The sequence below is a fragment of the Drosophila navojoa genome, chromosome 5 (genome assembly GCF_054131105.1).
Source record: "Drosophila navojoa isolate 15081-1374.11 chromosome 5, UAZ_NAV_1.0, whole genome shotgun sequence".
NCBI lineage: Eukaryota > Metazoa > Arthropoda > Insecta > Diptera > Drosophilidae > Drosophila > Drosophila navojoa.
The window spans coordinates 8,943,773-9,438,362 of record NC_142893.1 but is presented as its reverse complement, the minus strand read 5'-3'; the positions used below and the strand labels follow the sequence as shown (position 1 = coordinate 9,438,362).

Genomic DNA, 494,590 nt, shown 5'->3' with positions numbered 1-494,590 from the left:
TAGCTGCTGAACGTTCATTATGGCGACAGTTTTAAATGGGTTTTTAACAACTTTGGCCAGATTTCGAGGAATTAAATGGCTTTGATAATGCTGATTGCAGACGTTGACTGGAAATTGAGGGTAATGCAAAATCCTTAAACTCTATTCTCTTGCTATTCTCCTTTTGCCATTGAGCGTTTATTAACGCACATAAATTGGCATTAGTTGCGGGCTGGGGAAGTTAATTAAAGTGCTCAGGCATTAGTAGAGTGGCGCTCGATGTGGGGCACGAAGGAGGCGGTTAGACGTCGGTGCTGGGCATTGCCTCACTTTTAATTGCAGGCTGCAGGCGTTGCAACTTTAGCGTGCCACAACACGCAGATTCCAACAGTCGAGCAGCCAGCCAAACAATGTGCACAAAATGAGGCAAATAAATTTGGAAACTTTTGCCGGGGCATGCGAAACGCTAATGGGGCGCATCTGGAGCACGTACTACATATGCTACATATGAGTGGTACATGTTTGTACGTGTGTGTGTGTGTGTGTGTGTAACAATCGATAACAGCCAGAGCAACTGTAACATTAACTACAACTGCAACTGCAACCTCAATTGCACAAAACAACAACAACAACAACAACAATTTGCCTAACAGGCCCATTAACAACAACAAGCAGACTTGGATGGCAAGTGAACGACTAACAGATGCTCTGCGAATTTGTATTTGATTTGCTAAGAGTCAAGTGAAGCTATTCAATATTAACTGTACTTTGTTTATGCTACTAAATATGAGGTAGATCTATGTATATACATACATATGTATGTACACTAGTAAACTATACATATATACATATATGTAAATATATGGAGATAAAAACATATCAATTTGACATAAATAGACTTTTGAGAGTTTCCTTTATAAACTAATTCGTTCCAGCTCAAGCTGCGCTTTTTTTCGTTTTTGATATCGGTTGAGCAGCTTCAGTTGAACTATTCGTATAACGCTCTTTGCCCGAACATCGTTTAGAGAGCGATCCATTTGACGCTTGCTCAATAGAACTCAATAAGTGAGTGAGTAAATAGTCTTCATGCTCACAGGCAGACAGAAGACACGCCTCACATACCAATACATACACAAGAGGTCTTTGGCTGCATGAAACTCTCTCAAAAGGTCGTGAATCTGCCGATTGTGAATAAACTCGTGAATGAACCAAAGTTATCGGTTGCTCTCCGAGTTTTTTTTCTCAGAGAGCAAACGATTTTGAGTGACTGAAAGACACTTGTTTTCAGACATCAAGCAAGACTCAGCAGTTATAAGCGAGCTATGCTCTATCCCATTCTAAATATTCCTAGAAAAGTTATTCTGTATAAGACATGTTTGCTTTTCCCCAAGTTTTCAAGTTAATTTGATAATTTTAAGCACATTCTTCTCTACTCTACAAGCACTTTACAACACTGTACCTTATTAGTAAACATCTGTCCCAGTCGTTGCTCGGCCTTAAGAGCTTTTCACTCCCCACTTAATACACCTCAACGGGAATACATACATTTTACGAGGTATATTAGGTATAATGAGCATTGCAATTAGTTTTGCTTTTGCTAAAATGTTGCTGCTGCTGTTATTGTTGTTGTTATTGTTGTAGTTGTTTCTGTATTTCAGTAACTTGTAACAAGTTTACCTTTAAAATTGATTTCAACGGACTTTGCAACAACTTCCGTTTCCGCTTGAGCTGCTCGTGTACTTATTAGTCAGCATTGTATAAGTTGTGTGTGTGTATAAGTGTGTGTGAGTGTGTGGCAGCTTTTGCCATTTGAGTCATGTGTGTGTTTGGGGGCAAAAAAAAAAAAAAAAACGTGTCGAATTTTTACTTTTGCTGACAGCTCTTAACTACCCCACTAAGCCCTGACATTTACACACGACCAAATGATGCCACTAAAATCGCTCGCATTGTCTCTCTCCCTCCCTCTCTCTCTTACTCTCTCTCTCTCTCTCGCTCTCTCTCTCATTCTTACTTGGCAATTGAAAGCGCAAAATCATTGAGCGCACATTTAATTTGAAATTAATTTTTAATCAACTTCAATTGAATTAAACTACAACGAGTGGGCGAAATATATACACATACATATATACATTTATCTATATATACATATATAGTATAAAAGGCAATATCATGTATAATATCGCTTTGTTGTTGTTATTTTAAGCCAGTTTTGCGGTTTAGTCGCAGCATGCATAAATAAATTAGTTACATGCAATTTTAGCTGGTAAATGCGTATTTTAAATTATAAATAATGATTTTCGTGTGTGGCACGTTGCACGTTGCATGCTGCATGCTGCGTGGCCCCAAAAAAAAATAAGAGCAGTTCCGAAATTGTTTTTGCTGCTGCTACGGCTCCTGCTGCTCTGACTCCTGCTGCTGCTGCTGCTGCTGCTCTCAGCATTTGTTTTGCGCGTGCCTCAATTATGGCGGAGCTTGCAGTTGAATGCATCCGCACCTGCATCTGCACCTGCGCCTGCACCTGCCGCTGCTGCCAAATGTCAAGGGAAGTGGCACAAACGAAGACGAAGTCTTTAACCCAGTTTGGCATTGGCAACTTGTGCAACTTCTGGCAGCGACTTGCTATCCCTTTTCTTCTTCTTCTTCTTTGAGCTCTTCCGCTTCTTCTGCTCTGCTCCACTCCATTCTGTGCACCTTTCAGCCATTGTTGGCATTGTCGATTGCAGTTTGGTTGTTTGCCGCACGTAATTGTTGCCGCACTTTGTTGCAACCCGGGGTTTTTTGTTGCGCCAAAGCAAAAAAAAAAAAACCTTATTAAAATGAAAAGGCAAAAGCAAATCGATTATGCCAAGCTTAGCCTTAGCCTTTGCCATTGCCTTTGCCGTTGCCTTTGCCTTTGCTGTTGTGGCTGTTGCCTTTGGCTAGGTCCGATTACCCGGCAGCCGCTGCTAACAATGCGAAAAACTTTGCTGCTGAAACTTTAGCCGACCGAACGTAAAGCAACAACAACGAAAAGAAGCAGAAGAAGGAGAAGATGGTAAAAAAAAACTAAATAAAAATAAAAAACTTTAAATTGACATCGAATGGCAATACTGAGAAGCTGCAACGCATGCCTCAGCTACGGCAACAACAACAACAACATTGACTTTTTCGTAACCACATTCGCATTCACAACGCCAAAGTAAAAAGTTTTTAGCTCGAACTTTTTTAGCTTTCACTTTTTTCATTTTTTTTTCGGTTTTGGTTTTGTAGGCGCTCTAAAATTACCTAAATATGATAAGCTTGAGGCGTTTTGCGCTGTGCTCATATACCCTGTAGTTTCAATGGTCAGAAAAGACTGGGTTCTGTTTAGGAGCCCTTTGGGATGTTTTCTATGTTTATATAATTCATTCATAGAGGATTTCTTACGTTACACATACGCAGCGTGGTATGTGTCTTAGCTAAAGCACGATTTACTAAATGTATTTGTTTTTTTATTAATTTAAATATATTTGACAGCAAATTTATAATTCATAATTCAAATTGCTATGGAAATTTCAAGTGCCATTCAAAATTCAATTAAAAATTCTATTAAATATAGTATTTTATATTTATGTATAAATCTTGTTAATTTTAATAAAATAATTACATAAAATACATAAATATGGCAAAAAAATATATTCTATTTATATGAATTCTAATTTGTTATTTTATTTTTTTTTCTAAAGACATTTAAAATTAAAAATTATTCATATATAATTTTTATTAAATTTTAGAGCAGAAATTTATGCACGCATGCATCTTCTTTAAATGTGTGTAGCTCTAGCTTAATAAAATAATATACAACAAGTGCATACATTTGGCAATAAAATATTTATTATGTATTAAAATTCTGTTGTGTGAAAATTCAAAATATAAATGATATATATATATGTATATATGTATACATATATATAAAAAATTCTTATAAAATTGATATTAAAGCTTTTATCTTGTTTTCTTCTTTCAATTGATTTTGCTCCAGCTTAAGCTTCGTTTCTCTCACCTCTAAATGAATGTCGAGAGCAGACTCGATAAATAATTGCGGCTCTAATTCGTGTTCAACTGCAGCTGCGTTGCCATAAGTTTTCGTTAAATTGTTTTTACTTTGGCACGTATCACGCTGCGTATGTGTAACGTAATTCATTTGTATTTCTCAGCAGAAGCAGCGGCAGCAGCTGCATGTGGCATGTGTGGCAAGTATGCTGCTGCTGCTGCTGCTGCTGCTGCACTGACAAGCATTTCGTGCTCTTAATGTGAGTTTAACAACTGAATTGTTAGCTGACATTTAAATTTGCAACGAAAATTTGCATTTTTACGCCCCAAAGACTATGTGAGTTTACCTGTGACAGGGCAGCTAACTCTCTGTATGTGTGTTTGTTTTATGCAAATAATAAGCATTTGCTGTCTCCATTACTTGCTTAGCACGTCTAAATTTTGGCCAAGTTAAAGTCAGGCCAAGAGCTTGAAGTGCTTGCGCCGTTTCGTGTTTGTGTTGCAGCACAGTTGGCTCAGCTGGCATGTGGCATGCGGCATGTGGCATGCCAATTGCCATTTCAACTTTAAGTTCTCTTTAATTTCATATGACACTTTTGTTTGCTTTCTTTTGCTCTGTGTCCGTTGCCTTCGCCTTCGTCTTCGTCTTTGTCTTTCCCTTTGCCAGGCAATTAAATATGAAAAGTAATTTTCATTGTTTGCCGACAAGTTTTCCTCGGGTTCTTCTTGATGTTTTTTGCTTCTCTAGAGAGAAAAGGTGCAGTGCCGACAATTGTCTCGGAAGTGTTGGCAACTTATTTGCCGCCTTATCAACAGGCAATGCCAGTGCCGGGCTCAGCTGAAGTACGAAAGCCAAAAGGCCAATTTGCATGCCGAGCAGCAGTGGCAGCTGCTGCAGTTGTCAAGATTTTGTGGCACAACTGTGATTTCGCATTTGGCATTCATTGAAACTGTCACGGGTCCGCGACTCTAGCTGTGGCTCCGGCCGTGGCCGCCTGGTGCACCACACGCCATGACTGTGGTGCCAAGTGCAAAATTTGTTGCAATCTACTTGCCATCCAGCATTTGTATGCGCACTGACAGCGGGCCATAAGCCACTCGGACCACAAAAATAACAAATAAAACTAAGTAGAAGTAGAAGCTCACGCTGACGCTGAAGCAGAACATGAAAACCCCTTTTCAAATTCACAAGCGAGATGTTTTGGAGCTGGGCAACAATTGTAACAATATGAACTTTTTATTTGCGACAGTTCTTTGGAGAATTGCGACAAACTAAAATGCTTCAAATGTGTCAAGTGAAGGGATATTATTATATGGCTGTGTGCTTAAGGCATGCGACCCAAAGGGGACCTTCAATTTAATACAAAAATGAAATACCACAGAAGTCAAAATGTCGTTTATAGAAAGCCACAAATAAATTTAATTATATTAAATGTATACACAATTTACTAGAATATTTTTAGTGCTAGAATAAAAATAAATAAATGCAGAATCTTTTTTAAAAGAGCTTCACATATGTTTTTTTAGTTATTCTAAATAAATAATATATATTTATATTTATTGCAATATATATATATATATTTTTTTTGTTTTTTTAATTGAGTTTATATATTTTATAAATATTTCCTTTAAAATTATTTAAAATTATTAAATCAATTCTCAAAATATTTTATTGGTATAAATTCCTAATTTAGTATTTCCACAAATAGCTATTTTAAATATAATAAATAATAATAAATATAATAAATAATAAAAAATAAATATTTTATATTTTTTATTATACATACATATTCAATTATATATTATTTTATTGTTAATGGTCTTAAATAATGTTAACATTTTAATTATTATTCTTCAAACTATAATATTTAATAATATTAATATTTTATATAAAATAAATAATATTTTATATAATATAAAAAGTGAAAAAATAAAAACATAAAACATTTATATTAAAGTATGCTTTAACAAAATATATTTTATTAATCAACATTTAACCTCGCTTCTTAAAATTTTAAAAAGTTACATGCACAAATTTAAATAAATACACACGTATTATTTTAAATATGTCGCTACAATTTATAGAGCATTTGTTAGTCAGTCATATTTGCTGCATACTAAGCTCAAATCTAACAAATGTTTAGCGTAATTGTTCTTGAATCTGTTTTTTTGGCTGCGGCTCATGCGGCGTATGCGTAATGCTGTGTGAAGTGGCAAAAACTTGACTTTGCGGTTGTTGCTGATGTTGCCGCTGCTGTAGCTGCTGTTGCTCTGTTGTTGTTGTTGTTGTTGTAGATTGTATGTGACAGGCGTTAACTGACACTTGGGTGCCACGTTAATGTCGTTTAGCATGCTAAGGCCTTAAATGGCATTTATTTGCAGCAGCTGAGCTGACGCGCTCTGCCATGTCCACACGCCCACATGGCCACACGCCTACAGTGCCGCTAGTGTCGCAAATGTCGCTCAAGTTTCGGATATTCTCAAAGACGTGGCTGCTGCCCAACCACAGCTAAATACAATGACGTCTAATGGCATTGAAGAGGGTATTTGCTTCTAGCTGGGGGTGGGGGGGATTGCGATGAGTTGCCTAGAACAAGTGGATTTCATCAAAAGCCTACACGCTCTCACTCGCTCTCACTTACTCTCTCTCGCTCTCTGTGTGCGTGTGGCATGTGGCACACGTTGTTAAAAAAAAAAGCAACAAATATGACAAACACCGCACAGATTATAGAAGCGAATGCCGTCTAATTTCGTGCTGCTTAGCTGCCCAAAAGCCACATTTTGTGGCTAATAACTACTATTAAAGCCAGCTAGCAGAGTTCCATGATGTACATGCGTATGTGTATGTGTATGTGTGTGAGGTGTAGCTGAATGGATGGATGGGCTTGTTGAGTAGGGTCTGCTATCTAATTACAATTCAGTAGAAGCAACTTTTATTCATTTGTCCAGCGTCACATTTAGTATGATGCTTCTATGTTTGCTAATAGTCTGCTATGTCTATCTCGCTCTACACCTTAACTGCTCACTCTGCGCTCACTCTGTCTCATTCACTCTCTCGCTCTTGCTCTAGCGTGAAAACTGCTGCGGGCGCGATAGAGCTTTATATATCCACCTAGCTAGAGCGCTTACGCTTTTGCTCTACTCTTTCCATATATATGCCTCTCTCTCTCTCTCTCTCTCTCGCTCTAGCTCTGTCTATGGCTTCTGTTCGCCTGTTGCTAACCTAATCAAATGAAGTTGTGTCCTGTTTGTTTGTTTATTTTGTCTCAGCTTGTCACGAGCATGGCGAATGAGTGTGTGTGTGTGTGTGTGCAATGGCTGTTAATTTTGTTGCGTGTGTGTGGGTAGAGCAACAGCACTTGATTTCATGCACAAACAACACGTAATTCATATTGTATCTCTCTCTTTCGCTCTCGCCCTCACTCTCTCTCTCTCACACATGCCCACTGTCTGCCTCTCACTTCCACTCAATTTCAATCTGTAATTACTGTTGCTGTCTCTGTCTATGCGTGTTCTGTTTCAAGTGCCAATTGCTTTAATTAAAATTTATTTAAAACGCTTCAGGCACAAGTGGCACAGTCGATTTAAAGCTATCAAAACTGATAGCAATAGAGCTAGATATAGATCGAGATAGAGCGAGAGAGAGGGAGATATGTATATATGTATATAATCTCAAAGCAAATATAAAATATATATGTTATCAATATATGTAATGCTTGTGGTTTCGAATGTCAGCTGCATCGATGCATCATTTAAATGAGACACACATAACAATTTCTTATATCTCTTATCGCCATCTACACATATGTATATATAAAAAATATATAAATAACAACAACAACAAACGGACAACACAAATATTTATGACCCCCTCTGCGGTCGTTCGCTCTTGTTACGATTTCAGTCCTTTTTATTGTTCACCTATCCACAAAATTGTTTCAGTATGTGTGTGCTTGCTTGTGTGTGTGTGTGTGTGTGTGTGTGTGTGCCTGTGTGACGGGTCCGATAACTATGCCAACATGTTTCTTGCTAACTCTTTGAATTCAAGTCGTAGCACTTGTCGCTGTTAGCCTTAACAAAGCTGCCTTAAACTCAAACTCTGATTTGGCTGAGTAATTGAATTTTTGTGGTTTTACAGCTGAACATTAAGTTAACTGTTTAGATTAGGTAGTAAATGGTGATATGGTTTATAGCTTGATTTTGCATTACATATGTAACTATTTTCTGTTTGAATTTGAATACATCTATATATTAAAAAAATAAATTATTATTATTATTTAATTCTGCTTTATTTGCTTTGAATTAAATTTTTATTTATGTATTTCAATATTATAATCACGAAAGTTTAATAAATATGTACATCATAAATCGAGTGCCATAACATCCAGCTTCTGTCATGCAGTGTCATCGCATTTAGCTGCTGCCATAAATTCACTACAGGCCCCAAATTAAGAGCATTTATATTTCTGTGAATCATATGATTATGTTTTCTACTTCATAAGCAATGAGGATACATTTTACCAGAAGCTCCATATTAATCAGTTTTTGGCATTGATGTACCTTACACCGAGTCTTGTATCATTCAGCTTTTGTCATGCAGCTGCTTTAACTCATGTTTCAAGGTTTTTTTTGTCCCATTCACTGGAAGAGTTGGGCCGCAGATTCTGAGGCATTCATGAGGTTATGCTTTCTTTTCTGAATGAGCAAATTATGATCAATATTCCCACAATTTTAGTTAATGCACCTTACATAGAGTGTCGTAGCATTCAGCTTTTGTCAGACAGCATCCTTTACTCTTGCTTAAGTTTTGCTTCTGTAACATTCTCTAGGAGAGTTCTTAGTCACTCGTAGAGCTATGACTTTTATTTGACAAGCAACTCCTGATCAATATTTCCACAGGTTTCATAGATGTACCATCCATCGAGTGCCATAACATTCAGCTTTTGTCATGCAGGCATAAGCAATGAGGATACATTTTACCAGAAGCTCCATATTAATCAGTTTTTGGCATGAATGCACTCGGCATGAATGCACTGGGTGAATACACCGAGTCTTGTATCATTCAGCTTTTGTCATGCAGCTGCCCTAACTCATATTTCAAGTTTTTTTGTCCCATTCACTAGAAGAGTTGGGCCACAGATTCTGAGGCATTCAAGAGGCTATGCTTTCTTTTCCGAATGAGCAAATTATGATCATAATTCCCACAATTTTAGTTAATGGACCTTCCGTCGAGTGTCATAGCATTCAGCTTTTGTCAGGCAGCTGCTTTTACTCTTGTTTTTTTATAGCTCAACAATTAAACAGTATGTTCAAGTTTTCTTTCTATAAAAAAATTCCAGCAGCTGCAGAAATGTTCGCAGAATTCCCAATCAGCTCTGGCATTGGCCAAACATTATCGGCGTATTAAGCTTTTGCAGCTGTTGCCTGAGTATTATTTACATTTATATAGAATTGTGCCAAAGCCTCTCATTCTCTCTCTCTGTCTCAAACACTCAAGCGAGAATACCAGGTATATCAGGCATAGCTCTAGAGTAAATTCTAAAGAGTATTTGGGCTGTGTTTTCCTAACTTAATTTAATGATTTCGTACTTGTGATTTGTTATGATGCCGTCTAGTTGATTTGTTTGCCAAAAATCATTTTTATTTGTGCGGTGCACAGAAACATGCATAAATACATATATAGTATATGTACATATGTGCATGTGTTTATATCTGTCTGTCTGTATGTATATCTATTGCCAAAACTTAACAACGCTTCGCAGGCTTTGAGTTTGTTTATGCACACACACACGTAAATGAGAAACAAAACCAACGTGGCAACCATAAAGCTGAACCACACACCCCACACACACACACACAGACACACACACACATTCACTCACCCACACACTGACATAAATTTTGTACACTCTCATGTTTGCACAATAAAATTTCAACAATATACGCGACAGGGTCTTTGTACTTGAGTAAATTGGATCTCTGCAATGCGTGTGTGTGTGTGTGTGTGAGTGTGGGTGTATGAGTGTGTGTATGTGAGGGGTAGTTAACAAAAATTAAATAAATATTTTGCTTAAAGCAAGTTTAAAGCAACACGCCCACAGCTGTAAGCAAAAACGTCTCCCACGCCACCTCTCTCGCACTTACCTCGCTCTCCCTCTCTCTCTCTCTCTCTCTCTCGCTGTCTAACTCACTCGTTCTGTTTGCTGTGATCCCTGAGTTGGCCCCTGGACCCCAGCTAAACATTTTAGGTATTCATGTGTAATCCATTTCGAAATTTGCATGTTTAATGTGCTGTGAGGAATTCTCGTTTCGTTTCTTTTTGTTTCTGTTTCTTTTTTCGCTTTGGTTACGCTTTTTTACTTATTTTGCTCTGCTGCTGCTGCTGCTGCTGCTTGATAGATAAATTTAGCTAGCCTGTCCCTGACATTCTCATTGACTTTGCAGCCAGCGCGTGCATTGTGTTGTCTGTGTATAATAAAACGTAGCTCTAAAACTTTTCCTCAAATTGCATATGCACAGTGACAGTCGTAGCTTTTATATATATATCTAGCTCCCTCTCTCTCTCTCTCTCTCTTTTTCTCTTTCTCTTTATATGTATTTGTATTTGTATCTGCTCGCAGGTGGGTTCTGGGGGTTTTTGTTTAGCGGATTGGCACGCCAGCTGTGGCCATTAATGAGAATCTGACAACAACTGAAGCTTGCTTACAATGCAAACAGAGTTGGTTTTTTTTTTTTTTTTTTGGGCCCATTGTTTGTGTGGGCTGTATATAAATGCGATCAAATTCGTTCGTAAGTGTGATAATTAATTGTGCCTTAACGCCATGAAAGTCGTTTACTTAGCATTGTTGGTCTCGCTCTCGCTGGTCGCCGTCGGCCGTGCCGCGGGCAAAAATCAGAGTCACAGCATTACGTGGGGCAGCCGTTCGTTTAGGGATATGCATCTGGAGCGAGTTATCATATCGGAGAAATCGAAATTCTTACGCGTTGTCACACGCACCTACACATTCAAGCAAACTGTGCGTGCAACTGAGGCTGACATTATTCTGATTCATTTTAATTGCAATTTCTGATTTGATTTGATTTGTCGGCAGGGCGTGCAGCGTCTCATCACACAGATCGTGGTCACCGATCAGATCAAGAATGGCAACGGCGGCTATGCGCGACTGGAGGCGGGCGGACCGAATACCAATTTTGCCAAGATCTACTTTAAAAGTCAGCGCAACAAGGAGTTCAGCTTTATTGTCGATATTTATGGCATTTAATCAATCATATTATTGACGTTCATTATGTCTGCATTTAAAATAACACTAATTAATTACAGTTTACTGTTGTCTTTCTGTGTGTGTGTGTATGCCTATGTGTGTGTGTGTGTGTGTGTATTGATAAACGTAATGCGGAAGGGTATGCTCTATAATTGTGGGGCTTATGTGATAAGGTGTTTACTGTACTCTGCTTAACTGTGTGTTATTGCAATTTCGCTGTTTACTTCTGTTTCTTTGTATATACATATACATATGTATGTATTGAAGAGCGAACGGGAGTGCCTGACTGGCATATATCGTAAATCCTGCGAAGAACTGTTATTTTATTAAGGATAGATAGACAGAGAGACTATATGGGCTATAAGGATTCAGCTCTTCGTTCTGATTATTATTATATTATACCTCTTTTATATCATGTTATTCGTTCTCAAAAAAATAGCCCGCAGCATTATAGGCCATAGGATACCTTTCGCTATATACTAAGTATATATGTATATAAATATTGAATGCGCTACAGTGATCTAACAACTTCTTTGTATGACTTACAACACCCCCTGCTGAACTGCTTGCTCTCTCTCACTCTCTCTCGTTCTCTCTCGATCTCTCCCTTTCTCGTGCATTCCCTTTCTCGAGCATCCATCAATGCTGCACTCAGATGATTGAACTACAGCACTCTATGATCAAAACTGATCCACATTTCGAAAATCGACGCCTTTTATTTATATATCTTATCTATTTTCTGCCTCTTTCCAGAGATGCCCACGGCCAATGTCCCTACACTCGATCGCTGTGACCTTGGGAATGGTCGGAAATCGTAAGTATTCACTAAATACCATATTATTCAAGTGTATGCCATATCAATATATATATATATTCAATATATATGTATTCAATATATATATATTTATTATATTTTATATTTATTATAATACATAGTATAGTTAGTTCTTTCCTCAGCTGCTTTCTCCATTAAATGCTCATTATTTGTACCCCTATTCGTATATAGGGTATCAGAAGTTCGCTCTCCATTGGCTTTCCTCCACTTGTTGTCTATTTGTTTATTTACTCGCATGCAATATTTACATTTACTCAAATATTCGACCAAGAACATTATTTAGTCACATGTTTATAGCATAAACAAGACAAACTGAAAATGAAAATAAGGCAGAAAAGCAGAAAACTGTTGATTCGTTAAAGTTTCTCTTCCCCTTACCGCCTGAGGACCCAGGGATGTTGTCCATGATACACATCGTTTAATTGTTTTGCGCATTGTGCAATATTATTTTGTTGTTGGTACTACTCTTTTCTATAGAGCAATAACTGCCTAATTGAATTGAATTTATGGTTAAGAGCAGTTAAATGAGCTTCATCAATTTGAATTGAATTGCATTAAAGCCATTTACCTTCTGTTTCATTGAGTCTGTGACGTCAATTGCCTTTTGTGCGGAAAACAAAAAATTCGCCGGCATTTGTTTAAACAACTTGAATGCGAATTGCTCCAGAAATATGGGATTTATTTTTATATTTTACCTTGCTCCGTTGCGCGAATTCTTTAGATATTATTTTTTATCTGCTCTCTCGATATCTGAATTTTAAATTTCTACAAATTCTATTTGTGTCTCTAATATTAGTTAATTCGTATCAAGAGATTCTCTCTCTCTTTTTGTCATTCTCTTCTGTTTTTTTTTTTTTTTTCTTTTTTAACTCAGTTTAATTTTATTTTGTTTTTCTATGTTAACTCTCGTTCTCCATCTCGATTTCATGGCCACCCTTCTTGAAGTTTTAGATACATCAGCCTTTCTATGCGATTTTCAAATATTAACATACGGCAAACAAATTTTGTATTTGAGATGAGAAACGTTAAATGACGTTAAATTAATTAACAAGTTTTACTTCTGAATGAAAATGTGTAATTTAGTATTAAATTCGAATCGATATCAGCTTTAAGTCTGCTGAGCGAAAAGCAGTCGATGCTTGTCTATTCAACTAACTTGCAGTTACAAATGTATGCTGTCAATTAAGCGCAGATGCTGCACTTATTTACAATTCTAAATAATTAAGCTGTACGACTTTTGCCATTTGCTTTGGCTTTAACTTTGGCTTTAGTTGAGAGCAAGCTGAAGTTAGAGTGGGAGTGGCAGGAGGCAGGAGGCAGCAGGAAGCTGCTCAATGCTCAATTCCATTTCATTAAGCAAAAGACATGCTCTAGTGTGAGAGATGAATATATAGAAGCGTAATTAAGGGGCATTAAATTAAACGATGCAGCCGCAATTTTGGTCGAGCAAATGAGAAAATATTACACACAATGTGAGTGTCTATGGGTGTGAGTGTGTGTGTCTATGTAAACTACAGGCTGCACGAGAGCTTCTATGGCATTTGCCAAATGCCAGGCACTTAAACTTAACCCATGAGGCACGCCCCCGCCTCAATGTGTCGCCCTTTTTCTGCTGTTGCTGTTGCAAAGCTCAAACAAATCCAATCAATGTTACAGCCTTACACACACACACACATACACAACCAATAAGTGTGCATGTGTGTGTGTATGCAAATAAGCACCGGATGGCATATAAAATTTAATGTGTTGCCTCTACTTTTACTCTCTCTTCTCTTCTCCTCTCTGTCTCTGTCGCTCTCAGACTTTTACCTCTGGTCTCTTGGCGACTTTTGCTGCTGCTTGTTGTTGTTGTTGTTGTTGTCATTTTGGATTTAGGATCAGCGCCATTGATGCGTGTGCAGCCCATCAATCGTTGCGAATTAAAATTTTATTATGCCAGCACGAAACACGATTGCACATGCATACGCTGCGTATGCTTAATACACATTACGCAAACGTTCCACATTTAGTGCCTCAATGAGCATTTAAATGCAAATGCCGTGCCATTTAAAATGTTTGGGGCCGCCGCCATCAGCATGAATAACCAAAATGCTTGAGCTTCAGCCAAAGGGTCATTAAAGCACCCGTTCGACTCTATCACTAATACCTCTTACTAATGCTCTTAGTCTGGTCTAACACGGTCGCCACTGCTGCACAAGGCCAGAAGACAATGAAGCGTGAAAGTGCAAATTAACTGCAAAACACATGGAGCACATAACCGGCAACGAGCAAGTCCTAAAGGTGGACAGCGTTAGCGTTAGCTAGCGAGGGTTGCACTCAAAGTTGCTTCATTTGAGTTGAGGGTAATTGGAGAACTCAATTTGAGAGTAGTCTAAAGCGAAGATGAAGTCTATCAAAGTTTGTAATAGCTGCGTAAGCTTAAAGTTATTTTGCAACACCCACGAGGGTTGCTTATAAAGTTGTTTTCGGTTTATGTATTTACTCATAATAAAATATCATTTTTGGTTTATTGGTAGAGTTCTATTCTGCTTTTGATTTCATGACCATGACCAAAAGATTTCAGGTTCATTTCTAAATTTTGGTTAGCTTTTGGTTTCATAGACTTGTACCTATGTTTTTTGTTAATATACAAATAATGATTTTGATGCATATTTTTTTACCTTTCTTCTCTGTTTATATAAACAAAATATTTTTAAAATTTTAAAAATATTTTTGATAAATTAACATTTTGGATTATATTGCTCAATCTAACTTTTGTTAAAATAATAAAAAAAAAATATTTCCCAAATTTTATTTATTTAATAAATTATTTTTTTTTTTATGTGGGACATTTTATTTTGAATCAATTTATTATATATATTATTATTATGTCTATATTCTATTCTTTTATATATATTTTTAAATAAATTATTAAATTAACATTCGAGCTGAAGCAATAGCTCGACTTCAATCCGTTCCCAATTTATGCCGCTTCACTTTTAATTAATACTAATCCCCTCAAACAATCAAGATCAGCCCTCGCGGTGCCCTTGCTACACACACACACACGCACGCACACATATTCACACCTGTATAGCTGTTAGTGACAGCGTTTTTCATGCACTTTTGGCTGGCATTCAAGGATAATGCAGCAGCAGCGCGTGTGCAAGTATTTTATAGTTTTTACCCTACACACACACACTCGCACACACACACATACGTAGACAACGATGCCGCACATCTTCAAGCGCTGTTTGTGCCACTTTGTGACCCCATCGTTCAATAACAACATTGTGCTTCAATAGCCAAACGTCCCTTTATATCTAGCGATACCCACTTGCTCACACTCTCTTTCCCTCTCTCTCTCTCTCTCTCTGTCACTCTCTTCCTTTCGTCCTCGCCCATTGACCACGCCTCCGCTGCTGTATACGCTGTTGGGAGTTTATAAAGCGCCATACATTATGCAGGTTGTTTGTTATCGTTCGATAGAGTGTAAATTATGGCACAAGTTGGCAAGCGCCGTTGCAACCAAAGCTAACGGGTCACACATATGTACATATATGCATATGTGTGTGTGTGTGTGTGTCAGCATATATGCTTGCAAAAATCCTAATTGAGCCAGCTAGTAGTTGAGCTTTAAATGGAATTTATGTGGCTGCATATTAATTTCAATTATGCGCATTCTCTATCTCTCTCTTTTTCTTTATCTCTCTCTCGCACCGCATCTTTGCTGTCTTTTTTTCGTGCAAATGTTTTGCGCTTTGTTGAAGTTTATTTTTGTTAAGCAAAATCCTATTAAGTTTAAGGAGCTGAAAAGCGCATTTAAATCCATATATATGTATGTATATGTATATAAATTTAGATGTATATATACATACATACATACATATACATGCTTTGGATGCACGCGTTTTGCTTGTGCAATTGAAAGGAAACTTTTCTATGGCTTAGCCCCGGCGCTCGTTCAGATCTTTCGTTTCTGTGTGTGTGTGTGTGTGTGTGTGTGTGTGTAATCGAATGCCTCGCCCGCTGCTCGTATCAATGCAGCCTGAAGGGCTTTATGCAGATTTCCATTTGACTTTGTCTCAAATGTGCACACACACAGAGACACACACACACACACAGACACACCCATACAGAGAGACACCAGATAAGACTTAGTGGGAATCCAGTCTTTCTCTTTTCCACGTAACCCTCTCTGAATGCCTCGTTCATTTTACAGCCAATTTTGTGCTTCTTAGAACAGCTCCCCCCGTTGGCTCCCCTCCCGCTATTTAACAAGCCTGTCCATTTTCTTTATCCTTGCTTGCATGCTCCTGACCTCGTTGCGGTTTCCCCTGTGTATGTGTGCTACCCGCTCTCCTCTCTTTGGCTGTTTCTTTTTCATCTTGTCATCGCGTCTTTGTTAAGCGCATAAAGTGTGAAAGTACATGGAAAAGGATTTCAGTTGCTGTCCCGAGAGACTTTTGTTTTTCAATTGCCATTTGCCATATTTGTATTGTTAGCAGTGGCAGCAAAAAAATAAGCACAAATAAAATGAAAATAACAAATAAAGAACACACAAACCCACTTCAAAAATCTTCGACTTGGCTGGGGCAACACAAATGCAGCTTGCCGTTGCTTGTCCTGGCTTCGCTTCGCTTGCCACACAGCGCAGTTTGGCTAGAGCTGCCGTTATAACGCTGCCGGCTGTCTTATCAGTTGCAATTTATACCCTGTTGAGTGAGTTGAGTGATGGGTTCGATTGATTTCTATTGCCAACTGAGAGCTGTTGATGTCTTGAGGGGAATTTATGACCTAGAAAACATCTAGGTCTTTGCTGTATAAATAATGTGTATATGGACAATCGTTCCTGTTGGCAGAATTATGGGGGTTTGTTTTTGTGCTTGGAAAATTTAGCAACAGTTGTCTTTGACTACAAAAATATGTGAACTTAAAAATGTCTAGAGAATTCAACACTGCTGAAGTTAAGTGAATAAAAAAATCGATTAATGTTTTATAAAAAAGTAAAGAAAATAAAAAATATAATAAACACTGCTAAAAATAAAAGTAATGAAAAAGAAAAAATCTGGGCATTAAAAATTAAATATTAATAAGAAAAACAAGAAAATATAATATTCATAATAAATACAAGAAAACTAAAAATTGAATAAAATAAAAAATAGCAAAAAAAAAAAAAAAAAAGAAAAACAAGAAAATATAATAATAATAATAATAATAAATATAAGAAAACTAAAAATCGAATAAAATAAAAAATAGCAAAAAAAAAAATAAAAATAAACTTCTAAAAATAAATTTGAAAAAATAAAATAATAAAAAAAATAATAAAAAAATAAAATAATAAAAAAAAAATTAAAAAATAAAATAATAAAAATAATTAAATTATTTAAATTAAATAAATAAATCAATTAAATAATTAAATAAATTAGAAAAATAACTAAATTATAAAATAATCCATAGACTGGTTTATGAATTCAAATATTTATTATATTTATTTATGTATTTTATAGAAGTGAACTTTACTTTATTAACTTATATATGTATATTCATCTGGCAAGCTCTGGTTCACAAAATTCTCCACATCAAATTTATATTCCTATGAGCAATTTACAGGGTATCCAACAATCAAGCACTCTACTTGCTTTTGATATCAAGTAAATCACAATCAAGTCTCTTCTTCACTTTGTGCGCCTTAGAAAGGGTATTTCGCAGTCAAGTACTTTCAGTTAAAGCTCTCTGCTTTCGAAAATCAAGCGGAAACTGTCAGCTACCTATGTGTGTGTGTGTGTGTGTGAGTGTGGAGTCCATGTGTGTGCATGTATGCATGCCGACATGCACTGCACATCGTTACTCTATGAGTGTTTTTTGGACTTCCCACTCGACTTGAATCATGCTTATCAAGTGCAGCTAACAATGTGCTCTTTCTCTATGTGAAGATGTGTGTGTGTGTGTGTGCTTGTTTGATTGCCTACAGCTGTTTTTCCGGCTAGCAATTTCTATTTTTCAAGCTGTTGCTGCCATTTCTACGGCATTTTCTACTACTTTTCTCAGCCATTTGTAACGCGACGGTCTCTTAATAAATTGCGAATCAGTCGCCCTTAGCTGCCCCCTTCGATTGCCCCACTGTGGGGCGGCGTGTGGTGCACACATGAATTGCAAATTATTGTCTATTTCGAATCTAGATCACAGAAAGGCCCTTTGGTCATTAGGTAACTAAGAGACAAAATACACAAACGCAATGTTAATTTCATTTCCATTCAACTTTATTTCCATTTCTAGAATAAAGAAAACAAAAACAAAATACCTTGTACATAATGCTTACTTCTGTTTGGGTTTCTTCTGGTCGTTTGTATAAGTTTTGATATAGAATTTGCCAAACATATACATCATGAGCAACGACTGAAAGCCGAGGAGCATTGTCAAACCTTTGGGGAAGCTACAGTTCTGGGCAAAGATCAGCACGTAGACGGAATAAATGAAGATAATTATGAACTGTACGAGTTGTGTTATCGTTATGTACTTCTTCCACCAGATGTTCGCTTTGACGCCCGGATAATGCGCCGAGAGGAAGTAGTAGAAGTACATAAAGGCATGCACAAACGTGTTGAACAGGCCGAGACAATTGAAATGACCGCCGGTGCCATAGAATCGCATAACCAAATAGCAGCCAACGACCATTATCAGATGATGATAGACGTGCAGAAATGAGATCTGCTTGTAACTCTTCCGCAGCACAAAGAATATCGTGTCCAGCAGATCGATGATCTTGTTGATGTAGTAGGCATAGTGTATATAGCGCTCAATGTTTTTGTGCCGATGCCCCAAGGGAAACGTTTCCATGCAGTGCAGATCACAAATGCCCTCAATGATCAGATAGTAGAATGTCTGAAATATTATAGAAAAAACAAAAAAAGAATTGTAATACACAAATCCAAATCGAAATTATTCAATATTTACTCACAGTACTAAATACGATGGTATTGTATGCCACCTGGCCCAGATTGTAGACGCGCAACACATTTGTCAAGTCGTACGGCTCTCGATTTCGCATATAGATCTTACCAACTTTGAGAACAAATAGCAAATAACTTGTGACGATCAGAAAGATCGGCCATGGTGAATTCGTTAGGGGCAACGGATTGGGATCTGTGTAAATCAATACAGTCGATAGATAATCTTTCACATTTATATATGAATTATTTACTTTACCAGGTGACGGTATATTGAAAATATTGAGCATGGTTAAAAGGCACCTTTCGTCTATTAAGCTCGCTATACGATTTGCGAATGAATGCGAATGTCAAATGCAATACATATCTAATTAAATAGTTTTTAGGTTGCTTTAGAGCTCTCAGCACTGTAGAACTAGAAATAAAAACAAAGTTGAAATGGAACAGATAGAATACGAATAATTAAAAGCTCTTGAAAAAGCTTCAGACAAATACCGCGATTGAAACAAAAGCTCTATGCGATTTCTGATCATTGATATTTATAAGATACGATCAAAGCTGTAATCGTAATTAGATATTCACTTAATTGAGCACTTAATAAACGCTACCTGTAGTATATACGGCTAAGTAGTTGATATCAGGTTCGAACTCAAGGTTATATAAAGTGCAGTCCATAGAAAGTTAGACACAGAGTGCAGGTAGTACTCTCTTCGAATTACATAAATATATAGCTCAATCACAAAAGTCGCCGTGATCATAAATGAAAAACAAGTTTTCTTTCTTTAAATAATATTCTTTTACTCTAATTTATAATTTGAAACGAAAATAAGCGCATCGTTTCTATTGAGATTTCTTTGATTTTGGCTTGATGTATGAATTGATGTAAAATTTGCCAAACAAAATGATCATGACCGTTGCCTGAGTTAGTTGCACATACTGCAAAAATATGGGAAACTTGCAGCTCCGATTGAATATCAATACGATCAATGATTGAGCGAGTAGGATGAAAAATTGGATTAGCTGAATTTCGGTAATGTACTTCTTCCACCACAGACTGTCCTTGAGGCCCGGACTCAAGGCGGACATGAAGTAATAGGCATACATGACGGAATGCACAAAGGTATTCAATGTGCCCATCACATGGAACTGGCCAGAGCCACCATATATACGTAATATCCAGTACGTGCTGAAAACCATCAGCACATGATGATACACATGCAGAAACGTGATCTGTTTGTAGCTCTTGCGCAGCACAAAGAATACTGTATCCAGCAGATCGATGATTTTGTTCAATAAGTACAGATATGCCAGAGTCCGCTCAGTTGCCTTGATGGGGTGATCCAGGGGCAGCACCTCTATGCAACGTATATTGTACACTGGATTGATGATGATCATATCGAGTCCCTGCAAGCGACACTTATATTAATAGCCAATCACTTTTAGGGAGAAATCTGATCATGTACGCACATAGAGGAAGAGTACGACATTGTAGATCACCTGCAGCACGTTATAGACCAGCATTACGTTCTTGATATTGTATGGATTGCGGTTCTGCATAAAGACTTTACCCAGTTTTAGCACAAATGCCAAATAGAGGACCAGAATAAGTGTCACCGTCCATCCCGAGTTCATCAATGGAAACGAGCTAGCCATAACAGGATCTATTCGAAAACATAAAGTCTTTAAACTGTGCACAAACACCCAAATAGGACATTGTACCCTTTGCAGGTCTACTGAAAAGTTCGATTATGTCGACGCCCATTTTGCTGCACTGTCTTCCAAGGTTCCACTGACTTGATAGCCCCAACTGCGGCTATCAAATAGAAATCGGCACTAAGCAACAGCTACTTAAATGCAAAGTCAAAGAAATTAATTCGCAATGGGCAGCAATAGATGGTGAGAATATGTCGACAGTTGAGCACTCTAATCCAGAGTTGAGTGCGATTATAGATAAGAAATTGAGCGACGATATCATTCAAGTATCTACTAAATACAAAAGTATATATAAATTTCTGCATTGATAATAATTATTGAAACATGTCTTCGCCTTTGTGCTACGTTTGGCGTTACGTAATTGAAACGCTCAATGCTACAGGGCATATTTTATATTCAAATAGAAATTGATTCAGTTCAAGCATTTATTGACCTGCTGCGCTCATGCTTGAATTGCTAATGCATAAGGATATAAGTACTGATACATGGGGAAATGTTGTACACTAAGAAATATTTCAGCATGCATACAGAAGAAAACACACGTATTCAAATCAAAAATAATTTCATATTCAACCTTTACTTTAGTATAAATACATATATATTAAACAGAATGAACATTGATTTCATAAGTCTATATATACTTTAATATTGTTATATAATAAAACAAACTTGAGATATTGCACAGTTCAGTTTTAATATATCGTACAGTTCGATACGAAATTTTTTAGCATATATATGTAGAGCTTAAAGAGATTTTGTACATATATTTAGCTTAATACGATTTGCTGCCTTAAAAATTCCGTATATTTCGTCTAGTAATTCAGTTTGTTCTTATATTCTAAGATTTTGTAGTTCACTGTGTTTTCAATGGCTTGGGCTTAATGTAAGCATGATAGTAAAAATTGCTAAACATGATTATGAAGGATACTGCCGCCGCCAGCTGCATTAGATGCAGTCCCAATGGAAATCCGCAAGTCGGATTAAAGATGAGCACATGTATAGGTTGGAAGAATAGCAAAATAAACTGCGCCAATTGGAGTCGAGTGATATACTTCTTCCACCAAAGATTGCCCTTGAGCTCGGGATAAAGAGCCGAAACAAAGTAGTAGGAGTACATGACGGTATGCACGAAGGAGTTAAAGAATCCCATCATTGCGTATTGGCCGCCGGTGCCGTACATTCTCAGAACCCAATACGTACCGTAGACCATAATGACATGGTGGTATAGATGTAGTACAGTTATTTGCTTATAACTTTTTCGTAATACGAAGAATACGGTATCCACCAGATCGAGCAACTTATTCAAGAAGAATATGTATGCAGCCAAGCGTTCGGTTGGCTTCAGCGGGTGGTCAAGCGGAAGGGTCTCCATGCATTTATTGTCATACGCCGGGTTAATGATGACTCGGTACACCCCCTTTTAAGGAAACTCCATTGAATTGTTGTCATTTAAATCGTGATATCAGAAATACTTACAAAAGAGAACATTATTCCATTGTAGATCACTTGTACGATATTATAGATGAGCATTAAGGGCTTCACGTTATACGGCTGGCGATTCTTCATGTAAATAGGTCCAAGCTTGAGTGCGAATAGCAAATATCCCAAGCATATGAGAGTCGATGGCCATGCCGAGTCCAATATTGGGAATTCCTTTGTTTCAGGATCTGCGGTGGTATTACTATATAAGATTCGTGCCTTATGAGCTGCACTAGAAATATTTGTTACCTGCCCGGGGTAACTCAAACTTATCCAGGAACTTCATCGTGATCTCAATTTTGTCTCTTCAACGCCGTGCCGATTGGATCAGACACCAATTCAAAACTAATCACATTTCAATGTCGCCAAAACCAGAAAAATTCGGCACAACAACTGTTTTCATTCATACTGAATTATTTCGATTTCGGTTGAAAGAAGGAAAGAACAGCAGAGCGTTTCTTTTTCTCGTGTATAACCGATTGCCAGATACTCGTTCACACTGCCGATGAGTACTCTAAATACAAATTTCGATTTCTATTTACATATATGTATGTAGAGAACCCATCGAAAATGAGAATTGATTTAAAGTTTATAGAATCTAATATATGGATAGCTTTCTTTACTCTATATCAATATCAATCAATTTTAGTACTATATTGATTGGTATGGATATTTGAGCTAAGTCTAGCATGTAGCCAATACGCACTCTTCATTTAATGGAGGAGTATGGCGGAACCGAAAAATGGGTGTACTTTGGACATTATACATACACATATATATAAACAATGAGCATGTTCCAAAAACGTAAACACTCTTTATTCGGTGCTTAAGTAATATATATATATATATATTTATATATATATATATATATATATATATATATATATATATATATATATAAATGAAAGTTTGCTACAGATATGAGAAGTAGTTCCTATTCTTTAAGTTTCGTAACCAATTTAAACTTGGACTATTATTTTAGGTACTACCGTAATTGGCCAACTAAATATTTACAGGTTATATAATATATAGGAAAACAATTTAAGATGACAAACAAAATTTTTTTCATACCAGAAATAAATTTAAACAAATTAAAAAAATAAATGAAATAGAGGATATACAGAAAACTAATTATATGCTATTAGTTTCAAGGCTGAGGCCTGAACCTTTGCTCTGCTGCGTAAAGTCTAGCTATCGAATTAGATTCCGGTTAATTTATGATAATTTGTCAATAGGCTTACAATGCAAGTCCAACTGCTATAATAAAAAAGAAAAAACACAATATATATGGAATAAAAATAGAACAAGCGAGAGATTTTGCGACATTATTTCTAAAGGTTTATTCAGTTTTTTGCTTTGGTTTTATATATGCGTGATAATAGAAATTGCCGAACAGGAAAATCATCAGGGTTGACTGAAATATCTGTTGCCATTGCATAAACAAGGGAAACTGGCAGGTGGGATTAAAGACGAGAACTACAATGCTTTGCACTAAATATATCATAAACTGTACAATTTGGGCGATAGTTATGTACTTCTTCCACCATAGGTTCATCTTCATTTTGGGCCGCAGGCCCGCATTGAAGTAGTAAAAGTACATTAGGAAGTGCACAGTTGTATTGCATAGTCCCATTACTGCGTATTGGCCGCCGGCGCCATAGAGTCGTGTGACCCAGTACATGAAGTAGACCATCATGGCATGATGATATACGTGCAGCACTGTGATCTGTTTGTAGCTCTTGCGCAGCACAAAGAATATCGTATCCAGTAGATCGAATATCTTGTTCATGAAGAAAATATAGGTAATCCAACGCTCTATCGACTTCTTCGGATGGTCTAGACTGAGGGTGTGCATGCAAGTTATATCGTATGTACCATCGATTAATAGATAATAAAAAGCCTGTAGAGAAATGTTTAAATTGTAGAACTTGCATGGAATCGATCAGCTCCTGATACTTGCCATAAGAAAGATCGATCCATTGTAGATCATTTGACAGATGTTATAGATGAGTATTATGTTCCTCAGATTGTAGGGTTTGCGATGCTTCATGAATTCCGGACCGATTTTGTAGATAAATAATAAATATGCCGTACAGAGGCATGTCACAGGCCATGGCGAATTGAGCAAATACACTTCAGTTGTCCAGGGATCTATATAGAGGTAGTATATGATAAGTATATATCCGAGTGTCAAGTCTGCCGCAGTCCTTGCCTGCTCGCCACAGCTCGAACATGTTGAAGAGACTTGAATTCGATGCGTGCATATCCGACTGGTAAACGCGATTAAATAGTAAAGTTCGCCAGGTTTTTTTTTTTATCAAGTATCGGTTTTGTATTTATGATAATGAGCTTAGACTCGTGTCTCTGCATAAATGCATTCATTAATGACTACTGCATCGGTATTTGATTTACCCGAAGAAAATGTTTAATTTTCCCCGACCCTCTTTTCTTTGCAGGCAAGGGGACGACTGCAATGGACGGCGAGGGCCAACACACGCAACAATGTTAATGATCAATCCATATTCAAACGGCTGCCTGTGCAGCGCTCTCTCTCTCAGTAAAATTTAAGCGAAACGAAGAGAACTGCAACGGACTTCCGACTGCAGCTGCAGTTGCTGAGAATTTAATTAAGCGCACAAACGCAAGCTCCACCAAATAAAAGAGGAGACGGCATATAAGCAAGTCCACGCCCACGCGGCAGTGGCCATAAATCAGCCGCTGCTGGTGCGGTAGGCCAAGTGGTGGAAGCTCAGCAACGTCGGCAGCCAGGCAACGACCCCAAAAGCAGCGAACAGACGTTTGGGGCGCTTCCCTGGCGCGCACGTGCGGCCAGCAGCTGGCCAATTAGTCGCCGCCTCCGAACAGCCAGCGGTAATAATTTTGGCTCCATTGAACATCAGCCTGATGACTGCCGCCAAGAGACGTGCAGCAACTGGCAGCAGCAGTAGCAGCAGCAGCAGCAGCAGCAGCAACAACAGCAACAGCAACATCAGCAGCGAGCAGCAACCATTGCAGCAGCAGCATCATCATCATCAGCATCATTCGGATGCGGATCAGCAGGCGCACGAGTACCAGCAGCTGTTGCAGCATCAACATCATGGCCACAATCAACACCAACAGCAGCAGCAACATCATCATGCCCAGCAATACCACCAGAGACAACAGCAGCAGCAGCAACAGCAACAGCAGCAGCATCATCATCATCAACATCAACAGCATCAGGCATCCGCATCCGCATCCGCATCAGCAGCGGCGACACTGCGCGATTGTTCTGTCAAATTGCCGCTGGACATCCTGTGAGTATTCGCACTGTGCTCTGAGCTGTTGGCTGGGCTATCATTAAGGGTCTGAGTGGGGTATCTCACCTAGATTACAGCTGGATATTCCCCTTGGGCTAATGCTGATTCAGGCGCTCCCTCGACCATGAGACTCGTTAGATAACTTATGTCCTGTAAAAAGTCTAAGCTAGGGGGTAGTTCGAGCAGCTCAGCTGCAGGATATTTATAATAGAGTTTAGGTAAAATAATGTGCTAAGAATTTATGGGAAAATAATATGTGTTTATGCTGTATATATTCTGGAATATTTATATCAAAATTTCTATAGAAAAAAAAAACATATTTTAAATTAAAAAATGATTGGAATCGTTCTTTAAAAATTTTTAAAAATATATTTAGCAAATTTTATTGCATTGTAGATATATTTCTTCCAATATACCGCACTTTTATTCAAATTACAGGGTAACTATTAGTCATGAACGGCAGCTTCTGCAGCCCCGGTTAGAAATAGCAATGTCAAATGTAGAGAAAAAGTCAATGTAAGCACGTCTCATGCTTTCATAAAATTTACATTTGAACGACTCGAATGAAAATTGCATTCATGTTAATGGCTGGACAACAATTTTCGAAGTCAATTTCAACAGCAATGCTTCTGCATATGTATGTATATGTGCATATGTATGTGTGTGTATGTGCATTTTTGATAAACATGTGATTGTGGGCCAATTATATTTTGAAATTGCAAGCGCATGCATGTTGCCAATCTAAGATACCAAAGTAGATGGCATCAATCCTAAATGCATTGACTTTGCTTCATCAAATGGGGCTAATGGCAGAAAATGAAAGACTCTGAAAGCTGATGAGAGAGTTTAATTGATTAGGGGTGATAGGAGTATGGAATAGAAGGATGTAGAAAGAGTTAAAGTAGGTCTAAGAGCTTGTCTTAATCATAATATATTTTGTATAAAAAAAAGTTTATAGTAAGAGAGTTTCGTATTTTCCTACTTGTAGTTCAGCAAAACTTTCTGCTTGAAGACTCATTCATCTCTATATGCCATAAATGATATTAAAGTCTTCAATATTCCATTCACAGGAAAGGTCACAATATTTTAAAGTAAAACCTTTTTCTGCATCATATCATGCCCAACTCAGAGGCAACTTAAAGCTTTTGAAATTATTCTTGGTTCACACGCCATTGTTTCCCCGAAAGTTGCCAACTTTATTTATTAAATTTTATTCAGTTTTAATTAAGGCGCCATCACAAATCATATCTGCGTGTAGAATCGAATGGATAAATGTACAAAGTTGGCAATATTAATTGCACTAGCTGCAACTGTTGAGTCTCGTGTCGTGTCGTGTCGTGAGGTCTTTGGCTAAGTCTTTAAGCCGCTTTCCAGCGAATTGCTGGGAATGTTTGAGCTCGTTTAAAACAAAGTCAACTTGGCTGGGATTTAAGTTGTTGAAGCTGCCTGCGGGCGCCGGTCGCCGGTCGCCGGACAAAGGACGAAATGGAGTTGCAACTGGGCTGTCAACCCGAATGCGTGACAGCAGCAGCAGCAGCAGTAGCAGGAGCAGCAGCAGGAGCAGGAGCAGCAGCAACCACAACAAGCTGTAGCAGCTGTAGCTATAATAACAGAAGCTACCGGAGCAACAACAATAACAGCAGAGTCAAAGGGAAACGTTGCATTTATGCAGATGCCAACTCAAGTGGGTAGTCCAGCCACGCCTATCCGAAATGAGGCCAGGCGAACTCCGTGTGTAGGGGAAACTTAAAGCATGCCACAGCCGCGAGGCGTCGCGACGTCTGTGTGAAGGCAGAGGAGAAAAGGAGAGAGGGAGTGAGAGAGTAGTTGAAGTAGACAGAAGTTTGAAAATGTGTGAAGTGACGCCTTGTGGGCTGCACCACACCACCGTACCGCACACGCTGTGTCGTTACTTTTAACGAGGTGTCGCAGGCAAAACTCGGCCAACAGGATGGAACAGCAGCTACCAGCTGCCAACTGCCAACTGCCTGTTGCCTTGCTGCCCCCTCAGCCCAGCCAAACTGCAAGCATCAAAGCCACCTTTAAGGCTGGCTATATATAAATGCACTTAGCCAGCCGTCGACTGACTGCCAGCGGCGCCGTCTGCTGCCGCTGCTGCAAATGAAGTCATCCATTAGACGAGCATAGCGCACGTTACGTATACGCGACGTATGGCAGCGGAGTCATAATGCGAGTCGTGTTTTTACTGTGGTCTAAGCGGAAACGTTTATAATGGAATTCGCCTAAGCGCTGACAAGCGAGCCTTTTGATACAGCAGCAGGAGTAGTAGCAGGAGGAGGAGGCGGAGCAGGAGCAGCAGCAGCAACAGCAACGGCATTTGGTGTGAAGTTTCTTACAGGCCGTTGGTAGTTGGCAGCTAGTTGAGACACCTGGGCGATGTCACCTCTTGCTAATTTCTGTAAGCAGGTTTTCGGTTAGCACTTAGTGAGTCATCGGCATTCGGAGTTGAACGTTTTAGAGGGCAGTGGACAGAGGCGACGGAAGGAGTAAGTGTGTCGCTTGGGCCGGCACTTTAATTACTCAGCGGCTGTTGAGGCGGGAATCTAATTAGCTTAGCGACAAGGCGTCTGCCATTGAAAGCGAGCGTCGTCCATTAGATTAATTGTGCTGCGAGGCAATACTTTTACAGTTAGTTTCTAGTGGGGCACAGCGATCCATTAACACAGATATTTATTTCAATTGTAATTGCATATCGGCGCCACAATTCGTGTTTAGTCATTGCAAATCGGGGGCAGGGGGAGGGGCATTTTAATGAATAGCTCGAGGCAGGCTAAGACTAAATAAACCTAACGCAAGGAAAATCAATGTAAACGAACTCTTTGCCATTCGATTGTCAACATAAAACAAGTAAAATTACTTTCGAGAAAGAGTTGATCTTTGTTTGATGATTTGAGCAGTCCGTTTCGCTGAACTGTGAATAATTCAAATCCCAATATTATATAGATGAAATCGTTTCCGATATAACTCTCAGTTGTTTGTTGCCTCCATACATGATGATGAAAACCCTTTTTAAATATTTATGCAATTGTTGTTGGGTTAAGAGCGAACATGAACTACGCTGCTAAAACCAAGCGAATCTCTGTAAGTCAATCAATATTATAGATTTTTCAGCAGAACAAACAAAAGTTCAGCTCAGTGCTCAGCTTTGTTCGGTTTAAACAATAGAATCATGGCCATAGCCATGCCTTTTATATTGGGCGATAGTTTTTTTATTCCCTGAACTAATTGAAAATGGAAATGTAAGCAGTGCGGGTAAAGGGCAGAGAGAGAAAGAGAGAGAGAGAGATGTGAGATATAGTTTGTTGATTTGTTTTTCCATCCAACCGTTCGGATACCCCTCGTCTGACCTTTCATCCGTTTCTCGCTCCGTCCATTCATTCCTTTGTCTGTGCGGTCATTCCTTCGACCGTCCGACTGTCCGTCGCTCCGTCCGTGTCTCTACCGGACCGACTCCCCGTCCGTTCGTCCTTTTCCGCTTTTCTACGCCTGTCCGTTCCTTTGCCCGTCTATCTATCCGTAACAATTACCTTTACGTTCCTTTCCCCGATAGCCTTAACACTTTTCTTATCAAATCCATTTTGAAGTGCATTAAAACTAGATCAGGAATGTTCTTAGATACCAAATATTCACAATTTAGATCAATTTTCTTACATTTCAAGCAATATGGAGTATAAAATTATTTAAGAACTAAATCTTATAAGTGCTCTCTCTTACTTACATACTAAATATATTTAGCTATCTCTTAAGAGTTCAATCTCATTCTAATCTCCGTATTCTCTACTCTCTTTCCAGCTGGTTGCCCAAGTCGGCGATGCGACCCGTTGGCGCCGATGCCTCGCACTCGGACTGCATTCTGGTCGTCGGTGTCTCCCGTCCAAAGCTGGCCGTTGTCTTTCTAACGGTCATGCTGATCTCACTGTTTCTCACGTTTCACGTGCTGTACGACAGCGCCGTCTACAACATACAGGCAGCGCAGGCGGTGCACGAACGGCACCGTCTCTCGCTGGCCGCATCAGCATCGGCCGCCGCCTATACCGCATCGAATGCCAATCATTTGCCCGTGTTTGTGAAGCCCGTGGCCAGCTCGAATCAGCTGAGCCATCCCATGGTGTTTCCCTCCAGCCGTGTACACTTCCCCAAGACCAGCCGGCGTCTGCCCCAGGTAAGCCCAGGCGTCTGCGTCTGCATCTGAGTGTGTGCCTGTCGCATTACCCGAACACCGATAATTGCTGCAATTTGCATTTTGCACTTCAATTACAGGCCCTGATAATTGGCGTACGCAAGTGCGGCACCCGGGCCCTGCTCGAGATGCTCTATCTGCATCCGCGCATCCAGAAGGCGGGCGGCGAGGTGCACTTCTTCGACCGCGATGAAAACTATCTGAGGGGCCTGGAATGGTATCGCAAGAAGATGCCCCACTCGTTTCGAGGCCAAATAACCATCGAGAAGAGTCCCAGCTACTTTGTCTCACCGGAGGTGAGTGGAAACATTTTTGCACTCACTTTGATGTCCTAATTGGCAATTAGGCCCGTGCCCGCTGCACCTGACCGACCCTAATTATTAATTAACTGGCCACGCCACTAACTAGAGGACATGCAAAGCATCTATACCTAGACACATATACATGTATATAGATATAGATATATGTATATATATGTTATATTTAGTCTCTGGGAGCCATAGATTGCATCGACATTTATCAAATTAAAGCGAAACGCAGTCAATGTTCAGCTGCCCTCTCTCTCTCTCGGTTACCCTCTCTCCCTCTCTCTCCATCTCTCGCCCTCTCTCACTTTCTCTGCAGCTTGTCTCTTTGCCAATTTCCGTATTCCACTCTCGTGTCCATATCCAACCAATTTTGGCAGCGGAAATGCTTGCAAATTCATTTGCCAAACGGCGTCATCTAACACACATCGTGCCCCGCCCACTTTTTAAGGCTATACGCTCACTCACTGATTCAGGTGGTTTTCGAACTGCAGTCTGTTTTATTATTGTTTCCAATACCCTGGGCAGCTGCCAAATGGGTGTCAAGAGTTAGTTAACCTTTTGGGCTTTTCATTTTCAGCCGACAAAAAAAAACAATTTATGGTGTAAATATTTAATTATTCTACGTGAGAGTTAAGAGTTGTGTATATGCTAATAGGCTATATAGTAAGTGGTAAACTTTATCATCTATATACAATTGCCTATATTTTCTTTTCTTTTATCTGCTGTCTCTCTTCCATTTACTATATTCTATCTAACATTGTCCATCTTCTATATTTTTGCTATGATCTTTTATTTTCCATTTATCATTTACTATCTCCTATCTTCTATCTCCTATCTTCTATCTTCTATATCCTATCTCCTATCTTCTATCTCCTATCTCCTATCTCCTATCTCCTATCTCCTATCTCCTATCTCCTATCTCCTATCTCCCATCTCCCATCTCCCATCTCCTATCTCTTCTCCTATCTCCCATCTCAATTTCTATTTATGTGAACCAGACGGTGTTCAATAAGTAAAGAGCATAATAAATTCATAAGAACTTTATTTTCTGTCCAGGATAACTGTTTGCCGCATAGTTTCACGCCAACCAGACTTAACCTTTTTGCTTGGAACAGCGTTTTTTTAGTCTTATTGCTGCCTGTTGCCCGCAGAGTGCCTCTGTAGCTGTTGCTGCTCCTGCTGTTCCTGCTGCTCCTGCTACTCCTGCTGGCACCGCTGCAGTTGATGCTGATGCTGATGCAATTTGCTGGTCGAGCCGGATGTTCCATGTGTCAGTGAAATTGAAGCCTTCAGCTGGGCGAGCGGGGTGGAGCTGATAGCCAGGGCAACCGGCGGTTGGGTGGGTGCTTGCCGTTGGGTGGTCGCCGTTGCTGGGAAACTGGGATTTGGCTGGTGTCATGGCAATGCAATAATTCATTCAGTTTATGCTTTCAATTTGCAGCTGGCTTGCAGTTTACAGTTGGCAGCTTGCAACTGTTCTTGTATATAAGCTCATTCTATGTTCCATTCCATTTCGTTCCGTTTGTTAAATCTTCATTAATGTCATGATTAATATTTATTGACATACGCTCTGGGAACAAGAGAGATGGAGAGAGAGAGAGATATATAGAGTGAAATATAAACTGACTGTTAGCTGTCCTTTGAGAATGATGCGGTGTCCAAGCACGGTCTCTCTTACTATCTCTCTCTCGCTGTAGATAATTGTATTTTATTTAAATTTGTGCACATTTAAAGCTACGCGTCGCATTTGCAGTATAAAATTAGCCACGCGTCCATAAATAATGCAGATCCCAGCGGTGTGCTTGCGCTTTCACACAGCACGAGAGGTGAGAGTGAAAGAGGGAGAGGGGATGAGGCTGAGGAGTAGTGAGAGGTTGGGCAGGTAGGGCAGTCAGCGAGCCGAGTTGGAGTTATGCAGACATGAAAGCGCTAATATTTACCCGGGCTACTTTATAAATTGCATGCATACAGACAAACACACACACACAGACTTATACATATGTATATATTTATATATATACAAATATTTATTTGTATATGCATATAGTTTATATAGCCGTTTGTTCCTCTCTATCTCTCTGTGTGTGTGTGTGTGTGTGTGTTGGCAGAGTTTTAACAAAAGGCCGATTCGCTCTGTTTTTCTGGTTCATCTAGATGAAAATTTGCCCGTCGCTTGCACTTGTTGCATACTTCATGGACAACAGCAGCTCCTCCACCACACAGCGCCCCCCTACCCCGCACATTGAAATTGATTAACTTTATTTAGCTTGGCTCGTTGGCTATTTAATTAATACCCTGTGCACACAAACCGCTGAGTTGATGGTGGGCCATGCTCGATTGGTCGAACATTGTGTATAATTGGATATGATGCACTCTACTGCTAATACTACTAAATATTAAGACTAGTATTTCGCTTTTACTACTATTTTATTATTGACCCTTTTCTATTACCATTCTGCCACTACTAGACTGCGCCTACTCTATTACTCTCTCTAGCTCTACTAGTCTACTACTATTCTACTACTAATTGACTTCTGCTGTACTACAAATCAATTACTGTGGTACTACTATTCTACTATTTATCTACTACTATTCTGCTACTAATTGACTTCTGCTGTACTGCTATTCTAATACTACTGCTTTACTACTATTCTACTACTACTACTACTACTGTGTACTACTATTTTATGCTATACTGATTGACTTTTGCTGTACTACAAATCAATTACTGCTGTACTACTATCCTACTACTAATCTACTACTATTCTCCTGCTAACTGACTTCTGCTATACTGCTATTCCAATACTACTACTACTACTGCTGTACTACTATTTTACTAGTACTACAATTACATTACTGTCATTCTACTACTACTGCTACTACTAATCGGCAATTACTTCTACTACTACTTTTATAGATCATTTACTATACTTTTACTACTATTTTACTACTACTCTACTGACTAGAATGAATTTCTCAATATTTATTAAAACTATTCACTATAGGGTATTGGATATGTCTATCAATATTGTATATATATTATATTCGTGCATATATCTATGCGCCTCAAAGCCAGCGCTATGGCATCGACGACGATATGCTCCGGCCATGTTTTCCGTTTAAATTTTATTGTTCTCGGCGCACAGAGTGGAGGCTGTTGGCTGCCTGTAAATTCATTAGTCGCTTAACTGCTCCCCAACATAACTTGGCATTATGCGCGATATATAGATACATACATATAAAATATACAATATATATATATGTATATATATAGACTATATATATAAGTATTCAGCTTAAAGTATCAGCAATTGGAGTATAAATATATATATATATATATATTCTTTTCTCTGGTATTTTACAGGTGCCCGAACGTGTGCGTGCCATGAATGCTAGCATCAAATTGCTTTTGATTGTGCGTGAGCCGGTGACCCGAGCCATCTCGGACTACACGCAGCTGCGTAGTCATGCGGCCACAGCGATATTGCCGCTGGCCGAGAGCAATGCGCCTGGCTCCGGCTACGGTGCCAAGATGCCGCCAACTCCAGGAGTCTCGCTCTATGCCAAGCTGCAGTCGGCCCATGGAACCTATGACAATGCCCTGGGCAGCGGTGCAGGCGCCAAGGAAACCAAGCTGAGAAGCGGAACTGGAGCTAAAAGACGTGCGGCTCCAGGGACTGTGACAACCATGAGCACGCCCACAACCACGCCCAGTGCAGCACAGTTGGCGGCAAAGTAAGTAGAGAGAGAGAGAGAAAGAGAGTGAGAGAGAGGGAGAGTTGCCTTTAAATTGCTTTATACTAATGTTTGCTTTTCTGTGTATCCCGCTTAGATCCTTTGAGGAGCTGGCCATATTCCCGAACGGCACTGTCAATGAGGCCTATCGTCCGCTGAGCATCTCCATGTATCATGTGCACTTGCATCGCTGGCTGGAGGTGTTTCCGCGCGAGCAGCTGCTGGTGGTCAATGGCGATCGTTTGATCGAAGATCCGCTCTCTCAGCTGAAGCGCATCGAGGCGTTTCTAGGTAACTTTAAATATCCTCCATATATGTATGTTCTAAATATTCTATATACTGTCTCTGATCTCTGCAGGCATTGAGCATCGCGTGCGCAGCGAACACTTCTATTTCAATGAGACTAAAGGTTTCTACTGCCTGCGCTACGATAATGGCGATCGTTGCCTGCGCGAGACCAAGGGACGCAAGCATCCGCATGTCAATCCGGTGGTAGTGTCGCGATTACGCAAATTCTTTGCCGAATACAATCAGCGGTTCTATGAGCTGGTTGGCGAGGATCTGGGCTGGCCGGAGGAGTAACTGAATAGCGAGAAACATGGACTGAAACGAAATGGAAATGGAAATTGAAATGGGAAACACCAAACAACATTTTCCGGACTGCACTTTAATTATAAACCAAAAAAGAAATACATGCAGCAAAAATATATATACTGTGCGTGCAGTAGCTGCTACACGCAGCTGGGCAGCATCCTTCCCTCTCGCTCTCCTCCTCCTCCTGCTCTCTGTCTCTCTGCGTCTCTATCTGGCTGCATGCCAACCAGGCTGACAGTTCAATTATGCGAACTTTGGCGCCCACGAAAATGCTTTATGCGAAAAAAAAGAAGCACCAAACGCAGATTTTCAGCAGCACAAACAGAGAGAGAGAGAGAGATAGAGAAAGAGGCAGGCAGAGAGTGTGAGACAGAGAGAGGGAATGAGACGCAGCAGAGCATGAAAATGCATTGGAAATGGAAAAAATAATATATTAAAGCAATATCTACATGATGTATGGGAGCTGTCCACGGGCGAGACTAAAAGGGAACGAGAGAGAGAGAGAGAGAGAGAAAGCTGTAGAGAGCTGAAGCGTATGCATGTGTGAGCGTGAGAGAGATAGAGTGTGTATGGATAAATTTATTTAAGCAACTAAATGTGATTTTATAGAAACTAAGCGTTAAACAAAATGCAAATTAATTTGAAATTTATTAAAAAAAAAACTAACAAATTTATTTAGAAAAGAAAAAAAACTGTCGGCTGAATTAAAAGTGTGCAGAAAAAAAATGAATAAACTAATTTAATATATCAATTATACATAGCTAAATCGCAAACATATCGGAGCTACTCAACCCTAAGTATATCCATATATATATCGTATAAATATATATATATATATATATATATTTAGTCAAACGTAACATATCAAAAGGAGATGAAAAATCAACCATGAACTCAAAACATATCAGCGAAATGCTAAAAATTCTACAAAGTAAGACATTATTTATATACAAAATATATTTATAAATGTAATCTAATTATATAGTACATTAATGAATATTATATGAATTAGATGCTTAAGTTTGTATTCGATTTGTTAATTGTTATGCATATTATTTAGCAGCAAATTCCATTTGAGTCAAATTCGTCAACTAGTTTCTTAGCTTTAAACAAACATACCTAAACAAAATAAAAATAATAATAAAAAAAAAATAATACCAAGTCCTTAGACAAATTTAACTAGTTAAATGCACTGCCTGAAAAAATATATATACGTATATATATTATGCACCAATGTAATAAAGTTTTAAGATTTTTTAAAACAAAATTTTTTAGCAAAAGTTTATTTGTAATTATTTAGAATAAAAAGAGATATATTTGAAAAATACTAAAATTACATACTGTAAACAATTTAAGGTATATCTACATATATATCATATACATACATACATTTTCATGTACTTTCGAAACTAATTGTGAAAAAATACCAAACAAAATACTTAATGCATATCAACTCAATGTGAGCAATTTAAATTAAGCTAATGAAAATACTATCCATACATTTACATATATACACATATATGGGTGTATTTGTATTATAACTAATAATAATCATCTATTATAATGACCCAACGTAACGGTTTTATTTTTAAGTTAATTCTATTTTTAGTTAGTTTCAATACATTTAAGTGCTAGTTCTTAAGGGATCTTCAGCACATAAAACTCAGCCAAGCACACATAGAGACACATACACAGACACACTCTATAGACTTTTAGAATTGTTCAAAACAATCCAAATACAAACACACAAATACACACAATTCAGAGGAGTTGAAAACACCTTAAATAATACTAAATCTATCCTATGAAAGAGCTAAAAATAATTTCCAATGAAATCAAGTAAGCAATATCAAGTCAAAAAATATATGTATAACAAAAAAGAACAAGACTGAAGGTCCTCCGCAGAATGTTTTCTCAATTACTTACGTTTCAAATAATACCACTACAAAAAATACCAACAACAAATACCAATCAACCATATATACATATAGGTAGCAGCGAACAACGAACAACGTTTATAATTTGTTATATTTTTATACAACAAAACCAAAAGAAAGAGAAACCGAAACAAAACACCAGTAAGAATACCGAAATTTGTTTTTGTGTGCTGAATTTAGTATATATATACATATAAACAACATATATAGTTGATGTATATGAAGTTAACCTTTATCCTTTGAACTATGCCAATTAAATACCATAGTACATAAATATCAAATGTTTAACTCAACTCTAAAGCCTCCAATCGACATTGATATATATTTATATATATATCTATGTATTATTGTCTATTTAAAAATTTAAATATGTATGTGTATTTACATGAAAACAAAGATTAAAATAACAAAGCTAATCTATAATGTACCTTAAAACAAAAGCAAAGAAAACAACTATGTATATTTCTTAAACTTTCAACTCTCTTGACTCTTATTCAAATTTTCAATGTATATGACATAAAGAACATACGTTACGATACGAAACATATCAGCAAACCGCAAACGATCATTCAATAAACAAACGATATTATTCAAATTGTGTGACAACTTAACAGAAATCAACATTTTAAAATTACAAAAAGAAATAAATAAAGAATTAAATTTTACGCATGCAATGAATAAATGTATTAAAAAAATGGCAAAGTTTGTATGTGAATGGGCACAAGTGTGCAAAAGCACACTCTACCAGGCCAAGGGTTAAGGAATTAGCAAATCTTCAAACCACTTACAATTCGCTACCTACTCAAGTGTATAAAGAGTTAGTCAATACAGGAACCACAAAGCCAGCTTTAAAACTGAAGCTTGGAACATAGTTTATCAGCGGGTTAATATATCTGCACTAAATTTTAGTCAATACACAAACCAATACCAAAGTTTTTTTGCGAAAAGCTCTCGCATAGGGAGAAAAAATTATGCGCAATTTAAGTGCAAAGCTGAATGAAACATTCAGTTTTAGCTTGCTTGCGCTGGTGTGCGGTTTGTTTGTGATATTTACGAAAGTTGAGGATATTAAACATTGGTTTTTGTATACTATATAATAATCTAAAATTATTTAGAATCGATTTCTAAGTGCATTTAATATGTGGAAGTCTCGACTGCCCATGAAACAGCTCGGCAATACGAGCCAGCTGATCACGGGGCGGCTTTTTAGTGTGGGCAGTGCGCTTCACCAGCAACCGCAGTCACAGCCGCAGCAGCAGGTGAGTAACAGCTGAGCGCCAAAGAGAGAGTGAGTCAAATGCGTGAGTGTGAGTGGGTATCTGGATGAGTGAGAGTGAGAGAGAGTGTTTGAGTAAGCTTTGAAAACAAACAATCAGACCCACTTGGAAATTTACTGCAATACAGAACCATTGGGAGGAACTGTTGGAGGCAACGCCAACGCGCAGCGATGAGGAATGGATGAAAGCGAAAGACTATTCAGCCCTGCCAGGACCAAGTGCTTTACGTCTACTATCCTACTTTCTGCCAGGCGGTAAGTGTAATTATATGAAATATTTTAAACCTCACTTTCATATGTCTATTTTAGGTAAACTGCACAGTACGAACCTCGTACAAATGAATCGTCGCATGCGTGAGTGGTATGGCGATATATATCGCCTGCCCGGCTTGATGGGAAAAACGGATGTTGTGTTCACCTACAACCCCAAGGACTTTGAGGTTACCTACAGAAATGAAGGCATGTGGCCTATACGCATAGGCCTAGAGACCTTTACCTATTATCGCAAAGTGGTTCGCCCAGATGTTTTTGGCGGCATTGGCGGACTAGTATCCGAGTGAGCATTATTTAATATAGAACATTGATACGATATTCATATATTATCCCTTTCGCATACAGACAAGGCAAATCCTGGGCAGAATTTAGGAATAAAGTGAATCCGGTGCTGATGAAAGTGCAAAATGTCAGACAGAATCTGCCGCAAATCGATCAAATTTCCAAAGAGTTCATAGAGAAGTAGGTGGCCCAATACAAGACTAGAGCTTCATTATATATTTGTACTGCTCATCTAGATTGGAAACTTTACGTGATCCCGCAACGCACACACTCAACGCAGACTTTAATGAGCAGCTCAAGAGTTGGGCCTTTGAGGCGATTAGTTTTGTGGCTCTAAATACACGTATGGGCTTACTGAGCGATCAACCCGATGCGAATGCCGCACGTTTTGCCGAACATATGACGAACTTCTTCAACTATAGCTTCAAGTACGATGTGCAGCCATCGGTTTGGCCGTATTACAAGACGCCGGAGTTTAAAAAATTCCTTAAGACCTACGATCATATCACTGAGATTACGACCAACTATATAGAGGCGGCTATCGAGCGATTTAAGCATGAAGAGCAACCGGATAATAAATGTGTTCTACAGCAGCTGTTGGCCATCAATAAACAGGTGGCTGTGGTCATGGCCATGGATATGCTAATGGCTGGCATAGATACGGTGCGCATTGAGTTTGTTATCTTTTGATTAGATATCCCTTGTAATACTACTGCATTTACAGACCTCTTCAGCCTTTGTGACCATTCTCTATCATCTGGCTTGTAATCCCGAGAAGCAAGCACAGCTGCATCGCGAACTGCTACGGATTTTGCCCAGCTCCGATGATGATTTGACCTTGGAGAATACCAAGAATCTGCCCTATCTGCGCGCCTGCATCAAGGAGGGTCTGAGGATAACGTCCATAACGCCGGGCAACTTTCGCATAACCACCAGGGATCTGGTGCTATCCGGCTATCGTGTGCCACGCGGCACGGGCATTCTCATGGGCGTACTGGAGCTCTCCAATAGCGACGAATACTTTGCGAGCAGTGCACAATTTGTGCCCGAGCGTTGGCTCAAATCAGACGTAAATGCGGAGACGAAGGTGTGTCCGGAGGCGCGCAATCGGAATCCGTTCGTTTATCTACCCTTTGGCTTTGGACCACGCACATGCATAGGCAAGCGCATCGCTGAGCTGGAAATCGAGACGCTGCTGGCTCGGCTACTGCGGCGCTACAAGGTCAGCTGGCTGGCCGAGACGCCGCTGCAGTATGAAAGCACTATAATCCTATCGCCCCGCGGGGACATACGGTTCAAATTCGAGCCGCACTCTGATTAAAGAATTGATGACAAAGCTGTGGTAAGTTCTTGAAGTTTATTTTCTGTATAAGGCTAACAATATGGGGAAAGTAAGTAGAGAAACTATTTAAGAACGAGGATTTAGGGTAGAGGTTATTGAGGTATAGGCTAGGCTATATGGAGCTGTATTCGCTTAGCGTCGATTGCGTCCGCGATAACGCTGATGAGGATGGTTGTATTGCCGTTGCTGCTGTTGCTGCTGCTGCTGCTGTTGCGGTTGCTGTGGTTGCTTGAGTGGGGGCTGCTTGGCTGTGGGCGGCGTGTCCTGTTGCTCGAGGGAATGGGCGAGAGCAATGCACTGCCTGGTCGCCTCCTCCAGATCGGAGCCAGCTGAATGTATTTCGTCTAGCTCAGAGTTGGGCGTCGAATGAGCTGTGTGAGGCAATTATTGGGGTAATTGAATAGAAAATTGATATGGGTAGGAACTACTACTCACTGGGCACCGCATTGATAATGACATTACGCAACACAGACTGGTTGACAAAATCAGAGTTGAAGGTGTCGGGCGAACCTGTGAAATATTGAATATATATATTACACTATGAATTGGAGGCGGCTAGGCAAACGAACCAATCGGACTATAGAAAATATCTTCAGAGGAGGTGGCAGGCGTTAGGGTCTCAATGGTGGATTGATCTACACTCTCAGCGGATTGATCTAGATGGGCGGGCAACAAGGTCGGATAATCTGGCATGACGAGCGTTGGGATCTTAGTGGATTGAGCTGGACTGGCAGGTTTTAAGATCTCTGCAGTGGATGGATGTGGGTTGACAGGCGTTGGGATCTTTGTGTCTTGAGTCTCTACAGTGGGCTGAGCAGCTGTAATCTCAGTGGGATCAGCAACGGGAGGATCAGCTGAATGGGAGGTATCGGTGTCTTGTTGCTGCTGGGGGCAGACGGTACTTGTGCTGCTGCTATCCGTATCGGAGTTCGTGCTGGAGTTGGAGTTCGAGTTGGAGTTGGAATTGGTATTGGAGTTCGTGTTGGAATTGGAACTGGAGTTGATGTTAATGGAATCAGGCACAGGATCAGGTTCATTGGGTTCAGTATCAGTGTGGGAGCTGTTGCTGCTCGTGGATTCAATGCTGGCTATTGTGTTTGAACACATGCACAGAATAACAAAAACAAAAGCAAAATACTAAAGTTTAAAATGTTAACCCAAAATCCAAGATTGGGGATGCTTGAAATTACCTGCAGCTGCTGTATTATTGTACAGTCGCGTGTTCAGCAAGGCGGCGCTCAAGTGTCCGGGCGAGGACTTCCATTGCTCCTCCTTCAGGGCAGCTAAATGTGAGTAGAAAGATAGGGTAGTGTCAGGGCAGGGTTTTGGGTTAGGCAAATGAAGAGCTCGTTTCGGGGCACAATTATTATTAATATGTATTTCAGTTTATCGTTTCAACTATCAAAAAGAAAACTTCAAAGAAATTCTTAGACTTAAATCGTTAATCGATACTTGCAATTAAACTAGGACTTAGACTTAGTTGTGTCTATATATGCTGAAGGGGGTCTGTCTGTTGACTTTGCGTGTGTGTGTGTGTGTGTGTGTATGTGTGTGTGTGGGTATGCGTGTATGTGGGTGTACTAAACAACAGAGAGTTAGAGAGGAAGTTCAATATCCATTACCAACTTCCATCGGTTCCCTTTCATTGGCATTGGCATTGGCATTGCCGTTGCCCTTGCCCTTGCCATTGCCATTGAGTGTGGCCTGTGGTTCCTTCGGCTTCTGCACATTATTTGCAGTGCTTTTATTGGGTATGATGTTCTCCTTGTGCTAGAGAGAGAGAGAGGGAGTTACGTGTTGCTCTGTCAATATATTCTATGTATCTGATCTACCTGCTCTGCCTGCTCTTGCTCCTCGGTGCTGCTGATCTGCTCGCTGCTGTTGGACTCACTTTCGCTCTCGCTGCTGGTGCCGCTGGTCGTGTTCTCATCCTCGGCATTCGGCACGAAATCCGAATCATCCTCAGAGTTCTCATTGGCGTATTTGGAGAGCATCTCATCAATGGTTAAATTATGATCGGGATTTAGGTCGTCATCACGCGGACGCTTAGCGACGCTCTCATTCTTCTGGGTACTCTGGATGGAATTGGATTTCATGAGCTCAACATATTAGGGAATTGCACCCATTCTCTCTCACCTGTTGTGTGTTCGTGGCCATGGCACGTGAATTGAAGAGCCTGCCGGTATTGGCGCGCTGCACACCTGGTCGACAGATGGCGCGTGAGACCCATTGGCTGAGCTTGTCCGCGTAGCTGTTGCTGTTCGTTCTGCTCGACGACTCCTGCTGCCTATTGCGCATGGTCCTCAGGCCATGGACGCGGATGGCGCGCAGCTTGCGGCGACGCGTTTGTATAAAGTATATCATATCCGTTGGCGTCACGGGTCCATTGCCTATCATCAAGGCACCAACTGACAGCCAGATGCGCACCAGGCGCAGCACAATGATCAGCAGTAGGAATGGACCCCAGGGCAGAGGACGTTCCAGCACAGCGGAGCTCGAGTTCTTATCTAGAGGGAGACAGGGCGAGAGAGAGAGAGAGATGGGGCGTAGATTAAAGCTTAGTTGATCTGTTGGCCAATTGCTTTGCTAGTTCTTACCCTGCGGCAAACTCCATTTGGTTGTATCTTCGATCAGCTTTAAGCCACGATCGGCCCTCTCAATGACGAACTGACCCAGCCGAGTGCTGGCAAATCGTTCCACCTGCTCACGCACCTTCTGATAGAAGCTGGGCGGTCGCTGCAGTTCGCTGACTTCATCATCACCGATCGCATCGTGCTGCGTATGCTGATCTTTAGCCCCCATCGTTGTCTCCTGTGCCATGCTGCGGATGCTGCTTCTGCTCTGCTCTGTTCTGTTCTGCTTGCTATGATTAATGACATATTTTGTATTATATATATTATATTATATGAAGTATATGTAATAAATACTCTCGCAGGGGGCCTTTCGATTCATTCAATGAGCATTGACAATAGGCGAGTCACGCAATGCTGTTATAAGATTCTGAAGAGTTTAAACTCTTGCTCCATTTTTACATATATATTTTCTGATCTATATATCTGATCTATATGCCTGATCTTTATATCTATACACATCTTTTTCAATGTCATTTTCGGTCTCATCTCTCATATCGATAGTTCTTAATTATATATATGTATATAAAAGCGTGACTATTGGAAGCTGTACTGTAATTGTATTTGCTCTTAGTTCCTCTATATTCATACATACTATAACGCATTTGTGCTGCTAATCCTAAATGATTCAATTCGAGCTGTGACAGCATTTGCGGCGTGATTGGATGCTGACAACCCCAAGAGCGACCTGTACTACCTCTATAAGTAAATAGGTAGGTATAACTGACACCGTCTGACATCGCGTCTCTCGGCTCATGGCCAATGCGCTATATATTGAATATTCATATTCATATTTCTATTCGCATTATCAGCCAGCAGCATCGTGTCGCATCGCACTTTTCATACACTTAAATGCAAATAATGAAAAAGCAAAAAACAAAAACGAAAGAAATTTATTGCTTTTATTGTGTATTTTTGTTTTTGTATTTGTTGGCTGTCTGGCAAAACTAATGGGAGCTATCAATAGCTGTTGAGATCTTCAGCTTTCCGGCTCAGTGACTAACAACAAAAATCAAAACAAATTAAGTAATATATACATACATATATACTTAGACTTGTATGTGTATAACAAATTGAACTTTGTTCTAAAGCCGGGAATGCTCTGAATAGTTGGCTCCAGCTTGGTGATAAGTGAAATGTGATTATAGAATACTCTTAATACATAGTTAATGTATTCTCAATATATGGGATACTTTAGAAATAGTAAATATAATCAAGATAAAAACTCTTCTATAAATAGTAGAGAAAATAGTATTAAATATTCTAATAGGCTTTTGGTGCAACTATAGCTCTATATATATAGAGAGAGAGATGTTTTATAAAATGCGCCACATTTAATGACCAAAAGAGTATACCCTTTCACAGTCTACATTAAGTATAGGGTAAAGCCTACTCATAGCTAAGCTAATCTGTTAATTAGTGTGAATAATAGGTAAATATTAATAGTTCATCAGTTGGCACAGACTCATTTCTAATCTGCGAAATTTCGCTCGCATTCTCAACGAAACAATTTCGCATTTGGCGCATTTCGAGCCTAAATCATTTCCAAACACAAATATTTATTATAAACATTTACATATGCATGGCGTTTAATTTGATATTTATAGCGCTTATTGCATCGTCCAATACGAAAAAAAAGTGCGAACAAAATTAATGAAAAACGAACAAAAAATAATAAATAAATAAAACAAATTAAATAACAAATATAATAAAATTATCAAAATGTATTGGCGGGATCAAAGTGTATCGAAAACTGTATGCAAAAGCAACGACTGCACACGCACATACAAACGGAAAGTCTCTCATACTCACACACATACGCAGTCAGGCATGGATCTAGGTATTTAGATGGCAAAGCGAGAAAGAGATAGCTGCATGGGAATGTAAGGCAACAATGCAGTCAGAACGAAAGTAGAAATTGCGAAAAGTGCAAAAACTAACTGCGATGCTGGCAGAGGGAGACAGACAGAGAGTGGAAGAGAGAGTGCTTGAACTTCAACATCAAAGTTGTCCTCTATTGCATTCCTCTCGCCCACCTACACACTCAGAGTAACGGTTGCCGCAGATTAAATGGCGCACGAGAAATAGCCTAACAAAGCGCACAGCCGATTACAGCATGGACTTACCGGTGTTTCGTTTGCTCTTGCACAAGATTTTATTTCCTTCCAGCAAATTCGTTGGTTTTCCCTTTTGCCGCTCTTTTTTAAAACATGCGTGACAGCCGTTATACTAAGATGATTTTCTCAACAAAAATTTGTATGGATGATTTTGCAAAAGGCACTGAAGCAATCGACTGTCAAATGGACCTAACGAACGGCTGCACAACTCCCGTGTGACTGACCAAGGCAGCACTAGCCGAGCGCCGAGCTACCGGGAGCCTAGCTAAACGATCGCAATTGCCGATTGCCGTTATCAGAAGAGCACAGCGCAACGAAGAGCAAGAGCTGCGCTCTGCGCTCAGCGCTCACCACAGAGCAGCACAAGAGAGAGGCCGACTGCAGCTATTTTAAGCAGAGCTTGCTGGAAGGATATAACTGTAAACTTTGAGTAGCTTGAAGTTGGGTACATTTACACTCGGTGAGAATTAGAGCGCGGTTAAAGCATAGCAGCAGAGCAGCAGAGCAGTAGAGCAGCAGAGCAGAGCCCTTGGGCTGAGTGGAATGCACAAAGCAGTGGCGCCGCCACAAAGCTCAAGTGGCTGCTTGAAAGAGTACGCACATTTAAGCACTGGTTAGGCAGGTGTTAGTGCAAATAGAATGATAACGGAGGCGTATTAAATAGAAATTAAGATGCATTGCCATTGCCATTTGTTACATTCGATAATATGTACACACACAGCAAATAGTGCTATTTATTTGGCTACTTGAAGTGTATGAGCTTTGTCTCATCCTATTGAGCCGTCAATTTATTATCCTGTTTACAGGAGCCGCCCACAATGGACACCCACAAAAACAAAAAATCCAAAACGAAAACGAAAACGAAAACAAAAATAACAACTCAACGAGGCCTACTACCACTACCACGACTACACTCAATTGTCGCTGCGCTGAGCGCAACACACGAAATTTCGTGAGCTTTCCGACCTAGTGCGAGCGACAAAAAGCTCTCAGCGAAAATTCAGTTGCGCAAAAACTCTCCACGTTGCCGGACGCAGCAACGCGGCAAAACGGAGCACAGCGAAGTGAAGAGCGCGCCTTTTGTGCTTTACATGCGACTTACGCAGCCTAAATAGGGCTCAGTCCAAGCGCCATTCAATTCATCTCGCGTGTGTTCCAAAGCTGCAGGATAAAGGGGCAGCTGCTGCAATTAGTGCCAGAATGTGTGCGAGTGTGTGTGAAAAGTGAAATGTGCAGTGAATGAAGCTGAAAGCAAATCAAAGCTTGTTTTTACAAGTGCAAAGCGAAGGAGAAAACACAGGAGTTGCGGCAGCAGCATCAGGCGGCGGCAGCGCCTCCGAAATGTGTCGATGTAACCAGCAACAAACGAATCAACGCGCAGGCAACTGAGGCGCCCATCCATCACGAAATCCTCAAAAATTATAGTTCACTTGTATTGGTGCCGAGTCGCGTGCCTGTGAGCGCACACGCACACACACATTTGATACTCACACACGCTTACGCTCGGCCACTAAACATGCGTAAGTAATAAGTAAAATAAAAATACACTCACACACACACACACGCGCGCACACACACACACACGGACTCACTCTGATGGTTTATAAAAAATGGTTTTCCGCTTTTGCCAAAATTGATAGAAAGATGTTGACACAGTGGAGGAGCCTAGTAAAGGTAACGGGTTCATCGCTTGCCCTCTGACACCTACCCCCGCCCCTGCCCCTGCAACAGCAGCTGTTTGTGTATGCGAATATTTAAAGCAGCTTAAAGTGGTGGCAAGCTGTAATGCGTTATCCTTCAGGCACTCGCTCGACTCGCTTCCACACTTGGCCCCGGCTTGCTCGGAGCCAGCTAAGCTCGCAACTTTGAGCCCCACTCGAGAGTGGGGCATGTTTAGTATGCTCTGGCCACAGTCGCAGCCGCAGCTACAGCCAGAGCCAGCGCCAGAGCCAAGCCATTACTGTGAGCTATTTTTATGCGCTGTGCGGACAAAAATTAGTTGGCGCATAAATTTGTGGAACGAGTGGGGCTTCACGTTTTGTAAAATAAGCAAAAGTTCGAAACGGAATAGAGGTTGCAGAGAAAGAGATAAATAAATGTGGCACTAAAAAGGAATTGAATAAAACATGCAGACGAGAGATGAGAAAAGTGAGACAGTTGAAGATGCAGATAGAGAGAGAGAGAGAGTGAGAGAGGTAAAGACTGAGGATAGAGGCGATGAGAAAGATAAATGACGATCTATAGTGAAGGAGCAAAGGAAGAAAATTAGAAATAAATGAAAAGAGATGAAGTAAAAGGTAGCGAGATGGGAATAGGAATTGCCTTATCTCTATTATTCACTCCATCACAATTGTTTGGGGATAAGCAAAGAAAAATTGATAAGAAGACAATGCGTGAAGTTTAGAGATAGAAAAGCAACAGCTGTTGACACTGGAGGTTCGATTAAAAAGAATATATATAAGACGTGAGAGCGAGTTGAAGAAGTCGAGAATAACACGACATTAAAAGACGTAAAAGGGAACGACGTAGAGTCAGATAGGAAATGGAGTAGAGAAACTTAGAGCGGGCAGGAACTAAAGAAAAAGATAAACAAAGACTAACGTTATTTACATTAATTAGCATTAGATTGTTGCTTCTTGTTCTAGCTGAATTGATTTCAATTGCATTGTGTCCTGCTATGGCAAATACTTTTCAATCTCTCCTCGCTCGCCTTTTTTCATGTTTTTCAATGGGTTAGCCGCTCTGGCGATTCCACGCACAGTCACACGGATGTTATTCGTCATGGGGTTATGGCGTCTTAGCATGCCGCAGCACTTCCGCCAAACACACAAACATACACACACACACATACATGTATAGTGTGTGCATGTTAGCAGAGCTTACGTGCCGCCTTGCCTTTGCTTATGAACATCACTTGTGGCTAATATACAATTGCTTACAAATACCCGAAGTCTCCTCACCACCCGAACCCTCTCTCTCTCTCTCTCTCTCTCTCTCTCTCTCACTCTCTCTCTCTCTCTCTCTCTGCTCTAAGTTTTCTTAGCTGTCGCGTGTCATTTGATTCTACATTTTTTTCTCATTTTAATTATTGCTGCGCGGTCTCTGCCGCTGATAAATTGTGGCATTAGTTGGACGACAACATTTAGCTGTCTTTCTCTTTCTCTCTCTCTCTCTCTCTCTCTCTCTTTCTTTGCCTCGCAATTAGACGCCCATTTGACTTGTCAGCATCTCAGCTGCTGCGACGTGCGGCTGGGCGTGAAGGGGCGTGGTTGTCGCCGCCGCCTGTGGCCTCGACTTGTCATAAGTCTGCTGGCCCACAGTTGCTGCCCCGCTGTGTGCCGCAGCATGCCGCAAGATCAGGCCGAAGCAGGCGTCGCCTGATTGAAATTTGCAGTCCCATTCGTAAATTGGCTACATGAGATTTTATGTAAACTGCGAATGCCAACGGCAGTGGGCATCGGCATTGTGTCTGGCTTCATTTGCCAGGTGGCAGCTGCCACCCAGATAATGTGGCAGCAACACGAAATGCAAGAGACCAAAAGAGAGAGAGAGGGAGAAAGAGAGAGAGAGAGAAGACGCATTTCTTTGTCGCTTCATCTGCCAACTGTCAGCCGCGGAGCACATTTGTTGTGCTGCTGCAACATGATACTTGCCACCTTGCCACCTTGCCACATGCCACTCAGTTGTTTTGTGTTTTTGTGCAAAAGTTTTAATTACTTGCCGTGACATTTCAGCTACAAAGAGCAAAGAGTTAATTAGAATCGCAGCCAAGGCCAAAAGCAGCTGCCATCAACTTGAGTGCAGTTAGCCCGCACTCACTCTCCCTCTCCCTCTCTCTCTCTCATCTAATTAAAGCATCAATTTTCATGAGTGACCCGCATTAATTAACGCCAGCCGGCTGCAGTCGATCAACAATGCACCGATTATGCTTTCGCATTCATGGAACGGACTTTTATGGCCTGGGCTTGAGGCTGCGGCTTGTGGCATGTCATAAATGGAATGATTTGATGGGTGATTAGCGCGCAGAGCAGAGCCACACTGGCAGAAATTTCGAATAAAGTCGCGTCAAGTTTTGCTTTCGTTTTGGCAGCTTATCAAGAGCTTATCATAAAAGTTGAGCTCAGTTTGATAGATGTGTGTGGCAGTGTGTGTGAGTGTGTTAAATGTCAGCTTAGGCGCTAAGCAACATTGTTTATGCAACTTCATTATGCTGATTTATTATGACATGCTTGAATCTCCCAGCATTTTATCCGCAATTTATTAAATTTGCATGATAAGCAAAAAGGTTTTGCTGAAAGCTTTTCGAAATTTCAACTACTATATCATTTTATGTTCATAAAAACTTTAAGATGCTTTTAGAGGGGAAGTACACTTTTTTTATGTGTAGAAATAACTTTGATGTCCTGTGAAGTGAATGCAACAGTTTTTTATATGATTTTTAAAAAGCTTTTTTATGTGCCAAAATTCTTTAAAAAAAACAACTTTCAGCTATTTTTAAAGTGTTTTAATATTTACTGAATTTTAGTTCTCAATTAAATTGTGCTAGTAATACTATGAAAACTTTTTTCATATGCTTAAAGACTTCCCACAGCAAATTTGACCGTGATTTATTTTAGAGCTTGATTAAAAATATAATCAGCGTGTAGCTCAGTGCCAACTCAGTGAACAGTGAAAAGAGATTTTCATTTGGAATTCTCATTCATAGAAAATCGATTTTCTTATTTAATCGCATTTGATTTGTGTTTTCACACAATTGCAACAGAGCGTTTCAGTTGACTTGGCTTCAGCTGCCTTGATTGCCTTTGATTAAACTCGTTTTTTGCTTTTGTTTGTATTCTCCTCGCTGACTGTGTGAATTATTGCCCTTGCGAGCAGAAAAGAATTCACGGAAATGCACAATACGTATACGTGCATTGCTCTCACCTTTGCATTACGTATACGCCCCTTAGCTTATGCTAGCTCCCGATGCAGTTGCTCTTTAATTGCCCTTTGCACGCTATTCCTCTTCGTGCCACCTTTGTATGCTGTGCTGCACAGTGTGATCTCTTTACTTGCGCCCCCCACATTCCCCTCCCCCCTCAACAAAATTGTGTTGCACGCACGAAATTGTAAAGCAATTTGTGCCCCAATAATTTAGCCGAGTCAAGTGAATTGTGAAAAGCAGAAAAAGTCCAATAAATTGAAGCGTCTCGGCAACAGCTGTAAGCGTCCACAGTCTAAAGAGCAACAAAATGCGGCATGAATTATTCAATGCCAAAAAAGAGAGCAAGAAGCGGCTAGAGGGAAACTCATTTGCGTCGCACTTGACTTGAGCAAGTGGAAATTCACTTTTATCCCAACAAAACAACAAAATTTTTGGCTAACTTTTCGCTTTGGCCACAAAGTTTTACGGGCCAAAAACAATGTGTAAATTTCTACACATATACATATAAACGTGTATATATATGTAGTATACATCATCATGTTTAATCATAAATTCGAATGGCTTCATCTGGCCAACAGCTGTGTGAAAAAAAAAAAAATAAAAAGAGCTTTCCTGATTTGTTTATCAACTGCAAAATTCTGTCGTTTGCATTGCGATATATTTATCACAGCCGTATATCTGAATATCCATTCACAATGAGCTCGCATTAAAAATTCAGCTGCTTCAATCAAATTCTATGCCAAAAGCCAGCCGCAAACAGAATAAAAACTCTCACAACTCCTGTGAAATCGGAGCTAAATAATCTATGGTTTCTGATAAGCGAGCACCAACTAGGTTTGCGTGTTAGCCGAACATGCGAATTAAAACACTAAAAACCCAAAAGCCACTATAATCAACAACAACAACGCCAACAATAACAACAACAACAACTGCTCGAATAACCATAACAATATTGTGCCTAAAATGGCGTAGGGTATGATTTAACTTCTGGCTGGTGGGGCTCTCTATTATGCGGATAGACAAAAGAGATATGCATTAAAGAGAAACGGAATGACTTAGAATGAAGGCTTTACTTTAATTGAGCAATTAGTATAGCTGGCATATGACAATAAAAGAAACTGTTATACGTCATACTTAGGGGACTCAATAACATAAATGATATATGTATGTTATATATGGTTGAATTGCTTTAATAATTAGAGATAGTTAACAGCCTAATTTGAGTGTCGTATAACAGTTGCTATAGAGATACGAAACTGTACTATTATACATGATTTAAATTCAACTATTAGAACATATTATGATTCAATTTTGTAAACTATTATAATTGATTGATTTGCTATAATTTAAATCAGTTTTATATAAGACACCTCAAATGTTATTTTTTTTTTATTTATTTTTTAGATATTTTAATTTATATAAAATTAAGACTTAATAAACCACTGGCAGCTGAACCTTCGGCTTATCATCTGTTATACATTTTTGCATTCTAAGTATCCAAAAATAAATTTTTAAGAACTAATTTAGATTAATTTTTAACAATAGTTAATAAATGGAAAATATTTTATATATTAATATAAAATATCTGTTCATATTTAATATAATATAAAATAAAATAAATAAAATATAAAATATGTGTTCAATATATAAAAGTTCAATATATCCACTTGCCAGCACTCTTTATAACAGGGTATAACGCTTACAGGGCACATAGAGTACATGCATGGAAAGTTCCCCAAAAAGGCATCTCCTACATAATCTGCATAATAAATTTACTCCAGTTCGATATTCCCTCTCTCTTATGGCACTCACATAATGCAGGGTACAATACTTCGTATCATTAGCAACAGTAACAATGTTAACTGCCATCGCAACGGGCGTTATGCGTGGCCCGTTTCCCGTTGCCCGTTGCTAGACAGCCACATGACGCCAACTATGATTCGCAGTTTGGGGGGGGCAACAACAATCACAGCCAAGTGGCGGCAGATGACGTCATGTGCTGCTGCTGCTGCTGCTGCTAGTGGTGCTGCTGTCGGGCAACACCGCCACCACCAACAATAACAAACAACATGAGTAAAGACACAGAAAAAAAGAAGAGAACGAAATGAACTTTGAGCATAGAAAACAACAAAAGGCATATAAACAGCCAGAAGCTAAGCGACAAACTGTATACAAAAGGGGGGCGCCACAGAGCAGCAATACACCTGAGCTACAGCCCGCCTGACTGACCCTAAAAATAACAGCAACAAGAGCCAGAATAGCTTATATTGAAAATGTCAGCAATGCTTGCCTCAACAGGTGAGCAGCAGGAAGCAGTTAACGAAAATGCCAAACAAATTTCATTTCCACACACACATATATGTATGTATTTGTATTTGTATTTGTGCTTATACGCTCTAGTATCAGCTGTTAAATAAATGATTACTGACCTCGAGCTTGATTTATTGGCTAAACGCAACCATTGAACTACAAATATTATATATACAAAAAAAAAAATATATCATACACCAATACACATACATACATACACATATGGATTGCACATGCCTCCAAGTGATATTCATAATTGATATACCCCATCGGCTGGCCTGCGTGTCATTCGATTCGGTTGCATTTACCTGATTGCTTTGACAATATTTCGATTTAGATATGATCCACTCTTGTAATCAGACGAGCGACGCAATAATGCCCGATGTCATTTACGTTAATGCAAGCTGAAATTGCTTTACAACAGCAACAACAACAAAAGAGGCAAGGCAACAGCAACGGCATGACCCATACGCATTTCCGTATACCAATAAAAATGCTAATAACAATTTCATATATACCCTATAAATATGAAGAGTGTGGGGTATACTGAAAGCACAAATAATAGTCTCTAAATATAAGCGCATTTAGTGTATATTAAACGAAGGTAGTCTAATCAATTTGGAAATTTATAAAAAATTAATCTAATAATATATTTAAAATATATGTATATATCTAATAATATATCTAAGATATTAATTTATATTATTTTATATTTTATATTTTATATTTTATATTTTATATTTTATATTTTATATTTTATATTTTATATTTTATATTTTATATTTTATATTTTATATTTTATATTTTATATTTTATATTTTATATTTTATATTTTATAATTTATAATTTATATTTTATATTTTATATTTTATATTTTATATTTTATAATTTATATTTTATATTTTATATTTTATATCTTATATTTTATATTTTATAATTTATATTTTATAATTTATATTTTATATTTTATATTTTATATTATTATTCAGTAATGAGAAAAATAAAAATTTATTGAGCCCAATGTATGTTCTATACCTTTGATTTATAGAACATTTGAAATACATTCATAAATATTATAAATAGGTAATGTGGCTTTTGTTTATATCTACTTCAATTTATAAAGTGAAAAAAAAAAAAAAATTTTTAGTAGCTTAGAGTTTTTCTTATAAGTATACAACTTTATATAATATATCTCTCTGCTCGATCTACAATAAATGCCAATGCTTATGCCAATAATTTTATAATGGGTATCACCTAGTTAATTATTCCTTAATCTCCATCTGCTTTTCTTTGCTTCAGTTAAGCTAAAATCAAGTACAAAAGCCAATAAAAAGAGGAAGTCATTAAATTGGCAAAAATGCTGCTGCGTATTGACATTATTTGGCTAACGGTCATAAAATGTACCACATGCCACTCGCCACACGCCACATGCCACACGCCACACACCACATGCCAGTTGCAGTGTTTGACAGCAGCCCTGGCGGTCCTGGCTGGCAACGTTGCGTATGTGTGTTATTCGAGCGGGTCCTTGTGCGTGGCCAGGCGAAACTTTTAATGGGCAACAGAGCTGAATAATGCTTGAAAAGTTTCACGTTGACTGCCTAAAGTAGCCTAATTATAGCCATGTGTGGCAGCCAAACAGTGAACGACACTGAGATACCCTGTACTATGCTCTAGACATATCTAAAAGCTAGTTAGTATTTAGTTTGATTAATTTCACGTATTTTCTATTAAATTTCTCTTTCAAATACTCTTCTAGCATTTTCCCCGGACATTGGCTTACACATACCCTGTAAATTGACCGCACTAACAGAACTGGCTAAGAGCGAACGAAGCTTCCTTTGTGATACGCAAAGAGACACAGAGAACTAACTGCCTTTGAATTGTAAATTTTATTTTATTTTACCTTTCTTTTGTGTTAATAATATTGCACATTTGTCGTGTATATAAACTTTATTGTTGTTATTTGTTTTAATGTATTATTCTTGTTTAATTATAAACGCAAAGCAAACACAAAATATGCGCGTTTCATTTTGATAGATTTATATTGCATACTTTTGGGGATGGGCAAAAATCACGTATTGGGTGGCTTATGATATCCTTATGCCTTCTGTTGTGGACCTTGGCATTCATTTTGCGAGCAAGACTTTCATTAATCTCTGTTCCATTTGACTTACAGCAAAATCCTTAATAATCCAACAACCACTAGGAGAGCTTTAATCGATGGACATTAAAGTCTTTCGTGATCTCCCATTCCTATGCCAGAAACACATAGTATGGCATATTTGGCTTGGAAGTTTCCTCCAGCAAATATATATATATATATCTCTGTCCGCCTAATACTTCAGTCGAGCTATCGTTCCAAGTTTTGAGGGTAATCTGAACTAGAAGGCAGCCCAACAGTCCAGCATGCAACACTCACCCGTTGATTTACCTGCAGCAACAAAATAAATAAACCAACATATATATGTTAACTTAACCCGTACATACATATATAGATATATCTATTTATACATTACATATATACACATGCAGATTTCCACACACCTTTCCCGTCTGTGGAACTTCTCGAACTCAGCTCCCATGCACACAACTTGCATAAATAACGTTTCCATTAGGCTTTCGAGCAGGTTCGCTTAATTATTTACACTGGCGTCGTAAATATTCGAGCAGGTGTCACAAAACTAAAAAGTTGCGGCCAATTGTCATCGAATTGAATATTTATAATGCACCGCTGCTGCTCAGCGCCAGTTGTAAATAATTCCCCAAATGCCAGTTGGCCCCCACCGGGGGGAGCGTTTAATGTGCGGGCAGCAAGAGTGCAAATAATAATTACTATAAGTATGTGAGCGCTAGAGCACGCCCCCACACACACACACAGACACACACACACCCAAACCGTTCGTTGCCCACTCCTTGCATTAAATTAATTAAAATGTGAAGTAGCCAAAAAAAGTAAATGAGAAATTTGTTGTCCCTGGCGCAACTGACTGCTGGATGCTCGCTCATGGGCTGAATATGAGAAGTTAATATTAATTTAAACTTAAAATAAATATTATATAATACATTATATATATAAATTTGTATATATTATTATTATTATATATTATATACAGCTAGAGAAAATCCAAGCTAAACTACAGCGAAAGCTTTTCAGAGTTACATAGACGTAAAGCTATAAATAACTGCTCAGATTGCCACGCCCCAAATTGTTAGCCTTCATATTAATATTTTCAACTCTCCGTATATAATTCTCATTGCCCAATATTTATATAGTGAATTCCATTATTCTCGCTTTTTCATATGCTGCAAACTAATATACTCCTTTTACTTATTGAGCCTGCAGCAGCAGAGCTCTTTGTTGCTGCTGCTGTTTGTTTTTTTGTTTGTTTGTGGAAGCGCTTAAATATAATTAAACGTTGTTTTGGCTCTTGCTTATGTAGAAAATCTGGCGCTAACATTGCTCCAGTCCTCTGCTTGGCCTTGAGGGCAGCAGAAATACATACATAGATATAAGTATATATACATATATCTATAAATATAAATTTTCTGCTATATTTGTGTGTTGAATATGCAAAATTCCGGGTTTGATTTCTCACAAAAATTCATTCATAACAACTATTGCCAGCGGGCTCTTAAATGCGAGTGTGGCGGCTGAGCTGAAGCTTTTTCCTTGTTGAGTGCGTAAAGCTAGCTACGCAACACCCATACACACACACACACACACACTCACACACACATGCATATATATAACTATATCAGCGCCTTCATTTGCATTTCATGAGCGCCCTCTCCAATTTGTGACGCAGCAGCAGCAGCAGCAGCGGCAGCAGCGCAGCATACAGCATTAATAATGCAACGGCCAACGCCGCAATAATATCACCAACACGAACACACTCGCACACTCACACATTCACACAGAGTTACAATCGCGCCTTGCTCTTCCAGTCAATGCCAAACAATAAACACACTCACACCCACACACACACACACACACTCACACAGACAGCGCCTAGCCAGTCAGCATTGCTGTATGTGCTTTCGCTGCTCGCCTATAGATGGCGCTCGCAACTGGCAAGCGCTGAGCTTGTTCACACACCTCGCTGTGGCAGTCTTTTAGGAGCACTGCTGTCGTGCAGTTCGTGGCGCATCGCGTGGCGCCTCGCGACAACAAATCTATTTTTTTTTTTGCTGGCTGACTTTGCCCTGCTCAAGTTATGCAAAATTTAATTGTCTCTATTTGTCTGAGGACGGGCTATTCGTCGGTAGTGCGGGCAGAACATGTGCTTGATCAACACATGCTTCGTTATTCACTGCGCGCCTGATGGAATTGCAGCCCAAGTTGCACAAGAAGCAGCAGCAGCAGCAGCAGAGGCATGCAACATTCGCGCTGTGCCACAAGTTAAACAAAATCTTTCCAATTGCAGGTAAAGCAAATAGTTGCAGCTGTGCCGCTTTAGCCGACTGTGCAATGCCCTAAATTGTGTGGGTGGGTGTGGAAAGTGGGCTGAGTATTAAAGTGTGGTGCCTCTTAAACTGTGATTTTCAATGTGCATCTGAAGCTGACGAGGGAACTGGGAAGAGAATGTATCGAGTGTACAGATAGTTGAACTAAATAGATATAAAAATATTTAAGATAATTAAAGTTAGTATAAATAAAATTATGTTTTTGTTTGTTTGCTCTGAAATTGGGTACGACAGCTGTGAATTTATTAAATAGTTAAACTAAATAGATATACAAATATTTACGAAAGTTAGTATAAACAGAAAATTGTCTCTTTTTTCGCTCTAAGATTATAAAAGACAGCTAAGGCAGCTTGTTATGACTAAAGTGTCAAAATTATCGGTAAATGACTCTATATATGTGTCATAACTTATACATGTGTTCATTAAAGTGAGACTTTGATTGTGCCTCTCAAACTTATGAGAAACCTTTGCAAATAGATTCTTAAAATATAATCAGATATACATATATTTGGCTCCCAAATTGTTAATACTATTTCTTTATTGTTATCAACAATAATTCTAAATAACAATTTTTTGTTAAGCCAGAGCGAGTAAGACCTTCAGGCCTAAAAGTAAGTTATAGAATCATCTTTTTTGTATAAGCTGATATGGCCACTTAACGTTTGCTTGCAGTGTATGAAACAATTGTGCGTGCTTAATAAATTCCAAATTTGATATATGGCTCCCAACTTTATCGTTAAACCCAAATATTCCTGTAGCTCAAAGTTTCACTGCAGCTCAGCGCATATACTCTATACAAATTTGTTTGAGTAGAGTATTCCATTTGCGAATCCCTAAAAAATGACTAGAGTACAGAGTCTTTGCTGTGTTTCCTGTGTGTGTGTGTGTGTGTGTGTCTGCCCAGTTTTGTGTTAAATTATAGATAGCTAATGTATCCTGTGTCTAGGTGATTGCAGTCTTTCTCATTTTACAGCTAGATAGATAGAATTTTGTTAAGCTGAAGGTCCAAGTGCTGCATTTTGTTGTAAATTATATTAATTCTATTCTCTTATAAATAAGTACACATACATATATAATAAAAAGAAACGAATTTCAATGTCTGCCTCGACAAATATGAATTCTTTACTTGAATTTAAATATATATATTTAATATAATATACTACGCTGTAGCTAATTGACTTTAGTATATTCGACATACTTCAGCTCTTCTGCATATATTATTTAGAATGCATATAATAAATAGAAGAAACTTTGCAATAATTCCCTCATGACTACTTCCTCTTGATCTACTGCCTAACTAATATACCCATTTCAAATCTGTTGCAACTTATTCAAGTATTTCGCCTGGGTCACAATGTTGCGATTCGGCGACTGTGATATAAGCCAGCTGCGGTTACTCGGCAAAGGCAAAAGAACTCTGACCACCTACACTCTCTCTCTTACTCTCTCTCTCTCTCTCTCTCTCTCTCTCTCTCTCTCTCTCCTTCTCTAATGGCATCCAAATGATGTCATGCGGCAGCTGTATGGCGTTTAGTCGTACATAATTCGTGCGCCGAAACGCAACGCATTCAAAATTTTGTTGTTAAATCGATTCTTGAGTTGCTACGCACAAGAGCTTAACTCACCTACTCTCTCTCGCTCTCACTCTCTCTCTGTCTCCCCCACAGCTCGCATTCACTATTTGGAGCGTGAGGAGCAGCGTCCGAGCAGCAGCAGCAGCCGCTTGGGCAACGAGGGCAGCATCGATGCCAGCGTGGCCAGCGCCTCGCCGCCGAGTGGAGTTGGAGTCTCGCCACAGGGTTCGCCTCAGCTGCAGCAGCGCCTGGGCAAGCATCTGAGCAAGTCCGCCTCGGAGTTGAACGGACACGATTGCCATCACAGCAACGAGTCGCCGCATTTGTCGCCGAAACGCGCCAAGAGCGCCGCCTCCCCCCAGCAGCTCGTCGGCGGCGGCAGCAGCAGCGGCGTCGGGGGCGTGGCCAGCGGCGTGAGCGTGCTGCAAAAGACGCACGGCTTCTTCAACAACCTGAAGCATCGCTGGAGTCGAGCGAAGAGCAAAGATCGCATCGGTCGCAAGTCGCCCAGCGACTTCCTCGAGGAGAGCACGGACTATGCCGCCGACTACAGCTCGGAGAGCAGCTCCGTGACCCAGAGTCCACGACATCGAGCCACCACCATTGGTGGTTCGCCGTTGGCGCGCGACTTTCGTGCCACCGCCAAGATGGCGCAGGTGATTCAACGCTTCGGCGGCTCCATGGAGGGCCGCATAGACGAGCAGCCCGAGAACGGGAACGCCCACAGCGCGACGACAACGGAGCAGCAGCAGCAGCAGCAACTCGAGGCGCTGCAGGTGAGTCTCACAGCAACGGCTTTTTCTTATAATTTGATATTTGTTTTCGTTTTGTTTTCTCTTTTGATTTGCAAATATTTCAATTGGATTTTTGTTTTTCTATTTCCACTAAAAACACGGCATACATTGTCGCAATTCATTCGCTGCTTTTTTCTGCAAAACTTGACGCACGCATAACGGCACAAACTGCCGTCGATCGATAAACGATAACAATCGCAAAATTGCCCATCACTAACGACCGCAACTGCAGGCCGACGAGCTGCGCCGCAAGCGGGAGACACAATTACGACAATTCGTCTTCTTTCAGCTGCGCGTCCACCTCAAATCCGGCTGCGACCTGGTGGCCATGGACAAGAACGGTAAGCCACGACCCACTCAGCCCTCTAGCCAAAGCAAAGGACTCGACAAACACCAACACCAACACACACACACATAGACACCCACAAACGAAGTCCAGCTGAGCTACACTCCAGCACGTCCTGTCTGTCAGTCACTTATGTTTCCTTTGTGTTCTCATGCGCGCGCCAGGACTGAGTGATCCTTATGTGAAATTCAAGGTGGGCGGACGGCTGCTGCACAAGTCGCGCACCATCCACCGCGACCTCAATCCCGTGTGGGACGAGGTGTTCATAGTGCCCGTGGAGGACCCATTTCAGCCGATTATTGTGAAGGTAAGCCGAGCTGCTCTAACCAAGTGAAGGACCTTAACTGAGCCACAGTTGCATAAAGCATGAGCTTTAAGTAACAGGATTGAGAGTGCATTATAAAAACAAAGTGTAGCTAGTTGGGTAGGCTTAAAACTTTCAGTGTAAAAAAGTGAAAAGGGTATTCAGATAGGATTTAAATTTCTTGAAACTTTCAGCGTATAAAAGTGAAAAGGGTATTCAGATAGGATTTAAATTTCGTACTCACATCTTTAATATCATTGTCATCTTGTTCAAATGGATCTTAAATTATCCTAGTTAAAATGCGATAATAAGAGGTAGGACAAAATAATGTACCTAAAGATTTGTGTTTGATGAAGGGATAGAAAATATGTTGTCCATTTAAATAAACTGTATTAAAGTAAATTCAAGTATAATTGAATACAAAAATTATTAAATAAGGAATATAGAATTATCTATGTGGCTAGGTTTACTTGACAGATTAGCCAATACTTGAAAGTGATTACTAAAAGAGTTAACAAAACTCGTGAGAATTTATAAGTTGATAAACTACAAACCTATAAAACTAAAAAATAAATAAGGAACATAAATTGACAAAGTATAAAACTAACTAGAGCTCCAAGCCTCTAGCGAAACCAGCTGGCAGGCATTCCAATGCACTGCTAACCAAACAGCAATGGCAACAGCAATAAATCACAGCCCAATTTCCCAGTAGCATCAACAACAACAACAAACACCAAGCAGCAAACAGCAAACAACAAACTAGGAAAATAATTGCCAGCATGACGTTCAATTTGGCGAATTGAATCGCATTTGATGCTCAGAGCAAAATCAGTTAACTGAAAATCAATCAAACGATTCCCCCCACAGGTCTTCGACTATGACTGGGGACTGCAGGATGATTTTATGGGCTCGGCGAAAATCGATCTCACTCAACTGGAGCTGGGCAAGGCGGAAGATATCAATCTGCAGCTGAGCGACACAACCAACGGCGAGCCGGGCCTCAGCATGGGCGAGATACTCATCAATTTGACGCTCTGGCCGCGCAGCCAGGAGGACAAGGAAATGGTAGGTGGCTGTCACAATGAATGCAATCGACAATTTGTACAGCGGCAAGCAATTTGGCAAAGCCAACAAGTCCCAAGGTGAAAGTCAAGCATGAGATACAATGTATCTGAAAGATAGAGATATCACTGTAGCGATTGACAGGCTTCGATTTGATTGAGCTATTGATATGGCTTCTCTCCCCGTTCCCTCGTTAGCTAGGACTGACATGCCTCTCATCTACTCCTCCATTAATCCTAATGCTGTTTATACACATACAGACACAGATACAGATACATATATCTATTCTTGGCTAGTTAAGGTTCAATTTTATTAACTCTCCACAGTTCCCTTTCTCCAGTCATTCAATTTCGATAATCGAAACGAAAGTCTCACACATATAGCTCATACACGGCTCTGTTTACAGCTACTGCTTGTAGCCCATCCATCAACATTTAGCCCACTTCCGGCCTTTCTCTTTGCGCCCATTCACTATTTACATAATCGTCACTTACCTTATTGTTCTGTCATTCTGTGGCAATCGAAACTCTCGCTCAGATAGCGTGCAGATTTATTACTCAAACTCTGAACTCTTGCCAAATTGCTCAATTAGCAACCTCAGAGCTCGCTGGATAAGCGACTTAAACCACTCAAAGCTCTCGTGTGGCTCTATTTACATGTGGGTGCTATGTGCTCAGCCACGACCTTCCACACCCTCTCACACATTGACTTTGTGCTTTGTTTCGCCTGCTTTGATCGCTGCCATTCGACGACTCATTACAAGTAGACGTAAACCGCTCAACTTGAGCAACAAACAGCAACAACAACAACAACAACAACAACAAAATCAACAACTAGCAATGACACAGGGAAAATACCACGAAATGTTAAATGTGAACAGCCATAAAGCTGGGTGTTGGGGCTAGTCTCATGATGTAAACAATTGTATACTCTAACATTCATGTGAGTGAATATGTGGATGTGTTTACCTTTCTATGCGATTCTCAATCATGACTTTCTAGTGAGTAAATAGCAGAAGAAGTATTCTTTCGACGTGCCTTCAATCTTGCATCCTTTTCTCTTGTTGTCTCTCTCTCTGTATATCTCACTACATTGTCATTTTTGCCACTTTTCTCTTTTGTTTCTCTGTCTCTTGCCACCTTTTCTCTTGTTGTCTCTCTCTCTGTATATATATATATTCTCACTACTTTGCCATTTTTACATATTTTCGCCACTCTTCTCTTTTGTTGCTCTATCTCTATATATTCTGTTTATTCTTCCTCGCTCTGCCTTCCTTGCTCTCTCTTCATTGACTCTACCCATCTCTCTCCCTCCCATTCTATCCCTCTTAGTACTTTTCTGATTAGCCTCATTTCATTGTTCAGACTCCTCTTAGCCCCACTTAAATAAGTTTCGACCATCCATACAAATTACCTTTAGCATCCATTATATGTCCATTTTTCTTTTCTTCTTTACTCAGCCAAAGGTTAGCTAACCCATTGGGCATACAAGTTCTTAAAGTTTGCGCTCGAAATTAATTATAGATACTGCTCGTGCAATCCACACTCGTAGTGCCGCTCAGTTAGGGGGGCAATTAGATTCATGGCACAAAGGTCGCTCGACAGCAATTAAAGACAGTAGCTGCTTATCAGCGACTCAGTCGGGCAGGCGAGCTGATAGGGTGTGTGCAGGGTGTTTGCCTCAGTGTGTATGCCCGCCACAAGGTTATCGCAGACTCGGGTGCCGAGAGAGCGTATAGCTAAAGCCAATTGTTGCTTTAGTCATTGCCCGTTGCTTCGCTTGCGAAGTGGCACTGTGATTTGAGTTGTGCTTGGATTATGGATTGGCCTGGTCCCATTTACCGGGTTGCGCCGCGCATGTTGCTCAAGCGGCTGCGGCAGCAGCACAGCGAATTCCGCGAGCAGCTGGAGCTGGGCTGCGAGGAGCTAAAGGAGGTCAACTTGAGGCTTAACTCTGTTTGTAATTTTGTGTCTCAATTCAGATTTGTTTTCCATGTCGACTTACAGCACTTTCAGCGCAACTCCAAATTGGCTGAGTCATCGAAGCGACTTAAGTCACAAATCTGGAGTTCCGTGGTGACAATACTGCTGGTCAAGGCCAAAGATCTGCCGCTGGCCGAGGACGGCAGCAAGCTCATTGACATACACTTTAAGTTTAGGTAAGTTCCAGGAGATGATATGTGGACAGTGGAAACCCATTTGGGAATACCTCTTGCAGGCTGGGCAACGAGAAGTACAAGAGCAAAACGTCGTGGACGGAGCGCTGGCTGGAGCAATTCGATTTGCATCTCTTCGACGAGGATCAGAACCTGGAGCTGGCCCTGTGGAACCGGAACACCCTCTACGGCAAGGCCAACATCGATCTGAGTGTCTTTCAGCGCGAGACTACGCATGGCATATGGAAGCCGCTGGAGGATTGCTCTGGCGAAGTCTTTCTCATGCTGACGATCAGTGGAACGACGGCTCTGGAGACGATTAGCGATCTGAAGGCCTTCAAAGAGGATCCGCGTGAGACGCAGCTGATCAGAGATCGCTATAGCTTCTGGCGCAGCCTGCAGAATCTGCGCGATGTCGGGCACCTCACAGTCAAGGTATTTGGCGCCACGGGCCTGGCAGCTGCTGACATAGGCGGCAAATCGGATCCGTTTTGCGTGCTGGAGCTGGGCAATGCGCGACTGCAAACGCAGACGGAGTACAAGACGCTAACGCCCAACTGGAACAAGATCTTTACCTTGTAGGTGGCCAACTGGATTATTCCTTGACGGTTCTCTATCTATTCTCTGTCTTTAGCAACATCAAGGACATCACTCAAGTGCTGGAGATCACAGTTTACGACGAGGATCGCGATCATCGCGTCGAGTTCCTGGGCAAACTTGTGATCCCTCTGCTGCGCATCAAGAGCGGCGTCAAGCGCTGGTATACGCTGAAGGACAAGAATCTCTGTGTGCGTGCCAAGGGCAACTCCCCACAGATACAACTCGAGCTGACTGTTGTCTGGAACGAGGTGCGAGCCGTTTGCCGCGCTCTGCAGCCAAAGGAGGAGAAGCTCATTCAGCAGGAGGCGAAGTTCAAGCGGCAACTCTTCCTGCGCAACGTGAATCGCCTCAAGGCGATCATCATGGATATACTGGAGGCAGCACGCTATGTTCAGTGAGTAGATACGAGTAGATTAGCTGATTGTCTCCCCTCTCTCCTTTTCCTTCTCCTTCTTTAGAAGCTGCTTTGAGTGGGAATCCCCGGTGCGTTCCAGCATTGCCTTTGTGCTCTGGATTGTTGGCTGTGTCTATGGCGATCTGGAGACAGTGCCGCTCGTCCTGCTGCTCATCATATTGAAGTAGGTGGCACACAATGCCCAATGCCTTGGCTAGAGTCCTAACTGTATTGTGTATTGCCTTCACAGGAAGTGGCTCATACGCCTGATAACGGGCACCACAGACGCCAATGCGGGTCACTACGATTACGACTACGATGAGGATGACGACGACGACAAGGAGAAGGAGGAGAAGAAGTCAATTAAGGAGCGCCTTCAGGCCATACAGGAGGTCTCACAGACCGTACAAAATACGATCGGATACTTAGCCTCCCTAGGCGAGAGCACCATCAAGTGAGTCAGGTCTATGAAGTAATTTCTCATTGCTGATATATTTCTGCTTTGCCAGCACATTTAACTTTTCCGTCCCCGAGTTGACCTGGCTGGCGGTGGTGCTGCTGCTGGGCGCCATCCTTGTGCTGCATTTCGTGCCGCTGCGTTGGCTGCTGCTCTTCTGGGGCCTCATGAAGTTCTCCCGGCGCATTCTGCGTCCCAACACGATACCAAACAACGAGCTGCTCGACTTTCTGTCTCGTGTGCCCGACAACGAGGAGATTGTAAGTCGATTGCAGTATAAATCCAAATTAGATAAAGTCTCAACTCTCTTCTCTCTCTCTCTACTCTCTCTGCTTACAGAATCAATATAGGGAGCTGCCGCCATCGGCTGCCACAGATCTGGCACGGAATAATCCCAAAAAGAAATTGAAGGGCTCATAGTCTATAACCAGCGCTGATGCGGTAATTGGGCCGCTGCAGCACAGCGCATCCGGTACACAGCATTTGATGCAGCGCTTCCGCGCCAACACCAGCCAACTGAAGCACAAATTTAGCCAGGCCAAGAGCCTTAGTCTAAGCCAGGGCGATTAGCCGTTTAGTCCATTAGCAAGTATTCCATTGATGGCACAAGAATCCAAGACGCAACTTTAACTAAATGCACCAAACGTTTTTATGCTTAACTTAAGTACTTAAACAACAAACAACATAACAAGTAAGAGCTTCAACAGTCGGCTGGCCTCGACTGTGCCATACTCGTTCACAGTTAAATAGTTTTCGGAGGGTAACCTCATTTGTAATATTCATTTGAAATGTTGTTATCCCATCAGCTATACTTTCCCAGTAGGCATAGCTATATATTCCAGACCATTAACACCGTCTCGATTATATTTGAGCTTATATATACAAAGCTTTAATTACTATTCAGGCCTAACCAGAGAAAACTCTTCTTATATACCGAAGCAGCATTAAAAAACTAATATGCTCTCTTGAACTCCATAACGAGGTATACAAAAGTACCCCACACTTTCTAAACGAGCATATGAAAACCAATATACCTCCCTTTTCACTTTCTGAACAAGAATAATATAGCTAATATATAGCAACAATATACCCCCATAATGAAATAGAGCCAAGCTAATATACCCCATTTATTAGGAATGTGAACGAGTATTAAAATTGAATTCAGGCAGTTTAATCTCTCTTTCTCTCTCTCTCTCTAACTCAGTTCGAAATCGAATCAAACTATTTACACTACTCTAAATATAAATACACTGAGCGAAACGATTTGTTCTGCAGTGTTGTAAATACACCGAAAGCATATTGAAATTTACCTAAATACTATATATGCCCCGCGTATATATAGTACATACATATATAGAACCAGTGCGTGTACCTAAACTTATTTTTAAACATCTATGTGTATTTACCAAAAAGAAGAAGAAGAAGAACAAGTAGAAGATTATAATGATAAAGAAGAAGCAAAAAATCTACCAAAACAAATCGCTAACCGAGCAATTCCTTTGCAATCGTATAAATATTAAATTTAATTATTTATTGTATATTTCAATTTGTGATATTTTTCAAAGAATTGCAACTAGACGTACTATGTGGCTTATCCAAAAACAAAACAAAGATATAAATATATATATATATACATACAGATATCTGAATACCTTTACTTTTGAAGTTACCCTACGATATGTATTTATATATATATACTTTATAGACATACATATATGTATGTATTTCATTGGCCCTTGATTTTATTTAAGGCTTTTTATATGCATAACTAATACATATATACATATATTATATACTATAACTAACTAACCATATGGCTGCAACTACTCAATTAATTATTGTAATTAACTCATCAAACAAGAACTACCTAATTAAATCTATGTGTGTATAGCGCGGATGCCATATGAATTGCAATCCACAAAAAAGAGCAAAAAAAACAAGCAAAAGCAAAAACCAAATCAATTAGATAGTCGAAAACTATTTTATATTCCCGCAACAAGCAACGTTTTTTACATATACAACTCCTAATTAATTAAATTATTAATTAAATAGCACCTAAGTTAAGTTTGTTAATTATTTTTCAAAAATATGACAACCAAATATTATTAAAAAAATACAAAATATTTTTGGATTTCGCTCAAAAACTAAACAGAGTAAAAGCTTTTTCATTTTGATTTACGCGCCTCTCAAACTGTTGGCTGGTTGGGTCGCTCTCAAACTGTGAGCTTTTCGCTTACATTGTTTTGCATTCTCGTTTGTTTTGCTCAAATTTCTGTTTACTTGCAAAAGCTTCAAATTACTTTCAGTTTTATTTATATTTTCTATTAATTAATTAAAAACACATGTTTGGCCACTGGAAGTGCGAAAGCTTTCAACGCGTGCTGGAAACCAATTGTTTGAACATAAATTAAAACCAACTAGAATCCAATTAGATTAAAGTAGTCATATTCCCATATGCTTATCAGACCACAATTCCACTTGAACTTGGCAGCTATTATGCAATCGGGCAAAAATCAAATTAGATAAACATACTTCTGTATATAAATACAACTTTAATGTATATTTTTAGCACATATATATATCAATATAAGAAGGAAGCCTTAAAAGTCGCCAGCACATCGAAAACCCAATTGGGATTTTAACATAATGCGCAATAAATGCAAAACTGGATGTTGGACGGAAGTCCAATAAGAGATGCCGCCCGCGTGGCAATCTGATTAGTTGTTCTCGTTCTTCATGAAGTCATAGACGATGGAGAAGTCCTTGCTGCCCAATCCCTTGGACTTGAGTGTGCGGTAGATCTGATGGGCCAGAGCACCCATTGGAATGGGCGTGTTGGAGGAGGTGGCCACACCCGAAGCCAAGCCCAAATCCTTGGTGATCAGGTCCGTGGAGAAGCCACCCTTGTAGGAGTTGTTGGCCGGGGCAGTGGGAGTTACGCCGGGCACGGGATTGTACAGCTCGGAGGCCCAGCAGCGGCCAGTGGACGAGTTGATAATCTCAGCGAAGGTCTTGGGGTTCAGGCCCAGGCGAATGGCCAAATTCATAGCCTCGGACACACCAATCATGGAAATGGCCAGCATCATGTTGTTGGCCAATTTGGCAGCCTGGCCCATGCCATAGTCACCGCAGTGGGTGATGCGCTTGCCCATGCACTCGAGCACAGACTTGACTGCATTGTACTCCGCCTCAGTGCCGCCCACCATGAAGGTCAACGTGGCTTGCTCGGCGCCGGGAACACCGCCAGAGACGGGAGCATCAATGAAGCGAGCGCCCTTGGCGCTGATGCGCTTCTGCAGGGACTTGACGAGCGTGGGATCGATCGTGGAGGAGTCAATGAAGATGGTGTTCTTGTTGACGCCATTGGCGGTCATCTCCTCGTAAGAGGCATCCACAATGTCGTTGTTGGGCAGCATGGTGAACAAGAAGTCCACATTCTGAGCCAACTCAGCGGTCTTCGAGTAGACGGTGGCGCCCTTGGCCTTGAGGTTATCGCACGCTGGCTTCGAGATATCGAAGACATGGAGCTTGTGGCCGGCCTTGATCAGATTGCTGGCCATGTGGCCGCCCATGTTGCCCAGACCGACAAAGCCGATGTTCTTGGAGCCACCCTGGGTGGACATGCCACGGATCAGGGTCTGGCTCCAGGCATTCAGAACGGACTGTGACACAATGCGTAGCGACATGATAAAGATTGTCTGTGGAAGATTTTATAGTTATGTAATAGTTGTGGCTGTAGTGCCCCCGCCTCCCTTTGCTTTGCAAGAACACACCCACCTGTATTAAGCTCGAGGCGCTCAACAAGAATTAGCTGCTAAAAAAGTTCTACACGATCGGACCACTGCCAAAAGCACACTGAGCACACACTCGCACCAACCGGTCGACGTTGGCTGGTCACGTAATGCGGCTGCTTTCCAGGGTCCAGGCTTGCCAACGTTGCGGCAAATGCGGAGCACAATCGTCTACTCAAGTGGTTTTGGCGTGATGGCAACTCTGCTAGATCAGCTCACTCGCTCTCACTCTCCCGTTTTGTCGTTCTGGCGCTCTGCCGCTCTCCAACTGTAACTCTCCGCATTTCCAGCTTGTTAGCTTTGACTCTCTCGCACTGGAAGTTTATTTTTATTTATTATTCTATTAGCGAGGCACACACGCGCTGGCAACTTATCTAGCGTCTACGCAGACATCGTCTGATGCTTGTGGGCATGGCATAAAGTGGGCGTGTGTGTGTATGTATAGATGCCAAAGCTGCGCAGCCAGCGCTGCTTAAACTGTACGCAGCTTTTATGTCGCTTGGCAGCAGCTGACTTTTTTCCCTTCCTCTAATTCCAATTAGAGTGCTGCTATTTATATATTGCTGTTGTGATTTTGGCTTATCTTGCTGCCCATTCCAGCTAGTTCATTTTATCAATTGAACTTGAACCAATTTGCTTTGTTTATCTTTTTTGCGTTGCTCTCGCTATTATTCCATTCCATTCTGTTATTGTTTTCTCTGCTTTCGTTCAATTGCGGCAAATATCGTGCATAACTGTAAACGCACGCGAAATTTCCAAATCTATTTGTACGCCCCACTCACTTTCGTTGCCAATACGCGCCCTTCATGATTTGCCCAATTGTTGGTTGTTTGCAAAATTTAAGCAAAAATATAGTTATAAATAGAAATACCAAATTTCGCATATCATATTTCATATCTTCGTTGATAACTTTCCCACCAAATGCCGGGATCACTTAACTGTTGTCGATGCTGTTGTTGTTGTTGTTGTTTTGTCAGTCGTTTTGGCATGCATGAAATTGCAACTGGGTCTGCGTTTCGCAAATTTCGACCATTTTCTGTGCTGTGCTTATGCAATGAAAACGTCGCAGTCGCAGTCGCAGCTGACGTCGCTGCCGGCGTCGCTATGCTTTCGTTATAGTGCAGAGAACCTGCTTGCAGCGAGGAGTCTGCCACTGCACCGATCTGGCAATTACTTTGTCATCATTTTACTGATATCTGTGTCAGAGCGTCTGCAGCATCATGTGTAAGCGTATGTGTGGGCAGTTTATCGCGGCCTAAGTGCGTTTCGATTGAGGTGTGTTACGGGCTGGAGCAGACAGACAGCAAATCACATAACGAGGACATCTGCCCAACGTTTCAATAATCATAGAAATCACTTTACATAAGAGCTGAGCACTTGTCAAACAGTTGACAACAGCAACAATAACAACAACAACAACAACAACAGCCACAACACCTTCTTATCTAACACATAAAGTGCAATTCAGCGTATGATTAACATTAACAACACCAACAACAACAGCAGCAGCAGCAGCAGCAGTAACATTAGCAACAACAACATTAAACAACACCAAACAACAACATTCACATTAACATCGACATCAACACAAGCTACAACAACAGAAAATGACCGAGTGAGAGCGCGTTTTTAAACAATTTACACCAAACAAACAGCAACAATTAAAAACAATGTTTGCAACAGCCAAACAGCGACTAGCAAATACTCTATAAATTTGAGGATTAGCGAAAAATGAATTTAACAGTATCTGTTATATATATTCTGTTAGGTTTCCAATCAAAATTTATGAGAGTACAGAAACTAAAAGAAACGTATTATTACTTTCAGTGAGTAATTCCATTATGAAAAAAACTAATAATAATAATAATCGATAGATTTGAACAAATAAAAATCAATCTAGTTATATTAGTACTACAGTAAACAATACCAGAGAACATGCAAAAAGAGTTCTTTCTGTATATCAAGATCTTCGCCTATTTTTATAATTAATAATAATATTTGTAATCAAAGTTGTCTTCAGTCTTTATGCACTTCCAGGATATTCCGAAAATCAAATCAATAGATCACTTAAATTAAAGAGCTCTTCCGCTCTTCTAACAGCCAGTTGCATCATGTTCAATTATCAGTTCCGCATGTCCCACACAATTACAGGGTATGCATGTACAGTTAACAAAAGCACCTCATTATGGCATACAGCAAGAAAGCCATGAGCATGAAGTGCGCCGCCATATGACCATAGCAAAAGGCAGCGCCTGTGCTCCACATTGCAGATCGCATCGTATCGCAACGCATCGCGTATACGCCACGTTGTGCGCTGCTCATTAGGCGAGTCCGAGCGAGTGGCTTGCCGTACTTGTTGCTGTTGTTGTTCGTGGTGCTATTGTAGCCGCTGTTGTTGCTAATTTCCATGCCACAATAATGTCAAAAGCGATGCTTATGGAGCAGCAAACAAATTTCACTCGCATAGCCAAAGGCAGCGCAACGCGCAATGCACTTGAGATTGACAGCGACAAGGAGCTGCCCAGATTGAAGTACGAATTGAATTCATAAATGAGTTCAGCCATGATTAGAGCGCTATCGCTGTGCATGCCAAGCCCACATTAAACACGATCAACACTGCCGAGATGAGCAAATAGCAGTTTCTTGACCCGATCACGAATTTTTATCGCATCGATGTTAATGAATTTGCGTGACTTTTCACAACGCCTGCGCATGCCGCAATGCTGATCTATCCAAAATGCCGCATAACGAGCTGGAGCTAGAGCTATTGGCACAGATCGCAATGGAACGGACGGACAGACTAACGAACAGTGATTGTCATTGCGGGGTAGCTGTATTTTCATTATTTTTGTTATTGTTTTTTTTTTTTTTGCGCATTTCGATTTCCGGCTGGCACGTAATTCGAAATTACATTTAAACTCATTTTGCTTAGCTGCTTTTTTTTTTGGCAGTGAAATTTGTTTTAATGCTTCCCATCGGGTTTTAATTAGTCAAGACATTATTAGCTTTCGCTAAGCAAGTGGAGGGCCTGTTAAACAGTTCCCAGCTGGCCGGCTGGCTGGCAGTTCCATATCCACTTGATTCACACCTGTCCGCACAGCAATTAACATGAAGAGCACTCCAAAAAAAGTAATATATATGTAGGTATATGGAAAAGCTCAAAACGAAAAGAAAAATGAAACGAAAAACAAAAATGAATAATAGAAATAAATTGAAATGCAGTGCAGTCGCTGCACCAACTAGGGAAAGGAAAGTGAAAACACTGATATACAAACATATATATTATATACATATACATGTTGTTGTTGTTGTTGTTGCTGGGCCGCGTTCGATTTGTTTTCAATTTCATTTGGGTAGTTCGAATGTTTCTAAGACGCCGCATGCATAATTATTTGTTCAACAAATTGACGTTGCAAGGCCTCCGCCATATGGAGTCTATAGTCATATCTGCCTCTCTCTCTCATTCTCTCTTTGTCGCTCTCATTTGGTGAAATTGTAAAATGCTTTTGAAAGCGCTTCAATTATTTTCTGCCAACAACATTCCATGCCACAGCAAATTTTGTTTTTCTGTTTTTTGTTTTTTTTTTTTTTTTCTGTTTTTTGCTTAAAGCAAATGTTTTGCCACAATTTTATTTGCCGCTGCTGCTCGACATATTACAAAATTTTAATTGCAGCCCGACTAGAGAAACAGCTAGCAAACAAAAATGACCAGAAATGGGCGATTATGATAAATGGAATACCCTCCTAGAGATACATATCGACCATTATACGATTTGCAAATCTTGGCAAAGAATCGCTAAAGACTTTGACATCAATATCTCGTTAAGAATTGGCCGAAGGCATAGACTGCCGAATACCCTGGACAAGGAATTTAGCAAGCAATTTATGCTGATTATTTTGGACTTATTGATGACTTATTGGCGGATCTGCATTCGGGTTAAACTTTAGATTAAAACTAAATAATAAAAATTTCCAAAAATAATAATATTCATAAATTACAATTTTTTAAATGAAAATATATGTTCATATGATTGTTAAAAAAAGGGAATAAACATGAAAAAATAAATAAATAAAATCTTTTCATTATTAGATCACAGTAAACGTAACAAATATTTAAAAAATATATTTTAATAATTTTTTTAAAGATATATATTTATTATGTACTTGCCTAGACTTTTTATTTAAACATAAAAATACTTTTTTAATTTTTTTTTTTTTTTTTTTTTTTTTTTTGTACAGTATATATACATAATATTTTTCCTTATTACCAACATATAATTTTTATTTATCTATATATATTATTTATAGCTAACTATATTTCACAATTTCAGCAAATTTCTCTTTAATATTTTCCCCCCAAATAACCAACAGCTTTCGGCCCAAAACTATAGGAAATGAATGCTCCAAAAGAGCGCAGTCATAAAGCGCCTTTAAAAGGAATACACTTGGAGAAAAACTGGTAGCGAAGCCACAGCATGTGCCCGACATGCCCCATATTAGAGTGCAGCAACAACAACAACAACAACAACGGCAATCCAATGATACTTGAATAAATGTTTAGCTAACCCAAATCCAAGACATAAGGAAGGAAACCAAACTAAACCACAAACACATGTATGTGTGATGTGTGTGTGCCTTGTGTGATGTCTCTGGGGCGCACTTGTAATCCATTTAACGACCAGATCTCAGCCAGAGTTGACCACAGGCGGCAGCAGCAGGAAGTGTTTTTCAAAGAGTCCCATATACTCTATATATGGCGATCGCAAGGCATTTTGGCACCAAGCCAAAGTTAGATAGAGAGCTGAGTGTGGATAAGGGGGCGGCGGGAGGTGTTGCAGGTGCACACACACACTCGAAAAAAAGGCAACAAAAAGGAAAATGAAATCACACAAAAAGTTGTTTTAGTTTCGAGAAATGGCTGACGGCATTCGCGATGGCTCGCTGCCTCGATGCGTCGATGCGTCTCCTGGCCAAATCTGGTCTGTTGGCCAGTTGGGATGTTGCATAATCATTGGCCAGCCGTCGTCAGGCATGTCACTGTTGCATCAGCTGCCGCAGCACACCAATATTATTATTATGCGAAAAGTCACAAAACTCTGTTCGAAATATACTTGAAGCAAAATTCTGCCATAAATTAAATGCGGCACATAACTCAATTAGCTGTGGGAAAAGATTTTGCTCTAGCGGCTGAACTGGAGCATTTTGACTCGCATTTTGGCTCGCATTTTATGCAAATTTATTTGTTAAACTTTTCCGCATACGTCTTGGAAAATGCTTGGGAAAAATGCCAGCAAAATAACTGAGTTAAGCACAAAATGTATAAACGAAGACTGAAGGTCGCTATTGTCGCTGTTGTTGTTGTTGTTGTCATTGTTGGCATTTGGGCGTGTGAGCGCCATTTGCCACGACAATAAACACCTGCGAAAAGGTCAACAAATGCATCGCCAATTGGCTTCAATTGCTGCTGCTGCCGTTGCCCGTTGAGCTATAAAAACGAAAGTGTTTCGTTCTGCTTCTAGACAATGGACTCAGAGCAGCGGAGCGGAAGTGCCGTTACGCTTGAATGCACGCCGCGTAGTTCAAGTCTATTATCAAACGGGTAATAGTGTTCAAGTGGGAAGGGAGTCTATGACTGGTGGATACCCTAGACTCAGAAAGTGAATTATATACAGAAAGAACTTCAATATGAGAGAGAGAGAGATAGAGAAGAAGAAGAGGATGTGAGAGAAAGTAAGACAGAGAGAGAGAGAGAGAGAGACAGAAGAAGAAGAGGGTATGACAAAGTGAGATATAGAGAGACTGAGACAGAAAGAGATAAAGAGAAAGAAAGAGAGAGGGAGTTATAGACAAAATGATTCAAAGGGCGAAAGAAAGAGAAGCAGAGAGAGAAGATAGTTATAGAGTTTAACAGAGAACATTATGATAGAGACTATATAAGCGAGAGACACAGAGAGAGCTAGTCAGACAAAGGAATGAATATAACTGAGAGTTCAACGTCCTCATCACCTCGCCTCTGTCTGTTACATACACAGCCTCAAAACTAATCAACTCTCATTTAGGCATTCGCAATGCTTTCAGCGCCTCAAAGAGAAGAAGAAAACCACGTAAGTGAATAACATGCTTGCCCCATGCCACAAGCCACATGCCACATGCCGCAAGCCGCAGCGCGTTGATGGTTTGCGTCTTTGACCAACACAAATTTTGACAAGTTGCAGAAACAGCTTCGAGTGATTACCTAATGCACACACAATTTGCATAGACCGTAGCGTATAAACACATAAATACATGTATCGTTGTATGTATGTGTGCATATGCTAATTAACTCAATTTCCACGATCTATAAAAGTCGGGCCAAAACAATTGCAGCCGCTGCGATAGCGGAAATTAAGACAAAACTTTGCTCTGAGAACATTTTAATTGCTTTATTGAAAATTCTTCAGCAACAGCAAGAGAAGTACAGCAACGGCTTGAGGCCAAAGTTCTTGACAAGACAAAGCCACATTATAAGCGAAGGCTGTTAAGGGTGCTTAGAAGGTTTTACAGTTTGGCTACAGCGATTAATTGAGCTACTTATGTATATAGTATGATGTGCATATAAATAAATAAATAAAATAAATCTGGCAATGTCTCAGCTAATTTATATATCATATTAGTTTTATAGATTTTTGTCAAAATTCCATTGACTCTAGTTTAGATTTTACTAAAAATAGCGGAAATATTTTATAAGATTTATGTGGGTTTAGTTTATGGAATTTATTTATGCTGGGAATATTTTTTGCAATTCTTATAAATATTTAGCTAGCTTTTTAATTTGTATTTTTATAATTTATTTTTATTACAAGCTATTATTTTTTATTATTACAAATTAGCGTAATTTATGTTAATTTATTGCTATAAATTAAATTATTGATATAATTATTTTTGTTATTTTATTTAATATTATTCTGATTTTAGAGAACTTATTTTAGTTGAATATTTAAATTTCTATGATTTTAAATTAGATTTTTTTTGTGTATAATTTTATTCAACATTTTTATTATATAATAATTTAAATTGTATATATTGCTGAAAATGAGTTCTTAATTTGTTATTCCAGTTTAGCTACTTTTCAAGTCGTCTATGTTAAAGGTCCTCTGTTAATTATACCTACTTTTCTTTTACATAATGTCAAGATCTAAGAACGTAATATAAAACTGCTAAGCAAGTTGGAGTCATAAGCTAACGGAAGCTCTTTGATTAACAACATGACTCAACAAGAAAAGCTGAATAGTTTTAAGTAAAGGAAAATCAACCTCAACCCCAGCTTCAGTTTCAGTTTCAATTTCAGCTTCAGCTTCTTCAAGTTCAACTTGCCCAAGTTATGCGCACTTAAATTGCAATTTAATTCGAAGCCAATTCTGATACAATAAGATATATCTTTAAATGAAACCGAATTCAAAGCCAACTTCTTGAGCGGCACACAAGGGCTGCTGCCCGCACAGCACGAACCAAGTACAGCAAACAACAAACAACCTAATTAAATACAATGGAATTTATGTAACACAGAATTGACTCGCGAGACGACCTTGAGTACCAGATGCCAGCGGCGAAATCCCATTAAAGCTTGATATACGGATCTTAGACGTGGCAATGAGTCAATATAGTAAGTATATAGAGAAGTATATTTCCATTATAGCGGCCAACGCTGGCGGGGCCCCAACCCATGATTCATGAAATGCTTCAACTGCAGCAAGAGTTGATTTCGAGCCAAATGCAATAATCGATTTAGCCGAATGCTTGCCGACAATTGCAAAATTCCGCTAGAAAAAAAAAAAAACTCTGCTTCGAGTTACAGAAGTTAGTCTCGCCGACTAAGTTAAGGTGACATTTATAGCTTTGAACTAATTTTCCGGTCGACAACAATAACGAATTCCTGTGGCAGAAGAACAGTTGAAGAGCGAGCAAGTTTGTTGCCTAAGTCTTTTGTGCGCCACTAGTGTATGGGTGTCTATGTGTCTCTGTCTCTGTCTCTGTCGTGTGTGTGTGTGTGTGTGTGTGTGTGTGCTGGTACAGTTTTTTGTGGCCTGGCTGCAGCTACACAAAGCCGTCTCGTCGCGTCGCTGCCGTTGCCAACGGCGCAGTCAACGTCGGCGCCGCTGGCTGAAAAGCAAACCACAAACCACTCTTACTTACTTTTGGCCACAGACGCTTTTCATTTCTTCAGTCTGTTAACGGCACGCCAGCGATGCAGACGCGTTTTAGCTCCGGCTAAGAGAAACAAAACCAACATCGACTGCCAAGCCAAGCGCTCACTGTTAACTGTAAATTGTAAAACTGTCTTAACCAGTGCACAGTGGTACCAGAGCGGATTGAAAGTGCGTGCGCTTCCTGAACGAGTTGTTTAAGTGTGGTTGTTGCTACTGCTGCTGCTGCATTTTGTTGTGCCATCAAAGTGGGAGATATTTTTTGTAAAAATAGCAGCAAGTGAAATTTGTAAAACGCGTTCATTGCACTGCCAGCCACGCCCACCTTTGGCCCCAAATACGCGAGTGGCGCCTGATAATTCAGCAAATTAAAATCAAATTGATATACATTAATAGAGACGACAGAGAGAGAGATAGAGTGAAAGAGAGAGAGGAAGATCTATCTAAGCTCTAGTGCTGCCCACTTGCAGCAGCTGAAGCTGTAAAGGTAAGTAGCACCTGCCAAAAAAGGCAAATAGAAATTTATCAGCCAACGCACACATACACACACACACACTCAGCACACACACACACATCGAGCGCAATTTGCTGTTCATTTTCATGCTCTAATTATTTGGAAATTTGATTTTTGTTTTCATCTTCATCAAGTGGCATGCAATTTGAGCGAGACAGAGATAGCAATAAAGACGTCTGTCGATAATGCTGAAGCGATTTATTGTGCTGCTCAGCGGATGCTCCTCTGCAGTCGACCCATTGACACAAAGAGCCATCTAGATAAAGATCTTAACAAGACGAACTCAACCCAATTTTCACTTAAGTGAAATTTTCGGCTAACAAGAAAAACAAAAACCAAAAAAAAAAAACCTGGTTTATCTATTAACATAGACAGCTAGACAGTTGAGCAGACCAGGGCAGAGCACAGTTATTGTTGCTGTTGTTGTTGTTGCTGTTGTTGTTGCTTCTGTTGTTGCTTATGACAAATGTTGGCAACGCGCTTTTCGCTTTCAATGGGCCATCATCAACATGGCCAACAATCCATCAAGCCAATGTCTTTATCTGTGTGTGTGCGTGTGTGTGAGTGTGGCACATGACCATAACGAAACTAATGTGCCGCATTTTGTTGTCATTTTGGCAAAAATCAAAACATGAAAGCGAAACCTGCCTCACACATCTTTATATGGAATTTATTTATATACATATATACTCATATATTTATATACATATATTGTTTATCATTTCTGATTTTCTTTTGTTCGTCTGCGAAATTAAATACTTTCTAATTACAATAAACGCAGGCAATGTCCGTTCAACGTTTTTTCTTAGCCTTTGGCTGTGGCTAAAATCACGTAGCCGACGCATTGGCCAGCAAAGTCGCGAAAGTGTCAAGAAAACAAAAACAAAAACAAAAGCAAAAGCAAAAACCAACCAAAACTCACTTTTTCTTTATTGTCATAATATATATGTATATGCCTGTGTCTGCGCTTCATGTTTATTTATTTGGCTCTTAACCGTATTTATTGACAGTCCAAAAAATAAATAAAAAACTGAAAAGTAAAAACTAAAAAAAAAAACCATAAATAAAACACATGTGGTACGCCGCTTCAGCCCTTCGTGCCCCTCCACGCCCAGCCGGCTGCACGTCGCGTGCCACAATTGTTTTGTAGTGCGAACGAAAGTGAAACGTGCAAATACCTACACATACACACACACACACACACACACATATATATATTTTCGGATTGCCTAAATGCCCAGAAGCTATGCCACTGCACGTGCCAGCCGCCCTGTGCGGTCTCAGCCAGAAACTTCGACAGTCGCCACAAACGGCGGCAATTTGTGGGCCAATTTATTTGAATTGTTTTTAGCCATTTTTTTCAGCCTTGTTTATTGAGGCGCATTTTAGTGCTCTCTCAACAGGTATTACAACAGGCAAAAAATGACTTTGTCTTAGCCAACGGAAGCTATAAAAACTCGTCTTTTCTTTGTTTTATGTGGCTTGCAGCATAATAAAGAAAGGTTTTCCATCGGCCATTAGAATTGGCATTAAATGAACGCTGCAGATCTCTCTTAGACAAGAGATAATGTGTTATGCGCACATATGGCTATTCATACTTTATATAACTATAAAGCTTTATATAACTAGAAGTCTTGGTTGGCTTTTATGCAAATATTTTTTGTGTTTGCTGGAGTAAAACAGAAATGTTTGAGGCAGGAAAGTTTTGGGCATTTTGATCAACATCAGAGATCTTAGAGCTAGAGAGGGTCTTAAACAACTGAAAGATAATGCAGACTGAAAAAATTGTAAGCCTTTATAATTGGATTTAATTAGCCGAGTTTTTTTTTATATAAATGTCATATATATCAATTAAAAATGCTTTATATATTCATAATAATGGAAAAAAAAATAAATAAATGAATATAAACATTTTGGGTAATAGAAAAAATCCAATTAAAATATATATATATTTTATTTCTCATCTATATAAATTTCTTTACTAAATCTATATATTTGTGAATCTCTGAGATCTTTCTAAACATTTATTTGAAGAAAGTAGAATTTCTATAAATTTCTGGAGATTTCTTAGATAATATATAAATATATATTTTTTATTTGTTTCCATGGGATTTATCTAAGGTAGTGTTAAAAAAAAAAAAAAACAAAACATAAACACAATAAAATATAATTTTAATGAAAAAAGATATATGTATATATATTTTTACACATATATTTAGTTATATATTTCCCTACTCTATATATTTACGAAATATAAAATAATTATATATATTTTAATATATTTCGAAACCTTGAAGGCTCTCACAACTGCAATCATTATTAGCCGCTGCTCCCACGCTTTAGCATTAAGATGCCAAAGCATTTCGTTAATTGTTATTATAATTACCATGATGCGCATCTATAACAAGGCTAAGACTGACCATTTGGCGTGCATTTCAATGACTTCTACCTGGCTTTTGGCCCCAACTGACAATCTTTAGCTATTTATTTGATTTGATTTTCAGCTGTTTTTTTTTTTTCCATTACCCAACATAGATTAACGTCAACTTAAGACAAACCCTATCCTTCACTCTCTCTACTGCTGTTGATTAGTTTCATCTCATCTTGAATTCAACAAACAGCAAAAAAACACTTTCAGCTTCTGCTGAATTTCACACAAAAACAAAAGACTTAAGACACAAACTTGTTAGGCAAACAGCTCAAAGTAGAAAATTCAAATTGAAAAATCAACTAAAGAGCTGCGTAAATATGCTTAACAGGCACAACTACAACAATGTTTGGTATATGCCTAGAAAATACTGCACAAATACCGCACAGATCAAAAGACCAAATTAAAGCAAATATTGTTGTTGTTGTTGTTGTCGCATAAATCGTGAGCTGCTGCTGCTGCTGCTGTTGCTGCTGCTGCTGTTGCAAGTTGCAGCTGCCCCCTGGGTGCATGTGCCAGATCAACGCTTCGACAGTTGATTAGTCAGCCGTGTCAAGCAAGGCGTACAATTTCGTTTCTAGACCAGAGTCTAGAAGAGAGAGAAACAAAAACAACAAAAAACAAGTTAAGGCTAGCCAAAGCTATTTGTTAGCCAGTTTCAGTTGCCGCTAGACACTGATATGCATATGTATGTGTGTGTGTGTGTGGCTGTGTGTCACTCGGTGCAATATTTTCTCACAGTCCGAGCAACGTGTTGGTATCTACTCCATATATCGTGCCGCTGAATTGATTGCCAATGTGCATCGATAAAGCAGCTTCCATGTATCTAAATGCACTCGTTTATGTAAATCTCAAGCAGCTTATTGCACAAGCACACTGTGAGAATGTAGACATGTATACACTATACATATATATGTGTGTATGTATGTGCAGAGTCAACTTTTGCTTTCTTTCGGCTGCCTGCTTCAGTTCACCCAGGGGCCACACTTGGCTGACGCTGTGGCTTTTGTTTTGTCAACTCGTAGTTATTGTCTCTATACTTAGTTAACTTTTGCAATTGTCACATTGTTTTGGCTCTGTGTAATTAGCGTGTTGCGCATCCTTATGCAATATGCTGCGAAATCAATCAGGTCAGCCGATAAAACCCAAAAAAAAACACACACAATTTTAACAACTTTAGCAATTTAACTGTGCTTTTGACTCATTAAGCCTCGGGCATCCGCTTTGACGCTCTTGCGCAATGTATATCATATGTATATAAACGATATATAAACGATATATTAATATATATATATATATGCGCATGTGTAATTTGTCGATACTTTGGCTTGGCCAACAAATATTTGTTAAGCGTTAAGGCCAAATCGAACGTGATTAAGGCTTGGGCCATTTCCAATTCTTGCTCAATTGAGCATGTCCGGCGAGTTGAGCTACTGTGCGACGCTGCGTGCCCACTGTACAGTGGTCACATACTTACACGCACTTTCACGCGCCAAACACTTTCGCTTTCAAATGCAAAACTCTGAGCATGACTCAGCATTCACAATTTAATCTTAATGAATGTTAATGAATAAATAGAAATTTTCTTCTGACTTCTACGGCAGTGTGAATTGCACAGAAAATAAAAGTTGTTTTGGCAGGGGAATAGAAAATGGGGGGTTATTTTTAATAATTATTTTATTTATATATATATATATAAATTTTTTTTTTTTTTTTTAAGAATTTATTTAGTTAGTAAAAATGATAATCAGGGTATATTGAATTGGCTTTATAGAGACAGATGTAACTGTTGATTGAACCGCATTTTCAGAACTAAATCACCAGATAATTATCAATTATAATGCTATTTCTGAATCAGCGCAGCACAGAAAATTCTGCAGAATATTCCAAATACCAACAGAACTTATAAATCAACATTACTTGCGCAAGAGAATAAATGTCAAACACGTTATGAAAGGCTGAAATTTTTGTAAGCTAGTTTCAAGTATAATAATTAGTATAGTATAAATAAATCATTATAGTATAGTATCATTATTAGTATAGTATAAATCATTATACAGTGGCTCACAGCATATTTCAACCAGCGCCTCAAGCAAAGTTTGCTGTTCTATAAAATCTAAGCTATGGGGGATAGCCACAAAATTTCAAGGCAGGCTGTTAATGTGATGTTTAAACTAATATAAAATAATTTCATTTATTTTTTAAATATTTTTTAAATATTTTATAATGTTTAAAAACTAAAAAAAAAAAGACCAAAACAGTAAGATTCACAACAAACTTCTGCATAGCTCTGCTAGGTACTAAACAAAAATATATATATATACATATGTGCATTTATCATACATATTCTTATTTATTATCTGCCAATTTTTTTTTTATTATTATCACACCGTTCTTCAAGGCAATGCCTAAAAGTGTAAATTCCTTTTCACACTTTAATTGCAAGAGCTTTCCATATTTCAGTTGATGATGACATAAACCAAGTGAAAATTATTCAACTGGAATGCGGACATGTATGTACTCTCTGCACTCTTGCTCTTGCCGCAGAGCTCAGTCTACTCAGACTACTGAACACTTAAATATGCAGAGCGTATTGAGTGGGCAAGCAGCTCATTAAAATCCGATAAAGATCGGATACGAATTGGTTGCCTCATAAATAAACTAATAATTAAAAGAAATTAAAAAAAAAAAAAACTGTAATAATGCGCTGCGCATTCCAGCACATACATAATATGCGAAGAAGAGGAAGAGCTCAACACTTTCTAAATCGCTTACCTAACGAGGGTTGTCATAAATTCTTGAGATTGCGCAAGCCCTTCGCCTAACGAGGCGGCATATTTGATTCCATTTGATTTCTGAGCAGGTGCCTGGCCTCGGCTCATTTGGAAAGCAAACAAAAATGAAAGTTTTCTTCTTCTTTTCGGTTGTTGTTGTTATTGTTTTTAACCCGAAGGCAGCGTGAAATTTACATTTCGTTTAATAATTTGAAGCATTTCACGTTTCGCCCCTTCATGTGCGTCGCGGCATAAAATTTGAGGAATTAGTCTGATGACGCCCAGCAAACCAGAAACCAGCAAACCAGAAATCGAAATTAAATTTAATTTTTTTTTTTTTAGGCGCTTAAAATTGGGACTGTCTGCCGATGGCGAGAAAAAAAAAAACAAAAAAATGTTGTTTAATGCATTTGAATTTTCCGGCAGCCAAAAAACAAGCTTCAAAGCCCCAGCCTTGGGGCACTGGCCAGGCAATTTCTGCTGCTGTTGTTGTTGTTGTTGTTGCTGTGGCAGTCAAAGCCATAAAATGCATTTCATTGTCGCTTTCGTTTTCATCGGAGTTCAATGTCCCAAGCACGCGGCGCATAAATTTTGCATTGTCGCTGAACGCCTTTGGCCCCAAAACGATGGAGCGACGTTTGCGGCGAGGGGCGCTTCATATTTTAGCCATAAATCTGGCTGCACCCAGCGCAGCGCAGGCAGTGACAGCCGCAACTCCATAATTGGCCAGAGATTGCAAATTTCTGTCGACTATCTTTGAACTGTGCGATCTGTGTGAGCCCAAAATGTGTAACGGCAAATCTACAGATCTAGGCAGCAAGATATATTATATACTTTTCGTAACGCATTCATTCAATTATCTATATGTTTCTCTATAACATATGCGACAGTTGGACAATTAGCTACAGCTGTCTGTCATTTAGTTAGTCACACGTGCAGCTCGCAGCTGCCACTTAATGTGCAACAGCAACAACAACAGCAGCAGCAGCAACAGATTGTTGTGCAAAAGCCCTCATTAATCCCGCTCTTTGATTTATGATACACTTTGGCAATAGGGTATTATAATTTTAGCATGAACATGTTTATTAATATATGTTATTTGATATAGTCGTACATATAGATTTTCGACATGCTGTAAAAATCATAGCAACAGAGTTTTGTAATTGTTGTTATTGTTATATAATAACAATATTCTACTTTTATATACAAGTCAATCGAGTGAATTATCCATGAGTTCAATAAATCCTCATGGACTGTGCTAGGAAATTGTAAGAGAGACCATTTCTCTATGATAACAGAATTACTCTGAATGACTCTGAACTCTGAAATGAGATAGCTCGGTCGTGTTTTACTTGTGCTCCCCAGAAGATGATGTCAAAATTGCAATTGGTTTGCTTTCTCAGACCACATCTATAAATATAAGACAGGGGTACAAGTTCAAGGATTGGCTTTTCTTTTCACTTATTCAAAACATTTGTTTAATTATCTTTGACTTATTTTCTGCATACTAACAAATCATATATATGCATATATTTTTATGTGTATTAAAATAAAATAAATTTATTCACATTTTTATATACAAACGATGCTTAAGTTTCTGCACATTTAAATTGATATCATTATAGCTTAAAATATAGTCTTTTATTTATGAACAGCTGAAGCATTGGAGAGTTTAAATATGAATATGCCTAGTTAGCGTCAAATTTGCATATTAAATATGCATAAACATTGTGAATATCCGAATCGCTATGTTATATAAAAATACTATTTTAAACAGTTTTCTAGCTCTTACATATATGTACGCATGTAAAGCTAAAAGGCAGCATTATCAAAACATGATCAGCTGATTATATATATGTACATAATATATAAATAAAATAATAAATTAACAAGGAATACCTCAACATCAATTTGGATAGATTTTTGGCACAAAGTTAATCATTTCTACATCCATATACATATACACACATATATACATATACACACACATATATACATATGGTAAACATGACTAACTTTGTGCCAAACATCTATCCAATATGTTTTTAAGGTATTCCCTATGTTATGTTATTATTTTCATAAGACATTGCCAAGGCTTTCATCCAATGCAACACAACATGCATTCCGATCGTAGTTGCTGAAATGCAGAAATGGCCAGCTCACTTTTACAGCTTATCCACATAGAGAAGATGAGATGCAGCAGAGATAAAACATGTTTTTTTTTTACTGATTTGCAAAACTTGTTCTTTTATTAGTTGTTAATTGAAAAACAAACTTGAGCTCTCTTGTCATATTTAACGTTTATTTTAATAACCAACTGCTAAAAAAAAAATCATATAACAGCTAGGCATATAGTAGAGCAGAGGTAAACAGTTAGAGAATTAACAAGTGTGGTTGAAGATGCATTTTTATACAAAAAAAAAAAAAAAAAATTAAATAAATAAAAATAAAATTAAATAAAAATTAAATAATTAATTAAAATTAAATAAAAGAAAATAATAATAAAAATAATTATAATACTAAATAAATAAAATAAAACCTTTATAGAATGTTATAGTTATAGTTATAGTTATAGTTATAGAAGATGCCTTTTTATTAAAAAAATAAATTAAATCAATAAATATAATAATAATACTAAATATAATAATAAATATGTCTAAAGGCCTTTGTCGCTCTGGCTTAACAAAAATGGTTGTTGTGTTTAGAATTAATTCTTGATAACAATAAGTAAATAAATAAATAAATAAAAACAATTTTATTATAAATCTTTTACATATGTATATGTATCTATACTATATATGTATATACATACACTAGAGTATCTATGTTTCGACTCTCTTCACTCCTCACATACTTTTGCTAGCTTGACAATATTTTGCTCGCTTTGAGCTTTTTGGTAATTGGCTGCGTTGCATTTCAATTAGTTTGTTGGCCGTCAATTTTGGCAATTGGAAATTGGCAACAGTTGACTCATAAATTGTGGGCCAATTCACTGCCCCGAGCAACAGCTAACAACTGACAGCTGATTCAACAAACATTTAATTTTTTTCGCAGTTTGAATCTATTATTTTTGGCTCCGTTGCCAAACGTGCAGCCTCCGAGGCGCAATGCGTTCGATGTGCTCTGATAACTGCGTACGCTGCACTTTGTGGGCTTTTTTTTCTAGTTTTCAGTTTTTACTTGTTGTGAGCACATAAGTATCTTTATCTTGAGCTGCAGGCGTTGCTACAAGTATCCAACCCACACCCAAGTCGCGTCACATTTGGCGTTGAAGTCAACAAAGCGTGGCCAGCAACGAGGCGTTGATGTTGCCAGCCAAATGCAATTAAAGTCTTAGCTCGCATTTGAGATTTTTTTATATTTCGTATCTGTAGCTCAGCTATTCGCATCTGTGTGCATATTGTGCTCGGGATGCATTGCAACATGGCAGCGACACAGTGAAGCCGCCGTTAACTACTTATTGTACATTAAGCGTTCGAGTCTGTCATTATGTGCAAATATTTATGCTATTTCTGCCCAAAGATACTCTCAGAAGGCCTGAGGTGTTGAGGATCTAGCAAGCAATTGAATTACAGAATGAAGGAATTTAGTATTTAGTTTAGAGTGTGGGCTGGGGAATTTTTAAAAATTCTATATGGCAAATACGACTTCAAAAGATATAAATAAATAAAAAAAAATATATAAAAAAAAAATACAAAAATTATTAATTAATTTATACAATAAAAAATTAAATAATATATATAATATATGTTAGTTTTATAAATAGAATTTTTGAGTTTTATATAAACTTATATATTAAAAAATAAAAATGCTTTTATTTTTATAATGCAATATTAATTTATATAAATTAAATTACAAATTAAAAATAAATTTTGAAAACAAGTAAAAATGTATTAAATGTATAGGTTTTATTTTTATTAATTTAAAATATAAATTAAAATTTTTATTTTATTTGCACATATTTTGTTATTATTTTAATTTTTATGAAATTTATTTTTTATATACATTTTTGTATTATTATTTATTTATTTATTTATTTTTTTTGTAAATTATATTTATTTTGAATGAATCAAAAAGAAAATCAACTGTGCTTCCCCAACAACACTTCTTAGCCTCAGCCATAATATATTATTTGGGCAATTTAATGCCATAAAACAGACGATTGCCACATCCATACAAGATCTCGAAATCAAATTCTGGCTAGAGTATTCATTTGCTTTATAGCACCTGCAATGTTTGGGGCCTCATTATTTTGTAATGTCTTCAACGCCTTTTCAACATTATTTGCATATTTCTCTTTGCAGTTTCACAAAGATCCCATTAAGAAACAAAACGAAACTCATTTGGCCACTTGAATTTGCATTGTTGCTCTTTGGCTGCCGCTGTTTATGGTGAGTGCGGTTACTTTTTTTTTCACCTCATATTAGATTTTGTTATTTTGGGTGCGGCTCGGTGTGGGCGTGCCGGCGACACTGAAGCCCACACCCAGTTAATTATGGCGGCGGCCCGTCGATGAGGCAATGTCAATGCCAGAGCAATTGTTGCACTGACGCACCAATTGAAAGCCGATTGAGCATAGGTATTGAGGCTGGAACCGATTGTAAGCGGCTTAAGTAACTACACATATAGATCCATGTGTAGTTCGCCATATATGTATGTATGTTGTTTGGTTTTTTGGTAAACACAGTTCCGGCTGGGTTGGCTGCCCAACCGCAGCCTCGGGCATTCAGCTGACCAACTGCAATTAATTCAAGGCTAACAAAAGCCAGAGGTTCGTTAAAGAGACGCCCACACGATGTGGTTCAACTTTCTTAGCGATTACCAGATGAAAGGGAATTTCACTTGCAATGTACCGAAAGACAATAACCAAGTTACAACAGATGCCCTGAACAGAGGGCATTGTCACATTTCACTTTCATTGCACAGAGATAAAAAGAGGAAAGAGGCAGAGACGGAAAGCTGCAATATATACAGATACAGATACAGATGGACAAATTCTATAAATTTCTATAGAGATACAGATACAATGATATCAATGCATGGATACAAAGATATGTATACTGAAATGTTGACATAAATATACAGAAATATACAGATAAATGTATATATACACACATTGAGATACAAAGATACTGATATAAATATAGAGATACAGATGCACACATATAAAGATGCAAAGGCATAAATGCTACGATACATACATGTACATATGTATATACAGATATAAATATATATAATATTCTTGATACAAAGTACATCAAAAGTTACTCAGATACAAATACAAACATCCAAGTATAGATATAGTATATGCTACATATAAGGTTAATCAGGCACAAATACATAGATAGCTCAATACAGATCCCAAGATACAAACACATATCACACAAATACTTATTTAAAGATGCTATGATATAATGATGAAACAGAGGCTGATACAAAGAAACATGTGCACTGATACCAATACGAATAAGATTCATATAGTATGTAGGCAAATTCACATGCAGCTACAGATACAAAGACACAAAGATACAGAGATTTACATATGGCTATGACATGGCATACAATATGTGCATATGGACAATCATTTCAAGTGCAGGCCAATGTCTCTGGCAGAGCTGAAGTCAGTCGGGTGTGACAACGGGTTTGGCTAGGTACGGCCCCTAGGCAGTGGGGTGGGGTACTGCCTTCCCTCAGCACAGCCAGCTATACAAAGTGACCGCAAGTGTGTTTAATTTCTATAATTTACTAGCTCTTTCGCTCTCTTGCTTGCCCTCCCTCTCCCTCTCTCTCTTTCTCTCTCTCTCTCTATCTGCCTCACTCCAGCGTTAGTTGAACTTTCTTCTTTCACTGTGCCACCTGTAGACCTCCACGAATGGGCCTATCTGGCTCCTGCTCTGGGTTTGAGTTCCGTTTTGGCGGCTGTTACGATATTTCGCATTTATTTTTATTTTTTTACATATTTTTTTTGCTGTTATTTTTGCAACTTTTGCTTTCGTTTAACCCATTTAATGCGGGTCTGGTCCGGTGTGCTGGTCGGTTGTCTGGTCTGGTCGGGTCGGCTCTGGCATCCGTTATAAGCATGTGCATTTTTCATTGCAACGGTAACAATACCAACACACACACACACACACAGTTGTGTGTTTGCCTTTAATGCAGTGGAAAAGTGAAAACGAAAGTGATCAGAGCTGCAGTTATGCAGTTAGCTGATCAGTTGCTCACATGCTGAACCATCCAGCTCCAACTCCGGTCAGTTGACTTTCGTTTTGGAATCTCCACTTTCTGCATGTGTGTGCGTATGTGTGTGTGTGTGTGCACCTTGATAATGATGATGCAATTAAAGGCCAGGCCAGCCCAGCCGCAACGAATTAACATAATATCCATATGCAAAATCACTCAGCAATAAGGAAATCATTCGACAGTTGAGCGATCACCGATCACCCATTACTGATCAAGTATCATTGTGCACATTGATCACAGCATTGTTCATGATGACAAATTATAGACACTCTTTATACTAAATGCAATTTCTCGCAATGACCAAACTGTAGCAACTGCTACAATTATGGCAATTGGTTGGCATTTATGGACCGTTAGGCCGACGATAGAGCTGTCGACTGGCTTTGGCCAAGTCCAAGAGCCGGCTGCAGCCGGCAATTATCAATGGCAGTTGTGGCTGCACCAGTCGCGGCTGTGGCCATACCAACCTTTCACCTGTCCCGGCCTACGAAACTGGTTTCGCATTCCCTCAAATGCAAATCAATAGAATCGACAATCGCCCAAGTGACCTTGCCTTGTGATCGCTCGTGTCGTGACGGTGTTCTTCTAGAGCTACGCTGCAGTCTGTTATTATTGTTGTGTCACGAATTAAGAAGTTTTACGCTTAGTTTAATTAATGAAACAGAAGGTGAAATGTAGAGAAATATCTTGATACGAGTATTCAGGGAATAAAGGAATTGAGGGATATGGGAGTCTGAGCGGTACAACACACTTTCTCCCATTTAGTAGAAACTCTACAGACATTATGTACTTGCATTTACCCTTAGATTTACTTAGCTTTAAAGACCTCTACTAATTTATTTCCGAGGTTGATCGAATTTCCCTGCCTCAATGAAATTTCCTTCCATTCTAATGCATCTCTTTCTCTCTTCTCTTCATTTCCAGGCAGTTTGACTATGAAACGACGCATGCAACTCATCGCCGTTTGGCTGGGCCTCTTGGCCTCAGCCAGCTACGCACAGACGCAGAAGGAGTCCTCGGGCAAATGGTCGCGGCAACTGGAATCTGTGGGCACTGCTGACAATGGCGATGCGCTGGACTGGGTGCCGCTGGCACAGCCGCTGGATGAAAGCGGCAAGGATCGCTCGGGCAATGGCCGTGTGCTCACCTATTCGCAATCCTTTCCGCCCAGCGGGCGTTTCGGCGAGCTGAGCAAGCCTTTCGATTACCCGTATCAGTTTCAACGTTTTCCCAACGCCGCACCGCTGCGACACCAGGGACCACCGCCGCCGCTGAAGAGCAGCGCCTCGCAGGAGCCCACCTCGCAGTCGTTCTTCAAGTTCGAGATGCCCTTCCACAACGAGGCCAATCAGCCTAATGCGCCGCCCACGCTGCAAACGGGCTATCAGATACAGCACTCCTTTGGCGGCGGCTCCCTGCCCGCTCCCTCCTCGTTGTTCAGTCCACCCTCGCTGTTTGGCCAGCAGCCGCAGCCGTATTCCGACTTCCAGAAACCACTCGCCCAGGCGCTGAGCAAGCCACTGCATCAGCAGAACTTCATACAGGACAATTTCCCACTCAAGTCTCATGCCAAGCCCATACCCACGCAGGCCTCGCTCCAGAGCGTAACGCCACAGGTCTTCCCCGTTGATCCCGAGCCGGAGAATGTGTTTGGCTTGAACAAGCCAGCTGCTGCCTCCTCTGCTGCCAACACGAACAGCCAACAGCAGCAGCAGCAGCAGGAGGTCCAACTGCTCTATGTGCCCTACGATACGCTCTACAATCAACAGCGACAGAATCCCAACTCTGCAGGACTCGGCGCTAGCAGTAACTTCGAGGTGAACAAGTTCAATGTGAACGCCGGCCTGCCCGCTGTCAATCCCTATCAGATCAATCAGTTCTACACACAGGATCCGAGTGTGGGCAGCGATTTCTTTAGCTCCGGCACCACGACCCGTCCAAGCACCACCACAGCTCAGCCGCAGCACATCTTCCAGAGCTTTGCCCAGCCGCAAGCCCAGGTGCAAGCGCAGCCACAGTTCACCACAGCCAAGCCCAAGCCGAAGGCGCATCAGCCCCCATTGGCCATGTTCCTGCTGCGTCCCAATGCACGACCCACCCAGTCGGATGTGGTTGCGGCGCTGCGCAATGCGCGCACCATTTCCGTCATCGATGCGCCCACCAAACAGACGCCACAGATATTCGTCGGACCCGCTGGCATGCCCATACCCGATGGCTATGTCAAGTTCGACCTGCCCTATCTGTCGCAGTTGGCGCACAGCCGCGATCTGCAGGACGTCTCCTTCTTCGTGGCACCGCTCAGCTACCGCACGCCCAATGGCTTCAATAAGATATTGCTGCCCGAGCCGCATGTGGGCTCCATTGTGATCAATCGCGCCAAGGATACGGCTGCCGTGCAGGAGCTCGTCCAGCCTCAGCCCGTGCGTCCGCAGCGTCCCACAAGCACACGCAATCCCTTCGAGAGCACCACGCAACCACAGCGCGGCATTGCCAGTCCAGCGCCGACGCGTGGCAACAAGTTCAGCTACTATTACGTGCAGGACGGCAACCAGCAGCAGCAGCAGCAGCAGCAGCAGCAGCAGGAGGTCAACACACCTAAGCCTGTCAAGCAGGAGCGGCACAAGAAGAAGCGGCCGCAGCATGTGGCCGTGGAGCAGCCCGTTTATCGTGCGCCCGCCAAGACACCAAATCCCTTCGATACACTGAATCAAATTGGAGGCGATGACTTCTTCAATACACTCAGCACCAAGCCCAGCAGCACCTCAACCACTAGCTCCACTTCCACCTCCACCTCAACCACCACCTCGACTACCTCCACGACGGCCACACCACAAACGCTCTTCACCTACAGCTCAAGGCCGCAGGTTGAGTTCCCCAGCTCGAATGGTCAGCTATATCCACAATTCGATACCTCAGCACAGCTGCAGCCGGTGGTGCAGGAGCAGCTGCCACGCCTCACCACCCGGCCGCCCACTTCAACCACAGCCGAGGAGGAGCTGCGCATGAAGCAATACTTCCGTCAACAGGATGCCTTCCGTCAGCGTCCACAAACCACCAACCCACCCTTCGAGTACGCCCAATCCCCTCAAGACTACGAGGTGCCGCAGTCCTCGACGACGCAGAGGACCAAGCAGCGTGTCAATATCTATACGCCAGTGACGACCTCGGACGTGGGCTACAATGTGGATCCTCAGGGACAGCCTCCGCTGAATCATCGTCCCAGCTACAACCAGAACGAGGTCAGTGTGGAGTACGAACCGAATCCGTATCATGTGCCGTCCGAGCTGCCACCGCTGACACCGGACATACCCGGCTTGGTAAACAATCTGCAGGAGAAGGATAAGCTGCCAGCCAGCACAACACCGCTCAGCGAGCCCGAGCCAGAGACCCGGCCCACACGTCGTCCCCTGCGCACGCGCAAGCCAGCCGTCTCCAAGGTAGTGACCACCTCGTCGGTGTCGTACTCCGAGTCGGAGAGTAATGTCAAGGTGCCATCGCATCGCCTCAGACGTCCCTATGGCAGTCGAGGCACCACAGCGGACAATGCTGGCGAGGAGCAGTCCAGCACACAGACCAGCACACGTCGACCGGCCACATCGCGCAATCCCTTGCTGCGCAATCCCAATCGCATACGCTACCAGCCCACCACAGAGGAGCGTCAGACACTCAAGACCAAGAAGAAGCACTACAAGGGCTCAAAGAATGGCAAGCCAAGCGAGGATCAAGACCTGGACTATCAGCGCGATGTGCTCAAGCAGAACTATCCCGTCTTCAAGGCACCGTCACGTCGTCCCACCAGCCCCACGGCCATACCCAGCTCCTATGATGTGGGCAACACCGAAGGCCCCGCCTCAGAGACCCAGCAGGTGTACACGGTAACGCCCAGCAACAGCATTGACCAGGACGAGCAGAGTGTCTATGTGCCCAGCCTGCTGGAGCCCATGCAAATAGCGCAGCACTATAATGAGTTCTCCAAGGACAACTATGGACCCGGCTACTTTCCCAATCAGGAGGATCTGAATCCCACAGAGGCGATCGTGCGCAACGAAGTGAGTCCCATCTACACAACCCTGGCCACTACCACACCCTCTACCACCACCACAACAACGACCACAACGAGAACAACAACCGAGGCACCTGTGACAACAACAACACGTCGCTCGCCCTTCATACGCCGCAATTATCCGCGAGTAAGGACCACAACAACAACTGAAGCCCCGGTGACCAGCACCACCCCAACGACCGAGGAGCGTCCATCCGTAAGTCCTTGATAATGTTTTGTGATAAATCTATGCTCACCTCGTTTATCTCCAGCTGCGCTCTCGCCTGCCACCACGTCGAGTGGTCAAGGTGCGCCAACGTCAGCGTCGCCCCACGCATCCTGCCTCCTCGTCGACAGCTGCGCCGGAAGAGGAAGCGGAGCCCGTTACCCAGCGCCAGAATCTGCGCAAGCTGAGCCGCTACAATCAGGAGCAGAGCGAACAGAAGCCGGTAAGTGAGCAGATGAAACATTAGGTACACATATCCCCTTAACCCATCTCCCTGAAACTGCAGCAGACAACGACACACACGCCACGTCGCCGTTACAAGCAGCCCTTCCAGCTGGAGGGTCAGGAATCGCAATGGTCACCCGCCTCGGAAACGGGCAACAGCAACAGCTTCAAGCCGCTCAATCCCAAGTACGGTAGCAAGAGCGATACGCACAATTTCGACAATGAGCCAGAGATTGTGACGGCGGGACCCACAGATCAACCGGAAACCTACGAATTCAACGTAGCTGCCAATCTGGGTGGATCTGGTGGTGCGCAGCGCACCACACCGACGCTCAAGGAACCCAATCTCAAGTAAGTTCTAGGTGTGCTAGAGTAGGTGATAGAAGTTTTTACATCTCTCCCTCTCTCTGCCACTTGCAGACCCGAGAAATCCTTTGCGGAGCTGTTGGAGGAGGTCATGGGCAAGGCGCCCGAGCAACTGGCCACCGAGTCGCCCACAAGCAGCACCATTGCGCGCCTCAACCGACGCGGCAAGTGGAAGAAGTCGCGCATCTCGGGCGGCTCAGACAATGGCGAGAACTTCGAGACGGCTGAATCTCAGAATCTGGGACCACAGCTCTACAACTCGCTCTATGCGGGCAATGATCAAAAGGCAGAGCTGGAGCTGGAGAAGGCCGCCGTAACCACCACAACGCCCATGACACCAGCCACTGAGGCACTCACCACCAGCAGCCCCGCTGAGCTGGTGACCACCACAGCTGCGGCGCCCACAACGCCCGCGGAGTACGAGGTGACCACCGTGAAGGCGCCAGAGGCAACGACCACCATGGCCACCACGTTGGCGATGAGCGACGAGAGTGCAACGCGTCGCATGGACACGGCGGCCGATGTGGACGATCTGGACACGCAGCCGAGCATTTTCTCAGAGGTACGCCAACAGCTGCACGATCTGTTTGCCATCGACGAGAGCGAGGATCAGGCGGTAACTGCAGCGCTGGCAGCTGTGGGCAAGCGTCGTCAGGATTACACGAGCATCAGGCGCACGAAGCCTGTGGAGAGCACCACAGTGGCGGCCACCGAGGCGCCCGCCGATGTGCTGGCCATTACGACGCTGGCAACGCCATCTGGCGGCAAGGAGGACAACTTCCACAAGGATCTGATGCAGCATGTCGTCTATGCGACGTCCACATCCACCAAAGTTACCTCCGAGACAGAGATCTGTTATCGCGGCCGTTGCATACGCTCCGAAGATTTGCCCGCCAATCACAAGCTACACTGAGCGAAATTGAAGCCGGCTGAGAGCTTCGCATGTAAATACGATAGGGCCAAGCGATACGAGATAGGTGTGGGCAGTACGAATTCGGATATTCGGAACTATATTAACCCTACATCCGCTTGCGATTAGCTTTAAATTACGAATTAAGCGTATTTAGAGAGCTACATACATATACATATATACAAATACATATATACATATGTCGTATTCTATCTAGATTGTAATCGAATCGCTTCGAACAATTTAGTAAATGTAGTAGTTAAAATATTTAGTTGTTTAGCATAAACTTAATACCACTTAGGCAGCATAAGTTTTGTACAATAAATAATTGAAGAACTAACAGAAATAAAGAATCTAAATCAATAATATACTATATAAAATATATACTATAAATGTGTAATACTATTTGCAGAGGAGGGGATTATATCTCAGGGTTGGGATACCCTTCGAAACCCACGGGCGTAGACAAGGGGAAAATGTCGAGGGATCTGTATTAGATCTAGAGGAGTGAAATGGTTTAGTAACACACTCATCGTATATACGTACACATAATTATATAAATAATCTCCTGGTACATTTAATACAATATTTATTTATATTTTATGGGGGATTATGACACACAGAAAACCAATTAATAATAGTCAACGGCCGCAATTTGATCGCATAGGACTAACAAAACAGCAATAAAATTAACTAAACCTAATAATGGGACCGGAGAAACCTCATATCTACACAAATATTTCTTAGTAACTGCAACTGGAACTTCAAAAGATAAACTCCAGACATAATAAAACGAATCTTTCTCTTGTAATCCAATGCCACATGAACAAAACATAAAAAAAAAACCTATAAATTGAAACGTAATATCTTATAGATAAGGACTAATTAATGTATAACACAGACACGAAATAGACATACACAGTCAAAACCTTATACATTAGCCCTGACGTAGGTATTCGCCAAGGCAGATAAAACGTTCTCAGGCAGAAAAACATAACTCAGATAATAAATTGAGTAAATGAGCTGAACGCATTCCAGATAAACTTTTGAGGAGGAAGTAAAAAACTATAAAATTGAAAATAAAATGTAAAACTGATAAGAAAACTGCACAGAAATACCCCAAAGACAGAAACCAAAAAAATAAATGACACACACATAAAAAATATATTTAATATACATACATATATATTTTGGTGTACATAAAATACTTTAAATATACATATTTATGAAATAATTTGTTATCATATGTCCTACATAACTAGTCGCTGTAAAAATAGTCGCAACGTAAAATAGCGGCAATCAATTCCATAATATAATACCCTACGATAAGGTACATCAGTTTCTTTGTTAAGACTCACTCCAGAATGTAAATTCGAATAGCATAGGAATCAATTCAAAACTATATATATAGAACTTTTCACATTTAGGTATCAATTAGGGGGGCGCGTGCCGCTTCATCTGACCCACTGATAGACACAGAGCGCGTCTGCCTGTGGGTGCTGGGAGTGTTCCAGGGCTGCACAGTGAAACGTCCAAACACAATAAAAACTAAATTGCCAATGAAATAGACAAAAGCCGTGAAATAAAAGACAATGCGCCATTGCGTGGGATTGGTCTGTGGAGGGAAGAGAAATGATTATCTAAGATGAATATTCCTCCAGTCAAACTCCACTCTTAGCTTACCTCATCCCTAACAATGAGCCCAACAATGAGCGGGGCCAAGATGCTCATCACATTCGCGGCACAGTTGGTGATGCCCATCAGGGTGCCAGCGAAGTTGGGCGACAGATCGATGTGGTTGACATGGAAGCCCAGATAGCTGGCCGAATTGGTGGCCACCGCCAGGGTGAGCAGGCCAATCGCCAGCTTGGCATTCGCACTGCCCTGGGTGATGAAGCCCAGGCCCAGCAGTGCCAGCATTGGCAGCCAGAGGCCAATCGAGTTGAAGAGCTTGCGTGAGAAGCTCAGCGACATCAGGCTTCCATTGCGCTGCAGTATATCCGACAGCCAGATGAAGAAGCAGGTGAGCAGGATCATGGCAAAGTAGGGCAACGCAGAGAGCGGGCCATTGTGCTTGATGTCCATGCCCAGCACATTCTTCATAAAGGTCGGAATCTGGGTGAGCAGCGTCCAGAAGCCCCAGTTGTTGGCGCAATGAGCCAAGAGGAGCGACAGGAACGGCAGCGAGGTGAAGATGCGAAGCCAGGGCGTGCGCAGGTTTTGATGTGCCACGAATTCTTCGCGACCTGCATCCGACGGGCGACGCAGCTGACCAGAGGTCTCAATGTACCGCCGCTCGTTGGGAGTTATTGAGGAATGCTGCGCGGGAGTGCTGGCGCACAAGTAGATCCAGATCATGGACCACATAATGCCGGCACAGCCGGATATGTAGAATATACTGGGCCAGCCCAGCGACGAAGATGCAATATATCCGCTCACCGACAGCATGATTACAGTGCCAAACTGGGAGCCCGAATAGCAATAGCCCACAAGCCTCGCACGCTCCTCAGCTGGCGCCCATTTGGACAGGAATGTGTGGGTGGATGGAAAGATGACGCCTTGGCAGAGTCCTTGAATGGCGCGCAATACAACGACCAATTTCCAGCCTCCAGTGATCGCACAGAAGGGCGTCAGCAGTGCCAGGCAGGAGCAGATGAGCACGCCGAAGAAGAGCATATACTTAGCACCAATTATTGCCGAGAGATAGCCGCCCGGCACCTGCGTCACGACATAGCCCCAGAAGAAGCTACTCAGCAGATACGACTTGATGCTCTCGTCCCAGGGGAACTCTGGAAATGCTGGATTGGTGTGATTGCTATCCGTCATGGCCACGATGGCCACGGAGAGATTCACACGTAGGGCATATGCCACGGCCAAGCCGAAAAATACTAAAATGCATTGCAGATGACGCACACCAAAACGGGGACCTGTCGAAAATAATAATGAATCACTGTTTCGGAACTGCGTCATATTGTCCAGCGGAGCGCTGCGTTTACCCGTATTTCCAATGGCGTCGTAGCCCGTGTGGCTGCAGCAGTCCGCGCAACCTAATACCATGTTTGCGTTGATTAGTTCTAGTGTCGTTGCTTTGTTGTCTTCGCAATGGCGGTGCTTGAGCGTCTAAGCATTTCGCACAACTGATAAGCTAACGTTGCACAGCAGGAAAATAAGTCGCCAACTGTTCTGCTTACGTTGCGATTTGTTATATTTTTCTACGTTGTCGTGGTCAGTACACACAAAACAGCTGTTGCGCTAGCTGCTTACGTACGATAGTTGCAACTATCGTCAAGCAAACACTGCAACAGGCTGTGTTCATTTTTGAGTACCGATAGCTGTTCACAATGATTGCCCACAACTATCGAGGACAAGAAAAAACTATTGGACAACAATCCTATTATGGAGCGGAGGATTAAAGTAAAAGATAATAAGACGTTCTGATTTTTTTATAGATAACTAGCTCTATGTTGTGTATGCTTTGCAGTGGCTACACACACGCCGCAACAAGTGCGCTGTGTTTAGTGCCCATTATGGCATTTGAAAACTTAAAGCAAAATATTTAAGCAAACGCTCACTATTGAAATATTATTTTTTGTTTAAGGGCTATCCGCTTTGTTAGTCTACCATTAGTTACCATTGTAACAATGAGATTTGAGCTGTGTTTTCTGACCAAGCAACGAGTGTATATTTCAAAATGTAAGTAGTGCGCGCCTGTGCGATAGCCACAGCTATTGCTAACAGAGGACAACTATCGGACAGCAAACACAGCTGCAGCAACAGTTGTGTTTGCTTATGCCAATCGATTGCTTATCGAAGGGCGCCAGATTCAAAAATAACTCGGAATACAATAAATAGTACTTGTTTGTTTTGATTTATGTAAATTTGGCCCTTCGTATTTGGCCTATATATTTCTTTCTTGTTCTCTTTTCGTTTCACTTTTATGTTTGTTGTATGCATATGTCTTCTTTTCTGCCTTTTTTAGTTGATTTAATTTTTCGTACATCACAAGTTGGTTGTTTGTTTATTACTAATTTAACTAATTGACTAAAGACCTACGTTAGTTAAGGCATATATGATTTATAGTTTCACTTTAAAACATAACAATTAATAGAGCAGCGCTTACATTTACTTAAAGATAGCAATCTTTGCTATTTACATTGTCAACTAGCTGTGCTTATCTCATTTGTTATTGTCTTGTTACCATGGTTAAATTGTTATTTTTTATGTACATTATGGAAGAAATACTGGAAATAATAATAATTTATGCTGCCTACACGCTAAACAATTATCATATGTTATTATTATATTATATTAATATCGCTATTGGAAGCACGCGATCGTCATTATGGCAATTTTAAGGTGTTTCTTGATTAAGAACTAACTAATTACTATTCACTTAAGTTAGGTGCTTAGTTTTAGAAAAACACAACAACTAGAAGCAAATCATGCACCCATAAGGTTATTTTCCTATCATTTTACTTAGTTGGGTATGATTTAGTCTTAAGTCCAGGGCTCAGGGTTTGCCATTTGCTATTGGGATTGGCTGCCGACTTTTGTCGCCCGCTAACGGTAGACCCGCCTCGATGCTCTCCTCGTCCACCATGTCAGGTGTATCCCACTTCTGGATCTCCGTGCGGCCGAAGACCACAAAGAGCAGATTGCCAATGAAGTAGAAGAAGGCAGCCACAAAGAACACCGTGCGCCATTCGCTCACGTTTTCCTGCAAATCAAATTCTCAAAGTTAGCCAAGTTGGAATACGTTTCGCGAGCTTCTTCCACTTACCGGATGCTTCACAATTTGACCCACGGCGAGTGGGGCCAGGCCACTCATCACATTGGCCGCCGCATTGGTGATGCCCATCAGGGTGCCGGCATAGTTGGGCGACAGGTCAATGTGATTCACCTGGAAGCCCAGGTAGGTGGCCGCACTGATGCCCACCGTCAGCGTCAGCAGCACCACGGCCAGGACGGAATTCTCTTGGGGCACATAGCCCAGGCCAATCAGCGACAGCATGGGAATCCAGTGACCCACCGTGTTGAAGAACTTCCGATTGAAGGAAGTCGATATGGACTTGTTGTTCTGCAGCACCTTCGAGAGCCACACGAAGAAGAAGCTCAGTATCATCATGACGGTGTAGGGCAGCGAGGAGAGCAGCGAGCTGGACTTGATGTCGATGCTATAGATGTTCTTCATGTAGCTGGGAATCTGGGTGAGCAGCGTCCAGAAGCCCCACATGTGCGTGCAGTGCACCACCAGCAGCGACAGGAACGGCATCGACGTGAAGATGCTGCCCCATGGCGTGGGCGCCATCTTCCGTGCATCCTGCATTTTGCCCACCGACCGCGTCTCCTCAATAAACTTCAGCTCCTCGCGTGTGATGCGCTTGTGTTCCTCCGGCGTGCTGGCCGCAAATATCCACCAGAGGAGCACCCACACAAAGCCACAAAGGCCGCCGAAATAGAAGATGCCGGGCCAGCCAGCAAAGGAGTCGGCAATGAAGCCGCTCGTGGCCAGCATCATGATCGTGCCGAACTGTGCGCCCGAGTAGCAAATCGTGGCCAGCATGCCGCGCTCGTTGGCTGGCGCCCATTTGGCCAGCAGCGAGTGGGTGGCCGGATGCACTGCACCCTGGGTGAGGCCCTCCAGCACGCGCACCACGCACAGCGCCTGCCAGCCGCCCAACTTGAGGGAGAGCGGTGTGAGCAGCGTCAGAATGGCGCAGGCCACCAATCCCACCATCAGCAACATCTTGGCGCCATAGCGTTGAGCGATATAGCCACCGGGCACCTGGGTCACTATGTAGCCCCAGAAGAAGCTGCTCAGCATGTAGGACTTTTCCGATTCCGTAAAGCTAAACAACTGCAGCAGGAGGAGAAGGGAGAGTGGGGGGTTAGAGCTTTGCTCTGCTTTGCTTCGCCTCGTCTTGTGTCACTTACATCAAACTCCGCTGCCTCCTCGGAGCTGTCGAGCGTTGCATTGGCCTCCGTGGCATTCGATGGACCCGACATGGCCACGAGGGCAACGCTCAGGTTGACGCGCCAGGCGTACGCCAGGGAGAGGCAGAAGAAGCAGAGGATGCATTGCACATGCCGCACGCCAATGATTTTATCTGCAAATAGTGAAGAGATATTGGGGTTTATAATAATCGAATAGGATATACATATATTTAAGTGAAGTTCAAAAGAGATTGAAATTCAGAAGAGGAGCAACTGAAGCGGAAAGCTCTATAGAGAACTCTAGAGCTGCTCTGTCCTAATCAAACTACATTCCAATCTCTTTCTCGATTATTATTATCTTATGTCAACTCCTACATTTTTCTAGAACACAAAGCGAGCTAAATAGATTATAGATCAACAGCGATCGTGTGTCATCAAGAAGCGTACCCAAACTGCCTTACAAATCCTGCATATTGTTTACTTTCGTCATTGTAATTGGATTATCAAAACAGTAAACAAAACATGGGAGTTATCAGAGTTTCCCATTGCAAATATGCTAAAAGCGAGCTGCTCAAACTGAATCTGAAACGAAGAATAGCAATGTGAAATATGAACTGAATACAACTTTGGGGCTTTCATGGTGTATTCTAGAATTAAGAATTATTTATTTGAAGTATTGAAAAACCCCTAACTCACTATTCTTTTTATAAATATTTTTACTATCAATTGTTGAATGAGACCAAGTGAAGTAAATAAAAGAAAATGATAATATTATTACTAAAATTCAATATTAAAACAGAATTACTGTTTGGCATTGAGTTAGGAAAAGTTGTTTTTAATTAGTTTCCTCGAACCTTTTACTGGACCGCATACTAAATCTTTTTTAGGCTTAGAAATATTTTACGTTTGTTCTACAAATATTAAATAAATCTATTTTTAGTGATTTATTTATAACAGGTTTCCGTATACAACCTAGTTCTAAACAAAGATCGCAAAATTAAAGTTAAATCGTAAGCAATGATTATGCAAAAGAACAAAGCAAAATATGAAACCATATTTTGTGGAGCTTTTATAATTGAGTACAACTAGTGTTTCAAGACTCTGACTTATAGAGCATTATATCATAGCACATGTGTAGCTGGGTTTGGTGGAGAGCCAAAGCACTCGCGCTCTTATCAATGCCAAAAAGGCAATGAGAGCACGCTCTCTCTCTCACTCACTCTCTCTCCTTCTGTCTCTCTCTCTACACCTCGATCTCTCGCTTTGTATGTGGGGCGCGTTTATTTATAAAACACAGTGTGTCAAAATCTTGTTGTGGCCGCATCACACACGCACACCCAGCCACGTACACACGCACACATACACATATACATACATATGTATTCATACATACACACGCGCAACGCCCACTCGTGTATGTGAATGTGAATTACTCGCGAGATCTGCGCGCCTCAATGAAGTGCAGCAGCAGCAGATGATGACGGTGCTGTACCCAGCAGCGCACAGCGTTAAACCAGCTACACGCGACAACAGCACCACCAGCACCGCTGGCACCACCCAACCAGCCTGCCTGTCGGCCCGCCTGCCTCTCTGCGCCAGCCACTCGAGCTACCTGCTAAAACGTTTGGCCAACTCACACGTGACAGGCGCAGTGCAAACTCGGACGGACGGACGGACGGACGGACAGCTGGGCAGATCTCTCTTGCGGCCATGTGCAGCTAGACGGACAGCTGGACAGACAGACAGCTGTTGGCTATTAATTTGTGCGCCTGCTTCTATATACGTATGTATGTATGTACATGTATTTATATCCATGCAGCCGAAACTCGATTCGGGCTTTATTTTTAGCCGTGCAAAACTGGCCCTAAATGGACTTAGATTTGAGCTAGAGCGGAGGCTTCTACGGCTGCCTCTTCTTTTAGCCACTTGTGGCAGCTGTTGCACCAGCAATTCAACAGCCTTGCGGCGCGGCCTCAAACGGCGCGTCTATTGAACCGCATTGGCTCAAGGTGATTGTAATATTATTAATTATAATTCTCTCTTTTTGTGTTTAGAAATTTTCTATTGCTTTAATTATTAATTAATGAAATTCGCTCAATAATTAAGAGTGCTGGAGGTTGGCGAGCTGCTTGAACTTTGAGTTTTGTTAATTTGCAGACGATCTATGTATCTCTCTCTGTCTCTCTCCCTCTCTCTCTCTCTCGTGTGGTCTCTCGCTTTATTAAGCTGAATCATTGAAACTCTTGCTTTATTTAAATTTATATCTGGCACGTTTTGGCGCTTCGATTTATGTGCTTCTTCTTCACGCTTAGCAACAATTCGTGAGCAGCTCGCTTTTAATGCTCGCTCAGCAGACTATAAGAGGGTATATTAGAATATGTGAATTGTCGTCATCTTATAATCTTATTATTATTATTTGAATGCTACTATCAGATATTTCTGATGATTATTTTGCAATTTACAATTTTGTGGCGTTACTTTAGTACATTTTTTGCTCTATTTAAATATATTCTCATATATTCAATTTATAGTTAGTTTATAGAAATCATATTGAGAGATCTTAAATATAATGCTCAACTGCTATTCAAGCCTGAGCGAGTATTAGACACTGAGTTGCCTCTACTGCAATTCAATTGATTTTCGTTTTTTTTTGTTTTTTTTTATTGTCGTGCTCTAAATGTTAATTTATACGCTTTTGTTTAATCGAAAGAGAAGCAAAAAAAAAAGGAACGAACTACAAGCAATTAAATGTTTGCTCCATAATTGGAAAAGCAACAAAAACTGGCCAAAGAGCATAAATATCATCAATAAACATTTATGAAAGTTGATTTTAAATGATTGATTGCCAATTATTGATACCCTGGAAAATGCCTATATGTGTGCATATACGGATAAGTGGGTCTGGTAAAGGGAAACTTTGATACCCTACACATTTGTTGATACCCTAGAAGCCAATTTTATATTTATATGCACTCCAACTAAGAAAAGTTTCTGAAATTGGATCTTTGATACCCTGTATAATAAAGGTAGCAATTAAATTCGCCAATTAATACCCTGTAAACTACTAAAAAGTATAAGTCATATGTGTACAACTAAATCTAACCAATATATATATTAAGTTTGCAGTTAGATACCCTGTAAAATGACTAAGTTATATATATTATATATACACATTTTGATGTTTGATTGATTTTCGCAGATTGATTGCCTTCTTAGATACCCTGCAAAATAACCAAATATGTCATATATACATATATATATGTATATATATGTATATGTCTGTAGCTCATGGCCATTGCTGATAATTGGGCCGAAGGACACTTTAACATTCTGATACCCTACCCAAACACGTCCGCTGCAATTGTGCTGATAACCGATAAGGTCTAAAAGTAACTGTACGGCCATATAACGAGCACGATAAATTGGAGCAATAACAACAAGAAATCTCAAATACACGCACACGCTTAGGTGAAATATTTAGTATATTCTATATATACATATATATATATATATTCATATATATTTATATATATGCCATATAGCATGTCAGTCTATTAGATTAGATAATTGCTGTGGACTCATCGAAGTCGGGCAGGCTCTCTATGCATGACATGGAAAATGCCCCAACAATAATGAATAGTATTTGTTTTTCAAGTTCTTTTTGACTCGTAATGCTCCCCGCACAAACATTGTAAATAATGTTAAGTAAACTTGAGTTACATCAGCAAAAAATTGAGACAGAGTGCGAGAGAGAGCGAGAGAGAAGAGTGAGAGATTATTTTAAATAATATAAAATAAAATAGAGCCAAAGCTGAATACAACGTCCGATTTGGCTGCCTCTAGATATGCTCCCTGCGCGCCCCTCCTCTTTTTTGTGTTTTGTTTATTTTTATCATTTTCGTTAAGCGTGCTAAAAAATTCATTTTGTCAGCCAAGAAGACATTTAAATTCCACATTTATATTATTTGTCTCGATTTGATCGGACGAAGAAGTTGTGTCTAGAGCTTGGCGTACGCGCAGCGGAGGTCGTCCAGAGAGCACTTATTATATATAGTATACACATACATACATATAAAGTGAGAATCGCGTACAAATATTTACAGTTTTAGACATATTAAAAAAAATAATAATAAAAACGGACTTCAAATGCAATCAGTTTACAATAGATTTGCTTTATAAGGCAGCCGCAGCCGTATAGCTGTATTTGCTGTAATTATGATGTTAAGGGTAGGGGTGGGCGACACAGAGGTGGGGCTTGACGGATCTTTGGGGTTTGGCAGCTACTTCCGGCAACAAGTTTCAGACAATTGACAATTGCACTCGGCCCGCGAGACTTTGTCTTATATAAATGCACGCGACACGTGCACGATAAGCGCTAAGGCGGCATTGGCGGTATTATTTATACGACTGTTCCAGTTTCAAGTGTTGGTGTAATTTAAGTTAACTTATTTTTGGTTTACATACCATTGGCGTATTTCCCAGTTTTCACCATATTTAAAGTGGTTGTCATGTGTGCAGCGCGGGTTTACAGTTGAATGTATATGTAAATCTCCTTTTCTTTCCACCGCTCTCGCTCTCCTCGCTCTCTCTCTCTCTTTCTTTTGGTCTGCAGTCAGTGCTGCACTCAGTGGAAATTTTATATACTGGTTGGGACGTATCAAACAACGTGCTTTGACGACATTTAGGCTAGTTGAAGCACATGTCTTTGATATTTAAATGAAACGATTTCGTTTTCGTTTCCACGCTTATTTCACGGCTACGAACACGTTTTGTTAGCCAACTAGCTCGCCGTCTACTGCATAGAGATACAAACAGCTGGTGCTGCGATACAGTTTACAGTAGGCGAGAGAGAAATACAGTAATAGCTAAAGATACTTTTTTTTTTTTTGTTAAATAAATTTTCTTCTTTTTTTTTTACCCGTTCGAGTGAATTTAACGCGGCTTTTAGTTTGTTCTAGCGTGCGATTGCGACTGCTTGAAATAATTGCCGCAGCGATTCTTATAAATATGATGATCGCCGCGCTCGCCGCACTCGAGAGAGTTCGCCGCGTCCGAGAGGCGAGTTGCTGTCACTTTTTGTTACTGTTCGTTGCTGTTGCTGTTGTTGTTGTTGTTGGCTGGCTGTTGGCACACACATGTGTATCGCGTGAATTCCATTACCCATTCTCTGCGCTGGCTGCTCTTGCTATCAGTGAAATCCGAACACGCTGGCATGCAAGAGCACTCACACACACACACTCACACAAACGAAGCAGTCGGTGCGCGTGTATGCGTGCTGGTTGCTCTCCGCTCTCGAATTTGCCGGCCAATATGTAAACAACAACGAGTTATCAGTCACAAGTCACTTACACTCCGTCTCGCCCGCGCCCTCCCTCTCTGTTGCACTCTCTTCGCCTCTTCGCCGCTTCCTTTCTCGCTCTTTCCTTTACATCGCCTGTGTAATGGCGTTTCACATACTGTAAATACCAAATTAGTCACATTGCCGACATTGCTCTCTCGCTGCCACACTCTCTCCCTCGCTCGCTCCCTCTTGCACTCCCATGCTCTTTTGTGTGAGTGGTGAGAGAGATTGTTTTAAGGACTCCGTTACTATTTCGTTTGTTTCGCTCATTTCTTTGTCTGTTGATAAGCTGAAGCCGCGCTCTCGAGGTCAAGCCGTTGATAATCTATGCGCTCACTTGCAAGGAAGTCTCACTCTCTTCTTCTTCTTCTGGCTGTGTTATTCTAGTTGAGAAAAACAAACTACTTGTAGCTTTGACAGCAGCTGTCGTCTTTTCTATACACACATACATATACATATATTATTATCGCAATCAGAATTGCTTGTTACCAACTCTTACACAATTTATTAATTAAACTAATGGCAGCCATTCCAAGTTGACACCAATAGATGCCCTATGGTATAGCCTATATCAAATATAAGGTACACTTTGTACGGCAGGGAAATGTTTTAAAACAAATTAATTCATGCTTATCAATTGAGTTGAGACTTTGATTTGCCGAAAATGCTATCACAGTTCGTTTAATGCATTGTGATGCCATCAAAGACAACTCATTTTTTTTTTATTATATTAAAAGGTACATACATAGAAATATATAGTATATTATTAAATTCTTATCAGCGGTATTTTTTGAGGAACCAACATATTCCACACGTTTTTTAGGCACGTTTGCAGTGCTTTATCAATTAATGAGGGTTTAAGAGGCAATTTTTCGAGTGATTTCCAGTGATTTTTTTTTTTTTAGTATTTCCCAACTCGAGTTGGTAGAGCCTAGGCATGTGAGAAGCTCTTATCAGATCTTGGGCATACACTAAAAAATTCAACTCTCAGCTAGGACCTAGCATATGTGACTATATTTAGCTAAGCTGTAAATCAGCCTAGTTGATTTTGAATTGAGTCAGCTACTTGAGTCTTACCAATCGACTCCATGACTGACAGACTGACTGCGTTGACTCGGTCTGATCAATCAATCTAATCGCAATCGATGTTATCGCCATTTGGTCACGCCCACGCACTGAAAAGCTGCCCGAAATTCAGCAGTAAATCTGTGCAAAAGCTTATCAAAATGACAAATGGCAAACAGCGCACTTGACGTCAGGTGAAATGGATGTGGATGCCATAAGAGCTCAGTAGACAGCAGGCAGGAGGCAGAGAGCCGCACCTCCCACTGCTCCGTTTATAATAATTAAAATGCAGCTTGTTTGTGTTGTGATTCGATATCGATATGGAAATTTTTCGCACGCCATCGATACAATTTACATATAAACATGGATAAACATACATATAGATACACATACATATATATACATACATATATATAATATATGCATTCCCGCCAGTTACATAAGTAAGTCTTTGGCTACGGCCAGTGGAATTTTTTCTTATAGCTGCTGCGTTTGGTATTCGCCGCCAATTAAACTACGTCAATAAAACAGGCCAAGAGACTGTTGCTTATGCCTCTGACCCATTGAAACCCTTTTGGGTTAACAGGGCCCAATGCTTATGGGCAAGTTTCTGCTATGGCTTGCAGAGGCCTTAGCCTGAATCCATATCTATCAAGTACGAATATTCAGAGTGCCATCTAGCCATATCTGTCTGGCTGTCTATCTTTGTTTCTTGCTTTCTGTTCGCATGCCTTCCCCTCTGTCTCTCTTTTTGCCGTGCGTTATTTTTGTCCATTTATTTAGCCGTCTATCGTTTTATGCCCCTATCCGCCCGACTGTTTATACAATTTTCCATTGTCTGTCTATCGATGTGTCTGCGTGTATGTCTAGACTTTTATTCCTCTATTTCACTGTCTTCATCTATATATCTATCTAGTTGTTTGTTTATCCGTCTATTGCTCTAGGCGCCTTATATCCTCTTATATATCTATTATACAGTGTGTTTATGTCCTTCTACCTGTCCATAATTCTTATGAGTATATTCGCAGCATATTCGTATATTCGCATACATATCCATTCGTCTATATGTATCTCCACCAGTCTACTTATTGGTTTATCCTTCCATTCGCTGGTATGTGTATCGCTTTATCCGTCTATCTATTTCTTATCCTCGTATGAATATATCCGGTTATCCATATCCGAATCCATTATGAATATACCATATTTGATGCAACTCATCTCAGGGTATCTCCTAGTCAACAAATCAAGCCTCTCGCTTTAGCATAGATTACTCATACGTCGTGTATGACTAAGCTATAAATATTTAGTCAAACAAGAGTTTAGGGCAAATTCAGAATAGAATGGAAGGCTGTCGCAGCCAGCATTGACATTGAATTAACATGCCAAGCTCAAATAGACTAGAGTTATTTTCCATCAGACCAGACCAGCACGGACCAGCACAGCCCAGCCCCCAAAGTCGATGGGAAGTGTGTCGTCCCGCTTTGTAGTTGACTTTGGTTAACACATTGTAACCATAAAGACCTTTAGGCTTGACTAGCAAATATTTGCCAACGATATTTCGTGTCGAATTCAATTGTCAAGCTAGCTAGAAATACAGATATATGCGTATGTATATGTATATGTATGTCTATGGAGATGGATGTTTGCCCAGGTCATCTGGCTGTCATCGAGACTAATTGAATTGTATGCAATCAATTGATGTAGCTCAATTGACATGAATTAGCATGCGCATGGAAACTTTTCAGCATAGTTAGTCATCCGTTTGAGCACCAGGTGCTAACCTGGCCCTCAGCCACCCTCAATTAGACTCTGTTTGAATTGGGTTTGGCTTTCATTTTGCACTCGTTCAATGAAATTCCGAGCGCTGGCAAACTGTCAAAGACGCGTTTCTATTTTTCCGCAATTGCGATTGCGATTGCAATTGTAAATGAATTTTCATTTTAATTGCAGTTCTCTCTCTCTCTCTCTCTCTCTCTCTCTTTATCTGTCTGTTCTCTGTTGTTGTTGTTGTTGGCGTCGTCGGCGGCGTCCTCTGTGGGACATAGTCAACAACAGCCATGGGCTGCTGCGTGGGCGTCACTGCTTGACAGCTCGGGCGGCACGTAGTTCATTTAAAATAGAACTTTTCATTTTCACAGCTCGTGCAGCCACTTGAATTTTCACATTCAGCCACAGCCACTCTCGAACTGGGCGGCATAGCACTTTTCCTCATTCAATTTGACAAGCTAAATTGGCGACAAAGACCAATATATAGTTATACAAGTCGATATATCACGTGGACAGCTACTATCGCGTGCAAAGCTCTTCTGGAATGCTTATCTGTCTTTATATATAAATATACCTTACTCAATTTGTTGCAATTGTTGCTAAAGAAATAAACAACTATAAACTGGCAAAGCTTGCAGTAAATACATATATTAAAGCTATTTAGGAATGAAAATTATCAATAGCTAAAACGAGTAGTATTGGTTCATTCCGATCATCTGACTTGATATTACGAAATATCTATGCTACATAGAAACTGTACATAATATATTCATATATAATATATTGTATTTTAATATTATATATTCTCAATTCCAATCAATTAAATCATATCTCAAATAACAAACATTCAAATTTATTATATCTATCACAAAGTATTCGTAGACTTCGTCAAAGAACTTTATCGTATCATAAACAAAAATAATTTCATATTTATGAGGACGATAACAAAAGATAAGCGATTAGTTAATTGATTGAGATAAGACCTAAATTTAAACAAAAGAAGAGACGTAATAAAAGAAAGTATTTGAGAGTAATTAAGATAAACGTATATATAAATTTAAATGGTATTGGAAAAGTATATTTATCTAAAATCAGTTGATATCAAAGAGCAAACTTTAATCGGCGAATATCAAATTATATTTATTTATAATAGTGTATCGCGGCATTCGTCTCACTAAATTCATTTGTCGGCGTATTGTTGTTTATTTATTCTCTTAAGATATACATATATTTTAATATGGTCTCAACTAACAATAAACAATGAAAGCCATTGGCCAAAGTGGCCAAAGACAAAGTGCCAAAAGCAAGCACAATAATTACTCGTGATCATTTGACTAAAGAGATTTAAAGGCTAGTTCCGTTCGCTGTGGTGCGGTGCGTATACTTAACGAGGCGAGCGTCTGCAGTGGCATTAAATGGATATGGATTGTAGAGCCTGTATGGTTAGTCATTCTGCTTCCATAATTAGATGCTTGGCTGCATTCTTATCTCGGAGCTAATTCGCAGAATGTGCAAATCTTATCATTGCGTATGCGCCGTGTGGACCCGCGTGGGGATGAGGCCACTGCGGCAGCCCGTGAAACTGATTTATCACTGTGACATCATGCAGCACGGCACCAACACAGTGATACAAAGAGGCGCCGGACCAGAGACAAAAGATCAAGCGGTACAGTAAAACAGCAGAGGAACAGCTTTTATTTGCATATTTATTTAATTCTATTTGCCCAGCAGAACACAAACAAAACAAGAAAGAAAGCTCTAGTCGAGACTGCTCGACTACGAGATCCCCTGAACCCTACAAGCAACTTATATTTCAATAATAATTAGCAAACACACACGCACACACACACACACGCATACAAACAAACACACGCATATACACACACTCACATATGTGTACAGGCGATTGCGCTTGGGTTGCGCTGCAGTGTGGCAATATTTTGAGAACTTATTTGTTGAATAATTTAATTTCTAGACGTACGATCGTAATGAAACTTTCAGAACGTAATCATAATGTTTAAATGTATGTGTATACCGAAGCACAAGTCTCTTGTATTTGATATACGACTTTTACAAAGATGAGGGTGAGGGGGTGGATATAAGGGCGGGGGGTAAGTTTTAACAAAAACCGAAATTGTATTAAATACGTCTTAATATATATTTAAAATTTGGACACTCTAGCTATTATGATGTAGGAGATATAATTTAAGTGATCTTCGATAAGGTTTTTTATCGATAAAAAATTATCGGAATGAGTTATCGTTTTTTAGTGATAAACTCGATCTGCGCGTGATATATACGGACATTTTAAAAAAAAGTTGAAGTCTCTAGCTCTTATATCTTCTGAAATCGACGCGTTCATACATACGGACGGACGGACGGACGGACGGACGGACGGACGGACGGACAGACAGACGGACAGGGCCAAATCGACTCAGCTTGTCGCCCCGATCAAGAATATATATACTTTGTGGGGTCTGCCACGCCTCCTTCTGCCTGTTACATACTTTTAACAAAACCATTATACCCTGATTTCCCATTTTCAATGGGTTCAGGGTATAAAAACTTAATAACTTTGTCACAAGGCAACTTGATTCATGAATAAAAAAATAGTGAAACAGCGTGACAGTGCATAGATGATGATTAGCACACAAGTCAGTAACTGTTTTTTATATTTTTATAGCAATCCGGTTGAATTTTACCTTTTTTAATGAGATGGCTATCGGCAAAAATTGAAAAAAATATATATGTGTATATTTAATATTAAACAAGCTCTACAATATTGTTAATAACATCGCGTAGCATGAAAGTCAACATTGAATTTCGCAAAACAATTTGCGATAACCTTAATGACAAAGCCAGGCAGAGCGATGGACATACAGAGAGAGAGAGAGAGAGAGAGAGAGCGACTGCCTGTACAGACAATGGCGCAGGAAGAAAATTCAAAAGACCTGCTGAGAGCGAACTAGAGAGCGTAAGTGAGTGAGTGTGAGAGAGATAGGGCGCGCGCGCGTCAAAGTCAATGGTGCCAACGCTTGCTGTGCCGGCAACAAGAGCGGCAATAGCTTTGGCGCCGCACAGTGTTAATTTCTTGCCATTTGTATGCATACACATACCCACACACACTCAATGTGTTATATTTCAACACACATACACACCCACACGCATATATTCAATATACAGCCATGGCGCACCCACTCTCGCGTGCTCATTTGACGAACGTTTGTGTGCGCACGCTCGCTCTTCTACTCTCTCGCTCTCGGCGTGATCTTTGATCACGTTTCTCACACGTTCGGCTCGACACACAGCCGACGACGAGCACGTTCACGTGATGCGCAAGTGTACAATGCCAATCGGCTCTCGGCCGACGCTGACGTTGGCGTTAACGCTGACTGTGTTGCCCCCGCTCTAGTTTGGTACGTCTCTCTGTCTAACTCACACGAGAGCTTTATTGTTGTTGTTGATTTTTTGTAGTGCTCTTTGCGCTCACCATGCAAAATGATTTGCAGAAATTCGATTTTGGAATGGAGTCCAACGCCTTTGGAATGACGTAAATGTGCAGGCTGGAATCAAAATAAACACACACTCACACACACACAATATGCATACAAAAGCGAATGAGAGAGTAATAGTTAGAGCGAGAGAGAAGGAGTGACACAGGGGCGTCCCCTGTTCGATTACGATTTCACCACTGAAGCTGGCGCTCATTAGCTTTGAGTCATGCTGCGTTGCCAGACAATAAAGTACTTCGGATGCAGATAAAATGTAATTTTAAGCCCATCGTTGGGCCCTTTGCCCCGCTGCAGCCGCTACCGTCCGCATTCAACAAGAACTCAAGAACTCAATTCCATGTCAGCTATTGGAAAAAGAGGCACAGGGCGCAGCGTCAACTGATATGGCGAGTGGCTTATATTATTTGCACTGTGAAGCTGATAGCATCTGTCGATTGGAGCTGCTTGTTGACTGCAAATCGTATAAATAACTGCGTTAATATTCGAATTAAACGCTCTTCATTATCGGCAAGTTTTGGGGTTTTTGTTTTTGCAGAACAGCTGCTCGTGCAGCACACGCCAACCGCTGCCACGTCTTGCCGTTCTCATTTCCTCTTCACGGCACGAGGCTGCAAATGGAAACTGCCAAAAAACCAGTTAATTTTGTTGTTAATCAATTTCGCAATTTTTGGGAATCCTTTGCATACATACATATATATGTAAGTATGTTTGTATTAATGTTTATTTAGTCATAATTTATAAGCTCTTCTCGCTGTGATTTTTTTTACTCGAAATTTACCGTTTTATTATGCGTATATATTTAGAAGTCGTGCCGTGTTCTGGTGTATTTCGTAATCTAAAATATTCCAGCGTGTTTCTGTGTACACAAATACAGTTAAATACGGGTATTACTGTGCGTGTTTGTGTGTGTGCCTGTGTATTTCTGTCTCTCTGTGTGTGAGGTCCATATCGCGTGCGCCTATTCAAATTCAAATTCAGCCGCTTATCAACAGGTTCGCGTCACACGATCACGACCGCAACTTCCACATTTGCCATGCGGGCCCATTTCATAGCCATAAAGTGTGCACAAACATTTGCTATCAAAGGCCGGTCTAGAGCGGCTTAATTGCCCCAAGTCACCAAATAAAACTGAATAAAAAACGGTATAAAAAAAAAAAATGTCAAACAGTATGCAAATTCAAGTCGTTTTTGCTCAACTTAAATTGACATGCCAGAAATTTGATGGGGAATCGCGTATATTTGTATAATTAAATTACTAGAAACTCGATTGCACAACCTAGGTAAACCATAATTACATTATTATTCACTTAAAGTCTGTTGATTATATTTTTTTTGTGCTTCATAATATTATATACTATTATTGATGCGGTGGTATGTAAATATATATAGATATTTATAAATATAGTTGAGTGCAAATATACATAGAAAAAAACTATGAAAATACATGAAAATATATACATACATAAATATACTTTAATTTTAAATGTACTTCCGAATAAAATGTCAAATAAAATTATATTCATAACTCATATTTAATTGTATTATATTCTTTGCACAGCAATTGGTATAAAAATCTATTACAAATTCATAAAATATTTATTAAAAAAATACTTTTCTATTTTTTTTTTAATAATATTTTATTTACAAACTTTATAAATTGTCACGCCTCACGTTTGCCCTATCCAACTATATTAATTGTTAATGTAGTCTGTCACCCAAATAAGAGCTATAATAATTCTCTTCGTCTATCATGCACTGACTACAGAATATATATAAGCCTAAAAGTAGGCTATGCAAACTACTTTGAAGTAGTGCCAAAATTATCCGATAGATGGCAAGCTAAATAAAAGAATTACTGGTGTCTAACAAATTTTACATTTTGCCTGAGATCCTAAATCAAGTGTTAACGATATTCTTTTACGTATTTTTATGTTTTATTTTTCTTCATTTTTTTAACCAATCAGCAATACGCTTAAATAGTGTATAACACCAATACAAATGTGCTAAAATAATCTCTAATCTCAGTAATCAGTTTTGATCTTGTGCTTCCAGCTCAGCTGTTGAGTTCTTTCTCAGCTTGGCTGGTGGATCGTTCCAAGGCTGAACGCTCGTGCGACCAAAGATGACGAAGAGGGCGTTGCCCACAAAATAGATGCCGGCGGCCAAGAAGAACACCTGACGCCACTGTTGGACATTGTTCTGGAAATGAACATTGAATATAACGAATATAATGAATATAATGAAATCATGAATGGAAGTATAAGACTCACATTATCGGTTACAATGCCGCCCACAACGAGCGGAGCAGCCAGACTCATGCAGTTGGCGAAGCAGTTGCAGATGCCCATGATGATGCCCGCAAAGTTGGGCGACAGATCGATGTGGTTGATCAGGAAACCCGAGTTGCTGGCAGACCCGATGGCCACGGTGAAGGTGAGCAGTACCACAGCCAACGTATCCATGCTGGCCGGCACATAGCCCAACGCAATGAGCAGACCCATCGGACCCAGCATCCCAATCGAGTTGAACAACTTTCGATTCCACGAGAGCGAAACGCATTCCGTTCGCTGCAGTCGCTTGGAGAGCCAAGCGAACACAAAGCTGAGCACAAACATGGTCGCATAGGGCAACGCCGAGAGCAGGGCATTCGCCTTGATGTCCTTGCCCAAGACGTTCTTCATGTAGCTGGGTATCTGGGTCAGCAGAGTCCAGAATCCGAAGGCATAGGCAGATTGCACGGCAATCAAGGCCAGCACAGCTGGTGACTTGAAGAAACTGAGCCACGGCGTAATCTGATGATGGCTCGGTAGCTCCGCATCTTCAGTTCGCTCGCTCGCATGTCCCAGCTCAATGAGCTCCCTCTCCTCTGGCGTTATCCTCTTGGATTGAGCCGGCGTACTGGCGCCCCAGAAATAATAAGCCACCGACCACAGGCAGCCAGCTGCCCCCGATGCATAGAAGATGCTCGGCCAGCCGCCCATGGAGGCCAAGAGGCCACTGGTGGCCAGCATGACAATCGTTCCAAACTGAAAGCCGACATAGGCGAAGTTTCCCATGGTGGCACGCTCATTGGGCGGCACCCAGGCCGAGATCACTGTGTGGCAGGAGGGGAAGAGCAGGCCCTGAAAGACGCCCTCAACCAGGCGCAGAGCGCAGAGCACTTGCCAGCCGCCCAGCCGCACGCAGAGTGGCGTCAGAACAGTCAGCACGGAGCAAATGGATAGTCCGCTCAGGATTGTCACCTTGCCACCAAATCGACGAGCCAGCGGACCGGCTGGCACCTGTGTGGTCACATAGCCCCAAAAGAAGCTGCTCAGCACCAGGGATTTGATTCTCTCCGACCAGTTGTATTCCTATAAGGAGGGAGTTTATATACGCAGGTAAGTCAAGCTCCCTTCTATTCAATTTCAATCTCCACTTACGGGAAATTCGGCCATGGCCACAATCGCCACAGATAGATTCACTCGCATTGCGAAGCCCACGGTCAGAGCGGCAAAGAGCAGCAGGATTTGTAAATGTCGTATGCCATATCCAGTAGCTGCTAGATCAAGAGATAAACAGTTTTATAGCCGTTGCTCCACAGCAGCGTTTGATTTATAGGCCCACAAGGCCAAGCTTATCTAACAGTTTTGCAATGTCTTCACATTGACATGATTATCGCTTATCTCAAGGCTAGGAAACATCACTTGAAAGTGATTTCTTTTGGAATTAGTTTTGTAATTTACAAAGAAATTATATATATATTTATTTGCAATATATTTTTAAGTTTTAAGTGTGAATTTATTTTTGATAATATTCTTTTTTATATACAAATTTTTTACTGTTTTGGCCTTTATTTTATCTGTGATTTCCAGCTTTTTTCTATGAACCTTACTTTCCTTTTACTGTCCTTTACTTACATTTATTTTCAAAGCGACGATTCTTCACCATCCTGTATTCCTTTTGACTGGATTCCTTTGACATTCCCGTTAAGTATATTCCTTTTATATTCCGTCTTCAATGAGCTGCATTACCGCACTCCACAAGATCTTTTTAGTAACTAGAAGTCCGACGAAGATATTACGACTGCTGCAACAATGCTTGACAGCTTCTGTATTTATGCATCTTAAGTAAATAGTCTTATTTATAATATGATTAGATAAGACGCGACTCTTTAAATATATCCACAAAACTATTATGCGATGATCAGGCAAAAACTTTTTTGGACTTTAATAATATGGTATAACATATGTAGGAGTTCATAGTGAAGAGATGACAGAGCGAAAAGTTTATTGGGTTGGGGTTTTCCGATATATCGCAATTATATCTGATATATTAGCTAGAACCCTAATTCCTGATGGTCAATCAGTTATTTAATCGAAGTTCAGAGCTAAGTTAGTGCTGTCCTTGCCTATAGATCGATTTGATTTCATTTATAGCCTTACATCTATGGCGCATCTCGATCATAATTGAGTTTTTGGAAATTCTAAAATCACTTTTTTTTGTTTTGTTAATTTCTTTTTTGTATTTATTAGTTTTAACTTTCCCTCTTAGGCAATTATGACAAGCATTTACAACACAAACTTAAGCTAAACACAACACTGTATATGATTAATATGAGTTAGATTACAAACTCAGCTGAGATTCTATCAGCAGCCTTCATGGAGATTACGACTAAGTGAGGTACGATAAGGAACAAGAATTGTGGGCTATCTCTTGTTATCATTTATCACAGTGATCCGATTTTTGTGACTCCAACTGTGGTATGGATTTGTGATCACTTTTAGCAGGTGGATCATTCCAGGGCTGGACATCAGCGCGTCCAAAGAGAATGAACAGACCGTTTCCCACCAGATAAAAGCCAGCGGCCACAAAAAACACAATGCGCCACTGTTCCGCATCGTGCTGAGGGAATAATGTAGAAAAAAGAGAAGATCAAAATCAATCCAAATCAAAATGCAAGTGAAACCCACCTTATCGGTAACAATCACGCCCACCAACAGCGGTGCACTGAGACTCATGACGCTGGCCAATGTATTGCTGATGCCCATCAGAGTGCCAGCAAAGTTGGGCGACAGATCGATGTGGTTCACCTGGAAGCCCAGGTGGCAGGCGGTGTTGATGCCCACGGTAAATGTTAGCAGGACGACGGCCAGAGTGTCCTGCTCCTTGGTCACATAGCCCAATGCGATCAGCAGGCACATGGGTATATATTGACCAATTGTATTGGAGAACTTTCGACTGAAGGCCAGCGATAGTGATTCGCTCTTCTCCATGCACTTGGCCAACCAGACGAAGGGGAAGCTCAGCAAAAAGTTGGCCAGATAGGGCAGAGCGGAGAGCAGAGCATTCGATTTGATGTCCTTGCCCAGAACGTTATTCATGTAGCTGGGAATTTGCGTGAGCAGCGTCCAGTAGCCCCAGGCCGAGACACAATGCGCTGCGGTCAGAGCCAGAAATGGAGCCGAGGTAAGGATACTCAGCCAGGGCGTCGCTTGCCGATGGCTAGGCAGCTCCGCATTGGCCGTTCGCTCTTTGGCCAGCTCCATTTCAATCAACTGGACCTCCTCAGCTGTAATGCTCTTGGAGTCCTTTGGCGTACTGGCGCCCAAAATGTAATAGACGACGACCCAAACGATGCCACAGCCGCCCGACGCATAGAAGATGCTCGGCCAGCCACCGGCTGAGGATGCGAGCAGACCACTTGTGACCAGCATGAGAATCGTGCCGAATTGACTTCCGGTATAGGCATAGGTGGTCATCGAGCCTCGCTCCCTTGGCGGCAGCCAATGGGCGATAATCGTATGGCATGAGGGATAGAAAACACCCTGGCACAGGCCCTCAATGAAGCGCAGGCCACACAGCCACGACCAACCGCCAATGCTGGCGCAGAGTGGTGTCAATAGATTCATGATTGAGCAGACGGAAACCCCCGTCAGCAGGGTGACCTTGCCGCCAAAGCGACGCGCCAATGCCCCAGCGAGCACCTGTGTCATCACATAGCCCCAAAAGAAGCTGCTCAGCACCCAGGACTTTGTCTTCTCCGACAGGGGGTATTCCTGAAAGAGAGTACATAATCGATTACAAATTCACTTTAGTTGAGTAAATGGCATACCGGAAAATCAGGATTCACTGTCGTGGCATTGGTCATGGCCACAACAGCCACCGAAAGATTGACTCGCATCGCAAAGCCAACCGTTAGGCCACAGAAAATCAACAGCATCTGCAAGTGTCGCATGGCAAATCCCGAATCTAGACAGGGAAAACAATTTGAGTTAGCGAATGGCATTATAAAATATTACTTAAAAATAATATATTTTTTATTGACTTAGTCCATGTTTTATAGATTTTTGCAGAAGTCCATTTAGGTTCTTAGAAAAGTGAAAAGTTTCTTATATATTTTGCTATCGGTAAAACAATTTAATTTCCTTTTTCTACATTTTATAGATTTTTGTTGAAATCAATTTAAGTTCGTAGAGCCTGAGAGTAATTTTTCCCAAAATAATAATATAATATAAATATTTTTTATATTATTTATGTTTGCAATTATTAAAGTATCTAATGAATGGAAATACGCATGTAAATTTTTTTCCCGAATCACAAAAGAAATTAATTTTTAGTTTAACATAATATATGGTTTTTAGAAAAAAAATTTTAATCGATAGTATTTAATTTTATTTATATTTCTTTTTTTAAATAATTTTTTTTTTATTTATTTGTTTTGCTTTCTGGCCAAATAATTCCATTAACTTATTCCATTACTCAGCAAAGCTGCAATGGAATTTTTTTCCGGTAGAATAGAGTATTATGACAGATTACGCGCAAAGGAAAGTTATCTGCCTTGATAAGGGCTATAAATTAAAAGTGAATTACCCTTGTGAAATAGAATGTGACTGAACTTTTGCTAAATGACATAACCGAAGGACCAAAAGAGCAACAAAATGTTGAACATCTTGAAGTAAAGGATATTTTGAAGGAGTTTACGTACTCCAAATTGTTAAAAAAAATAACGTCAGCTCGGAATAGTTTCTTTTAGATACCGAAAACTTTTCCGCCTATTTTATTTATTTATTTATTTATTATATTTTTTTTTATTAAAGAAATCCTGTTGTTAATGAAATACCTTCATCTTCGAATCGACGATTCTTTGCTATGCCGTTGCTGTTCGCCATTTTGTTTTTGGGTGTATCCTCTGTAGAGCATCACCGCACAGCACAAAACTAATATGTAAACTAAGTCTATGCATGGCTCTGCTCCGTATCTTTAAAGAGATTCAGATTCACAGCAGCTCAGGCTGCGACAGATTACAGAGGATGCCGCTGGTTTTTATGCAAATAGATATTTACGATCTGATAAGATAGTGAGCTGTGGGTAAACGCGCGGTCAGACACGGCATTAAAGTATTTGCCCAATAAATCGGCAAGTGAATGAAGCAGACGAACAGCAGGCGTGAGCGTGTACAATATCAATGACTTACGACATTAGATAATTATGCTGATTTATGGAAAGAGGGAATTCCGATTGCCCCAAATTGATTGACAATATCTGCAATTAGTAAAGCCCACTTCCCGTTGGGGTAACTGGAATTATTTAGATAGCGCCTTGACATTGCCAGCTTATGCAGTAAGTGTTTATTATCAAGCAATCGGACTTCCTGCCAGTCTAATCGGGAGTGATAGACCTGAACGTTGATTCAAATCATTCCAGACATGCGTGGGGCAGTTGCTCTTAGCCTGTCGAGGCATTATCAGTGGATGTGAAGTGTAGGCTCATTATCAAATTTGATTTTTGTTTATTATAGTAGATCGTTTAAATAGATATACCGTTACATTTGATAGATATACCACAACTGAATTGCTTAATAATTATAGTAATGGGCTCTACTTAAGCTTAAGCCTAACTATCTGCCGTCTCTCTCTGTGGGCTGCGCTGCTTCTTCGCCGTTGGATCATTCCATGGCTGAATCGAGGCACTGCCAAAGATCAGGAAGAGCCCATTGCCCACCAAATAGAAGGCAGCCGTGACAAAGAAAACAATGCGCCATTGACTGGCATCTTGCTGTTGATGGAACGACAGAGAAGAGTTAGAGAGACATACATATACATATATATATCCATATGAGGACAACCCACCTCATTGGTAACAACAACGCCAACTAAGAGTGGACCCGCTATGCTCATGATATTCGCAATGCCATTGCTGATGCCCATCAGAACGCCGGCGAAATTGGGAGAGAGATCGATGTGATTGATGACAAAGCCCAGCTGGGAGCCGGAGTTGAGGCCCACGGTCAGGCAGAGCAGGATGACGGCCAGTGTGTCCTGCTCCTGTGGCACATAGCCCAATGCAACCAGCAGGCACATCGGCACGAATTGCCCAATGGAATTGAAGAACTTGCGACTGAGGCTGAGGGACATGGAACTCTTCTGCAGCATCTTGGAGAGCCACACAAAGAACCAGCTGAGCAGCAGCATCACAGTGTAGGGCAGCGAGGAGAGCAGCGCATTCGACTTGATGTCCTTGCCCAACACATTCTTCATGTAGTTGGGAATCTGTGTCAACAGCGTCCAAAAGCCCCAAGTGGAGGCGCAATGCGTGGCCGTGAGCGACAGAAAGGCCGGCGACGTAAAGAAACTCATCCAGGGCGTGGACAAACTCTCCTTGGGCTGCTCCAATTTGGTTTCCACTTCCCTGGCCTGCGCCAGCTCAATCAATTGATGCTCCTCCTCGGAGATATATTTCGACTGCGCCGGCGAGCTGGAGCCACGCAGCCAATAGGCCGCGACCCAAAGGCAGCCAACGCCACCGAAAATATAGAAGATGCTCGCCCAACCAGCCAGGGAGGCCAATATGCCGCTGGTGGCCAACATGACAATGGTGCCGAATTGAGCGCCCATGTAGGCATAGGTGCCCAGCGAGGCGCGCTCACTGGGCTGCACCCAGGCCGAGATCAGCGTGTGATAGGACGGATAGAGCACGCCCTGACAGACGCCCTCGAGCAGACGCACGCCGCAGAGCAGCTGCCAGCCGCCCAGGCTCGCACAGATGGGCGTGCACACATTCAGCACGGAGCAGATGGACAAGCCCGTCACAATCGTTGCCTTGGCCCCGAACTTACGGGCCAAGACGCCAGCTGGCACCTGCGTCAGCACATAGCCCCAAAAGAAGCTGCTCAAGACCAGAGACTTTGTGCGCTCGCTCCAGTAATATTCCTAGAGGAAGTGAGTGCATTAAATTGAATCGAGTTGCGCCTGGGAACTGGGGAAATTTCTTACAGGCAGCTCGGTCATGGCCACGATTGCCACGGAGAGATTGACACGCATGGCAAAGCCAACCATGAGGCCACAGAAGAGCAGAAATATTTGCATGTGTCGCTCGCCTAGAGCTGAGTCTGAAAAGTGAAATAGTAGGGGAGATAACTAGAGTAGAGATATGTGGAGTATGTACAATATATAAATCTACTCTAGTAGACTCCATAGAGTAGGGATATATAGAGTAGCTCGCTTTCTACAGAAACTCTAGTAGACTCTCTAGATTAAAGATATATAGAGTTGCTATACATATAGATATACATAGACTCTCTATTCGCATTCCACTGAAAACTCTCAGCATGGACGAGCCTCCCTAAGCAATAGACGCGTGTGGATTATCTTTATGAAGACCAAGTCCATTATTATCTTTTACGTGACGTTACGTTTATTTAACTGGAAATGAGTCGATCTGGAAGGCTGACGCAATGAGCTTGATAAAGTTAAATATATTACAGTAAATATTTATATTAAACATGAGTCTAAGCTTCGCTGATTTATGCAGAAACTAACGACTATTTCAGTTAAAGGCCAATGACATTCAAATCACCTTCAATGGTATTCTTAGAGCAGATAAATCTCAAGCAATAATTGATGCAGCCTCGATTCTTCACATAGAATCTATGCTTATCTGAACTCGAATAACTCGACAACGTACCTTCAGCTTCAAAGCGACGATTCTTAGGCATCTTAATATTCCCTGACATGATATTTGAGTCTTGCGTTCCTTTCGCTCTGAAAACTCTTAACCAACTAGATGATGCACATCATCTTGTAAAGCATCTTGAGTCAAGTGTTTTGGCTTCATAAATTTGGATTAACCCCTTGTCGCCTGCAACTGTCAGAGTCGCTTGACTGCTGACGCCTCGTTTGATTGACATATGTAAACTCGACTTCAGATTAGATAGCTGAAAAAGGTGCGAGGCTTACTAGAAAGTGCACACGGGTCTATTGCTGTAGGCCAAATACAGCGAAAAGAGGGAGCAAAGCTGTCCAAGAGAACGACATGGGAATCGACAGCATTACAGACTCAGGCAAGTTTTGATTTGAAGTAGATTTTAGTAATTCCTGCTACACTTTGCATTGGGAAATCAAAATAAAATAGAAGGAGTATAAAAACTTTATTCAAGTGCTCCATTTTCCATTACCATCCATCCACCATGTTATCTTAAATATATTAGTTCCTCCAGCTGAGTTTCACTGAAGTACTCCCTCCCCACAAATAATCCATTTAAGACACATTCCATTGGTTTCTTAACACCTTATTGTTGTATTTTTCAGTTTCGTTATTTGGTCTTTATATACATATGCAACAGGCACTTAGCACTAGGGACTACGCACTAAACTTAAGACGACAAATTCAAATAGTAATTATACATATACATATATAGATATATGCGAATAGCAAATGATGCTAGAATACATCAAAACTCGAATTACATTTAAATTGATGAGCTTCAGTCGAACAAAGCGGACCGAGGCAGTTAGTGGGTTGGAAATGTTAACTAGATGACTAGCTAGACTCTCTCTCTCTCTCTCACTCGCTCTCATCTCTTTCTCTCTCTCTCATGTTTGCTCGCTCTTACTCTCCATGAGTCTCTAGTGCTGAGACTCAACCTGAGGCGTAGAGTTGCGACGTGGCTTGGCTGGCGGATCGTTCCAGGGCTGCACACTCGCACGTCCAAAGATGACGAACAGACCATTGCCCACCAGATAGATGGCCGCTGCAATGAAGAAGACAATGCGCCACTGCTCCACATCGTGCTGCAGAAAGAAAAGCAATTAATATTATGACTGTCTCTATCTCCCACTCTCTCTATGTCTCTCCTGCTCTCTCTCTCTCTCTCTCTCTTTCAACCTACCTCATTGGTCACAATGAAGCCGACAAGTAGAGGTGCTATGATGCTCATAATGTTGCTCACACAGTTGGTGATGCCCATCAGAATGCCGGCGAAATTGGGCGAGAGATCGATGTGATTGATCTGGAAGCCCAGATAGCAGGCGCCATTGAAGCCGACAGTCACGGTTAGCAGGGCGACAGCCATAGTGCTCTGATCGGCGGTGACGTAGGCCAGGCCGATGAGCGAGCACATCGACACCCACATGCCAAGCGAGTTGAAGAGCTTCCGGCTAACCACGGTCGAGATGCAGTTGCGCTTGTTCAGCTGCATGGCAATGGCCGAGAAGATGAACGACATGCAGAACATGGCGAAGTAGGGCAGTGCGGAGAGCAGCGCATTCGATTTGATGTCCTTGCCGAGGACGTTCTTCATGTAGCTGGGAATTTCGGTGAGCAGCGTCCAGAAGCCCCAGTTGTTGGCGCTGTGCGCCACGATCAGCGCCAGGAAGGCCGGCGACGTGAAGAAACTGAGCCAGGGCGTGTGCAGCTTCTCCTTGGGCTGCTCCGATACGGATTCGCTCGCCTGTGCCAGCTCGATCATTTTGCGCTCCTCCGCGGAGATCTTCTTGTAGTGCGCCGGTGAGCTGGCGCCCCAGATGAAGAATAGAATGGCCCAGACGAGGCCGACGCCGCCGGAAACGTAGAAGATGCTCGGCCAGCCAGCGGAGGAGGAGGCCAGCAGGCCACTCGTGGCCATCATGACGATCGTGCCGAACTGGTTGCCCGCATAGGCGCAGGTGCCCAGCACAGGCCGCTCATTGGGCGGCACCCAGGCGGAGATGAGCGTGTGCACCGATGGAAAGACCACGCCCTGGCACAAGCCCTCAACGACACGCAACGCGCAAACCAATTGCCAGTCGCCCCAACGGGCAAAGATGGGCGTCAGCACATTGAGCACGGAGCAGATGGACAGACCCACCAGCAGCGTGACCTTGCCGCCAAATTTGCGAGCCAGCTGACCGGAGGGCACCTGGGTCAGCACATAGCCCCAAAAGAAGCTGCTCAAGATCAAGGACTTAGTCTTCTCTGGCCATGCGTACTCCTGCAAGGGAGCGAAACAAACCGATATAAATCATATGATTCATATATATATATATATTGACCACGTACCGGAAAATCGGGATTGGCGGCAGCGGCATCTGTCATGGCCACCAGGGCCACAGACAGATTGACGCGCTGGGCATAGGCCACCGTCAGTGCGAAGAAAAACAGGAAAGTTTGCCAGTGCCGGACGCCCAGACCATATGCTGAAAATAGATTGCGATTAGACGTGATTCAAGGCGATTATCAAACGGAATATTGAACTTCAACTTGAGTCACAGTATAATGCCATAGAGCATGCATGTGTATGCGTGTGTGTGTGTACTATATACAAATGTATTTACATACACTCAGCGTTAATCAATGAATGATTGACGCCTTCAATATATGCTCTGCTATCAGCCATATTGGCTGTAGGTCGCCTGTAGGTCATTAGCCTGTTGCTGTTCTTTTGCGTAGCACTTGAAATCACTGGAATTACCCCAAAAACAAGCCTTAGCCTAACCACACATTGGCACGTGGCTGCCCATACATAATCGTATATCACGTTCTCCACTCTTGCCATCACGCATATCACAAGCAACTTTACGATATAGCTTATCATCAGATTGCCCGACTACCCGTGTTTAATTTAGAAAATAAAAAAAGGAGAAAATATTCCATTCACACAGAGATTGTTTCGCTGGCGCCTCTTCTGTCGTCACAGCCACGCCTCACGTCCTACGCCCCCTGCTGCTCAACTACCGAGTACATTTAAGATAAGTCCTCGCCTCTGATAGATGAGATATAACCGCTTTGTGCTACTTTTTTCCAACTGCCTATGACATTGCCAAAAGCCAAGAGGGGCTCGTCTAACAGGTGAATTTGCTTATCATAGCGATTACAAGTTTAGAGAGATTAGAAGAGCTTGATAGTAGCGCTAACTATGTGATTGAGTTCCGCTTCAGTTAAAGCTCCAACCATTGCAGTTATATAATAATTCTTCACATTAAATAGGTTGACTTGTTAACAAATATTTGTCTCAGCTGGAGATCACAATGCTTTACAGAACCAGTTAGATTTGCCTTTAAATGTTTTCTGAATCAACTCGGGCTCCATTGAAGCGTAACAGAATTTTAATATGTGCGCGCAGCCCCAGCTTGGAGAGCTGTTTAAATATTTGTTTAATTGAACTATTTCCACAAACAATTGAATCGAATTAAATTGCAGCCTCGTCAGTTCTTCTTCATCAAGTACCTGCGTCCTCTTCATAGCGACGATTCTTGACCATGTTGGTATAAATTGAAAGTGAAAACTTGTTGATTAGGTAACTTAATCAGTATTGATATTTGTTTTCAATTCAGTTGCTTCCTTATTTAGTATGATGATGATGCTCGGTGAAAACTGCTCTGACCGCACGCCACGGAGCCTGTTCAATAACTAACCTATTGATGTCTTCGAGCGCATCTCAACTGTGCAAACAACAAATTTCAATATTTTCCAACACCATGCGAGCGTTCACTTGTTTAACGAGATGAGTGTGTAATCTAATATAGACTCTGTCTATCTACATGTGCGCTCGTAAATTTCATTTTTATAGCTCTAGAACTTTAGCCTGTAGCTAGGCCTATGTCGTCTATCTATCTACAGCTTCTTGAGTGCACTTAATAACAATCAATCAGGAATCAAATGCTGTCAATCACATAATTGTCAACTATAGGGCTTATCTAGCTGATCTGTGTGGCTCCAGCAGGGCTGTTTATTAATAGAATTATTAATCAAATATAGCTATAAAATATATACATAGCTTATCTAGCTAATCTCTAAATACGCAATTAATTATGATCAATTAAGGTTGTTAATAAACTAAAAACTAATAATTATTATTGGAAATTTTCATAAACTTCAACTAAAATATGGCCATAAAGTTTAGAGTTTAAAAGCTAAAATAAGATATATAAAAATATATACAAAATTAAATATATATATAATATTTACAATAATAAACTTTTCTATGAAGTATATACATATTTAAAAAATATTTTAGTACTCAAAAAAATATTCTACAGAGAAATTCAGCATCAGTATTTCAAAATAATCCATTAGCAGCCGTGAGTTCTTTTCAGCTGGCAATGCTTTCTGTTAAAGCTTTCAAGCAAAGCTTTTGCAACATTTAAGCAGACAAAAGCTGTGCTGGTCTTGTTGACTGCCAAACCAAAGAGCTTTCGACATTGACTAAGCTTTAAGTTCTTTGCATTATGTATAAGCTGAGCTGGGCTGCCGTTAAAGTTGACTGCTCGCAATTAAATGAATGCAATTGCACTGGCAAATCTAATATCAATTATTTAGTTGGGTTTATTTATTTTTTCTCACACATCTGAGGAGCGTGGCACGTTTTCGTGTGAATATCGCATTAAAATGGTTTGTGGATCGTGCCGAGTTCGAGTACCTTTTGCTTTCCTATCAAGGGCTTTAAATCGTTACGTATCGATTCGCATTACTGATAGCCGATAGCTGGCCAGTGTAAATATTGCGTATACGCCATGGATCGCACGCTCAAGTGACGTTGATAAGCCTGAAGCACTTCTGAGTTAATGCAGCTTTTGTTCTCTGCCTTCGCTATTTATTGTCTTACAACGACTTTGAAATGTCCATCAGATAGAGCTAATTGATAATGGCAAAGCAGATAAAGTCAACGCTTGTCGGATATGAGGTGTCAAATCTGAATTATAGATCATGTTGGCTGTCCAAAAAGCAATAATTAAATGAAAATAACACGATGTCACCGAGCGAGGGTCCATCATGCACTTTGCGCATGCTCAGACGGCTTTTTGGGGTTTTTTGTTTATTTATTTATTTTTTTTTTTTTTGTGCCAAACCGCAGAGTGTGTTTTAGTTAGCAGCTGCATGGAAAGCTATGTATGTATGTATATGTTGTTGTAGCTGTGTAGCTAGCTATAGCTGCAGCTCTAACTATATCTTTATCTATCTTTATATCTGTCTATGTTTATTTATATCAGCATCTCTAGCTCCAGCTATATCTGCTGCTTTAACTGTATCTCATTTAGTCGCCTAGACAACTTTGAACTTGTCACTCGATTGTGTGTCAAGTGTGCGTGTGTGCGTGTTCACCTGCTGTGCTGGTGTCAACATAAACATAAACCTAACGCCTTGTGCCGGCGCCTGGCGCCTGGCGCCTACCTTGCCAGCGCTGAATAATTTGCAATTCGTAAGATTTTCCATTTGATTTTGTAAAGTATATTACAATTACAGAATCAAAAGTTGGCATCGCTGTTAATATATATATATATAATTTATGTACGTACGGAAGGCATGTCAAGTGTTGACAAAAAATAACAAAATGCAAATGAATTTATATATACACATATATATATATATAAATATTTTTGTATATACATTTTACATACATATTCTGAACTCTGTAAGAGCAGTACTCAGCGCCTTCCTGTAATTAGCAATCGATCCCTTTTTTAATTGTTTATAACTCCGCTGGCAGCTGTTATATTTGCAACCCAGATTAGTCAAACCAGGAACATTAAATATCTGTATGTGTGTGTGTTTGTGTTTTTAGTAAATATGCGAGATTTATGTTTTAGCCATATACGTAGCTAATTGTTCAAAGAAAGTTACTCTAGTTGGCAGTTAGCTAACTCAAAATCTAGCGCTCATTAAAGTTGATCTATACCAAACGTGTAACTAGAGTGACAGCAAAAGAGAGCGAGAGAGAGAGAGAGAGAGAGCGTGTGTGTGTGTGTGCGAGAGACAGCGCCTGTCTCTTGAGAATCTTGACAGACTGCTTGTCGGTCGATCGTTTGTTTGCCTGCTCATTGTTCAACAGCGGCTAGACAGCGTAGACAAGCTCCAATTGCTCGACAAATTTGCATATAAACTTCTGACGAGCAAATGTTTGCCGTTGTTGTAGCTGTGGCCAGTTAATCGTTTGCTGTTTGCTGTCAGTTTCCTGTCTCGGGCGATATGATATCCAGACCAAATTGTATATCGAGCGCAGCTTTATTTATGCCCATGCCAAGTATATTAAATAATTAGCGGCGGCTAATCCATAATATTCATAATATCATTTATTGTTGTATATCATCAGCCAAGTCACGTTTCGCTTTGAGCCGCCGCTTTTGACCAAATCGTAAACAATTTCACTCCACATTTAACAAGAGAGCCTCAAGCAGCAACAACAAAATTTCACTTCACTTGAGCATGAAAACTTGAAGTGCACCAACAAAAATAGTAAACAACAATAAACAAAATATTTCACCAGAAAACGATTTGCATGTCATTCAAGCGTCGATAGATCAAAATATGATTTACAAAAAAAAAAATCCGCTTTACTTCAATTTTTTTTTCTATTTAAGGTACTTTTTTATTTATTTATAGCTGAGTGATTTTTGAATTTGCGTAAATTATTACGTTTTTTTTGGGACAAAAAGCCCCCGCGTCACAAAAAGTTTGAATTATTTATAGGTTTAGCAACCCATTTGTAAACAGGTTTTTAGTGGTATTCGCATAAAGACGTGCAAATATAAATATAATTTACAAACGGAAATTTTTGCAAAATATATCAAATTTCAATGTTCCATAACATTTATATTTTGCTAAGGTTTTTAGAATAACAATATAAACTTTGGGGCTTTGTTCTACATTCATGCACTAAAATGTTTGCGTGATAGACTAATTTTAAAAACCTTCGCAAGAAACTTGAAGCTATTTAAATTTCTCTACATGGTTTATATACACTTTCACCTAGATATTTGTTCTATATTCCACAAATATGTGATTATTCTTATAAAGCATTTAAACAACTTTTTAGATCTCATTATCTATTTGGTAATAGACTTTATTCTTGTTCTCGCACTTTTGTAACTTAAAATTATTATTATTTTTTTTTTTTTTATAATAATAAAATATATAATAAAATAAAATTTGTACTGCCTATAGTCCTATCATCTAACAACTTTATTATAGTATTATTTATTTTATTTTTATTTTTTTTCTTACATCCATCTATTCTCTTTCACTTATATTTTTAATCTTCCTTCAGTAAATTATAATTAACAACTTCTAAGCCTTTTTAAATCTTTTCTGCATGCATTCTTATATCGTAATTCCTTTTCCATTTTCCACTTACTTGTGCCAGCCTCGGCTTCTGCTTCCTTTTTGCTGTCTATATTAGCGGCATTATCGTTGACCGCCATGGCGCCCTTGCTCCCGCAGCAAATGAACTTCATTTTCGATATATATTATTTATATTTAATAGAAGAAATATTTTATATATATTTTAGTGATATTTTGCACTTTTATATTTTATGTTCTCAAAATTGTTTTTAGCACTTTTTATGACCGTTGCGCGCAAATTATATTTGTCATATACTGATATTTGTTTTTATATATATTATATTATATTATTTATTTATGCTTGTTTTTTTTTAGCATCTGTTTAATGTGGCGTAGCGAATTCCCCCGCTCTGCTCGCTTTTAGTGCCGCACAATTGGCCGAGTATCGATCGTGCCTAATTCGTTTCTTTGCATTTTAACTGCAGTCAAATGGGAAACACAAATTGATTATTTCTAGCCAATGAGTGGATCGATCGTGATCGCTGATAGATCCGCTGCTGGGCTGGCTAGGACGCGTCGCGTTTGCTGTTTACAGATCGACTGAACGCTGAGCCGACGCTGCCAACTACATTTATATATGTGGCATTGGCATTCGCGCAGTCGGCGCTTTCTTTACGCTCGGCCCACTCGAACACGTTCCCGGCGCACGGTCTGCGGTGCTGCGCTGTAAGCGTCGCTGCCGCGCGGCGCAGTCAACGCCTCGGTTGCGGCCGGTCTCAGTCTCAGTCAATGTGAGCGACACTTGAGCAGCGTCAAATGGGGGAACAAATAAAAAAAACTCCCAGCACACTTCTGGCCCGTGGACAGCGGAGCAATGTTTCGAATCGTATCAAATCTTATCAGAATCTTCTTTAGATTAGGTAACGAAATAAAATGACGCGCAGGGACACTGGGCTGCCTGACCCTGGCCCAATATCTGATATCGTCGATCAGACAATATATCAAGCCTTAGATTAGGGCCACTTTACGCCGGGCCACGATGTTCATTCATGATTTTTGGGCAATGCTGTTGCTGCTCCTGTCCCTCTCTCTCTCTCTCTCTCTCTATCTCCATCTGTATCTCTCTCTGTCTTACTCTAATGTCTTAGACATGACTCCCAAGTCAAAACAAGCTAACGCGCAGTAAGAGCAGCGCATAAATAAAATCTCAAACTTGTTTCGGCAGCTCGAGACAAAAAAAAAAGTAAAAAGAAAAACATTTTGTCATTACTCTTGAATCCGTAACAATTGAACGCACATTCCTGTCATCTCGAGCACTTAGCTCACTTCACCTGACTTTCACTCTCTCTTTTCTGGTTTAGAATGGCATCGTTTAGAATGGACAGCAGCAGCTAGTCGCAGCTCTCTACTAATCGAAAATTCTTAGCCGGGTCTAGTTCATGCCTCGCTGAGCCAATGGAATTCGCATTGTTATGTCAGCTGCCTCATTTTATATCTACTTTTATTTCGTAATATATACATTTTTTGTGTTGCTGGAATTTGATTGAAGTGAAACACACACACAATAATTGAATTTGATTGTCCGAGCGCAGGTGTTAATCGGTTTTCTGTAAATTTAAGCCGCATTTCCATGTCATTTGAGCCCATCAAAAGGTTGACAATGAAGCACAGTCTAGTATTTGCATTGTAATATTTTAATGAACCCCAAATTGATGCAATTTGCAATTAATATTAATATATAATTTTGTATTTTGGTATTTCTAAGCTAACGAGTTTAATTGTTATCAATATATATATACATATATATATATACTGTGTATATATTAATTATTTATATATTGTGGTCGTGCATCTTCTTAGAATTCGTTTTTTACTGAAAATGCAAATATAGATGCTAACAAACGTTCTGCTTTGAAGTTTGGCTCATAAATCTAGATTGATTATAATCGTGACATCTGCTATATATATTTTAACGAGTATATTGGTTTTGCCTAATACTTCTGGCTCTAGAGACCTGAAATACTTGAATTTAAAATATATAAACTTTTAATAGAGTTAATATATATAAAAAATTTAACAAGGTTGGGATAAGAGATATATCAAAACTCGTACAATTTTATATTGATATTAATCTATTTTAGGGAAATGTTAAAAGTAATGGATCATACGAATGAAAGTAGAATCTATACGAAAGTATCTATCTATCTATCTATGAACATATATCTATACTACTACACTACATATAAATAGCCCAAACGTTTCTAAGAAATGCCTAAAGAAATGCTAGATAGTAAAATAAAATTCCGAACTGATTGAGTTCGGTTCTATCTAAATTTCAATAATAATTGATATACACTTTAAAAGGTTGAGATGTCTGTCTTTCTACAACACATTGAAGCTGTCAACTCCGCACACTCTCAGCCCATCAATGAAACTCTACTGATGCAAATCTTTCACCACAAATCACTTTCAAGTCCAAAAATCTAAAGTTGTAAAAGTTTTGCTTGAAGTTCCGGCTGTAAATTCATGATTTATGAAGTCTGAAAAAAAAGCGCATATCATTCCAATAGGCAAACAATCATAAATCGTAGACCAATTAAAAAAATTCTAATAGTTATATGAACGAAATGTTTGTAAGCAAATGATGAGGCGGTTTCGCTGAGCCCCCAGCCACGCCACCCAGTGTGTCCGCGTGTCTGCAGCTGTAACTGTATCTCTAGCTGCATCTGTAGCTGTACACGTTGGGGGCATATAACGTATTAATGATATGTACGATCTGTGTCTAGATTCCTTTTATTTAGACTGTTTGCAATGTTTAGGGGCGAAAATAATTGCCGTTTGTAATGCGAAATGCCCGCCCGTTCATGTTCATGTTGTTAGATGGATATATACATATATCAATCTGTATCTGTATCTGTATGTATATAGGTAATCCCGGTCGCAATTATAGTATTGACATATTTTCTACAACAGCGAAATTAGCAGTTGCAATGCAATGCATTTCATTTATTTATTTTATGACGTGCGACCCGCATTGCCAGCCAAAACCAGCTCATCGTTTTGTTTCAATGTGATTTCAAATACCCTGTAATTAGAGGAGATAGCTTAAAGTGAAATTGCCAGTTTGCTGTAGATTATGAGGAAGCTGAACCATAATTGTTTCACAATGTTCCCTTATACCCTGCATTAGATTGAGGTGCACAAACAAATCGTATACCCTGCATTTATATATACTTATAGTTGGCACTGTGAAGTGAAACGTGATTATGATATCACTTAGGAGCAGCTTTATAAATTATTATAATAATTTTTATTGTTTATATACCCTTTATTTGGAGAAGCTATTCAGCTTGGCTAGCTTGCCTAAAAACTCTCAAAGTAGGAGAACAGCTTGCTATACATAGTGTAATTCAATTTGTTTTTAAAATTGGTGAAACATAAGGTAAGAAGAAGTTAAAACAAAGCAGCAAATTAAAGTAAAAAAAAAGTATAAAGTGGGTATATTAAAATGAGAAAAGATTACAAAACAAATAAATATATAAATAAATAAAAATTACTTTTAATTTTATTTACTTTTTCTTTATTATGTCAAAAAAAAAAAAAATTATTTCTTTTATGTATATTATATCTTTTTATACCCTGAACCCATTGAAAATGGGAAATCAGGGTATAATGGTTTTGTTAAAATGTATGTAACAGGCAGAAGGAGGCGTGGCAGACCCCACAAAGTATATATATTCTTGATCAGGGCGACAAGCTGTGTCGATTTAGCCCTGTCCGTCTGTCTGTCCGTCCGTCCGTCCGTCCGTCCGTCCGTCCGTCTGTCCGTATGTTTGAACGCGTCGATTTCAGAAGATACAAGAGCTAGAGACTTCAACTTTTTTTTAAAATGTCCGTATATATCACGCGGATATCGAGTTTATCACTAAAAAACGATAACTCATTCCGATACTTTTTTATCGATAAAAAACCTTATCGAATATCAGTTTAAAAATTATATCTCCTACATCTTTCAAGCTACAGTGTATAAATTTAAAATGTATATTAAGACGCATGTCATACAATTTCGGTTTTTGTTAAAATTTACCCCCCACCCCCAAATCCACCCCCTCACCATAATCTTTGTAAAAGTCGTATATCAAATACTAGAGACTTGTGCTTCGGTATACACATACATTTAAACAATATGAATACGTTCTGAAAGTTTCATTACGATCGTACGTCTAGAAATTAAATTATTCAACAAAAAAGTTCTCCTAATATTGCCAACACTGCAGCGCAACCCAAGCGCAATCGCCTGTATATGTGAGTGTGTGTGTGCGTGTATTTGTTTGCATGAGTGCGTGTGTGGGTGCTAATTATTATTGAAATATCAGTTGCTTGTAGGGTTCAGGGGATCTCGTAGTCGAGCAGTCTCGACTAGAGCTTTCTTTCTTGTTAATTTTGCACTTTATACAGCCAATATTTAGATAGATGTCCAAGAGCTATTGAGATACATTTATTTCATATATATAATTTATTTAGAAAAATCTACTTTCTTATTTCATCTACTTATTTATTTCAAATTCAACAACAATTAATTACTTCCAGGGTATCTGTTATTCTCTACTTATTTAACCAAAACATTCTCGCTTTTGATATGCAAAACATTTTGCTGTTTGATCTTGACCATAGCCAAAGCTGGCCAACCATGTTCAGTTCCTTAATTTTGTGATTACGCGAACACAGCGAGTCACATGTAAATTCAAGTTCAAGTTCCCCCGATTTTAGCCACCCGCTCAATGGAAGCCAAATTGGCGAATAGATAACTATAATGCTAGCGGTATCGGTATTATTCGGCGCTGTGAGCACAACGTGGCGCATGCTAATTACCAGCAGTTGAGTCGACATTCGATGACATTGATTGGCCACTTTATGGTCTAGGCCGTAGCTCTGATTAACTATGCCAAACAGCGATTCCGATTTTGCTGTTTTGAGTCTGCGCTCTTTCAACCGAATACGAAGTACAAAACGTACATTAAATGGTTATAAAATAGCTTTATGTATATATGTAAATTTATAAATTGTTTATAGAAATATAAATTGTTTTGTTTATGAATATATTTAATGGATCAACTGATGTTCATATTGATTCTCAGTTATTTTCTTCATAATATAATAATATGCGAATGCATTTATACAACTCGATTCAATTGTAGAATGTTACGTTTATATTTTTATATATTTTGTTTGTGAGTGAAATTTCCTGATTCATTAGTTAGTAGAGCATAAAATCTTACAGATTTATCGACAACAAGTTCATCTCACAACAATAAGTACAATACTTGCTATTATCGGGTACACGTTAAAACGTTTCCAGCGATATTAAAACACATAAAAGAGCACAAAAATGCTACAGATTGACGCGCGAATTACGTCAATTGTCAAGCCAAAGTTTTATCGAAAAAAAGTTAAGTAAAGACGTTTGGGAATCACAAAATCCTAGAACAACGCACAGCTAATACCCTCTCAAATGTGGCAGCTAGTTAAAGCAAAACTTTCTACAACTAAAACCAGATCTAAGACTCTGTCTTAACTATAATATTCATACTTAATTCAGCTGTCAGGAAAATTCTTATCTCGGCCTTTCCTTTCCTCTAAATTGAAAGGCCAAACAAAAAATACAATTCGTTGCCTATTTTATATTGGATTGTAAACCTCAGTTCCAATCTAATCTGCAGAAATGTATAATTCAATTATAAGTCCATCAGCTAACGATTTATTGGCTAAGTCATAAAACACTTCTACCTGTCAGTTATGTTTTGTCTTCACGCTAAATACATACGTACCAGATATTGAAAACAAACCCAAACAAAACAATAAAAAAAAACAGAATACAGTAACAGCAGGTAGTCCCCAGAACTTTTCAAGATAAGCCGAAATGGGCGCAGCAACGAGGTGAGTTTGAGACGTTGTCAGCGGCTAGACAGCTGCTGTACCTCGTTCGAAAAGTGATTGGGGTATATTGGTTGCCCAAATTTTATTTAAACTGGATTTGTGGAGCATATTAGCTTGAATGTTATCTATAATAATGAAATAATAGAAACTGGAGATATGATATGTTTAGAATAATTTTCTTAAAACTCCCATTGGTAGCGTTTCACTCTATAATTTGGATAATATAAATGCTATTATTTATGACACCTTTACAGTACACACTGGAAATTTAATATGCATATTTATCTCATATGCCACACACAGTAAAATATATATATATTTTAACCACAAATATATCATTAAATAGAATATATATCTTTCCAATCCAAACACAGTTTACAAGTCAAATGGAAAATAGAAAATCATCGATCGGCTGTGGAATACATTAAGATGTTTGATCTTTAATTGGCTCAAATCTAATTAATTAAAGGCCTATTAAAATAGCGCTGTGCACAAGCTAGCTACAAATACGTGAAATATTTTCTCAATTATCAATTGGAAGAAAATATAATTAATTTCTATAATATAAGTCTGGTATATGAGCTATGTTTTGACTAGAGAGCTAAGGCGTTACAGTAGTTGGTGTAATGGCTGTAAACCAACATTTCTTTAGTATACTTTGTGGCTTGAGTTAAAAGTAATATAACTAATCATTTACATAACTACAGGAGTTGCACTTGGTTACAATTTATATAAATAGACGGCTTTATGTAGATATAGCTTGCTGTCTAATGTAATTATAATATGACCCTAAATTCCTATATTATTTTTATATTTATTTTGTTGCTTTTGATTTATCAAAGAGGCACTTTAATTTCATAATTGATACTATTTCAGCATGTAATAAAATTATAGATAGCCTTTTTATTGATGCTCTTATAAATGTCTTATAAAAGTCTTTTAATGTATGCTTACATATGCACATGCAATATCAGTTTTTGCCTCTCAAAACAAAAGACTTAAGCAACGAACTTCTGGATTTCCATATACAAATGTATGTCTAAATCTACATATGTATTGATCATTCTCTGCTAATTTGTTTACTCCCTTAAATATAAAACTAGATTAAGCTACAACCAAGCAGAACAGTAGCAGAACATTTCCTGACAAAAATAACATATAAAACATTTTGAAAATATATACATATTTTAAAAATATATAATAGGGTATCTTATGTCACAGAAAACTCTGTTGAAAATTACAAATCAAATTGTCGTATCACATTTCAGATTAATTTTAGTTATTTGATTATTAAATTCCTCCAATCAAAGGCGTCGCATGCTTCAAAGCTAACGAACCAATCAGCAAACACTTGATTAACGAAGTCAAGCTGAAATATGTAGAATACTTTTTGGCTCACTTAATAACTATTACAAACAGTACAGAAAAGTCTTGTGCTAGCATAGTCTCGGTTTTAGGTTGGTAAACCTTTTTTAATAAGTTTTATGCGCTGTATGACCCTAAAGCTGAATAATTAAGCGAGTCTGCAAGCTAGATTTATTCCGCTCTTCTATTTGTTTCTCCATTACCTCAGGTTGATTCGATTCTCCAACAGTCCAGAGAGTCTTTTGATAGAAATTAAATCAGCCTATGGCCTCTACAACTCTAACAATCACTAGATTAGATTTATTTATAATTATTAGATTTAGAATTTTAAAAAATAATTAAGATCCCTTGTTCATGATAAATATAATTAATTAATTAAAAAAATATAAATATGTATATAAATACATATCTAAATTTATATCATTTTCACTTGTGAACCCATTGTGCATTGAGTCATTTAAGAGTAAACACAAGCTACAAGAGTCTAGAGTGTAATGCAAAGTGTAAAATGTAAAATGTGTGTTCGCTACTTCAGCCAGTGTCGCTGCCTGTAACAGCCAATTAGCCAAATGAATCAAATTAACTAATTACTGTGTAATGTGATATGTGGACAATTGACTAGAAAAGCAATGAAAAAGAATGAGAAACAGATTTCCATTTATAGCAAGTCCAATGAGACAATGGCAAGGCAAAACAGATAAAGTCAACGACATTATAATAGTTTGTTGATAAACAAATACATACATGCACACATATCGATACAAAGTCTAGGCCAGTGGACTAGGGCACACACAATGACCAAGAATTGTTATCAAAGTGCAAATATGGATGATAAATCAATTGCGAGGAAATCAATTACGATCATAGTTTCGATTTGATCAGATGCCGGCTGATTAGATAGAGAGGAAGACAGCCAGAGACACAGAGACAGACAGTGAGTCGCGTGCCTGGCCTCAAGCTCTCTGATCGAGCTCTATCTCTAACTGTAATTGCCCCCTTAGAAGCAGGTGCAAAGCACACAAAGAGCTTTTAAATATATAGCATACGTAGCGCTTGGTATCAGTTCTCAATGGGTTTGCTAAATCAAACAGCTGTGACAAATGTTTTCACAACTGTTCGATTTATCTCCCTCTCCCTCTCTCCCTCTCCATCCCTCTCCCTCTACAGCTGACCGGGTGGCTGTCGATTGACCAAATATTTCACCTTAATATACATATAAATTGTCGCATATATATTTTATTGAAATTGTCCGATTAGATTATGACTCAAGAGTCTTGACTTTTTCGCCTTCCCAACAAAAACAATATGTGAAATTCAATTGATTTCTATAAATATAATTTTACCTAAGCTCACATTTACGGCCTTATAAATAAAATAAATTACATCCTGCTTATTTGTTAATACTGATAAATACAACTAATTCTTTGTCCGCCTTAAATCAATCGCTGCTCTTTGCCGCATGGCGATCCGGCCAGCTCATGCGCGGCTCCAGCGCGGATGGCTTGGCTGGCGCGATTTCAGCAACTGGTGGCGACTTCTCCGGGCATGTCTCGGCATCTTTGGGCCTCAGAAAGTCGTCGGCATCCCAGGGCTGCGCCTCAGCCGTGCCCCAAATCAGAAACACGCAATTGCCCAGAAAGAAGATGATGGCCGCAATGCCGAAAACAATTTGCCATTGGCCACGATCGTGCTGCAATCAGATGAAAACAGATGATTCAGATGTAAGTGATATACTTTATAGACATATCTCCAACTCACCTTATCCACCACAATGACGCCTGCGATCAGTGGCGTTAGAATGGGTATCACATTGGCCACCGTATTGCTGAGGCCCATCAGGATGCCGGCGTGATTCGGCGACAGATCGATGGTGTTCAGGGAGCTGCCAATGGTGGAGCCGCTGTTCACGCCCACGCTGAGCGTCATCAGGGCAATGGCCCAATTGGCATGATCCTCGTCCAGGAAGCCAATCACAATCAGGGCCACGGCCGGTATCCAGAAGGAGAGCGTATTGAAGAGTTTGCGCACCGAGGTGAGCGACAGCCACTTGCGCTTGAGCACAATGTCCGCCACGATCAGATAGACATAGCTGAGCAGCCACATGGCCAGGAAGGGCAGCGAGGAGAAGACCGCATTGCTCTGTATATCCATGTCGAGGACACCGTTCATGTACGACGGAATCTCCGCCTGCAGCGTGCTCAGCCCGTACGTCTCCGAGCAGCGGGCGACGAGCAGGGCCATAAATGGCACCGAACAGCAAATGGCACGCCATGGTATGGGTATGCTGCGCTCGTGGAAGTGCTCGTTGTGCTGCAGCGAGGACTCGATATACTTGCACTCGGCCTCGCTGATGAAGCGCGACTCGGTGGCATTGTTGGCGGCAAAGATGAGCCAGAGTATGCACCAGGCAATGCACAATATGCCCGAGACGTAGGAGATGCCCGGCCAGCCGAGGGCGCCATTGGCGATCATGCCGCTGATGAACATGGCCAGCACAGTGCCGCAGTCGGAGCCCGTAAAGCTGAAGGCGCCCAGGCGATTGCGCTCCTCTGGCGGCGACCACATGGCCAGATGCTCGTTGACACAGGGAAAGATGACGCCCTGGAAGAGGCCCTGCAGTATGCGCAGGGCGCAGAAGGCCTGCCAGTCGCCCCAGGAGATGCACCACGGCGTAATCAGGCTAAACACGGCCGTGCCAATGGCGGCCACAAAGAACACGATCTTCGGTCCAAAGCGACGGCTGAGGAAGCTGCCCGGGCACAGCGTCAAAATGTAGCCCCAATAAAAACTGGACAGAATATACGACTTGTGGCGCTCCGTCCAATCGTATTCCTGCAGAGGACGGAGGACGTGATCAGCTTTGCTGCTGTAGGCGCTTGCAGTTGGCATCGGGTACTTACCGGAAAATTGGGATTTGTGGATGCGGCATTGGTCATGGCCACGATGGCGACGCTGACATTCAAGCGGGCAATGTGTATGACTGTGAGGCCCAGGAACAGCAGCAGCGACTGCAAATGCCGCACACCGATGCGCGGACCCTTGACTGCCTGGCACTGACTATTCATGGCTCGAGCTGTGGCCAGGTTTGCTTCTGTTAACTTAACTTTACTTTATTTTATTTCTTATATATCTGTGCACCAGTTGTTGGGTGGAACGCTTCTGGAGCTGGTAGCTACGGCAGTGTCGACTTTTATATGAAAACGCCACTGGCCGTCTGGCTGTCGGCTGACTAGACTAGCCACGCAGCGCAATTCATTCATGCACACTCAAGCGACTGCCGGCCGCTTGACGCACAGCTTCGTACTCTCCTGGCAAGATCAGGCTGGTGACGTTCCACCTATCAGCCAATGCAAATAAATGCTAAAAATAGAGTCGAATGTGACGTCTAATCTTGAGCTGTTTATTTGCCAACAGATTTTGGCCAACTGAAGTTCACGGCTTCGGGGCCAACAGCTGTGGCCACACACAGGGCCAGGCCAGCTGTTAATACTCAGCGCGTGAATGAGTCTCTTTAAATGTGCTTTATGAATTTAATCAAATTGTCAAGTTAATAATAATGCCCTGATTAGCGGCGATGCTACCAGCTAAATAAATAATACAATTAATCGATATGATTTCAAAATAATATTTCGCAAACAAAATGAAAACGAAATATATAATCATAATAATCTAATGTCGCTCAAGTGGCAAATACACTGCAAAAAACAAAAATCGAATATAAATAGAAAATCTATAAATAGCTCAATTTAGTAATTCTTATCTTCGAGTTGCTTAATTTAAATTGATTTCTACATAGTTTTCCACAACTTTCTTGGCTTTTTTCTCACTTTTTCCATTTGTCGCCATCCAAACTTTTGTCGCAGTGCATTTAACCACATAAAAAACTCTGTCCTAGTGGGGAATAACAATGTCAACAATTGCTGAATATTATTTATAACATTTTATTGACTCGCTTTAAATAAAGTAAAGTTTAAGTGAGTTATCAACAGACCTCAAAGCCTTGCGATTGCAGCGGCTAAGAAAGCAAGAAGCAGACGGATGGGACACGTTATTGTTTTAGCCACAACGGTAAAAGATGATTAATGCTTTCGACTATTAATAAAATCATAAGCGCTCTTCCAAGAAAATATTTTTAATTTCACAGACTTTTTCAATATTTAAATAAATATTTCATATGTCAAAAGCGAGTTCAGTTGCCAAGCCTAAATTAATTTACATTTATAGATTTCTTTCATAACATAAGGAAGAGCCTCTTGAAACGGTTTACTTCCATATATTATATCTTATCTACATAACAGCTTGACAACTCTTGAGTGCTTATACATACATATATATGTATTACAGTATTTCTAGCCACTTTCGCCTTATCGCCTAATTCATAAGATTCTCAACAGTCCTTCCACTCATATTATATTATAAATAATTTAAAACAGAGCTCTAAAGATTAAAGAATTAATAATACTTCCCGTGCAAAGGTTGTCTTTAATGATTATCTAAGGATTAGTATTGATCTATCATTAAAGTTAACAACTATTTGGTATGGCTAGATATTTTTAAAAGCCTTTTAGTAAACTGGCTCAGATACACTGATTTTATATCTGTATATATGTAGATTATAGATTAAAGATAGTTAACCAAAAAAGGGTTTCATTCAAGCATAAAGATAATAATATATCATGATCATTTGAGTGCTATTCTATCTTTCTTTATATATTACACTGATTTGCCTTTAACTGCCGAAAACAAAACCCAATAAATGAATTTTTTTTAGGTAGTAGTAGCATGCTATGATATTGTTGTTGAATAAAAGATAGGAAGCCTTTAGCTACTAGTATTTTAATAACTGAACTGCTTTTGTCTAGCCAAGTATTGCAATGAATGAATGAATTTTATTCATTAAATTCCAGTCTTATTTATCTTTCACAATCTCAATCTCAGTCATTCAAAAAGCCTTAGCCCTTATGTACTTAGTGAAAAATTCGGAATCTTTTTGAAAGCCTTAACAATATTTCCAAATCTAACAATATCATTCAGCTGTCCTCAAAGAGTCAAAAGCACATCGTCTATGAGGATTTAGGCAAGTTTCATCTAAAATATTCCATAGGAGAGATGCGTTTTATATATGATTAAAGTATAAGAATTATATGGATATTTGAAGGCACGCAGATGTGAGTCTCATAGGAAAAATAATATAATAATAAATAATAAAAAAAAAAAAATAACAATAAATATTAAATATATCTCACAGTAATAAAATATGGAATATAAAACTAGAATAATATTTTTTATTGCAATTTCTTCTACGGCACAATTTTCTGTCAGTGTCTTGCGATAACATTTATTGATAATGCCTAACAGTTTCATTAACATAACGAAGTGCTGTTAGTGGCAGGGCAACTGTTGAGTATATCTAACATAATGTGTGTACTTTACAGCGTTGAGTTTTGGCGCATTGTATTTGTGTCATATATGTGATGATTAGCTCGGTAAATAGTACTCGATTAGCTGCGCTATCAATTAGCTAATGGGCATTTTCGAATCCGGTTTTTCGTGTTGTCTTTCACCGATTTCCAGTCCGGCAATGGGCTGCGGCTGCAGAAAATCTTCGGCATCCCAGGGCTGCGAGACAGCCGTGCCAAAGAACAGGTAAATGCAATTGCCCACAAAGAAGATCACCGAGGAGATAATGAACACGATTTGCCACTGGCTGCGATCGGTCTGAGCGAAAGAGAGAAACCAGATTAGACAATGGAGAAGTAGAGAGAACTCGAGCCTTACATTGTCGCTGACAATCTGACCCACAACGAGCGGCGTCACAATGGGCACCACGTTGGACAACGTGTTCACAATGCCCATCAGGATGCTGGCGTGGTTGGGCGACAGATCGATGGAGTTAAGGGAGCTGCCAATGGTGGCGCCGCTGTTGAAGCCCACGCTGAGTGTCATCAGGACGATGGCAAAATTCTTTTGGTCCACATCGAGGAAGCCAATGCCAATCAGTGTGGCCGCCGGCAGCCAAAAGGCGATCGAGTTGAAGGTCTTGCGTATGGCTGTCAGCGAGAGGCACTTGCCCGAGAGCAGGATGTCGGCAAAGACCAGATACACATACGACATGATCCACATGGCCAGGAAGGGCAGCGCCGAGAAGAGCGCATTGTCCTTGATGTCCATTTGCAGCACGCCATTCATGTAGGCGGGAATCTCGGCCTGCAGCGTGCTCAGGCCCCAGGTCTCCGAGCAACGGGCCACGATCAGCGCCAGGAAAGGACCCGATGTGAATATGGCGCGCCAGGGTATGGGAATGACGGTGCTGTGGTAATTCTCTTTGTGCTTCAGCGACGATTCGATGTAGTTTCTCTCGGCCTCGCCAATGAAACGCGACTCGGTGGCATTGTTGGCCGCCAGGACAAACCACAGGGCGCAGCTGGCAAAGGCCACGCCAGCCGATATATACGAGATGCCCGGCCAGCCCATCGGGCCCTTGGCAATCATGCCGCTCACAAACATGGACAGCACATTGCCAGCCTCGATGCCCGTGTGGCTCAGGGCGCCCAGGCGATTGCGCTCCTCCGGCGGCGACCAGCGCGCCAAATGCTGATGAATGCAGGGAAAGATCAGGCCCTGGGCGAAGCCCATCAGCACACGTATGCCGCAGTAGGTGCCCCAGCCGCCCCAGCCGATGAAGAGGGGCGTGACAGCACTACAAACGCCCGACGCAAACGTGGCCCAAAACATGACGTTCTTCACGCCGAACAACTTGCACAGATATCCGCCCAGAAACTGGGTGATAATATAGCCCCAGTAGAAACTGGACAATATGTACGATTTCTCTGCCTCCGTCCAGTCGTATTCCTGAAGGAATTACACACTTGTCAGCAGAGTTATGGGACCAACTGTAATCGGTACTCACCGGAAAATCGGGATTTGTCGACTCGGCATTGGTCATGGCCACCACAGACACGCCCACATTGAGGCGTCCAATGTAGACGGAGGTGATTGTTATGAATATAAGCAATGCCTGCAGATGCCGTATGCCCAGAGCAGGACCTGAAAACAGACGGAGAATATGATTTATTGGAATGCTAAACAGCTCTGCCATAAAGCTATTTCGCTTTTTAGCTGCGATTAAAGTCTAAACAATCTAAATAGATCATAAAACACCTTGACATTTATTAGACAGCGTGGCTAGCCACACGACTTGAATAGGCGCCAAGTTTATATTTATGGATCATTTCCGATTGCACTTGGACAGAGTATAAATTCTGTATATTATATATGACCAAAAGTCGAATGGGCCAAGGAAATTCCGCAGTTCGCGCAGACTTTTGAAGAGTTTCATAATTTAAATAAAAATTATAATAAAAATAAGATAAGGAAGAAATGCATATTTTTATTATTGAATATTATTCAGCACTAGAAATTTTGTATAAAATTCATAAACTGAATCAGCTTAAGGTCTACATATCCAAAAATTTCAATAAAATATTATTAATTAATTAATTAATTAATTTTTCTCATCTTCAACTCACCTTTATTCACCTCAGCTGCCATCTCGTTCGCTTGAGTCCTTGACCGAAATTTGTAAATAAAAAAATATTTGTTGGCTATCGCGCTGTGTTTTTGCCACGTTTAATCCAAACACCTGACCACTGCCGAATAATTGGAGCCAATGGTAACTCAGCTCTTGGCACTTTAGTCCGATCTTATCGTAGCTGATTATGTTCGCAGTTTTGGTTAACTTATCAGCATTGATTATCCAACGATAAGGTGGGGCACGTGCTACCCAATTACCCCAAAGAACAAAAAAAAAACCTGAACACCAGCGGCGAATAATATATTGAAATGGAAAACCATATTTAAGGCCATAAAGTGCCATGTTTGGCAGGTCCATAAAATCAGCTAACAAGGTGAGATCAGAATGTTTTGCTGACCTATGGCAATACTGAATTGTAGATAGGTAAAATATGATGTCAAGGTATATATATAAACAAACAAAATACATATTTATTGCAATTACATTTATTTTTTATATTTATGCTATTTTAGTCAGCTTGTTTAGATTATTTTCGTCTATTATCTAATACTATTTTATTAATCAGCTACTAATTTATTTAGTTTATTTTATTTTATCTTAAGTATTATCTATTTCTACTTCCAACAATATTAACTCATTTTTTTTTTTTTTTTTTTTTTTTTTTCTATTATAGTTTTATTGCAGCTTTTGTTGTTGACTCTATAGCGCATGTATAATTCATTTTATTATTCACCTCCTCTGCTTGCTGATTTTATTTTCCGCACAAAAGTATGCTATGATTTTTTTCGTGTCAACTTTCTTCGGGCTTATTTCATTTAAGCTAATGCTATCATATCATATGCCATAGCATAATCATATGCCATCTTAGAATTGGGGTACACTTTTCCAAGAAATGCATTTTATTACTTATTTCAAAAAATTTAATATTAATTTTTTAATTAGTTAAAGTAACTTACGAATCGCTTCTCGTCTGACTGAGTTCAGGAGGTACTCAAAATGAATTGTACTTTGGAATATCACCTAAATTGCAGTCACATTAAAATCAAATTCAATTATATATATAATTAAAATCGATTGCCTTAGAACATAATTGAAAAGAAGATTAGCTTGGAGTACGCAGTCATTCAGTAAAGTCAGATAAGAAATCTTAGAAATTATTTGTTGAGTCTCTAAGAATATATATATTTATTAACTAGAGTTTGCTGTTTATCTACGACCCAGCCGTGAGTGGTTCTTAATTGATATTACTTAGTTCTATTAGCGCTGCTATTTCATATTTCCTGCTATCACTAGATGGCCTACGTTGATCCAACCACGGCAGCATTATGTGCTTCCCGGGCTTTGGACTTGGTTTTCTCTGCCCGTCCCTCCTCCTGGCTGAGCGGTTGCTTCTGATGATCCAAAAAGTCAGCGTCATTCCAGGGCTGGTTCACCATGCGCCCAAAGATAATGTAGAAAAGATTGCCAATGAAGAATACGATAGCGGATATAATGAATACCAACTGCCACTCGACGCGATCGTGCTGAAATATCGAAGATTGAAGATTGATTTGATATATAAAGAGAAATATTTTTGATATTGCTAAAGAATCACCTCATTCTTAACTATTATGCCCACCAGCAGCGGCGTGAGAATGGGCACAACATTGGCGCCAGTGTTAACAATGCCCATCAGGATGCCGGCATGGTTGGGCGACAGATCGATGGTGTTGAGGCAACTGCCGATGGTGGAGCCGGCATTGATGCCCACACTGACTGTCATCAGAACAATGGCCAAAGTCTTCTGATTGCTGTCCAGGAAGCTCAGGCCAATCAAGCTGATGGCGGGCAGCCAGGAGGCCAATGAGCTGTAGGTCTTACGTATGCCCGTAATTGTGAGAATGCCGCGCGTTAACAGAATATCCGAAAGAACCAAGTAGACAAAGGCCATGATCCACGAGGCCAAATAGGGCAGCGCCGAGAATAAGGCATTGCTCTTCATCTCCAGCAGCAGCACGCCATTCATGTAGGCAGGAATCTCGGCCTGTAGCGTCGAGTAGCCCCACGATTGGGTGCAGCGCACCAGGAAGAGTGCCCAGAAGGGCAGCGAGGTGAGAATCGCCTTCCAGGGCACGGGTATTTCGCGCGTTGCCTTGATCTCCTCCTGCTTGCTGCTCGCATCGATGATCGATGATTCAATGTAGTTCAGCTCCGCTTTGCTGATCAGCTTCGACTGCCTAGGCGTGTCGGCGCCAAAGATCAGCCATGCAATGCACCAGACCACGCCCACGCCGCACGAGATGTAGAAGATGCCGGGCCAGCCCAAGCTGGAGGCGGCCACCTGTCCGCTGACATACATGGCCAGCAGCGTGCCGCAATCCAGGCCCATGTTGGCCAAGGCGCCCAGCCGATTGCGCTCCGTGGCCGGGCACCAGTTGGCCAAGTGGGCATGCACGCAGGGAAACATCAGGCCCTGAAACAGGCCCATGCAGACACGAATCGCGCAGTATGCCTGCCAGCCGCCCCAGGGCACAAAGAAGGGCACCAGCAGCACCAGCATAGCCGAGCCGAACGTGGACACGAACATGGTCAAGCGGGCCCCGTAGTGCCGACACAGCCAGCCGCCCAGAAACTGGGTCAAAATATAGCCCCAGAAGAAACTGGACAGTATGAACGAACGCTCCATCTCATTCCAATCGTATTCCTATTCGAATTCACAATTCAATTGAGTTCGAAGTGAGCTATATATACATGTATGTATATGCATGTACTCACGGGAAAATTGGGATTCGTGCTCTCCGCATTGGTCATGGCCACAACAGCAACGCCAGCATTGAACTTGGCTATGTAGTTGACGACGATCGAGAGAAACAGCAAAAATGTTTGCACATGACGTTGACCCAGCATGGGACCTAAGAGCAGGCAGGCAGAGAGAGAGAGAGAGAGAGAGAGAGAGAGAGAGAGAGAGAAAGAGAGAGAGAGAGAGAGAGAGAGAGAGAGAGAGAGAGGGAGAGAGAGAAAGAGAGAGAGACAGTGAGAGAGACAGAGAGAGAGAGAGAGAGATATTTAATATATTTATATATATATTTAATATATATAAATCTTAGATTGATCCTCTATAAATAACTCATTTTATTTGCTAATAAAATTCGAATTTTAATATAAATAAAATCCAGATTTAATACATATAAATCCTATATGGATCTTCTATACATAACTCTATTTTTTTTAGCTAACAAAATTCCAATTTAAATATATATACATTCCATAATATATATTTAAATATTATTTGGATCTTCTATAAATAACTCTTTCTTTTGTAACTAAAAAAATTCTAATAGAATTAGTCACTTGCTTCACTTCAATAATTTTGCACTCAAACAAATCTGCGGCATCTGTTTTACGAATTACAACTTGTGAAAATGTCCATAACTATTTCAATATATATTTTTCACTATTGTATATCATAGCCGTACTACAGTTAGAATTTTTCAAGAGACAATTCTTGATGCACATTCCTAAATTGTTCACCATATTCTAGACTTTTCATTACCCTTGTTCACTTCCGTTGTCATCGCTCGATTTTAGATGCGAGAACCGCGCTCGTTCAGCTTCGACAAGCAACTCAAACTCTCAATTGTTTTCCGCTGGCTTTACACCTAACCAGCTGCACGTTAATGCTTCATGCTTTTGCATTTGTTTGAAATCAGCGCACACACACACACTCACTCGCACAGTCGGCTACACACGAAATTTTTTTTTGATAGTTAGTATCAGTGATTTTTCACAGGGTCTGATAGGCCATTGACAGCAAATCAAACAAAAATTTATGCATTCACACACACAGTCACACAGGCTCATTGATTGTGCTGTTCCATTTATTTGCTTAGATAATGCTCACGGCGAGACAGGCAGAAGACGCAGCTCAATTGAGCGCAGGCTCAAGAGGCTTCACTGGTTTTTTAATACCCTATAGAAATATTTTAATAATAATATTCAAAGGTATATAGAATTAATTTACAAAAATCCAAAATATAATATTAATAACACTATTAAATTCACATCACTAAAATTCGTTTAATAAAAGTCAACTTTAGTAAACTCTAACTCAACTTTTACTATTCAAACAGGCAAACAAACAAAATCCATTTACTCATTTGAATATCGTGAATGAGCAATAAAATTCGTGTAACAGCTTTGGCGCACTCTCTCAATAATTGTATATGAAAATTCTTTATTTAATTTATGGCCAGCTGGTTTTTAAATCAAAAAACATTTTTATTCTGTCTCAACTCGAAAATCGATAAGCGGCAGCGCACGGGAATCACAGCAAGGCCAGGGATTTGGTCGTAATCTTATCTCAGCATGTAACGATACCACCGTTACGTTGGCCAACGCTCAGCACTTGACGGTCATGAATGGCCGTCTCGCGTGGCTGCTCAAGGCAGCTTAAGCAAATCTTCAGGCTTATCTCAATGGGCCACTTAGGCGGAGAATCATGCGCAGACTGTGTGAAGTGCGAAATGAGTTTCACTTGAGTTCGATCATTGCTAAACGATTTCCATTTTTATTGAACTAGAACAGAGCTTAGAGCTAGTTGAGTTTCTATACAACGTAAATATTGCTCAGCGACTTTCCTCCTCCTCCTCCTGCAGGCGCAGGATGTCCGCCTTGTTGATAAAGTAGTAGCTCGGCTGTCTGCCCTTGAGATCCTTAGCCGTGCGCTTGGCGCCGTTTTGTATAAGGATGCGACTGACGCTCTCACAGAAATTGGTGCCCAGTGCATAATGCAAGACGGTGCGCTCCAGCTGAGAGAGGAAGAGAGGGAAGATGAGTTAGGCATGATAAGGAAAAGACAAGAAGAGCTTTCTCCAACTCACATTATCTGTAACTTTGAGTGCCTCTGGGCAAAGCTGCACCAGATGCTGTACCATTTCCTCCGACTCCTTCAGCACGGCTATGTGCAGAGCAGTGCGACCTAGAGAAAGATTGGATTAGATACTCTGCTCTCTCTCTCTCTCTCACTCATTCCCTCATTCTTCTTATCTCTCGCCCACCTACCGTAATAATTTTTCGTTTTAATCAGCCATTTCACATTGGGCACGGCGGTTAGCTCTTTGAGCCTTTCCATGTTCTTATCGCGTATCATTTGATGCAGTTCCTCGCGCGTCTCCTCCAGCGTGCGTAAATTGCTCAAGAAGTTGAAAAGTGCCTCGTGCTGATGCTCCGTGGCCACATCTAGAATCGACTTGCCATTCTCATCCTCCACATCGAGTATGTGATCGTAGCCCTGCAGGGCCAGCTGCTCAAAGGGCTCCACTTCACCTGGAAAGGGCAAGGAATGAGTTTAGGGAATTTTAGGGAATACAAGGGTTAATTAGCCCCCACCCAGCACTGCCTGGGCGAGCACATATCGATCGATTTCAGTGGCATTATTGGGCTGATTCGCCTGCAGCGCCACATCCCTGGCCGTGCGATACAGCTCATCCCTGTAGGTGATATCGATGCGCGACTCCTCGATCAGGGTGTACAGAGCACCGCGACGATGCGAGCGGGCGCAGGCAAAGTGCAGCATGCTCTGGCCATGCTCGTCGCGCTCCTCCAGGTGCTGCACAGCCAGTGCGGCGTCCTCATCATTCTCCTCCTGGTCCTCGGCCAGCGAACCGGCATCCAGCTCAATGATATCCGCCTGGCTCTTGCCCGTTCGACTGCCATTGAGCTTGGACACTGAGTTGGCCCGGGCCGTGGAGTTGCCGCTGATCTTGCTGTTGCCCGAGTGGACAACGACCTGGGTGAGGGCCTTGCGCTGACCCATAAATTGCTGCAAGTAGCTGGTTAAATAGGCAACGGGATCCTTCGGACGTTTGTTGGCTATCTCGGTCAAGGCCTTGATCAGCGGATCGGCGAGAGCTGACAAACGAGACCTGATTATGGGCTGATGATGATGATGATGATGATGCTTCACTTACTGTCTGCCAGATATTTGCCCTGTTCCGTCTTGAAGATGGGATTGGCCTGAAAGGTAACGGGCTGCGACTGACCTGCGAATGCAGAGAAGCTTTATAAGACACAGCCGAGGATCAGGATAACATCTAAGTAGACTAAATATATCAAAAATATTATTATATATACAAAGCGAGAGTCGAGTCGAATAACTACTACTTGTAACTGATAAGTGTGGCAAATCATATCAAAGAACGGTACACATTGCTAATTGGGATCGGGATTAGCGGCGGGGTGTAGCAGGAGCAATAGGTACGTACGTGTATCTCATGAAAACTTTTTGCGTGCGACGTTGCGGCCGAAGCTGAGGATGTGGTTTTTGGTATTTAATTAAAACGGTTTATTTGATTTTTGGTTTGTCTGTAAGCTCTATCGATCGATTAGCTGTATATATGTTTATCTCTATATATATATATATTACAATTTAAGTAGTTTTTTTTGTTGTGCTCGGTTGTATTTACAATACAAATTGAATTTGATTAATGTATGAATTGTGCTTTTCATTTGGTTTCATTTGTGGTTTGTTTCTTTGGTTAGTTTCGATCGATAATGCTATGCTTTTTGCGCTTGAAGATCTTCACCAGCATGGTGGCAATATGCTTGGAGTTCGTTAGCGACATGTCCTTCTCCAGCGAGAGGATGTTGGTGACGGCGGTGCAATAGTCCTGGAACAGGACATACTCCACAACGCCCATGCTCTGCATATTGATCAAGCGCACGGTCAGCTTGGACAGGCGATTGGTCACCATGCTCAGGCCGCGCACCGAGCACAGGTGACGCAAGTTATCCAGCTCCTTCATCAGATTGGGCAGCTTCACAATGGTGGTCATCTTGAGGCCAGTGCCCAGGTAGGCTGGCCGCGACTGCAGATAGCCGAGCAGATAGCTCTCCTTGAAGTGCAGCTGCGTCTCCAGATAGGTGACGGCGCGACCCACCCGCGTGTAGGTGGCGCCCATATCCGCCGGATCCTTGGCACTGCTGGCCGAGATGACGCGCAGATGCTCCTGACAGTTGAGCCACAGCGCCATATTGTGGGCGGAATTGACGTAGACACCGCGGCCATACGGCCACAGTGCGCCATTGAAGGCCGTCGACTCGGCTGCCTGCACCAGATCCTTGTCATCGAGCAGGGGTATCATCAGGCCCAGGCTGGCCAGCAGCTTGGCCACCTCCGAGTCCGGCTCCATGAGCTCTGTCAGCGTATAGTAGCTGCCCGATTCCGTTTCGCCAATGGCCTCGGCAAAGCTGGCCGTAAATATGCGGCCCATCATGAGGCGTTCGGCCTGCTCGATCTGGCCAATGGTCAGATTGAGGGGCAGCTCCAGCTGGTCCAGATTCCTGGATGCCTCCACAATGCAACGCGTCACCAGCTGCGACTCGTCGTCGTAGACAAATGCGGCCGTATTCAGACGCTCCCCGTTGTCCATGGGAAAGTAGGCGAGCCGCGGATGCGGCTTGAATTCCGCATCGATGCTCAGGCAGTGCATATCCTTGAGCAGCGGCACCAGAAACTCCTGAAACACCACAAACACATCGAAATCGGGCGCTATAATCCCACAATTGATGTCCTCCTCCAGGTGGCGCAGCTTCGACGTCTTGCGCATCGCCGGCCACAGCACATCGAAGAGATTGTGGTCCAGGCGCGTTTGCCGGCGCTTTATCTTCTCGTAGACGGGCCGCTTCAGGAACCGGCTCAAATAGCTCGTCACGGACAGCTGCAGCGAGGAGGCGCTCAAGGGCTTGCGATGCGACAGGGCCGAGGCGGTCGAGGCACTCAACAGCTTCCCGGACTCTGTAATGACGCTGTAGCAACGTTCGAGAGTTCGCGCTATTTCGCCATCCTGGAGCTCACGACGAGCGCTGTGCAGATCATCGGGCACTGATTGTTGTTGTTCGAGTTGTTGTTGTTGTTGTTGGGCAGCGTTGGGTGTAATTGTTGATGATTATCAGTACAGCACAGCGGGCTAGTTGTAATACCAACACACACACATACACACACAGAGACAGACAGAGAGACACGGCAACGAACACAGAGCAGCTCAAGAGACTTGTTAGTGTGTGTGTGTGTGCTAAAAATAGGCGCATGTGCTCAAACAGGTGCATATGTAGTTCAAGTCGAGAGTGTGATTGATGAGGTCTTGTATGTATGTATGTGTGTTAGTCTATTGGGCACATATATTATTTATGTCTGTGGTTCGGTAATACTATGAAATATGACAGCATACTTGAAGAGGCTACGGCTTTAAATAGTCAGCTATATATAGTATATATAAATATAATTCTATTAGTATTCAATCTTAATTGGAAAGCAATTAACTCTTCATAAATTACAATACAAAGATAAAGCACAGTTTAAATGAGCTCAAATTTAGAATATAAAAGAAGTAAAGGGGATAATTATTTTTTTTTTTATTTTTATATATGATATTTTTTATTTAAAAGTTTAAATAATTAGTTGTATAATTGTTTTTTTTCTTGTCCCGGTTTTTATATTTGCATTTATTTATTTAATTTTTTTTTATTATTATATTATAATTCAAAAATTGTATTATTTTTTATTTTTATTTTTTTTTTAATTTTAATTTTTATATATTTTTTATATATTATTTTTTGTATTTTAATTTTTAATTATTTTATATAATATATTTTTAATTTATGTAAAATTTTTTTTAGATAAACTTTAATTTTTGAAGTTTATATTTTAAATTAAATTTATATCAAACTTTTGATTGTTTTTTTTTTTATAATTTAATTTTAATTTTCCTTTTTTTTTTTAAGTTTGTAATTGTTGTACTCTATTTTTTTTAAGTTTTATACTATGTCAAGCCTTTTATTTTTTGTATCTTACTATTTCTCTTTAAAATAATATGAAATGAATAAAGGAACGTTCTTCTCTCTTTTGAAAAAAACTAAAATAAATTAAAATAAATTGAATGCTGAACACGTTTTGGTTAAACCCATTCAATTGCTTCTGCTAACATTCAAGAAATTGTTGAAAATATATCAGCTTAAAGCAGCAGAGCCTAAGCAGTCCTATTACTATAATAAATCCCCTAATCGCCCTTTTAATTAAATGTAAACATTTCAATTGAAAGTTGTCAGTATCAATTACATACCGAATATATCGTCTATATTATGGATAATCTCATTGAAAAATTCTCGATTTGCCGCCATTTTGTTGCGTTAGGACCTGTCCGCGGCTAACTGTGAGACCAACTGCGCGTATTAGCCACCAAAAGTTGACTAACTATGCGAGCTATACGAGCTATACGAGGTATGAATACGTGAGTGCGCAACCAGCGAAGGACGCGTATGTGTATGTGTGTTGGTGTGTGTGTGTGTGTGTGTCAGCTGGTGTGTAGGTGTGCGTGTGTGTATGACTGAAAATCGATGCTTGGCGCGGGCAAAGTCAACGAGCCAGCCAATCAAGTCCGGAAGTTTCGGTTAGTAAACAAAAACAAAAAAAAAACGTATTTAATTATTTTTTACTGCGAGTGCCTTCTGATGACTAGTCAAGTGTGTGGCTATGCATGTATGTGTGTGTGTGTGTATTTTGATTATGCGTGCAACAACAACAATGCCAAAGCCAAACAGCAAAGCAAAAACAATTTAAGCGCAAAAAAATACACAAAACAAATAACGGATAATTGAGTGTTTACCTTGATCGCTGAGCAACTGGTTCTCCAGCTCCTCGGCCCCGAATACGGTCAGCAGCTCACTGTAGGTGAGCACATCTTTCGACTTCTCCATGTCCACATAGAACTCGGGCGTGTGGCCCAGCTGCGTGCGTGTAGAATTTTTAAATTGATGTAAGCCTTGTGGTTAATCTCTTATTTATAAACGATATTGATTCAAGTTCGAAGACAAGGCTCTTCAGCTAACTGCGACCCAAATGAAAGTCACATAGGCCTTAACTTGACCCATTTTCCGGAACTAAATTTATAGTTTCAAGTCTATGGCTAGGCCTTTTCAATGCTAATGGCAGAAAGGAGTAGAGGGATAATGCAGCTGTTGGTCTTTCCAGCTGAATAGATAATGAGGCGGGAAGGCTATGCGTAAGCAGAAAGTTTTTAAATAATTACTGAAAGGACTTTCATTAAGAGGACTTTCATTGCGAGGACGCTCATTAAGCTGTTGTACTAAATAGTAATGTAAAGTGGATCCGGCTTGATAGGTCAATTAACTAGCAGTGCAGCAGAGGACTTTTCTGTACTAAGGGTATTTAAATTTTCTTTTTATGGTAAATTTAATATTTGTTAAACGATCATCAGACTAAATATTTTGTCTTTAAATTATGAATTAAATTTAATCAGCTGGAAAATGAGATAGAGATTTACTTTAAAGCTTTTGAAACACTATTCAAACAAAGAAAACTTTGTTTTAAGTGCAAATGTATTGGTAAGTTAATGATTTTTGACACATATTTTCTATACCTGCTTAGAACTTAAGAGGGCATATTAGTTATATTAGTTGTTTATATATTTATATACAGTAGGTCTGCTTATAGCGACGTTCAATCGACAATGGACAATCGTTATATTCAGATGACGCTATAGCCATATAAATTTACTCTTGTAAGTTTGTCTAGGGATCCGAATTTTCGTCTCAAGAACCATACGAACATTTAAAGCGGAGTCGTTATAACCAGACTCTACTGTATATTTTGTTCTAAGTCTTCTACATTGTGGTAACTGCCTATACATTAGAGCTTGATCTTCGTATAACCTAGATAATTAATTATTATTATCCGCTCACGAAGCAATATGAGGTATATTAGGTATACTATGATTTGAACTGCCTTATTTATAAGACACAAAGAAGAATGTCTCTACCTAAATTAATTAATTAATAAAATTATATATGTAACTGTACATATCTATACGTATATATACAAATTTACAGGGTAACTAACTCATTGAGGCGACTCTACTAGCCTAGCATACATCAATTTATTCACGGTGTACGATTATTCTAACTGCAAGCGCCAGCAATTCTCAATTTTCTACCATTAAGAACTGCTTAAATTAAGTAACGTTGCTCTATGTAATGCCGTTAGCTCTTAATTATGCAAGAGTGCTCTACATAACATACAACATATACATATATATATACCTTGTCCAGCGCTTTTGGATCGGCGCCCAGCTGCGTGAGGACATTGTAGAAGTGGCCGTTGTCCTTAATTGTGGCCGCATAGTGCAGCGGCGTGCGTCCGTCATTATCCGTAATTGCCATGGTCTCCGGAAAGCGTGAAGCCAAATAGCGTACGATATCTGAGGGTTGATTGAGGCTTAGAACAAAACTGTGATGGAGGCAGCCAGCACTCCCTCTCCACTTACCGCTGTGGCCAAAGAGGACGGCAACGTGCAACGGCGTGGCGCCATTTGGTGATATGTCGTCCTTAGCAATGGCAAACTTCCGGCGATCCAGCGCCTGCTGCAGCGCCAACAAACTGCCGTCACGTGCCGCATCGTGCACGCGATGGATTTTCTCCTGCAAAAGGCGAGCGAGTGCAGCAATTAGTGGACAATGGCGCATGCATAGAGCAAAGGCTAAGGCGAAGGCTATCGCCGGCCCTGGTACAGACCATGTAGCTGGGCACGTTGTTGAGAAAGGCCTGAATTTCCGGCTCCTTGGACTTGAGACCCAACAGACGTCCGCCCTCGCCATTCAGCACTATCTCGGCCAGCTGCTCCATGTCGCCCGACTCGATGATCTGCTGCAGGCGGCCATCCTGTGAAGAAACCAAGAGTTAAACATTGCAGCGGCGGTCCACACAGAGCGACATTAGTTCTGGTGTGCATCAAGTGAAAGCGGGTGAGTCGGTGCCGAAAGGAAAGTCAAGGAAAATCAAAATAGTGGAAATTTAGATAGGGCAAATGATGGAGCGAGAGCGTGATTCAGTTAAAGTTTTGTTTGATGGGAGATAGAAAAAAAGTTTAGCCGCTTATACTTCATCCACTTCATCATAAGCTGCTGATGTTTGAGACTGAACTGTATAATCCTCGGCGGCGCCCTGCACGAAGCCCTCGATGGCCAGCGACGATGTGAGCGAATCGCCGCCATCGTTATCCGGCACCAGTTGCTGTTCGGCCTCCTCGACGTGAGCTGGTTTGGCTGCTACCACATCCTGCAGAGAATTTTGCGCATTTATTCGGTTGGCTTAAATGGCCTAAACAGCTAAGGATTAGTTAAAGAGTGCGCAACAAGGATACGAAACACAGGACTAAGAACAACTACAACAAAAGTAATGGAGGGGTGAGGGTGGCGTGAGGAGTGGTTTGATTTGTGGTGCGAATGAGTGCGTCCTGCTACTGCTGCTGCTCCTGCTACTACTCCTGCCAGCTGCAACTCCTCGTCGTATACGTAATATTGCGCATACGCTGCATTAACTTGATTGCATTGCAGCCAAGCAGAGATACGATCTCGAGTCATTAGAAATTTGTTGTGCTGCAAAAACACCCACGCAAATGTGTAGAAAACAAATTGAATGTAATAAATTGCAGAATATGAATAACTAGTATACAAGCAATATATATACATATATATGATATATACACACGTATGTATATGCCAGCAATATCTAACGTTTACAACTGTTCTTGACGTATTGCATGCTCAGTTGCCATTCGAATGGCTGCCTGACAGCCAGGGAGAAGGACATGCCAAGCGAAAGTGAAATGCCAGAGCACACATGGAGCATACGATTATTTATAGATGTATATAGAGTCTGCCTACCTCCCCCTCTTTAGTATTTTTATACAAGAAAATGGGGAAATGAAAGTGTATCTGCAGTCAAACAGCTGCTGATTTGGTTTCGTTTGTCAAATCGATATGCGCAAAAACAATTTCGCAATGCAGCCATTGATTAGATCTATAAACAAACAGAGACAGCGAGAGTGAGAGAGAGAGCGAGAGAGAGAGAGAAAGAGAAAGTGAAATGGAGTGTGGGCGAGAAACATACACAAATGACGAATGGATTATGGGAAAAATGTTAGATGGAAATCGAGTTCGAGTGCAAAACATAAACAAAAACACACGAGTTGCGTTTACTTTATTGCAGAGTTTGATATTATTTTTATGCTTGTTTAGAGTAAGAAATTTAACACACGTTTACAAAATACAATTGATTAGATAGATATATCAATATGGGGTAATAGACGATATCGATTTTAGCGTATTTAGACAAGAGATAGATATAGCTGTGTTATTGTTATTGTTGTTGTTGTTGCTGTTGCGGTTGCGGCTACGTTGCTGTTGCTGTTGTTGTTGTTGTACAGAGTTGAGCTATACATATATATATATTTGAGCTAATTTCGTTTTTGTTTTTGTTTTTTTTTTTGTACAGTTCACAATTTGAAAACAACAAAAGAAATGGTAAAACGCTTTGAGCAAACGCCACACAAATAACATCGAATCGTTCAAACAATTGCTGACTGCACATGAATTGGCATTTAAAGCAAGCCAATCTGTACCTCATCGTCGTCCTCCTCCACTTCCTCCTCCTCAGCAGCAGCAGCAGCAGCAGCATTTGAAGTTTGCTTCTCTTCTTTAGCCTCCTCTTTCTCCTCGTGTGCTTCTTCTGCAGTTTCTGTTTCTTGCTCCTGCTCCTGCTCCTGCTGCTGCTGCTGCTGCTCTTCCGCTGCCATTTCCGTTTCCGTTTCAATTTCCATTTCCGCTTCGCTCTCATTCACAATCGCTTCAGTCTTTTCGTTTGCATTTTGCTCACTCTCAGCCCCAACAGCATCATCCATAATTCCATTCTCAATCGGTTCTACACTTGTCTCTGCCCCATCGCCATCCATCGCCGGCTCCGCTGCCTCGGCCTCAACTTCAGCTCCTTCAGCGCTTACAGCTCCTGCAATATTCTGCAAAAGTAAACAATTGTCGACTGATTGCTTTCCTTTGTGAACACGTTCTAGTTGTTTTATTTTTATTTTTTATTTTTTTTTTATCTACATGGATCAGTCGAGCTGACAAAGCGCTTGATATGCGTGTTCTTAAACCTTTCTTTTTGTGTTTGTGTGGGTGTGTACTTTGTTATTATATACAGTTTGGGAGGTGTGCAACTCTATCGCCAATTTATCGATTGCTTATCAACGAAGAATTTATTCATAGAAGACTTCTGGGCAAAGACCTGAAAGCTATTGTAGATTTATAATATAAATTGTCAAAGCTATTCATATATCGTTAGCGCGTTTACGATACATATACGGTAGTTCTTGTATTTTTCATTTACTCGCAAAGCTTTCCAATGTGGTCGATTTTTCTTGGAGATATACGAAACTATATTTAAGGCTATGATTGCATGAGTTTAGCTGATGAAAAGCTTCTATAGTACAGTAAATAATTATGTTGCTAAGTATTAAACCGATAGAAAACTAAGAGTATTTACAAGGGATATGAATGTGTGTGTTTTATTCATTTTCTTGAGCACAGTACTGAAGGCAGTTCTTGGGTTATTTAAAGACAACTGAATAATTCCTTAAATGCAATAAATGTAATCAGTTTTACTCTGATTCTGATTTAATAGGCAAATTTGACATACCTAAAGCTAAAATCTCATATATTTAAAGGCAACTCTATATTAGTTTAAATTTTCTGAAGAGCACTCATCAGAGTCCAATAGACTTTGCAAAAGGAACGTCTAAGTAATATCCCAGAAAGACAAACCTGAAGTTTCCTTCGAGAGGATTGCCAAAGGGTATTTTCTCCCACAGACTTCATAGGTTAACAGTATATCAGTGTAAGTATATTTATGTAGGTGAATAAATTTCTCTCTATGTGTGTGTGTGTGTGTGGCTGGGGCATAAAAGAAAGCCGCATCCTAGCCGACAATAGCTTACTTTGACAGCAACTAAGACAAACGATTGCAGCTGCAGCTGTTCGCTCGGCTAGTGGACCCAGAGAGAACTACTAAAACTAAAACTGTACAGCAAAAGCGCGGGGTGCAGAGCGTCTAAACAGCAAAAACCAAAAATAAAGGAACTCAGGCCATGGGCCTGGCTAGCCTCAGGGGACTTACCTCAGCATCGCTTTCAGTGTCGCCGGCTGTGTCGTTGCCATTGCCGGTGGCAAAAGCAGCCGGAGTTTCGGGACGGCGCTGTGGGACCGGCGATGCGGCCTTTGCATCATCATTCGCATCGGCATCCGCTGCGGCAACTCCATTCACATCCGCCTCCGCCTTGGATAATTCATCATCCTCAATGGCGCTGGTACTGCGTGGATTTTGTTTCGATTTCGATCAAAATGCAAAAAACTCTCAAAAGCCATGCCCAAAACCAAAAAAATAAACAGTAAATAAAAGAGGAAACGTAGCAAAAGCCTTTAGCCAGCCCCGCCTCAGCCCCCCGCAGCGCATCGTAAAGCTGGCCATGCTAGAGGCCAAGTCAATGTCAACGGCGTTTGCCAACAAACCACTTACCCATCATTCGTGTCCAGTTCGGAGGTGTTCTCAGCGCTGTCGTCCAACGATTTACGACCGTTCTCAATGACTGCCGGCTTGCTGGACAATTTCTATTGAAGACGAGACCACACAAGCTTTTCAATTAGCCAAGCAGCAAAAGCCTCAGCTCTCTCACTCCCTCCCTCTCTCACACACTCTCCATCTCCCTCGCACTTACCTGCTTGCTGCTGCTGCGACTGGCGTCACCGCCAGCATTACTATCGTTATCATCGCTCAGCGCCTCCCAATCGGTGACGCTATCCGGGGAGATGCGCGGCGCCTCCGGCACATAGACCAGAAAAGCTCGCTCGATTTCGTGTGGCTTATGGCGATAGTATGAAGGGGTCTTCATTTTCTGAGAAATTCGAGTCGAAAAATTAGTTAAATGGAGAGTTTACTGCAAGCTCGTGAAACTGTAAAGTACTTGGGAGAGTCAATAAGTGAACTAGGTATATTATGAACTAGGCTGTCATCATTATTGACTCATTTATGAGGGTTTTTTTTAGTAATAAGCAAAGTATCATGGGAATAAATGATCTGGAAATGTTCTGATTGAAGAACTAGTTCACCAATTGGACCAAAAAATGAACCAGTTCATCAATCTATGAACCAATTAATGGTCTAGTACGCCTGCACATGGCCCAAAAACTAAACTAGCTAATCAGTTCATGAACCAATAAATGAACTAGTTCTTTTATTCGACCTATTAAGGTTATTTGTGTGCATGTGTGCTCATATATGTATGTGTACGTGTCCGTTACTCACATAATCCTGCGCCTCCTCATCACAGCCGGCCTGTGTGAGCAGCGTATAGCAGCGCATGTTATTCTTGGCACTGGCGGCCCAATGCAGCGGCGTCTTGCCCGTGATATCGATCTCGTGTGCGCCCTCTGGCCAGAGTCCCACTAGGTATTCCAGCATCTTGGTGTGACCCAGGCCAGCGGCCTTGTGTATGACGTTCAGGCCATTGCTATCCTTGGCCGTGACCAGGGCTGGCGGCACCGGCGGCTCCAGCTGCATTTGCAGCGACTCCAAATTGTTATCGATCACCGCCTGGTGCAGATCCTTCGTGGCATTCTATAGCAATCGCTGTACCGTTATCGGCGCACAAGTCAGTTGTCAAACGAATAAAATGGAGCTTACCATGACGTGCGGCACGGCGGCTAAAAATCGCTTGACACGCCCATTGTTGCTGGCCTGCTGACAGAGGCGCTGTCCCTGGCCCGCCCACAAAATGCGCGTCAGCTTGCCAATATCCTTTTCGTGCATCCAGATGCGGATGGTCGATAGCTTCACCGAGAAATCTATTATCCGCAAACAAATAAATGAGAAATCCAAGTGCAGTCAAAAATTAATTTAACACCCAAAATTTGCATAGTACCAGACACGCCCAGTGTCCCCGTTGCCGCCCCCACATTGCCCTTCGTCTCGTGCTCTTCCGGTTTCGATTTCAGCACAAGTTTTAGTTGTTGTTGTTGCTTTTTTTTCGGCTATTCGTGTTTGCATGCAATTTGCAAGTAAAAACGAAATTAAAAGCCAAGCAAATGCTCAACTTAAAGTCTCAACAACTTTACGAATTTACTTTAGCTTTACTTTCCTTTTTTTTGACTTTCAAGTTTTCTCAGGAAATTTTCGTTCGTTTTTTTCATTGTTGAGACCTTGAAGGTCGTTGCATTTGCTATGCAAGGCGTGTAGCTCTTGAAATATTGAGCAGTGATTTGGGAAACTGACAGCTGGCGGAGAGCCTTCGGCCGTGGGCCGACGAAAACGCTTAACAAATACAAATATTACTCATACGCACCGTCGTTGCTCCGTGGCTTGCGTCCATTCTGGCCCGCCGCCTGTCCATTCATCGGCATGACTGCAAGGATATCAGACATAGTTAAATTCTTGATTTCGTTGCTTGAAAATAATTCGTAGAAATCGAAATCTATGTATAGTCTATGCTTGTTTTTTTTTTGTGTCTGTATGTACGTATGTGCTTGATTAATTATGAAAGGGCCTTCGGAACGAACTGCCTGCCTACTTGATGAGCTCTATTATTTGCTTGAAGGACTTTGCTCTGCAGCCGTTAGTTGTGCTTCGTATTGCGTGTGCCAGGCAACTAACATGGCTGACCAAAGCAAGGTGTTGAATTTAGGACAGCTCAATGTGTTATTTCTCATTTTTCTTCGTTGTTTTTTTTCCCATTTCTACACTTTATTTTTGCTTTTGTTGTGCCTTTTGCCATGGTGGCCAAGGTGGGCGGTAATTGCGTCCTGTCGTTCGCCCTTTTTCCCGTGTACTACTGGGTAAATAAGTTCGCTACATATTTGTGTACTATTTATATGCAGTGTGAGTGCTGGCAGTTTTATTATGGCTCCATCGTGTTTTTTAGCGCTTTCTTATCTCCCATCGGTCAGCAGTGACTCTCCCATCGAGTGAAAGCTCACAGCGCACAGTTTGAGTGCAGCCTAATTGTGATGTCTACAATTTTGGCTAACACGAGTATCAGCTGCAGGCTAGATCTGCGATAGCTGCTTGTTGGAAATGCTCAATGGTTCCTGTAGGCGTCCACAGGAAGCCCAATGGGTATTTATAGCATGATAATGTGACTCTTTATTAAACTATAAAGCTTCTTTATGGATCTTTTGTGTAATAAATCTACGTCTTTGAAGCCTTTTTATAATGTCTGCGTCCCTCATTCTTTCTCTTTCTGTCTCTTCTTTTTTCTTCACTCTGTCCTCTCCTTACTTCTTTATCGCTTTAAATAAAATTTTACGCCTAGACTAGCACAAGTATCCCCAAGGAAATAGGTTGCCGACATATTATTAATTTAACAGTTAATCAAAAATAAATTAGGAATAAATATTAAGTTCTATATATATTATTAATAATAAATGATATTTCGCTACCGATTTTATATGAAAACTCACTCTCTACCTGTCCACCTCATTATATTGCTCTCCCTCTCTCTCTCTCTCTCTTTCTATTTGCCTGTCTCTATCTCCTTCTCTCTGACTCTGCCTTACACTCTCTCCCTCCCCCAATCTCCGCTCTCTATATTGCCCCTCTATCTATCCGTCTCTCTCTCTCTTTCTCTCTGCATGCCTCTCTCACTACCTCACTCTCTCTCTCTCTCTATCTCTCTCTCTCTCTCTCTCCTTGCCTTCCTCTCTCACTACCTCTCTCTCTGTCTCTTACTCTTTTTCTATACCTCTTGCTTTGTCTGTCCCTCTCTCTCTCCTTCTCTCTCTCTCGCCCTCTTCCTTTTACTCTCTTCCTCTCACTCTCTCCATCCCTGCCCTATCTGCTTCCTTCTCTCTCCCCTCCTCTCCGTCTTCCTCTCCAACTCAAGTCCTCCCCGGAAGCAGCCTTTGCGATAGCCGTCCTTAACTTTATAGCAGTATTTATATTTAGCCAGTTACCTCATGACAGACTCCTAAGTAGACAGACCAGACCACAACAAAACATAGAATAGGCACGCTGCCAAGTTCCTCTATAGCCACTTGTTCAAGCAACCTGTTCATTAGCTACAAGAACTGTTTCTTTATTGCCTTGCCCCTGGCTCATTTGAAAGCGCTGGCCATAAATTAAGCACACACATGTAAATTAGATTCGAGTGTTGCTCGCATCGCTTGCCACACAAAGCTGCGTGTGTGTGGGTGTGTGTGTGTGTGGCAATAAAACACAATAGCGAAAAAAAAGGAGGACTGCAAAAGGGCAACAATTGCCACGGAAATGGCGCATTAGCGATTGCCACTTAATGTCGTCGCCAGTTGCTGTTCCAACTACTCCAACTAGAACTCCAACAACTCCTGCTGCGCCTCCTGCCAGCTAGCTTTACTTGTTGAGCTGACATTGGGGACTCACGCAATATGCAAATTTTGGCCATGTCTGCGCTTTGTCACGCATGGCGTGCCTCCACTCCCCCACTCTCGCCCTCCCACTCTCCCTCTCTCTCTCTTTCACTCATACTGTGTGGAATTCCCTTATGTGTTACTTAATTGGCTGGCACACACATCAATCGTAATTGGCTCAATTAGCTGCGCACAACTAATGAATACGAATGGCACTCAATATCCCTCAGCTATTATTCATAACTTCATGGTGCACTCACCCTTTGGCGGCGATGAATGGTAATAGAGTCCATGAAATCTGCGTCTACGCTTTGGTGGCATGCCTTCAAACAGTTACCGTTATCGTCTTGTGCCACAAATTTCGGAACAGCAAAACACTTAAAGTCCACGACTCTGCACATTGCTCCAGTCGCGATTCAAAGGACACATGTTTCCTTTTTCCTTTTTCCGCTTTGCTTTTATTTTACGTTGCTCACAAATTTTTCACAATTTATTTGTATTCATTTATATATAATTTTTATTGTAATTCTTTTTTATTTTATTTTGCTGTCCGTTCGCTCGTCCGTTGGCTTTGAAAGTTCAACGACGTCTGGCGCTCAGTTTTAGCTGTTGGTCAATACGCATTCAGTGTGAGTGTGTGTGTGTGTGCGTCTGTGTGTGTGTGTTGCGGTTACTCAACAATTGCCAATGCTCAGCTCAGGCTTTTGTCGTTCATTTGGCCAATTGCAGTGCGCGAATCGCGTGCCATTGCATTAAATATGAATGGCCGGAACACTTGTATGGGGGCGTATGCCATATGTAAACATGCTCAGCCTAGTTTTAAAGCCACTAGATAGCTGAGTGCACAGAGGCGGGCATGCAGGACGTAGGACGAGATCTAGCAAAGACAAACTTTGAAGGAGGCGCCAGCGCTACATAAATCATAAATCTATAGAGAAATCGAAATAATTTTTATAATTTTGCAAGGCATAAAATTATATATACCCCATACAGAACTCAATAGAATTCCTGCTCACATTTTATATTATTTTGTGAAATATATAAGACTAATACATGTAGGTATAATAATTGTTATTTAGAATTCATTTTTGGTAACAATTAATAAATAAATGTACATATATCATTCTCGAAATGAAATGCTGTTGCTTATATACGTTTTATAAAAATTTAATAATCATTGTTTTAAAGCTAAATAAAAAAAATCAAAAATATATAATATTAGCTTACAAAGAATTTTTAAAATTAAACTCTGAGCTGTTTTAAAGCTAAATAAAAAAAATCAAACATAAATAATATTAGCTTACAAAAAACTCTAAAAATTAAACTGTGAACTGGACACAGCCAGAAAAAATATTGATATAGTATAAAAAATGAAACTGCTTTAAGTTATAAGAACTTTCAATCATTTTTCATAAATATAAAATTACATGTTTATCCTCTTCACTTCATAATAATAAATTTTTTTAAAAATTATTTTATTATGTGTAGAACCGGGTTTTTTTAAATTAATTTTTTTAAGTGTAGAACCAATTTTTTTTTTTTTTTTTTTTTTTTTTTTTTTTTTTTTTTTTTTTTGATTTTATTTAAGCGTTGAACCTGTACATGCAAATATAGTACTTTAACAACACAGTTGGGATATTATATTAGAGCCTAACCTTCTGATGATTCAGGAGGACTTACAATATATATTTACAAATATCACTAAACTAAAATTATCTAATAAAAAAACGGTTCTACATTTAATAAAATAATTTTTTTTAAATTTATTATTATGAAGTGCAGAGGATAAACATATATAAATAACCAAAAAATTCCTAATGCTATAAACCAAATCTTCAAAAAATATAATATAAAAGTTAAGCACTTTACACTTTAGCCACGAATAGCACAAAAACCAAACACAAAGTACAAAGCTGTTTAAATATGTTTCAGCATAAAACTCTATCGATGCCTATTCTAAAAAATGCATAGCATACTATTGGGAGCAACGACAGCAGCTTGAGGACTGACCAAAACCGTTGCATACTTTTGCCGGCGGCGGCGCCTAATGAAGCCACGAACGCACGTACACACATACAATTGCCGCAGCTGCGGGCGACGACAACGAAAACAAACCAATTAGATACAGGTCGATAATTCGATTTCGAAATAAAATAACACGTTACTATCAAAAGTAGAGCAGGACTTCAAGGTCCTGTGTACGTGGCAGGAGCAGGTGTTTAAGTGTTTGCCCAGCACGTGGCAGCAAATGCTGTGTGAACTTTCAGTTCGGCCAACAACTGCAGCCGATTGCCAAACGGGCTTCAAGTCAATACTTTCTGAATGACTAATTGAGCGCCAAGTGTCCAAATGGACATTGCGTGAGCAAAAAAAACAACAACAAGCAAAGAAAATAAAATGAAATTGTAAAAGAATTGGAAAACCAATTGACACAGTTTTTGCTCTTAGCTGTCTTCAGAACTGCGTGTTTATGACCAAATTAAGGAATTAAATGTAGAAGCCTTCCAAGGCAAAGTCAATTTTCTGGACATGTGACCCAAATTAAAAACGACTCCCATGGGGCAAGGCAGGGATGGGCCGAGGCGCCATCGAAATGTCAATGCCAAATGGCCAGCAATTAGCGTGGCTAATTAACCGTTAATAGCACTTAAATCTACACTGTAATTGCTTTTGTCGATCAATGCATTCGTATAATATGCAAATGCCACGCGCGAACCCGATTCGCTTGCAGTTGGTGCATTGAACTTGCCACAAGCCGAACGCTGGTCAAGTTTACAATGTAAAGGCCACAAAAACAGTTAGCACACACATACACTACACACACGTAAGCACAGCGTACACAAAGTTTAATCACTTGATATTTTTCCTCAATTTTCCGTTTGGTTTTTCTTTGTTTTTTGTTTTTTTTCGGGCTCGATTTGCTCGGGGCGCGCTTTAGTTGTCGACTGCGGCATATTCAGCGCTTTGTAGGTGTTTTTATCTAATTTCTAGCGCACGCACACATAGACACACCATTGAGTGTCTGTGTGTGTGTGTGTGTTGTTGTTGTTGCTGTTGTTGTTATCCCTTTTTGGTATTGAATATTGGTAATGGCTGCGGGCGTTTGCATGCAAACGCCAAAATTGGTAACACAATGGATGAGCTAGACGAATGCTAGGCGCTCAGTCTGCGTGTGTGTGTGTGTGTGTGTGCCTTATAGTATAGTGTAGTAGTACACTGTGTAATGCGTGTCTACTTTTGTGCGCCTTGTGCAGCGTTTTATCGGCCAGCCCAAAAGTGTGCCACACACAATTTGAAAAGCCATTTTTATTTAAAGGCGATGTCGAGCGAGCAACAACCAAACAACTTTAATTGGATGATTTATTTTTTTTTTTGGGGTCACCTGAATAATTATTATTGGAATGTGAAAGGTCAGCCGAGATTTCAAATTCATTCGATTTATTTACTATTATTACTGAAAAACAGGAAATGCCAGAAACAAAGAAATTTCAATTGGATCAAGAAGCTAAATAAATGGCTAAACAAATATTTATAGGGATATATATAGTTATCTGTCTATATAAGAAGATATTCATTTATGTATAAATATCAATAAAAATATCTATATTTATTTATTCAGTTAGCATTTCGAACTGATTTCAGTCACATTCACGCACGTTTATTTCAACTAATATTCGTACAATTTGCAGTTAGGGCTTTACAACTAGAGCTCTTAAAATGCTAGGGATTTGTATTGAGAACGCCAGCGGCGGGTGGGGCAGTCTGAGCAGAACGGCATATATGTTAATATATATGTATGTATATAGGGCGAGAGAGATGTACAATACAAAAAGAAACCACTTATATTTATTTGTTGCTTAATTCGTCCGCAGAGACGTGTATAGGATTGGATAATTCGATGTGGTCCGAGGAAACGTCTGTAAGAAGTAGAACCAAAATATATAAATATATATACATATATGTAGATAGACAAGTGATTATAGTAGAGGTAGAGGCAGATGATATACTATGTATAAAGAGACGCACAGTTGGATTCACGATAACTACATGATAAATAAATATATGGATAATGGAAAGATGGATAAATGAATGGATGGGCAAGACAACTGTATAAACAGTTGGATAAGGACGTAAATATGAATAAATGACTGGAAAGACAGAGACAAATGCTGAGATATATAAAGCAAAAGCTATGGGAACTATGAATAACTATATAACAGATAAAGAAATGGAAAATTATATATGTATATAAAAATAGAGAGAAAGAGAGAGAAAGAGAGAGAGAGAGAGAGAGAGCGAGAGAGATAGTCAGATGTATAACTTGCTAAGTAAATAATTAAAAGATCAATAGAGATAGATCTATAAAGACATATTCATATTCAAACATCTATATATCCCATAATTATCCTACGGCTACCTACCCAGATGTTGCCTTTCCAAATCTATAATACTGTTGACAATGCTGTTTAGAAAGTCCTGGGTGATCGTTTCCGTAATGTTGACCGGATCGTAGTAGAGGAAGCTGCGCTTTGTTCGCCTCAGGGCCTCGCGCTTGCTCCGGAAGAGCGCCAGGCTGATGTGCGACTGCTGCAGCAGCAGTTTATCCGCACCGAACTCCAGGCACTTGCCGTCCACGCAGTAGCGCCTGCCCACCTGGGAGCAGCGTGTGCCGATGGGAAAGTGGCCGTGGATGCCGTTGACCAGATAATAGCGATACTTGATGTGCTCATCCTGGCAGCCCACGCGACAGCTGCGATCCGGTTCGGTGATGCTGGCCGAGATCTGGGAGCCGTGGCCGGATAGGCCGCGCACCTTCAGCTTGTAGCGGGCGCACGTTTGCTCCGCATATTCCGCTGGGGTTTGCAGTCGTTCGCATGGCTTCACCTTGTGCGTGCATAACTGTATATTGCGCTGGCCCGTGCGCCGTGACCTAACTGCCTGCACGCCCATTGACTCTGTCATGCAATTGGAGTGACAGCCGGACTCCACCTGCCACTCCGACGCCAAGTCCGATTCGACAACGAGCGAGGCAGAGGGGGGAGGCGGCGCCGCCTTGCCAAATGGATCATGCACATGGTAGTTGTATTTGTAGTCATTCGAGTAGGACGAAGAGGAGGAGGAGGAGTACGGTGAGGATGAGACCTTGTGCTTGTACGGCTTTGGCTGTGGCACTAAATGATTGTCCTGTCCGTGGAAACTGCGCACAGCTACCTCTGCAGTGGATAGAGAAACGTTAGAGCAGCTAGAGAACAGAGCTAAGAGAATTCTCTGCTCCTGCTCACCATTTTCATAGCGATTCCTGTAGGGCTCCACGCGCTCTGCATTCCGTTTGTAGCTAATGTTATTCGTATAGCTCGACTGCTGTTTGCTCTCCAGCTCCGTGGAGTCGCGCTGTGGGCGTGGCGCCCGATATGCACAGAACGTGTTATCCATTTTGAAGAAATTGTCCGTGGCATTGCTGCACGAGAACTTCTCACAGCGTCCGGCAATGCAGTAGGCAATGTGCTCCGGGCCGTGATCCTGAGCACGGCATGTCGTCCCGTCCGGAAAGGTCCAGCGACGCGACTTGGTGCCGTTGCTCTTGGTGCGGCAGAAAATCTTACAGGAATCCTCTGCAAGCCGTGGAAAAAAGAGTTTAGATATTGATTTGGATATAGATTCTGGTCACACCCACCGATGGAGCCAACCAGCTGCAGCCCCTCGCCCGTCAGCTCGCTGTCGGACTTGCGCGCCTTGTTGCACACATTGGTGGCAAAGTCGCCGATGGTGTGCACCGGCACCACATAGCACTGCTTGGCTATGCACGCCTCGAACTTGCGATCCCAGCCCTCGCAGCGCTTGGGGTAGCTCAGGCAGCTGCGATTGTAGGTGCGCAGGCCGGTGCTGCCCTCGCGCAAACGATTCGATGGACCGTACAGGCAGCTGGAGTCACAGGCACTCGCCTCGCCCCAATCGCTCCAGGTGCTCAGGACGCCGGGCAGCTCGTTGCCACTGGCCTTGTACGGCTGCTGCAGCTGCTCCATTCGGCTCGAGGACTCGGCATAGATGGCGCTGTGCTTCTCGTAGCTGGGCTTCACCAAGCCGCCGCCGCTGAGCTGCTTCATGGAGCCGATGGGGTACTTGTTGGGGCGCGGCTCACAGGAGCCACCGCGACACCACTGTCAAAGGCGCTTGAGGATTAGCAGGGATTGAACCAAGTTAAAGCTGATTTCTTTTGCTTACCATGCCGGGTCCACACTCGGTGCCCTCCAGTGCTGGATGCGAGGTCCAGGTCAGTCTCTCCCGCTGGCAGTGCAGATCGCGACAAATCTCCGACTTGCTCTGGCTGCTCGCATGCACCGAGTTGCGCCCGAATTTGAGCATGCACTGCTGATTGGCATCGAAGCGCTCCCCGGGCAACTTGCCCTTCGCCGAGTGATCCCACTTGCCAATGAAGTGCCCTCTATCGAACAGGCATTCCGCCTGCTTGAGACTAAAGCAAGGATGGAGTCAAAGGAAAAAGAGACTAAGTGAGCTATGCTCGAGCTTGACTTACGCTAGGAAATCCTCCAGATAGCCGCGGGAGCACTTCGACCAGGTTATCTTGCCGCTGCCCAAAGTGGGCGACATGATGTGCAGGCTGGGATCGCAATTGTTCTCCTTGGAATCGTGACGCATGCCCAAGCTGAAGAGATATATATTTGAAAAATTCAACGGAACGTTGGGAATGGAACACAAATTTAAATAAAGGAAATGGGAAGCAGTTGCAAAGAAGATGAAAGTAGAGAAAGAAGGAGAGATCGGTTAAAATAGTTTGGTATAGCTCAATAGATGAATGTTTACATCCTCCAGTTCACTCACTTGTGTCCGATCTCATGGGCGACCACAAAGACGCTCTCGAAGTGCTTGCCCTCGTTGATGGTGCAGGAGGAGGTGGGCGTGCACATGCCGGCCACGGGCGCCAGGCCCACCACCTGGCTGGTCACCTTGCCATTCTTGCCGGTGACATGGAGATCCAGGCCGGTGAGAATGACAGCATGATCGTAGTGCAGAATGTCGGCATCCAGGGGCGGATTCAGATTCCGCTGCCAGAGGCAAAAGTTGCTCAGATAGTTGTCAATGTCGCTGGAACGGTACAGACCCGGCGTATCCTTGGGCAGGATCTCCAGGCGCTTGAGCACAAAGTTGATGCGCCGGCCCAGCGTGTCATGGTGATAGAGCAGCTGGACGCCATTGATCATGGCGAGCACGAAGCGCATCAGCTCGTTCTCCGTGTTCGTGGGATAGTTCTTGCCCATGTGCCTGTACAGGTCGCTGTCCACAAAGATCGCCGTCTCGATGTACAGCTCGTCGGGCACGTAGGGGCGACGCGACGGCTCATCGATGTGCCGGCGTAGGCGAGGCGTGCTGGAAGAGTTGCTGGCAATGCCAGTGCCATAATGATGATGATGATGATGAAGCTGCTGCTGCTGCTGCTGCTGCTGATGATGATGATGATGTTGTTGGCGATGATGATGATGACGCGGCTGATAGCGCAGTCGCAGCTGTGATTGCAATTTGCGACGCAGCTGCTGGCGTTGCTGCGGCTGTGTTGGCTGTTGCGGTTCGTTGAATTCATCTGCATCGGGCTCGAACTGCAGCTGACTGTCTAACGGTATGGCCCGACTCTCGGCGCCGCCGTTGTCGCTCTTATCTAAGCGCGCCTGGTAGAGCACATGGGCTGACGCTCCAAATCGCGCCGGCAGCGGTTGGATGACAAAATTGCTGGCATTCTGCTGAAAGACGCCACGCTGCAAGTTGTTGAAAGGTTAGATAAGACTGGGTAACAGCTGGCAGAAACAGTGGAAATGAAACGACAGCAGAGCGGTAAATTCGACATGGGAATAATGGTGTTGGCATTGTGAATTATGGATTTTGTAACATTCAAGCATGGCAAATCAAATTTGGGTGTTCCAGTTCCATTTGTTCATGGCCTTGAAATTTATGAATGATTAATTTCTATTGTCTAATGCTAATTTGTGAATTTTTCACATTGCGTGTGCATTTTATATTTAAGGTGTTCCATTACCAACGTTCCACTAAATAAACAAGTAAGAAAGCTCTAGTCGAGACTGCTCGACTACGAGATCCCCTGAACCCTACAAGGAACTGATATTTCAATAATAATTAGCACACACACACGTACACACACACACATACAAACAAATACACGCCCACACATACACATACAAACAAACACACGCATACACACACGCATATACAGGCGATTGCGCTTGGGTTGCGCTGCAGTGTTGGCAATATTATGAGAACTTATTTGTTGAATAATTTAATTTCTAGACGTACGATCGTAATGAAACTTACAGAACGTAATGATGATGTTTAAATGTATGTGTATACCGAAGTACAAGTCTCTAGTATTTGATATACGACTTTTACAAAGATGAGGGTGAGGGGGTGGATTTAGGGGTGGGGGGTAAATTTTAACAAAAACCGAAATTGTCTAAAATGTATCTTAATATACGTTTTAAATTTGGAGACTCTAGCTTGAAAGATGTAGGAGATATAATTTTTTAACTGATCTTCGATAAGGTTTTTTATCGATAAAAAAGTATCGGAACGAGTTATCGTTTTTTAGTGATAAACTCGATCTGCGCGTGATATATACGGACATTTAAAAAAAAAGTTGAAGTCTCTAGCTCTTATATCTTCTGAAATCGACGCGTTCATACATACGGACGGACGGACGGACGGACGGACGGACGGACGGACGGACGGACAGACAGACGGACAGGGCTAAATCAACTCAGCTCGTCGCCCTGATCAAGAATATATATACTTTGTGGGGTCTGCCACGCCTCCTTCTGCCTGTTACATACTTTTAACAAAACCATTATACCCTGATTTCCCATTTTCAATGGGTTCAGGGTATAAAAACTGGAACGGTGGAATTTAGCGGAACATTTTGATTAAATATTTAAATATTTATGTATATGTTGACATGGAACATAAAACAGTATCATGTAGATAAATAATATCTATGGAACAGTGAAATATGAAACACTGTGATTAAAAAAGTAGAAACAAAAATAGTTTATGATTTGTACAAGCATAAATACTATGTGGAACAGTGGAATTGAGTGAAACTATAGCACTAAATAATATGACAAAATGTATTTAGTTGTGATGATATAATGCTCAGCTTAGACAAACAAGGTTAGCCAGCAATCAGACCGTCTGCTAGATGCGATGATGTAGGTAATGATGGGCAGACAAGATAAACAATTCAGCTTGGGTATGACTCCCCATGGCTGTGGCACGTTCTGCTACTTACCACGCTCTCCTCGTCGCACAGATCGAGGGCCGCCCATGGACTGCGGTAGAAGCAGCGCTCGAGGCGCTGCAGCAGCTGCGGCGAATGCTCCACAAACTGTGTGCTGTTCGCGTTGCGGCGTATAAAGATGAAATTATCGTCAAACAGTTGCGGCGTCTGGCGCAGCTTCAGTTCAGCTTCCACAGTGCCGGCTGGCGAATGCATTTGAATTAATTAAATTATTCGCATAATGAGTGCACCCTGCAGGCGCAACTGGAGCAGCACGAGCAGAGCGAGAGAGAGAGAGAGAGTGTGTGTGTGTGGGTGTCTCTCTATGCGTATGTGTGCTTGTGTGTGTGTGTGTTTGTGTGGCATTTCAACTTACCTTCGGCCGCACTGCGACGCCTACGCGAATGCTGTGGCTGCTGTTGCTGCTGTTGCTCCTGGTGCACATTGCGCCGCTCCAGCTGCACCAATTTGAACTCAGGCACTGAACGTAAAATAAGCAAACAGGTAAAATGCAATAGCTAAATGCAAAGTGTGCATTCCATGAATCAATAATCATAAATAATGACGACCAACAAATCTGCGCATTAACACGCCCCCACAAATTGCGTCTTCGGCTGCAGCCTCTGGGCGGCGTCCCCCTTGCAATTACACTGGACAACAAATTGCTGTACTTAAATAAATATAATACTAAGGCATCTGAAAATGTTTATTATTATATACAAGCATATTTAAAATTATAAACATACATATATCTATAGATAATATTGTGCTATGAAGTATATTGGGGTCTACTGAGAGCTTAGAATGTTAACATTATCTCTCTCTCTATTAGACTAACTCTATCTATCTTTCTCTCACTCTCTACTCTCTTTCTGTCTGCTTATCTCTTACTCTCCCTCTCTCTCTTTCTCTCTTTGTCTTTCTCTCCGCCTCTCCCTCTCTCTTCTTCTCTCTTTCTTCAAAGATCAGCTCCTAAGTAATCTCTTTAGATTTATACACACATTTGCCTGCCTTGAAACATCATTCTGATGTCTAGTGTAATATTTAAAAGTTTGTTTTCCTCATTTCGCCTATTTACCCGTCAGCACTTGGCATTGATCTTAAGCCCAGTCCAAAAAGAAGTCAAAGGCAGCCAGAGAGAACTTCAAAAAGAAGCCAAAACTTTCCACAACTTTAAACTTTGGTATTTAAGCCCCGTGCCCGATGCCCCTTGGACCGCCCTCCACCCGGTTGGCCCACTCGAACTAGGTTAACTGGTCTGATGTCAGCTGTGGCTAATCTTTCCAATCGGTTGCCCTGCCCGCCACAGAAATAGAACTTACCTGACGTGGTGCCAAAGAGCAGAGTGCGTTCATGGCCCGCCAGCTGCTCGAGCAGCGCGTTCTCGTCCAGCTGCAAAGAGTAAGAGTAAATGGGTGTTCGGTGTTTAAGAAATGCTAGCAAATGTGTAACACGACGCAGCAAAGCGTAAAAAGAGCTGAGCCATTGGCCCAAAAGGGTTGTCTACTGGCAGCCAGAAACCAAATACCAACAAAAAATAAAAAAACACACAGAAAATAATAAAAAACACTTTCACTGCACGCAACAATAGAAAATTAGTTTAGGAAAAAACCCATTACGTTTTTCATTTTCATTTGCATTTTCTTCAACTGCTCCCGAAACTGAAACTTAAATGGGGGAAAATTAAGTAGCTGCTTTAAATGCTCATTGTTATCGCTTATCGATAACAGAGCGTCATTCATATGCTTGCGTAAATTGCCCAACTACAACTTCCATGAAGTAACGGGTTTTATAGCTAATTAGATTATCTGTTTATGGTTATCGATAACAGTTTCTTAACTTCATTTAAGAGTTGTGATTTATAATCACGTTCTTTAGCTCTGCTTGACATCAGAAAGGTCATATGAGCTCAGTAACTGTCAAAAGCTTCATCTATATCGTTTAGCTAAATGTTATCGCTTATCGATAGCTGCCAAGTATTCCATACATATTGATATACTACCCATCTCTTTTATTTTTATTCTTAATACACTTTTATTTACCACCAACAGCAAAATAATGCAATGAATTGAAGAAAGTGCTCATACTTATCGACTATCGATAATTGCCACATATTCAAATATTCATTTTCTACTGATATTCATTTGAAAGTAACTTTTTTAATATTCTTTCAGTTCTACGCAAACTTACTAAAATAGGTCAACCAACCGCAGACTCATAAGGCTCATCGTTATCGTTTATCGATAATTGCCTATCGCATATGCATACTTATCTTAATTTAGAGGCTGTGCGTGTGCCCCTTTTTGTGATGCTATTATTTCATTTCATTTGTTGTTACATTTTTGGAAAAGCGCGTCGATGGGCGGCGATGCGTGAAGAGCGCTTCGCTGAGCTCCAATGGCTGTAGCTCGTGTCACGCCCCCACCCCACCTGCAAAGGTGTTGCACAAATTGCTGTGGGCGGTTTGTCTATGGCAAACAGAAAACAATATTGTTGAAAGGGGGCGTGGCTGTGGGAGTATTCGATTGGAATGAAATGCGATTAAGTGGCAATTGAGAGGTTTGAAGATCTACAAGGAAATTTGTTAATAAGATGAAGAGAAGAACGCGGATAGGAAGTATATTTGAACATACATATATTGGAGTAATTATGGATTAGATTTATTATATGTTGTCTATCTTTAATATATATTGTTATCGATAAACGATAACAAATCGTTTTACTGCAGAGTTTTACAAGTTTTACTATATTCCATTGAACGTAAAAATATATACTACATACATATATGAATAAAAAAGTATCTCCGATAACTTTCTGTAAGACAATCGATAGCTCTGCGCTTGCACTCACATGGCAGGGCTGTCATTCAGGCATTCACTCAACCACTCATCCACTCATTAGCTTTGTGTTTGAGTGCATTCAAACAATGTTCAATAAAACGACACTAATTGACGGCAAGGGCAACAGCATAAAAGACCCGACCATCCATGCCGGAAAGCAAAAAAAAATAGAGAAGAGAAGAACAACAACAAAAATAAAGCGTGGAAATGGAAGTGGAAATTGGCTGCAACAGCATTTAGAGTCGAGTCGAGTCGAGTACTCGAACTCCAGCTCCAGCTCCAGCCCGAACTGCCATTCGGATTCGCACTCGATGCTGAACGCTGTAATCGCCCGCTGGCTGATTATGTGATGAAATTTTGCGTGACCCGTGGATGGCAAAAAAAAGAGGGGAAAAAACAAGTAAAAAAGCACAAATAAATAGAGGCAAAATTGTAAAATAAACAAGAAAGAAAATGTACGACAAAGGGCTGAAATTAAGTCACAGAAAATCGACGGCAACTAGGCGAGGGCAAGGCAGGAGCAGGGCGGCATGTGAAGTCGACGTCGAAGACTTGAGGGTTCTTCAACTGCGACGGCGATGGCGACTCGACTTGTGTATTCGCAACTAATTTTCAGTTGGGTCAATAACTTGGCTAAGAAAAGCTCTTGCCACGCGCTCAGCTATAAAATTTAGCAGCTGACAAAAGTCGCGCCACACTTATTGTGCTGCGCGACCCCCCTCTAAATGCTGACGCAGAGGATTTTTGGTTTTTTGTTGCTATATTTTGTTGGATGTTTCAGACAAATCGTGCAATGCATTCTGGCGAGAAATGTACGAGGGTGGGATGAAGAGTATGATATAGATTATGGGATATGATTTGATATGATATGATATATACTATATATCATTTGTTCGAATAGAGAACATACATATATCATATAATATTTAGGATATACCACTTAAAATATGTCACGACATGTCTCACATTGATATACCACATTTTATTAAATAACACATTATATATAACAGTTAAATTACGACATTAGAACTTATAAAACATATGGAATATCAAAAGTAATTCGCACTTAGGCCTTTGATCATATACAACTAAAAGTATTCCCAGCTAATAGAATGCATTCTTTAGTTGATAAACACCTCAAACTACCCTCGTCATAGTCAAATTGTCAAATCGTCAGCTGCAAAATAGCTCATTCGACTTGTTAGAGACGGTTGGACGCCTTCTGGGCAACCCGAAATACAAATTTTTCTGTCGCTGACTGAAAATCTCAACGCTGAGGCCGCTCATCAAATCGTGTAATTTGACTTGTTCGACAAAAGTTTACAGTTTTTATTTCTTGGTGTTAAGTGTGTGCAATTTTTATTATGAGACCAGCTGCGGGACCAGACCGCATTGAGGAGAGTGAGACTGACTAGGAAATACTCAGTATGTATCATATCGAGTTGATGACTCTCATTTATTATTGTTATAGGTAGAGCTATGTAACAACATTTATTTTTTTAAAATTAATAAGCATTAAAAAGCCTCCATACCAAACTTTATAGGTCTACCTCTAAAAGTCTTCGAGTTATAAAGAAATAAACATGAACATCGATATGTATGAGTGCAACTAATAATAAAATTCAAACACGCATAAAAATGATACATAATATTCTACTCATATACCCCATAGAAAAACTCCCTTTCAGCCCGTTACATGCTCAGCCTATAAACCTACATACCCTACTTAAACATTTCTGCAAATATTCCCAGCACTGGGTAGAGGTCATTAAACGCTTCACATTTCAACTGCACTTGTTCCAAAAATTGTTACACAGCCACGCCCAGCGCCACGCTCCCCGGCCCCGTTCCCGGCCGTATAGAGTGCCTATGCAGGCAATTATTAATGAATCACGCTTCAGTATTCTCTTGCAGCGTTTGCATGGTCAGCACTCGGTGTGACACAGACAAGAATCACCTGATTCGTTAGTGGGTTACATATGATACGATATGAGGACGAATGACGAAGTGACGGCAAGTGACAAATGACATGAATCAATTAGAAATATGCAATTCGAATCGCGACAATAATTACCTCAATGCCATTGAAGCGAACGCTGCGCCTGCGCCGCAGCTCAATGTGAACGGCGTTGGCGTTGGCGTTGGCGTTGGCGTTGACGGCGGCAGAGGCCAGTGCTGCCCAAGTGTCCAGCCATAAAGCTGCTGTCAAGACAATTAGGCACAAACGATAACGATGCCGATGATGATGACGATGACGATAACGATTAATTGGCTGATTAGCCGCAATTGTAGACATAACGACGCGTTTATTCAAGTCGACAACAATTAAGCTGCTTGTAATATACTATTTACATTTGATGTTCACAAATTGCATTTGTTGCAAAATTTATGCAGTAAAATTTTGTTGGATTTATTTCTTTATTTTGTTATTCTGCTGCGCAAGCTAATTTAAACTGCGTATTTGCGTCATCATTTTTTGTTTTGGTTTTTTTTTTTCCTTTATTTTGTTACATTTTCTGCACTGCAACGAAAAAATATAACATAAATAATAATAATACTTGTTCGGTTTTTTTTTTCGCCTAAATTTCGTCGATTGCAGCAGTAGAAGGAGAAGCAGAAGCAGCGGGGCAGAGAGAGGGAGAGAGAGAGAAAAGTGAATGCACACAGCCAGGCTTTTGCGGTAGTTAATTTAACTTTTTTATGCACTAATTAATTGCTAATGCTCGCTGTTGTTGCTGCTGCTGTTTGCTTGGCTTTACTTTGGTTTTTAGTCTACTTTCGTAAATTGAGCAGTCAAATGCAAGTTTGTTGCTTAAGTCGTTTGTGGCTTTCGATGACGTTAGATTGTATAGAATTTCAATTGGTCGTGCGTTAGCCGATAGTTGTGGTGATATGATAACGATAGAAGACTGAAAGGGTTAACACTTCAGAGTAAAGTTCGAAAGGCGCTTGCTGGCGCTGGATATGTTAAGGACAGCAGCGGGAATTTTTGAAGAATTCGGTCACACTAAGAAATGTTGTGCCTTGCAGCAGCTGATTGCTGTGGAAAAATGTTAAGGATAACAGGCGAACGAGAGATCACACTTAACAGAAGCTTGGCCTGTTTGGAATTCTGTTAAGGATAACAGAGGCACGAGAGATGGAAGCTTAACAGAATAAAAGCATGTTGTGTAGCCTGTATGTGGCTGCGCTATTCTGTTAAGGACAACAGACGCTAGTCATATGTAGATTTAAGTAAACTTGAAGTTTGGTCATACTGAAGTGCTCCGGCGACTTGCAAGTCCTTTGGCTTTTTAATTAGATTCTTCAGCTAGGTCACACTTGACAGACTTCAGCTGCTTAGCACTTCCTTATTGCTGTAGAGATATGATAACAGATAACATTGCCAAGTAATTTGTGTTATTTTAAAGTATGGCCGCACTTCAGATTGAAAGCGCCTCGCACTTCCTGTTTTCTTTACACAGCCGATAACGATAACAAAAGCTAAACGCACTTCAGATCATAAACAGCCACAAAAGGCAATTAAAAATTTCTTTATTTAAATAAATGTTGGATTTATTTTGATAGCTCTTTTTTTTATTATGGATTCATTTAGTTTTATTTGAGCATCAAACACACACGAAAACACCGCAGCAGCTGCTCTCAAGCAGAACATTTGGCGAGCACAATTTATGATTTTTATTACACTTTTAACAGACTTTTTGGATAAATCAAAACTGAAACTGAAACACGGCTTTAGTTTGCCCAGCTGGAGGTCAGCTCAATTGATTTTTGAAAACTTTATTCTTCTTCTTCTGTTTTTATAGTTGAGCTAAAGAAGAATCACAGCGAAGCGCGAACGATCGTCTACCGAACGGGGAAAAAGATGTTTTCACGGCAGCGAAACATTCGCGAATGACGAAAAACTCACGAGTGCGGAAAACTTTATTCATGCCACGAACGGCACAGAAATTTATATGCACGCGCTCTCTCTTTCTCTCTCTCGCTCTCCCTCTCGCTCGAGCCCTCTGAAGTTTTGAAGATGAAGCTATATGCTAATGAGTGGAGCGAACGAACGGAAAGGAACAATAGAGAATGGCACCGTTAAGCAAAGCAGCCGAAAAATTAGCAGCAAAAAAAGAATCGTAGCAAGTGCAGAGAACGCCAATTGTTGTTTTTTCGCTCTTTTTTTTGTGGCCAGACGAAAACTTGACACTGATCATCACAGTGGAGTAGAGAAAAAAAAGAACAAAGTAAGAATTATGCTGCATTTCCGCTGTGCTTGTTGAAGGAAATCTTAAATCAACAATGCAAATGCAACAAGTGCTAAATTGTAAGCCGAAAGAACCTTTGCAAAATGCCAGCCGATTGAAGTGATCAGCATTTAATTGATGCAATCACTCACGAGGAACAGAAGAAAAAATAAAAACAATAACATCACTAAATCAACAACTGGCGAAGAAAAACTCTTATAAGAACCTATTAAAATTAACAATGCATTCAAATCCAACGGCTATATCAAATAGTAGCTGCTGGGCAGCACTTTTTGTCGACTGACAAAAGCTAAATGCTACAGCGTTGCTTCTCATGTGCGGCCCACAGCCGGTCACACTTAAGCGGCGGACGTTCTGCGCCTAACACCAGCTGGTCACATTATTTTCATTACCTGGCGTGCATTTCAAATCCAAACGGCAGCGGCTTGCGTTCGCATCTTGCGCAGAGCTCGGAAGACTCCAAAAAAGTTAAATTTATAATTTCGAATAAAAGTAGCAATCGTTGAAATATATACATACATGTTAGAATAAAATTGTGCAATCGAATACAGGCTACAAAACAAATAATACCAAAAATTTCAACAATATATTTTTGCGTTCAATAAAGGAAACGAAATCAACGCGCTCAAGTACAAAAACCCCTAAATTAAAGCATTTTCGTCGATAAATAAGTAAAAAGAAAAAAACAGCAACAAAATGATGAGCACAGCGCCTAAAATGATCATGGACGAGGTAAGCAATAGTTATTAGCATTTTTAATCTGGAATTTTAGCAGGCTGCGTTAAGCAGCGTCGCAGTCGCCGCCGCCGCCATTGCAGCGTCGCCGTTGAGCGCATAAGAGAGGGGTAAAAATGCCGTTTGCCTGGCATTGCTGTTGTTGTTGCTGGTGCAGCGGTATTTGCGTTTGGCGCTTTTTTCGGTACTTGCTGTCGGTAATGTTGCGGTACTCTAGTACCGCTACTTTTACATCCAACTCTCTGAGCATATCGCCCTTTTACAAAATGGCCGCCCATGCATTGACCTCTTGCAAATTATTTCCATGCTTGCAGAATGCAACGGAGAAATACAATCAAGTCCAAGTGAAGAAATTGACAGTGCCTTCAAACGAGGCAAACACAAAGCGCGCCGCATTCGGCGATCTGCAAAATCGTGGACTAAATCGTGGACTGATATCCAAGGAAGCGGCACAAAAAGAGTGAGTGGTGAAAAAATTAAAAATATGTTTAATAAAAATTAAGTGAATTTAAAATATAATAAATAAACATAAAATAAAATAATAATAAGTTTGTTGAATAAATAAATAATATAAAAATAATATATATAAACAATTCAAAATAAATGCAATAAAATTCTTTGCAGATTGAAAGATGTAAAATTGACCAAGGCGCGTGTGGATACCCACTGGAAGAAGCAGCCGTTGGGCTTAAGCAATGCCAATGCCAATGCTAATACTAATGCTAATGGCAATGCCAATGCAGCTGCTGCCACTAAGTCAGCAGCCGGTCCACTCCTGCGCTCCAACTCGATGCGTACAAATTTGGGTCAGATTGGACGCCAAATCTCTGGCCGTACGGCTGCAACGACAACAGCCACTGCAAAAGTGGCCGCCGACCCGAGCAACAAGCGTAAGTATCCGGTAATAAAAAAAATTGTGGCCCCAATTCGAGCTCGTCTTCCTGCAGTTGCCAAACAAAAGTCCATTTCCGACGAGAAGGTGAACACGCTGCGGCGCGAGGATAGCAATTTGTCACGCAAATCCCTGACCAAGCTGCGCGCTGCATTGGCCAATCCCACGGCAGCAGCAGCGGCAGCTCCAACAGCAGCAGCAGTAGCAGTTAAGAAGGAGCCACTGGTGCCCCGTGCTCAGCCACGCACTGCGGCCAACGCGCTGGCCCTGAAGAAGGAAGCGGCTGCTGCTGCTGCGGCTGTTGCTGCACAGCCCAAGAAGGAGATTGCAATCCTCTCAAAGCTGCCATCCAAGCTGCGAGTCGCTCCAGCCGCTGCCCCAAGCCAGACTTCGTCGATGTCCTTGTCCACCAAACGCTTGGAGGTGGAGGACATTGATGCCGATGATGGCGAGAATTTGGTTTTGGTCTCGGAGTATGTCAACGATATCTATGATTATCTCTATAAGCTGGAGGAGGAGCAGCCCATCTACCCGGATCATTTGGCCAACCAACTGGAAGTTTCTTATAAAATGCGCGCTGTGCTCATCGACTGGATAAACGAGGTGCATTTGCAGTTCCATCTGGCGGCGGAAACTTTCCACTTGGCCGTGGCCATCATCGATCGCTATCTGCAGGTGGTCAAGGATACCAGGCGCAAATATTTACAGCTGGTGGGCGTGACGGCCTTGTTTATCGCCACCAAATACGAGGAGCTGTTCCCACCGGCCATTGGGGACTTTGTGTTCATTACGGACGATTCGTATACGGGTCAGGAGATCAGGCAAATGGAGATGCAAATACTGAAGGCCATCGATAATAATCTGTCACGTCCATTGCCCATACACTTCTTGCGGCGCTTCTCGAAGGCGGCCAGCGCCGAGGATGAGCATCATGCCATGTCCAAATACCTTTTGGAGCTAGCTAGCATGGACTACGAGCTGGCCAGCTACAAGCCCTCTGAGGTGGGTGTTGGCTGAAGCATCATCTGTGTATACTAAATCTATATAAATATCAAATACTTCCTTCACAGATTGCTGCAGCTTCGCTCTTCCTCTCGCTGCACTTGCTCAATGGCAATTCGCGTGCGGCCACCGGATTTAGCGACAGGCACTGGACGCCCACATTGGTGCACTATTCCCGTTATACGGCTGCCTATTTGCGTCCGATTGCACGACAGATTGCGAAATTGGCTCGGGATGCGCCCACGGCCAAGTTGAGGGCCATCTACACCAAGTACCAGGCGAACAAGTTCCAGAAGATCGCCTTGCGTCCGGAGCTGAGCAGCGCGTTGTTGGACTCGATTGTGGGCAAGAAATAGTTGAAATTAGCCAGAAATACACACACACACACACCCACCCACTCACAGAGGGAGAGTGAGAGAGAAATAATAGCTCAACCCACACATCCACCGCCCAGCAGTTGGCGTTGATATTGACTGCAATTCACGTTTAGTTCAATTTTTTGTTTCCTATTTTAAATTTGTGTAATTTCTCTTGCTCGTTCTTTATATTTGTATGTGAATGTGAGTGTGAGCGTGTAATTGATTAATAATTGTGCATAATTGAGTATATTTAATCGTAGTTAACCCACCCCCCTTCAGTTTACCCCCCAACACTCCCCTAACATCTATATATCTATACATATAGTATAACCGGATCCAGCGTCAGACTCGGCAACATTTTCATCGTTTGGGTAAAAGTTTGCTTGAGTTTTGTTCTTCTGGTCGACGTTTTCCCACTCCCCCCTCACCCCTACTGCTACTATATATATGTTATATATATATATGTGTATGTTTGTATGTAACTTGTTTTTAACAATGAGCCCTCAGAGAAGATAAGCAAGAAAAAAAATAGAAGGAGAAAAAGAGATAAACCGGTGAGCAACGGGCGCATTTGCTGGCTAAAGATATCGGCGTTGCCTCTCAAAGTATTTTAAGTTACTTTCTCAAAAAGACAAAAAAAAATCACAAAAAAAAAAAAACAAAAAGAAAATAGAACCCGGCAACAAATACGCCATTTTTATATGCAGATTATATTATATTTAGCTTAAGCAATTTGGATTTGGAAATTGTGCTCTATGTATTAAATAAAATTTTTAATATAAATATTTAACAAACAAAAATCCATTAAAAATTCAATTAAAATGCAATTTTGCAAACATTTCACATGAAACAAGAAACCCGCCAAGTTATTTCTTTCTAACTATCTTTTTGCCCTTTCCAGTAATTTTTGTTCGTCAGCGGAGTCTGTGAGAAAGTTGAAAATTAAAGCGTAACAAAGAGGCAAAGAATACAAAAATGTGATACGCCGCGACCCCTGCGGCCCTTATCAACTGCCAAACATACAGCACAAAAACAACAAAACTCATACAAAGGCTCGCCTTGCGTCTTGGCATTTGAGTTTTGCAGTCTCTTCTTTGAGATCGCAGGTCAGTAATTTCCCGCCCTTATATTTCTTCTCAAACTTCGTTTGCTGGCTGGAACATGTGTGAGCGCGTGAGTGTATGGGTGTGTGCGTGATTGCTTTCGCTCGCTCGCTCTCTCTCTCTCTCTCTTTGTCTTTCCGTTGTTCTTGCGTTGGTTTATGGCAATTGCCTGGGCAGCGCTTTGGCTCAACGCCGGCAGCGACGTCGGTATTGTCTGCACGCGCACGTGTATGTTAATGTGTTGCGTGCGCGTGCGAGAGTGTGTGTGTGTGTAGTGTGTGAGCGGGTGTCTGTGTGTGTGTGTGTGTATGCGTATGACCGAGAGCTCAACTGTGAGTGCGAATGGCGGCGACTGCGCTGCGCTCGCTGCTGGGGCTTCTGTTCGCCTGTTCGAAATTCAAGTTTGACGGTTTTATAGCGCTCATTAATTTCGACACTTTTACGAGCAAACAAATGCAATAAAAAGAAAGAAAGCGGAGCAGCAACGGCAACAGCAGTGGAGTGCCGCTTAGGCGTTGTCTCTCGCTCTCACTCTCTCTCTCTCGTTTGACAAATCGCAGTCATTTTTTGTGAGCCCCTCGACAGGAGTCGACAGTCCTGGATTTGGGCATCTGCAGTCGACTGAACCTTGCGCCCTTTTCTGCTTGGCTGTTACCCAAATATGCAGAGCGTGAAACGGCGGCTAGTGAACTGTGACCAGACCAGACTCAGTTTATTTGTCGTCCTTGCCCAGGTAGTTGCCGCAGAGCAGATCCTGCTGCGCTGCGGCACGGCCACTGCAAAAGGTTGTGAGACGAAAGAGAGACAAAGCAGAGCAAGAGAACTGCAGCAACAGCTGCTGCTGCCCAACGGATCAGCTGAGACTGTGCACAGCTTAGCGTAAAGGACCTCGTCCTGTCTGGCTGTCTGTCTGGTGTCTGCCTCTGACAGCATTTCAATTAGCAACATCTTTTGGTCATTGTTTACCTAGGACATCCGAAAAGGTGCTATGGGAATGTCTAGCAAGATATTAGAGTTGGGCTTACTTAAGGTGAGCTAAGTTGATTTGCGTTTGGGGGGATTACGAGGAACCTATATTAAGCAATACATATTTTAGCAGAGTAAGAGTTAAACCTAACTATAAGATGAAGAGTAGTAGAGTAAAAGAGGAGTAGTTTTACCCAGAAATACTACCCAAAACTGTTGTATTAGGCTTTGAGACTTTTTATATTGCCCTCAAGAGAGCCCAAGAGTGAAGAATTTTTTAAACGATTTGTAGACCAATCAACTATGTATGTATGTGTGTTAAGTTCAAATTGTAGTTCAGCTCTGTTTCAGCTATCAAATATATGAGAAATATATTCCAGAAATAAACTCAACTTCAACTAAAATAGAATATGTAAACCAAATCGGAGCAGCTTCAACTATTGCCAACTGCTTAAATGAAATAAATTTCTTCTCCAACTAAGCAAATAGCAGGTGAATATACATATATAGTTAATAGTGCCATCGTATGATTAAGTTAATTATAGTATCGTTTTTATTTTCATCGTTTCACAATCATCCACAAACTTTTCATTTTCGACTATTCTCGATTACAATATGTCAAATATTGATTATAGATTTTTAAACAGTATTATTTTTTAAGTGGGGGGGAAGTGTGGCTAATGCTGAAATTCGAAGTGGCATCCGTTCGCTGAGACGCCTCTCCCGTCCGTCCCGCTCTCTCTCCCAAGTGTGTGGCAAAGGACAAAACGCGAGAGGTGCAGCAAAGGAAAACATGAATGCGCAAAGGTTTTTTTTTCATTAAGTTTTATAATTTTTATGTTGTTTGTATTTTCTTATGGTGTATAGAGTGTTGGTTTTATCTTTCCGACGATATTGTTGTTGCTCATCATCGACGCGCAGTTGGGCAGTTTCAAATCAATTATTAACGCTGCTAGCGGCTTAGACAGTAATTTATTTATTAGCTTGAAAGGAGTTGTTGGTGGTTTCTGCTCCATATCTAGGATATGACTGCACGTTTCGGCTTCCATTGTTGTTGTTGTTGTTGCTTAACCCTGGAAGGTGGACATGAACTTCTGGACAATGTCCTTCAGCTTGGCATCGGCAGCCTCAGAGATCTGTCCCTCCTTGGCAATGCTGTCGAGCAGACCCTGCTCGGAGGTCTTGATGTGCTGCAAGAACTCCTTCTCGAACTTGGTGATCTTTGAGGGATCCATCTTGTCCAAGTGACCGCGCACACCGCAGTAGATGACAGCGACCTAGGTGTGGGTGGGGAGATATAGAGAGTATAGTGCTATCAGTGTTATCTGAAGTACAGCATGATATTTATACCTGATCCTCAATGGACATGGGCACATACTGGCCCTGCTTGAGCAGCTCAGTTAGGCGCACACCACGGTTCAGCAGCTGCTGGGTGGCAGCATCCAAATCCGAACCGAACTGGGCGAAGGCAGCGACCTCACGGTACTGGGCCAACTCCAGCTTCATGGAGCCGGCAACCTGTTTCATGGCCTTGGTCTGGGCAGCGGAACCGACACGGGACACAGACAGACCCACATTGATAGCGGGACGGATACCCTTGTAGAACAACTCGGTTTCCAAGAAGATCTGACCGTCAGTGATCGAAATGACGTTGGTTGGAATGTAGGCGGACACATCACCGGCCTGGGTCTCAATCACGGGCAGGGCGGTCAGTGAACCGCCACCCATAGCGGGGGACATCTTGGCGGCACGCTCCAACAGACGCGAATGCAGATAGAACACATCACCGGGGTAGGCCTCACGACCAGGGGGACGACGCAGCAACAGGGACATCTGACGGTAGGCAACAGCCTGCTTGGACAAATCATCATAGATGATCAGGGCGTGCTTGCCCTTGTCACGGAAGAATTCACCCATGGCGCAGCCAGAGTAGGGAGCCAAATACTGCAGGGGAGCGGCATCAGAGGCGGTGGCAGACACAATGATGGTGTATCCCATGGCGCCGGAGTCAGTCAGACGCTTCACAATCTGGGCGACAGTGGAACGCTTCTGGCCAATGGCAACGTAGATGCAGTACAGTTTCTTCGACTCATCCTGGCCGTCGTTGAAACGCTTCTGGTTGATGATGGTATCAATAGCCAGGGCAGTCTTACTGTAAATTGGAAATATAAATGGATGAGTGACCAGTAATTGAAGGAGGAGAAGGTATCCACAAGGCGTTCACTCACCCAGTCTGTCTGTCGCCGATGATCAACTCACGCTGACCACGACCGATGGGCACCAGGGAATCGACGGCCTTAATGCCAGTCTGCATGGGCTCGCGCACAGACACACGAGGAATGATGCCGGGGGCCTTGATGCCGACACGGAAACGATCCTTGGTGTTGATGGCACCCTTGCCGTCAATGGCATTACCCAGAGCATCGACAACACGGCCGAGCAGCTCATCACCGACGGGGACATCGACAATAGCACCAGTACGCTTGACAATATCGCCCTGCTTGATCAGCTTGTCGTTACCGAAGACGACAACACCGACATTGTCGGGCTCCAAATTGAGGGCCATGCCCTTCAAGCCCGAGGAGAATTCCACCATCTCATCGGCCTGGATGTTGTTCAGACCATACACACGAGCGATACCATCACCAATGCTCAGCACACGGCCAGTCTCTTCCAGATCGGCCTTGGGTGCAACGCCGAGGATTCTCTCCTCCAAAATGTTGGAGATCTCAGCGCTGCGCTGTGTGCTGGCCACATGGAATTTGCGGGCAGCAAGAGTTCCAGCTGGATATGCAGCCTTGCAGGCAACCTGTGGAATAGATGCCAAACGCATTAGCTTATCTTATATAAGGAGCAAAATCACTACAGAAATAGAGGCGGGGGTGGGGGCAGCATTGAATAACCACATGAGCAGAACAGCTGCTATCTCGCTCTAACACACAGCAAAGCAACCATAAGCAGGCCACCGGTACACCTAACAAATTTACACCATTTGAATTACACTTGGAAGATATTATTAAATTCAATTGTTTTTTGGTTTTACTTTATGGATATGTATTCTTCTTTGCCAATTGACTGATTTGCTTGAAAGCACACGCACATAACCTCAAACTCTGCTTGGCCAACACACAGCAGAAGCGGCAGCGACTGCAGCTGAGCCCCGTTGACAAAAATTATGTAACCGTTTCTAATAAAAACACAAATTCTTACAGCAAATACTTCACTTCAATTTTGATTTGATGAGCTTTAAATTAGCAAAATATTGGCACATAGAACACTTAATGTGTTATGTAATTTTTTTTTGCGTGCGGCATTGCGTAACACAAAACTAAAACTTTGGCCAAAACTAAGTCAAATGTAATTGGCAAACGGAAAAGCAGAGCTTGAATTACTCAGACGACTTTAATTGAACATTAGAGTTTGGAGTTGGAATCTATGGCCAATTGGTTTGGGTTATGTATGCTTTATATATTTGCATTTTTGCAACTCTTTTTTCTTGCTTCTTTTACTCGTTTAATTGTTTTATTTTTATACCTGTGCGGCCGCCTTGGGCAAGTTACGTGCGACCGACGATGCCAAACGAGCAGAAATCATCGTTAATTTTTTTTATATTTTAACTTTTTATAAGCCGCAGAAATTATTTAATTCCTACACCGACTGCTCTCCAGACTAGTAGGTATTTTTCACAAAGATGGTTGCCGTTCGGCTCACGTTCGCTGTACGTCTGTGTGGCCAGAGTCGTACGAAATGAGCCAACGATACTATCGATAAGATTGAGAGCAACGTTATTGCGCATATCGATAGGTTATAATATCAGCTGAGCACTGTACATAACAGCAGCATGTTGCTCACTAACATAAGGAACTCCACCTGCCTAACAGTGCGCAGCATAGACAGCGGTATGTTGGGCGTGGAGAGTTTTCAACTGTTAGTTGGCGTGTTCGGCAGGCGGCGGTTTTGGGCTGGAAAGCGCACACGAGAGCGCCCAGCATCCTGCGCAACTCTACACACGCACACAATTGAGTGCCCCAGCCGAAGAGGAGGCCTCACTGAATCTCAGTACTAAATTGTAGAGCCATCCACAAGCACTCGCCAGTTCATAGTCGGAGTCTGTGCGGTGTTGTGAACGCGCAACGCGGAGATGAAAATATACACAGAATGAAAAAGAAATGTAAGAAAGGGAAATACAATAAAGTGAATATAAAAATGTAAGCGTGTGGACCGAGTGAACGCAGTCGTGGAAAAAATAGCTGAAATTTAAATCGTTTAATATGTGCGTGCGCGAGTTTCAACGAATAACGGGCGAATAAAAGAAGCAAGTGAAAAACGTGAATAACTGTAAATAAAAGTGCCGCACTTTAGCCGAACGTCGTTCAATGCGTGGCAGGATTTTAATGTGATTTCGGCAATTTGCATTTGTATTGGTGCGGAAAAATTACGGTAAAACTTGAATTGCTGCAAAGCGAGCCAGCTGTTTGTGGGCCAAAAAGCAAACGCAATTAGGCAGGCGAAAATTCGAATTGGTCAGCGGGCGGGCCATCTTTGTTTCGTTGTGCCGTTATTCCGTTTGGTTCACGCTGTCAAATCGATGCTAAATGCTGACGATGATTGCCACGTGCTAATGGGTATCATGTTCGCACATGTCCACGCCTCCCCTCTCGCTCTATCGCTATGTCGGCAATATCATCATCATCAGCTCGTTAGCCAAGTGCAGGCGACTGACGGAAAGTAAAAGCGAAAGCGGAAAAGTGAAAGGATTAACGGCACTTGCAGGCGCTAGCCTCGCCAAATTATGCAAACAATGCGCTGAAAAGAAACAGCAGCCGTAGCAGCAGCAGCAGCAGTGGCAGCGACAGCGTTGCCAATTATTAAAAAAAAAGATAATATATAGACAGCCAGACAACAAAGCGTAGCCAAGACAAAGGACAATAGCAATAGTAATAGCAGCATCCAATCTCGAAAAAAGAAAATAAAAGGAAATAGCAATAAAAACGTTACAAAGTGCAGGCGGCCAGAAAGGGAAAGCAAATCCTCAGCAGCGACAGTTAAAAAAAATAATAAGAAAAAAAAAACAACTGGAAGTTTTGTGTTTGTCTTGCAACAACAACAAGGCGAACGTGTGCGAAAAATTTGTCATCAGGCTGGCAGCGCCCGCGTGCGCGTAGAACAAAAGAAAGACCGTAGCAAACGTTCCAAGCAAAAAAAAAACATACCAATACATAGACGCACACACACACGCAGACACACACAGAAACAGACGCACTCACGCGCACATTGCGAGGCGCATAAGCTTCGCACTTGACTTGAACATTAAACGTGTACGGCTCCCCCCCCACACCTCTTGTATTGTTACTGTTAGCCAGCCACCCTCTCTCACTCACTCTCTTTCTTTGCACAGCATGGAAATCATCGCAGCTTACTTGATTCTGCTTCTGTTGAAAATTTCGCCGTACCGGCCGCCGCAGGTTGTCGCGGTTTGCATTGTGCGTCTGTGAGTGAGTGAGGCGAACGCGCTTCGAACAGTTTTGATAGCTGTCAACGTCGCGTCGTGTTGTTGTTGTTGCGGTCGTTGGCTCGCACTATTGTTGTGTGAGTGTGTGCTAGTGAGTGTGTGGCATAGTTTTTTAGCACTTGGCACCAAGGTCAGCCAGCAGCAGCATGCAAATAGTAAAGCGTCTAAGCAAAAACAACAACACTAAAACAAAGCTAACGCCAACGCCAGCAGAACAAGGAGCAGCAGCAGCAGCAATAGTGGGCCGCAGCAGCCGTCGCAGCATAAATAACTGACGTCGCCGATTCGCCTTCGCCTTCGCCGTCGCCGTCGTCACACGCAGCGAAAATGTTTGAGAAATATGTCGCCACATATGTGCGCGTGTGTGAGCAAGTGAAATTAAAATTCCCGCATGCCTAATGAATTCTCGCGCTCTCTCTTTCTGCAAAATGTGCCAAGCAGCAACAGCAGCAACAGCAACAACAACAAGAACAAAAGCTTTGTGTGTGTCAGTGTCTTGTTATTGTATTTGTGTCGCTGAATTCTAAATGATGGACGCCGCATACTAAACAATGGCGTGTTAACCAACAACAACAACAGCAACAACAGAAGCAGCATTAAGCTGAAAGTGAAACGGAGCGTTGCTGATAAGTACAGCATAAGCGCAAATAGGAAAATAAAAACAACAAAAAGCAAAAGCAAAAACAAAACGAAAACAAAGGATCAGTTGGCAAAGCGTAAACGGCAAAGCTATTGGAAAATCTATTGGAAGTGAGCTGCATGCAAGTAAGTGAATTTTATTTCTCTCTCTCTCACTCGTTCCCGTTTACTTTGAGCTATGTAACTGTTAAATATGGTTAAAGAACTTGTAAGGCGATTAATTTTGCAAGCATTTGTATTCAATGAAAGAGTTGTTGAAGTGTTTTAGGTGTCGCAGTAGCAATACCCTGTAATAAACGTATATTGAAATAATGAGCGATGGTATATGTTAGATTGTTATTGTTATTTTTTCTCAATATTAAATTATATAAACAGAATATAATTTAAAGTTAAGTTTAAGATCCCCTGCTCATACACCCTGTAGCAGTGGGGTATTAGGAGTTCATATGATATCAGTAAATGATATAGCAATTCAACAAAGTTTTTAAACTTTTAAGTATGAAAAAAAAAAGAACTAAAAAGTTCGAACTGCTGCTGACAGAGAAAACTGCTTTTCATATGCAAATTTTGTTTGTGAGCTTTTATTACTTTATGATAGACTTTTTAAGAGGAGAGCCTCCTTATATCTGTCATCAGTTAAGATTCCTTAAAATATTTTCTTGGCGGCGACAAATTATTCATGGAATTTACACATATTAAGTTATTCTGTATTGATATATGGATACACATAGTTCAATATAGAAGCATTTTACATTTTAAGCATATTTCACAAAAGATATTTTGTGCCAAATTGCGCAAAAGCAATGTAGCCAATGCAGCAATATTAAATTTTCCGGCCAACTTGCAATTTGCTGAGATGGAAAAATAACATTGTTTTACCAGCAGTTCAATGCATTTAAATGTCAACTATGTGACATACAAACTTACAATGTATATGTATATATGTGGATATGTACTTCTATATATAAATGTTTTTGTCGTTCAAGTTTATTATCAGTGTGTAAATGAACTAGTCAAAAGCCATGCAATATGTAAATATACGCACACACACACGCTCAGTCACTCACGCATTTATGGAAATTATGAAGCAAATTGATTTTCCAATTGCGGTTGCCAAGAGCACACACACACACACACACATAAGCACACCCGCACAACTGTTGAACTGAAGAACTAGAACTTTTATAATAAGATCTACAAACATGACAAGAGATGTGCAAATAAATATCTACATATGTATATGAGTACATACACACACACGCACACATACATATAAAGTCGCGCATTGCAGTTGAAATCACTTCACCATCATTTCCTTCGAATCGAAGCGTGTGCGAGCGCGAGAGTAGGAACGAAGAGGGTGGGGGGCAAAACCAATTAAAATTATTTGCCAGCCAGGCAAAGGGCAAAGGCGCTGCCGAATGGCAAATAAATAAACGTGGCTCTCGCAATGTTGTGAACTGAAATAAAATGAAATGTTATGAAGAAATGTGAATGGTTACGCAGCAGTACACACACACACACACTCACACACATACAACAACAACAGCCACACACACACACACACACATACCCCAGTCATCTTCACGCTCTGTTTTGGCAGTGTCAGCCCCCATCGTAAATAATGCGGGACCTTAGAGAAGAGAAGCGCCCATTTTGAAGCTTATGCTTTGACTGTGATTCTGTTGCTCCTCCATCTACTGTTCGTCCTCCTTCTGCTCGTCTCCTGGCGCTGCTGCTGCTGCTGCTGCTCCTGCTGTTGCTGCGTGGCGTCCTTTTCGTCCATTGCAGCGGCGCATAAAAATGTTAATTTATGTCGGCTGCGCCTCGCCGTTTGCATATATATATATAAGAATATATATATGTGTGTATATATAAAAGATATATACTTCTTTGTAGATTCTTATTTTGGCTTTTTCAGATGCTGTTCGTTTTGAAAAAAAGAGATGTTCACATAAAAAATAAGAAGCAGAGAACCAAAAATAATAAAAGTTGCTAGCATTATGCAGATAAGAACTGTTTGTATACCCTGTAAATTGTTAAGTGGAGCATGCTGATGAGCGTCCTTTCTTTTCCCAATTCGATCTAATATCTGGTATTATCTATCTATCTATCTATCTCAGTATTGCCATATAAATCACATTCTATATTCCACATCCCATTAAGTATGCTACATATATTTTCTACACCTTCTTCCTCTACACTTTCTAGCTGATCTCTTGTAGAGTTATAGCTGTAATACAGACCTTTGTTAGATAGTGATATTTTCTCGGTATTCAGCCTCTCCTTGATTGATGCCATAGTCTTATCATTAATTTTCTACTCGATTGACCGAGCGTCGCTCTGATGCTGGGTATCTCTTGCAGCATTTCTCTCAATCGCTACTGAATTACTTGTCTTTATTCATATTGTTGATTTTTATTTTGTTTCTTTCGTTCGCTGTTTTGTTTTTGGGGCTCTGCGGCTATTTGGTACGTGACTGTGTCCCTAAATATTACGAGGCAAACAGTTGGCCAATCCGCTGGCGCTGGCTACAAATTTGAGTAGATATTTTCCATTGAAATAGAGTTTTTCTTTTTGCTTCGCATTTCTCTTTATTTATTTATTAACATATTTTTACATTTGTTTTTCTTTTATTATTTTCCGAGCTTATCTTTTCTTTTTTTTTTTTTTTTGAGTGGGTCTGCACTTGGGGTTGGGGATTTCGCGCAATTAACAAGTTGGCGCTTTAAAATGGCATTTGGGCCGAAAAAGGATTCGCGGGCTAAAGGATTCCTAGGGGAAAGATTGTGTGGCATGCGTGCGTGAACATTTAATTAAAGCAACTTATTAAGTATGCAAATTTCCGCAAATGATTAATTTGCATATTTATGAGACTAAAATGAGAGCCATAACAGCAGCAGCAGCAGCAGCCACAACAACAACAACAACAACGAAAAATCTCTGACGGCGGCAACTGTCAATAATAATGAGGCGTGTGCAAGGAGCTTAAATGGGGGGAAAGGGAGCGGGCGGGTGGGCGGTAAGGAGGCAACTCAGCTAGACCAACTAAGACAAAACTGGCTATAATAACAATTTCAAATTGAAATTATGAATTTAACATATCGCCAAACGGCGCGCATGAGTTTTATGCCTTTTAACTGCAGCTTAAGAACTTTTGCCAATTCCGACGCTAATTAGGTGGAGCCAGCCAAATGAGCGCGAATAGTCGCGAGAGCATGGACGGATAGTCTGCGGGCGCTGCGGGCGCCGACTGGGGCCAACACTGACTGGCCTTATGCATATCACGTAAGCGGCTTAGACAGTCAGAGAATGACAACAGAAAATGTTAATTTGCTGTGACTCTGCCAAAAGGCGGACGCTTAATGTGTCAAACGTTAGATGTTGGGGCTAAGCGCTCTTACGTTACGTAAAACTTCCTAGAAACACGCCAGCTAGCTTAAAGGAGTAGACAGAAAGCAGAGAGAGAGAGAGAGAAAGAGAGAGATAGAGAGAGAGAAAAAACAAGAGGATGCTCTAGTTAATTTTTGATGAGCTACAAATGGCAAACTTCTTGGAAGAATTCAAAGTAAATCTGTTGGGCGGAAGTTAATTGAACCAAAAGCTGAAGTTAATGTGAAATTATTATGAATTAAATTCGAATTAAATGGAGGATTGAAAAACGGATGATAAATGAAGAGAAATTGTAAGAAATAAATTATAAATAAAAGACATTCTTGATTACAATAATAATGATAATGTGATGCAGATGATGATTGCAATAATTATATAGATAATAATCGAAATAATGATAAGAAAAAATAAGAAATAAATAAATAAAAATAATTGATAGGAAAGTCAATTCATAAATAATATTAATATTAAACTATTTGTAAAATTAATATTAAACTCTTAATCATTCTCAATTCATGAACTGTTTATAGAACTAATTCATCAATGATTTCCTAATTATAAAATATAAATAATTTATTTCACTAGAAATTCACATTAGAAAAATATAAATTTATGCACCAAAAGTTTATTTAAAATCATATTGGGAGAGCTATCATAATTTCAGTGCATAGCTATGCATTACATACATGAGTAATTCTATAAAACAATTCTAGCTGATCAACTTCCATTTAACTTTATGCCAAAATAGTCAGATACGAATTTTAATTTCCTTTTTTTTTTTTTTTTTGGGAGTTTTTGTCTAATCCAAATCGAATCTGAATTGCATGTGAAATGTAGTTTAGAATTTAATTGCATTTGTAATGGCATATGATTGGAGCGTGCATCTATGCATTCCTAATGGCAAACAAATCGCGCATAGCTTAGTATTGCCATGCTCTCTCTCTCTCTGTCTCTCTCACTCTCATTCTATCTCTATCTAAGCGACTCTCCCTGTCTCTGTCTGGTTCTCACTAATTAATCGTATAGCATTCACGACTGTCAGCCAGCAGAAACTAACGCACTTCGTTCGGTCCAATTAAGTGCATTTCTTCATTTTAGGTACCTTGCGATGGGGCTCTGAGCTGTCCCCACTGTCCGCTACGTGCTCCAATTAGCATGTCACTGGCAGACAGTGTGGCAACTGTCTGTCTCTCTGTCTGTCTGTCTGTCTGTCGCCCATTGGGTACACTGTCCTACACAATTTGGCCACATTTGGGCAACGTGTTCGCATTGCGTGTCAATCAATGGAAACAACTATAACACCATTCTATTGATGCTGTTCTCTTCTTCTTGCCTGCTCGCTTTTGCCGTTAATTCACGTAGTCTTTGACAGACTTGCCACATTTTCACAATTTTTTTTGGCAGTTTTTCCATTAAGCTGCTTACAAAGGGAATGCCAAACAGCTTTAAGATTGACAGCGTGCCCTTAAACGTCTCCAACTTGTATGTCATAGCTGTCAATTATAAATATATATATATAAATATATGTATATATAAAGAAGAGCAGATATATTATACATTAAAGTAGACGAGGTCTATTCCTTATATATATATACAGCAGTGTTTATCAAAATAGCAGTGAAAGATTTTAATTCCAATTAGTTTTAATTAGTGGAAAAAAAGGATTTGTTTTTAATTTACTTTTGTCAAAGAAATTTTGGTAGAATGTAATGAGATTTTCTCATTATTGTCTTCATTTAATTATATTTTGAATAGAAAGTAGTGAAAAGAGGGAAATATTTATAGTTTTATCTAGTGCAAATAAATAATAATTAAAATAGAAAACAATTCAAAAAAATATGTTTATATATGTTTTTATGTATATTTATTTATATTTTTATTTGTATTTTTATATATATTTTTATATGTATTTTATATATATTTTTATATATATTTTATATATATTTTTTAATATATTTTTATATGTATTTTTATATATATTTTTTATATATTTTTATATATATTTTTATTTATATTTTAATGTATGTTTTTATACATATATTTATTTATCTTTATATATATCTATTTTTATATATATTATTATATATATAGTTTTTTATATAAAAACAAATTAAAGAAATTGCCAGCTAAGCTTTTTTTATTGTAGCTGTTCCACCTCCTCTCCTGCCTTTCCTGCTGACCTTCTTCTGCTTCAAAATCTAGTTGCCCTTTGTGAGGCGTGCGTCATTAGCGAGCGTTTACTGTACGTTTTACTACTGAGCTCTGTTTGCTGTGCCGCTAATTGAAAGCATCAGAATTGTGTGCGCAAATAAAAGCAAAGACGAATGCTGCCACGTTTCGGTTTTTCGCTCTTCTTTTTGTTCCTTTTTTGTTGTTTGGCATATTTTTGCCACGTTGCTGGCAGATTGCGACATTGTCACGTTGTTGCCACATTTCAACCCGTTGACTGTGCCGCAATTTTTGCCAAAGTCAACAGTTTTTAATTTGCCAAACAAAGCGTATATAATTAATTAAAGTTAAGCTAAAGGCAACTGGGCCCGAGTCGACTGACGAGCGGCAGGCGGCGGAGGCGGAGGCGGGGCGGCGGCTACTTGGTGTTGTGTTGAAATTAGAAATTAAAAAGTAGCCATACAAGTACAGTAAAGCCTGGCAGCACTTGAGCAAAGGTCGTTTGGACTTGTCGTCATTGCTGTTGTTATTGTTGTTGTTGTTGTTGTTGTTTTTGTTTCTCTGCATTCATTTTGTTTTAATATGCAAAGTCAACAGCGTTCTGTGTCAGCCAAAGGGCAAAATCAACACAGCTATAACACGAACAACAACAGAGCGAGACAGGCTGATGGACTGAGTGAAAGAGAGAGAGGGGGGTAGAAAGAGAGAGAGACTGAATGAGTGAGCTGGAGCATTGGCTCAGCTGCCCAGTGGCCGCATTAGCTGTGAGCCGACCATGTCAACTGGCCGAGCCAACTGAACTGAATCCGTCTAATAGAGCAGCAGACAGACAGACAGCAGATAGAGTGGGGAGAAGAGAGCAGAAAAAGAGGGAGACGAATGCCAGGCGTTGGCATGCGAGAAATTTGCATAGCCCTCAATTGCTGTCGCCATATGCAGCCCTCTCCCCTCGGCCTTCGGCCCGCGCCAATTCCTCTCACTATGCTGGCCCATTATCTTTGCAAGCTCTGCATGTGCGTAGCTGCAATTGGCATTTAATAGGCGCGCAGCGACACACTTAAGCGCACACACATACACAGGCACATACAGAGGGAGCTCAGTGTGTTGATGACGCAGGAAAATTGTGGCATTGCCTGAGCTATGTGCAGCATGTAACAGGTGTAAAATGCTGCAACATTGCCAAAGAGAGACACTTGCAGAGCAACGCAATTAAATGTCGAAGCATTCCGTTTGATTAAGATGTTGCTGCCGATGCAGGTGCTGCTGCTGTTGCTGCAGATGCTAATGCTGCTGCTGATGCTGCTGCACCACAGACAGTTTCTGATGCGATTTTGCTATTGCTGTAATTGCCATAGACTCACTCTAGGTGGCTTATATTGAAAATGAATGCAGTTGCACAAGACTCAATTAGCACACATGCCTGAACCCTTTGCTATGCAAATGTTTGCCCGAAAATTAAGTCTAACTTAAATTAAGTCAAATGTTTTCTAAATGAATAGGCTGAAAAATGACTGAAGTGCTTCGCAAATTGATAGATGGTTCCTAAAATACTTAGTTTGCCTGCAAATCAGCTCAATTTGCTTGCTTTTTAATGAACTAGTTCTTTGGAACTGTAACTAGCTCCAAGTGAAAACCATAAAAACAAACTCGAACTGATGGTTTCACAGTTCTAAATGAATTGTACTTGTTCTATATGCTCAAGTGAAGTTTAATAAGAGTTTCTAGAACTGGTTCATTGTTCATTAATCTAAAGTATAGTTTTTTCAACTGTTTCATTATGTATATCAAATAAAATTGTAAGCAAAGCATTTGTATTGTCTTTGTATATGAACTAGTTCTTTTTGCCTAGCATAAATTTAAGAAATCCCAAAAGAACTAGTACCTATGAACTACTAGGTTATCTGTAATAGGTATAAGCAGCTATAACTTGATTTCTCCCAGGCTAATGAACTGGCTTTCTAATTCGACAATCTTTCATTTAAAATGAACTAGATCCATATGCGTAGGTCTATCCTAATAACAAAGGGCTTTTACTTTATTTTCCTAAATTATTCAATGAACTAGATTCACGTGTGTAACGTTGCCTTAGTCAATCCTATGAAACTAGTTACATAATTCAATAGTTAATAATAATATAAATAAATGGCTGTACTTCGCTCAATTAAACTAGTTCCATATTTTACCTCATATTTGCGCTCAATTGCCAAACCAAATGCAATTAAATATATGTATAATGTTAATTGTATGAGAAGCCTGTTATGCGAATTACTTGAGAGATAAGTAGCTCACGGAGCTGCGGCAAATGAACTAGTTTAATATACCGCTGATGAACTTCATGTAAATTATGTGAATCCGGCAGCGTGTAAAAATGTAATTTAACGCAAAATTACTTGTGTGTACGTTGCCTGAGTGTGTGTGCGTGTGCGTGTGTGTTGTAGGGCAACTCTCTGTATGTGTGTGTGTGTGAGTTATTGCCAATTTGCCGTCAATCAATGGCAGACGCTGTTGAAGCCGCATAATGTTTGCCAGCGCATTTATAAGCCACATGGGCAAAAGCTGAGATACAACATGTGTACTTGCTGCATATACGAAATAAATTTATATATGGATAAATGTGTATATGTGTATATATTATAAATATATATTTACGTGCATTATCGTTTAACATGTTTGTATAGCACTTTATGCGTGTGTGTGCGTGTGTGCGTGAGCTTTTTAATGGCAGAGACAATATATAAATATGTTTTTAATTGCTTTGTAATTGTTATTGTTGCGGTTCGGTTTGTTATTGATGCTGTTGTTGTCATTGTTGTTGTTACTGTTATTATTATTATTATTATTGTAGTTGTTGCTGTTGGCATATTGAACCAGCGATTTTGATGTTTGTTTAATAATTAGTGTATTAAATGCATTTTAGCTAAGCAGAAAACCAAAGCTCATAATTGAATTGTATGCAAACAGAGAGTGCACACGCACACAGATACAGCCAAACAGCTGCTGATGAATCGCTGGCAATTTGCTGTGCATACAAAATGAGCTGAGTCGACTATTTAATGGCAGCTGCATTCACATTCACATTTTCGTTTGCATTTGCATTTGCATTAGCGCAATCGCATTTTGTACACCAATTTTTGGGCTAATGTATAACTTTATTTAGATATCAAGCGCATGTATATACATAAATGTGTGTGTCTGTATCTCCCTCTCTCTCTCTCTATCTCCATCTCTGTCTCTTGATGGCGATTATAATTAAAGAACCGCAGAATGGCATCGTAAAAAAGCGTTGCCTACTTTTGCGGGCACTTAACGCGCCACATTCCAAATTTCAAATGGCCCATTTGGCATTTGTGCGAGTCTGTACGTGTGTGTGTATGTATGTGTGTGACCGTATTTGGTGTGTCTTTTGTTGTGCCATAAAATGCAAAAGCAAAAGCGTAAAGCTGCGTAAAATTGAACTTTGACAGCGAAAGCAATCAAAACACGTGCGCTTAAAAGTTGGTCACGCTTCAGATGCAGATAAGCAGCAAACAAATGACAGACAAGTAGTATAAGAATCGCCCACAGTCTGCCCTCTCTATCTCTCTCTCTCTTTCTCAGTCGTCTCTCTCTCTCTCTCTCGCACACAGCTGGCACTGTTTTTGGCGTTGGTGTTGTTGGTGGTCCAGTGCAATCACAATAAAAACCGCACGCATACGCACAATTTTCATTATAATAAAACAGCGCATAAATATCTAAATGAGCAATAAAAATGTTTTATGTGCAATGCGACGCAGCGCATAAAAGGCGCCACCTAATGTGACCAAGCACACACACACACACTTGTATACCTCTATGTATATGTGTATTATATATAAATATATATTTTCTATATATTATATAGTACTAGCTCTGCTCTGGCTTTGCTCTGATACCGCTGTGATTGGCAGCCCAGGAGCAAACTTGACCTGCTGCCGCCCACCTGCTCACCTCATCCCCGCATCCTCGCATCATCGTCTCATCCTCTTAGCTTGTCACGCCCACCTTTTTGGGTTTGGCTGTCAGTTGAAATGCGTTTTGTAATTCATATATTTGCATGAAAATGCCAAACGGCCAAAGTGTCATAAACATTTTCTAAAAAGCCAGCCAGATAGTCAGATGGCCAGATAGCTTGGGTGCCACAACTTGTGCAAGCCAAGTCAATACACATGTCGAAAAATTCATATTTAAAAAGAACAGACGGCGCACAAATATATATATATATGTATATACATATATACAGACAGACTCTTCTTTTGGCAGCTATAAAAATGTCGAATATTTTCTATTTTTTTTTTGCAGCTGCTTGCTTGTTATTAAAATGATATGCAAAAGTGTTAAAGCCATGACTAAAGCGTAGCTCAAGTGCATAAATATGCGAAAACCGCATTAATAAATAATGTTTTTATTTAAATTTTATATAAGCAGAAGTGTGCCTCAATATAGGAGACGAGCAAAGAGTAAATTTATATATATGTATATAAAAAAAATAAAACATTTTTTTATGCAGCGAGTAAATTGCAAGAGATGTTGATTAATGCATTTCACAGGTGGCAGCAACCGCAGCAGTAGCGGTCGCAGCAACAGCAACAGCAACAGCAGCAACAGCAACTGAAGCAGATTACTTAATGACAGCAGCTGCAAAGAGTTGGGCCAACGGGGCGTATGCGTAATGTTAATGCAATTGCACGAACGAGCGTGCGTGCGTGTGTCTGTGCAAAATGTTAATTTGCGTGATGTGTATTCAAGTGTGAGCGTGTGCGTGTGTGTGTGTGCAGTGCAATAAGAAACTTGTAAGCCCGCATCTGTGACAAGGGCAACAACAACAACGACAACAACAACGGGAGCAGCAGCGACAATATGAACAACAATCGACAAGGCAAATGTTTATGTCCGGGCAACAAAAAGACAAAAAACCAAAAAAAAAAGGGGAAGAGAAAAAAACCAACTGTTTATATATGCCCTTTGTAAGCGGAGCCGAGCAAGCGAGCGTGTGAGTGAGTGAGTGAGCGAGAGGGAGAGAGACATCGTGGCTTGGGCTTCATTCTGAGTATGACGACTTGGCAGCTGTGTGGCGCCTGCTGCGTGCTGCGCTAAATAAACCCACTGATATATGCTTGATGGCCCCGGCAGCCCTCGACTCTGGCCACTGGAACGGGGCCATAGTCATCGGCACTCTGACTTCCTGTCAGCTGCAGCGTCCAAGTTGCTGATGTCGCTGCTGCTGCTGCTGTTGCTGTTGCCCGGCGGACATGTAAAAATATGGCACACGTTGCGTATACGTCACGCACAACATGCACAAACAAATGAAGGCGATGCCAGCCAAGCACAAGTGGAACAGGCATTCAATGAACTTTAAATACGCTTACAACAAAAAGCAGCTCCAACTAGTGGGAGAGCGGCTCATTGATAGAGGTGCAGGCAGGTGCATTTAGCTGGCTGAATTTAAAGCCAGGTTGAATATTCACTTTATATATATATATTAAAGTTTTCTTTCAACTGGTTAAAAGTTGTGCAAATAAACGATTTTTATATGGTTAAATATTTGCCAACAATTTTTTCATTTGTCAAAAGTCATGAAAGTTATATATTTGTATTTGAAATATATATTTTTGTATAAAAACTTTTTTATTTTCTATTTATTTGCTTAAAAATTGCAGTTTATTATGAAATAATTTATGACTATATAACAAAACTAAAATTCATGTTGTTTCAAGTATTCATGCAATGGAACTTCTTTGTTTAATTAATATAAATTTCTTTTGTTGTATGCTTAATAATTGAAGCAACACAAATTTTAGTATTAATAAATAAAATAATTATTTATTATTTAATGTTGTTAAATATTACTAAATATTTTCCATTAAGTGCAGGCAACAAAGGGTTTAATTTTGTTATGGAGAAGTAGCCCGACTTTAGGTGTTGGTAAAGTTGTTTTGTTGCATTGCTTGCTTCTGTGATGATCTCAGCTCAAGAATAATTTGTCAAAGACTTTTCAAACGTAAACTAGATTTTGCTTAGTCCAATCTAGATATTCTCCCCTTTTTATTTATTTATCTGCAAACCTGTAAAACTGTAAAAAAAAAGCCAATGCTTACTCTTCATGCCATTTATGTGAAAAAGTAAAACAAATTTGCCTGCAAAAATTCCAAAATGTCGACTTGTCGTATACTTAATATGGCAAATATATTCCATTACCTCTGGCCAACACAGTTTTTAGCATTGAATGATAGTTACATAGATATATACATATATATATATGCTCGCCTCTACAATGATGCCATTTGAAGCATGCTTTATCCAACCCACACACACTCAGACAAATATCATAATGCTGAAGCACACATACACACACACTCGCATATATATATATATAGAGGATGATTCTGCTGCTGCTGCTACTGCTGCATAGTCGTAGACTGTCCAAAGTTATTTCATGCAATACAAAAGTGAATTGTCAAAGAGAAATGTGAAAAAGAGTGCCATTGCTGGTGTGTGTGTGTGTGTGAGTGTGTGTGCAGGACATTCAGGCTGGTCCTTGAGTGCCTCTGTCTGCCATTGAGCCATGACGTTAGGCTCATTTATTTATTATTTCTGCTGATTGAAGTGCTATCAATAACCCAATGCAAACAATGCCGAAAACGAAACGTAGCAGGAGCCGTAGCTAAGGACAAAAGATTGAGTGAAGCAAATGCAAAAGAATTTGGCCAGACGTAGCCCTGGCATTAACAACATCAATTCAGCAGTTATCGGTCCATATGTATTATATATAAAAGTTAAAGCTGCGCTACGTTTGCCTCCTGCGATATCATATTGCATAAAATACTTTTCTTTTTCGTTTCTTTTCTTGTGTGTGTTTTTTTTTAAAGCTATTTACATAAATCAAAACTTTTTTTCTACTCTTTTTTTTCGTGAGGCTGTAAACTTTTTCCCACGTGTGCCATTCATTTACTGAATGTGTGTGTGTGTGTATACACTAGTGTGTGTGTGTGTGTGTTTATATATGTGTATTGCATTCTTTTCATACATTTTGTGTATGGACATGATTTAGTGCCAGCGACGCGCCTACCCTATAACAGCTGACCCCCGACTAATGATGTCAATCTGCGTGCTGTGGCGTGTGTGTGTGTGTGTGTGTGTGTGTGTGTGTGCGTGTGTGTCACTTTAAACTACGCAACCTGCTGCCCGCATATTTTGGCCGAGTTTATTTGACCAACGGCGGCCCGCATATTCATCATAAAACTCATACGTGTGCGTGTGTGTGTGTGTGCGTGTGTGTGTAGCTGCCACACATGCAAAAGCTGCTTGGCTTGGTGGTGCGTGAAACAGTCAAGAGGCTGCAGCTGGCAGGGGCCCATGGAGATTGGGTGCTGGAAATTGAAGGCAACACGGAAAAGCAATCGCACATACAAAATGTGCGCATATTTCATAAACCCCTCTCCCCTCAGACTGGTCGAGCCGAGAGCCAAAATAAAAAAATGAAAAAAATAAAAACGAAACAGTTGTCTCCCTCACTCCTTGCTGGCCAACAACTGCGTTGCCAAAACAGTTTTTTATGCGGGGTCAGATCCGAAAAGGGTCGTTCGCCTCTGTTATGAGGCTGCTTGCCAAAAAATTACATGGCCCATTGGTCAGCAACAGTAACAACAACAACAGCAACGCAAGTTGTCCACTCGCATATTCATAAAAAAAAACACCTTTGATGTATGTAATTTTGTTACCGTTTTCATATTTTGCCTTTATATATATTATTTTTGTTGCTGTTGTTGTTGTTGCTGTTGCTGTTGCTCTTTATGCTGTCCCTGGCGTATTTCACTGTGCCACTGTTTTGTTATGCTCTCTAGCTGTCAGTGTGTCGGTGTCTGTGTGTGTGTGTGTCTCTCTCTCTCTCTGAGTGTGTGTGTGACACAGAAAGCAGCTTGCGAGGTGCGAAAATGTGACGTAAGCAGCGGCAGCAGCAGCGGCAGCAGCAGCAGCGACCATTAAATGGGGTTAACACCACCAAAAAAAACGGAAAAAAATGCCAAAAAACGTCATAAATAGCTACACTGCGACTAAGAGATATCCTATTAATTGGCTTTTAGAAGAGGTATGCACGCCAGCATGCATCAAGCTATTGCTTTTGCTCTTAGATACCCTGTAAACAGAGTGATTTGCTGAGAGTTAATTCGAATTGTTTTTTATTTTAAATGGGATTAAAATAATTTTTTTTTGTACATTTTTAATGCATATATACCCTTATGTACATATTTGCTATCAATGTCTACAAGTAGTTTTAAATTACCTAATTTTAGTGCATCTTCAGCTATTCGCAGTTATATTTTTTATTGCAAATTTTTTAAGAGCAAAGCCAGACATAACTCAATTTTTGTTGAATGCATAGATACCCTTTAACTACATACAAATTTATCAATTTATTTGAAAAGTATTATTTTTCAATTTATTCAAGTGATTGTCGGACTAATTAGCAAGCCTATAAAATTCGATAATTGGCCTATACATACACAGTTAAGCGCTTGATATAAACTGAACTTTCTTCATGTTTGCTGAAGGCTACTCAATTTTTACTTTCATTGCAATTCATTTTCTTAGTATTACTAATTAGCTGCTTATTCGAGTTGTTTTACAGATGCGGAAAAACTTTTTCCGCTTACTTACTACATTAGTGGTAGTAGTAATAAAGATACCCTCTAAATTCGTCGACTTTCAAATGCTATTTGCATAATCTTCTGGTTTGCACTACTTTGTGGTCTAACTACTTAGCGGTATATACATATATAAAAACATTTGAATTTAGTGCCAAAAGGTGTGTCCCAGAGATGTCAGCGAGAGTTGAGCTAGGAGATACCCTTTGCATACATATATTAGAGAAAATTTATATAAGAATTTGTATATATGTTATATTACAAACGAAAGTTAGAGTTGACTACAGTTTCGATTTTTAAAATCTAAATTTAATATATAAATATAATAAAAATATTTCCTATATGCCTTCGGCTTTATAATTAATAAATTCCGGCTCAATCTGCCTTCAATGTGACATAAAATTAATACGAAAAAACAAACATATCAAGATTTTACCTCCAAGAGCCGCGCCCTTTATGATGTTCAACAAATGAGAATTATATATAAGAAAAAAAAAAAAAAAAAACAAAACAAGGGAAACTTTTGGGGCTGTTAGCACAGAATCAAGAACATATATGCTTTATGGGCTCTTTAACTTTATGATGCCCCGCAATGCGTACTTTTATGGCAACAGGGTATTAAACAAGCCAAAAAAAATGTAAGCAAGAAGAAGATGTAAAAAACCCCCCAAAAAAAAAGATCTGTATATAAGTATATATGGTTTATACGCGAGTATGCTTTACTTTTTCTGCTGGGGTTTCCTTCCCGTTATATTTTTTGCGCTTTGCCGGCTGCTCGGCTGTTCGACTGCTGCTGGCTGCATGGCGCCACTGGGGAAATGAGATTTGCGCCTCTGAGTATGCGTCGTGTCAGTTTCGAAATAAGTACGTGGGAATTTGGACATCCAGTGGCAGTGGGCGGGGCAGCTGGGCAGATAGGTAGGCGGGCCAGTCAGTCAACCAGGAAGGCAGGCAGCCAGGCAAGAGGTACCTTTGTGGTCGCAAAGGGACAGCAGCACTCAGGCTCTCCCCTCTTTATCTCTCTCTCACACACACACACACACACAAACGTACATACGTACGTATAGAAACCACAAAGTAGTCAAACAAATAAATAAACAAACAAAGCTCAGGCAGCAACTGAATTTTAAACTGAAATTCGCAGCTGTGAACTTGACAGAGAGAGTGATAGAAAGATAGAGGGAGAGACAGAGAGAGATGGAGAAAGTGATTGACCAGCAGACAGAGAGAGAGAGATAGATTCCATAAATGTACTCAATCAGTTTTCAGTACTTCTTTAATTGCCCACTAGTTAAAGTGCTTGGCCAAGAAGCATTAATAATTACAGTTATATCATCAATAACTAATGTCCGAAAAGTTTGTTCAATTAAGTCGGGCTGTGTCGCCGCTGTGTGAGAGAGAGAGAGAGAGAGAGAGAGGCGGGCATATTAATAGGGCATAACTTATTGCGCTCGCTCGAGCATATTTGCTGAGACCTTTTCGGCTCCTTCAAGAGAATATTTGAACATGTACGCAAGCTGCTCAGACTTCGTTCGACTCACTCACTTGGCATCAGTTGAAAGCAACAATAATTACTGCCTTTGCTCTTCAGGCAATTCAATGGAATCGGGGAATCATTTAAAATCTCTGAATGGAAATGTTCGCTTTCGTAAAGGGAATATATCTTAAAATTTTAAATCTTATCAAAATAAAATCTATTTGTATTGATTAAAGTTCCTTGAAGCGACCTCTTTTGGCCCAGTTAGCGTGGCTTGTTAGCCAACTTAACTGTTTTATATTATATGCTGACTTTGAAGCTTCAAGTTTCAGCCATAAAAGTTTGATGTCCACCGACTCTTAACTCTTTTAAAGAAGTGCCACAGCCAGAGCAGCTAACAGACATAGAAGACAACAAACTTTTTGTCCAAATTCAATTTAGTTCGTTAACATATTTATTTGATTTACTGACCCAAATGTTTTTCTAACAATGCGTAGCTAGTTATTTTTTTTCCAAAGGGATTTGCTTGGAGCTTAATATATGAGTTGACTTTTGGAATGAATTACACTTGCAGAGGATTCCAGAGAAATTTGCCCGATGAGGCACTGATGCGTAATGCTTTTTAAATAGTTTTTGGTATTTGATTTTAATTGGAATTGATAGATTGTTAAAAAAAAAAAAAATAGCCTGCATAGTTTCAAGTGCAAGGTGCTGGCCTTAAGAAATATGGCTTGACTTTTGCCCTGACCTCAGAATCTTACAACCTGATACCTTACAGAATTTTCGAGAATTTTATAGATGGCTCAGCCATTCGTCATGCAGTTTGGGTTGCTTTTGGCATCAAAGTAAATTTGATAGACTGTGTAACCTGAGTTCTTTTGCTATCTCACACAACTTGCTTGATTTGAAAATGATTTTTAAAGCTTTTTGATATTTTCCGGTTGAACTGTCAAATTTGTCTGACTGTATCACGTTCAGCATCAATTTGTGTGGATTCGTGCTCGATTAAACTCAGTGTCTGCTGTGACTTAACTCACGCAGCGGAGTGATATGCTACTCTCCCCATCTCGTGAGCTGTTGAATTGAGTGAAAAGTGAATCAATATTTGTACAACATTGATGTCTACATATAATAACAATACAATAATAACCTTATATACTTTTATCAGAACTTGTAATCCTTATTGCTTTAACAACATTATATAACCTTAGCATAAATGACTTCGCAATGCCTGCAGCTAACTGTTTAATTGCGCAATTCGTGATAACGGGCTCAAAGCATATAATTAGAAACATCTCTAAAATGTTTCAAGCATTTCATGGGCATTGTTCAAGAACTGTGAGCTTAATTATTGTAAACTAAACTCAAGAGCAGCAGCAGCAGCAGCAGATAGCACTCGAAGGCATCTTTTTAGAGGGCGCAGCGCAAGATGAAGAAGAAGAAGAAGAATCAGAAGTGGAAGCAGAAGCAGAAGAGGCATTAAAAAGCTGCGTGTCCATTTGGGCTATAAGTTTTTCTTTCTTTCACTTTATTTATTTTGTTTTTTTTGGCAATTTTCCCGGTTAGCTGACAAAGTCATCAAAATTTCACAGCCACTTGGGAAAGCAGAAAAGCGCAAAATTTTTATTGTTTTTTCATTAGGCGTCGGCGGTGGCGACTCGGTCAATGTTCACGAATTTCGACCAGGGGCCAAAGAGCATAGAAAACCAGCCTGGCAATTGACGCCTGGGACACACGCAAAGAACGTGGCGAAGAGGTGAGCCAGGGGAGGTGTAGGAGGAGAGCAGCCAGAGAGCAAGTAGTGGGCGGAGCGACTAGTGGGCGGAGGTGAAAGTTCGGCGCGTGGGGCATAGGATGTGGGGGCGGGAGGCGTGGTAAACATGGTCTACAGGGACTCTTTGGCTTTGGAGGAGACAAGTAAATGGAAATTGTTGCTGCTCCTGCTGCTGCTGCTGCTGCCATTTGTACGACTTAAGCGCTGAGCTTTATATTAATTTAGAAAAGGAATAAACGAATTTGTAGAGCCGATTGTGCAGATACGCAAATATATTGTAGATATATTGACTGAAATTCGTTGGATTACAAATCAAATTGAATTTCTAGCAAAGCTCTTAAATATATTTTGGGTTGAATTAAATAAAATTTCGAATAAATGTATAGGGTGTATAAAGAAGCTAATATAATAATTAATTTAAATTAATTAATAAATGATATATATGTATATATTTTTATCTGCTTTATATTCTCTACATTTGCTTCAACTTTATGAATTTATTTAAATTAATATTTAGGCTCAATATAGCCTTATTAACTGCTTTACAGGGTATAACAGATCATAAAGAACATCAAAAGTACTTAGAGCACGATTTAATATCACAAATTAGCTTACCTAATAGTTAATATGCCACACACACGCCCAAATACAGGGTATTTACGAGCCAAAAACACGCGCATTGAACAGGCAAATGGATGAGCACGCGAAAAACTTAATGAACTACATGAAAAGCGGACGCGGCTGATTGTTGCTACGTTTCCTCACTCTCAAGCTGTCTGTCTCGCTCGCTCACTGTGCGTGTGCGTATGTGTGTATGTGTGTGTGTGCGTATTTGTGTGTATGCTAACTAAGCGCAGCGCCATTGGGAGTTTGTTGCTGGCGCTCAAGTATGCTTAGAAAATCCTCCAGAGCACGTTTCCGGAAATAAATAAATAAAATCCAAAAAGAGAAGCTCGAGCAGGCATTGGCATTGGTAGCTGGAGCTGGAGTTGGAGCCGAAGCTGTGTTGCTGTAGCTGTAGCTATAGCTGACCAGGCTGCCTACATTCCACAGAGGGGGAGCGAAAATAAAAATACAAAAAAAAAAAAAACGAAAAAGAATAACGAAAGAAAGGAAGCACAACTAAAATAAAAGGCAAACAAACGAGCTTTGCATAGAAATTGACGTGTCCGAGAGGCGAACGCACGGCAAGGGACGTGGCGGAGGCAGAGCAAGCAACAGGGAGATATAGAGCCAAGGCAAGGCGCATAAATTCCCTTAAAATTTTAATGATACAAAATTATTTTTTGGTAACTGAAATGAATGAAGCATTCACAAATGTTGCTGCCACAAATAAATTCTCTTTGTGTGTGTGTGTGTGTGTGTGTGTTCTTTCTTCTGTCTTTGCTACAGCTGCAGTTGATTTGTAATTTGTAATTTAATATTAATTAAAGCGTAGCAGGAGTAGCAGCAACAGTCGCAGGCAGCATCTTCACAATTTTTGGCCCGCATCTCTGGCTTTGAAGCTCATAGTGCACAGTGCTTTTAACTTGGCCAGCAGCAGCAGGAGAGGCAGCAGGAGAAGCAGCAGGAGAAGCAGCAGGAGAAGCAGCAGGAGCTAGCTGCTGGCCAGCAGTCAACGAACCGGAGCTGAGTAAATAATTTTATTGCAAAGGCATTAAAATTTTAAATGCCTCTCACTCTCACACTCTGTCTCGCTCTCGCTCTCTGGTATCTGCTCTATTCAGAGTGTATATGCCTGTCTGTCGCACCTCTTTGCTTTGCGCCTGTGGATTTTGCGTCGTCAACAGCCATGCGGCATTTTCTGTTGCTCGCTCGAGTCGGCCCTCTTCCCCTCACATTCGCCTCGAGCTCGCTCAAATCCCTGGGCTAGGGCCCAGAGCTCCTTTTTGTTGTTGTTGTTGACTGCGCCAAAAAACTTTGCCACTGGGAGATGTTGCCTGGCGTCTGTCTTGGCGTTTGCTCGGTTTACGACATCGGTGCTGTTGCTGCTGCTTCTTCCTCTTCTTCTGTTTTGTGTTATCGTCCAGCATGTGTGCGTGTGCGTATACATATATGCTTGTGTGCGTGTGTGCGTTTCTGCATTAACAAAACTCAATTTCAACTTTTCACTCTGTTCATGTGGAAAAGTTGCCAGCAGCCTCAAGTCTGGGGCCAAAAAAAAAAAAAAAAAAAAAAACAGAAAGAAAGGAATACCTAGAGAGACAATCATTATGCCCTGTACCAAATTAGTTTGAAGGTATGCCCAATGGGAGGAAACCTCATAAAATTTATCAAAGTTCTTCACAAGTATTTTCTTTACTTTCTTTTTGCGCGATAAAAAATAGGCATAATTTTTTATTTGTTTTGATGCCGGCGAAAGTTGTTTTTATTGGCCTTGGCATCAAGAAGCCAAGGCACTTGATTTGATTACAATATTTATTAAAAATATGCGAAATTTCTAGAAAATATATGAAAAATAAAAAATTTAGTTAAGCTCAATATAGATAATACGCAAAATTTGCTAGGGTATTTGTAAGGTTGATCAATGGGGCTTTAAAGCCCTTCATTTAGCTTTGCTAAAACTGAAATTGAAATACTTATTTGATGTACGCATTTTTTTTTTGCCAGGAATTTTAATGAAAAAAAAAAAGTAGAGAAAATCTGTAATGAAAATGTAGAGCTCGGTATGCATAAATCAGTTTTATAGTTATGTAAAAATAATCGTAATGCACAATTAAATATGCGCCGGACAAGGCGAAAGTTGGCAGGCGACCAGAGCGCAAAGACTAGACCCGATGTAATTTATGTTGCCAGCGACAAAGCCAAAACACAGAGCAAGATAAATAAAAGATAAAAGAAGAGATAAGGAGAGAGAGAAAGAGAGGGAGAGAGGGGGAGAGAGCGACTTGGCTTTTGGCCGGAAACCGGATGCAGGAAGACGCCATAAAGGCAACATTTTTCATGGCTCGCCTGGCCTCAACTGCAAAACGTGTGCATGCTGCAATGGGGCGTGGCAGCAAATGCCTCTAATTAGATTGAATAAGTGCCTGGTTTCTAGTTACCCACAAATATAAGTATGTATGTATATATATATTGAGGTATATACATATATTTGGACAGCTCTCATCGATAAATCAATGCTACGACAGCTGGCCGACAGACGAGGCGCTGATTGATGATCCACGAAATTACAAATTACACAAATGTTATGCGAATTGGCAGAGATAAAATCGGTCGGCACTTGCTCACCGAATCACTTAAGCGTAACACCTTATTTGCACTGCCACGCTCCTCAGTCGACCCTCGCGCTGTTTGGCTAAATGGAATTTGGCCCAATACAAAATTTGATTGATTATTGTCCATCAACAACGTTGAGGTGCCAAAGAATCCGAAGCCCAGAGCTCGGATGCTAAGCCAAATGCAATCTTTTGTGAAGTGATTAAAATTTAAGCTGCCGGCAGACAATTTAAATTGATTTTAAGACAGCTTGAAAAAATGATTGTCAATTTATTGATAAACATGAGAATATTATAAAGCTCATCTTTGCTTTTGGATTCTCTGGAAAACTCAAATTTAAATGTATTTTCGGAACTAATCTAAAGCAGCCCCAATTGAATCGCTGCTTCAGTGAATAAATCTTAATGTATTTTCCATGGAATTCATATGATTTTGGCGCAGCCAACCTCCTGCTAATCATCCCAGCTTTGGAATAGTATATTCTATTTTCTTTTGGAATGTTTTTGCTAAGTAAAAATAACAAAATAAAATACAAATTTTAATGGTAAATACATTTATCAAATCATTTGGAATTTAAGCCATTGTTTTTTCTTTTGTTAATTTAATTTAAATTGAATGAAAAAGTAATGTTCATTTCTATATTTTTAATAATTTCCTATAAATAATTTTATTATTAAAATTTGTATATTGTTTTTATGTGAATAAAATTTTTATATATATATTTTTATATACATATATATTTTTATAATATATTTTAATATTCTATACATATATATATATATTATTATTATTATTATTATTATTTTTTTTTTTTTTTGTTATTTAAATAAATAGACCACAACTAAAAGCAAAACTTTCTTTTGCATATTTAAAAGAAAAAAATCATTTATTATACTCAATATGTATAAAATTTCGATACACTGCACACAAGAATTTGAAATTTGAGCTACTTCCGATCTACAGTAAATCAATATTTAATCACATTATGATCCTTTACACTTGACCACGATTAACAGTTTTTGTGTTGTTAATTTGGGGGGCATGGTTCAGCCTCGGTAGTCGAATTGATGGGGATCCAGTTCGAAGCGCTTGAAGCGTTCCGCATATTGGCCAAAGAAGAAACTCTCGAGCTGTAAGATTTTAAAGTTGCGATAATCCTGCTCGGATTGAAAGCGCGTGTTGTAGGCGCAAATGCATTGATTGGGCAATGTCTCGATATATTTGGGCAGATTCGGTAGATCCATGTCGCAGGGCATATGCAAAACGTTGACATCGGCTAGAGCGATTTGGCACGACATCATCTCTCTGCGTCGCCGAATGTGATCCATGGGTAAAGTGGCAGCCTCTGCAGCAGGAGTCGTAGCAGCTGTAAAGCCATCGGATGACTGCAATTCCCCTACGGAGTCCATTAGGGGCATGTTAATGGATCTGGCCCAGCTGCTGGGCAAACTATTCTGCGGGCGGGCAGAGATACTGTGTATAAGAATGAGAGAAAGAAAGAGAAAGAGAGAGAGAGAGAACAGCAGATAGGAGAAGTCAGTGAGACAGTCTTACCAATGCAATGAGTGCGCCAGCCATTGTTAGTAATATTTTAAGTGGAAACTGCATTTTCATTGTATATTAACATATGTATATATATATATGTGTATGTATTTGTGTGTTTGTGTTTTCGTTTATGTTTTTTATGTCTGTAAAAATTGATGTGTTAAATGTTGAGTCGTTGTTTACTAGGACTTGGTCGGATTTATGTTTATTATGGCAAGTCAGAGTTCGCTTGAGCCAAGCCGACGCCAAACGATGGCTCATAAAAAGCGCGCACACTTGCAAATTATGGCCAACATGTGCGCCAGGCGAAAATTGATAACCACTTGCCTGACACTTTTCACACACTATCAACACACACACACGCATACATACACTTATATAGCAGCACACACACACACACTAACTCGATAGAGCATCAATTACCCACGCCATGTGTTGGTCAGACAGCAACGCTCGAAGACTGGGAGCGGTAGTTGGCTGGGAATTGAAACAAGCAAGCGTGTGAGCAGCTAGACTAACAGATACCCAGTAAAGCATTCATAGGGATTTTCATTTGATAAAAAATTCAGTTCTTGAAAAACTTGACTAATAACATAAATGAAATCTAGTTTGTAAATTGATAAAAAGCAATTTATAATGATTATTTATTACTTATATTAATTTGCACTAATCTTAATCTTTTTAAGCTATTAAATAGTATAGAGTATATAGTTGATAATCCTGTCTAATGACATATACAAATTCTAGTTTAATATTAAAGAAGTCTCTAAAACGAATTTTGGTTGACTCTTTTATTATTATTTTTTTTTTCATGTATAAAATATTGCAAAAGTCAAGAGAAGGTTTCTTTAATCTACCAACTGTAAAAATTCCAAACGGCTATTATTTTCGATAACTATAGATTCTAGCTCCATAATTATCGATTTAGTGCAGGAAAAGTTTACTAAATTGGACTGAAATGTAAGAAATGAAAACTTTAGTGTTTTTTGTAAAATTTAAATATAAATAGACTGAAATTTGTTCCCCTCAGTTCTTGAGTCTTTCACCTAAAAAGTACAGGGTATACAAATACGTCAATTGCTTCATGGCTTCTAAGAGCTAGGGAGTGCAATGACAGCAGCAGCGGATGCTAGGATATTAGAAAAGCCACACGGCCCAACCGAAGCATGTAAAGTGACAGCCAAGTGCCACACACACACACGCATTCGCTCGTCCACACACACACACGCATTCGCTCGCCCACACACACAATGGTCAGCACTGATAATGAGCAACGCTACAGATCGATATGGAGCATTTCAAGTGTGAAAATAATATGACAGGAGTAATCAAGGCGACAACAGGGGAGGGAGCAAGCCCCAACCGAAGCTAACAGAATTTGCGCAGAGCCATTGATATTGATTTCAGACGCGGTAAAATGCGTCGTATACGCAACGTGGCAAAATGTGTAGCGCCGGCGCCGGCGTCGGCGTCGGCCTGAAAGCCAAGGCAACAGGAAATGGGCTAAATAACTGTGCGGAAATGTTGAGAGCGGCGCATTGCAATGCGTCCCCAGTTGAATGACTGGCTGGCTGGCTGGCTGGCTGGCTGGCTGGCTAACTGGTTGACTGTGCTGTTAACACATGTCACTGGGCCATAATTGCAAGCCATATATACAATATACATGTATGTGTATGTGTGTGTGTGTGTGGGCGAACTGGAGCTGAAGCGGTAACTGGAAATAGAAGTGGAGATGTGAATGAGCCACAGACAAGCTGGGAATGAATGACAATTGTTTTGACACGCCTGACAGCTGGCGGGGCGAAGCATGGCCAAAACGATCAGAGGCAGCTGTCAAAAGCAGACAACAGCTGCCATTACACACACACACACACATACACAGAGAGAGAGTGAGAGAGAGAGAGAGGGGGAGAGTGAGCGAGTTAAAGCACAGACTATGCATAGGCTGATAAAATTCATAGCAGCCGTTAACATACACCCACACTCACACACACACTCACACACACACTCACACACCCATCCACTTAAATTGAATTCTTCATGCTGCTTGACGTCAAAAGTTGATGTGAAAATTAGTTTGTTGTGCGTTTTGTGTTGAAATGCAACTTAATTAGCAAAACTTTAAGCAGTTTTCAATTATGCACAAGCAATTGCAAAGCAGCGCTGCTATGTGTTGGCTCTGCCAGTGCCTTGGCAGTTAATTTCGCATTCAATTTAGCCAACGGCGGCAGCAGCACATGACAAACTGTAAGCTCCAAAGCGGAGCTCAAGCTGGAGTCTGGGCAGGCAGCGTTTAGCCACTTAAATTGGCAACGTGTAGCAAAGCCAAACCAAGTGCGTTTGCCTCGCAACGAGCGCTGCTTGATTATGGCTCTTATGGCAAACCTAACAAATCTCTTTAGTTGACTGCTCTCAAAAAGTCCCAACCATTGATTAATAATCTCTCTGTCTCCCTCTGTCTGTCTCACTCTGACACACGCTCTCCTACTTTCTGGTCTACATTTTTGCCGACTGCATGCCACATGGGTGCTGTCTGGCTGCCTGACTGGTTGCTAGGCTCCCCAGCTGGCTGGCTGGCTGGCTGGCTGGCTGGCTTGGCTTGTTGCCTATGCCTAAAGCTGCCTGTGCCTCTGGATAGCACATATATTTAGCCTGCGACAGCAAATTTGTTGCCAGCTGCAAGTGTTGACCCCTTCCTGCTGCTCCTGCTCCAGCTCCTGCTCCTGCTGTTGCCCCTCATCCACTGTTCAAGCACTTTTATAGCTGCAACTGACGCTATGCTGCCCGCTACCCGCACTTTGTTGCCTTTTGTAATACCCTGTGCGAGCGGGCAAAGACGAAGTGTGGAGTAGCTTGGCTTAAGTCAAGATACTTTCACTATAATCTATAGAAAATATTACTATACAAGAGATGCTAATTATATATCTAAATAATATCATAAGAGGCAGCATCATATATACATATACTAATTCCCAGTGCTTCACTACGACGTGCTCTTTTTCGAATTTCTAGCAATTTCTGGTCGCTTCGCTATGTCAACTGACCCCCATAACGACCCTGTTCAACTGCCAAAATAGCCATGTCACTCCCACTCACAGCAACAGCCGTGGCTACGTTTGGCAACCATCTTTGACTCACTCTCACGCAGTGAGAACTGAGAAACATTGCCATCAACACGCAAATTCACTCCAACCATATCTCCACAACAACTCTGTACAAGCTTCCATTCTCTCACCAATACTAGTGTGGAGTGGATCTCTGCGGTTCGACTGAGCTGTTGTCTTCACCATTCGCGCAAGGATGTAGCAAGAGACATAATGTAAGGGAGGGAGTCTAGAGGGAGATGTTAGAGATGTAATGGATATTATAGAATTATTGTATTTATATTTTTATATTATTTTAGATATTTGAATATTTATAGTATATGTATTTATATTTATATTTATATTTATATTTATATTTATATTTATATTTATATTTATATTTATATTTATATTTATATTTATATTTATATTTATATTTATATTTATATTTATATTTATATTTATCTTTTATTTATATTTATATTATATTTCTCTTTATATTTATCTTTCCTTTTATTTCTCTTTCTCTTTATATTTATCTTTCTAGTTCATCTTTCTTTTCTCTTTCCTGATTTTTCTATTTCTCTTTCTCTTTCTCTTTATCTTTATCTTTCTCTTTATATTCTCTTTCTCTTCTTTTCATCTTTCTCTTTCTCTTTATCTTTCTCTTTCTCTTTCTCTTTCTCTTTCTCTTTCTCTTTCTCTTTATCTTTCTCTTTCTCTTTCTCTTTCTCTTTCTCTTTCTCTTTCTCTTATCTTTCTATTTTCTCTTTCTCTTTCTATTTATATTTATATTTATATTTATATTTATATTTATATTTATATTTATATTTATATTTATATTTATATTTATATTTATATTTATATTTCTATTTGTATGTCTTATAACTCAGTTGACATTTGAGTAGTACTACTCTTTTGAGATTGGTTTATTGAAGAGCCCAGGAAACCTTTCCTTCATGATTTCCTAGCTCCAGTTCATTCTCATTGTATTATTACATATCTTGCTCTCTGACAATTGAAAATATCTTGAAGTTTTATTTATTATACATAATAATAAAATATCTCTTCTGGCTCAAACGGATTTCTTTTTAAATTTTTGTACTTTTTTTTATTGTTAATAATTAAATTTCAATTTGCCTTTGATTTGCATCTCTGCAGGAAAAGTTTTACATTACCATCTCAATCAATTTTAAACGCTTTCTCTTTGCTTCAGTTCTCAAGTGTCAATTTCTCACTTGCAGAGGCAGCATATCGCTCTTGTAGTCGTGCATGCCCACGTTTTTTTGTTGAATGTTTATGCTTTGTTTTTGTTTATTTTTTATTGTTCTTGACGTCGTTCGTAGTTGTATTTCATTTTGTTTTGCTTTTTGCACGAAGCGAACCTTTTGTTTATTTGCGCTTCGGCGGATCACAAAAACTATAATAGCAGCAGCAGCAGCAGCAGCAGTCCGGGTCCGAGTACGGGTCTCATTCCAGGACATGCAGCAGGACGGGAACGCGGACTCTGGCACCTCGGCACAAAAGCGAAGCACCGTGTGTGCAGCTAAAGCGCAGCTAACAAAAATGTTTATGTGCTGCTGGCGTTGTGCTGGAAAGTGGGCTGCTAAAAAAAAAAAAGAGTTGACGAGGGAAGAGGGGGCGTGGCAAGATTGTAGTATGCACGTATGTGCAGTTATAAATTGCAGCCCGTGCGCCACGTTTGCCAGAGTCAGAGGAAGTCTGAGCGAATCGGCATACGAGACGGCGTCAAAAAGAGAGCACAAACAAGAATGAAGTGTGTGTGTGAGAGAGAGAGAGAGAGAGAGAGAGTGTGAGAAGAGGAAGTCTGAGTGTATAAGTGTGCGTGTGCAGAGAGGGGGCTGGCTAGTTGGGTTAGTTGTTGTGTGGCAAAGCCACAGGCAGAGCGAGGTCGCTCTCAGCTGCAGGTGATGCATCTGTGGTTGTCCAAACACGCTGCGTATGTGTGTGTGTATGTGGGTGAGTGTGTGCGTGTGCCGTGTAAAGGGCGGAAAATAGTTAGTGTAATAGAATTAACAAAACAAAATAAAAGCTAAGCACAATTAAATATTTGCGCTGCCAGCCAATGCGGTAACAACAGTTGCTGCACCACAACAACTGTTGTTGTTGCACCTAGAAATATTGCCAAAAATTCAACTAACTGACAAACAAAACCATGGCAATAGGTGCGAGACAGGTCATCAGTTAGCTGCAGCACATGCAACACACTGTGTCAACATGACAATTTTTTGTCATCAAAAGACCATTAGCAAATGTTTTTGTAACACGCAAAAGTCGACCAAATATATATATATGTATATATATTTAATGGCACTTGTTCAACTTTGTCATCAAATTGCTGTTCAGGGTATTTGCTAGTCGAGTACTCTCCATTAGATCACTTTGTTTGTTTCAACGTATTGCAGCTGCGGTTGGCTCCATTTATGTTTATTTGCATTTTGTATTCTGCAATTTGCATTTTCGCCAGGTGGGCGTGGCACACACAAACGCCCTGCTCCGACAGCCATCAATATGAATCGCTTCAATAAATAACGTTAAGCGTAACAATGCGGGAACCTGAACCCAAAAAAATAAAAAGAAAATGAAATAAAAAAAAAGTAGGTTTAAGTGCTTTTAATTTGATTTTTATTTACCTGGAAAACACAAAAGAGAAGAGAAAGCAGATGAAGCGCACAGCGGCAAAGCCCTTAACTAAATATATGCATGTTTATATACACAGAGCTCTGTGCAGCGACAATTAAAGAGATCTCTTTAACAATGGAAATATTTGGGGGAAAAGGAATTAAGATGTAGAGTAAATGTATTTATGTATTTCTATATGGGTTTATAGTGCTTGGAAGTATGGAATTTGAGGTGAGGATTGTTGGTTCACAGAGCAATGCTATTTATTTAAAATTCTTATCGAATAGGGATAAACTAGATATAATAATGTGCCATAGAATTTCTATTGATTGTTCTATATGCAAATTATTTATTTCACATTTTATAGTGAAAGCCAAATCATATTCTTATATGTCTATTAAAATCTATACTAAAAAATCTAAAATTTATCGTTTATCGATCTAACAGTTATCGCTGACATTCAACTGCTGAAATGAAGATATGAAAATTAAATAATATAGTTACTTTAACTAAAAGCTTATACAATTCAATAAAAATCTATATTCTATAGTGTATCTTTACTCCATATTCTTTAGTCTATATACCATGGATTTTTGGATATTACAAACAATTGAAATGCCAACTCAGTGCAAGGATTAAACTAAAAATTTCATGCAATCACAGCTTGTTGTCCAGCCAGTTGAGAGAGCTCAATCACTAAGAGAATCATCATTAAATTTCCATCAGAGCCGCTTGCCGGGGAAATGGTTCATGAAATGCCAAACTAAACTTAAGCCTTTAAGGTTCTTTGAATAACAATATTTGTGGCCAGCTGAAACTTTTGATCGATTTTAATTCAATTAAAATAAAATCTGATTCTGAATCTGTTGCTCAATGTCAATGCAGCAGCATTAAGTTATTTCCATTTCAAAAACGTTTGCGCTTATTAAAATTCAAATATATGCACATTTTCATTGAATGAGAGCAGCGCTAGTTATTAATCTGTTTATTGAAAAATACATATAAAATGGAAGCGAATGTTTCATTTAACATAAATCATTTCAGTCATAAATCACGGCCCATCAGCACACTTGCTCTGAATGTGAGAGCAATGAAATATATATCCAATTACTCAGAAAATCAATAGCAGCTAGTATTTCGAGACTACCTTGGTGAAATTTGCAAAGCAAACGAAAAGTTTAATTTTAAGCAGCTTAGATTTGAAAATGCAATTAGTTTGCTCAGTGATAAGCGCTGTGTGGGCGCTGATCTCAGGCCCTGTCCTTGGGCCGGTTGTCCGGCTGCCATTTGATGCTGTCACATTTGGCTGACAAATGTACGCGCATTTGGCATAATCTGGTTACGGTTTGTTGTTGTTTTTTTCTTATCTGTACACCCTGTAGACATAAAGTGCTTAGATGGAGGTGTATATGTATTATATTGGATGCCCAAAGAAGTTCTGTTGCTAGCGATTAAATAATATATTATCGTATAGCTAGGGCTGAAATACTTTGAATTTATTGCACTCTACTTATGGCTACATTTCATTCAATTTACACCCTTGGACATTCACTTTACCTCTCTCTCTCTCTCTTTCTACCTTTTCATAATTTATAGCTATATCCACCTTAAATCATAGCATGAACACTCCACCCTTAAGACACCTTTTGAAGCCATAATAACAATATATAATAATAGGATGTCAACTGTCGGAGCTTACAGGGTATTGCCCTATCAAGTACACATAATTCAGGCGCTGCTTAAGCGTGCTTGCTTTTTTTTTTTTTGTTAAATATATTTTTGGCTAGCTTATGGCCAGAGTATAGGATATCAGAGCCCTAATCTGGCAAGCAAGGCGAAACCGTAGCCCATTGTCCGCTAGCCGCTGTGCCCGTAAACTCCTTTTCGCATGACGCTGAGGTACTGTCAACAGCTTTGTAATTAGTTGCCTGTTTTTTTTGTGTGAGTGGTTTTTCGTTCGTTTTCGTCTTGCTCTGCCACTCCATGACCACTCCATGGTCGCCATCGCTCTTCGGTGCTGTCGCTGCTAATGTCAGCGCGAGATTGATGGCGATCCATTTTTTAGTTCCCTGCCATGCGAGATGGACAAATGCTGACCATCATTTTTGAGCTGTCTGCTGCGCTGTGTCGCATTGCGTATACATAAGGCTTTAATTAGCCAAGTGCCATTTGGCTCCACTCGACTCGACTCCACGAATGCTCAATGCCAAACTGAATTCAGAATCCAGAATCCAGGCAAAATGATAATGAATTGTGCCCAGAGCAAAAACGTATCGAAAAATTCAAATATTGTCGAGCGAGTGGAAATTGTTAAACTGAAATGCGTTTGCGTTTGCCAATTTGCATAACAGCAAAAATTATACTACTCTCTCTCTCATTCTCTATCACTCTTTGTCTCTATGTACTCTCCAAATAAGCATTGCAATTGTCATAATATTGACTAAACTCAATTTTGAAATGCATATCGAAATAAATATAAAAATGTATTTCTCTTTAGAATTTTTAATTTATTCAAAATATATATATGAATGAGGGAGAGAGAGAGAAAGAGAGATGGATAGAGAGGTAAATTAGTACATTTTCACACTCGGACTGGCAGTGCATACAAAATATGTAACAATAGAATTTTAATTTTTACTCAACTTATTGGAACGACTGCCCAGTGTTCGCCTGATTAAATAAATTATAGAGAAGATAAATTGGCATAGTACAAAAGTTTTACTGCAGGAATTATTTTAAATATATATTTTATATATTTTATTTATATTCAAAAATAATGAACTTTTCTTAGTAATTTTTTTTTTATTTTAAATTTAAATATTGTTTACTTTGTAGACATTTTTTTATTCAACCATTTTTTTTTCTTCTTTTTTTTAAATATTATTTAAAAAAATAAATATAATGAATAATTAAAATATATTTCGTGATTTAAAAATTAAATTAACAATATAATTTTTGTTTTTTTGCTTTTAGCTAATAAAATAAAAAATAAATTTTATTTATTACAAATGAATAATAAAGAACTAAAATTAAAAAAAAAAAAAAAATAAAGACATGTATAAAATAAATGAGCAAAAATTAAATTTTTTCAATAATTAATTAATTAGTTTACGACAAAGCAAAGACAACTTTTTATATAATAATCTGAAATGTACTAGTATATAATATATATGTATATACATCTAACATACATTCACATATTAAGTCCGGTTTTCATACCAATTATTTCGCCCTTACAAACTCGCCTGACTTTGATAGATCCAAAAACCTTTAGAATTCTTAACAATACACCTAGCTGGAGCTGCCCTGTCAATAGCAGGGTATCGCAACAACAGTTGCCAAGCGAAGCGTTGACAAAACCCCAAAGAGGTAAAAATTTAACGGAATTGCAAATGCTGTTGACACTTGCACAACGCAAACAATTGTCCGCAATCTGCTGCTCTCTCACCTAGCTGCAGCTCCAACTCCCTTACCCTCTCTCTCTCTCTCTCTCTCTCTCTCTCTCTCTCTCTTGTCCTCTCTCAGTGTCAGTCACCTGCCCTATTCAGCTCCGTCTGACTCGGTGCTTGGCTTTGGGTTTGTATGCGAAATCTGGTTTGGGTGGCGTTTTGGCAATTTTCATGTTTGCATAGTTTTTGGCAACACTTGATTGCCTTTTGGCTTTGGCCGGAACGCAGAGCCAACCTGGCTAAACAAATCCAGCCAGAGAGCTTGACAGAGCAACCGTATCTGCACGGCTCTTTTGTTGTTGCTTAACAAATTCTTTTTTTTGGTTATTTGTTTTTTGTTTTTTTTTTCATCTACTTGCTTTTGTCGCCTTTGCGTAATCAAAAACAAAAATTTAAATAATTGCAATAAATTTTTTCTCGTTTTCTCATTTTGTCATGCTGACAAATTAGATAAGTTTGCTGTGTGTGTGTGTGTGTGTGCGTGGCACATAAATCATATTTAGCTTTGCGGCGCCAGCGAACATTCAATCAAAGTGCAACAAATCCCTCAAATTTGTTATGCGTCACGTACAACTGTCAAGTCACAGATGTGTGTGTGTGTGTGTATGCGACTGTGTGTGTGTGTGCGTGTTTGCCATTTATATGAGACTTTAAAGTCTAGCGAGCCTAAAAGCCAATACAAACACACATATCTATAGATATTTGAATATTATTTAATGCAAAGTGCGGTCTGACTTGGGCTCTTGTTTATGCCTATGGAAATAATCGTAATAGTAATCGTTATCGGAATTGAAAATCGTACAGCAACCGCCCGAACGCCTTAGCATTTGACTGGGTTATCAGCTTTACACTCAACTGAATATATTCGGGGGTATTTCTGGATGCCAGCCACGGCTTATTAAATATTAAATTGATAAGGCAGTGACTGACTGACTGAGTGACAGTTTCTCTTGTGGTTGTGGGTTGCCTTTTCCTTTTCCTTATTTTTCTTTTCTTTTTTTTTTATGGATGCCCTAAACTTATTAAAATTTGGAATGTAGGATATTATGTATTCACAGCGTTGTATGTGATGGGTTGCAGGAGGCGTGGCAGAGTAGAATACATACATTAATGTATGCATATATTGTAGAGCCCTTAAAGTATATTATTTTATAGAGGCGCAGCCTAGATAATCTGGATCTGGTCTTACATCTGTGCATCTCTTTATCTGTAAGAATTATTGTAGTCGTTCTTTGGAGAGAGAGTTTTAACTAGATATATTGTTAGTTTTTAAATATTAATTAAATCGAACAAAATTGATATAAGGCTTAAGTCATTTAGTTTAAAGTGGAGTCATTATTAAACTATATATTAAGTATACACAAAGTTGGAGCACTTTCAGTTAATCGAAAAGGGTATCTTCTAGTCATGCACTGCCTCGGCTAGACAACTCCTTTTGTGCCCATTCTTTTTTTGGTATTCGCATTTGTTGTCTATTTCGCGTGTTGTTGTTTTTGTTGTTGCCTAAGCGGCTTTTGCTCGGCGATCGCGTGTATAGCACGTGCCACGCCTCCGCCCATTGCCCAACTGGGATGCTCTCAATACAATGGCGTTGTATGCTAATATTGCGGGCATATTTTTCATGTCGCAATCATTTTGTGTGCCATTTTTTTTTTGCTTTTCTGCTTTTTTGTTTCTACTTTATTTTATACTTTTCATTGTTGTCGTTGTTGCTGCTGTTGTTGTTGTTGTTGTTGTTGTTGGCATTGCTTAAGCGTTGATTGCAAGCATTTGCATAATTTAAGATTGTTCTGTTCACTGACACTCGACATACTCATACACAGACACATACTCATACATACACACATACACATACACGCTTGCAGAGTGTATTTCAACATGGTGTCCCCACTCTGGCGTCGCATTAAAATGAAAATTCCAAGCTCAGTCGACGCTCGTTCAAGATTAACATATTTCTTTGAAGCGCCGGCTAAATTATTAAGGTTATAAATAGCAGTGTTGGTAGCCAGTGTTGTATTATACCAAGTGCCCATTAAATGAATGTAATGGTTATATTAAGATATTCTCCAGGCAGCAGCAGCAGCAGCAGCAGCCGCCGCAAGAGCAACAGCCAAGTCAATTGGAATATGATTTAACAAATTATACAAAGTCAAGTGAGAGAGTTCATGTGTGTGTGTATGTGTATTAATTATGTTATGCATTACATCAGATTCTTGCTTTGTTCTGCATTCTATGCGATGCAATTGGGAATTTTACTTTACTTTAATTTCCTGTCATAATATATTGAAAGGAATTTGTATATCTCTCGCTCTCACTCTACTATTCTCGATTCTCACTTTTATTCTTCTTCATCCTCTCCTGTCGTACATAGTCTTTTGTACTTGCTCTAGTGTTGCCTTTTCGTTATCTTTCTGTCTCTATCTATCTCTCTCTCTCTATCTCTCTATCTATCTGTCTATCTCTCTCTATCTCGCTACCTCTCTCTCTCTCTATCTCGCTACCTCTCTCTCTCTCTATCTCTCTCTCTCTCTATCTCTCTCTCTCTATCTCTCTCTCTCTCTATCTCTCTCTCTCTATCTCTCTCTCTCTATCTCTATCTCTCTCTATCTCTCTCTCTCTCTATCTCTCTCTCTATATATATATTTTTCTGCTCTCTTCACATCTTATAGTATAAACATTCATAATCTCTCTAACTTTATATTCATTTAATATCATCGTCATATATTTCCTTTCCCTTTTACTCATTTCCTTTGCTCTCGCTTTTTGTGCCTTTGGTTCACCTTTGCTATTCCTTTCTTCTCATTCTCGCTTTGTTATCTCTCACATTTCCTACTTCTACAGGGTATCTGCCACTGCGAGCAATCTCAGATTAAACAACTTTATTTTATTGCAGTCTCTGTTCTTTAGTTTCGTTGCTGCTTTTGCAAATATTGAATGACCAAAAGAATAAATAAAAAGCGAAATAAAATAAAATAAAAGTTTCTCATTTCCATTTCAATTTCTTATTGCAATTTCAGCCGGTGGCAGCCTGAACAAAAAACGACCACGACCACGACGACGACGACGACGTCAGCGACAAATTCACCTGCCTTTTGACAGCGACAGCGATTGGAGTGTGGAGCCGTCTGGTAGCTGTAGGCGGCAGGCGGCGGTAAGCATCCTGTGCTGTGGGCATGTCCACAGCCAAAAGACTGGTGCTCTCGCTACGTGGACGTAAAAATTCGCAGGGCAACTCGGCGACATCGTCGACGCGGCTCGTATCCGCTGGCACCTCGCCGGGCCATGAGCTGGACGAAATAGCCGTTGTCTCCGGCACCGGTTCGACTAGCCATCATTTCTCCTATGGCGGCTGCATTGGCAATAACAACGACGCCATCAGCGCCGCGGCTGTGGCCTGTTATTCAACAGGTAAGCTAAGCACACAAATACAATACCTAGATATATAAGATATATAAGTGCTATACTACACACACACACACACACACACACCTTCCAATCCAACCGCAGCTCCTGTGCACCCACAACAAATGAAATGCTTAAGTACTTTTCGTAATTCATCTTCCAATCCAATGCACAATGCAGCTAAACCACCAATCAGAGAAACATAAACGCCAAAATTTGAATTTATAGACTTGGCCACGCCCAACACCCCCACCATGTACACCTTGTAAAACCCCACGCTCTCTGCATGCATTCGCATTTGTTGTGTAGATTTTAGTGGCGCATCTCTTAAAAACCTATACACACATAGTATATATATCTAACAACTGCTTATCAAGTATATTAAGTATATTATCTTTAGAGCTTAGAGGGAATTTATATTGAAATAAATCAGTAAGCGTTTATAGAGTATATTTTTATTAAAATTAAACTCTTAACTTTTATAGAAAATGGATTTTTAAACAGAAATGGAATTTGTATGTATGTATATATATATTTATATATACTTGACTCGTTCTCTCCAGTTATTACCTTTGTCTGCATTGCAATTCCTTTGAATGACCTGATTTTCTGCTCCTTTATTTGGCATTTAAATTCTTTATATAGCTCTGGCTTTGGGCTTGGGTTCGGGTTTGGGTTTTCTGGTTGAAGCGAGAATTGCATTCGACAGTTGCAAATAACTTTTCTTATTTTACTTATATTTTTTGTTTGTTTGCCATTGATTGGCATTTCGATAATGTCAGCCAAAATAGACAAAGCCAGCGCCGAGTCAAAGGTGCGATGCCAAACGATGCCATTTCGCATTTGCATATTTAATGCAGTTGAATGACTCTCAAATGGCACAACTTTAATGCCATCAGCAGCAGGAGCGGGAGCAGCAGCAGCAGCAGCATCATCATCATCATCATCATCATCGTCGTCGTTTGCAACGGATTAAGTTATGGAAAATCGCAATCTCAGTGAAAAGGCAACAGTTTAGACACTCACCTTTCACCTTTTGTTATGTGAACTCATAAAAGCAAATGGTAGTTTATTAAGCTTTGCATACTTATGCACTGACACCATAAAAACTCCAGCTCAACAACTATAAAGTTCCTTTTTAGATACATATATAAATTAGTATTATTACTATGAAACAAAGGCTTATATAGAATTGCAGTCTATGAACAAGCAAAACAGTTTAGGCAATGCCAAATGACTCTCAATAGTAAAAATAGCTAGAAATTTTGCTTTTTATAGTAACATAGAATATAGAGCATATAGATACCATAAAACTAGCAAGACAGATCGATAGGCACATATATATAAGCTATAGAAATACGCTAAAGCACTCTAAAGCTTATAGGGCTATGGCCTTAAAACGCCAAATCTAGCTAAATTTACGCACAAGCTTTATTTAAAATCAATAACAGCATTCGCTCTCTGGAATTTCAAACAGGAAAACAGCTAAAACCCTGATATATGCCTTATATATCTAAGATATTCAAATAGAGCCTGGAACAGTATCTAATGGCAGACATTTCCAAGAGTTTGCTCACGATTGCATAATAAATAAAATGGCCATAAAGAGCAGCTGGCTTGCCAGCCAGGTGAGCTGTAGCTGCGACTAGTCGCCTACGTGTGAGGTGCTTAGGCTGCTCTGATTTGACAAAGCGCCTTAGCCGGGTCGCCCATTTAGTGTGCAAGTTGTATTTGTGAAGCCTGTCTGTCACATTTGAGCCACAAGTCTGTTGGGCTGGCTGGCTGGCTGGGCTGCCTGCGTCTGTTGTTGGCCTGCACAAATCTGGCGCTTTGTGTCTTTTCTGTGTGTGTGTGTGCGGAGAAGGCAAAATAAATCAATCAAACGACAAATATGCTTAGACAATTGCTGGGCCAGGGTGCTGGCTATGGCCTACAGCTTGTGTCCTAATTTCATTGCCAGGCTGCCAGTAGTAAACTTGACACAAACACAGACACACACACAGATACGCACAGTGCCTGTCGTTGTCTTTGGCCTAGCCACAAACGTAGTTCGTTTCCTTTTGCGGTTGCTTGGCTTGTCACATTTTATAGGCCGCATATGTTGCGACCATTTTTCTTCAGCCAGCTGCTGTTGTCTTTATTATTGTTGTTGCAGCACGTTCACTTTGGCTTACAGTTAATTTTGAGCGAAATTCAATTTATCATTGTGCGGCCCATAAATCCAAATTTCGTTTGCCAGGCCGAAGAATCGGAGATGCTACTCCTGCTGCTGCTGCTGCTGCTCCTGCTGATTTTGCTGGCCGTGCAACCTGGCCTACTAAAGTGGACAAATGAGATTTATGTGAATGATTCTGTTGTCGCATTCCATTTGTTTTCAACATCAGTTAAAAGTGACTGCAATTTGTAAGCCAACAACAACAACAAATACAACAGCCGTAAGCAGCAACAGCTTCACAAAATGAGGGTCAACGTGACGTATGCGCAATATGTTAAGGACTTCAGCTGCAATACATAATGCTATGTGTATAAAGTGCAAGTGCTTATACATATATGTATTTATATATGTATGTGAGTGTGTGCTGGTGTTGAGTGTGTTGCATGTGTGCGTGTGTGTGCGTGTGTGTGTGAGCTGTAAAGTTTTTCAGGCAGTGCTATTGACATTTATCGCTTGGTGGCTCGAATTTAATGACTGTTAAGTTGTTTATGTCCAAATGCACGCTTTAACGCTTACACTGCAGCATGGATAGTGTTTGCACAACAAATGGCCGACTATAAGTTATGCTGTAAATGAGTTGAAGTCAAGGTGAAGGGCAGCTTTTGAAGGGATGTAGCAAAAGTCAATTTTGACCTTGTCTTGACAGAGTAAACAACGAGACTATCTAGATAACTGTCTATGAGATATAGAAGACAGATGAGACATATAGATATAAACAATATAGACAACTGTATAAATCACATATAGACTGAGTTTCAAATAGTTTTATGCTCTATTAATATGTATTGAATAATTCTATCTTCAGCTAGCTAAACTTAACTAAACTTGGAATTGTCTAAATGAACAATAGAGCTAGTTATTTATCTATCTAGATGTTATCAATCTAGAGTCGATCTATCTATCTATATATATACATATCATTCCATCTATCTGTCTATCTGTCTATCTATCCATCTATCTATCTATATTCATTCAATTTCACTTGAGTTCAATGGTCTTTATCCATTCAAATTGAGTGACATCGCATACTCTCAGCTATTGTATACCTCGTCTAGGCTTTGCCTTGACTGAAAGAGCAATTTCCCTATTAATTTAATTGTCAATCAGTCCATATATGCATTATAGGCATCTCTATTGACTTAGTTTCATGCCATCTCCTGCCAGCTAAGCCAACTCATGCTTCCACTTAGCTATAGGGTATTTTTGCCGTCAAAAGCACAGCTTCGGCCACAACCACAACAACAGCACCAGAGGCAGCATCAGCAGCAGCAGCAGCAACAGCAGCAGCTAAAAATAAAACGAAACTTTTCAACTTTTGGCATATTTTTTCCCCCAATTCTCTCTCTCTTTCTCTTGCTTCCTTTTACGCTCTGCCAATGAAGTTGACAATTTTTAGCGTGTACGTACATTGCTCTTTCAAGACTATCAAGCGAACTCCAAAAGTATGTGTGTGTGTGTGTTAGAGTGTGTATTTGGTCGTTGACAATAGCAATTTGGTCGTGGCTTTGATCAAAGTTTATTTTTTCTTTTTTGTTTTTGTTTTTAGCCAGCTATAGCATAGCTAAATTGAATTTGACTCTTACAAAGAGGCAGCAGCTGAAATGGAACATATTTTCGGCTCTATTTTGTTTCAATTTTTCTTTTTTTTGTCATTTTTATTTTTAAGAGCTGCACGTGCGAAATAGGCGTCGAATAATCTAATTTGGTGTGCGCTGTTTTTAGCGTCAGATTTTATTAATAAGCGAATGGCAGAATCAGGCGCGAGGTCGTCGCTCTAACTGAAGAGGATGAGCAGATAAATTCCAGTTGGGCATTAAAGCAGAGTATATAAAAAATCTTATAAAAAATCTAATATATAATATTTTTTATATTTTATATTTTATATTTTATATTTTATTTTTTATATTTTATATTTTATATTTTATATGTTATATTTTATATTTTATATTTTAAATTTTACATTTTACATTTTATATTTTATATGTTATATTTAATATTTTACATTTTATATTTTATATATTATATTTTATATTTTATGTTATTTTATATTTTATGTTTAGAATTTCATATTTTCTTATCGAAATACTCGCATAAAAATAAATCAAAATTTTTGTTGCATACTTTCCTGGGCAGCAAATAATGGCTCAGTGTATAGCTCGCTATGTAGCTTTCTGTATGTGTTGCTCTATAGCCTTCTCTTATATCCTCCTAAATATATATACATCTATAAAGTCTCGCTCTTAAATTTATCTATATAGCCATCAGATTTGCTGTTTTTAAGCACATTTCAATGCTTGGCTTAAGCTGCAAGCGCTCGACTCATCATCAAGAAGGGCCAAGTGCATGTCTTTGTCTATTATTGCAACTCATTCTATGGGTCTCTCTCTCTCTCTCTTTCTGTCTCTCTCTTTCTGTCTCTCTCTGTCGCTCTATGCCTGCCTTTGTCTGCTTGTCTGCTCATGCCATAATTGAGCTTAGAGGTCTTATGGCAGCTGCATCATTGATTTGGCTGCCCAATACCCTGGCCCAGCTCTACCTACTGCTACCACCTGCTACCCTTCCATGGCTGGACAGCAACGTCAAAGTTTTGTTGAAAGTATTTTTGTTGTTGTTTTTTTTTTCGTTTCGTTTGCTTGTTGTTTTTGTTGCTGCCGGACCGTTGCGCTGGCTGTGTTGTCAGCTTTAGAAGCGAACTTCAGCAGCAGACATAGCTGCTGCGAAAAGTTTTTCCATCTCATTTTAAAGGTGATGTAGCGCAGCCCCATACTCTCGCTAAATCCCACTAACTCCTCTCCCTGGCTCTATATATAGACTGTCGATGATTTGCGCATGTATAATTAGTTTTATTTACCACCTGGCACACAAATTTTAATTAGAATTTATGCATAGTGCCCCAGCCTAACGGGGCCTGTGTGTATTAGCTGGCCAACTGGCTGGCTGGCTGGCTGGCCGAGCACCTCAAGTCTTAATAGCTGTAATCCCATCCGGAATGCCAGCCCGGGTGGAAAGAGCGTGATACGGAGGGTGGGGAGGGAGGGGCTGCAGACAGTTTGATTGCCATGGCTTTGGCTCGACTGCGGTTGTAAGTAATTCGAGCATTTCAATTATAAAAGCAATCTTGACGCTCGCTCGATGTTTGTCGAACGCTTGGACAGTCGCTTACATTGTTGGCCATATTAGTTTACCAATTTGATGGCGCAGTTTAGATGGCGCCCCAGCGCAGTTAACGGCAATTGCAGCGTGAAATTGAAATCCACGTAAATGCACGTGGTAGCGTCAGAGCGGTGGTGGTGCTGTGGTGCGGTGGTGCGGTGGTGTCGCGCGGTTGGTTGGCAGCAACACCCAAATAGTTGGCAACGTTTCGGATTGCCACAAAGTTGCATTGGCAATGCGACATGGCTTACGGCTGCGTTTTAATTGTCATTCGTGTTTGTGCCAAACGAGCTGACGGCCAGGTTGCGTATACGCCGCGTCTGCTTGCGACAATGTTGCAGGTTGTACACAAAACTATGCAACAGAGAAAGCAAGGGCAGAGGGGTAGATGGAGTGGGAGTGAGTGGTGGAAGCTGGTATAGAGCAACACAAAGGGGCACTTAAAGTTCACACACATACACACACACACACACACACTCACACTCTCACATAGCCTGGTAAGTACTTTCAAAAGGTTTTGCTTTGTCGGCCCCGTAATGCAATTACAAAATGCCAACAGTGGTGCAAGCAGGTGAGAGTCACCTGGCGACCGGCCAGGCAGCAGACCAGCCCGTTGACAGGTGTTGGCCAAGGCACGCCTAAGACAGAGAAGGAATGTTGGTACGAGAGAAAGAGAGAGTGAGAGAGAGAGAGAAAGAGAGAGAGAGAGCTACGCAAAGCCGATAGAGCGACGTCTGAAAGCCAACATAGTCATGGATTTTTGCCGCTTTGCTCAAGTGGTTGACTTATCAAGTAAAGTGCAGCATTAAAAAAATTACCAAAGCAGTTTGCCTTTTCTTTTCCCTTTTGCTCTGTTTTTCTCTTTACATTTTGTTTTTGATGCCCCGGGCAATGCGTCGGCGTCGGCGTCGGCGTCGGCGGCAGTGAGTGAGTGTCATCCTTTATGAATGCAGAAAAAGGCCACAAAATGCTGATCGGACTAAGCGTATAAAGATGAGCAACTAGTGCCTTGGCATTACGTCGTGCGGCTCAAAGTGAAGGGCAGTCCATTGAGAGAAGTGACCATTGACTGCTTTAGTAACCATGGAGCACAGGGACATTTGCCTAATGTCAGTTATATGAGAGCAGAGGCGATTGAAACTCAATTTGTTTGTTTTTTTTATAGTTGGCTTTAAATTGTGTGTGAATGAGAAGAAGAGTTCATGTGGTAGGCGTACTATAAGGGGGAGGGAAAATTATAATATAATGAGTGAGAAAAGCAGAGAAAGGAAAGAGTTATGGAAGTGGGAGAGAGATGAAAAGACGGAAAGTGAGAGAGAAGGAGTGTTGAGAGTGTCTGAAATACATGCATGAGAGTAAAAAGTGAACATGGAAGACAATTTGCTAAATAAGAAATTGAGGGAGAGGCATATGAAAGGCCTTTCGATTCGAAATGCGATAAAATCATTCTTCGGTTCTTTCCGCCTTTTGTTTCTGTTGAGAGCATATAATTGAACTACTCAGGGGCTCTTTTGACAAGCATTGCTTAGAGTGCGATACGATTCAGCTTTGCATAGTGAGAGAATATTCCAAGTAAAATTAATGGAAAAGGAATACAAACAATAAGCCAAAGTACAGTTAAACAAACTAAAAGTTAATCTGCGGAACAATTCCAACAGCCTAAATGACATCACACGAAATAAGTTAATTAATGCCAAAGAAATTATATAAATATAATTGTTTTAAACTAAGTCCAAATATGTTTATTAACTTGATTTGTTACCGAGAGAAGTAACCATGGCAAGAGTATGTGCAAATGTGGGCGGTAAATTCTGAGATGAGCCGCGTCTAAGATGCGAGCAAACTTTTTCAAAGCCAACAATTTACTTAAGACAAACTTAGGCTGTTTGCGCAAGGCCAAAAAGTTGCATATTATTTATATATATGTATGTGTAATGAGTATTTAAGAACTCGCAATGCAAAAGTCGGTGACTAGGGCGAAAATATGTACACAAAGAGAGAGAGAGACAGAGAGAGGCACTCACACACGCACACAACCACAAATCAAATATTAAGCACATTAAACTTGAAATAGGCTTTCGGGCATTTGGTTGTTGCTGTTGCCGTTGCCGTTGCCGTTGCCACAATTACAGCTTCAGTTACGGCGACAGTTTTGGAATATCAATCACATGAGCAATGCCTGCAGAGCATAAACCTATTATTTTTCAACCAAAGACAGAGACGCAGAGAGGGCGAGCGGGCGATAGAGCGTGAGTGTGAAACAGAGATGGCTAAGCTCTGGCCTGTCTCTGGCTGTTGGCTACACATGTTTGGCCTTATCAAGTTTGGTCAACTGGCAGCGATAATTTGCCAGCCAGTGAGTGGCCGGCTCTCACATATGCTGACCTCGGGATTAGCTGCTAGGTATTAACAGCTAGCCAGACCGCAGACAAGGGAGTGGCTGGGACGGCAGCAAATGTAGCCATGACTGGGTGACTGGGAGAGAGAGTTAGAGACGGTGTTGCTGCATCAGCATTTAATGGCTGCCACGCCTCTTCTTCTTGCTTGCTTCTTGCTTCCTTTTCGCTCTCTTCTTTTAAAGAAGCAATTTGGCAAATTTATGTTGTAATTACCCGCGCGCTTTTCTTTGCACCTACGTGCAGCTCTTACCCTCTACCCAACTCTTCTTCTTCTTTTCTTTTTTTTTGGCTGGCCCGCAGCAAATTAAGTTTTGCGCTTTGGCTTGGTCGCGCCGCCTCCTGCCAAATGGCAACTGCCAACTGGCGATGGCAGCTAAGCGGATTACACAACAACAACAACAACAACAACAACAGCAGCAGCAGCAGCCGCAGCAACAATTGCTGTAAAAAAAAGAAGCAGAAATAAAAAAAAAAAATGAAAAATATATATTTTAATATTTCTCTTTTATACTTATTTTTCTTATGCTCGTTGACGACGTGAAAGGGAGTATATTGTGTTTGTTGGAATGTCAGTCTGTCCGTCTGTCTGTGACTCGGTGTTAATGAAAGGCATTCGCTGGCAGTGGAGAGTAGAGAAGTTTTTTGAATACATACATATATAGACTTTTATAGTGAAAAGATATGCTGTTAGAAGAGTTGATATGAAACTATGTCAGCTTATAATTCACAACAAACACAGGAGAATCGCGATAATTCGAAAGGGCAAGAGGTTCAGCTCTTTATATCGTTTTATACAGATATTTAAGTTATCGATAATTGTTGAGAACTAATTTAACTCATGTTGATACAATTTTTGTAGATTGATTGCGATTTGCGATTTAGCGGGGTACAAACTCTAGAGACTCCACTGTAATTTTATATCTATATTCCTAAAGGTTTTCTTTTAATGAACCAGAGAATATTTTTATGTTAATTTAATAGTATAAAAATCCTAGCATAGTCAGTTGAAGGCGAAATACAATGGTATAGGTGGAATTCCAAAATCTCACTTAGTTCCTGAATATGTGTATCCAGAAATCACAACTGGAGCTCCACTATTTATCCCCGCTATAATCTGTACCCTAAAAGTCTCATCTCCATGGACGATAAATATCAAGAATTATCCGGAATAAACAAGTTTTACAGTTGAATGACAACTGAGCTTTGTTTTCAGCTGAAACTGAAGCTTACTCAGAACCTCGAATACATTGATTTCTGACTTAATTGTTGGGGTCTTTGGCATCATGAACAAGTATCCGGCAGTCAGAGGTAATGCGCAGCTCCTCTTGCCGTCTTCTTGTGCCGTGTGCCAGTTATCTTTTACTTGTATTTTTGTTCGCTTTATTATTGTATTTATTTCGCTGGCTGCTGCTGCTGCTGATTGGGCACGTGGCGCTGTGGCAAATTTGCCTTCTTACATAGCGATAAGCGCAATTATAGCGCCAAGAAAATTATAAGAGCAAGCAGCAAGAGTAGCAAAAATAACTGCAGCAGGAGTTGGAGCAGGAGTAGTAGTTGCAGCAGCAGCCGCAACATTTTGCAGTTGGCGCACGTTTCTTGAGGGGGGTAACAAAAAAAAATAAAAGAGAGGTAGCAACTTTTTTGCTAACAATTTTGATAGCGCAGCGAGTGTGGCATGTGGCATGTGGCAGTTGCAGTGGCCAAAGTGCGACGCCTGCAACTTTGTAGCTGTAATCGCATTTGCTTGCCAATAAAAATGTTAGCCAAAAGCTCTCGAGAGCCTTGAACCCGCCGAATGAATAAAGCGAACGGACATATTCGCATATATGTAGGACATATATTGGAGTGAATAGCGAAAGGTGACTACAATGAGCAGCTGCACAATGTAGATGAGTTGCATGAGTGAAATATGAATGGCCACACGGCACACGGACTGATTGACGGCTCGACTGGGTCGCATTGATAGTGGCGTAAAACTCTTATGACCGCAATCAAATAACCAAAACGGCAAATGCGACAGTTGATGCCAAAGCAGCAGGAGCAGCAGGAGCTGAACCAACAGCAATTGTCATTTAATCACAAAAACTGGACAAACACGCACACACACACGCACACACACTTACGCACAGTGGCTGCTGCATATTTAAACACACCAATAAAATAATCAAATTGAAGCGTGTCCAGGGAGAAATTGAGAAGTGAAAATGCTGCGACAAATTATGAAATGAAAATGACCAAAATGAAGTTCGTTTTTATTGTGTGCAGACGGACGGCAATTGACAATAAAAAGTTCAAAGTATGTTATTTTCATGATGTTTTCAAAAGAATTTGCCACGCACACACACACACACACAGCCATAGAATTGAGAAGCAATGGCAGAGCCAAAAGAGAGAGAGTGAGAGAGAGGGAGAGAGACACAGAAAAAAGACAGAAGTAAAGGAAAGTAGCAGCAGGCAGTCGTATGAGAACAGAAATAGCTTGACATTAAATTCAATGCGATTAGGTCACATACACACACACATACACACGCACACACACACAAGCATTGCTATGCGGGCGAGGGCTGCTCGAGCATTTAGCTATGGCCATGAAATTGGCCCATTACGAATGCATAGCAATTAAAATTTTACTACCTTTGACTTAATGCTCAATTTGCTGTTTACTTCATTATGAGTTTAATGTTTCTATTAAAAATCTCATGAATTATATATTGCACTCAATTGAGCCTAAATCTTAATTACATTTATAATAAATATGTTGGAGTAACAGTCCGCTGTTAGCCGGCTTTACGTATGTGTGTTACGTATGTGTTATTTATAGGCAGAAGTGCTTAGCATAATGCTAAATGTCTGTTACGTTTAACAGAGAGAGAGAGAGAGAGCGAAATGTGTTTACATACTGGGCACACTGTTAAGTCTCGTGCTGCTCTGTTATTCCTAAAAGTTAAATATGCTGGCTGCTATGTTAAGTCCCTGGCACTGTTAACAGTGTGAGTGGGAATTTAACCTAACAGAGTAATGTTAGCATTTCAATGACTGTTAGGCTTAACAGCGTAAGATTTCTCTTGCGAGTGCATCAGCATAGTTTTCTCTAACCTTTCTCACGACCCTCGCACCTTAATGTCTGCTCAATACTGATGTGTGTGTCTGTGTATTCGTGTCTGTGTGTGTGTGTGCACTTAAATTTGATATCCTTTGTGCTGTGCCGTGCCCTGTGCTGATGCTTGGCTCGAATTGACTGCGACTTGAGGCATTCACATTTACTCAGCTGCTTGCCGTACGCCCCTTTTTGTTCCGCCCAGTAGGCGTGCCAGTGTGCTCTTAATATATATATATATATATATATATATGTATGTGTGTGTGTGTTATTCTTTTTGGGGGGCTTTTTGCCGTTTGTCCGGTTTGTCGTTGTGCTGGAGCCATTAATGCAGAGGCATTGGAATCATGTGACCTAAATACGTTGGCCCACAGCTAATGGCATAATGGCGGAAAGCCGGAGTAACAGCCAGCACTAACCAACAACAGCAGCTCAAAGCAAACATGCTACCAAAATCAGCAGCAAGATGGAGAGGGATGGGGGAGGGAAAGAAGCAGCAGCAGCAAATTTTGGGCAATTTCTCATCTCAACGGCGGCGGCGGCGGCCACTTTAAAAGTTGCCCCCAAAATGAAATTGAAAAGTCAATACAATGTAATTGGTTAGTGTTGTTGCTGTTGTTGTTGTTATTGGAAGGCAGCCCTTTTTTTTACTCTTTCAATTTATTTGCAATTTTTTTGTTCGTTGTATTTTAACAATTTAACAGTTTTCCAAGGGGCAAAGGGCAAAGTTTTGTTGCGCGCGGCTAAAAACAAATAGAATTATGCAAACGGCCAGCCGCAAAAGCTGTCCCAACACACAAATTATATGTCTATGTAAAGGGCAACGCGCCACAGCCACGCCCCCACTTTTGAGCGCCAGCAACGCCCGCTTGACCCGCGTGCCGCGAATGTGTAATTCATTTGAAAGTTGCGTAGCTGTCGACAGAAATTAATTTAACTTTTTTTATATACATATAAATACATATATATCATATTTATATTTTTAGCCAGAGCGTAAGGTCAAGGGTTGCGGCTGGCTATTGTTGGTGCTTGTTGTTGTTGCTGTGCATTTTGTCAATTAGCAAACGCCGCAAGCGGCTTAGCGGGCCCAAAGCGATTAATGCATTAATTCCATTTAAGCATCTTGCTTGAGTGTGGCGCCCAGCATCTTTCATGTTTACATGAACTACATACATGATGTGCCGATGTGTAGCTCTCACTTGCGTGCCCCCCTCCCTCGCCCTCTCTCTCTCTCTCTCACTCGCTCTTCCCTTCATGTATCTGTGTAAAGTTTTAATTATAGTTACAGTTTGTTGTTGGCCCTAGCTGCTGCTGCTGCTGCTGCTGCAGCTCCACTCATATCCTTGAGGCATTTTTGTTGTTGTTTTATGGCTGCAGCGTCGGAAATTGCAACTTGAAGCGGTTTTAGCTTAATTTGAGTTCCAGCAGCTCACATACGCACACGCACTCACACACACACACACACACACGCATACTGTGCAAACATGCCAGCTAGGCAGGATGCGTCTGCCATGTCCTGCCTTGTCTTGGCATTTTTGGCATTGCCGTAAAACTCTCGGCGAAACAATGAAGCCAAACTGCCTGCTGGCCGCCGCATAGGCTGCTCCTGCAGCACAGCTGCCAAACTTGAAATTATTTGTGGCATGCAAAATAAACTGGCAGCAAAGTAGAGTCAAAGAGAGAGAGAGAGAGAGAGAGACAGATAGACCAGCTGCATGTTTGCCTTTGCCACAAAAGGGCCTAAAAAGGCCCAAAAGCCAAAATGCGCCAGCTGAGAGTGCTCTATTAGAGAATACCCTTTAAGATGGCTATCGTGTTAATCAGTTAATAAGGGTATACCCTTTACGTAGGCTTGTGTTTTGGGTCTGTGAGAGATAAGCTAGAAGGTATGGATATGTATAGGTCTTATGCTCTATTCTTCTCTATTCATACATAACACGTAGTAGAAGTAAAGTTGAAAGATAAATTTTAACAGCCTCTAAAAATTTTTATTTTTGGATTTTATTTTGAGGAGCAATCAGGACTTTTAACAGTTTCTCTGCTTGCTTCAATTATAATAAACTATATGGTAAATGAAGATGCATAACGTGACAGAAAATTCTCTAATATAATATGAATGTATATATATATTTTTTATCGGTGTTTTTAAGGTTTTCCATCAGCAATATATCTACTTGCTTTTTATATGAAATTCTGTACACGTTATTCACTCCTATAATCTCTTGTAACTTTTAAGAGATATCTCAAATATATATTTGATATAGACTTCTATAAGAAATCAGCTTAGCAGTCCAATTTTCAGCTTATACATAGCAATACTTACAGCTCAGAGAGATATCTATTTATATTAATCTACCATAAATGTATACACATGTACATATATATATCCACTCCTTCATTTGTATATACTGTGCGATAACTATCGCTATCGATAAATATTTGTATTTACCCATTCATTTTTAAACTACTCCACTCTTCGCATCTCTGATGCCAGCTAAAATGGTTTTGAACAGATAAGCTTAGCTCGTTTATAACTAGCATACATATGCACACATACATATACATATACATGTCTATATGTGTGTATGTGTGTCTACACGCTATTCAAGTGGCTGGCTACCCTCTACTACCCCCTTTTATTTTTAATCCAAACAGCGTTTGGCCAGCTGCAGCTTAAGCCAATGACGTCAGAGCTGGCTGGGCTGAGCAGAATGTCAGCTACGGCTGCTGCTGCTATTGGCTTGATTGATTGATTGATTGACCATTGAACCGATTGATGCCATTGCCAGCCATCGTGTGACATATGCAGCAAAAAGCTTCCAGTTTTCGCAATTAGTTAAAATTTGATAAATTTGCCAACACGAACACACACACACACAGCCATAGAAGCTGACATTACGCATACGCAGCGTGTGGCGCAGCAGAAGTTAAAGAGTGCGAGTGATATACATATGTATGTATGTATGTATATAGAGCATATTGTATATGCGTACATGGCATACATATTACATTACAACCTGCCAGGCTGCATAGTTAAGCATTAAGCCCAAGTCCCTTTCAGGGCTAGCGCCTAGTGGGCGTGACACTTTTATCGCTGACAAAAATTAAAATCTAAGCCCCGAGAAGTTTGGGGCCCAACACAAGTTGGCGACATTGGCGGCTTTGTGCTAATCACATCACGTGCGTTGCTTTGTCTTTTACACACAAACACACACACACACACACATACACACGTATACACTTTTGCTGATGGTGTTTATGCAACTATCTTCGTCCACAAAATGTGTGTGTGTGTGTTTTTTTTTTTGTGGGGGGAAACAAATGATATGCCATGTGCTTATGGGGCGACTGCTTTGGCGCTTGTGGTATTTGTCGCAATTGCCGTTAACTGTCAGCGCATGTCCGTGTAACAGTGTTTGTGTGTGTGTGTATGCCTTGCTCGTTTCATTATCAAAGCCAAGTTTGCCACTAAGCACGTCGTAAACAATAAGTTGGCCCAACACGGTTATTACACTCTGCCCAGCAAACGGCGACGTTTATGTCATATGCATGTGTGTGTGTGTGTTTGAGTTGTGCGCCGGAATGTCTTTATGGCATATATAATTTTTGCTTAAAATTGTTTAATATGCTGCTCGGTCCTGTTGCTCATGTCCTGCCAGAACCCCTTTTATATATGCGTGTGTCTGTGTGTGTGTGTGTGTGTGTGTGTGTGTGTGTGTGCTGTGTGTGTATTGATATTAGTGTAGCTTATGTTATTAACGTTATAATTTCAATTTGGCCAGTCCCAAATGTGAGTTTTATAAGAAACTTCCGTTGACACTAATTGATATATGTAAATTTGATTTGGCTGACTTGAGATTGGCAGAAAGTGGGGCAAGTGGGGCAAGTGGGCCAGGTGGGATAAGATATGAATTAAATTATATAAAAATACAGAGGGTTAAGTTGGGTATAAAAAAAACTAGTAGAAATACAAATAAATAATAATGTAAATAAATTAAAAAAAAAAAACAGTATAAATAATAAATAAAACAAATTAAAAAATATATATTTAAAAAATAAAAAAATAAAAATTAAAAAGGAGACAATATAAATATTAAATTAGATAAATTTAAAAAAAAAGGAAACATAAAAAAAATTTAAAAGAAGAAAATAGAATTTAGATGATAAATAAAATAAATTTAAAAAAATATAATATAAAAATAAATAAAATAAAAATATGTTATGATAATAATGATAACAAAAAAATAAAATTTTAAAATTATATTATAGATTATATATTTTCATAAAATATAAAATATTTATACCAATATTTTATAAAATTTATCATAATATAAATTAATAATAAGTAAATTAAAAGAATATTAATAATACATTACTTGTGAAAATCACTATAATTTAAGCTTAAACTGAAGCTAAGCAGATTGAAAAGCTTTATAAGAATTCATATTGACCTTTTGTGATAAACTCTTGACTATCTAAGCTTCACTTAGCATTAGGCATATCAGACTAACTATTAGTTCACTTAAACTATGTTATTAAAGTATAAATTAATGTCGCTGATCGACAGACTTTAATAGCCAAGCATCACATTTATATGAGAGCATTGGCCTTAAGCTTTTCCATTAGCAAATAAGCTGAATAAAAATGTTTTCTGTCATTAAAAGTTTCATTCATTGCATAAATGGCAAGTTTATGGCATATGCATAATGTATTGATATACATATATATATGTGTGTATACATATATTCTTATAAATCATCAATCATCTCAACAGCTTGCCCTTGAAAGTATGCTATAAAATTTTCCTTGCTGCAGATATGCATAAAATATGCTACCCGCAAAATGCCGAACTCAACAAATGTTGCTTAAATGAGCCTCAAGGAATGTCACACTTATCCAAAGACTCAAATACACGTACATGCATATGCACCTTTATCTGTATATGTATTGTGCGTATAGATGCGTCTGCTAAACTTTTTAATTAGTATATAGAGTGGCTCTGGCTTTTGACTTATCCAGTTAGCAATTGACATTTAAACTAACTGCTAAGTGCTTGTCTCTGTTTTAATCAACTTCATTTACTCCTTTCTGTTGCATTCTAATTTAAATTAAACTAATTTGTAAATCTTAAACAAGCGCACGCACACACACACACAACTCGGCGCAGTCTGCTGCTGAGCTGAGCTGAGCAGAGCAGAGTACAGTTGTATATGCCCTCAACATGCCCTTGCAACATAAAACACACACACACACACACACACACAGTCATATACACATGTACACAGTGTATTTTTAACCCAAATCCATTAGAGCAGTTACTCAAGAACGCTTTAGATATTTATGTGCTGTGCACAGTTACAGATACAGATACACAGAAGGCAGCTAGAGAGACACTCAACAGATGCACAGATACTGTGACAGAGGTCATACACAGAGATAGAGAAAAAGAGATAGAGAGAGAGAGAGAGAGAGAGAGGGAGAGGGAGGCAGATACACATACACAACAGCTCAGCGGCAGGAAACATCAAGTAAATAGCAAACGGCGACTGCACTTGGGGGCAAATAACGCTAGCAAACAAATACGCAAACATTTATAAGACTGCTAAGCTCATAACGAAATGCACTTACACTTGACAACGCACACACACACACACACACGCACACACATGGACGCAGCTATACCTCTAGTATACCAAGGCAGCTTTAGAGTGTCAAATGCCTGAGCAGCTACATATATCTATATATATATATATATATATTTGTATATATACGCATGTGTGTGTGTGTGTGTGTGTGTGTGAGTGACCCCCAGTGCCCGGAGTCGGTTTTTTTTTTGCAGCGAGCTCATCTGACATTCATACGGCTGCCCCATGTGGCAGGCATATGTGTGCGTATGCTGCAGCTGCAGCTGTTTGGCTTTGGCGGCTGCAGCTTAAGACTAACCAAAAAAAAAAAAAACAATAAAGTACGCCTGTGTGTGTGTGTGTGGCACACGTGTGCAGCTGCGGCTACAAATCGCAGCTGGTCAAATGTAATTAACTGCATATTTCAGGGGAAATTAAGAAATTGCCCGGCCAGACAGCTGTGCGGACCACACGTTTTGCAGCCCAAGCGTCACTCAATGCCTGCATATGGCACCCGCATCGCTCACACACACACATGCACACATATTGCTGCACATGCTCGCGCATATTAAAAGTTTAATGTAAATGTAATGAGCGCCAGCGCATGCAAATGAACAGTTTTTGGCGTTGGCCCTTTATACTTTCTCGCTTCGCCTTTTGAATGCCCTAAACCAAATTCCAAACTGAGTTGTCTGGGTATATTGATTTTGTAATGATATATGTGACGAAAGAAATGTTAGTGGTAGACGTAGCAGTAGCGTAACTTAGGGATAAAGTTCTTTAAAAAACAAAATATGTTTTGAATATTAAGTTGGAAATATTATAGTTATTAATTTAATTTAATAAATAGGTATTGAGTTACTTAGACACTACTCAGTCGCTCTGCTATATATTATAATAGAATTTATGCTTGATCGGCAGGATGAGCTGAATTGTACTTGACATGTTCGCTTGCCCACAACAGCTGGAAATTAGGTGTATTAAAAAAATAGGGGATACTTCTCCAGAAAAATCTACTTGATGTAATTCTTTTTGATAATTTGCCAACTGTCGTGTTAATCAAGAGCTTTACCAATTCACACTTAAATAATAAAAAGTTCTTTGACCTCAAGACAGTTATACAAAGTAGACTTTTCTAGAGAATGACCTATTCTCATATTCCCATCTCCCATCTCGTTTATGATATTCCACCCAGAACAAAGATCTATTCAACTTTTAATATCACATAGATTCACCCAAGTGCAGCAGTTGCACTTAGGGCATCTGTATATTCTCTATAAATCTATATTTTTCCTTATATATAAACGTCTATGCTGGCAGGGCAACTCCCAGTCGTTGGCCTGCCATTTGCCTTTACTGTTATACATACATATAGATCTGATTGCGTGCTGCATGTGAATGTGGCACGTGCACGGCGTCCACTAACCACTGCTCCAGCTACGGTTTGCTGCTACCACTCCTGCCGCTCCTGCCGCTCCTGCTGCTCCTGCTGCTGCTACTGCTAATGAGCGCAGTCACTTAAACGCGCTGAATTTGTTGAAAAATTTAATATATGTGCTTAGTGCATTGACTCTGGCCGACACGAGATGAGTCATGGCATTTGGTAATGCGCTGCTAACGGCACTGCTACACTTGCTACAACATGTTGCAGCTTGTGTGGCCTTCAATGGCATGCGTAATTGGAGACTCTTTTGGAGTTTGTTCACACGTAATTGCGAGGTTGCCAGATTGCCAACAGCTTTATTCCTTGAATTTCGCCTAGTTCGATGAATTTTTTGGTAGCTAATTGAAGGGAAAGTTAGGTTAGGGCGGCACATGTTGCTTTCCTTGCTGTAGGCATTGATTCCTCATAGAAGTTGAGCAATCCATGCCGTCGAAATATAATTCTAAGGTAACATTAAATTGTTTGACGAAGTAACAAATTGCTATATACGTTACAAAAAGTTTTAATGGGAGACTTTTTGCAATATATATGTATATACATATGTTTAATTAGTAGATGCAGAGAGGTATACTTCTTATTGGGTAGTAGATTAGAGACTACTCAGCTGCAGAGGATGTTAATCATTGAGTAATTTTGACCTAAGTTCAATGTAATAGTGAAACAATGTCGAGTTAATTTGTGACTAGAGTTTGACAAGGTTTATGATTATCGTACCTATATATACGCGTATAATTGTAAAGCTGTCACCGCACACAGAGCTGCAATGAGAGCTCTACTCTGCGCTGCTTTCAGAGCTGCACTACTCAATTATATTAAAATTCTAATTACGCTCGCGCTACGAATGCCTCAGTTAAGCCAGGCAAAGCCGAGGGGCTGAGTGAAAGGGAACGAGTGAATGAGTAATACGAGGAGAGGGACAAGCAGAACCATACTCCTATAATATATGTACGGTTGCTCTTGAAGTAAACTTCTGATCTTGATGCTGGCAGTTGGACAGAAAGAGTTGAGTTTTGATAAAAAAGAGTAGACGAAATACAAAAGACTATAAAGCTAATAATAATAAAGCCATAAAAATGAAAACAGATGAGGCTAAGGTAATGAAATACGGATAGTAAAATTGAGCGAAATGTGAATACATTTATGTGTTTATTTATATTTTCTTATTTATATTTATATTATTTTTATTTATATGTACATATATTATTATCATTTAATTTGTATTTATATATTCTTTAAATATTATTTATATATATATATATATATATATATATATATATATATATATATTATTATATTTTTTTTTCTTGAAATTTCATAAATAATTAAAACAAGCAATGAAAAAAAAAATGAACACAAGTATATACAAATATTTGCACGATTTTTACTTTTAAAATATCTTATTTATCTCATTGTCAATTTTTACTGAACTAAACATTTATTTATTTTCCATTATATATAGAATTTATATATATACAATAGACATATATATATTTAATATGCCATAATTCTATGTATAAAAAAAAATATATATAAATATTCAATTCAGTGACAATTGATTAAGGCATCAGCATCATGAAAATATAGTTTCAACATTTATTTAAAAATATTTTTTTTTTTACTGCAAGTGTCAATTGCCCTGAACTGCCATCGCTTGACATATTAAATAAAATTGCAGCTGACAATTAAAAATATTGCAACTTTACAAATTTCGATGCTAACAATTTGAGTTGTTTTATTACACTTGAATATACATATATCGTGTAAATGTTAAGCCCATTGGCTATTTAACTTTATGCTGGACTCATATATGGATAATATTTTGTTCAAATTGAATTTGTGTCTGTGGCAAAAGAAAGCAGCAAATGATGGCCATCAGGCTTGTTGGCTGTGGCCAGAAAAGTCCACTTTTGGCCAGGTTATTAAAAGCATTATGAATAAAAAGCCAGCTAAGCTTTAGTACTTTGCCCAATATGAGAGTACACAAACGAATGTCTATATGTATGTGTATGTGTGTATATATATTTATTAAATGGTCAGATGTATATATATGTATATATATTTGTATGTATGTTTAGTATAAGTCGGCTGTTACTTTGTGGATCTGTTGCAGCTGCTGCGGGTCTGCGTTTGCTAATTGAATTGGCTGCTGCTGCCTGCTGCTGTTGGACATTTGTACACCTGTCGCACACACACACACACACACACACACACACACACACCGACATTAATAATACACATATATATATAAATACATATACATAAGTATTTACACGCACGTGCGCACAACAACTATTACACCAGCCGGCATACGCCAGCATGCCACGCCCACTTGTCGCACACCCACACAAACAGACTCATACACAGATACCCACACACAAATTGAATGCCCGAATCAGCATTCCCCACGGCGCGCGTGCACCTTAATACGCATTCATGCGTACAAAGAGGCGTATGAGTGCTGCTGCGATATTTACCAGATATCTGCTCTTATCTGCCTCAATGATGACTATGACAAGGACACCATTTTCAGTTTCATTTTGGGTTCACTCATTCGCCCCCCAGTCTCACTCTCTCTCTCTCTCTCTCTCTCTGTCTCTTTCCATCGCTGTCTTTGTAGGCGTTTAATTAAATGAAGTCGTTTGCATTAATGTCGTCATTACGCATTTGCCTACAGCAGCGCAGCAGCGCAGCAGCTCGGGCAAGTGTCGAGTGGCAAAAGGAGCTGCGCTCTTGTCGCCGCACAAAACTCTGAGTGCTTGAGACGCTGCTGTCGCACAAAATTCATTACACAAATGGAGCGCAGGTGGCGTCTATTGTCCATGTTTCATGACATATGCGCAACGGCTGGCAACGCCTCCAATAGACCAAATTTGTATTTATCAGCTCAGCACTCGTCGAGTTCAGTTCATTCGCATTCGATATGACAATGACAATTTCCAGCTTAATGCTGATTGCAATCATTACGTAATTGCATTTAGACTAAATCTATCTATAGCTGTGAATTACGTACGCTTAAGATATTGTATCTGCGAAGTGTGTGAGGGCGATGGCTTAGTGAAGTGAGCAGCTGAATATGTGCTAAGAAATGAGCATGAATATTGTATTCATTTTTGTATATAATGAGAGATGAATTAATTTGAGTGTTTTCATGATTATGAAGTTAAATAGAGTAAATATGTATAAAATATAATTAATATAAAATTTGTAAATAAATGTATTTCTTGACTTCATTCATAGGAACTGTGCTGATTCCTTTTTATCTCCAGCTTAGACTGGTTAGATTTACATATAATCGCTTTATCATGATGATAAACTCTGTAGCTTGTTATAAAAAAAATTATTATTAAATTATATTATTATTATCATTATTTTGTTATGTGTATAACAATGAGTTTATTCACTTATAATTTTATTAACAATTAATTTAAAAAGCGCTTTAAAAATGAATTTATTAATACATACTCTTAATATATAAATTTGTAATAATATATATACTACTCTGCCTTAATCTATGACAAATATAATTTACACTGAAAGTAGAAACTCCTAGTGCTGCTCTCTTACAGATTAATTCCTATATACACACATATAGACAGCTCAGTTCATTATACCAATACTAGCTCAAACGAGTTTCAATGTCTCTGAAAATTTCTTTGCTGCTTAAAGAAGGAACAAAAAGTGGATGGGCTGAGTAAACGATGTCGACTCTCTGCTGCTGTATATAAAGTCAGCTTACGCTCTGCTCTGGCAGTTCAGTTCGGTGTCAGTTATGTGTGTGTGTGTGTTTTGGCTGCCCTGGCAGAACTCAACGGCTATTTGACAGCTCCAATGCGTCTGCCTATCATCAGCAGCTCTCGATCGAGTAGCTTTGTGTCTTGTGGAGGCTCGGCTGTTGTCTTTAGCACACGCTGATTGTTTGCCAGCCAGACGCACGCATATTGGGACACAAATCAAATCAAACACGGCTCTAGCTCCAGCTGAAGCTGAAGCTGATGCTGTTGTAGTTGTAGCAATAGCGGGCCATCAAGTGGGTTCGAGTGGGCGCCAGTTGGCTTGGGTGGTTACATCCACCTGTCGACTGCCAGCTGCCAGCAGCCACCTGCCAACGGTCAGCCTGGTGCCTGACTACCTGGCTGCCAGCTACTACTTGTCTCGATTGGTTTTTCAGTCAACTCTGCTGCTGTTGCTAGGTCAACATGGACTGCAAAATGTTTCGAACTGGTGACCAGCCAAATGACCGACTGTCGACTGGAAAGCCGTGCTCTTAATTACCACAAACTCGAGCCGCGTTCATGCCTCGCCTGCGAGGCATTTTAATTGCCCCGAAAAAAAAAAAGAAACAGAAAAACGAAGCAGCGCAATAAAGAACTTAAATTTGGATTTGGCAGCCGCTGATTGCGATGGACCGACGATGGCCTTAACTTACTTCGAGAGCCACTTGAACTTAACGCAAATTGAAGTGGGCCCGGCAGTAACTCGAGCTGATTAGGCACGGAGGCAATGGATGCCACCATAGGCGCATCTAATAGTTGTTCAGCTAAGCAGAAGATACTTTGGGCAACGTAAGCTATAGATATCTTATATATCTTAGATACCTTAACAATAAATTGATTGAAGTGCTACTACAGCTCTGCTATACAAATAATACACAGCTAACACACACACACGCAGTTTCATACCACTTAAACAATAAAAATTGATTCAAGTACTGTATGTAAATCTTCTTGTTATTCAAGTGTTTGCTAAGAGCTTGATTTGCATGCCGGCTTACAGCACTGGAGATGTGCAGGCGAGTCTAGGCAGGCGCATTTAATCAGCATGCGTAATAGTGGCAATACACTGATTCATAATTCAAGAGCAATTATAGTTGTTATCGCAAATGTATTCTAATTGAAGACTTAGCTGGGCACTGATTGGTCTGACATGCCTCAAAGATAGGCTAGAAGTTTGATGAATTCTTATGTCCTGAAGCGTGCAGGAAATACTTTGATGTATGAAGCTTTCAAGATCTGCTCTATAATTTGAGCTATTAAACTCTTGAATCTGGGCTTGCCTGGGAATAAACTAGAATAAGGACTTGGTAAAAGGTGTATAAGCTCAAAGCCTATTCAAAGTTCACTCTGGGAATTCGTTTCATTCTTCAGTTCATAGCCTTGCCCAAGCCTCTAATCTAATAGTCAAAAAAAGTGTATATCTTGAGATCTAACTGATTTTAGTGATCAAAGTTTATATCATGTCACTATAGGTTTTCTTCAAATAGTGAAATATGATTTCTCCCTTAGCCTAGTCTCAGAGTGCCTTGGTCTAAGGCTCTGCGAATCATAGTTTTCCCTTTAGTCTAGGCGTACTGTACGATTCGCCGTAATACCTAAAGACTCAGCTCTGTTTGCACAGTTAAATGCTCAAAATTTACCCCTAGGGTTCAAGGTTTTCACTGGCGTTTGCATTAACTTTAGGGCTCGAACCTTGTCGAGGCCATGATTATGCGTCCATTCAACTTGAACCTTTGCCATGCCAGCTGCAAGCCTGACCCCAGGGTCTGCCCTTTTTTTTGTACAATCCAATACTTGTCAATGAGTATATTTACGTCTCAGCGCAATGCCTGAGAGCCACAGGAGTAGAATATAAGTGGTATGATTTGCAGTTGGCCTAGATGACGCGTTGTGTAGCGTATCGTTGATAAAGTCAATGTGATACCAAACATCCGTGTAGAGCGATGGCACTGCCCTTGCGCCGCAGCCCAGACGCTGCGATACGATGCCCACCAATGTATTGTTAGCCATCAGTGGTGCGCCCGTATCGCCCGCACATGGACTCTCGTCGGCGCCCAGTTCGAATCTGCCAGCGCAGATTGTCTCGGGATGCACAATTTCGAGTAATTTCTCACACGCCTCATGATCCAGTAGCGTAACAGATATATGCAGTAAATTACCAGATAATGGACCACCCTGTGAAGTGTGGTGCAGTTACAGTTTTCTAGTGGCTCAGTGGTTCAGTGGTTTCTCTTACCTTATACATGCGACCCCAGCCAAAGACCATATGCTCAACACTATAATTGGGAGCTGATTGGGGCAGTTGTACGATATCGATGTTGGGATTATCGGTTGGCCATGATTTCGTCAGCTTCAAAAGCGCAATATTATGCTTGAAATTCTCTGTGAAATTTTTAGATACGGTAATTTCTTGAACGTTCCTCACGACTGTATGGGCGACACGAATCAGACGATTTGGCGTACCGCCGACTACGACAATAGCTCGGAGCTGGTGCGGTACCATAAAAGTGCTATGAATACAGATGCAGAGATGAGCAGATGTATCTCGCTGAGATATACTATATACACCTCACCTCATTGTACAGGTAGCAGCGGTTAGGACGTACCGCGGTGCTATTATAGTGCCAACGCAGAAATGATTGTCCCCGAATCGAATCTGTGGCGTACGCGAACGTATGGAGACAACATATTTGGCCGCGGCATGTGTCCGATTGTCCAAGACGGGTGAAGTCAGGCGTTTCGTACGCTTCAATATTTTGCTTTCGGCGCGCAAATTCGTTTCCAATCGCACAAAGAGCAGCAACAGCAGGAGCTTACAAAATATAACCGAACAATTGCAGTTGCGCATTTAAGTGTGTTGAGACGTTGCCCGCAAACATGATCTGTCGCATCGAGTACAGGCGATCGCGGGTGTGTGTCTGTAGGGAAAAGAGGGGTGGGCGTAATTTTTTTTGTGTTTTTTTTTTCTTTTTTAAGTTTGACAATAAAAACAAGTATGTGTGCTCGAAGAGATGCCCAGACAAATGGCAACAAACAGCTCATACTCCAATCTATACGATTATGCCTATGTTATTCTTGGAAACGGGGGAGGGTCGGAGGTAGCTATACGAAATATAAAGTATGTAACGCCCTGTGTTCCATACAGGCTAATTGCATACCCTCATCTGTTGTGAAATTCGATCTACGTTTAAAAAATGTAGAAACATTTTTATCGTTAAGAAAATAGGATGAGTTATGAGTTACAATGGGTTCAGTTTATCAGACAAGAGTTGTGAAAGAAACAACAGCAAACAAATGTGCCCAAGAGATTTGATAGATATAGACAGTGCTTATAAAATTGAACATACAGTATATTTACAGTGACTACATAAATTTAAAATACTAACACAGACACAGACAGTGAAAGCAGGACGATATTTGGAATGCATTGCCAGGATGCAGAATTTATTATACTGTTGATCCAGTCTTTATGATAATAGACATTCGTATAGACCGATGGTAGTGTGGGTCTGGTACAGCCCAAACGATAGCTGGCAATACCATAGACGACATTATTTCGTATCAGTGGGGCACCTTCGTCACCCTGACAGGGACTCTGATGGATGGCGGGGTCCTCATTCATGCCGCATAGCATTTCCTCCTTGAAGGTTCTAAGCATCGATTTGCAGGTGGACGTATCAAGTATGGTCACATTGATTTGCAAAATAATCGATGATAATGGTCCACCCTAATAGTTAGTATCGTAAAATAGATAACGATAATCGATTGCTAGGCTCCGCTCCGCTCACCTTATACATACGACCCCAGCCCAATACATAATAGCTTGCGTTGACAGTGGGATTCTTTCTGGGCATCGATATAATGGCAACGCCTGGATTTGTCGTGGGCCATGCTTCGGTTAATTTAAGCAGGGCAATATTGTTCGTGTTTTGGCTGGTGAAATTGATTGGTACATATATCTGTTTAACTGGCAAATTCACAGATTTGTTGTCGATGAACTTCAGACGGTTTGGTGCGCCGGCTACCACCATGATCGTACGACTTGGATATTTAAATTTGCTCTTACTACATGGGTACATGCAAAGATAGGAGAGAATATGTATATGAAGTCAATGCTTAATGCCAATCAATGCAATATGGTTTATTCAGTATCTACCCACTCCATGACGCAATGTGCAGCTGTCAAGACGAATCTGGGTGCAACTATCGCACCGCCACAATAATGATTATCGCCATAATATTTTTCCGGTATCCGTGAACGTATCGATATCACATATTTGGCCATCTGTAGTGTTTGATTCTTAAAGAAGTCAGGCGTTGATAGCCGTTTAACTCGATTTTCAGATAATATGGGATCCAAAAGTATTAATAGCAATAGTATCGTCTCTTTCACTGAACAATTTCGGCCGTTCATGTCCAGCTCCAACAGAAAATTTTGAATAAATTTCTTTCGGAATTTATCTGTTGACCACTGTTCCCATCCTTCTGCATTGCAAACTAATACAATTATTAGCACTTATTAATGCTATTCTCAATATTAATATGATTTGTATTGAATTTATAATACAGTTAGAACAAAAAACAAGTGTCTACTGTCAACTATTTCAAATGTATTTTGTGGAATATTTCGATTTTTTTAATGTCGTATTTTACACTACAAAAATATAAATATATGGAAGCATCATAATCAAGCGATGAGTGCTCGACTAGGATAAACACCCAGACAGAGCTGTTGCTCTCAGCATTCTTGTCTTATTGTCTATTGACTTGGCAATTTCCATTGGAAATCCATGGCATATATTGTGGCATATTCAATTAAAATCGATAACGATATGGTATAAATTATCGATAGCAGAATAAAGGACTTATATTGCGTATCCATATTGATGCATTCAAGTAAGGATCTATTCATGGATATATTCATGTAAATGTATATGTATTGAAAATATCAAATCTTTAGTCTTGTAGCTGAGCCTAAACGGTCAGGGTAGACGAGCAAAGGGAAAGACATGGATGGAGCGAGAGAGAGAGAGAGACAAGTATACTAATATGTATAGAGAGAGGAAGGCAAACACACTTATGGTCATACTTATATATTGGTTTTGGCTCTCTACCTAGCTCTTAACCATTACCTGTTATATAAATACGCACAACCAGTATGCCCGTAATGCCCATTTTCGATTGAAATCAATTTGATGGAGCTTCCTTCCCACTTAACGCAGCTTAAACTTGTTGCTATAAACAAATGCCAAATGGAGTTTGATTATTTGATGAACGTCGTTTCTATTTTTGATAGCATTTGGCATATGCCGCTCGGCTTGGCCAGTTGTCTATCAAGTGTTGGCCAAAACATACTTTTGCTGTAGTTAACGAGCAGTGTGAAGTCCTTTTCGTTCGTTTGTTGTTGTTTTTTTTTTTTATTGTGGCATTTGAAGTTGTTCGAGCGAGCAACCCGGCTCAATGTCAATTCACTTGACAGCTGTAACGGCTAAGCACTTGACTATTGTAATTTCAAATGTGTCAGAGAGCAGCAGCGGTCGGCAGTGGAGCAGGAGTAGGGATTGATGGTGGTGTTGATGTTGGTGTTGGAGGTGGTGCTGGTGGTGGTGGTGGTGTAGCTGACTGCTGAAGCTTTTATTGCTCGACTTCCCTTTGCTGCAGTCACAAACTCTTTCAGCTGTGTGTGTGTGTGTGTGTACGTGTGTGTGTGTTAGTATGCGTGAGCGCTCTCAAGTATGTTTTAAGCAAAGTTTGCGCATAAACTTTTTACCAAAAGTATTTGTGGCTCAAATATTTTCATTTGCCTGTGGCAGCTGCACCAAATAATTGCGGCTCTCACCCCGCTTACTCTCTCTGTCTGTCTCTCTGTCTCTTTCTGGCCTACGGCCACATCGTGACTGGCCGCTTCGCTGATTTGTGGCAAGCAAATTTATTGACAATTCATGGCGCCAGCATCAGCACCACCACCACCATCTAGAACCACTCAACAGCCACAAAAGCTGTTCAAGCGTTTTCTATTTTTTGCTTTCCTTTTTTATTTTTCATATACTTTTTGCTGTGTTGAACTTTGGCGCAAGTTTGTCGCAAGTTGCGCTTTCCGTCTGGCTGGGGCTGCGGCTGGGGCTGCGGCTGGGGCTGCGGCTGGGGCTGCGGCTGGGGCTGGGGCTGGGGCGCATGACAAACTGCCTGACCATTTAAGTCGTAGATTTTTCATTTTTCATCTTTAGCGGCGCCTCGAACTTGCGCTCGAATCTCTGCGCCCAGCAGCTGGCCAAAAAGACAACAAAGTTTAAATTAATGGCACTCAACTATTAGTAAAAATTAAAAAGCCAAGGCGTTTGCCTAGAGAGAGAGAGAGAGACAGAGAAAGATATACTGATGTGTAGAGTGAGCAAACTTGTGCTGGGCGTGGCTGTAACGCCCATTGTTTTTGAGGCAAGAAAGCGGCAGCAAACTGTGCGCCAATTAGCGCTGACAGCGCTTTAAGTCAAGCAACAGGCCAAGGCGGGCCAAAGTGTGTGAGAGCGAGAGAGAGCGCAACAGTGAGCATGTGTGTGTGTGCGTGTGTGCAATAAAACTTTTGTCTACATGACATGGAAATGCACTTGCACTTGGCCAAACAAAAAGATGGCCAAGCAAATATGATTGCAGCTGTAACGGCTGCAACAGCTGCTGCTCTTAACTTGGCCAGCAGGTTGTGGCTTAAAGTGTCAGCAGCTGCACACATTTATAATAAATGTATGCAATAGTGTTAATAAATTAATTGCACTGATTTGTATATGAGAAATGTGACAGTGTATATGTGAATGTGTGTGTGCGTGTGTGTGTGTGTGTATAAATTAATTTGAATTCATTGCGCAAGTCGAGCAGCTGTAAGTGCAAATACATGTCGCTCATACGCCGCCTTTGCTGCCACAAAATTAATTAAACAATTTTGCATTGTGCGTGGGTTCATTAAGGGGTCTGTGGAGGGGCGGGCGGCGAAGCTCCAGTTACTTGCGCGTCCTGCGGGTCAACTGTAAGTTTAGCCTGATGCATTGCTTTGCGCACGCTAATTGAATTAAAGACGTTCTTTCAGGGCAGCAATAATTAAAAGCGGTTGACCAATAATCAATTGGCAGCACAGCTGGAGACAGGTACAACAGCAACAGCTGACAGTTGACAAAGCAACAGCAGCAACAACAGCAGCAACAACAACAGCAATAGCAGTTAAAGGCCAGCAGCCAGGCAGCTCGGATGTGTTGTCCGCATTCGAGTAATAGAAATAAATTGGCGCCGCATGCAGCTTTGGGTTTAGCTTCAGCTTCATGGCGATTGTCTTGCCACGGCAGTCAAGTGGCACTCGTGCTTGCGTGTGTTAGTGTCTCTGTGTGTGTGTGTGTGTTGGCTCATGAATTGCCAAGTGCGCCCAGTTGCCAGGCAGCTGCTTAAAGCTAATGAAACGTTCGCTTGCGTGTGTGTGTGTGTGCGTATACTTTGCTCGCATCCCTTTATGTATTTGGGTATCTAATTTTTATTTTGTTATTCTCTCGACTCTTCGTTTCATTTCGTTTCGGCTCTGTTGCATGCCCCATAAAGGCGCACGTAATTAAATCTAACTTTATTAGCACATTTGTTCAAGTGCTTGAAGGTGTTGCGTTTCCATGCATGCGGCCAAAAGGCGAAAAACTAAACTAAATGGGAACACAACAAATGCCTTTATACCTGTCCAGGTGTGTGTGTGTGTTGGTGTGTTTAATTAAGTATATTTGAGTAGAGTAATTAGGGTTATTTTTATACAATTATTGTTGTTTGCAAAATGAAGAAAAATTAGGAATTCTAGAAATTTCCCATAGAAATTTAAATTAAATTTTTATAGCAAATTTTCAGTTAGAGGCAAATATATAAAATTTAAATATTTTTATATATAAAAAAAAAGTGTATACAAAAATTTATAGTATAAAGAAAAGAAATTTAAACATGTATTTATATTATAGATATATATTATATTTCTCATAAAAATATTTAAATATTAAAAACAGATTTCCATTTCTCTTCAAATTAAAAAATTTATAAATACAGCAATTTATTCGCATTATTTGTTTATGAAATTTGAGCTATTGTTAGATATAAATTTTAGATTTTACATTTATAGAATAAATCAATTTAAAACTCGCAATTTCAACAAATTAAAAGAATTTTAAACTTAATTTATCAAGTTCAACTATTTTATTAATTTGCAATAGTTTAAATGATATCGAAATGTACATATTAATTACCACAAATCCACTCTGCAAAATTCGACAATTATTTTACACTTTAATCCATTGAACTGTTAAGCAAACCCACAATTCACAGCATGTTTAATTTTACTAAAAAAAAAAAACAAGAATAAAGAAACAAAGCAAATTCCTTCCAAAACTGAAACTGAAATACAATTAGTTTTAGCTTTATTCGAGTCATGTATTTATATATACATACATATATACATAAACATATGTTGTTCGACTCTTGTTGTTGCTGTTAATTGTTGCTGAATGTTGTTGTTAATTGCAGTTGTTGTTAAAGGCCCAACCACCTGTAGCCACCAAACCACCAACCAACCAATCAACCAACCAATCAACCAACCAACCACTACACCACCCACTCTCTATATATCTCTGTCTGTTTCTTTGTTAATCCATCTGTGTCTCTCTTTCTCTCTCTCTCTCTCTCTCTCTCTCTCTGTTTCTCCATAAATGTGTTTCCCCACCAAGCACACACAAAAATAAAAAAAAAAAATGTTTATTATGGACAATATGCAATTAATATAACTTTCTGTACACATTTCTCTTGTTTTTCACAAAAAATAATAAAAATATAAACAAATTAAAATTCGTATATATGCAAAAAAAATAATATATACAAAAAAAACTAAATAAATATAAAAATACATACACACAACTTGCATATGCAGCTGAGCAGCCGAACAAGGCCACGCCCACTGGCCGCCTTTGCCGTACTGCGGCCATTGATGGCGGTGACGCAGACGCCGACACGATTGCTGGCTATGACGTCAAAGCCACTAAAGCAAATGATGCCAGAGATGACGATGATGATGATGATGATGACGCTGCAGCTGAACGATGGCGGCCAAGTGTGCTAAATGCAACAACTGTCGCACTGCCAGATAGCAAACAAAACCAAACAACAACAGCAAAGCATCAAAACAACATAAAATATACAACAACAGCAACAACAACAACAGCAACAGCAACAATATCAACAACCAGAGCAACGAGTCTTGAGAAGGCGCCACGCGCTAGCTTTTTGAACATAATGCAGCCACGGCTATCATTGAACGGCATGCTGAATCCACCATATCCATCGCTGATGCCATCACCGCGTCCTCTGTACCGTGATCATAGCTCCAGGTCCATCAATCCGCTGACTGCCTACGAGCAGCAAATGGCGGAGCTCGATGGCAGTTTCTATGGCAGCAATGCGGGCTATTTGGGCGGCAGTGCCGGTGGTGGCACCACCTGCACCAATCTGACTGCGGCTGGTGCTAATACAGGCGGTGGCGGTGGTGTTGGAGGTGCTGGTAGTGGTGGTGGTGGTATAGGTGCTGGTGCCAGTGGCACACAAAGTAATAGTGGTGGTGGTGTTGGTGGTGGTGGTGCCTTTCATACAACTGAACTTTCAATAACACCAACAATGGCAGCCGATGAGCAGTTCATTGATTTGGGTAGCCTGCGTCGCTTCTCAATCGATCGACAGAGCTTTCTGGGTAAGGCTGAAACACCGTCTGTATGTGTGTGCATAAACCCGCTCTCAAACCTTTGTCCTCTCACTTTATATCTACCATTTAATTTCAATCTCTCTCTCTCTCTCTCTCTCGCCTTGCAGATCTAGGCCCCAAGTTTGGCATGTCCCAGCCGAAATTCGGTCAGAGCGTCTCGCAACAAGGTTTCTTTACGTCGCATGACAGCCTGGCCACACCATGTGCATCCCGAGCATCGAACTCGCATATGGCCAACGTAAGCACTGCCTCCGAAATGGATTTATTGCACAACAACAAGCAACGCCCCAACAACAACAAGTCGCGCGGACGTCTGAAAACAATTGGCGGCGATCAGCCACTGCTGGGCACCTGGAATCGATCCACAGGCCGCGGCTCGCAGGATAACACGCTAGGTGGCGTCGGTGCTGGCGGCGCGTCTGCCGGCGGTGGTGCCACCAACATGCTCATGGGCCACACACAATATGGCGGCAACTACTGCAATGGCACAGATCGGTAAGTAACGGCATCTGCGTCTGCTCGAAGTTGATATTAGTGAGTGTGTGTGTGTGTGTGTGCTTCTCTCGTATTTACAGCTACCCGCGCTCACGCTCGCAACAGCACCACAATGCCGGTCAAGCAACGCACCACCCATACCAGCTGCAGCACTCGGCTTCCACGGTATCGCACCACCCGCATGCGCACGGCCAATCCGCACAAGGCGGGCCCGGTCCACCTCACGGCGGCCATCCACACCATCAGTCACATGGTGGCATTGGTGGTGGTGCTGGTGCTGCTGGCGGTGCTGGCGGCGGCCACTCAACCCAGCCGCACCACCAGAAACCGCATCGTACTGCCTCGCAGCGCATTCGCGCCGCCACAGCTGCCCGCAAGCTGCACTTCGTGTTCGATCCGGCGGGGCGGCTCTGCTACTATTGGTCCATGGTGGTGTCCATGGCCTTTTTGTACAACTTTTGGGTGATAATCTACCGCTTCGCCTTTCAGGAGATCAATCGACGCACCATTGCCGTTTGGTTCTGCTTGGACTATCTGTCCGATTTTCTCTATCTCATTGACATATTCTTTCACTTTCGCACCGGCTATCTGGAGGATGGGGTCCTTCAAACGGATGCACTCAAGCTGCGCACTCACTACATGAACTCGACGATCTTTTACATCGATTGCCTGTGCCTGCTGCCGTTAGACTTTTTGTATTTATCGATTGGCTTCAATTCGATACTGCGCAGCTTTCGTCTGGTGAAGATTTATCGATTTTGGGCCTTCATGGATCGCACCGAACGGCACACAAACTATCCAAATCTGTTTCGATCGACGGCCCTAATACACTATCTGCTTGTGATATTCCATTGGAACGGCTGCCTCTACCACATCATACACAAGAACAATGGCTTCGGCTCACGCAACTGGGTCTACCACGACTCCGAATCGGCGGATGTGGTCAAACAGTATCTGCAGAGCTACTACTGGTGCACACTGGCATTGACCACCATCGGGGATCTGCCCAAGCCCCGCTCGAAGGGAGAGTACGTGTTTGTGATATTGCAATTGCTATTCGGCCTGATGCTATTCGCCACGGTCCTGGGACATGTGGCAAATATTGTGACATCAGTGAGTGCGGCGCGCAAGGAATTTCAGGGTGAGTGTTACGCAAATTATGTTATATTCAATTTTAAGATCTACAGAATGATATTAACAGAAAAAAGTGAGCTTTTATATTAATCGATTATTATTTGATGCAATACAAAACGATAATTATACGATAGACGATTAGTTGGGAAAGGGAAAGGTAGATAAAATGTATACAAAAATATAAAAGCTATAAAGCCTAACGTATAAACTAATACAAAAGTCTTTCAGGCTTTTAGACTAAACAAAATAACGAAGAAAAAAGTTATGAAAAGAAAATGTTATCAATCAAAATGAGATTAAACCCTAAAGTGGCGTATGTAAATATCATTATGACTATATCCAAGCGAAAATAGTAAAAACGATAAGCAAACATGCTGAATATATTAAAAAGGCAACCAAAGCGGGCTTAAAGAGGCAAACCCAAACAAAGGGCTAAGCACACACGCAGCGCAGCTTCCACTCCAAATGTTGCTTGAAACTAACTAAGCTTTAAATGAAAGACGGAAAATAAAAAATAATGTGAGCAACATGTTTTCGGGCCCGAAACGAAAGAAAAAATAATTGTGAAACTCTGGAGAGTTGCATAAATCACAGGACAGAATGTTGAAATGTAATCATTATCCGTTGCATGTTGTTGGTTTTGCTTGGTATCCTTATCAAGACAATTTTAAGCTGGAATTTATAAATTGTTGTTGTTTCTGCTCTGTGTTGTGGCTTCAATATTTACGAGCTGTCTGAAACTGTCTGAAACTGTTGCTCAGAGCTAGGTCTGTTACGCACACACACACAGAGTGAGAGAGAGAGAGAGAGGGAGAGAGAGAGAGCGAGAGAGATACAAATACATATACATATGGGAACAATAATCCGCAGCCAAGATGCGGACAGACATGCAAAAGGACAGACGAATAAACGAATAACAGTATGGGATACATGCGAATAAAATCTGGTTGATGGTGGGCGGGGGGAAGGAAGGGGAAAGGCGCTTGGATACATTTGACAAAGCAGAACAATGAGCAAAGCCCTCGAAAGTATGCAAAACTTTTTGGCTTTGCCATTTCAGCTGCTTAAATTGAAGAAAATTTGATGCGAATGTGTGCGTGCCTGCGTGTGTGTGTGTGTGTGTGTGTGTGTTTGCAAGCAACTGTATACAATATATATTATTATATATGTATGTATATGGAAATCCTGACTGGCTTACGTTTAGATGTTTGCTCCTTTTTTATTTATATTTGTTGTTGTTGTTGTTGTTGTTTTTGTTGCGGCAGACAAGACACAGTTGGTGCTCATGCAGCTTGAACAAGCTCCTTGAGCAGTAGACTCTTGTGAGCTCAGTAGGCCATGCGACCATTAGCTAAATGAACTCGTTTATTTGCCCCATAAATAACTGGGCAAAAATGCAAGTGTCGCCATTGCAACGGCGACCGACTCTACTGTCCTTCCGGCCGGTGTCCTGTCGTTTTAATTTCAAAAGAACGCCCAAGTCAAATGGTTGGCAAGCAATTCAAGAAAATGAACAAAACTGCCCGGGACGGCGGGGGGACGGGACGGGCAGACAGCGGCATGGACTTTCATTAGGCGAACGTCAGCTGAAAATATTAAGGCCACTCAACGAGCCAAACGAACCGGACAGGCATGGAGAGAGAGTGAGAGAGGGAGGGAGAGGGAGAGGCAGACAGAGTCCCTTTCAGCAGTGGACATTGGCCGACTGGGAAGTAAAAGCTGTAGCCATTGCTTAGGGCAAACAAAGCAATTCCTCTAGCTGCATTGATGGGCGTGGCCAGAGTGTTGTCACCTCCACACGCACACATACACATGCTGCCACATGCAGCTTTAACATGTTTACACAACACTTTTTCATATGTGAGCCTGGGCAGAACGGGCCGAGGCGGGGCAGGGCGGGCAAGCCAAAAAGTCAGCAAGCAAAGCTCAGCGGCTTAATGGACGAAACGTGCTGCTGCATTAATTTCTGGTTTTATGCACTCAAAATAACAATTTTTTTTTCTTTTGTTTTTTTTTTTTCATATTTGCATTGCAGCAAATCTCAATTTTTATTGCCACACAGAATGCACACAGAAAATTTGCGAATATACATATGTATGTGTGTATGTATGTATTATTTATCTGAGAGCAGGTAATCAAGAAATGTTTGCAAATACACGCGATTTTCAAAGTTGCCAGAGATATCGGCCATCAGCATCATGCTATCCGCTTCGCTAATCGGTTGACCCATGCTGGCCATAACGATGACTATATCGTGTGCCTTGAAATAGCCCTCCTTGCGACGATCGAATACCGCGAAGGCCTTGCGCAAATTCTCCTCGCTGAACATTGCGTTCAGCTTTGGCGCCAGCAATTTAATGAACGCATCGAATCCAATATGGCAACAATCATCCTCAACTGCCTCGGCCATGAGTTCGTGGAGCTCGCCTTCGGTGGGCGGATAACCTACGTCAAACATGATATGATACAGCTGACGAATATCTATTTTCCCAGTCCGGTTCACATCGTGCTTGTCGTAGATCAAACGCAACTCATTTGTGAGCTCCCTGGATGCGGACGAGCGGGACATTCAACTGATACCAAAAATAAAGAAAACCGAATAATAATAATAGGAAAGTATATAACAATTTCTCAACAACGAAAAACCAACTGACAATCAACTCAGAGTCGCAACTTGAGCTCGAGGGCTAATAAAACACTTAGGTGACCGTTGCGCTTCGCTGAGTTGGCAACTTTTCACGTAGTTTTTGCTTCCTGGGTTTTTTTTTTTTTTTTTTTTTTTGGGTGGTGTATGCCACAGGCAGGCACAAGTTTGTGCCCCACTCCTTGCCCCTTGCCACAATAATAATACATCATATAACCATGAACATGCAACGAGAATCATCCATCAATTTGTCAATTCAGCAGCGCTTGCCGCTTCGAGTGCCTCCCGACCACAAGAAGCAAACAACGATGCTCAATGCTTCATGCCTAATGCCAGCTGCCCACAGCCTGATGCCCGCTGATGCGAATCGCTGAGCTGTGCGGCAAGCACCAAATAATAAAAAAAAAAAACATCCTCAAAAAGAAGCAAAAACATGACCAAAATCAAATGCAGCAATGTTTTTTTTTTTGGGTGACGTTCAAATGCTCTTCAAGTGCGGCCACGCTGCGTATGTGTAATGTATTTTGTTGAATATAACTCATGCGCAGCGTGAACCGCAATGCATCGAATTGTGTCAACAGCAAAGAGTTTAAAGAGTACAAAATAAAAAGCGATATGCCGAGAGCAATTGACGTATTGCTGCAAGTGCATTGTAATTTGAATGCTCAGCGCAGTTGAAAAAAAAAAAACTCTAAACGTTGTGCAACACTCAAAGTTTTTATTGAACTGAACAAAATAGCTGAACTTTAAATCTATGGCACAAAGACTAAATGAAATAAATATATATATATATATATATATATTCCCTCTTACATTTTCAATCCATATTCAATAATTGTAGAAAAGCTATCGATTGCATTTTCTAGTTGGCTCAATCTAAAATCATTAAAGTATAAAATGCCAAGTATAAATTATGCTTACGACTCACAACCCTAAAATACCCTTTGAATAAATTTTGCTAACTCCTAACCATAGTCATTCATTATGAAGAACTCTCTCTCTCTCTCTTTCTCTCTCACTCTCACTCTCTCTTCGCCTTCCAGCTTACGTTTCTCAACACTAAACTATTAAACTCAACACATAAATCTGTTGCCGATGACCTTTACGCACAGTTTAAAGTTGTTCTCAACTTCAGTAACTTTTCACTTTCTTCAATAAAACTTGAAATCCGGCTTTACATAATTTCTTTAGGTTGTCGTCGCATTCAGAATAGCACAATAATAACAACAACAACAAAAAGAAGCTGTCTAACTAGACTGTCATTAATCTTGAAGTTTGCTCAAGTGCTTACAATTCTTAAGATAATTTATATTCATTAAACTTTTACGCTCACTTTTCTGATTCAACTACACCTAATCCTTTTTTATAATGAGAATTTGCAGCATCTTCTTCTTCTTTCACGTCTGCTGCGTCTTCTCCGTTTGCTATAATTACGAACCCTGGAGCGTGACATTTTTGCGCTGATCTCTGATATCTCAACCTTTCGCTTGGCATTTAGAAACTTATTTAGCTCCTTGCTCATTTCACTTCTTTTTTTTATTTTCGTTGTTGTTGTATTTTTTGTCTCTTTTTTCTTGAGCTGCTTCCCCTTCTTTGCATTTCATCTTTCTCACTTGCAGGCAAATATCACAAATACCTCTAGTCATGGCTTAGGGCGCAACACTTTAGTGATGGCCTTCTGCTACATTAAGCAAACTCCCTCTGGCCAACAACTTAAAAACTTATATATTTACTTAGTAACACGCAGGCAGGCAGAGCGGGCGCCCTGCCAGCCAGCCAGCCATCCAGCCAGCTCCTGCTTCTCCTGCTTAGCTCAGTTGCGTTCTCATCCTGGTTTCATCAGGGCTTCTGCTTGTGCTCGCTCTTCTTGTGTTGCGCATGAAAATTGATTTTCAAATAGTTGGCCTGCCTTTTTTCAAATTTGATTGACGTTATTACATTACATAACATCACATCAACCGAACATACACACACACACACCCGCACACACACGTGCAGGGGACTTATACAAGCAGCTGGTTTAAGTTATTCATCCATTTAGCCCCACTTATGGAACGGCTGGCTGGCTGCCCCACTGCCTCACTGCCTCACTGCCTTCCTCTCTGACTGCCTGGCTGGCTGGCTTGCAACAACAAGTGGAAAACTGTCATTATATTTGAGTTATTGATGGTTTTTCAAAATCATTTTAGCAACAATGTTGTTTGCCTCACACACACACATACACACATACACACGCACGCACGCCTGCACACCCGCACACACCCTCACACCTACACAAGTTACATTCACGCTTAGTTAAACGCAGTGGCTGCGGCTTGTTAACGCTAAACAGGCGCAAACTTTAAATGCTGCCGCTGCTGCTGCTGCTGCTGCTGCTGCTGCTGCTGCTGGCGCTGCTGCTGCTGCTGCTGCCGCTGCTGCTGCTGCCGCTGCCGCTGTCGCTGCTGCTGCTGTCATTGCTTTTGGCGCTTGTGGCACAAATCCAGAAAATGCCTTTCGAATATGCCGTTCAAAATTATGTTAATTTGTTGCTAGCGCCGGGCCTGCCAGCTCTTGTGTAATTATTATTGTAAATAGTTTTTTATGCAAATTATGCGTCAGCAGCGCTGTCAACGCTTGTGATTGATGTTCTGCATACACTATACTGTGTATGTATGTGAGTGTGTATGTGTGGGTGAGTGTGTGTCTAGTTATTCGCTCTGTTGCTGCTGTGGCTGTGGCTGCGGCAACCTCAGCTGGTCACTTGCTTGTTCTGCCTTTGGCTGATGTTGTTTACTGCAATTAAAACAATTTATGCGCTCAATTTACTCATACAAACACACACACACCCGAAACTCTCTCTCTCTTACATATATATGCTCCTGCTGGGCACTGACTCTTTACTTAGAGATTTGTAGTGCTCTACGTGCAGCCATTTTGAGTTGAACCCGTTTCACCGCTTGCCATCTCACTCTAGCGCTCTTCATTTTTATTAGTTTTCGCTTTTTTTGCTCTTCTTTTTTTTACGTTTTACTTGCAGCAATTGTTGTTGCTGTTGCCTTTGCTCTCGCACAATGAGCGCGTGTCTAAAAATAGAAATGAGCGACGTACGCACGAGTTAAAGAGAGGGACGCACAAATTCGCATTCGCATTTCGCTCCTTCGCCTTTTGCCGTTGCCTTTGCCTTTGCCTTTGCCTTTGCCTTTGCTTTTGCCTTTGCTTTTGCCTTTGCCTCAGTCTTCAGTCAAGGCAGCGTCCATTATCCACTTTAACTCTGCCGCTTTGCCTGTATGGGTGAGTGTGTGTGCGAATTTCGTTGGTTTCAGCTGTTAGTTGTTGTTGTTGCTCGCTTCGCTGTTTGCTCTCGCTTGCCACAGCGAAACAACAACAACAAAAGCAACAGCAATGCTTCGTCGCCCGTCTGGCATGTGTATGTATGCGTGTGTGTGTGTGGGTGTGTGCGTGTCTGTGTGATTTTCTGTGAGTCTTTCTAGCTGTGTATTACTGTGTGTGTTTATGTTTGCTGCTGCTGCTGCTGCTTATGCCCTACAGCTGTAACCGTGAGTGCGCTTCTATGTGTAACTATGTGTGTGTGTGTATATATATTTGTGTGTGCGTGTATGTGTGTGTGTATATTCCAATCAATATTGTAGACGCAGTCGCCGCTGTTGGCCGCTTTTGCCCATTAAGCTGCATGTACGCCAACTTACCGTCGTATTTTTAGAACATGGCTGTTTTCTTGTTGCTGCCGCAGTTGTTGTTGTTGTTGTTGTTGTTGCTGTAGTTGCTGATGCTGCTACTGCTGGCATTGTGCGGCATGCATGTAGCTGCTCTTTAAGGGCAAAATATTCCATTATCCTTGAAAAGCGAATTTGCCAAGGATGTGGCGAGTGTTCTGACTGCAGCTGAAGCTGGCATGCGCATTGTTATTGTTATTGTTATTGCATCGCTGGCTAACGGAGCGCATTTATATTTGTTTGCCGCCCGAACAAATCTACGAGAGCATCAAGCATTACACATACTTACACACATAACATACAACGTTCAGCATTCAGCATTCAGCCAACAGCCAACAGTGAACAGTGAACAGCGTACAACAACATTCAGCATTCAACATTCAACATTCAACATCATCAGGCACTTCATCAAGTTCGCGTGCTCCAGCGGTAACCGCATATGCATAATTAATGATACAAATTGGTTTTTCTGAAAAACTTCAGACGAGTGCACATAAGAAAATCCCACCAACCGGGTTTTTTTTTCTTTTGCACAACGGATGCTATAAGTGCTTAAGCAAGCTTTTTCAACTATATTCAATTATATCAGCTTTTAAGACATTCCTTTTCGTCTCAATCACTCTCTCTCGTTCACCCACTCTCCCACTATTAAATCTTTAATATTTAATGCATTTGCAAATAGCTTTGAGGTGAAAAGCATATTTGAAATTTAAATGAATGTATATATGAAAATCGATTTTTTTTCTTCTAAATTTATAGCTGGAATAAGTTTAAAAATATTTACAATTTTTTTAAACAGAAAATAGGAATTTGATGTTAATTATTTTTTGGCTGAATGAGGCGAAAAAATAAATTAAATAAGAGATACAAAAATAGATTTTATAAATTACGTTTAATATTAATACAATATTTAGAAAAGTAATGAAAAACATTCCCAAACATCCTTTTAACTATATAAAGAATACTTATTCAAATTGCTCATATTACTCGCAAATATTTAATATAAACATATTACTCGCCCATAAATCAAATGGAAATCTGCGAACTTACAAACTTCTGCAGTTGTGAGGGGTTAATTTCGTGGAGCTCAGTTTTAAGCTCATGAAATTGATGCATTATTCGGCTGAAACTACTTCTGAATCATTTCCCATAACATATCAGCTCGATATTAAGTCATTTTTTCTTTTGCCAGCATCAACTTCCACTTATTTTTGAATGCAGTTCCGCCAAGAACTTTTAGTTTTTTCCTTTTTCATAGCCAGGGCTCGAAGAGCTCTTTGTTTTTAGCTCAGCGTGCAGGCGCTTGCACATCAGCGTCGCTCTTAAGTGGTTTCTAGTTAGTTTGCAATTTTCACTTGGCCAGTTACCCACAATGTTCACACACACCAACACTAGCATTTATATATATATGATATATATATGTGTGTATTCAGAGACCAAACACCATATAACCCTGGCTATCAGCATGGTTCATGTGCTTTTTTTTTTTTTTTTGTCTTGGGCTTATGAAAAGGCAGGAAGAGCAAGTTTTTGTCACGCATATTTACTGTTTGTATAAACTCATGGCACGCCCACACGCCACCCCTAGCTGCTGCAGCAGAAACTTGACTGCAGTTTGTTTGCCACAGACAATGGCCTGAACTTTTGCACCCCAGATTTTTATATTGTTGCGCCACAAAAGGCAAAAACTCACACATGCCAAGTTTTTTTTTTTTTTTTTTTTTTGTTTCTTCATATAATTTCTTCTGTTTTATTCTCTGTTTTTGCGCTTTCTTTGTTTTCTTTGGCGACACGCACTTAATCCCAAGCCCAGCGACAATTGTCTTGATTGCCAGCCTGTCGGACGACTTGTAGCTCGGTGGTCACAATTTTTGCCAGCCATTGAGCTCTTAAGACTCTAAATGCAATTATGGTTGTTGATTAGTGCTCAAGGTGGTCAGGCGCCGCAAATAGTATGTGTGTGTGCTACACGTTGATGCAACAAGAACAAGAGCAGAGGCAGCAGCCGCAGCAGCAGCAGCAGCAATGGCAGCAGCATATCAAAATGCGCCTGTGGCAACTGTGGCCAAGCAGAGCATAAAATGAAAAATAAATATGAGAAGAAAAAATGAAATGAAAGAAAAAGAAAAAGAAATAACGACAACGGCAAATCTGAAGAAAAATGTGTGCGGCCAAGATGTGAAGCCAAATGCAGTTTACAAAAACCCCAACAGCCCCCCTATGGCTCGGGCCGCCACCGAAACCCCACCGAACCGCAAAGCCCCTTGGCTAGCCACGCCCCAGCGCTGTGGCTTACTTCGGGGCAAAATGGCAAATTAAATTTTGTGTCGGCAAAATGCAACGGAATGGAAAAATGCGTTGAAAGCAGAATGAAATGCAGCTAAGGATAAAACTGGGCAGCAACAGCAGCAGCAGCAGCAGCAGCAGAGGCAGCATCAACAGAAGCAACAGCAGCCACAGAGAGCAGAAATTAAATCTCAAATAATTGCTACATAAACAACCGAACCACAGTTATTGAGCCGAGAACAAGCCAGACAATGGATATGCTTGTATATTGTCTATATATGTGTATGTATGTATGTATATGCATCTATAGGAGCTCTTTATTACTTTTTTGGGAATTTCGATTTGAATAAAATGCTGGCCTGGACTATGCAATTAATATTTAGATTGATTTTCAATTGTTAAAAAAGAATTCACAGAGCGTAACGTGACATGCACAAACAGAGCCAGCACACACACACACGCACACGCACACACACACACACGCGTACATACATCCACGCCCTATTCAAAGACCCTCACGTCGCTGGTTTCATTGCCGGAATGTTAGCGGTGTCATGCAGTCAAGCAGAACCGCAATAAAAATCGCTGTAATTTTGCATACTGTCGCCCTGCTGCTCCTACACAGCTATATATATGTATATATAATGTATGTGTGTATGTGTGTTTTTTGCCATCGGCAAGAGCATATATATCCGTTGTATGTAATGGTTGTGTGTTTCTGCCAAGACGCTGTCGCGTTGCCATGCAATAATCCTTGCTTGCATTTCGTTGCCAATGAGTAAAGTTTTTTATGTTTTCCGAAGGGTGTAGCAGGAAGAGGGAAGTATGATAATCGATACCTCGATATCCGATACAGCTGAGAGGCAACCCTTACGCAATATTTCTCACACAGCAGCAGCAACAACAACAACAACCACACAAATAGAGAACCCACAAAGTAACACGCTTCATGGCGAAGCATGCAAAGTATTTCAAACAGCAAACGGATAAGCCCAACAGTATGCAATGTCGTCAATGCGAGCTATGTGAGCTATAAAGCATTGAGAGAGCTGTAAATAGAGGCTGAGCATAAAGATAGAGTAATTGGGGTGCAGGCCAGGGAGAGGGTGAGCTCGAGAGATAAATTATAAGATTGAACTAAGACTTAAAGAGGCTTACAATTGATCCAAGCTAAAAGCAGTGTCTATGGCATAGGCCCATATGCAATTCCTACACATATGTTGTCTTGTAATACTTTTATTGGGAATCTTATACCATTAGATGGCAAAATTCTTATATTAAAATCTTCAAATTCATAGCTTCAGATGCCTATATACATACATATGTGTTGAAATAGTTTTAGCAAAGGTCGTGTTCCTCGTGTTCTGATTCTCCGATCTATTCTATTAATCTTAGTTATGTTGTATATACCATTTGATAGTTTATACGATTCAACGTAGTAAACAACAAGTTTTTTATTAAAGCAAATTTATTTCTGTTTAACAATAATTCGAAGCCTTTTTCATTACAACAATGTTAAGATCTACATATGGGACTTTCTTCACCACAAATTTAGATAGTCCTACATTTCTATATTTAATTTCCAATCACTTGAACCGTTTCGTAGGCACTCGGCTTGAGGCAGATGCGTGTGGTCGCATTTTTGGCCGGCACCACTTCGCACACAGAAGCCGCCCATTCGGCGCAATTGCGAACCACCAGGCGATAGTTGGTGACGGATGTGGGGTTTCTAGTGCCACTGAGCATCAGGCAGTCGCCGCTTGTTGGCTTGGGCTGGCCTGTGGCCCAGGGTAGATAGCGCGCCTGCTGGCCGGTGCTCTGCCAATAGTAGACGCTGGAGCTGCCCAGCTTGGAGCCCGAGGTCCACAGCTCCAGGGTGAACTGCATGGTTTTATTTAGCCAATCGGTGACCAACTGCAATTCCTTATCACTGCTCAGGCTAAGCACTCCGGCGCCCTTGGTGCGGCAATTGCGATCGGCCTCGTACCAGTTGAACACATTGCCCACTCCAAGCAGACACTTCTCGCCCACCAGGGTGAAGTTCTTTGGACAGATGATGGCGCCAGCTGATTGGCTGCTAGCCATGTGCAGCTGGGTGCACGCCAGGGCCACAATGGCGAATATAATTAGTTGATGCCACAACATATTGCAAATGAATTTCGAATTCGTTAATAACTGACTAGCTGATGGATTTGCTGCTTATATAGTGCTTGCGGCTCTGCTTATCATTTGCTTTGGGCGATATGATAAGCAGGTTTCACTCTTGATTGACCCGTGTCTCATGCATAAGACTTTGTTATAAATAATTGCTTATCTATTGGCTATTGGGATCCCAGAAGACTTACCAGGAATCAGCTGATAAAACTTTGATAAAAAAAATCGAATAGTTGGCGATAAGAGAAAGTTTAATAATTTGAATGGGCAGCTATTTGCTTGCAGAGATAACTGTTTATATTTAGCTAATAGTCTTCTTGGATGACTCATGGCCGATAGAATGTCTTTGATTTCTGTGCTGTGAAGTTATTCGAGCAATTTTCGAATTGAATGTAATTTCCCGATTGCAATAATATTGCTAACGAAAGTTTCAGACCCACACACACACACACACAGAGAGAGAGAGAGAATTGTTTGTTGTTGGTGGAAGGAAAGTTTCAAGCTGTTCACACGAACGGACTCCGGCTGACTGATTGGGCGACAAGGTATTGAGCTGGACAAATGATGCTATGATAAATGAATGTGGGCCAAGTGGCCTTCACTTGCATTATAGATGAGCTGCAAAATTAGTTGAAGTTGTGCTGGGAGTTGGGCTTTCGCCTGGCATTTGTGCCTGCTGGGCCGACAAGCAATTTTATTTATTTGTTTTCAATCTGTTTGCTTGTTTGCCAGTTGGTTTGCTAATGTTTACACGAGCAAACAAAACTGGGTACTGCTGCCAGCCCAACCACCCATGACGAAAGCTCTCAGTCGTTGTCTGTCAATGTGCCACCAACAACAGCTGCAACAATAACAACAACAGCAACAGCAACAACAGCAACAGCAACAGCAACAACAACAACACCATCAATATCTACAGCCAACCGCAGTTGTCAATCGACAAATTGTGTCAATATTTGTTGCCTGTGACGTTGAGCCAAGTAGAGATTTAATTTCCTCTCATCGAGCACCGCTTGGTTATCCACTCAAATATATATACACTCACACACACATACACACGCATATCCATTCACACAGCGCCCGAGAGCAAAACAAAGAAGTCCGGAACTGCACTTAGCTGTCGCAAACGTACGTAAGTTTCGATAATTCACTCTGTAAACGTTGCTCAGACTCAGACTGTGCATTTGGCACAATTTTTGTGGTGAACAACCGTTATAGAATCTTCCCTGTCTCTTCGCTTTTGTTTTCTGTTTCTCTTGTTTGTTCGCTAATATTCACTAGCATTTACAAATTCCCAAGAGCAGAAAACATTTCCTAATAGCCATAACTAATTACAGACTAATATTACGCATACGCCAGGTGTTGCCAATTGAATTTCTTTTCATGTTGAAACTTTTGGCTAGTCAGCTAAAGCACAATAGGGCACGTACACTGAAAGAAAATGCGATGGCAAAGGTTGCATGAAATGTCTTAAAAATAAATACCATAATAAATATAATGATAAAAATATATACTTTAATAAATGTAATGATGAAGCTTTTTTTTTTCTCTCAGTGTTGTCTACATTTTGTGCAGAAAATTCATGAATATTTGTATTTATGAATATATGAAAATTTATGCAATAAATTGTGAGCATTAACTAAAAGTAAATATTTTTTAAATAATATTAATTAACTAAAAGTAAATATTTTTTAAATAATATTTAAAAAAATTTGTAAAAAAAATAAAAAATAATAATAATAATAAAAAATAAAAAATATGTTAAATATGTATAAAAATTAATTTTAAAAAATATTTATATAATAAAAAACACATTTTTTATTTTATTTATTTTTTTTATTTGGAATCTGTCTTATACTAAACAATAACTATCAATAGCCGGATGGTCTTAATTCCTAGCTCTACTTCAAAGGAAACTCACATTAAAATTTCCTAAATTAAAAACAAATTAATGCACAATTTTTTCGCTCAGTGTGGGCGGCTAATGAAATTTATGCAGAACAAAACGCTGATTTGGTCGGAAGCCGTAGCGATTAGTGGTGGATGAGGTGGCTGGTTGTTGGCTTCGGTGGTGCGACTGGGCGTAGCCATTGCCCAGCATCCACACCCAAAACGCCGCTGGTCATTCGACATTTGTATGCGGCAACCGTTTCGATTTGCGTGTAATCCAAAGTACAAACAAGCGTGCATATATTATAAGCTACTTTATATGAGATACACACACACACACACACACACACAGACACACGTATATATGTATATGTAACGAGATATAGATAGCTATATGTGGATATGGAGAAAGTATGTGCTACATGTATCGAGTACTTTTGCTATTTGCAGCCAAGCTGGACGGAGTTAAGACGTACATGCGCATGCGGCGTGTTCCGAATCATCTGCAGGTGAAGGTCATCAAATGGTTCGATTACCTGTGGCTCACGCAAAAGTGCTCAGACGAGGAGCGCGCCGTATCCTGTCTTCCTGATAAATTAAAGGTAAATAATCTGCCGTAGGTACAGTAGCCCTGCTCCTGCTGCTGCTGCTGCTCCAGCAGGAGTCGGCTGCTAGTTCTCTGTGCAAGCAGCTGCTGTGGCAACACGAATTGTCCATTTGGTGTGGCATGTTGTTGCCGGGCTTTCCTTTTACTTTCATTCTTCTTTTCTTTCCATTCCTTTTGTTTGTTCTGTTGTCCTTTAATGCTCTGTGTAACAGAGCCGAACCTCCCTCTCCCTCTCCCACTCTCGCTCTCTTAATACGGTTTCTGTTACTGTTGCTATATCTGTTTCTGTTTCTGTTTCTGTTTCTGTTTTGCAGGCTGAAATAGCAATTAACGTCCATTTAGATACACTTAAGCGGGTTGAGATTTTTCAAAATACCGAAGCGGGTTTCCTTTGCGAATTGGTGCTGCGACTGCGACCCGTACTCTTCTCTCCGGGCGATTACATTTGCCGCAAAGGTAACTGACCAGCGTATATACATACATACATACATATACAAATATATATATATTTATATTTCAAACTGAATAACTCTTTCGTTCTCTCTCTGCCTCTCTCTCTCTCTCTCACTCTCTCTGTGCTCTGCAGGCGAGGTGGGCAAGGAGATGTACATTGTGAATCGTGGACGATTACAGGTCGTCGCTGACAATGGCAAGACGGTGATGGCCTCGTTAAAGGCAGGTTCCTATTTCGGCGAAATTAGTATACTGAATATGGGCACCGCAGGTAAAGAACTTGGTAAATATCCCGTTTTAGTGCGACAGGCGGAACAATAGCAACAAATCAATTAAACAAACAAATCAATGAATTAACGTAACTACAACAACAACAACAACAAAATACATTGAACATCTACAGCAATTCACCATAAAACACACACAAACAGTTTTTTTATCAATAATTCCAAGTATACATGTTTCTTAGCTAAGTGTTTTTGCTCGTCTATATATATTCCATATATATATATATGTATACCTACCGATATACAAAACAAAAGTCCCCTCAATAGCAATAAATTCCTATGCACAATTCACTTTAAAGTGAGTCAACGCTCTTCAAGCGTTTCACTTAGTCGCACAACTAACTTATCTAACCCACGCACACCCATACTCATATTCATGCTCATGTTTATTCACACTCACACTCACACTCTTCCTCTCATCACATCCACTTTATCACTGTCTTCATTATTTCGCACATTAATTAATTAGTTTTACCCTCTTTGGCATAAAATTCAATGGAGCGCAACATCCGAATGAAATTAAAATAAATTCCCGTAAATATTTTCAAATTATTTTTAATTTATTTTATATATATGTATTTATTTTCAATTGTTTTTGCACACACTAACAGCGGGGGTCTTTAGCAATTGGTATGCTAGAGATTAAAAATATATATAAAGCAATATTTATTTCTCATTCATTATTTTCGTTAGTGATAAGCTTTATAGGCATAATTACCTTATTTTTGGCAAGCGATATAAGCTGTAAATTTGAAGTATTTTAGATATCTCAAAATAGGCTCTACTTCTCAGTTTAGACAAGTTTTGACAGTTTGTCAGCATCATTTGATAGTATATAGATATAACCTAATGGCTCTACGATCTTCTAAGATAATCTACCCTCTACTAATTTATATACCAACGATCTACTACTAAATATACTACAATTCACTACGACATACTACTTTATTTACTACGGTCTACTACTAAATATATTACGATCCACTACGACATACTACTATATTTACTACGGTGTACTACTAAATATACTACGATTCACTACAACATACTGCTATACTTACTATGATCTACTACTAAATATACTACGATTTACTACAACATACTACTATATTTACTACGGTCTACCACTAAATAATGTTACGATTCACTACAACATACTGCTATATTTACTAAGGTCTACTACTATATTTACTACGGTCTACTACTATATTTACTACGGTCTACTACTAAATATAATACGATCCACTACAACGTACTACTATATTTACTATGGTCTACTACTAAATATACTACTATTCACTACGGTCTACTACTATAGATACTACTAAATATTACCAAATTTAGGGCGATCTAATACTATATTGTATATATATATGTATATGCTACTATACACTACTATATACTACCATATTCTGTTTATATTACTATATACTACCATTTCCTATACCACCCATATACTACTATTTCATTGATTGACATAATCAGTTGTCCAAAGCGTTTTTCAATCAAATCTTGACCCTACTCAAGAATGTTTCACTGCAAATATGTGACTACTAATCCAGTCAAATCAAATCAAACAATTCTTATCAAGTCAACATGTGCGCCAGGTGTGCCAAATTAGGTGTTTGTATACAGTTTCGTGTTGCCCAGAGCAGAGCTACAAAGTCAAAGCTCGAAGCACGCACAGCTTAGCCTTTGAACTCTATGAGGCGTAGACGAGGTGTAACCAAGGGGCATCTAGCATATAATAGAATTGCCTTCCAATCACAGCTGAAAGGCAACAAAGGCTCAGTTAGTGTATTTAAACTTCGTCTAGTTTAGTAGTCATAGTTAAATTACATTTTAACATTGTTTTATTTAACTTTTTTTTATGTTTTGTTTTCATGCACTGTTGGCAGTAGTGCAAAACAATTTTTGTTTCCTTCGCATATTTTTTGCAGTTTTGTGCCGAAAAATTGTTTTCATAGCCCGCTCCTAAAAGTATGCAATGCGCTTTTATAGCAAACACACACACACACACACACATATTAACTTATTGTTGTCTCTTTTAAATGCCCTGCTGGCCGCACACAAAATTAATGAATGGCAAATGCAATTATTACACCTGCATGCACCACGTTTTATTGAGCTGCATACACAATATTTATATATACATATATATATATATATTGCATATAAATATATGTATATTGGCAAATTAAACAATTGCCATAGACTTCAATAAAATCGGCTTAAATCAGCAATAATAATGCGCAATTTATTGTCGATGTCAAAGTAAATTTTTATTCACATTCGCAAACCCAAAACCAAAATTCAAGTGGGCGCAATTTAAAGCCTTGTCACAATTGGCTAAAAGTGAACGCAAGTCGACCGTAAATTGCAGCGATAAGTCACGTGCTGGCAAATGTAAATATATGTATACATATATATGTATATATAAAATATATATGTATATGTAAAGAGCACTTATTTGTGTCATTTAATTAACAACAATGCACAAAATTAATCTTAGCGCCTGCATAACATGTGCCTATATGAGTCTCTCTCTCTCTCTCTCTCTCACACTTTGTCTATGTGTGTGTGTGGCAGGCATTGCATACTTGACTTGCAGCTGCCTAATTCGATTTGCAGCAGCAGCAGCACCAGCAACTGAGCAACTTAATTCTATTTGATAAAAGCCTGACAAAAGTTGAGTAAAACTTTTTGGTTCGTCTGGCTCAATTAGTTGTCGACTCCTGCTTGACAGACAATTGGCCAAGTTGCTGTCAAGCTGTTGTCACCTGCTGTTGCTGTTGCTGTTGCTGTTGCTGCCGTTGCGTCACTTGAGTCGAATCGTTTAGTTTACCTGCATGACTTGAGCGCTTTCATCAAACCCCATTCCCCCCACACACAATCCAATTAGTCCTTCCCATCTCTCTCTCTCTCTCTCTCTCACTCACTCAGTCTCTATGTCTCGTAGTTGTGATCGAATATTGTCTATTAAATTTATTTTTTTCTACTCAGCCCAACCACTGTCTCCATGCCTCTCTTAACTGTATCTGTGTGAGTCGTTGTTGTATTGCTTTGCCTGGCCGTAATTTAAACGTTTTGAATTGTGTTTTGAGAGTATTTTCAATTAAGTATACGCCCTGTTGTTGCCACAATTAAACATGCACCACACACACACACACAGAGACACCCACACGCACACCAATACAGACACACATATTTCTACTGAAATACTTTTCAAATTGCACGCCAACTTTTTCTATTCAATTACACTAAACAGTTAACAACATTTGCTACAACTTCACTGCAGCTTTAAGGTATTCCAAAATTTATGCATTCTGCATATAGTTTATGCAACAGTTTCGCTGAGGGCTTCCAGAGGCAGCTTCAAATTACGGAATTTTGATAAAGTTTACTAAAGTTGGAAATATTAGAAGTGTGGCAACGCCCAAACATCTTAAAATTCGTTCGTGTCAAAATTATAAACTTCTTAAGTAGATGGTGTCAAAAATAAATAGAAGTTATTAATATCAAGTTGATGCTTTGCTATAAATTATGTCAGACAAGGTGGCAACACTGTACACATTGTAAATATCTAACATGTACTTGAGCATGAACTTTCCATGTTAACTAGCTAATGCACTCTGTTCAATTGGCATTGTTTGTTATTTTTCAAGCAAAACTAGGTGGCAACGCTGGCTTTCATATAATAACGCGTATAGTTAATAATAGACAATTGTGCACTGTGCTTAAAATCGACGTTTTCAGATGATGCCATTATGGTTAGTGTTGATGCTTAGCTAATACCGAATTCGGCGTTGCCATATGTGCCTAAAATAAGGGGGCCACGATAAATTCTAATAGGTTCAAAGAATTTTAGTTTGTCAATCATGTTTATAGAAGCTACTCTCATAAAGTTCACATTTAACTACAGAATAGTTTCGACAAGGTGGCAACGCCATATTATATATTCTTACCAGCCATATATACTTTGAATTAAACACGATATTTATCTGTTCAGCATAGCTCAATATTAATAAATTGCAACCAGGTGGCAACGCTCTGCGGTGCAAATATTTAACAGCTAGTTAAGTGACAGTTCTAGCACTTTACCTAATGGAACTTACAACATTCTAATACAGATATTAACTCGCACTCTTAAGTGTCTAAAGAGTCTCCAAAGTAAAAGAGCAAAATGTAAATATTCTGCGCAAATAGTTACGTATTCAGATTGAAATTCTTGCTGAAAGAGCAACTCAGGAGCTGAGCAGGTCGCAGCCCGGCTGTCTAGCAGCTTCAAATTGTATGCCATAAAAAATGCAAAGCACAAATTTAGCTGTTGAGCTGAGTAAACTGTTGCTGTTATGGCTGCTCGCTGCTCGCTGCTTGATTGTAGCAAATGGTGGCCCCAACACGAGCGACAAACGAACCAACAGACAGACAGACATAGACATACACCTACATATACATCTTATCTATATGTATGTGTGTAGCACTTGTGCATCCAATAAATGCTCGCTCTGTGTGCAACTGTCAACCCAATTGCCCAACTTCCAATTTCCAATTGCAACAAACTGTCTTTCTATCTGAGTCCAATTCAACTGTGCAGCTTGCGACCAATTGCCTGCATACCTTTCTGGTTGGCATGCAATTTTAATGTGTGCATATGTACGTGTGTGTGTGTGTGTTGGTGTTAGTGTGTGTGTGCCTTTGTTTCTGTGTGCACTCAACAATAAGAACAACAGAGAACAACAGCAACAACAAGAACAATAACAAACGTAAAATACCTTTGGCAAGTTATTGATATTAAACTTTGTATGTCCCCCCCTTTACCCGCTCCTCTTGCGCCCTGCTGCTGCATTCTCTTCGATTGTTTTGTCGCGCGCAAACGTGCAACTTTGCCACATTTGCCAACCTAATGCAACTTGGCACATTGCGGCACTTGGCTGCCCTGCAACAGGCAACAGACGCACCGCCAGCGTCCGCTCCGTGGGCTACAGCGATCTGTTCGTGCTCAGCAAAAAGGACATGTGGGACGTGCTCAAGGAATATCCGGCGGCTCGCGTTCGCCTCGAATCGATAGCCGTCAAGCGTTTGGAGAAATACAAGAAGGCGCCACTGGAGAAAGGTAAGAGAAGAGCTCTCATCTCATCTCATCTCATCTAGTCATTAACTCGACCTGCAGCTGCTGCACAACTGCAGCAGAATCACAGTCCCAAAACAGCACACGCCCCGCTCGAAATTGAAACCAAATGAAATCAGTGCATGTCCCAGATACACTCAGAGAAAATTCCATGTGCTGCAAGAAGTGAAGAGGGAAACTTTGAAAAAAAAATATATATATATATTATTTACTTATAAAATAATTTAATTCAAATCAAAATTAAATTAAAGTAAACTTTTCTTATGAAAATGAATTTTAAATTAATAATTTAATAAGTAAAACGGATTTTAAAAACCAAAAAAAACTCACTGATAAATTTTTAATTTCCTTCAAGTATTAAAAATGATATGAGCATAAATATTTATTATATTCCATGCACCAAAATTAATTAATTAAATATAATTGAATATTCTCTAAATACTTTAGATTATTTAGAACTCGTAAAAAATCTATAAACAAAATTAAAAATTAAAAAAAAATATATATAAACAGAAAATACAAAAAAATATAAAAACAACATAATTTTAATTCTCTTTTTTTTTTTTGACATAAAAGTATTCAAATAAAAAATATATATTAATATTCAAATATGTTCTCCATCTAAGTGCAACTTGAAAACTTCACAAGTCTTCAAACAGCACTTTTCTCTGAGTGTATCGAAACGAATACGAATACGAATACGAAATACGATTTCCCCCTAATTCTGAATAACACAAATCGATTGTTTCTTTTGCTTTTCGTTGTTTCCCGACTTTTCCCCAAATTGTTTTGCGGTGTGAACGTTTTTGATTTTAAAACACAGTCAAATACTTTAATGTAGTTGCCATGGGCCGTTGCCAGTCAACGCCGGGACTGGTGGAGAGCTGCGGTCGCACCACTTTGGAGGACATGTGGCTGCCTCCCGCTGCCGGCAATATGCTGCATCATGTGCAGCAACATCAGCAGCAACAGCAACAGCAGCAGCAGCAGCAACAACAACAGCAACAGCAGCAGCAACAGCAACAACAGCAGCAGCAGCAACAGCAGCAGCAGCAACAACAGCAGCAGCTGTCCCATTCACATGGCTACAGGTGAGTCTTGATTGTTGCCCTGTCGCTGCGTATTCCACACTGAATGCTTGCAGTCCACGCAGCTATACGGAGCATTTGGTGCGTGCCACCGACTCGCCGCGTTCGATTAGTCCCAGCGCACACGGCTCCGAGGAGAGGCCAAGGAGTCGCGCCACCTCGCACCACTCAATGCGGCCGCAGTCGCAGCCGAGTCATACAGGTAAGCCAACATGGAAGCCCACACCACTACCACTCAGCATTCACTCATGCCAATCACTATCTATTTCGCTCTCCCCCGCTCTCTCTCTTTCTCTCCCTCTCTATTTGTCTCTGTCGCCCCCAGGTCACATTTGCGATTCGAGCTCGCAGCTGGAATGCTATGGCGGCGGCGTGGGTGGCGCTGGCGGTGGCACCACACCGCTGCTCGGCTCCCATGAGGCGCTCGAGGATGAGATTAAGCGGCTGAGAGAACGTCTGCATACCGTTGAGTCGGAGAATCAGGCTCTGAACACTAAGCTCTCGCAGCAGCAATGGGACCTGGAGAATCGTCTGGCTGAGATTGAAATGCAAATCTGTGGCGTTTCGTCCACGTCCAGCGTGGATCCAGAGAATGAGGCCGAGGAGCTGGAACGGAATCGCGAGAGTATCATATAACACGGGAGCGTGCTGCCCCATCAGCATCAGCCGATCGGTATGGTGTACATATCATGTTCCTCATGACTCCATGATTCATACAAGAAAATCGAAATCGAAAACGAAATCGAAATCGAAAGAAACCAAAAAATAATCCATACAATATATATATTATATATATATATTTGAGAATGGGGCGTGGAGCAGCCGCCCGCAACGAAATGCGCCTCATATGAATTTGCATCATACTCTCTGTCTCTGTCTCTATCTCTCTGTCTCTCTCTTTTGCTCTCTCAAACTCACAGTGTTTGTGTGTGTCACGCCCCCATACGCCCACAATATGTTGTACATGTGTGTGTTTTATACTCTTTCTATATCTCTATGTGTGTATGTGTGTGTGTGCGTATGTGTGTGTGATTGTTGTGCATGCGGTTGAAATATTGCCAAATTGCCTTACTAACCAACTGACCCCGACGCGAACAGGAGCAGCAGCTGCTAGCACTAGCAACAGCCACACAACGAGGGAGGAGCAACAGGAGCAACTGCGACTGCAACACCAGCAGGAGCAGGAGCAGGAGCTGCAGCAGCAGCAGCAGCAGCATGAGCAGCGACTGCTGCGACTGCAACAAACTGGTCAAATCTTGCGACGCATGCAACGCGCCAGCAACAATGCAACACAAACAACAACACACAACAACAACAACAACGGCAACAACAAATATTGCTCGCTGTAGTACAAAAGAGAAATGAGATGGCAGTTTGGAGAAACTAGAAGAGACAAAAGAGCGCAAAGTGCTGGCAAAAAAAAAAAAACAAAGGCCATTCACCACTCACCCCCCTTTCCCTCTCCCACTAAAAGGGCACTGCCACTAAGGTCTGCATAGGTCAATGCAATATGTACATAAATCTAATATCTACAAAATAATTCTAATAACCATGAAACTAAATTGCAAATTCAAAACCAAAAAGACAAACCTAAACTTAAGCTAAGATTAAAACGATTAAATTAGTCGAAATCGGAAAAGCTTTAATAGATATTCCGATAAGCAGCTCATGGAGTCAAGCCATATAAACTGTTATTTAACAGCTCTAGCTGTAATCCTCTGTCTCACTCTCTCTCTCTATCTATCTATCTATCTATCTCTAATTATATAAATATATATACGAACCTAAAACTTTTTGCCATACACACTTACATTATACGCATAGAGTATATAGCATCATTAGGGTTTTGTTTGAACTTCGCTAATTTTAATAATTAGATAAACAAATAAAAAGTAAAAAAAAAAAACATTATTAATCCATTGCGCATTGTATGTAATTTGCATTGTAAATATTATCTTTCTAAGGATTCAATTAGAAAATATCAAAATGAAAAAAAAATGGAGAAAAAAAAACTAAAAATAATTAACTTGAAAAGACACAAAAACACACAAAACACACACAAATAACGGTAATTACTATACAAATAATTTAATTAAAAATTGAAATTAACATGAATAATTAGCGTAATGTAATATTTGCTAATTGTAATTTGAGAAACAACAAAAAATTTACTAGATGTGTATATGGGAAACGATTTACTTTAAAAAATTGAAAATAATATTTAATGAAGAAAAAATGAAAGACAAAAAACACAAAAAAAAACATGCAAAATATTTGTACTATTGGAAAAGAACTGCCACAGCATACAACAGACATCACAAAAAGAAAAAAAGAAGAAGAAAAAACATACACATAAATTACATTTAAAAAATAATAATAAAAAAAAAATAAAACAATAGTTAAATAGAGAGAATAAAGAAGCAGTCGAAGAACTTTTAATGCAATATTATATTGTACTACTATATTAGTAAATATTATATGTAATATGGCATTGGGTATAAAATTATATATTGAATATAATATATAATAAATGATATATATATATAGTTACTCTTAACTGAAAGATCTAAATGTATTGTAATGTTAGTTAGTTGCCAAGCTATAAAACGAATGCTGAAAATCACATTTGAGTTAAGATGAGACAAAGATGCTGATGATGTTGAAATGACGATGATGATGATGCTGTAGAGTAAGTTCTGTAGCAGAACTAAGCGATGATTTTTGGTAAACCCATAATATGGGAACGCACTGCAGGCTTAAGTGATCGAAGACCGAAGAATTTAGATATATAACAAAAGAAAAACAAAACAGAAACCGAAAATGAAATGAAATGAAATGAAAATGAAAGAATTCTAGATATAACTTAATTAGTTACCAATTAGATCTGTACAAGAGAAGACCAAAAATAATATTTCAGACAAATGTTCTGTATCAACACACACACACACACACACACACACCTTTCTACACTACACACTCAAATCGAAAAGTAATAATAATTACGAGTATATACGAAAAACCAAATGAAACTAGGCTACTAAATTAAGTGTATCAATGATTGATTGATTGATTGATTGAGTGTCTATAAGCCGCTAGTTAATGTGCTATTTGTCGCTCCGACTGTGAGCAAAAATCCCATAAAAAAAAGACCTAAAAACCAACACAAGAAAATCTTAATTGAAAACTTCATGCTGCTGGATGGAAATTCCATATGAAACACAAAATTCATTTTGTTAGCATTTTCTCTTAGATTTTTTCCACTAATTTACTTAAAAAACCATAAATAAAGCTATAACAAAATTTACAAAATTCCTTTTCATAGTTTAATACCTAATTGCATTTCGAAGCATTATTGCGATTTATTATTATAGAAATCAAAAGCCAAAAAAAGAAAATAAAAAAAGTTTATTCATTAATATGCCTACATTAAATAATTACAATAAACATAAAAAATGGGGTTTCATCTAAGACAAAAAAAAAAAAAAAACAAAGTAATTAAATGAAAATGAGACAAAAACTATAAACAAACATAAAGAAATTGTTGAAGATTTTTTGATTTTTTAGTTAGCCAAGTGAGAGAAAGAGAACGTTATTTAATAATATTATATGGAACGAAACTTATTGCTTCTTAGCGTAGCACACATAAGACAAGAGCATATATAATTCAAATATGTAACTTACGCCTTTCGGTAGTTTTTGTTGTGTTTTGATCGGCTTTGAGTTAACCTCAGGATTCTTTTGTTATGCCATTTGTTAGGGGATCGCAGGGATGGTATGGGACTGGGGAGGGAGGGTTAAGGAAAGAGAAGAAACTACATCGATTTGGTTGTGTTGTTGCTAATTATAATAGAAGAAATATTTGGATCGTAGAACTTCACAGCTGCGAGATGTGCTAAATAAGTTTATGAATTCAATAAATAAATTAAAAAAAAAAAAAAACAAATATAAAAATTTATAGCTTTATTTTGTGACTATAAATTAATTAATTAATTTATAAGGTTATACAATAAATTAATTCAGCATGACTTCATTCATAAAACAAAACCAAAATTAATAAAAAATAAAAACACAAAAAAAAAATATAATATAAGAACAGCAGTGAAAAGAAGACAAAGCAAAATCATAACTAAAAATCGAAAAAGTCGAGAAGACAAGTGAAAACAAATTAATGGCATTTTTTAATGATAATATTCAGAGCAGCGCCGATTTGCAGCAAGTGAATCGAGCTTATCTTAAAAACACCTGTATACCCGAAATAATAATGTACTTATGATCGTTCACTTCGATCATATATATATACATCTATATATATAAACAAACAACAGCATTTTAAAGCCGTGTGTGTGTTTAGCCACAAGCCAAAAACAAAACCAAAAACAAAACAAAACAAAACAAACAACTGCAAGGGTAACAAACGAACAACAAAACAAAATACACAACAAAAAACACTAAAAAAATACAAAAATAAAATCAAAACAAAACAAAAGAAGAGAAAAAAGAAATTCTTGAGAAATGAAAGAAAACTTATTGTTTGGACTTATTACGAGCTAGGGCTGGCACTAAGGGTAAGTAAGGGACGGGGTAGGGTTAATAGCTCAAGCTGCGTTTTACGTTTTTTTTTTTATTTTTTATAATCAATAACTTTTGAAATAAGCCGCAGCGAGTCAACAAATTGTTCAATTACGAGCAGAGAAAAACCACAAAGTCATCAATAATTAACGTGAAGTCCATTAAAATAGAGTGGGAAAATCAAATAAGAGCACGCGAGTCGGCTGTGAGCGACTGCGCAATGCTCGCTGGCAGTGTGAAAGAGAGAGAGAGACTTTATAAGAATGCCAGCAGCGAATACACTCAGTGGTAAGTAAAAAAGAAAAGTAAGTAAAGTCGAATTTCTCTGAAGAAGCTAAATTTGAAGAATGAGAATCTTAATAATCCGAATCTGACTAATCTGAAGAATTCATTTTGATTTTTAGTGTAAGATATATTATTATCTGAGAACTAAAAGTCAATAGATGATTGATCCAGCCCCTCTGTTAAATTTAACAAAAAGCTATTCAATTTACAATATTACCAGAGATATGGTACTATAAAGTCTTCGTCAAATCTAAAGAATGTATATGTATATCTGCTTAACAAATCTCAAATATGATATACCCAAGTAAAAATTTATCACAAACTGATCTCATCTCAACTCATATATTTATCTTAAACCCATCCACTCAAATACCCCTTCCAAAACTGCGCCACATACTCCCTCTATCCACTACCTGAGCGAGCATCAGACATGAGAGAGATACAACAAAATATTTCAGAACAGACCAAAATGCGTTTCATAAACGGAAACGCCACGAAAACCACTCGCCACTCTGAGCTCTCAGCGCTCAGGTCTGTAGTGAGGCAACGGCAACTGGTAACTGCTAAAGGCGAATGGAGAGCCCAAAACAAAAGCGCAAAAGCAAAGCAGTTAAGCAAAACAAGCCAAGATCGCGAATCGTGGAATGAGACGATGACGATGACGTCCAAAAGTGGCGCTTCCAAAGCTTTGCGCTGCACTGGAAACAACTTGGCTTAAAGCGTGTCTAAGCCAGTCTCATTCAGTCGTTGTGAGCAGCTCGTGCGCGCTGGACGTGTTTATTTTTGATCACACCAAGCTACAAAGTAAAACGAAAATTAAGACCTAACAACAAAAACAATAACAACAGCTAAAAAACGAGGCAATAAAAAGCCCGCAACGAGAGCCAAGTGTAAGAAGAGGCGCAAGCAAACGAAGCGAACAAGTGCTAAAAAAAAAACATGCAAACAAAACAAATAAAAAATGAAAATGAAAAATATAAAAAGCTAACGAGAAATGCTATAAAAAAAATATGCCGCTTGACTCTTGGGCCAAAGCAAAACTTCCTAACCATAAAACTAAAACGAAAAAGAGAATATCTTTAACGAAAATCTAAAAAAAAAAGTGCACGCATTCCGCCAACACAAATATTAATGCATAACTCTGCGCTTGACTGTTTTGGCTTTTGGCCAAGTTTAAAGCGAATTCCCAGCATGCCTAGCGTGCTGTTCTAATTTTCAGGCATATATTAGCGCTACACATATGGGTTTAGCTATATATATGTATTCTATAGTCATGTTGGGCACGTGAAGCTCGGAGCCGTGTGAACCAAAAGCAACGGCATTCACGATATTATAAAACATAATATCAGTTCACAATAGTTGTTAGGGGGCGTGCAAATATCAAAAGTCGAGCGAGCGTGCGGGCGTTGTCTTCAAATACATACAGACATACATATATACATGACTATGTATGTATGTATGCATGTACGTTGTCTATCTATAACTTAGCTGTATTTGCATTTTCTTGGCCCATTACGTAATGCCGCTAGACGACGCGCAAAATAATACAAGAAAAAAAAAACCGAAAGTTATTTGTTGCTGTTGGAATCTTTATCTAAATCTGGTTTTTCGATTGGTTTTTAGTTGTAGCCGTTTTTAGTTTCCTTCTCGCGGCTCGTGTTGGCCCGCATTCGGTTGCAGTTAGTTAATGGTAATTGGGCTGTTATGGGCTGCCTAGCACGCAGTTAGACGTCATTGTTGTTGTTGCTTTAAGTGGCTTCCCTCCCTAAAAAAAAAAAAAAAACAAAAGTCGAGTGTGTGTGGAAAATAATGAGCAAAAATTAAAATTTCAAAAAGAACAAAAACAAACCCAAGAAAAAAGCAGAAAGAGTACAATAGAACACACTCGCGGCTGCGCTTTGGTGACGTCTAACGGCATAAATCAAATGACTGAAGACACAAACTTGAAGCGCGCCTCAAGTGTGCTCACTGCATACATACATGTATATATTCGTGTGTGTGTGTGCCTATTCTTTATTCTATTTATGAACAGCTATAAATGCACACCCCAAATAAAGCGAATAAAAATAATAGTAATAAAAATAAATAAAATATAAAACGCTCGTTTGCAAACAATCCATAGGAAGCGCAACGTTAATGAGCTGCCACATTGGCTCAAGGCGTGTCCGCTAGCTAAAATTTATAGATAAATAATGGCTACATAGCCAATTGAGATAGCATTTAGCCACATGCCAAAAGCTGAAGCAAGAGCGTACAAGGCGATTTCATAAATTAATAATATGAATATCGTGCAAAGTCAGTGATAATTATAGCTAAATTTATTGGCTTTTGAAATCTATGAAATATTTAAACAATTTTTTGGTAGATGAAAGAGTAAATTGCTGATGGATTTATGTGCCTTATATGTAAACAGAAAGAGTTAAAAGCGTGTGCAGTATATAATTTGTATACCATGTAATATATCAACATGAGCTTAAGAGAAATGCAATTCGATTCGCATATTAACAGACTATTAACAGCTGTAAGTGGCAGCTACACTGGATGCTTTCGTAGAGTCGGTTTATTGTGAGCTAATACAATTGATTATATATACATATATATGATATATTATAGCTAATTTTCTATTCTCTGTCAGGTCGAATATGACTAGAATCATATAATAGCACTCCTCAACAGAGTTAAGGCTTGAATGGGACCTATATATAGTTTAGAGTTTAACATGCCTTTAACATCACAAAGCAACGTTATTCCCGCCTACCATGAAAGCATTAAAATCGATTCTATTATACTTCTAACGTCATTTAAAGTTAAATAACTCTGTAAAAGCGCTGTTATCTTGATAGAAAATTATCAGTCACCATTTTCGTCATAAATGAAGCTTAACCAACTAGTTAATATGATAACATTTAGACTAAAACGCCCCACGTGCTCTTCACCTGGCACGCCTTTTATAAATTGCTTTTTAAACATGTTAATTCCATGTTAACTATCTGCAAAATTCATAAACATAATTCTAATGAAAGTAATTTAAGCACAAGCAACCATTGGCAATAAAAACCTCAGCCAAAGGGTGCCAAAGCAACTTCCTGCATATAAACCAGGTTTTTCATATGATTAAAATCAGGTTTGACTAAAACCTGCATACCACACCACATAGTAGTAGAAAACACACAACGCGGCAACTTCATTCATAATTTGCAATGAAAATATTTTCAGTCTTGGATACCTACACATATTTCCATTTAGTTCACATTCTTTAGCCTAGATTTGGACAACTATCAATTACTTGCCTTAAATAGTTTTCTTTGAAGTGTAACTGAGATATTTCTATGTCAAGCACTATTCTGCTCCGTTGAGTGTTCTTTCCGACATGCATAAAAATAAAATAAAAACTGAAAAATAAGTTCAGCTCTTTCTGGCTTTTAGGCATTAATTACTCGAATCAACTTCTAGCCCACACAAGAGCAATTATTATAATTCTCGAGTGACTTCCCCCTTCGCACACGCACACGAGTTAAAACAGATATGAAAAAAATGTCGTAACTTACAGTTTTATCTTGCTGTTGTGTGTGTGTGTTTTTTTTAGTTTTCACACTACTAAAGTCATTCACAATTCAATGCGCATTTGTTGCTCACTTTGGCTTTGGCTTTGGCGCAAATCAAACTTGAAAGGTCGCCCACGCTTAGAACGAGGCGTTGAACCAGCAGCAGCTCCACAGCACCACCAGGTGGGTGTGCGAGTGTGGGTGTTTGGGCAAGGCAAATTTCGGACAGGCAAATATCGAATCGAATCGAATCGAAACGTATCGACAAAAATGCCAGAGAATGACAAAAAAAAAAAAACAGAGAGAGAAAAACTACCCACACAGGCAGCAGGCGAAATTATCGCAAAATAATGTACAAATTTAGTGACTTGATCTAAAGTACATAAACATATATTTGTATAGCTTACGTAATGTAGATGGCATGCGGCCCTAAAACTAAAACTGGGCGTGTCGAACGAGATGAGAAAAAAACGTACTGTTTCGGCACAAACAAGCCGCTCGACTCGGCTCAGTCACGTTAAAGATGTTAACAAAAAGCAACAACAACAACAATGACAACAACCACAGCAACAACAACAACGACGTCAGCCAAATGAGGCAACTTAAGTCAAACACTTTCGTTGACTGTTTGCTCTCTTGACCAACTGTGCAAATAGCTGGCTTCGCCTCAACTATGAGCTGGCTGTTAGAGTGGAAGTTAAAAGTTAAAGTCTCTCTGTGCTCATTCCCATGACCTTGCAAATAAAGTCCCAGTTGCAAAGAAACACAACAGCAGCAACAACAATGAAATATAAATACAAATTAAATATGACTCGATTTAGAACGCGTGCTCATTAACAGCAACTAATTACGGCCAGGTTCATTGCCAATGCCAATTGCAATGATATGACATCAGAAACAACAAGAACAACAACAACAACAGCTCGCAATTGACTTCAATTTCAGTCACATATAGTATATCTATATATGTATGTGTATGCATATCTCTACTACATTCCTCATTTACTGCCAGTACATAAATCCATAACTCATTTCGCTGGCGGCCTTACTAAAGCGTTTCTAACAGCCCCTGTTGACCGTTTGCTCATATGGAATTCACTTCCACAACAAATTTGCTTTTGTTGTTTTTCAATTTTGTATTTTTGTTTGCTGTCTATATAAATTTATGCAATTTGCGCAACGCCATTTGTAATGTAATTATACCCTGTAAGCCAGAAAATGATGATGTACCAGCAGGCTAGGGTATCGTGAGGCAGGCAGAACTTGAGATCGATAAGCGTAACATGATCCAAGTTTCATATATATGAGATATAAAATGAGAATATACATATATCAAATTTGGTATACTAATGTTAAGCTCTTTGTTATTGCCATTGACTTTAACAGTATGATATTCAAATTTCTTTACATAGCGTCAACTAACAGACTGTTAACTTTTTGTAACAACAGCGCATACACTTAAATACTTACAAATGTTTTCTCCCTATCTTATTGGCTGTCTCGCTCTCTCTCTATCTCTATCTTTGTCTCTCTCTCTCTCTCTCTCTCTCTCTCTCTCTCTCTGTCTCTCTCTCTCTCTGTCTCTCTCTCTCTCTCTCTCTCTCTCTCTCTCTCTCTCCCTCTCTCTCTCTCTCTCTCTCTCTCTCTCTCTCTCTCTCTCTCTCTCTCTCTCTCTCTACGGCTATATCTGACTTTACCTACAGCGCTTACAGCAACCAGACTCCAGGCTATGCCTTCTTTTATATAGGTCAGGGACTTAACAGAATTCTAGCGAGCTGTTAACATAGATTACAGGCTATTTCAATTAACATTTCTGGCACCTAAAAAGTCTTTTAGCTTTTCTGCCATGCTGTCAAGTAAATAAGCATTAGCTTATCAAGCTACATAAATGTTAAATGGCTGTTAAACACTTGACATATTCATTGAAATGAACAAGAATTGATTATGGAAGTTTTATGTGTGGACAGATTAGATCTACATATAATGTTTGCTCTATCAAAGTGATTCATAAATAACCCATGAAGAAAGTCACAGAAAATACACATATAAATATGATTTCTCTTAACGGATGTCGTTATTCAGCTGGATATAACATATCACTTGACAATCCCATCCTACTTACATCATGTCATATGCATGACTAAGACTTTACAGAGTCTCGAGGCGACTTACAGGGCAGCTGTTTGTCGCATACCCGCATCTGGCTGATTCCTGCTTATTTTCAATCAGTTTTTGTCGCTGTGCTTCCATGAAAGATGCGTGATGTCATCATCGAAATAAAGTAAACACGCTCAGCAAAAATTGTTTCTCAATATGCACAAATAAAACAACAGAAAGCAAAAAATGTTATTTTTGGTATATGAAATGTGAGCAGCGCTCTTAAGATGATATATCTATGTACGTTGAGTGACTAGTGCGACATATATAGCATATATAAATGTATATATTATATATATGTATATGTATGTATCACAAATTGGAGTTCATTCACAAATTAAGAGCTACTAGAGTTCTTTGGCCGAGTAATCGGCGCATTTGGCATGGGCAACCGCAGTTAGTTTTTGGCATCATTTGCTAATTGTCTCATCAAGTGCCAATTGGCAATTAGCGCATTTGCAGGCCGCTTTCAATTTGGCTAAGAAAATGCTTGCGGTAAAAGTGAAGTGAAATTGCGTTCACATTGATCAATTGGCCACACAATTGCAATTGTGTTTGGGCTGTGCGTAGAGAGTCGCGACACCCACCCAAACACCCAGAGCAGCCAAACATATGTACACACACACACACACACACACACATACATACATTGTCGTTGTCAATGCCTATATGGGCTGTAAGCAGAAACCTTGACGGCCTTCTAAACTTGCTCCATGCTCTGGCTGTGGCTGTGGCTGCGGCTGTGGCTATAGCTATGGCTCTGGCTCTGACTGTTGTGAAAGACTTACAGTTTCCTACGCTGTGCCAACAGCAACAACCTCAACAACAAACAACCACACACTATTTATACCCTGTATATAAAGAAAGTGTGTAATGCGGGTGTTTTGATTTCGATTAGAGAAATGTGAAGAGTTGAATATAATGAAAGCTGAGCAAATTTGGTCAAGCTCTGCTCTGCTGTTGAGGTATAGCATTTTCTATATTATATATGACAGCTGGATGGGGACTTCTATGTTTTAGGGTGATATATACACTCTTCATTGGCTCATTTGATTAAGATGTAAGCCAATTGGCCTGCTGTTCTTTCATCCATATAATTGCTTATTCTTCTATCTTTCTGTGCATTCACTCATCTACCTAATAGATACACCTATACGTGTGTTAAGATATATCTCAATCAGAAATGTATCCATTCAATCTATTTATCCACTTATTAGCTCATCAAACATCTCAAAGTCTGTGTAACTTTAGAGAGCTTTTGCTTTTCTCTCATCAGCTATATTAATGAATTAACTCAATTTGCAATTTCTTTGGCTATTTTCAAGCTGTCAATATCCATAATTTTCACGTAAAAGTTGTAAGCTTAATTAAAGAACAGCTTTTACTACCCAAATCGCATCAGCTTCAGCCAGTCGGCCAAATATATACTCTGCTCAACTCTTTATATATCTTATCAGCCTAAGAAATACCATTTACAGCGTATCTTGCAGTCTTGCACTGCCTACTCCTGCTGCACTCTTGCTGGTTTTTTTCGTATTTATTTTTATTATTATTATAAATTTTGTATATTATTTTTACTTGATTTCTTAGACGCTGCCCACCTCGCACTGAGCGATCACAAATTTTTTTGTTGTCTTATTTTTTTTTGCGGCGAAATTCCAAACTAAGTGAATTTTTGCTGCTTTTGTTGTTGGCGTTTTGTAGTTGTTTGTGTGCCTTATTGTCAGATACTTTTTTCAATTTTCCTTTTCGCTCGCTTCGCTGTGGCTGTGGCTGTGAAGCGAGCGCTCTAAACCTGTTTCTACACAGCCAGATTCGGATTCGGAATCAGATTCGGATTCCGATTCCGATTCGCATGCCCACATTTTTGTGGCACTTGTTGTTGTTGCTGCTGCTGCTGGTAGTGAGCCGAGCTTTAAGCTCGGGCATGACGTCATTGTTTTTGCACTCGTCAGCGCCTGCTGTTTGTTTTGGCCCGAAAGCAAGTGGGGCCCAAAGTGTTAGCCGCTCAGTTCGCATTGGGCAATGATCGCGTGCGCTCGGAAATCGAACTCGAGATCGAAAACGAAATCGCGTTGCTCAATTAACAATCTAACAGAATATTTATTTATTTAAAGGCATCGCAAATTATTGAAAGACCCATAAATATAAATAAACGCAAATACAATGAAACAATTGCCAGCCCAGATTGCATAGAAACTGAGGCAAGCGAAACGCAACGAAAGTGAAGTGAAGTGAAGTGAGAGAGAGAGAGAGAGAGAGAGAGAGGCGAGGCGAGCAGAAGAGATCGTCACTATGGACGTCAAAGACATCAAGGGCGCCAAGGTGACGCACGCGGGCCTGCTCAAGCACAACAGCGACGGCACCACCGAGACCCAAAAGATCACACATGCCGGCCTGGTGGCTCGCAGTCCCGAGGGCACCGCCGCCAAGGGCATGAACATTCGCGGCAACGAGGATCTGTGGGTGGAGATCCAGGCGAACACCTTTCGCAACTGGGTCAACGAGCATCTGCGAGAGACGGGCATGCAGGTGAGTCGACTATCGAATAGACGTAAGCAGGCGAGGGCAGTTTAATAAGACATTCAAATGTTTAGTGAGGGCGAAATAAGGTAGATGCGCAAATTAATATATATTTATTAAAAAACTAAGAAAATAAAATAAAATAAATATATGTACATAGTAAATATATGTATATAGTAAATATACATTACTTAGAAGAAATAAAAATATAGAGAGCTGCAAAAAATTATAAAAATGACATACATATTAATTTCCTGAAGATGGTAGAATCTTAAAGAAGCAAGATAAATAATATATATAAAAAAAAAATAAATATAAAAAAATAAAAAAATAAAAAAATAAAAAAAAATGAATAAAAGATGAATGAAATAAATGAAAGATGAGCTAAAATATTTTGAAGATAGGTATTATAAGTATTTTAAAATAAACATTAAAGGAAAGACAAATTAGAGAACAAAATCCATACAGCTTAATTTTCACTTAGTTATTTTTAATTTTATCACTTACATTACACACATAAGTTCATATATTCTATACTAGAACGCAGACTACTTAGCCGACCCCCGCACATTGCTATTTTATGGGTTGGTCAATAGAGAAGCTCTTATATAAGAGTTAGGCGTGCATTGAAGCGAAACTGTTAACAATGCGACGTTTACTCAGTCAATGGGTCGGGCAGTCAATAGAACTATCGATTACACACGAGCATATATAATAGCAGTCCCTCTCTCTCTCTCTCTCTCTCTCTCGAGATATATAATTATATGTGTACACATTAGATAAGTTCCTCAAGCAGGGCCTGCTGCAGTATGCTTGGACAGTTCCCAGTTCGCAGTTCGCAGTTCGTTCGTTTGTTCTTCCGCAAGGCCTTTAAAGGCCTTGCCTGGACATCTGTGCATTTACAGCATCCCCGGTACAGTCATAAAGCCAAAATCAGTTCACAGCTCGACTCATTGTCTCGCCCACACACACACACATGATTTGACGCACGCACACACGGCGTATACGCAACGCCCACACTTGCAGCAAGTGCTTCAATGGCAAAGCTGACTTACTCGAAGGCAACATAACAACATACATGCTACTCATATACATATTTGAGTCGGTCAATTTAATTACAATTCCAATTGCAATCGCACTCGAGTGGCATGCATTTCATTAGTCAATTCGAAAGCCAGCCTGTTTTTTTATTTATTTTTTTTTCAGTATTCCATTTTTTATTCTCACACAGACATGAACTATCCATATTTGGGCGCTTGAATGCCAAGGTCGCACAAATATTCAAAATAAATGTATTTATACATATATATAGCCATTTACGTGTTACAAAACACAAAAGGCACAGATTTTTTTCGAGTTTTTCTCATCTTTTATGTCGGTTTTGTGCATAAATTTTGGAGAGAAACGAGACGACAATGATGAGCGATGGAGCAAGGCCGCTGCCCTCCGAAACGGGCAGAGTTCGCTCGCAAGCGAGCTGCAGGTTGTAAACGGCGCTAATTGAGCACCCAATGAAAAAAAGCCTTAACAATAACAACAACAACAACAACAACAAGCTGACTCCATATATTTAGGTCAAAAAGCCAAACTGAGACTGTCAAGTGTGCAGTTTATTCTAGCTTATGGCTAATCGAATTGCAATCAACTTTTTTGCGCTTTTTTTCTTTTGTTGTTGTCTGTCTGCAGCCTAAATACTCTATCAACTGCATTTAATTGACTTCACAATTCATTTTACTTTGTGCCTCTGTCGACTTATTTACTCAAACTGTTCCCATGACAAGAGCTGGCGTGTTGTGTTCCCAAGCTATTTGTATGTTAACTTAACAGCGCTCGAAAATGGCGGAGACTTGAACGTTATTTCATCAAATTTAATAGCTAATTGAAGGAAACCTTTTGTGCATATTGTGTGTGCTGGCTTTTGTTGCCTTTAATGGCATTTAATTTGGAATAGCTGCCAGTAGGGTTTTGTTTGCTTGAATAGTGTTAACATAGCTTTAACAGGGCTACTTGTTGTAGATTGTATATTGTATATTGTATATTGTGTGTGTGTGTGTACAATGCATACAGCTGAATAAATTAATAGTAAATATAAGCTATACGGAAAAGTTTACAACTAGCTAACATTGCCTTAGCCTACTGCAATATTATTAAAGCTATTTCCTTTACTTTCTACAACAAATTAGTTTAAGCAAGTATTGAAAGGCTAACATGCAGTTGACAGAGGTCTATGCTAATTAATTAACAGTGATTCGCAATTTTTAATTAGACAACTATTAAACATTGGCTGTTATTGTTTAACATTGACTCAATCAACATTTACAGCTGCTAAAGCTCAATTTTATACACATCATTTTATTAGGATAATTTATACAAATTTAACACTTAGTTAACATAGCCTTAAACGAATTATTGATTAAGAGTTATGATATAGGGCTTTTCATATTCATGCTTGTATATACCTAAGTATACATTTAACGGGTTTTCAAATTCATTTTATGAAATCGCATTTAAATAGTTAACAGTTAGTTAACATAAACTATTTTTCTGCATGTATATACATCTGTATGCGTGCCTTTCAAAGTCGATTTGATGCATAAATTTAATTTAAATTAACAATATATATATAATATATGCATATAAGCAAACAAATTTCACATTTAGTTAACATAGATTTAACAAACTTATCGCTGAATAACATCTGCCGCTAGCTGGGATGGCTAGGATATAAAATGTGCTGCTGCTTCTTGTGCTCGACTCTGGTTCGAGTCGCACATATGTTTAGCTGCTGGGACATATGAGATGAAACTTTTGCACAGACAATAGCAATTTATGAGCGCTTGTTTATAATATCCAATCTCGCATAGCTTCACTGCTCACACACACACACACACACGCACACACATGCGCAAGTCAAGAGACTTGCAAATTCAAAGGTTATGCGCACATGACAACAACAACAACAGCACAATGATAACAGCAATAGACAACACCCCCACTACAACAACAACAACAACAAGAACAACAACAACAGCAACTCTGTCAGTTCAAGTGGAGCTCTTGTTGCTGCCTCTTGTTGGCAACTATGTGCGATATTTTTATGGCCATCCATAGAATATTTGTGTGCGCTGCATGGCCTGGGCAGGCAGCGCTAGCAGGTAGGCCGAAGGGGCAGGGGAGGGGCGGCAAGCGGGCGTGGCACAGAGCAAACAAACAGCAACAGACACGCGATTGTCTCGCCGGCTGCTGACAGCTGCACAGATAAAAAGCTTTATGTCAAATGGCAGAAATTGCAAAGACGCATGCGGAGAAAGCTTCAAACTATCGTTCATGTGTGCGAAAGAGAGAGGGGAAGAGAGAGAGATTTGAGAGAGAGAGAGAGAGAGAGAGAGAGAAGCAGAAGAAGAAGCTGTAGCAGCAGCAGTAGTCGGAACACGCCCCAAATGTGGGCCACAAGCGAGCTTCACTATTTATTATGATTGTTGTTGTTGTTGTTTGCTGTCAGTTATGTCGGTACATTAAATAAAAAACAGCAACAACAACAACAAATAACAACAAAAAACTTTACATACTTTCGCACAAACAATGCTAATTAACGCCCATTGAGAGATGCGCTGTTAATGATTAAAAAAAATATATAAATACACATATACACACATAAATATTTATCTATATAATATAACAATATCACCTTTTCCTTTGCTCAGGTGCATGACTGGGCCACGGACTTTTGCGACGGCACCTGCCTGTGCGCCTTGGTGGAGAGCCTGCAGACGCGTCCGCTGAAGCCGTCGTGGAACCGCCGGCCGGCCAATCAGCATCATTATCTGGAGAATGCGACGACGGCGCTCAAGTCGATCGAGGCGGATCACATCAAGCTGGTGAACATCGGCAACGTGGACATTGTCAATGGCAATGTGAAGCTGATTCTCGGCCTGATCTGGTCGCTGATCGTGCGCTATCAGATCGGACGCAGCAAATTTCCGCCCAGGAAGCTGATGCTCGCCTGGCTGCAGGCAGCGCTGCCCGACTGCAAGATCACCAATCTGACCACCGATTGGAACAGCGGCGTCAACCTGGCCGCACTGCTGGACTACTGCCAGCCGGGCCTGTTCCCGCACTGGCGCAGTCTCGATCCTAGTCAGAGCGTGCGCAACTGCACCAATGCCATGAATCTGGCGCAGCGCGAGTTCGGTGTGCCCAAGGTGCTGGAGCCGGAGTATCTGGCCTCGCCCTGGCTGGACGAGCTCTCCGGCATGACCTATCTGTCGTACTTCATGAAGCCGGGCGGACCTGGCTACAATGCCACCATGCGCTGGGTCAACACTCAGGTCAAGGAGCCGGTGAAGAATTTTACGGTGAGTTGCAATTGGAAACTGATTAACTGTTCTATATGAAAGAGACGGCAAGTGCAGGTCATGGCATTCATATCCCTCAATATCCCTCTCTCTCTCTCTTGCCAAAGTAGGTCTTTTGGCTTCGTCTACCTCTCTGTCTATATTCTTCTGTATATATCACTCTGTCGCTTTATCGTTTCTTTCACTCACTCGCCCCTCTCTCTTTCTCTCCTACTGTCTCTCACTCTCTCACTCTCTCTCTCTCCTGGTCTTATTTTCTCTCAATATCTGCTGTCTTCATCTCTCTTTCACTCTGTTCTCGCTGTGTCCTCTCTTTATATATCCTTCATAGTTTTCTTATTCCCACTCCCCACTCTCTCCTTCTCTTTCACACACATACTCCCCTTTTGGGTCCCCTCTCTGTTCACATTGCCTTCCTCTTTCACACCATTAAAGATTCCGTTCTCATTGTGAATTTCCTTTGCTCCCCTTTCACCTCCCTCCCCCCTTTATTTCGACCCCTCTGTCCGCCTCGCTGGGCTGCCAATCGAATTGCATGGCTTTAATTTTAATTGTGTATTTTAATTGTAATTGCTTGAACTATTAATTGCATGGCATTGTAGACCGACTGGAACGATGGACGCGTGCTGTGCGAGGTCATCAAGGGATTGGGCGGGTCGGCGCCAGCGCCAGATAAGCTGAGCACCGATCCCTTCCACTTTGAGAACAATATACGCAAGGCGGTCGATGCGGGCGCCAAGCTGGGCGTCCAGCCCATATTGACGCCCAAGGACATGGCCAATCCGGAAGTGGAGCATCTGGGCATCATGGCGTATGCAGCCCATCTGCAGTGGGTGCCGCCGCGGCCGCCGCTGTCCGACCTGGTCAACGTCTACTTGGAGAGCACATCCGGCCGTGTGGGCGAACCGGTGAGTGAGCTGGACTGTACCAGACTGGGGCATTAATGCTTAATAACCATTTCACACGCAGACGCATTTCCGGATCGACGTGCTGTCGCGGGACATCAGCCTGAGCTCGGTCCGTTGTCACGTGGTGCCGCCATCCGGGCAGCCCGGGCAGTCGGTGCGCTTGAATGTGCACGGCGAGGGCGTCTACGTGCCGGAGCGCTACGGCATGCACGAGATTGTCGTCGAGATTGGCGAGGACAGCCTGGGTGGGCATTTCTTCCGGGTGCTGCCACGACTCCTGCAGGTGGCGCCGCCCGGCATGGCGCCCTGCGCCCTGGGCAGCCTGGTCGAGGTGCTGGTGAATGCGACGGGCGCACCCAAGACGGAGGACATTTTGGTCACGGCCGTCTCGCCCACGGGCATCTCGCACAACTGTCCGCTGAAGAAGATCGACGAGGGACACAGTGCCATATTCAAGCCAGATGAGGCGGGCGTCTGGGAGATAGCGATCACCTACCAGGGCCGTCACATCCAGGGCGGACCCTTCACCTGTGCCGTCTTCGATGCCTCCGGCGTCTCGGTGCACGGTCTGGACGGTGCCATGCCGCTGCGCGCTCACACCTTCGAGGTGGATGCCCGTGGCGTGGGCGTCAACGGGGAGCTGCACGTGGACATTGTCCACGACAAGCATTCGCTGGTCTGCTCCGTGGAGAAGATCGTTGACAACAAGTATCGGGTGACCTTCATGCCGCGCCAGAATGGCAAATATCGTGTCTACGTCTACTTCAATGGCTACGACGTCAAGGGCTCGCCCTTTATGTAAGTGGATCTCAATAGATATACATACATATGTATATATGGATGATTCCTTATCTAATGGAGCTCCTTTTGTCAATCGACAGCATGCGCGTGGGCACGAAAGGCCGCTCGGGCAAGACGCGCAGCAGCCCGCTGCACGAGAGCAAGCACCGCTCGGAGAGCCCCTCGATGCACTTCATTTCCACGACGAACACGCGCCACAACGACTATCGCAACAGTTCGCTCAATCGCCGGGATCTGCACACGCACAACACAGCGGAGCGCACCAGCAGCTACTCGCCCCAGTACTCCCCGAAGCTGGACACGACCGACTATCACAGCTCCAGCTCCAGGTACTACAAGCGGGAGAGCGAGGTAAGTGCAGGAGGCGGCATCATCGCTAAGTTTCATTCTAAGCACGTGGCATGGGCTCTGGGTTTAATGCTTGGCACAATACAACACGAAATTCTATGTTTTGGCTAACACACACACGCACACACACACACACGTCCCTGAACACCCACACGTACACGTACACACACTCAAAATTGCATTCGACAGGAGAACAATGGCCCGTCCCCCACACCGAACTCACCCACAGTCAAATACCTGAACTCAGCCGATCTGTATACGGAGACGGGCAACGCTCGTCGCGACTCGAAGGCGTCCAACAGCAGCTCCACGAAGAACGACTACTACTACGACAAGGAGAACGAGCTCTATAGCCAGCGGCGCATTGTGAGCAAGCCGAAGCTGACGCCGCCGCGCGAGGAGCGAGAGCAGCTGAACGGCATCAGCAGCATCAGCAGCAGCAGCAGCACCTATCAGCGGCATCAGCAGCAGCAGCAGCAGCAGCTGACTAGCTCGCTCAGTCCAATACCCAGTCCCACACTGAATGTAACTAAATTTGAACTGTTTGATAACTAAAGAGAGATACCTATGATATGACATGCTATGTGTATGACAACTGAAAGTAGACAAACTATTAATACTCCCCCCTCTCTCTCTCTCTCTCTTTCTGTTTCTTCCTGCTGCTTTACAGACCCGTTCAAGCGAGGTGCACTCGCACAGTCCGCTGACCATCAAGACATCGAATCAGTTTGAGAGCTCGACGCGCAACATCACCAGCAGTCCGCGGCACGCCTCCGCCTCCCCGGTGCAGCGCTACTCGCCCAACAATGCGTACATCAGCACCGCCACGCATCGCATAGGCAGCCCCGTGACCAGCACCCTGAACAAGGCAAGTGGGCTAGGATCAAGCGATCTGGGCACCATACAAACTAAAGTCGGAACTTGTTTGCCTTTACAGAACGGCTACGAGTCCACACGTGTGGAGAAGTCGTCCACCTACAAGTCGTCCACCTCAAACTACGTCACCGACTCGAGCGTGCGGGCCAGTCCCTCGTTGTATGGGACAGCGGAGCGACTGCGTCGCAGTGGCTCCCCGGAGCCGCGCATCGATCACTCCTCCAATGTGCGCGTCTCGTCGATGAAGCCGGCGTCAGCACGGCGCGATAGCTGGGATGTGATCAACAAGACGAAGCACATGCTCTCGCACAATTCGCTCGAATCGCTGGCGAATATGACCGAGACGCAGCTGAATACGGAGCTCAACTACACACGGCCGGACCTGGACAACGAGACGCAGCGCAACACGCAGTACAACAAGTTTGCGTTGCACAAACAGCAGCAGCAGCAGCATCAAGCGGACTATCGACGGGATTCACCTGATGACGTGGATCGCTACAAGTAAGAGCAGTCCTCGGCATAATCCCTGTAATCCCAAATTAAAATACCCTCTCTCTCCCTCTCTCTGTCAGACCGAGTGCCATCACCGTCAAGTCCCATTCGAACAATACGTATACCGATAAATCGGGCGGCTATACGAAGACCGTGAAGGAGTCCAGCGAGCACATCGTCACGGAGAGCAACGGTCATAGCTTGACCAGTGCTCCCGGCTATGGCTATAGTTCGCTCTCTCGCTTTCGTCCCATAGACAGCAATGCGACCGGTGCTCGAGCCATACGTGTACAGGACATACCCAACGGTTCGATTGGGCGACCTGTGGAATTCGAAATCGACGGCTCCAAGGCTGGCTCTGGCAATCTGGAGATATTGGTCAATGGCGGTCGGGTCACCTCATCGGTCCGTTCGCTGGGAGGGCAGCGTTTCATTGCCAGCTTTACGCCTCACGAGCATGGAACGCACACCGTGCAGATCACCTTCAACGGAGAAACGGTACCAGGTGAGCGGAACTAAATTCATATGTGACGTAATATCTGTGTATTGTGTAGTGTGGGCGTTATAAATCTTAAAAGTCGACATCGACATTCTTGTGATGCGAGTCATTTGCTTCTTGCCCTCGCCCAAATTGGACATGCCTAGTAGATTGGCATTTGTGCCTTGGGTTGAGGAGTCTTCAAGTATTCGCATGCATAAGCTGAAACTCTAATTTGCGAGGGTAGTCTAATCGATTTTATAGTTATATATAGGTTTTTATATGTTTATATTAAAATAATTTTATGATCTAGTCTGACTCTGAATTGCACTGATAACATTGTCTAGGCAGACAGGTCTAAGATAGTTAGAAATCCATAAATTCATTTCATAAAACTCAAGAACATTATATCTTATCTATTTGAACTTCAATTCAATTTATGTATTGAAAAGTTTTTGATAATAATAAGAAATAAAATATCTTATAATAGATTGCAATACAAAACTACAAAAAAATCTACATTTAAAATAGTATATTAATATATTTATCATATCTTCATAATTGTTCAGAACTTAAAGCTTAAAGCAGATAATATTGAGAGCAGGGCATATTGGTTGCTATAAAATGCTACGTTAAAGCTTGTTGTTAAGAGTATTAAACATTAAGAAAAACATAAATTCAAAATATGTGAATCTGCTTATCCATTACAAAAACTGCCTTATTGCCTCACACCAAATGCGTTGCACACCACGGTGCGGCGAATTCAAGCACTGCGCTCAAGAGATTCTAAGCTGCGCTGCCACTCACCACCACTTGCATTCCTTCGGCTCAGCTCAGTTTACTATCTATTCTATTGTACCAATTTGGTTTCTCTGAGCAAAAATACGAATAGAATATTTAGTCGAGCTACCATTACGAATTCGCCGCTTAAAGAGTGCATAATTTCGCTCGAGCTGAGAGAGTCTAAGCTGCGCTCTTCACGCTCACCACTTGCATTCGTTCAGCTCAGCCTGAAACTCACCACAGATCACTTGTTGCTGCGCCTACCTGCGCGGCGCTCTTTTACGCTCCGGTGCTCGCGAGCACTGAGCGACCTGCTGAACAAGTTTCTGGTGTGAGTTGAGCTGGCAGCAGTAACAGAAGCAGCAGCCGCAGTCAGTCATAGCTCGCGATTCGAACGTAACTGACACGTCGCCGCATTGTCATTTGAAGCGGATCGCAACGGTTAAAGCCAAGAAAAAAACACACACAAGAGAAAGAAGAAATAAGAAAACGCAAACGCTTGAAGTTTGTGTGATTGTGCAGAGTGAAAAAGAAAAGAATTGTTTGTAATCAAAAAGCAGCAAAGACAACAACATTGTCAAACGGTTAACAACTAAAAGAAAAAAACAACACAAATTAGATAAAGAATTTGTTTCTTTCTTTCGTGTGGAATGTTTAGCGAAACGAGAAGATTTTTTCGTGAGATTTCTATGGAAAAGAAATATGCTAATATTCCAATGCGGACGTCGCGTTCCCGTTCCCTCACCCGTCATTTCGCCGTGCCGTTCGTTGCCTTCCCCTTCCCGTTTGCCATCGCTCCAAAAACTAAGTTGCCCTCGTCGCATTTGGTTTGCTCTCTGCCTGTATGTGTGTGTGTGTGCCTTGCGTGTGTGGGGCGCGCGCTACCAAAATGAAAAAAATATATAACTCGACAACAATAAGTAAAATAAAACTAAAACCAGTTTAATGAACCTTTAAGCTGAAAATATTTTCAATGGGACTAGACAGCTGCTGCGGCTTAATGCTCAAAATCTCTTGAAATCAACGTCCAAAAGCGTAGAAAACTGTCGCCCTGCAATTTGCAATGTTCATTGAACATGATTCAATTTTGTTCAGTGTATTGGTATCTCGCCCTGTCTGTGTGTGAGTGTGTGGCAGCCATTTTGTTAAGAGCTTGCAACATGCCACAACCGCAATTTGGTTCGTTTATTGGCCAAGTTAAAGGCCCCGTGCAGCAGTGCAGCAGTAGACATAATCGAGCGACAGGCGCGCATAGTTCATAGTTTCACACACACATACACACACACACACGCAAGCGCTTGCAACGTTGCAGCAGCGGGAAGTGCTCTGCTATCATTTTTTTTTTTTTGCGCAGCTTGATGTTTGCTTTGCAATTTTCAATCTGTTGTCGTCGTCGTTGCTGGGCTTTGCTATGTGGCACAAGGCGCACTTGTTGCATGCCTTTGTTGGCCGTTACAGCAGGAAGTTGCACGCCCTATGACAAAGCCACAACAACAAAGCGACAGCAACAGTAACAAGAGAAGCAATATCAAGAGATACGCACACTGTTTGCCTTAGCACTTAATGCGGCTGCAGCTGGAAACCCGTTGGGATAGGTTGTCAGCCTGTTGTTGTACCTGCACAGCAATATATGTATAAATACATACGTACATACATGCAACTGGTGGTATGCGGCAAGGGCGTGCCGGTGGGCAGTTGGCCAAGTATGCGTGAGATCAACACAGATTGCAATTTCTTTTGCAGCGACAACGTGGCTGCCACTTACTTTCCCACTCGACTTGACACAACACAAATATTTAAGCGAACATTTCATTTTCGTTTCGTTTTTTAAGTTGTTTTCTCTTCACATCTCACTCTGCCCGCTCTCGTTGTCTACCCCCCTTCTCTCTCTCTCCCGCTCACTCTCGCACACGCTTGTATAATGAGCCACACCTCTGTCTTCAGCTGAAGCCAAGCTAAGCTGAGCTGCGCTTTTACCCCACCGCTGCTGCTGCCGCTGCTTTTTTGGCCATTTCCGCTGTCCAACATATTGGCATACATGCCCAAAATTTCACAGCTATCCACTGCCACTGCCCCGCCCTCCCTACTCCTGCCCCTTATCGCCTCTAACTCTCTGCATTTTTGTGATTTCATGAGCCACATTCAAAGTGAAATTTTTTTCTTTATTTTGACTGCCCGCATGGCGCTCGAGCAACTGGTTTTTTGAGCGACGGTCAACAGAAATATGTGTGGCTAAAGAGAAAAAAGCAAATCCAAATGATAAATTACAAATCGTTTGAACTTTTAATTGTATATACACACATAATACATTTTCTTTTCCATTTGTGTGTGTGTGTTTTTTTGCAACGAGCGCGGAAAATGTCGGTGAAAAAACGCGATAAAAACGTGCGCGATTCGTGATTTTCGTGACATCTGTAAAGTGCTCTGAAAACTAAATCTGTTTTTTTTTCTCTGTTGTTGAAATTCGCGTAGTGCAGCATTTAACACAAGCAACACATATAATATACATATAATTTACACAAATGAAACACACAAAAGCTCTCGTGCTTAAAAATAAAATATTAATTTAAAAATTTAACAAGCCGCTGACATAATCGCAGCGCGTTTAACTTGACTTTCAAGTGGTTCAAGTTCAGACGTGCCGCCCGCTCAGCAATTGTGAATTGATATACAAAAGAATACGGTTCCAATCACGCGTTTTCAGCCAACATCTTGCACTGCCCCAACAACACATCGTCAGCCCCAGCAAAACAACAATAACAATTCAAGTCGCTCTACCAACGCTACCAACGCTCCACGCATCGTCAGCAGCCAACAACAGTCAGCAAAAAAACGTAAATCTGAACTTAAATGCCAAAAATTGATAGCAATAGATAGATATGCATGGATAAATAGATATATAGATATAGATAGATATATATATTAATATATAGATATACAGATATATCGATATAGACATCAATGTATTCAACCATTAATCCCATGTACATATGTATATCGATGGATATAGATATATAATTATATAGATACATATATAGATATCGATGGATAGATACATGTACAGACATATAGATGTATAGATATATATAGATATATATCTATATATCTATATATATTCATACATCTATCTATCTATATATAGATATATACATGTATGCAAAGACACAGATAACAGTTTATAGAGATGTTTAGATATAGGTCAGTTTACCTCTATATCAAAATATACTAAAAGATATATCGTTATCACTTGATCTCTATCTATCACAGTTCCATATGTTCAACTCTTGAGCCATAACAGATCCGCAAAAATACCTAAACACAGTTACACCTATTAAAGTCCACGTGCCTTAGCTCAGATACATAGTAGCATAGATACTTTAACATAGATACATTTTTTTTTTCTTGCCTTAACTATTTGTAACGGTTGCTGTCAGACATTCTAGCTTTGAATTCTACTTCGGCTTCTGCTGCTGCTGCTGCTGCTGTGGCGACAGCTGCTGGCCATCTAACGGTTTGCATACCGCAGTCACGTAACCGATTTTGTACACAGACGCACAATCGCTATCTCTCTCCCTCTCTCTCTCACACACACACTGACACACACACATAGTTAAATACTGCGGCACTCACACACACTCGTATGCATATTGAATAACAGCATTCAAGCATCTATCTACTCTTAGCTGCACTTGTTCTCTGGCCACATGCCGGAAAACTTGGTCGCTGACAAGCCGATAAAACCGGCCAGCGAAAAGTTGCTGAAATCAACGAATAGCAAAATACTCTTGAATTTTATAGAATTTACCGAAAAGAGGTATTTTGGAGTAGTGGAAAATTGAGAGTAGGTTAAAGGTTACGAATAATTTAAGACTGATTCAACTAACTTGCCAATTGGATTGCGTGTCTAATTGAAGATTGAGTCTGTTTTAAGTTTACAGCTAACAAGGGAGCAGCTATTTATAGCTGTATATAGACTGGAAAAACTGAATAATTTATCTTGAATTAGACTTCAATTTATCTTAGGGCAATTTAGGAGAAAATAAGATTAACCAAAGCTTGAACTAGATTGAAGAACTAAGGGTGATGATGTATTCGATTGTTTATGATAGGAACAATGTCAATTAGATGCTTCATATATAGATTGCCCGACTTTCATTTCTAAATAATAATTTATATGTTTATTTTTATAAATTTGTGACATGATATATTAATTTTTATATAATTTATTTTAACTTATATATAATTTTATAATCCTATATTGTATTTATTTATTATATTTAAATCGTATAGTATTTAGGTATAGTATACTTTAATAATATGGTATAGTATAGTATAGTACTCTCAGTCTAGTCTCATGAGTCCACAAAAACAAAAATGCAAAATTGAAACAAAGAATTCTCTTGCCACAAAAGCCATGAATTGTGAATAAAACTCATCGGTCAATAGATAAAAGCCGACAAAAAAAGAAAAGGAAAAAAAAAACGAATGCCATCAAAGAGTTCGACCGTTAGTTGGCAATGCAACCAAAGCTCGCGTTGCAGGCATTTTGTGTGGCTGCCACATGTTGAATGTGCCACTGACAAAGAGACAGACAGACAGACAGACAAACAGTCAGACGGACAGAGTTGAATTTATGAGCATGGGAAACTTTTACTTAGACGTTGGCGATGTTTATTAGACGCAACAGCTAACTGTTGTTAGCATCCGAGCTGTTATTAGGTGATAAATGTGGCAACAAAGTGTGCCACCAATTGCTGGTCAACGAAATTCAAGAAAATGAAGAAGAACAACAACAACATGAACAACATGCAAATTGAGCTGCTTTTTGTTAGCCAAATGTTGCAACAATCGAGTTCGAGGTTCGAATTTGAAGAAGTTTCTCAGGGCTTCATGTTTTTTTCCGCCTTTTTTTGCTGTTGTTGTTTTCGCAACTCAAATCGAGTATTGAGCGACAACAGCAACAGCAACAGTTTGATTTTCCATCGAACTGGGCAGCTGCTGCTGTGGCAATTTTCATGGAAAGCCATAAAAAGTGGCAAATGCAACCGAAACGAGCGCTAAAAGGAAAAGTGCAGCACACGAACGAAAAAAAGCACGAGAAAGAGAAATGCGTGGAAAGTTGCAAACAAAAGTAAATTTCTTGCAACAACAACAACAGCAGCGGCAACTACAACAATTGAGTAAATCAATAAAATAAGCAAACATTTAACGAGCTGCTCGTAATTGCCAATCGCTGCAAGTTCAATTCGCTTAGCTCATGCAATGTGTTTGGAGCTCAGGTTTCAAGCAGTTTGCCGCATGCCGGTACAGTCAGGCCCGGCTAAAGCAAACGAGCTTTGGCCAATTAATGTGCCATAATGTGTTCGAGTCGATTGTCCAAGCCCATTTAACTGCCGCAAATGCAGTTGCAGGTTGCAGGTTGCAGCTACAGATACAAATAGAGATACGGATACAGACACAGATAGATTTCAAGCTTGGCAGATACGAGAAATGCGCAGCTCACGATACGCACTCATCGCTCAGCTGGCAACGAGGCGGCACAGATTGCTTTGCCATGGCAATTGCGACAATTAAAATGGGAGGTAGCGGAAAACAATGCGAGTTTAACTAGAAACCTTGTTTCGACTAGCACACGAGGGCTGCCACGCCAGTTGCTTGAAAGTTTGAGGGGAAAAGTGAGGCAAAGCATTTTATAAAACACAAATTATAGGAATTTTGTTAGATATATTTATGAATACAGACCTTACATATTTTTAGCTTTTATAACTATCATTTATAAATATAGATTTAGTCATAAATATACAGTGAAATATAATGGAGCATAACTGCATTCATTGATCGCTTAAATATGTGATTTTTTTAAGACTCACATATAATAAATATATATAATATAATATAATATAATATAATATAATATAATATAGATATTAATATCATAGAATAGAATATAATATAATATAATATAATATAATATAATATAATATAATATAATATAATATAATATAATATAATATAATATAATATAATATAATATAATATAGTATAATATAATAAAATATATTATAATCTAGCTAAATAAGATCTATTTCAATTTATTAAGTGTTAATATTTTTTATTATTATTATTATTATTATTATTATTATTATTATTATTATTATTATTATTATTATTTTTATTATTATTATTTATTTTTAATATTTTTATTTTTTTATTTATGAAAGTAAATATTTATTATATTTTACTATTATTATTAGAATACAATAATAGAGAAAATCTTTAAGTTTTTATATTTACTACCTTTTCACATTTGCGAATTGATCGTTCAACCCTCGCGCTGCCTTTGAGAAGCAGCTATTTGATATCGCTGTCTCTTGGCTTAGTCAACATCTCAATTACCTGTGCTGGCGCAGCATAAAGTTGCCTTTTTGGGTCAAATAATTTGCCCAATGGGCTGGGCCAGCCCGACCCGCCCGGGCCAGGCTCGAATAACATAGATCTATATCGTAATGGAATGCATATTAATGTTTATCTGCGCTCTTTACTGATAATCTGCTCGTTTGCATTGTGATTGCAGGCTCACCGTGGCACGCTGAGATCATGTCGTCACCCGGCCTAACCGCTCTGGGCGAATCCACGCGCCTTGTGCCCGCCAATACGCCGGCGGTTTTTGAGATACTGCCGCCTCCTGGACAAAGCCTGAGCAAGGGCGAGTGCGTGGCAACGGTCTTGACCCCAAACAAGTCAAAGCTGAATGCCAGAGTCACCCATGAGGCGGCAAATGGTGCTGCACGCATTGAGTTCGTGCCCACCGAGGTGGGCACGCACATCATTGATGCGTCCATCAATGGCACGAAGATCGCTGGTGGCCCTTTGATAGCAAAGGTCTACGATGCCAGCCTGATCCAAGTGACCGAAGTGAACGGCGGCGTGGTCGGCCAGCCATGCCAGTTCCGTGTGGACGCGAGTGCGGCTGGTGAGGGACAGCTGGAGATATCCATCAATGAGGGCGAGGTGCCCAATCATGTCCAGGTCGTTGGGGGCGGCCGTTGTCTCGTCTCCTTCACGCCCGAACAGGCCAAATCCCATCTGATCGACATCAAGTTCAACGGCGAGACGGTGCGCGGCTGCCCCTTCGTCTGCGCCGTGGCGGACACCTCGCGCGTCCTGCTCAATCTGTCCAATCTGGAGCTGATACCCGTCAACCGGCCCTCCTCCTTTCACATCACTGTGAGCGGCGGCGGTGCCGCCGAGCTGGCCGTCAGCGTGCGCGGCCCGCACGGAGAGCTGCCCGTTCGTGTCACCGGCGATATACACGCCGGCTTCACGGCCGAGTTCACGCCCACCAGCGTGGGCGGGCATTCGATCAATGTGGAGTACAATGGCTTTGCCGTGCAGGGCACACCGTTCCTGGCCAAGTCATATGACGCCAGCAAGGTGGTCGTTGGTAGCGTCTCGCGTGGCACCATGGGCCGACCCGTGCAGTTCACGGTGGATGCCGGCGATGCTGGCGAGGGCAATCTGGAGATAACCATATCGGCCAAGGGTCAGAATATACCCACACAGGTGCATCCGCAGGGCAGTGCAAGGTGAGCCATATTTGCAGTTAGTTAGTCCATAACTCTAACTTATACTCTCCCTCTCTCTCTCTCTCTCTCTCTCTCTCTCTGCAGATTCTCCGTTTCGTTTGTGCCGACAGAGTCGTGCGAGCACACAATTAATGTCTCCTTTAATAAAATGCCTGTGCCCGGCTGCCCCATAACCGTTGGCATTAGCGGCGGCGTGGCCGGGCCTCAGGTGTCCCTCGGCGGACCCGGACCCGTCCATCAGACCAATTCTTTTGTTATCAATCACAATGGCGGCCGTTTGGAAGACATTGAGGTCAACGTCGAAGGTATGTTAGCCGAGCCCAAGGCTGGCCGGCTGAACGCGTGCTGTGGCTCGCTCGCCCGCTCGCTCTAACACTAACACCCACAGCACACGGCGTATTCATCGTCTATGGATACTGCACTCTAGCGCTCTCTATCTCTCTCTCTCTCTCTCCCTCTGCCACCACCCAACCCAACCCAGTCTCCTGCAGTTCCCTCGTTCCCATGCCTTTCATCGCCTTCATTATTTTGTTTGCGTGTGGTTTGAATTTGCATTTTGCATTTTGCATTTTCGATATTGGTTTGCGTTATTCGTAATTGTAATTAAATTGCTCGTTAAATGTTAATTATCTGTGTGAGTGTGTGAGAAAGTGTACTTGACACACACAGCCACACACACGCATACATACATACACATCATTTTATGTATCTCTCTGTATCTCTTTGGCCAGCATCTTATCCGTGTTGACATCGGGCAAGAGGAAAACCTTTTTTTTTTCCACACTTCTTCAACACAATCGACGGAAATTGTTGTTGAAACTTGTAAGCATGCCAGCACGCAGCCACGCCTACACCACCCGCCTGCCACAGTCAATTGTAACCACTTTCTTCCTCTCTCCCTCTCTCTGTCTCTCTTGCTCTCACTCCCCATTCATAGCTCTATTTCCTTCTCTGCTTCACACGCAGCACACTTGACAATAGCTTTGTGAACTTATGCGGCAGCCCCAACACTTAGCCAGCGGTTATCTATGTGTATGTGTGTGTGTGTGTGTGTCTCTGTTTGTGGTGCTCATTTAGTATATGTAATTATGCGTCATATTTATCATTTTGGGTATTTGCAACGTTTAGGCTTTAACGCATCTGTGCATCGGACGTACAGCTCAAAGCTGGGCTTTACAAATTTCAGATTATGCCAAAACCGCAAATGTGTAGCCGTGTATGTGTGTGTGTCTGTGTGTGTGTATATATATTTAAATATGTATGTATGTTTGTCATGTAATTGATTCCACTGTAGTATAGCAGCACTTTCAATATAATTACTTTTTAATCGTATTGTATATATGTATGTGTGTGTGTGTGTGTGTTTGTGGCATTTTGTTTATCTGTGTATATGTGCGTGTGTGCCTTAAGTGTATTTTTTTTTTTGTAATCTTACGCCCTTTAATTTGTAATAATTTGCTCACTTTTATATCTGTATTATATTTCAGGACGGCGAAAACTTTTGTACTAGACTCTATAAATATGATTATACTTACCTTTATATATATATATATGTATATGTATATATATATATAACTTTATATATGAGTACTTTCTATCTTTCTCACTCTCTCTCTATATATATATATATGTATATACTAGCTTCTTGTATTTTACTCTTTATATACATATGCATTCCGTCTAACAGTCCCCTATGATTGAGAACAAATATTTATAATAATATAACTAAGCTGCGTGTCTACCAAGCGATGTACTACTGTACCAACCACATGTGAAAGAGCCACAACAACAGCTGCAACAGCAACCACCACAGCATCAACTATACCCACTGTACTCTATACTATACACTAAACAACAAAGTACTCGATTTTTTTTTCTTGTATCAACTAATTTCCTTTTGTTTACTAATTTGTTTGATCAAATAATGAAAGAAAATGAAAATAAATGTTTTACAAACATGAGATTTATAGGATTGTGTATTGGTATTGTATATGATATGATGATGAGCAGGCCAGACATTTTCAGTATTGTATATAAACTGTATATGATAGTAACTAGTCTATAACTAATATAAATATTTATATATACATATTAATGTCAGTTAGCTGCACTGTCTCCCCCTCTCTCTCTCTCTCTCTCTCTCTCTCACACACTCCCCTCTTTTGTCTGTCTCTCTTACACCGAAAAACATCTCAGTTACTAACCGTTTCTGGCACGTTCGCGGTTTTAAATACACAAGACTAAAGCAACAATTGCAACAACAACACAACAGTAACAGTAACAACAACAACTACACTAACCCAACCACACACTGCAACGATTACAACACCAGTAAAATATCCCCTCTACCCCTGTGACCGCCCCAACAACCCCAACCACCCCGACTAACCACACCGTTGGCCAGCATTCACACTAAGTACTTTACAAACAAATCCAAAACCAAAACCTAATGCCGAATCGTTACTAATCTGAGTCAAAATTTTTCCAAATTTTTTACCAATTGCGCGAAACCAAAACTACCAAAATCTACCGACAAAAAATACCACTAACCATACCACACAACAAACAAACAAACAACAACTACAACATGCTCTATGTTTGAATTTCAACAAACAAAAACAAAACCAATTGAAACCCTCTCAAAACTCATTTCCGGACGCGTCGCAATCGAATTTTATTTAATCAATACAAAACAATCTTAAACTTTTAATAATACTAAAAAAAAAAAAAAAACAAATATATATAAAAAAACAAAATGCTATGCAAAATCGGGGCCAAATCTCAGGTCCCGCCGGTCAATCAGTGCCCGCACAGGTGCATCAATCAGCCGAAGGTGTCTTCAAGGCCGAGTTCGTGCCGCGCGTTGTCGGCGAACATCGCGTCAATGTCACTGTCAACGGTTTGCCCACAGCTGGCAGTCCGTATGCAGCCAAGGTGAGTCGACTCCTTCAGTTCCCTCAGGGTTCATTCCCATTGTACTCAAGATAGTTAACCTGTAAAGCTCCCCTCTAATCTCAGGTCTACGATGTCAGCGCCATCAAGGTGAAGAATGTGAGCAGTGGCACGGTGGGTAAGCCTGTTACGTTCCTGGTGGAGACCTCTCAGGCTGGTCCCGGCAATCTGGAAGTCACCGTTAATGGCGGACGTGTGCCCACCTCGGCCCAGGCGCAGGGCCAGCACACCTATGCGATTAGCTTTACGCCACGCGAGGCCGAGAGTCATACGGTGGAGCTGCGTTTCAATAGCCAGGACGTGCCCGGATCCCCGTTCACTTGCCGTGTGGCGGCTGCTGCGCGCATTCAGTCGCCCGAGTCCATGGACAAGGTGAGCGTGGGGCGACTCTTTGAGTTTGTCGTCGAGTCGGACACGAAGCCAACCGTGGAGGTGCTTGGCCCGGCCAGACGCAGTGTGCCCGTAAAGATCGATCCACTTGGCTCCGCACTGGGCTACAATGTCAAGTTCGAGCCCATGGAGGTGGGCGATCACTCGGTGGAGGTGCGGCTGCCCGGCGGCGGTCACGTGGAGGGTAGCCCCTTCCTGCTGAAGGCCTACTCGGCCGAGAAGGTCATCGTGACGGACATACGGCCCGGCGTGGTCAACAAGAGCGTCAGCTTCGGCATCAATGCCTCCCAGGCGGGCGCCGGAAACTTGGAGATCATCGTCGCCGTCAATGGCAAGAATGTGCCGAACTTTGTGCAATCCGAGGGCAACGCCCGCTTCAAGGTCAACTTCAAGCCCACGGAGGCGGCGACCCATTCGCTGTCGGTGCGCTTCAATGGGCATCCGGTGCCCGGCTCGCCGTTCAGCTGCCACATTGCAGCCGCCCCGGCTAGCTCCCAGGGCGCTCCACGTGCCCAGGCGATGGGCGAGTGCCTGAAGCAGGCGGCCGTCAAGATGGACAACACATTCGAGCTGGAGGGCTTCGAGGGCATCGAGCCACAGATATTCGTCACCTCGCCCGCCGGCGACAACGAGCACTGCCAGCTGAGCCAGCACGACGGCGGCAGCTACAGCGCCTCCTTCCGGCCCAGCACCGTCGGCCGCCATCTGATCAGTGTGCTGGCCAACGATCAGCATATCAATGGATCGCCATTCAGCTGCAATGTGTTTGACGTATCGCGCGTGAGCATCAGCGGCCTGGAGCAGCAATATGGCCCAGCCACGCTGGGCGTGCCAGTTACCTTCAGTGTGGATGCAGCAGGAGCCGGCGAGGGCACCCTGGAGCTGGTCGTCTCCACAGACAGCAGCACCGTCAAAGCCGAGGTGGTGGCCTGCGCCCGTGGCCTCTACGATGTCACCTTTGTGCCGCAGAGCACCGAGCCGCACTACGTCAACATCACCTTCAACGAGGTGGCCGTCGACGGCAGCCCCTTCCGCGTGGACATACAGCAGCACACACAGCACATACAGATCGGCAGCTTGGCTGCCATCGACTTTCCGGCCGATGATCAGATCGTGGAGATACTGGCGCCCGACCAGAAGCCCGTGCCGTACACCATCAATCGTCAGACGGCCGAGTTTCGCACGCACTCGACGGGCAACTACACGCTGCGCTTCATCGATCGCGAGACCCGACAGCACATTGGAACACGCACCCTGTGCGCCTTCGATCCGATGCTGGTGAAGATCACCGAGGTGAGCGAGGCCATCTGCCATCGTCCGGCCAGCATCAGCGTCTCCCTCAACGAGGCTGGGCAGGGTGATCTGACCGCCCTGGTGCGCTGTGGCGTCACCGAGGTGCCGCACACCATACGCGGCCCGAGCAAGTCCGGTGTCTACGAGATCGTCTATCAGCCGACGCGTGTCGCTCCGCACAAGATTAGCATTCTGTTCAACGATGTGCCCATCTCGCTGAAGCCGCTCGAGATTAACGTGCTGCCCGCCGGCGCCGGCAAGGAGATCAGCGTCAGTGGTTTGGGCCTGTATCAGGCACGCGTGGGCAAGACCACATCGTTTGCCATCGACACCGTGAAGCGACCGGCACGCGAGTTCGATGTGGTTGTCTCCGGTCCCGGCGGCCAGGCGCTGCCCGTGCGCTGCTACCAGACGAAGAACGGACACCTGCAGGCCGAGTTCAGCATCAACAAGCCGGGTCAATGCGTTATAGGTGGGTTCAGTACAGTTGTACAGTCTCTCGTTTCTCGGTATCTAATCCGCTTACTTTGCAGAGGTGCTGCATCAATCGAAGCCGCTGCCGGGCAGCCCGTTCACCTGCGAGGCCTTCGACAGCAGCAAGGTGAGCGTGCAGGGCGTCAGCAAGGAACCGCTGGCACTGCATACCGCCAACAGCTTCACCGTGCGCACCGACAGCGCCGGCACAGCCGAGCTGGAAGCCTTTGCCATCTCGCCCACCAACCAGAGCCTGCCGGTGCACATTACCGAGCAGGCCGAGGGCATTTACAATGTCGAGTTCGTGCCCTCCCAGCCGGGCAACTATAAGCTAACGCTGATGTACGGCGGCGAAACGATTCCCAGCTCCCCGCTGACCTTTAGCGCCTCCTCCAGTGGCGTGCGCAATGATGCACGCGCTGCGGGCCACGGCCTGGAGGTGTGCCATCGCAACAAGGAGGCCTCCTTCGTGGTCTACTGCCCCATTGCGCCCAATGTGCAGATCGAGCGCATCGATGAGTTTGGCGAGCGCATAGAGCCCAAGATCAAGGCGCTGGGCAACAACGAGTGGCGCATCTCTTATGTCATCCTGTCCGTGGGCACCTACGAGATCCGCGCCAGCTGCCCCAATCGCGGCAGCCTGCCCGGCTCGCCGTGGCGCGTCAGCTGCGTGGAGTCGACGAAGGTAATGCCCGTCGGTGGCTGGGGCACGCTGGTGGATCACGATGGGCGTTTGATACTGCCGGCACGCATCATCTTCGATGTGGAGAATGCGGGACCCGGCAAGCTGGTCTGCAGCATCGATGGCATCGAGATACCCGTGGACAAGCTGGCCGATGGCAAGATGTGCCTCAACATCACCGGCGACAACTTGGCCGCCGGCGAGCATGACTTGGACCTGACCTGGTCTGGCCTGACCATCACGCAGTGTCCGCGCAGCGCCTTTGTAACCGGCCAGCAAGCTGCTGATAAAGTGGTTCTCATGGGTCGTGGCCTGGCTGCCGCCCAAGCTGGCGAGGCTGCTCACTTCACCATCGATGCATCGAATGCGCCAGCCGGTCGACCAGAGGTTATATTGATCACGCAAGATAACACGTCGCTGCCCGTGAGTCTGGCCCAGCCACGACCCAGCGAAAATATCTGGCTGGCCTCGTATACGCCGCAGAAGTCCATGACGGGCACGCTGACGCTCTCGGTGAAGTGGAACGGCCGCCTGGTCAAGGGCTGTCCGCTGACGGTGGCTGTTGGCTCGTCGATGGACGCCTCCAAGGTGATTGCATCGGGCGAGGGCCTGCGCCACGGCATCGTTGGCAAAGACATCAAGTCCTGGATAGACACGCGACGCGCTGGCCCAGGCGAGCTGACCGCCCACTGCGCGGGCCCACGCAAGGTGGCCTACTGCGAGCTGTACGATCATGGCGATGCCACCTTTACGCTGAACATCAAGCCACAAGAGCCGGGTCGCCATCTGCTGACCATCAAATACGGCGGACAGAATGTGCCGGGCTCCCCCTTTGCGCTTAAAGTGGCGGGCGCGCCCGATGCCAGCAAGGTGAGTTCAGAGTTAGTTTTACGCTAATCTTCAGATATTGATTATCGATAATTACTCTCCGGCAGGTACGCGTCTATGGACCTGGCATTGAGCATGGCGTTCTGGCCACCTTCCAGTCGCGCTTCATCTGCGACACACGCGGCGCAGGCGCCGGCCAGCTGACGGTGCGCGTGCGTGGGCCCAAGGGCGCTTTCCGCGTGGAAATGCAGCGCGAGAGCCAAAAAGATCGCACCATATTATGCAAGGTAAGCGAAGGAACTTTTATTAATTATTGCAAATTTAATTAACATTCATACCATCTGCAGTACGATCCAACGGAACCGGGTGACTATCGTGTCGAGGTGAAATGGGCTGGCGAATTTGTGCCCGGCTCGCCGTTCCCCGTCATGATCTTCGACACTGAGGAGGAGTTACGAAGGTACTTACAGGGCATATGAGGCCAGATCAACCATCCCATCATCGTCTTCCCCAGTGGCCTAAGCCCGTCCATACGCTATCAGCCTGCAGCTGTAACGTATCAGCGTAATCAACAGGTGTCGCGTCGTGCCGCCTGTGTGCCGCTCTAGCGAATGCCACAAAAATAATCTATATATACACATATATTCATAGTTTACATGTGGGGTATATACAACTAGCTAAAAATCCAGATCGGACAGATCAACCAATTTATATATATGTATACGTATATAGATATATATATCTGCATATACAAATATGTTACGAGTACTAACTAGTTAAGTTTTAAAACCGAACGAAGCGAATCGATTAAGATAAGGCTAAAACAAAAACAAGAAAATGGGAAGAAGCCTGGGCTAAAGGGCACAACGGCTTTGGCGCTACGATAAATAGCTTTCTGTTCTTTTAGTTTTAGAGATTACCTAATACCTATGTAATACAATGTTATTATTGCACCTACAATTTGATCCAAATGTGTAATAACCTATACAAATACAATAAAAATATATATACTAACGAAACGTAATGTTGAGTTTTTATTTCAATTCCTCTTAAATTGTATTGGTTGAAATTTTTTAGACGCACAAGAGTATGCAATAGAAATTGTAAACTGTAAATACCTTTCTGCGCACAAAAGTATGCTATGCAAAAATCAATTGAGAATAAATGTTGAGCACAAAACTATGCACTGCAAATATTTATTTTCTTGAACAGCATGCTGCTGCAAGGTTCTGGCAGGCATTTAGAGTTTGAGAGCTATAAATAATTAATAAAACAACAAAATGCATTAAAACAGATTGAGAAATTAAATAATAAATAAATACATAGTCATAAATACATAGTATTTAATAAGAATAAAAAGGACCACTTAATTCAATTAAATGTTCAGCAGAAAAGTATGCAATAGTTTTATGCAAGTTATGCTCGAATTACAATTTCTGTTGCATACCGATGAGGGTAATTGTTATTTATTCATATATTAAATAACAACTACCCTTATCGGTATGCAACAGAAATTGTAATTAGAGTATAACTTGCATAAAACTATTGCATACTTTTTTGCTGAACATGCAATTGAATTAAGTGGTCCTTTTTATTCTTATCTTCCTTCTGCAGATACTAAAATTCACAAACGATCAATAAAAATGTATCTTTCGTATATTTAGGATATAATACCTATGAAATGAAATATAATGATTGCTCTGAATTATACAAATTGACAGACCACAATGAATCTTGAAGAGAAGCTAAAAAACTGCCCGACTGAAACCTCGATATACCAAAAAAATTGAATAAACCATTTACGAAGGCCAATCCTCCGGCAGGGCAAATTGATTGACAAACTCTTCGCGATATTCGCGCAGAAATTTGAGAAGATTCGCTTCTAGAAAATGTTTGCCCGCCTCAAAGAAATCAGAATTCATGCCAAGGCCACGTGAGCTTATGTGCTGGTGCAGCGACTTGAGAGTATCATGATTTTTCCCCTGCAACTCATCGAAGCGGTCATGCATAATATACTCTGTCCAGGGTTCCTGAAAAAAGTTAATAAAACTTTTAATCAAACCCTCTTTCCAGCGATTGTGCATATTATTCAGCAGCGTCACATGTCGCCCACAGAAATATTCCAAAAAGAACAGAGGTTGCGATATCTGAAAATTGAGATATATATATGAGTATGTATGTAGGCATATACATATATTTGTGATCCTGTCTACCTTGCGTGTCACACACACGATCTCCTCGACAAATAGTTTGCGATTCAATCGCACACGACAAAAGTCGCCGTCATAGGTGCACATGAAATGGCTGTACTCGTTGGGCAGCGTGGCCAAGAGATATCGCTTGGGTATCGTTATTTTGATAATCTTATGATTTTCCGGCAGTTGAGCGTGAAAAAGAAGGGGTTTGGAAAATTTCTTCTCCTTGGTGGACATATCCTTGCCCAACTTCAAGATGTCCATTAGCTGAGAGACGAACGGATTTAGCAGATCAAAGGATATTATAGCAAAACAGTGTTAGCCACCTTTTGAGCCATCTCCCGTTCACTGGTGTATATATACTGATGAAAGGAATTCCACAGATGGACAACACAGTTGCCAGCCGCATAAATTGAATCATCACTTGTCCTATAATCCTCATCGATCACAATTCTGCGATTGTGCAACATAACCTTGCTGTCTTGTAGCACTGAAAGTAAACTTCAAGGCTTTACCCAAAATTCCAGCTATCACCATACTAACTCACCTCGCTGGATCGCAGTTGGCAGGAAATTCTCCGAGAAATTGATGAACAGGTTGCAGGGCACGAGCAATTGTGATTGGCTGGGAAAGCGCTTGAACTCGACTTTCTCTATAAAGTTAGCCGTAGGATAGCAATGAAACTTTTCGAAATTTGCCGACTCATGGACGGTAACGCCCAAATCGATGACTATATCCATCAGGATATCTTCCAAATTGATGTCACATGTGGGATTATTGATATACTCCGGCTGCACCATCTTGTGCGGCTCAACAAACACAATTTCCGAGGAAAAACAGCCGTGCCTCAGCAGAAAATCAATGCACTCGTAGACGGCCAAATTGTGGCCATAGACGATAATGCATTTGTCCTGCAATTTGGTCTTGTTGAACTCCATCAGTTTGTGATAGAGCTCGATCTTATCCAGCCGGTTATTGATTGTCATATAGTTCTCGGGCAGGTCGGTAGAAGTACCTCCAGATTGCGAAGGGAATCCGAACTTTGTGTCGCACAGCAACAGCAGCTTATCGTAAAAGACCCTGCAGTAGTTCTCCAGGGTAATATACTTCTCTTTACTGTAGAATAGAGTGAATATAACTAATATATATGTATATATTTGAATATTTGGAAAAAAACTTATGTATACCGCATAATGGTTTCCACTTCGCCTGGGACAAAGTTAATGTAGTTACGCATGTCCAGTCGCTGAGTGGTGTCCATGACGAAGGGACAGGTGTTCGCAGTGTGCAAATAGCATTCGTTGCGAGAGAGACAGTACTCGCACTGGACTGACTGATCGTACTCAGCCTCGACCTCGCCATGATTCACTATCACCGTGACATCCAACAGGGGCAGACAGTTGCTAACACTCACGTATTTATAGCTAAGGCCGGGAGAAGATCAGAGAGAGATTCACAAATGAAACACAGTTCATACTCGGGTGTATTCCAGCTGAAGACCATGAGACGCAGAAAGGCCTTGCAGATGTCCGAGAAGCCGATGATGACGAGTGAGTTTTTATTGCCCATGTATTTGGAGGGAAATAGGTTGTGACGAAACAGATAAAACTCATCCATGACACAGTTGATTTTCGATAGATCCACCAGATCCGAGGCACGCCGATAGCACTCCTTGGCCCTAGTATCAATGAACCAATTGCGACGCATTCGCCGCGGCTCTACGGGCATCATCTTGTTGGCCAAGTCGTTGGTCATGGCGTCGCCCTTAATTTCCTGAAAGTAGAAAATATCCCGAAACCCGGATCGTACGGCCACCGTGCGCAGCAACTCATCCGACCACATATGGAAGTAGGGATGGAGGCAGAGCATCACCAGCTCGCCGCGTTCAAACGTCAAAAAGCCCTCGTCGTGGGGCAAGAGAAACTGCTTATAAACCGCCTCATAATCCGAAAAGGGACTAAACCAAACGAGCGAATTCATCATTTTGTGTTTAGAGGCCAAATGCCACGCCCACTCACCGTAAAATAGCAAAGCCAACGGCGGTGGTATTATCCCTGTTCGTATGGCCACAACGTATAACCCAAAATTTAAACTCCGACATTTGATTGTACAAGACATCGAAACAAATCTGCTTGATAATCTTCAATTGGATGCTTTTTTTCATGCGGCCATGCGACTGCCTGAACGACCTGCGATCTCCCGGTTCCGCTTTTATTCTACTGCCCGATGTGAATAAGCTGTAAACATCGTCGAGATCCTCCTTAACGAGTGGAAAAACACTTAGCTCAGTATATATCGAGGAGCGATGGGCGACAAAGACGTCGTCGGACACATTGCAGCTGGGTCGGTGTTGAACGCGCTATAACAATAGAGAGTGAGAGAGCGAGAGAGAGAGAGAAAGAGAGGTAAACAAGGAGGGAAGAGAAGAGAACGAAATGAGAACTCTGAAGACGGTATTGCTCAAGCCAACTCACTATAAAGTACTTGAGTAGTGCCCAAAGGCTAACCGAGTACTTGGCACCTGGTGGAATGGGCACCAGACAGTAGTCGCGATCTGGATACGCGCTGAACATGGCGCAGAGATAGTAATAGGTGTACTCCAATCGCAGGCTGGGATGCAGTATAAAGTTCTTCAAGACGAACGCCCTGGACGCATTTTTCAGAGTGTATTTCTTGAATTTGGGCAGACGCGCGGGTACATCGTATGATACCCTCAATGTTTTCAGCCTTTTGTCCAAATAGTTGCTGCTATTGTGGAGCTCTGCAAGGGTCGGGGCTTAAATCTATGGTTCACATTCAGTTCGACCTTACCATAGTGTATGAAATTGAATTTCGTATAGAGTTCCCGTGTATTTAGGTACTGCCTATCTTGTTCTTCAGGACTTCCTTTCTTGTGCAACAACACCATCTCTCTCTTCTCGAAATACGTTTTTTTCTTCAGATTAAAATATTGTCGCTGGTCCGCCGTGCTGCATATGGATATACGAGAGGATTCTAAGTGAACTAATGCGATTTATTCTATCGGCTTACTAGACTTCAAACTGAACCGTGGCATGCGGTGCATCGGGCGTATAACTAACCAGGTTGCCCAAACTCTCCAAATCGAAATTCTTAATCAACCCTTCGATGTCCGTATCATCCGTTAGCCACATCATGCCCGTACTGCCAATAGCTGCAGGACCGCTGTCCTAGAAGAGAAACCATTGAGAATGCAATATGTTTTCGGCAGATGGCGCTTTTACCTCTGTAACAATAATTTTGTCATTCTCCATAGTGCCGCCCGATGTGCCCAGTAGAATCTCGGCTATATAATAATCTCCATACTGCTTACGCATATGGGGCTCCTCAACGTCTATCATTTCGATGACGTCATCATTGTCCTCAGGCCTGCATATCGATTCGACTTGGGATTAGAGCAACTCAGAGACTCAGAGAGTCGAACAACCAGCTACTTACAGCGCCTTGCGAAAGTTTATGACCGGCATAAAGTCATTTCGCGATATGACGATAATTGTGGGCAAATTCTTGCATGCGTACATATCAAAGGTGTTTGGATAGTAGATCTTACCAAAGTCCTCCAGCAGATCGTACTCCTTGGCTGAATAGTTCGGTGGCCTGACAATGACCAAATAGTTGATCTTATGCTCACGATAAAACACCTCCAAGACGACCTGTTTCAATATCTCGACATGCTCCCGAATATATATATAATAGTTAAAGAACATCGTATTCATAAGCGAAAGGGGCACATCGATACTGTGAGGAATGCAAATCAAATATATTTATTATAAATAGTATCTTGTTTTTTCCTTACCAGAAACGGCACTTTAACCACTGCGGCCAGAAATCGTTGGACAGCACAGGTATATTGGGATATATACAGAACTCACAGTAAGCCAATAACAGTTTTGGCGATTTCTCTTCGTAAACGACAAAACGATGCGTTTGATATTCGATGAATAGTTGGGAAATGGGCGCGTCTGACTTCTCTCCAAAATGGTTGGTGTAATCATTAATAAAAAGCACTCCAATGAGCTCTAGATCAAATACGCTAGCCGTGCGTATCACATACTCTTCCAATTCAGCCATTATATATATTATATCTATATAAATATGTATATACAATTATTATATATGTATATTACTATAATATATAAATGTAATACTGTGTGTACTAATGTGTGACTGGAATCTCATTCAACTACTCAGTTTCGTTTGTATTTGTTCACATCTAAAATTTATAGTCGGGACTTGGACCAACGTGTTTGCAGCTGGCGCCCGAAGTGTCCCCAGCGCAATAGTCCTCAGGTAGAGCAAACTCGTTGCAAAAGTCCTGGCGGTGCTTTCTTACAAAATCCAACAGATTTTGTTCCAGTATATGTTGATTAAAATCGCGCAGTTGATTCGAGGGAGGCTGAAATTAGACAAATACCATCACGAGTTAGAAGCCAAAATATCAGACTAAACTTTGCCCAAGGCAGATCTTTATATTCCGAATGTGGTACGGATTCGGAGATGTATTATATCTTCTTATGGCATAGGACTCTCACGGAAATCCTTCGAAAAACTATACTTACAAAACAATACATAAACCTAGAACTTCTTTAGCTTTTTCTAGTTGCAAACCTCAACGATCTTTTCAGATTCTATCGAAATTGCATTTAGTTTTTACTTACCCTGTTCAAATTTTGTAGCATGGGCATAAGTATCTTATGATTTGCGGCTTGATAGTCTTCGAAATTCACATGCGTTAACAGCTCCGTCCAGGGCTCCTGTAGAAACTGCAGAAAACACTTGATAGAGCCGGCAATATACCGGGCCTTCAAGTTGTTCAACAGCGTCTCGTGCTTGCCACAAAAATGCTCCAGAAAGTCAAGAACTATCGGCTGCAAAGGGAATAATCAATATGAAATAGTAATGCTATCGAGGCTTATGAAGAGGATTAGAATCAGGATCAGGATCAGGAGGAGAGGCTCACATGTTTCGTAACTATGACAATCTCATCCACAATCATCTTGTGATTGAGTCCAATGCGACAGAAGGTGTTATCCTCATTATAGGTGGTCATGGTGCATTTCTGGCAGGGCATGTGTACAAAGCTGGCCATATAACGACGCGGCATCGTCAGCTTCGTGATGTAGTAATCGAGGGGCAGCAAGGCCGTAAAGAACGTGCACTGAGAGTACTTGTATTCGAAATTCGGATCGTTTGTGGATATACACAGTATGTGCATAAGCTAATGGGAGATCAGAACAAAGAGGATTATGATTCCGATTTGGAAATATACCGATCAATCAGACACTCAAACCTTTTTTGCAGTCTCCATTGCATTTGTGTACTGATACTGATGATTGATATTATCAACCATCTTGATAAACCTGCCGGCAGCGTAAATATTTGGATCGTTTGTCTGAAAGTTCTTATTAACCACTACCAGGCCATCTTTCACAGTGATTTTCGATTTCTTCAGCGCTGTATTGGCACGTATAAGCAATGATTGATATTAATATGGGGTTCACTTACAATGCACAGTCGCATAATCCATGAAGCCCTCCTTAAACGATATGAATAGATCACAATCGAGCGTGACTGTCTTATTGAACTTGAAGCTGGTGAATATCGCTTGAATGATGTAGTCTTTCATATCATTCGTTTCCCAGTGGGTCAGTGTGAGATCTCTGTGTATGACGATGCCCAGATCATCCAACATTTCGTCGAGAATATATTGCAGTTTCTGATCAACATAGGGGCAGTTCAGTTTTTGCTCCTCCTCGGTGCCAGTGTTTACTTTGGGCTGAACGAGCACAATGCGCTTCGGGGCAACGCCGTGGGACATGAGAAACTCGATGCCTTCATAGGTACTCAAATTGCTGCCATACACGAGAACGGTGTATTGACGCTTCCGGTCCTCGTTCAGCACGCGCAGCTTGTAGAACAGCATGAACTTATCCAGGCGACTGTTGATCTCAATGAAATTGCATGGCACCACGGAAAGATGCAAGCCTTGGATAGTTAGACTGAAGGTCTTGTAGTTCATGAGCAGCAGCGTATCGTAGTGCACGTCACAGGTCTGATTGATCTTCACATATTTGCGCACCCTGAGGTGGATTAGTGGTGAAATCTGATGGATAACGGTTTCTCTTTATTGCACAGCTCTCACCTGTTAATGTAGTCGATGTGCCCGCCCACAAAGTGGATGCGCAGACGCAGATCCATGCGCTTGATCGTGTCACGCACATAGCACGAATAGTTCTGACAGTACATAAAGCAGTGTTTACGCGACTTGCAAAACGTACACTGGAACATGCAATCATATTCGGCCTCGACGAGGCCAGGTGCTGCTATGACCGTCACCTGCAAGCGCGGCAGACACGTAAAGGACTCCGAGTTGGAGTGACTGCAGAGAAAAGAGATAGATCGTTAGATAGATAGAGGGATAGATGGACAGATAGATAGAGAGATACATGGAAAGATACATAGAAAGACAGATAGATAGAGAGATAGATTGATAGATAAATAGGAGTAGAGTCAGATGTATTGATGGATAGATAGAGAAAGGATTCAGAGAGTACTCGCTGTACACTCACTCCTTGCTATTCCACTGAAAGACGAGCTGGCGCAAAAAGGCCCTGGCCACAGGCGAGAAACCAAGTATAACCAAACGCGTGTTATTCCCAAACCATTGCGTAGGACTCAGCTTGTGGCGAAAGACGACCAGCTGATCGTTGAAGTAATCCAGTTCGGGCAAACCCTCAAAGGTGGGGCCCACCGTCTTGGTTGGCTGTCGCTTGAAGAAGCTCTTCTTTCTGGGACTCGGCTCGATTTGCATCATCATCGACTTTAGATCGTTGCTGAATAGGAAACGCTACAAGAAGGCCAACAATTAATGACAATAGTAATTAGTGCTTACTACATATATCGCATCCTACATTACGTGCGTATATGAAGTAGAAATCGTAGTAGTTCGTCTTGGCCGCCAGATTGCGTAAGATCACATCGCAGCAATTGTGATAGAGTGGATGCAGGCGCAGTGAGATGATCTCGGCCCTCTCGTTCTCCAAGTGGTGATCGTTGTTGGGCAAGTGGAAATGATACAACAGTTCGTGACGATTCAGATACTTGCGCAACACCACATAGCCCACGGCCGTGTTCTCCTGGACCGGTCTGGTCGAATTGCCACAGCGTATGGTGAAGAAATTATATTCGCTGTTCTTATTGCTCAGCACATCGGCCATTATCTGCTTTATCACCAGTATCTCGTTGTCGATGTCAGCGAGCGTATTGATCTTCGAGTTGTACGCGTAACTGACCGAAGCCGAAGAGTACGTTCTCTCATGGGCCGGCTTGTTCACATCACTGAACATATCCATAATCAGATCGATGTCTTCGTTTTGCAATGGAAACAGGCTAAAAGGAGTAGAAGCGTTTCAGTTGAGCGCAACCGACTTTACAATACCCGTTCAGGCTTAGATGGCAAGCAAGTATTCACTCACCTAATCTCTCCAAAGATAGTGCTACGATGCGTTATGAAGATCTCCTGCAAATCGAAAACATCACTCGGGCGCTGCGCCACGGGCTGTGGGTTGGGCAGGGTTAGAAGTGAATACGAATATTCATTTTGGAATTTGAAGCTTGAGACGACTTGCCATAAAGTACTTGAGCGCCTCTACATGACTCCGCAATGTAGTGGCGGTCTTTGGTATGGCCATGATGCAATAGTCGCGATCTGGAAACGCCGAGTACATGGCGTTCAGGCAGTTGAACAGACGCGGCAAGGGGAAATCGTTGTTCACACAAATGAATCGCAGTTCGAACACATTGGAGGATAGCTGTACACCGTCCTTTTTCCGATTTTTCGGGTCCATATTGTAAAACAAATTAACAATCTTATCGTGCTTGTTGATATAGTAGTGCAGTGTGCCGAACTCTGTGAAAGTGCGCATGACAATGAGACGGGAGAGCTTCTGTTATCACTGGTCTCACTTACTCTCGAAGATATAGCTAAACTTGAGGTATAGAAATTCATGTGCGTAGAACTTGTCGATGCTCGCCTTCTTGTCTATATCTAGAATATTGCCATCTATCGAGTTATCCTTGACTAGACTAGAAACACTGCGAGAAATAGGACAGAATGCTTCAGTTGTGAATTTTTAAATAAAAGTAGTAATAGTAGTAGTAGTAGCAGTAAGAGTAATAGTAGTTATAGTAGTAGCAGTAATAGTAGTAGTAGTAATAGTAGTAGCAATAGTAGTAGGAGTAGTAGTAATAGTAGTAGCAATAGTAGTAGGAGTAGTAGTAATAGTAGTAGCAATAGTAGTAGGAGTAGTAGTAATAGTATTAGTAGTAATGGTAGTAGAAATAGTAATAGTAGAAGTAGTAATAGTTGTAGCAGTAATAGTAGTAGCAGCAATAGAAGTAGTAGCAGGAATAGTATTAGCAGCAATAGTAGTAGTAATAATAGTAGCAGCAGCAAAAGTAGTAGTAGCAATGGTAGCAGCAGTAATAGTAGTAGCAGTAATAGTAGTAGCAGCAATAGTAGTAGCAGCAATAGTAGTAGCCGCAATAGTAGTAGCAATAGTAGTAATAGCATAGTAGTAGCAAAAATAGTAGTAATAGTAGTAGCAATGGTAGTAGATAACCGTTTACAGGGTATATAAGCTAAGTTGTAATGACGTAATTACCTCATGTCGCTGACATTGCTCTGGATGTCTCCGAGTACGGCCGATTCGCACAGCTCATGCATGGCAGCGGCTGTGAATAGCTGGGCATCCGGAGTGCGCTCCGTCCACCTGCGTAGGTGCTCAATTGTCACGTATATATGCATATGATAAATCTGATGAATCGCTCACATGACCGTGATTTCCTCGAATCCACTCGGCTTAGTGGGATTGAAACTGAGCAGATTGCCAAACATTTCCATCTCGTAGTTCCGCACGTAGTAGCGTATATCGACGTTCGCATTCAGCCACATGAATCCCGCCGTCATCGATTCTTGATTCTCGTTTTGCATCTCCATCACAATTATCACCGAGTCCTTGGCATTCGCATCCGTTCGCATTAACTCCTCGGCTATGTAGAAATCTCCCAGAGCCGCTCGCATCTCGGGCAGCTCACGCGAATGCATTTCCACAATATCATCGTTATCCTCGGCACTGAGATTGGTTAGAAGTTAGATTTATACATATACAATAAAGATTAGGATATTTACAGTGCCTTGCGATACGTGATGGTCGGCAGGATGCCATAGCGATTCACAATGAAAACGGATTGGGTATTCGCATTGCTCTCGATGCTGAACTCGCGCGGATAGAAGATCTGACAATACTTGGCCAGATCATCGAAGTGCTCAATGTAGTGCGTATGCTTGGCCAGATAGGGCATACGCACGGCTATCAAGTTCAACAGACGATTCTCGCGATAGAACACCTCGCGGATCAGGGCGAGCAGCGATTCGGGCTCATCCTCGCGGTAGATGCAAAAGGTAAAGAACAGGGTGTTCAGCCAGCTGATAGAGGCTGTGATGCTACATGAAGCAGGCCATGACAATCGCATATAGTATACACACACATGTATGTATGTATATATATATACGGATATTTATCTGTCAGTCTGGTGAATAGAACTATATTTGTTTTTGTTGCATATCTTTTACCAATATCTGTGGAGTAGCCAGTCTAACCAACTGTCGCTGGGCAAGGGACCGATTGCCGGATAGTTGCGAAACTCCGCGAAGGCCACGATGCTATTGTCCCGCAGGGCGATCAGACGATGGGTCTGATATGCCTTGAAGGTCTCCTTGATGTCATATTTGGTGCGCTTGTTGCCAAACCACTTGACATGCGAGTCATGGATGAGCAGTGTGAGTTCTTGCGCATTTTCCTTGGTGGCACTACGCACTGAGTACATTTGTAATGATGTATATGTATGTATTTATGGAAACTGTGTGTATGTATTTGGATGTGTGTATATGTGTCGATCTAACAATAAAGTGAGTTTTTTTTCTGTTTTACTTTTTATTATTTGGTGTACACCGAATGATTGATTTTATGTGTAAGACAGCTCCTGCATATCCTAGTGCTCGACAGGCGCCGGAACTCCGTCGAGCTCATAGCACTTGACCTTGGCATCGTGACACGACTTTTTGGTGTTCGACTTCTCTCTGCCCTCCCACCGAAAATACGGGCATTCGTGCTTCTTGTGATATTCCGTCTGACAGAGGTACACCATCAGGAGGAAGGGCCGACAGGCATTCTTCAGCATGGCCTTGGCGCCCGGACTGGCCTTCAGCAAATTGTACAGATTCATAGCTGGACAGAAGGTTATTTATTGAAATGTTATATGGCTGGTAAGCATGGAAGGACATTTCGTCTTACCATCTTTGCGACAAAAGTCAAACATTCTGATATGATACGCCTGCTCCTTGGGCCGACCTGCATACAGAGTCTCCGCATCGAGCTTTACCATCTTCATGTTGATCGTTTCGCTCTTGCCCACATACTTGCGCTGCTTGTAGAGGCACTCGACGAAGCACTGAAAGGTAGAGGAATATCCGCATAGCTTATTACCGATGGAATTATATGAAAGAATATATATGGACAGATGGAAAAACAGATAGACGAAAAGCTCGATGGACTGGAAAACAGACGGAAAAGCATGGGTAGATAGACTCCTATGTTGACCAAGAATATTTATACTTTTTTGAAAGTCCTAAGTCCTCAGCATTCTAGATGGGTTCAGGTTGTTATCTATAATCTTAAAAAGTCTATGGCGGTATGTGCTACTACATAACTATATAAAAACTAAATATATACATATCCAAAATAAAAAGAAAATTACATTTAAATTGTATATTTTCGATACGAACCGATAGAAATTTGAGGGTCTTGCCCATATCCGTATCACCATCGGGTGGCAATCGATCGGAGTGTATGGTGAAGCACTTCATGAGCGTCTCATCATCGCCCAGGTACAAATCGGAGCAGCAGCCCCTGCGCTAGCATTGAAAAGGAGCTATTCAGTATCTGGACTTGTATGAGATGTGGCTGCTAACCTTTTTGTTGCACTGATCCAGCGTAAGATTATCGATGGGACTCGCCTCCGGCACTTCCTCCTCAGAGACTTCCTGCGCCCGGACCAGGCCAAGCAACGGTAGCAGCAGCAGCAGTGAGAGGAATATTGGGTAACGCATTATTATGCCAAATGAAATGGACTCTGGGTCTACACTCAACTTTATAACATTTCGAATTTTTAATTGTAAAAATTAATTACATTATTTAATTATAATTTTGCTTAATTAAATGTAACGAACAATTACAGCCCCAGTTGTGTAATGGCTCGCAACATAAACAAATCCATTAGTTCGGAGATCTAATAACTCACTCAAGCCTCAGTTAAGGCAATCACCGGAGAACTGGCTATATAAAGACCCCAGCGGAACGGAATGAAAACAGGCTGCGACGCAACAGAATGTTTCTGCTAAGAACCTTTGCACTCTTCTATCTAGTCTGGGTAAGTTGTGGATTTATATTTAACTTCCAATATTTTCTATAAAATGAAGCGCCATCTACAGTGCGCCAGCGCAGGTGAGATTGATTGCGATAAAACGGATGCCGTGAATGAGGATCATGTGCACTACTGCTGCAAGCATCCCGAGGGCCACAGCGAAATCATTGATAGCTGCTCCAAGGAGACGGGCTTCAAAATGCCAAGCGCCAAGGAGCAATCCCTGGTGGATCTGACGGCCACGCGTGCCATCTCGGGCACCTGTTTTGCCAAGTGCGTCTTCGAGAAAATGAACATCATGAAGGACGACAATTTGGACATGGACGCTGTCAAAAAGTATCTCAATGAGAAGTTCAGCCACGATCCGGAATATGTCAAGGAAATGATCAACGCCTTCGATCACTGTCATGGCAAATGTAAGCAAAGAGAATATAAATCTAGATATATTTCTATATATGATTATTTGTTTCTCTTTTAGCCGAGGAGAATGTTGCCAAGTTCATGTCGAATCATGTCTTTGTCCACATGTCCCAGCATTACTGTGCACCCAAGTCCAGCGTCATCATGGCCTGTGTCATACGTCAGTTCTTTCACAACTGTCCCAAGGATCGTTGGGCCAAAACAAAGGAGTGCGAAAATCTATTGGCTTACAGTCAAAATTGTCGCGATTCTTTGGCTACTTTGTAAATGGAATTTCGAATTGGCAAATGAACGAGTTATTAAATAAATGATTTCATATAAAACACTAATTAAATAGTATTTAACTGAAAAATTGTTTAATATGATATCTATATGATCTTTCAAAACACATATATGTGGTAATAAAAATCCTACCTAAAGAGCATCTCTCTCGAAGCTGTATTAATGTATCTTCTTATCCTATTCTAAAGTTAATTTTCAATAAATTCAAATATTCGTAATCCTTTCTGAACTTAACCTTCCACAAAAAGTCATTATATCTTAGTTTCAAGCTCTTCCAACAGTAGACTTTAAGCAGCTTTAAGCAACAAATATAAAATTTTTCCTGCTACAAAAATTCTTATAATTCTTACTGATCCCAGGCCCTTTCTTCTTTAGCTCTCGCATACTTCTATTCTACAGCTTGATTTTACCTCTCTTACCCCTTGGCTGCTTATCCAGCTAAAATTATAGTTAAAGCATTATGCATATGTTTTATATGCTGATCTGTTTATATAATATGCAGATATATAGAATTTAATGATATGCTAGTTTTTCCATTTCCTCCATTCACATTGTGGTTAGCGCATCCTTGCATCTCTTGGAGAACGCCAGAGTCTCGAGGCATTCGGTGGTGTTGGACCAACGACTTCTCGGACAGTTGTGGAAGAACGTCTGAATCACACAGGATAAGATGACGCTCGACAGGGGCTTACACATATTGGCACTGCTGAAGGCGCGTACAATGGGCATCGAGAGGAAGATAGACGTTGCCTCCACAGCTAGCAATACATAGACAGCATTATATGTATATCCAACTGGTCTCTCTACCATTTACCTTTCGAATGGCATTCGTCGAAAGCCGCCAACATTTCAGTCTCGTACTCCGGATCCAATCTGTGCACGCTCTTATAGTGACTCCGCACCGCCAGCATGTCCAGGGTGTCGTTGACCAAGAATTTATAATGATCGAACACACATTTGGCCCAGCAGCTGCCGGTCATGACGGCATCCACAGTGTTATCCTCCATGGCCTCCTCCGTCTTCGAGGGCAGCTTAAAGTTGGTCTTCTGGGCGCAGAGCTCGCTGACGTCGTTGTGGCCGTCCGGGTGCTTGCAGCAGTAGTGGATGTGATCCTCGTGAATGCGCTCCATGTGACGGCAATTCACGCGTATGCCCAGTGCAGTATACACCTAAGGGGGCGTGGCAGGGCAGTAGTAGTATTGTATGCATAAAAGATTTGCACTTACCAGCAGCAGAGCCAATACAAATATCAATCGCCACATGCTAGATACTAAGCTGGAGCTGCCCGCTGAACGGGCCCCATTTATAGTGTCAGCCCCGCATCAGTTGTCAGTGCCTTAATGGGCTTTGAAATGTACGAATCGTTAATTTAATGCACGCTCAAATGCTGAGCATTAATAATAATGAAAAACCCCTTGACTACCCTACCAGGGCTGGTGGGGGACAAGCGGGGGTTGTCATGGCAGCGGCTTGTTTTTTTCTTTTTTTGCTCATTCTTTGTTTTTCATTCATTTATTTTTTCCATATTTTTTTCTGTTCAGTCTAACCTCTAGTCTGGTGCGCTCAATTAGTTGAACTAACTGGCCTTTGAAATTTGATAAGCGGCTTTTGCCAAATAGCAATTAATAGAAACACTTGAAGATGGGCAAAAAGGGTAAAGGCAAAGGCAATAAGCTGGCCAAAATGTCCGAGGAGGAGCGGGCCAGGTATTTACAAATGCGTGCCGACATGGAGGAGGAGACGAGGCGCCGCAAAATGCAGCTAATAGCGATGTACATGAAGGTAACGAATCATAGATACCCTAGGTATTGATGAGTCCATAACCGTATTTGTATTTCCGTGCAGAACAAGCTGAAGCGCGAGGATGCATTTTGTCGCCTGAACATGGCCAAAATCAATCAGGAATGGCGTTCCATATTGCGCCAGGTGAAAATTCAGGATCTGCGACGGGAAATTCTCGATGTGGCGCAGTTTTTCGAGCAGGCGCTGAAACGCAAGGATCAGGTCATACAGCGTCTAATCGGCGATATCAATTCCACGGAGGATATGTACGCCAACTTGCAGCAGTCGCATATGGAGAACATTGATCATATTATTGGTGAGCAATATCTTTAATATTCATATTGTCTATCTACATAGTATTTAATAAAAGTGCTTCCCTTGTACCAGGCATACATCGCAGTCGCATAGAGTTCTTCTGGCGCATCTACGAGGACGACAAGCAGGCGGTGCTGCGTGAATATAAACAGGATGCGGCTATCTATAAGGACTTGCAGGCGGAAAAGCAACAGCAACTCGAGTGCGTTTTCTATCAGCTAGAGGAGACCTCCGATCGTGCCATCAAAGACAATCACGAAGCCTATCTGGATCGTGTGGAGGATCTGAAGAGCGGTGTAAGTAGCGGGTCAGAAGTTTAGTTGAATAACATATTTCCATGCTCCTCCCAATCATCGCATTGCGCTTTGGCATACTCTGACATGCATTTCACTAGCTCCCTTGCCTGGCTGCACTTGTTGTTGCTGTTGTTGTTGCTGTAGCGAGAGTGTTCTATGTAGCGAAAGCATTGCTGCACGGTGTCCATGTAGAAGTTGCGCAGCTCGCGATCGCGCAGATCCTTTGTCAGCAAGTAGCTTACCTTGCGCCGATCAGGCTGACCACTGCCATCCACCTGAAGAGAGAAATCGTTAGACAGAGTGTAAACTACAATATGTATACACATGCATGTACATACGCATATAAAAATATATATACACATACACACATATGCGAAAGCTCATCTCCATAAACTAAGAAATTTATTGAGCTCGCCAAAGCTTTTAACACCGCCAACCGTTTAACAGTTTTGCCTGCCTTCTCCTTTAAAAGGAAAAGAATGAGAGCGAGTATGTATTGCATTGCTGTTTGCATACATGTGCACAACAATTTGAGAGCGCACTTTAATACTCTTTTTATATATACACTAAGGCAATACATACGTATGTTTGAGAGCGCGGTGAGAGTGGGAAAACAAGATGGCAGCTTGAGTAACTACTTAAAGCGAGAGTGAGCACCCTGCCTTTTTAAGCGCACTAGGCTTAAGACGTTCGGCTTGTATAAGTATTCGAGAGGTTGGCGAGAGTAAGAACACAAAATGGAAGCCTGAACAACCGCTCATGTACGGTTTAAGCGCACAGCGTTTAAGGCATTCAGCTTGTATATTCAAAAGCGCGGTGAGAGTAAGGTAAACAAAATGAAAGCTTTAAAGAAAGAGAAAGAGACATACCTCAGCTTTTTGAGAGCGTTGGCGAATGAGAACATTAAAGGAAGACGAATTCATTGTATGTACATATGTATGTATATGTGTATGTACATGTATAATTATGTACTTAAATAGTATTGCAGCTGACTTACCATGTTCATTTCCTCAAAGAAACACAACGCCACGCAGCCGCCCGTTTCAGATGTGTTACTGTTGTTGTTGTTACTGTTGTTGTCAGTTTGCTTAACGCTGCGTTGCCAGGAATTACCATAGGACTGCTGTTGCTGTTGCTGCTGTCTGCCTTGGCCCTGTCCTCGATCCTGAACCTGTCCATAATCATCGCTATCAAAATTATATCTGCCATTGCCATTGCCATAGCGTCTATTGTCGTTGTCCTCCTGGTTGCCATTGCTGCCACCGCCACTGCGTTGCATGCAAGTGCGCACAATCCGCTTGAGCTCCGCATCGCCAGCACCATCCTGCGAGCGACACTTGAGGCAGTTGATGCTGCAGCTAAAGCTGAGTAAAAGCAACAGCAGCAGGCGCATCTCAAGTACTGTTTGCCGAGCAGCTCTGAGCTGCTGTCGACATTTATAGCCAGCGACTGTTGACAGCTGACGGACTAATGGACGTCGTGTTTGACTGGCACACAATGGGTCAACAGCACACAGAGAATATTACATAATTCCCATCAAATCACAGATGCAATTGAAGCTGGAGAAGATTACGGGCCGCGGCGAGGGCAAGCTTGAGGCCTTGTGGCAGGAGTATCAATCGGTGCTAGCCGACTACGGCAAGCACATCGAGGGCTTCTACTCGGAGTATGTGGATCTGAAGCAGCGCGACGAGGAGAGCGCCCAGCAGATCAGTCAGCAAAACTACGAGATCGAGTACCTAACCGAGCAGCTCTGCAATCTCCGACTGCTCGCCGAGGAGCAGCAAATCAAGCAGCAGGCACAGCTGCACCAGAGGCAAAACATCAAAGAGGAGCTCACCGATCGGCTGAGAGAGCTGCGCAGCTACGTCGAAAAGGAGGCGGAGGAGCAGCACAGGTTATTCAAGCAAATGACCGTGGAGAGCTATGAAGCTATACAGGTGAGTGAAAGTGAGAGAGAGAGAGAGAGAGAGAGAGAGAGAGAGAGAGTCAGAGATGATCAAACGAAAGAGATATACATAATTTAGTTACTCACATCCATCTCTACATATAATCTCCCCCAGACACTCAAGGCACATCTGAGCAAAGTAGAAACTTTGTCCCAGCTATCGCGCATTTGCTCCAAAATGGAAACGCAGCGAGAGAAACTGTTTCAGCTGCCTCAGCTCTCCAAAGAGATTATAGAGATACGCGAGCAGCAAACACCTGGGGAGGACGACGCTGACCTAGCCAATGATCCGCTCAAGGTAAGCAGACCATAAAGAGCTAATCCGAGTACAACGGGATTTCTTTTGCAGGAGGAAGTTGCCGCCTTACCACAAATGGAAACCTTTTGGCGACGCGTCAACAATGTCTCCGTCGATGTGGCCTGCCTCAAGCAGCAGAAACGCAACTTGGAGGCAGAAAATGCTAAATTGAAGGCCGAGCTGCAGGAATATCTGATTGATCTGAACATAGCCAACGGCTCCAATAGCCACATCCATGATTATCTGTCGCGTCGACCCAAGAGCATGTCCGTGGATCGGGTCACCCAGCTGCGCTTGCAGCCGAAGCAGGTGAAGAGCGCTGTGGCGGGTGGGCGACGTCCAGCTCCACGTCCAATTGGAGCGCATGTGCCGAGCTGCGAGGCAAGCATGTCGAATCTGATACGATCACGTAATCTAGTGAGGGGCAAACCTCAGTTGGCCAAGCTAGGAGCTTAGGAGGCATAGGCATGACAACTACAAACAAAAAATAAGGAAAATACAAAAAAAATAAAACAAAAATTTTTTAGCTATAAGACTCAAAATATCGCATGGAAAATTCAGTTTTGGTTGTGGTCCAAATTCCAGCTTAAGTACAATTCGAAATAATGCAACGTAATCGCAACATTATCAAGTACATCTCACTATGCCGCTGCCCACCGCAGGCGTTTGGTGAGCTGACTGGTACCAATGCCATCATCTATACCCAAGCGAATTTGGCCAACAGCTGCCGGAAGCTCTATACGGAGCTGATGTCTTCCGGCAGACGGATAGCTGAGATACGAAAGGCGATAATAGCGCGCCAGCAGAAGGACGACATGACCTGGGTGAAGTTGACCTGCAACTTAAAGAACGGAAAGAAGAAGCCACCGCGCACCGCGTCCGATTACCTGAGCATGCCGCTCAAGCGGTGTCTCGATCTCAGCCCGTGCCACATTGGCAGCGTTAAGCACAACATTTGCCCCGAATGCATTGGCAACGACACAGCCGACATAACGCAGAAAACGGATGATCCACTATACAGTCCAATAATCCAATCAGAGCCGAACATTAATAACTTTACCTATCGTGGACGTATTGTTTGTCACGAATGCGTCAAATTTAATAACGTCGATGACATGGATGAGCTTTTATGTAGTGGCGCATCTTCTGGGAAACGATCTCGCAAACTCTCCAAAAGAAACGTGCAAGCTTCTGTTACATCAGATCCGAATATATTGAAGTCCTCCTAAGCTGATTTATAAAATTCATTAAAAAATTTTAAGTCTTGACGCACTTTTATATTTTGGAGCCGGGTGTCGCCAGCAATACTGCCAGACTGTTAAAGACAAGACCCAATAAGAAAATCATCTGACTATGTGGATCTGCAAGTTAAGCAGTGCGACATCAAAATCTACACGTTTTATGAAAATAACATTGACTACATTAATATCTTCAAAAGAAAAACAAATGAATTATTATAAAATGGTTTTATTTTACAATATTTTGAGTTTGGCGCCACACCCAACATTATGGCAGCGCAAGCAGTGCTGCCAGATCTCAAGCATGGTGCTTTGTGGTATTTTTTGTTTTCTTTCGTTTCACATTCACATTGTTCCGCAGTTTTCCACAGACACAACCCACGTCCAGTAGCTGCTTACACAAAAATTGAATTAAACAAAGAATAGTGAGAGAATAATTAATAAAAGTTAATTGCAGCTGCTGTTTAATTCAGCGCACAAATTAAATGCAATGGACAAGTGAATAAACATCAAAATCAAACCCGCATTTCGGGTGTAAAAATCGGATGTGTTTTCTTACATCTGTGTATCTACCGAAACCAAAGTGTACGCGTGCATGTGTGTGTGTGTGTGCGTGCTCATGTAAGAGAGTGCATGAATGTGTATGTGTATATATTTATACGTACGCTACGCACTGTTATAGATACAACAACAAGCCAGAAGGCAGCAGGCTGGCCTGGCAGTTGGAACGGCAATAGCAACGGGAACGGCGAACTGATGAACGGCTGAAACAGCAGGAGCATGTTCTTGTTCTTGTAAAATTACCAAAAAGAAATTTCATTCGGAAAATGCGGAAATGAGGCTGAGAAAGAGAAACAACCCCAAAAACGCAAACGACTAAAAAGACAAAAACAACAAGCTAAAAAGGACAGAGACAGTGAGAGGGAGAGAGAGAAGACGCAACGCTAAATCGTTTTAGTTACGATTTAAAGTTTTTTGTTTTGTGATTAATAATAAAAATAACAACGAAAATAAATACGATACGATACGAAGTGAGTGAAAAGAAAGTGTGAGAAACTCTTAATAAAATCGAAAAAGCAATCAAAATCAAAACTTCGCCTCGCTGCATTTGGATTGTAAATTCTGTCTTTTTCTTCTACTTTTTGGGCCACGCCGTCGCCGTAGGCGCTGGCGAGATAAACATAAAGAGAGATAAATACAGAAATAAAAAAAAAAAGAACTCAACCAAATTAATGGGAAAGCATAGACACAAATAAGTATATATAATTTTATTGGTGTTGCGCGTTGAGTGCTCTGCATTGCTTATCTATATATGCATATGTCGTCATTGTCGCCGACGTCGACGTCGCCTTCGATTTTGGGCGCCTCGAGCTGCCTGCATGGAAATCTAACTGGAGCAGGCATCGAAGAATAATAATATTCAACACACAAATTCGAAGATAAAAAGCAGAATCAAAACTGAAGTGGACGCAGATAGAACGAGTGAAATTGGAATTGAGGTTTGTAATTGTCAAATACTTTACTTTGTATGCAAATGCCGACACGCCTCTCACGCCCACAAGTATACGGCACATTGATGCATACAGTATGTTGTAAAAGTGTGCGAACAGATTTAAAAAAAAAAATGAATACTAAAAAACTTATTAAATGAAAATTAAATACTTAAATTACTATTAAGTATTAAAAGTATATACATACATATGTATGTTTGTTTGTTTATACAAACTAATAATGCAAAATTAAATTTACATACAAGCATATACTATGTATGACAGTTTTTATATTAAAAATACAATTATTTTTGATTACAAGTAAGAATACTCTTATAACATACTGTATATTACAGATATATACACAAATGTATGTCTATTGTGCTTCCCCCTTAACTAACAGCTGTCACATTCTTTGCCATTTTTCATGCCATTAGCAAAGATAAATAATATATACATAGAAGAAAGATAAAAAACAATGATTGCCACCACTCACAACTGCGCAATATCTATATATATGTAATATACATATGCATATGTATATATCAACATCACATCGACATCGTTACATCTGGAGCACTAACTACTATCATTCAGCATCAAACATAAACAATATGCCCAGGCAGCAACCACTGCATCAACTGCTGCTGCTGCTGCTGTTGCTGGCCCTAGCGCTGCCCGCAGCCAAAGGTAAAGCCATTTAAACCACATGCATATGCAATTATCTCGAAGTGTACAAATATTTATATACATACATGTGTATACATGATCTCTTCCCAGCTCAATATCAGTCGCCACGCATTATTGAGCATCCCACAGATTTGGTCGTCAAGAAGAATGAACCCGCCACGCTCAATTGCAAAGTGGAAGGCAAGCCGGAGCCCACCATTGAGTGGTATAAGGTAGATTAACTAATCTAATATATAAACTATCAACCACATACTAAATATATATATGTGCATTCCCATATAGGATGGCGAACCGGTCAATACGAATGAAAAGAAATCGCATCGGGTTTTGTTTAAAGACGGCGCTCTATTCTTCTATCGCACGATGCAGAGCAAGAAGGAGCAGGACAGCGGCGAGTACTGGTGTGTGGCCAAAAACCACGTGGGCAAAGCCGTCAGTCGACATGCCTCACTCCAAATCGCTGGTAAGCAACCACAGCCACCGCCAACTTGTTAACCCACACTCGCCACATGTTTGACACCTTGTTTGTTTCTTTGCTTGCAGTATTGCGCGACGATTTTCGCGTGGAGCCCAAAGATACGCGCGTGGCCAAAGGCGAGACGGCGCTGCTCGAATGTGGGCCGCCCAAAGGCATACCAGAGCCGACCATTATCTGGATGAAGGCAAGCCAAAAGCAAATCTTAAGCAATACGTGTCCCAGTTTTCACATTTTGTGTTTTTAGAATGGCGTTCCACTGGATGACTTGAATTCGAAACCTTTTAGCACCAGCTCACGCGTCCGCATCGTGGATGGCGGCAATTTGCTGATCAGCAACGTGGAACCCATCGATGAGGGCAATTACAAGTGCATTGCCCAGAATCTCTTGGGATCACGGGAATCCAACTACGCCAAGTTGATTGTCCAAATCAAGCCGTACTTCATGAAGGAGCCCAAAGACTTGACCATGGTCTATGGCCAGACGGCGACGTTTCATTGCTCTGTCGGCGGCGATCCACCGCCCAAGGTGCTGTGGAAGAAGGAGGAAGGCAACATACCGGTCTCTCGGGCACGCATCCTGCATGACGAGAAGAGTCTCGAGCTGAGCAACATAACGCCCAACGACGAGGGCACCTACGTCTGTGAGGCGCACAACAATGTGGGCCAGATCAGCGCTCGAGCCACGCTCACCGTGCACGGTACGCCGCTTCATCTATGGTTTAATCTTATGCCTTGGCTAATTCTGTAATTTCTGCTTCACAGCTCCGCCAAGTTTCTCCAAGAAACCGACCAATAAGAAAGTCGGCCTCAATGGCCAAGTACAACTGCCTTGTGTGGCCACAGGCAATCCGCCGCCAACTGTCTTCTGGACCAAGGAGGGTGTGTCTACGCTCATGTTTCCAAACAGCTCGCATGGCCGTCAGCACATCACAGCCGATGGCACGCTGCAGATCAACGATGTGCAGCAGGATGACGAGGGCTTCTATATGTGCTCTGCTTTCAGTGTCGTTGACTCAGCCACGGTGCGCGTCTATCTGCAAGTCAGCACGGTCGATGAACGTCCGCCGCCCATCATACAAATAGGACCCGCCAATCAAACGCTATCCAAGGGCTCTGTCGCCACCATGCCTTGTCGTGCCACGGGCAATCCGACGCCACGTGTCAAATGGTTCCACGATGGCTATGCGGTGCAGACGAGCAATCGTCACAGCATCGTTCAGGGCAGCTCCCTACGAATAGATGGTATGCTTAATATACATAGAGAGTTATCTAAAATATATGCCTCAACTTGCTCTTTTCACTTCAACAGATCTGCAGCTAAGCGATTCTGGTTTATATACATGCACCGCCTCCTCGGAGCGTGGTGAATCCAGCTGGTCTGCTACTCTGAGAGTAAGTCTATTGTTTAATGCCCATTTGCTTATTAAATCTAATTATTTTCATATTTATTAGGTGGAGAAGAGCAGCTCAGCCACGCTGCATCGTGTGGCGGATCCCAGCACCTATCCCGCCCCACCAGGCACGCCCAAAGTCATTAATGTCACGCGCACGAGCATCTCACTGAGATGGGCCAAGAGCCAAGAGAAACCAGGCGCTGTTGGTCCTATCATAGGGTAAGCTATAGTTTAGTTGAGTTGGTTAAATAATTAGAAATATTTAAAAATATATGTAAATAATGTATTTGTTTATAAATTTAAGAAAATTGAAGAGAAAGCATGAATATTTGAGGAATATCTAAATATATTTCATATATATTTTATATCTATGTTTCTAGCTATTCTGTGGAATACTTTAGTCCCGATCTGCAAACGGGCTGGATTGTAGCCGCCCATCGCATTGCGGACACCCAAGTGACGGTAAGTCGTAGCATCGCTCTCTCAAATACATTCATACCTTACTCATGCTCATTTGCTCAACAGATCTCCGACCTGACCTCGGCCACATCGTATGTGTTTTTGGTGCGCGCTGAGAATACGCAGGGCGTGTCTGTGCCCTCAGGCCTCTCGAATGCCATTAAGACCTTGGGCGAGGACTTTGACGTGGCGCCCTCCAATGAGCTGTCCGCAGCGCGAACGCTGCTTACCGGCAAGGTGAGTGCACATTTGAATACTGTGTAGAGAGGTACTTATAATATATATATATAAATCTGTGCAGGTTGTGGAGCTCATCGATGCATCGGCTGTAAATGCGAGCGCCGTGCGCTTGGATTGGATGCTGCACGTGAGCGCAAATGAGAAATTTGTGGAGGTAAGCTCACGTTTGTGGGACATAGTGAGGCTTCAACTAAACTATGTTTATCATATATTACTCCAATAGGGCCTGCACATACGCTATCGCGATGCCAGCTCCCATTCGAATCAGTATGCCATGGTCACAGTGTTGGATGCTGCCTCGGAATCTCATGTGATTGCCAATTTGCGCAAATATACGAAATACGAATTCTTTGTGACGCCCTTCTATGAGAGCATCGAGGGACAGCCGAGCAATTCGAAATTAGTCACAACCTATGAGGATGGTAAAGCAGCATATATAGCCATAAATTTAATATGTATTTACTTAAACTGAAATGTTCTTGCAGTGCCCTCTGCTCCGCCGGATAATATACAAATTGGCATGTATAATTTAACTGCTGGCTGGGTGCGCTGGACGCCGCCGCCAGCTCAACATCACAATGGCAATTTGTATGGCTATAAAATCGAAGTCAGCGCCGGCAACACAATGAAAGTGCTGGCCAACATGACGCTGAATGCAACAACCACATCTGTGCTGCTTAATAATCTAACCACAACAGCTGTTTATAGCGTGCGTCTGAATGCGTTCACCAAAGCAGGAGACGGGCCCTACTCCAAGCCAGTAAGTACATACATATATATGCCTTTAATACTATTTCTACTATATTGTGTCCTCGTTCCTTTTAGAAATCCTTGTATATGGATCCCACGTATCATGTGCATCCGCCGCGTGCCCATCCCAGCGGCACACACGATGGCCGCCATGAGTCCGGCAACGATTTCACATACCACACGAATGGCATGGTGAACACAGAGCCGAACCATGCCAATCCGACGACACATCGCAAGACGACTGTCATACCTCATGGCACTTGGCTTATGGTGCTGGTTGTCGTTGTCTTATTAATTGTGGTAGCCTCGACGGCAACGGTCATGATTTACTTTAGGCGGCGCCATCAAATGACCAAAGAGCTGGGACACCTGAGCGGTAGGTGGCGCTACTTATCTAGTTCTGGCAGTTTACTGATTCTATTTCTGCTTGTGCCCCCTCACAGTGGTCAGCGCCAATGAGATAACTGCTTTGAACATCAATAGCAAGGAGAGCCTCTGGATAGATCGCGGCTGGCGCACCACGGACACGGACAAGGACTCGGGTCTGAGTGAATCCAAGCTGCTCTCGCATGTCAACAGCAGCCAGTCCAACTACAATAACTCCGATGGCGGCACCGACTATGCCGAGGTGGACACACGCAATCTGACCACCTTCTACAACTGTCGCAAGGTGCGTTCGAATGGTTACCATTATCAAAGGCTTGAACTAATCATCTCTCTCCCTCTCTATCCCCCTCTTAGAGTCCCGATAATCCCACACCCTATGCCACGACCATGATCATTGGCACCTCGTCCAGTGAAACCTGCACCAAGGCCACCTCGTTGAGTGCTGACAAGGATTCGGGCACACATTCGCCCTACTCGGATGCATTTGCCGCGCAGGGCGCAACGGCGGCGGCGGCGGCTGCTGCCGCGGCTGCTAGCAACAAATCAAACTACTTGCAATATCCAACGGAAACGATTAATTGGTCAGAGTTTTTGCCACCACCACCGGAGCATCCGCCACCATTGTCCTCCAATTATGGCTATGCGCAGGGCTCGCCCGAGTCTTCGCGTAAGAGTTCCAAGAGCGCCGGCTCTGGCATTTCAACCAATCAAAGGTGAGTTTTGTCTAACTAAAGATCAGATCTCTCCAATCAGATCTCCATTATATATATATATATGTATATTCACCTTCTCAGCATTTTAAATGCCTCCATACACAGCAGCTCGTCGGGTGGCTTTTCCGCTTGGGGTGTTTCGCCGCAGTGCGCCGCTGGCTGTCCACAGGAGAATCTATATAGCAATCCGCTGAGCAGTGTGGGCGGCACACAGAATCGCTACCAGATCACGCCCACCAGCCAGCATCCGCCGCCATTGCCGCCCTATTTTGCGACTACCGGCGGCGGGGGCGGCGGCGACATGGCCTCCCGCAACATACATATCCACTATCCCACGCAGCGGCACGCCGTGAGCGAATATCAGGCGTCGCGTTGTGGCAGCAACAGCCGAGCTTGCAACAGCTGTGATGCCCTGGCCTCGCCCATGCAGCCGCCGCCGCCGTTGCCGCTGCAGCAGCCAGTGGAGGGCTGGTATCAGCCGGTGCATGCGCCACATGGCAGTCAGATGCCAGCGGCTTCCTCCAGTCATCAGATCTATCAATGCTCCTCCGAGTGTTCGGACAACTCGCGCGCCTCGCACGGCCACAACAAGCGGCACCAACACCCTCACCATTCCGACAGCAGCACTGAGCACAGCGGCAGCAAGCGCTCCGCTCAGCGTCGTCAAGCGGCACAGCACGCCCAGCAGCAGCAGCAACAGCAGCTGCAACAGCAGAATTCCTGCGCGGAGAGTGAGAATGAAAATATGTTGTCGTCCGGCTATGAGCTGCATCAGCGCAACTATACGAGCGACTGCTGCAACAGCTCCCGGGAGGGCGACACCTGCTCCTGCAGCGAGGGCTCCTGCCTGTACGCCGAGGCCGGCGATCCCGTGGGACCGCCGCAGCGCCTCATGACTGCTAAAAATACTTAAGCCAATCAGCACATTGGAATGGGAATTGGAATCGGAATCCCAATTGGATCTTGCAAACGTATTAAGAAAACAAAAGATAGCATCTAGTCCATCATTTTTCATTCATATCGAACCTAGCACACAATACTACATAGCATTTGATATAACTAGAACTGTGCTATATATACATACAATATATAAAAACAAGAATAAGGAAAGATCCTACGAAAACCGAATACGTACACACTCACAAAACGAATGCAGAACAACTCAAAAACAAAAACAACAATTATGGTGCACAGCTCGAATTCTGATCTTAAACTTAGTTATATAAACAAACAACAGGCAAATAGAAGTCAAAACAAAAAGCGAAAGAGAAAACCCAAGAAGAAGAATGGAAATGTACTTAAGAAACTGAAATGCTGTAAAAATGCTTCGAAAAACAATAACATAAAAAATTGCTAAAATCATCAAATACGTACTCAAAAAAGATTGCAAGAGTTAGAAAAAAGTCAGGCCATAGCATAAAAAACAAAACTTTTTGATAAATCCAGACATTAGTTAGATATTAAATATTAATGTTTACAGTTGGAGTTGGCTGGCCCCCTAGTCATATAGGCTTGATATAAAAAAAAAGTTTTACTCACAACAAGAAAAAACAAAAACAAAACAAAAACTCTTTCATATCTACGATCACAATCGAGCATTTATCGACTATGTTCCCTGAATTTGCATTTACATACCTACTATACGATATATAGACATAGAGAGATGAGGAAGTTTCGATCGAAAATAATGTGAACAATGGCAGTTGCAATGTTTAATGGTTAGTGCTTTTCTATAAAACGGAAAACTAAAAAAAAAAAAAACAGTAATAATTCATAAATAACGACTTGAACTAGCGCTTAGTAAAACTTTAACTCTAATTAACACAAAAAAAAACTTCTACTTATAGCTTATATAAATGCAGAAAATAGGTAAAGCCAATACTTCGGTGCCATCGAAGAGTACTCTCTGATCCCCTTATCCTTCTGCCTCTGATACCTTCATACCTACTAGACAGTCTCTCTTAAATACGATCGTGCATACGCACTCTCTTTAACGAATCCCCACACATACACTCTCTCCAACACACACACATACATACATACAATACTTCTGTCCGATCCTTTGCCTATTCGCGCACTCTTCGCCAATTTTGTGGGTTGTTAGAGAATACCTATTTCTCTCTCGCTCACTCCCCATAACGTACATACATTTTTACAAGCTTGCATTTGAAAAAAGTCTAAAATGTACCTGTGATATATATAATCCCATTAAAGTATTTAAATAATATTAATTTTTTTTATGTTTTTGTTTTTCACTTTTTTTCAAGCAACGAAAAACCGCACACGCCCACAAAAAAAACCAGAAAAATATAGCATAATTTAGAACTTAGGCACGTACGACATTAGAAATGCAAAATATATCATCATCCCAGAAAAAAGCACACAAAATTAAAATCTATGAGACCCAGTGAAACGTAGAGGAGGTCGAACACTTCTCAAAAATTTTCGAATCGTGTTTGGGTTTTTTAAGTAACCAAAAAAAATAATAGAAAACCATAAAAATGGGCAACGGCTGCATTGATTAATAAAACAATTTGGACTAAATTCAACGAAATGAATTGTTTAAAAAGAAATAAAGAAATCAAATAAAATAATCATAATATTAAAATTGATAAGTCTAGTATATAGCACATAGATCACGCATGTATCAAACCTAAAGAAAAAGTAAGAAATCAAAAGAATGCTTTAGCATATAGAGAGACACATAAAAAACTTCCTTGCGTGCACCCTACATACATACATACATATATCCCTAGATCGGTGCTCATGCATGTAAATATACTATATAGCCTCATTATACACTACACTACATAACACTACACTAAACAACATATTTATGCGTCCCCATGCCATATGCCCACATATAACTCATATATATTATATTATTGTGAGCCAACTAGCTTGAGTTGAGATATATACCCTTCCGTAGCATAATGAACTCTAGTTGGGTATTTGAGTTTTTAAACATGATTAGCGACTAGTTATTAACTACGTACATACGAGTATTTTAAAGTCATAGCGTAAACGAATTTTAAGATTAAAAACGAAGCAGAAAAAAACGAAAAGCTAAAATCAATATTAATTTTTAGTGCATAGTATGCCATATGTAAACGAAATTTTTCAAAAAAAAAAAATGATTGACAAGAAACTGACATAAATCTACTTACCATACATAATATAAATATATATATACACATATAGCATTTAAAATTACATAAACAATAAAGGAACATTTTACATATATGTGGAAAACGACAAAGAGTTTTTATTGTGAAGGAAAAAAATTATTTCTATTCCCATTCATTCCTAGGCTCTTATTCTGCCTCTGCTCGGCCTTTCTTATTAGTGGAACCTCTTCATTTATTTGGAAACCTCTTATGCATTCTTATTAAAATTGCACTACTACTGAGTTTTGTAGATCTGAAGAGCTGATTACATTTCCCAGCGGGAGTTTTTCCAATAACATGCCTCATTCCTTAACAATTTTAATCTTTAGAGTCCTTGGAGTACCGCCTTTTTTCATCGGAAATGATATTGAGCTGCGGAACTTGGCACTTGAACCGAATGCTGAGAATGTAGTTTCAAGTTACTGTATTTTTTCATTCTAATTGCTTTTCAAATATGATTTTTCCACATAACTACTTGGCGTAGTTAATATACCCTTAAGTTGTCGATTTCACGAAGTATTTTTTCTTTTTGTCACTTCGTTTTTGCCTAGTTTTAACTCCAACCATATTTTTGCTCTCGACTAGTCAACGTTCTAACTGTGGTTACAGTTTATATAAGAAATAAACGGATTAAATACTGATTTATCATTTCAATGTTCACCTTGCCATTCCGGCTGGGTTAAATTCGCCGCATGGCAAAGACGAAATCAGTTTGATTTAAGAAAGAAGTGTGAGGAAGTGTGTTTAAGTGAAAAATAAATAAATACCTTAAAGATCCACAAATTAAATGGTAAGTTGCGTTTAAATAAATAGGGGATGTGCATAATTTTAATAAACATTTGCCAATACTGCGGTTTCTGTACTATGTAAACATTGCAAAAATAAAAGCAAAATCAAATGTTAGACAAGGCAGCACAGCGACGCAATGAATGCTGCGCTTATTTCCGTTAGATTTACTCTCACGTGAACATACAAACATGCAAAGCGATGTAAAGGAAGCTAAGCAATAAAGAGAGATTTTAATATCTGCTCTCTTTTAAGCATTTGTTTTGTTTGGCATATTCTCTTTTAGACTATTGCGTAATTAAGAGAGAATAAGTCAAATTAGTGCTTTATTGATCATGTCGCGAGAGCCGCAATTCCTTTTGCTTTTTGTTGAGAACCTAAAGCCTGTATTGTATGTATGTACATACACATACATAAATGTATGTATGTATGTTTTTAGCTGTCATTACATGAAATCTTAATACGATCCGTTACACTAATTGTGTATTATGCTCCCCTATCTGAATTTCGTTCTCTCTTTTCCCTTCCTTCCCACAATTTGTTATCACAGTTGCTTAACCCTTGGCGAGGCTGTGTACTGTGTTCTATGTTCCATGCGGCGCATGCGGGTTAACCAAATACAAATTGAAACCAGATTTCGATTACATCAATTAGATGGTCTAGCGGCATCTTTTGTTTGCTTGCTGGACTCATTTGTTTACATGCTTGTATCTGCAACTAGATCAGCTATATTCAATTAATCAATTGAATAGATTATATAGAATTATATATGAGTCAATTTTGAATAGATTAAAGAGCTAAATTCGAATTGTGTAATTATAACTTGGGGTAACTAAAGAAATTTGGAACGGGTTTGTTAAGTTTCCTGTAACAATCATATTTTTTAGTTGATAAAGTTAATTGAGGAAGTTTTTAATATACTCTAAGCTCATTTTCCCATAATACTCCAGTTTTACACAGAAAACTGAACATTTCTAAGTAATTATCCAAATATTTATGAAATTGATGATCTGTAAATTTTGTGCAGAGTCCAAAATGTAACGCCCAGAAGTCGAAAATACAGTCTTTAGAGCCAATAAAGCAATTTGCTTGTGCGTAAGCACGAATATGGCTTGTCATATATAATAATGTAGTGTGTATGTATGTGTATACGTGACAAGTACAGATATTTATGCACATCTTTGCATGTGTATGTGTATGCGTGTGTGTGTAGAGTTTTGTGGTTACCAGTTATTGGGCTCGCCCTGCAGAAGAGAGTTGGCATTGGGGTCGCGGTCGCCTGATTTGCACTTGTTGCGTGGGCTCCCCTCTGTGGGCACAGCTCGCCCAGCAAAGTCTATTGCGTGTTGCACCTTTTCCGCAGATGATGATGGTGATGATGATGGTGATGATGATGTTGATGCTGCTGTTGCTGCTTGCTGCCTACCTGTGCTGCAGCTAATGATGATCACAGTGTGCGAAACGCACAAAGAGGCAGCCAAAAACCAATCGATTATTATCTTCTTCACATATATTTTTCTTACGGAGAGCGAGTTCCAACGAACAGATTATTTTGCGCCTCGACACGTCCCCAGCCGCTGGCACTTCCACAGATTGGCCCTGGCCCTTTTTTTCGCCAACCGGTTTGGCAGGTAGGCAGCCATGCAAGGAAAGAGAGTGAGAGAGAGAGAGAGGGAGAGGGCAAGAGTGAGTGTGTAGTTGTAGCTGGCATAACTCAAAGAAAGCACGCCTTGTTCTTACACACTGCCCGCGCTCTCTCTCCCTCTCTGCCTACTCCTATTCCTCTCCTTCTACAGCCCTCTCGCTCCCTCTCTCTCTCGTGCAGGATAATAGCTGCGAGTGACTGTACGCGTCCCTTCTAGCCTCTCTAGACAATGGGCATGAGAAATCAGCGTAGGCCTATTTTCTTTTTACCGTTTGCTCGCTCTCTCTCACTTCCAAATGATCTCGAGGGTGCGCTGCTATGCGGGTGTCTGTTATGCTCTATGTGTGTGTGTGTGTGTGTGTTTTCCCTTGCAGGTAGCGGCGCAGATTTTCCCAATTCCCAATGCTAGAGATCCCTTTTTTAAAGACGGCGGCGTTTGGCTTTCCTTTTTTAAGGGACTGCAATGCGCGTGTGTGTGAGTCTTTCTCTCTGTGTGCGTGCGTGCATTGCTTTCCTAGTATCAATAACAATGCGTGGCCCGCTATTGTGGCTCGGCTTTTGTGCATCCCAGCGGGTTTCTTTTTGGCTGCTCTGCAGCTCTGCTGCTGCCTGCAACGCGAGCTGCCTCCGGGGCTTGGATTTGCCTCAGACGTTTGCGTTTGTGTGCGGCAACGTTTTGGGAGATATCGTTAATATTTTCTTGGAAACCGGGATTGCTGTGCGTCGACGCAGACGCAGGTAGCGACAAGCACCAACACGAAACGATCACACACATGCAGATACTCATGCACACACAGACGCTCTCACACACACATGTGCTGATAAAGAGCCAGAGACTGAGGCAGGGCAAGACAGGTACCTGCTCATATGGAATGCAATGCAGCAACAGCGGCGGCAGCGGCCAATGCGTCGGAGTTTTTGGCATAAAGCTGTTATAGAACTCAGATTCTATAATACAATGCAATCGAGAAATAGAAAATGGCGAAGCATACAATGTAGAACTATTGAGAAAAACAAATATAATAAAAGTTATGATAAAATAAGACTGATATGTATTAGAAATGATTTAAAAGTTGATATATCCAACATAAACTCTCTCTCTATTCTCACAACAAATATAATCTGAATGCTCACTCTTTCTATCTCAAGAATATAGAAAATAGTATGATAAATATTCCTCTTCCACTTCTTATCACTCTACAGAACTTTATTTGTCAACTATTATCAAATCTCCTGCTATAAAATTAAAATTATAAATCTCGTTTTTTATCTCACAAGTCATCATCTCTACCTATCTCTTTCAATAATTTTATATACATATGTATGAAATATCAGGAAATACCTTCCTATCTCTTTTATCAGATAATAACACAATATCTATATAATGCATCTGTAAATGTTAAAAGGAATACACACATATATGTAGCTCTATCTAATCCGTCTAAACATTCCTTATAATTTAAAAGTTTACTAATATTTAGCATAAATCGCAAATATTTCATTGTATTCTATGCTTTCTTCAGAATAGAGATAGAGCGAAAGAAAACAAATTTATGTAGTATTTAAATTTAATTGAAAACATAAATTAGTATATAAAAATATTTATATGTACATATATATACATACATATATACTATATACATATGCATGTAGTGGGAGTGCGAGCTGTCTTTGCTGAGAGTGTTTACGAATCAAGCTAAAAGTTCAACTCTTGTTTGGCTAGTAGCAAAGTAGATTATTTAATAAATAAATATAAAATATCAGACTGTTTACACTTTAGCTTGATCAGAAAAATAAAACGAATTCGACTGCTATAAATAAATATATTTAAAATAAATAAATAAAATCTAGTAAATCACATTAGCTTAAAATCTAGCCAGAAGACAGTCAATGCACAGCACTCATAGCGCGTCACATAGTGTGAGAGTGAGAGAGCGAAAGAGCATTTGCCGCTACCTGCTTTGCCTTATTGCTGAATTCAGAGCGCTTGCCTGCTATGGCTGCGTGCATGTGTGTGCGTGCGTGTTGGTGTGTACATGTGTGTGCTGCCGCTGCCTCTCTCATTTATTGTGTCGCTTTGTCGCACTTTGGCTCATTCTGTTACTCACCATCGAACCGTTCGGACGTCGCTGCGCAACTCAATTGTCGTGTTCCGGTTTTTGGTGTTCACTTGAAGCTCGTTTAACGCTCGTTCGTTCCAGAGTGAAGAATATAATACAGATAAAAAGCAAATTTAACTGGACTTAAAGTGCTAACGGAATTCGTAATCGTATTTGTGCAGTGCTCATCTAGTCCACCCACTACAACAACAACAACTACACAAGTGTATCCCCCTATTTAAAGAAACTGTCGCAAATGCGACGCATATCCAAGTATCTAGAGTAAAGTTATAGCAGTATCTGAAGTCTAAGAACACTCAGACACTCACACACCCACACACACACACATACAGCAATGGCTACCAATACAGAGCTGCTGCCCTTCCATCATCAGACAACAATCTCGCTACAGACAGCCGCCGCCCTCACTAACTATCATGGTGGTGGCGCCGGAGGAGGCGGAGGTGGCGGCGGCGGTGGAGGAGGTGGTGGAGCTACAGCTGGTGGCTCGGCGGCTGCTGCAGCTGCGGCTGCCTGGAACCGAGACGAACTGTATCAACAGACTGAGCTGCCCGGCTTGACACGCAACGCCCACCACCTGCTGCGCTTTACGCCCTATGCACTGCACCATCGGCCCCAGCTGCAAACATTGCCACCTGCGCTCTACTTGCAACATGCGGCTGCCGCGGCGGCAGCAGCAGCCGCAGCCGCTGCAGCAGCACACGCCCAGCATCATCATCACCATCATCATCATCTTCATCACCAGCACAGAGCCGCCTCGCCGGAGAGTCCGCCGCCCGTGGAGGGCACACACATTAGCAACCTATTTCCAGAGCTACTGGAGCAGATCTTTGAGCATCTGCCGGTGCGAGATTTGGGGCGGGCCGCACAGGTGTGCACCGCCTGGCGAGATGCAGCCTATGCGAAGAGCGTGTGGAAGGGCGTCGAGGCGAAACTACATCTGAAGCGCTCCAGTCCCAGTCTCTTCAATTGCCTCGTCCGACGGGGCATCAAGAAGGTTCAAATCCTATCGCTGCGCCGATCGCTCAAGGATCTGGTCGTGGGCGTGCCGGCGCTGACATCGCTGAATCTCAGCGGCTGCTTCAATGTGGCCGACATGAATCTGGGTCATGCGTTCAGCGTCGATTTGCCGAATCTGAAGACCCTGGATCTCTCGCTCTGCAAACAGATCACGGACACGAGCCTGGGCCGGATTGCACAGCATCTGAAGAATCTGGAGACGCTCGAGCTGGGCGGCTGTTGCAACATCACGAACACCGGACTGCTGCTGATCGCGTGGGGTCTGAAGAAGCTGCGCCACTTGAATCTGAGATCCTGCTGGCACATCAGCGATCAGGGCATCGGCCATCTGGCCGGGTTCAGTCGGGAGACGGCCGAAGGAAATCTGCAGCTGGAATATCTGGGCCTGCAGGACTGCCAGCGTCTGAGCGATGAGGCACTGGGTCACATAGCACAGGGTCTAACCTCACTAAAGTCCATCAATCTGAGCTTCTGCGTTTCGGTGACGGACAGCGGATTGAAGCATCTGGCTCGCATGCCCAAGCTGGAACAGCTGAATCTGCGCTCCTGCGACAACATCTCCGACATTGGCATGGCCTATCTGACGGAGGGTGGCAGTGGAATCAATTCCCTGGACGTGAGCTTCTGCGACAAGATCAGCGACCAGGCACTCACCCACATTGCGCAGGGCCTGTATAGGCTGCGTTCGCTCAGTTTGAATCAATGCCAGATTACGGATCAGGGCATGCTGAAGATAGCGAAGTCGCTTCATGAACTGGAGAATCTCAATATCGGACAATGCAGCCGGATAACGGATAAGGGATTGCAAACACTGGCGGAGGATTTGTCCAATCTGAAGACGATCGATCTCTATGGCTGCACGCAGTTGAGCTCGAAGGGCATCGACATCATCATGAAGCTGCCCAAGCTGCAGAAGCTCAATCTGGGCCTGTGGCTGGTCAGATGATGCGTTCATCATGATTGCAATGCCTGCGCAGCGGCCGAGGCAGAGAAGTCGGCGCAGGCGAACGCTTAGGATGCAGACATCTATGTCTATGTCTCTCTCACTCTCTCTGAGTGTGGTGTCTGTGTGTGTTTGTGTGCGTGTGACTTTAGCTGAGGAGTCTTTTTGACTTTGTCTTCCTACTCGTCTCCTTCTACCTGCGTGCCGTGTTGCATGTCTGACGTTGAAGGCAAGGCACGTAATTACACACACCAGCACACACAGAAACACACACACGCACACACACAGAGAGCGGAGCAGACAACTAAGTAAAGTAAAGTATAAAAAACAACAACAACAAGATACACTGAAAACTCATAGCTTTCGTTTGCCATACCACACGCTGTACTAAATTTTTTCGTACGAATCGAGTAGAAAACGAAACAGCAAAAGCAACAGCAGAGACAGAGCGCAGGCAAGTCAAGCGAACGAGCGAGAGGCAGAAAACAACAAACGCCAACAACAAAAAGCAAACAATGAACAAACACACGTACATACATACTGACAGACGTACATACACACATACGTACATGCATACACAAGCACAACTACGGCAACGGCGGAGCTGAAGCTCGCTATGTTGCTGCTGCTGCTGCTGCTGCCGCCGCAGGTTCCTAAGGGGCTGGCAGCGGCGCACTTGTGGGCCTGGTAGAGGTTAGCAGGGTTGGGAAGGGGGCGCGACGCGTCAGCTTACACGCACGCAGCGCAGCGGCGGCGATAAAAAGAAACAAGAGAAAAAAATAACACGGCTGCAGCTATGGCCGACGGCAGCAACAAAGTGCATGGCGATGGAGACGCGCGATAAGCATAGCGCAAGAGTGTAAGAGAGAGAGAGAGAGAGAGAGAGAAAGAGAGCGGACAAACACACGCACACATACACGTATGCATATGCATAAATGTGCGTGCGTGTGTGTGTGTGTGCTTGTGTATAATGCAGGCCGCAGTTAAACAGATGCAAATAAATTTAAATAGTTTATTTTAATTCACGCTTCGGCAACAACAGAAACAACGGCGAAAAAAAATTGTAGAAGCAGAAACAACAAAAGCAAGCGTCCTCCAACGCTACAACAACTACAGACGCAGCAATGGCGTCAGCTGCGACGCCAGCAGCGACGCGCGCAGCGCTTTAAGCTTGCCCGCAATAGCAGCAACAACAACAACAACGACGACGACTACACAAAAAAGTTTGCTCTTTGTTGGCGCTCTCTGTCTCTGCCTTTTGTTAGAAATGTATTTTTTTTTTGTTTTTGTACTATTTTTATTTCATTTGAGATTCTTTGTGTTAAACTTTAGTTTATATATTTTTTGTGTGTTTGTTTTGCTTTTTGCGTTTTGTTTCGAATTTGTTTAGTGCAGCGTCGTTAGTAATGCCGTTTAATTTAGTTGGCGATTAAATTTAAAACATGTTAATAGTAGACACTTAAAGCAAATTTAATAAATTTACATTTAGTTTTAGTTCGTAACTTGGTCAAACAATAACAACAATTAGTCAAATAACTCCACAAAGCAACTAGCAAAAAAAAAAAAAAAATGAAAATAACAACAAAAGAAACGTTAAAGAAAATTCTGTACATTTTTATTGTTTAATTTATAAGTAAGCAAAAAAAAGAAAAAGAAAAAAAAAACTATAACGATTGAAAAGAATATGTGAATTAATTCTTTTTTCTATTGTGATATATAAAATATATATGTATGTATAAAAAAAAAAAATCGAAATGGAAAAAAAAAACAAAATGCTAAAATACAAGAATTACGTAATTTTATTTTTGAACTAAAGCAAAGACAAATTGAGGAGAAGATAAAGAGAAGAAATAAACTATGTTATATAGTAGCTATATGTTTTAAGTCTTAGCTAAAGCTCCGATCTGTCAGTTTTGTTGAATCTGTTTTTCGATTTCTGCAATATTTATGTAAATGTAAATGCCTTATTTGACGGAACAGGAAACATTATCATTATAATTATCATTATCATTGTCATTGTCATTGTCATTATTATTATTATTATAATTCTAATAGAACTATGTTGAAGTCTTTCACTGACAATTATTTAGCATTAAGTTTTTTCTAAACAATCATTTGATTCAACATTATTTTTTTGATTTTGTTGTAAATCCAGGCTAATAAACACAAACACAACCATACACAGAGACACATACACACGTATACACTTAAAGAAACTGAAATAAAATTCAATATGTAAAAATTACAAAATAAATAAAAAAGTTGTTTAAGTTATTGCAATGGGAAAATGGTGTTGGGTGGTATATAGATGCTATCTATGGGATTGGTTGGTTGGTAAACCTATAGTTAAATGGAAACATATTAATATAAACTTATTTTGTCGTTTTAATGTTAATATACTATAATCTATAATTAACATAAATGATAAAAAAACAAATACTTATCAAATACGTTTTTTTGTAGTGTATTACAACAAAATAATTTTATATGTAAAGGGATATACATATAAACAACAGATCTACGCATTTACATTTAAATAAATATACATATTTATTAAACGTATGTATATATATTATTAAAAATAATATTTATTAATATATGCATATATGTATATTTATAATTATATCGTATTTTTTTTATTTTTTTTTTTATTTTGATATGTTTATATAGTTTTATTAATGTAAAACAGTATACTACATCTGTATAATATACCTCTTTCTTCTCTTATTTACACATACATATGTACCTATATTCAGGCAATGAACGCTTGTGTAAGCACACACATGTGTATATGTATGTATGTATGTAACATGTACAGCTTAAGTTGAGCTTTCACACTGTGCAACAACAATTAGCTGCATAGATCTGCATTTGCTGTCAAAATTTTGGCTTCTATATCTGCCATCCAATCCCTCTCTTCCGCTCTCTCGCTCTTTGTCTGCTTTACGCCTTTCCTCCATCTCCTTTTGCTGCCGCTGCCGATGCCGCTGTCACTGCTGCTGCTGCTGCTGCTGCTGCTTGTCTCATTTAACAAATGCGAACGCATTCGAGTATTTTGCTGTAGATTTATTTTATGCACGCATTGTGCGTGTAATGAACAAAAGGATGCCACACTAATGCAATTGCAATTGCAAATGCAGCAGCCACCGATGCACATTTAAATGTGTGTATTAATATATACATATAAATATATATATATATATGTGTATATGTATTAATATATAAAGCTATGCTTATATAGCATATGTAAACGGCAAATGTGGTTATGCAATGCATACACACACACACACACACACGTAGCTGCAATTTATATGTATTGCAATTATTTATATTGCCCTGCATTATGTATACGCAGCAGCAGCACACGCACATGGCTCTCTCTATATACATATATGTATATATATGTATGTGCATAACGGTTTTACTTGCTTGCTAACTGCTTAAATTTGCATTAAATATGCGTATGCATGCCCACGCATCTCTCTCGCTCTCTATGTGTGTGTGTGTGCGAGTGTGTCCGTGTATGTGTGTATATACTTCACTTGATTATGTATACGTGTAAGTACACACAGTCACACAACTCTCTATATGTGCATATACAGCAGCCATCCAATTGGAAATGTACCGTTAATGCTGTGCAATCAATTGCAGGCAAGGCCCTGGCCACATTTTGGCATTTACTTTAAGCTTTAATCAGCTTCCTGCTGCCTCCTCGCAGAAAAGCTTTGTCCGAGTCAAGCTTTGAAGCTTTTGAGCTATGTTTTGCCAAAGCAGCTCAGAAGAAAAGGATAAAGTGTGAAGAGTATGTGATTTGTTGGGATTTCTAGAGATGTATAATGAAAGATTTGTTTGTTAATATATATTTCTTGTTATATATTATTTTAAATATGACAAAAGCCATCTGAGAGCGATCTAGATGATCACAAACTATCAACTCTATCATTAGCTCTATAGTTTTCCATATTATTTTGTCTAGCCATGGCAACTCCATTGAATAATATATGCACTCGGTCTATAGTCTAAGTCGATGTCTATGGATTGTTAAGCTAGGCACATTTTAAGACAAAGTCGAAGTCGAAGTCGAACTCCAAGTCTGGGGGGGCTATTTACAATTTTTTGTTGTTTAGATCTAGTTTCAGTTACAAATTCAAGTCACAGGCGATGGCGGCGGCAACAACAACAACAACAACAACTCGACTCGACGCTGAGCCATGGAAAACCTCTAGCTCTGCCTTTGCCTGCACCAGAGCCCCCCCCCCACACTCTCCGCTGCCCCTTGCTCTACGCTGCCCCTTGCTAAGCAAACACGTACGTAGAGCGGCTCTCCGAGAGTTGCCTCGGGTTGTTGTTGTAGATGTTGCTGTTGTTGTTGTTGTTGTTGTTATAGCTGTGGCCCAACTGTGCGACCTGTGCTTTGGCGCTGCTCTGCTCTGCTCTGCTCTGGCGTCTCTGTGTGGTCTTTTTTGGCTACGACGAGGGTTTGGTCGTCGTGTGCGCCTGGCGAAAATGTTGTTTAACCAACATTTGCATTCTATGAATTTTGAATTTTCAACTGAAAACTCGCTCAAAGAAGTCGAGCTGGCCATGGGCAATGCCCTGCATGTGTGTGTGTGTGTGTGTTTGATTGTGTTTGAGTGTGTGTGTGTGTAGGTAAAAGCGACTTTTGCTTATCTTATCAGAAGCGTCAAAGTGGGTAAACAAAACAACGCAGCAAATAGATGAAAAGTCGAGCGAGCCTTATCAGTCAGCAAAAAAGTGTGCGAGAGAGAGAGAGAGAGACAGGGAGATATTCACTGTTGCAGTTGCAGTTTCTCATTAGCCATGGCAATGGTTAACTGGCTTCTAGCTCTAGTCCTTGCTGCTGGTCGCCAACGTCTCTCAGAGTCTGTGTGTGCCTTTCATTTATCAGCATTTTCCACACATTCGCATGAGACGAATTTCAAAATCGATTCGCTGCTAACACTTGGCGTTGCTGTTGCTGTTGTTGTTGTTGTTGCTGCTGCTGCTGCTGCCATCGCATAATGTCACACAGGGCGTCGCAACTGAGACTCAGTCTGGCATCCAAATGTGTTCCTTACACACACACACACACACGGAGAGAGGCATACACACGCACGCACAGCGAACAACCCTTCGCACGTTCGCTGGTTCGGTCTAGCGCTTTGAATTTGAACCCCCGTTTTTCAAAGGACCAACTTCAAATGCCGAAAATAAATGCCTCCTGTCCCTTGTGCCCCGTTGCCGTGCCCCCTTCCCTTTGCACAGCTCCCTTTACCTTGCGCCCTTCTCGCTCACTCTGCCGCTCGCCCTCTCTCTTCCTATCTCGCTCTCTCTCGCCTTAAGCAGTCGTCAGAGAAATGCATTCAACATTTAAAAAAAAAAAAGCAAACGCAAGAAATTTTTAATCCAAAGCGGTACCGTATATGCCCTTTAGGAAATGTGTGTGTGAGTGTGTGTCTGTGTGTGTTAGTGGATACACATTTTGTAAATGCCGTCCAAGGTGACCAGAATTTGATAAAGCACCACCGCGGCAAGGTTATCACAGCAGAGGCAGCAGCAGCAGCAGGAGCGGCAGGAGATGGAGCCAGAGCCTGGCATTCATCCTCATCCTTGTCAGTGTCAAAAGGGCAGCCGTCCTACCTGCGCCTGCAACCGGATGTTGCATACACTAATACACACATACGCGTACATTTTCCTACAAGACAATGCAAAAAACTTTCCCCTTGTCAGGCTGCCGCCAAGGATCAGCGCACAAAGTGTCAAGATTTCTTCGCTGGCTGCAGCAATATTGAAACAGGTGTCCAAATTGCCCCAAGATTACAAATAGTTTCCGCTGTCTGCGTGAGGGAGGGAAATATCTATGTATGCATGTACATATATGTATATATAGCTAGGCAACTAGCTGGCGTAGACCCCAAAGAATGACAATTTTTGTGAACTACTTGGGAGCTACAAGAGAACGGGGCAGAGATGGTATGTAGAGAGAAAGAAAGGATATGCTAATTATAAATTTGAGTGAGAGTTTCAATAAAATAGGTAGTAGGAATTTCAGATTGAGTTATAGAGCTAAGTCTAGAGGGAAGTCTTGAGAAAAGTCTGAAGGGAAGCCTAGATGGATGTCTAGAGGGAAGTCTGGAAGGAAATCTAGAGGTAACTGAAGGAAAGTTGGACGTAAAAGTTGGTTTTATGCCCCTAATCTAATATCGATATTCTAATATATTTTATATATATCGATATATATTATAATATTCGCATTAAAATGCTAGAGGCGTTGCTTATTGATATTTATCTAAGATCAAAATAAACTAAACTCGCCGCCTATGATAGATGAACATTAAAAAGAATATTTACTTTAGTTAAAACTTTATTACATTTTATATATTACAATCTCATGATACCCTAGTATAACACTTTTCTACTGCGTTACCTATCTACTACAAAAAAAAAAAAAAAAAAAAAACTTTTTTATGGGCATTTCCAATGGGGGAAATTCTTTGAAAACGTTTAACTAATCAGATTTATGACGGGAAAAAGCAAAGTACGAGATGTTTCCTGGAAGCAACGATAGTGTTGTTTTAGCTGATTTGTGATACTACCTTCGTTGTTGTTGATCAAATAATTAAAATGATGGCAAGGAATGCAGCTAAATGGTTCTGTAAACTTTTGTGTGCAAAGACAAAAAACTAATGCGAGCTCAGGGTCAAAGCATCTAATGCAGCTCAGGAAATGCGAGCAACGGCAACAACAACAACACCAACAACAACGGCGAGAATGTGTATGAGAACAATGCGAAAAGCAAGCGCTGAGATACAGATACAGATACAGATACTTATTTTTAATTTCGATGAATCACCGTTGCTTGAAATTCAGAATTCAGCGACAACAACAGCGCGCAACGACGATGACTGCATGCCTCGTTGGAGACGCTTGTAGAGAGACTGTGTGTGTATAGACAGCGAAGAGACTGAAGAGGGCAGAGCGTGTGTAGACTGCGCGCCTGTGTGTGTGTGTGTAGAGTGTAGAAGGAGAAGTGAGTCGCGTAGCGTTGGAGACGATGTTGGTCCGCGGCCCAGGCCCGGTCGAACGAATGCGAGCGCAAAGCAGACTGAAAGAATGCACAAAGAGCAAACGACGATCGGCAAAGCAGAGGAACGCGAGACGCTTTCAAATGTTTTTGGTGGAATATGGGAACTTGCCATATAGACAGCCAGACAGACTGAGGAAGGGAGATAGATATAATAATATATATATATTTATATGTACGTTTATATATACAAACAAATATATATACGACATTCCAACAGCCCTGCCTTAGATAAGGGTTTATCGCTACCTATACAAACTGTTATACATGCTTACATCACCGTCTCTGTATGGGTGTGTGTGTGTGTTTGTTTGCCTGACTGTGTGTGTGCGTGTGTGTGAGTATGCTTTAAAGCTTGTCATATGTCAGCTTCCTTCTTGGCTTGGAATTCTACACGTTCCATTGCAATAGCTAAGCCCTTTGGCTGCTCTGGGCAAAGAGTGAGAGCGCGAGAGAGACAGAGAGGGAGAGAGAGTGGGGTTTAGCACATGTGACGCTTTGTGTAACTGTTGTTGTTGTTATTTTTACTGCTGTTGCTTGGTTGCTGGCGCTGCTTGATTAGAGCTGCGATATATGTTTTATTTTTTTATATTTTCTATAGTTTTGTTCCTCTTTATTTTGGTATGTTGCAGGACCGTTTTGGCCAGGCTATTGTGCGTAGCGGAAGCGCTTATTGTCGCCATTTGATGTGACAACGACTTCCGCTTGACTTTCTGGCAGCGCTGCGGCCAGTGCTGCCAGCTGTTGGCTAGCTTCGCAGCTTGACAGCTTAAGTTGAAAGAAGAAAAAAAAATACAACAACTATCGATTATTATTATTGCTGTTGTTGTTGTTGTTTTGGTTTTGGCCATTGCGTGCTTGCAGCGCTCTGGCACATCAAAGGCTTCAACAAAAATGTTCTCGAGCCGAGCGTCATTTGCATTTTTGTTGTTGTTTTTGGCGCTTGCCCAGGCAAAGGTCTGCGAAAAAAGCACGCAAAAGAGAGAGAGGGAGAGAGATAAGTCTGGGAAAGACCTTTGCATATGCATGTCAAGCGTCTTGCAGTTGTTGCACTTAACCATTGTTGTTGTTGCTTGTTGCAGTTGTTGTTGGCCTGTTGCTCTGGCTGTCGTTTGTCTGGTTTTCTGTGTCAGCGTCAGTTTCAGCCACCTGCTCTCCGATCATGGCTAACATGGCCTTAGGATCTTTTTGCTTTGCCAGACTTGTTTTGTTGTTGTTGTTGTTGTTGTTCGGCTTTGGCAACCTAATTGCAGTGCTGCCACGCCCGCTATGCATATTGAAAATAAATAAATGCGAAAAACTCATAAATAAATAAATCTATATATGCATATGTATATATGTATGTATATAATTGTGTATATAAATAAAATGCATTTAACCGCAACAACATGGCCGCCACTTCCGTTTTTGACCACAAAATGGCGTCGCACTAGGTTCCTAGGCTTAACTAACTACTCTATATATGTATGTACATAGATATATAGAGCTAGATAGGTGTTTTTTATACATAAGAAATATATACCTATATATATAATTGAGACCAATATTAAGTTTTTCATATGCGCTAGAATCCACTTTAGCAAATTCATTTGTATTTTCTGATAAATAAAAATATTCAATCTATTTTACAGCTATATTTAAATACGGAGTTCAAGTTCAGATATGAATTTATTATTTGTAAAAGTTATTTTAAATTTAGCTCTATTATTAATGTTAATGTATCTTAAGCATTCGAATAGTTATGCAATACAAATTTTGAAACACATTTAAAATTAGTCTTACGATAATCTACTATTCCTAAAAATAAAACTCTTCCGAATTTGTTGCCTAATTTTTTAAAAGAGTATTCCCAAAAACAAAACAAAAATCTCTTGCCACACAATCAAAAATTAATACAAAAATTATGTGCGTACTGCAAAAATGCAAAAACATACTATATAAGAGCTACACACATACATACACACATACTTATATGCAAACATATATAAATATATTAATATACATACATAGCTACATATGCCTATGGCACATTGAAGCAAATGGGAAATATATTATTGTATATGCTTAATGGTGTCTGGTCAGTGGTTATGGTGGAGCAGACATGGAGTCTGGTTTGGTCTGGATTGTGGGTGCGTTTGTGGGTGGGCTGGCCGGTTGGATGTTGCCGGACAGGAAGCTTGATAAGTTGGCTGCACAAAGGAAATGCATGAAATGTGCAACATGCAAAAGGGCGCGAGGTCTCTGAGTGTGGGGGGGCGGCGGGGCTTGGGGGAGTGGTTAAAAGGGAAACGTTGCCATAGCTGGTTATGCATGCAAATGCAACGCTGAGCGTGTGTGTGTAGAATATATACATACTTACGCACGCATACATACGTACATACAGCTGCCTGCATACGCAATGCAGCGCCATAGATAATTGCGACATTTTGATTATTGTCGCAGCCTCGAGCGCTGCAAAGTAGGCAATATATATTTTTAATCATACAACAACAAATTGCCATGCACACGTGCATGCATATGTATATGTGTGTGTGTGTGTGTGTGTGCTTTACTGTTATTTTAAGCATTTTTCTATGGCCCATACATTTGTCACTGTTTGCTGCATTTAAATTCAAGTGCAGCCCCAATGTCAAATTGGCTGCGCGCACACAACAGACCGTTGGACTTTCAAATGTGGCGCGGCTGCTCATTCAGCTCTCTCTCTATATTCAGCGCGCGCTCTCTGCCTCTCTCACAACACACACACACACAGACACGGAATGCAAATAGAGAGCGAGAGTGAGAGAGTGAGGCGCGAGCGCCTGCCCGCCGCAGCCCTCGTTCCGTTGCTTTGCTGCTAACTCCAACGACTACCCACCACTGGCAAGCGGCGACGACGACGACGACGACGACGACAACAACGACGGCGACGGCGACGGCAACAGCGACGACGACGTCGACGGCAACAACGACGACGCACGGGTTGGGGGCATAGCCAGCATGCGCCAGCAAGTATGCGTTTGCCTAGCACGCAGCACATCCAACGTATTAATGCCATACTTGATGGGACGCGTCGTGCCAGCAAGTAGCGAGTTTTATGCCAATGCACGCTGTGCGCCCATCAAGCTGAAACATTTTGGTGGCGTGCGCGCCATAAAGTACTCAATACTTTTATCTTATTTTAGTCCAGCCAATTTCTGTGCACTTACTGGCGCGCCGCACCATCAAGTATGGGGAAATGTCAAACGCTGTGCGCTGTGCAGACAAATGCGCTAGCTGATGGCTCCCTCAAATGGGCGCTGCCAGCCCCGCCAACCCTGCCCGCCAAGCTCCAGCTCTTCGACGTCGTAGCCATTGCTGTAGTTGTAGCTGTAGCTGTAGCTGGAGCTGGCTCGGCTGGCTGGCTGGCTGGCTGGCTGGTCGCCTTGCCTTGCCTTTGCCTTGCTTTTGCCTTGCCGGGTTGCCAGGGCTACGTTGCGCACTAACTGAAAAACTGAAAAATACTTAGAATCAGATTCGAAATTCTCATTCCATTCGTATAGCGATTTCTTTTGTGGTTTAAAGCGAGCCTAATTCCTCTTCTACTTTACAGGGTATGCGACTAGAAGTTATGGATAGTTAGATGTATACATAAAAGTTCTAACTCTACCAGAAAGCTCTTTAAAAGCTGAAAGCTTGCTTAAATCAGTTATTTTAAAGTGCTTTAAAGTTTTATATAAGGTGAATCTTAATATAGACTGATGATTCTAGATTAGATTTAGAAATATATACATTATAAATATTATACAATTTTTAATTTAATTTAATTTATATAGATTTTTTTTATTTTCATAGTTTTTTTTAGCATTTGTTGTTTTTTTTTATTGTTTTACTTCTTATTTTAGAATTCTATTTATTTAGTTCTTATGACTATACAAAAGGTTTTTACCAAACTTTAAACTTTAAACTTTGTAGTTTCTTTAATAAAATCTTTCATCTGAATATATTAATATATCTAAGCTGTCGTATATCTAAACTGTCATTAACTTTGGCATTTCTGTCAGTGTAGACCCGAATTGTTATCAGACATGTCAGCTGTACAAACTAAAATATCATTTTTAGGTTTATTCGATAAGAAACTTGAAATTCTTCAACAATTTTTTCAGCAGAATTTTGTAGTTTTTTTTTTCATTGGTTGCTTTCTAAGAAAGTTGAGAAAAATCCGTTAAATATCTATATGATTTCAATTTATAAATAGTTACAAAAAAAAGTTATAGATCTTCAGTTTGCTTAAATTTTTCGGTGACTTCAAAAAAAGTCAGACAGCTGTAGAATACATAAGTAAATAGATGTTTCCTGTTGAAACAGTTGGTATTTGATATATGATATATATGCTTATGCATGTATGTAGATATGTTTGTCTAAAATCGCTCCATGGCTGCCGCTGCTGCTGCTGCAGCCCTGGTCTTTTTGGCTATGTTGTCGCATGGCAAGTATTTTTCTTTCTTGGACTTGGACATATAGCGCTCGTCCGTGAATTTTCCCCTATATATATGTATATATAAACGTATATACATATATATAGATGCATATATATGTATATATATTTATATTGTATAGATACAGGGTGTTGCAGCAGCAACTCTCTTTAAGCTGTAGAATTCTAAATGCTGTTTGGCAATGGCTTGAAGGCCCAGCTATTTGTTTTAGACACATTTATGGGCGAATGCTCGTGGGCCCTGTATAAAATATACTGTGTAGCAGTGCGTGCGTGTGTGTGTGTGTGTGCGAGAGTTTAAGCTTAAAGCTATTGTACACTTGGTGTCGTGTCTGCCTGTTCTGCTGCTTGCCCTCTGCCAACGTCCCTCGCTCTTCGCTCTGCGCCCTTCTCTCCACCTCTCCCTCTTGCTTCCCCGCTCTCTCTCTCTCTCTGTGTATCTCTCCTTTTCATATCCTTGCGAGCTTCAGCTGAGGCAGCAACAAAAATGACGTTGCTTTTGCTGTCGCCAGCTGCCTTAGCCCTGCCTACCCCCCCGCAACCCCTCAGCCCTGCAGCCCCGCTGCTATTCGCTGGCTGCTCCAGCCTTGCCAACGCATTTTGTTTTGTTTAGAGTTGTGTGTGTGTGTGTGCGAGTGTGTGTGTGTAGCATGTTCCTTTGCCACTGCTACCTGTCGACGTGTGTGCGCGCCTATGCCGCTGCCGCCTCTGCTGCCGCTGCTGCTGCCGGTGCTGCTGCAGTCTCTCTTTAAAGTTGGCACGCTTTAAGGGCTCTGCCCATTATTACAGACAAGGACAAGGCATGCTGCCGGAAGCAAGCTCTGCAACCCCCAAGCAGCACACACACACACAGACACACACACACAGGGACACACTCGCACGCACCTTAACACATTTTTCCACTTCCTTTTCATTTTCAGGCCAAATGAAAAATTGCACACGCGGGAATTTGATTTTAACATGAGAAATAAATACAATGACGTTGACGGCGCTGGCAGCAGCGGCGCTGGCTTAAAGCTTGCCGCGAGGCCAGTGGGCTGGGTGGGTGGCAGCAACTGGGCAGGCACTTCACCTGCTTCGCCTGCAACGATAGTTTTGAATAGACATATATATATGTATGTGTGTCGATAATGATTTAATTAGAGCCTCCATTCAGACAGCCAGCGGCGATTCGTTTTTGCCACAAATACAGCTACCCCAAGTCACCCCCACCCCCACGCCGAGTGCCACCTGCAAGCCGTACCTGTATAATTGATTTATGGGCCGTGTTGCTGCGCTCGATGATTGCAATTTGTTGCTCATTTGTTGCAGCTATGCGCGCAATGCGGCGCAGCATCAAAAAATTTCAACTCAACTCAACCCCTTCAACCCCTTAGATAGGGGTAGCAAGCAGCACAGTATCAGCAGTGGCAGCGGCAGCAGCAGCAGCAGTTGAATTCCTTGTCTAATGCCGGAATTTCAATTTAAAGCCTTAAACACTAAAACTTGATTACGCGCGACTCACTGAACACCAACTGCCAGCAGATACAGCTCAGGCACAGGACTTGGTGTCCTTTTTGACTGGGTGTGAGCGAGAGTGAGAGATAGAGAGAGAGCGGAAGAGGGGGACAGACCGAGTGGGAGACTGGGGCTCATTGTCTTTGTCGAGGGCTGGGTGCGGTACGGGTGTCCCTGTAAGCCGAACAGCAAAAGTAACTTTTGGCTCTATGTAGCCGGGATCAAAGTGACATAAGTTCAGCGCTCAGCTTCAATTTATTTAATGCCAAAAACTTTTAATGTAATTAAAACGGATAATGCCTAAAACGCGCAAAACTTTAAAAATGCTCCAAAGGAGATGCGAGAGCTTTAAGGACGCACAAACAGTTATATATACTTATTAAATATAGATAGGTGTGGGTATAAATATAGATATAAGCGTGTTATAAAGTTAGAGGTGCCATAAAACGCTCAAGCTGGGACTACTACGTGTAACTCCTTCAATTGTATAAGAAAGACATTCAAAAATTAAATTTTTATTTTTATATATATTATATTATATTATATTATATATATATATTACAATATATATTTATTTTTATATATTATATATATATTATAATATATATACATATTATTTTTTTTGTGTTATTTTATATATGTATATCTAAACCTAACACCAAAAACTGAGCTTCTTGTCATTAAAAAAGATTTCAAGTAAAATTTAAAGCATATAAGTTCATGATGTAGTATCTAAAAATAATATATATGTATAAATATTTTGTTTTTTTTTTCATATATCATATATTTCTTATCTATATTTTTGCATAAATATATGTATGTATGTACGTTTTATAAATCTGTTTGAATTCAATTGGAATTTCAATATTTATTTTTTATTTATTTATTTTTATTTTTTTATGGTGTTCTTTCGAGCAAAGGAAAGACCTAGTAAGACGAACAAAATATTGTAATTCTAATCTCGCTCTTTCTTGATATTTTCTCTTTTGAAATATACTGTTTCTATTTACCTATTTAAAATTCTTATATAATCAACTATAATTTCTATGAACAGCCGATTTTCAATGCATTCTAGTATCAGAAATTTTCTGTAATACCTTTCCTAAGATTTTATGCTAAATAAAAGTTTATCTTATAAAATTCCATAGGAAAAAATCTTGTTCATTTATTGCAGCGCAGCATTGATATTTTTATAAACGCAGGTGTATATAGAATATACATACATATATTAATATATATTGATGTGTATATATAAATTTGCAGACTGTCCAGCTTGATGATCGCGCTGGGTGTTGTTTTTAGCTGCTGGTCAACGCGGCGTATGCGTCATGTCAAAAGAAAGGGCGAGAAAAAAGAAACGCACAGACTTCGGCAACATTTTCCAAATGCTGCACATTTTTGTTGCTGACTACGACACAAATACGCACGCACACACACACAGGCAGACACCCGCACACGCACACAGCCAGTAGAGCAAGTGTAACAAAGGAAGGCTGGCAGGGAGGGTGGGCGAGCGGGCGAGGGGGTGTGACGGCAGCTAGAATGGAGCAGGATGTGCGAACGGTCGCACAGACGAGTCGGAAGCACGGACAAACAAACGGATAAGAAGGCAAAAGGAGCAGGCCAGGCAAAGAACGAAACGAAGCGCGAGGAGTGCAGAGATGAGCAGGGAGGAGTGAGCAGGCGAGGAGGGAAGTAGAGAACGTACAACGTACATGCAGAAGATAAGCGCACAGAGCGACGCTGATAAGGCAAGTTGTGCGCTAGCCGAGCAGAGGGAGCTGAGGCCTGGGGCAGGCAGCAATAGACAGACGGAAGGACAGACAGAGAGGGAGACAGAAAGACGGACAGACGAACAGACAGACAGACAGCGAGACAGGCAGGCGGACAGGCACAGTTGTGCCTGCTGCGTGTGGAGGACTTGTGAATTTTAACATTTTAGAGAAAAGCGAACGAAAAGCGAATTTTCGAATGTCAGCTCGTCGACTGAAACGAATTGGTGAGGTGGTGGGGGGCGGTGTGGGGGCAATAGAAGTGAGCAGAGGACTAGAGGCTAAAGGGGGGAGCTGGGGCGTGGCACTGTGTAAGTAGTAGCAATGCAAGGCAGCAGCAGCAGCAGCAGCGGCAGCCACGCTGGAACGAAACAATTTGTAATTTATTTGCGAAGCGCGCGAAAGTTGAGGCAGCTGCCAAAGGCGTAGCCAGAGTGTTAGTGAGAGGGAGACGGGTAGAGCGAGAGAGGAAGGCAGAAGCAGCAGCAGAGCAAGCAGTCAGGCAGGCAGGCCACACGCGTAAGCAGAAGAACAAGAACAGTTACAGATGAGACCAACGCACACACACACACACAGCATATACATTGTTTATGTATGTGTTTGTGTGTGTGAGAAGTTGGCATAGGGACGTTCTCTTCGCTTTAAAGACAATTTTTAAAGTGTGTAATTTTTGAAATTTATATAAAACTTTGTTTTTTTTTTTTTGCGCTTGACACAAGTTTAAACATATTCTCGTGTGTGTGTGCTTGATTTATTTGTTTGCTAGCCTTGATTTAATTATATATTTATATATAATGTACATATATATATATATTGTTTTATTCATTCTTTTGCTAAGTATATAAACTATGAACTTTAAATACTTAATACAAATTTTGTCGTAAGCTGTTCTTGGAAGTTTCATTTCTTTATTTTTTGACTATGTTACTCAGTCGGGCAGTTTTGAATGAGCTTTTCGCTGCAAAGCTTTTGCCAACTTAAAGACTTGAACAACTTGCTGTATGTGTGTGTGTGAGAGTGTTTGCGAGCATGTGTGTTCGGGAGTGTGTGTAGTAAAACCTTAATAAAAAATACACAAAACAAAACGAAGTTATCATTTGAAACATGCATATCTAAACCATTTATCCATTGCTAAAAAGTATATCAAAATTTCATTGTTTCAGCTAATATTCCGTATCTATATATATGTATATAAGTGTATATATTTATGTGGCCAAGCTTGTAAACTTTGGCTGGTATAAAAAGAAATTGTTGTTATTATTGCAACTATTGTTTATGTATGCCAACTGAACTGTAAACCGGTGCTATCGTTATATACATATATATCATAGTATAGATGTATATATATATATTTGTTATATGGTCTTTAGGTATTTGCTTAATCAGTCTTGTATACAAAAAGAACAAAATTCAAAAAAACAATCATTGATTTAAATCAGCAAATTCACTAAATATTATTCACTTGTTTCGTTGTCATGCACAATTAAAAAATATATATAGGTCGGTTTGTCATTTGTTATTGTTAGTATAGATTAATAATACATAACAAGTAGAATGGAAACACAAACCATTTAATAAAGACACACTGCACTTGGTAATTGGATCTGACTGCAACCTACATATAGTACACAGAATTTGAGAATCAGGTATTCATATTACTATACAAATATATAAATATGCGTGTATGTATATAGAGTTATGTGGAGCGACGTCGTTTTGTCTGCCCCATTCATTGGGTAGTTGAGTTGTTTACATAGAGAACATTTTCGCACTTGCACTTAATCAAATTATATTTTTGTTTTTCTTTCGACACTTACATATAAACAATAGATTTGTAGAACATATAAATATGTATCTAATTAGGTGTATGTATAAGATGAGCTTACAAATCAATAAATTAGGAATCAAATATTACAATACGAGACAGTTGTGTTTGTTTGTTTGTATGTGTGTGTGTGTTTGTTTGTTTTCTTTTTCTATATATACAAGGTTCTCGATTTCACATTGTTGCAGCCGTGCCACAGCATCAGTTTGTAAATGCAGTCATCAGCTATGAAAAGCCAAATACATGTGGAAGTTCTTATGCATGGATAAATATCATCATCATCATTGTTAGATGCTGCAGCTGCTGTTTCTAACAGAGAACATGAATATCGCTTAATACTTGCTAACTTAGAGAAACAGGCTATATAGATTTACAATTGTACTTAGGCCTAATATTAGAATTTACAATTTTTGTTGTTGTACACTTAGACATTGGACTTGTGTGTGTGACTGTGTGTTTGTGTGTGTGTTTGAGTGAAGGGGAAGAGAAATTGTGGCTCCACACCGACAGAGACTATCTTTATACATATACAGATTCGCATACATGAATTTAAAGAAGAGTTTCGTAATTGGGATAAAAACACAAATTGCGTGCTTATGTAATTAGAACCTAACTCCGGCTATCGTTGCTCTCACTGAAGCTCTGTTCACTCGACTCCCGTCGACTGCTCACAGGCTTGGCCTTGTATTCTGTGATGAAAACCGTAACCGAATTGACGGTCACCTCACGAGTCTGCGCCGTCGATCGATCAACGTTCTTCAAGCGGGCTGGATAACGTTTGTGTCGCTGCCTGTCGTGCCCGCTGCCATGTCGCGAACTGGACGCCGGCTTCCCATTCGGCATGTTCCCACTAGCGCCTGGCAATGTGGCCGCCTGCTGAGCGACTAGCGCAGAATTTAATCGCGGCTTACGCGTCGATGTGCCTGCCAGCCCAGACCCAGATACCAGGGGAGAAATAGACAACAAAGAAAATATGAATATCAGTTAAGTGTGTACAATCGAAAAGAACAAATTATGTTTATACTGTGCCTGAGCATTTCACAATTCACTCAGAGCGACCCATTTAGGGCCGTCCTTCAACGTAATTCAAACATTCGACATTGCTGTCGCTGCCTCAGTGGCAGTCGCAGTTGCCGCTGTCGTTGACGTCGCTGGCGCTGGCGCTGTCGCCGCTGTTGGAATCGAGGTCACTCACCTTTTCTCACGTCACACATGCGACACTTAAACGCCTCCGCCGAGTTCCTGTACGTGCAGACGCTGCAGTCCCAGAAGTTCTCCTCAATTACTTTCGCTTGGCGCTTTTGTCGTCGCACGGGCGATGATTTTTTGTCCATAATAATTCGACGATGGCCAAATGTAGATGACAAATGCAGCTGGCCGAAAATTTTTGCAAATGTTGTTGTTCGTGCTGCTGCGGCTGCTGCTGCTGCTCTTGTTGTGGTTGCTGTGGCAGAAATTGCTCGCAATCGTTCCCTGCAGCGCTGCTCGCTAGCCAATTGTGCAGAATATCAATATTTAATTACTCCATTAATGTACAATTGGCGAATTATTGTGATTGCTGTGAATTTCTATTTTCGAGGTTGAAAAACTTTCTGCAATGTCTTCTGGCCAAATAGAAAATTGTTGCGGAGTTGCCGTATGTGACGCGAGAATAAACACAAAATGTTGCTGAACTACCGCGAGCGACTATCGATATATCGGCGGCGAGCAATCGATGTGAATAAATATCGCAAATTATTAATGTTTATTTATTTTTTTTTATTTCGTTTAGAATAAATTTTAAACCGCCAAAAATAACAAGTGCATTTATTTACATTTATTTCTTTATTTATAGTTCTATAGTTGTTTGGTCAGTAGTAAAACTTAAGTGTAAGTTTATTTCGGTGTTGTGCATGGCACAGAACACATTTATTTTAATTAAAGTTTATACTAAATATTATATATATTTTTTGAGTTATCAGGTCTATTGCTCCAACATGTTTTCTAAGTTCTTAAGCTCCTGCTCACGCTCCTTGATCTGAGCAAAGAGATTATCTAGCGTCTCCTGCATGCGCTGTTTCAGTGTAGCGTTTTGTATGGAAGCAATTTCAGTAGATTTTTGAGTTTGTTGTGCCCTCAGGTCACTGATCTGTCGATTAAGGTTATTTATTCTGTCTTGTATTTGCTGCTGTGTATATTGAGGCTGTGCATCGTCCATAAACCCTAAATTCTCAAATTCTTCGCGTTTGTTCATCATCTGCTGATTGTCATAGAAACTACTTGGGGCTGCTAAATTTGAACTTGAACTAGCAGTACTTATCTTGGGACTGCTCGGCTCCCTAGTGAACATGGACTTATTAAATTCATTGTGCCCCTGTTTGTCAGAACCCCCCTGTCCATTACCGCTTACCCCAAAGAAATCATACATACGGGAGTCGTCAGCAGACAAACGCGAGGACTCCTCCAAACGCGAATCGTTCCCCGGCATGGTAGGCTCGTCCTCGTCGTCTGTAGTGGACACCTCCTCGCCAAATATATCGTGTGCAGCGACGCCCATATTGGGAGCACGATTAGTCTCGAAGTTGCTAGTCTCATCATCATCTGATTCTACATCAATCTCACGCTGTGAAGCGCTTTCATCAGCCGTCTTATCGCCGGCATTTATGGTTTCATCCTGTGCATCCTCGTCTGCCTCGTTGTACGGCTTAATATCAGACTGGTCGATGTCATCGTTCGGCTTGTCCTCCTCATTGATAATCTCGTATTCGACACGCACTGCCTCGTTGTCGATGCGCAATAGATGCTTCACTTCCTTTTCGATTTCGGGAGTCTCTACATTCTTCTTTTTCAGAGTTTTGCGAAAACGTCGTTTACGCACATTTTTACAAGGCGGAGTAATGCCATGGGGCCACAAAAACTTTTTGTCCACTTTATTTGGATCTTTTTTCTTGTTCTTGTTGGGCGATTCCTTTTCTGTCTCATCGTGCGGCTCATCCTTGCAAATGAGCATCTGGCAAACGTCTGCCGTTTTGTAGAAGCTTTTATTATCAATTGTCTTGTAGCTCTCCAGAATAGTGGGCAAGTCAACAAGTTTGGCATAGAGCATTTGGTCATCAAAACGCACTTCGCCATGGCGCAAATCCTGGTCTAAGTTTATATATAGGCGATCCTTCACATTGCCTAAATTTATAGCTTCATGGATGTCGCCGGCCACTTCCTACAATTAACGCGAAAAATTGAGATGCCCTCGAAGGGAGCAAAACAAGTTAACATACCTGCGGAAAGCGAATAATAAATTGATTTTCCAATTCAACGCCATCATCTCGTGGCTTATGTTCAGTTTGCTTCTTTTTCTCAAACATTTTAATATTTTACTTTAAAAAAGCAACGAAATTTTCGACGCCTGTATTCTTTCACAGTTCCGTACGCAATTAAAATAATACGAAATTTCTGACGTCTATATTAATTCACAGTTGCACAAACGATAGCAGAAAGATGAAACTAGAACTTATCGAGAAAAAAAAGAGTGTTGAACAGTGCTGTTCAGTGAGGCAGTGTGGCAGCCCTACAGATAATAAAAACGAAGGCGCGTAAGCAGTTAAACATAACCAATGACATGAATTTCACTGGCTACTAAGTTGTTTTTTCCTCTTATGCGGTTAGTAGTTATGTATTTTTAATAAACAAAGGGTTACGCCTACAGCGGCAAGCAATCGATGTGATTTAAGATCACAAATTATTAATTTTTGTTTTTGTTTTTTATATCATATAGAATGAATTTTAAATCGCGGAAAGTAACGAACATTTATTTATATTTATTCATTTATAGTTCTAACAGTAATTCGTATGTGTAAAATGTAAGTTAAGTTCATGTCGGTGTTGCGTATGGCACAAAATACATTTATTTTAATTAAGTTTATATATATTATTTGAGTTATCAGGTCTATTGCTCCAACATGTTTTCTAAGTTCTTAAGCTCCTGCTCACGCTCCTTGATCTGAGCAAAGAGATTATCTAGCGTCTCCTGCATGCGCTGTTTCAGTGTAGCGTTTTGTATGGAAGCAATTTCAGTAGATTTTTGAGTTTGTTGTGCCCTCAGGTCACTGATCTGTCGATTAAGGTTATTTATTCTGTCTTGTATTTGCTGCTGTGTATATTGAGGCTGTGGATCGTCCATAAGCCCTAAATTCTCAAATTCTTCGCGTTTGTTCATCATCTGCTGATTGTCATAGAGACTACTTGGGGCTGCTAAATTTGAACTTGAACTAGCAGTTCTTATCTTGGGACTGCTCGGCTCCCTAGTGAACATGGACTTATTAAATTCATTATGCCCCTGTTTATCACAACCCCACTGCCCATTACCGCTTACCCCAAAGAAATCATACGGCATGGTAGGCTCGTCCTCGTCGTCTGTAGTGGACACCTCCTCGCCAAAAATATCGTGTGCAGCGACGCCCATAACGGGAGCACGATTAGTCTCGAAGTTGCTAGTCTCATCATCATCCGATTCTACATCAAGCTGAGAAGCGCTTTCATCAGCAGTCTTATCGCCGGCATTTATGGTTTCATCCTGTGCATCCTCGTCTGCCTCGTTGTACGTCTCGATGTCATCGTTCGGCGTGTCCTCATAGATAATCTCGTATTCGACACGCACTGCCTCGTTGTCGATGCGCAATAGATGCTTCACTTCCTTTTCGATTTCGGGAGTCTCCACATTCTTCTTTTTCAGAGTTTTGCGAAAACGTCGTTTACGCACATTTTTAAGAGGCGGAGTAATGCCATGGGGCCACAAATACTTTTTGTCCACTTTATTTGGATCTCTTTTCTTGTTCTTGTTGGGCGATTCCTTTTCTGTCTCATCGTGCGGCTCCTCCTTGAGAATGAGCATCTGGTTAACGTCTGCCGTTTTGTAAAAGTTTTTTTTATCAATTGTCTTGTAGCTCTCCACAATAGTGGGCAAGTCTACAAGTTTGCCATGGAGCATTTGGTCATCGAAAAGGACGTCGCCATGGCGCAAATCCTGGTCTATGTTTATATATAGGCGATCCTGCACATTGCCTACATTTATAGCTTCATTGATTTTGTCGGCCACTTCCTACAAATAACGCGAACAATTGAGATGCCCTTGACGGGAGCTAAGAAAGTTAACATACCTGCGGAAAGCGAATAATAAACTGGTCTTCCAATTCAACGCCATCATCCCGTGGCTTATGTTCAGTTTGCTTTTTTTTCTCAGACATCGTTATTATTATTTTTTTTTTAATTTTAAATATTTTATTTTATAAAAGCAAGGAAATTTTCGACGTCTGTACTCTTTCACAGTTCAGTACACAATAAAAAAAAAACAGTTATTGTTTATTATTTTGTTAAATTTTAAATATTTTATTTTAAAAAAGCAACGAAATTTTCGACGTCTGTATTCTTTCACAGTTCCGTACACAAAAATAATACGAAATTTCTGACGTCTATATTATTTGACAGTTGCACAAACACCGTTATTATTTTTTTTTTTTTTAATTTTAAATATTTTATTTTATAAAAGCAACGAAATTTTCGACAGTTCCGCACTGAATTAAATAGAATTCCAAATTTCCGAGCTTTATATTATTATTTCACAGTTGCACAAACGATAGCAGAAAAATAAATGAAACTTGAACTTATCGAGCAAAAATCGAGTGCTGAACAGTGCTGTTCAGTGAGGCAATGTGGCAGCCTTACTGATATTAAAACCAAAGGCGCGTAAGCAGTTAAAAAAAACCAATGACATGAATTTCACTGACTACTAATTTTTTTTTTTCTTGTGCAGTTATTAATAGTTATGTATGTTTAATAACCGAGTGTTACGCCTACACAGTTTGCAAAAATGGAGCCCAAAAGCCGTCAAGAGTAGACAACTAAACGCAACTCGTTTTATATACACACACATACACAAAAGTATTCGAATTTACATAAACACACATTTATACATCCATGTGTATGCATGTGTGCATATGCGCAATATATTTATATGCATGAATATTGGACTTAAACAAATACATACATAGGTATATTATTATAATACAAACAGCTGACATTTGAGGCTTAAGCGACTGCTTATTTTTATACATAGATCAACATCTTTCGCTTATCTTATCTTAATTTATTGCGTTCATCAGTTTCCGTTGAGTTTGTTCTGCTTCATTTAACGCCCTGCGGATCGTAGGCGCCCAGGAAGGTGTTACACTTGCGGCAATAGTGATTACCAGTGCGGCAGCTATTCATGCAATAGGGCACAAAGCATGCACAGACACACCAGCTGCACAAGGGCAAATAAGATTAGTTTTTAATAGAATTAATAATATGTATGTATGTATATGTATTTGCACGTACCCCACTAGGCAGATGAGCGCTGCGGCCAGATGAGTCCTCGCATTGGCTGTATGCGTCATGCGTGTGGTCTTCTGTGCACCACAAGCGGGACACAGCACGCGGCATGGATTCGGACCCAAATTTGTGGGTGCTGCATTGAAATAAGATTTGGCTTATTGCTGGGAATTATAAAAGTGAAATCCACATTTCTACCTGTTTGCACTATTGTGGGCTCTAATACTTCTTGCTGCTGTTGTTGCTGTTGTTGTTGTTGTGGTGGTAGTGCTGGCTGCGGTTGTGTATGTGGCTGTGCAATCACAATTGGAGTTTGTGCTGCGATTGCCACATCGTAGGATGGCGGCGCCTCCATCGTTGGCCCAGTCGATTCGTTTGTTGGCGTTGGTAGCGGAGCGCTGGGCGTGTTGAAATCCACTTGGGGATAGAGCATGGCGCGCTTCTGATCCATGGTGCGAAGTTCAACTTTAATTACCAACTATGTGTATGTATATATATATATTTAAATATATATAGATATATATGAATATATATATATGTATGAATCAGATTTAGTTAAATCACAGCTCCAAAAGAGCTTTGATTTGCTAATTGGCAGTAGTAGTAATACCAGCAGCACCAGCAGCAGCAACTGCGTCAACCACGGCTCGAAACTTCGTTGGCTGTCTGCTTGACTCTCTCTCCACGTCTCTCGCTCTCGCTCTCTCTCACTCTCCCTCGCTCTCGTTAGATCGCAGCTCTCGCTGAATGACTTTTGCGCTTCACTTTCAACACGCGACTGAATTTGGGTTGAGCGTTAGCCGAATCAGCTGCCAGAGATCTGCTGTTGGTGAGAGCGAGCGACGGAGCGCAAGCGAGCGAGCTTAAAAGCTAAAACAACAACAAAGAACAGGTACCGAAAATGCATGTTTGGAGAGTGAGCGACTAGGTGCTACCCTCTGAGCAGTTCAGCATGTATATGTGCACATGCATATGTATATAAATATATTTGATATTAATTTTAAGCAACGCTTCCAATCAGACTCTTCTTATTGGAATTCCACTCTCAATTGATTGAATTAGCTCTTTGGACTGTATTTAATTCCATGAAGCCCTCAGTCTGATAATATCAGCGTAAGGAAGTGCTTTTTCATAATATAAATTTTTATATGTATATCAAATTAGTTAGAAATATTGCTTAGTGTTGTCATGCCACTTCTTCTAGAATTTACTAGTGTATTAATAAATATTATCATTGAATCTAGCTGTTCGAAGACATAGCAAAAACAATGCAAGCTACCCGCTTACCACTCCGCACAGGGTAAGCATCGAAAACAAGAAAACTTTGGCAATTTTGTTGTGGCAATTGCAAAAGTGAAAAACACGAAATTAAGATACTAACTACAAATGTATTTGAACAATTTATCTAAGGTACACAAACACTAACACCTGTGCACAGGTAGGAGTGTACCTGAACATATAATCAACTATATCTACGTGTATGTGTGTGTGTGTGCTTGTGTATCTCACGTATAATTCTTTACTTTTAGCCAATTTAGCCAATTCGGTCTGCAGATAAATGTTAATTTTGAAGCTGCACATCCGGCCGACGCTTGGCGACGGTGCACACAGATGCGTCACAGGTGCACCTCACTTGCGCAAATAGGTGCCCAGATAACGGTTACACATGCCACAGTAGTGATTGGCATTCATACAGCTCGAAATGCAGTAGGGCAAGCAGACGAAGCAATAGAGTCTACACAATCCGAAAGAGATTGGCGTCAGTAAATATGAAATGTGTTATCTATAGCCAGTACTCACTGTAGCAGGCACAGCACCAGCGCAATCAGATGCGTGCGTGAATTGGGCCTGTAGGAGATGCGTGTGCGTGCATAGTTATGGCAATACGGACACTGCACATCCTGCGGCTCCGGTCCGTACGGCGCATCGGGCAGAATAATCACCGTATGCTGGGTGGCCGACCCAGTGGGTGGTGGCGGTGCCGGCGTGGGTGCTGGTCCCGTTGTCAATGCGGGCGTGGCCGTTGCTGTGCCCGTCGCCTGATCGTAGGTGGGCGGTGCCAACAGTTTCTGGTGCTCTGGATGCGTCTCCTGCACCAGTCCACTCACATCTTTGGGCTGCTCCAGCGGCTGTCTGGGATAGACGCGTTCCATAATGACTGTATCGATGACTGAGCTATGACAAATTTTCTGTCAATTTCATAAAACGCGACGCAGCCGATTGGCTCTTATCACAATAAACCTTTCTGTGGTAGGTTTCCGAAAGCTTTGCTCTGATTGTTTACCTTACAGGTAATGAGTAGCTTTTCATGTTTCATATACATATGTATGTGTGTGCATGAGTTTGTATGAGTGTGTGTGTGTGTGTGCGCTTCTGTTTGCATCACTCAACACCTAACAAAAAATGTTCGCATTTCGTTTGTATGGAGAAATTGTTTACGTTTATTGTTTAGCATTTTGGCCTTAATCGCTGCTATAGACGCCCACGAATTTGTTGCAATGGCCGCAGAAGTGATTCGCATTCATGCAGCTCGTGGCACAGTAGGGCAAACAGGCGAAGCACCAGAGTCTGCGCCACGATAACAGATAAGTTAAAAATTTGGAGACAAGATAAGATAGAGAGAGAGAGAGAGAGAGAGGTAGATAAATAGGTGCTAAATCAGTTTGTTTCTCTTACCCCACTATGCAAAGCAACGCGGCCATGCAATGTGTGCGCACACTGGGCGAATACTCAATGCGCGTGAGACTCCGCACCTGGCAATGGGGGCAACAGACGTAGCACGGATCGGGTCCCACAGCTGGCGGCGCTTGTTCTGCAAGTGTTGCACATGGGCATTAAGCAAAACAAACAAACAGCGAAGCCGTCATCAAGTGCGTGTGCCAGACTTACGCTGTATGATGACCACGTTTGCGGCCGTTGGCACCTGGAAATGTGTTGCCTGCTCGTAGCTGGGCGGCACCGGCTGCGCCTGTGCATACTGATAGTTCATGTTGACACCTCCAGCCGCTGGCGTACTCTGCGCGTATTGCTTTTGCATGATGCGTTTAACCGTGCGCAGGTCTATTGATAGTCAGCTTTCATTCCAGACTCATTTGCTTGTGCGCTGCGCTCTCGCAACAATATTGACGCAGTTCAAAAGTTCCAACTCATTTGTTGCTAGTTCAGTTTGTATCCAGCTTGCGTGTTGCCAAAGCTCATGTAGACAACGCTCATGTTAACAAAACGTATGTTCGCAACATTCTGGTGCGCTATGTTGCCAAAGCTCATTTTGCCAGCGCTCATTTGAACTGCGCTCTTTTTCCTATCACAGTTGTATGCATCTAACATGCTGCTAAAGCTCATGTAGGCGATGCTCGTGCTCCTAACGGGTATCTTAACTTCCCTCTTACTATCATAGCTGTATCCCACTAGCAGCATGTTGCTGAAGCTCATGTTGCCAGCTCTGAAGTTCACAGTGCGACGCTCATGTTGCCAACGGTCACTGTTGTTGTTATTGAAGTTGTATCCAGCTAACAGCATGTTGCTAAAGCTCATGTTTGGAACATTCATGTTGCCAACTCTTGTGATGGAGACTTTTACACCAGCGGGGCTTTCATCGGGTATTATAATAGGTTCAGGGCGTAGAAAACTTTGTATGCACCGCTTTCATGACTCATAAATGATTGCGAATCATTTCATAATAATGCATAATAATGCATCCTAACTATATTAAATTATCATAGATTTCTATATTTTCAAAGGCATTAATTTGGTACTTCTTTGTTTTATTGTTATTAAATATCTGCACACATATTGTATATATATAAATACTATAGTTTAATGCCAGCTCAGTGATCGTAGGTGCCAATGAAGGCATTGCAGAAGGAGCAGTAATGATCCACGTTGCGAGAAAAGTCCGTACAGTAGACACAGAGTGCACAGGGCCATAGGCTGCAAGCATATAAATAGATGATACTTTCACTGCATTCCCTCTAAGCTTTCAATTACATCCACTTACAACGTCAGGCACATGAGGAGCGCTATCATATGAGTTCGAGCTGTGGCCTTGCTCACAATACGCGTCATCATATCCAAATGGCAATTGGGACAGACCATGCGCGTGGACACCCGACCGATGGCAGACATTTCGTAAAACTTTAGGGATATTGAAATGTATATATGTATATGTATTACGTATATTTGTGGCTTCAGCTCTGCCTTGGCTGCTGTTCTCGGCAATACTGTTGCGCCTTGCCATAGTTTGAGTCTTTTAATATTATCACACTTCATTTACTGGAACGTAAGTGTACATATATGAGTTGTATAATTGCTGCATAGCTGCCTTATAATACCCCATATTCATTTCTGCGTAATGAGCGCTGTTGCTCATGGATTAAACTTATTAAAAAGGAGCGCTTTGTGTATGGAGTCATGAAAGGAAAGCGGAAAACGCAAAATAGGATTTTGAATTGGGATAGGGAGTCAAGTAAATCAATCGTTACGTCTGTCCGACTGTCTGTGTGTAGCTTAGAATATTATCTCTTGATCGGCTATTCCTTTACCTCCACCCTTAACAATTTTGAATTTCCTTTTTCTCAGCTTTAATTTCAGTAATCTGCAATATATATATTCATTAGCTGTTTAATTGTTTTTATTATATGTCAATTACATCACAAATTCATGCTCATATTTATAATATCATATAGGATCTGTTATTTAAGTTAATTTTTAAAATCGCATAAAGTTAAACATTTCATTTATACGTTGTGTTTGTTGTAGTGGTTTTTTATTGTTTTTGTAATCCATTGTCCAAGCATCAGTTTTGATAGGTGCCTATAAAGGCGCCACAGCTGGAGCAGGTGTGCACAGCGCTTTGGCAGGAGTCCACGCAGTAGGGCACACAGCAGCAACAGATGCCGCTGCAAGGATATTATTAAAGAATATACACATATATATAGAGAGAGATAGAGACAGAGAGCAAGAGAGAGAGAGAGAGAGAGAGAGATATCTCTGGCCCATGCTCACCCCACTAGACAAATGAGTAGCGCCAATAGATGCGTCTTGGTGCTCGGCTCATGGTTCACCGTCGTCTGCTGTCGGGCGTGGCACGAGGGGCAGACAGCAAACGTTGGCACTCGGCCCAAATTGTTCTGTGCTCCACCTGATTGCGAGTTGGACAACAAACACATTGACAGTTAATTGCTCATTTCAATTGATGATTGATGTTCATTTGATTAACCTTGCATATAGACCTGGGGCTGTTGCACATTAATCACGGAGGGCGGCAACGATTCGGCTGGTATCATCGTCGGTGCGTTTACGTCCCCATATTGGGGCGGAGCCTCTGGCGGCGTTGGATATAGATTCGGTTTCGATGTCATTGCGACTCAACAAGTTCTTAGTAGTCAACGAGTTCAATTGGTTGACTGGTTCTGACTGGTTCACTGGTTCACTGGCTCACTTGTTCGCTTCCGTTTTGTGGTCTGCTTCGCTTGCGGCTCGCTATAGAACTGAACAGCGTGACATCGTGCTGCTCAGCCATTGCCTACGCTGTCGACAGATGTCTCTGTGTGTGTGTGTGTGTGTGTGTGTTTATGTGTCACTGTGTGTGCTAGTGTGTGTGTATGTAAAGCCATTTTGCAGTCGTTATCCTGCTTAATATCCAACTATCAGCGGAAAGTATCCGTAACGCAAGGATAACGGTTATGACTCACAGTTATCAATTAAAGAGTAAGCTCATACATAGGCTGCAACAGCAGATGGGTATATTGGTACTCCGAAAAAAATAATTACATATATAAAATCTATCATAATAATAATAGAAAAATGTGATATATATAGATATATTCTTTTTTATATGCATATAATTTTTATAATTTTACTAATTTAATTATATTAATAATATTAATATATAAATAGAATGTATTTATATACACTTTTATTTAATTCTAAATTGAAGCACATATATAGTATATTGAAGCTTCAAACAGAACGAGTTTATTAAAATAAACTTTTCGTTTGATTTCTATGCAAATTTATTTATTCAAAATAGCGTTTCATTCATAAAAATATTAGATATAGATAAAGGCCGTTTAATAAATACTTTGTATGTATGCATATAATTTTGTATGTATTTATAAAAATTGTATGTGTATAATTTTAGATAATAATACAGCATTTTTTGTACCTCAAAACTAAATGAGTTTAACTCAATTAATTTTAGTGGATTTCAGTTTGAATTGAATCATTTTATTCGCAATTAAAAAAGCTCGGCTTGCAGTAAGCATTTGTATAGCCCGTATTTAGTTGAAAATGTGAATGATTAGACGACCTAATAATGCCCAGTATACAACTTATATCATTGCCTGTTTCTCGATATTTCAGTATTTCTTAATCTAGGAATCCCTAGCACAGCATAAGAACAGCTTAGACAGTCTGGGTATTTCCTAGTCGGCTACTCCCGACTACTCCACTATTTTTGTTTATTTAAATTTTACTTAAGATGTGATTTCAAACTCTACCGTTAACTTTATAATAGAGCAATGTAACTGAGATCTTTGTCTGCGTGAGCGTAAGAAACGTATTAAGCTGATATCTCGCTGTTCCCCAGCCGAGCTCTGCTTCTGCCTAGACAACTCAAGTGTACTATAATATATATGAATACTATTTGTATTATTTGTGTATGTATTTATAGTTCGATGTGTTTCAACTCTCTGTTTGTGGTTCACCTGAGCTGGCTTCGTTAATTGAGCATATCAGCAATCAAAAACTGAACACGAATTTAGCTTGTTTTTCGCATTTAATTGATTTGATTTAATTAGGGCTTAGCACGGTTGACAGTTAGTTGGCGGCTTTGCCCAAATACTGATTGCAGCAGCTGCAATAATGATAAAGGCTGCGGCAGCTCTTGAGGCAGTAGGGCAAGGGGACCAAACATATTAGGCTAGCAAGAGAAAGAAAGAGAAAGGCAAAATATAGATGAGATACAAGTATAGTATAGGTATATCAAGTAACTCACCCGGTTACGCAGAGCACGAGTGCAATAAGATGCGTGTTTTTATTGGAGCGCAGCTCCAGGCGCGTTTGCATCACGTTGTGGCAACTGGGGCACGTCATGCGCTGTGGCTCGGGTCCCAGCGGTGTTGCGCCTGGCAGTAATTGATAAGAGTTTCAGCTGCTTCACCTGGACACTCATCACTTACCTGCTGCATTCACCAACAGCACTGTGGCCGGAGCAGCAGCAGCAGCAGGAGCAGGAGCAGCAGCAGCAGGAGCTGGTGCACCTGGAGCACTTGCCATATAGCTAAGGCCCAGCGGCTTCAGATCCACGTCCATGTTAAACTCTTTGATGAGCATCGCAAGCCTCTCAACGGCCTTTTATAGCCAAGGACTTGGCACTTGGCATACGCTGCGTATGCGCAATTAACGCCTAACGGCACCCATTAAGAAATAATTCACACATTATTATTCGACATTTGTTTATTTGGCGAGAAGGCATAAAACACATAATAAAGCAAATGGTAAATTCTATTCGACTAACATCAGGATAATTGCATTAAGAGCCGTAAGGCTGAACAGTCAGGATTGGCTATAAGCGAAGCGGACTAGAATAAAACTTTATTGAGCTGCCGACAGTTACATTGGTTTTCTGCTCTGCCACAGACTCTTGTGGGCGTGGCTACATAAGTTTTATAAAAATACAATTTGTTTTAGCTAAAAATATACTTTTAAACATGTTTTTTAGAGTTTTTTTTTGGGCTATTTTTCCTATACAAATTTCACATATCTTTAATAAAAATATATAAATATATATTTTGTGTATTATTTTTTTTTTCATTGAATTTTGTAAAAATTTTCTTTGTGTCGTTTATGTATTCTATTTTTCCTAATAGAGAGTTCTCTGAAATTAATTTCAGGCTATATTTGATATGATTTACAATAAATAGTTAATAATATATTTTTTTTTGGAAACATTTGTTTTAGTGTTTATTTTTTTTTTCCCAACGAATTCTTGATTGATTTTAATTTTTTGATTTTTTTTTTTTAAATTTAGAAACAATGCTTTTTCACTTTCACAGTATAATTACATTATTTTTCTGTAACTGTATTTTTTTTTTTTTTAGCCTTAGTGTACGCTCTTTTATATTTCAAGAAAAGGCTCAATGCGTTTATATATATATTATATATTTTTTTAATGAAAAAATATATGCTAAAACTGTTTCCTGCAAAGTCTTTGCTAAATTCCGATTTATGTTAGTCAACATTTAAGTTAGAGGTATTTTTGGTATAGCAAATAGTGAATACATAAGCAATGTGCACTTAAGCGAAGCTTCACTGTAGCAACAGTGCCCTATGCAGCTGAAAAACATGGCATAATGGAGAAAAACATGTCGTTTGCATTAAAAGCCCACAGCTGCTATACGAATCGGCATATATATATATATACACTATATGTATATATATACAATATAGAGCTGATCTATCTGGAATCATGTCAACGCTCGTAGCTGCCAATGTAGTTGTTGCACGAGGGACAGTAGTGCTCCGTGTTGCGCGCACACTCCGTGCAGTACAAACAGGCGGCGCAGGGCCACAGGCTGCAAGGAAATCAAGGCAACACAAATTAAATAACAGCTATTTAGTTAGTTAGTCCAACTATATATGTACATATGCATGATGCCTTACCAGAGGGCGCCCAGTATGAGGGCTAATATATGGGTCTTATTTGAGGCCTTGGCCTCGGTGCGCGTGGTCACCTGTTGATGGCAATTGGGGCAAAGCAGACTGCATGGCTTCGATCCGACAGGTGTGGACATGTTGCTATAGAGAAATATATACAATTAATGAATGAGAGTGGGCCAGAAGAGAAACTGTTGGAGTTATTGATTTTGGAGCCGGTGTTGGTTGACCTCGACACTTGGCCAGTCGCGTGCATTGACAATTTCCATTGCAATTGCAATCACAGCTTTGACATCTGGAAAACCCATTAAAAAAAAAGAACAACATGTGCACTCTCACATCACTTCTAATGGCTAATTTAAACAAGTGCACAAGTCACATGACTTCTAATGACTAGTCTGAGCCCAGATAACGGCTAATTGGACTGGCATGCAGCAGGCAAATTAAGCCCTAAAGACCAGCCCGACGGAGTGATGTCAGCGAAAGTGTAACGATGTCGTCATTCATAGGAGCTGCCCAAAGGCAGAGAATATCCCGTAGGAGACAAGCAAAGTGTCTGCACATAAACTTCACACTTCAATGTACCTAATTCTGGCAACAAGCCCCTGAAAATAGAGCCACCCTACTCAACTGGGCAAGGGCGTGTCCTTCGTAGTTTTTGGGCGCGTTTCGTTATGCTTGATTAACCATAAAGGAAAATAAAGAATGTTGTAACATAACGGACCTCTTAATACTGGCTCATAAATATCTAGATTTGACAGGCCATATAATATTTAGATGATATATGGTTGGTTCTGAAAGTTAACTATCTTTAGTGAATAGTTCGTTATTTCATACATACACACATACACACACATCCCGTTTATAAAAACTCTTCTCATTACATTTATACATTTTTAAATAAAAAATTTGCTAAATAACTTAGATTAGCTTGCAGCAATCTTCTAATTCGTATTACTCACATTGCTTATATGTATATACAGATATGTTATGTATATAATTATATATTTATATCCTTTTTGGATTGTTTCTAGACTAAGCTTTAACTTCAATTTCGCGAACTTGTTACGCGCTGTGGCAGCGAAATCGTTTTGAAGTTCGCAGCGCTGATAAGTCGCTTGGGCAGCCGTTTGTTGTCATGTTAAGCCGCAGCTGTGCACAGTGGTCTTGTATACATTTGCAGGCGCAGCCAACGGCAAGCGACTTAATAACTAAAAACTGTGCTTAAATTAAAGCTTTCTTATATATACACATACGTATATAGATACATGTCAGGCGTTTAAATTATTTACGATGCTAAATCGTGCCAATTCAACTGCAATACAGTCCATGTTAACAGTACTTAAAGCACAGTGCCAGTGTTGGACGTTGGCAACAATGTTGCGGGCATGTTGCAGCAACAAAAGTTTAGCAACTTTTTAGATGGCATTCCTACTTATGTTGGATAAGTTCAACTTTCAATAGTCGGTTTATTGAGTAATATGTATGTATGTATATATCAAGTATACAGTTGTTTACAGGTTAAATATTTCAGCAAAGTGTTTGTTTACATTAAATTCAGATATGGCTATTGTTTATACTAATGGAACCAAGCGAACCTCTAAGCGTCGGTATTTGATTGTTGTTGAATGTACATACGTATATGTACATTATACATACAGGAATATATGTATGTATGTATTTGCGCTGATGTGAGCATTTTTGGAATTGTATAGGAATATATAAGATGTTTGTTATATGCATGTGATACTGAGCTCTGCTTGTAGCTATCGGAGAGCATCCGCTTTAAAAGCGAGCACTCTAGAAGCGAGCATTACATTTGGGGCAGGCAGGGCTCGACTGGTATCCCCACTCGCAGCAGCAGGGCAAGCAGACACATGGCCAGCAGCTGAAAAGGGAGGCAAAATGCAAAATGCAAAATGCAATTGGCAATTAGATTTTCATTGGAAGTTTCACAATAGTTTCACACTCACGCTAGGAGACAGAGCACTGCTGCCCAGAGGTATGTTGTGCATGTGGCATGACGCTTCGTGCGTAACATGATCCGTTTGTTACAACGGGGACAGGTCGTCAGGCCAGAGCTGTCAACGACTACGTGATTGGTGTTGACCACGTGCACATCCGGACGTGGTGGCTGCGCCGCTAGCGCTGCATGAATTTGCTCAGTTGGTGGAGCACTTGGTCCAGCACCGTACTGCTCTGGAGAATACGGTGGGGGTTGCGGGGGCAATTTGCTGTACTCCATGGCCTAACGAAGAAACTTGTCTTAATATTTATTGCAAATACAGCATATTTGCAGTTTTTGCGCATCTACTCAAATAGCACGGGAAAGAACCGTAATATGTACATACATACATATGTATGTATGTGCACACATTCACACATATATGTACATACATTCATAAGAATACTTACATACATACATACATATGGTAGTGCATACATACCTACATATGTATGTATGCCAGAGCATGAACATATTTATACATACATATGTAGGTATATCTGTATGTACGTATGTACATACATATGTATGTATGTGTGCACTTAAATATGTAAATATCCAAATGTACATACATATGTATGTGCGTACTTTATACATATATCAAATTAAACTCCTCGCGCACTTTTACATTTACATACACATTATCATCATTACCTCTCTATTTACTTGATGTATTTCTATTCTCTTTATTGTTTAATATTCAGGAAATATGCGAGTGGCAGATAAAGCGACCGGCGACTTCTTCGCAAGAGCACAAAAAACGGAATAAGCGTCGCTGAAAAATAACCGAGCTTCTTCTGTCAGAAGCCTTGTTTGTGCTGTCAGTGGGAGCGAGATGACTAGACTGTCATGCCAACGTTTGCTGCACAAAACGGAATTGTACACTGACAATTGTAAATCCATGCAGATCTGTGAACATAACCCAGTAAACAAATATGTGGTGAGTAGAGTGAAAATGTATTTATCTGATAATTAACAGGTTTATTTAATGGCAAAATATATTGGGGTCTTAGCTTTGTATAATGTATAATTTATTATACATTAGTAGTTTAATTAACTTCCATTTGAATTACAGATGAACAAAGGCTTAGGCGAGAATGAAGCAAATGCTGTTAAATAGTTGATTGCATACTTTTAGGCGGCGAAATTAAATACATTTATTGCTGAGTGAATTTATTTTTATTTTTAGATAATAGTATTCTTATCAGCTCAACATGTTTGTTTCTGCAGTTAGCTGTGTTGTATTATTAATCATCAAAGCCCGTTTAGTTTTAAGTTATTTTAGTGACTTGATTAGGTCAGTTCCGTTCTATGCGGCTCGACTGCCTATGAAGGCATTGCAGACGGGGCAATAATGGTTCGACTGCTTGCAGGAGTCCATGCAGTAGGGCACACAGACGCAGGGCCAGCAGCTGAAGAGAGAGAGAGAGACTGAATATATGCTTGGGAATAAATACAAATAACTGATAAGGCGCACAGGTGTAACCAGCTCAATTAGCATTTCTTTTTTTTTGGCTGGGCGCTGTCAAACTCACCCGACTAGACATAGAATCATTGCCCATAGATGCGTTCGCCCCGTAGGCGTAGCCTCTATGCGGGTAATCACATCGTTCTGGCACGTCGGACAGCGCACGAAGGTTGGATCTCGGCCCACGGGCACGCGCTGTGGTATTGTTGTGTGGATGACGACCGTGGAGCTGCCCGGCGGCTGTTGCATGGGCGGATATAGGGGCGGCTGTGTGGGTCCAGCCGGATACGGCTGATAGGTTTGGGCGGGCACATAACGGATTTGCGCCTGAGGCGTTGCCTGTGGCGGCACAGCAGTAGGCACTGCGTCCACCTGTGGCTGCGATGGCTGAGGTGGCAGCGGTGGTTGAGGTGGTGGAGGTGATTGCGATGGCAGCTGAGGCATTGGCTGTTCAGTGTATGGCGGCGGATCCTGTTTTTCCATCTTAATCCAATTATTACTATATATGTATGTATATATATATGTTTTCTTTTTTATAAATTCGTGCTTTCGACCATTTAGCTTGGCGTTTATTGGTTTACTGATTTAGCCTCGCTGCGTGTAAGCGTTGATAATGTGCCAAAGTGTCGAACTGATATCGAAATTATCAGCCAAGGCTACACTAGATTAGATTTAGCACGACTTTAGCTCTTGGAATCGGGGGATTTTTAGGGTTAAAATGGGTGGGCGGGTACACCCGTTATACCGTTGAAACATGACAAACGGGCAATAATTAGTGTGAAGTGGTTAGTTCTATAGGTATTTGGTATTTAGATAATACGGAATGCAATATTACGGTAAAATTTTGTATGCATCATTTACTGAGAATGTGAGAATGTTAGAATGAGAGAGAGAGAGAGAGAAAGAGAGAGAGAGAGAGAGAGAGAGAGAGAGAGAGAGAGAGAGAGAGAGAGAGAGAGAGAGAGATAGAGAGTGCAAGAGCGAGAGAGAGAGAGAGAGAGAGAGATAGAGAGTGCAAGAGCGAGAGATTGAGAGACTAATTATAAAAAAAATAACTTAGCAGAACTTGCTTTCATTGACTTTGCATATTTGGCTGTGGTTGGCCTCTCTGGAGAATTGCCCATATACAAATGTTCTATACAATATAAAATGCCAATTCCGATAAGCTGTTCTTGGATTTACTTGAGGAATTTTTAACTAGAAACTTGAAAGTACTCAATAGAAAGTGACTGCATTCTACCCTCTATTTATAGTCACAATCAAAGTTGACTCAGCAAAGCATTTAGGGAATCTCAAATCAAGTGCAGAGAGAAGCAACTGAAGAAGTTGGGTCTATGAGAGCATAAATAGCGGAAAACTAGTTAGAGCTTATAGTTATTAACAAATCATCTATATTGTATATAGGTATATTTAAAAGAGTATAGATATAATATATCCTTGATTCACTTGATGATGATCGATTGGTGGCTTTTATTTAAAATCGTTTAGCTTAGCATATTAATTAGACAAGTCGTTGCTTATAGTTAGTTAATACTTTATTGCTCGTAGGTGCCAATGTAGGCGCCGCAGTTGGGGCACGAGTGCTCCGCGTTCTGGCAGGAGTCCATGCAGTAGGGCACACACACGCAGGGCCAGCAGCTGCAAAGGGCAGAGCGAGTGCAAAAGAAACAAAATCAGCGATAAGAATGCCATTAGAAACAAAAAGCACAAAAACAATTGAGAGCATGGAAAGCATGTTCACTGATTGTGCCGGCAATGAATCACTCATGGGTGATTCAATGGGTGAACTTGATTCATTTGTTGTGCGCTCAACTCACAGGAAAAGGCACAGGATCAGGGCCCAGCAGTGCGTGCGTCCGGTCGGGGTGTGCTTCACCGTTGTCAGGATATCAGCGTGGCAGGAAGGACACTGAACTCGGGACGGCTCGCTGCCGATGGGCACCACATTCGTCGTTGTCGTCGTCTGTATGATCACCTGTGGTGCACCGGGCTGGTAGGTCTGGGCGGGCGTATATCCTTGACTCATGTTTGGGGCCTCAACAACTTTTCAACGGTCGACGTGAACTGTTCGATGATATCTCAATAACTGAGGCATATATAGTGAAGCTACCGAAGCTACATTTCGATATGATATACGCTTATCTAACCAGTCGTAGCCATAGCTGATAACAAAAGGCAGACAACGAGAGTTACAAAGAACGAGAGAGAGAGAGAGATTGCTAAAAAAAAACAGAAAGTGGGAGTTTTTGTTTTATTACTTGGCTGATTAGCTGTCCAAGCTTAGCGCATTGCCCATATGTACACATATGACTGTATATGTATTCCATATATACTCATCATAGAGCTAAGGATGGTAAAGTGCTTGCATGACTCATGCCCTCAAGTGGTCTATAAAACAATTTACACTTCGGCGTTTAGAGTTGACTCATCTTAAAGAAGTGCAAATAAACTCGCTATCGGATTAAAATTTATAGGCGAAGTATTCAGGAATTTACTGAATGAAATATGGGTTTTCATTTCTGCTCAGTTATCTAAGATACATTGTTGATTTCATGCAACAATTGATACGGTACGTCTTTATGATTAAATAAATGCCTATTACCCATCTGTGTATGAAATACAGGGTATCCCATGGCCTATCATGCCTGTGCAACTGTTGCTGTTTCCTACATATTTACTTTCTTATCATTCCAAGAATATTTTTCCAAGTATAAAACAATCTGCCAGCCTAGAAAAGAAGATAAGAATATCATGTGCCGCGACTAAAAAACGAAAACACAAAAAATCGATTATTAAAACCGATAATTATCGTTTACAGCATTTTATTTACTTATTCATTTTATTATAAACTGAGAATAACAAGAGAAGCGCTCATAACAAAAAAATATATACATATAATTAAATCAATTGAGAATGAAATTAAAATAGAACAACGTGGCGTATACGTAATAATTTACCTGCTCTACTTCATATATAAAACAATGTAGGTATGATTAATATAGTAATTCATTCAGAGAGTAAAGATCTATAGGCTTAATTAGATAATGCAATTTATACACGTGTATATGTATATACATATGTATGCATGTATATGCGTATGTATGCATGTGTGTGCGAATTTATCGGTCTTTTTTCGTGCTTAGTTCTCGTAGGTTCCTATGTAGGCGCTACAATTGGGGCAATAGTGATTGGCATTCTGACAGGAGTCCATGCAGTAGGGCAAACAGACACAGGGCCAGCAGCTGGAAGAAGAAGAAGAGCAGAAATTATTAATATATGTACATACATTGCTCTAACACTATATTATATTATATGAAATTATTTTATTAACATAAAATCATTTTCGCTTTTCACTTAGTTGATCATATTTGTTATTATGTTTTATCTATCTAAACTTTAGCTGAGATAGTAAATCTACGCAAATACACACATACACATACATACATATGTCTACAATGTAAACTCTACACTCTCTCTACGCACTTGCTCTCACACGCATTCGCCTCTCTTTCTCTCTCGCTCTCTCTGCACACATTTCGATAAGCACTCTGTCTGGCATATTTTGTTTTGAAGCGAATATCACTTGCATCTGTAGCTGAATCACCACACTTACACACACACACACACGCGTGCACACGTATGGATCTCAACTTACATGAACAGGCAGAGTATCAATGCCCAGCAATGTGTTCGGCCAGAGGGTGTGCTCTTAACAGTTGTCACCACCTCAGCATGGCAGGAGGGGCAACGTATGCGTGTCGGTCCACTGCCAATGGGCACCAAATTGGATGTGGTTGTTGTCTGTATGATCACGGTGGATTGCTGGGGCGGCTGGGGCATAGGTGGATACAGTGGCGGCTGTGTCGGTCCGCCCGGATATGGCTGATAGGTCTGTGCGGGCGTAAAGCCAGGCTGCGGTGGCGGCACTGCGCTGTATGGCGGTGGCTGTTTGCTCTCCATTGCTGAATAAATCTGTAACTCTCTTTCTCTCTCCGCCTTTCTCGTTCTCTCTGTGTGTATTCCACTCTCCTTGTGCAGCGCGACTGCACGGCTTGCTAGCTGTCGTTCGACTGAATTGGCTGTTAACTATACTTGACTTTACTTTACTTTTGCCATATCTGGCTGCCCTATTCAAGCCAATTCGTGCGTATCTTATCAGCTACTGCTGCTGCTGCTGCTGTTGTTGTTGTTGTTATTGTTGGTGCTGCTTAGCGATTAGGCTCGAGCAAACTTTTGTGCAAGCAATTAGGCTTAGTGAGTTTTTGGCTGTTTGTTAGCTTGTTTCCGCTCATCACAGTTTATTATGCTCTGAAATAAAATATATTTATAAAGAGATCAGCTCACAGTTTTGTATATGTATGTTGTATGTAAATTCTGTGACTCACAGGGGCTGTGACGTCTTTAGTATAACACATTGCTCGAGTTCAATGAGACTCATATTGAGTATTTCACAACGTATGTATGTACATGTAAATATTGATATGGAAATTTGAATATGCGAAAGCTACACAACTGATGCATGCACTGTTTGTAGAGTGAGCTGAAGGTGGAGCCAATCATATTTATAGATTGGCTATGGGATATCGGCCTATTAACCGTATAAAATATACGATGACATTACGTATTATAATTATTTTTAAACAGCAATTTTATTTATTTTTTTTTTGTTATTATCTAATCTTGAGACTTATAAATCTGCAATATACAATACACTTTTTCGAATATTAAAAATACTTATTATCTAATCTTGACACTTGTAAAACTAAACAAGCGTATGACAAACCAATATACTAGTTTTTAAATGTTGGACAAAATGATTAAAATGATTTTGTATTTAAATTAATTGATTTTTATATTCTGTTATATTATATAATTAATTACTTTAGTATAGTATAGTAATGCCAACTTTTCAGCAATTAAACAAGCAACCAAGCTACAGAAATGTTAGTCTTCAAATTTGCCCACAGAAACCACTAGACGCTCAATGCATAATGTAAACAGACTTAAACGATTTGCCAGAGCTGGGAAAAGAGAAAGAAAACAAAATATCAAAAGCACCAACAACACCTCGGAAACATGCTAGTTTCAAGCATTCTCTAATAGTCCAAACGGTTGTTTGTTTTGCAAATCAGTTCATCTGTAAACAACAACAACAGGCAGGGATCGAAGAGCGAGCACTCTGTGCTCCCAGAGAGCCGCTATGCAGCACATACCAAAGCTTAGGCATACTACTCGCACTCTCACGTATAAATACACACAGCCTACGCGCAACTGCAGTTGACTACAATACATGTTAAGCTGTTATTTATTTTTTCACCCACGCGAGAGCTTTTTGGCTGCCTGGTGAAAGCTTTTCCAGTGGCTTTTGCTTTTGCCGTTTTGCCTTGGCGCTTTCAAGTTCAAACGTTAGCATTTGAAGCCATGAAAATAATGTTAAGCAAATATGAGAAAACATAGTTCGAAGAGCAGAAAACTAAATACAAAGAAATATAATAAATATGAAAATAGTAGCCGCAAAATACAGACAACTGGTTTTTTCAAAAAATTACTTGACAAACATTGAGCCAATGTTTCATTGTTTTTTGCTTTTGGTTGTATTGTGTTTCGTTTCATCTGTTTCTCAACGCGTTTGGTACTTTAACCCAAATTAAAATCAAATAAGAAACACTTGCGCACGACAGGCAACACAGTACGCATCTAACATGAGCCGGCAACTGAGGTTCAGCCTCCCACACCCAGCATCCATAGAGGCATGCCCATCCCATCTGGTGGAGATCAATTTAAATGCCGATCGAAAGTATACTAAGCAACAGTCGGCGCAGGCGCTGGACGAGTTGCTGCAGCCGAGAACAACAAAAACACTCCCCACGCATCGCGGCTATCCTTATGGCTATGGCGACACAGATGATGAGGCGGACTTTTACTTCTGCAAGAAATCCAATTCAACTGGCCAGCTGGCAGAGAAGGTATCGCCGCCGCCGCCATCTGCAACCAACATCAGCTGCTTGAGGCAAATGTACTGTCCGGAGTGCAACGAGCGACTGCATGAGCAGGGCGTGCGATTGGAACGTTTACTCACCATGTGGTAAGCTAACTAAATCGTCTGCTGTTCACTTAACTTTTACTGTTACCTTTTGAATTTATTGCCTCAGTTGTTTCGCTTTGCTGCCCATTTATCCGTGCTGCATGCGTCGCTCCAAGGACGAGTGCAAGGTGATTTGCGGCAAGTGTGGATATCTGCTGGGCGCCTGGAAGCGTCAGTGATACACGTATTTAGCACATAAGTTTACTTTTATTTGATTAAATTTTTTCTTGTATGAAGTTTGTTACTCTTTAAGCACCAATTGACCCTGCATGCCAAAAAAAAAAAAAGAAAGAAAGATGAAAAATGTTTTGCTTTGCATTATAATTTTTGTTGAAGATGTGCTCGTAATATTTCGGCTCTCTTTCTCACTTGCTATGCCGCTCTCCCGTTGCTCACCTTGCGCTCTCTTACATTTGCAGTGTCGCTCTCCTTCCCTCTCTCAGATTTGTGTTTGCGGTGTCTCTCTCATCTTTTCTGTTTTGGGCTAATCGTATGCTGCCTGTTGCTGCTCACAGTCGCAATGTCAAGCGCTTCGAAGGCAGCCGAGCTGCAGCTGGACAATGTGTCCTCTGCCACAGCCACACTGGAACAGTTGGAATTGCAGGAAGAGCTTCCAGGCAAGCCACAGTTGCGCTTTTATAGCGTTGGCCCTAGCACCTATCGCGTGCTCTGTCCGCTCTGCCATCATCGCTCACGCTCCGAGACAGTACAAATGGCTGGAGCTTTGGGTCAGCTGAGTTGCCTGCTCTCCGCCCTGTCCTGGTGGGTAGCTTTGCAATTTTATGTACAGACATACCGTATTCATGGCTCTGCTGTTGCCTTCCAGCTGTTTTCCCATCTTTGCGCTGAGCTGCGTCTATACCTGCCTGCAGAGCCGCCTGAAGAGCAAGCGTGTCTTTTGCAGCAGCTGCGGCGGACATCTGGGCTTCCACTGGCGTCCCATTTAGTTTTAATTTATTAAGTTTTCGCCACACATTTTGCAAACGCTCTATAAATAATAATAAAGAAAAAATAAAACACATTCGTGCAGCTGTTGCCAATTTTCAACAATTTTTTTTGTCATTATCACGCATATTTCCATCAACGCCTCCACTTAAGAGAACACCGACTCTCTGTCTGTCTCTCTCTCTATATTTCTCTCTCTTCCGCTCTTCTCTCTCCTCTCACTTAGATTTGATCGCCTTTGGCAATTTCTTTGGTCAGCTTTTAGTTGCTCTACGTTCGTCGTTGTCATCAAATGGAAAGCACTGAGAGCCTGGACGGCAGCGCCTCTGATTTCAATGGCATCTCTGAGGTGCCACAGGTGGGTCACCTGCCCACTGAGCCACTTGAGTTTGTTTGTCCCGCCTGCCAGCAGCTGCAAACAAGTCAGGTGGCATACGAGCCGTCACCTGCCTGCAAAAGATCACCTGCAGTTTAAATAAAGTGCTCTGCTGGTGAGCATATAATTCATCTATACTCCTCCTCTAATTAATATATTTTATACTTCCCTTTTAGTAATCCCATTCGCTGGAGTGGTAGGCAGGACATCAATCACTATTGCAGCTCCTGCGGCTGCTTCATTGGCCGCCACATAACTCTCAGCTGGTATAAGCGCGCTCTGTTCCGCATGCAGCGCTCCGAGGTGGAGGACTATGGACGTTGGCAGCGCTTCCGCAAGGTCGAGAAGGAACAACTTGATGAAAAGAAGCTAGGCAAACAGCGTGCAGCACTCACAAAAAACTAGTTCGAGGTTCATTTTCATAGTAAAAATATCATCTATTTAAATAAAAATATGAACTATATTATGACTGAAAACTCTATAATAAAATAGGTAAAAAAGTAGAGCAGAAACTATATGTTTTCTTAAGTAGTCCCAAGCAAAACCTTAACTAGTTCAAAGAACATATAGAAGCATATAAATATTCAAATTTCTGTGCTTGTCGAAGCAAAGTGTAAGGCTTAAAGCTTTCAAGCTTTAACCTTATATGTTTTGAGCTAATGAAAGTCAAAGCTCGCTCACAGATTCCACTTTAATCGCTCTCATTGCATTTCAGCGTCAATACAAATACTAAAGCAAATCCGCACACATGAGAGTCTTCCAGCTGATTGCTAGCAAAGCAATGTTTATCGCTAGAAAGCTTTTCTAGATGCTCTCCAGCTGGAATTCTTTAATTACACTTACAAGCAAATTGCATTCTTGACTGGAACAAGCGATAGCTTTCAGTATGCTTGCATATTTCGTCAAGGTAGGCTGGAAGCGGCTTCGTTATATATTTAGTTCTTTTGGTGATCATTTTGCTGGCCTTGCTTATGCAATATGTAAGACGCATTTACAGTTATTGGCAGCGTGAAGGCGTGAATGAGGAGCCAGCCACATTTCCATTTGGCGTTATGCTCAAATTAATGAAGAGGCAAAAGGGCTTTGGTTTGATCGTAAGCGATATCTACAAACGTCACAATTCTAAGATTGTGGGACTCTATGTCATGTACAAGCCCGTGCTGCTGGTCCGTGATCCTCACCTGGCCAGGCAGATCATGACCAGCGATTTCGCCAGCTTTCATGATCGTGGCATGTATGTGGACGAGGAGCACGATCCTCTGTCGGCTAATCTATTCAACTTGCAAGGCGCCTCATGGCGCAACTTGCGCCAGAAGCTGACGCCCTCCTTTTCCTCGGGAGAGATCAAGGGTATGTTTAGCACGATCGACGATGTGGGCGATCGACTGGTACAACATTTACAGGGCATAGTGGACAAGGCTCCAAATGAATCCATTGAAATGAAGGCTATACTTACAACCTACGCCGTGGACATTATCGGATCGGTGATCTTCGGACTGGATATCAATAGTTTTATCGATCCGAAGAACGAATTTCGTGCTATAAGCGATTCACTTCTATCAGACATCGGACTTGTGGTTAGGATTCACAACATGGCCACTATTATATTTCCTCCGTGAGTGTTTGAGTCAAGATCATCTCCCGATCTATCTCTGATTAACTCTTTATATCCACAGACTAGCGAAACTTATGAATCGCATGGGCTTTGAGAATAAGGTTTTGGCTAAGTTGCGCGATATTATGAAACGTACGGTCGAGTTCCGGGAGAAGAAGAATGTAGTACGCAAGGATCTGCTGCAGTTGCTTATACGGCTACGCAATACAGGCAAGATTGGAGACGACGACGTGTGGGACGTTGAAACCGCACGGGAGGAACTGAAATCCATGTCCATTGATAAGATAACCGCTCAAGGTTTTCTCTTCTATATCGCCGGCTCGGAGACTACGGCGGCTACATCAGCCTTTACGCTCTACGAGCTGGCCATGTATCCGGAACTACTAAAGGAGGCACGCGATGAATTGGACGCGGTTATGGAGCGACATCAATTGAAGAGAGGAGATAAGTTTACCTATGAGGCGGTGCAGGATCTGAAATTCTTGGATCAATGTATTATGGGTGGGTATTTTTGATATATTTATAAATATTACTAGTATTTATCCTTCTCTATGCAAACAGAAACTATCCGTAAATATCCGGGTCTGCCCTTTCTCAATCGAGAGTGCACTCAGGACTTTCTGGTGCCGGATTTGAATTACACCATAAAACGGGGCACAGGCATATTGATTTCACTTTTTGGCCTGCATCGCGATGCCAAATACTTTCCCAATCCCATGGACTATGATCCGCATCGCTTTGGTGCCGATAATATGAACTACAATCCAACTGCTTTTATGCCTTTTGGCGAGGGTCCCAGACATTGCATCGGTTCGTTTCTTTTTCATTATCCCTATATATCCGCCTATATTTCTTCTCTGTTCCAGCAATACGCATAGGCAAGGTCAATGCCAAGGTGGCTGTGGCCAAAGTCTTACTCAATTTCGATTTGGTTCACGCGCCACGCAAGGAGGTCAAATTTCGCTTTGATCCGGCTCCCGTCCTGCTGCCAAAAGGAGGTCTGCATGTGCGCCTAGTCAAACGTGCTTGATTCTTCATTCATACATACTATTAAAACTAAATCATGGAATATATATGTGTGTAAGTGTAAAAGTTTTTGAAATTAGCATAATTTATAAAATGATCATAATTTCATTGGCTACGCAATGATTATTTTTAAGTTATATATTTTCGGAGCGTGATTTATTGATTTGCAAAGCAAACACTGCCAAACATATATGCATATAAACTTTGCAAATAAAAAATCGAATTAAATCAAATCAAAGCAAAGCTGAAACGTAAACAAAATGAAAACGAAGCAAACAAAGCTCACTTCATTTTGCTTTCTCTTCAAATTTCAAGTTCAAGTGAGAGAGCGACCGAGTGAGTGAACGAAAAGTCCACATTAACTGTGTGGTGTGTGTGTGTGTGTGAGCTGTGAACGTAAAATTATGCTCTGCCTCTCTCGTTCGCTCAGTAGTGACTTGCTTCAGCTAAGCCGGCGAAAGCAAAGAATCGAGAATCAAAACAAAACAGGAGACACGCAGAAACTAAGCAAGTTGGAGTGAGCAAGACCGAGCAACAACAAGTGTGTGTTCTCAGTGTATGAAGCAAGCAAACAAGCTTCTGTCTCGTTTTCTCTCTCTTAAATTAGGGCTTCCATAACTCGTTTGCAGCTGCTATGCGAAATGAAGTCATAGAGGCGGCAAAAAGAATTCATATAAAATGGCAGTTGAATATGGATAAAAATTTACTTGATAAAGTGTCTTGATTCAGTGCATGTGCATGGACTAACGTGGCTATTGGAAAATAGCTCAGCATCCATATCCGAAAGATGGAGATTAACAACAGGACGGCTCGAACATATCCACCATTAATATTCATCTGTAATCCCATAATAAATTCCTAACCTTCGGCTATAGCGCGAACAATGCATAAGTAAAATTCAAATACGAATATGATGTATTCTTATCGGACCACGATATTGCCAGTCAAGAATTGACTATTCTAGATCTACCCAGGACCTTTGCCGTCCATATGCATCCATACGATTCCATCGAGGCCAACAGTCAGAAAATATTCTAAAAACAAAAATAATGAAACGCAAAAGTATTTCAGAAATCTGACAGCTCAAGTGTACTATTAATATATATGTACATATATAGTTATCTATGTGTAGATGAATGTATGTGTAGATGAATATATATGTGGTCGATCTGTCGATGGTATTTCGTAATGTTTCACATTTGTTAAGCATATAAACAAAAGGCAATTTGTTTGCTGCTTTTGTAACTTTCGCTTTGTCTGCGAAACAGAATGGCTCCAGTGGAATGGCGATGATGATGATGATGATGACGACGATGACATCATAAGCGAGCCAACAGAACAAGAGGTACATATTGCCCATACGCCCCGTGAGCATTGTTCTCTCGCTCTTGCTTGCTCTCTCTCTCTCTATAGTGAAACGTTCGCTGCTTGTCGCTGGCATCGACAGCTGCTCGAGACAGTTAACATGGAGCCGCAGACGCTACAGATCAAACTGCTGCCCGCCCGGACAGCGGAGGAGCGTGCCCGAAACATCATTGCCAATGTAGTTGTGGAGGGTCAACAGGCATCCCTGGTGCCCTATATCGATGACCATGATGTGGGCCAGCCGCTGGAGAAGATTACACTGAACACACAGCTACAGGCGACAGCACCAGCTGCCCCTCGCTTGCGCTACTACAAGCCAGGTCCATCCACGTACAAACTGCTGTGCCCGCTGTGCCGCGAGAGAAGCGATGCGGCTGTGATGCGTGCCGCCGGCTGCAAGGACATCAGCTGTTGCCTCAGCCTGCTGAGCTGGTGAGCTGAATACGGCTACACTCTACTCTGGGCATACCCTGTAATTAATTTCCCAATTTCATCATCTATTAGCGTGTTTCCCATTTTCTGGATTTGCTGCATTTGCACCTGGTGCGGCTGCAACCGCGAGTGGATCACCAAGGGCGTCTACTGCAGCCACTGCGGCGGCAAGCTGGGCATCCAGACGCGCTCCGATTAGGTCAATTAAAATATGTTACAAGTGTCACGCATAGTTTGTTTTAAATTCTATTACGCAGCTAACTCAATTAAAATACGCTCGCTCTCGCCGTCTGTCATCGTTCCTTTCTCTCTCTCCACTCTGCCACTCTCCATCACTTTGTTGCTCTCTCGCTCTCGCTCGTTTGCTGTTGCTCTCTGGCTGCTGTCCAAACAGGTTGCGTCTTGGCTCTGGCCACATTTTGCTTTCAGTTTGGAATTCGTTCAGCTATGGCCACAACAACTGAGGAGCAGCAGCAGCAACAGCAGCAGCTAATGCAGGCAAAAAAAGAGCTCGAGATTTACGAGAATTTCGCCACACCTTTGCCGGGCACCTTTCTCAATTTGCCGCAGGAGTCCGTGCTGCTCAAGTGTCCGTCCTGTAGGATTAAGGATAAGACAGTGGTGGAAAACGATCTAAAGTGGTGGGCCAGTGAGCTGAATCGCATTGTTGGCTGTCTCTTTGTGTAGGTTATGATTAAACATGATTAAACAAGTGAAAAGTGAGACAACAGCGCTAATCCTTGAGCATTTTCTTTCCAGCACCTTCTGCTGCTGCTGCTGCCTGGACTACATTGTGCCCTGCAAGCAAACCGATCGCAGTCATTATTGCGGCAACTGCGGCTGTTACTTTGGACGCGCCATGAAGCGACGCGCTCCACTCAAAATCAAATAGAGCAACAACCAAAAGTTACCTTTATCCAATAAAAATTAAATTTTGATCTAGCATAACATTAACTGATGCTCGCTCTTGATTTTGTCACATAGTGGTCAAATGTGCTCATGCAGAGAGCACAATGGCCAATCAAAATAACCCACCCCCAAAATATATGCACAAGCATAAGTCATTTGCGCGCTGGCACTCAATTGCTCTCATTCTCTTGCTCTCACAATGTATGAATGTATGTGTATGCTTTAGCATAACATTGTCTCAGCTTCATTTCGTCTCTCTCCCACAGCCGCTCTCCCATCTTCTATTTTCTGCATTTGTCTACAATTTCGCTCTCCAAAGCTTCTGCTCAGTCTCCATTCGTACGCGCTGCCAACAACACGCTGCCGCCTGTTGCTCTTCACTTTACTTTAAACTAGTCAGCATGGTTGAAGAACTGACGCCCGTCTATTTTGCCGTTGGGCCCAATGCTCGGGAAGTTACCTGCCCGTACTGCAAGGTGCTGGCCAAGACACGAGTGGTGCGTTCCTGGCCGCACTTGTGCACTAAACGTCATCACTGCGGCGCTTGCGGCGAATATCTGGGTGTCTACAGGCGACCCCAGCTATAAGCAACTAAAACACGTTTGATTTTTATATAGTAAAATAAATGAATATGCCATTGTTTTTATATCGAGTGTGTTATTTAATTGCTTGTGTGTAAGAAGAGTAGCATATAAGATTTTCGCACTTGCTCCTTCGCTCTCAGCTGTGTTTTTTAGTTGCTCTCATTTGGTATTTTCAATTGAGCGTGCGAGAACAGCACGTCTCACTATCGCTCTCTCATTCATTTGGAATTCTTTCCGCTCTCATTTGACTCTTTTTCGTTCTGCTGGGGCGTCGCTAGTTTCAGTTACGCCTGTTCGTTTACAGTGTGAGCACGCAACATGACCGCAGTGGAGCCGCAAGTTGTTGCCATAAGCATCGGCAACCTCAAGGCCCCGGTGGGTTACCTGCAGACGGAGCCAACCATGGTCAATTGTCCAGCCTGCGAGCACTTTGCCATGAGTATCGTGGCCCATGAGACAGTCAGCTATTTGCAGCGAATACTCAGTCTGACCAAGCTATGGTGAGTATATCTATTTAAGATATATGTATTATATACTATAACCGTTATTCTTGCAGCCGCAAGTGGTCGGGTCGTCACGATTGCAATCACTACTGCGCCCACTGTGGCTGCTTTATAGGACGATATGTGCCCATTGGTTGCTACGAGCGCTGCCTGTCCAGGTCGGCCCGCCAAAAGGCCATTGTGGACGAAATGCATCTGAAGGTGAAGCCAAGGGATTGTGCTGTGCGTGCCCAAAAGCTCAGATCACAGATTCTGGCCAAGCGGGCGGAGAAGCGCGCCAAAGCTGAGGCGCAGCAAGCGAATCAAACTGTGTTGCCCAACCAATGATCGCAAACTGCTGCAGTTCGGCGAATTGACCTGATGGTTGATGTCTTGTCTAATTGTGCATGTGAAAGCATAAGTTGTGTCTTGTTGAAGTCTTGTTTTGACTAAGTTAGCTTTAAAATCTGAGTTGCATTGAAATAAATGTACTTTTCTTTTAATTGCAATATATTTATACTGCAAATGTATATAAAGTAAAAATTAAATGAAAACCAATTGATCTTATTGGGATGTTGTCTAGGCTAAATTAGCTTTTATATAAGACACATTCGACAGGTTGTCGTCTTAGCTAAGCTTGTCTCAATTGGGACATTGGCGGTAGGTGTATTAGCTAAACAACAACATTCTCTTAACATTTCAAATGCATAGAAATATTTTGTATTATTCGTAATTGCAGCAAATAAAATTTATTTACCACCTGCCACAAATTCCCGATTGGGTCGTATGCAATTGCTCTCGCGATCATAGATGCCCAGGAAGCTCTTGCAGTTGGCACAGTGAAGATACTCGCGATTGTCCGACGACTGGAGGCAGGGCAGAAAGCAGAAGGGCCAACAGTTGGCCACACAGGAGGCCGGACAGCCGGTGCTCGTATAGAACTCGTTGCTAGTCTTGATCACCGGCCGCCGATTGACGCTACATCTGGGACAATAAATGCAGCCCTCGGTGGGTACCCAGCGCTCGATGGAGCTGCGATAGAATTGTCGACGACCCAGATCCTTCGAATCCGTTGCCATCGTAGCTGAGAGACTCGGCTTGGGCGTATCGCCCTGAGACTTGCGCTTCAAATCTGTCAAGGGAGCATAATTCGCACACCTAGGCTATATTTGTACCTATATAAAGAGCTACACTTACAGCGCTCGGCTTCGTCGGCCATCTGCACCTCGGACAGGCCGGTCATCTTGCTAATCTCCGAGAGACGCTCCTGGCTGATGCCATGCTCGGCGGCCAGCTTGTGCAGATTGAGCAGCTTCTCGTTGGGAGTGTCCGCCAGGATTTCTGGATGATCCTTCTGCACGTGATGCACCAAGCAGCTGGTGTCGTAGCGCGAGCACTTAATGATCTTCAAGCACTTTAGACAGCGTAGATACTGCACATCGGTTGCTGCTGCTGGGCTGGACATAACTAATTGGCATATATATGTATAAATATGAATGAATATGTATGTATTCTCTTAGGTAACGCACAATTTATGAATATGTTTGTGTTTGATCGTTCGTGTTTAGATAGTCAAAAAGTTACTAGCCTCGAGATCCAACAGTTTGGACAGCTTTAGGTGAGCCAACTCGGATTTGAATAAGTGTATAAAAGACAAAGTAATATTTGTAACGTATTTCACATTATGTATTGCGTATTCCATAGTACGTATAGCGCATTACGTAAAGCGTATTACGTATAACGCATTACGTAAAGCGTATTACGTATAACGCATTACGTAAAGCGTATTACGTATAACGCATTACGTAAAGCGTATTACGTATAACGCATTACGTAAAGCGTATTACGTATAACGCATTACGCAAAGCGTATTACGTATAACGCATTACGTAAAGCGTATTACGTATAACGCATTACGTAAAGCGTATTACGTATAACGCATTACGTAAAGCGTATTACGTATAACGCATTACGTAAAGCGTATTACGTATAACGCATTACGTAAAGCGTATTACGTATAACGCATTACGTAAAGCGTATTACGTATAACGCATTACGTAAAGCGTATTACGTATAACGCATTACGTAAAGCGTATTACGTAAAGCGTATTACGTATAACGCATTACGTAAAGCGTATTACGTAAAGCGTATTACGTAAGACGTATTACGTAAAGCGTATTACGTAAAGCGTATTACGTAAAGCGTATTACGTAAGGCGTATTACGTAAAGCGTATTACGTAAGGCGTATTACGTAAAGCGTATTACGTAAGGCGTATTACGTAAAGCGTATTACGTAAAGCGTATTACGTAACGCAAATGACGTAAGACGTATTACGTAAAGCGTATTACGTAAGACGTAAGACGTATTACGTAACGCAAATGGCGTAACGCAAATTACGTAACGCAAGAACGTAACGTACAGAATACTATGGAATCATGACGCTTTAAAAAATGTGTATTATTATGGAATCTCTACTTAATACTCTTCCATTCCATGCTGTATGAATAAATCATTATACATATACTATGTATCTATAATTATTTAAATGCTATAATTTCTAAAAGGCCCTTTATATATTTATTTTGCCTTGTCAATATGTCAACCTTAAAAGGAACTTTAAGAAAAAGGAAGTCCTTTATCTCTTGTAGAGACAACCCATTAACAATGTTAGGCGTAGCCTGTAGCAGTCGACTTTGTATATAAAGAACGTAAATCTTCCTCTCTCGCTCACACTCTCGTCCTCCGTGCCACTCACACATTCATCTAGGTATCCATAATTCCATTGAAGCGTTGAAATTTTATTGTCTGTCATGTGCCTCAGAGCAGATTCATTCATTTCTAGTCATGGCAACATGGAAAATAAAGTCATATGAATATCCCGGCGAGATGCTGGCTAGGGGGCGTGGCTGGGGGCTGTCACAGGTGCGGTGTCGTAGCGGAAGCGACACAGCCTGAGACACTTGGCAATTCGGTAGAGGGTTTCCTTTATTATTGTATTCGACTCTTATTTTTTGTCTATTTCTGCTTTTATTTTTTGTTCTTCTTTTTTTTTGGCGCATTTCATCAAAATTGATTTTCTTTTGCTTTTTTTAGGAGCAGAATGAGGTTGTCATTTGGCTGTGCGTGGCTTTCACTTTCACTTTGACTTGCGCACGATTTGTTGACTGACTGCCTGCCACGCCCCCCCGTACCCAAAACCCGTCCGTCTTGCTTGTTATTTGAGCGCGTTACTCATACGCAGCGTGAAACGCACACGTCTGCATTTCTCAGCGTACTTCACGTAATTGCTGCCTCCTTTGTCTGCCTGCGTCCCTTATTGTTGGCGTCGCAGAAGGCGTGGCATGCCAGCTCTTCCCACTTATTGGCCAACAATGCTGGCCAAGTGCTTAGATCTGTTATTGAGTGGATGCTTTAAAGTTTTCTCTTTACATTTTATTCATAGTTTTCTGCTTACATATACATATATAACTCTCTCTACCCCCTCTCTCTCTCTCCTACTCTGCTACTCTGTCTTTGTCTGGCTTATATAAAAATACAGTTTTCCACATGTGTGAGTGTGTCTGTCTGTGTGTGTGTGTGTGTGTTTGTGCGTTTCTTTGTGTTTGACTTTTGGCTTTGGAAGCTGTTTCTCTCTTAACACTGAATTACTTAAATTACAAATTACAATTCGCCGAATCCAAAAATGTTAACATGATTTCTCGTTATTTGCTCAACTCTAGACACGCACACACAGACACATACATCGATTTGTATACCGTTACATATATATGTATATATATATAGTACTTGTACAGTTAACTATAGGTAGCATCCGTTTCGCTGCAAGGTGCAACCAGGCGTGGCTAATAGGAAATGCGTTTCTTGTTTACTTTACTTCCGTTGTCTCTCAATTTCTAGCTTTCTGCTTCAGCAAATTGGTGTCTCTTGGTGGTTGTTGTTCTTGTTGTTGTTTGTTGTAGTTCTTTGCATATATAATTATATATATCTCTAAATATATATGTATATATATATATATGCTTTGTTTTACCTAAGCGTATTTGAAACGTCTCTCGTTTCATAGAAAAATAAAATCTAGCTTGTAAAATTGGACTATTGCCGAGTTGGCATTCAAAATGCCATTTCAGCTTTCGCATATGTACAACGATCTTCCCCCCTCTCTCTCTCTCTCTCTCGCTCATTCTCTCTGTGTGTGTGTTTTACAAAAAATTAATTACTTTTAGTTAGTCGTGTAATTTCAACTTGTTTTTCCCCATCTGCTCCCTCGCTCCGATTTCTGTTTCTGTGTTCTCTGGCTCTCTCTTAACTAATCTACTTTTACACACTTTGAGGCACATTCAGTTTGAATCATTTTACAAATTTATAAATTTGCGCTACATAAAAACAAAACCTTTCCCCCTTCCCTCTCTCGCTCTCTCTCTCTCTCTTTGTGCTGGGCACCTGCTTGGCGCTGCCGTAAAACTAATTGTTAAAATTAAAAATTGATTTGAAAGCACGGGAGCTGGCGCTCAGCCAACTCGGCTCCAACTCCAACTGGATAGCAACTTTGTAATCTGCAGCATGTCCATGCTCCATTGTTCCATATGTACTAACTCCTTGGCCTTCTGCGCGAAGCGTCATGCATTTATCACTGGAGTGTCGCCATGCGGCTGGCCCTGTTTGGGTCGCCCCCTCCGCCCTCCGCCTACTGCCCTCTGCCCGGGCTTAGAGCGTGTTCTGTTTGGCCACATCGCCGCATTTGGCAGCTGCCTCAAGGCGGGCACGTGGGCGCCGCTTGGTCTGCAGGGAATAGAGACGACCGCTGCGTGTTCGCATCTGTGGCTCCGCACCGTCCCGACCGCCAGATCCGCCACCGCCGCTGCTGCGATAAGTCGCGAATGATGAAACGTTTTAGACTGAATCGGAATTGCAAAAAAAAACAGGCGAGCAATGGCTGCCTACTCACTTGAGCTCCAGCTTGGCCAGACGCTGCTTGATTTTGGCCTGGCTGGCCGTGTACTCGGCCAGCAGGCGCGCCAGTCGCATGTTCAGGTTCTCCACGGACAGCTCCAGCTTCTCGATGCCGCCCTCGATGCTGTCGTGCACGCGCTGCGAATCTGTGTGTGGGCCAGAAAACGGAAGAAACGGAATAACGGAAGTTAGCTAGCTGCCGGAAGTGGAGATATATGAGCAGTGATTACCCGCAAAGATCTGCTCGTCCAGCAGCCCGTCCTTGCGCAGCAGCTGACAGCCGCGCTGCGTGAGCGTGGAGCGCGCCTCGGGATAGTCGGCTAGCGTCTCCCACAGATCCCGCTTGGCCAGACAGAAGAGATCCGAGTAGCCGAGCGAGCGTACGTTCGCCGTGCGCCGATTGCCCGTCCGGTTGCCCGCTATCTCCAGCACGGACACCTCGCCGAACACCGAGCCAGCGCCCAAGGTGGCCAGCACGGTGACGCCATTGTCGCCCACGACGGACAGCTTGCCGCGCTTCACAATGTACATCTCCTTGCCGACGTCGCCCTTGCGGCAGATGTAGTCGCCGGGACTGAAGACCTGCAGCTTCAGTTTGAGCACCAGCGCCTCCAGCAGGCCCGGCTCGGTGTCATGGAAGATGCGCACCTGTTTCAGCGTATCCATGTGCACCTGTATGGCTATCTCGGCTTTCAGCTTGTCCGGCAGCGCGGCCAGCACCCGCTCCTCGTCCAGGGCGCCGCTCTGCGACCAGGTGTACGCGAACCAGCGTATCACGCGCGCCTCCAGCTCATGGCCCACACGCCGGAAGGCCATGTACTGCTTGACGCCATCCATGCGATTCTGGAACTCCACCCGCGCCACATTCATGTTGGATATCATCGAGCCGATGTTACCTGCGGAACAATGTGGTTTTCATTAAATGTTTTGTCTTTGTTTACCCTGTAGTTAATTACACGAGTGGGGTATGACAAGGGTAAGGGGTGTAGCTGTGTGGGATGAGGATGGTAAGGGTATTTACAGGGTATCTGCAGAGGAAATTTGGAGTGTATCTAAGGCTGTATACAGAGTATCTTCAGAGTATACACAGTGTTTATATATGATATCTACAGGGTATCTCGAGGGCATCAAGCTAGCCATCAGCTAGTACAGTTAACACAGTAGTCAATCCTATAGAAACTCTATGAACTCTACGATTTTCCTACAAACATGGGCATTATTTATGTTTCACATCCACAGGGTATTTCCCAGTCGAGCGTATTCCTGCCTGGCTAACGTCTATCTACCACATTTTCATTTACATACACACATCTACGGCATTGTGAGACCTAGTCAATCAATATTATCAAATATTCAAATAATGGAACGGGTATCTGCCTAGTCGAGCATGCATGCAATTCATACTTTTATTGACTGTTTTGTTAGAGACTCGTTTTAATTTCGACAGCCATTTCCGTAGCGCCACTTGTGTGTCGTAAATTCTTCAAGAGGCCCACGCGTGGCGCAACGGAACGCGTGGCACAAAGGCGACTAATGGCGGCACTTCCGGTGCACAGAGGACCGCGCAGACAGAGAGAGAGAGAGAGAGAGAGGGAGACAGACAGCATTAGCATCTTCTCCATATGTACATATGATGGTAAAATATGCCACTTTGACGAACTCTGCATTCATCATGGGTAAGTAAATTTGTTTGCCCAGATGTCAGGCGAGGACAAGAGCAACAGCAGCAGCAGCGGCTGCTGCCCGGTAATGGCGGCGATAAGCAGGACGACAAAAATGATAAAAAGGCACGTTTGCCAAAAAAACAACAAGAGGACGAGCGTGGCGAATGTGAAGGCGTTGACAGCAACAAATCAACCCAGCACATGCCAAAATGAAAAACAAAACAAAGTAGAGCAGCAGCAGCAGCAGCAGGAGCGGCAGCAATAATGAATAATGTGGGTCGGAGACGGTGCCCGGGTACGGTCTACAAAAAGGGACACGGACGTGTGGGTCGTTGTCCCTGACGTACGTGGCGGGAGCTGTAAATTAATACCCATTGATGTCACAGATGTCACTCGGCAACCAATTAAACGATCAGACGAAATATTTGCGTAAACAATGCGCCAAAACAAACAAGCGAGAGCCCAAAATGAACCAAGCTCCCCCCCCCCCCCCCCCCCCCCCTCGGACTCTGACTCTGGCGCTACAAAGGACCTTAGCCAGAAATATGTATATTTGCATTTGCGTATCTACTCACCCACAATGGTGGCAAAGATGAGGACGCCGGCGAGAAAGTCGGCGACCACAAATAAATATTCAACATCATTCTCGGGCGTCGGCGTCTCACCAATCGTCGTCAGCGTCAGCGTTGACCAATAGAAGCTATAGATATATTGTCGCTGCAGCGTATTGTTGCGCGTGCCATTCAGGTTGTAGACCCACGAGTCGGAGCTGAAGCCAATCTCGTAGCTGATGGCAAAGTACATGCAGGCATTCCAGTGGATCAGCACCAGAATGGCCAGCACCACCTTGCAGATGCGAAAGGCGTTCGGGTATCCCGTTGCCGTCTCGGTGCGATCGAACCACTCCCAGAGGCGGGGCAGACGGAGCAAGCGATTCAGACGCACAATCACCGGACAGGGCAGATACAGGCTGGAGCAGGTCTCCGGCGGCCACCAGATGTAGGCCAGGTCGGTGGGCAGCATGGAGAGCACGTCCAGGTACCAGCCCTTGGTGTGGAAATAATGACGCCGCAGCCGGAACGCATCGCGCACTAGGAGACCCTGGTCCAGAAAGCCTGCGGACGAAAGTTGTATTAAATACGGCCGGGATCAACATGCTGTGTGTGTGGTTGGCCCTGTGCGTGTCCGTGTGCGTGCGTGTGTGTGTGTGTGCGTGGGCGTGTGGTTATGCCTTTTGGTTATTGTTTTTCCCTATGCCACATGCAGCGAGGCATTTCACAGTTGGCAGCGCAACAGAAATGCAAAACTTGGAGCTAAAACTTTGATACCCTTGCAACAGCAACTGGATAATCCGCTCGGTTTATTTACACAAATCCTTTGCAGGATGTGAGCATCTGAATGAGAAGTGCTTCGTGAGTTATATTGAACAACATTTAGAGCCGAGCTAATGGAATTCTCAATGCAGAGAGTACTTAAGAGCTTGAGCTGAGAAACAGTTAAATAATTGCAAATTCTAGAAATGTTTTGAATATACTTGTTATTATTGTTAGGATTAGTTATATGTTTTAAGTGTTATTGAGAGCTGAACAGAGCAAACAAGAAGTAGTTTAAGCTGAGAAGAGTTCGACTATACAAAGTTCTATTCCAAGTCCAAGCGAAAGAGCAAGTCGAAGTCGAAGTCTAAGTCTAAGCTCAAGTTCGTGTCCAAGTTAAAGTCAAAGTCTATGTTTAATATTATGTCGAAGCCCAAGTCCAAGTCGAATTCCAAGTTCAAGTAAAAGTTCATGTTCAGGTTCAGGTCCAGGTCTAGCTCCAGGTCCAGGTGTAGATCTAGGTCTAAGTCCAAATCCAAGTAGAAGTTTCGGTTCAAGTCACAGCAGATCAGGCTCAAGCTGATTTCCAGGCCCAGGCTCAGCTCAAGTCAAGCTCCAGCTCCAGGTTCCGGTTCAAGTCCAGGTTCAGTGCTCCCTGTCTTAGTCAGCTAAAAATCCCTTCAAGTCCAGGTTCAGTGCTCCCTGTCTTAGTCAGCTAAAAATCCCTGTATAGATAAGCTCTACTGCTCAAAACTCTTGTTTTTAACTGCCAAATACGAAATGTTAAACCGTAAGCCAATATAATATGCTATTAGATCAAATCCAGCTGGCTTATCTGCTACTCTCAGCTGAGACCTCGGCTAAGACCTACAGCTCAGCTAAGGCCGCACTCAAACTGTTGCAGGGGATTTGTAGCCGAGGCAACTGAGTTTTCATTTACGCTGCATTTGCGTTCATCATCTTATTTTCTAGATAACTTATTCTCATTAGTTTGTAGTGTAAGCGCTGGAACTGAACTAGTTGTGAACTATTACAGTTAGCGCATTCTTTTCCATCAAATTTCGTGTTTGTTTTGCTATTCAGTTTTATCTCGACTCGGCTCACAAAGTGACAATGCTCACGGCGAGTGTATTCCACAGAAATTCCTTTTGTTGTTGCCGTGTGAAATGTCAAGGCTGGCTTATTCCTGCATTTGGCAACTCGCAGACAAGCACACACACACACACACACACACACACACACATACATATATATGCTGATGTATGCATTGTATATGGCAGCACAAATGGTTTTTGCTGGCAACCATTGTCTGCCTCGGCTTAGTCAGACCAAAAGCCACCAAGTCTCATTTGCATAAGCAGTCGCAGTCGCAGTCGCAGCATCACTTCCCAGCTCCTGGCGCTGCCTCCACTGTCGCCTGCTGTCTGCTGACGAACTGAGTTGGGGAACTTACCTTCGTGCATGTGCACCAGTGTATCCAGCAGGTAAATGAAATCGCACAGATAGTCCAGCGTGTACCAAACGGCGGGCGCATTCTTGTTGATCTCCCAGAAAACGGAACGGCCCACCACAAAGATGATATTATAGAGCACCGCCAGCGACACCACAGCGAGCCACTGTCATAATGCACACATATACATATATATTATATTAGCTAATGGATTGGCATGGTTCCTGATGACTTACCCTGTAATGGGACTGCAGTGTGGGATCCACGGAGAGGCGATTGCATAGAGCGCTGCTGCCGCGAATTTCGCTCGATAGCGCCGCATCGTCCATGGCTCCGGTTTTGCCTAATTTGTCCGTGTTGGTGGCATTCGAGAACTTCTCGAGGAACCAGTCGGGCGGCTTGGCGCGATTCCGTTTTGTCAGACGTTGCCGCAGCGCCTGCAGCGTGCGTCGCAACGCTGACGGTTTGCTCCCTTTGCTCGGCTCCTGCAGATACAAAATGTCAAGAGTATGGCATCAAGTTTACTTCACGCAAGTTTATCGACCCTGCTCCCTCCTCCCCCTGCCCTGCCCTGCCCCGTTTGTCATGTGAAATGTGCCACACAACTGGCGCTAGCTAATTGAAACATTTTAATGACCATCTCCATTGCCTTTGTGCGCTCGGTCGGGGTAACCACATTAAAACTTGGTCAGCATCTTGTAAGTTTGACGCTTAAATTTTGTTATGTCTGCACAGCTGCAGCAGGACAAGCGACTCCAGGGAAACTATGTATAGAGATATAAACATTCAGCTGAGCTGTACAGCGCTGGGGCTGAACTTTTCCTATTGAGTGCATTATGTTTCACTTAAGCTTTAAGTGATGGATAACAAGAAGACGATGCCATAAATGGAGGATTATTCAATTACAGCTTTAGCTGCTGCTTACGACTGGGCAAGCAGCAGAAGCCTTGCTAATCAACATGTTCTGGGAATGAATGAATAGTAAACTAAAATTGCCCTTCTATGCGAATTTCATAGGAATCCAACATTTATATATACTTTAAGAAAAAAAGTACGCTTATACATACTAATATTAATCTAAAGTGTTTAATCAATGCTTGGCCTAAATGCCCATGACCCTTCTTTGCGATTCTCATGCATTCCAGTTGAGCTTTCAAGTGTTGCACTGTTTACGATTTTTGTCACGAAATGCTTAATAAGCAATCAATATATATGTATGTTGTATGTTTTTTGTTTTGGCTAATAATAAAGGGTGATTCACACCAAGCAAACCTTGCTCTTCTCGGCCATTCACATATATTATTATTAAAATCACATTAATCAATCAAGAGCAAACTTCTAGACGATTCTCGAAATTTCATAAAGCTTTTTACATAACTTTCATAGAAGTGTTAATACAAATACAGTCTCACTATTATATGTTTATCTTTTGCTATCAGATGACTGGGTACAGGGTATATCCTTATCAATCACACTCACGCATATCATCTAATACTAATGACACTGAACACTTTGAGGTCAAGAGGGTAACAGCACATTTAGTTAACAGACAAGTTAGTCTTGGTGCTTATGCTAGGGGTTCTCATAGCATCTAAAGTTTATACTACATACATATGTATGTATAAACATTGTACACATACGAATACATATGTTGGTATGCGGAGACTTTATGGCTAGCACGCACACACACGCACACACACACACACATGGAGCATCACACACGTGATGCTTGTTTCGCGTTCACTCTGCACATCCTGAGATTAGGGACGTGTGCTTGACAGTCTAATAAACGCGTATCAGTCGCTGCCAGCGGTTAATCCATTAAGCTATATAGCAACGCATGACTCCCTATGCGTTGCTGTGTGTGTGTGTGTGTGTGTGACAGTTGGTATGAAAGTTGGGATTCAATGTGACGCATATATCGCTATCTATATAGCAGCCCTTTGGGCGCAATGCTAATGACAATGCAATGCCACGCCTCCCGCTGCGCCCAGCTGTAGTGAAGGTCGCACACACACACACACACACACACACACAAGCATACATTTGGTATTTATTTATGTACTACTTTAAGCTGACATTTACCGCATCGTTCTGTTGTGGCTGTTGTTGTTGTTGTCCGGCTATGGCTGCTATATCCAAAGATTGCACCATGGCTTTGACTTTGAAATGTCGCATGCAAACGCGACGTTAATGCCGCACGCGTCTTTTCTCTCTCTCTCTCTCTCTCTCTCTTTCACTCCCTCTTTCACTTGGCACTTTCAATTTGAATCGTTAACTTTAACCTACAACGGTTAGGAATAGCGTTTTAATTAAATACCGTTAGCCTCTTTCGCAGCTGCGCATGCGCGTCGACGTCGAATGGCCCGTTAGCACTGGCAAAAAAAAATGCGTTGCGCGCTTTGCATCTGCCATTGAAGGCAATACTAGCAACGTCGCGACGTCAGCAGCGCCGCTGACGTCGCAGTCGACGTCAAAGTCACGAACGCGCTGCTCTGGCCACGGCAGGCATACACAATAACTAAATGTGGTTTGTTGTAGCTGTTGTTGTTGTTGCTTTTGTTGCTGTTGTCAATTCGAATTGCCGTTTTTTTTTTTTTTCGCTGCTGCTGCTGCTGGTGTTGTATTTTGCAATTTTCTTAATTTGCATGTGCCGACGTCGGCGATGTCGTCGGCGTTTAATTAATTAACCCGCAAAAGTCTCAAGTGACTCGAGTCCTTCATTGCCAGCGCCACCTGGCAGCCGCAGCCGCAGCGGCAGCCGCAGCCAGAGGACAAAAGACTTGTTATTGTTGTTATTGTTGTTGTTGCTGGTGTTATTTGTGTGGGGTGTGGATACTATAGCCATTGATGGCAATTCGACAAGATTGATGACACTTTCAGCTGAACTGCGCGCGTTTTTGTAAACGTTTTTTAATTGTTTGGCCATCATTTAATTAAGCTGAAAGCCGTTGGCAAGCGCACAAGCAAACTGAACGAAGGCGATCAAGCGAGTGCGGAGCAGCTAGATATCGATAGCTAATCGCTAAATCGATATGTTTTGCCGCACAGTGTTTACACATGCATTTCAACGAAAACTGGTGCATAAATTAAGCTGACAGGAAGCAGCGAACCAGTTGTAAATTGTTGATGTTGTAAACATGTTGATTAAATGCTGTTGAGCTCATCCACTCACTAGTTGCATGCCAAATTATTTATGCAGTTACTGTTATATACTGCTTATTTTGTTTCATTTGCAAGGCTACAGCCAAAAACTGCTTGAAATTACAATCGGGATCGGAATCGAAATATAATTTGAATTACCCCCCGCCGGCGTCGCAATCATCCATGAGCTGTGCTGCCGAGACCCCAACGGCTGGCTTCTGGCCTGATTGGCATTCACAGCGCTGCGTCGTGAGCTGCACAATAAATTTCCATAATTGCCCGGCGTCCGTTAGGTGTTGACACAGCTGAGTTGGGCGGTCGGTGGGCAGGTGGGCAGGTGGGCGATACCTGCCAGGTGGTTAGACGCACCAGTATTATGCTAAGCAAATCAGGTGCCGCCGTTGATGTTTATTGCATGCGTGAATTTTATGCCCAAATAAAATTGCTTTAAGTGACTTTTAAAATCCCCCACAAAGAGCATAGACTGACTGCAAGACCTTTGGAAATGACCAGTGGACACGAAATTGAAATGCCAGCCAAGCCGTGCACTCCCCGAATATGAGAAGGTCAGGTCTGGGCACGTGGCACCAATTGAAGAAGGCAAACCCAAAGCTCTCAATGGAAATTGTCTTGCTGCTAACCGGCTGGGCATGTAACTGAAACTGTTCTCAATCAAATGTGTTTACAAGCCTAAGTGTGTGTGTGTGTGTGTGCGTGTCTGTGTGAGTCTCCTATTTCCGTTTTTGACATGGGCAAGCCCCGAAAAGTAAAAGATTGAATGTCAAGTGCGAAACACAAAATATTTACTATTTCATTTATGTTTGCAGATGTGAAAATAGGAAATATGCCTGCTTGAGTTCTATAAACAGTGTTGAGCAACGTTTGCATATAATAGATATGGCCAGCTTTCTATCGGATATCTTTGAATTGTTAGTTGTTTGGGATTTTGAGAGATTATACCGTCAAATAATTTGCAAAGCTCTGGCTCTGGCAGCTGTTAATCTAATCAAATCTAACTGAACTGGATTTACTGATACAAATTAAATGTATGGATTTATGCAAATCCATTTATTTTAATTAATATCTATTTTTTGTTTAATCATAAATATATGAGTATATTCTACAGGAAACATACAGATAGAGAAATGTAGTTGAATATCCTTGTTTTATTTTGAAATTTGTCTATGAAATGTATTAAAAATTTAATGCGTCATTTTTGGCGAATTTATCAGCACTGTAAATTAATGCTTTAAGGTTTTAAATTCATTTTAAGAGACTAAAAATCAACTGATGCTTAAATATTTAAGAGCGCAAATTGTATTTAAGTGGAGGGTCTCATTAATAAGGTCTCGCCGTATCAAAAGGACCTTCTTTAACTTTTTGGCTTCTGAGCTGAATCGTAATATGATTTACAGCTCGACGAGCTGCGAATAATTCGAAATACATTACAAAATTGCGAATTTATGACCTGGCACATGCGTTATTCCCTTATCCATATGCTGGCTCCGTGTATTAACGGGGGACACGAGCCACTATCATAAACAACATTCAATTGTCAAGCTGATAACCTCTTTATACTTCTATTTCTATTTCTATTTTTCTTTTTTTTTTTCTGTGTGTACTTGAACTTTGATACATGTGCCAGAAATGATTATTTACTTGTTATTGCGATATAGTTATCTGCCATATTTGTGCTATTCTATTATTTGTTTTTCCAAAAGAGATTTTTTCCGTGTGTTTGGGCTTAATGCATCAGCGAGCGACGTGGGAAATTATGCAAATGTGTCGCAAATTGGATGACGATGGCCATAAACAACAGCGCTTATCGATGACAGCAGCAGCAGCAACAGCAACAGCAACAACAACAGCAGCAACTGAAATGACAAATACACACACACACACAAAGGTTGACTAACAAGGTTTTTGCTGCTGGTCCAAAAAGGACCCTCATCAACACAAAATCCAGCTGCCCGGCGTCCCTTTTTTTTTTTTTTTGCTCGCTTGACTAATCTTTTGCGTCTTGTTGGTATTTGTTTACACAGCGAATTAGTCAATTTTTGATTTAGTGCCAGTATTCAAAGTCAGCAACTCCTTTTATTTATATGCATATATATACATATACATATATATTCTTTAACAATTTGGAAAATTTTTGTTTTGCTGCCGTTGGCGAACGCGTTTTTTGCGCAACTGAAAATTTGTACAAAAATTGACTAAGCGTCCTGCTGCTGCTGGCTATCAGCGCGGCGCGGGGTGAGGGTGAACCGGACAGGACATTCAGCGTTTTGTTTGCTCGAGTGTCCTGCCAGCTCAAATTGCACAGAAAACAATAAGCAAAACAGAGTCACAAAACGGCAACCAATCGAAGGCAGTAAAAAAAAAGAGAAAAAAAATAATGAAAGAAATGTTGTTGAGCAATGCTGAAAGTAGTATTGGAAGGTATGGCAGGCAAATAGAGCTCATTAATCGGTTTAATGGCCCCAGGACTTGGTGTGCTCTGTTCATCGAACTTCAGCAGCACGCTAAAAAACAAAGAACAAACTCTTGCCAACTTTTGAGTTATGTATAAAGCACTCGGACTGAAAATATCTCTATGTGCATACATATATATAGCTATGTGAGTGTGTGTGCGTGTAATGTGGCCTCCGTTTTGCGGTTTTTGTGTTGGCCAAATTGACAACACACCTCAAAAGCATTACAACAACCAAGCCAATGTTTGAATGCGGGCGGGTTTGCTTGATTGTATTGTGCGGTTCCTGATGCCCGCCCAGCTGCCCGGCCGATTGGGGTGGCTTGGGTTGGCCTCCACTGGCGTTTTGTTTGTGGTTCGGGTTGCTCTGCTACCATTTGTATTTATTTCACTGCGTTTTCGTTGATTCGCGTCCCGCTCCGTTACCTCTGCCGTCATTTATGAAATGGCATTGAAACAGTTTGTTGTTTCTTTTTGCTTTTGCCGTTTCTCTTGCTGTTTCAATTTCAGTTTCAGTCTCACTGCCTTTTACTTTAAGCGACGTGTGTGTGTGTGTGTGTGTGTGTGTGTGTGTGTGTGTGTGTGTCTCAATGCTCTTATCTATCAAATTGGTCGTCGGCCAAGATTCCGACTCCTGCCCGCAGCTCGACGTGACCACAGCTGATATGGCTGTGGTCAGTCGGCGCTGAGCCTCGGAGCCTTTTACTCACTTAAGTATTTATAGCTTGAGGGTCAAATTAAGTTCTAAACAGACCTTTATTTCTGTACATTAATTTTTTTTTTATCTCTCTTACTGGGACAAGGTCTAAATAATGTAATTATCCAAGCTTTTTCAAGTTGGAGTTGCCTCGAATAGGACATGAGATTTAAGGCGTTCTTGGTGGAGGCTAATGTTAGCCTTGAATGGCAGAAAGTGTTGGAAAATGCTTTACTATTTTAACTATAATATTTTTACGGAATTTGCTTAAGCTTGAAGCTCAATTTAAGATGTAAAATTATATTAAAAATATAAATTTTAATTCACATAAAAATTTTATAAATTGTATTTAATATATTTCAAGATTCTAAAAGTTGTCGAACGAAATTTATTGATAGTTTATAATTCTATTATTTATATAAAAAGCATACTATATTATTATCTAACCTTTGCTATTTGTATACACTCATAAAAATCGTATTCCCTTTACATATTATTTAACCCATCTTGGCCTCTTTGCCAGCGTATGAAATTGTCGACTTTGTGTCGCACTCTCTGCGCGTTTCATCATTTTTATTTATGTAATTTGACACGTGCTAATAAAAATTTCTGTGGCCATACATAAATGGCAGTCAGCTGGCCAGCGAGCTCCCCGCATGGAGTAGGGCAGCATGATAGCTTCGAGCTGGGAGCGTGGTCGGCCGACGCGTCGGCTACGTGACAATGGAGGAAGTAATTAAAACGCGATTTACGGCAAGGTCAACTTTATGAAGGTCTGCAGTTCATTTGCATGGTAGACATGGGTTACGGACGCACACGAAAAGTAAAAAAAAAAAAGAAAGTAGAACTCGGGACTCGACCCGCTCTCCCTCAGACTCTCCCTCTCTCCTCCTCTCTCTTTCTCTCACACTCAAATTAAATTATGCGGGTGTAGCAAGTGATATTCGCACTGTCCCTCTACCTATGGCCCTTCCTCTCTCTCTGTCTCCCTCTCTCTCTGCTCAGTCATAAAATGTAGCATAGAGTTGCACTCCCACTCCCACTCTCTCTCGCACTCCCTTCCTTTCATTAAAACAGCTATCTTTCTCTCTGTCCCGCTCGCTCTTACAGCGCTGCCCGCTGCTTGGCAAGTGCCATTGTTTTATTGTTATTCATATTGCTGTTCCTGTTTGTTGCTGTTGTTGTTGTTGTTGTTTTGTGGTTGTCGCTCTCGATGGCGTCAATCAATTAGCGCAATTACTTAATTACGGCCCACATAATTGAATTGGCCGAGCGTCCTCAGAGTTATGACCGGGCCAAAATGAAAACGAAAATGAAAATGAAATTCATGCAACAAATGCGTGTGTGTGTGTGTGTGTCTGTGCTAGAGCATCGCAGCGCGTATCTCTCGTATCTCTGGCTATTTATCTCGCACTTCATTAACCAGCGCCTCTTGTATCTGTGGCATATTAAATTACGCATACGCCATGTGTGATTTATGTGATGTTAAGACTCGCTTCGATTGAATCGACGCGACGCCGAGCCGCACTTGTACTCACTTGTATCAGTTTCCTGCCATTCTCCAGATAGTTGGCGTCGCTGGCGCGTGGCTGCGTCGACTTCTGCTCGGCCAGGTCAATCGCCTCATCTCTGTTATCCTTGGCAAAGCCGACCTCATCGAACGGCAGCTCCCTTTGCCTGCTCACCTTAGGCTGGTGTTGATGGTGTTGGTGTTTGTGTTGGTGTTGGTGTCGGTACTTCATCTTCACCTCCTCCTCATCAACATCATCATCGTCTTCGTCGTCGTCGTCGTCATCGTCATCATCATCATCATAGTTTTTGCGCTGCCAGCTGCTGTTGTTGCTGCAGCTGCTGCGCGGATAGTGCGGCTGCTGCTCATCCGGCTCAGCGCCGTCGGTTGGACCCATGGGCAACGGCATTGCCGTTTGGTTGGCAATCAAATGCTTGCGCGGCAGACACACGCCGCCCTCCGCGCCCACAGCCCCCAGCGTCGGCTGAAATGGGGCGTAGAGGCCGCCGCTTACCTCCAGCTCCTCGTGCGCCGGATTGCAGCTGGAGGGCCCGAGCTGGGCGGGCGCCGAGGCGACGGGGCTGACAAAGCGTGTCGTGCGATACATGGGACGGGAGAGGCTGTAACCGCAAAAGATTATACAAATAAAACAGGGGGCGTGCCACAATCAAATAAACTTGATGCTGCCATTCGCACTCACTTGTAACCGTATTTGGGCGATTCGGTCTCCGGGCGGCGTCTGCTGGACATCATTGTGTTGACCCGATCTCCGCGGGCGGCTGCCATCATATAGGTCCACATTGCGGCTCATCCACGGCAGTGCTACGCTAAGCACATGATGCACGGTCCCGGGAAATAGAAAAGCAGCGTCAGCCAAAAGCGGAGCTGCAACGGCAAAGGGCAACACATTAAAGCACTTGGCGGGGCAATTGTGTTTGAAGTGTGGCAATCATATACTAGCCAGCTCATAAAAGTTACGTTTGTGGCCTATGGGCGGGGAAGGGGGCGTGGGCGTGGGCATGGGCGCTTGTGGTAATTAAGCAATTAAACGGGAGCTTAAGTCGCAGCGCCGCAAGGTATGCAACACGAAAATTGCAGATCCTGGGAGCAGCATCAGGAGCTCCCGGTGGCAAGTCGCCCGGGCGCCTTTTTGATGACTTCGTGTGGCCATAAAATCAGCATAGAACACCCACTCAGCTTACTTTTATGTGAGCATTTTATTTTGCTCGCTTTATAGTTCTCTGCGGCGACGGCGACGGCGACGGCGACTGCGACTTTGATTTCGGTTTTGGTTTTATTTCAAGTGCAGCTGCGCCACCCAAAGGCTTAAGCATATTTTTATTAGATGATCAGACAGTTATAAGCAGTTGAAGGACTTAGTATTTAAGGCGTTTCAATTACAAAACAAGAGGAAAAGAGCCTTGAGGTGGAGAGTATAAGACTTTGAGATATGCTGAGCTGTTGTTTAAGTAGTTGAAGGCTGCTAGAGTTGTAGAGATGTGTGTGTGTATATAGGTATGTATGTATGAGTGTATACACACTCACAGTGAAGAGTATCACACTGGGACTCCTTCTGCCAATGAGTGTCATGAGCTCGAGACTGTTCCAGAGCAGACGAGGCTACTAATCGACTTAGCGCTACTCGAGTGAGTTGCACGCTCCGGCTAGACTCGGATGAAGCTACACTTGTAATCACCGAAATGATAGCCAATGAAGACTGGCTGCTCGAGGCTGAAGAGCGAGCACGAGAAGGCGAGACACCAGAGGCGACAACAAAATGCAGAGTGCAGCGGGCTCTCAGTGAATAGTGAGAGGGGGAACAGTACCAGGAGGAGCACTGAGCAGAGGCTGAGTGAGCCGCAGGAAGAACTCGACGAAAGGATGCTAAACGCAAACACTTATCCCGGACATAAAAACCAGAGCTAAATCGTAAGTTAAATGAGGCTAATTTTCTTCTTTTATCCATCACAAGAGCTCTCTGGCCGCAGATGTGGTCGGAGCTGAGTCGTGTCGTCCTGTGAAGGGAGAAAGGCGGAGGATAGAAGAATTCCAGCATGGGAGGCAGTGCCGAGCTCTAACCGAAGCTAGGCAAACTTTATGTCGGCATCGAAAAATAAATGAAAAATGAATGCATAAAAAATGAAATATGAATTGAAATTTTATCCAACAGAACTTTGCGGCTGTCCACAGCTATGGCGTGCGTATAATCCAATTAAGCAGAGGGTATTTATGTTACAAAATTAATATAATGCAAACAATAAATACAAACACGCTCACACACACACACTTATATACACACATATGTGTGTACAAATGAATGCTTGAATTTCTTTGTAGTCTATGAATGAAAACATTTCATTTATTATAAGGCTGAGCTTTTTGGATTGCTGCAAGTTTTTAAACTGTATCCACATATATATTGGGTACTATACAATATATAAAATAATATGCAATTTATATATAAATAGATCAACTTTTATCAATCAACGCATTGAAGTTGAGGCATAGACAGACGTAGCTTGATTAAATGAACTCGATATGGATGTCAACAAGATATATACGTATATATACCCTATATAAACTATACACACTTTTCACTAACAGTTTGTTACACGCAGTGACCATAGAAACGGAATACCCTACTCATTTTTTTTGGGCACTGAGCATTAAAATATATGCGCGGCTATTTCTGAGAAAATTTCGTAGCATACTTTTCTGGGCAGGAATAATTGCATTTCAAGTTAACAGGAAAGCAAGCAAATGCTAATAACGTTTTATTGTATGCAAAGTTTACAAAAGCTTTCAAAGCGTTTAATTGAAATTTAAAGTATTTAGAGAAATGGGTTTTTTAATGGTTTAGCAAATTGTTTATTTTTTTTTCGAGATGATTTTGAAAGAAAGAAAAGTGAGAGTGAGCTAATCTATATAAATATAATCAAGTTAAACATTGTTATGAATGAATACAGACTCAAATTATTATAAATTATGTAGAATACAAGAACAAAAAGTATATATATCATATATGTATATCATCAAATATAGTGTTAAAGCCTGAAGCCAAGGAAGTTTTCTCATTAAGTGGAGTTAGAACTCAACTCAATTTACTCGACCTTCTCTATTATGTCAAATTTATGCATTTTCATATGAATATTTATGCCTTGACTGCACATGCTAAGCATATGTCACATCCGAATAAAACCTTAGCTAAGCTCTACGCATAAAAGGGAGCAAAATTATTGAAGTACAGTTCATGACCGCCGCTGGAGCGACTTTATCCAGTTGTCCACGAATGTGTATATAAATAATGTGCTTTAATCTAGCCGCAAGCAGGATAGACGACAAACTAATGAGGCGCAAATGATAAATACAAGCTGACAGCGCATTCCAGACAAACATAAGCAAAAGCAGAAGCAGAAGCTGAAGCAAAAAAAATAATAAAGAAAAGAAAACTCGACCAGCTGCAAATGTGAGTCACAGCCAAATTTTTTTGTACAAATTGAGCTAAAATGCAAATTGTATAAAATGTGTTTTTTTTTTCTATTTTTGCTCATCTCGCTTTCTGCTTTGGCAGATAATCAAAAAAACGTGCGCAAAAATTAAGCAAAATGCGAAATTTTCTTTACATAATTTCCACTTGAATAGCGCGTGGAGACTAAACAGGCGGCGAATGGAGGGCGAGCAGGAGTAGCTAAAGGAGCAGGAGTATCAACAGTAGCAGCACTGCAGCCAGTCGTTCTTTGTGTGTGTGCGTGTGTGTGTGTGTTCTTTTTCTTGCCTTTGTCTGGCATTTAACTGTCGCGTGATTTTATGTCATAGATTATCTGTGTAGCTGCACGCTTCAGCTCTTTCGCAGCATTCAATTTTAAGTGCAATTTTTGGTTTGCCAAAGAACACTCCAGTCCCATTCCAATCAGTGAGCAGAGAAACCTTTTGACTCTGGCTGCAGTTCTGATGAGTCAGTGGCAAAGTCTTTGACCGCATCAAAATCTGAAGAAACTTGTATAAAAAGTAGAAGTAAAGTAGGGTGTGAGTGCGTATGCGTGTGTGTGTGTGTGTGTGTGTGTGTAGGCACTCTGACATTCAAAAATGGGCTGGCTAGGTTTGAGATGGGCAGGATGTTAGACAAAGCAGCGCAGATCGATTTTTAGCTATAAAATCAAAGTAAATCCATTTATCAACTTCAGCAGCAAACAGTTTCGTGCAGATAACAGCAGAGAGAGCGAGAGAGAGAGAGGGAGAGAGATAGAGACTTGACTTTGATAGAATGCAGCAACGGCTACAACAACAGCAGCAGCAGCAGCAGCAGCAGCACGCACTTGACCAAGTTTTTAAGGCCAAGTGCCTTAGAGCCATTAAATACTTGTCGAGCAGCTTTAGACAAACAAATTGTTGAGGCCCATCGAGGCACGGCTCATAACACGCCCAATCAACCCAGCCGCAAAACGTAGCAATTAACGCTTGGGCAGCAGCCAGGACGCAATAAGGACTCACATGGCATCAGATTACACATCATCTGGCTGGTCTCTGCTGTGGCCCGCTGTGTTGTTGATGCTTTAGCCAAATCGTTTGACTCGACTTGGAATTGCTAACGAGCTATAAATGGGGGATGTGGTCTCTCCCTCTCTCTGCGTGTGTCTATGTGTGTGTGTGTGTGTGTGTGTGTGTTAAGTGTGTGTGTGAGCCTCATTTGTAATGATTAAGTTGCACAGCGAGCTTGTGGTGTTTATGCCCCAATGGAATCGTTTACACGCATGCCAGCAGCTTATGAAAGAAGAAGAAGAAGTAGCAACAGCAGCAGCAGCAGCAGCAACGAAAGTGAAAGATTAGCAGCAGCAGCTGATTTATATTCAATTGCTGCTTAAATAAAACATACACACAGAGAGATAGAGAGGGAGAGAGATGCATACATGAAATCAACGAAAAGTAAATAAACCGAACAGCAAATAATAATTAAACGAGCATATATAGTCTATATAGTATGTCTGACAAATATGGCTGGCGAAACTGGCTGGCCGAAAAAGGGCAGTTAAGTGCTTTATAACATGACGCTTAAGCACGATATCACGTATACGCCATGTGTGTGGCGTTCGAATAAAAAAAGGCCTGAGACGCTCGCCTGACAGCCAGACGGACAGACAGACAGACTGGCAGCAGGTGCTGCCGCTGCACAGGCGTCAGGAGCACAAAATATGCTAATGTCAATTATTTTGTGCGTAATTTGCTTTCATGCTTCAAGCACATATCAAATTTGCTCCCGCCTCCACTCCACACGCCCCTCCATAATGATGAATATTAATATTATTTTTCTTTTTGCTCGCATAACACTTAGCACAATGCGCTAATAATTTCATGAGCTCTCTAAGCGACACGAACAGCAATCGACAACTTATCTAATCTGTGCATACAGATTATATACATACATATACACATGCTTGTATACATGTATAAATATAAATGTGAATATCTATCTCTATCTATCTGTCGATATACATACTCCTGCTGACACCGGAAAGGTGAGACTGGCTTCAATTAGCATTCGTGCACGTAGACGCAATAACGCAAATGGATTTGGGTTTCATAAAAATACGTTATTTATGGAGTTTACTGCCGAGTGGGCGCCCCTTTTGGCAGGTTTAGTTTATTAATATGTTCGCTTATAGTTAACAATTGCGATTGGCATTCAAATCAGCTGCTAAAAGGACACGCCACTCGGCGCACAGGATCGCTGCCATCGGACAGGTGGTGATAGCCAGAATGTGAATGTGGTTCTGGGGCTTACCTAAGGCTATGTGCTTCCTCTTTGAGTTGAGTTGTATTAATCCGGCAAAACTGTCAGGCAGCGTGTAATCCTATTAAATGTGGCTACGCTAGCTGCTGCCTGCTGGCTCCTATCTCCCGTCTCCTGGAGGCTATACCAATGCCACCTCACTCTCACTCGCGCTCCCTCTGAATCTTTCGCTCTTTCTCACTCTTGATTTTTTTCTTTCTTTAGTATTTGAATTTTTTCACTTTTTTACACAATTATTTAAATGCGTGCAGTAATTTCAAATGAAATTTGAATATGTATTTTTCTTATTGTGCCGCGCATATTTTTACAAACACTCACACACACAGAGAGACGGCATACACACGCACATTCAGCGAGTGACAGAGGGCTGTGAATTAACAGCGAAAATGGCGTTGATTTTTGCACTTTAATTGAATAAAAATTCAAATGTTGATGCTGTGTATCAAAATAACGCGCGCGCCAACTAACAGATACACGCACACACACACACTGTCAAACGCAAAAAGGACGAATAACGGAACAGCAGCGGCAGAAGCAGCAGCAGAGAAACGTTGCGCGCCGTGTACGTTCGCATGCCTGGCTAACGGCGCAATGAGCGCCTGTGGGAGAACACAGAACCAAAGGCGAATGCAAATGGCAATAGCAGCAGCAGACGCAGCAGCAGCAGCAGCAGCAGCAGCAGTTACTGTGGCAGCGGCAGCGTTCGCAGCAGCAGCAGCAGCCGAGCCAAGCCGATAGCAGACGCTGCGAGAGCAGCTTAAGTGCGTGTGTATGTATGTGTGTATGCGTGCTTTTCATTCATGCTTAGCAAGAGCTTTTAGTGCGAAAGCTTTGCGCGCATAATATAAAACCTGTTGCTTGCTTTTCTGCTACCGTTGTTGTTGTTGTTGTTGCTGCCAATTGTGATTTTTGCCAGTGTTGCCATACATACGTCTAGCAGCTGTTGCCAGGCGGCGTGCGAAATGGCAACATAAATTAATTAAATTGATGTTTAAGCAATGGCATGCTGTTGTTTTTATTGTGGTTGTTATTGTTATTGCTGAGCCTGGTTTATTAACCCGCCTACAGCGCGATTTGCCTGACACATTGACAAATTGCTGCAAATCCAAATATGAGATAAAGAATCCTGGAGACTGAACTTGATTAATGTCGGTCTGGCTGCCTGTCTACGAGCTGTCCCCGCCAGCCGTGGCTTTGGCACAGTTCACTTGATTTGATCGAAACATGTCGCCCGGCCATGCTCAATAGCTCAATTAGTTGACAAACCTACTTCTTCTTCTGTCTACTAGACTTGTTTGTCTAATTGAATAAACATTTGCATTTACATGTTGGGGGTCTGGGCTCAAACATCTTTGAAGTTCATGTTCAGCATTTTTGCACCTGCTGCTGCTGCTGCTGCTGCTGCTGCTGCTGCTACGTACGTGTTCGATTCGCTTTATAGTCGCATGCACATATGATGATTATTGCTTTTTTGTCTCATCATGTACGACATACGACATGCTGACAAAGGCATGGCAAGACCAAGACCAAGACCAAAACGAAGAATAAGCCAATGCTCATATGTTCACTGTCGCAAAGTTCAAATAGTTCAAGTCGAAAGTTCAGTCACCAACCCAGAAGCCAAAATCCAACAAGTGGTTAGTTATATATATATACATAAATGTATGTGTATATATGATACATGTATAATATATATACTTTTACTTGAATAGTCAGAGACACACGCCGAGAAAGAGAGAGAGAGAGACGATAAGCACTGTGCCTCTGGAGCTGTGCATAAATTTAATTTTTATGGCGCGCCTAAAAGCATGCAATGAATTACTCACATGTGTGTGTGGTGTGTTTGCTTGTGCGTACGTGTATAAGTAGTCACAATGGGCTCTCGCACAATTCACAATTTGAGTAATTTGTTATTCAAACACATTGCGAATCGATTATACGCTTGGCATGCTCCCTCCAATCGAGCAAATATGTTGATTGACTTTTGTCAAGGCTTACGGCTTTTGTGTGTGTGTACGTGAGCTTTTGTCGCCGTGCAAAAGGCAAATCTGTCAAAGTGTGTGTGTCGTGTGTGCATGTGTGGAAATGCCAACGCAAATATCAATGAGGAAATGCGGGTAGTCAGGCGGACCACCTTTCACTTTCAACCTAAAGCAAGTCATGAAAGTGCGTATGTAATGCTTGGCTGACTTTATGAGCCCGTGTGTGCGCGTGTGTATGTGGGTGTGTGAATGTGTGATAACGAAGCATTTGCTGCTCATTGAAAAGCTCATTATCACACTCACACACACATGCAGCAGCAGCGCTCTGCCGAAGGCTACACTTTTGTCATAGTAGAAGAAACTTTATCAAAATGGGTTAAGGTTCAGCTGATGGGCACAATTCCAACTTGAACTATAGATATATAAATATATCTAGCTGGCAGCTGCTGGCCCAAGCATCTCAATGTCAGGCCATAGCCTTTACCTGGCAGCAACTTGTTGAATTGAATTGATTGCCGCATTGAAATTTAATTGCAATTGCACTTGGAGCACCGTTTGAATGTTAAGCGCGCGCAAGGACATTAATTAAGAGCGTTGAGCGGGCGAGCAGCTGAGCAGCCCCACTGAAGTGGCTCTGATTGCGTTGGCTGGCAGCAGCAACGACAGCAGCAACGATAGCAGCAACAGTTGAGCCAGCTAAACGATGGCCTGCATATTAATTAGAATGCTGAAAGGAAACGAATAAAATAACGTCCCATTGCGTTGCCATGGCGCATATGCAAATATTTGGCGCATGCCAGATGCTTTATCCACTGCATGAAAATAAACTGCACTCCATAAATACACAAATAAACGAAGTCTTGCAATAGAATATATGAATGCCGTTCGCTCTCCTTCTTTCGCTTCCACCCCCCACCCCTTACTTGTTCTCTCTGTGTGTATTGTGCGGCCCTGTCAAAAGGTTAAAGTTAAGCATGACAAATTGCGCGGCACTGGGGCGTATACTTCATATTGACAGCATTATGGATAAAGCACACATATATGCATATATATGTGTATATATATATATATATGCGTGTATTGGCATTACATTTGTCATGGCTCAACGAGCTCGGCAAATCCACATAATTGCTGTCATGCCACGCCATCTAGCTCCGGCCGTAGTCGTCGACCAATTACTGCGAATCAACTTGAATCGGTGAAATTTTTTAATCTGCTGCAAAAGTTGATGAATGACAATTTATTATTAGATCAGCTATAACTGCTATCTGTTTTATGAATATAAAATTTCGCTGTTTATCTTTCTGTTTGACGTGAAATTTGATATACGAGCTATACCCAGGCGAAGTGTGACATCATTTTAGAGGTTCTGGAATTTCGATTATATAATCAACTATATCAGCCCCATTTCTCATGGCTTATTCAAAACAAAGACAATATGAATTCATTGTGCTTGCACTTAATTTCAACTACAATAATTGCCATTTCAATTTTAAACAAATAGTTTACTTTATTATTTTCAATAACTTACGTTGCTGATTTAAGATTATGGAAACAGTTGTTTGGACTGATTATAAATAGGTATATGTATATATATATGTGGGTAATATATTACAACTACAATATTTCAATAAACAAATATTATTTGGACTCTTAACAATATTTGTAATTGAAATTGCCTTCCTATTATTTTTGAATTGACTTGAGATGCTGCTGCAGCTGCTCGCAACGCTGGCACTCTCTGGTGAGCTGCTTCACAGCCGTTGCGTATTGGCGCTGCAGTTCGAGCAGGCCGAGCAGCTCCTCGTTGAGCTCGTCGCGTCGCATGCGCTCCTCGTTGTACTTGTGACGCACCTTGTCCTGGGCGCTCTTCACACCGTCGACAATCGTCTCAAATTGCCGTATGAAGTCCTCGCGGCCGTGCGGACTGAGCATGCCCTCGTTGTAGGCCTCGCAAATGGAGTTGAGCAGCGATAGCTCCTTTTCGAGATAGCGCTTCTTGTCGTTCAGTGTGTTGTAGAGTGTATAATATTGCTTAGTCTCTAAATGTTTGGCACTCATCTCGTTGTACAGCTCGTGGAAGCGTCTCTGGTACTGCGCCAGCTCTGTGCGATCGGGTATTGCATCTAATTTGCGTTCAATGGCCACAATGCCACGATTGCGCTTGGCTAAGAGCAATCGCAGCTCCTGCAAGCGCTGCTGCTCGCCCTCTATTGCCGCCGCCTGCGCCTCCGCATCCTGTGCATTAAAGGCCTCCAATTCGCTGTAAAGGATATATAGTTAGTATTCCCTCGCATCTATAACTTGATTGCCTTACTCAATTTGCTGCTGCAAGTTGGCCAGATCCGTTCGACAGCTTTCCTTGAACTCCGACTCACTTTTCTTTAGCTCATCATGCTGCTGCAGCAAACCGCGCACCTTCTCCAGCAAACTGCAAGTATATATAAATTAGAAATATAAATTACTAAGATCATATCGAAACTTACTCCGTGTCTGCATTCGCTTCCGTTTGCTTGTATGCATCCAGTTGTGCCTTGAGCGTTTGCAGCTTTTGTTCGTGCTGCTCAGTTTGTTTCTTTTGTGCTTCCATCGTCTCTTCCAGCTGCTCGTTGTCTTTCTTGTAGCGTTTGATCTTGTGCTCCAGCGCTATTTTGGCCGCCTCCAAGCGTTTCTGTTGATTCTGCGATTTTAGCTCTTGTGCATCTGTTTCCATTTCCATCTTAAATTCCGCATAATGCTGTTGCAGTGCGCTACGAGCCACGGGATCTAGATCGATGCGTTTTGTGGATTCCTTTGTGATAGCGAGCTGCTGCAGCTTTCTCTCCAGCTCGGGCTACAATGCACAATTACATACAAAATAATATTTATTGGAAATCGGCAGATGAACCATTCATGTTTAACCTCCGTTTCCATTTGGTCTGCATTTGAGCCCATTTTCTGATCGTCGTACTCCATCAAAGTGAGACGCACACGCAACGCATCATCATCGGTATTTGCCTCCTGGCGCTCGTATTGCCTTTTGGGACTGTAAAGCTCCTGCAACAGTTGAAATTACATTAAATTTATAGTAAATTTGAGAAAACTGCACATACCTGTATTGCTTTGATGTTAACGGCGGCATAACGTATTTTTGTTAGATTATCTTTATCGCTTTTATACTGATAGTCGTTGTGGAATTGGCCAATTGCGAATCTCTTCAGGCGCTGGCCACGCTCCTCACGATTTTCCACCTGCAAATACGAAAAAGTATGCTTTATAAAGAAAACTTTACTATTTATGCGTGCGCTTGATTGTATACTACATGCTGCCGTCCTCCTCGATTCTCAAAAATTCAAGTAAGTAGCAGCTCTGTTCGACGAATATAAGTGTTTTTTCAAGTGTAGTGGTGCGGTACATCTCTGAGTGAATGCATACATGTGTATGAGGGTACATTTACGCTCCCTGCTTGCATACTTATACACAGCTGCGCTGTATGGCTACAGCCGAGCATAGCTACTTACAGAGGTCTTTACAAGCCATTGAATAACTGGATGTATTGCTAGAAACTCCAAGCCCTGCACCTGATGCGGTTCCAAGCTATGCGGGCACTTCATGTCAATCAGAACAGCGACAATCTTCTCCACAAGCGCGCTGTAAATGGGAATCAATTAAGATATGTACATGCATATATTAAATGGCTGCTCTAACATCTTTTGCCCAATCGTTAGATTTTCATGGAAGAGTAGGTCGACGTCAACATCGTAATCACAGCACTCAATGCACCAGGTCATCCCGCCCACAACTTTGTCGAAGGCGGATAAACCCTTGATGCGTGCTCTGTAATAGCCGGCAGCGACAAGCATATCAAATGTGTCCAACTCTTTGGCGGCAGCATCTGAATCCTCGCGGCGTTCCACCTACAAAAAGAAAACCTTGCTATTGGATTTGTTTACACACAAAAAGTGTTAATAGCCACCTGAATTTCGCGGCCCTCCGCATCGTAGCGCGTTGCCAACTTGACGTTGGGCAAGATCTTGGAGAACACATCGCGATTAGCCATGTACAATAATAATTACATACTATTTTAAATAAATAAAAACCGGAAAAAGGCAGAAATGCCCATTGTCTTGCAGTGAGCCACAAATATAGAATAAAACTATAAAGAAGTGTGTGAACACTGATCAAACCCGAAGTTATCGTTGGTATTTTATTATCGATTTCTTTTATATTTACTCGTTTTAAAGTGTGTACGCACTGAAAGCCGGCGCACGCGAGTTTTGATTAAAATGCATTACTACGTTTGCCTGCATCAAGAAGGCATTAACAGCATACCTAAATTAATACAAAAAGCTCATGCAAATAATTATAATGTGGTTGTCATACCGGTTAACGCAAATATGCTGCCCATGGATCCACAAGAAACGGATCCCACATATCCGGCCACTGTATTGAGTGCTGTCGAATGGAGCTCCAAGGTGATATTCCAGGTATCCGATGTGGATGTGGACTCGCCCAACGCAAAGTTACGTGAATATTCGAAAGCTATGCTGATGCGCGATGTCACCTGGGCAGAGCACTTGCAAATTAATGGGAGCATAATGGTGCGTCTTCGAGGACCCGAGAATAACAATTTGGCGGAGATTATTAAGTCAAGAACGAAAGGTTTGCTTGCTCGTGATGTTAAATATATTTCCTACAATGAATATGTTTTTAAATTTCAGGCAACTGGTTTATAAATGTGCCCATTACTAATCCTGAATTGGCCAGCTTTGAGCATCGAAAAGATGCCACAGAATCAGAGATCGAAGAGGCTCAACAGGTGGATCCATGGAGTTGGTGGAACGAGCTACGTTTTGCGACTAAGCACAATGCCAGGGCGAAAGTTGTGGTGGAGCTGAGCGACTCGGATCGGCCCAGTCGTGAGTGCGTACGCCGTTGGCTGGGTGAGCCCATTGAAGCCATCATTATTCCATCCAGTTTATTTGTGCTTAATCGCTCCAATTATTATGTGCTCCAGAAGGAGTGGCAAACGATTGTGGGTCACTTTATTTCTGTGAGAGCCAACATTATTATCTCCGCGAAAACCAATGATAAAGCGATAAGTCAATATGCAGAATATGCTAAGAAACTCATCAGCGATCATGGAGATACGCACACCCTCAACAGGCAAATATACAGATCTATTCACTTTGCTGTTTACTATAATACATTCATCCACATTCTAGCTATGAAAACATGTTGGAAATACCGCTACAGCCGCTGTTCGACAACCTGGATGGCGACACCTATGAAATATTCGAAACCGATCCAGTCAAGTATAAGCTTTACCAGGAAGCCGTACAGCAAGTGCTTTTAGATCGCGTTAGCGAAGCGGAGGCTAAACGTAAATTGGTTAGCAAACAAAACTTTTGCCATAAACCAAATTAACTTACATATATACATTTCTTTTACAGACCGTCGTTATGGTTCTGGGAGGTGGTCGTGGTCCTTTAGCACGTGCAGTATTAAATGCTGCAGAGATAACGAAACGGAAAGTGCGCGTCTATATTATAGAAAAGAATCCTAATGCCATACGCACACTGTCCAACGTGGTGAAGACGTTGTGGTCAAAGAAGGGTAACAAATGAGCTTCATAGCCCTTACATCATATACTAACATTTTGTTTCACAGACGTTCATATATTCTCCAAGGATATGCGTGATTTTTCGCCTCCTGAATTGGCCGACGTGCTTGTTTCTGAGCTGCTGGGTTCATTTGGTGATAACGAGCTCTCACCCGAGTGCCTGGATGGCGCCTTGAAGCTACTCAAGCCGGATGGCGTGAGCATACCCTGTAAATCAACATCGTATATTAATCCCATTATGTCTGCTGTGCTGCATAATAATGTTAGCCAACTGACCTTGACTGTGCAGGCCTTCCACTACGGCTATGTGGTGCTGCTCAAGAACATTTACCACATTGATGAGCCGCAAGCATTGTTCGAATTCACGCATCCCAATCGAGCTGCGGTCATTGATAATACGCGTCACAAAAAGGTGTCCTTCACTGCTCAAATGGATTGTGTGCTGCATGGCATTGGCGGCTACTTTGATACTGTATTGTATAAAGATATAATCCTAAGCATAAATCCATTAACGCATACGCAAGGCATGTTCTCCTGGTTTCCCATGTTCTTTCCAACGGTAAGTGGGAGTAGCTCACTTAAATTTGCACTGTGCCTGAATTCAATTTTATTTTGCAGCATCCGCTTACTATTAAGGCAGGCGACACAATATCCATCAAGTTCTGGCGCCGCGTGGACGCCGAGAAGGTCTGGTACGAATGGCAGGTTTGCGAACCCAAAGAAAGCGAGCTACACAATCCGGATGGCGTGGGCTATAATATGCGTTTATAAACTTAACTGCAATATTGTATTAAGTGGGCACTTATACAAAACGGGGGTTAGCTTTGTCTATAAATCCATTTTGTACAACAAATATATTCGATGTATAAAAAAAACAAATGTAGAAAACATGAAATGACAGAATTTCATTAAAAAATGTCCACTTCTGCCTGGATCCATCCACCTCCAATGGATAATTTAACATCTAAACCCTTATGATACAGCTGTTCCCCATTTTCTGCAGCCTTCAACCATCTAGACAGCAAGGCCGATTCCAACTTAGACATACAATAAGGATGATATTTTACAACATTATAGTATCTTTATTACACACAAACTGTAACGAAAAACGAGAACGAAACCAAAAATGAGGTGGAAAAACACTCAAGCATAAATTGTCTGCGACTTTTATTTAAGTTTATATTTGAAAAGTTTATAAATATGCTTATACTTATTTATGTGTCCTTAAATATCTGTGGGGTTCTCTTCTTGTTGTAAAATTTAGTTAATAATTTTCTCTTTTTTACGTTCCTCTCATTTATTTAATTACTTTTATTTATATATAAAGCGCTGCACATGATCGCAGAACGACATTCTTTAAGCGAAGGCAATTATTTTACGGTTAGGTTATAATAGATTAAAGCGGAGCTAAACTGAATCATTGCGGAAACTGGGCGGCGATTTGGATGTCAGGAGTTAGGAGTTAACAGCGCCAACCTGAGCCAATGTGGCACCGCCGGCGGCACCGCTGCCACCACCGCCGCGTATTGCAATCGCACCCTGGCCAGCCCTGATGGGCTTGGCAATTTGTGCCTGTGGTCCTCGTCGTCCCAAATGCTTTTGTCGCACCGCCTCCTTGATGCGATCCACCTCGTACTGATAGCGTTTGCGATCCCGCATCGCACCCTCCTTGGCCTCTTTCAGCGCCGTCTCCAGTGCCTTCACACGTTCCATTGTTGTGCGCAAACGCTTCTCCAGCTTGGGCAGCTCGCAGCGCAGATCGGCATTGTCTCTAACCAGTTGCTTGTGCACCTTGGTCAGCTGATCGAGATTGTTCTCCAGGAAGGAGATCTTTTGCTTTTGCGCCAATGAGCCACCGTCCTCTTCGCTCTCCTCGTTCACCACATTCTTGCGAATGCGTTGCTACGATTAAAATTACAAAGATTAATTAATGTGCACAAAGTGAAATAGATGGATGTGATCCTACCTGTAGATCCTGTACGAAGAGTTTGCGTAGATTGTGCAACGTTTGCAGCTCCTTGGCGACGGTGTCCTCCAGACCCTTGAGGTCCTTGCGCGCCTGTTCGCGTCGCTCGTTGGTTAAAATAATGTCCTGCAATTTGTTCGATTTTTCCGCCTCCTCCTGCTTGAGCTTCTCATAGTCGACGGTCATCTGCTGATGCGCCAGCAACAGCTTCTGGTGCACATCCTTCATCTCGTTCATTTCGTGCTGCTTGGCGGTAATCTCGTCGCGCAACTCGGACACCTGTTTAGTGTGCGCCTCGCGCAGCTCATCCATTTGCGAATCGAACATGGAGCGCAGCTCCTCGGCGCGTTGCTTCTCCTCTGCATTCACTGCGGACACATGCTCAGCCGCCTTTAGCTTGGCGCACTCTTCACGCAGCGAATCGATCTGCTCCTCGAGATTACGCTTCTTGTTCTCGGCCTCGCGCATCGATTCCTGCAGCGACTTCATTCGCGCCTCATGCTGCGAGATGAGCAAGCGATACTCGCCAAGATCCTTTTCGTACTCGGAGATCTTTTTGTTGGAGTCCACCTGTTGGGTCTCCATGTTGGCGCAACGCTGCGCAATGTTCTTTGCCTCCGTTTTCATTTTGCTAATGTACAGACGCGCCATGGTGAAGTCCTCCTCCACCTTGGTGGCATCGGTGCCAGCTAGAGCACTCATCTTGAGATCGATTGCGGAATCGCCAGGCGCTATGGCCTGACCAACCTCACCCAGATCGCGCAGTAGATTGGTTAGCATTTCGGTGATTCGTTTCTTTTGGTGTGTGGACATGTCCTTCAGCTGCTGCAGCTCCGTTGATGTGGAATTTAATTGAGATTTACTTTGCTGCAGTTCTTCGTTGAGGGCATCGATATCCTTGTTCTTGTTGTCGATTTCCTGCGATTTCTGATCATAGTTGACGGCCAGCTCCTCCAATGCCTGTAGCACCTCCTTGACCTCCTCCTTGGCCGATTCGTTCTCCTGCTGTATGCGCGCCATCTCCGATTGCAGCGCCTCGTACTCACGTCGCGCATTCGCAATCAGCTCCTCCTGCTCCATCACCTGTTCCTTCAGCTGCTCTGCATACTGGCTCTGCTGATTGATTTCCTCATCCTTATCATCCAGCTGCTGATAGAGACGCTCACACTCAGCGGCCAAACGGGCACGTTCATCCGCTGCCACCGACGAGGACATATTGGCAATGGCCGTGCGTTGGGCAGCGGCCGCGGCCGCTGCTGCTGCACCAGCTGCTTGTGCAGCGGCCTCCACATCGAGATTGGGCGTGCTGGCCTCCATGAGATCCTCCATGTTGATTTGCTCCTCCGCCTTGACCGTTTCACCTGCACGCCAACGCGCCAGTTCGAGTTCCAGCTTCTCCACCTTGCCCTTGAGACGTCCGTTCTTCTCCTTCTCCTTTTCGTAGCGACGCTTCCATTCCTCGGCGGTCAACTCCTCGTTGACACAAACCACATTCTTCACTGTCTTGGCGCGGCGACCAAAGTCCAACGTTGACTTTGTTTCCGATTCATTGAAGCTAGCCGGCGAGCAACAGATGACAATTGTTGTGCGTGCATTGCCACCGAGCGACTCCTGCAGGATACGCGTCAGCTTGGAGTCACGATACGGTATGTGCGTTTTGTTGCCATCCGCCAGCGCTGAGATGACGTTGCCCAGTGCCGATAGCGACTTGTTAATGTTCTTTGCCTCATCCAGAACTGTGCCCTCGGCGCCTGTTTTCGAGACCTTTTCGGAACCAGCCAAATCCACCAAATACAGCTTGCCGGATAATTTCTTTTGATTCTCCAGATTCTCCTGCTTGACATTAATAAGGAACACCGAATGCGAACGGGACGAGTGCTCGTTCATGTCTAAAATGAATATGAATATAGATTCGATTAAATTGAACTGATTTAGTTCAAATGGTTTGCTTACTTGTCACGGCAATGTGGCGATTAGATTTGCCCTCCTCGATCACCTCGAACACATCCTCGGGCGAGGAAACAAAACGCTCCGTGGCACCCTTGACGAAGGGCACACGATTTTTGTCCTCATGCACGCTCAAGTTCACCTTAGATACATCGAGCAAATCCCTAATCTTGTCCATGTAGATCTCATAGTACGAGACCTTAATGTGAAACTCCAGATTCTCTTCCATTGCGTAGATGTGATTGAAAATGTCATTGACAATGCGTGGAATGATACCCTGTTTCACCGAATCACCGATGACACCCTCCATTGTGTGCGTCTTGCCGGAGGATGTTTGACCATAGGCAAATATGGTTCCATTGTAGCCAGCGAGCACGTCCGTGACGATCGATTTGGCCGCCTCATTGTACACCTTCTCCTGGGATGCGTTCGGCTTGAAGACTTTGTCAAACAGATAGACCTTACCCTATAAGAAGAAAAGAAGCGAAGGAAACACGAGTCTTGTAGCATAGTGTGTATTTTATTTTTTTTTTAATTGTATCTACCACAACATGTGCTAGTAGTAGTTCCAAGCCCCTTCTTGCTTTCCCCAAAATAAAAGCTGCTTTCAAATCATTTTCAACGCATCACGGCTCGTAATTATATGATGAGCAAAGAGGCAGAAGCACAACAAATGAGTGGAACTTGAAAATTAATGGATAACCGAGCAGTAGTGTAAAAGAAAAAGCTGAAAGAGAGCAGTCAGTACGGCGTGTATAGAGATATGAATAATAGCAAAAATGCTAACGCGAAGTAGACGACTAGTAAATGCTCTACAAACGCGCATTGGCGAGGTTTAATACGGGGCAAGACTAAATACATTTATATAAAACTTATTTGTTTAATTTTCATACATATAAATATTATTTATATTAATAAATTATAATAAATATTTAAAATTTAATTTCTCACGCTTACTTTTTATATTTAATTATAAATTTAATTATTGGCATTTTATTATTTTTTTATCTTCACTCATTCTTTGTGGTTTATTATTATTGTTTGTATTATTCTTTATTCAATATTCCTTTCATTTTTCATAGCCTTTTAGTTAAACTGTTTTTTGCAGCTGTTCACTAATTTCATTCTAAATCCAATCAACTTTTTTTTGCATGTAATACGATGCCAGTTAGTCAGTGTCTAAGCAAATATTTACCGGGAAACGCAAAGCAATACAAATGCGTGGAATATACATCATAGATTAATGACAAACACACATACATATGTATGTATATGTAGAAAATCTCTAGCAATGAGTAAGAATGACTAAAATTTAGTGCACAAAATGATTTGAACAGCTGATTAACTCTTGCTGCTTGGTGGTAAGGGCCATACAAACACACACACACACACAAACAGGCGCACATAGGTAGATATACATATATTTATATACATTTATATATATAAGTACAACTAACTTTATCATGGCGGCCATAACTTGAAGACAGCTGAACTTTTGGGGCATTAATAATATTCAGTAAAATCGAAAACATCTATATTCATGTTTTTGTTTCTTTTTGCCGACTTGCGTGGCATGACTCACTCGACGGGCAGCAGCTGGTGGCAAGTAGCAAACATTCGAGGGCGATGTTTTGTTTTGGGGCCAAAGCTAACTGAACGAATACACACACACACACATGCAAGCAATCCCACATGCACACACATACACACTAGCGCAGGTATATAGAGTACCTACCTAGTTTTATGTTTGCTAACTGAAGTTGGGCGACCAGGCAGAGTGTGTATGTATGTATATGTGTACCCATGCATATATATTGCCATATCAAGTCAAATGGCAATGCAAATTCAAAATACAAGAAAAAAAATCAACATTCCCGGCAAAATGCTAGTGGGTGGCACTTGTCACTCACACACACACACATGTCAGGTTGCCACCGTGCGTGGAAAATCAATTGAGCGCCTGCAATTTCGGACACTAAGTGGCAATTACGGTAACAGTTTCTTTTTAAGAGATTTGCCAACAAAAATGAAAAAATTGCACAAGGCACGCGCAAAAATTTGGAGCGCTAATTAGTTATAATACATAAGCAGACCAGCAAATATATGTATATATGTACATATACATATACATAAATGTTACTCTCTTTCACTTACTACATACATATGTATTTATGTGTGCGTGCCTGTGTATGTGTGTGTGTAATTGTGGCGGTAAGGAAAGGCTAATGGACTGCGCTAATGTTAGACAATGTTCGGCATGACGTCACCGCCACAGAACCGCAACGGCACGCAGAAATATGTGTATATAACAATAAAAAAGTATGCACGTGTGTGTGCGTGTGTGTGTTTGTGGTTTAATTGAATTGCTTATTAATATTTGTTTAATTACCGCTATGGATATGCAATTCTCCTCCGCATTGTTTGGAAACCGAACAACAAACTTCGAGCCGGCGCGCTCCTCGCTGTCATTCAGTGGCCGAAAACGACAAACGACTTTAATGCTGTCCTCAGCGGGTATTTCACGTTCCGCAGACATTTCAATGCAATTCCGTCACCCACACACTTGATAGCTGTTATTCTTGTAGTTGCAGCTAAAATATTTGCTGTTTTTCCAGCCAAGTTAATTCAACTTGGAGTAGATGCGTCGCAATTTTAGTAGTACGTCAATTTTGACGTTCAGTGTTATTAATCGATGTAATTAATAATATGAACATTCAAAGTAAGCACTGAAACTACGACGACTATGACGAAGTCACAGGCACTGATTGTGACTTCGATGTACCGTCACACCGTTCTCCGTTTTATTTTCTTTTTTCGCTAGCTGCTTGTTCTTGCTTGTTCTCGCAGCGAAATTGGGGCTCGAAATGCAGAGAAAATTTTTTTGTGGTTATACCAGACAGTAGTCACAATCTCACACAATCAATCGGATGCAAATGTTGTTGTTATTACTGCTGTTACTGTAACTGCAGCGGCCCGTTTTTGATAATAAGCTCGCTTGTTTGGTGGCCCGGAATGTTTTGCAGCCCGTTAAATGCACTCTCATGCGTTGTGCTGTTAAATTTGTTCCACTTAAATTGTATTTCTTTTGCTTCAATATCACGTTGAATAAAAAACTATTTGTTGGATAGACGTTCGACAGATTGTGGCGGTCGGCTGATATGCTTTCGATAGATTGGCATATCAGTTCGATAAATATAAGTAATGCATTTTTATTCATTTTGTTAACAGAAATATGTTCACCTTTCATAAAATATTTATGCCTAAATTATTAAGTGTTCCTCTTGTCAATAAAAATGGATTTTCACTTGTTAATGCTGTTTCATTAAATGAATGTATGTCGCTAAATATCGATTGCCGATCCTATGAACTTTTCCAACACTTACTTACCTCTTATTTGAATTATCTGCCAACAAGGCTTGGCGACTTTCAAAAAATTTTAATTTGTTTATTTTTTGACGTGTTCACTACATACTACATTTGGCATACAAAACTACAAAATTTGAAATTGTTCAATACGTAATAGACCAACTGACATAGCCTAAGAAGGAACAATGCCATGGTAGATTGCTAGTGACAACGGTTGGCTAGTTGACAAAATTTTGGTTTAACATGGGGGCCACCGGTCAAAAGCGTAAATGCAGTTTAAAGAATATTTGCAAATTAATACGTCTTTATCGAGCCAATGATTGCCTATGGAATCCCAAATCGTCCAGCTTTCGCAATCTGGAGATGAAAGAGAGAGCTTGGCAACGCATTTCCCATTTATTCAATAACGGACTAAGCGTCGATGCAGTTAAATTGCAAATATTATCATTACGTTATTATTTTGCAACTGAAATGTTGGCCATCAAACGTTGCAAATTGGGAGGATACCCGCATGTACCGAAGCAACCTTATTTCAAAGAACTGCAGTTTCTCAAGGACGCGATAGAGCCCAGTGTTAGTGCTCAGATAATTGAGGTATGTAATCTGATTTTCTATGCGGTACACTTAAAAATATTTTATTTATATTTTAGTCAGAGGCACAGGATCAAATCAATTGTATTGTTGAGGATGCCTTTCTGTTGAGCAACAGCGAGAACAGCATTCACAACGACCAAATTGATTTTCAGATCCCGTCATCGAATGAATATACCTTTACAAATACTGAGCTACAATCGCACGAATCAGAACCCAGGCAGTTACCTTTGCCGCAGTACGATATGGGTGCAACGATACTGCTGCCAATACGTTGTGAATCGGGCTGCGATCGTTGGCATCAGGCAAGCTACTATGAGGATGAAGATGAAGGCTACGTAAGACGACCGAGTGGATCAGCAAATCCAAACGAGCAGAATCATAATTTCAGCTATTACAGCCGTAAAACTGCCGACAACGAATATTGCAGTCGAGATTATAATAGCCAATGGGCTCTGGCGTATCCACCCCAAGTGCTTACCGATTATGGTAACACCTTAAAAACGAATATGTATGCCGAAGTTACCTATCCGAGATGCGCCTGTGCACCCAAGAAAAAAGTGCTCACGGGTCGATACAAACCCAAGTCGAAATTAACAGACTCGTATTACGATGGTGAGGACTTTAAAAAATTTGTGGAACCCAATACGCAAAGCCTGCAGTTTAGATGTTCTAATCATGCCAACTATAATACTTCAAGTGATTATCATCATGATAGATGCTATCGCAATGTCAGCCGGCACACATCGGGTGATGAACAGACAACGCCATATAATAAGTGTGTTGGTGTCAATTGTAACATCAATCATGGAACTTATGCGCCACAGGAGGTTGATTCGGCTGGTTATGGAGCTTATCCGCAGAAAGATTATGGAGCCGTTTGTGGCTATAATAGAAATAACCGACAAATGTCAGACAAGGCGAATGATCCATTGGCGGACGATGAACCGGAATCTTTTGTAGGAATATGCAATGAAAGCAATTGCCCTAAATCACAATTCTATAAGCAGGCCGCCAAAAGCTATGAAAATAATGATTATCAAATGAAACATAGGCCCTGTGACGACAATCCTGATTATGGCGACGAACAATATTGCAGAAATAATCCAGAAATGAAAGATCGTGAGTGTGAGCCGACTGGAAAATGTAGGCCTAGAATTACATCAGCAACTGACTCGACAGGGCAAACCTCATCTAATCGTCCAGCAAATCAGTATTCAAGGAAAAAATACTGTACGAATGACAAAGAGAGACTGAGGAGTCTTAATAATGAGAACGTGATATTCTGTCCGTTAGCAAAACAGCTACAAGCTGAAAACGACGAATCTTATAGGGCAGTGCAACAAACTAGAGAACAGGACTTTGACGCTAATCAAGCAAGAAGCTCAACGCCAAAGCGTCAGTCAGTGGATGCAACAAGGGCTAGGGAGGAGAATAATTCACCTAGACAAACTACGTCACAAAGAAGTCGTAGAAATAGTGCTCAGCAGCAACAGACTTATTCAATGGAAACCGTACCTGAAGATGCTCAGCAAAGAAATTTCGATGTATTGTCTAACGATTCCAGAGGTGATAAACTAAGATCTAATAATACTGAACCAAGTAATAGGAAACAATCAGAATCGGAGTATGGTCGCAGCCGAGACAGCAAAGGAATGAACGGTGAAGAATATGAGCCAAATCACTCTCAAAGACAACGTGAAAAGATATGTAAATGCTCTTATTATCCAACGGGGAGGAGTACCCGAAATAATCAAAATTATTCTTCATATCCAGCAAGTAATACACAAAGCGACTACTATGAAGTTGATGCAGATTATGATCGTGTCAACGGCCGAAGCCGCCAGGAGGATTACAGAAAAGTCCGTGCATATAATACTGATGTTCCTGAAAGGTACCAGACCGATCCTAGTAACGTCCGCAGACGAAGCGATGATGACAATCGTCCTAGAACTCCAACAACTGATAATTACAGAGAGTATGATTCTGATATGCCTGAGAGATTGCAGACTGGTTTAAGAAACGACAGTAGACGAACCGATGACAATTATCGTTCCAGACCCCCAACAATTGAGAGTTATAGAGATAATCCAGTGTATAATTCTGATACGCGTGAGAGAATGCAGACTGGTTCAAGAAATGGCGGTCGACGAACCGATAGCAATAATCGTTCAAGAAATGAGATTTATAGAGATATGCCTGAGACCGGAGGAAGAAGGTATACTTGTTGTTACAGTAAATACGATCGTGCTAAAGAATCAGCATACAAGTCCCCGGCATATAATAACGATGTAATTGACGACGATGAGTATAATGCATGCGTTAGGCAATGTTTACCTAAAAAATATCAAAGCACTGACTATAATCGCAAAGCCTACAACAGTGACAATGTGCCGGCTGTTGAAGAAAACTTCAGGGGAAATGGTAATTCGAATCTCAAATATGAGGCCGAAGAGAATGGCTATGAAAGACAGCAGGAAAATCGAATCGATGAGTATACTGCCTGTAATTCTGAATGTCCGGTTCATCAGGAGAGTTCAAGGTACGCTCGAAAGTATCAAAATGAAGAACCGGAATATCAGAATCAACAGGCACCTCAAGTTAATCTGTATGTGACTTGCCATTCCGAATGTCCATTTCGCCAGGAGGATGGGTCCAGGTACCAAGATTGTCACTCTCTTAAATATCAGATTGAAGAAAATAACTATGAAAATGATCAGAATACTCGAGCTGAGGAGTATGCAGCAAGTCCGTCCAATCAATACCAGGAAGACTATGGAAAAACATACGAGAACTTTAATAATCAAAACGACGCTAATATGGATTGCCAATGTGAAGAAAGTCTGCTACCTGTGAATATCCAGAGCACAGTGGAGCAAATTACAGATGAGATCAATGTAATTCGGTACGCTGATTGTATACCAGATGAATGTCCGGCTTATCAGGCAAATATTGAAAATCCTGTCGATGAAATGCTAGATTGCGAATGTCCCACAGACGAGGAAGAACTACAGAAACCAAAAGCCGAGCAACCACAACAAGCTGATATGTTTAAGACGAACATAATTTGTCAATGCGAGGCAGCCGTGGAGACTGATCTAGATATGTCATTAAAGGACAGATATACACCACGAAAAGAAAGTGCATGTGAATGTCCCGAAGCAGCCGTGAATGCGACAGTGGTGTCCCAAAACGGGATTGAGGAGAAAAATTACAAATCAAACGACAGGAGTCCGCTAAATCAAAAGCCCCGACCACCAAAAGTGAACAGAAGAAAGCTTTGTTCATGCAAGCCGCCTGTTATATACAAAAATAAAAGCCCTAAATCGCCAAATGGAGTGTCAAAAGCTGAGACATCTAAACAAAGATCTTGCTCACCGGCGGGTACGAAAGCTCGTCCATCTAGCAAACGTCAAAATCGTGTGGAGGATGATAACATAAACAGTAAGTTTAAACGTAATGAAAGTCATGTTATCTGATCGCCGGCATTACCTAGAATTCCAGGGTCTCGGCGGCCAACGATGCAATCAAATTTTTAAGTTGCATAACGGCGGTAAAACCATTAGTCTAGGCGCTGAAGAAAACGGCTATAGTATACAGGAACAGACAGTTGTCTCTCAACCATGTGATGGCATGTCCATAGTGTGCTCATTTTCAGTGCCAGCTGTATTGGCTGAGAAGACAATAGATATGCTGAGCACTCACATTGCAAGCAAAGCGCCGCCAGACGTCGACGTAAAGCCTGCAGGCTCACGCAGGAGTTTGCCGGGAGAAATGCCACCAAAGAATGGCGCATCTGGTACTGAGACGTCAAACCCAGGCTGTCGGTATAGAAGTAATCCATTTTTAAAGCTCAACTACGAGATCTCCAAAGGCAATATAATTGTATGGCATCCTCCGGCCCAAGGCTTCCGAGCCTCGAAGAATTCGTTCAGCATGAAGGATTGTAAGATTGACAATAGCCAAGCTTCAAAGTTGGAGAAATCCACCCCGTCATTATCAACCAAATAGAAATACGATCAACAATGCCAACCGAAAGCCCAATCTAAACATAACTCTAGTTCCTTTACACATATCACAACCACAACCCAACCTTCCATAAAATGTTATTCAACAACTAAAAAAAAAACTGCATTTGACCATTTGGCGTGCGCGTAAAGGGATATTATTGGAACACCCCAGTTTTAAGCACGCTTTAGGGGCGTTACGCATCAGTGCTGTAGGAATATAACACTCTGTTACTCATCTGTTAGGGAGTTTTCGCCCAAAACTTATTGTTTTCCTGTCAATGGAGTTCTTACTTCAATTCTTGTAATTAATTTATGAGTATTTGCTGAAATCATTGAAGCGTAGAACGTCTAATTGATTTTTGTATGTAGCCAAAAACTTGACATCGTAAAAAAGCTCTTCGATTCTACTACATGTATATATGTACCTATTTATATATTGCTTGATCTTTGAATACTACAAATTGGCTTAGAGTACAGTTATTGCAGCTACATACATTGATCTGCGCTGCAAACCGTTTCAGCTAGCTACCAAAATATCCATTATATTATTCTAATTAACTGAAAGACTCAACTGCACATCTTTGTTTTTATCGTTTATTTAGTACAATATCATTTATGCTAATCGCTAGAAGAGAAATCACAAACCTTAAATCTTAGTGTTCTAGAAATACAAGTCGATCATCAATGTGGAGACGCCAGCTCGAAGCTGCTTTCGCTGCCGCCAAAGATCGTATAGTCCGCAGCATCCACGTCCTCGCCATTGTTGTCCAACAGATCGCATAGGGCCAAGATGTACGATTGAGCCATTTGCAGTGTCTCGAATTTGGATAGCTTCTGATCGATCGCGGGCGCTGGCACCACCTCACGCAGTCGATCGAAGGCCTCGTTCAGGCCATTCATGCGCTTGCGCTCGCGTGCATTGGCCGCCTGCCGGCGGCGCTTCTGCACGGTGGGACTGAGGATCAAGCCAGTGGAATCGGATAAGCGACGTGACTCCAGCTTGCGCTTCTTCACCGGCTGCTCACTCTCCACGCTCCAGGCGACGCTCGCCGGCATGGCAAGGGAATCATCATAGCTGGGGATCGATGTTAGCTGCTGTTGTTGCTGTTGCTGCTGCTGTTGCTGCTGCTGCTGCTGTTGTTGTTGGTGTTGCTCCAGGAACTGCCAATCGGGAGTTAGATAGCTGAGCTGGTTGAAAGTCTGCGTTAGATTGTAGTTGGGACTGCCGAGATACTGCGAGGAGCAGTTGTCCTCCTCCGATGAGTAGTAGCGACTCATGGTTGGCGTTCGACTGGACGACTCGAGTGCTGAGCCGCAACTGCTGCCGCTGCCGTTGCCGTTGCCACTGCCTCAGAGACTCGTGTGTGGCACGAGCTGCTGAAGCCACCCTTTGGGCTAGTTGTATAAATATTTTTACCGCCGCGCTGACCAAGTTTGAGGCAAGCAAATGACCCCTTGCCCAGTCAGCCAGGCAGCAAGGATCTTCATCATTAACATATCAAGGATCATCAACAGGGGCGGCTCTCTCTCTATCTCGCTCTCCCTTCCTCTCTCTTTTCAGTGCTAACATTTGGGGGTTAGATATGCGCTCTCTTTCTCTCTCTCTCTCTGTCTGTCTGTCTATCTCTCTTGCACCCGCCTACTACTTTGACCTTTGCTGGTCCGCTCTCGCCTTGGCACGCGTCATAGCTTGCCAAATTGCCGCTATCATGGCATCTGATCTCTTTTTCTATAATTTGTGACTTTCACGCTCAACAGCACACACAGCGCAAGCGAGAGGGAGAGGGAGGATGAGCTACTGTCTGACTCGACTCGGACTCGAACTCAGCTCGTCGACTGGCTGTGGCACATCAATTAACTCGCTGTTGAATTTCTTTAGTGCCTCCCCGTCTAGTGACCATATGTTGCAGCGCAATGCAACCGACACCATATGGCCAGCACCAAGCCGAGCTCTCGACTGGAGTGTTTAGTAAATGTCCTTTGGATTACCTTTTGAATTACCTTCTATTTATATTTGTATTTTTTTTTTTTTTTTTTAGGTTTTTAGCTCGACACGCGACTATTTTGTTGAGCAAGTCTTATACATTTTAGCTTGAGCCGTAGGTCGTACAGCTTTATCAGATAGAAGCTTACAAATGATATGATAACTGAAAAAAACTAGAGAAAAGTGGGTTTTAAAGAGTTTATTTAGATTAAGATTGCATAATTAAATCATTAGCTTTAACGGTAGTTTAGCCATAAAGTCTTCAGTCTAAGTCTTCAGCTACTTAATTGTCAAATTTAGGAGTTTATAAAAAGTCAAACAGTTATTCTTATAATAATAATAATAATAATAATAATAATAATAATAATAACGAATTTTCCTTTTACCATTAGTTTCAATTTTTGTTACAGGCACACTTGATGAGAATTCTGTAAATATATATATTATAATATCATTCATTATATGTACATATGTATGTAAGATATCAGATGTCTGCATCGTTTACCTCGCTTCATCGGAACTTCTCCTTTGTTATGCTTCTAATTGTGTATAAATGAAAATAATATGACCTATTTATACGGTACTGAAAGTACTCAGAAAGCTGCTTCTATCGTTATAAATGCATCTTCATTAAATTAGAGAACAGGAAGTGGGGCCAAAAAACTTTGACTGTGGGTAGCCTGTGAAACGCTCAAAGCATAAGAGAGAGGAAGAGAGAGAGAGAGAGAGAGAGAGAGAGAGAGAGAGCACGGTGATGCTGCGCATGCACCTACCATTCGCTGGCTTCGGCAGAACGCTTTTGTAGAGAAATATGAAAATCGAGAGAGCTTCGTGGAGCAGCAGCAGCAGCAACAGGACCACAAGAATGTTGTCCAAGTATTTGCATGGCGAATAGTTGACAACATAAACATTGTCGATGCAGCGCTGCAAGCGTTAAAAAGCCAAACGTTTATCAAAGCGGATAAGAGTGAAATTTTAGCCAAAAGACTTTTTCCATTCGAGATTGCAGAGGCGAGTTTGCGGTGCAACAAAATGTGTTTGTATTTGGGCGTCGTGGAGCATTTGGTGGATGTGGTGGCCTATTGTGTCTGCCGGATGCTGGAGCTAACGCTGCTCACCTTCGTGATGATGTGCAACACGGCCAAAGCCAAGCTGAGCAGCAGCAACAACGGCAACAACAACAACCAGCTCGTCCTGATGGAACAATGACCCAGGTTCACGTTTGGACTCCATGTCCATTGCACGGGCCAGTGCCGGGAAGCCGACAGACGCTGGGGCGTGGGCAACGTCTAGGGATTCTCTGAATGGAATATTGAAGTCTACTTTATTTTGGTGTACTTTTTTGGCTTAGATATATGTACAAAATATATATATATATGTATATGTGAATAAATTGCAGGCGTGTATAAATTGAGGTGTCTGAGTGTTGCTTGACTACTGCACAGTGGTTCGAGTATTATTTTTTGTGAAGCTAAAATGTTGTGGATTTTTATATAATTACCATGAATAAATAAATAGATTTGGGAAGAAATTTGTATTTTATTTTGAAATATCTAAGTGTAAAATCAATGTGTATTTATTAAAATACTAAAACACTTAAAATCTGCATATATAATCCGAATACCGAATTTGTTTGCCATCCGGAATGATAATTGCTGAAGAATGGTATTATATTATTTATTTTAATGATAATTAGTTCTCTACAAATCGCTCTGCATATGAAGTTAAAGGGTATATTGTTCGCCTATTCTCTTTTTGTCGTTGTCTACAATAAAGATCTTAAAATATATTTAATATAGAGAGCTTATATACATATCTCATATTTGACCGATGATATTGTCAAAAAGATTTTTTCTGTTCAATCTCTTTTGGGCCTCATGTAGAAGTGAGCTCTGTGTCTATCTCTAATACCATCGTATGGAGTATGGTGATATGGTGATCTTTCAAAATCCTATAGCGAGAGCCCTTTACATATGTATATGTATGTATATTAAAAATATTTCAACTGGACCCTGAACAAGCATAATGCAGTCATTAATACCTGTTTATGTATCATATCATATAAAAATATAATATAATATTAAAATCCACATTGAAATGTTTTGTGCGAAATGTATTCAATTTGTCCCATTGTCCAACGGAGCCATAACTTAGACTTGGCCTGGGGCAAGGATTTGTCTATTTACATTGTGTGTGTTGTGTGTGTTTGTTGCGTACTATTTGTTGTTTGTGTTTGTGTTTGTGCGTGTGTATCGCAGTGTCTCAGCCATTTATTGTGCTTATTAACATTGCGGAGCCGAAAGCAGCAACCCATTTGCATGATGATAAAGTATCGACTAGGGGCTTACACATGTAGCAATTTATTTATTTTCGCTCTGCTTTTCGGCGCCTCGAAATATGCTACACTCCCTCTCTCATTCTTTCTGCCTATTGTATTCAAATATGCTACTCCTCCTCTCTCGCTCTCTTAGCACTTCAGGCTTCAATTATATTCCCAGTTCTATAGTCTCTATTACAATTGCTATCTCTGTCCCTCTCCTATTTTATCTCTACTGTTATATTTATGTAGTTGTTTACAGTGTTTGTGCTTCTGGCGCTGCTTACGCATAAATTTATTGAAATTGTAGCAAAGTTTATTGCACACGCACAGCACCTAATGGCCCATTATTATTATCATCATCATCATCATCATCATTGTGGGTTAGATTCATTTGCAAGCCTTTATCTGAGCCATAGACTACTTAGCCTAAACCCAATTTTATCTATTTATTGACTTGTTATCAAAGAGCAACAATTATATTCATTTGGGATAGATCAATTTAGGTTCTGTAATCAGAGATTCATTAACTTACCCCTTCGATTCCTTTTACAACTTTAGCTTAATTACCCTTTGGCATGCTCGACTGGAAGATACTCTGACCCATTCAACAAGTTGAAGTCAGAGAGAACATAGAGGAAACACGAACTTTACTTTAGTATTTCTTGCCCGACTAATAAATACCAAAAAGAAATAACACTTCACAATATTGATAGTACTTAGCAAAACTAATCAAAGTACAACAAATTTATGAGCTCATTCAGAGTGTTAATTGTAACAGAACCGAATCTTGATTTTAACAAAATTCCTTCACCCAGTAACAAAAATAAATAAATTCCCAATACCTCATAGCTGCATTTTGGGCATTTTAAATCAAAGTTGGAGCAGTGAAAGCAAACGTGTTTTTAAATTCAACAAAATTCTATGCAATTATGGATGCGATCGATAAGACAGAGGTGAAGCAATCTATTTCTGAAACAAGCGGTGCGACAGAGCTGGGGGACAAAGCGGAGGAAAAACTGGAGGAGAAACCGGAGGAGAAACCGGAGGAGAAACTGGAGGAGAAACCGGAGGAGAAACCTGAGGAGAAACCGGAGGAGAAACCGGAGTCGCCGACCACATCGCAAACGGAGATCAAGGAGCAGCCTGTCGTGTATGACTACATGAAGTATCCCAACAAGAAGAAGGGACGAGTTCTGCACAATCATCACCACAATCGACTCAAGATGAGGAAGAACGTCTCCTTCAAGTGTATCGTAGAGCTGGTGACCTATACGGACGATTGGAAAATGCAGACAACCCAAAGCAAACTGCGCACTGAGGATCAGCAGGTGCGTCTCATATATCTAGATATATATATGTATATCTATTCATTTCCCTTATCCCCCCGCATGCAGAGAGAAAGATCCAAAAATCTGAGACGCAACTTTTGATAATCGATTGATTTGAATTGCACATCATTTTTAAATGTATTTTGTGAATTTTATGTAATTAAAATCGAATACAGAAATAAATTTAGTCAAGACACTTTATCGTAGAAGATGTATGTGAATATTTCTATAATAAGAAGATAAAATGTGTACAAATTTATATATACAGATCTAACTATCTTTGGATATTTTGCTAAACATATTGCAACGCAACTTGTTCATGATGTTACATATCACATATTCGCCCCGATCCTTGCCCTCAAAGTCGCCCGTCTTGATGCCCTCCTCCATGGTGCGCAGCATTTCGCTCCACAGCGCCTCCGCGCACTGATGATGGCCCAAATGGTGCAAGAGATCGACACAGGTAGACACGATGCCATACGGACTGAGCATTTTGTAGTTGGTCAGCGATAGTTTCGTTTGCAACGGCTTGAACACCGCATGATGATCCCCGATTTCGATGGACGAGAACAGATTGGAGCCACCGCAGATGGCGCTGCAGATGGTGGCCATGAATGTGCCGTAGAGATCGCTGGTCACCACCACATCGAAGTTCTGCGGTTCGAGTATGAGACGCGCTACACAGCGATCCAGTTCCATTGGCTCCGCATTAATGTCGGGGAATTCGTTCTTCACCAAATTTGAGGCGACGTCCAGCAGGACGCCCTCGGTCTTGGGCCACTCGGACGACTTGTGCACAATGGTCACCTTTCGCCGCTTCTTCGCAATGGCCACCTTGAAGGCAAAGCGTAAAAATCTCTTGATGTCCTTGCTATTGATGACGCGCAGGCCCTCGATGACGCCCTCCACCGGCGAGTACTCCAGCTCGGCATAGTTGCCCATGTTGTTCTGTGCGATCAGCTGGATATCGACGTTCGGAAAGCGACAATTGAAGCCGGGAAAGCTGCGCAAGTTGGTCATAAAGACATGCAAATCCAGATCGTTGCATATTTTCAACGATTGGCTCTTCGCCTTCGCGTCGTGCTGTATGTCTACATGAATCGCAGCACGATTGCGCAACACCGAGTTGTAGTACTCCTGGCCCTGGTTCACGAAGATGCGCTGCACATCGACCGGCACCCGGGCGCTGCTCAGCAACGAGGTGACATACTTGGCGCCCTGTTTTCCGATTATGGTCTCGCCACAGAGCAGGGTGACATGTGTGATGCCCCCATATTTGGAACGGGGCAGAACACTGACGTCCTTCGTGCGCAGCTCGCCCTTGATCACGGCTGCCGTGACCCCCATCACGTTCGCATCATCGCCGTAGTTGCGCCTCCACAACTGGGAGAGTCCAATATGATGATGATATTGACTGTTCCGCAACCGTCGCATTGTAGCGATACAAATTTAGTTGGAAAAAAATTTGGAAATAAAATAATTATCTAAAAATTTGGCCTCAGCTTACTAAGCTATGAGATATGTGGCTGTCAAGCCCCCAAAGCCCCATAATCAAACATGACAGCAAATTGATCTCGAAACATTTTATTCTCCAAGTTGTTGTTGTTGTTAGTTTAACCGATTTGGTATGATCTTCATCGGCTATGCGACAAAATCAACGCCCGTCCCTCCGCATGTCACTTATATGTCCCAGCAGACGTTCTTCTGCGCGCACGGACAACCATCGACTCCATAGTTGCCAATCAGGATTTCAGTTTGCGTTCCCTTCTCCTGTGGATTCACATAGTCGTACACGTACTTGGTGTAGTACTTGTCCGGCAAGTAGTATATGGGTATCTCCTTGACGATGCGTAGGTGATCCTTGAGCAGCATTTCCCCCATCTCTGGTGAAGTGTACCTGGCCCTCACACTGTACTGCTTCTGCTTGACCTGCCGCAGCGTCGGCTCCAGGTGGAGATGATAATGCGGTATGAACTCATCCAGATTCACATCCAGCTCGTCCAGCTGCTTTTGGCGTATGATGTCGCATTGCTGGCAACGACATTTGCCGCCATGATAGCAATACCTCTTCTTGCCATCTGTATCGACCATCATCAGTGGAACGCATTTTGGCTTCTCGATTGGCTGAGGCTCCGTCTGAGTTGACCTCGTGGCCTGTGGTGGATCCGAATACATCATGGCACCGAATGTGTTGTCGCAAACTGGGAGAATTCAATGATGGAATGGAGTTGCTGACAACAACAAATTTCGTTTCTAACTGAGACCAGTTGACATAAATACGACAAGCAACGAGACATGTAAATGTATTCGATTTTATTTATGGAGCAAAGCAGGCCACGATTATATGCCCAAGATGGTACGAAGGGCACTCTGTAGATCCAATCTCTCACATTAGAGTATAGCTGGAGAGAGCAACTGTCTGCTCTCTCGATCTATACTCTGAGGGGAAAGAATGGTTACAGAGCAGCCTGGACATCGATGGGCAATTATGGTAGGTCAGGCTCTATCAATCTCTCAGCTGAGAGTGTGATTGGAGAGAGAAGTTTCCTTGACATCTATAATCAGAAGGGAAAGAAGGCTGGGAGCTGCAACTTCTTTGGCATGGCCTGATCGTAAATGGGAGATCTCCCCAGCCTCCCTCAGTTGAGAGCATAGTTTGAGCAGCAGCTGCTTTGCATTGCCAACTCAATCGACACTCTCAAGTGAAGGAATGTCATTATCATCAGAGCCAACTCCTAGGCAACGGTCCTTGAGACTCAAGCTAGATTATCCGGCTATCATTCTGGAGCATCGTGTCTGGACCCGAGCAGTAAACATTTTTGCTAATATCCTTGTAGACTTTGCGAGGCTTAACCAAGCCGCAGTTGGGGCACGTACGGACGTATGCATTGTCCGCCCTTCGCTCCGACTCAATTAGTTGGGCATAGTAGCGCTTCAGCTCGCGATAACGCAGCTCTCGCTCGAATTGTTTTAGCGCTGGACATTGTTTGATCTCGAATTGCTCGTCTTGTTCCAGAACCTCGTTAGGCTTTTCGGCTTTTGGTTTGCCTTGCTTGGCCTTCGGCCTCCTGGGCTTTTTTGGCAAAGGAACGACACTCGAGATGGGCACTTCAAAGAAGGTCTCTGTGTGCTTGTAGGTTTGTCTCGCTTCGTGGTTGCCGTTGGATATCTTGCGAATGACATAGTCGTTGGGCGAGGTCAACGAGCCACGGAACGAGAGCCTATACCATTTCGGATGATAGGACATTTGTCGCCTGCTAATTCGAATGGCGTTAAAATTTTGAATATTTTATCAAAGCAATGTGAGACGAAATAAAGTAAAAAGAGAAAGTGAGAATGGAGAGTACAAAATGGGCTGGTTACAATCTACGCAGATAACAGCGAAGATCTATGGGTAAGATAGGTAGGATAATTCTATATAGATAACAGCCTCGTATAATACAGAGAACATTCAAGTTCAGTTGCAAACAATTTGTCTAGCTAACAAGAAGCAAAAATAGAAAATGTCTCTGATAGTCGAGAATGAGATCCAATGGCTGACGGAGATTATTTTGCCAAAGATTCTGCGTAATGGAAAACTTCTCGATGACTACAACGAATCGCTGGCTGAAACATTCGAAGTGAAGAGCGTTGAAATCAATGTAATTGGCGTCGATGAGGCGTACATGCTGACCATATGCTACAGAGCTACGATCGAGCTGAAATATGCAGGGCAGCAGCTGCAGAAGAAATTAGTAGTAAAGGTAAAACCAAAGAGCTTATCGTAGCTTTAAATACTATTTTATAGCAGTTAGGCAAGACAAGGAATTATATTAGAATCTACGTGACGATGATAACCTAAGCTATATTTACAATGATTTGCACAGAAAACGCCCAAGATATCGAGCGACCTATACAATGTGATACAATTTGATAGTCTGTTCAGCAATGAAGTTATCTTCTACACCGAGATACTGCCAGTTATCCAGGAGCTGAGCAACGGCAAGTTCGCTGCGCCCAGATATTATTATAGCGAGATCAAAGCGGATGCTGCGCTGATTATACTGAGTGATTTTGCCTCCGATGGCTGGAGTGTCACCAAAGACCTGTACGGCCTGAGCCTGGAGCATGCCCGCATAGCAGGTGAGTCTGCAAAATAATTTCAGTTTGCTAAATAGATATATTTATATTTGTAAATTTGCAGTTAAGTACCTGGGCACATTTCATGGCTTTGGCTTTGCCATGAAGCACACGCAGCCGGAGCGTTTCCAGCAGCTCACTGCAAAGCTGCGGGAAGCTCGTTACGCCAAGGAGACGCTCAGCACGGAGTGGGGATTGAAGCATAAAATCAGCCTGAGGCGAGCCGAAGGAGTCGTAGCAAAATATCAGCCACAAATGGACAAGGAATTCATTAGGAAATTCCAGCAACTCGTCTACAGTTATATAGGCTATGGACGCCAGAGAGTGGCGCCGCGCGAGCCCCTCTCCACACTCTGCCATGGCGACTATCTGAGGAACAATGTGGCCTACAAGTACGACGCGGACAGCAGTGGAACGCCTCTTGATATCATGATGTTCGACTATCAGACAATGCGTGTGTCCTCGCCCATGATAGATCTGTCCGTCTTTCTGGCTCTTTCCCTGCTCGCCGAAGTGCGCTATGCGAATTTCGATACTCTCTTCGATGACTATTGCAATGCCTTGGCTGAAAGCTACAGAGAACATTCAAAGCAACAATTGCCGGAGTTCTTAAGGTACAGTAGGGTAAGACCTCGATCGGTCCATATTAATAGCTTATTTACCTTCTTGCAGTCGCGAGAATTTGCTAAAGGAATATATCCGATTCTTACCCTATGCCATACATATAACCTCCTATTTTCTGATGTCGCTCGTTGCTCCACCTAAAAAATCGCCGGCAGAAAACTTCGAGTCACAGATCTCCACCAAGGAAATTGTGCAGACGGCCATGCATCAAGGCGGCGAGTTGGTGGATCGTGAAATAGCTCACCAGCTTAAGGAATTATACGAACTGAGCCGCTTGCACAACGTGCAAATAGATGAGCATATTGATACATCCAAGTGGTCTGAAGAGGCTGCCAAGTTTGTAAATGAATCAACTGAACTGTACGGAATTGATTGAATTTTGCAAAGTAATATACATAGATGCTCTTCACAGGGCTTCCTACCACATAGCAAATGTCTTATCTTATCTCTATTATTATTGTTTTAATTACTAGGGGGTATACATATACAGAGTCTACATTCTTTCTACCTCACTGCGATAAATTCGTAAACATTTCGGATTACACCAAACGAAACAATGTTAGGTAAATCAATCACGTATCCACACTCACGCGAATAATATGTATATGTATATATATATATATATGTAAGTATGTGCTACATATGCATATACATGTATATATTTGTACTATTACACACGATCGTCGATTGTCGCTTAAAACTTGGCCACATTGCCGTCCAACTAGTAGTTGCTTGTTATTCACGAAGCCGAATGGTTCTCGACGAATGCTTAGATAATGGCGTTGTGTGTTGATAAAGAAATCGACTGGCTGACCAGTACAATTTTACCAGAGATTCTGAAAAATGGTCGTCTGGTTGATAATTACAGCGAAGCACTGCTGCCGAGCTTCAAGGTTGGGGATATCACAATCGCTGTAATTGGACCCGAGGAGGCCTTCATGTTGACACAATGCTATCGAGCGACAATTCAATTCGAATACGCCGGCGAGAAGTATCAGCGTAAAATGGTTGTTAAGGTGTGTTACGTACTATATATGTACATACATGCATACTTAACTGTAGAAGCATTATATTATTTAAATCTACTATGGATACATAGGCTATACTATACCATATATGTATACACCAAATGAACTTTGCTTTACATTATATACTTCATTTACAATATGACTATATTATATGCATCACAAACTATAATTAACTATGTAAACATCATAAGCTATACTATATTAAGCAATTTGTATGTGGGACAATGGGATTGCGCCAACAAAGCTACGCTCAATTGATTCCCCTCTCTCTCTCTCTCTCACACACACAGAAAACGCCAGAGATCCCAGCTGAGGCTTACAACGACGCTCAATTTGAGAACTTATTTCACAACGAAATTTGTTTTTATACGGATATACTGCCCATTATACAGAAACTGAGCGATACCAAGTTTGCTGCGCCCACGTATTATTATGGTGAGATTAAAGCGGAGTCGGCTGTGATCATCTTGGGTGACTTTGCATCGGATGGCTGGAGTGTGACAAAGGCTAGATATGGTTTGAGTCTGGAGCATGCGCGCATTGCAGGTGAGTTCAAAGATGAGCAGAGTAAACAGTTATTCTTATTCTCTATTTTCCTCACACATTCTCAGTCAAATATCTGGGCAGATTTCATGGCTTTGGCTATGCTCTGAAGCACAATCAGCCTGAACGTTTCAAGGAGCTTTCAGGCTGCTTTAGAGAATCACGTTTTGCCAATGACAACATTAGTCCCGAGTGGGATTTAATATCCAAAGTTGGACTGCAGCGTGCGGCTCAATCAACCCACAAATACCATCCCGAAGTGGACAAGGAGTTTATCAAAAAGTTTCAACAATTGGTGTACAAAAGTGTGGGCTATGGGCGTCAACGCGTGGCGCCTCGCGAGCCCCTCTCCACACTCTGCCATGGCGACTATCTGAGGAACAATGTGGCCTACAAGTACGACACGGACAGCAGTGGAACGCCTCTTGATATCATGATGTTCGACTATCAGACAATGCGTCTGTCCTCGCCCATGGTAGATCTGTCCGTCTTTCTGGCCAATTCTGTGCTGGCAGATGTGCGCTATTCAAATTTCGACACTATTTTTGATGATTATTGCGAGGCGCTGTTTGAGAGCTATACGAAGCAATCTAATGAACAACTTCCAGCATTCTTGAAGTAAGATGATGTAATGAAGTTTATACAGCTTGTAATTAATTTTTCCTTTCAGTCGCGAGACTTTGCTGCAGGAGTACATACGCTTTTTGCCATATTCGCTGGGCATTTCAGCTTCATTCCTCCCGTGGCTGGTCGCACCGCCACAACTTACGACCGCTGAAATGTTCACTCAACAACAGTCCCAGGCGGAAATTGTTGAAGCGTCCATGACACAAGGCGGCGAAATTGTTGATCGTGAAATTGCCCACCAGATGAAGGAAATGTTTGAGCTGAGTCAATTGCATAATGTTCAAATTGATGAAGATATTGATAACAGCGAATGGATTACAAGTGTTAATTTTGCATATGTAGATAACAATTCACGGGAGCTTTGTCATTGTGAATGAGCAAAAATAAATATTGCCAGATGTAATGACTTTTACTTTTTAGAACAAGTAATGATTCGTGCTGATAGCTAAGTAGGATTTTGGTCACATACATATGTACATATCTACACATTTTTGTTTAATCCCAAACAAGTTCTATGTAGTGTGTATGTTGATTAACTGTAGATAGCAGGTGCCAGCTGATTAAATTGGCATAAAAAGCCGCATAGCCTATGTGGCAACTCCGGTTTTTATGACGATAATAAATCGTTTTTATTTTTGGATATGCAGCTGATTGCCACCGACTATGTGGCAGCACTCTTATACGAATCGTCTGGCAGCACTAACACATATTTAAGAACAACAGGTTCTTGCTGAATTTTAGCAACAAATATGTTTAATCCTTCTCGACAGCAAGTGCTGCGGCTTTATAAGCATCTCATCAAATACGGCAATCATTTAAAGCTAACGGATAAGAATTATTTCCTTGGTCGAGTGCGACACGAGTTCCGCGAAAATAGACAACTAACAAACGCTCAAGAAATTGAGTTTAATTTTAAGGTACGCAGTTATATCACTAGAAAAGGGAACTAAATTTCATTTAAATTATTTACTTAGCGTGGCGAAACATTGCTGAAAAAAGGGCGCATACTCTAGTAATGCTCAAATTGCGTTCCTTAGCTGGTTCACTCTCCAGCAATCTCTGTCGGCTGGCCTCCAACGCCCACTTGGACTACTCACGTTACCCAACCCTGCAGGAGTCGGATATTGAGGAGACATTGATGCGTGGCAGCGGACCCGGAGGACAGGCTGTAAACAAAACCAACAATTGTGTCTTTCTGCGTCATCTGCCCACGGGCATCACAGTCAAATGTCATCTGCACCGCTTGGCCTCCAAGAATCGCATCGAAGCCCGTAAAATACTGCTGGAAAAACTTGATGTTCACCTAAACGGAGAGAAGTCCATTGCAGCACAGCAGAAGGCGCTTGATCAGAAAAAGTCAACGGAGCGCAAACGCCGGCAAGGAAAACTGCACGAGATGAAAAAGAACTGGCAAAATCGTGAGCGCGAAGAGAGTGAATGAATGAACCGAAAGACTTGTTAAACTTTAAAATTTGGGTTTTTATTCGAGCACTACTACCAGCTGGCGAAGTCGCCGAAACCATTGGCAACTTTTTTCTTTTTCGCCGGCTGCGCAGCTGGCAATTGCTCTTGAGGATCTGGTTTCTTAGGTGCACTTGGTTTAAGGTATTTTCCAACTCCTGGACGATATACTTTCAGTGGCTCGTTCATGCGTTTTTGCTGCTCCAGCTTTGTCGCTGCCACCTGCTTACTGGCCGCCTCTTCGGCGCGTTCTTTGGCCAACTGTTCTACGGCTTCCTCGAACGGGTTGACAAACACTTGAGCATTCTCTATGATAATGTCTTCGATGGGCCGATCTTTGTTGTCCACCTCAATATTCTCCATTTTCTGCAGCGTCTCCAATCCGCCAACAAGCTTGCCAAATATTGTGTGCTTGCCATCGAGTTGCTTGCACGACCGATAAGTAATGAAGCTGCAAGGAATAATTTAAGTTATTTGTTTAAGTAACATAACCAGCTTTACTAACAACTGAGAGCCATTTGTATTGGGTCCTGAATTGGCCATGGAGAGAATGCCCCGTCCCGTGTGCGAAAGATTTGGCTTGAACTCGTCCTCAAACATTTTACCCCAAATCGATTTGCCGCCAGCTCCAGTGCCTGTTGGATCACCACCTTGTATCTAAGAAGAAATTAACGTTACTATCAGTTAAATATAGCTTTAAATATTACTAACTATAAAGTTCCGGATGGAGCGGTGAAACAGCACATTGTTGTAGTAGCCGTCTGCGCAATGCTTTATAAAATTATCGCAAGCGCGTGGCGTCTGATCACAGTAGAGCTCCAAGTTGAGTGGCCCGAAATTTGTGTTAAGTCGCACGTAGCCCTTCTTCTTGACGCGCTCGTACTTAACCAAATCGTCATCTATGATGGCTGCCTCGATCTGGGAGACGGGCACCATGGCAGTGGACGTAAAGCTGGCTGCCACTGCACCAGTCGAGTAGTGAGCCGCATTAAATTTGTCTGCAGTGCGCTTCGACGTTGTGGGTGCTTCTTCTGCTGGCTGGTAATCCTTTTGTAGCTGTGCGAGGGTCTCTTTTGTTTCCATATTCATTGTCTTGATGCGTCCCTGGGGATCTTTTCGTTCCAGCTGCTCTTCAGCCGATAAAACACGCAGGTTTTTCTTGATGTGATAGAATTTGGATATGTCGAACTTTTCTAAATGTTGCGGATCTTGTATGGTTATAATATCCTTGCGCTGGAATGGTGTGTCATCAATTAAATCCTTCCAGTTCTTGGTCTTGATGTTAAGCTGGTCAATTGCCTCCCAGCAGTAAACATTGCCCGTTGTACCCACAGCCACAATGTGTGAGTTTTTGCTGAACGGCTTGAAGAGAGCTGGACAATGGTATTCATCATTGGCATTTTTATAAAAGTTGAGCTTCAGCAAGGACTTGGAATCCATTTTTTGACCAGTAATGGGATTCACTTTGAACGCCTTCAAGAAATTTAGAATGGCCTCATATTCAAAGACGTTTCCATTAGGATCGCAGTATGGCGTTTCAAATGGTGCCATGGTTATACAGCAATTGCCAAATGGCAAACGTTTAAATTTAATATGCTCATTTTCCAAAGATTCCACCTTTTTGCCACCATAGAACTCGCTCCACTCGGTGTACGTTAGGTACCTGCCAAAACGTGTTATCAGTTACTCCATAATTAGAGATTAAGCTTTAAATCTTACATTTTATCCTTTTGATGCTGTCGTTTACCCATTTTGCAGGCTTTTTATGCAATTACAAGTCACAAGTAAACAAAAACAATCTTCGCAATTGTATTGGATATTCCATCCAAACGATAAACTATTTGATATGCGGTCTATCGATAGACTCTGATAGCAACTGTATTTAACAGCTGTTCAGAGCTGCGGTCACATTGTCAACCCAAGCTGAAGCCGCGTCAAATTTGTTATTGTTGATATTTAATTAATTGATCATAAAATATGTCGCAGCCGATTAAAAATTGTGTGTCGGAACCTAATATTGAGGAAGCTTTCCAAAGGCACAGTCCAATCGCAGCCAAAGTGAAGGCAGAATATGATAAAGCATTAATAGATTTGTTTGCAGATATGGGGTAAGTCTTTTGGTGTCTTTGAATTGTATGTTATTGATATATTTATATTGCAATTGTAGACCCATTTGCCTGGAGCCATTTGCAGCCATTCTATTGGAGCACGAGAACACAATTCTGAACAAAGACACTTTAATAGAGCGTGTGCGCATGCGCATGAGCCAGCTGCTGCCCAAGATCAATGAAAATTTCTTTGTTTCCAATGATGTAGGCAAAAAATTAATAACCCTTGAGGTACTCAAAGAAAAATTTGAACCCTATAAAGGCACAAACTGGTAACTGGAGGCTATGATATACATATCCTGAATATTACATTGAAAATATAAATGTTACAGGCAAGTGCATAAGCTGACACCTGAGGAAAGGACAAGACCTGTGCGCATGCGTCTTATGGATTCCAGCATTAGATTTATACAAAAGCAGATACAGGGACAGGAAAAAGCCATAGAGGCAAGCTTGCATTCATAATTGCTTTCTCTGCATAAATTTGATTATTATTTCCATCTATCGTTCTAGATTGCCTTGGCAAAGAGTAAAGAGAACCGGGAACGCATTCAAAACATTCAAAACGAACGCGTCAAGCTTTACGCCCTCATGCAACAGCAAATGAGTTACTACGAAGAAATGGAGCCAAAACTAATGGATCTAATAAAAGTAATGATAGGAAATGTAGATTAGCTTAAAACTTCATAATTGTATATACTCCAAATTAGAAATAAATTTAAAGCAGTTCATTGTGAATATTCAACATTTATCGAATATTTCAATTAATAGACTAGTTGATTAACTTCAGCCACTCTTCAGCTCTTTGCAGTGATGTAATCAGTGGGGAAAACTTTTTCGGCATACATAATATTGTTGGTAATGTTGAACAGCATGAAATTATAATGATATATCAAAAGTAGATTCTAATTGCATATTCTATCAATTAAACAGCATTATTTTGTATCATATCATATGCTTATTAAATACTTGTCGATTATTACCACTGGTCAGTGTTAGTACACATACATTTTTGAATTTTAACGAGTATTTTAATATACACCAGAGCTATCGAAAATTGAGTTAATCGTCTGATCAAGAATCGCCTCTTTGAGCTTAACAGCAGGATAACAGCGGTATGCAGTAGCGAAAATTCGCGTTTCATCATTGAGCAGCTTTTCATTATAATTTATTCAGTCCTTCAGTTAACATCGTTTTGCTTCCAAGTTTTAAATATATAAAAAATTTTTTAAGCATACATTTTTTGAAATCAAAAGTTAAACGTTTGAAGAGTCTGTTTTACTATTTTTTTTTTCTTTTTTTGTAAATGCTGCGAGTGAAATTTTTTACCAAGCTTTTATTATTATTCGTTTTCCGGCTGTGAATTGTGTCAATTCTTTTTATTTTACAAGTATTGCACTTTTCACGGCCGGAAAAAGGGTAAAATATTTAACACGTATTAATTCGCAGATACATATATGTATATATTGTATAGTCTGCAATATGTGCTTCATTCGCTACTATATTCCCGCCAAGTAAGTTTCAAAAGTAAAAACGAAAAATGTAAAATTTTCAACTGCGCTTGTAGGACGGTATTTGTGACAATATGAAATGATGAAATAATTTTATTCACCATATTGCACATCTCCCGGCCTATAAAAGAGTTGTGAACTCGTCCATTAAAAATAAATGTGTACTTGAACTAAATTTTCACTATAAATATCATTTAAATGTATTCATTTTTAGGCCGTGCTATGTGACAATATGTATTTAATTTGTATTCATATTGCACATCTCCCGGCCTACAAGTGTAAATGCAAAATTCAACACATAATTCATAGTTCTATGGTATGTCTGTATGTAAATAGAAATTGTACCGCAGCATTTTTGTGCATGAATATGTATGCATAAAAGTAGAGTCCCGTTAGAAGATTGATCAGCTTTAAGCGCGATGAGTGCGAGCGAGACGAATAGAATGGCGCCGTGCAAAATCTGTTTTCTTAGAAATCCGACGTTAACTTTGTGCCGTCGAACTTTTTCAGATTCTGCTTTAGCCTTCCTTCCGCTCGCGCTTTTTAACATTTTCTTTTTGAGCTGTGTATATCTGTGCATTTGTGTATGGATAATAGAATAGTGGCAGACGCAATCTTTGCAAAACAATATGGCAAAAATTCAAATGATGTATATAATATATGTTTTTTATATTTTTGTATTTATATTTGATATATATTTTAGCTACAAACAATATGTGCAAGATTGAATATTGTGCCTCAAATGTGATTTTTTCGCAAAATTGTTAATTTTGAAATTAACGTCATTTTTCAAGTAGCGCCACCTGGTGTAATATTTAGATATTTAATCGTGCGCGTGTATAACATGCGTTTAGCCCAGACAACAACCTACAGTAGAACAGATAGCAAAACAGTCTAAATATTTTTTTTCTAAATTATGGTAGTATAATAAGTGTACGTACATATGTATGTGGTTAGCAGGGATAGTAACCGTTTTGTATGTAGCGAAGAGCGTACTGTAATCTTGACAGTTAAATTTGAATATAGCGTGCTAAACAAATAATTATAAAAATTATTAATTAAATAGCTAGCTCTTTTTAAATGACAAAAAAAAAAAAAATTTTTTTATAAAATAGGTAGTGTTAGATTAGACCACAGAATGGAAATAATTTAATTTTGGTTTGAGAATTTGCATTTAAGCTTTGACTGTTTGTAAATCACTGACGTTAATTAAAATTTAATATTAATTTGCGACTTTAGGAATGGTGTTAAATCAATCATTTTAATAGGCATTTGTTTGATGTTCGCTCTAATGTAAGAGGCAAATTTAATTAGCGCGCATCGTTGGCTGCATTTGTTTTCACGTCATTTACCGTTGCGCATTAGCCCGCCTACTGGGAAGCAGGTGGGGGGCACTGCAAGTGGCCAGCTGGACTAATGATAGGCGCAGAGCTTTTGGCACATCAGCTGCTTTACTGCCCATTCATTGGAAAACTAACAAGAGCAGAATGCAGCTGTGTATGAGTGGGGGAGGGAGGGAGAGAGAGAGTGTTTGTGAATGCGCATTGCCCAGCAATAAAAGCTGTGCATTTTGGATGGAAGAGCACGCGCGACCAACAAGTGTGAAATTGAGTGCATATAACGTGGCATAATGGCGCTCTGTAGACCCGATCCAAATGACCACCAAAAGAACGGTTCTGGCTGCTTAAAGAAGCGGAAGTAGATGCTCAACATGCAGTACAGTGAACTCCAGCCTAAAGTACTTACCAGGGTCTGCTATCACAACACATCATAGATAAGCGCAGCTGAGAACAGCGACAATAATTAAATGTTTGCTTTAACTACATATAACAATAACAAAGGCCACATTATGTAATTGCTTGGAAAAAATGGAAAAATGAAATAACAAACAAAACTTTGCTCTCCCACAATTTCTCATCTTCTCATTGGCAGCCGGCTGATTTTTATCAGCAAAAAGTTGAGCGACTGTGTATGAATGTGTGTGAGTTGTACTGAGAGCGATCCTGCAAGCATGGCTGCCGCAAGCTTCCACTGAAGTGCTCTCTCAGTTTCGCTCTAATGCAACCAGAGCAAAAGCTCAGCTTTGACTAATTGAATTGTTATTGTCTCTGGGATAGCTAAATTATGCACATAAACACATCACGTTACTATTATTAAATTGTATATTACACTTAATTATTGTTATGAGCGCATTAAAACTTTTGGAGCGCCCCGCGCAGCAGCTTAAAAACTTAGCAGGCGCTGCATAGTGTAGCACCACGGGCCACAGTGGCTCAACGAAGCGAGCGAAAAAACAACAACGGCAGACGTCACGCGCAAGCGTCGCTGCCGCAGTCCGTGTCGACGTCGACGTTGAGCTCAGCTCAACTGATGCTCGGCTGGCTGTAAGTATTCAGTTACCTCGCGACCATCGTGCGGCCTGGACGTATTTTCGCCGTGTGAAGTAAGGCGCGCTGACGAACTGTGTTCACGTTTCTCTGTTTTCGTCTCTCTGTATGAATGTATTGATGTGTGAGTGTGTGTGTGCGTGCGTGTCTGTGTGTTTTTTGTGTGTTTATTTGCCGTTGATTTGCTGAGTTTTCGACGTTTACCACTAGCCGTTGGCCAGCAGCAGCCTCGGCCGCTACTTGGACTGGCATTCTCTTTAGCACTACAGCTTTGTTTCATAATCTATGTATGCCCGTGTGTGTATGAGTGTGTGTGCTGTGCATGTGTTTGACTGACTGTTAAAGAATACAAATGATATGTGCGGTTGGCTCTTGTGGAGCATGTGCCGTTGTTTTTCTCTGCCCTGTTCTTTTGTGCAATCTAATATATAATAACGCCGTTTGTCTTTCCGTTTCGACCAATTAGAGACGAAATTAAAAATATATATAACTCATATTTCGGCGGTGGCGAAAATGCTTGCAACTCAACAACTTTGGCATGCCTTATGCCTGGCAGCTTTCGTATATTGTGGATTAGCGCATGCGAAGGGTAAGTAAAAAAATCAAAACAAAAATACATTTTTGTATACTTGCAAAATAAACGAGCTTTTTGTTCATACATACAACTGCAATTGAGCTTTGACTCACACACACACACACACACATGCGCATGATGTCATTTTGTGGGCAATGAAATTCGAAAATGGTTATTTCGCCGCAAAACTGACCTCGTTTTCGCTTGAACTGCGCTCGCTCGATCTTCAATAGAAGTGGGTGCATGTTTGTGGGTGAGTGTGAGTGTTAGCGCTGAACGGTTTATCAGGGCAGCTTTTGTTTGCTTAAAATAGGAGAAATAAAAAAAAAGTTAAAAGCGAAGCAAATGACTCTGACAACGAACTTGGCTAATAAAGTGTACCTCCAGCGTGGGCCCTACCATGATTCACATCGTGTGTCTGCCTGCCTACCTTATAAGCACTGCCCAAACACCCCACCCACAAGGCGACGCGCTCATCAACTTATGCAGAGCCACAAAAACAAAGCCTCACACATTAGTCATTAACTTGCAAGTTGCCATACGGAGTCAGACTCACAGACACAAACAACAAAAGCGGCAAAAAACAAAAGCCGAGAGAACAACAGCAAAGCAACAAAAATGAAAAAGAAAAACACCCACACAACAGTCAACAGACAACAGCCAACAGCCAACGAACAGTGAACAACACAACAGGAAGGGCAACATGACACGCTGAAAATGAACTGAAAAAAATTAAATACTTTGTATGTAAAGTTAGAAGAAGAAGAAGAATAGCAATAGCAATAGACTTGAAGTGTTCATAAAACGTATTGTTAGCCTACGAAAAATGCTAAATGAGAATTAATATATACGTAGTAGCAATTATGGTTAAAATTATTTAAATTAAAAAAATTTTCAATATATGTATAATACATAAGATATGCTTTATAAATCTTTACAACTATATATGTATGTTCATATTTATAACTATAATTAAATATTGTGTGATAATTATCTAAATTTTATGCGAACTTAACTGGATTTTGTCTAAATTAAAACTTGTTTTAAAAAACAATATTTGCGGATTTTAACTGTATTTATATACGTTGAAAACATCAAAATATATATATATACCACTAAAACAAAAAATGCTTTAACAGCTAAGAAAGTCTTAAGTAAACAGTGTGAGATAGGGAGTGAGAGCAATAAGCGAGAGATAATTAAACAGTGAAACAGAGTCTGCTATATCGAGAGATGAATAAAAGTAGAGAGATCTATATAGATTATTCATTCACATCTGTATCTGATTTGTTTGGCTCTATATATTCTTAGAGAGATTTAAGTATTTGGACATAAAAATATTTAGAGAAAGATAGAGAGCAGGTGAGAAAGTTGCAGAGACAAAACTGAGACGTAATGAGACAAATTTAGAGTTCGATATATAGAGAACAAGATTTATATTCTTATAGAGAATGAATTAGAGAGGGTTATCATTCTCTTGAATGATATATATATATATATATACATATATTTATATATACATGTGAGCTGACGTGCTGCTGCTGCTTATTAAAAAGCAATCAGACACTTCGATATTTTTACTTATTATGAGTACAGCAAAAAGCGAAGAAGAAGAAGCAGCAGCAGCAGTAGCCACTCGCATGACATTGGCCTTTGTGTGAGTAAGTCTGAGTACTGCCTGACCATATACGATTATATATATATAAAAAAAAAGAAAAAAAAGCCAAGCAGCTTTATTTATAAACGCGAAACTCAAGTGCAGAAAATGAAGCGATAAAAAAAAATGAAAAAAAAAAAAAAAACCGCGCGACAGTCGAGAGCGTGTAGGCGAAACAGGTCTCAATTGAGTTGGCTAAAAACAAAATGCAGCCTAATGTGTCCAAACAGCAAAGCAGATACAGAACAAATATATATATATATATATATATATATATATATATATATATATATATATATATATATATATATATATATATATATATATATTTATATATATATATATATATATATATATATATATATATATATTTGTTATATATATTATAAGGCAGACATAATTTACGAGAGCGCGCAAGAGGCTACTTCATAGCCGGCATGGCAGCTGTGTGGCTGACTGGCTGACTTGTAGCATCTGTGGCAGACAGAAAGCAACAGCAGCGGCAGCGGCAGCAAAAGCTGAAAGCTGAAAGCTAAATTACGGGGCTGCCAGCATGGGGCGTGTCACAAAGAAACTAAGAAACAAATCAGTGCTAAAGCGAAACTCCAAGAAAAAGTAAAAGTTAAGGGAAATCTAGCAACAGCTTAGCTAAGCCAAGCCAAAGGAAAGAAAATCTGTTAGCTAACCATAATTATTTTCGTGTATGCACATTGCTGGAAAGAATACAAAAACATGTCAGAATGATCTCATTGGCCTGAGACCTCTTGCTCGTCAAGCGTCACAGCCGAGCGCACAAAGACTTTGACTGCGACTTCGAGTTCGACGTGGCTCAGCCTTAAAGGCAACTGACAAATCATCGAACTGTGATTAACTCGTTTAATTGCTGGCTAAGCAGCGCACGCGACGTCGACCTTGCCTTGCCCGTAAGGCTGAGGCCCTGCCTAAGTCTGTACTCCCCCCTCTCCCCTCTCTCCATCCAGCCTTTTGCAGTGTTTGTGCAGCATTTAATTTATGGCCAGAACGAATCAAGAACAAACGAATGACTTAGACAGCGAACTTGCCATGGCATAATATATCGATGCGCTGACCAGTTGTAAATCTTTGCAGTCAAGCAGCGTCCATTTAAATAACATGCGACACAAGCAACAGCAACAGCAACAGCAACAACAACAACAACAGCGAGAGTCGCATTATGTGGCATTAAGACAAAACATTGACAATCGCATTGTATGAGGGGGAGCAGCATCCAGGCACAACATAAACTAGCCAGCCACAAAAGAGCTGCAACAACAATAATGATCAGTGCGCTTTGACAAGCGACAGTTGGCCAGAGCAAGAGCAAGAGCAAGAGCAGCCGAAGCAGCAGCGGCAGAGCTCTCTTGCCACAGAGTTGCAGGCAGTCCGAGTTGCCTAAAAGGACAACAAACGAAATGCTCGTAATAATAAAGAAATTGCGCGCTGTTCCAACTCAACCCGTCCACATTATGCCAACGGGCTGGCCAGTCCCCAGCTATATACTACACACACACACACACTTATACATATATATATATATATAGGTGTATATATGTATGCTTGCCACGGCGAGGCACAGACAGGATGATGATGAAGCTGATGCCACACAAGGCAAATAAACCGCTTGACTCGGCCGCTGCCTTCTGAGTTGGATGCGGCGGACTGCGCTTTACATTTTTGCCTTATGTGTGTGAAAAATGCCAATTTTAGAGCAAGTCCAGCTCATGTGTGTGTCTCTCTCTGTGTGTGTGTGTGTGAAAAATTGCCCGTCTAGACAAGCGCAGCAGCCGGAACAACAACAACAACATGAACAACAATCAAAGCCTTTTGCTAAGCTAATAAAATCGAGCTGCGATTGGGGCAACTGGCGAGCACAGACTCGTGTCTACCGAGTACCGACTGGCGGCCTCCTGTTGTTGTCCAGCCCCTCCAGCCTCTGAACTCTTAACCCATTGTTGCCATTGATCCAGTGCTGACCCCCAAGCAGCATTTAAGACTATAAACTATAAATAATATTGGATTTAATTTCGATGATAATTCAGGCTATTCTGTTAAGAGTTGGATAACATTATGTTAGGCTGCTGTTAGTTGTTAATGTAGAGGAATTGACGAATAGCAGAACCTCTGCTGCGATTTACAGCAATTGAATCTTTGTAAATGCAAAACACTGTTAATTAACAGCTTTATGTTATATTCAGCAAATGTAGAGCTTCTACAACTCTTTCAAATATATATACATATATTATTATTCTCTTTTGCTAGTCTGACTCACTTTGATAGTCAATTGATTTTTGGCACTTTTTATTATGTTGTTTCTATCTACAACTATAAAGCTTAGTTTAGCGACCTTTCCATTCATTCGAACTAAATTTATATTTAAATTTATATTATGTTAATTGACAGGTTTTGAGTGTTAAGTATGGCTGTTGTTTATGTTATGATTATTGTTATAAAATGTTAAGCTGTTATGGTCTTTTATGTTGAAGTTCTATGAGAATTGATAAAAGTTAATGACCTAAGAGCTTTAGGTTATGTTAAGCTTCTAATGGGTATGTGTGTTAGTGAGGATCGTTCTCTGTTAAATGATCATTGTGACACTGTAAAGTTGACAGCGAATAACATGTTAAGAAATGTACGCTATGTTATCTATTGCTATGTTAGTTCTCTATGTTAAGCAGCTCTGAATCAATTCATTTTAAGAGCATCTTTATATTTTTACTTAATAGCAAACCTCTGCTCACAGCTCAGTATAATATTTGTTTTCACACGCAAGTTTCTTTTGAATTTCATCAAATAAAAACCTTTATGTTACATAACTATTGTCATCTAAAAAACTCGTCTTACATTCATATATGCAGCTGTTACTCCGATTCTGCCAGCTGTCAATCAACATAATCCTTTTTGCTCGCTCATCAACCGCAAGCGTGTCAATGGGTTAAGGACGCCGCTGGGCTTAGCAGAACAATGCGTTGCCGCAATTGCCGCCTGTTGCCCGCTTGTGAGTTTACTGGAAAAATGAACATCATAGGCAGGGCAGAGATGCTGAGCCGGACCGGCTCTGGTAAAGCTAAGGCTGACCCTCTGCCCAAGCCTTAGACAGAGCCAGAGCCAGAGCCGGAGCCTGTGCGGCATTTGGCTGATTAAAAGGCAGCGATAAGAAAAACGAGCAAATCGAAAGGCGTCGGCTCGTTTTAAGGGTCTGGGCGAGAGTGCAGTCCGTACGTACTCCTCGGCTCATTGCTGCTCAGGCATTTTGTCATCAAGTGTAAGCCATCTTTGTGCGCCGGCATTTTATTGAATTACAATCCGATTGGATGTATATCGCAGTTGGAGCTGCCTATTCAACCTGAACAAGGACAACTCACTTGCTCACGAAGCTTTAATTAGCCGGCCAGACAGCCAGCCAGCTAGCCAGCCAGCCAGACAATCAGTAAGCCAACTAGGCAGTTAACCAATAAAAAGAAAAAAAAAAGAACATATAAAAATGTTTGTTATATTCGATTTTTGGCCAGCTTTACTGTGTACCGTTAGCTGCGCTGACCATTTTGGCGAAACACAAAATCTGACATACTGCCTGGCAGGCGGAGCGACGCGGCCAAAATGAAAGCCTAAAAGGCTTTCAGCTAGCCACTAGCCAAGTTAGCCAAGCTAACCAATCCCCACAATCAATTCGCGCTCCCAAGGCATTTCGAGAGTGTGTGCAAGAGTGTGAGTGTGCGCGTGTATGTGTGTGTGTGTGTGTGTGTGTGTCGCGAATTGCGTATCATGAACCTGGCCAAGAGACCAACTCCTAACTGTATAAAGCAACAGTCGCAACACTTAACGGGTTTGGCACTCCTCCGAGCAAAAGCAAAAGCCATGCGTATTACACAAGACTAATTGTATTAGGCAGCAGCAGCAGCAACAGCAGCAGCAGCATCTACTGCAACTGCAACATGGAAATGTGTAACAGCAACTGTTGCTTAGTTGGTCTGCTGGCGAGCTCCTAAATCGACCTCATATGATATAACTGCACTTGCATTTGCCATGCACATTAGGCATAGGTCTTAAAGTTAGCCAGCCTTTGCTTAAAGCCCTGGGAAACTATTTGAATTGTTCACGTTTTATTGTTGGGCCATAAATATTTCACTATAAATTCGTTATTTTCTATTCGCATTGCAGTTGTTTTCCTAGGCTGTTGCCTAAGATCTGAGAAGATAATAAATATAATCATAGCCTAGAGAACTTTTCTATAATCTAAATGGAATTGTTAATTTGCTGTATTTATTGCTGGAGCGAAGAATATGGAGATTATCTATAAATATTTAATCATCAATTTTAGTATCAATTTAAGTATAGAGAATACGACAATTACAATAACGGAGCATCCAATAATCCTTATTATTAGGCATATATGAAATTACAATACCTTTGGCTATGTCTTTCTGCTTCCATTATTTATATATTCCATATATTCCATTGTATATTGGAGTTTTAGCCATTTGCTGGCCTCTTTTATTTACAGGGTATCCCAGCTCGTTTGGCATACTCTTCGTAACACTTCTAGCTTACTGTTTATGGCTGCAAATGTGGCAGCAAATTGTCAACCGTTGCCATTGCAAGGGCTCAGCGCGCATATTTATGAGGTTGTGGCCTGATAAGCGTCGCCGCTGGCCATAAACTTGGCAGAGCTAAGTAAATTTTTTTTTTTCGCTGCTGCGTGTGAAAGCAAACGACAGGTGATACAGTTGAGTGTTTGTATGTATGTGTGTGTGTGTGTGTGTGTGCTTGAGAGTGTGGAATGTAGAGCAAATATTATGTAAATTTCATGAGCAGCAAAAAGAGCAGAAATGAAGAAGAAGAAGAAGATGCAAACCTGAAGCTAATCCTGAATGCAACCTACGCGTTTGCTTCAGTTGGCTTGGCAGGCCGCCAGCTAGCAGTCAGCTAGCCAAGCAACTGCTGCCGCTTACCGTTAGACAGCACTCCACGTAGTCGAATAGGTAGTCCAGGTGTCCGCCAGTCCAGTTGTCCAGGTGTCGAACTGGCCAAGTGGCTCGTTGGGTTTTTAATTACCAAACAGTGCGTAGAGCCGCAACGCGTTGAGACTTTGAAGCGCAGCGACGCAGCGACGCAGCGATGCACCGACGCCGAGGTAGAAAAACTAACGGCCTAGCGGTGCTAGAACAGGATCAGCGCCCCATGCAAATTAATAAGCCACAACAGAGAGAGAGAGAGAGAGAGAGAGAGAGAGAGAGAGAGAGCGAGAGAGAGAGAGATGGAGGAGGGTGCGTAAGTTTTAAGCGCCCGCAGCGGCAGCTGGCTTGAAAAATATTGCTCGCCACAATTGCATAATTTATGCGAAATTTATTTAATCTATTAGACGCACTGACCCGCAACGGGAGATGCAGATATACGCACAAGACAGATGGAGACGAGGGAGGGGGAGGAGGGGGGAAACATTTTCTAACTTTTGCATTTTGCCGGCCGCATCATGATAAATTGCATGTCTAACTGCATGTGGCAAATTAATCATATTTATTTGTTGTCGGTGCAGCGTTTGTTTGTTTGGTTTGTTTGTTGTTGCTCGTTCCGCCTCTTCTGCCTCATCCTCATCCTCATCATCATCATCATCATCATCATGTTCTTTCGTTACACATGCAGTTGGGCTGCTGAGATTGATGATGGCCCGGCTGACATTCTGTGGAGCGCATTACACTGATTGCCAGCCATTCAGCACGGGCAGCACAGACAAAAGACTTAGGCAACAAACTTGCTAAACATAAAAATGACTTTGGCAACGAACCTGAGTTTGGCATTAGATTAAAATTCATCAGAATGATGTTGAATTTGGAGGCAGCCAAAAACAGAGGCATTATACTGACCATGTTTGAGTGTTGACTATGCCACGTCTGCGTGTGGTTGTTGTTGTTGCTGTTGCTGTTGTTTGTCGTTTTCGCATGCGAGCTGTGGCGCTTTGGCTGCCGCAATTTACACACGCACAGGCGTTGGCGGCCCAAAGTCAATGACACTGCATAAAAAACCTAAAAGACAAGCAGACAAGCACAATAAACGCATGACTACTCAGAATTGAGCAACGACTATGATATACCCTATGAGTGCAACTAAGCAAATAGCCGAAGTGGTTTTGATAGACTAAAAGACTCGAGTGGAGTAGCATTTAAGCTAAGAGCTCTCCAGCTGAGGCTAGAGACTTGGGCTCGCGTCAAGCATCTATACATATTCTTTAGATAAAAGCAGAAGAGCCCCAGACAATAGAGCTCGGCGAAGGCGAACAGAAAGCAAAGCGAACAACTGCTCTATCTGGGGATGTTGGCCATAAAAATGTGCTCATTATTATTGTAAGAGCTTTTAATGACAATAATAACAGCTGAAGGAAGGGCCACAGCAACAACAACAATAGCAGAAGCAGCAACAACAGCAGCAACAGCAGCAGCAGCAGAACATAAACACTTAATGTCATATGTTTTTTTACATCATGTCTATTATTTTGGATTTCTTATGTCGGCCTGTGGCCTCTTTAATTAAGAGAGAAAGAGAGCGAGAGAGAGAGAGAGAGAGAGAGAGAGTCAGGTGTAAGAAATTGCGAGCACCTCGAGAACAGCTGGCTAGACTTGGATAATTATATACATAGTTTAGTGGATATGTGCTGGATCGTATCGCTCAGTTGGCCATTTGGCTGGCTGCTTGATGAAAGCTCGTGCGATAAGATCAGTGACAAACAAATGCTCACTAATTAATTTATTGAATGCCAACTGTAAAGTGAAACACTCGACTGCTGCAACGCGGCCCCATAAAACTGTATGAATTATGATGAGCAGGAAGAACTCTCTCGGTTCAGCCCAGCTCAGTCCAGTCCAGCTCAGTCCAGTTCGTGTCTTAAGTCTTTTGATAGGCGAGCTACGGCTTGCCGCGCCGCTGGCTGCTTATCAAAACATGCATGCGTTTGATGGCCAAATTACATGGCCAAACCGCAAAACAGCTAACAGAACGATGAACAAGAAAATGCAGGCAGAAAAAAAGAGAGTAGCGCCCGCCCGTAATTGAAAAGAAATGCCCAAGATGCATATCGAAACGAACTGCCAGACTAAATTAAACAAGAGCGAGGAGCACCGACTGCAACTGCAACTGCAACTGCAACTGCAACTGTTGTTGCTGCTGCTGCTCTGGTCACTTGCCTGCCGGTCAAAATCAAGCCAATTTGCTCAAGATCCCTAAACCAGGAAGCAAAATCTCATTTTTGGTTTCGCTTTTCGCTCGCAAGTCTCCCTCGAGTCTCAAGGGCAATGCCTCGGTTAGATTTTGATTTGAATTTGCATTGCTGGCATTAAGATTAGATTGAATTGGATTGCCTGGGTGGCTCGCTTTGTGTATGAGTGTGTGTGGGAATGTGTGTGCCTAATGCGCCCTGCGGTTGATCTATTGTTACATTTACACTAAACCACAAAACATTTGAGCGTGGATTACGCTCGTAAAATAATTGAATTTGGAAAGTTTAGATTAACACATAATAGACTTGATTATGTGGGAATGGAATGATAGTTTTTTTAATGATATTAGTGTATGAATATAACACATATGAGGAGAAGTAATTTCGATGTTGTGAACGGGAAATGTTAGAAAAGGGGTCTCTATCAGTGAATGGAACAATACGCTCAATCGATCAAGCACTTCGAGTGATGTTGAGGCTATATCTTAGTCGAGCTGTCTGTGTGAGAATTGTGACTCCTACTGCACTGCTTTTGAAAAATACCGATGCCTCTCTACTCGATTCTCAAGAAATCATATATGTGAGGTTTACATGGCATGGCTTTTTTTCTGTTACCTCTATTAATCGTTTCTGAAATATTTTTTACTCTGCCTTTAGCATCTTCCAGTAATCCTCTTCCATACCCGCTATCCCGTGGGCTTCTTAATGGCCAAACGGCTTCATTTCATCTGTTGCACCATAAATTGTCAACATTTTTCAAAGTAATGCTCTTCTCCGCAATTCTCAAATTTGCTATAAAGTAAAATTTATATAACATTTTTATTCACATAAAAGCAGCTATCAAAAGATACTTAAGACATTCCATTTACTGACTCATATCGCATCTTTAGCTCCTACTGTTGCTGCTGCTACTGTTGTTGTTGTTGCTGTTGTTGTTGTTGTTGTTGCTGTGTGTTATTAGGTTTCGAATGCAATTTCAGTAGAATTTCAATTAAAATGTCGCCCAGTTGGCAATTAAAAGCGCAGCGCACCAAAAAGAAATGCTGTTAACAATGCAGCGCCGCGCCATGGCGTGGCATGGCATGGCCAAAACGGTTATTAACGTGGCCAGCAGCAGATGGCTGGCCAGCCAAGCGTTCAGGCCAAACAGATAAACCGAATGGCCAGCCGGCCAGCCGGCCGGCGCAGCAAACAGGCGAACAGGCAAACGCGAGACAAATGCTGTTTCAACAAGTTTGTTGTACAAGCGCGGTAGATGGCCATCCGGCCTGACCCGGGCCATAAACTACGCGGATATCAAGATGCGTGCCATGGAATGTCTACCCAGAGACCCAGTTGGACAATTATAAATCATGATGCACTCACTCTCTTCTTGCGCGTTGAGTGTGCGACGCGCGCGCACGCAAAAAAAGGCGAAAAAAAAACGCGTCGACAACGTCGACTGGCCAAATAATAATGTCAATTGCAGGTGTGGGCCAGCCAGCCAGGTCTGTTGGCCATGGTCCAGTCTGTGGCCCACAGGCTAAAAGGCTAGACGCTCCTCCACGCTCGCCGCATTTGGGCATTAGCAGCAGCAGACGAACGCCCACAGCCCGATTTGGTCATCGAGTTTGTAGCTGTCTCGCTCTCGCACTCGCTCACTCTACCTCTCTCTCTTGCCCCCTCTCTGTGTGTAAGTCTGTGTTGCTTGCTGCTAATTCAACGCAAATCGCAAATGACCAAAATAAAATATTGCAGTCGCCGCAGCCGCTGCAGCCGCCAGAGCCGCACGGAGTGTTGCAAGTTGCAACAAAAGGAGCTGCATACACGTATGCAATAAATTTTATGCCTGCGGCATCGGTCACTTGGTCATGCGGTGGTGCTTGGGTACACGTTTCTTTTCATCCATTCTGTGCCATATTGAGCCACAGTGAGCCAGAAAAGTGTTTGGCTGCGGCGCTTCAGTTTAGTCAGATGAAAAGCCACAAATACCACAAAAGTGCATCAATAGATTCCTCTCTAAGCCCTCCGCCTCCACCCTCTCTCTCTCTCTCTCTGCTTACCTTGATTAGCCAGTCTGGCCGCCTCCCCCGCCCCCGCTTTGCGTGCTCGTAATTAGCAATTGGGTCGCGCAGTTCAGAGTTCACTTTCCTCGCACCACAAGCGGCGTTTGATTAATGTTCACATCGTCGGCTGGGCTGGAGCTCTCTGACAGCGAGTATCGCATTACATGGCCAATAGACATTGGCCCACAGCATCGGAATTTGGTATTTTGTGTGTCATCGCCGCGGGCAGCCAGTTGGATATGTGTCAGCCCGATGTTTGCCATGAGAATAACAATTTTTTGATAAATGATTAGCGACAAGTGCCGAAACTCTATCTTTCTCACCATCGACGCCTCTCTCGCTCGCTCTCTCTCTCTCTCTCTCTCTCTTAATCTCTTTCTGTGTATCTCTCATTCGTTTAATAATTCATTGGCCCCTCTGCGTGCGTCGCTCGCTGTTTGCTCTTTCGATTCTTTGGCTGCGGGCAACAACTTTATTGCCAATTAAGCATAAAAAGGCAGCATCGCCTGCCATTACATTAGGAGAAATGCAATTATACGGCGTGTTTAAATTGCGCAGGCGACGTTGTTGCTGCTGTTGCTGCTGTTGTTGTTGTTGTTTCTTGTTGCTGATAGTTGCTTAATGTATTTAATTGCAAATATGGTAAGAGCAACGCGCTACAGACACAACACTTTCACACCAAAATGGTAAAACGGGCAGTCGGACAGCAATAACAGCTATAGAGTGGAGTGCGACTCTTAGATACCCTCTAGTTTAGGTAACTATCTGTGGGAACTGAAGGACATGACAAGTGACACATGAATACATATAGATATAGCTACATATACATGTACATACATCTGTGTATATAAGAGTAAGGTAATTAAGGGTATTTGAGTGAGTTTGCTTAGCTTGTTGTGGGACAAACTGTTTACTATTTAAGTGAAGCTTTATAATGTAGTAAAATATTCAAATATATATGAAATGTATAAAATACATAATAATAATAAATGGATAACATCCATAGATTCGTCTACACTTGAAAGGCAGTATAAAGCATCCATCTGAAGAATCAGCATCAGGTAATTCTTAACTAGTCTAGCTGACCTAATCACTTATGAATTAAGCTGAATTTATCTTTAATTATGTAAAATATATTCATAAACTATACATAATATATACCCCAGAATAATTATTCTTAATTTGGCACATATTTTGTCAACAGAGCTTTCCTTCCAAATAGCAATACTTAAAGAAGAAGCAAAGACCTCAATTATACTTTTCTGTTATTTCCCTATATCTCCGCCTGCCATGGTCACCCTAGCATACTCTTCTTCTAAGGCTAAAAGGTATTCGAAGCAAAGTTCCATATTAGTATTAAGTGATTGTAAACCTGTTTTAAATAGCCGTGCAAATAGAGCTGTAGCACCCACAGTTAGGGTACAAAGGCAACAGCAACAACAACTACGAATGCAACAGCAACTGCAACTGCAACTGTAATTAGAATGCCTTGGCAGGTGAACGACGCTTGTTGGCCATGGCTAATAATTTCTGTTAACTGCCTTTTGCCGCATTTAGCTGCAAATTGAATTAATTTTTATGATTGTGGCCATGTTGGGGATTTGCCTCAGTTACAGTTAGGCGGGGCAGCCTAAAAACTGTAAACGCATTTTTCGCAAATTACTTAATAAAGCAAAAGCAAAAACTAAACACAATATAATATAAGCAAAAGCACATAACAATGCAACAATTGGCTGCAACTCGCTTTCGTTGAGGCACTTAGCGGTAAATTGTGTTGCCACTGCGCCACAGCCTCCCCAGCTGCTGTTGATGTGTGAGTGGCATGTGGAGAGCAGCAACAACAGCAGCAACAACAACAGCAGCAGCAGCGGCAGCTGGGCTCGCATATTTTTGCCGCTTTTTCTTTTCTTTTCATTTATTTTTACCTCGGTTTACCCAGCGGAAACGAACAATTTAGCAAATGCCACCGCGTAGCGCCAAGCGCAAGAATGCCTGGGAGTGAGCGAGAGGTGCAGAGGGAGAGTCATAGCTGCAGTTGAGGCGCATTGTGGGTGTATGCGGCATTTGTTGTTTGAACACATTAGCCATGCAAATAGCTGACTAACTGCCTGTCGTCTGTCCCCGCCTCCCCCTCCCCTCCTGCACCAAGCTCTGTGGCAAGTCATGCCACATTTGCCACATGAGCGCTAGTTGCAGCATTCACAGCTGTTGACTCCTGCTGCTGTTGCTGCTGCAGCCAAGTTCAAGTTTATGTCCAAGTCATATTGCTTGGCCAGCTTACAGTTCTTTTCGGTCGCCTTTTTGTTTTCAGCGCGCTCTCATGTCTAAACTGTTGTGTAATTTAATTAGCCAGCTGCGCATAATGTTCACGCCAAGTGGAAGCACAAATTTACCGTAAGGCAACGTTGTTTTTTCTCTGCTCTCCGCTGTTTTTTTGCATCTCATGTCTGAGATGTGGCTAAGGCGAGGAGGTAAGACGAGCCGCAGCTAAGCTGTGCCTGCCTGCTCATAATCTATCTAGCTGTCTCTCTCTCTCTGTCTTTCACTCTCTCCATCTCTCTTTGTCGCCGCTTCCTCTGGGCAATTAATCATGCGTCTACTTTGAGTGAGCAAGTCGAGCGCAAGAGTTTGGATGTTTTGGCTCGGTTCGGGCTTATGTGTAGCAACTGAAATTCAATTCATTTGGCCTTAATGCGCTTTGCTTGGCTATTTCCGGCTTGACTGTACAATCTGATGAATCTGGCTAAAATCTATAAAGCGGCAAATTGCGTCATTTCTAAACAATTGGCAAATTAAAAAAAAAATCAAAAACCAGAAGCTGATAATCATATAAATAAAAAGTCAACAAGAGAGCAAGAATTGGTAACAAGTTTTAATGTGGCTAGAAAATATGATAAACTGACAGCAATTTTGTATTTACTTGACTCTGACTCTGACTCTGACTCTGACTCTGTATGCAATGCACACAATCGATCGTCGCTCTGCGTCTCTATGAATGCCAAGGCGTGTGCTGCGCTCAACTGGCCAAACAGCTCAAGGATAGCAGCTGCATCGATACTTCACTTGGTGACATCACATCACATCACATTGCTCAATAGAAATGAGATGCTGTGCCAATGTACGTATGTATGTGTGTACATGCTGTGTGTGATTAAACTAGACATGGAATTATGAGAAATTACTTTTCAAATAATGTTTGTTTGTTTGTTTTTTATTTAATAGAGTTATTAATTAATGAATATTTGCTTAAGCTAGAATTTATATACGCCAGCTTATACTCTTTAATCCAGTTGCTTTTAAATCTTATTACTCTGTGCTGCTAGTATTCTTAACAGAATTTCTTCGATTTTTCTATTCTTCTGTTACTACTGTTAATGTTAGGCATGCATCGCAATCATAGCAATTCTTTAACATATTCCTTTTTAAAATAAATTCAACGTGTAAGCTTTTAAGGTTACACTTATGTTACTGTTACAGACTTTGCTGCAACTATTGCTCATTCAGTTGCTCCTGAATATTAACATTGCTCTTGTTTCTGTCGCTGTGCTTTTGTTATTGCAATTGCTGTGCCTGCTGCTGTTGCTGTTACTCACTATGCTTTTTCTGGAATTAACATTGCTTCAGTTGACAGTGATTCTATAGTTAACATCGCTTCTGTTGCTGTTTTTTCAGTTGCTATTTCTGTTACCGTTGTCATTGCCTTTGCTACTGATATTAGTATTGATGCAGCTGTTGCCACTGTTAATTTATTTAGCTTTTATTGTTGCTCCTGATGTTGCTGTTGTTATGATTTCTGCAGTGGTAGCTGTTGCTGCTGATAATTTTGAATCTGTTCTGCTTCTGTTACTGCGATTATTGATCTTACTCTGACTGTTAATCCTATTGTTTCTGCTTCTGGCTTCTGTATCTATTATTATATTTGAATCTTTTAACATTGATCTGTTAGCATAACATTCTAGCTGTTATTGCTGTTATTCCAATCGCTGCTGCTGTGATTGCTGCCCCTTGCTGTTAAGTGCAGCGTATGTCTTCAATTTCAAGTGTTATCCCCTTTAGCTGACTGACTGTTTCGTCTTGTACTCTAACTGTGACTGCAACTATATAATAGCACAGTAGGCAGTCAAGTTTTTCAGTTGACTGGGCCCAGAGGCAACCGAGTCGAACTGCTGCCAGCTAAGCACTTAACAATTATCACATTTGTGGCCACATTGCGAGCCGGGCCATAAAAAAGCACACACACACACACACAGACACAAGTAGTCAACATCTGCAATTTGACGCTGGATGTTTGTCCATCTCCGCCTCCGTCCGTCCGAGTGACCGTCGCTCCCATCAGTTTTTTGCTGTGGCTGTGGCCGATAAACAAGTTTGTTTATTGACTCGCCCACTTTGATGAATTTACGCGGCAACATTGACACATTGACACTGCTTAGCATATGAGAAAACCAAAAAGAAGAAGAAGAAGAGAAGACAACACCCACTTGGCTTGCGGGCAGACCTGTGGCTCGCCGGCGCTGACCTGCTGCCTGGAGCGACGTTTTCTAATTTATTTTTGATGCCCGGCCGTTAAGCGTAATTGGTCATTTGGTGCGTCAATGAGACGGAGGTTCAGGCCCCGCTGCTAACCAGCCAGGAGGCAGTGCTCAGCGTTTTTGCAACCGCAACATGTGACTGCAACATAGTTAACTGGGGGAACTGCCCCTTTCTCTGCCTCTCTCCTGCTCTCTCACTCTCCATCTCCCTCTCGCTCTGTCGAGCAAATTACCAGTATTTCCTGTGCTTTGGCCAAGATTGATGATAATCGTGCGTCGTGTGTGTCAAGATTGTTGCTTTTGTTGCTGCTGCAATTTGTTTTGCAAAATGCGATAACAAAACGCTATCAACTGCAGCAGCAGCAGCAGCAGCAGCAGCAGCAGCAGCAGCAGCAGCAGCAGCAGCAGCAGCAGCAGCAGCAGCAGCAGCAGCAGCAGCAGCAGCAGCAGCAGCAGCAGCAGCAGCAGCAGCAGCAGCAGCGGCAACAGCTGCATCATAACTGTGCGAGTCACTCAAGGATTGCTGCTAATGCACAAATTTTGTCTATCTCTGTGTGTGTGTGTGTGTATGTGTGGATGGAGGGGGCAGCTCTTTACATGCATATTTACCGTTCGTTGTGCATTCAATTTAAGTTTCTGCACAGCCGCCAGGCATAACACTTTGACCAAAATGCAACTATATATATATATATATGTATATATATATATATATATACAGATATGAGAAACACGCAAGAAGACCTGCAGCTCCTTCTGCTTGGCAGCCAATGCAAACGTGACTTCGTTCGCTGACTCAGACAATTGCATAATCTTTGCCAGCCAATTGCCAATTGCCTATTGCCAATTGCAATTGCACTTGCAATGCAGACGGCAACAGCAACTGCAACGACGCCAATGTCCATGTCGTTGAACGTCGCCACACAGCGCGCCTGTTGGGCTTGGCCATTGAAACAATTGCGATGCGGGGGGTGTTTGGGCAACCGAAATTGCCTGACAACGTGCCGTGTGGTGCGGTGTGCGGTGCGGTGTGGTGCGGGTGGCTGACTAACGCTTAGGTGCTGAGAGATGCTGGATGATGTCTTGCCACCTTTCACGACTGCCTATTCGTCTGTATCTCTGGCTGTCCCACTGTTCCACTGTCCGTCTGTCCCTCTGTCTGGCTGGCTTCTTAGCTGCAAAACGATGCCATTTGCATGGCAATCATTTTGAATTTGTTGGCTTTGACTATTGGCGTGGCTTGTAAAGCATTTGCCACTTATGCTCTTCCTCTCAGCATACCCTGTAATTGTGATTGACAGACTAAACTGTCAGCTTAACTTGTACTGACAGCTGGGTGATATTTGTTTACGGTGGGAAAGATTTTATCGATTGGGAATTTGACAATTCAGTTGAGATCAGTCAGGGGAAATAATGAATATATGCATAGGAAAGGCGGCATTGAGAGAGTTTTATAACGTATTAGCTAGTTGATATCGTGTGAATGTCTATAAAATGAAATGAAATTTCTCTACGTCAATTGTGGCAGTTAGGATCAACGAGAAACCTATTCAGCTGAGCTCTGTTAATTCAAATATATATTAACTTCTTAGTTAGTATAAGATCTTACTGGTCTAGTTCTCTATGCTATTCGTAGAGGTATTCATTTTTTGCTTAGTTAAACTTAGTTAAGTAATGTCTCTATATTTCAATATATTTATTTGTTAAATTCTTACAGCGTATCTGCTAGTCGAGCAGACTCTTTTAGCTGGCAGTCTTATTGATTTGATTGTGCGCGCGCATTTGCTTGCCAAATTGTTGAAAGACTGTGCATCCAAATGTCGTGGCTATTGATGCCGGATAGGAAGCCAGCGGACAGGAATTTGGGAGTTCGGGCGACACAGTCGGGAGTCGAAATTTCGTAGACAGTGCCAGTGACATAGTCGGGGATGGGTCTGAGTCTGGCCATGGGCCGTGTTGACGCTGCTGATGGTGCTGATGATGTTGCTCTAGCTGCAGCCCAGCTGCCCAAACGCCCTCCCGCTCCTGCTGTTACCTTTCTCTGTTTAGCTTTTCTTGTGAATTTCGCTCCGGGTCATTTTCATTTTAATGTAATTTCTTTTAAATTTATTGTTAATGGAAATTTATGCTTGAGCCGAAGTTGAGGCAGCGGCTGCAGCGCCGGCCGAGGCCAAACTGTCTGAGCTGCAGCATGTTGCATGCATGCTGCACGTTTTCTTGATTTGTCATGTTGCAGGTTAAATGCTAATGGCAACTTTTTTCTCCTCTTATTTTTGGTCGTTTTTCTCTCTTTTGCTCTTCTGATTTCGATTCCAAGAAGCTTGAAGCTGCCCCAGTCAAGCGGCATTTGATGATCTGCTTCGTTTCGTTGCACCACACACACAAATTGCCTCTTGTTGCAAACACATATCTAACAAGCGCCAAAAAGGCCAAGAAATCCATTCGGCGCTGGTCATGTGCGAGATGTGGGTTAAGTCTTTTACAGATATATGTATATGTATATAGATATCGAAGTATATACATGTGTGTGTGTGTGTGTGTGCAGAAATAGTTTAAGGTACAACGAGATTCTCACGAGTCAAGCCGAGCCAGGCCAGGCCGTGCCATAAAAATTGTGTCAGATAAATCGTAATCAGTCGGCATTGGTATAGTCGCAGTCAATAATGCGATTCTTACGACTTGAGCAGTAAAAATTCAATAAAAATGCCTTGGCTTGCAATTAACGCCAGCCTTGGGAATCAAATGACTTAGGCGACAAACTTGCGTGGCTGGCGCACATTGAGAGCCGAACTCGATTGAGCAGGGCTCTCAATTATTGTCACGAGCCGCAGACAACATTTCCTGCCGACGGCAGATGGGGAGAAACGGACAGAGAGAGAGAGAGAGAGAGGGAGAGAGGGAGAGGGACAGTCAGACTTACCATGGCTCAATTAACTGCTCAACATGTGGGCGTGCCCATTTGCTGTTGCAGTTCCAGTTCCAGTTCTAGTTGCAGTTGCTTTTATAAATCAATGGGTCGTTGTCGTGTCATCGGGCACTTAGGCCCTCGCCTGGGCCTGGGCTTTTATTTGTTTGGCCGCGGAAGTACTTAAGAGCCGAATGCGGAGGAGCGCTCTCCACATGCTATGCCCAGTGCCTCTTCTTGTGCTTGCCTTGTAATTGTTTTAGGCGCCGCTTGCATTACGCCCACCTTGATGCCGCCTCTTGAATTACCAAGTGGGCAATGGCAGTGGCAGTGGCAGTGGCAGTGGCAATCGCATTTGCAGCTGCTGCCGCTTTTTAATTGCCTTGCAATTTCTATTTCCTAGTTTTTATTGTCTGTCTGTTCTCATTGTCGGGTCTCACTCTCTCTCTCTCTCTCTCTCTCTCTCTCTCTCTCTCTCCTCTTTCTTTTGCTCTCTGTATCTCTCGCTCTCGCCGGCTAATTAATGCCAAACTTAAGCGTTGTTTTCTCTCATTATCGAGCCGTGGCTGCTTGCCAATTGCAAGCACGGGTTGCCACAGCAATTTGTCACACTTTTGTAGATAAATAAATTTAGATTATTTTTGGATTAGTTGTTTCGCTCTGGCTGTCAACAGTAGTAGTTGGCAGAGATATTAATTAGAAACCATAAGTGAATGATTTTTCACGCTTCTTAGTTTTTTTGAATTTTTACTTTAGTTATGTAGAACGAGGCACCAGCAGTAAATAACATAAAAAATACATTATTTTATAAATATAATACGTACATGTTTCACTTATAAATAATTTACAATATTATTTTATTTAATTTTTTTTAATTTTTGTCCGATTTCATAAATTTTAGATTTTAATATTTTTAATAAATTTTTTTATTTATTTTTTCATTAAAAAAAAAAGAAAAGTATTTTATACATATATTAGAGCATTAATTTATTTTTATTAGATTTAGTTTATGGCAAATCAGTTGATATAATTATAATTAGTTTTGATTTAACTTTTTGGTTCTGTATAAAACAGAATCGACTTCAAAGGAAGATCGTTCACATATACATATATAATATATATACATTTTTTATATATCACTTCTCTACCCATCAGCGAGTTCTTCGGTTCTGACTCTTGACTTTTACACCGAATTCTGTGGTTGGTTTTCGGCTAATTTTTGTTGGTTTTATTGTTTCCATTGTTCGCTGCGTCTGTTGTTTGTTCCGCTTTGGCTGTTGCTGCTGCCTTTTGTTGTACAACGCACATTTAATTGGGGGCATTTCTGTTGAAATGTTTTGGTAATGCCTGGCCTTGTGCTGCTGCCATTAGAACGAGTTTGAAGCACTTTGTGCGAAATTATTCAAATTACGCGGCAAATGCGCTGCTGATCAGTCCGCAAATAAAGGCTTTATCGCATCGGATTGGGGGGCAGCTACAACATTTAAGCCTCCCCACACATGTACGAAGTATAATCAGATTTTGATTACTATGGCAGCAGCAGCCGCCGCAGCAGCAGCAGCAGCATCAGAATTATGCCAAAAGCCCAACACTCCGGCCACAAACTAAACCAAAGCAGTGTGTGAGTGTGTCTCGAGTGTGTGTAGACGAGCCTGACAGCCTCTGACGAGCTGACCCGCTGCTGCAATGGCTGGACTGCGGCTAAGACATTTTCTCCATACATATAGAAATATATACATATATAGACTGCGTGATACCCTGGCTCACTGTCACATAGCAGCTGTCTAGCTGCATTCTTATATGCTCGCATTGGTCGCGCCTCTTGTGCTGGGCATCGAAAGCAGCCCTGCAGCTTTGTGAAGCGCGGCAATAAAAACGAAAGACTTAGGCAACGAACGCGCTCCACTTCCATAGTAATTATGCGTCAATTGTTTAGTGCGGCCCGGACATGCCAGCCAGGCGTCGCATTTGGCTCAGGCTCGGCCACGGCAGCGACATGCTAGCCCACTTTCCTCGGCAGTCCATGCAGACAGCAATTTAATTTCCATTTTGCATTCTTTTCGCTCAATCGTATTGCAGGCGCACACAAGGTACACTGCTCCGAGGATCAGATGCGCGTCGAGATTGGTTTGCCCGCGGAGACGAATGCCAGCGCGCCGGCGGATCGTACGCAAATCTACTTGGAGGGTCTCAAGGGCTATCCGGATGTGCGCTGTCAGCCCGCAATCGATGGCGCTTTGGCCGTCTTTCGGCTCTCGCTCAGCGACTTTTACGAGTGCGGCGTGACGCGAATGGTCAATCAGTTAACGGTATGTGAATGCTAAGAAGAGAGAGGGTGGTCAGAGAGAAAAAATAGAAAATAGAGAGACAAGAGAGATTGCAGAGATAGAGAAGTGATTAAGCGGAGATTTAGAAGAGATAGATAAGGGAGAAAGAGACAGAGAGAGAGAAAGAGAGAGTATGCGAGAAACATAGAAGATACTGAGAATATGTAGAAAAGAAACTGCGAAGAGATAGCAGAAGTAGAGAAGACACGGAAAAGAAAAAGAGAAGAGGCTGAAAAGAAAGAGAAGCGATAGAATAGAGGCAAGAAGAAGCTACTGAATAGAGACAGAGAAGAGATATTTAAGGAGAAAGAGAAAATAGGAAATGCAGAGAATAATAGAGAAGAGGCAGAGAAATAACGAAGAGACAAAATAGAATGTGAAAAATTATAAAGAAGAGATCAAGATGTAATATGGAAAACAGAGAACAATATAAAATAATTGGCGAAAAAGAGATCTGAGGAGAAGAATAAAAAATAAGTCGAATATTAGACAGCGGAAAAAAGGTGAGAAGAGAAGAAAACACAAAAGAAAAGTGAGGAAAAGAAAAGAGAAAACAGGAGCAGAGCATAGAAGAAAAGAGAGCTGATCATAGTTGATCAGAGGAGCGAACCCAACCACTGCAGACTGTTTTATCTGCTGTTTTGTCACCACAGGGCAAGAAGGTGTATTACCATAAAATCATCATTGAATCGGCCAGCAGCAAGGAGATTGTCAGCGTCAAGTGCATTACCACAAGCGGTCCGGTTTACAACGTCATGATGAATGGCACCAATGCCGCACGGGAACAGACGCAAGTTGTGCTCCAGGAGCAGCAGCCATCTTCGCATCATGGTCTGGTCAGACGTGATGTGCTGCCGGCGGGCTTTCAGGAACCAGAGTAAGTTTTTGGCCAGGCCAGGCGCATCTTTTAATTGCCCCATCAAAATGCAACGTCCTCAAATTGCAATTATGCATATAGTTAGTTCTTCGTTCGTTCGTTATGCGCAATCTATGCAAACGTTATGGCATATTAAGAGGAGAGCCAACCCTACGCCAAGGCTGTGTGGTCATAAATCAAGCGACTTGGCTGTTCGAGCTATTACCAGCCGGTAATTAGCCATCAAATCAATGCCCCCGCTAATGCAGCCAGCTCGCCTCCCCTCGGCCAGTCAATTTAATTGCTGGGCGTGCCAGTTGGACAAACGGACTTAATGATACAGAGTGCGAAGATAGAGAGATAGAGATAGAGGGAGGCAGAGCGAGAGGGAGGAGGCATTACAATGTTTGCTTTGTTGATTTACGTGCCTTGGTGTCCTTCAATTGCTTCTTCTTTTTTTGTGCAGCTGCGGCATATATTTAATGGGCGTCGCCACGCCCAGACCCTCAATTACGACAGCTCTTTTTATTACGCGTCCATTTTTTCTTTCTTATTATTATTTACTCATATGCTCTGCAGAGATCTGGAGATAACCACCTCGTTGACAAAACGCGCACCGGAGCCGCGTCTCTCCATTGGCGTCAGCCAGGATGGACAGAAGTTTACACAAGACTTGACTGTTAAGTCGGTAGGTAGATATACTAATACACACACACACACACACACACACACACACACACACACACACACACACACACACACACACACACATGTGTACATCTCTCATCTATTTATGTTCACTAATATGCTCGCAGGGCACACCACTGACCATGGAAATCAACTTGGATGAGGACTCGGCGCCGGTTTATGGCCTGGGCGTCAATTATTTGGATGTTACAGACACGCACACCTCCTCCGAGACGCTGATCTTCAAGGGGTGCGTATGAACAACAACAACAATAACAGCAGCAGCAACTGCATCAATTATCCCCAACTAGTTTGTGTGTTAATCTTTTGGCTAATCTTTCTGTTGCAGCTGCACTGTGGATCCGTATCTCTTTGAGAACTTCAACACCATCGATGGGGATATATTGAGCGCCAAGTTCAAGGCCTTTAAGTTTCCCGATTCCTCCTATGTGCAGTTCCGCGCCACGGTGAACGTTTGCCTGGACAAGTGCCTGGGCACCCAGTGCTCGAACAATCAGGTGGGCTTTGGCCGGCGCAAGCGCGAGATTAGCGCTGCGAATAAGGTCTATGAGATCTCATTGGCCATGTTCCTGCGGGTCAATGACAACGAGGGCATTAACAAGAGTACGTTTTTAAGACAGCTGTAAAAATTTGTTGGTTTTGGCATTTGCTAATTGCTGCATTTCTCTTGGCAGATGAGGTGCTGCAGCTGGAGGAGAAGCTGCGCGAATTGAAGTTGGCCAATCAGCGCTTGGCGCGCAATAGTCGAGGCAACTTTGCGGAGCTGAGCCGCAGCATGGAGCAGACGCCCGCCAGCAGCGCAGTGCCCGCCTTTGTGGTGGATGAGCGAGAGCTGGGACAGCTCAGCTCGGCTGCTGTCCAGCCTGTCATGTTCAGCCTTTGGGCGCTGGTCGTTGCGCTGTGTTGGCGCCTCATGTAAATAGTCGCGAGAATATGTATGGCAAAGTGTATATCTCAAAATGGAGGGCGTTCTGGTTGTTAATCAGGTCCAAGCTGCGTGTGTGTGTATGGCAATAATAATAATAATTAAAAGAGAAAAGCAAAAATAACAAATACGAAAGAGAAAACAAACAATATATATGTACTACCTACTACTAATAGATACTTATGTAACTGCCATTTATAAAACGTAATTACAATTAATTTTAATGTGAGCAGAACCTAAGGAAAACAAGAGCAACAACGGCAACAACTTAAACAACAGCTACAACAAACAGTGATTCTTATAAACATTTCGATGAAAACATATTAAATTGGTCTTACGAATAAGCACCTACTAGTCTTCTAAGTGTAACTGATAAGCTAATTTAATTAATGACTAAAACTAATTGAAATAATAAAATTAAACAATCCAATTTGTGTGTAGTTTTGTATATAACAGAAGAATGCATTTTAAATTACGCGCGCAGTAGTATAACATACCGCTGTTATGCGTACAGTGCCATTTTGAGTCCGAATAACAGCAACAGTGCTGCTAAGCATTGAAGAGCAAAACAGCTGACAGTTAAAGTGTGACCGTCTCTGTGCTCACTTAGAATACCACAAGCACATCTAACAACAAAACCGTTTTTATAATTAGGTGGCACAAGCAACGTGTGCGTTTTTGTTTGGTTCTCGCTATTGTAACGCTCTTGCCAGGCTGGCGCATTGTGCGAAAGAACAACAGCGTTGGCAGTTAAACAAGGCGCTGGTGTGTAACGCGCGATCCAATTGATAAATGTAGTAATATCGCTAGCCACCACTACCCGCCCCCAGCAGCCGTCGATGCAGCATCAACCGTGCAAAATTTTGCCGCTGCAAGGGCTGCTGTTGCCCAACGCATCGACGACAGCATTGCGAACAACAACAAAGCTTCCACACCCACCGACACATTCAGCACGCAATAGATGAGCGCACCTGGCGCTTCATATAAACAATTTCTATTTTCACGTAACAGACGACCAGAGCCAGCCAAAGCGAACAGATGCTACGCGACTAGCTGGAAAGAGAAACAAGAGAAAATTAGTAACAGAAACAGCAACAACCACACTTAATGACCACCTAATCTCACAGACCCACGCGTAAACACAGACGTTGCAAAATGCGTACGCGTAAGGTACAAATTTTGGTTATTGGCGTCCTCATCCTATGGACATTCGTCACGTACTACATATTGCTGCACAACAACAGTGCCCAATCGGATACGAAGCAGAAGGAGCAGCAGCAGCTGAAGCAGCTGTTCCCGAAAGCATTACTGGAGCAATCAAAGAGTTTGAAATTAAGTGATACACTTGTGAGTTTTCTCAAACTGAAATACATGAATCAGGAGACGAGCACCACGCCGAAAATAACAATTGTTGCCGCTGAAATCTCAAACGAGCTGCAAGAGCAGCAGCCGAAGACAACGGTCACAACATCAGCGCAAATACCAACGAAAACATATCTGGCAAATGGAGAGCCTGTCATTCCCATTCTGGTATTTGCCTGCAATCGCATCTCGGTGGTCAAGTGTCTGGAGAATCTCGTGCAATATCGACCAAGCGTCGAGCAATTTCCCATCATCGTGTCGCAGGTAAATCTCTGACATTCAATAGCCATATACAATCCCTAATTTCCCTCTCCTTTACAGGACTGCGGCGATGAGTTGACCAAACAAGCCATTCAATCGTTTGGCAATCAACTAACGCTCATCGAGCAGCCCGACCAAAGCGATATTATGGTCCTGCCCAAGGAGAAGAAATTCAAGGGATACTACAAGATAGCGCGCCACTATGGCTGGGCTCTCAACACCACCTTTCATATAGGATTCGAATACGTGGTCATTGTGGAGGATGATCTCAATGTGGCGCCAGATTTCTTTGAATACTTTTTGGCCACACACAAGCTGCTCAAGCAGGACAAGAGTCTTTGGTGCGTCTCCGCATGGAATGACAATGGCAAGGCAAATGTGGTGGATATCGGCAGCCCAGAGCTGCTCTACCGCACCGATTTCTTTCCCGGCTTGGGCTGGATGCTGACCAAGGATCTGTGGAGCGAACTCTCAGTCAAGTGGCCCAAGTCGTATGTATAAAGTAAAGTATATACTATGTAATATTATTAATCTTTTACATTTTAAAGATTCTGGGATGATTGGATACGACATCCAGAGCAGCGCAAGGATCGTGTATGCATACGACCAGAAATCTCAAGAACACGTACTTTCGGCAAAATAGGCGTTTCCAAGTAAGTGCACAGTTTGGACTACTAATGTAATTTCTAGAAATCTTACAAATTTCTTCTTTTAGCGGTTTGTTCTTCGACAAGTATTTAAAGCATATTAAGCTGAGCGAGCACTTTGTGCATTTCACCAAAATGAATTTGAGTTACTTACTTAAGGTGCGTATTACTTATGACATCATAGTGCTTTGTTCTTTACTTGTGTATGCTTGCTGTTTTAGGATAACTATGATAATACGTTCTTGAAGCAAGTCTATGTGTTGCCCCTGGTTACCTTTGACGAGCTGCGTCGGAATCTCATTGCCAAGGAGGGCCCTGTGCGCATTCAGTACAACAATCGCGACCAATACAAACGCATCACTCGAATGCTGGGGCTTATGGATGACTTCAAGGTAAGCTTAACGCTAAAATTGTTGATATCGATGTGTTGAAGCATTTATCTTATCTAATTGATAGAGTGGAGTGCCACGCACAGCATACCATGGCATCGTGTCGTTCTACTATAACAAGCGACGTGTGCATTTAGCGCCAAGTGCTAACTGGAAAGGTTACGACTTATCATGGAGCTAACATCACTAAATTAGTTATCTAGTAGCTAGAGTCTAAGCAACAGCTCAATGCAACCCGTAACGAATCAAAATGTTTGGTTAAAAACAATGTTTGCAATACCAAAAAATAGTACTAATATATATATATATTATATGATATATTTCTCATGACATAGCTTAGTCGTAAGTGTAAAATTGAACGAATCTTTCGCAACCAGTCCTAAAACAGTGCAAGAACAGACTAGAACAGTTTCTATATATATATATATATTTATGTATATTAATTTGTAATACTTGTGCAACGAGGCAGCTCCAATTCTGTGCTGAGTCACAGACCGCAACTCCCCCCTCCTAAAGATATGTAACCGAAGCAATAGTAAGCAACGACCAGAGACATGTTGGAAAGTATTAGATATTATATATATGTATATGTAAATAGTCAGAGCTGTCGCTGACTTTGTTGCAATGTTAATTCTGTTGATTCGCGTTAATTTACTGTATAAATAGACGTTTAGTTGTTAAGTTCACTAAACTCAACTCCAACTCCAGACCGGGCTCGACATTAAGCATAAGTTGTATGTGATTTTCTTTTATTATATAATTGTAATTTGTAATTTGAATGAACGAAAGAGAACGAAAGAGAGAGAGAGAGAGAGAGAGAGAGAGAGCAGCCAACAACCAACCCACTTGTAACATAGCATAGCCATAGTTAAAGTTAACTCTTAAGCATTTCTGATGACTGGCACACAAACACTCACACACACACACCCACACACTCACCCACACACTCACACAGAGACTCCAGTGAATCAACACAGACTCGATTGCCATCAGCCCCTTGTGTGCCACTGTCAAATAGTGATAGCGACCCAACCTACAGACAACACATGACAACAACAACAACACATAACATCTATATGACTTTAGGTATTTATATGAGCATATTTTTTGCGTGTGATGCATATAAAACATAAAACTGTAATAATAACTAAGAACTAGTTTCATTATATATATAAATTGATTGGGCTACTCCACAGCATCCTCATCCTCGTCCAGCTGCTCGCAGTCAATGTCGCTGCACTCGGACTCGGACTGCGTGCCACATCGACTGCGCTGCGCCTGCGCCAGTGCCTCGTGTCCAAAGCCGCAGGAGATGTTGTTGCTGTTGCTGTTGCCGTTGCTATTGCTGCTGTTGCTGCTGTTGGCAGCTGGCAGACCCTTGTGCAGCAGCAAATTGGCATTGGCATCGCCGAACACCCTCTCCAGCTCGGCCAGGCCGTTGCTGGCGCTCGGTTCCGTTTCCGGCGGCAGCGTGGCATACTTCAGCTGCAGATAGGATTCGCTGTGACCGTGCGGCTGATAGTCAGCGAAGCTGCTGGGATAGGGCTTGCAGCGTGGCACGTAGCCGGCTGCTGTGGCAGCTGCTCCGCTCGTTGCCTGCGGCTTGGCCAGCCCGAAGGGCAGCGCAAAGTTCAGCGGCTGTCCACGCGACAAGATGGCATTCCGCGCACTCTCCATGACGCTGGAGGCGTGCAGCGGCGGCAGACCGGGCGCACTGGCTGGCGGTCCGTAGGGGCGCATGGGCGGCGCTGCTCCACTGCCATTCAGCATGATCGACTGTATGGGCGTGGGCCCGGCAGGTGTTTGGCTAAACAGCCAGAGGCGATCGCCCACAACCATGGGGCGTGCCATGCCGCCCATGCCCAGCTGTGAATAGTAGTGCGACGCAAGAGTTTCCACATCCGAGGTGTACTTTCTCTTCCACTTGGTGCGTCGATTCTGAAACCAAATTTTAATCTACAAAAGAAAAAGGAACAATTAATATGAGCCAATAATTTCAGTTTGGCTAAGTGCACCTGCGTCTCCGTCAGCTGCAGCTGCTTGGCCAGCGCCGTTCGCTTCGCGACGGACAAATATTTGCCCCGCTCGAATTCCGTTTCCAGCGCCTTGATCTGGGCAGCGGAGAAGGCAGTGCGTGGACGCTTCTTGCGATCATCGTGCGCTGCAATCGAGAAAGGAATTTCAATTGGAATCTCAATTGCCATCGCCTGCCAAACAATTTGCGACTAATTCGAATTAGCTGATTGCCTGTTCACTCCAATTAGCATTGCCAATTGGCATTGCGCTGGCACCCTGTATGCAAAGCACTTTTAATTGGCAACATTTCATTTTGATTGTGGTCAGTGCATCTAATTGGCCATTTGGCAGACAAATTTACCCCAGTCCCTCTCCACCTGATTGCTAACAAATTGTCATATAAATTCTCAGTGACATTCAGTCGGAAAATGAGATAAGCTAAAGTGTTGCCAATGGCGCAGCTTTTCCGCCCAACATTCTGCATCATTAGCGGGCGGCGCATTTGTGACGCCTCTCGGAAAAGATAAGATCTTGGATTATTTGTTTGTGGATCGCGCAAATGACAGACGAGATCAGTCAACCGAGGCATATTAGTGACTGATGTCATATTATAAATATTCCAACAATTAATCATAGATGACTGAAGAGGGGGAGGGAAGTAGAGAGAGAAGATGTGAGGTGACTGCACAAATAAATTATTAAAAATATATTTTTCGATTTTGTTAACCTATTTGATATTAAAGTAATTAAAAAAAAAAGAAATGGTTTATATTAGTTTCTGTAAAGCTTTAGTTAGCTAAACTTTTTTACTATAAATTCCGTTTAGTCTCATATATGAAAATATATAAACATGGCACCAAGATCTTTCTGTAGGCTGATGCTGATGCTGAAAGCTGTTGAATTTTACGCGACTTTACCATATTTCTCATATGTATTCACTTAATAGTTTCACCTGGCTTTAAGGGACTTTCCTGCATCGAATTCTTTTAAACATAAATTATGCTACGTGATTTCAAAATGTTTTCTGAAGTTTCTTGACTGTTTAGGCATTAGGAATTTTTTGGGCTTAACTAAAATAAGCAGACATTTTTTTATATTATCTTCATATAATATATGAGGGATTGCAGTTCACCTAATAGATGTCTTTTGTATAGAGACCTCGGCTATTCGACTCTCTCTATTCGTACTCTTAGCTCATCGGTTTCGCCTTGTTAAGCTAGTGCTCGTAATTTGAACATAATTAGAATTAGAATAACATTAAAATAGTACACCTGCTTGTTTACAAAAACTACATTTTCGTGCCCGCGCCTAACTAAGCTTTGACTAAATAAATAGTCAATTCTTTGATATAATTTACATATAACATACACTTTGTCGTTCAGCAAGGAGCTCAATAGTTTGAAGCAATGTTGTTAATTTATTTATTTATTATTTTATTTTTATTTTGATTTATTTATTTATGAATTTTTTCAATTAACTCGGAGCTTTTAAATTTGTAAATCATGCAAGCTGTACAGTTGATAGTAAATATAAAATATCATATAAATTTGAACTATAAAATTGTGTTAATTATATGATATGCTCTATATGTTCTGCTTTAAAATTTCAATATAATTGTTTATATAAGAATTAGATCATCATAGAGAATTACTACCATTTTTTTATACTCTCTGCTATCAATAGAAATTATCTAAAATACCCATTAGACTAGCTAAAAATTCGATAAATTACATTAAAAATTCCACCAAACTTTCTGTTGTTTATTCAAAAAGACAAATTCTGGTTTAAGGATGTTTGATTTTTGAGTAATGCTCCTCTATATAGCTACATGGTTATTCCCGGCAATAGCCCGACCCCTGACCAATCATGAACTTATGTATATATATCTACCCACCACTGCCATCGTCCGACGCTAGTTCGATATCACTTTTGTTGTCGTCCGGGCCATCCTCCAGGCAGCTCGATGTGGCTGGACTCGAGACACGCGAATCATCGCAACTGCCACGCCCACTGGCATGAGCTTGCGGCTCATGGATCACTTGATAGCTAGCCGCTTCATCCGCATAGTTTCTGGACAAATGCGGCTCGGGCTTGGCCAGAATTTGCTCGATTGAAAAACTGTGCGGATGGCGACGCACCACAGATTGAGCATTCATCATAGACACTTGGACGTAGATCGGCGCGATACGGATCTACAGAGATAATCACGGTCTAGATCGGAAGCAGAGACAACAGTGCGCGACGACTTGCTACGAAAAACTAATTTGAATTTCGAATATGCAACATATCCTGCGTATTAAAGAACTCTGAACAGAAAAATGTGGGCGGGGCCTGTGGCTATATAGCGCGCTCTTTTCATTCGCCCGATCTGTGAGGTGTATGCTATGTGCGAGAAAGGGAAAGCAGCTCCAAGATGAAGACGAAGACGTCACACACACACTCACACACTCACACACATGTGTTTATTTATAAAACATGTGTGAAATTGTCGCAGCCTCTCGCTGTGCCAGGGGCGTGTCCACTTAATGTGTATCTCTGACTGATATATGCGTGTCTCGCCTAAATATTATTTACTGGGTTCTTAGTCCGATCGCCGATGATTAAAAGTCATAATTTTTGGCTAATTGTTAACAAGTCGAGCTATTTAATATTTCGATTGCTTTGTTAGCCACCATCATTCATCAGCAAGTGCGTATTACTATGTGGAAGTATGAGTGACTGTGTGTGTGTGTGTGCGTGTGTAGGCGTAAGCGTGTGTCGAGTTGTTGTTTGTAGTCTAAAGATGAATGTACTCATCAATTTCTGCATATTTCTAGTATGCGAATTCAATTCTCTGTTAGACTCAAAGTTGAAAGTGATTTGCAGTAAAATTCATGAATCAAATTGAAGTTATCTAAGCATTATATATTCCATATTTAAAAAAAAAATATATACATATATTTTATGTAACAATTGTTATCAAAATGGTGATACTAAAAAGATAAGTAAGTATATTTTTATTGAAATTATTAAAAAACAGAAAAAAATCTGAGAAAGTCTAAGAAGTTTTTCCACATATTATAGAGCATAATTTCTGTAACTAAAATTATTATATTTTATATAGTAATAGTATATTTTATATAGTATATTTTATATATATATTTTTTTTATATACATATATATATTTTTTTTATTATTAATTTTATTAAGTGTAGAACCGGTACAAACAAAAAACAGGACCATAATAATAGAATTATTAGTATTTTATATAGGTGATTTAATAAAATTAATTTTGAGCTGATCATAATTTTATTAAAATTTATATATATTTATTATTTATATATCATTTATATAATTAATTTTTTTTTATAAATTAAAGATATAGAGGAGCAGATAAATTAAATTTTCATGCTTGTTATTATTACAATCAAAATAATTTTAATTTTTATATATGTATAAAATATATATGTATTTCATTTATATATGTATAATAAATTAAATTCTTTAAATTGACTTGTTCTTAATTGTTCTTACTGAGAAGAGTTAGGTTCAGGTGAGTTCTTATTGTGAGCAAACTCTGTACAGAGTTTCAAAAACTTCTGCCGCCATTTGCAATTTTCTATTTTCAAATACAATTTTCCTTACTCCCCTTCAGTTTTATTACCAATTCACATTGCGGGCACATTTTCGTCTGCTTGGATTTCTGAGGAACATGTAAAACGTTCATTAATTCCAAATTATTAACACATAATTCAGCCGAAAGAGACGGCAACAGTGCGAGCGAGGCAGATGCAGAGAGCGAGAGAGAGAGAGAGAGAGAGAGAG

At 41.3% G+C, this 494,590-nt stretch overlaps 83 protein-coding genes across 125 annotated transcripts; 31 read left to right on the top strand and 52 right to left on the bottom strand.

The window, feature by feature from the left end:
• The first annotated feature begins 10,771 nt into the window (after positions 1–10,771).
• On the top strand, positions 10,772–11,310 carry LOC108654213 (putative salivary secreted peptide). Its single transcript, XM_018105357.3, has 2 exons — positions 10,772–11,006; positions 11,082–11,310. The coding sequence occupies exons 1-2, from the start codon at positions 10,812–10,814 to the stop codon at positions 11,250–11,252; spliced, it is 366 nt and encodes a 121-aa protein (XP_017960846.1). The 5' UTR covers positions 10,772–10,811; the 3' UTR covers positions 11,253–11,310.
• A 7,001-nt stretch (positions 11,311–18,311) lies between these two features.
• On the bottom strand, positions 18,312–19,438 carry LOC108652744 (very long chain fatty acid elongase F). Its single transcript, XM_018102939.3, has 3 exons — positions 19,276–19,438; positions 19,028–19,212; positions 18,312–18,951 (listed from the first exon to the last, which is right to left on the bottom strand). Exons 1-3 carry the CDS (start codon positions 19,304–19,306, stop codon positions 18,385–18,387), a joined length of 783 nt encoding a protein of 260 aa, XP_017958428.1. The 5' UTR covers positions 19,307–19,438; the 3' UTR covers positions 18,312–18,384.
• Positions 19,439–19,788: 350 nt separating this feature from the next.
• On the bottom strand, positions 19,789–20,883 carry LOC108653125 (very long chain fatty acid elongase F). Its single transcript, XM_018103441.3, has 3 exons — positions 20,736–20,883; positions 20,484–20,677; positions 19,789–20,420 (listed from the first exon to the last, which is right to left on the bottom strand). The coding sequence occupies exons 1-3, from the start codon at positions 20,776–20,778 to the stop codon at positions 19,857–19,859; spliced, it is 801 nt and encodes a 266-aa protein (XP_017958930.1). The 5' UTR covers positions 20,779–20,883; the 3' UTR covers positions 19,789–19,856.
• Positions 20,884–21,581: 698 nt separating this feature from the next.
• On the bottom strand, positions 21,582–22,574 carry LOC108652743 (very long chain fatty acid elongase F). The gene is made up of 3 exons (XM_030383522.2): positions 22,458–22,574; positions 22,206–22,396; positions 21,582–22,146 (listed from the first exon to the last, which is right to left on the bottom strand). The coding sequence occupies exons 1-3, from the start codon at positions 22,492–22,494 to the stop codon at positions 21,583–21,585; spliced, it is 792 nt and encodes a 263-aa protein (XP_030239382.1). The 5' UTR covers positions 22,495–22,574; the 3' UTR covers position 21,582.
• A 949-nt stretch (positions 22,575–23,523) lies between these two features.
• LOC108653114 (very long chain fatty acid elongase F-like) lies at positions 23,524–24,501 on the bottom strand. The gene is made up of 3 exons (XM_018103428.3): positions 24,421–24,501; positions 24,169–24,359; positions 23,524–24,108 (listed from the first exon to the last, which is right to left on the bottom strand). Exons 1-3 carry the CDS (start codon positions 24,470–24,472, stop codon positions 23,548–23,550), a joined length of 804 nt encoding a protein of 267 aa, XP_017958917.1. The 5' UTR covers positions 24,473–24,501; the 3' UTR covers positions 23,524–23,547.
• A 245-nt stretch (positions 24,502–24,746) lies between these two features.
• On the top strand, positions 24,747–36,674 carry Hs3st-A (Heparan sulfate 3-O sulfotransferase-A). Its single transcript, XM_089260889.1, has 6 exons — positions 24,747–25,504; positions 29,321–29,690; positions 29,789–30,004; positions 33,381–33,751; positions 33,849–34,042; positions 34,110–36,674. The coding sequence occupies exons 1-6, from the start codon at positions 25,113–25,115 to the stop codon at positions 34,331–34,333; spliced, it is 1,767 nt and encodes a 588-aa protein (XP_089117015.1). The 5' UTR covers positions 24,747–25,112; the 3' UTR covers positions 34,334–36,674.
• A 611-nt stretch (positions 36,675–37,285) lies between these two features.
• On the top strand, positions 37,286–57,708 carry Cyp12b2 (Cytochrome P450 12b2). 3 transcript variants are annotated; one of them, XM_089260621.1, is made up of 7 exons: positions 37,286–37,541; positions 37,687–37,813; positions 37,868–38,114; positions 38,177–38,293; positions 38,350–38,776; positions 38,838–39,455; positions 57,571–57,708. In XM_089260621.1, exons 1-6 carry the CDS (start codon positions 37,422–37,424, stop codon positions 39,432–39,434), a joined length of 1,635 nt encoding a protein of 544 aa, XP_089116747.1. In that variant the 5' UTR covers positions 37,286–37,421; the 3' UTR covers positions 39,435–39,455; positions 57,571–57,708. The 3 variants fall into 3 exon arrangements, with proteins under 3 accessions (XP_089116747.1, XP_089116746.1, NP_001352282.1); XM_089260620.1 differs by lacking the exon at positions 57,571–57,708 and adding an exon at positions 45,009–45,484; NM_001365353.1 differs by lacking the exon at positions 57,571–57,708 and adding an exon at positions 53,196–53,321 and having other exon boundaries at positions 37,308–37,541.
• Positions 39,457–44,444, bottom strand: Jabba (jabba). 3 transcript variants are annotated; one of them, XM_030383520.2, is made up of 9 exons: positions 44,212–44,444; positions 42,053–42,318; positions 41,592–41,962; positions 41,288–41,530; positions 41,078–41,225; positions 40,646–40,738; positions 40,025–40,543; positions 39,891–39,965; positions 39,457–39,826 (listed from the first exon to the last, which is right to left on the bottom strand). In XM_030383520.2, the coding sequence occupies exons 2-9, from the start codon at positions 42,273–42,275 to the stop codon at positions 39,588–39,590; spliced, it is 1,911 nt and encodes a 636-aa protein (XP_030239380.1). In that variant the 5' UTR covers positions 42,276–42,318; positions 44,212–44,444; the 3' UTR covers positions 39,457–39,587. The 3 variants fall into 3 exon arrangements, with proteins under 3 accessions (XP_030239380.1, XP_017961766.1, XP_017961767.1); XM_018106277.3 differs by lacking the exon at positions 40,025–40,543 and having other exon boundaries at positions 44,212–44,443; XM_018106278.3 differs by lacking the exons at positions 39,457–39,826; positions 39,891–39,965 and having other exon boundaries at positions 40,455–40,592; positions 44,212–44,442.
• On the top strand, positions 55,624–65,001 carry Mctp (multiple C2 domain and transmembrane region protein). Of its 2 annotated transcripts, none has more exons than XM_030383519.2 (12): positions 55,624–55,863; positions 57,571–58,253; positions 58,561–58,612; positions 58,782–58,924; positions 59,789–59,986; positions 61,990–62,141; positions 62,201–62,716; positions 62,773–63,132; positions 63,197–63,316; positions 63,383–63,586; positions 63,642–63,849; positions 63,929–65,001. In XM_030383519.2, exons 1-12 carry the CDS (start codon positions 55,761–55,763, stop codon positions 64,007–64,009), a joined length of 2,820 nt encoding a protein of 939 aa, XP_030239379.1. In that variant the 5' UTR covers positions 55,624–55,760; the 3' UTR covers positions 64,010–65,001. The 2 variants fall into 2 exon arrangements, with proteins under 2 accessions (XP_030239379.1, XP_017961761.1); XM_018106272.3 differs by having other exon boundaries at positions 58,504–58,612.
• A 1,120-nt stretch (positions 65,002–66,121) lies between these two features.
• Positions 66,122–67,517, bottom strand: LOC108655096 (3-hydroxyisobutyrate dehydrogenase, mitochondrial). Its single transcript, XM_018106803.3, has 2 exons — positions 67,367–67,517; positions 66,122–67,287 (listed from the first exon to the last, which is right to left on the bottom strand). The coding sequence occupies exon 2, from the start codon at positions 67,273–67,275 to the stop codon at positions 66,307–66,309; it is 969 nt and encodes a 322-aa protein (XP_017962292.1). The 5' UTR covers positions 67,276–67,287; positions 67,367–67,517; the 3' UTR covers positions 66,122–66,306.
• An 8,051-nt stretch (positions 67,518–75,568) lies between these two features.
• Positions 75,569–93,665, top strand: LOC108655220 (uncharacterized). Of its 2 annotated transcripts, none has more exons than XM_089261147.1 (5): positions 75,569–76,050; positions 88,441–91,775; positions 91,831–92,007; positions 92,074–92,360; positions 92,430–93,665. In XM_089261147.1, the coding sequence occupies exons 2-5, from the start codon at positions 88,452–88,454 to the stop codon at positions 93,286–93,288; spliced, it is 4,647 nt and encodes a 1,548-aa protein (XP_089117273.1). In that variant the 5' UTR covers positions 75,569–76,050; positions 88,441–88,451; the 3' UTR covers positions 93,289–93,665. The 2 variants fall into 2 exon arrangements, with proteins under 2 accessions (XP_089117273.1, XP_089117271.1); XM_089261145.1 differs by having other exon boundaries at positions 75,570–76,050; positions 92,071–92,360.
• A 773-nt stretch (positions 93,666–94,438) lies between these two features.
• On the bottom strand, positions 94,439–96,539 carry MFS15 (Major Facilitator Superfamily Transporter 15). The gene is made up of 3 exons (XM_018106869.3): positions 96,282–96,539; positions 94,969–96,212; positions 94,439–94,900 (listed from the first exon to the last, which is right to left on the bottom strand). The coding sequence occupies exons 1-3, from the start codon at positions 96,340–96,342 to the stop codon at positions 94,709–94,711; spliced, it is 1,497 nt and encodes a 498-aa protein (XP_017962358.1). The 5' UTR covers positions 96,343–96,539; the 3' UTR covers positions 94,439–94,708.
• Positions 96,540–97,201: 662 nt separating this feature from the next.
• MFS14 (Major Facilitator Superfamily Transporter 14) lies at positions 97,202–104,215 on the bottom strand. The gene is made up of 4 exons (XM_018106203.2): positions 103,684–104,215; positions 99,220–99,392; positions 98,066–99,142; positions 97,202–98,002 (listed from the first exon to the last, which is right to left on the bottom strand). Exons 1-4 carry the CDS (start codon positions 103,727–103,729, stop codon positions 97,796–97,798), a joined length of 1,503 nt encoding a protein of 500 aa, XP_017961692.1. The 5' UTR covers positions 103,730–104,215; the 3' UTR covers positions 97,202–97,795.
• An 8,670-nt stretch (positions 104,216–112,885) lies between these two features.
• LOC108654704 (putative inorganic phosphate cotransporter) lies at positions 112,886–114,982 on the bottom strand. The gene is made up of 4 exons (XM_018106211.3): positions 114,804–114,982; positions 114,327–114,442; positions 113,175–114,257; positions 112,886–113,103 (listed from the first exon to the last, which is right to left on the bottom strand). Exons 1-4 carry the CDS (start codon positions 114,865–114,867, stop codon positions 112,933–112,935), a joined length of 1,434 nt encoding a protein of 477 aa, XP_017961700.1. The 5' UTR covers positions 114,868–114,982; the 3' UTR covers positions 112,886–112,932.
• Positions 114,983–115,395: 413 nt separating this feature from the next.
• On the bottom strand, positions 115,396–118,157 carry LOC149091016 (putative inorganic phosphate cotransporter). The gene is made up of 4 exons (XM_018106210.3): positions 118,007–118,157; positions 116,999–117,135; positions 115,857–116,942; positions 115,396–115,788 (listed from the first exon to the last, which is right to left on the bottom strand). Exons 1-4 carry the CDS (start codon positions 118,053–118,055, stop codon positions 115,606–115,608), a joined length of 1,455 nt encoding a protein of 484 aa, XP_017961699.1. The 5' UTR covers positions 118,056–118,157; the 3' UTR covers positions 115,396–115,605.
• Positions 118,158–118,741: 584 nt separating this feature from the next.
• Positions 118,742–121,055, bottom strand: LOC149091015 (putative inorganic phosphate cotransporter). The gene is made up of 4 exons (XM_018102937.3): positions 120,850–121,055; positions 120,159–120,274; positions 119,016–120,095; positions 118,742–118,941 (listed from the first exon to the last, which is right to left on the bottom strand). Exons 1-4 carry the CDS (start codon positions 120,896–120,898, stop codon positions 118,780–118,782), a joined length of 1,407 nt encoding a protein of 468 aa, XP_017958426.1. The 5' UTR covers positions 120,899–121,055; the 3' UTR covers positions 118,742–118,779.
• Positions 121,056–121,437: 382 nt separating this feature from the next.
• LOC108654701 (putative inorganic phosphate cotransporter) lies at positions 121,438–128,821 on the bottom strand. 2 transcript variants are annotated; one of them, XM_018106205.3, is made up of 4 exons: positions 128,273–128,821; positions 123,202–123,338; positions 122,054–123,133; positions 121,438–121,955 (listed from the first exon to the last, which is right to left on the bottom strand). In XM_018106205.3, exons 1-4 carry the CDS (start codon positions 128,370–128,372, stop codon positions 121,791–121,793), a joined length of 1,482 nt encoding a protein of 493 aa, XP_017961694.1. In that variant the 5' UTR covers positions 128,373–128,821; the 3' UTR covers positions 121,438–121,790. The 2 variants fall into 2 exon arrangements, with proteins under 2 accessions (XP_017961694.1, XP_017961697.1); XM_018106208.3 differs by lacking the exon at positions 128,273–128,821 and adding an exon at positions 124,369–124,580.
• Positions 128,822–136,814: 7,993 nt separating this feature from the next.
• Positions 136,815–138,668, bottom strand: LOC108654700 (putative inorganic phosphate cotransporter). The gene is made up of 3 exons (XM_018106204.3): positions 138,402–138,668; positions 137,260–138,333; positions 136,815–137,191 (listed from the first exon to the last, which is right to left on the bottom strand). Exons 1-3 carry the CDS (start codon positions 138,564–138,566, stop codon positions 136,940–136,942), a joined length of 1,491 nt encoding a protein of 496 aa, XP_017961693.1. The 5' UTR covers positions 138,567–138,668; the 3' UTR covers positions 136,815–136,939.
• Positions 138,669–140,766: 2,098 nt separating this feature from the next.
• Positions 140,767–143,186, bottom strand: LOC108654705 (putative inorganic phosphate cotransporter). The gene is made up of 4 exons (XM_018106212.3): positions 143,031–143,186; positions 142,412–142,548; positions 141,280–142,353; positions 140,767–141,219 (listed from the first exon to the last, which is right to left on the bottom strand). The coding sequence occupies exons 1-4, from the start codon at positions 143,050–143,052 to the stop codon at positions 141,019–141,021; spliced, it is 1,434 nt and encodes a 477-aa protein (XP_017961701.1). The 5' UTR covers positions 143,053–143,186; the 3' UTR covers positions 140,767–141,018.
• A 1,003-nt stretch (positions 143,187–144,189) lies between these two features.
• MFS1 (Major Facilitator Superfamily Transporter 1) lies at positions 144,190–146,704 on the bottom strand. Its single transcript, XM_018106209.3, has 4 exons — positions 146,568–146,704; positions 145,790–145,926; positions 144,630–145,718; positions 144,190–144,558 (listed from the first exon to the last, which is right to left on the bottom strand). Exons 1-4 carry the CDS (start codon positions 146,587–146,589, stop codon positions 144,334–144,336), a joined length of 1,473 nt encoding a protein of 490 aa, XP_017961698.1. The 5' UTR covers positions 146,590–146,704; the 3' UTR covers positions 144,190–144,333.
• Positions 146,705–147,548: 844 nt separating this feature from the next.
• LOC108655246 (arginine kinase) lies at positions 147,549–163,024 on the bottom strand. Of its 8 annotated transcripts, XM_089261014.1 has the most exons (18): positions 162,559–162,844; positions 160,261–160,320; positions 159,603–159,763; positions 159,225–159,536; positions 158,638–158,814; positions 158,439–158,530; positions 158,040–158,232; positions 156,490–156,882; positions 154,968–155,144; positions 154,602–154,748; positions 154,354–154,507; positions 154,130–154,287; positions 152,677–152,797; positions 148,984–149,055; positions 148,403–148,924; positions 148,076–148,339; positions 147,895–147,992; positions 147,549–147,822 (listed from the first exon to the last, which is right to left on the bottom strand). In XM_089261014.1, the coding sequence occupies exons 1-18, from the start codon at positions 162,617–162,619 to the stop codon at positions 147,640–147,642; spliced, it is 3,345 nt and encodes a 1,114-aa protein (XP_089117140.1). In that variant the 5' UTR covers positions 162,620–162,844; the 3' UTR covers positions 147,549–147,639. The 8 variants fall into 8 exon arrangements, with proteins under 8 accessions (XP_089117140.1, XP_017961690.1, XP_089117138.1 ...); XM_089261012.1 differs by lacking the exons at positions 147,549–147,822; positions 147,895–147,992; positions 148,076–148,339 and adding an exon at positions 149,278–150,896 and having other exon boundaries at positions 148,855–148,924; positions 162,559–163,015; XM_030383525.2 differs by lacking the exons at positions 147,549–147,822; positions 147,895–147,992; positions 148,076–148,339 and adding an exon at positions 149,278–150,896 and having other exon boundaries at positions 148,855–148,924; positions 155,010–155,144; positions 162,559–163,014.
• Positions 163,025–165,904: 2,880 nt separating this feature from the next.
• stl (ADAMTS metallopeptidase stall) lies at positions 165,905–178,371 on the bottom strand. Of its 4 annotated transcripts, none has more exons than XM_089262734.1 (12): positions 178,122–178,371; positions 176,511–176,957; positions 172,919–172,988; positions 171,973–172,077; positions 171,609–171,799; positions 169,139–170,067; positions 168,834–168,962; positions 168,521–168,770; positions 167,973–168,456; positions 167,581–167,910; positions 166,720–167,511; positions 165,905–166,215 (listed from the first exon to the last, which is right to left on the bottom strand). In XM_089262734.1, exons 2-12 carry the CDS (start codon positions 176,730–176,732, stop codon positions 166,145–166,147), a joined length of 3,573 nt encoding a protein of 1,190 aa, XP_089118860.1. In that variant the 5' UTR covers positions 176,733–176,957; positions 178,122–178,371; the 3' UTR covers positions 165,905–166,144. The 4 variants fall into 4 exon arrangements, with proteins under 4 accessions (XP_089118860.1, XP_089118859.1, XP_017961730.2 ...); XM_089262733.1 differs by having other exon boundaries at positions 178,135–178,371; XM_018106241.3 differs by having other exon boundaries at positions 176,511–176,952; positions 178,135–178,371.
• Positions 178,372–179,071: 700 nt separating this feature from the next.
• Positions 179,072–182,307, top strand: CycB (Cyclin B). Of its 2 annotated transcripts, XM_018106242.3 has the most exons (5): positions 179,073–179,421; positions 179,739–179,884; positions 180,049–180,314; positions 180,372–181,318; positions 181,387–182,307. In XM_018106242.3, exons 1-5 carry the CDS (start codon positions 179,386–179,388, stop codon positions 181,672–181,674), a joined length of 1,683 nt encoding a protein of 560 aa, XP_017961731.1. In that variant the 5' UTR covers positions 179,073–179,385; the 3' UTR covers positions 181,675–182,307. The 2 variants fall into 2 exon arrangements, with proteins under 2 accessions (XP_089118862.1, XP_017961731.1); XM_089262736.1 differs by having other exon boundaries at positions 179,072–179,421; positions 180,049–181,318.
• Positions 182,308–184,276: 1,969 nt separating this feature from the next.
• Positions 184,277–187,503, bottom strand: blw (ATP synthase subunit alpha blw, mitochondrial). The gene is made up of 4 exons (XM_018106243.3): positions 187,281–187,503; positions 185,975–186,555; positions 185,097–185,898; positions 184,277–185,023 (listed from the first exon to the last, which is right to left on the bottom strand). The coding sequence occupies exons 1-4, from the start codon at positions 187,338–187,340 to the stop codon at positions 184,814–184,816; spliced, it is 1,653 nt and encodes a 550-aa protein (XP_017961732.1). The 5' UTR covers positions 187,341–187,503; the 3' UTR covers positions 184,277–184,813.
• Positions 187,504–187,664: 161 nt separating this feature from the next.
• LOC108653694 (uncharacterized) lies at positions 187,665–282,012 on the top strand. Of its 8 annotated transcripts, XM_030383508.2 has the most exons (14): positions 187,667–188,186; positions 189,145–190,023; positions 224,327–224,717; positions 255,352–256,164; positions 256,284–256,671; positions 256,752–257,812; positions 270,946–271,097; positions 271,417–271,558; positions 271,689–271,838; positions 276,791–276,958; positions 277,797–278,064; positions 278,118–278,263; positions 278,387–278,734; positions 279,160–282,012. In XM_030383508.2, exons 3-13 carry the CDS (start codon positions 224,483–224,485, stop codon positions 278,695–278,697), a joined length of 3,834 nt encoding a protein of 1,277 aa, XP_030239368.1. In that variant the 5' UTR covers positions 187,667–188,186; positions 189,145–190,023; positions 224,327–224,482; the 3' UTR covers positions 278,698–278,734; positions 279,160–282,012. The 8 variants fall into 8 exon arrangements, with proteins under 8 accessions (XP_089118803.1, XP_030239368.1, XP_089118801.1 ...); XM_089262677.1 differs by having other exon boundaries at positions 187,665–188,186; positions 271,689–271,826; positions 278,387–282,012; XM_089262675.1 differs by having other exon boundaries at positions 187,667–187,917; positions 278,387–282,012.
• LOC108653157 (uncharacterized) lies at positions 211,476–212,331 on the bottom strand. Of its 2 annotated transcripts, none has more exons than XM_018103470.3 (2): positions 212,144–212,331; positions 211,476–212,043 (listed from the first exon to the last, which is right to left on the bottom strand). In XM_018103470.3, the coding sequence occupies exons 1-2, from the start codon at positions 212,201–212,203 to the stop codon at positions 211,636–211,638; spliced, it is 468 nt and encodes a 155-aa protein (XP_017958959.1). In that variant the 5' UTR covers positions 212,204–212,331; the 3' UTR covers positions 211,476–211,635. The 2 variants fall into 2 exon arrangements, with proteins under 2 accessions (XP_017958959.1, XP_017958960.1); XM_018103471.3 differs by having other exon boundaries at positions 211,476–212,062; positions 212,144–212,322.
• LOC108653700 (chymotrypsin-2) lies at positions 248,207–249,374 on the bottom strand. Its single transcript, XM_018104418.3, has 3 exons — positions 248,990–249,374; positions 248,653–248,926; positions 248,207–248,591 (listed from the first exon to the last, which is right to left on the bottom strand). Exons 1-3 carry the CDS (start codon positions 249,262–249,264, stop codon positions 248,214–248,216), a joined length of 927 nt encoding a protein of 308 aa, XP_017959907.1. The 5' UTR covers positions 249,265–249,374; the 3' UTR covers positions 248,207–248,213.
• Positions 249,746–251,816, bottom strand: LOC108653701 (chymotrypsin-2). The gene is made up of 4 exons (XM_018104419.3): positions 251,549–251,816; positions 250,577–250,913; positions 250,205–250,481; positions 249,746–250,143 (listed from the first exon to the last, which is right to left on the bottom strand). The coding sequence occupies exons 1-4, from the start codon at positions 251,589–251,591 to the stop codon at positions 249,790–249,792; spliced, it is 1,011 nt and encodes a 336-aa protein (XP_017959908.2). The 5' UTR covers positions 251,592–251,816; the 3' UTR covers positions 249,746–249,789.
• LOC149091014 (neo-calmodulin) lies at positions 259,862–260,610 on the bottom strand. Its single transcript, XM_089262049.1, has one exon. It carries the CDS (start codon positions 260,372–260,374, stop codon positions 259,919–259,921), a length of 456 nt encoding a protein of 151 aa, XP_089118175.1. The 5' UTR covers positions 260,375–260,610; the 3' UTR covers positions 259,862–259,918.
• LOC108653707 (C-type lectin 37Db) lies at positions 267,888–268,638 on the bottom strand. The gene has a single exon (XM_018104424.3). It carries the CDS (start codon positions 268,594–268,596, stop codon positions 268,027–268,029), a length of 570 nt encoding a protein of 189 aa, XP_017959913.1. The 5' UTR covers positions 268,597–268,638; the 3' UTR covers positions 267,888–268,026.
• Positions 282,013–287,569: 5,557 nt separating the features above from the next.
• Positions 287,570–315,405, top strand: jbug (filamin-type immunoglobulin domains fbug). 10 transcript variants are annotated; one of them, XM_018104399.3, is made up of 16 exons: positions 290,557–291,149; positions 294,845–295,495; positions 296,098–296,403; positions 296,465–297,201; positions 297,285–297,555; positions 297,742–298,077; positions 298,223–298,420; positions 298,490–298,929; positions 299,001–299,425; positions 306,756–307,767; positions 307,852–308,072; positions 310,553–310,701; positions 310,786–312,874; positions 312,936–314,428; positions 314,494–314,673; positions 314,734–315,405. In XM_018104399.3, exons 1-16 carry the CDS (start codon positions 290,913–290,915, stop codon positions 314,863–314,865), a joined length of 8,877 nt encoding a protein of 2,958 aa, XP_017959888.1. In that variant the 5' UTR covers positions 290,557–290,912; the 3' UTR covers positions 314,866–315,405. The 10 variants fall into 10 exon arrangements, with proteins under 10 accessions (XP_089118328.1, XP_017959888.1, XP_017959889.1 ...); XM_089262196.1 differs by lacking the exon at positions 290,557–291,149 and adding an exon at positions 291,931–292,053; XM_018104400.3 differs by lacking the exon at positions 297,742–298,077 and having other exon boundaries at positions 290,562–291,149.
• A 619-nt stretch (positions 315,406–316,024) lies between these two features.
• LOC108653693 (cilia- and flagella-associated protein 61) lies at positions 316,025–320,734 on the bottom strand. Its single transcript, XM_018104408.3, has 13 exons — positions 320,396–320,734; positions 320,038–320,337; positions 319,824–319,968; positions 319,612–319,769; positions 319,393–319,550; positions 319,056–319,342; positions 318,600–318,940; positions 318,059–318,538; positions 317,769–318,005; positions 317,129–317,697; positions 316,908–317,071; positions 316,600–316,848; positions 316,025–316,533 (listed from the first exon to the last, which is right to left on the bottom strand). The coding sequence occupies exons 1-13, from the start codon at positions 320,668–320,670 to the stop codon at positions 316,186–316,188; spliced, it is 3,711 nt and encodes a 1,236-aa protein (XP_017959897.1). The 5' UTR covers positions 320,671–320,734; the 3' UTR covers positions 316,025–316,185.
• A 12-nt stretch (positions 320,735–320,746) lies between these two features.
• Positions 320,747–326,487, bottom strand: LOC108653722 (cilia- and flagella-associated protein 61). Its single transcript, XM_018104443.3, has 15 exons — positions 326,234–326,487; positions 325,790–326,104; positions 325,431–325,733; positions 325,263–325,370; positions 324,569–324,693; positions 324,228–324,508; positions 324,075–324,157; positions 323,511–323,988; positions 323,169–323,446; positions 322,742–322,978; positions 322,105–322,679; positions 321,890–322,053; positions 321,560–321,817; positions 321,258–321,467; positions 320,747–320,995 (listed from the first exon to the last, which is right to left on the bottom strand). The coding sequence occupies exons 1-15, from the start codon at positions 326,485–326,487 to the stop codon at positions 320,813–320,815; spliced, it is 3,852 nt and encodes a 1,283-aa protein (XP_017959932.1). The 3' UTR covers positions 320,747–320,812.
• A 158-nt stretch (positions 326,488–326,645) lies between these two features.
• Positions 326,646–327,835, bottom strand: Obp58d (Odorant-binding protein 58d). Its single transcript, XM_018102936.3, has 4 exons — positions 327,632–327,835; positions 327,446–327,574; positions 326,955–327,111; positions 326,646–326,888 (listed from the first exon to the last, which is right to left on the bottom strand). The coding sequence occupies exons 1-4, from the start codon at positions 327,767–327,769 to the stop codon at positions 326,653–326,655; spliced, it is 660 nt and encodes a 219-aa protein (XP_017958425.1). The 5' UTR covers positions 327,770–327,835; the 3' UTR covers positions 326,646–326,652.
• A 124-nt stretch (positions 327,836–327,959) lies between these two features.
• Obp58c (Odorant-binding protein 58c) lies at positions 327,960–328,819 on the top strand. The gene is made up of 3 exons (XM_018104423.3): positions 327,960–328,089; positions 328,151–328,499; positions 328,562–328,819. Exons 1-3 carry the CDS (start codon positions 328,048–328,050, stop codon positions 328,768–328,770), a joined length of 600 nt encoding a protein of 199 aa, XP_017959912.1. The 5' UTR covers positions 327,960–328,047; the 3' UTR covers positions 328,771–328,819.
• Positions 328,820–329,284: 465 nt separating this feature from the next.
• Positions 329,285–345,295, bottom strand: Obp58b (Odorant-binding protein 58b). Of its 2 annotated transcripts, XM_089262684.1 has the most exons (4): positions 345,198–345,295; positions 330,012–330,130; positions 329,600–329,954; positions 329,285–329,543 (listed from the first exon to the last, which is right to left on the bottom strand). In XM_089262684.1, the coding sequence occupies exons 2-4, from the start codon at positions 330,045–330,047 to the stop codon at positions 329,332–329,334; spliced, it is 603 nt and encodes a 200-aa protein (XP_089118810.1). In that variant the 5' UTR covers positions 330,048–330,130; positions 345,198–345,295; the 3' UTR covers positions 329,285–329,331. The 2 variants fall into 2 exon arrangements, with proteins under 2 accessions (XP_089118810.1, XP_017959911.1); XM_018104422.3 differs by lacking the exon at positions 345,198–345,295 and having other exon boundaries at positions 330,012–330,237.
• LOC108652740 (dynein regulatory complex subunit 2) lies at positions 330,282–336,631 on the top strand. The gene is made up of 7 exons (XM_018102935.3): positions 330,282–330,567; positions 330,631–330,883; positions 330,955–331,178; positions 332,726–333,118; positions 333,242–333,424; positions 333,476–336,161; positions 336,556–336,631. Exons 1-6 carry the CDS (start codon positions 330,427–330,429, stop codon positions 333,878–333,880), a joined length of 1,599 nt encoding a protein of 532 aa, XP_017958424.1. The 5' UTR covers positions 330,282–330,426; the 3' UTR covers positions 333,881–336,161; positions 336,556–336,631.
• On the bottom strand, positions 330,878–332,742 carry Obp59a (Odorant-binding protein 59a). The gene is made up of 2 exons (XM_018104421.3): positions 332,176–332,742; positions 330,878–331,453 (listed from the first exon to the last, which is right to left on the bottom strand). The coding sequence occupies exons 1-2, from the start codon at positions 332,569–332,571 to the stop codon at positions 331,199–331,201; spliced, it is 651 nt and encodes a 216-aa protein (XP_017959910.1). The 5' UTR covers positions 332,572–332,742; the 3' UTR covers positions 330,878–331,198.
• robo1 (roundabout guidance receptor 1) lies at positions 336,652–344,328 on the top strand. The gene is made up of 17 exons (XM_018104404.3): positions 336,652–336,842; positions 336,933–337,054; positions 337,125–337,305; positions 337,386–337,504; positions 337,565–338,018; positions 338,083–338,562; positions 338,630–338,712; positions 338,773–338,933; positions 339,095–339,176; positions 339,240–339,410; positions 339,475–339,567; positions 339,637–339,835; positions 339,899–340,173; positions 340,239–340,539; positions 340,607–340,833; positions 340,905–341,263; positions 341,345–344,328. The coding sequence occupies exons 1-17, from the start codon at positions 336,683–336,685 to the stop codon at positions 342,174–342,176; spliced, it is 4,299 nt and encodes a 1,432-aa protein (XP_017959893.1). The 5' UTR covers positions 336,652–336,682; the 3' UTR covers positions 342,177–344,328.
• Positions 345,296–348,936: 3,641 nt separating the features above from the next.
• Ppa (F-box and leucine rich repeat protein partner of paired) lies at positions 348,937–352,547 on the top strand. Its single transcript, XM_030383516.2, has one exon. The coding sequence runs from the start codon at positions 349,316–349,318 to the stop codon at positions 350,945–350,947; it is 1,632 nt and encodes a 543-aa protein (XP_030239376.2). The 5' UTR covers positions 348,937–349,315; the 3' UTR covers positions 350,948–352,547.
• Positions 352,548–367,525: 14,978 nt separating this feature from the next.
• On the bottom strand, positions 367,526–369,249 carry RYBP (ring and YY1 binding protein). Its single transcript, XM_018104429.3, has 2 exons — positions 368,774–369,249; positions 367,526–368,501 (listed from the first exon to the last, which is right to left on the bottom strand). Exons 1-2 carry the CDS (start codon positions 368,910–368,912, stop codon positions 368,188–368,190), a joined length of 453 nt encoding a protein of 150 aa, XP_017959918.1. The 5' UTR covers positions 368,913–369,249; the 3' UTR covers positions 367,526–368,187.
• A 263-nt stretch (positions 369,250–369,512) lies between these two features.
• Positions 369,513–371,047, bottom strand: LOC108658698 (transcription initiation factor TFIID subunit 7-like). Its single transcript, XM_089260725.1, has 2 exons — positions 370,833–371,047; positions 369,513–370,774 (listed from the first exon to the last, which is right to left on the bottom strand). Exons 1-2 carry the CDS (start codon positions 370,917–370,919, stop codon positions 369,542–369,544), a joined length of 1,320 nt encoding a protein of 439 aa, XP_089116851.1. The 5' UTR covers positions 370,920–371,047; the 3' UTR covers positions 369,513–369,541.
• Positions 371,048–371,353: 306 nt separating this feature from the next.
• LOC115565699 (transcription initiation factor TFIID subunit 7-like) lies at positions 371,354–373,116 on the bottom strand. Its single transcript, XM_089260726.1, has 2 exons — positions 372,711–373,116; positions 371,354–372,652 (listed from the first exon to the last, which is right to left on the bottom strand). The coding sequence occupies exons 1-2, from the start codon at positions 372,795–372,797 to the stop codon at positions 371,501–371,503; spliced, it is 1,239 nt and encodes a 412-aa protein (XP_089116852.1). The 5' UTR covers positions 372,798–373,116; the 3' UTR covers positions 371,354–371,500.
• A 414-nt stretch (positions 373,117–373,530) lies between these two features.
• Positions 373,531–374,718, bottom strand: LOC149091013 (lipopolysaccharide-induced tumor necrosis factor-alpha factor homolog). Its single transcript, XM_089260727.1, has 3 exons — positions 374,119–374,718; positions 373,927–374,056; positions 373,531–373,852 (listed from the first exon to the last, which is right to left on the bottom strand). The coding sequence occupies exons 1-3, from the start codon at positions 374,369–374,371 to the stop codon at positions 373,735–373,737; spliced, it is 501 nt and encodes a 166-aa protein (XP_089116853.1). The 5' UTR covers positions 374,372–374,718; the 3' UTR covers positions 373,531–373,734.
• Positions 374,719–375,288: 570 nt separating this feature from the next.
• On the bottom strand, positions 375,289–376,291 carry LOC108657940 (uncharacterized). Its single transcript, XM_089260728.1, has 2 exons — positions 375,721–376,291; positions 375,289–375,655 (listed from the first exon to the last, which is right to left on the bottom strand). The coding sequence occupies exons 1-2, from the start codon at positions 376,071–376,073 to the stop codon at positions 375,550–375,552; spliced, it is 459 nt and encodes a 152-aa protein (XP_089116854.1). The 5' UTR covers positions 376,074–376,291; the 3' UTR covers positions 375,289–375,549.
• A 41-nt stretch (positions 376,292–376,332) lies between these two features.
• LOC108657941 (lipopolysaccharide-induced tumor necrosis factor-alpha factor homolog) lies at positions 376,333–377,060 on the bottom strand. The gene is made up of 3 exons (XM_018110601.3): positions 376,810–377,060; positions 376,597–376,732; positions 376,333–376,488 (listed from the first exon to the last, which is right to left on the bottom strand). Exons 1-3 carry the CDS (start codon positions 376,955–376,957, stop codon positions 376,383–376,385), a joined length of 390 nt encoding a protein of 129 aa, XP_017966090.1. The 5' UTR covers positions 376,958–377,060; the 3' UTR covers positions 376,333–376,382.
• Positions 377,061–377,747: 687 nt separating this feature from the next.
• Positions 377,748–378,125, bottom strand: LOC108657943 (lipopolysaccharide-induced tumor necrosis factor-alpha factor homolog). Its single transcript, XM_018110604.3, has 2 exons — positions 377,918–378,125; positions 377,748–377,850 (listed from the first exon to the last, which is right to left on the bottom strand). Exons 1-2 carry the CDS (start codon positions 378,043–378,045, stop codon positions 377,748–377,750), a joined length of 231 nt encoding a protein of 76 aa, XP_017966093.1. The 5' UTR covers positions 378,046–378,125.
• Positions 378,126–378,595: 470 nt separating this feature from the next.
• LOC108657942 (lipopolysaccharide-induced tumor necrosis factor-alpha factor homolog) lies at positions 378,596–379,422 on the bottom strand. Its single transcript, XM_018110603.3, has 3 exons — positions 379,139–379,422; positions 378,925–379,060; positions 378,596–378,818 (listed from the first exon to the last, which is right to left on the bottom strand). The coding sequence occupies exons 1-3, from the start codon at positions 379,278–379,280 to the stop codon at positions 378,716–378,718; spliced, it is 381 nt and encodes a 126-aa protein (XP_017966092.1). The 5' UTR covers positions 379,281–379,422; the 3' UTR covers positions 378,596–378,715.
• A 1,263-nt stretch (positions 379,423–380,685) lies between these two features.
• Positions 380,686–381,255, bottom strand: LOC108653714 (lipopolysaccharide-induced tumor necrosis factor-alpha factor homolog). Its single transcript, XM_018104433.3, has 3 exons — positions 381,102–381,255; positions 380,918–381,047; positions 380,686–380,842 (listed from the first exon to the last, which is right to left on the bottom strand). Exons 1-3 carry the CDS (start codon positions 381,253–381,255, stop codon positions 380,740–380,742), a joined length of 387 nt encoding a protein of 128 aa, XP_017959922.1. The 3' UTR covers positions 380,686–380,739.
• Positions 381,256–381,360: 105 nt separating this feature from the next.
• LOC108653720 (lipopolysaccharide-induced tumor necrosis factor-alpha factor homolog) lies at positions 381,361–383,785 on the bottom strand. The gene is made up of 3 exons (XM_018104439.3): positions 383,541–383,785; positions 382,585–382,719; positions 381,361–382,496 (listed from the first exon to the last, which is right to left on the bottom strand). Exons 2-3 carry the CDS (start codon positions 382,713–382,715, stop codon positions 382,394–382,396), a joined length of 234 nt encoding a protein of 77 aa, XP_017959928.1. The 5' UTR covers positions 382,716–382,719; positions 383,541–383,785; the 3' UTR covers positions 381,361–382,393.
• A 228-nt stretch (positions 383,786–384,013) lies between these two features.
• On the bottom strand, positions 384,014–385,404 carry LOC108653717 (uncharacterized). The gene is made up of 3 exons (XM_018104437.3): positions 385,238–385,404; positions 384,552–384,826; positions 384,014–384,466 (listed from the first exon to the last, which is right to left on the bottom strand). The coding sequence occupies exons 2-3, from the start codon at positions 384,821–384,823 to the stop codon at positions 384,379–384,381; spliced, it is 360 nt and encodes a 119-aa protein (XP_017959926.1). The 5' UTR covers positions 384,824–384,826; positions 385,238–385,404; the 3' UTR covers positions 384,014–384,378.
• A 365-nt stretch (positions 385,405–385,769) lies between these two features.
• On the bottom strand, positions 385,770–386,643 carry LOC108652739 (lipopolysaccharide-induced tumor necrosis factor-alpha factor homolog). Of its 3 annotated transcripts, none has more exons than XM_089262685.1 (3): positions 386,424–386,643; positions 386,119–386,390; positions 385,770–385,995 (listed from the first exon to the last, which is right to left on the bottom strand). In XM_089262685.1, the coding sequence occupies exons 1-3, from the start codon at positions 386,532–386,534 to the stop codon at positions 385,893–385,895; spliced, it is 486 nt and encodes a 161-aa protein (XP_089118811.1). In that variant the 5' UTR covers positions 386,535–386,643; the 3' UTR covers positions 385,770–385,892. The 3 variants fall into 3 exon arrangements, with proteins under 3 accessions (XP_089118811.1, XP_089118812.1, XP_017958423.3); XM_089262686.1 differs by having other exon boundaries at positions 386,119–386,455; positions 386,492–386,627; XM_018102934.3 differs by having other exon boundaries at positions 386,119–386,642.
• An 842-nt stretch (positions 386,644–387,485) lies between these two features.
• Positions 387,486–388,155, bottom strand: LOC108653718 (lipopolysaccharide-induced tumor necrosis factor-alpha factor homolog). Its single transcript, XM_018104438.3, has 2 exons — positions 387,869–388,155; positions 387,486–387,689 (listed from the first exon to the last, which is right to left on the bottom strand). The coding sequence occupies exons 1-2, from the start codon at positions 388,075–388,077 to the stop codon at positions 387,587–387,589; spliced, it is 312 nt and encodes a 103-aa protein (XP_017959927.1). The 5' UTR covers positions 388,078–388,155; the 3' UTR covers positions 387,486–387,586.
• Positions 388,156–388,856: 701 nt separating this feature from the next.
• On the bottom strand, positions 388,857–390,340 carry LOC108653713 (lipopolysaccharide-induced tumor necrosis factor-alpha factor homolog). Its single transcript, XM_018104431.3, has 2 exons — positions 389,707–390,340; positions 388,857–389,293 (listed from the first exon to the last, which is right to left on the bottom strand). Exons 1-2 carry the CDS (start codon positions 390,009–390,011, stop codon positions 389,191–389,193), a joined length of 408 nt encoding a protein of 135 aa, XP_017959920.1. The 5' UTR covers positions 390,012–390,340; the 3' UTR covers positions 388,857–389,190.
• A 1,066-nt stretch (positions 390,341–391,406) lies between these two features.
• Positions 391,407–392,431, top strand: LOC108653708 (uncharacterized). The gene is made up of 2 exons (XM_018104425.3): positions 391,407–392,136; positions 392,204–392,431. The coding sequence occupies exons 1-2, from the start codon at positions 391,754–391,756 to the stop codon at positions 392,313–392,315; spliced, it is 495 nt and encodes a 164-aa protein (XP_017959914.1). The 5' UTR covers positions 391,407–391,753; the 3' UTR covers positions 392,316–392,431.
• Positions 392,432–392,590: 159 nt separating this feature from the next.
• Positions 392,591–393,153, top strand: LOC108653716 (uncharacterized). Its single transcript, XM_018104435.3, has 2 exons — positions 392,591–392,898; positions 392,963–393,153. The coding sequence occupies exons 1-2, from the start codon at positions 392,657–392,659 to the stop codon at positions 393,081–393,083; spliced, it is 363 nt and encodes a 120-aa protein (XP_017959924.1). The 5' UTR covers positions 392,591–392,656; the 3' UTR covers positions 393,084–393,153.
• An 89-nt stretch (positions 393,154–393,242) lies between these two features.
• On the top strand, positions 393,243–393,909 carry LOC108653712 (uncharacterized). Its single transcript, XM_018104430.3, is given in 3 exon segments — positions 393,243–393,509; positions 393,512–393,572; positions 393,634–393,909. Coding segments are annotated over 3 exon segments (426 nt in total). The 5' UTR covers positions 393,243–393,373; the 3' UTR covers positions 393,863–393,909.
• Positions 393,910–394,509: 600 nt separating this feature from the next.
• Cyp6d2 (Cytochrome P450 6d2) lies at positions 394,510–396,134 on the top strand. Its single transcript, XM_018104417.3, has 4 exons — positions 394,510–395,072; positions 395,134–395,573; positions 395,634–395,882; positions 395,939–396,134. Exons 1-4 carry the CDS (start codon positions 394,510–394,512, stop codon positions 396,100–396,102), a joined length of 1,416 nt encoding a protein of 471 aa, XP_017959906.2. The 3' UTR covers positions 396,103–396,134.
• A 1,178-nt stretch (positions 396,135–397,312) lies between these two features.
• LOC108653709 (uncharacterized) lies at positions 397,313–398,121 on the top strand. The gene is made up of 2 exons (XM_018104426.3): positions 397,313–397,895; positions 397,968–398,121. The coding sequence occupies exons 1-2, from the start codon at positions 397,564–397,566 to the stop codon at positions 398,092–398,094; spliced, it is 459 nt and encodes a 152-aa protein (XP_017959915.1). The 5' UTR covers positions 397,313–397,563; the 3' UTR covers positions 398,095–398,121.
• A 215-nt stretch (positions 398,122–398,336) lies between these two features.
• Positions 398,337–399,450, top strand: LOC108653715 (uncharacterized). The gene is made up of 2 exons (XM_018104434.2): positions 398,337–398,578; positions 398,655–399,450. Exons 1-2 carry the CDS (start codon positions 398,343–398,345, stop codon positions 398,785–398,787), a joined length of 369 nt encoding a protein of 122 aa, XP_017959923.1. The 5' UTR covers positions 398,337–398,342; the 3' UTR covers positions 398,788–399,450.
• LOC108653721 (uncharacterized) lies at positions 399,206–399,450 on the top strand. The gene has a single exon (XM_018104441.3). It carries the CDS (start codon positions 399,206–399,208, stop codon positions 399,389–399,391), a length of 186 nt encoding a protein of 61 aa, XP_017959930.1. The 3' UTR covers positions 399,392–399,450.
• Positions 399,451–399,663: 213 nt separating this feature from the next.
• LOC108653710 (uncharacterized) lies at positions 399,664–400,373 on the top strand. The gene is made up of 2 exons (XM_018104428.2): positions 399,664–399,888; positions 399,945–400,373. Exons 1-2 carry the CDS (start codon positions 399,707–399,709, stop codon positions 400,216–400,218), a joined length of 456 nt encoding a protein of 151 aa, XP_017959917.1. The 5' UTR covers positions 399,664–399,706; the 3' UTR covers positions 400,219–400,373.
• A 194-nt stretch (positions 400,374–400,567) lies between these two features.
• LOC108653702 (uncharacterized) lies at positions 400,568–401,507 on the bottom strand. Of its 2 annotated transcripts, XM_089261161.1 has the most exons (3): positions 401,400–401,507; positions 401,068–401,337; positions 400,568–401,002 (listed from the first exon to the last, which is right to left on the bottom strand). In XM_089261161.1, exons 2-3 carry the CDS (start codon positions 401,333–401,335, stop codon positions 400,620–400,622), a joined length of 651 nt encoding a protein of 216 aa, XP_089117287.1. In that variant the 5' UTR covers positions 401,336–401,337; positions 401,400–401,507; the 3' UTR covers positions 400,568–400,619. The 2 variants fall into 2 exon arrangements, with proteins under 2 accessions (XP_089117287.1, XP_017959909.1); XM_018104420.3 differs by having other exon boundaries at positions 401,068–401,499.
• Positions 401,508–403,283: 1,776 nt separating this feature from the next.
• CngA (Cyclic nucleotide-gated ion channel subunit A) lies at positions 403,284–423,497 on the bottom strand. 3 transcript variants are annotated; one of them, XM_089262682.1, is made up of 9 exons: positions 422,848–423,497; positions 417,769–417,895; positions 417,097–417,688; positions 409,484–409,732; positions 409,251–409,413; positions 407,060–407,599; positions 405,051–405,716; positions 404,816–404,966; positions 403,284–404,731 (listed from the first exon to the last, which is right to left on the bottom strand). In XM_089262682.1, the coding sequence occupies exons 2-9, from the start codon at positions 417,867–417,869 to the stop codon at positions 404,575–404,577; spliced, it is 2,619 nt and encodes an 872-aa protein (XP_089118808.1). In that variant the 5' UTR covers positions 417,870–417,895; positions 422,848–423,497; the 3' UTR covers positions 403,284–404,574. The 3 variants fall into 3 exon arrangements, with proteins under 3 accessions (XP_089118808.1, XP_089118807.1, XP_089118809.1); XM_089262681.1 differs by lacking the exon at positions 422,848–423,497 and having other exon boundaries at positions 417,769–417,956; XM_089262683.1 differs by lacking the exons at positions 417,097–417,688; positions 417,769–417,895; positions 422,848–423,497 and adding an exon at positions 411,333–412,464.
• Positions 423,498–426,322: 2,825 nt separating this feature from the next.
• Positions 426,323–428,948, bottom strand: fidipidine (coiled-coil domain-containing protein 93). The gene is made up of 8 exons (XM_018104414.3): positions 428,794–428,948; positions 428,526–428,734; positions 428,339–428,468; positions 427,931–428,068; positions 427,740–427,874; positions 427,325–427,671; positions 427,156–427,269; positions 426,323–427,101 (listed from the first exon to the last, which is right to left on the bottom strand). Exons 1-8 carry the CDS (start codon positions 428,875–428,877, stop codon positions 426,525–426,527), a joined length of 1,734 nt encoding a protein of 577 aa, XP_017959903.1. The 5' UTR covers positions 428,878–428,948; the 3' UTR covers positions 426,323–426,524.
• A 13-nt stretch (positions 428,949–428,961) lies between these two features.
• csul (protein arginine N-methyltransferase 5) lies at positions 428,962–434,588 on the top strand. Its single transcript, XM_018104413.3, has 6 exons — positions 428,962–429,479; positions 429,539–429,983; positions 430,043–430,208; positions 430,271–430,433; positions 430,488–430,999; positions 431,059–434,588. The coding sequence occupies exons 1-6, from the start codon at positions 429,104–429,106 to the stop codon at positions 431,209–431,211; spliced, it is 1,815 nt and encodes a 604-aa protein (XP_017959902.1). The 5' UTR covers positions 428,962–429,103; the 3' UTR covers positions 431,212–434,588.
• Khc (kinesin heavy chain) lies at positions 431,591–437,522 on the bottom strand. Its single transcript, XM_018106473.3, has 4 exons — positions 436,743–437,522; positions 434,360–434,819; positions 432,407–434,295; positions 431,591–432,342 (listed from the first exon to the last, which is right to left on the bottom strand). The coding sequence occupies exons 1-4, from the start codon at positions 436,887–436,889 to the stop codon at positions 431,896–431,898; spliced, it is 2,943 nt and encodes a 980-aa protein (XP_017961962.1). The 5' UTR covers positions 436,890–437,522; the 3' UTR covers positions 431,591–431,895.
• A 211-nt stretch (positions 437,523–437,733) lies between these two features.
• LOC108655281 (uncharacterized) lies at positions 437,734–442,473 on the top strand. Of its 2 annotated transcripts, none has more exons than XM_018107035.3 (3): positions 437,734–438,313; positions 438,370–441,754; positions 441,815–442,114. In XM_018107035.3, exons 1-3 carry the CDS (start codon positions 437,963–437,965, stop codon positions 441,847–441,849), a joined length of 3,771 nt encoding a protein of 1,256 aa, XP_017962524.2. In that variant the 5' UTR covers positions 437,734–437,962; the 3' UTR covers positions 441,850–442,114. The 2 variants fall into 2 exon arrangements, with proteins under 2 accessions (XP_017962524.2, XP_017962523.2); XM_018107034.3 differs by having other exon boundaries at positions 437,735–438,313; positions 441,807–442,473.
• A 446-nt stretch (positions 442,474–442,919) lies between these two features.
• Positions 442,920–444,152, bottom strand: cato (cousin of atonal). The gene has a single exon (XM_018103464.3). It carries the CDS (start codon positions 443,596–443,598, stop codon positions 443,002–443,004), a length of 597 nt encoding a protein of 198 aa, XP_017958953.1. The 5' UTR covers positions 443,599–444,152; the 3' UTR covers positions 442,920–443,001.
• A 959-nt stretch (positions 444,153–445,111) lies between these two features.
• On the top strand, positions 445,112–445,718 carry prim (primacord). The gene has a single exon (XM_018103449.3). It carries the CDS (start codon positions 445,337–445,339, stop codon positions 445,511–445,513), a length of 177 nt encoding a protein of 58 aa, XP_017958938.1. The 5' UTR covers positions 445,112–445,336; the 3' UTR covers positions 445,514–445,718.
• Positions 445,719–447,365: 1,647 nt separating this feature from the next.
• Positions 447,366–448,146, top strand: LOC108653163 (uncharacterized). The gene is made up of 2 exons (XM_089260883.1): positions 447,366–447,952; positions 448,019–448,146. Exons 1-2 carry the CDS (start codon positions 447,554–447,556, stop codon positions 448,052–448,054), a joined length of 435 nt encoding a protein of 144 aa, XP_089117009.1. The 5' UTR covers positions 447,366–447,553; the 3' UTR covers positions 448,055–448,146.
• Positions 448,147–448,207: 61 nt separating this feature from the next.
• LOC108655259 (isocitrate dehydrogenase [NAD] subunit gamma, mitochondrial) lies at positions 448,208–449,487 on the bottom strand. The gene has a single exon (XM_018107010.3). The coding sequence runs from the start codon at positions 449,384–449,386 to the stop codon at positions 448,223–448,225; it is 1,164 nt and encodes a 387-aa protein (XP_017962499.1). The 5' UTR covers positions 449,387–449,487; the 3' UTR covers positions 448,208–448,222.
• A 23-nt stretch (positions 449,488–449,510) lies between these two features.
• Positions 449,511–450,251, bottom strand: LOC108655260 (uncharacterized). Its single transcript, XM_018107011.3, has one exon. The coding sequence runs from the start codon at positions 450,128–450,130 to the stop codon at positions 449,633–449,635; it is 498 nt and encodes a 165-aa protein (XP_017962500.1). The 5' UTR covers positions 450,131–450,251; the 3' UTR covers positions 449,511–449,632.
• A 166-nt stretch (positions 450,252–450,417) lies between these two features.
• On the bottom strand, positions 450,418–451,336 carry LOC108653162 (uncharacterized). Its single transcript, XM_018103476.3, has one exon. It carries the CDS (start codon positions 451,197–451,199, stop codon positions 450,714–450,716), a length of 486 nt encoding a protein of 161 aa, XP_017958965.1. The 5' UTR covers positions 451,200–451,336; the 3' UTR covers positions 450,418–450,713.
• Positions 451,337–451,398: 62 nt separating this feature from the next.
• LOC108655254 (uncharacterized) lies at positions 451,399–453,110 on the top strand. Its single transcript, XM_018107003.3, has 4 exons — positions 451,399–451,695; positions 451,819–452,074; positions 452,136–452,685; positions 452,744–453,110. The coding sequence occupies exons 1-4, from the start codon at positions 451,456–451,458 to the stop codon at positions 453,069–453,071; spliced, it is 1,374 nt and encodes a 457-aa protein (XP_017962492.1). The 5' UTR covers positions 451,399–451,455; the 3' UTR covers positions 453,072–453,110.
• Positions 453,111–453,374: 264 nt separating this feature from the next.
• Positions 453,375–455,292, top strand: LOC108655186 (uncharacterized). Its single transcript, XM_018106918.3, has 4 exons — positions 453,375–453,711; positions 454,014–454,269; positions 454,335–454,884; positions 454,937–455,292. The coding sequence occupies exons 1-4, from the start codon at positions 453,472–453,474 to the stop codon at positions 455,268–455,270; spliced, it is 1,380 nt and encodes a 459-aa protein (XP_017962407.3). The 5' UTR covers positions 453,375–453,471; the 3' UTR covers positions 455,271–455,292.
• A 350-nt stretch (positions 455,293–455,642) lies between these two features.
• Positions 455,643–456,202, top strand: LOC108654582 (mitochondrial ribosome and complex I assembly factor AltMIEF1). The gene is made up of 2 exons (XM_018106046.2): positions 455,643–455,810; positions 455,868–456,202. Exons 1-2 carry the CDS (start codon positions 455,643–455,645, stop codon positions 455,904–455,906), a joined length of 207 nt encoding a protein of 68 aa, XP_017961535.1. The 3' UTR covers positions 455,907–456,202.
• On the top strand, positions 455,909–456,415 carry LOC108654581 (mitochondrial translation release factor in rescue). The gene has a single exon (XM_018106045.3). The coding sequence runs from the start codon at positions 455,909–455,911 to the stop codon at positions 456,332–456,334; it is 426 nt and encodes a 141-aa protein (XP_017961534.1). The 3' UTR covers positions 456,335–456,415.
• LOC108654574 (RING-type E3 ubiquitin-protein ligase PPIL2) lies at positions 456,349–458,206 on the bottom strand. Its single transcript, XM_018106036.3, has 4 exons — positions 458,074–458,206; positions 457,066–458,017; positions 456,860–457,011; positions 456,349–456,805 (listed from the first exon to the last, which is right to left on the bottom strand). Exons 1-4 carry the CDS (start codon positions 458,103–458,105, stop codon positions 456,388–456,390), a joined length of 1,554 nt encoding a protein of 517 aa, XP_017961525.1. The 5' UTR covers positions 458,106–458,206; the 3' UTR covers positions 456,349–456,387.
• A 65-nt stretch (positions 458,207–458,271) lies between these two features.
• On the top strand, positions 458,272–459,202 carry Nnf1a (kinetochore protein Nnf1a). The gene is made up of 4 exons (XM_018106044.3): positions 458,272–458,462; positions 458,522–458,734; positions 458,795–458,909; positions 458,976–459,202. The coding sequence occupies exons 1-4, from the start codon at positions 458,332–458,334 to the stop codon at positions 459,135–459,137; spliced, it is 621 nt and encodes a 206-aa protein (XP_017961533.1). The 5' UTR covers positions 458,272–458,331; the 3' UTR covers positions 459,138–459,202.
• A 3,061-nt stretch (positions 459,203–462,263) lies between these two features.
• Positions 462,264–486,541, top strand: qsm (Zona pelucida superfamily protein qsm). Its single transcript, XM_018106038.3, has 8 exons — positions 462,264–462,416; positions 462,827–462,949; positions 483,375–483,604; positions 484,276–484,499; positions 485,058–485,166; positions 485,294–485,415; positions 485,515–485,789; positions 485,861–486,541. The coding sequence occupies exons 2-8, from the start codon at positions 462,874–462,876 to the stop codon at positions 486,103–486,105; spliced, it is 1,281 nt and encodes a 426-aa protein (XP_017961527.1). The 5' UTR covers positions 462,264–462,416; positions 462,827–462,873; the 3' UTR covers positions 486,106–486,541.
• A 159-nt stretch (positions 486,542–486,700) lies between these two features.
• Mgat1 (alpha-1,3-mannosyl-glycoprotein 2-beta-N-acetylglucosaminyltransferase) lies at positions 486,701–489,924 on the top strand. The gene is made up of 6 exons (XM_018106037.3): positions 486,701–487,737; positions 487,795–488,225; positions 488,283–488,387; positions 488,450–488,540; positions 488,603–488,773; positions 488,838–489,924. The coding sequence occupies exons 1-6, from the start codon at positions 487,267–487,269 to the stop codon at positions 488,949–488,951; spliced, it is 1,383 nt and encodes a 460-aa protein (XP_017961526.1). The 5' UTR covers positions 486,701–487,266; the 3' UTR covers positions 488,952–489,924.
• On the bottom strand, positions 489,837–493,447 carry lms (lateral muscles scarcer). The gene is made up of 3 exons (XM_018106039.3): positions 492,681–493,447; positions 490,786–490,931; positions 489,837–490,726 (listed from the first exon to the last, which is right to left on the bottom strand). Exons 1-3 carry the CDS (start codon positions 492,943–492,945, stop codon positions 489,956–489,958), a joined length of 1,182 nt encoding a protein of 393 aa, XP_017961528.1. The 5' UTR covers positions 492,946–493,447; the 3' UTR covers positions 489,837–489,955.
• Between the last annotated feature and the right edge of the window lie 1,143 nt (positions 493,448–494,590).

Excerpts from the sequence above, each read along its gene's own strand:
- LOC108654213 (XM_018105357.3), top strand. The coding sequence starts at position 10,812 with ATGAAAGTCGTTTACTTAGCATTGTTGGTCTCGCTCTCGCTGGTCGCC. Across the intron at positions 11,007-11,081 it reads CCTACACATTCAAGCAAACT|GGCGTGCAGCGTCTCATCAC; the intron begins GTGCGTGCAACT and ends ATTTGTCGGCAG.
- LOC108652744 (XM_018102939.3), bottom strand. The coding sequence starts at position 19,306 with ATGCTCAATATTTTCAATATACCGTCACCTG. Across the intron at positions 19,213-19,275 it reads TTTCAATATACCGTCACCTG|ATCCCAATCCGTTGCCCCTA; the intron begins GTAAAGTAAATA and ends TGATTTACACAG. Across the intron at positions 18,952-19,027 it reads ATACCATCGTATTTAGTACT|ACATTCTACTATCTGATCAT; the intron begins GTGAGTAAATAT and ends ATAATATTTCAG.
- LOC108653125 (XM_018103441.3), bottom strand. The coding sequence starts at position 20,778 with ATGGGCGTCGACATAATCGAACTTTTCAGTAGACCTGCAAAGG. Across the intron at positions 20,678-20,735 it reads TTTCAGTAGACCTGCAAAGG|ATCCTGTTATGGCTAGCTCG; the intron begins GTACAATGTCCT and ends GTTTTCGAATAG. Across the intron at positions 20,421-20,483 it reads ATGTCGTACTCTTCCTCTAT|GGACTCGATATGATCATCAT; the intron begins GTGCGTACATGA and ends TGTCGCTTGCAG.
- LOC108652743 (XM_030383522.2), bottom strand. The coding sequence starts at position 22,494 with ATGAAGTTCCTGGATAAGTTTGAGTTACCCCGGGCAG. Across the intron at positions 22,397-22,457 it reads GTTTGAGTTACCCCGGGCAG|ATCCTGAAACAAAGGAATTC; the intron begins GTAACAAATATT and ends ATACCACCGCAG. Across the intron at positions 22,147-22,205 it reads ATGGAATAATGTTCTCTTTT|GGGGTGTACCGAGTCATCAT; the intron begins GTAAGTATTTCT and ends TTTCCTTAAAAG.
- LOC108653114 (XM_018103428.3), bottom strand. The coding sequence starts at position 24,472 with ATGCACGCATCGAATTCAAGTCTCTTCAACATGTTCGAGCTGTGGCGA. Across the intron at positions 24,360-24,420 it reads GTTCGAGCTGTGGCGAGCAG|ATCCCTGGACAACTGAAGTG; the intron begins GCAAGGACTGCG and ends ACCTCTATATAG. Across the intron at positions 24,109-24,168 it reads ATGGATCGATCTTTCTTATG|GCTTTTTATTATCTATTAAT; the intron begins GCAAGTATCAGG and ends ATTTCTCTACAG.
- Hs3st-A (XM_089260889.1), top strand. The coding sequence starts at position 25,113 with ATGACTGCCGCCAAGAGACGTGCAGCAACTGGCAGCAGCAGTAGCAGC. Across the intron at positions 30,005-33,380 it reads GCTACTTTGTCTCACCGGAG|GTGCCCGAACGTGTGCGTGC; the intron begins GTGAGTGGAAAC and ends GGTATTTTACAG. Across the intron at positions 33,752-33,848 it reads GCAGCACAGTTGGCGGCAAA|ATCCTTTGAGGAGCTGGCCA; the intron begins GTAAGTAGAGAG and ends TATCCCGCTTAG.
- Cyp12b2 (XM_089260621.1), top strand. The coding sequence starts at position 37,422 with ATGTGGAAGTCTCGACTGCCCATGAAACAGCTCGGCAATACGAGCCAG. Across the intron at positions 37,542-37,686 it reads AGTCACAGCCGCAGCAGCAG|AACCATTGGGAGGAACTGTT; the intron begins GTGAGTAACAGC and ends ACTGCAATACAG. Across the intron at positions 38,777-38,837 it reads TAATGGCTGGCATAGATACG|ACCTCTTCAGCCTTTGTGAC; the intron begins GTGCGCATTGAG and ends CTGCATTTACAG.
- Jabba (XM_030383520.2), bottom strand. The coding sequence starts at position 42,275 with ATGGCACAGGAGACAACGATGGGGGCTAAAGATCAGCATACGCAGCAC. Across the intron at positions 41,531-41,591 it reads TGGCCACGAACACACAACAG|AGTACCCAGAAGAATGAGAG; the intron begins GTGAGAGAGAAT and ends AATTCCATCCAG. Across the intron at positions 41,226-41,287 it reads AGCAAGAGCAGGCAGAGCAG|CACAAGGAGAACATCATACC; the intron begins GTAGATCAGATA and ends CTCTCTCTCTAG.
- Mctp (XM_018106272.3), top strand. The coding sequence starts at position 55,761 with ATGGAATTGCAGCCCAAGTTGCACAAGAAGCAGCAGCAGCAGCAGCAG. Across the intron at positions 58,254-58,503 it reads AGCAACTCGAGGCGCTGCAG|GCCGACGAGCTGCGCCGCAA; the intron begins GTGAGTCTCACA and ends CCGCAACTGCAG. Across the intron at positions 63,850-63,928 it reads TGCCCGACAACGAGGAGATT|AATCAATATAGGGAGCTGCC; the intron begins GTAAGTCGATTG and ends CTCTGCTTACAG.
- LOC108655096 (XM_018106803.3), bottom strand. The coding sequence starts at position 67,275 with ATGTCGCTACGCATTGTGTCACAGTCCGTTCTGAATGCCTGGAGCCAG.
- LOC108655220 (XM_089261145.1), top strand. The coding sequence starts at position 88,452 with ATGAAACGACGCATGCAACTCATCGCCGTTTGGCTGGGCCTCTTGGCC. Across the intron at positions 92,008-92,070 it reads AGCAGAGCGAACAGAAGCCG|CAGACAACGACACACACGCC; the intron begins GTAAGTGAGCAG and ends CTGAAACTGCAG. Across the intron at positions 92,361-92,429 it reads CTCAAGGAACCCAATCTCAA|ACCCGAGAAATCCTTTGCGG; the intron begins GTAAGTTCTAGG and ends TGCCACTTGCAG.
- MFS15 (XM_018106869.3), bottom strand. The coding sequence starts at position 96,342 with ATGGTATTAGGTTGCGCGGACTGCTGCAGCCACACGGGCTACGACGCC. Across the intron at positions 96,213-96,281 it reads CGACGCCATTGGAAATACGG|GTCCCCGTTTTGGTGTGCGT; the intron begins GTAAACGCAGCG and ends TATTTTCGACAG. Across the intron at positions 94,901-94,968 it reads GGCTCATTGTTAGGGATGAG|ACCAATCCCACGCAATGGCG; the intron begins GTAAGCTAAGAG and ends TTCCCTCCACAG.
- MFS14 (XM_018106203.2), bottom strand. The coding sequence starts at position 103,729 with ATGACAACCACTTTAAATATGGTGAAAACTGGGAAATACGCCAATG. Across the intron at positions 99,393-103,683 it reads AACTGGGAAATACGCCAATG|ATAAAATCATTGGCGTGCGG; the intron begins GTATGTAAACCA and ends CACTATTTGCAG. Across the intron at positions 98,003-98,065 it reads GTCAAATTGTGAAGCATCCG|GAAAACGTGAGCGAATGGCG; the intron begins GTAAGTGGAAGA and ends TTTGATTTGCAG.
- LOC108654704 (XM_018106211.3), bottom strand. The coding sequence starts at position 114,867 with ATGTCAAAGGAATCCAGTCAAAAGGAATACAGGATGGTGAAGAATCGT. Across the intron at positions 114,258-114,326 it reads TGGCCATGGCCGAATTTCCC|GAATACAACTGGTCGGAGAG; the intron begins GTAAGTGGAGAT and ends CCCTCCTTATAG. Across the intron at positions 113,104-113,174 it reads GCGGCATTGTAACCGATAAT|AACAATGTCCAACAGTGGCG; the intron begins GTGAGTCTTATA and ends GTTCATTTCCAG.
- LOC149091016 (XM_018106210.3), bottom strand. The coding sequence starts at position 118,055 with ATGGCGAACAGCAACGGCATAGCAAAGAATCGTCGATTCGAAGATGAA. Across the intron at positions 116,943-116,998 it reads CAGTGAATCCTGATTTTCCG|GAATACCCCCTGTCGGAGAA; the intron begins GTATGCCATTTA and ends ACTCTCTTTCAG. Across the intron at positions 115,789-115,856 it reads GCGTGATTGTTACCGATAAG|CACGATGCGGAACAGTGGCG; the intron begins GTGGGTTTCACT and ends TTATTCCCTCAG.
- LOC149091015 (XM_018102937.3), bottom strand. The coding sequence starts at position 120,898 with ATGTCAGGGAATATTAAGATGCCTAAGAATCGTCGCTTTGAAGCTGAA. Across the intron at positions 120,096-120,158 it reads TGGCCATGACCGAGCTGCCT|GAATATTACTGGAGCGAGCG; the intron begins GTAAGAAATTTC and ends CACTTCCTCTAG. Across the intron at positions 118,942-119,015 it reads GCGTTGTTGTTACCAATGAG|CAAGATGCCAGTCAATGGCG; the intron begins GTGGGTTGTCCT and ends TTCCATCAACAG.
- LOC108654701 (XM_018106205.3), bottom strand. The coding sequence starts at position 128,372 with ATGAAGTTCATTTGCTGCGGGAGCAAGGGCGCCATGGCGGTCAACGAT. Across the intron at positions 123,339-128,272 it reads AGAAGCCGAGGCTGGCACAA|CATATGGTCTGGGCGTCCGG; the intron begins GTAAGTGGAAAA and ends ATCTATTTTCAG. Across the intron at positions 121,956-122,053 it reads GCTTCATTGTGACCAATGAG|CACGATGTGGAGCAGTGGCG; the intron begins GTAGGTTGAAAG and ends TTCTTTCTGCAG.
- LOC108654700 (XM_018106204.3), bottom strand. The coding sequence starts at position 138,566 with ATGAATAGTCAGTGCCAGGCAGTCAAGGGTCCGCGCATCGGTGTGCGG. Across the intron at positions 138,334-138,401 it reads CCACAAATCCCAATTTTCCG|GAATACGATTGGACGGAGCG; the intron begins GTAAGTACCCGA and ends CGTCCTCTGCAG. Across the intron at positions 137,192-137,259 it reads GCGTCATTGTGGTGGATAAG|CACGATCGTGGCCAATGGCA; the intron begins GTGAGTTGGAGA and ends ATCTGATTGCAG.
- LOC108654705 (XM_018106212.3), bottom strand. The coding sequence starts at position 143,052 with ATGGCAGCTGAGGTGAATAAAG. Across the intron at positions 142,354-142,411 it reads CGACAAATCCCGATTTTCCG|GAATACGACTGGACGGAGGC; the intron begins GTGAGTACCGAT and ends TAATTCCTTCAG. Across the intron at positions 141,220-141,279 it reads GTCAGATTGTCAGCGACAAT|ACCGATCGCAGCCAGTGGCA; the intron begins GTAAGGCTCGAG and ends TCTTTCGCTCAG.
- MFS1 (XM_018106209.3), bottom strand. The coding sequence starts at position 146,589 with ATGACAACGGAAGTGAACAAGG. Across the intron at positions 145,927-146,567 it reads GACAACGGAAGTGAACAAGG|GTCCCATGCTGGGTCAACGT; the intron begins GTAATGAAAAGT and ends GCCTGCTCTTAG. Across the intron at positions 144,559-144,629 it reads GCATAATAGTTAAGAATGAG|CACGATCGCGTCGAGTGGCA; the intron begins GTGATTCTTTAG and ends TCGATATTTCAG.
- LOC108655246 (XM_089261012.1), bottom strand. The coding sequence starts at position 162,619 with ATGCCACCAAAGCGTAGACGCAGATTTCATGGACTCTATTACCATTCA. Across the intron at positions 160,321-162,558 it reads CCATTCATCGCCGCCAAAGG|TCATGCCGATGAATGGACAG; the intron begins GTGAGTGCACCA and ends ATATCCTTGCAG. Across the intron at positions 159,764-160,260 it reads CAAGCCACGGAGCAACGACG|ATTTCTCGGTGAAGCTATCG; the intron begins GTGCGTATGAGT and ends TGCGGATAATAG.
- stl (XM_089262734.1), bottom strand. The coding sequence starts at position 176,732 with ATGTCTACAATTGCGGCTAATCAGCCAATTAATCGTTATCGTCATCGT. Across the intron at positions 172,078-172,918 it reads GCTCTTTGGCACCACGTCAG|TGCCTGAGTTCAAATTGGTG; the intron begins GTAAGTTCTATT and ends TTTTACGTTCAG. Across the intron at positions 171,800-171,972 it reads GCGTCGCAGTGCGGCCGAAG|CCGGCACTGTGGAAGCTGAA; the intron begins GTAAGTTGAAAT and ends TGCATTCGCCAG.
- CycB (XM_089262736.1), top strand. The coding sequence starts at position 179,386 with ATGATGAGCACAGCGCCTAAAATGATCATGGACGAG. Across the intron at positions 179,422-179,738 it reads CTAAAATGATCATGGACGAG|AATGCAACGGAGAAATACAA; the intron begins GTAAGCAATAGT and ends CCATGCTTGCAG. Across the intron at positions 179,885-180,048 it reads AAGGAAGCGGCACAAAAAGA|ATTGAAAGATGTAAAATTGA; the intron begins GTGAGTGGTGAA and ends AATTCTTTGCAG.
- blw (XM_018106243.3), bottom strand. The coding sequence starts at position 187,340 with ATGATTTCTGCTCGTTTGGCATCGTCGGTCGCACGTAACTTGCCCAAG. Across the intron at positions 186,556-187,280 it reads TGCCCAAGGCGGCCGCACAG|GTTGCCTGCAAGGCTGCATA; the intron begins GTATAAAAATAA and ends TCTATTCCACAG. Across the intron at positions 185,024-185,096 it reads CCATGTCCATTGAGGATCAG|GTCGCTGTCATCTACTGCGG; the intron begins GTATAAATATCA and ends ACCCACACCTAG.
- LOC108653157 (XM_018103470.3), bottom strand. The coding sequence starts at position 212,203 with ATGAAAATGCAGTTTCCACTTAAAATATTACTAACAATGGCTGGCGCA. Across the intron at positions 212,044-212,143 it reads CTGGCGCACTCATTGCATTG|AATAGTTTGCCCAGCAGCTG; the intron begins GTAAGACTGTCT and ends GCCCGCCCGCAG.
- LOC108653694 (XM_089262675.1), top strand. The coding sequence starts at position 224,483 with ATGTCCACAGCCAAAAGACTGGTGCTCTCGCTACGTGGACGTAAAAAT. Across the intron at positions 256,165-256,283 it reads CGATCGACAGAGCTTTCTGG|ATCTAGGCCCCAAGTTTGGC; the intron begins GTAAGGCTGAAA and ends CTCGCCTTGCAG. Across the intron at positions 278,065-278,117 it reads TCCCATTCACATGGCTACAG|TCCACGCAGCTATACGGAGC; the intron begins GTGAGTCTTGAT and ends GAATGCTTGCAG.
- LOC108653700 (XM_018104418.3), bottom strand. The coding sequence starts at position 249,264 with ATGCGCAACTGCAATTGTTCGGTTATATTTTGTAAGCTCCTGCTGTTG. Across the intron at positions 248,927-248,989 it reads GCTGCTACCTGTACAATGAG|CACTTTTATGGTACCGCACC; the intron begins GTGAGGTGTATA and ends CTGTATTCATAG. Across the intron at positions 248,592-248,652 it reads GCTGGGGTCGCATGTATAAG|GGTGGTCCATTATCTGGTAA; the intron begins GTAAGAGAAACC and ends CACACTTCACAG.
- LOC108653701 (XM_018104419.3), bottom strand. The coding sequence starts at position 251,591 with ATGGGCATTACGGGCATACTGGTTGTGCGTATTTATATAACAG. Across the intron at positions 250,482-250,576 it reads GCTGCACATTGCGTCATGGA|TAAGAGCAAATTTAAATATC; the intron begins GTGGGTAGATAC and ends GTACCCATGTAG. Across the intron at positions 250,144-250,204 it reads GCTGGGGTCGTATGTATAAG|GGTGGACCATTATCATCGAT; the intron begins GTGAGCGGAGCG and ends ACTAACTATTAG.
- LOC149091014 (XM_089262049.1), bottom strand. The coding sequence starts at position 260,374 with ATGTCCCGCTCGTCCGCATCCAGGGAGCTCACAAATGAGTTGCGTTTG.
- LOC108653707 (XM_018104424.3), bottom strand. The coding sequence starts at position 268,596 with ATGTTGTGGCATCAACTAATTATATTCGCCATTGTGGCCCTGGCGTGC.
- jbug (XM_018104399.3), top strand. The coding sequence starts at position 290,913 with ATGGACGTCAAAGACATCAAGGGCGCCAAGGTGACGCACGCGGGCCTG. Across the intron at positions 308,073-310,552 it reads CATTGAGGTCAACGTCGAAG|GTCCCGCCGGTCAATCAGTG; the intron begins GTATGTTAGCCG and ends GCCAAATCTCAG. Across the intron at positions 314,429-314,493 it reads GCGCGCCCGATGCCAGCAAG|GTACGCGTCTATGGACCTGG; the intron begins GTGAGTTCAGAG and ends ACTCTCCGGCAG.
- LOC108653693 (XM_018104408.3), bottom strand. The coding sequence starts at position 320,670 with ATGGCTGAATTGGAAGAGTATGTGATACGCACGGCTAGCGTATTTGAT. Across the intron at positions 318,941-319,055 it reads CACTACTCAAGTACTTTATA|CGCGTTCAACACCGACCCAG; the intron begins GTGAGTTGGCTT and ends CTATTGTTATAG. Across the intron at positions 318,006-318,058 it reads TTCAGCTGGAATACACCCGA|CTATAAATACGTGAGTGTTA; the intron begins GTATGAACTGTG and ends TCCCGGCCTTAG.
- LOC108653722 (XM_018104443.3), bottom strand. The coding sequence starts at position 326,487 with ATGTACTCAGTGCGTAGTGCCACCAAGGAAAATGCGCAAGAACTCACA. Across the intron at positions 324,509-324,568 it reads GTTTAGCTATATCTTCGAGA|AGTTCGGCACACTGCACTAC; the intron begins GTAAGTGAGACC and ends GCACTTTCACAG. Across the intron at positions 321,818-321,889 it reads CAATGGAGACTGCAAAAAAG|CTTATGCACATACTGTGTAT; the intron begins GTTTGAGTGTCT and ends ATCTCCCATTAG.
- Obp58d (XM_018102936.3), bottom strand. The coding sequence starts at position 327,769 with ATGCGTTACCCAATATTCCTCTCACTGCTGCTGCTGCTACCGTTGCTT. Across the intron at positions 327,112-327,445 it reads AGACCCTCAAATTTCTATCG|TGCTTCGTCGAGTGCCTCTA; the intron begins GTTCGTATCGAA and ends TCTACCTTTCAG. Across the intron at positions 326,889-326,954 it reads TGACTTTTGTCGCAAAGATG|CTATGAATCTGTACAATTTG; the intron begins GTAAGACGAAAT and ends CCTTCTGTCCAG.
- Obp58c (XM_018104423.3), top strand. The coding sequence starts at position 328,048 with ATGTTTCTGCTAAGAACCTTTGCACTCTTCTATCTAGTCTGG. Across the intron at positions 328,090-328,150 it reads CACTCTTCTATCTAGTCTGG|TGCGCCAGCGCAGGTGAGAT; the intron begins GTAAGTTGTGGA and ends CGCCATCTACAG. Across the intron at positions 328,500-328,561 it reads CGATCACTGTCATGGCAAAT|CCGAGGAGAATGTTGCCAAG; the intron begins GTAAGCAAAGAG and ends TTTCTCTTTTAG.
- Obp58b (XM_089262684.1), bottom strand. The coding sequence starts at position 330,047 with ATGTGGCGATTGATATTTGTATTGGCTCTGCTGCTG. Across the intron at positions 329,955-330,011 it reads TTGTATTGGCTCTGCTGCTG|GTGTATACTGCACTGGGCAT; the intron begins GTAAGTGCAAAT and ends ACGCCCCCTTAG. Across the intron at positions 329,544-329,599 it reads CGACGAATGCCATTCGAAAG|CTGTGGAGGCAACGTCTATC; the intron begins GTAAATGGTAGA and ends ATGTATTGCTAG.
- LOC108652740 (XM_018102935.3), top strand. The coding sequence starts at position 330,427 with ATGGGCAAAAAGGGTAAAGGCAAAGGCAATAAGCTGGCCAAAATGTCC. Across the intron at positions 330,884-330,954 it reads GAACATTGATCATATTATTG|GCATACATCGCAGTCGCATA; the intron begins GTGAGCAATATC and ends CCCTTGTACCAG. Across the intron at positions 333,425-333,475 it reads TAGCCAATGATCCGCTCAAG|GAGGAAGTTGCCGCCTTACC; the intron begins GTAAGCAGACCA and ends TTTCTTTTGCAG.
- Obp59a (XM_018104421.3), bottom strand. The coding sequence starts at position 332,571 with ATGCGCCTGCTGCTGTTGCTTTTACTCAGCTTTAGCTGCAGCATCAAC. Across the intron at positions 331,454-332,175 it reads TCTTTGAGGAAATGAACATG|GTGGATGGCAGTGGTCAGCC; the intron begins GTAAGTCAGCTG and ends TTCTCTCTTCAG.
- robo1 (XM_018104404.3), top strand. The coding sequence starts at position 336,683 with ATGCATATGTATATATCAACATCACATCGACATCGTTACATCTGGAGC. Across the intron at positions 337,055-337,124 it reads CCACCATTGAGTGGTATAAG|GATGGCGAACCGGTCAATAC; the intron begins GTAGATTAACTA and ends ATTCCCATATAG. Across the intron at positions 338,713-338,772 it reads GCTGGTCTGCTACTCTGAGA|GTGGAGAAGAGCAGCTCAGC; the intron begins GTAAGTCTATTG and ends CATATTTATTAG.
- Ppa (XM_030383516.2), top strand. The coding sequence starts at position 349,316 with ATGGCTACCAATACAGAGCTGCTGCCCTTCCATCATCAGACAACAATC.
- RYBP (XM_018104429.3), bottom strand. The coding sequence starts at position 368,912 with ATGGACAAAAAATCATCGCCCGTGCGACGACAAAAGCGCCAAGCGAAA. Across the intron at positions 368,502-368,773 it reads CATGTGTGACGTGAGAAAAG|GCACATCGACGCGTAAGCCG; the intron begins GTGAGTGACCTC and ends CTGGGCTGGCAG.
- LOC108658698 (XM_089260725.1), bottom strand. The coding sequence starts at position 370,919 with ATGTTTGAGAAAAAGAAGCAAACTGAACATAAGCCACGAGATGATGGC. Across the intron at positions 370,775-370,832 it reads TTATTATTCGCTTTCCGCAG|GAAGTGGCCGGCGACATCCA; the intron begins GTATGTTAACTT and ends CGTTAATTGTAG.
- LOC115565699 (XM_089260726.1), bottom strand. The coding sequence starts at position 372,797 with ATGTCTGAGAAAAAAAAGCAAACTGAACATAAGCCACGGGATGATGGC. Across the intron at positions 372,653-372,710 it reads TTATTATTCGCTTTCCGCAG|GAAGTGGCCGACAAAATCAA; the intron begins GTATGTTAACTT and ends CGTTATTTGTAG.
- LOC149091013 (XM_089260727.1), bottom strand. The coding sequence starts at position 374,371 with ATGGATCAGAAGCGCGCCATGCTCTATCCCCAAGTGGATTTCAACACG. Across the intron at positions 374,057-374,118 it reads GCCCACAATAGTGCAAACAG|CACCCACAAATTTGGGTCCG; the intron begins GTAGAAATGTGG and ends ATTTCAATGCAG. Across the intron at positions 373,853-373,926 it reads GCGCTCATCTGCCTAGTGGG|CTGGTGTGTCTGTGCATGCT; the intron begins GTACGTGCAAAT and ends GCCCTTGTGCAG.
- LOC108657940 (XM_089260728.1), bottom strand. The coding sequence starts at position 376,073 with ATGGAACGCGTCTATCCCAGACAGCCGCTGGAGCAGCCCAAAGATGTG. Across the intron at positions 375,656-375,720 it reads CTGGTGCTGTGCCTGCTACA|ACTCTATTGCTTCGTCTGCT; the intron begins GTGAGTACTGGC and ends CGGATTGTGTAG.
- LOC108657941 (XM_018110601.3), bottom strand. The coding sequence starts at position 376,957 with ATGCAAAAGCAATACGCGCAGAGTACGCCAGCGGCTGGAGGTGTCAAC. Across the intron at positions 376,733-376,809 it reads AAACGTGGTCATCATACAGC|AACAAGCGCCGCCAGCTGTG; the intron begins GTAAGTCTGGCA and ends CAACACTTGCAG. Across the intron at positions 376,489-376,596 it reads GCGTTGCTTTGCATAGTGGG|ACTCTGGTGCTTCGCCTGTT; the intron begins GTAAGAGAAACA and ends ATCGTGGCGCAG.
- LOC108657943 (XM_018110604.3), bottom strand. The coding sequence starts at position 378,045 with ATGTCTGCCATCGGTCGGGTGTCCACGCGCATGGTCTGTCCCAATTGC. Across the intron at positions 377,851-377,917 it reads CTCCTCATGTGCCTGACGTT|CCTATGGCCCTGTGCACTCT; the intron begins GTAAGTGGATGT and ends ATATGCTTGCAG.
- LOC108657942 (XM_018110603.3), bottom strand. The coding sequence starts at position 379,280 with ATGACATCGAAACCGAATCTATATCCAACGCCGCCAGAGGCTCCGCCC. Across the intron at positions 379,061-379,138 it reads GCCCCAGGTCTATATGCAAG|GTGGAGCACAGAACAATTTG; the intron begins GTTAATCAAATG and ends ACTCGCAATCAG. Across the intron at positions 378,819-378,924 it reads CTACTCATTTGTCTAGTGGG|CGGCATCTGTTGCTGCTGTG; the intron begins GTGAGCATGGGC and ends ATATCCTTGCAG.
- LOC108653714 (XM_018104433.3), bottom strand. The coding sequence starts at position 381,255 with ATGCTCATCAAAGAGTTTAACATGGACGTGGATCTGAAGCCGCTGGGC. Across the intron at positions 381,048-381,101 it reads GCTGTTGGTGAATGCAGCAG|GCGCAACACCGCTGGGACCC; the intron begins GTAAGTGATGAG and ends AATTACTGCCAG. Across the intron at positions 380,843-380,917 it reads CTCGTGCTCTGCGTAACCGG|CCTAATATGTTTGGTCCCCT; the intron begins GTGAGTTACTTG and ends TTCTCTTGCTAG.
- LOC108653720 (XM_018104439.3), bottom strand. The coding sequence starts at position 382,715 with ATGTCCACACCTGTCGGATCGAAGCCATGCAGTCTGCTTTGCCCCAAT. Across the intron at positions 382,497-382,584 it reads CTCATACTGGGCGCCCTCTG|CCTGTGGCCCTGCGCCGCCT; the intron begins GTAAGGCATCAT and ends ATTTCCTTGCAG.
- LOC108653717 (XM_018104437.3), bottom strand. The coding sequence starts at position 384,823 with ATGGAGTACAGCAAATTGCCCCCGCAACCCCCACCGTATTCTCCAGAG. Across the intron at positions 384,467-384,551 it reads GCAGTGCTCTGTCTCCTAGC|CTGCTGGCCATGTGTCTGCT; the intron begins GTGAGTGTGAAA and ends CTCCCTTTTCAG.
- LOC108652739 (XM_018102934.3), bottom strand. The coding sequence starts at position 386,534 with ATGGAAAAACAGGATCCGCCGCCATACACTGAACAGCCAATGCCTCAG. Across the intron at positions 385,996-386,118 it reads ATGATTCTATGTCTAGTCGG|CTGCTGGCCCTGCGTCTGTG; the intron begins GTGAGTTTGACA and ends CTCTCTCTTCAG.
- LOC108653718 (XM_018104438.3), bottom strand. The coding sequence starts at position 388,077 with ATGAGTCAAGGATATACGCCCGCCCAGACCTACCAGCCCGGTGCACCA. Across the intron at positions 387,690-387,868 it reads CTGATCCTGTGCCTTTTCCT|CTGCTGGCCCTGCGTGTGTG; the intron begins GTGAGTTGAGCG and ends TGCCCTTTGCAG.
- LOC108653713 (XM_018104431.3), bottom strand. The coding sequence starts at position 390,011 with ATGGAGAGCAAACAGCCACCGCCATACAGCGCAGTGCCGCCACCGCAG. Across the intron at positions 389,294-389,706 it reads TTGATACTCTGCCTGTTCAT|CTGCTGGCCCTGTGTCTGTT; the intron begins GTAAGTTGAGAT and ends TTCTTCTTCCAG.
- LOC108653708 (XM_018104425.3), top strand. The coding sequence starts at position 391,754 with ATGAGCCGGCAACTGAGGTTCAGCCTCCCACACCCAGCATCCATAGAG. Across the intron at positions 392,137-392,203 it reads GAACGTTTACTCACCATGTG|TTGTTTCGCTTTGCTGCCCA; the intron begins GTAAGCTAACTA and ends TTATTGCCTCAG.
- LOC108653716 (XM_018104435.3), top strand. The coding sequence starts at position 392,657 with ATGTCAAGCGCTTCGAAGGCAGCCGAGCTGCAGCTGGACAATGTGTCC. Across the intron at positions 392,899-392,962 it reads CTGCTCTCCGCCCTGTCCTG|CTGTTTTCCCATCTTTGCGC; the intron begins GTGGGTAGCTTT and ends GTTGCCTTCCAG.
- Cyp6d2 (XM_018104417.3), top strand. The coding sequence starts at position 394,510 with ATGCTCAAATTAATGAAGAGGCAAAAGGGCTTTGGTTTGATCGTAAGC. Across the intron at positions 395,574-395,633 it reads CTTGGATCAATGTATTATGG|AAACTATCCGTAAATATCCG; the intron begins GTGGGTATTTTT and ends CTATGCAAACAG. Across the intron at positions 395,883-395,938 it reads GGGTCCCAGACATTGCATCG|CAATACGCATAGGCAAGGTC; the intron begins GTTCGTTTCTTT and ends TCTCTGTTCCAG.
- LOC108653709 (XM_018104426.3), top strand. The coding sequence starts at position 397,564 with ATGGAGCCGCAGACGCTACAGATCAAACTGCTGCCCGCCCGGACAGCG. Across the intron at positions 397,896-397,967 it reads TGCCTCAGCCTGCTGAGCTG|CGTGTTTCCCATTTTCTGGA; the intron begins GTGAGCTGAATA and ends ATCATCTATTAG.
- LOC108653715 (XM_018104434.2), top strand. The coding sequence starts at position 398,343 with ATGGCCACAACAACTGAGGAGCAGCAGCAGCAACAGCAGCAGCTAATG. Across the intron at positions 398,579-398,654 it reads ATTGTTGGCTGTCTCTTTGT|CACCTTCTGCTGCTGCTGCT; the intron begins GTAGGTTATGAT and ends TTTTCTTTCCAG.
- LOC108653721 (XM_018104441.3), top strand. The coding sequence starts at position 399,206 with ATGGTTGAAGAACTGACGCCCGTCTATTTTGCCGTTGGGCCCAATGCT.
- LOC108653710 (XM_018104428.2), top strand. The coding sequence starts at position 399,707 with ATGACCGCAGTGGAGCCGCAAGTTGTTGCCATAAGCATCGGCAACCTC. Across the intron at positions 399,889-399,944 it reads CTCAGTCTGACCAAGCTATG|CCGCAAGTGGTCGGGTCGTC; the intron begins GTGAGTATATCT and ends TTATTCTTGCAG.
- LOC108653702 (XM_089261161.1), bottom strand. The coding sequence starts at position 401,335 with ATGTCCAGCCCAGCAGCAGCAACCGATGTGCAGTATCTACGCTGTCTA. Across the intron at positions 401,003-401,067 it reads GGCCGACGAAGCCGAGCGCT|ATTTGAAGCGCAAGTCTCAG; the intron begins GTAAGTGTAGCT and ends CTCCCTTGACAG.
- CngA (XM_089262682.1), bottom strand. The coding sequence starts at position 417,869 with ATGTGGACCTATATGATGGCAGCCGCCCGCGGAGATCGGGTCAACACA. Across the intron at positions 405,717-407,059 it reads CATCTTTGCCACCATTGTGG|GTAACATCGGCTCGATGATA; the intron begins GTGAGTAGATAC and ends ATTGTTCCGCAG. Across the intron at positions 404,967-405,050 it reads GGACGAGCAGATCTTTGCGG|ATTCGCAGCGCGTGCACGAC; the intron begins GTAATCACTGCT and ends GCCCACACACAG.
- fidipidine (XM_018104414.3), bottom strand. The coding sequence starts at position 428,877 with ATGGCTAATCGCGATGTGTTCTCCAAGATCTTGCCCAACGTCAAGTTG. Across the intron at positions 427,672-427,739 it reads CAGACCAAATGGAAACGGAG|CCCGAGCTGGAGAGAAAGCT; the intron begins GTTAAACATGAA and ends TGTGCATTGTAG. Across the intron at positions 427,270-427,324 it reads GAAGCGAATGCAGACACGGA|TTTGCTGGAGAAGGTGCGCG; the intron begins GTAAGTTTCGAT and ends ATATACTTGCAG.
- csul (XM_018104413.3), top strand. The coding sequence starts at position 429,104 with ATGCATTACTACGTTTGCCTGCATCAAGAAGGCATTAACAGCATACCT. Across the intron at positions 430,434-430,487 it reads GACGTTGTGGTCAAAGAAGG|ACGTTCATATATTCTCCAAG; the intron begins GTAACAAATGAG and ends TTTGTTTCACAG. Across the intron at positions 431,000-431,058 it reads TTCCCATGTTCTTTCCAACG|CATCCGCTTACTATTAAGGC; the intron begins GTAAGTGGGAGT and ends TTTATTTTGCAG.
- Khc (XM_018106473.3), bottom strand. The coding sequence starts at position 436,889 with ATGTCTGCGGAACGTGAAATACCCGCTGAGGACAGCATTAAAGTCGTT. Across the intron at positions 434,820-436,742 it reads AGAATTGCATATCCATAGCG|GGTAAGGTCTATCTGTTTGA; the intron begins GTAATTAAACAA and ends TTCTTCTTATAG. Across the intron at positions 432,343-432,406 it reads TCTTCGTACAGGATCTACAG|CAACGCATTCGCAAGAATGT; the intron begins GTAGGATCACAT and ends TTTTAATCGTAG.
- LOC108655281 (XM_018107034.3), top strand. The coding sequence starts at position 437,963 with ATGGGGGCCACCGGTCAAAAGCGTAAATGCAGTTTAAAGAATATTTGC. Across the intron at positions 438,314-438,369 it reads TTAGTGCTCAGATAATTGAG|TCAGAGGCACAGGATCAAAT; the intron begins GTATGTAATCTG and ends TTTATATTTTAG. Across the intron at positions 441,755-441,806 it reads GGAGGATGATAACATAAACA|AATTCCAGGGTCTCGGCGGC; the intron begins GTAAGTTTAAAC and ends GGCATTACCTAG.
- cato (XM_018103464.3), bottom strand. The coding sequence starts at position 443,598 with ATGAGTCGCTACTACTCATCGGAGGAGGACAACTGCTCCTCGCAGTAT.
- prim (XM_018103449.3), top strand. The coding sequence starts at position 445,337 with ATGTGTTTGTATTTGGGCGTCGTGGAGCATTTGGTGGATGTGGTGGCC.
- LOC108653163 (XM_089260883.1), top strand. The coding sequence starts at position 447,554 with ATGGATGCGATCGATAAGACAGAGGTGAAGCAATCTATTTCTGAAACA. Across the intron at positions 447,953-448,018 it reads TGCGCACTGAGGATCAGCAG|AGAGAAAGATCCAAAAATCT; the intron begins GTGCGTCTCATA and ends CCCCGCATGCAG.
- LOC108655259 (XM_018107010.3), bottom strand. The coding sequence starts at position 449,386 with ATGCGACGGTTGCGGAACAGTCAATATCATCATCATATTGGACTCTCC.
- LOC108655260 (XM_018107011.3), bottom strand. The coding sequence starts at position 450,130 with ATGATGTATTCGGATCCACCACAGGCCACGAGGTCAACTCAGACGGAG.
- LOC108653162 (XM_018103476.3), bottom strand. The coding sequence starts at position 451,199 with ATGTCCTATCATCCGAAATGGTATAGGCTCTCGTTCCGTGGCTCGTTG.
- LOC108655254 (XM_018107003.3), top strand. The coding sequence starts at position 451,456 with ATGTCTCTGATAGTCGAGAATGAGATCCAATGGCTGACGGAGATTATT. Across the intron at positions 452,075-452,135 it reads GGAGCATGCCCGCATAGCAG|TTAAGTACCTGGGCACATTT; the intron begins GTGAGTCTGCAA and ends GTAAATTTGCAG. Across the intron at positions 452,686-452,743 it reads CAATTGCCGGAGTTCTTAAG|TCGCGAGAATTTGCTAAAGG; the intron begins GTACAGTAGGGT and ends ACCTTCTTGCAG.
- LOC108655186 (XM_018106918.3), top strand. The coding sequence starts at position 453,472 with ATGGCGTTGTGTGTTGATAAAGAAATCGACTGGCTGACCAGTACAATT. Across the intron at positions 453,712-454,013 it reads AGCGTAAAATGGTTGTTAAG|AAAACGCCAGAGATCCCAGC; the intron begins GTGTGTTACGTA and ends TCACACACACAG. Across the intron at positions 454,270-454,334 it reads GGAGCATGCGCGCATTGCAG|TCAAATATCTGGGCAGATTT; the intron begins GTGAGTTCAAAG and ends ACACATTCTCAG.
- LOC108654582 (XM_018106046.2), top strand. The coding sequence starts at position 455,643 with ATGTTTAATCCTTCTCGACAGCAAGTGCTGCGGCTTTATAAGCATCTC. Across the intron at positions 455,811-455,867 it reads AAATTGAGTTTAATTTTAAG|CGTGGCGAAACATTGCTGAA; the intron begins GTACGCAGTTAT and ends TTATTTACTTAG.
- LOC108654581 (XM_018106045.3), top strand. The coding sequence starts at position 455,909 with ATGCTCAAATTGCGTTCCTTAGCTGGTTCACTCTCCAGCAATCTCTGT.
- LOC108654574 (XM_018106036.3), bottom strand. The coding sequence starts at position 458,105 with ATGGGTAAACGACAGCATCAAAAGGATAAAAT. Across the intron at positions 458,018-458,073 it reads CAGCATCAAAAGGATAAAAT|GTACCTAACGTACACCGAGT; the intron begins GTAAGATTTAAA and ends ACGTTTTGGCAG. Across the intron at positions 456,806-456,859 it reads AATACAAATGGCTCTCAGTT|CTTCATTACTTATCGGTCGT; the intron begins GTTAGTAAAGCT and ends TATTCCTTGCAG.
- Nnf1a (XM_018106044.3), top strand. The coding sequence starts at position 458,332 with ATGTCGCAGCCGATTAAAAATTGTGTGTCGGAACCTAATATTGAGGAA. Across the intron at positions 458,463-458,521 it reads GATTTGTTTGCAGATATGGG|ACCCATTTGCCTGGAGCCAT; the intron begins GTAAGTCTTTTG and ends TTGCAATTGTAG. Across the intron at positions 458,910-458,975 it reads GACAGGAAAAAGCCATAGAG|ATTGCCTTGGCAAAGAGTAA; the intron begins GCAAGCTTGCAT and ends CTATCGTTCTAG.
- qsm (XM_018106038.3), top strand. The coding sequence starts at position 462,874 with ATGCTTGCAACTCAACAACTTTGGCATGCCTTATGCCTGGCAGCTTTC. Across the intron at positions 484,500-485,057 it reads GCGGGCTTTCAGGAACCAGA|AGATCTGGAGATAACCACCT; the intron begins GTAAGTTTTTGG and ends TATGCTCTGCAG. Across the intron at positions 485,790-485,860 it reads CAACGAGGGCATTAACAAGA|ATGAGGTGCTGCAGCTGGAG; the intron begins GTACGTTTTTAA and ends TTCTCTTGGCAG.
- Mgat1 (XM_018106037.3), top strand. The coding sequence starts at position 487,267 with ATGCGTACGCGTAAGGTACAAATTTTGGTTATTGGCGTCCTCATCCTA. Across the intron at positions 488,388-488,449 it reads GGCAAAATAGGCGTTTCCAA|CGGTTTGTTCTTCGACAAGT; the intron begins GTAAGTGCACAG and ends TTCTTCTTTTAG. Across the intron at positions 488,541-488,602 it reads ATTTGAGTTACTTACTTAAG|GATAACTATGATAATACGTT; the intron begins GTGCGTATTACT and ends TTGCTGTTTTAG.
- lms (XM_018106039.3), bottom strand. The coding sequence starts at position 492,945 with ATGATGAATGCTCAATCTGTGGTGCGTCGCCATCCGCACAGTTTTTCA. Across the intron at positions 490,932-492,680 it reads AGCGTCGGACGATGGCAGTG|CGCACGATGATCGCAAGAAG; the intron begins GTGGGTAGATAT and ends TCTCGATTGCAG. Across the intron at positions 490,727-490,785 it reads TGCAGCTGACGGAGACGCAG|ATTAAAATTTGGTTTCAGAA; the intron begins GTGCACTTAGCC and ends TTTCTTTTGTAG.